Below are 576,716 nucleotides of genomic sequence, written 5' to 3'. Positions count from 1 at the left end.
ATTTCAGTGTTCTCTTGGCTACCAACCCTCTATCTTGCTGGATACCCTTCCAGAGATCCAGGTGCCGTCTGTACAAAACTTAATCTGCAATGTTCAGAGAATTTGGAAAACGGCAAAGTCGGCTCTCCTTCGTACCAGTATCCGCCAAAGGACATCCACAAACAAACATCGTAATTTTGCATCCCCGCTCAGGCATGGGCAACTGGTTTGGCTGTCTACCCGAAACCTTCCCCTTCATTGCTCATCCCACAAACTTGGACTGCGCTTTATAGGTACCTTTCGTATTCTAGCACAAATTACCCTGGTAATATCGCTTAGCACTCCCTTGCTTGTTGAAGATTCACCCCACTTTTCATGTTTCCTTTCTCAAACCTTTCCACAGATCTCCCCTTTCTAGACCCCAGCCGTGGTCCCCACCCCCCCAGACCATTGATGGACTCCCAACATTCACTGTAAATATGATTCTGGATTCTCGTTGGTTCCGCGGCAAGTTACAATATCTTGTTGATTGGGAGGGCTGTGGACCCAAGGAGCGCTCCTGGGTTCTCGAAAAGGACATTTTGGACCCACAACTGATTGCTGATTTCCGCCGGTGTCTCTCCAATCAATCTTCTGGGGAGTCTGGAGCAACCCCGGGGAGGATGATAATGTTACGCCACGCCCCGGAGGACTCGTCATTCCACCTCGCGTTCCAGCATGGTTCCTAATTAGCCAATTTACCCCAGCCTATTTAATGCTGCTTTACACTCTCCCCTGTGCTCAGTATTAGGGTTTTTCCTGGCTAGAGCTACCTCGATTTTTGCTATTACTTACTACTTGGTTTTTGGCTTCCTGACCCTGGTTTGTTCTCTGAGTACATCTCCTGGTTTTGGTTTTGATACTTTGGTTATTGTTCTGGTTTCAACTCTTGGTTCCTCGCGATTTATAGCTCCGCTTCTGGTTTTGTACTTTTGCACTGGCTTGTTTACCTTTGGCTTTCTGACCTCAGATTGTTATATTGACTACACGTCTGGAGATCGTCCTGGTTTTCTGCATAGGGTCCTCACTACTATTACCTAACAGTATTTTCAGCAAACTTATTTACTGCGTCTCTTGCAGAAAATGCCCAGCTATTTACATTGGTGAAACAGGAAGGAGACTGGGAGACCGTTTCAGGGAACATATTAGGGCTTTGAGGATTGAAGACCTCTCCAAACCCATAATTTTCCATTTGACATCTAACGGCCATGATCATACTGATTTCTCTGTCTGCATTCTCACAGAGGGGTTTTGGAACTCCTACTGCAGAAGGGCATCCAAAACCATTAAGTGTCTCATCACTTACTTTATTCCCCTACAAAAGGGTAAACTTGAAATACCCAATTAAAAACCGATATTATGCACATGTGACCATCACGGTTCCGAGCAGGCTCATGCCTTCCGTCGCTCCACCCCGCCCGTTTCGTCCAGCAACACCTGGGACGCCAACCCGGGTTTCCGGCGTAACGCAACAGAGAACCAGCCACATGAGCTAAAGGAGACCTCCCTCAGCCTAGGCAGCTGAGGTCCCTGCTACGCGCAGGGAGGGCGATGACGTCATTGTGTTCTAACTAGCTCAGCTACACACAATACATATTAAAAGAATAAACTGTGCTGTGCTGGGAAAATATAAGTAGCTAATAAATCTTAATATAAAACCATATTATATTCAGAGGATATTATCATTTGAAGGTTGGTGTGGTGATTACCACTAGGTCACTAGTGGTTTTATTCCTTCTCTCAGTGTTTCCGTAATGCCTGTGTAGAGGACAAACAGTTCGAAAGTGCTAATAATGGGGTCTATGGTTTAGTTACATGATCTATTAACCTAGATTATGTACATAACTGATTGCAGATTGAAACAATCCTCCTAAACCATCTGAGTGCATCCCATTCCCAGTACCCACCCCCTAGAATAGGTCCCTGAACCATTTGGATCCTTACTGAGTGAAGGTATACAAGACAGAAAGTCAGCATTAGTATGTTACATTCTCAGTCAATGCTGCAAACTGGAAGGAGAAATTCCTTTGCGTTACCCAGTGTTTCAAATCTTTGACCAAATAAAGCAAATTTATCCTGCTACTGGGATAAATTCAGAGTAGCACAGAGCCTCCACTATCAATTAGATGCCCATTCCTCCCAGAGCACCAAATACAAAATACAAAGCAGAGAGAAATCTGGGCAGTACAAGACTGAGTCCAAACATAGCTTGTCCACAATATCTTAGAAGGTACACCGCCTTTAATCTGTCCACTGGACCATATGTTAAACACGTTTTTTGTTCAGATAGATTTAGGGAAGCAGCTATTGTAGGGAAGTTTGGAAAAAAAAACTAAAAAAATGCCTGCAAGCCCCAGAAATCCCAGAACTTCCATTATTGGCTTTGGTGTGGGACAGGAAAAAATTGCACTTAGACTGTATTTTTAGCAGACACACACACACACACACCCTTCACCCAAAGGGCACTCCAAATACTTGGACCCCAATCCTCTAAAATACATATTTGCACAGGTTTTTATTAAAACCTGTGACCTTTAACACTTTTGCAACAAGTGCCCTGTGGGTGCTCCAATCAAGTCTATAAATCTTGATAGGTGGCCATATAGTGGCTATCAAAAGCATTCACTGTGTAGCAGCAAGGCTTATTAAAAATACAGGAATTAAATTTGCTGCTCCCTTGCCAGTCTCTCCCCCTCATATCAAGTGGTGCTGGATACAGAGAGGCCATTCCATTTGGTTCACATTTAAGGTGTTTTTCTAGCTGATAGACTGCCCTGATAAGGAGCAACTCCCAAAGCTGAGACACATCAGCCACCCTAATAAATGGTCATCTCTGGCGCCTTACTGTCTGGGAGATTCCAAGGGAGAGTCCCATCCCAAGTTGTTTACAACCTCAAGGTCAGAGAGCATGGTTACTCGTCCTCCACCTAGATCAGCCAATCAGGAACTGGTAGGGCAGGGTAACCCCACGTGGGTCTTGGATACCCACGAAACTTTCAACCAATGAATGACCGTAGTTCCTCCAGGTAGAACAGGCAGCACAGGGCTCCTCCTAGACATTCTCAGACTCGGCTCCTCCTGGACTTTCTCAGACACATCTCGGACACTCACGTAACGGCCAGTGTGTCCGAGTGCCAGGACTTAACTTTTGTTCTAAGAGTCGAGAACGGAGGTCGCCAGCATGTAACCAAAGGATCCACCCGAGGTTAGCCCAGCAGCAAGCCTCATGAACCCACCGCGAATGCTCATCTGATCAACAAGTAAACTACAGTCGGAACTGTGGACAGCTGAATCTCAGGATTCAGGACTAGCGCTACATCAGGAACGAACCGGTCTTCTTCCTGTCTAAAGAGTGTAGGATCCTCTCACGAGGCACCAGTAAATGTAGGGGTTTGTGCATAACTGGGACAATTATTAATTGTAGCACTAAGTCACAAAATGATTCTTTTGATGGTATTAGAATCCAACCTTGTGGGATAACTCAAACAACGCACACACACATGGGTACTAATACACAGGAATACATTTATTAATACATAAAATGTGCATATAAACATAACAGATATTATCGTGAGGGTTAGCAGAATACAACAGGTATATATTCAGTCACGAAGAGTTACAAGTACCAAGAGGGACATACATTCAGTATATCATTCATTTAGACTGTTTCGTAAATAAACTTGGTTACAACTTCTGATCTCCCGCTGACACAGAAACAGTGGCAGGCTTGTTGCTGTCTAATTGGTGCTCTCTGGCTCTGTGTCAGGCAGTGCTGTTGTGACGTGCGACGTGGTGAGAGAGATTCCTGCAGGATGATGCTCTCCGAAGACCGGCTAGTTAGAGTTGGCTGAAACTAGCAAGAGTTTGTGCACAGGAGAAAAGTGACTGCGGGTCCCAGCGGGTCAGGAAGAAGACCGGTTCGTTCCTGATGAAGTGCTAGTCCTGAATCCTTAGCTTCAGATTGGGTTCACGAGGCTTGCTTCTGGCTAACCTCGGGTGGATCCTTTGGTTACGCACTGGCAACTTCCGCTCTTGACTCTTAGAACAAAGGAAAGTCCTGAACTCGGACACACTGGCCGTTGCGTGGTGGTCCGGGCTGAGTCTGAGGATGTCCAGGAGGAGCCCTGAGGCTGAATGTCCAGCAGGCACGCTGCAAGAATGTCCTGCGCTTGGGAACTGTTCTGCGATGCCTGTTTTACCTGGAGGAACTGCAGGTCATTCATTGGTTGAAAGTTTCATGGGCATCAGAGACCCACACGGGGTTAACCTGCCCTACCAGTTCCTGATTGGCTGATGATGAGTAATCATGCCCTCTGACCTTAGAGTTGTAAACAAACTTTGAATCAGACTCTCCCTTGGAACCTCAGACTTTAAGGAGATGAAATTTGTTAGGGTGGTTGATGTGGTTCAGCTCTGGGGAGTTGTTCCTTATCAGGACACTCTTTCAGCTAGAAAAACACCTTAATTGTGAACCAAATTGAATGGCCTCTCTGTATCAAGCACCACTGAGATGAAGGAGAGAGGTACTGGCAAGGGAGCAGAAAACTTAATTCCTGTACTTTAATAAGCCTTGCCGCTACAAGAGTGTGACCTGCTTGGACCCGCAGTCACTTTCCGTGTGCAAAAACTCTGCTAGTTTCAGACAAAATTAACTAGCTGATCTTCAGAGAGTCACTACCAGCACATCTCAGCAGGAATCTCTCCCACTTCTCTCATGCCGAACCAGCACTGCCTGGCACCAGGCCAGAGAATGCCGATTGGACTCGGCAGCAGCCTGCCACTGTTCCTTTGTGTCCGCGGGAGATCTGAATCCACACAGATTGGATGAGTATTCAACATTCTGCATTACAGTTCGATAATTCAATTGTAACCTCAACCACAGTTGATATCAATTTAATTCCTATGAGTGATGAACTTGCTTTGAGTATCTAGTGTAGAAGTTGTAACCAAAGTTCTTTAACGAAACAGTATAAATGAATGGTATACTGAATGTATGTCCCTCTTGGTTTGTAAAAGTTCGTTATTGAATATATACCTTTTGTATTCTGCTAACCCTCACTATAAGATCTTTTATGTTTATATGCACATTTTATGCACTAATAAATGTATTGTTGTGTAATAGTATCTGTGTGTGTGCGTGGCTAAGTTATCCCGCAAGGTTGGTCTTTTAATAGCCATCAAAGAATCATTTTATGACTTACTGCTACAATTAATAATTGTCCCAGTAAATGCACAAACCCCTACATTTGTTGGTGCCTCATGAGAGGATGCCTACAACTCACTTGGACTTTTTTACATTTTATTGTTTCAATATGGAATCATGTCTTTAATTTGTCTTTTTTCCAGTGATTGACACACAAAACTCTATATTGTCAAAGTATAAACAGAATTCTACAGAATATTCAACATATTCTGTTTCTTTTATTCTGTTTCTTTTATCCTTTTTCTAATGTTGCCTACTTTCATTTAAAGCTGTGTTTCTGTGTAAAAGTGGAAGTTTATCTCTTCTTAAGATTACCAGTGTATTTCATGACAAAATGCCCTGTGTTCATCTGTGTTTACTTGCTACTTGCTCCCTGTGTAGCTGGGCAAATATTTTTAGGTTCTACTCTTTGTTCCCAGACTTTCTGTTTTGCCTTGAATAGTCCTATAAGAAGTAAATGCAAACATTATAGACTTTGATACCAGTAGCGTGTAACAATACAATATTTGTAATAATTAAAGACAGAATTTACACATACATTTGAAAAGTATATCCTTTCATCCATACTATAAAGTATGCATTTTATATTTTAAGTTGTATTTTGATTGTATTTTGTTTAAGTTGTCTCAAGACTAAAGCACTTTAGAAAAATTACGAGTTAGATTTTCCATTGCAGATAATGAAATCTCATTAATAATGCATCTGTTTTAATTAGAGGATATAATGCAGTAAATATTTAATGCTTCCTTGAACATTATTTTGAAATAACTTATTGTAAACATCTCACTTTTTTAATTACAGTTTATTAAAAAAAATATTATCGTAATAGATGCAAAAGACAAACCAAATGTTTCTCAAGTAGCTGGTTTAATATTCTAATACTTCAGTAAATTAAGTGAATTCAGTAAAATTATATATATCCAATATACTGCTATGTTATCTGATTTTTATATTACCTCCTTATATATCATCATACTTTTATTTTCAATCTTTTCAGTGTTTACTTCCACTTTAAAATACTGCTTAAAAGTGTGTGGTGGTTCAAATTTCAATGTAAATAGATTAGCTTGAAATTAATTAAATTCCAAAATAACATTTACTTATGTACAGTAGTTCACAGAATTTTTTCTGTCATGTGTAAGATTTTTCTACACTTTATATCCACATTATTGAACCTTAAAACAACCGAATTAAAGAAAGAAGCTCTTAATTTAGATACTGGTGTATTTTAACAAGAAGAGTATGCTATTCAAGTGTCATTAGGTGAGCCCCCATATTTTCACAGTGCTAATAAGGTGATTCTGAAAAAAATACAACTTTATACAGTACATCATCAAGTTTTGCTAAAAGTGTCTAAATAATGTCACTGTGTTTTTTTCTTTTCAATTCAATTCAACTTTATTGTCATTAAACTTACACAGGTGCAGAGTATAATGAAAAGTGTTTCTCATTAGTCACTCAGGTGCAGTATATAAATAGGACAGAAGATAAGACAATAGACAGTTACACAATAGCAATAACAGTAACATGTAATAACATAACATAAATAACATGTAATCAAGTAATCAAAACTGTGCGAAATTCCGCAAACAGAGAAAATTTAACAGGACAAAAACAGTGCAAGGTAATTCTTGGAACAGTGCAAAAAAAAAGAAAATAGTATGGTTAAAAGTAGTATGGTTAATTAATAAATATTAAATATTATTATGCCTGTTACAATTTTACTGGGCTATCGAGGGGACAGTACAATTTTGGCTTACATGTGTGTGTGGTGGTGTAGGAGTACAGTGGTTGTGGGTACAGGAGGATGTTAGGAGAGATCATAATAAGGTGGAAGGGAGTGGGGGCGTCACCAACTTGACAGCTCTGGTGAAGAAGCTATTTTGGAGTCTAGTTTTGTGCGACTGGAGTGACCGGAACCTTCTGCCAGATGGTAGGGGAATAAACAAGTTATGACTGGGGTGAGTGGGGTCAGACATAATTTTGGTGGCTTTTTTCAGACTCCTGGTGTTGTATATTTCCTGGATGGATGGTAAGGCACTGCCGATGATGTGTTGGGCAGTTTTGACCACCCGCTGTAGTGCCTTACGGTCAGATGCGGTGCAGTTGCCGTACCAAACTGTGATGCAGCTGGTCAGTATGCTCTCCACCGTACATCTGTAGAAGTTGGTGAGGATCAGTGGGTGTAGGTGTATTTTCTTCAGCCTTCTCAGGAAGTACAGCCGCTGTTGTGCCTTCTTGATGAGACTGGAGGTGTTCAGTGTCCATGTAAGGTCCTTAGAGATGTGAACGCCTAGGAATTTGAAGTTATTCACCATCTCCACCACAGACCCTTCTATGTAGATGGGGGAGTGAACTTTTCCTTGTCTTCTGAAGTCAACAATCAGCTCTTTGGTTTTGCTGATGTTGAGACAGGTTGTTGGTTCGGCACCAGTCTGCGAGTTGTTTTATCTCCTCCCTGTAGGCAGTCTCATCGTTGTCAGTGATCAGGCCCACGACTGTGGTATCGTCAGCATACTTGGTGATGGTGTTTGTGCTGAACTTAGCAGTACAGTCGTGGGTGAACAGGGAGTAAAGCAGTGGGCTGAGCACACAGCCTTGAGGGGCACCAGTGTTAAGGGTGAGTGTGTTGGAGGTGAGGTTGCCAATCCTGACAGTCTGGGGTCTGCTGGTGAGGAAGTCTAGGATCCAGCTGCAGAGGGTTGTATCTAAACCTAGAGCCCTGAGTTTGGTAGAAAGTTTTATGGGTATGATGGTGTTAAATGCTGAGCTAAAGTCAATGAAAAGCATTCTTGTATAGGTGTTCCTTTTATCCAGGTGGGTTAGTGTGGTGTGTAAAGCTATGGAGATTGCATCCTCTGTGGAGCGGCTTGTGCGATAGGCAAACTGGAGAGGATCCAGTGTTTTTGGAATGCTGGCTTTAATTTGCGGAATAAGTAGTTTTTCAAAGCACTTCATTATGATGGGGGTGAGTGCAATAGGGCGGTAGTCGTTTAGGCATGTGGGGGCTGATTTTTTCGGTACTGGCACGATGGTGGTTGTCTTGAAGCAGCTAGGTACAGTGGCTTGGGCCAAGGACATGTTGAAGATGTCGGTACAGACATCAGCTATCTGCCAGGCACATGTTCTGAGCACCAGGCCAGGGATACCATCAGGTCCAGCAGCTTTATGTGTGTTCACTCTACTTAGTGATTTCCACACATCTAGCTTCGATAGTGTGGGGGGTGGGGTGGTAGGGGAGTCAGTGGTCCAGGTGGTTGGTTCAGGGTTTTGAGCTTCGAAGCGTGCATAGAAGGTGTTAAGCTTGTTTGAAAGAGAGAGGTCAGTAGCGCTTACAGGGCTTGTTTTGCTCTTGTAGCTTGTGATTGTATTTATGTCTTGCCACATGCGTCGTGGGTTAGTGTTGGTGTTGTAGTGGTGTTCTATCTGGGATTTGTACTGTTTCTTGGCAGATTTTATGCCAGCTCTTAATTCTTTCCTAGCCCCTCTCAGTTCTTCCTCATTGCCAGATTTGAAGGCTGCATCACGGGCTTTGAGCAGGGAGCGGATCTCAGTGTTCATCCAAGGTTTTTGATTCGGGAGTTTGCGTATCTTTTTAACGCTCACCACATCATCAGCACATTTGCTGATGTAGCTAGTGACTGCAGATGCATACATATCAATATCAGTGTGGGATCCATGGGAGGCTGCATCTTTGAACACACTCCAGTCTGTGCACTCAAAACAGTCCTGAAGCATTGATTCTGCCTCTTTGGTCCATGTTTTTACAGTTATATCTGGAGCCTTGGTGCGTTTGAGAAGTCGTCTGTAGGCTGGGAGTAGGAACAGGGAGATGTGGTCAGATTGTCCAAGAGGGGGGTGAGGTACTGCTTTGTAAGCACCGGGTACATTAGTATAAACAAGGTCAAGTGTGTTGTTTCCCCTGGTGGGGCAGTCAACGTGTTGGTGGTAGCTAGGCAGGACTGATTTCAGATTTCCCTGATTAAAATCACCTGCAATAATAAAAACACCATCAGGGTGTGCTGATTCTTGTTTACTAATAGCTTTGGACAGCGTTTTGACTGCTTCCTTAGCATTAGCGTTAGGAGTTATGTATACAGCAGTAATAATGACCGACGTGAATTCCCTAGGTAGGTAGAAGGGTCGGCATTTTACCATTAAATATTCTAAGTCGGGTGAGCAGTGGATAGCGATTTCTGTAGTATCTCTGCACCATGCTTGGTTGACAAACCAACCTGACAAACCAAGTTTCCTGACAAACTTTACAATTTGACATATATTGCCCACTACAACAATTTTCCATGTAATTTTAAATTTGTGCAGAGATGTTTTTCTATGCTGATACAGTATGTGTCTGATTTCACTGTCAGGCCCAAATGTTCCATAGCTCTAGCTCACTCAACCTGGACACTCAAGAAGTCCCATGATAGACAAATCAGATTTTGTGGCATCAGGAGTGCAGAAAGTGAGATTTAACTGCAGACTGTATTGTATTTAGTAAGAAGGCAATTTATCTCTTAGTAGTTCAGGTGGGTAGCTGCGTCAGCATGCGTAGGCTGCAAAGGAACAAGTAATAGGTTTATTCCATGCTGAAAAAAAGAAGAAAGAGAACACAACGTTTCGGCCGTGGAGCCTTCTTCAGGTGTGAGCAATTTATCTCTTATGTGTCTTCTGTAGGCACTAAGAGTTTAGTGCTTAGTAGCAGTCTGGGGTTTTCTGGGTGACCAGAATGTTAGGCCTCTGAAATGTCTCGGTTGTAAAAACTGTACATAGAGTTACTTGTATGTTCTATGTTTTGTTGTGTGTAGTGCAGTTTGTGTCTTGTCATTGTAATAAATATTTTTAAACCAAGTGTGCCTGGATTATTACTCCTCTCACCAAAGCTGTGCCAGAGACCAAATAATTAATGTGCCTCCAATTATACCAACCGCTCAGGTATATTCTGAAGAAAAAGCTCTTAAAAATTGGTAATTATCAATAATTATTTCACTTATTGACTAATTTGTTCGGCCAAATCCTGATTTTCATCATTTTTGTAACCCCCCATTTGTAAAAATATATATAGTGTCAAGCCCGGTCTGAGAGAGGCTTGCAGTCTGTGGTTGCTGAGGGCGATTGCAGCATTTTCAAGATGCTAGTCCTCCATCCGAGTCCATAAGAATCAGATAGGGGTTGCCTATGCTTGTCTGTCTAGTTGCCTATCAATCAGCTACCCAATCATTCTATCACGTCACCAATTAACTACCACTAAAAGGCTTGATTTCCAGCTTAATTGGCCAAATAACATTGAGCTACATCCTAAGTGCTAAGATGTGTCTGACAGTTCCGTTCTGAACATTACTGAAGCATTGATTAAACCAGACGTTTTTCGTCTGCTGGAAACCCATGCAACCCCGCTTGTCAGCTTGACATCCCAAAGTGCCTGTCTGTCTGAAGACCCAGGCAGTCCTGCAGCAATCAGCCCCACCTGCTTGAATCCCTGGGCAGCCCTGTATCTGACAGGAAGCCTGTCTGAATGCCTTGGACAACTTATTTGTTCCTGTACCTGCTTTCTTACCTTGACGAAACATGAAGCTCTGTGCTAGGAGTTTGGCCAACAATTCCACCTGTGGCACTGCACAACAGGTACTCACAACATAACGGAGGCAACAGACATTACCTGTAACTATCTGATTCACCTATCAGATTATGATGTATTAATTTATTCATAAATTCATCAATCCTTCATGTCAATACCTTGGGTGACAGGATGGTGTTGTGGATAAAATGGTTTTGGAGGCTTACCTGAACCTCCAGTCAATCATGTACATAATCTAGGAGAACAGCACATGTGACTAAAGCTTAGACCCTGTTGTAAAGCACTTTCGACCACAAGACCCAAACCACATGTCCTGGGATTCTGAAACGCCACGAACAGGTATAAACAGGTTTTGTGATCTAGTGATAATCACCACACCAACCCTTATATGACCATGTCCTCTGAAAACATGGCCAGATTAATGTAATAATTAACACAATGCTTAACAACGCAAATTCAAGATAGCGGTGAGGGTGATGTGTGTGAATTCAAATCAGGACTACTTTGGTTTATTAAAATAGGTGCGTTCATTACAAATAACATTAATATAAGCAAAGGCTTATGGAGATGAGGAAATAAATTAAAATAAATAATTAGAATAGTGCAAGTTTCTAAGATATAGAACAGTGTTAACAAACTCAAATCCTAATTTGAAGCAAATGCATAAGGTTACATTAAACTCACATTAAGATAAACTATTTTATCAAGCACTGAACCCAAGCACAAGGTGAATGCGATGAAACCTATTCCTTTAAGAGGTGTGAAAATGAGAGAGATTGGTAGGTTCCTATTGCTTATAATCTGAATAGTGGGGAAGTATGCATCACTTGATCTGGGGAAATTTGGTAGGCGAGGAGTGGGGTTACCTGCTCAGCAGCTGATCCAGAGTTGCTGTGGAGCTCAAGTAGATGGGCTGCTGGAATGGAGAGGGTGGAGCAGCGTATCGGACTTTACTTCCCTGGTCCAGTTGAGCTCTTTGCTACTTCTTCTTTGTATGCTGGCTTCCTTGGGTCTTGACATCCAGCCCTCTTCAGCCTACCTTCCAGTCCTTCCGGGCCTAACTTCCTGGACCTGACTTCCAAGGTGTGGTTCTTGGCTTGCCTTATTTATTACCCTCAGACAAAGACATTCCAATGTCTTGCCTGCCAAGGTTCTGATTGTCCAGTTCAAATTTGTGATTTGCATATCTCTCCTTCAGGAATTTTTATTACTTTTGTCACAAGAGACAGGATAAATTGTCCAGTATTTGGGCAAACTCATAATTTCTTCTGTGTAATACATATAAGTTTGATATTAGAATTCTGAACTACTCATGTTTTGCACATTCTTTTGATACCAAAAAAACATAGCCCTCTTCATCCTGAAATAATTATATTATATTTTAATTTAATACTTTGGATTTATACTTTTGTTAGGGAATGAAGTATGTAATGTGGAAATACAGACAGTACATCATACAGTCATTTATCAATATGGAATAAAGGATGCTATTTTATTGGGGGTCAAAATTCTGATTTGCTAAACAAGCAATAGGAGGGGATTGTATCTCATTTCAACACTTGAGGGGTAAGTCGATTTTCCTAACTGGGACCTTCAATTGATATGGATGGATCAGAATTATCTGTTTTCTAAATCTTAAATCCTTACAATAATGCTTGTTGCAATCAGAATTCTGACAGTTTCTTCTGTTTTATTATGAATTGCTCTTTAATTTTATGACCAAACAAGCGATATCCTTCCTTACATTACTTGCTAAGTAGTGGCCCCAAATTCATGGCCTTGTCTCTGGTGTTGGTGATTCTCTTCTCTTGACTTGAGAATCACCAGACCTACTTTGTTCATGGCCAAATGGTTTTATGGCTGTGTCTGTGCAACTCTGATCTCTCCTTGAGAGAGTGCTTCACAGTTCTTGTAGCTTTTGTGGAGCCACAAGGAATAACAAATCCGCCATTATTCATAGATGCAAAGTGAGTACAAACACATCCTAACATCCAATACCATGACTTACAGTTTATGGCTTAACGTCATAATTTAATAATTTCAGAGGGTGACAGATGGCACACTGAAGACTAGTAATATTTTTTTACATGCTGTACATCACAATTAAATGATATGTCTGAACATACAATCAGAGATAAAATACAAATTAATTTCAGCTCTGAAATTATATCTTTGTGGTAGAGGTAGAAACATAATTGTGTCTAGTCTGACGAAAAAGAAATTATGCTGCCTGAATAAGAGCATATATGCTTCTGTGTCCAAGAAGTCACTTTTCAAAGTGTGTACAAGAAGAGTTAATGTAGATCCCTTCATTTTCCTCGGTATTTATTAAGATTGGAGGCAAACAGTAGTACTTCTGATAAAGCCTTTAACTATATTCCATAGAATTCAGGAATCCTCCACAAAACCACAATTCTGATGAAGAAATTCAACTAGCGTAGCTTGAAATTAGAGCTGAAACATTTCATTCTGCACTAAAGCAGTACCGAAGCACCATCTTGTGGCTTTTTTCAGTATTTCAGAAATTAAATATTTACAATGAAGGGATGGTGATTTGGAAGAGTTCAAGAAAAAAATATTAAATTACAATGCTGTGAAAATATAGATTTGAAAGATCTGGAAGAGAAAATTAGTCTGAGGGAAACAAAAAGTGAAACCTTTAGCACAGTTTTAAGTATTCACCAAGAATCAAGCAGAGTTGAATCAGATGTGGGTCTGCAGAGTGCAATGGATGCTGTATTTTATGAAATTTCCAGTAATCTAGAAATGGGTTTATGATCATGTTCATATAAGCATCTACAATCAAGTAATATTCAGACAAGTCTGATAATATTTTAGTAAAAGAGCTAAGGAATTCTATAACAAATGTATTTGGAGCATAAATTGAAACAAAAGCATTTTTGCCAGAAATACTTGTCCCTTCCTCATCACCTCCTTATCTACTACAGTAAGCTGCAAGTTAAGATAATTCTGCTTTAACAGAATCAGTGATTCCCATGTCTTGTTATGTGTGTAGAAGAAAACAGACTTGCAACAATATTTGTTAGAAAGTCTTGACAAATCATGCTACCTCAAGAGTGACTTCGTATCATGGCAACATCTGCTCTATTTCTATATAAAGTATCCGGACATATAGTGTGCTTAGAGGGAATTGAGATCCAATAGATTCCAGTATAACAGGCTACAATTAGCAATAAATTCAATACATTGTGATTTTATCAATAAATCATGATTTGATTCAAAATAAACCCTTTGTAACTCCCTGACTAAAGCTAAAAATACTTTTACAGAGTTGTCTTTAGCAAAACAAAGCTATAAGAAAGTTCTTCAATTTCTGTACATGAAAGTGTACAAGAAAACAATGACAACAGAGAGATAGTCTTAGTCAGAAAAAGAGTTAGTAGAGTTATCCTTACTAATAGGGCCAAAACACAGAGCTCTGTTCCATGAAGCAGGGCGATCAGGATGGCTGGAAACAAATGTTTCTAATTTACATGGAGACTTAGAAAGTAACATTTTAATGTAACACCCAGAGTGATGCTGGGCAGATCAACGAACATACAGTTCCCTTTTGCCGCAATGTAGGTTTCACTGCTGCAAAGATTTTCTGCCCAATAGCTGTGGTTGATGAGTAATAAGTGAAGAAAGTCAGCCAGCATCACTCTGCCTTGACAGTTTGGGCTTATTGAGTTTTCCAGAAAATAGCCTTGCAATCTGTATGGTGCAGCAGCTTAAGAATCAAGGTCCTTGACTTCCCATACACAGCCACAGGTACAGTCTGGTCAAGATGGGCTCTCATCACTTCAACATAAATGAAGGAACCCAGTGAGATAGCATCTTCTGGGAAAACCAGGCTTTGTCAACCCTCTCAGATAGGCCAACCAGCCTAATACTGAAGAATTCCATCCTCCACCAGTCCATCCTTTTACCTGAAGCTTATTCAGTTGCTGCTAACCAATATTAGATTATCTTTTTATCTGCTGCAGATCAGCTTTAAGTGTGGACAGTAGTTGTCAGCTTTTGCACATTATAGACTTTGTTAAGATGTTGAAGCTGCAATGATTGGTTAAGATGGCTCAATGCAGGGACTGGGAAGCTTGTCAAGACTGAAGAGGAAACAGATGAAACAAAGTAAAAACAAGCTTAAAGAAAAACCTGCCTCAATCTTCAAGAGAATTATAACTATGATAAAAAATCAACTTTCAGCAACACAAAACCAAAACTGCAGTGTAGTGGTTTTAACAAAGAAAGTGAATGTTCTTTGGTAGCCTTGTCAAATTTGTCTACCACATTTAAGTCATGGTAAAAAAAGTGCCGTGATGATGCTCAACCAACCACATAAATCTATAAACTACTGTTATTTGGAGGGAAGCTACAGTGGGTGTCTTAATCTCATAATGATTGACAGCTGAGATAGTGTTCACTACGTGAAACACTGTTTTGATTTGGATCTGCACCAGATTCAGACTAAAACTTGAATACTATTCATTTCTCAAGGACCAGAGTTTTCTTAATTGAACAGATTACTTGGCCAAAGAGTAACCAGATTGGGGTCTCCTCAGTTTGAGACTCCTGGTGTATTTGAAATAAAAAGTCTTATTTGAAAATGTCTAGTTTGCAAGTTCAGTCAGCAACAAAATATGTATGTATGAAAACAGTATGTGTGAAATATTTTTCTTAATCAAAATTTAAAGTTAAATTTCTCATTGCTTAAAATTCAGTATATTTTGGTATCAAGACAAATATAATTTTCTAAATGCACATGTACAGATGCAGCCATTCAAAATGCACGGTACAAAACCGCGGTTTGGTAAACTACCCACAAGCCACAGCAGGGCACCACGGTAAGTGATTGGCTGGCCAAAATGACCGACAGGGGCACTCGTGGTGCATTGGTTGGTAGTGAAAAGATTTAATCATTTAATCTCTTTACTGTGCACATTTTAATCCGCTTAGTATTGAATATTTATATGGAATTTTACCACTAAAGGGAAATTTTAGTAGCTGAGCATAAAAAGAAGAGGAGCATAACGCATCTGAAGGTCATAAACGATATTAATTTAGGAACATAAACATTACTGTATGTACATAAACTGTACTGTGTATGGCTGGTCTTGGTAGTTTAAAGAAAAAATACACACCAGTCTTCCATTTCTCCCTAAACATTTTAAGCATGAAAGTTTTATGAAACGGTACCCAAATACGCGATTGCTGTATAGAATGAATTTTAATTGGAAAAAAAAAATATTTAACATGAAAATTAAGCTGCTTACATCTTCCGCCTGAGAACAGTCACCCGTTGCTACCCAACACAGAAACACAGCCACTAACTAGCAAAGAGAGGACATTAGCTAGCCAATATGATAAAGAAATAAATGATTATTTTGTTTATTTCTTTTGCACATTTATTTGAACATTTCCATCGATTGTACAAGCACTTGGAAACTGTCCAATCCCTAGTTCATCAGGCATTTTCTTTTACGCTGCGGGCATTCTCCCGGTCTGGCGCCGGTCTGTGTCTTCTAGGATATAATGCCAGCGATTTTTTGTTAAATTTGGGTTTCCAATAACACCGCAGCAAACTCTTGTTTTTATGTCCACTATAACAGACAATCTCCTTTGCTTTTAAACGAGCGTTTAATAATTTCCTAAAATGAAAATGATTTACTTTATTTCCCTCACAGGATCAATAAAAGTATCTATCATCTATCTACATAAACTATCGGACAGAATTCTTGGGTCTCCCTATACCAGAGACTATGGTAGGGCTTCAGAATGGTGATTGGCTGACACCATCTGACACCCCTCTGATAGGAGAAAAAAGACATGCTGGTTTGCTATACATACTGTACCAGGAAGAGGATTTCTTTCTATTCGAAACATGTATTTTAAAAGTTTAATTAAGAAGTAAAAACCTTACAACGTACACAGATTTCTAAACTGATCAGGAGGAAGAAAAATCACCCGTGTTTCGTGCATAAAAAGTGGTTATTAACTATCGAAACCTGTTTTATTTATTTTATTTATTTAGATTAAGAGTTCCCGTCACCCCCATTCCCATTTAAATCACAAACCCGTGTTTAATTAAATGTCTTTTAACGTAAATCGTTATCTTTGTCTTATGCATAATAATGTTCACCGCTCTGTCCAGAAAATTAATAATAAACTTTATTTTATATAGCGTTTTAAACGAATAAGTAATTAGATTGCTCATAAACCTAATCCATATACATAAACACAGCGTAATTGCTCTCTGAAAATGCTTTTTCTTTTTATTTAGGCTCAGATTTCAACTATAGATCGTATTATTAATAACCATAATAACAACCAACCAACAAAAACAACCATTTAAACATAATACCAACCAAAAACATAGATAACAACAATTTTAGCAAAGTCATGTATTTTAAAAATCTTAAGATTTCTACATTTATGTCTTTATTTAGTGGTTTCATTAGTGACAAAGGCTAAACTTTCTTGGAAAAATGTCTTTTATGTAAACCATGTTTGCTATTAATTCATTTAGGGCTAAAATATGTTCATTGTCTTCCAATGAAAGAAGGGTTCCTTTTGCCGTAGTCGGGTTGACATTAGAAGCTTGCCACGTCCCAGACTGTTACACAAACGCATTAGCATGTTAAAGCGATTTCATTGAGGAGCCTAGCTTTCTTGACTAGTAAGTACTGTACTTACTGGGTTTTTGAGGGGGGGAGGTGTCTTTCGCTGGAAATCTCGCCCCCTTCTACTTTGATAATACCTGTGAAACCGTTTGCCCAGCCTAACAGTATTGTTGTTATTGTTTTTAACCTGTAAAGCGCTTTGAGGAGCCACCTTTAAAGGCGCCATATACAATAAAGTTCATTATTATTACTACTGTTAATTTGCTGGACAGAGAGGTGAACATTATTACACAGAAGACAAAGATAGCGATTTATGTTGCATTGTGCATTGTGCTGCTGTAATACAGTTTTAAATAATTAAAAGTCTAAACAGTATCAGCTTTATTTATGGGTTTTAAATAAAGGCGATTTAAACGCGATTTAAATCAATATAAATGTTTATATTGTAACGCATAGGTGACTATTCATTGTTATTAAAATGACTTAAATTCGATCATGTTGTGATATTTAGAAATATACATTTGTTTGGTGCGAAGTTTTATTTAATCTCTGAGCCATACTGATTCTTATGGAAGCCAGTTTCTGCCAGGGAGTAAAAAAAAAACACACTATGGTATTCTCTCCGATGCAGTGCAGTTAAAAACATATCTCTGATGCTGTTCCTAAATGAATATCGTTTATGACCATCAGACGCTTTATGCTCCTTTTCTTTTTTCCAGTGGATTGAACAGGGAGAGGCATTTCATGATGTACTTTTCACTGATGAAACAACAGTGGCTCTGGAACAGTTTTCAACCATGTCGTTTTATAAAAAGGGGAGATATGTGAACAAGCAAAACCCAAAACAAACATGTATGCCATACGGTGTACGCGTTACTGAAGCTAAAAGTTTAGCCTTTGTCACTAATGTAACCACTAAATAAAGACATATAGAAATCCCTACGTTACAGACTGTATATGGCTGGTATTGGTAGTTTAAAGAAAAAATACACACCAGTATTCCACTTTCTCCCTAAACATTTTAAGCATCAGAGTCTTACATGTAGTTATTTTGGAAACGTTTGTACATGCTCCTTCTGACAATGTTACTGTTTACTGTTACTGACCATATTAAGTTTAAGTGCCTGTGGGCACTTTTCCTGTCGGTGGGGGGCGGCGGGTGGACCGTTTTTCATTAGAAGGTTAGTCTGTTCTACTCTGAGAATGTAGAGGGGGTGGAAAGTGCCCGCGGTGATTTAATTAGTATCAAAATTCGCACTGATTCCCTTGCGAAGATACTGAAGTAAGAGACAAGATGTTAAAAGGGTTAATAACTTAAGTCAGTTCTGCCTGAAAATTAGACTTCTAAGCAACAGGGGTTTATGGCAGGAAAGGGGGTTAACTGATAAGGATTCCAGATGCGAGCAAGGAACCCCCTGGGGGCATAATCTTAAACTGACCATTTGGCCAAATACCATGACCCCCCCCCCCCCCCTCTTACCATAACATCGAATGACGTCTGAAGCAGCAAGCAAGGACTATATAACCTAAAAGTTTGTACCGGCACAGGGAACAATACTTCGGTTTTGTTGTTTCTTGCGGGAAACAAGACTTTGGCTTTATTGTTCCTTGCATGCAATAAACTCATCTGTTTTACTTCATCTCGGGATCAAGAACCTTATTCTTTCTGTTACAACAATACGGACATAGGAATATTCGTGCGCGGTAAAAAAATGGCATAAAAACGACAAAGTGAAGGCTGTGAAAACATTCACAATGTACTTTATACACAAAGCAAGTGTTCTCACAACTCTAGGAGGTTTCGTGAAAATGCTACAGGCGTGCCAAAATGTTTTTTTTAAATTCAAGGTGACTTTACCACGGTTTTCTTTTTCAGATTGTGAATCAAAAAAGGCATTTAATGAAACACGCGATTGAGATTTTAATCAATTACTGTATTGATTGAAACACACATTCTGTACAGATACAGTACAGTCACATTCTCCTGTCGTCCAGTGGTGTAAAAGGAATTAGCAGGTGATTGAGATAACAATGCACCGCCCACTGAGTGGAATGTTCTCATTTGTTCTCAAGTGTAAAAAGAGGTGATAATTCTTAATAATTCCGTGTCGCATTAACTAACCTCTTCAGTTTATTCCGCCAGACAGTACATGAATATAATAATATCGTTATTAATTTGTTTAGATACGCAATTCCATATTATATTCCCTGTTAATCAAATTCTAAAAGTATGCATTTGTTAGATAACAAGCGAATTCACAGAAAAGGTTAAAAGACTATCACTTTTCACAAAGTATATAATCCTAATATGGTCAGAAGGAGCACGTAAAAACGTTTCCCAAATAACAACATGTAAGACTTTGATGCTTAAAATGTTTAGGGAGAAATGGAATACTGGTGTGTATTTTTTCTTTAAACTACCAAGACCACCAATATACAGTACAGTTTACATACAGTAATATGTTTATGTTCCTAAATTAATATCGTTTATGAGCATGTGAAAGGCATGATGAATCAGAGATTCTCAAGAATTACTTTGTATGATTGGAAACGAATGCGTGATCGGATCAACTAAATGCTGTGGTGTTACTTTTTGTCAATGAAAAAATAAACTCTTTTTGTTTACAAAGACGGTTACAAAGAATGTGGACCAGGGTAATACTTTGAGCTTACAGCTTGTCCAAGGTCATTCATTATTAATACTATTAGTAATATCTTCGGTAAAGACTTTGATGCATAAAATATTCCTGCATAATTAAAATATTTATGATAAAGGTGGTAGGTTGTGTACTTTTGTCCAATAGAACAATGCTTATGCTTTTATAAAATATTCAGCCTTTTTAATGTTTAATGATTAACATGCTGTAATACACTGTTTAAATTTAAAAGTCTAAAGAGTATACAACTTAAATTCTTAATTGAATAAAGATTGTCCCTCAGCAGTGATCGGGATTCGAAACCGACGTTTTCTGGTGACAGCTCAAATGCTGTACAGGAGAGGTTAACCTTTATTAGCTCCACCTGGCGGTTTTACAAGGTGATTCCGGATACTATTAACATAATCTAATTTGCATACGGTATGATGCGGTAGACTGCGACACGCCCACCATGTTATACCGCAGCATACCCCGCTTGTTTTGAATGGCTGCATCTGTAAACCTGAAAGAGGCACACCGTATTTGAAACAAGCTCTAATAACAAACAATTTTTACACATCCGGCTATGTAAAAAATATAGCCAAAAGGATTGCTCTAAAGGCTAAAATCCAAGCTGAAAAGACAAGACTCAACATGTCTTCTCTATAACTCTTCAGTTTAAAGGTCGCCCATGGTCATTCATTATTAATATTATTAATAATATATTCCATATTGCATTTAAATTGGAACGTTTTCACATATATAAAAAGAGGCGATGCACAACGTGTCTCCTCTATAACTCTTCAGTTTACAGAAACATTTCCGTAGGGTCACACAACATTATCACAACATATTAAACAACAGTCGCTAGCTGACTTAAAGGTGTAACACATCTTCACTGGTACGATTTCAACATATTGATAAGCTGTTCTCCAGTTACTGGCAATTGTAAAAATAACTCTTCTTCCCTTCTTTGTTTAACTTAAAGAATTCCATAAATAAATCCTTAATCACAAAACCATCACTTACAATAATTCATCTACATATACACACTTAAGTTCGATCCAATTTTGGCAGAAACAACAACCAAGTAAGTCTTTAGACTGTGTGGTACTGTACAGTACAATATACAGTTTAAAGTTTTAAATTTAAAGTTAAATTGTTGTCTGATTACTGGCTGCTGAAATTTGGATTAAGACAAGATATAGATTTTCTCAATTCAGATGTAATCCTTAAAGAGGCACATCACATTCACAATAAGCTATAATAGTGGACTATTTTTATATATTCGGCTATGTCAGAAACAAACCAAAAGTAATGCTCTGATCAGACTTTGAACTGCCTGGGTGCAGCATGCTACATTGCAGTCCATGAGTGTTCTATTGTCCATTACCACTATAAGGACAATAAAACTTTTGTTTTATAAAATGTTTCCAAAATAACCACTTGTGATATTTAACTGCTTAGTTATACAATTCCATATTAATATAATTATCAAGTGGTATTAAATCAGTACAACCTTTTTTTTACAATAATAGAAAGTGGTGTTCTTTGAAAAGGATAAAACATTATAACTTTTTATGAAGTATATAAGCCCATATAAGCCTTATATAAGTATATAAACTTTATAATGTTAGAAAAATCACATTAAAACCATAACCCACTGTAAGTCACCACATTAAAGATTTTGATGCATTAAATATTTATAAAGAAGGTGGAATACTGCTGTGTACTTTTTTATATTTAGCTACCACCAGCATCTACTGTGCGTACATTAGGTATGTATTACGTTATACTACTGTAGCAGTAATGCTTATTAATAATACAGGAATTAAGTTTGCTGCTCCCTTGCCAGTCTCTATGTCCCCCATCTCAGTGGTAGACACATAGAGGCCATACCATGTGGTTCAGATTTAAGGTGTTTTTCTGTCTGATAGAGTTTACGGATAAGGAACAACTCCCAGGCCTGAGATTTTACAGCCACCCTAATGAATGGTAATCTCTGGCGCCTTTCTGTCTGGGAGATTCCAAGGGAGAGTCTCATCCCAAAGTGTTTACTTCCCTAAGGTCAGAGAGCATTTTTACTCATCCTCCACCTTGATCAGCCAATCAGGAACTGGTAGAGCTGGGTAACCCCATGTGGGTCTCAAATGCCCACAAAACTTTTAACCAATGAGCGACTATAGTTCCTCCAGATAAAAGAGGCAGCAGAGGGCCCAGAATGAGCCCCTCCAAGACATTCTCCGACTCAGCTTGGACAATCACGTGATGGCCAGTGTGTCAGAGTGCCAGGACTTTACTTTGTTCTAAGAGTCTAGACCAGAGGTTACCCACGCGTAACCAAAGAATCCGCCCGAGGTTAGCTCAGCAGCAAGCCTCGTGAACCGCTGGTAACCCACCACGAACGCTTGCCTGATCAACAAGTGAACTACGGTCGGAACTGTCGACAGCTGAATCTCAGGATTCAGGACAAGCGCTACATTTGGAAAGAACCGGTCTTCTTTCCATCTAAAGGATGTGAATTGCTTGGACCCGCAGTTACTTTTCATGTGCACAAACTCTGCTAGTTCAGCCAGGGCTAACTAAACAGGTCCTCAGAGAGGCACTGACAGCGCGCTGCAGCAGGAATTTCTCCCTCCTTCTCCTACACCTCACGCCGCACCAGGACTGCCTGGCACCGAGCCAGAGGACGCCGATGGGATGCAGCAACAACCTGTCGCTGTTCCTTTGTGTCCGCGGGAGATCTGAATCCACATAAATTGGATGAGTATTCAACATTCTACATTGCAGCTTGAGAATTCAATTGCTACCTCAACCCCAGTTAATGTCAATTTAATTCTTATGAGTGATGTACTTGCTTTTGAGTATCTAGTGAAGAAAGATATAAGATGTGAAGAATGGGTTAACTAAATCCTTTCTGCACAAGCTTACCTCACACAGGACAAAGTAAATCATCAGAAACCGAACATGTGTGCTAACTAGTTGTTTGAGAAAGTGGTGGAAGTGTCTGATTATGTATCGGATAAGTGTAATTTGACGGAAAAGGAGCAAAAATATAGGAAGAAACTGAGTTTATCAGAGGGAGTTTGGGGTGAAGATGCCTGTAAGAAAGCATATGAGTATTGGCAAAAGCACAAGGATGTAGCTGCAGCCCTGGTGCGCGGCCAGCACCTGCGGTGGCAGATAAACGCAAAAGAGAAATCGGAATGTGATAAAGAAAAGGAGTTTAAGGAAAGAACCGAAAGCATTAACTGAAAGAAAAGTTTATTTACTCACTAGAGCAACACAAGAGGAGTTTGAACAAAAGCTAAAAGAGGCTGTGCAAGAGTATCAAAAGCTGAAAAAGGGTACAGACTGTCAGACAGTGTTTGGTCTGAGCAGGACTGTCGGAAAGTGTCTGAGCAGTGGTGAAAGAATAAACAGATGGATAGTGGAATAAGTGACGTTGTGTTTATGAGAAGTTACGCTGTTAAAAAGAGGTACATGTAGAGGTGAAACAAAATACAGCGCATTGTAGTACGAAAAAAAATATTCTTGATGTGCATGTGTGTTTTATGAATTTGTGTACCGGCACATATGTGTGTGTGTGTAAAAGACTACAGTGTGTAACTGTGTGTGTTATTACAGTAAATGACGGTACGAGTGTGTTTAGCCAGCCGGACTGGCTAGAGACTTAACTAAAGAGACTTGACGAAAGCAAATGATGAAAAGCAACTTAAGGGACTGGAAAATATAAGAGTCTGAAATGTACAGATGCAGCCATTCAAAATGAGTGGGTTATACCGCATTAAAACGTGGTGCGCTTGTCGCAGTATAACACGGGTTACCATATAATACTGTATAATCCCACATAATACCGCAAGTAAGATAATAGTATCCGGAATTTCCACCAGGTGGAGCTAATAAAGCTCAACCTTTCATGTACAGCATTTGAGCTGTCGCCATCAAAGTCTTTACCGAAGATATTACTAATAGTATTAATAATGAATGACGTTGGACAAGCTGTAAACTCAAAGTATTACCCTGGTCCACATTCTTTGTAACTGTCTTTGTAAATGAAAAGACTATTTTTTCATTGACCGTCTTTGTAAACGAAAAGACTTTATTTTTTCATTAACAAAAAGTAACACCACAGCATTTCGTTGATCCGATTCACCATGCCTTTCACATGCTCATAAAAGATATTAATTTAGGAACATAAACAAAAAACTTTTTTTTCAGTTCAGCCAGCCATGCAACGTAAATCATTATTGTTGTCTTCTAAGTATCTTAATCAACTTTCAGCATAGCTTTCTCTCCATTTAGATTTATTTTTCGTACCATCGTTAAACAAAGAAGGAGCGTATTATGATTCCTCTTGGGATCACACGTGAAAAGATTAGATTGTAATCGTTTTTATTTTTTAAATATTTTTTAAGAGAAGTGTAATCTATACTAAAAAGCTGTATTTATTTAATACCACTTGATAGTTACATTAATAGAGATAAGAATTCAAGTTGGTACTGTTTAGACTTTTAATTATTTTAAACTGTATTACAACATCGTACACATGCTTAAAAAGGAAGAGAGAAAATGCAACGTTTTGGCTGTGAAGTCTTCTTCATGTGTGAGGGCCAGCTCAAAATGAAACGCTAAAATGTAATGTAGGCTCTGAACGGGTTCAACTATGATTTTAGCTTGATTGAGGTCAATACCTTTCATCTGAAATCCTGCTTGAATCCTGCTAAACTTAAAATTAGACACAAGAAGAGAAGAGGCTCTGGTGAAATTTCTTTGTGAACTGAAGAGTTAAAGCGTAAAGTGTCTCCTCCTTTTAATGGGAAGAGATGTGGTGCTTTAAACAAGAGAGTGTGGCGCTACTTTTTGTCAATGAAAGAGTGTGTGCGTTTTTTTTTACTTCCTGGCGGAAATGGGCTTCCATAAGAATCAAGTAATAGGTTTATTCCATGCTGAAAAAAAGAAAGAAAACACATCCCATAAGAATCAGTATACTGTAGCTTCTGGGAAATACATTTTTCCTGCATTCAAGTTCAACCCGTCCAGAGCACCCTACATTACAAACTCTAAGCGTTTCACCCTCACATGTGAATAAGGATTCACAGCGAAACGTTGCAGTATTGTATTGCAGTAAATGTTTATATCATTATATTTATTTTTTAATTTATTTTTTAAAAATTAAAAAAATCGTTTGCCCAGCCTAAGAGGGGGGGTCTGCTGTCATTGACAGCTGACACTCCTCTATACACTCAAGTGAAAAATTAATAGCGCCAATGTAAACGTCGTATTTACAATTTGTTGATAATAAAAATTTTAAGTTCTCTAAAGCTTTCTCAGTCAAGTATGATAGTTTACCCAGTGAGCTGTGTAAGCATGCGTAGGCAGCAAAAGATCAGCTAAATGGGGAAGATGCGACACTGAAGATAGTATTACTAACCTACTGGAGCAATTCAGAGCGATTAAAAAATGACTTAGATTCGAACATGTTGTGATATTTAGAAATATAAAAAAGTCAATTAATTGTCCATAATATTGCTATTTTATTTTTTTGAAGAAATGTTTGTTAAAAGAAAATTTGCGGTGCCAGCTGGATTTGAACACACAACCTGTAGGTTAGTAATCAGGGACAAGATTGCCTTGGTTCCAGCAGCCTGTAATAATTTGAAACAATCTCTTTTACAGGTGCTGGGACTGGGGTTTCCTCAGATGGATCAACATTTTCCTTTGTATGTAAGTGTGGAAAATGGGTTCTGGGCAGCTGGGAATGGAGGTAGGCACCGTCCGGTGGGATACTATTTGAGACCATTAGATGCTGTAGCCAAAGGGTGGGGGTCCGTGAAAAGAAGATTTAATACTGTTTACTGATGGGTCCTCTCTGGACCACGAAGGAGAACAGAGAACAGGCTGAGCTATTTCGACAGAAATTGATGTGCTAAGGACTGGAAAAATGCTCCCTCCACTGACTCAGCACAGCAAGCCAGTTTAGAGCACTGATTGAGGATTGTAAACATGCTAAAGGAAAACGTTAACAATTTATATTTACTGTATGTATTTGGCGTATGTATGCCACAATTCTGGATGGCTGTGGAGGAACAGGATTCCCTCACCACGGCAGGGACTCCAGTTAAGAATGCTGGGTTTGTCCCTGAAATGTTAGAAGCTTTGCAGCTGTCGACTGAAGTACAGATGCAGCCATTCAAAATGCGTGGGCGATACCGCATTATTTTCCGGTACGCTGTATGCAGTCTACCGCGAGTTACCGGTAAATACCGCTAGTTACCGTAAATTCTCCTATAATACCGCAAGCAAAATAATAGTATCCGGAATTTCCGCAAGGTGGAGCTAATAAAGCTCAACCTCTCATGTTTGTCGCCATCAAAGTCTTTAACGAAGATATTACTAATAGTATTAATAATGAATGACCTTGGACAAGCTGTAAACTCAAAGTATTGCCCTGGTCCACATTCTTTTTTTCACTGACCGTTTTTGTAAAAGTAACACCACAGCATTTCGCAATCACGCATTTGTTTCCGATCATGCAAAGTACAGTAATTTTTGAGAATCGATTCACCATGCCTTTCACATGCTCATAAAAGAGATTGATTTAGGAACATAAACATATTACCGTATGCAAACTGTACTGTATACAGTATGCATATGTATACTTAATGTCTTAACTGTGCCTGTTTAAGTATTGAATATTTATATGGAATTTTACCACTGAAGGGAAAACGCACGGTACCGCGGTACGTGATTGGTTGACTGACAGGGGCACTCGTGGTCCGTTGGTCTGTCGTAGAAAGATTTACAGTAAACGTCTTTACTGTGCCCGTTGTAGTATTGAACTGCTCATGTATATGTTTCTAGGTTTATATTATGCATTTCATATGGTCAAATTACTTTTGAGCAACTGATAAGAAGCGCGAAACGGTATGCCCAGGGCGTTTTAGTTTTCGTTTTGTTTTAATGCAGTGCGGGGACTCTGCTTTAACTATATCGCCGTGGATTGATTAGAGATATCAAGTACATACAAGTCATTTTTTAAATGTTGTAGTTTGTCTTGTAAAAATGTTACGAGTACATCATCTGTCAACAATTACACAGGTTCTGTTTCCATATTGCGGATTTTGGTTACGTAATATTATTTTCTAATTTTACGTTGTGAATATATGATTTGGGCAAACAGAGCCGCAAAGAAGTACATTATGGGTTGTTGTTTTTTTTTTGCATTTTTATCTAGAACAAGCGATGCTTAAACCTTTGTCTGATTCTTGTGAAACTATCCACATGACAGTTACCTAGGAGTTGACTTCAGTGATGTCACTGATGGGATGTTTCTAAAAATCCATCCACTGTAAAACGTCTTCTCCAGTTGTCCTGCATATGTATTCGCTAATGAAGCTGTTTGTTCTGAGCCTGGTTCTCTACATTTCTGTATGAACCAGCTTAGAGGGCTAAAGACAGCTTGTGTTTAAATTGAGTGTAAGGTAATTTATGCTTCTGTGTATAATGTTTCTGTAGTGCTTTTTCAGCACTCTCCATGTGACTGCGCCGGTGGCGCTGTGTAGGTTCCTGACTCCCATGTCACACGGTCTGTGATCGAATCCCACTGGAACTATGACTTCTTTTTTTAACAAACATTTCTTTGAGAAAATGAAACATTTCCCTTGGTCAGAGATTAAATAAAACCTCACTCGCACCAAACAAATTTATATTTCTAAATATCACAACATGATCGAATTTAAGTCTTTTTAATAACAATGAATAGTCACCTGTGCGTTACAAAATAAACATTTATATTGATTTGAATCACGTTTTGATTTAAATCGTAAACGCGTGTTTAAATATAATGTGTTTAAAGGCGATATATAAAAGCGCTGATTCTTATGGAATGTGTTCCGCCGGGGATTCAAAAAAATTATTTTTTTTAATGCGTATCTAAGGAAAATTGCAGTATAACTTTGTTCATGCACAAACAGTGGCATGTTACATTATTAGTTTGGGTGTCTCCTCTTGCCAGAAAGCTCTAAATTGCATTTTGAGTGTGGTTTTTGACATTTTCTAAATTGCAACCCATAAATAAAGCTGATACAGTTTAGACTTACTGTATTTTAAACTGTATTACAGCAGCACATTGGACAATGCAACATAAATTGCAAAAATGCACTTGGAATCTGTCCAAGCCCTAGTACGAAAATTGTACTGTTTCAGCAGATCAGTTTTTTTTTCCCCCACCAACTTTCCAGAGGAGCTATAAATATTTTAAATAAATACACACAGTATTGCTCATAAGGTCTGCTATTTGAGGTCCAGTTATTTAGATGCATACATCTTATTTTATCTCAGCTTTTCAGCTGAGATACACAGATCATACATAAACAATGCAGTAAAAAAATGTCTCATCAAGCATTTAATCATTAGGTATAACAGTTTCCCTTTAGGCCTCTGAAAACACCACCTTCTACCTTGTGAATACCAGTACCTCCTAATTGTCTAAAGGCTTTATTTCTTAAGAGCATGACATTAAAAACTGCTCAACTTTACAGCTGCATGTTTGCTTGCAGCATTCCAATACCTCTCAAGCAGTGAAAACAAATAACCTGCTGCAAAGCTGCTTATTATGGAGAAAAAAATCTCAGTTACATTCCCAGATCATAATCATTAGCTTTCCCAGCTGCAAATAACTACAGGTGCAAAGAGACAATGTTCAGACACTCAAAACAACCTGCTGAAACATGAAACCAAGGAATTGTCTTCAGAGATGTTTATTGTCTGGCATACCTCAGGATAACACAAAACCTTCCATACAGCCAGAACTATACGGTGTACTGAGAAGAGAGCTAATATACAAAAAGAAATCATTTTCAGACCACCATGACAGCAGAGCATGAATCCTGTACTGTGCACTTAATACTTGAAGGTAACGATTTGTGTGACAAACCAATTAACAAAGTCCCTATTTGTCCTAACAAGGTCCCAAACCTGAATTTAAGAATAAAATATCCTTTGTGGGATGATATTTCCTAAAGGCAGATGACCCCACCTGTTGCTTTAAACGAAAAAGGTTTTGTAGAGTAACAACTTCTTTCAACATCAGGTTTGCCCTCGCTAACAGCAGGCTTTACAGCTATCGTTTGTTTGGTAAATATGGATTTACAAACTGCATTATTAACCAAACCATAAAAAAAAATCTCGACACCGACACGTTAATCGTTTAAACCTTTATGCAAAAACAACAAAGGAATCATATCTTGCCACTTGGCAGGGTGTTATGATGAAATCATGTCTTTGTTGTTGGGGCGACTTTTTTGGTAGTAATATGATGATTTATATTACTAAGTAATATTCTTTAGTATAAAAGTTTTTTATTATTGTTATAGAGAAACATGATCAGATTTTCCCTGGTTCAGAAAAAAGACGATTAAAATCCTTAATCTTTCCACTTGTATGTCATCGGAAAATACAAGAAGTTTCTGCTTTGTGCTAAGACATTAACGAGTACAACCCCCCTCTCTGCGGGAGTGCTGGCTGTGATGAATTAAACCGGTTTCACCGGTATTTTCAAAGTAGGAAGTACAGTACTTACTAGTTAAGAAAGTTAGGCTCCTCAATGAAATCGCTTTAACATGCTAATGCGTTGGTGTAACAGTCCGGGCGTGGCAAGCTTCCAATGTCAACTCGACTCAATTGGAAGACAACGTATTCTAGCCCTAAATGAATTGATAGCAAACATGGTTTACATAAAAGACATTTTTCCAAGAAAGTTTATAATAATACGATCTATAGTTGAAATCTGAGCCTAAATATAAAGAAAAAGCATTTTCAGAGAGCAATCACGCTGTGTTCATGTAGAAAAAGCGATTAGGTTTATGAGCAATCTAATTACCTATTCGCTTAAAACGCTATATAAAATAAAGTTTATTTTAAGATGAATGATAAGTGTCGCAGTTTAAATAATTTTCGTAGTAGGGCTTGGACAGATTCCAAGTGCATTTCTGCAATTTATGTTGCATTGTCCAATGTGCTGCTGTAATACAGTTTAAAATACAGTAAGTCTAAACTGTATCAGCTTTATTTATGGGTTGCAATTTAGAAAATGTCAAAAACCGCACTCAAAATGCAATTTAGAGCTTTCTGGCAAGAGGAGACACCCAAATTAATAATGTAACATGCCACTGTTTGTGCATGAACAAAGTTATACTGCAATTTTCCTTAGATACGCAATTAAAAAAAATATTTTTTTTGAATCCCCGGCGGAACACATTCCATAAGAATCAGCGCTTTTATATATCGCCTTTAAACACATTATATTTAAACACGCGTTTACGATTTAAATCAAAACGCGATTCAAATCAATATAAATGTTTATTTTGTAACACATAAGTGACTATTCATTGTTATTAAAAAGACTTAAATTCGATCATGTTGTGATATTTAGAAATATAAATTTGTTTGGTGCGAGTGAGGTTTTATTTAATCTCTGACCAAGGGAAACGTTTCATTTTCTCAAAGAAATGTTTGTTAAAAAAAGAAGTCATAGTTCCAGTGGGATTCGATTACAGACCGTGTGACATGGGAGTCAGGAACTTAACCCACAGCGCCACCGGCGCGGTCACATGGAGAGTGCTGAAAAAGCACTACAGAAACATTATACACAGAAGCATAAATTACCTTACACTCAATTTAAACACAAGCTGTCTTTAGCCCTCTAAGCTGGTTCATACAGAAATGTAGAGAACCAGGCTCAGAACAAACAGCTTCATTAGCGAATACATATGCAGGACAACTGGAGAAGACGTTTTACAGTGGATGGATTTTTAGAAACATGCTAAACCTTTGTCTGAGAAAGAATAAGACAAAGGTTTAAGCATCGCTTGTTCTAGATAAAACTGCAAAAAAAAAACAACAACCCATAATGTACTTCTTTGCGGCTCTGTTTGCCCAAATCATATATTCACAACGTGAAATTAGAAAATAATATTACGTAACCAAAATCCGCAATATGGAAATAGAACCTGTGTAATTGTTGACAGATGATGTACTCGTAACATTTTTACAAGACGAACTACAACATTTAAAAAATGACTTGTATGTACTTGATATCTCTAATCAATCCACGGCGATATAGTTAAAGCAGAGTCCCCGCACTGCATTAAAACAAAACAAAAACTAAAACGCCCTGGGCATACCGTTTCGCGCTTCTTATCAGTTGCTCAAAAGTAATTTGACCATATGAAATGCATAATATAAACCTAGAAACATATACATGAGCAGTATTAACGTAGTATCGGTGTCAAGACATACCTCTCAAATACTGTAAATCAAGTTAAAAATATCTCAAGACCGATTCTGGTCATAATGAAACCATGTTTCGTGTATGTTTTCTTTAAAGTACCGAGACCAGCCATATACTGTATGTTTAAGTTCCAAAATTAATATCGTTTATGGCCTTCACATGCGTTGCAGTATGCTCCTATTCTTTTTATGCTCAGCTACTAAGATTTCCCTTCAGTGGTAAAATTACATATAAATATTCAATACTACAACGGGCACAGTAAAGACGTTTACTGTAAATCTTTCTACGACAGACCAACGGACCACGAGTGCCCCTGTCGGTCAACCAATCACGTACCGCGCGTCATCGTTCGTCACAATGCGCGGCACCGTAGCCAATTACCTCCGGTACGTGTCTGTACCGCTCACTTTGAATGGCTGCATCTGTAGCTGTGGTTAAGTGTAAATGACACAATAAAGAAATATTTTCAGTAACATGAGGAAACAACATTGCAGATGCAGCTCTCAAGCGAGCAGCCCTGGGAGAGCTGGGAGTCTGAGACCCCTGTGAAACCTCTTGGTGAAAAATGGTGACAGCTCAGGACATTCAGGCTGAGGCCTCTAAAGCAGGGAAATGGACATGGTTAGAAAAAATGTGGGGCTGCCAGCACGCCGGACGCCCTGCATGACCTCACAGCCTAATGCCCTTTGTAGCCTGACAAATGCATTCCATCGGACACCCAGATAAGAGGCAAATGTTGCGTTGGTTGTATTGAAACTGGGTGGGGACTGGGTTTAAAGCAGTAGTCACTGATGTGGTATCTAGATGTGATGCTTATCAAAGGAACTCAACTATAGCTCAGGTGCGGGTGTGAAGGCTCAAAAGGCCAGCCCCTGAGGGACCTGTCATGCACTGGCGAATTGACTATTGTACCTTGCTGATATGTAATGGGAACACTGAACTCTTAAATGATGGTGAATCTGTTCTGCTGGTGGGCTGAGGCCACTACATCTGTAACTGGCAAACATTTGATGATGAAGATAATGCCGTGGTAAAGACTGCCCTGCCACTTGGATTCTGATCTAGGGGCATACTACACTAGGAAGGTGTGTCAGGCTGTAATCGCCTCACTGGGAGTGAGGTGGAATTTATATTCCCACGATCAGCCACAGTCTGTGGAGATGGTGGAACAAATAGATGAAATATCAGACTAAAGGAACACTGTAGGTAGATGCTCTACCTGCGGCCCTGAGCAGTCCATGGGCTGGATCAAACGGAACTGTGAGACTGAGCCCATTTGAGATCATCACGGGCAACCAATGAAACTCCCTGGAGGGCCAAATTTGACTAATGGATTGTTGAGTTCGCTAACAACTTCTCTATTACAGCATTGTAGGTTGTTAACTGAAGCAGTGCACGGGGCTCGTGAACAGGTGCTGGATGCTTGGGGACCTCCAGTAGGAGAACACGACCTAATACTTGGCAAGTGGGTGTGGGTGAAGAAGAGACACCCTGCTAGATTTTGCAACCCTGCTGGAAGTGCTACCGACTACCGACTGTGCCATCCTAGTGACAGGATGAGATCCCTGGATCCATGCATCGCACTGTCACCGAGCCACTGCACCAGAGACTGAACAGAGTGAACAGCTTACTAAGGTGGGCCAACAGTGTGCTTGTTAGGCCTGAGGAGCATTACTGGGGAACAGGGTATCAATACATTGCTGGAGTTGTCATATCTATCAGCCACAGATAATAAATCAGAGTTTAGTCTATATTGCTATACCAAGATCCTGACAATAGATCTCCACATAGCTGAGGTCTGTGTTTGGGTCCTGGGGCGGAACTTTGTTACAATATTTATTTGTAGGGTTAGTATTGCTTATATGTATAATTGTAATCATCACTTGTACTAAGACATTAATCACATCTTGCCGTAACCGTGGAACTCACAATGTCATGGTAATGCATGCCTATACACCTAAAAAGGTAAGATCTGCCCTCACATTGTTTGTGTGTTTGTGTATGAAAATAGGCAGCACTGACATATGCCATATTTTATAAGAGAGGAATGAAGAAAGATATAAGATGTGAAGAATGGGTTAACTGATTCCTTTCTGCACAAGGACTGAACTTCTTGTGACACAAGACATTTCAGGCTTAGAGTTATGGCAGGAAAGGGGGATAACTGATAAGGATTCCAGATGCCAGCTAGAACCCCCCCTCCAAGGAAGGAAAACTAAAACTGACCATTAAGAGTGGTCAAAGCCTGGGGGACTGTCCGAACACCGTGACTTCTCTCCATTACCATGGTAATAAGCTACGTCAGAAGCAGCTGAAAAGTGCTATATAAACTGGAAGTATTGTACCGGTATTTTGAACAATACTTTGGTTTTATTGTTCCTTTCATGCAATAAAACTCATCTGTTTAAACTTCATCTTGAGATCCAGAACTTATTTGTCTGTTACAAAGTTACAAGTCTGTTAATGTCAAAATTGTAATCAAAAAACTCATTAACGAAATGGTATAAATGAATGGTATACTGAATGTATGTATCTCTTGGCATTTATAACTCTTCGTGATTGAATATATACCTTTTGTATTCTGCTAACCCTCACTATAAGATCTGAATTTATGTTTATATGCACATTGCATGTATTAATAAACGTATTCTCGTGTATTAGTATCCGTGTGTGCGTGTTGCCTAGTTGTTCCACAAGGTCGATTTTCGAATAGCTATCGAATGGATAATTGTTCCAGTACATGCATAAAACCCCTACACTACTGTTTTAATTTTCATCTACCAAAATTTATGTTTGGATTTCTCTATGCGGATGTAAACCAGAAAGAGGCACATCACACTCACAAGCTACAGTATAATATTGAACTATTTTTATATGTCCAACTGAGCAATCTTGCTTTTATAAAATATACCTACTTTTTAATTAGTTTAATATAACAGTATACAACTCTAATTCTATCATTGGAAAAAGATTGTCCCTTAGCATTGACTGGGATTTGAAACCAGACATTTTCTGGTGACAGCTTTCACTGTTTTATAAAATAATGCAGCCACACAACTGAAAATTTCTAAAAAGCTGCGGTACCCCGCAGACACTGAACTGTGAACTAGTGTACCTCGTGCGTTCCAAATGTCTGAATTTGTAGATTTATGTTTTCTGGTTCTTTTTTTCAGAAACTGAAAAAATAAGAAATACTGTTACAGAGTATTTTTGATCAATTGTTATGGTGGCACAGGACACAAGTACAGCTAGTGGGGAAGTGCATTAGTAAAAGGTTATATAAGTGTTTTTATTCATTATATTGTATGCTGAAATTAATGGAAACAGCAGCACATTTAAGTTAGTTAAAATAACTTTTTTCATGAAAGTTATGTAGCTAATTTGAGTATTGTGTGGTGATGTGACATGTGATGAGCTGTAGCTGTGTCAGTTCTTTGTTTGTCAAAACATTTTTTAAAATCTCACTTTTTAAATTATAAGTCAAAGTTTAACTTTCACTTAATTTAAGCTAATTGTACTTCTAGATTCCTAATGAATGGTGCTGCTATATTTTTTTTGCAAAGGACTGGTTGTTGAGACAGTCACAAAGTCGGGCATAAGACAGCTATAGTTCAATCGTGCATTGTGAAATCAAAAAGTCAGACATTTGTCAAGATATTTACTAAAGTTAGGCAGCTAACCAATTCATCTTGTTTTGTGAAATTTCCAACTGGCATCAGATCTCCATGGCAAACTCAAATAATTTACAAACTCATGGACTTTAGAAAAGCCAAAAGAAGCATGATGATTTTTTTAAAATTTGATACATTTTTATGTCCTAGAGCATTAATTATGTAAAATTGGAACAAATGTTGGAAAACCAGAATACCATTACAAAATCTAGTGAAATTATGTTATTTTCCTATGAATTCATGTAATACATTTTTTAGATGTCTCTATGGTAATCTATGTACATTCAGGTGTTAACAAAATGTATTAAATTTTGGTAAACACTGCACATTATACTATTTTGATCACCCTTTTAAACTTTTTGTAGATACTAGTGATGTGTGGGCTGTGGCTGTTCTTGTATAATAGGACAGCGATGGTATAGAATTTCCCCATTTGTAACAATATGTTTCTCCATTCGTGTTGCTCTGTCAATAGCAAAATAATGAAATACTGGAAATACTGATCCTTGAGTTGCCCAAAGATTTTAGTTCTTCATAAACAAATTGAAAAGTAAGTTGAGGTGATTACAACATTTTATTGTGTCAATCATTTAGTTACAAAGCTTTTAGGTAATATATTATGTAATTTAAATGAAGTAGAAAAGCTTTAAGTTTATTTTGATTATTATACTAATTTCAAAAATTTATAAATCACAGTATTTATGGCTAGCAAGATTTTTTTGGATTTTGAGGTCCCCTTCTCAAAGTCACTTTAATATTCCCAGCATGAACTACATGTAAGTCTTACTCACATGCATCTCAAAAGAAAGGCTGATCCTGTTATACATTAAATGAGGAGTTAAAAAATGGAGAAATAACAGGAAATGACTGAGCAGATTAATCAATACATAAAATAAATAATCATAACCCACAACATGTAAATAATTTTTGGCAAAAATATACCCAAATGGTTGGTATAATTATAAAAAAGTGTATATATTTTATATAGTGCCTTTAAAGGTGGCTTTTTAAAGAGTTTTACAGAATAACAACAACAAACATAGTATATAAAAAAATATAACACAATATATATACAATGAAAAAACACAGTAGGAGACAGTAGATTGGGGTACAGAATACAATAGAAACAAAGGGGTATATAACAGAACCAAGCAAGTAAGGACCTTTCTAAAGAAGGTTTCGAGTCTATATTTGAAAGAAATTAGGGAACTTGACTCTCTGATATTCTTGGGAAAGAGTTCTAGGCCTGTGGGACAGATAGGAAATGAGAATAAGAAGAGCAAAGGTTGAGAGATAAGGAGTAGGATGATAGTAGCAAAGACAGGTACTGAAGTGCCAGGCCTTATAGGTGAGCATCAGGAATTTGAAGTCCACATGAAACCTGACAGGAAGCCAGTGCAAGGAATCCAAGATAAGAGTAATGTGATCACTTGCACTAGACCTGGTCAGGATTCTGCCTGCCTGTCAAATTTTGGACTTACTTGAGTATGTTCAATGTAGAATTAGAAGTCCCAGAGAGTAGAGTGTTACAGGAGTCAATGCAGGGGAAGACAAATGTGTTGATCAGCTTTTCAGGAACTGTTAGCAGTAGCACAAGACATAGTCTGGCGATATTTCTGATGTGAAAAAATGATGTTTTGACAATATGTTGCACATGTGGATCGACTGTCAAGCCTGAATCAAATATCACCCCAGGTTTTCAATGTTAACTGAAGCTCATTTACAGTACCATCCACAGATAGGGTTACTGCTTTGGCTTTACAAAGTTGACGGGGAGTGCTGATAAGCATGTCTTATCACAGATTAGAAGATCATTAGTAACTTTGACCAGGGCAGTGTCTGTGCTGTGAAGTTGTTGGAAACCAGATTGGAGGGGCTCATGAGTTAGAGGCTCATGAGTTCTTTGTTCCCTGGCACAGCTTTGGTGAAAAGAGTAATAATACAGATACAGTTAAACAAATATTTATTAAAAGTAAAAATACACACACACTAAACTACACACCACATAAATATACAACACACAAGTCACACTATGTACAAATTTACAAATAAGGCATCCCATAGACCTAAGCTTCTGGAAAATCCCAGGATGCCAACAAAGGCCAAGACACATCTTCTGACCCTATTCTGCATCCAGTATATATCAGAGACCATTTTAACCAAAGGATTCTTTACACAGGAAATCTGAGTTCCCTAAAATCTACAGAATAGCGAGCTCTCTTAATAAAGTTCAAACACTTAGCTCCATTCTGTTCTTTCAGAGTAATCTGGAACCAGGAGCTATAGTTATATATTGTCTTCCTGGACTGTTGATCAACACTTAATTATTTACACAGAACTTACTTAGCTAAAGTAAGCCAATGTTAACCTTGCTTTAAATTTAAATTTGCTGCAAAATTGTTTGATCACTGAATCTTGACCCCCCCTACATCTCAGACAAACATCCTTTTACAATCATGCTGAAAATGTTTATACTAGCCAGGTTTTATCCATTGTATCTACAGATGCAGCCATTCAAAATGGGTGGGGTATTTCGCGGTATACCCCGGTGGGCGTGTCGCATCACAATGCAGTATCACGCAGTATATCACGTCATTTGACGTCATGCCGGAAAGTATCCGGAATCACCTGGATTCACCTGACAACCGCCAGGAGGAGCCAATAAAGCTTAACCTCTCATGTACAGCATTTGAGCTTTTAAATTTAAACTGTGTATTACAGCATGTTAATCATCAGTCATTAAAAAGTTGGTATATTTTATGAAAGCAAGATTGCTCAGTTGGACAAAAGTACACAACCTACCTTTATCAGAAATATTTATGCATCAAAGCCTTTACCGAAGATATTACTAATAGTATTAATAATGAATGACTTTGGACAAGCTGTAAACTCAAAGTATTACGCTGGTCCACATTCTTTCTAACCGTCATTTTAAACTAAAATACTTTTAGTTTTTTCTTTGACAAAAACCACAGCATTTCGTAGATCTAACTAACTAGGACAGGACATTAGCTAGCCAATACGATAAAGGAATTACTTTTTTTGCTAATTTCTTTAGCACACTTGTACAAGCACTTGGAATCTGTCCAAGCCCTACTTTGTCAGGCATTTTCTTTTACTGCAATGGACATAAAAACTCCCTTGCTTTTAACAGAGCGTTTCATAATTTCTAACTACGAAAATTATTTAAACTGCGACACTTATCATTCAACCAGAGCTCAAAATATCACAAGGATCCTCAAGAGCACATCAAAGACTGTATTAAAAGATACTTGTATCAGATACATGAGAATCCAGGCTTTTTTATCAACGCTTTCTTTTCCGTATACCAGATATCATGGAACCACTTCAGAAGGGTGTCAGCCAGGCAGATTCCAGGAATCGGTACTTTAAAGAAAAAATACACACCGGTATTCCATTTCTCCCTAAACATTTTAAGCATCGAAGTCTTTAACTAACATGTGAAATAGCATGTAAAAAAGTGGTAGTTTTAAGCTTTTCTGCTAATATAATATGGAATCGCGTATCTAAAGAAATTAATAACGATATGATTATATTCGTGTACTGCGACAGGGCTGTGTAGGGCTGTTTCGCCTCTCTCTTTATGTGACTCTTCATGTGACTCCCAAAAGGCAGGTTCCTTTTGCCGAAGTCAGGAGACATTAGAGGCTTGCCACACCCGGACTGTTAAACCAACGCATTAGCATGTCAAAGCTATCCCATTGAGGAGCCGGGAGCAATAATTGTTTTGTTCCTTGATTCACTGATCTGCATTAATTACAGAAATCAAGTTCCTGCTCGAGGAGATCACAGGAGATCACATACTGGGCTGCCAGTTCAACTGAGTTCCCTCCTTCCTCTCCCAGTAGGATTGGGACCCGTTGTGATTCTGGCAGGTGTGGGAACTCTGGGATTAGATTTCTGAATTTCGGGAAGAATGTTTCTCTAACCCCAGAGTATCTGTCACAGTGCAGTAGGAAGTGCACCTCTGTCTCTATTTCTCCCCGCTGGCTGGCTCCCCGCTGGCTCTCTCTCTCTCTCTCTCGCTTGCCCTCCCTCCTGTGTATTGTCTGTTTTTTTTTGTGCTGTCCTTTGACAAAACAAGGCTCACCAGATAATGTGAATCGAAACCTGTTTTTCTAGCTTTTAAAGTCGTGCGATGTGTAAGCAGGAACACATCATTATATCTTACATATGAAAAATACATAATATAGCTACCAAACAAACGCAAACGTGTTTTTAATAAAATGCTTTTATTCACTCATAATCTGACAATTTCAGGAAGACTAAGGAAGGACTAAGGGAATTGTCATCTGTTGTTGAAGCTCTGTGAGCTCGGTGACTTTGAGACCACTTGTTATCCCAAGTTGTTTGAATCGCCACAATTCAAATAGAGAAAAAAGAGCTGACTGACAAGATTTAAGATGTGGCTGTCAATGTTGGATTAAAAAAAACACGTTGCCCGACGTTAGTTGCATTGCTTGAAAAATAATTTTATTTCGAGAGACTGGATAAGTAATTCAAGTGTTTTTTTAACTTCCTGAAAAACAAGTAATAATTTAACAATATGTGCAAACGTTTTATGATATGTCGCTGTTGTGAATGTCTGTGGAGTGTATGTTATTTGCCTGTCTGTCCTGGCTGTGCTCTCTCTCTCTCAATTCAATTCAATTCAAGGTGGTTTAACGTTAACTTGCTTTAACTCCGCAAGTCTGAGTTCTGAGTTCTGAAGTCTGAGTTCTTGTGTCCGTCCTATCCGAACCCGAAAGTATTACAATATGTATCTTTATAGCAGGTGGTGTACAGCTTTTTAGTATAGATTACACTTTTCTAAAATGTATTTAAAAAATAAAAACGATTACAATGTAATCTTTCCACGTTTGATCCCAAGATCCCAAGAAAAATAAATCTAAACGGGGAAAAAGCTATGCTGAAAGTTTATTAAGATACTTAGAAGACAAAGATATCAATTTATGTTGCATTTGTCTGATTGTGAATCAAAAAACACATATATTTAAACACGCGTTTGCGATTTAAATCAAAACACGATTTAAAGCAATATAAATGTTTATATTGTAACGCATAGGTGACTATTCATTGTTATTAAAATGACTTAAATTTGTTGTGTATGTTGTGATATTTAGAAATATAAATTTGTTTGGTGCAAGTGAAGTTTTATTTAATCTCTGATCCAGGGAAAAGTTTTATTTTTTCAAAGAAATGTTTGTTAAAAAAAAAGTCATGGCTTTGGCTGGATTCGAATACCTACCGTGTGATGTGGGAATCAGGAACCTAACCCACAGCGCCACCGGCAAGGTCGCATGAGGGGTGCTGAAAAAGCCTACAGAAACATTATCAACAGCATGTACTATTCTTGTGTTGCGGTACATGAATATAATTATATTGTTATTAATTTCTTTAGATACGCGATTCCATATTATATTCCCTTTTAATCAAATTCTAAAAGTATGCTTGTTGACTCCGGTATCACGTTAGTTAAAGACTTCGATGCTTAAAATGTTTAGGGAGAAATGGAATACTGGTGTGTATTTTTTCTTTAAAGTACCGAGACCAGCCAAATACTGTATGTTTATGTTCCAAAATTAATATAGTTTATGGCCTTCACACGCGTTACAGTATGCTCCTATTCTTTTTATGCTCAGCTACTAAGATTTCCCTTCAGTGGTAAAATTCCATATAAATATTCAATACCAAAACGGGCACAGTAAAAACATTTAAATCTTTCTACGACCGACCAACGGACCACGAGTGCCCCTGTCGGTCAACCAATCACATGCCGCGGTATTTTGCGTCAACGCGCGTCACGATGCGCGATGCCGTAGCCAATTACCTCCGGTACGTGTCTGTGTCGCGCACTTTGAATGGCTGCATCTGTAGATTCTTAGAGACAATTCCATAGTTACCTATAGCTGTAACAAACCATTTTTCAAAACAACACAAGAAATATAACATAAATATAAAAAGTAACTCAATACATGAAAATACAAGGAGAAATAACTCCTTTAACTAAGTTAAATTGGTCTAAGGCATTTTATTGGTATTTGTAAAATGATCTATACAAATGATTAAAAAAAAGATTTATCTGTCTGTAAATCCTGCATAAGAAAGGTAATAACATTTCATAATGAATAAAAATTAAAAGTATTATTTTGTGGGGGTTTTGTGAACTAACTGGAACAATTTATTAATTGTGGCAGTTAATCACGAGGCGATTCTTTCATGGCTATTAGAGGATCAATCGTCCATAAAATCAGCAACGCACACACACAGATTCAAATACACAGGATACATTTATGAATACATAAAACTGTGACTCTGTGGCTAAGGATCTGCGCATGTGGCAGGAAGGTTGCCGGTTCGTATCCTATGACTAGCAGACGAATTCTATTCAGGATTTAAATCCAGACTGAAAACCTATTACTTCAGCCTAGTCTACTCACACCTTACATCATAGCTCATTGCAAATATGGATGCTGGTGCTGCTGTACATGCCATTGTGTGTCTCAGTGTTGGCCTTCCAGGTAGATACAAACTATCTGACCAAACTATTCTCCTCCCCACATGTCTGGATGGTGCCCGAGCTGAGTGATCCAACCTGAGTTGGATACTGCATCACTACCATGGATTCAAGAGCTATTATTTAGGAGGATTTGCTGGTCTATAGAGATCTGCATGGAGTACTGGCACACAGAAGAACATGATGGAAGACCTAATACTCCGCATTTAGTATTTTTTTTAGAATTGTATAATCTTAGCATGCCCAGAGTGGTTGGGCAGCCAGTTTACCAGTTTTTTTTTCTCCTTACAGAGGAGTTTTTGGTTCCTCTCCTCCATTATCTTCTGGCCTTTTCTCTTTCTGTATTGTAATATCATGTATTGTCATACAGCTTTGTTAAGTGCCTTGGGGCAACCTTGTTGTGAAAGGCGCTATATTAAAAAATAAATTAAATTGAACTGAATAGAACTCTGTTGGGACCCTGTGCAAGGCCCTTAACCCCAACAGCTCCAGGGGCACTGTATGACTGACCCCAAGCTTTTCTCCCTGTTTGTGTGTCTGTGTGTCTCATGGAGAGCAAGCTGGGGTATGTGAAAAGACTAATTCCTAATACAAGAAATTGTATACAGCCAATAAAGTGATCTTATCTTATATATCAATCTGCCTAGACACAGATGGCAGATCTTACTGTGAGGAATACCAAGATATTGTAGAATATCAAAAGAGATACAAAACACAAAGAGATACAAACAAGGAATATGCTTCAGTATGCCATTCGGCTATACTATATCGTTAATCAGTCTTATTCATACAGAGTCTACATTTGATACTCATAAGTAAATCAATTACTCATGTGTACACCTGTGTTGAGATAACAGTTGAATTCTCGAGATGCAATGTAGAATATTGGTTTACTTATCCAGATATGGATTTGTATTTCCCACGGACACAAAGGACCAGTTGGCCGGCTCTGTTGAAGCGTACAATCGGCATCCTCTGGCTCAGTGCCAACCCAGTCCTGGTGCGGTTTCAAGTCGTGGGAAGAAAGGAAAAGATTCAACTGCTGCGATGCGCTAGGCAGGGTCTCTCCAAGGACCTGGCTAGTTAGACCTGGCTGAACAGCTGCACAGAAAGTGACTGTGGATTTGATTGGAGGAAAACTGGTACTCTCCCAGCGTAGCACTACTTCTGAATACAAGGATTCTGCTATCGACACAGTTCAAATCGTAATGCTTCCGTTGATCAGGCAGATGCGACGGGTGACTGCTAGATTCACAATGTCCTGCTGCAGGTTGGACCTTGGGCAGAATTTTGTCTTTACGTACGGGCTTCCACTGGCTTGGTGCTTGGAACAAAGTTGCAAGTCCCACACTCAGGCAACAGTGCTGGCAGTCACATGATTAAGTCAGAGAGAGAGAGAGAGAGAGAGAGAGAGAGAGAGAGAGAGAGAGAGAGAGAGGGAGCGCAAGACTGGATGGAAGAGCAAATTCTGAGGCCTGTGCATGCCTTTTTAACTAGAGACAATATGGCTGCTGATTGGTTGAGAGTTTCGCTGGCATTTGGGACCCATGTGCCCTGCAGGTTCCTGATTGGTTGGTCACTTTTAGGAATGAGTAACAATGAACTCTGACTCTAGGACTGCGATCCAGATATTCCTAAGAAACTCAGAGATAGATAGACACCCGGAATGGCCATTGATCATGATAGTTGGGCCGCATCCTCATTCCGGGATGGTTCCTTATCAGTAAGAAAACACTTTAAATCATAAACCACGTAGAATGGCCTCTGTGTGACCTACACCACAGAGATGAGAGAGAGGGGCCGCGATGGAATAGGCACAGCAACACTTAATCCTGTCTTATCAATAAGCATTACTGCTATAATTTAAATCTAAAGGCAACCAAAGTTTTGTCATATAAACACTCAACAAAACACAAGGATTAAATTAAGTTTTTTCTTAAGCCTCATTGTGTCATATTCAAAATTACTATGTTTAATCTTCATAATTTAAATAGTGACTTGTTGTGTATCTATGGACATCTTCATTCAAAAGAATACCTTGACACCTACATCATTGTAATGCCATGATAGAAAGAATTGAACTGTTGCTTTATTGGAATACCGTCAAAGTAAAAATCAGCCATAGGTATGAGTTGGTGCATGTTTTTGTTAGTGTATCTGCCCTATGAGGAATTGGCGTCACACCCATGGTGGACCCTGTCTTGCAGCCGTTCCTTGCTGGGATGGGCTCCGGCTCCCCCCGACACTGAATTGGAAAAAGTGGTTAGAAAAATGGGTGGATGGATTCCAAATGAGTTTGATAATGTGTTCATTCATGACAGTAAATAAGTATATACTTGACCTCTTCACATGTTTATGAATGCTGATGTTTATGTCCAGTATTTAGTCCAATATTAGTTAGCTCTTGAAATTCCTGAATGATTGATCAGTAATTTATTTGTACCATAACCAATAGATTTGTATATATAGTACTTGTCTTTAACTACCACTGCCATATTATTATGGTAGTGTGACAAAGCAAAAGATGCTGGAGGGGATAAACACAGAACAGAACACCTTGAGCAGTCCATCATCACTGCAGTGAATGAGAGAGTATTATTTTCATTCTCATGAGGAATTAGGGATTGATAACACTGTGGGAAAATGGTCTTCCAGGTAAATAAAATTAGTAAAGCCAGAGGGCTCTTGTCATCAACAGTGTCATCCAGTGTTTGAAGATCAGTAAAGTTATTGGTGTGACAATGTCTTAGAAAGCCAAAAGAGCAGGGAAAGCTTTGTAAGAAACTAATAAATTAGAGGTGTAGCGACGAGGCTTATTAAAATACAGGAATTAAGTTTTCTGCTCCCTTGCCAGTCCCTCTCTCTTTCATCTCAGTGGTGCTTGATACAGAGATGTCATTCCATTTGGTTCACATCTAAGATGTTTTTCTAGCTGATAGAGTGTCCTGATAAGGAGCAACTCCCAATGCTGATATTCTCCAGTAACTTTAATAAATGGTCATCTGGTGCCTCAAAGTCTGGGAGATTCCAAGGGAAAGTGTTATTCAAAGCTGGTTTACAACCCTAAGGTCAGAGTGCATGATTACTCATCATCAGCCAATCAGGAACTGGTAGGGCAGGTTAACCCCATGTGGGTCTCTGATGCCCATGAAACTTTCAACCAATGAAGGACTTGTATTTCCTCCAGGAAAAACAGGAAGCACAGAGAGCCTGTAGCACAGTTCCCAAGGGCAGAACAGTTCCCAGGAGCAGGACATTCTCGCAGCGCACCTGCTGGACATTAAGCCTCAGGGCTCCACCTGAACATCCTCAGACTCAGCCCGGACCACCACGTAACGGCCAGTGTGTCCGAGTGCCAGAACTTTTCTTTGTTCTAGGAGTCGAGAACGGAGGTAGCCAGCGCGTAACCAAAGGATCCACCCGAGGTTAGCATCAGCAGCAAGCCTCGTGAACAGGTCGGAACTGTGGACAGCTAAGGATTCAGGACTAGGGCTTCGTTAGGAATGAACCGGTCTTCTTCCTGACCTGCTGGGACCTGCAATCACATTTCTCCTGTGCACAAACTTTGCTAGTTAAAGCCAACACTAACTAGCCGGTCAGTGAGCATCAGCAGCGCACCGTCGCAAGCCGCACAGCACAGCCTGGCACGGAGCCAGAGAGCGCGGATTGGACAGCAACAAGGCTGCCACTGTTTCCTTGTGTCTGCAGGAGATCTGAATCCCCACAGATTGGATAAGTATTCAACATTCTGCATTACTGCTCGAGAATTCAATTGTTATCTCAACCAGTTGATATCAATTTAATTCCTAAGAGTTTTGTACTTGTTTTGAGTATCTAGTGCAGAAGTTGTAACCAAGTTCATTTACGAAACGGTCTAAATGAATGATATACTGAATGTATGTCCCTCTTGGTATTTGTAACTCTTCATGATTGAATATATACCTTTTGTATTCTGCTAACCCTCACGATAAGATCTGCCATGTTTATATGCACATTTTATGTATTAATAAATGTATTATCTTGTATTAGTACCTGTGTATGTGCGTTGTTTGAATTATCCCACAAGGTTGGATTCTAATACCATCAAAAGAATCATTTTGTGACTTACTGCTACAATTAAGACTTGTCCCAGTAAATGCACAACCCCTACATTTACTGGTGCCTCGTGAGAGGATACTACAGAGGTCACTGTTATCATTTCAGATTATTCTAGGAACTCAGTCGTACTTTTTTAATTCCTGACTTCTGGCCAAATGGTCTCCACAATATACTTTAATGGTATACTTTAACTGAAATCTAATACGGACATCAAGATTGCTTGCGGGTGAAATCGGAAATAGTATAACACCCTTGCCAGTCCTCGCTACAATGATCAGGTCTTTAAGTTACTGCTTGAGATAAGGATCTGTTACAGGTAACTTGTGTGTAAAAAGGATTTTTATGTATATATGTTAGTGAATTTTTGGTTTTGCGATTTCATTTTGCTGGAGAACCGATAAATTATTAATGGATTTTGGTGCCTCTCTATACACAAAATGAAATTTCTCTATAACAATAATAAAGAACATTATTTTACATATCACCTTTAAAAGTGGCATCTCAAAGCAATACAGTAGATGTAAAAACAGTTAAAAGGACCACAGATTACAAAGTAACTACCCAGACAAACGCAAACGCGTTTTTAATAAAATGCTTTTATTCATCCAGCAGAGAGAGACACACACACCGGTTTTCATTAACAAAAAGCAATTGTTTTTTTTACATTCCTCTTGTCTAACAGGAATGTTTTGTTTGTGGACAGACTGTCCACAAACGTGAGACTGTCTTTCTCAGACTCACATTCCCGAATGTCCCCTGCCCCGGTCAACAATCCTAGGAAGAACACGAAACAGCCTGTTAATAAAATTGTTACAATTTTGTTCGGTCAGTTCTTCCTTCCCGAATTTATAGATCACATTGATCAGTTCCTGCTTTGTGACGGGCTTAGCAGTTTTCCGAACATAGTCATTTAGCGAATGCCAAACCATCTCTGTCGGATTTAGATCTAGGGATTCGGCTGGAGTTTTAACCCAGTTCACTCCTTCTGCTACAAGCCTCGCCCTTGCTGCTGTGTGTTTCGGATCATTGTCTTGAAATAGACGGTGCCTTGATCTTAAGTGCTCCCTGATATATGGGGCGGCATGCTGTTTCACCACGGCTTCCTCGAAGAATTCACGATCCATAATTCCTTCGAAAATAAGAAGTGGTCCCGGGCCTCTTCTAGATATACCCCCCCAGACGTGAACCTTCAGTGGATGTTTGGGCTTTGGCTTGTCCACATATCTCCCCTTTTTACAAAATGACATTGTTGAAAACTGTTCCAGAGCCACTGTTGTTTCGTCTGTGAAAAGTACATCATGAAATGCCTCCCCCTGTTCAATCCATTGGAGCGCTTGTTTGAGTCTTTCCTCTTTGTTTTTTAGCCTTATCATGGGGCATGTGTTGGTTTTTCTGTATCTCCATCCAAGCCTCCTGCACACTCTTCTTATCGATGTCGGACTAACGGTCGCACCGAGGTCAGCCCATAGCCATCTTTGGACTTGCATCGCCGGTAGCTCATCATTTTCATCAGTCAGTCTGTCGATAGCTCGCACAATAGGACTTGAAAAAAAAGAGATCAACAGTTACTTTTAAAAATAATGTGTGTAGTTGTATTTACATGCAAGAAAAGTATTTTTAGAAAGTTATTTACCTTTGAATCGTCCTCGGTTTAGATTCTCTTTGCCTCCTCTCCCCTTTATAATGTCGTCTCACTGTGCTTTCACAAACGAAGATGTCCATCGAAGCCAAATGCTGTACAATGTCCCGTGTTGACTTCCCATTTCTTTTCATCTATATTATTTGGTGTGAGAGAGTCTTTGTGATTTTGGCCATAGTCCGTCTCCTTACCAAAGTGATACAGTGGTGCATCTTGAAGTCTGTACCTATATACTGTATAGTATGGTACAGATAAAACTTACACCATACCGATGAGCTAATATCAGGGAAAGACACTCCTATTTTATTTAAAACACAGTACGCCAGGAAATGTGTCTGATGCATTAGCAAGTTAAAAAAATTGCGTCAAAAACCTGGGCGTAACAGTTGTTTCCTTTATCTGATCACTTGCTCTCTGGATACACGTCTCACCTGTCCTGTTCTTTGTTTTCCTAATTTGCTGATTATGCCTGCTGCGATCCACTCCTGCCCTCACACCTAAAGAAGACTATTTTAAATTTCTTTGTGCGGTCCATTGTGCAATTAACCCTTGTATGTGCTGTCCTTTGACAAAAAAAGGCTCGCCAGATAATGTGAATCGAAACCTGTTTTTCTAGCTTTTAAAGTCGTGCGATGTGTAAGCAGGAACACATCATTATATCTTACATATGAAAAATACATAATATAGCTCCCAAACAAATGCAAATGTGTTTTTAATAAAATGCTTTTATTCACTCATAATCTGACAATTTCAGGAAGACTAAGGAAGGACTAAGGGAATTGTCATCTGTTGTTGAAGCTCTGTGAGCTCGGTGACTTTGAGACCACTTGTTATCCCAAGTTGTTTGAATCGCCACAATTCAAATAGAGAAAAAAGAGCTGACTGACAAGAATTAAGATGTGGCTGTCAAAGTTGGATTAAAAAAAACACATTGCCCGACATTTGTTGCATTGCTTGAAAAATAATTTTATTTCGAGAGACTGGATAAGTAATTCAAGTGTTTTTTTAACTTCCTGAAAAACAAGTAATAATTTAACAATATGTGCAAACATTTTATGATATGTCGCTGTTGTGAATGTCTGTGGAGTGTATCTTATTTGCCTGTCCTGGCTGTGCTCTCTCAATTCAATTCAATTCAAGGTGCTTTATTAGCATGACAGATGGGTACAATCAGTGTTGGGTATTTAAGTTGTAATCTGTGGTCCTTTTAACTGTTTTTACATCTACTGTATTGCTTTGAGATGTCACTTTTAAAGGTGATATATAAAATCAAGGCTTTAACTTGCTTTAACTCCGCAAGTCTGAGTTATTGTGTCTGTCCTATCCGAACCCGAAAGTATTACAATATGTATCTTTATAGCAGGTGGTGTAAAGCTTTTTAGTATAGATTACACTTTTCTAAAATGTATTTAAAAAATAAAAACGATTACAATGTAATCTTTCCACGTTTGATCCCAAGATCCCAAGAAAAATAAATCTAAACGAGGAGAAAGCTATGCTGAAAGTTTATTAAGATACTTAGAAGATAAAGATAACAATTTATGTTGCATTTGTCTGATTGTGAATCAAAAAACACATATATTTAAACACGCATTTGCGATTTAAATCAAAATGCAATTTAAATCAATATAAATGTTTATATTATAATGCATAGGTGACTATTCATTGTTATTAAAATGACTTAAATTTGATCATGTTGTGATATTTAGAAATATAAATTTGTTTGGTGCGAGTGAAGTTTTATTTAATCTCTGATCCAGGGAAAAGTTTTATTTTTTCAAAGAAATGTTTGTTAAAAAAAAAAGTCATGGCTTCAGCTGGATTCGAATACCCACCGTGTGATGTGGGAATCAGGAACCTAACCCACAGCGCCACCAGCAAGGTCGCATGAGGGGTGCTGAAAAAGCCTACAGAAACATAATCAACAGACAATGTACAGCGTGTACTATTCTTGTGTTGCGGTACATGAATATAATTATATCGTTATTAATTTCTTTAGATACGCGATTCCATATTATATTCCCTTTTAATCAAATTCTAAAAGTATGCTTGTTGACTCCGGTATCACGTTAGTTAAAGACTTCGATGCTTAAAATGTTTAGGGAGAAATGGAATACTGGTGTGTATTTTTTCTTTAAAGTACCGAGACCAGCCATATACTGTATGTTCATGTTCCAAAATTAATATCGTTTATGGCCTTCACACGCGTTACAGTATGCTCCTATTCTTTTTATGCTCAGCTACTAAGATTTCCCTTCAGTGGTAAAATTCCATATAAATATTCAATACTAAAACGGGCACAGTAAAGACATTTAAATCTTTCTACGACCGACCAACGCTCCACGAGTGCCCCTGTCGGTCAACCAATCACGTACCGCGGTATTTTGCATCATCGCACGTCACGATGCGTGAGGCCGTAGCCAATTACCTCCGGTGTGTGTCTGTGCCACGCACTTTGAATGGCTGCATCTGTAGGTGTCTCAGGCATAAACCATAGATTTATTTGTTAGTTTGATTCAGGGACCATGAGCAACTGAAGAGCTGTGGCGAGACTTTCAGTAGTACTTCAGTAACACAACTTTTAATCTTCTTTCTAAAGCCTTTCAGTTCTTTTTCATCTTCTCTGTTTTTTTAGATGCACATCAAACCAAAAATACAATTAAAATGTCTTGAAGCTGATATTTTTTACTTAACCATGTGCCACTGACACACTGTAAAACCAATGATATAAATGTGTAAACCTGATCGTGTTTCCCAGGCATTTTGTCACACACTAAGTAAAGCAGATAAAGCAACATTATATTACAATGCCAAACTTCTGTTTTTAGTTTAATTTCAGAATTGCAACCTAATGAGCCAGATTCAAAGGCAGTCAAGCATACCCAGGCCATAGTATTACTTTTGTCATACTTCAAAATTTTGTTGAAGTACAAGGATGAGCAAGGGAAGTTTTATGGACAGATGAGATGAATATAAACCTTTACTAAAGTCTTAGAACAGGTGTGTCAGGAAAGAAAGAAACTGCAGATGCTCCAAAGAGCGCCACCTGATCTGTGAATCGTGGTGGATGTATTGTCATGTTTTACCTCTGGAAGTGGTTCACTTGTGTTTATAGGTGATGTATTATAATTAATGACAGCTGCCAAATGAATGAGTATACAGAAACATTTAGTCTTAGATAGAAGAAAATACTTCCATACTTATTGGATAGTGAACATGAAGCTTGACAATGACTCAAAACATACATCTAATGTAACTAAGGAATTCAGTACAAGAAAAAAAAGTGGGTAATCTTTTTTGTAAATTAGAACATCCCAAGAAAAAGAAAGTGAATACTGCAAAGCATATCAAATTATTACAAAAAAAGTGAAACTAAGATTTTAGTTGGGTTAAATTTGTGAGCACCATACAAACAAAAAAAAATAAAATTTAGAAAAATATTCAGCATTTATTCAAGTAAATGGTGAACAATAATAGATCCACGCAGACTACATTATTTGAACTTTGCTAAAATCATTATGTTGATTATTTTTTAAATAGGGTATTTCTCATGAATGTGAAATACTTACGTTTAGTTTTCTGTTTTGTTGGAATGGAATTACAGCCCCAGGTATGTTCTATTATAGCACAAGAGGCAATGAATGTGATTTATCCACAGACCACAAGTCTCCCCCATGCTGGATAAAAACAGAAATGTAACATATCAGACATCACTATATTTTAAGAGCAATGCATTTTTTAAACCTCACCTTAACATTGTGTTAGCGACTTTACACAATTTTCACATTTTGTTGCTTTAAAGTTTGCAGTTACACTTTGAATTTCCAATTAATATTTGTTATATACAGATGCAGCCATTCAAAACGAGTGAGGTACACCATGGTACCATGCAGTGGGCGTGTCGCATCCTAACGCGGTATGACGCAGTGTAACGCACTATATGACTTCATATCGGAATGTATCCGGAATCACCTTGTAAAACCGCCAGGAGGAGCCAATAAAGCTTAACCTCTCATGTACAGCATTTGAGCTTTTAAATTTAAACTGTGTATTACAGCATGTTAATCATCAGTCATTAAAAAGTTGGTATATTTTATGAAAGCAAGATTGCTCAGTTGGACAAAAGTACACAACCTACCTTTATCATAAATATTTTAATTATGCAGAAATATTTTTTGCATCAAAGCCTATACCGAAGATATTACTAATAGTATTAATAATGAATGACCTTGGACAAGCTGTAAACTCAAAGTATTACGCTGGTCCACATTATTTGTAACCGTCATTTTAAATGAAAAGACTTTATTTTTTCATCAACAAAAAGTAACACGACAGCATTTCGTTGATCTAACAAAGACGAGACATTAGCTAGCCAATAAGATAAAGGAATAAATTACTTTTTTGGTTTATTTCTTTAGCACATTTATTTGAACATTTCCATCGATTGTACAAGCACTGAAAAACTGTCCAATCCCTAGTTCGTCGGGCATTTTCTTTTAGTATAACAGACATAAAAATAACCTTGCTTTTAACAGAGCATTTCATAATTTCTAACAACGAAAATTATTTAAACTGCGACAGTCATCATTCAACCAGAGCTCAAAATTTCACAAGGATCCTCAAGAGCACAACAAAGACTGTATTAACAGATACTTGTATCAGATACATGAGAATCCAAGCTTTTTTATCTACGCTTTCTTATCTACGCTAAGAAGTAGTCTTTAAAATTTATCATACAGTAAAAAGTCAAATTTCTGGGGTGTCCATATACCAGAGATTATGGTACCGCTTCAGAAGGGTGTCAGCCAGTCAGATTCCAGGACCGGAATTATCTGTTTTATGATCGAGAATATAATATGTAATCACGTATCTAAAGAAATTAATAATAATATTAATTTAAGGATCTAAATATCTAAATCTATGTATCTATATAGCTGGTAGTATTATTGTATTTCACTTTCTTTGTAAACACGTTTTGTTAACACCCGAATCGCAGGTGGATTCTGTTTTTTGGTCTGTTATGGTCTGTAGCTCAAATCCTGCTTAACTAAAAATTAGCCAAAAGAATAGTATTATTTGACAATGTTGTGAGGCTCTGGTGGAATTTCTAAACTGTAAACTGAAGAGTTATAGAGGAGACAGGTTGTGTATCACTTCTTTTGACACTTGTAAAAAAAACATTCCAATGTTAATGCGACACGGAAGATAATGTGGTGTATTGGTCGTTAGTGAAAAGATTTAATCATTTAATCTCTTTACTGTGCACATTTTAATCTGCTTAGTATTGAATATTTATATGGAATATTTTTATGCAAATCCACCTGAGCCCAAAAGCCCAACATATTAATGTGCATTCACCTGGCACTGCGCGGTTTTCATCACTCTCTGCGGGAGTGCTGTCTGTGACGAATTAAACCGGTTTCACAGATATTTTCGAAGTAGAAGGGGGCGAGTCTTCCAGCGAAAGACACCTCCCCCCCCCTCCAAAACCCCTTTTTTTTGCTTACAGTAGTAGTACTTAAGTACAGTACAGTAAGTACAGTAAGTACTTACTGTACAGTACTTACTTACGGTAGTACTTCTCGTGTTAAGAAACTAGGTGTTAGCATAAACTATTAGTAATCAATAATATTAAATTTAGCACTGTAATAAATTGTGCTAATAATAAATTCTATTCTACTCTGAGAATGTAGTGGGGAGGAAGAATGCCCGTGGTCTTATCACTGATAAACTTGTGTCAAGCTGTCAACAAAAACCAGCTGTCAAAATTAAAAAAAAAAGTCAATTGTGTGTCCATAATATTGCTATTTTGATATTGCTAATTGCTATTGCTACTGAGTCTCTGTGTCTACAGTACATTGTTTGTGAACAAACTGGTTTCACAGGTATTTTCAACCCCCAGCCACTGTTGTTTCATCGGTTGTTATCCTGTAAAGCATTTTAAGGAGCCACCTTTAAAGGCACTATATAAAATAACGTTTATTATTATTATTATTAATATTGATCATATTTTTCCTCCCAGAACTTGTAAATTGTTGTTGTTATTGTTGTTGTTATCCTGTAAAGTGCTTTGAGAAGCATACTGTCCAGCTTGTCAGGTGCATTCTCTTGTAAAGTAATAAGTAGAGTTTTGGGGTTATTAGTGCTCCACTTACAGCAACCCAATGTAAATACATTTTGTCTCCAAATCCACCACCACTTGTATGAATCATAGCCCTGCCAAATGATGCTAATTCCGCTGCAATGGTTGTGTGCAGGAATTATTCAGTATGGCATCTCCATGTTCAAGTAAACACTGCTCTGTTAATAATAATAATGATTATTATTAATTATTATAATTAATAATAATTACTATTAGTATCGATGACATTCTTCCTCCCAGGACTTGTAAAATTGTTGTTGTTGTTGTTATCCCATAAAGCACTTTGAGAAGCATACTGTCCAGCATATTGTATTTCATTGCACTTTGACAGATCGTCTTATAATCACTTGTTGTTAGAATATCCCCCAAGAGGATATCCCCCAAGAGGTATCCAGGTAACAGTGAAACGGGAGTACAGTCTGGGGAAATCGACCGTTTTCCATGTAAATAGTTTCCTGGTTGAATTCAATTCAATTCAATTCAACTTTATTGTCATTAAACTTACACAGGTGCAGAGTATAATGAAAAGTGTTTCTCATTAGTCACTCAGGTGCAGTATATAAATAGGACAGAAGATAAGACAATAGACAGTTACACAATAGCAATAACAGTAACATGTAATAACATAACATAAATAACATGTAATCAAGTAATCAAAACTGTGCGAAATTCCGCAAACAGAGAAAATTTAACAGGACAAAAACAGTGCAAGGTAATTCTTGGAACAGTGCAAAAAAAAAGAAAATAGTATGGTTAAAAGTAGTATGGTTAATTAATAAATATTAAATATTATTATGCCTGTTACAATTTTACTGGGTTATCGAGGGGACAGTACAATTTTGGCTTACATGTGTGTGTGGTGGTCTAGGAGTACAGTGGTTGTGGGTACAGGAGGATGTTAGGAGAGATCATAATAAGGTGGAAGGGAGTGGGGGCGTCACCAACTTGACAGCTCTGGGGAAGAAGCTATTTTGGAATCTAGTTGTGTGCGACTGGAGTGACCGGAACCTTCTGCCAGATGGTAGGGGAATAAACAAGTTATGACTGGGGTGAGTGGGGTCAGACATAATTTTGGTGGCTTTTTTCAGACTCCTGGTGTTGTATATTTCCTGGATGGATGGTAAGGCACTGCCGATGATGTGTTGGGCAGTTTTGACCACCCGCTGTAGTGCCTTACGGTCAGATGCGGTGCAGTTGCCGTACCAAACTGTGATGTAGCTGGTCAGTATGCTCTCCACCGTACATCTGTAGAAGTTGGTGAGGATCAGTGGGTGTAGGTGTATTTTCTTCAGCCTTCTCAGGAAGTACAGCCGCTGTTGTGTCTTCTTGATGAGACTGGAGGTGTTCAGTGTCCATGTAAGGTCTTTAGAGATGTGAACGCCTAGGAATTTGAAGTTATTCACCATCTCCACCGCAGACCCTTCTATGTAGATGGGTGAGTGAACTTTTCCTTGTCTTCTGAAGTCAACAATCAGCTCTTTGGTTTTGCTGATGTTGAGACATAGGTTGTTGGTTCGGCACCAGTCTGCGAGTTGTTTTATCTCCTCCCTGTAGGCAGTCTCATCGTTGTCAGTGATCAGGCCCACGACTGTGGTATCGTCAGCATACTTGGTGATGGTGTTTGTGCTGAACTTAGCAGTACAGTCGTGGGTGAACAGGGAGTAAAGCAGTGGGCTGAGCACACAGCCTTGAGGGGCACCAGTGTTAAGGGTGAGTGTGTTGGAGGTGAGGTTGCCAATCCTGACAGTCTGGGGTCTGCTGGCGAGGAAGTCTAGGATCCAGCTGCAGAGGGTTGTATCTAAACCTAGAGCCCTGAGTTTGGTAGTAAGTTTTATGGGTATGATGGTGTTCAATGCTGAGCTAAAGTCAATGAAAAGCATTCTTGTATAGGTGTTCCTTTTATCCAGGTGGGTTAGTGTGGTGTGTAAAGCTATGGAGATTGCATCCTCTGTGGAGCGGTTTGTGCGATAGGCAAACTGGAGAGGATCCAGTGTTTTTGGAATGCTGGCTTTAATGTGCGGAATAAGTAGTTTTTCAAAGCACTTCATTATGATGGGGGTGAGTGCAATAGGGCGGTAGTCGTTTAGGCATGTGGGGGCTGATTTTTTCGGTACTGGCACGATGGTGGTTGTCTTGAAGCAGCTAGGTACAGTGGCTTGGGCCAAGGACATGTTGAAGATGTCGGTACAGACATCAGCTATCTGCCATGCACATGTTCTGAGTACCAGGCCAGGGATACCATCAGGTCCAGCAGCTTTATGTGTGTTCACTCTACTTAGTGATTTCCACACATCTAGCTTCGATAGTGTGGGGGTGGGGTGGTAGGGGAGTCAGTGGTCCAGGTGGTTGGTTCAGGGTTTTGAGCTTCGAAGCGTGCATAGAAGGTGTCAAGCTTGTTTGGAAGAGAGGGGTCAATAGCGCTTACAGGGCTTGTTTTGCTCTTGTAGCTTGTGATTGTATTTATATCTTGCCACATGCGTCATGGGTTAGTGTTGGTGTTGTAGTGGTGTTCTATCTGGGATTCCAGATAGAACACCTGGGATTCCAGTTCCGCACCCCTTGTTGTCTCTCTCTCTCTGTCTCTTTCTCTCTCTCTCTGGCCCGAGCTCTTGGTGGGCTTGTCTTGTGTCTCTCTCTCGTCTGGGTGCGGGAGTGCTGCTGGCGGGTGGTGACGGAGAAGAAATAAAGTGCAGTTTTTAACTCCACAAGTCTGAGTCTTTGTGTTCGTCCTCAATGAACCCAAATTCATTACATTGGTGTCCGAAGCGGGAGGATGGACAGTGAACGGCCGATGATGTCGGACTCAGAGAAGCGCCGGTTCCCCCAGCCCCAGGGACTCCAGAGGCCGTCTGGAAACGGGAGCGGGGCGGCCTAAAGGGGGGAAAGCTTTTGAGCAATGCTAACCCGGCTCCGGAAAACCAGGCCGCAGCAGGGTGATGGTCGAACCGGTGTCGACGAGGTCCTGGCAGGGTCTCCCCTCGATGAGGCAAGGAAGGAATAAGCCCTGGCTGTGGCCAACCATTCCCACAGTAGGCGGGGTGAGGCGCTCCTTCTGGCTTTCCGGTGCTGGGGTAGCATTGCTCAAGGGCGGCCTTCCCCCCTTAAGGCCGCCCCACTCCCGTTTCCTGACGGCCTCAGGAGTCCCCAGGGATCCAGCGCCTGGCACTCCTGGGCGATGTGCCCCCTCTCCCCACAGCGGTGGCAGATGACCAGCTGTCGTCGCTCCCCCAGCATCGCCGCGCTGGCCGTCTCCTCCTCCCCATCTGATTCCCCGTGCGCCCCTCCGTTGGTGCCCACCGGTCTCCTCGAATACGGCATCAGCCTGCTCAGCCAGAGCCAGGGCCTGCTCCAAGAGGTCCGGCGCGGCCAGCATCACGTGGCGCTGCACCTCAGTCGGTGCCAGGGCCCAGAGGAACGCCTGGAGCGGTATCTCCCGGTGGGCCTCCTCCGAGAGAGTAGGGTAACCCTGGCGGGCTAAGTAGGCCACGTCTGCGGCGTCTGGACCCAGTGGCTCTCCCGCTAGGCAGCAGCGTTGGGCCAACCTTGCCCGCAGCAGTCCCGGCTCCTCCTCTCTTCTCCCAAAACGCCTCCGGAGGGCCGACGCCAATGCCGCGTAGCTGTACCACTGGTCCCCGGGTACATCCAGCAACGCCTGGCAGGCCTTCCCTCTAGGATGGCGGCGAGGTGGCCCGCCATCTCCACCTGAGACCAGCCGTTTGCCCAGGCCGCCATCTGGAACTGGGCCTCAAACATTTGCCATGGGATCTCCACATTTTAACGACTCAGTCTCACCGGCGCAGGCTGGAGCAGGGGTGGCGGGTAGGACCCCGCTGGTCTGGCGTCTTCTTCCTGCTACATGGCCTGAGGCGACCCAGGAAAGGGCCCCCCTTCCGCTGAGTAGGTCACCGTAGGCTAGCCCTGATAAGGACTGTGGCCACTGGCGGTTCTGAGGGGTCGTCCCGGCCCCTGGCGGCTGCTGCTCGCCCACAAAAGGCGCTTTAGGGGGTCACTCGGCTGCTGGGGGAACTGGCGCTTCTCTGAGTCTGACATCATCGGCCGTTCACTGTCCATCCTCCCGCTTCTGACACCAATGTAATGAATTTGGGTTCATTGAGAATGAACACAGAGACTTAAATTTGTGGAGTTAAAAACTGCGCTTTATTTCTTCTCCGTCACCACCCGCCAGCAGCACTCCAGCACCCAGACGAGAGAGAGACAAAAGACAAGCCCGCCAAAAGCGCGCGCCAAAGATAAAGAGAGAGAGACACCAAGGGCTGCGGAACCAGGGAACTATTTACATGGAAAACGGGAGATCTCCTCAGACTGTACGCCCGTTTCACTGTTACCTGTATATCTCTTGGGGGATATCCTCTTGGGGGATATTCTAACAACAAGTGATTATAAGACGATCAGTCAAAGTGCTTTACGGGATAACAACAATAACAACAACAATTTTACAAGTCCTGGGAGGAAGAATATCATCGATATTAATAATAATAATAAACTTTATTTTATATAGCGCCTTTAAAGATGGCTTTTTTTTTTAAATGCATTTGCATTCGCACACAGATCAGTGTTTACTTGAACATGGAGATGCCATACTGAATAATTCCTGCACACAACCATTGCAGTGGAATTTGCATCGTTTGGCAGGGCTATGATTCATACAAATGGTGGTGGATTTGGAGACAAAATGTATTTATATTGGGTTGCTGTAAGTGGAGCACTAATAACCCCAAAGCTTACTTATTATTTTACAAGAGAATGCACCTGACAAGCTGGACAGTATGCTTCTCAAAGCGCTTTACAGGATAACAACAACAATAACAACAATGAAAGACGGGACTGTTACAGCAACGCATTAGCATGTTAAGCGATTCCATTGAGGAGCAGGGCACGATAATTGTTTTGTTCCTTGATTTTCTGATCTGCAAGGCCATTTGGCTGCAGCGAATGTGAATTCTGTCTGGCATTGCCAGATTGTGAAAAAATAAAACTATTTTAATTAAGATGGGGGGTAAAGGAGTCGTCTCTATGACACTCTGCCTTATAAAATTAATGTGAAACAAAACAAAAACTAAAAATAAGATACAATCTACAGACATTCACAACATAAAAATATCTTTAAAAATTTACATATATTGTTAAATTATTACTTTAAATATATACTTTAAATTACTGAAACAACCAGTTAATAAAATTTTGTTCTTGTTTGGAGGTGGGGATATTCTGAAAACAATTGATTTAAAGACAATCTGTCAAAGTGCAATGAAATACAATATTACTCTGGGTAAACGTTCCGAGGTCAAATTCTTCCGTGACGGGGGTACCTTTAAAGTGGAGACGATGAAAATAAAGTTTATTATTAATTTGCTGGACAGAGGGGTGAACATTATTATGCAGAAGACAAAGATAATGATTGACGTTGCATTGCCAGATTGTGAATCAATAAAAATATTTAATTAAACACGGGTTTGCGATTTAAATGGAAATGGGTGTGACGGGAACTCTTTATCTAAATAAAAATAAAATAAATAAAACAGGTTTCGATAGTTAATAACCACTTTTATGCGCGAAACACAGGTAATTTTTCTTCCTCCTGATCAGTTTAGAAATCTGTGTACGCTGTAAGGTTTTTACTTCCTAATTAAACTTTTAAATTATACATTTCGAATAGAAGCATATGCTGTTGTCTTCCTGCTATGTAGAACAGATCAGCAAGTTTTTTTTTTTCTCCAATCAGAGGGGTGTCTGATGGTGTCAGCCAATCACCATTCTGAAGCTGTACCGTAATCTCTGGTATAGGGACACCCCAGAATTCTGTCGCATTTTCATTTTAGAAAATTATGAAATGCTCAGTTAAAAGCAAGGGAGATTGTCCGTTATAGTGGACATAAAAACAAGAGTTAGCTGCGGCGTTATTGGAAACCCAATTTTAACACAAATCGCCGGCATTATATCCTAGAAGATACAGACCGGCGCCAGACCGTGAGAATGCCCGGAGCGTAAAAGAAAATGCAGACGAACTAGGGATTGGACAGTTTCCAAGTCCTTGTACAATCGATGGAAATTTTCAAATAAATGTGCAAAAGAAATAAAAAAATCATTTATTCCTTTATCATATTGGCTAGCTAATGTCCTCTCTTTGCTAGTTACCTGTGGCTGTGTTTCTGCGTTGCGTAGCAACAAGTGACTATATTCTCAGGCAGAGGAACGTAAACAGCTTAATTTTCGTGTTAAATATTTTTTTTTAATGAAAATTCTTTCTATACAGCAATTGCATATTTGGGGACCGTTTCATAAAACTTTGATGCTTAAAATGTTTAGGGAGAAATGGAAGACTGGTGTGTTTTTTTTCTTTAAACTACCAAGACCAGCCATGTTCAGTACAGTTTACGTACATACAGTAATATGTTTATGTTCCTAAATTAATATCGTTTATGACCTTCAGATGCGTTATGCTCCTCTTATTTTTATGCTCAGCTACTAAAATTTCCCTTTATTGGTAAAATTCCAAATAAATATTCAATACTATGTGGATTAAAACGTGCACAGTAAAGAGATTAAATGATTAAATCTTTTCACTACCGACCAATGCACCACGAGTGCCCCTGTCGGTCATTTTGGCCAACCAATCACTTACTGCGGTAAACTGCGGTGGCTTGTGGGTAGCTGCGTGCGGTACGGGTTTGTACCATGCATTTTGAATGGCTGCATCTGTACCCCATAATCCTACTATTATATAAATAGATACTACTGTTACAAGATTGTAAGGTCAGGGAGTAACATGAGCAATATGGAAAATGTGAAGCATGGGTTGTTCTCTCTGGCACAGATTCTGATGATGGAGTAATAAATCAAAGTCACAACTTGAGAAACAAATATTTATTAACAGCTACAAAACATGATGACACATAAGTACACATTAATGTATTCCCGAGGCCTGTGTCCTACATACCTAGAACACAGAATAGATAGATAGATACTTTATTGATCCCGTGAGGGAAATTGCAGTGCAACAGCAGCTTTACACAGACAACACAGCCACAGTGTAATGAATGATACAATAATAATAATAGTACAATACATACAATACAATCAGTACAGTGAGGGGTGCACTAAAAAATTTACTCACAGTCCGGACACATAAAGAACAAATAGAACAGAACAGTACGCAGAAAAATCATATCACACATATGAATATAAGTATAGATGTAAATATAGATATAGATACGGGTCCCTGGCATATATTGCACAAAAAACAGTTGTAAACAGGAAAAGAAAGAGAACAGATGTAGCAGTAGATGTGTAGATGTGTTCAGTCCAGAAACAGATCACTGTCAATGTTGCCTCTGCCCAGACGCAAGGTGGATGCGTTGTACAGTCTGATGGCAGAAGGCAAGAATGACCTCCTGTAGCGTTCCCTGTTGTACCGTGGATGAATCAGTCTATTGCTGAACGTGCTCTTCATTTCTACAAGCCTGTCATAGAGGGGATGGGAGATGTTGTCCATGATGGCCTCTAGTTTGGACACCATTCTCCTCTCAGCCACTACCTCCAAGGGGTCCAGGTCAGACCCAATAACAGAGCTTGCTCTCCTGATGAGCTTGTTCAGCCTTTTAGAATCCACTGCTCTAATCCCAGGGCCCCAGCATACCACTGCATAGAAAATGGCGCTCGCAACCACCGACTGATAGAACATATGTAGCATCTTATTACATATATTGAAGGACCTGAGCCTCCTCAAGAAGTAAAGTCGGCTCTGTCCCTTCTTATAGATGGCCTCGATGTTCTTAGACCATTCCAGTCTATCATCAATGTGCACTCCCAGGTACTTGTATGAGTCCACCATCTCCACACCACTCCCATGAATGTAGACAGGAGTAGGTTTGACCTTTTTCCTCCTGAAATCTACCACCAGTTCCTTTGTCTTTGTTACATTCAGTTCCAAGTGGTTCTCCCCACACCACTCCACTCCACTCCACTCTGTACTCCTCCTCCTGCCCACCCTTGATACATCCCACAATTGCAGTCATCTGAGAACTTCTGCAGGTGGCATGACTTTGAGTTGTACTTAAAGTCCGAAGTATAGAGGGTGAAGAGGAATGGAGAAAGAACTGTCCCCTGAGGAGCCCCTGTGTTACTCACTACCTGTTCAGACACACAGTTCTGAAGTCATGTAGTCAGTGATCCACGAGGTCATGGAGGCATCGACTTGCATCTCCTCCAGCTTCCTCCTTAGTAGTAAGGGCTTTATGGTATTGAAGGCACTAGAGAAGTCGAAAAACATGATCCTTACAGTGTTGCCAGCCCTGTCCAGGTGTGAGTAGACCCTTTGCAATATGTAGATGATTGCATCCTCCACACCAATACTGGGCTGGTAGGCGAACTGTAGGGTGTCTAGTGATGAGCTAACCAGGGGTCTCAGGTGGGATAAGACCAGCCTCTCCAGTGTCTTCATGACATGAGAAGTCAGTGCAACTGGTCTGTAGTCGTTGAGGACAGAGGGGCGCCCTTTCTTTGGTATCGGGACCAGGCATGATGTCTTCCAGAGCACAGGGACTCTCTCCAAGCGCAGGCTCAGGTTGAACAGTCGCTGGAGCACTCCGCTCTACTGATTAGCACAGGCCCTCAGAACTCTGGGACAGACGTTGTCTGGTCCTGTGGCCTTACCCTGGTCCTAATGAATAGATGCTACTTGAACTAAATCTCCTTTCCTATAACATGGATACCCAAAACTGAATTGGAATCAATAACTCTTCTTAAAATGCATCACCATACTAAAAAGAACTATTTTTAGTTTGAATTTCCTAGCTAGCTGTTTCAGGTTACTTTCCCAGAATCTGGTAAGTGTTATGCTGCTGGGCAGCTATTCGCAAAGGGATGGGCCCTATGCGGATAAGATATCACAAAAAATATACAGGGATATATCCCTGAATAAACAGGGAAATCCAAAGTAAAAAAAAAAATTTGCAAAAGGTCAAGAGGCCAAAAAGAAAACTCAGCAAAAGGTATCCAAGAATCCAAAAATCAAGGTAAAAATGCAAGACAGAAATCCAAAAGCCAAGAAGGGGTCCAGGGAAGATGTTACAGAGGAACAGAAGCATAACTCACAAGGTATAAACCATACTGAGCACTGTGGAACCAGAGAGCTAGGTTTAAGTAGGCTGGAGGAGAGGTGTGGTGATGGGTTAATGAGATTTGATTAATCTATCCCTCCCCAGGATGGATGAGGTACGCACTCTCTGTTTGGGTGCCTTCTGGTGGCGGGATACTGGTACTGTAACAGCAGGGGGAGTATAGTGATGTTTGTTCCTCTCTTTCTGTCTTTCCTCTGTTTTTTTCTCTGCCTTGTCTTCCTAGTTTTTTTTATTGCCTGCATATTTTTACTGTGCTCCATGCCTATTGAAAGTTGTCCTGTATTATGGCTCTAATGATTTACCATGAAGTTAATAAACCTGAGAGAATCATCTGAAAAACCTTTTGATGTTTACCTGCCTCTTAGCCCATCTACTGTAATGACAGGCATATACCTCAAAGCTATGCATTAAATAATGTAGGCAAACACAACAAAGCTAAGAAGACTGTATTTTACAATATAATAAAATGTGCTTTAAAAAACAGTGCATGTTTTGAGTTGTTATACAGTATTTATATCTTTAGATTAGTATTTCAGCCAAGCTTAAGGCTAAATTCCAGGTACTGTAGCTAATTATCTCTTCAGGATTCTTATAGAAACTTGAAATGTAGTTATTTGGAAAACGGCAAAAGGAAGAGCACTCTTTATGTCAGATAATTTAAATGAAAATGTATTTTATGCTTGAAAGTATTTTGTTATTACAGTGGGAAGAATAAAGTTTAAGTGCCTTGTATTTGTTTTATTGTATAACTTGAAGTGATATTTAAATGAAGTTAATAAAAGCTACTGTAGCGTCAAGGTTTATTAAAGTACAGGAATTAAGTTTGCTTCTCTCTTGCCAGTCCCTCTCTCCTTTATCTCAGTGGTGCTTGATACGGAGGGGCCATTCCATTTGGTTCACAGTTAAGGTGTTTTTCTAGCTGATAGAGTGTCCTGATAAGGAACAACTCCCAAAGCTGAGACATCAGCCATCCTAATAAATGGTCATCTCTGGCGCCTTAAAGTCTGGGAGATTCTGGGTGAGTCTTATCCCATGTTTCTTTGCAACCCTAAGGTCAGAGTGCATTGTAACTCATCCTCAGCCAATCAGGAACTGGTAGGGCAGGTTAACCCCACGTGGGTCTTGGATGCCCTCAAAACTTTCAACCAATGAACGACCGTAGTTCCTCCAGGTAAAACAGGCAGCACAGAGCTCCTCCGGTGCGCCTCCTGGACATTTCTCAGACTCAGCTCGGACAACCACATAACAGCCAGTGTGTCCGAGTATCAGGACTTTACTTTGTTCTAAGAGTCGAGAACGGAGGTTGCCAGGCGTAACCAAAGGATCCACCTGAGGTTAGCCCACCGCGAACACTCACCTGATCAACAAGTGAACTACGGTCGGAACTGTGGACAGCTGAATCTAAGTATTCAGAACTAGCGCTTCATCAGGAATGAACCAGTCTTCTTCCTGTCTAAAGAGTGTGACCTGCTTGGATCCGCAGTCACTTTTCTCATGTGCACAACCTCTGCTAGTAAGCCAGAACTAACTAGCCGGTCTTCAGAGAGCCCACTGCTAGAGCATCGCAGCAGAAATCTCTTCCTCCTTCCACCACGTCGCAAGCCGCAACAGCACTGCCTGGCACCGAGCCAGAGAGCGTCAATTGGACACAGCAACAAGCCTGCCACTGCCTGTTTGTGTCCGCAGGAGATCTGAATCCACACAGATTGGATAAGTATTCAACATTCTGCATTACAGCTCAAGAATTCAATTGTTACCTCAACCTGAGTTGATATCAATTTAATTCCTAAGAGTGATGTACTTGCTTTTGAGTATCTAGTGTAGAAGTTGTAATCCAAGTTCATTTACGAAACGGTCTAAATGAATGATATACTGAACGTATGTCCCTCTTGGTATTTGTAACTCTTTGTGATTGAATATATACCTTTTGTATTCTGCTAACCCTCACTATACTATCTGTTATGTTTATATGCACATTTTATGTATAAATAAATGTATTCTCGTGTATTAGTATCCGTGTGTGTGCGTTGTTTGAATTACCCTGCAAGGTTGATTCTAATAGCCATTAAAGAATCATTTTGTGACTTACTGCAACAATTAATAATTGTCCCAGTAATGCACAAAACCCCTACATTTACTGGTGCCTCGTGAGAGGATGCCTACACTACCTATCAAACAGAAGACAATAATCGATCAATCAAGTAAGGCCCTTACTTATAAACAAATAGTAACTTGTGTACATGATTGCAAATGTACATATGGAGTATTTAAGAAAATACTGAATACACATTGAAATAGACTTTGTATAGAAACCAGCATTGCAACATATTGAACTTGCTTTCTGCAATACCTTGTCAACATGCCTGTAAGAGACTTGCTCAGCTTAAATGAGTTCTTCCTTTTGGAGGTTATCTACAATGTTTGATCTCATTTGTTACACTACTCATCTCATCTGTGTGAGACTTAACACCATTCTATCAGTGTTTCTATGGAAACAGTGACATACTGAATGTCAGCTAAGAGATAGTGTATAATTTAACAAAAGATGTTATAGGAAAATCCAGTATTTCCTATAAGCCGTCTTACAAATAAAGATGATACAGAAGACCGTATCTAAAGTTCTTGCTAAGAAGCATGACTGGATTGACAATTTTAGTTTGTAATTGCAAAGATTTATAACATAGGAAAGATTAGATCACTAGTACACATTTTTTGTAAGACCACAGCTTATTAACAGTAATTAAGTAAGTAAAATGTTAGGTAAATTTAAGAAACAAAATTCATACAGAAACATGATGCAAATGTCATACTCAATTTATAATATTTTAATATTATATGATACAATCCATCCATCCATTTCTAATTACTAATCCAACTCCAGGGTTGCAGGGAAACCAGATGCTGTCCTGGCAAGCAGTGGATGCATGGCAGTATATACCCTGGACAGGATATCACAGGAGAGACACAGATACATTCACAGTCACACCAGGGTCAGTTTTTCCCAGAAGCCAATTAACATTATGTCTTTGGACTGTTGGGAAAACCAACTGGAGGGGAGGACATAAAAACTCCATGCAGATGGAACCTCAGGTATGGAATTGAAGTTAGAGCCCCAGAGCTGCAAGGAAGCATTGCTAACCACTGTGCCATTGTGCTGCAGATACAATAAAATTATAATTTTGGAATATAATATTGTAAGATTATATCAGATTTGGTTTCCATTTCCAGTTAAGGGGGAATACAGACATTTCAGGCTGCACTTCTTTCATCAGTCTTCAGTTTTCTTGTTTTTATTCAGTTAATACATTTCTATTTTTCTCTCTCTCCTTTATTTTACTACCACATGGGACCGTGCTTCCATAAACATACATCCTTGTAGCTCTGGACTCTGCTTTCTTCCACTAGCAGATTACTGTGCCTATTTTTCAGCCCAAGGCTGCTAGATCATCCCTCACCAGCATGACTTGAACAGTCTATTCTCTTTTCCATCCCTGGAACACACTCTGCTTTCCAACAAACACCTTGGTTCGCTGAGACCGTTCAGATCATCATTACTCAAAACCTGATCTCTGAACAACAATGCTGTTTTATTAAAGGACTTTATCACAGGGAAAAAAGAATTATCTGTGATTGATTATACCTGGTAAAGACATAATGATGGTCTTGTCTTTAACAAGAATGTCCCTCTAGGTTACAATTGATTTGTTTTAACAATCTCACTCTTCTAGCTGTGGTGGGGCATAATTGTTATTTATAAGCTTCTTGTCAGTCTTTTTACTGTACCTCTGCTCTCTTCTTTTTTGTGTCTTCTATTAAATGTCTCTGTTCTTTATTCTTTAATAGCTTAATGATGTGTTTTTAGGTAAGTTTGCTGATGTACATTATTTTTATGTTTCAGATTTAAGAGGATCATTATTCTTGTTGACTCTAATCTAACTGTCAATTTATGGTTTCCAGTTTAGCTAAGGATTTTCTAGCTTTTTTTGGAATGCCTTTAACTCACACATCTTATTTTCAGCCTCATATCAAATGCCACACCTTGGATTAAGTAATTACAAATGACTCTTGTTTTTCACTTATCTTGAACTGGGCCACTCTGACCACTTAGCTATTCTCTTCAGTCTAGATTTTCCTGTTTCAAACTTTCCACTCTCATGCTGTATGTTTTCACAATTGGAGATCAGTTAATAAGAATTGGTTAGAGGATTCTGCTCTATTGTCTTTATCTTACTCTTCTAACTCTTATGATCAAGAGGACAAAGTACAAATGTTTAATAGCTCACTTTTGACTACTCTTGACACCTTAGTTCCTCTTAAAACTTGAACCATCCCGCACACGTAAACGTACAGTAAATGGCATCTTTCTGGCATAAATGTACATTACAGATGCAGCCATTCAAAGCGCGCGGCACAGACACATACCAGAGGTAATTGGCTACGGCCTCGCGCATCGTGACGTGCGTTGACGCAAAATACCGCGGTACGTGATTGGTTGACCGACAGGGGCACTCATGGTGCGTTGGTCGGTCGTAGAAAGATTTAAATGTCTTTACTGTGCCCGTTTTAGTATTGAATATTTATATGGAATTTTACCACTGAAGGGAAATCTTAGTAGCTGAGCATAAAAAGAATAGGAGCATACTGTAACGCGTGTGAAGGCCATAAACGATATTAATTTTGGAACATAAACATACAGTATATGGCTGGTCTCGGTACTTTAAAGAAAAAATACACACCAGTATTCCATTTCTCCCTAAACATTTTAAGCATCGAAGTCTTTAAATAACGTGATACCGGAGTCAACAAGCATACTTTTAGAATTTGATTAAAAGGGAATATAATATGGAATCGCGTATCTAAAGAAATTAATAACGATATAATTATATTCATGTACCGCAACACAAGAATAGTACATGCTGTACAACGTCTGTTGATAATGTTTCTGTAGGGCTTTTTCAGCACCCCTCATGTGACGTTGCCGGTGGCGCTGTGGGTTAGGTTCCTGATTCCCACATCACACGGTGGGTATTCGAATCCAGCTGAAGCCATGACTTTTTTTTTAACAAACATTTCTTTGAAAAAATAAAACTTTTCCCTGGGTCAGAGATTAAATGAAACTTCACTCGCACCAAACAAATTTATATTTCTAAATATCACAACATGATCGAATTTAAGTCATTTTAATAACAATGAATAGTCACCTATGCGTTACAATATAAACATTTATATTTATTTAAATTGCAAACGCATGTTTAAATATATGTGTTTTTTGATTCACAATCAGACAAATGCAACATAAATTGATATCTTTGTCTTCTAAGTATCTTAATAAACTTTCAGCATAGCTTTCTCCCCGTTTAGATTTATTTTTCTTGGGATCTTGGGATCAAACGTGGAAAGATTAGATTGTAATCGTTTTTATTTTTCAAATACATTTTAGAAAAGTGTAATCTATACTAAAAAGCTGTACACCACCTGCTATAAAGATACATATTGTAATACTTTCGGGTTCGGATAGGACAGACACAAGAAGTTAAAGCCTTGATTTTATGTATCGCCTTTAAAAGTGGCATCTCAAAGCAAAGTAAATACCCAACACTGATTGTACCCATCTGTCATGCTAATAAAGCACCTTGAATTGAATTGAATTGAGAGAGAGGGGGGGGGGGAGGGTGAGAGAGAGAGCACAGCCAGGACAGGCAAATAAGATACACTCCACAGACATTCACAACAGCGACATATCATAAAACGTTTGCAAATATTGTTAAATTATTACTTGTTTTTCAGGAAGTTAAAAAAACACTTGAATTACTTATCCAGTCTCTCTTAATAAAATAATTTTTCAAGCAAAGCAACTAACGTCGGGCAACGTGTTCTTTTTAATCCAACATTGACAACCACATCTTAAATCTTGTCAGTCAGCTCTTTTTTCTCTATTTGAATTGTGGCGATTCAAACAACTTGGGATAACAAGTGGTCTCAAAGTCACCGAGCTCACAGAGCTTCAACAACAGATGACAACTCCCTTAGTCCTTCCTTAGTCTTCCTGAAATTGTCAGATTATGAGTGAATAAAAGCATTTTATTAAAAACACGTTTGCGTTTGTTTGGGAGCTATATTATGTATTTTTCATATGTAAGATATAATGATGTGTTCCTGCTTACACATCACACGACTTTAGAAGCTAGAAAAACAGGTTTTGATTCACATTATCTGGCAAGCCTTTTTTTGTCAAAGGACAGCACAAAAAAAGCAGACAATACACAGGGGGGAGGGCAAGCGAGAGAGAGAGTTTTTTGCCCTCTGTCAAAAAAACCCAAATCACTCGGGGCAGAGACTCTGGGGGGATCATTGTGTGGTACAGAGAGGAGCTCAGTCACTCCAAACAAGTAGTAAAGAGAGAAGAGTCAACATTGATTGATTTAAGGACGATCTGTCAAAGTGCAATGAAATACAATATTGTTGTTGTTGTTGTTGTTATTGTTGTTTTTATCCTGTAAAGCGTTTTGAGAAGCAACCTTTACAGGCGATATATAAAAGCACTGATTCTTATGGAATGTGTTTTCTTTCTTCTTTTTTTCAGCATGGAATAAACCTATTACTTGATTCTTATGGATGCCCGGTTCTGCCAGGGATTCAAAAAAATTTTTTTTTTTAATCGCGTATCTAAGGAAATAGCAGTATAACCTTGTTCATGCACAAACAGTGGCATGTCACATTATTAATTTGGGTGTCTCCCCTTGCCAGAAAGCTCTAAATTGTATTTTGAGTGCGGTTTTTGACGTTTTTTAAATTGCAACCCATAAATAAAGCTGATACTGTTTAGACTTTGAATTATTTTAAACTGTATTACAGCAGCACAATGGACAATGCAACGTAAATTGCAAAAATGCACTTGGAATCTGTCCAAGCCCTACTTTGTCAGGCATTTTCTGTTACTGCAACGGACATAAAAACTCCCTTGCTTTTAACAGAGCGTTTCATAATTTCTAACTACGAAAATTATATAAACTGCGACACTTATCATTCAACCAGAGCTCAAAATATCACAAGGATCCTCAAGAGCACAGCAAAGACTGTATTAAAAGAATCGCGTATCTAAAGAAATTAATAAGATATAATTATATTCGTGTACTGCGACAGGGCTGTGTAGGGCTGTTTCACCTCTCTCTTCATGTGACTCTATTCAAAAGCCATTTAGCAAAGAGGGGATGAGAAGAATGACAAACTAGTATACTTTAGATCTTTTTTTCTGAACCGGGGAAAATCTGATCATGTTTCTCTATAACAATAATAAAGAACATGATTTTACATATCACCTTTAAAAGTGGCATCTCAAAGCAATACAGTAGATGGAAAAACAGTTAAAAGGACCAAAGTAAATACCCAGACAAATGCAAATGCGTTTTTAATAAAATGCTTTTATTCATTCAGCAGAGAGAGAGAGAGACATCCAGCAGAGAGAGACACACACACCGGTTTTCATTGACAAAAAGTAATTGTTTTTTTTACATTCCTCTTGTCTAACAGGAATGTTTTGTGAGACTGTCTTTCTCAGACTCACACTCCCGAATGTCCCCCGCCCCGGTCAACAATCCTAGGAAGAACACGAAACAGCCTGTTAATAAAATTGTTACAATTTTGTTTGGTCAGTTCTTCCTCCCAGAATTTATAGATCGCATCGATCAGTTCCTGCTTTGTGACGGGCTTAGCAGTTTTCCAAACATAGTATTTCAGCGAATGCCAAACCATCTCTATTGGATTTAGATCTGGGGATTCGGCTGGAGTTTTCACCCAGTTCACTCCTTCTGCTACAAGCCTCGCCCTTGCTGCTGTGTATTTCTGATCGTTGTCTTGAAAGAGACGGTGCCTTGATCCAAAGTGCTCCCTGATATATGGGGTGGCATGCTGTTTCACCACGGCTTCCTCGAAGAATTCACGATCCATAATTCCTTCGAAAATAAGAAGTGGTCCCGGGCCTCTTCTAGATATACCCCCCCAGACGTGAACCTTCAGTGGATGTTTGGGCTTTGGCTTGTCCACATATCTCCCCTTTTTACAAAATGACATTGTTGAAAACTGTTCCAGAGCCACTGTTGTTTCGTCGGTGAAAAGTACATCATGAAATGCCTCCCCCTGCTCAATCCATTGGAATGCTTGTTTGAGTCTTTCCTCTTTGTTTTTTAGCCTTATCATGGGGCATGTGTTGGTTTTTCTGTATCTCCATCCAAGCCTCCTGCGCACTCTTCTTATCGATGTCGGACTAACGCTCGCACCGGGGTCAGCCTATAGCCGTCTTTGGACTTGCATCGCCGGTAGCTCATCATTTTCATCAGTTAGTCTGTCGATAGCTCGCACAATAGGACTTGAAAAAAAAGAGATGTATTTACCTGCAAGAAAAGTATTTTTAGAAAGTTATTTACTTTTGAATCGTCCTCGGTTTAGATTCTCTTTGCCTCCTCTCCCCTTTATAATGTCGTCTCACTGTGCTTTCACAAACGAAGATGTCCATCGAAGCCAAATGCTGTACAATGTCCCGTGTTGACTTCCCGTTTCTTTTCATCTTCATTATTTGGTGTGAGAGAGTCTTCATGATTTTGGCCATAGTCCGTCTCCTTACCAAAGTGATACAGTGGTGCAGCTTGAATTCTGTACCTATATACTGTATAGTATGGTACAGATAAAACTTACACCATACCGATGAGCGAATACCAGGGAAAGACACTCCTATTTTATTTAAAACACAATACCCCAGGAAATGTGTCTGATGCATTAGCAAGTTAAAACAATTGCGTCGAAAACCTGGGCATAACAGCTGTTCCTTTTTCTGATCACTTGCTCTCTGGATACACGTCTCACCTGTCCTGTTTTTTGTTTTCCTAATTTGCTGATTATGCCTGCTGTGATCCACTCCTGCCCTCACACCTAAAGAAGACTAATTTAAATTTCTTTGCGCGGTCCATTGTGCTGTCCTTAAAGTGATATCACATAAAGGTGATATGTAAAATAATGTTTTTTATTATTGTTATAGAGAAACATGATCAGATTTTCCCCGGTTCAGAAAAAAAGATCTTTGCTAAATGGCTTTTGAATAGAGTCACATGAAGAGAGAGATGAAACAGCCCTACACAGCCCTGTCGCAGTACACGAATATAATTATATCTTATTAATTTCTTTAGATACGCGATTCTTTTAATACAGTCTTTGCTGTGGTCTTGAGGATCCTTGTGATATTTTGAGCTCTGGTTGAATGATAAGTGTCGCAGTTTATATAATTTTCGTAGTTAGAAATTATGAAATGCTCTGTTAAAAGCAAGGGAGTTTTTATGTCCGTTACAGTAAAAGAAAATGCCTGACAAAGTAGGGCTTGGACAGATTCCAAGTGCATTTTTGAAATTTATGTTGCATTGTGCACTGTGCTGCTGTAATACAGTTTAAAATAATTAAAAGTCTAAACAGTATCAGTGCGCTCTTTTCCTCTATTCTAACAGTCTGTCCACAAACAAAACATTCCTGTTAGACAAGAGGAATGTAAAAAAAACAATTACTTTTTGTCAATGAAAACCGGTGTGTGTGTCTCTCTCTGCTGGATGTCTCTCTCTCTCTCTGCTGAATGAATAAAAGCATTTTATTAAAAACGCGTTTGCGTTTGTCTGGGTATTTACTTTGTAATCTGTGGTTTACATCTACTGTATTGCTTTGAGATGCCACTTTTAAAGGTGATATGTAAAAAAAAATTATTATTGTTATAGAGAAACATGATCAGATTTTCCCTGGTTCAGAAAAAAAGACCTAAAGTGCTTACACCTAACTTTCTTAATTAGATGTATTTAAAACAGTGAACTACTGTAAGTGTAACATTACATTCAGAAATACAATCGAGAATAGTTTCGTGGTGTTTGTATAGATGAAACGTTCCTAAAACGTATAACGTAACAAAATTAAAGACGATTAAAATCTGTAATCTTTCCACTTGTATGTCATCGGAAAATACAAGAAGTTTCTGCTTTGTGTAAGGATGGTATCAAAAAGTAATCTAAGTGGTGAGAAAGCTGTGCTCAATGATAATTAAGGGACTTAAAAGTAAAAAGAGATGCTTCATATTGCTTGACTAATTTTAAAAAGTAAGTTATAAATGCAGATGCTCTCTCAATGCCGCGCCGGGTCTAAATATCTAAATATACATTCGCCCCGGGCAGAGGCCGTAGAGCGCCCGGCTGGGATGCAGGGGGAAGAGCAAGACAGGAGTGAAAGTGGTCAGGGCGGGGTTTAGGAAGGCCGCTGACCAGTGCGGCTGTCCCACAGTGAAGCGGGCGTACAGTCTGGGAAGGTATCCGTTTTCCTTGTAAATAGTTACCTGCTTCTGCACCCCTGGGTCTTACTCTCTCTCTCTTTTCTCTCTCTCTCGGGCGCGCGGGCGGTGTGTTGGCTCACGCTGTTGGCGGGCGGGGGCGCGGGAGAGCCGGGCTAGCAGGTGGTGACGGAGAAGAAAAATAAAGGCTTTCACTTCCTTTAACTCCGCAAGTCTGAGTTCTTGTGTCCCTCCTATCGAAACCCGAAAGTATTACAATATGTATCTGTATAGCAGGTGGTGTACAGCTTTTTAGTATAGATTACACTTTTCTAAAACGTATTTAAAAAATAAAAACGATTATAATCTAATCCTTCCACGTTTGATCCCAAAATCCCAAGAAAAATAAATCTAAACAGGGAGAAAGCTATGCTGAAAGTTTATTAAGATACTTAGAAGACAAAGATACTGTATCAATTTATGTTGCATTTGTCTGATTATGATTCAAAAAACACATATAATTAAACGCGTTTGCGATTTAAATCAAAACGCGATTTAAATCAATATAAATGTTTATATTGTAATGCATACTGTACAGCCTCCATTTCTCTATAAAAATTTAAAAGATCGTGTGCACAGCCTAAGAGGGGGGTCCACTGTCAGTGACAGCTGACAATCCTCCATACACCCATGTGAAAAATTAATAATGCCAATGTAAACGTCGTATTTACAATTTGTTGATAATAGAAATGTTAAGTTCTCTAAAGCTTTGTGATAGTTGACCCAGGCAGCAAAAGATCAGCTGCACTGGTAAGATGCGACACCGAAGATATGATTAATAACCTTTTAAATCTGAAGGGAGATCTAAAGGGATCCCCCCCACACACACACACACAATAGAAGCAGGAAGCAGAAGCAGGGACCGTTGTCAGAAGAGAAGAAGGTGACTATTCATTGTTATCAAAAATGACTTAAATTCGATCATGTTGTGATATTTAGAAATATAAAAGTCAATTAATTGTCCATAATATTGCTATTCTATTTTTTCAAAGAAATGTTTGTTAAAAGAAAAGTTGCGGCATCGACTGGATTTGAACAAACAACCTCTAGGTTATTAGGCAGGCTTGTAGACCAGTGGGCTACTGGGGAAGTCACATGAAGAGAGAGGCGAAACAGCCCTACACAGCCCTGTCGCAGTACACGAATATAATCATATCGTTATTAATTTCTTTAGATACGCAATTCCATATTATATTAGCAGAAAAGCTTAAAACTACCACTTTTTTACACGCTATTTCACATGTTAGTTAAAGACTTAGATGCTTAAAATGTTTAGGGAGAAATGGAATACTGGTGTGTATTTTTTCTTTAAAGTACCGATTCCTGGAATCTGACTGGCATAATATCTGGTATACGGAAAAGAAAGCGTAGATAAAAAAGCCTGGATTCTCATGTATCTGATACAAGTATCTTTTAATACAATCTTTGATGTGCTCTTGAGGATCCTTGTGATATTTTGAGCTCTGGTTGAATGATAAGTGTCGCAGTTTAAATAATTTTCGTAGTTAGAAATTATGAAATGCTCTGTTAAAAGCAAGGGAGTTTTTATGTCCATTGCAGTAAAAGAAAATGCCTGACAAAGTAGGGCTTGGACAGATTCCAAGTGCTTGTACAAGTGTGCTAAAGAAATTAGCAAAAAAAGTCATTCCTTTATCGTATTGGCTAGCTAATGTCCTGTCCTCGTTAGTTAGATCTACGAAATGCTGTGGTGTTTGTCAAAGAAAAAAATAAAAGTATTTTCATTTAAAATGACGGTTAGAAAGAATGTGGACCAGCGTAATACTTTGAGTTTACAGCTTGTCCAAAGTCATTCATTATTAATACTATTAGTAATATCTTCGGTAAAGGCTTTAATGCATAAATATTTCTAATAAAGGTAGGTTGTGTACTTTTGTCCAACTGAGCAATCTTGCTTTCATAAAATATACCAACTTTTTAATGACTGATGATTAACATGCTGTAATACACAGTTTAAATTTAAAAGCTCAAATGCTGTACATGAGAGGTTAAGCTTTATTGGCTCCTCCTGGCTGTTGTCAGGTGAATCCAGGTGATTCCGGTTACTTTCCGGCATGACGTCAAATGACGCGATATACCGCGTGATACTGCGTTTTGACGCGACACGCCCACCGGGGTATACCGCGAAATACCCCACCCATTTTGAATGGCTGCATCTGTTATGTCTGTACCAGGTGTAATCTGAAATATTTGTTGGTTTTCTTAGAAATTATTCCAGCAGCAAGCAAAACTGAACAGCTACAAAGATTAATCCGATTACACAACACATGGATGAGGAGATTTCGTGCAGAACAAGGCTTCAGCCTTCTTGATTACTAGAAGTCTTTCCATGGAAAAAGCAAGACAGATTACAGTTATTATATACAGATGAAGCCATTCAAAACAAGCGGGCGATACCGCATTATTTTGCGGTGCGCTTGACGCTGTGTACCGCAAGTTACGGTATTAATACCATAAATTCTCGCATAGTTCCGCATAATACCACTTGGTACCACAAGTAAATTAATAGTATCCGGAATTTCCGCAAGGTGGAGCTAATAAAGCTCAACCTCTCATGTTTGAGCTGTCGCCATCAAAGTCTTTACCGAAGATATTACTAATAGTATTAATAATAAATGACCTTGGACAAGCTGTAAACTCAAAGTATTGCCCTGGTCCACATTCTTTTTTTCATTGACCGTCTTTGTAAAAGTAACACCACAGCATTTCATTGATCCAATCACGCATTTGTTTCCAATCACACCAAGTACAGTAATTTTTGAGAATCTCCGATTCACCATGCCTTTCACATGCTCATAAAAGATATTGATTTAGAAACATAAACATATTACTGTATGTAAAGTGTACTGTATACAGTATGTATATGTATATTTAATGTCTTTACTGTGCCCGTTTAAGTATTGAATATTTATATGGAATTTTACCACTGAAGGGAAATCTTAGTAGCCGAGCATAAAAAAAATAGGACCATAACGTGTGTGAAGGCCGTAAACGATATTAATTTTGGAACATAAACATACAGTATTGTAGTATGTAAACTGTATATGGCTGGTCTCGGTACTTTAAAGAAAAAATACACACCAGTATTACATTTCTCCCTAAACATTTTAACCGGATAATAAGACACAGAAAAAGAGAAGGAAGGACATGGGATGGACAGTAAGATCCAAAGAGAGAGAAGAGACAGTGCTAGGCGGAAGGTTTTGGTTCTGATCAGCCATTAAGGATTCATTGCACCACCTGGTTTTACAAGTTTTACCTGGTTTTAGTGCAGTCCTGCATCAGATTGTATGAAAAAATAAATATGGCATTATACAGTGGTGTTCACCATATCATGGCACTTGTCGCAGTAAACCACCTGACACCTTGCACATTTAAAATGGCTTCATTTGTATATAATTTTAAAGCTATTAAAATTAAAGGCTAGAGCATACATTTGTGAGTTTTAAGAAGTATAAAAGTAAGTTTGAATTGCTGATCGACTTAGAAAATCTTATATAAATAGAAAGATCATTCCATAGCTTTGAGGAAACAATGCACGATTTGCAGTGTCCCTTTGTTTGGACTCTCAGTTTTAGAAGTGAAAGAAGTGAAAGAAAGAAAAACACTTTAAAAGAAACCACACTGAAAGAAAGTAAAAAAATAGACTTATTGAGATTTAGCAGTACAGCAAAGCTTCTAAACCAGACTACACAAGAGCACATGGTTTGTATTGCAAGTTTGTATGTTCAAACAACCAACAAAAACAACCATATAAACATAATACCAACCAAAAACATAGATAACAACCACAATACAAAATCAAATATATCAAACCATTAAAGCAAAACCACCCTCCAATTATCAACAAATCTCAATATCTTGTACAAATTATTCGAAATACAAACCAAAAACAGACCCCAAACTCTCTCAAATTCTTCCAATTATCATAATCCCCTTATGCAAAACCAAACCCTCCTCCCATCCCAGTTTATCCTCTTTATCATAAAGAAAATCCATCTCAAGTTTCAACATAAAGCATTACACAAAATCAATACCTTAACACTCCATATTCAACGATAATTCACAAACAGCCAGAACATGTAACTCCATATTCCCAAATAGACCTAATTTCCATAGTCCCGCCCCTTATGCAAAACCAACATCCCTCCCCTGTTCTAGTCAATTAAGCTTCCCCCTCTTTCACTTCTTTTTCCTCACCTTCAACCTTATCGCTCCCCCTTTACTCTCACCATCTGATTAAGAATGATTAAAAGCATTGTATTTTTGTCTGGGTGCTGACAAAGTAATAACTCTCTCTCTCCGCTGGCGTTTGTAATTGTTTTTATTTTTAAATACATTTTAGCAAAGTCATGTATTTTAAAAATCTTAAGATTTCTATATTTATGTCTTTATTTAGTGGTTTCATTAGTGACAAAGACTAAACTTTCTTGGAAAAATGTCTTTTATGTAAACCATGTTTGCTATTAATTCATTTAGGGCTTACTGACAGAATTGCTATTTTTTATGCATGCCAAAAAATTTCGGTGCCGTCGTCTCCACTTTAAAGGTACCCCCGTGCTGGAAGAATTTTACCTCGGAACGTTTGCCCAGCATACATAGGCACATACCGGAATTTTGACTTCACTGTGTAATGAAGAAATATTAAAGACTACTTAGCATAGATAAAAAAGCTTGGACTCCCATGGACAGTATCTTATACACATATCTTTTTCTGTTGTCTTTGTTGATCTCTTGAGGATCCTTGTGATATTTTGAGCTCTCGTTGAACAATAAAAGTGTCACAGTTTAAATAATTTTCGTTGTTAGAAATTATGAAATGCTCTCTTAAAAGCAAGGGATTTTTTCTATCTGTTATAGTAAAATAAAATGCCTGACGAACTAGGGATTGAACAGTTTTTCAGTGCTTGTACAATCGATGGAAATGTTCAAATAAATGTGCTAAAAAAATAAAAAAGTTATTCCTTTATCATATTGGCTAGCTAATGTCCCATCCTTGTTAGTTAGATCAACGAAATGCTGTGGTGGGTGTTACTTTTTGTCAGCTGGGCACCTTGTCCCCCCCTCCCTCTGAAGACTCGACCACTTGAAAATACCTGTGAAACCGGTTTAATTCGTCACAGCCAGCACTCCCGCAGAGAGTGATGAAAAACACATGAAAGACTTTGGTGCTTAAAATGTTTAGGGAGAAATGGAGTATTGGTGTGTGACTTGTGGAGTTAAAAGCTGCCTTTATTTTATTTCTTTCTGTCACCACCTGCCAGCGAGCTCTCCCACACCGCCGACCAGAGAGAGAGACACGATGAAAAAGCACATTGTGCTGCTGTAATACAGTTTAAATTGTATTTCATTGCACTTTGACAGATCGTCTTTAAATCAACTGTTGATTTAAAGTTTGACAGTAAATGTTTATATTGTAACGCATACAGCCTCCATTTCTTAAGAAAAATGTAAACAATCTTTTGCGCAGCCTAAGAGGGGGGTCTGCTCTCACAATCCTCCATACACTCAAGTGAAAAATGAATAACGCCAATGTAAACGTCGTATTTACAATTTGTTGATAATAAAAATTTTAAGTTCTCTAAAGCTTTGTGATAGTTTACCCAGTTTACCCATTGTTATTAAAGACTTGGATTCGAACATGTTGTGATATTTAGAAATATAAAAGTCAATTAATTGTCCATTTCTATATGTATGTCTTTATTGAGTGGTTTCATTAGTGACAAAGGCTAAGCTTTCTTGGAAAAATGTCTTTGCTGTCTTGCTGATAGGTTAAGCTTTCGAAACTCAACCCCAAAGTCATGTGACTGGACCCCTGGGTGTTCTGCACCTCTGGGTGTTTCTCTCTCTCTCTCGCGCTGTTGGCGGGGCGGGCTGTGTGTCTCTGGTCTCTGGTGCGGGAGAGCCGGGCTGGCAGGTAGTGACGGAGAAGAAAAATAAAGGCTTTTACTTGCTTTAACTCCGCAAGTCTGAGTTCTCGTGTCCGTCCTATCTGAACCCGAAAGTATTACAATATGTATCTATATAGCAGGTGGTGTACAGCTTTTTACTATAGATTACACTTTTCTAAAATGTATTTGAAAAAACACACACACACGATAGAAGCAGGAAGCAGAAGCAGGGACAGTTGTCAGAAGGAAAGAAGGTGACTATTCGTTGTTATTAAAAATGACTTAAATTCGATCATGTTGTGATATTTAGAAATATAAAAAGTCAATTAATTGTCCATAATATTGCTATTCTATTTTTTCAAAGAAATATTTGTTAAAAGAAAAGTCACGGGGCCAGCTGGATTTGAACACACAACTTGTGGGTTACGAAACAGGGACATAAACCAGTAGGCTACTGGGGAAGTCGCATGAAGAGAGAGGTGAAACAGCCCTACACAGCCCTGTCGCAATACACAAATATAATTATATTGTTATTAATTTCTTTAGAACCGCAATTCCATATTATATTAGCAGAAAAGCTTAAAACTGCCACTTTTTTACACGCTATTTCACATGTTAAAGACTTCGATGCTTAAAATGTTTAGGGAGAAATGAAATACTAGTGTGTATATTTTCTTTAAAGTACCGAGACCAGCCATATACTGTAATACTGTATGTTTATGTTCCAAAATTAATATCATTTATGGCCTTCACATGCATTATGCTCCTATTCTTTTTATGCTCAGCTACTAAGATTTCCCTTCAGTGGTAAAATTCCATATAAATATTCAATACTAAAACGGGCACAGTAAAGACATTTAAATCTTTCTATGACCGACCAACGCACCACGAGTGCCCCTGTCGGTCAACCAATCAGGTACCTCAGTATTTTGTGTCATCGCGCGTCACGATGCGCGAGGCCATAGCCAATTACCTCCAGTACGTGTCTGTGCCGCGCAATTTGAATGGCTACATCTGTATAAGGTTCTTGTCAGTATATCATATTTAAATTTGTGAATCTACCTTGAGAGCACTGAGTATGTGAGAGCATTGATTCTATTGAGACAAGTAAACTACCAGTACACTATAATGGTCTTACTTTATACTGCTTGAGTGTTGATATGACATACAGATCCAGCCATTCAGAATGCGCTAGGGATACTGCAGTAGTTTGCGGTTGAGTGGCTGCCCGAGACTGCGCTAGACTGTGCGAGTCTGTGATAGACAGGGGGAGTCTGCAGCATTTTAGATAATTTCCATAATGTGACTACAGTTCTATGTAAAACCGCCAGGTGTAGCTGTGAAAGCTTAACGGGATGTTTGGAGCATTTGGGCTCTTTCTAGAAAACCATTGTACTGAATCCCAGTCTATTATGAGGGACAATCTTTTTCTAATTCTAGAATTTAAGCTGTACACTGTTTTAGCAGGGAAATTTTAGCAGCTGAGCATAAAGAGAATAGGAGCGTAATGCATCTGAAGGTCATAAATGATATTAATTTAGGAACATAAACATATTATGTAAACTGTATATTGCTGGTCTTGGTATTTTAAAGAAAAAATACACACCGGTATTCCATTTCTCCCTAAACATTTTAAACATCAAAGTCTTACACTTGGTTATTTCGAAACATTTTTACGTGCTCCTTCTGACTATATTACTGTACGTTTATATACTTTGTGAAAATTTATAGTTTTAACCTTTTCTGTGAATACGTTCGTTATCGGATTAAACAAAAGCAGAAGCTTAAACAGGGGAGGCCAGCGTTAAGAACCATTCAACGTTGGTCGGATGAATCTGATTTTATACTAAATCACTGTTTTGCTACCACTGACTGGCAGATCTTCAGCGAAGCTGCCGAAAATAATATCAATCTGTATACGGACTATGTTACTGACTACATCAGTAAATGCATTGAAAATGTGGTTCCCAGAATTACTGTTCACTAATATCCAAATCAGAAACCGTGGGTAAATGGCGAGATACGCGCCAAGCTGAAAGCTAGGAGAGCTGCTTTCAATTCTGGCGATATGGATAAATACAAAAAATCCAGATACGACCTCAGGAAAGCTATCAAAATAGCTAAATACAACTACAGAGTAATATTAGAGTCATATTATCATGGCTGCAACACACGGTCCATGTGGAGTGGTATACGCACCATTACAGACTACAAAACGCAACCCAGCTATGTCGCACAACAGTCTGCCTCTCTTCCTGATGAGCTAAATTCATTCTATACTCGGTTTGAGGTCAGTAACGCAGATCCAGTCAGGAAGATTCCAGAAATTCAAGACGGAAACCCACTGATCATATCCAGAGCAGATGTGTGTAAAGTTTTTAAAAAGACCAATCCACGCAAGGCTCCAGGCCCTGATGCCATCCTTGGCCGCGCAACTTATCCATATGTTGAAACCACACCATAACAGTGAAGACAGTTGGGTTTCACCATCAATTGAACCAGTCACTTTCTCTGTTGTTTATTAATGTACACTGTCTAGATGCCAATGTTCTTGTTATGCATAACAAGAATAAGTTCTTGCTTATTAAACTCCAGTATTCTTACAGTTTCTCTGTAAACTGAAGTTATAGAGGAGATGCACTGTGTATCGCCTCTTTTTACACTTTTAAGAACATTCCAATGTTAATGTGATACGGAAGATATTATTAATAACCTTTTAAATCTTAAGCTGTTAACTCTACTTCGCACTTGAATGGCAAGGTAAAAAAATAAATCAAACCTTTGTTTGGATGAGAACGTCATGATTGTTATGCAAGGAAGTGAAATGTGACAATTTGTTACAATTACTAATTAAGTTTATTTTTTATTTATTTATGGCTGCAGTTGCACCCTTTGCAATGGCTGGATAATTAACTCGTCCCAATTGCTTTGTCAGTCTGTCAGCGAGGGGAAGGCGGGGGAGCTCTCCTTGACATCTGACACTCCTCCATACACTTAAGTGAAAAATTAATAAAAACACCAATGTAAATGTCAGATTTACAATTGGTTGAAAATAATGGTGGTAAAGTTCTCTAAAGCTGTCTCAATTCATGTAGGGAGCTGTGTCAGCATTCATAGGCTGCAAAAGATCAGCTAAACAGGGAAGAAAACACTTTCAGAGAAAACAATGTTTCAGGTGTGAAGAATACAGAGCCCCAATTCAATTGCAGCCTAAACGTTTCCCCACACACCCATCCCCTGCTAAGATTGGAATATATACAAAGCGCTGAAAGCTTTACAGTCAGGTGTTTCACAGACGTAGAAACAGTAATTCTGTCTTTATAAACTCGCTTACACCTGCAATTCGCTTTATTCAAAATAAAGTTTTGGAAAATTGAACCATTACTAGATCTTGTTTATATAAAAGTTATATCACTGGGCAGAGTGATGGAGACTGAAATAAATGACACAGGCACTACCAGCTTTTTCCCCTTCCCTCTGGTGCAATATGATAATGCGCTGGCTGGCATGAAAACATCCCCTCCCATTTTTAATCATTCTGTGTCCAAATCAAAACAGGTGAGAGAGAGTAGGATCAGACACTGAAGAGACACTTGTTTTACTTTATAAGTTTGTGTTTTACTTATTTTATGATAATCAGAGTTAACGTATATTTGAATAAAGTCTTATAAATTAATGTTTTTACATAACGTAGAAGAAGTGCAAAAAAACATTACATTGCAAATTATAATATTATTGATTACTAATAGTTTATGCTAACACCTGACTTTCTTATTTAGATGTTAATAAAATATTAAACTAAGTGTGACATTCAGAAATAAACAATCAATAGACTGTGGTATTTGTATAGATAAAACTTTACTAAATGTTTTATAAAAAATAGAAGCTGTAGTTAGTTACAGTTAGTGGGCAGTGCGCTATTTTGTCAGCACCCTGCTGATCTGCTTAACACCTGTAGAAAACGTGATTTTATTTCTGTACAAAATGCATGTTGCATTTACACAAATAAAGTGTTTTAAATATTTAATTTAAAGGTTAAAAGAACTTACAACTTACACGAAAACTCTAAGCTGATCAAGTGGAAGAAAAAACACCATTTTTTAGGGCATAAAAAGTGTTTTTAAATATCTAAACTCATTTTTTAATGTATTTTAAAGTCATGCAATGTCTAATTTAGGCAGGCACATTATTGTTTCTTATTTTTGATTTTGTTTAAAATTGAAAGAATCAGTTGCCCATCGTGCAGTACAATGTTACATTTTTATGTTTTTGAGAGACTTCTGAACGTTTCAGCCTATGCATAAAAATGTAACCCAGTGCCTTCTTGCGTTATGAGCTCGCTTACACATGGGACCCATTTTCATTTAACCTAAGGTTTCTAAAAATGCAACCAGGTACTAGATATTGTTAAATAAAATCTGTGAACATTTTCAATAATTGCAATCTTTAAAATGCCTGTGGTTTGAAGACTCTGTGCCACAGCAGAATTCCAATGCCAATGCCATGTACAGTACTCCCAGATATCCAACTTTTGCCCATCAGTCAAGACAAGGAGGAGAGATTGTACGTGCAGTGCATTGGCACAGATGGGAAAGCCAGAGCCAACCGTTATGCCGCTTTCTGCTTAGTATTTTTGTGATTTTTGAAATTTCTTGGGGGTGGACCTCATCTGTAAATTTCGACAGGTCCAGAGGCAAAAAGGCCTTGCCTTTCAATCTCTGGGAAAACATTATAGGCATGATGAATCAGAGATTCTCAAACTTACTCTGTATGAATGGAAACAAATAATAAACAAAAAAGCTTCGAAAAAAGAGACACTCTTTTCCTCTGGTTTAACAGTCTGTGCAGCAACAAAACAACAGATTAAACAAGAGAGTGTGACGTTACTTTTGGTCAATGAAACAATAAAGTATTTTCGTGTTGAATTATGTGTCCTTCTTTCAGTTGGATTGCATGATGAACATGAAACAATTCGGGGTTATTGTTATGATATATCTAATATTATTGAATACCTCAACTCATTCACTTGTGGTTATTTTGGAAACATTTTGACATGTTCCTTTTAACTACATTGCTGTTGATACTGTTGCAATAGACAATGAAGCGCTCAGAGTTTGTAATGTTGGACATTCTGAACGAGTTAAACTTTGATGCAGGACAAATAAATATATTTATTATATTATATATATATTTATATTGTAGTAGCTTTAAACTATACAACATCACGCTGTATGCATGTGGCACATCTTTGTTCAAGTTTTAAAACTACAGTATGGAAAAACGAGTGTTAAGAAAAAACAGGACATTTTGATTGCTAGATGCTTTGTGTTAAAGAGCAACAATGACAACAGAGCAAAATTCATTCCCATTCATTAGTATTGAATATTTATATGGAATTTTACCACTGAAGGGAAATTTTAGTAGCTGAGCATAAAAAGAATAGGAGGATAACACGTGTGAAGGCCATAAACAATATTACATTTGGAACATAAACATACAGTATTACAGTATGTAAACTGTATATGGCTGGTCTCAGTACTTTAAAGAAAAAATACACACCAGTATTCCATTTCTCCCTAAACATTTTAAGCATTTTAGTCTTTAACTAACGTGAAATAACATGTATAAAAAGTGGTAGTTTTAAGCTTTTCTGCGAATACGCTCGATACCGGAGTAAACAAGCATACTTTTAGAATTTGATTAATAGGGAATATAATATGGAATCGCGTATCTAAAGAAAATAATTATGATATAATTATATTCATGTACTGCAACACAATAGTATATGCTGTACAATGTCTATTGATATTGTATGTGTAGGGCTGTTTCACCACTCCTCATGTGACCGTGCGAGTGGTGTGATGGTCTACTTGCCTGACTTGTAAGTAAGAAGTTGGCTGTTCAAATCCAGCCAGTGCCATGACTTTTCTTTTAACAAACATTTCTTTGAAAAAATAAAATAGCAATATTATGGACAATTAATTGACTTTTTATATTTCTAAATATCACAACATGTTCGAATCTAAGTCATTTTTTAATCGCTCTGAATCGCTCCAGTAGGTTATTAATAATATCTTCAGTGTCGCATCTTCCCAGTTTAGCTGATCTTTTGCTGCCTACGCATGCTTACACACAAAGCTTTAGAGAACTTAACATTTTTATTATCAACAAATTGTAAATACGACGTTTACATTGGCGTTATTAATTTTTCACTTGAGTGTATGGAGGATTGTCAGCTGTCACTGAGAGCAGACACCCCCTCTCAGGCTGCGCAAGGGATTTTTAAAAATTTTTAAAGAAATGAAGGCTGTATGCGTTACAATATAAACATTTACTGTCAAACCATAAATCAACAATAGATTTAAAGACGATTTGTCAAAGTGCAATGAAATACAATATTGTTGCTGTTGTTATTGTTGTTTTTATCCCATAAAGCGCTTTGAGAAGCCACCTTTAAAGGCGCTATATAAAGGCGCTGATTCTTATGGAATGTGTTTTCTTTCTTCTTTTTTTCAGCATGGAATAAACCTATTACTTGATTCTTATGGTTTGTGTGATAAGCCAGGGTATCAGCTTTTTCCACACCCCCACCCCTCTCTGTGTACAGTAGAGTCTTTTGTCCTGACTGGAGGAGCTCATCCATCTGTGTCTGGAGATAATCCAGGTAATCGGCTTGTCCCCCCCTCCCGACCCTCTCTGTGTACAGTTGAGCCTTTTGGCCTGACTGGTGGAGCTCATCCAGCTGTGTCAGGAGAGAAATCAAGGTATCAGCTGTTCCCCCCTCCCACCCCTCCCTGTGTACAATAGAGCCTTCTGTCCTGACTGGAGGAACTCAGCGAGCTGTTTCTGGAGAGTGAGAGGGAGAGGGGTGCGGAACCAGGGAACTATTTACATGGAAAACGGGCTATCTCCCCAGCCTGTACGCCCTTTTCACTGTGTGACAGCTGCAATAGTCAGCAGCCTTCCTAAACCCTGCCCTGACCACTCCTGTCCTGCCCCTCTCCGCGCACCCCAGCCGGGCGCTCTTCAGCCGCCCCCCGGGGAGAATGCGCTACAATACTAAAAATAAGATACACTCTACAGACATTCACAATAGCGACTGTCAGAAGATAGGACATAGCAACTCAGACACTCGTTGAATGGAAAGGGGCACTTTTATTCTTTGTACGGCTGGTGCAGCACCCCACCGCACCCGCGCGCCAGCAGAGAGAGAGACACACACACACACAGTTTTTCTATGTAAAAAAATAATTGATTTTTTACTTTTGTACAATTTTTTTTTACATTCCTCTTGTTTAACAGGAATGTTTTGTTTCTGGACAGACTGTTAAACTAGAGGAAAAGAGCGCCTCCTTCTTCGAAGCATTTCGTTGATCTGATCACAAATTCTTTTCCAGTCACACAAAGTAAGCATTGAGAATCTCCAATTCACCACGCTACTAATGGTTTCCCGGAGATTGCAAGGCAAGGCACTTTTGCCTCTGGACCCATCAAAATTTACCGATGTGGTCCACCCCCAGTAAATTTCAAAAGTCACAAGATTTCGAAACACGAGGGCGGCGTAGCGGTTGGCTCTAGCTTTCCCATCTATACCGATGCACTGGAGCAGCACTGTCAGACCTGGGCACTGACAGTCAATCTGGACAAGACCAGAGTTATGGTTTTCCAGAAAAATGCCAGACCTGACCTGTGCCGAAAAATAAATAAAAACCGGTTTGACAACTCTTAAGCATACTGTGGTCTCTGTTAACACAAGTTTATTAGTTTATTTATCAGAGTAGAATAGTCGAGATTTCCAATCAAAGACAGTCCCCCTTCCCCCCACGGAAAGACAGACAAGTGTTTTCACTGCCTATTCAGCTACAGGCTACAGGCGTGTGAAAAAGCTACAGGCGTGCCAATTGTAATTGTTTTTATTTTTAAATACATTTTAGCAAAGTCATGTTCCATAAAAGTACAGTAATTAAAAACCATTAATACTTTAGTTGGAGTTTAAATAAAGTTGATGTTTTCTCATTTGGCTAGACTTGACTATTTAGCAATGAGATTATGTTTATGCATATGTTTATTAATCATCCTTGTTATGCACTGTGAGAATGATAATGTAATGTTAATTAAAAATAAGATACACTCTACAGACATTCACAACAGCAACATATCATAAAACATTTACATATATTGTTAAATTATTACTTTTAATAAATACTTTGAGTTACTGAAAAAGCCCGTTAATAAAATTGTCGCAATTTTGTTCTCGTTTGGAGGCAGGGGTATTCTGACAACAATTGATTTAAAGACAATCTGTCAAAGTGCAATGAAATACAAAATTGTTGTTGTTATTGTTGTTTTTATCCTGTAAAGCGCTTTGAGAAGCCACCTTTAAAGGCGCTATTTAAAGGCACTTTATAAAGGTGCTATATAAAGGCGTGTATGGCTGGTCTTGGTACTGTATTTTCAAGAAAAAATACACACCAGTATTCCATTTTTCCCGTGTCCTGTCACAGTGAAGTAGGAAGTGCACCTCTGTCTCTATTTCTCCATGCTGGCAGTGGGAGCACAGCCTGTCCTCTCTGGGCAGCCAGGTGTGCCTGTGTCACCCAGTTTCTATGGCCAGGCTATGGTCACTGAGCCTGTACTTCAGGCAGGGTCTGTTTCTTTTTGTTGTTTCTTATCTTGGTCAAATATTTGGCTTGCGTGTATTGTCTGTTTAGGGTTCTGTAGCATTCCACTTTATGTTGTGTTTGTGTGTGTGTGTCCCAGTGTGAGATATTGCTGTTTGATCTGTGCTGTGGCGTGCTTGAGTCTGAGTTGTGGTGCTCTAGCAGTGCTGTCCTGATCCTGGTTAGTGTCGGTGTGGCTCAGGCCAGTGAGCCTCAGGACCAGCTGGCTCAGGGGGCTCTGTTTTGGACTCAGCTCTTGGCTCAGCAGGGCTTTGTGGTGGTAGGAATTTTGGTCGCTGTTTTTTAGGTGTAGCCAATACTTTAATATTCTTTTCTGTATGTTTATTGATAGTGGGTACTGGCCTAATTCGGTCCTGCACCCATTGTTAGGTGTTTTTCTCTGCACACGGAGGATGTTTCTACAGATCTCCATGTGCAGAGTTTCTGTGGGTTGTTTGTCCCATTGAGTGTAATCCTGGTCTGTGAGGGGACCCCACACTTCACTGCCTTATAGGGCAATGGGTTGGATTACACTTTCAAATATTTGGAGCCAGATTCTTGTTGGTGGATTGATGTTGAAGAGCCTCCTTCTTATTGCGTAGAAAGCCCTGAGTGCCTTCTCCCTCAGTGCCTTCACTGCCAGGTCAAAACTTCCAGATGAGCTGATGGTATATGTGATATGTGATATCCCGAGATATGTGTGGCTGGATGAGTGCTCCAATGTGTTGTTGTTAAGTATGAATTTGTACCTGTTTCCCTGAGGTCTGGCTTTTTCTGGAAAACCATAACTCTGGTCTTGTCCAGATTGACTGTCAGCGCCCAGGTCTGACAGTGCTGCTCCAGCAGTGCCAGGTTCTGCTGCAGCCCCTGTTCTGTGGGCGACAGCAGGACCAGGTCATCTGCATAGAGCAGGAACTTGATTTCTGTGTTGTATAGTGTGAGACCAGGAGCGCAGACTGTTCCAACATTCCTGCTAATTTGTTGATATAGATATTAAACAGTGTTGGGCTCAGGCTGCAGGCCTGCAGGCCTGGGCTCGGGCTGCATCCCTGTCTCACTCCACAGCCCCATGACCAGTGGTGGTGATGTAATTAATAAATCTTTAATAACCAGTGAAATCCAGGAAACACTCAATGTCCTTTTTGAACTTTGGAAGGGAAACACAGAAAGCCTTAAAACTTGTTAAGTTCCCTAAAGCTTTCTCAGTCAAGTATGAAAGTTTATCCACACACCCTCCCCACACACCCTGCCCCCTGACCCTGTTTTGCATCAGGGAAGACGAATACGAACCTATTTCCCTTTGAAACTCATCAAGAAAGACAACTCACCAGAGTTTGCACAACTACTGTATAACTAAAAATACTAAGACCTCTTTACTGTTCGAAAATACAACCTTTATAAGTTTATGCGGGTAAATAATTACTATTAGGAATGATTTTTTAATCTATCAATGTTTGATAAAAAAAACACATTGCCCGACGTTAGAAAGCATCTTACGTTACATTGCTTGAAAAATAATTTTATTTTGAGAGACTGGATAAGTAATTCAAGTGTTTTTTAACTTCCTGAAAAACAAGCCAAGCTATGAGTCATCTTTACAAGGCATGTTAAGAGAAGAAACCATGTTTTTGGATGTTGATGTAATGTGATTGGAAGACAGCAAGTGAGGTAAAAAATGTCTTTTTCATATTATCTGGCGAGCCTTGTTTTGTCAAAGACCAGAGATCATCTCGCTTTCAAAGGACAGCACAGACTGACTTTCAAAAGGCCGCAAAGATACTAGCAAGGGTTAATTGCACTATGAAATGAAAATGTAAAATAGTCTTCTTTAGGTGTGAGGGCAGGAGTGGTTCGCAGCAGGAATGCACAGCAAATAACAGGAAAACAAAGAACAGGGCAGGTGAGATGAGTATCCAAACAGTGAGTGATCAGAAAATGGAAACATTTTTTTAACTCCCAGATATCCAACTGTTGCCCATCACTCAAGAGAAAGAGGGGGGGTTGTACTTGCAGTGCGTCGGTATAGATGGGAAACCGAGAGCCGACCACTACGCCGCCCTTGTGTTTCGAAATTTTGTGACTTTTGAAATCTACTGGGGGTGGACCACATTGGTAAATTTCGATGGGTCCAGAGGCAAAAGTGCCTTGCCTTGCAATCTCCGGGAAACCATTAGTAGCGTGGTGAATCGGAGATTCTCAACACTTACTTTGTGTGACTGGAAAAGAATTTGTGATCGGATCAACGAAATGCTTCGAAGAAGGAGGCGTTCTTTTCCTCTAGTTTAACAGTCTGTCCAGAAACAAAACATTCCTGTTAAACAAGAGGAACGTAAAAAAAAGTGTACAAAGGTAAAAAACAATTACTTTTTGACAATGAGACAGTGTGTGTGTCTCTCTCTCTCTGCTGGCTAACGGGTGCTGTGGGGTGCTGTACCAGCCGTACAGAAAATTAAAGCGCCCCTTTCCATTCAACGGGTGTCTGAGCTGCTGTGTCCTATCTTCTGACAGTCGCTGTTGTGAATGTCTAAAGAGTGTATCTTATTTTTAGTATTGTAGTGCATTTGCCCCGGGGGGCGGCTGAAGAGCGCCCGGCTGGGGTGCGCGGTGAGGGGCAGGACAGGAGTGGTCAGGGCAGGGTTTAGGAAGGCCGCTGACTATTGCAGCTGTCACACAGTGAAAGGGGCGTACAGGCTGGGGAGATCGCCCGTTTTCCATGTAAATAGTTCCCTGGTTCCGCACCCCTCTCCCTCTCACTCTCCAGAAACAGCTCGCTGAGCTCCTCAAGTCAGGACAGGAGGCACTACTGTACACAGAGAGGGAGAATGGAAGGACAGCAAAGCAGGAAACTAGGGACAGGACAGAGAAGGAGCGCCCTCTGGCTACAGAGGGCGTAACACAACAGAACAGAACATAGCGCATCAGTCCAGGAGTAGTCAGCTGTGTGTTTCCTGGGAGAATGATGTGAGGCCGATAAAGCATAAAGGATTTTTTTGAAGGATTTTTTGCCAAACTCAAATCAGTCATCAGATTTGTCTTGTTTGCTCTATTTCACTTGATTTGATTTTTTCATATAGTTTATCAATATGACTTTATATGTTTTAGTTTATTATTATGTATTTTCATTAATATTTTAATCAATGGGGTGCTGTTTTTTTGCCATAATTGTATGGTAGTCAGGGAAATGGCAAAATTCGATTTTACAACTTTCTTTTTTTTAGGAAATCGGGCTCTTTTCTGTACATCATGTAGGAAAATGAATCTTTTTGCACTCACTCTGTTTTCCTGGGATATTGAGATAATATGAGAATACAACTATATAGTGCTTTTACTATATGTCTTATTTGTGTACGATTAAAAAAGGTCTTGCTGGGTAACATGGTTAATAGTACGGTAAGGTGAGCCTATTAAAGTGGCATAGTGCCCTAACACTCTTAACAGCATGGGATTTCTACAATGAGAGGCCAGGCTTTTGGTCATGTAAATTAAATTGCTGTGGGAGCAGTCATTTGGTGAATTGAATGAATAGAATTGTGCTTGAAAGATAGTGAATGTTTGTGAATCTTTAAGGCTTGTAACCCCTTTTTTGGATTGTTTTATTAATTATTCATCAAGTTGTTTGAGCTCCAACTCTAAACATCAAATTTATTTTTTTTTCATAAAAAATATTTTATAATTAAATTAGCAACACGTATGTGTGAAAAGAAAAGTTGAGACTACTGTTTTCTTTCTTTAAGTCCATCTTTGTCTACAATGATGGACTTTCGTAGAAAGATTTAAATGTCTTTACTGTGCCCGTTTTAGTATTGAATATTTATATGGAATTTTACAACTAAAGGGAAATTGTAGTAGCTGAGCATAAAAGGAAGGGGAGCATAACACACCTGATGGTCATAAACAATATTAATTTAGGGACATAAAAATATTATGTAAACTGCATATGGCTGGTCTTGGTAGTTTAAAGAAAAAATACACACCAGTATTCCATTTCTCCCTAAACTTTTTAAGCATCAAAATCGTACATGTGGTCATTTCGGAAACATTTTTACGTGCTCCTTCTGACCATATTAAGTTTATATACTTTTGAAACCTGATAGTTTTAACCTTTTCTATGAATACACTCGTTATTGGAGTAAACAAAAGCATACTTTAAGAATGTGATTAATAGGGAATATAATATGGAATCGTGTATCTAAAGAAATTAATAATGATATAATTCTATTCATATACTGTAGCACAAGTAGTAGTATAAGACTATCTATCGATATATGTAGGGATGTTTCACCGCTTTCCACGTGGTGTGATAGCTTACGTGACTGACTTATAAGCCTGAGGTTGAGTGTTCAAACCCAGCTATCACTATGAGTTTTCTTTTAACAAATAAACACTTCTTTGAAAAACAAAAATAGCAAATATTATGGACACTATATTGACATTTTTTATATTTCTAAATAGCACAACATGTTTGAAGCTAAGTCATTTTATTTAGCCAGCAGCCATATCACCCTGCAACTCACAACTGGCAACCCACTGAAACTAAGCAGGGGTGAGCCTAATCAGTACCTGGATGGGAGACCTCCTGGGAAAAACTAAGGTTACTGTTGGAAGAGGTGTTAGTGGGGCCAGCAGGGGGCGCTCACCCTGTGGTCCATGTGGGTCCTAATGCCCCAGTATAGTGACGGGGACACTATACTGTAAACAGGCGCTGTCCTTTGGATGAGATGTAAAACCGAAGTCCTGACTCTCTGTGGTCATTAAAAATCCCAGGGCATTTCTTGAAAAGAGTAGGGGTGTAACCCTGGCGTCCTGGCCAAATTTCCCATTAGCCCTTACCAATCATGGCCTCCTAATAATCCCCCTCTATGAATTGGCTTCATTACTCTGCTCTCCTCCCCACTGATAGCTTAAGTGTGGTGAGTGTTCTGGCACACTATGGCTGCTGTTGCATCATCCAGGTGGATGGTGTACATTAGTGGTGGTGGAGGGGAGTCCCCATTACCTGTAAAAGCGCTTTGAGTGGAGTGTCCAGAAAAGTGTTATATAAGTGTAAGCAATTTATTATCATTAATAATAACAAAGAATCATTTCAAACTGCTACTGATATTATTACTGACAATAAATATTATCAACACTATATTATCATTACAAACATGTATGCCATACGGCATACACATGACTGAAGCTAAAGGTTTAGCCTTTGTCATTAATTTAACCACTAAATAAAGAAATCCCTACGTTACAAACTGTACAGATGCAGCCATTCAAAACAAGCGGGGTATACTGTGGTACAACGCAGTGGGCGTGTTGCAGTATACCACGATTACCATATGTACATTTGATTCAAATTAGAGTATGTCAATAGTATCCAGAATCACCTTGTAAAACCGGCAGGTGGAGCTGTCACCAGAAAACCCCTGGTTGCGAATCCCGATCACTGCTGAGGGACAATCTTTATTCAATTAAGAATTTAATTTGTATACTCTTTAGATTTTTAAATTTAAACTGCGCATTACAGCATGTTAATCATTATACATTAAAAAGCTGGTATATTTTATGAAAGCAAGATTGCTCAGTTGGACAAAAGTACACAACCTACCACCTTTATCATAAATATTTTAATTATGCAGAAATATTTTATGCATCAAAGTCTTTACTGAAGATATTATTAAAAGTATTAATAATGAATGACCTTTGACAAGCTGTAAACTCAAGGTATTACCCTGGTCCACATTCTTTGTAACCGTCTCTGTAAATGAAAATACTTTATTTTTTTATTCACAAAAAGTAAAACCACAGCATTTCATTGATCCGATCATGCATTCGTTTCCAATCATACAAAGTAGGTCTTGAGAATCTCCTATTCACCTTGCCTTTCACATGCTCATAAAAGATATTAATTTAGGAACATAAACATATTACTGTACGTAAACTGTACTGTATATGGCTGGTCTTGGTAATTTAAAGAAAAAATACACACCAGTATTCCATTTCTCCCTAAACATTTTAAGCATCAAAGTTTCCCCAAATATCCCGGTCCCCAAATATGCAATTGCTGTATAGAATTAATTTTAATTTTTAAAATGTATTTAACACGAAAATTAAGCTGTTTACGTTCCTCTGCCTGAGAATAAAGTCCCTCATTGCTACGCAACGCAGAAACAGAGTCACAAGTAACTAGCAAAGAGAGGACATTAGCTAGCCAATATGATAAAGGAATAGCACATTTATTTGAACATTTCCAACAATTGTACAAGCACTGAAAAACTGTCCAATCCCTAGTTCATCAGGCATTTTCTTTTACTATAACAGACATAAAAACTCCCCTGCTTTTAACCGAGCATTTCATAATTTCTAAGAATGAAAAATGATTTAAACAATGCGACAGATATCATTCAACGAGAGCTCAAAATATCACAAGGATCCTCAAGAGCACAACAAAGACTGCATAAAAAGATATCAGATACAAGAGAATCCAAGCTTTTTTATCTACGCTAAGAAGTACTCTTTAAAATTTCTTATCACACAGTGAAGTCAAAATTCCAGGATGTGCGTATATTAGAGAATATAGGACTTCTACGAATGTGTGTGCGCCAATCAGATTTCAGGACCGGAATTATCCTTTTTATAATAGGGAATATAGTATGGAATCATGTATCTAAAGAAATTAATAATAATATTAATTTAAGGATCTAAATATCTAAAAATATGTATCTACAGATGCAGCCATTCAAAGTGCACGGCACAGACACGTACCGCGGGTAATTGGCTACGTCATCACGTGTCATACTGTGGTACGCAATAGGTTGACCGACAGGGGCACTCATGGTGCGTTGGTCGGTCGTAGAAAGATTTAAATGTCTTTACTGTGCCCGTTTTAGTATTGAATATTTATATGGAATTTTACCACTGAAGGGAAATTGTAGTAGCTGAGCATAAAAAGAATAGGAGCATAACGCGTGTGAAGGCCATAAACGATATTAATTTTGTTACATAAACATACAGTATTACAGTATATGGCTAGTCTCGGTACTTTAAAAATACACACCAGTATTTCATTTCTCCCTAAACATTTTAAGCATCGAAGTCTTTAACTAACATGTGAAATAACGTGTATAAAAAGTGGTAGTTTTAAGCTTTTCTGAGAATGCGCTCGATACCGGAGTCAACAATCATACTTTTAGAATTTGATTAATAGGGAATATAATATGGAATCGCATATCTAAAGAAATTAATAACTATATAATTATATTCATCTACTGCAACACAGTAGTACACGCTGTACAATGTCTGTTGATACTGTTTGTGTAGGGCTGTTTCACCACTCCACATTCGACCTTGTGGGTGGTACTGTGGTCTAGGTGCCTGACTTGTAAACTACAGGTTGGGTGGTCAAATCCCAAATTCAAATGTTCTTTTAACAAACATTTCTTTAAAAACATAAAATAGCAATGTTATGGACAATTAATTGACTTTTTATATTTCTAAATATCACAACATATTCGAATTTAAGTCATTTTTTAATAACAATGAATAGTTGTAAATTGTAAATACGACATTTACATTGGCGTTATTAATTTTTCACTTGAGTGTATGGAGGATTGTCAGCTGTCACTGAGAGCAGACCCCCCCTCTTAGGCTGCGCAAATGATCTTTTAGATTTTTATAGAGAAATGGAGGCTGTACAGTATGCGTTACAATATAAACATTTACTGTCAAACTTTAAATCAGCAATTGATTTAAAGACGATCTGTCAAAGCGCAATGAAACCTATTACTTGATTCTTATGGACGCCCGGTCCCACCAGGGATTAAAAAAAAACATGCAATCGCGTATCTAAAGAAATAACAGTATAACTATGTTCATGCACAAACAGTAGCATGTTACATTATTAGTTTGGGTGTCTCCTCTTGCCAGAAAGCTCTAAATTGCATTTTGAGTGCGGTTTTTGACTTTTTTTAAATTGCAACCCATAAATAAAGCTGATACTGTTTAGACTTTTAATTATTTAAACTGTATTACAGCAGCACAATACACAATGCAATGTAAATCGCTACCTTTGTCTTCTGCATAATAATGTTCACCTCTCTGTCCAGCAAATTAATGGTTTTCAATTACCATACTTTTATGGTACATGACTTTGCTAAAATGTATTTAAAAATAAAAACGATTACAAATCGAGAGAAAGAGAGACACACAATATTTCATTGTCAAAAAGTTATTGTTTTTTACTTTGTCAGCACCCAGGCAAACGCGTTTTTAATAAAATGCTTTTATTCATTCTTAATCAGACTCACATTCCCGAATGCCCCCTGCCCTGCTCAACAATCCTAGGAGGAACATGAAACAGCCTGTTAATAAAATTGTTGCAATTTTGTTCCGTCAGTTCTTCCTCCCAGAATTTGTAGATCGCATTGATCAGTTCTTGCTTTGTGCTGGGTTTAGCAGTTTTCCGAACATAGTCTTTCAGCAAATGCCAAACCATCTCTATCGGTTTTAAATCTGGGGATTCGGCTGGAGTTTTCACCCAGTTCACTCCTTGTGCTATAAGCCTCGCCCTTGCTGCTTTGTGTTTTGGATCGTTGTCTTGAAAGAGACGATGTCTTGATCCAAAGTGCTCCCTGATATATGGGGCGGCATGCTGTGTGACCACGACTTCCTTGAAGAATTCACGATCCATAATTCCTTCGAAAATAAGAAGTGGTCCCGGGCCTCTTCTAGATATACCCCCCCAGACGTGAACCTTCAGTGGATGTTTGGGCTTTGGTTTGTCCACATATCTCCCTTTTTACAAAATGACATGGTTGAAAACGTGTCTCTACCTACTGCGACTCGAACATGGAATGGTTAAAGATGGCGACAAGTCAGGCACCCAGAGGTGGGGGGTACATCTTTCCACCTCCATAACATTAGCAAGTTAAAAAAAATTGCGTCGAAAAGCCGGGCGTAACAATTGTTTCCTTTTTCTGATCACTCACTGTTTGGATACTCGTCTCACCTGCCCTGTTCTTTGTTTTCTTGTTATTTGCTGTGTATGACTGCTGTGATCCACTCCTGCCCTCACACCTAAGAAGACTATTTTACATTTCTTTGTGTGGTCCATAGTGCAATTAACCCTTGCTAATACATTTGCGGCCTTTTGAAAGTCTGTGCTGTCCTTTGAAAGCGAGATGATCTCTGGTTCTTTGACAAAACAAGGCTCGCCAGATAATGTGAAAAAGACACTAATCAAAACCTGTTTTTATAGCTTTTAAAGTTGTGCAATGTGTAAGCAGGAACACATCATTATATCTTATATATGAAAAATATATAATATAGCTCCCAAACAAACTGAAACGTGTTTTTAATAAAATGTTTTTATTCATTCATAATATAACTCGCATAACTCACATTCCCGAGTGCTCCCCACCCCATCTAACAATTTTAGGAAGACTAAGGAAGGACTAAGGAAGTTGTCATCTGTTGTTGAAGCTCTGTGAGCTCGGTGACTGAGACCACTTGTTATCCCAAGTTATTTGAATCACCACAATTCAAATAGAGAAAAAAGAGCTGACTGACAATATTTAAGATGTGGCTGTCAATGTTAGATTTAAAAAAAAACACATTGCCCGACATTAGTTACATTGCTTGAAAAATAATTTTATTTCGAGAGACTGGATAAGTAATTCAAATGTTTTTTAACTTCCTGAAAAACAAGTAATAATTTAACAATATGTGTAAATGTTTTATGATATGTCACTGTTGTGAATGTCTGTAGAGTATATCTTATTTGCCTGTCCTGACTGGTGGAGTTCATCCAGCTGTGTCTGGAGACACAAGCCAGGGTATCAGCCAGGGTATTGGCTTGTTCCCCCCTCCCGCCCCTCTCTGTGTACAGTAGAGCCTCCTGTCCTGACCGGTGGAGCTCATACAGCTGTGTTTGTCCTTTGAAACTCATCAAAAAAGATACACTCACCAGAGCTTGCACAACTACTGTATAACAAAAAAAGACCTCTTCACTGTGTGAAAATACAACCTTTATAAGTTTATGCAGGTAAATAATTTCTATTAGGAATGATTTTTTAATCTATTAATGTTAGATTAAAAAAAAAACACATTGCCCGATGTTAGAAAGCATCTTGCATTACATTGCTTAAAAAATAATTTTATTTCGAGAGACTGGATAAGTAATTCAAGTGTTTTTTTTTTACTTCCTGAAAAACAAAGAATAATTTAACAATATGTGCAAATGTTTTATGATATGTCGCTGTTGCGAATGGCTGTAGAGTGTATCTTATTTGCCTGTCCTGACTGGTGGAGCTCATCCATCTGTGTCTGGATATCTTGGTCAAATATTCGGATAGTGTGTATTGTCTGTTTAGGGTTCTGTAGCATTCCACACGGCTGGGCAGCTTGTTCCCCCTTCCTGCCCCTCTCTGTGTACAGTAGAGCCTCCTGTCCTGGCTGGTGGAGCTCATACAGCTGTGTCTGGAGAGAATCCAGGGTATCAGCTTCAACCACACGGCTGGGCAGCTTGTTCCCCCATCCCGCCCCTCTCTGTGTACAGTAGAGCCTCCTGTCCTGGCTGGTGGAGCTCATACAGCTGTGTCTGGAGAGAATCCAGGGTATCAGCTCATGAGCACTCTGTGATTAAATTAATTCTCAATACATTATCATTCCCACTGTGCATAACAAGTAAGATTAATAAACATAAGGTTGTTTCATAACAATCTATTGAATATCTCATGGCTAAATAGTCAAGTCTAGCCAAAAGAGAAAACATTGACTTTATTTAAACCCAAGCGAAAATATTAATGGTTTTTAATTACCATACTCTTATGGTACATGACTTTGCTAAAATGTATTTTAAAATAAAAACAATTGCAATTGACACGCCTGTAGCTTTTTCACAAAACCTCCTAGGGTAACAAAATTCTTGCGTTGTACAGCTTTTCAGCTAAATATACAGTATTTATCGCTTACGCCTGAAATTGGAGCTGCTCGCCCCCCCTCGGTGAATAGCGACTAATAAGCAGTGAAAACATTTGTCTGTCTTTCTGTGGGGGGAAGGGAATCTGATCTGATCTGCAATTGCTGAAAGACTCCCCCCCCCTTTTACTTTGAACATACCTGTGAATTCGGTTTAATTCGTCACAGCCAGCACTCCCGCAGAGAGTGATGAAAACCGCGCTGCGCCACTCCTATTTGGTATTTTAGTTATGGAGGCGGAAAGACGCACCCCCCACCTCTGGGTGCCTGACTTGTCGCCATCTTTAACCATTCCATGTTTGAGTCGCAGTAGGTAGAGACACGTAAGAAAAAAAGTTAATTCCAGCTACAATACAAATATATTTTTGTGGCAAGAGGGAGCAAAACATCAGTATTTACTGCTAGTAATTAGTGTACGATTTATAGTTAAAATCTCGACAAACAAAGCAATGTAGGAAATGCGCACACAGAAATACACAGAAAATAAATCCGTTCTGACATCTCAAATCAGTTTCGATCAAGGTCTCCAAAACGAACAGGAAAAAGAGCATTTTCAGAGAGCAATTACGCTGTGTTTATGTAGAATAAGCGATTAGATTTATGAGCAATCTAATTTCTTATTCGTTTAAATCAGTGAAACAGCTGCAAAAGATCAAGGTAGAGATTTACGTTGCATTGTGCATTGTGCTGCTGTAATACAGTTTAAAATAATTAAAAGTCTAAACAGTATCAGCTTTATTTATGGGTTGTAATTTAAAAAAAGTCAAAAACCGCACTCAAAATGCAATTTAGAGCTTTCTGGCAAGAGGAGACACCCAAACTAATAATGTAACATGTTACTGTTTGTGCATGAACATAGCTATACTGTTATTTCTTTAGATACGCGATTGCATGTTTTTTTTTAATCCCTGGCGGGACCGGGGGTCCATAAGAATCAAGTAATAGGTTTCATTGCGCTTTGACAGATCACTTTGACAGAAACCAAATTTCCCAAATTTAATATGTACTTTTCTATATTTATTGTCAATTAATTGTCCATAATATTGCTATTCTATTTTTTAAAGAAATGTTTGTTAAAATAAAAGTCACAGCGCCGGCTGAATTTGAACACCAAACCTTTTAACCTATATTGTTATTAATTTCTTTAGATACGCGATTCCATATTATATTCCCTATTAATCAAATTCTAAAAGTATGCTTGTTGACTCTGGTATCGAGCGTATTTACAGAAAAGCTTAAAACTACCACTTTTTATACACGTTATTTCACGTTAGTTAAAGACTTCGATGCTTAAAATGTTTAGGGAGAAATGGAATACTGGCGTGTATTTTTTCTTTAAAGTACCGAGACCAGCCATATACAGTTTACATACTGTAATACTGTATGTTTATGTTCCAAAATTAATATCATTTATGGTCTTCCCAGGCGTTATGCTCCTATTCTTTTTATGCTCAGCTACTAAGATTTCCCTTCAGTGGTAAAATTCCATATAAATATTCAATACTTAAACGGGCACAGTAAAGACATTAAATATACATATACATACTGTATATAGTACAGTTTTGCATACAGTAATATGTTTGCGGTATCAAAATAATGCGGTATCGCCTGCTTGTTTTGAATGGCTGCATCTGTATATAGCAGGTAGTATTACTGTATTCCACCTTCTTTGTAAACACAGAAAAACAGATTCACAACATGAAGCTGTGTCACTCTTCTGTGTAAAAAAAAAACGGTTTGAACACCCTGTTTTTAATAAGCTGCTGAGTAAAGAATAGGAATGTTCCTGCTGTCAGTCTTTACCGAAGATATCACTAATAGTATTAATAATGAATGACCTTGGACAAGCTGTAAACTCAAAGTATTACCCCGGTCCACATTCTTTGTAACCGTCTTTGTAAATGAAAAGACTTTATTTTTTCATTAACAAAATGTAACACCACAGCATTTCGTTGATCCAATCATGCATTTGTTTCCAATCATTCAAAGTAGTTCTTGAGAATCTCCGATTCACCATGCCTTTCACATGCTCATAAACTATATTAATTTAGGAACATAAACATATTATGTAAACTGTACTGTATATTGCTAGTCTTGGTAGTTTAAAGAAAAAATACACACCAGTATTCAATTTCTCCCTAAACATTTTAAGCATCAAAGTCTTACATGTGGCTATTTCGGAAAAGTTTTTATGTGCTCCTTCTGAGCATGTTACTTTTTACTGTTACTGACCATATTAAGTTTAAGTGCTGAATGCCATTTTTTTTACCACGCACGAATATTCTTATGTCCATATCTTCTCGAGGGAATCAGTGCGAATTGTAATACTAATTAAATGACCGCGGGCACTTTCCACCGCCTCTATATTCTCAGAGTAGAATAGGCTAACCTTCTAGACAGTCCACCCTCCCCCACGGACAGGAAAAGTGCCCGCGATGAAAAACGTTTCCTAAATAACCACATGGAAGCTTTGATGCTTAAAATGTTTAGGAAGAAAGTGGAATACTGGTCTGTATTTTTTCTTTAAAATACCAATACCAGCCATAAACAGTTTGTAACGTAGGGATTTCTATATGTATGTCTTTATTTAGTGATTACATTAGTGACAAAGGCTAAACTTTTAGCTTCAGTAATGCGTGCACCATAACCAGGCTAACAGCCTTGTTGTGTGATCTTCCTAAGATTGTTAAGCAAATTGTCAAAATGTTTCCAGATGAAAGAATTCATATGAAAGGCAGCGATGTCACCGTCCTGAAGCGTGTGTGTGGCAGATCTGTGATGTGGTTGAGTGTGAATTGTGGTGAGCCTCTGATTGGTTCTACATACCAGGAAGACAACAGTATATGATTTTTTCTATTAGAAACGTGTATTTTAAACATTTAATTAAGAAGTAAAAACCTTACAGTGTACACAGATTTCTAAGCGGATCAGGAGGAAGAAAAATCACCCGTGTTTCGCACATAAAAAGTGGTTATTAACTATCAAAACCTGTTTTTATTTTGCCTGGCAATCTACCTGAATGCCCAACTACAGTATCTGAGAAGAACCATAATTGAACAAGTGTTGATAATAAGAGAGGGAGAGTCCCCGTTACCCCCATTTTGATTTAAATCGCAAACGCATGTTTAATTAGATGTCTTTATTGATTCACAATCTGACAAATGCAATGTAAATCATTATCTTTGTCTTCTAAGTATCTTAATAAACTTTCAGCATAGCTTCCTCCCCATTTAGATTTATTTTTCTTGGGAACTTGGGATCAAACGTGGAAAGATTATATTGTAATCGTTTTTATTAATGGAGTTTAGTTGATACTGTTAAGACTTTTAATTATTTTAAACTGTATTACAGCATTGTACACATGCTTAAAAGAGAAGAGAGAAACTATTGCGGACTGCTGCGGCCGAGGTTGGCCCAATGCCGCCGCCTAGCGGGAGAGCCACTGGGTCCGGTCGCCGCAGACGTGGCCTACTTAGCCCACCAGGATTACCCTACAGTCCCGGAGGAGGCCCACTGGGAGATAGCGCTCCAGGTGTTCCTCCTGGCCCTGGCACTGACTAAGGTGCAGCGCCATGTGATGCTGGCCGTGCCGGTCTCCTTGGAGCAGGCCCTGGCTCTGGCTGAGCAGGCTGATGCCATATTCGAGGATACCGGTGGGCACCAACGCAGGGGCGCATGGGGAATCAGATGGGGAGGAGGAGACGGCCAGAGCGGCGATGCCGGGGGAGCGACGATGGCAGGTCATCTGCCACCACTGTGTGTTTTCGTCGGAAAATGGAAGCGGGGCGGCCTGAAGGGGGGAAGGGCGCCCTTGAGCGACGCTACCCTCCCTTGCTCCGGAAAGCCAGAAGGAGCACTTCACCCTGCCTGCTGCCGTGGGAAGGGTTGGCCACAGCCAGGGCTTATTTCTTCCCTGCCTTATCGAGGGCAGATCCTGCCAGGCCCTCGTTGAGACCACTTCGACCATCACCCTGCTGTAGCCTGGTCACTTGGCTGCTGGGGGAGCCGGCGCTTCTCTGAGTCCAACATCATTGGCCGTTCACTGTCCATCCTCCCACTTCTGACACCAATGTAATGAATTTGGGTTCGGTGAGGACGATCACAGAGACTCAGACTTGTGGAGTTAAAAACTGCGTTTTATTTCTTCTCCGTCACCACCCGCCAGCAGCACTCCTGCGCCCAGACGAGAGAGAGACACAAGACAAGCCCGCCAAGAGCTCGAGCGAGCCAGAGCACGAGCCCGAGAGAAAGAAACGGAGAGAGAGAGAGAGAGAGTAACACCAAGGTGCGCGGAACCAGGGAACTATTTACATGGAAAATGGGCAATCTCCCCAGACCGTACACCCGTTTCACTGTTACCTGGATACCTCTTTATCCAGGTAACAGTTTCACAACTCATCCTCCCCCCTGCCTGTCTGACTTTCTTTTTAACCCTTCTGTGCCCGGATTGCAGCGGGTAAGATATTTTTCCAAGAAAAAAAAGAGAAATTCAAAAAAAAAGAAAATTTCACCAGAGCCTCTTTTCTTCTTGTGTCTAATTTTTAGTTTAGAAGGATTCAAGCAGGATTTCAGATGAAAGGCAGTGACCTCAATCAAGCCCAACTCATTGTTGAACCCGTTCAGAGCCAACATTACATTTTAGCATTTCATTTTGAGCAGAAGACCCTCACACCTGAAGAAGACTTCACAGCCGAAATGTTGCGTTTTCTCTCTTCTCTTTTAAGCATGTGTACGATGCTGTAATACAGTTTAAAATAATCAAAAGTCTAAACAGTATCAACTTGAATTCTTATCTCTATTAATATAACTATCAAGTGGTATTAAATAAATACAGCTTTATACAAAAAAGTTAAATTTAATACCATTCGATATTAATATATTTACAGAGATAAGCTCTCTATTAATGCTCTGATCAAAGATCAAGCACAGATCAAACAGCAAGATCTCACACACTGGGACTGATCTGTGATCAGTACGCTGGCTGAGCTGAAAAAACGGTTGAACAACTCTTAAGCATACTGTAGTTTTCGTTAACACAAGTTTATCAGTGAAAAGACCACAGGCATTTTTCCTCCCCCCTACATTCTTAGAGTAGAATAGAATTTAATATTAGCACAATTTATTACAGTGCTAAATTTAATATTATTGATTACTAATAGTTTATGCTAACACCTAGCTTTCTTAATGCGAGAAGTACTACCGTAAGCAAAAAAAAAGGGGTTTTTGGAGGGGGGGATATTCTGATAACAAGTGATTATAAGACGATGTCAAAGTGCAATGAAATTTATTTTATATAGCGCCTTTAAAGGTGGCTTCTCAAAGCGCTTTACAGGATAACAGCTGATGAAACAACAGTGGCTGGGGGTTGAAAATACCTGTGAAACCGGTTTGTTTACAAACAATGTAGACACAGAGACTCAGATAGTAGCAATAGCAATTAGCAATAGCAAAATAGCAATATTATGGACACTCAATTGACTTTTTTTTTTAAAAAACTTTTTTTTTGACAGAACTGGTTTTTGTTGACAGCTGGTATAGCACCCCACCGCGCCCGCGCGCCACCATTATATTCTCATGTACGGGTAGAATGTGTTCATTGTCTTTGCCGACGTCAGGAGACATTAGAAGATTGCCACACCCGGACTGTTACACCAACATTAGCAAGTTAAAGCAATTCCACTGAGGAGCCAGGCGTGATAATTGTTTTGTTCCATGATTTTCTGATCTGCAAGGCCATTTGGCTGCAGCGAATGTGAATTCTGTCTGACATTGCCAGATTGTGAAAAAATAAAAGTATTTTAATCAAGATGGGGGGTAAGGGAGTCTTCTCTATGACACTCTCCCTTATAAAATTAAAGTGAAACAAAACAAAAACTAAAAATAAGATACAATCTACAGACATTCACAACATAGACATATCTTAAAACATTTACATATATTGTTAAAATATTACTTTAAATATATACTTTAAGTTACTGAAACAGCCAGTTAATAAAATTGTTGCAATTTTGTTTTGTTTGGAGGCGGGGATATTCTGACAACAATTGATTTAAAGACGATCTGTCAAAGTGCAATGTAATACAATATTGTTATTGTTATTGTTATTGTTGTTTTTATCCTGTAAAGCGCTTTAAGAAGCCAATTTTAAAGGCGCTATATAAAATTAAGTTTATTATTATTACTATTATTCATTTGCTGGACAGAGAGGTGAACATTATTATGCAGAAGACAAAGATAACGATTAACGTTGCATTGTCAGATTATGAATCAATAAAGACATTTAATTAAACGGGTTTGAGATTTAAATGGACATGGGGGTGACGGGAACTCTTAATCTAAATAAAAATAAAATACATTAAAAAAAGTTTCGATAGTTAATAACCACTTTTTATGTGCGAAACACGGGTGATTTTTCTTCCTCCTGATCAGCTTAGAAATCTGAGTACGCTGTAAGGTTTTTTCTTCTTAATTAAATGTTTAAAATACACGTTTCGAATAGAAACAACATATTGTGTTGTCTTCCTGGTATGTAGAACAGATCAGCAGGTCTTTTTTCCCCAATCAGAGGGGTGTCAGATAGTGTCAGCCAATCACCATTCTGAAGTCGTGCCATAATCTCTAGTATACGCACACACCAAAATTTGACTTTTTACTGTGTGATAAATTTTAAAGACTACTTCTTAGCGTAGATAAGAAAGTGTAGATAAAAAAGCTTGGATTCTCATGTATCTGATACATGTATCTTTTTCTGCAGTCTCTGTTGCGCACTTGAGGATCCTTGTGATATTCTGAGCTCTCGTTGAATGATAACTGTCGCATAGTTTAAATCATTTTCATTCTTAGAAATTATGAAACTCTGTTAAAAGCAAGGGAGATTATGTCTGTTATAGTGGACATAAAAACAAGAGTTTGCTGTGGCATTATTGGAAACCCAATTTTAACAACCAATCGCCGGCATTATATCCTAGAAGACACAGACCAGTGCCAGTGGGAGCATGCCCGGAGCGTAAAAGAAAACACCTGACGAACTAGGGATTGGACAGTTTCCAAGTGCTTGTACAATCGATGGAAATGTTCAAATAAATGTGCTAAAGAAATAAACAAAAAAAGTAATTTATTCCTTTATCATATTGGCTAGCTAATGTCCTCTTTTTGCTAGTTACTTGTGACTGTGTTTCTGCGTTGCATAGCAATGAGGGACTATATTCTCAGGCAGAGGAACGTAAACAGCTTAATTTTCATGTTAAATAATGTTTGTAAATTAAAATTCACTCTATACATCAATTGCATATTTGGGGACCGTTTCATAAAACTTTGATGCTTAAAATGTTTAGGGAGAAATGGAAGACTGGTGTGTATTTACCAAGACCAGCCATATACAGTACAGTTTACATACAGTAATATGTTTATGTTCCTAAATTAATATCGTTTATGACCTTCAGATGCATTATGCTCCTCTTCTTTTTATGCTCAGCTACTAAAATTTCCCTTTAGTTGTAAAATTCCATATAAATATTCAATACTAAGCAGATTAAAACATGCACAGTAAAGACATTAAATGATTAAATCTTTCCATGACCGACCAACGCACCACGCCCCTGTCGGTCATTTTGGCCAGCCAATCACGTACCGTGGTATGACGCGTTATGACATGCCATGATGTAGGGAAATGCCTACAGTACGTGTTTGTACCACTTTGGATGGCTGCATCTGTATATGGCTTTTATTGGTATTTTAAAGAAAAAATACACACTAGTATTCCACTTTTTCCCTAAACATTTTAAATATCAAAGTATTACATGTGGTTATTTTGGAAATGTTTTTACGTGCTCATTCTGACCATATTAAGTTTAATATGTGAATATTTAATATGTGAAAAATCGTGTTTTTTATGGTCTGTAGCTCAAATCCTGCTTAACTAAAAATTAGACACAAGAAGAGTATTGGACATTGTGAGGCTAAAGAAATCAATAACGATATTAATTTAAAGATCTAAATATATTTAAAGCATACGCCCCACATTACAGGCTGTGCCCGCTCACCAGCATGGTGATGTCACTGCCTTTCCCTCTGAATAGCTAGCAGGGACCTCAGCCGTTGGGCAGAGGAGAGATCTCCCTTTAGATCTCCCTTCATATTTAAAAGGTTTTTAATAATATCTTCAGTGTCGCATTGACATTGGAATGTTCTTCCAAGTGTAAAAAGAGGCGATACTCAATGTATCTCCTCTATAAATTTTCAGTTTACAGACCGTACAAGATCGTTTATTATGAATAATGTCTTCTGTATCGCATTAAAATTGGAATACTTTTCACTGGTGTAAATCCACCTATTTTCTAACCGCTTTATCCAGGACAGGTAACAGTTTCACCCCTCGCCCTTCCCTCTGCCTATCTGACTTTTTTTTAACCCTTCTGTGCTTGAATCACAGCGAGTGAGAAAGAAAAAGTTAAACTTACAGCATACACATAAATTCTAGGCTGAACACGAGAAAGAAAGATCACCTGTTTTTTGCACACAAAAAGTGGCTATTAACTATCGAAACCTGTTTTTATAGCTTTTATAATCATGCAATGTCTAAGTTAAGCAGGATCACATCATTATATCTCATTATTTATTTCTTTTTTAAAAATTAAAAAAAAACTGTTTGTCCAGCCGTTTCAGCACAGCCTGAAAGTAGTTAGTGTTGTACAGTGATATTAGATGTGATTATCTCGCAAATCCTGCTAAACTAAAAATTAGACAAAAGAAGAGTATTATTGGACAATGTTGTGAAGGTCTAGCAGAATTTCTCTGTAAACTGAAGAGTTAGAGAGGAGACACATATCCCCTTTTTACACTTGTAAAAAGTCTTCGTGATTTTGGCCATAGTCCATCTTCTTACCAAAGCTATAGTGCAGTAAGTTGTCTGTACCGACATATGGTACAGATAAACGTGTACTATACTGATGAACTAATACCTGGGAAAAACACTTTTATCTTCTTTAGAACTCTTGACAACGCAATACGCCAGGAAATGTTAGAGGCGTTAGCAAGTTAAAGCAATTCCATTGAAAAGCTGGGCTTGATTTTCACTACCAGCCTCAGCAGCAGACAGCAGTTAATTGTTTTCTTCCTTGACTTGCTGATCTGTAAGGCTGTTGGGCACAGTGGATGTGAGTTCTGTCTTGCATTGTCAGATTGTGAATAAATAAAAGTATTTTATGAAACACACATTTGCGATTTCAATCAAGATGGGGAATAATGGGGACTCTCTCTATTATACTCTCTTTTATAAAATTAACATGAAACAAAACAAAAAATAAAAATAAGATACAAGCTACAGACATATTACAGACATTTACAACAAAGACATATCATACAACATTTACATATACTGTTAATTTATTACTTTAAATATATACTTTAAATTACTGTAAAAATATTGCTTTATTTTATATAGCACCTTTAAAAGTGGCATCTCAAAGCAATACAGGATTCTGGCTGTCAAATTCTGAACATATTGGAGATTGCTCAGTGTGGATTTAAATAACCCAGTGAACAGGATGTGGATTTATTAATTCTATAGAAAAAAAGCCTTTCTTGATTTCTCTAGTTCCTAGTTTCTTTATGTTCCCTTTAAAATAAACTATAATTTCACAATGCCATGTACTACATGGCCGGTAGGGAAACTAAAGGGAAATTTTAGTAGCTGAGCATAAAAAGAAGAGGAGCATAAAGTCTGATGGTCATAAACGATATTAATTTAGGAACTGCATCAGAGATATGTTTTAACTGCACTGCATCGGGGAGAATCAGTATAGCTTCTGGGAAATACATTTTTCATGCATCAAAGTTTAACTCGTTCAAAACGCCCTACATTACAAACTCCAAGCGTTTCATTTTGAGCTGAAGACCCTCACACCTTAAGAAGGCTTCACAGCCGAAACATTGTGTTTTCTCTCTTCTCTTTTCAGCATGGAATAAACCTATTACTTGTTCCTTTGCAGACTACACTGACTGACGCGGCTACCCACCTGAAGTAATGTTGTACAGTGATGACAGATGTGGGTAATGTCATCCCCATTAAACAATGTGCTTATCACACAAACCTTGCTAAACTAAAGATTAGACACAAGAAGTAGTGTCTGAATCACTGTGCCCATCCTCACTGAACCCGAAAATACTACAATATACTATATATTATATATATATATTATATTCTCTATTAATCAAATTCTAAAAGTATGCTTTTGTTTACTCTGGTAACAAGCGTATTCGCAGAAATACAAAAATAATTTTTAGAATCTGCTAAATAGAGAATATAATATGGAATTGATTATCTAAAGAAATTAATAACGATATTAATTTAAGGATCTAAAAGAAAAGGATCAGAAAATATTCACAAACCAACACAAGGTAGTGAAAGGTCAGAGGGCCTGTCTAGAGTGTAAAACACTTGGTTACACACCAGTATTCCACTTTCTTTCTAACCATTTTTAGCATCAAAGTCTTACATGTAGTTATATTGGAAACATTTTTATGTGCTCCTTCTGACTATATTAAGTTTATGTAATTTGTAAAAACTTATCATGTTTTTACCTTTTCTACGAATACGCTCACTGGGCAGTGGCTAGCCTTAGGACAGCACTGCTAGAGCACCACAACTTCTTAATACTTGTTTTTCCATACTGTATGGGTCTTTGTGTAAGCTGTAAGTTCTTTTTACTTCTTAATTAAACATTTGAAACACTTTTGTAAACACAACACGCATTCCATACAGAAATAAAATAATGTTTTCTACAGTTGTTAAGCAGATTAGCAGGTTACTGACAAAATAGTGCACTGCCCACTACTACCCAGTGATGTAACTTTAATATAAACAAGATCTAATAGCTGGTGCAGTTTTTACCCAAAAAACTTTTTTTTAATTAATCGAATCCCAGGTGTGAGTTTATAAAGCCTGAATTAAGTACTATGCTTACGTCTGTGAAACACCTGATCATCTACTGTGAAGCTTTCAGAGCCTTGTGTATATTCTAATCGCAGTGGGGGCAGGGTGTGTGGGGACAGGTTTAGATAGTCAGATAGTTGGACATTCAGGTAGATTGCCAGGAGAAAGGATTTGAAATATATATTTTGTTAAAACCATCATTCCGGTTCCGGTCGAGAGGGAACGCTGGCGCATTTGGCTGCCGCTCCTCTCACCAGTTTTTCATTTCTATCTACTTATTTATGTTTTTTTTCCCCTTTTTCTCCTCGATTACACTGATTTCTAATTTATCTATTTTCATCCGCTTCACGCTATCCGCTCCACGTTACAAATTCACAAATGCGACTTCCACTGCATTGTGAACTTACTCAACTGAAGACCTTCACCACTTGCTACCGCCTTCTCTGGATTTCCTTCCCGTCTCGATTCATCGATCATGTCTCTGAGGTACACTGCACTGCAACTTCTTCAACTAAAACAAAGCTACTTCCTGGTCAAAGACACATTCGATTACTGCCGTTTTACTGGGATTTTACGACCGACTCGCTACATTCATTGCACAGGACGCCGTTTTTTTCGTTCATCTGCCTGCGGAGTCTCTATCCCTGCCTTTCGGCGCACGTCTGTAAGTCCATCACGTACTGGCGCCGATCTAAAAAATCTCCTCTCACTACCGCACCTAGACCACACTCCGCTTCCCCCTGCATCCCCGAGACTGGCCAGATCAGCGCTACTCAACACCCGCTCCGTTAACAGCAAGGCTCTTCTTTTATGTGACATTATCAAAGAAAAACAACTGGACCTTCTGTGTTTAACTGAAACCTGGCACAAACAAAACGATGGACTCCTGTTCAACCAACTAGTTCCTCCTGGATATGGTTTGTTTGACCTTCCACGTCTTTCAGACAGAGGCGGGGGCATCATTGTTATTTACAACCTTTTTTACAGTTTAAGTCCTATAGCTATACCTCCTCCCTCTTCTTTTGAGTGTCTTGTTTTAAATGTTTCTATCCCCCAATCTACTATTATTGCCACAGTTTACAGACCACCCAAACCCAGTGGAGTCTTCTTAGGTGAGTTTGGTGATTTTCTCTCATTCTTATCCCTTAAATTTAAAAGGATCCTTATTCTAGGGGACTTTAATATACACATTGATTCAACCTCTTCCAGTCTGGCTAAAGACTTCCTTTCTCTTTTGGGATGCTTTGACCTTACTCAGTTTGTTTGTACCCCTACACATAACAAAGGACACACCTTAGATCTAATTATTGCAAATGACTCCTTTGTCTCCCACTGCTCTCCCCTTGATCTAGGCCTCTCTGACCACTTAGCCATTCTCTTCAATCTGGAATTACCTGTTTCTAACACTTCCCCCTCACGCTCTGTAAATTTCCGCAACTGGCGATCAATTGATCACCCAAGGTTTGCAAATTCTGTTCTGTCCTCCTTATCCTGTTTCTCTTCCTCTGACCCTCTAGAGGACAAAATACAGTTACTTGACAATGCTCTTTTATCTACCCTCGACACCTTTGCTCCTTTAAAAACTCGAACCATCTCCTTCTCTCGCCCTGCCCCCTGGTACAATGACCATCTGCATTTCATGAAGGCAGCCTCTCGCAAACTTGAGCGTAGGTGGCGTCTTTCCGGCCTAAATGTACATTATCAGGCCTGGAGAGATTACTTATCTGATTATAAGGTTACTATAGAGTCTGCTAGATCCACTTACTTCTCTCACATCATTGAAAATCACCAAAACAATCCCAGACATCTTTTCTCCACCATCAACAGACTGCTCAAGCCAAACTGCCCTACCACATTACCTGCCTCATCACAACTTTGCAACACATTCTTAGATTTCTTTAGTTCTAAGATTGACAACATTCGGCATCACATTCTCTCCACTACGGATATAATTTCCATACCTCCTCCCTCCTCATCCAACTTCTCTGGTTCCCGTCTCTCCAGCTTCTCTCTTCTTGACTCAGCATCCCTAAACAAACTAGTTACGCGCATGAAACCCACCACATCTATTTTAGATCCCATTCCCACCACTTTATTCCAGTCCTGTCTTCTCTCTGTCCCATTGTCCTCAATATAATACATGAATCCTTGAGCACCGGCATTGTACCAATGGTCCTCAAAACTGCTGCTATTACCCCCGTGCCAAAGAAGCCTAACATGGCTCTCGACAATCTTAACATCTTTCGCCCCATCTCCAACTTACCCTTTCTCTCTAAAATTCTAGAACGTGCTGTCACACTTCAGTTACATAACCACCTCATGACAAACAACCTTTTCGAACCCCTCCAATCTGGCTTCCGTCAACTTCACAGCACAGAAACCGCCCTAGTCAAAGTCACCAACGATCTCCTAATAGCTTCTGATTCTGGTTCTCTTTCCATACTCATCCTTCTTGATCTCAGTGCTGCCTTTGACACTGTTGACCATAACATCTTACTTTCTCGTCTTGAGACTGTGTTTGGAGTCTCTGACACTGCCCTCAAATGGTTTAAGTCTTACCTCACTGATCGCTGTCACTTTGTCTCTCTCAATGGGTACAGGTCTGAAATTTGTCTTGTCAAGTCTGGTGTTCCCCAGGGCTCAATACTGGGCCCCTTGCTCTTCAGCATTTACATGTTCCCACTTGGTCAGCTTTTAAGATCACATGGCCTCAGCTTTCATTTTTACGCTGACGATACTCAAATATACATCCATACCAAACCCGACACTGATGTGGCTGTCTCTATTCTATCTAATTGCATCTCTGACATAAAAATTTGGATGACTCAAAACTTCCTTCATCTTAACTGTGACAAGACTGAAGTCATGCTTATTGGTACCCCCCAACAACTTCGTAAAGCCAGTCCTGTAACCCTGTCTGTAGATGGCTCTCTACTTGAGCTTCAATCAAAATTGAAAAACCTTGGGGTTATATTCGATTCTGGCTTAACATTCGACCCACATGTACAGCATACTGTCAAAACATCTTTTTTCCACCTTAGAAATATCACAAGACTACGCCCTATGCTATCATTAACTGTGGCTGAAAAGCTGATCAACATATTTGTATTCTCTCGAATTGACTACTGCAATGCTCTACTCCCTGGGGTATCTAAATCTAATCTGAACAAGCTGCAGTATGTCCAAAATTCAGCAGCCAGAATCCTGACCAGATCTAGTGCAAGTGTTCACATTACTCCTATCCTGGAGTCCTTGCACTGGCTTCCGGTCAAATTCCGCGTAGACTTTAAAATCCTCATGCTCACCTACAAGGCTTTACATGGCTTGGCACCTCAATACCTGTCTGAACTTTTATCGCCCTACTCCCCACCTCACAACCTCCGCTCTTCAAATTCTGCCCTCCTTACTGTCCCCCAAGCCCGTCTACATTGTATGGGTGACAGGGCCTTCTCCTGCTATGCCCCCAAGCTCTGGAACTCTTTGCCCAAGGATATTAGAGAGTCACCTTCTCTAAACTCCTTCAAATCCAGACTCAAAACCTTCTTCTTCAGAAAAGCCTTTACTTAACTGGTTCCATTCTTCACCCCTCTGCTCTTCTTAATACCACCTTCCACGGTCTCCTCTATTGTTATTGTTGTATTGTTGTAATTATAATTGTGTCCTATCTTGTGAAATCTTCTTATTTATTGTTGTAGTCTTCTTATTTATTGTTATTGTCATCCTGTAAAGCGCTTTGAGAAGCCACCTTTAAAGGTGCTATATAAAATAAAGTTTATTATTATTATTATTATTATTTTTTTTGCAACACATAAAAAAACATTTTTCCAAGAAAGAAAAATTTTTCCTTCATTACTAATGAAACTACTAAATAAAGACATAAACTTAGAAATCTAAAGATGTTTGTATTCAATGTTGGTAGCAGGATAACTGTCAGGTTGAGCTAAATGTATATTTTGTTACAGAGTTGCTGCAAGATGTTAATAGTGAAAACATGAATTTAGAAATGAGTCATTTCAAGAAAAATATTTTCAGAATAATTATAAATCTAACAGGATAGGGAAAGCACAGAAAATAGGCAGTTAGATTGATTAGATTAGTATGAAAAGCCATTTAGCAAAGAGGATGTGAGAAGATTGACAAACTAGTATACTTTAAATCTCTTTTTCTGAACCAGGGAAAATCTGAACATGTTTCTCTAAAACAATAATAAAAAACTTTATTTTACATAGCACCTTTAAAAGTAGCATCTCAAATACATGTAAGAAAGACAAGCAGTTAGAAGTCCTACCAAAATTAGAAAATGAAGCAGATACAGACACTATGTCTTCTGAAAAGAAAGGTTTTGAGGTTAGATTTAAGTGCACTCAGGGTAGGTGACTCTGATATCACTGGGGATACAAATTCAGAGCTCTGGGGTGCAGCTAGAGAACCAGAATGTAGATGTTCTCGAGGACAGCTGGAAGACCAGAATTAGACCGATTGAGGATTTTGAAGTTGACTCGAAACTCAAAACCTGATAGGAAGCCAGTGCAAGGATTTGAAGACAGGCATAATGCATCCCGATCAGGATTCTGACTGTCCAATTCTGAACATATCGGAGATTGTTCAGTGTGGATTTAATTACCCCAGTGAACTGGATGTGCATTTATTAATTCTAGAAAAAAAGCCTTTCTTGATTTCTCTAGTTCCCTTTAAAATAAACTATTATTCCAAATGCAGAGTACTACATGGCTGGTATTTACATATGATATTTGTGATTTAAACAAATTAACACAAGCAGTTTTGGGGATTTAAGTGTTGGCTGAGTTATTGCAGGATGTAAGACTAGAGATGTAGGTAAGAAAAAGATCATTTGGGGAAAGTTGAGGAATACACTGATAACAAGAACACTTCCTAATGGGGTTAGGCATACTTTTGACAAAATGACAGGAGAGGAAGATGATGGAGTTAACAGACTGTATGTTTACATAGATACTGAAATGAGGATTGTATTTTAGATTTTGAGTATTTGCTGGCATTGAACTGTGTGTAGGTTGCACATGAATTGAAGGATTGGGCAAACGTAGCTGATGCTGATCCACAGAGCCATGATCTTAAGATGTTTATATTTAGAGGCAATTTGTTTAACTAACTAACTAGGTATGGATACTGATGTGCAAGAGAGGTGGAAAGGCTGTTTCCTTAAGCCAGCACTATAAAATAATTTATCCTTAATGAGATGCTGCCATCTCATAGTGGGTTTCTAACACTGTGTATAGTTCCATCCACACAGTGCCTTTACTTCCATCCATTTCTAATCTCTTTATCCAGTACAGAGGATTTGGACCCTATCAAACAAGCAACGGACGCAAGGCAGAATACCCTCTTGACATAGCGCCTGTCCATCACAGGACAGACAAACAGACATAAACACATACACACCAGGGCCAGTTTTCCCATAAGCCAATTAACCTATCAGTATATTTTGGAGTGGGAGAGGGAATCATATCACACATATGGAGAAAAACCGCAGAACCCAGAAAGAACATGCAAACTCCACACACACAGGATGGCAGGAATTGAACCTAGGGCCCCAGTGCTGTAAGACAGCAATGCTAACCACTTTGTCACCATTAGCAATGGATGGATATCTTGGTTATCTTTCTAGTTCAGAGGTTTGCATGCATAATGTAATTTTGAAAGCCACTGAGACATCTGGTACTACCGTTGTATTTATGAAAAAAAAACATACAGAAAGCATACTAACAACTGTGCCATCCTATTCCTTAGTTAATACATTTTATTTTTATAAACAGTTAACATTACTAGCAAAATATTTTGAATTACATTTTACCCTATTTTTCCTTTAATTTTGTATTTAACTTATTTTCTGGTAGTCAGATTTAATGTATATTTGAACAATAAAAATATGGTTTTAAAAGATGTGGGGAAAAGTGCAACAATTTAGTACAGTGCTAAATCTAATATTATTGATTACTAATAGTTTATGCTAACATTTAACTTTCATAATTAGATGTATTCAAAACAATAAACTAAGTGTAGCACAGCATTCAGAAATACAATCAAGAATAGTTTTGTGGTGTTTGTATAGATGAATCTTTTCTAAAATGTATAACAAAATTAAAGATGATTAAAATCTGTAACCTTGCCACGTGTAATGTCATTAGAAGTACAAGTTCCTGCTTTGTCTAACGATGATATCAAAAAGTAGTCTAAGTGGTAAGAAACCTTTCCTTAATGATAATTAAGTTACTTAGAAGTCAAAAAAAGTATTTACATTTCTGTTGTTTAATTTTAAACACTAAGTCATGAATGCAGACGCAATTGGTGCCATTCGCACTCCACGTTATAGAACGGCCATTGTGTAATACTAAGCTCCGTGCTGCCCCCCTCTGACGGAGCGAAGTGGGTGGTACGCTATTTTCAGAGCCTCTGATTGGGAAAAAAAGACCTGCTGATCTGTTCTACATACCAGGAATACAACAGAATATGATTTTTTTCTATTCGAAATGTGTGTTGTCTTTATGAAATTCATGTATTTTAAACATTTAATTAAGAAGTAAAAACCTTACAGCATACACAAAGATTCTAAGCTGATCATGAGGAAGAAAAATCACCCATTTTTCATGCATAAAAAGTGGTTATTAACTATCGAAACCTGTTTTTATAGGTTTTAAAGTCATGCAATGTCTAAGTTAAGCAGGAACACATCATTATATCTCATTTTTATTTAAAAAAAATTAAAAAAATCATTTACCCAGCTTATTTTTATGCAATTTTTTTCTAACACATCATTATATCTAATTTTTATTTAATTTTTAAGAATTAAAAAAATCGTTTGCTCAGCCTAATTTTAAAGACCTCTTCTTGTGAAACTTTTCGCAGCCTGTACATAAAACTATATACACAATACTGGCAGCAGGAAAATTCCTATACTTTACTCAGCAGCTTATTAAAAACAGCACCTATGGTGTTCAAACCGATTTTTTTTACACAGAAGACTGACACAGCTTCGCATTGTGAATCTGTTTTTCTAAAAAAACGTGTCTGTGGGGGGAAGGTGGACTGTCTTTCATTGGAAGACTTTCCCTATTCTACTTTGAAAATACCTGTAAAACTGGTTTGTTTACAAACAATGTAGACACAGAGACTCAGACTTTGTGGAGTGAAATTCGGCACAGCCAGCACTCCCGCAGAGAGAGAGAGATATGTGAAAACCGTGCATTACATTAATGTAGGGCTTTCGGGCTCGTGTGGATTTGCTCCCTACACCCTGCGGTACACCTGTGTACATACAGTACAAAGATGTTGTGATATGTACAAATCTTAAAAAGGTCAATATAATGCCACTAATATTTGCTATTTTAGTTCTTCAAAGAAATGTTTATTTGTTAAAAGAAAATTCATAGCAACAGCTGGGTTCGAACACCTGACCTCAGGTTTATAAATCAGTCACTTAACCTATCACACCACCAAGGCACTCATGTGATAAATGTATATCAATGGAAAGTCTTATACTACTGTTTGTGCAACAGTACATGAATATAGTTATACCGTTATTAATTTATTTAGACATGCGAATCCATATTATATTCCCTATTAATCCAATTCTAAAGGTATGCTTTTGCTTAATCCGATAACGAGCATATTCGCAGAAAAGGTTAAAACGTTAATTTTTCACAAAGTATATAAACGTACAGTAATATGGTCAGAAGGAGCACTTAAAAACGTTTTCGAAATAACCACACGTAAGACTTTGATGCTTAAAATATTTAGGGAGAAATGGAATACTGGTGTGTATTTTTTCTTTAAAATACCAATACCAGCCATATACAGTATACATAATAAGGTTATGTTCCTAAATGAATATTGTTTATGAGCATGTGAAAGCCATGGTGAATCGGAGATTCTCAAAACTTACTTTGTAAGATTGGAAACGAATATGTGATTGGATCAACGAAATGCTATGGTATTACTTTTTGTCAATGAAAAAATAATGTATTTTCGTTTACAAAGACAGTTACAAAGAAAGTGGACCAGGGTAATACTATGAGCTTACAGCTTGTCCAAGGTCATTCATTATAAAACTATTAGTAATATATTCGGTAAAGACTTTGATGCATAAAATATTTCTGCATTATTAAAATATTTATGATAAAGGTGGTAGGTCATGTACTTTTGTCCAACTGAGCAGTCTTTTATAAAATATGTCAATTGTTTAATGTTTAATGATGAACATGCTGTAATACACAGTTTAAAATTAAAAGTCTAAAGAGTATACAACTTAAATTCTTAATTGGATCAAGATTGTCCCTCAGCAGTGATTAGGATTCAAAACCGGTTGTTTTCTGGTGACAGCTCAAATGCTGTACAGATGCAACCATTCAAAGTGCACGGCACAGACATGTACCGCGGGTAATTGGCTACGTCCTCGTGCATCGTGACGTGCAATGACGCGCAATACCGTGGTACGTGATTGGTTGACCGACAGGGGCACTCATGGTGCGTTGGTTGGTTGTAGAAAGATTTAAATGTCTTTACTGTGCCCGTTTAAGTATTGAATATTTATATGGAATTTTACCACTGAAGGGAAATCTTAGTAGCTGAGCATAAAAAGAATAAGAGCATACTGTAACGCATGTGAAGGCCATAAACGATATTAATTTTGGAACATAAACATACAGTATATGGCTGGTCTCGGTACTTTAAAGAAAAAATACACACCAGTATTCCATTTCTCCCTAAACATTTTAAGCATCGGAGTCAACAAGCATACTTTTAGAATTTGATTAATAGGGAATATCATATGGAATCGCGTATCTAAAGAAATTAATAACTATATAATTATATTCATGTACTGCAACACAGTAGTATACGCTGTCCAATGTCTGTTGATTCTGTATGTGTAAGGCTATTTCACCTCTCCTCACGCAACCTTGCGGGTAGTACTGTGGTCTACGTTCCTGACTTGTAAACCAAAGCTTGTGTGTTCAAATCCAGCTGGTCCTGTGACTTTTCTTTTAACAAACATTTCTTTAAAAAAATAAAATAACAATATTATAGACAATTAATTGACTTTTTATATTTCTAAATATCACAACATGATCGAATTTAAGTCATTTTTAATAACAATGAATAGTCACCTTCTATCCTTCTGAAAACGGTCCCTGCTTCTGCTTCCTGCTTCTATCTCGTGTGTGTCTGGGGGGGGGATCCCTTTAGATCTCCCTTCAGATTTAAAAGGTTATTAATCATATCTTCGGTGTTGCATCTTCCCAGTGTGGCTGATCTTTTGCTGCCTGGGTAAACTATCACAAAGCATTAGAGAACTTAACATTTCTATTATCAACAAATTGTAAATACGACGTTTACATTGGCATTATTAATTTTTCACTTGAGTGTACGGAGGATTGTCAGCTGTCACTGAGAGCAGACCCCCCCTCTTAGGCTGTGCAAATGTTCCTTTAAATTTTTATAGAGAAATGGAGGCTGTACAGAATGCGTTACTATATAAACATTTATATTGATTTAAATCGCATTTTGTTTTAAATCACAAACGCGTGTTTAATTAAATGCATTTTTTGATACAAAATCAGACAAATGCAACATAAATTGTTATCTTTGTCTTCTAAGTATCTTAATAAACTTTCAGCATAGCTTTCTCCCCATTTAGGTTTATTTTTCTTGGGATTTTGGGATAAAACGTGGAAAGATTAGATTGTAATCGTTTTTGTTTTTAAAATAAATTTTAGAAAAGTGTAATCTATACTAAAAAGCTGTATTTATTTAATACCACTCGATACTTATATTAATGGAGTTTAGTTGATACTGTTTAAACTTTTATTTTAAATTGTATTACAGCATTGTACACATGCTTAAAAGAGAAGAGAGAAAACGCAAGCCTTCTTCAGGTGTGAGGGTTTCTGCTCAGAATGAAACGCTAAAATGTAATGTAGGCTCTGAATGGGTTCAATTCAGTGCGAATTGTAATACTAATTAAATGACCGCGGGCACTTTCCACCCCTTCTTACAGCATGAACTCCTATTCTTAGCTCAGCAGCTCATTACAATATAGGGTGTTCAAATCATTTTTTTTTACACAGTGACACAGCGTCGTGTTGTGAATCTGTTTTTCCGTGTTTACAAAGAAAGTGGAATAAAGTGATACTACCTGCTATATAGATACATGTGTTTAGATATTTAGACCTGGCGCAGCACCGAGAGAGGGAGGAGGCGCAGAGCTCAGCAGTACAGAACGAACGTTCTGCTGCCTGGAGCGCTTAATGGCACCAATCGCATCTGCATTTATAACTTAGTTTTTAAAATTAATCAAGCAATATGAAGCATCTCTTTTTACTTTTAAGTCCCTTAATTATCATTAAGCACAGCTTTCTCACCACTTAGACTACTTTTTGATACCGTCCTTAGACAAAGCAGAAACTTGTTGTACTTTCTAATGACATTACAAGTGGAAAGATTACAGAATTTAATCGTCTTTAATTTTCTTATGTTGTACATTTTAGAAACGTTTCATCTATACAAACACCACAAAACTATTCTCGATTGTATTTCTGAATGTTATGTTACACTGAGTTCACTGTTTTAAATACATCTTATTAAGAAAGTTAGGTGTTAGCATAAACTATTAGTAATCAATAATATTAAATTTAGAACTATAATAAGTTGTTGCACTTTCTCACGCATCTTGTAAAAATATATTTTGATTGTTCAAATATATATTAAATCTGACTATCATATAATAAGTTAAATACAAAACTAAAGAAAAAAAAGGGTAAAATATAATTCAAGATATTTTGCTAACAATGTTAACTGTTTAAAAATAATAAAATGTATTAACTAAGGAGTAGGATGGCACAGTTGTTAGTATGCTTTTTGTTTTGTTTCTTTTTCATAAATACAACAGTAGTACCTGATGTCTCAGTGGCTTTCAAAATTAAATTATGCATGCAAACTTGTGAACTAGAAAGATAACTAAAATTTCCATCCATTTCTAATGGTGGCGAAGTGGTTAGCATTGCTATCTTGCAGCACTGGGGTCTTAGGATCAATTCCTGCCGTCCTGTGTGTGTGGGGTTTGCATGTTCTCTCTGGGTTACATGGTTTTTCTCCATATGTGTGATATGACTCCCTCTCGCACTCCAAAACATACTGGTAAGTTAATTGGTTAATGGGAAAAACACTTCCTCCTGAAGCCTATCACCAACTCCTTAGTCTATGCTACATTTAATTGCAGGTGGTTCTCCCCACACCACTCCACAAAGCTGCTGACCAGTCCTCTGTACTCTTTCTCCTGCCCACCCTTGATTCATCCCACAATTGCAGAGTTATCTGAGAACTTCTGCAGGTGGCATGACTTTGAGTTGTATTTAAAGTCTGAGGTATAGAGGGTGAAGAGGAATGGAGAAAGAACCACCCCCTGAGGAGCCCCTGTGTTACTTATTACCTGTTCAGACACACAGTTTTGAAGTCTCACAGACTGTGGTCTGCCTGTCAGGTAGTCAGTGATCCATGAGATCATGGAGGCATCGACTTGCATCTCCTCCAGCTTCCTCCTTAGAAGTAAGGGCTGGATGGTATTGAAAGCACTGGAGAAGTTGAGAAACATAATCCTTATGGTGTTGCCAGCCTTGTCCAGGTGTGAGTAGGCCTTTTGCAGCATGTAGATGATTGCACCCTCCACACCAACACTGGGCTGGTAGGCGAACTGTAGGGTGTCCAGTGATGAGCTAACCAGGGGTCTCAGGTGGGATAAGACCAGCCTCTCCAGTGTCTTCATGACATGAGAAGTCAGTGCAACTGGTCTGTAGTCATTGAGGACCTTTCTTTGGTACCGGGACCAGGCATGATGTCTTCCAGAGCACAGGGACTTTCTCCAAGTGCAGGCTCAGGTTGAACAGTCGCTGGAGCACTCCACTCAGCTGATCAGCACAAGCCCTCAGAACTCTGGAACAGATGTCGTCTGGTCTTGTGGCCTTACCCTGGTGCAGCCTCTTCAGCTCCCTCTTCACCTGGACAGCCATGATGGTCAGCCTGGCCTGGGGGATGGTGCTCATAGCGCTTTCAGTGCTGCAGGTGTTAATGGCGGAGGTGTTGGAGAGTGGCAACTGTGGGGGTTGGGGGGGTGTGTAGCTGTCGGGGGTTGTAGCTGTAGGCGGCCATGATTGTGGGGGGATGGAGAGGTGTTGGGCAGTCGCAGCTGTGAAGGGTTAGGAAGTGTGTGGCTGTGGGGGGATGGGCGTCGAGCCATAGAGAACCCTGAATCAAACCGTTTAAAAAAATGGTTCAAATCGTTGGCCATCTCCAGGTTCCCCTCCATTGCACCCCCAGCCTGTTTGAAGCCAGTGATCTACAGTAGGTACTGAATGAGGATGAGGATTTTGAAGTTGACTCGAAACCTGATAGGAAGCCAGTGCAAGGACTTGAAGACAGTTGTAATGCATCCCTGTTAGGATTCTCGCTGTCATATTCTAAACATATTGAAGATTGCTCAGTGTGGATTTAATTTCCCCAGTGAACAGGATGTTTATTTATTAATTCTAGAAAAAAAGCCTTTCTTGATTTCTCTAGTTCCTAGTTTCTCTAGTTCCCTTTAAAATAAACTATTATTCCACAATGCAGAGTATTACATGGCTAGTATTTACATATGATATTTGTGATTTAAAGAAATTAACACAAGCAGCTTTTGGGGATTTAAGTGTTGGCTGAGTTATTGCAGGATAAAAGACTAGAGATGTTGGTAAGAAAAAGATAATTTTGGGAATTGAGGAATAAACTGATAACAAGAACACTTCCTAATGGGGTTAGGCATACTTTTGACAAAATGACAGGAGAGGAAGTTGATGAAGTTAACAGACTGTACGTTTACATAGATACTGGAATGAGGATTGTATTTTAGATTTTGTGTAGTTGCTAGCATTGAACTGTGTGTTGGATGCACATGAATTGAAGGAATGGGCAAACATAGCTGATGCTGATCCACAGAGCCAGCATATTAAGATGTTTATAATTAGAGGCAGTTTGTTTAAATAACTAGGTATGGATACTGATGTGCAAGAGAGGTGGAAAGACTGTTTCCTTAAGCCAGCACTATAAAATATTTTATTCTCAGTGAGATCCTGCCATTTCATAGTGGGTTTCTAACACTGTGTATAGTTCCATCCACACAGTGCTTTTACTTCCATCCATTTTCTAATCTCTTTATTCAGTACAGAGGATTTGGAGCCTATCCCAGTAAGCAACGGACACAAGGCAGAATACACCCACACTTTTTATAGTTTTCCCATTAACCAATTAACTTACCAGTATGTTTTGGAGTGCGAGAGGGAGTCATATCACACATATGGAGAAAAACCATGTAACCCAGAGAGAACATGCAAACCCCACACACACAGGACGGCAGGAATTGATCCTAGGACCCCAGTGCTGCAAGATAGCAATGCTAACCACTTCGCCACCATTAGAAATGGATGGAAATTTTAGTTATCTTTCTAGTTCACAAGTTTGCATGCATAATTTAATTCTGAAAGCCACTGAGACATCAGGTACTACTGTTGTATTTATGAAAAAGAAACAAAACAAAAAGCATAGTAACAACTGTGCCATCCTACTCCTTAGTTAATACATTTTATTATTTTTAAACAGTTAACATTGTTAGCAAAATATCTTGAATTATATTTTACCCTTTTTTTTCTTTAGTTTTGTATTTAACTTATTATATGATAGTCAGATTTAATGTATATTTGAACAATCAAAATATATTTTTACAAGATGCGTGAGAAAGTGCAACAACTCATTATAGTGCTAAATTTAATATTATTGATTACTAATAGTTTATGCTAACACCTAACTTTCTTAATAAGATGTATTTAAAACAGTGAACTCAGTGTAACATAACATTCAGAAATACAATCGAGAATAGTTTTGTGGTGTTTGTATAGATGAAACGTTTCTAAAATGTATAACATAAGAAAATTAAAGACGATTAAATTCTGTAATCTTTCCACTTGTAATGTCATTAGAAAGTACAACAAGTTTCTGCTTTGTCTAAGGATGGTATCAAAAAGTAGTCTAAGTGGTGAGAAAGCTGTGCTTAATGATAATTAAGGGACTTAAAAGTAAAAAGAGATGCTTCATATTGCTTGATTAATTTTAAAAACTAAGTTATAAATGCAGATGCGATTGGTGCCATTAAGCGCTCCAGGCAGCAGAACGTTCGTTCTGTACTGCTGAGCTCTGCGCTTCCTCCCTCTCTCGGTGCTGCGCCAGGTCTAAATATCTAAACACATGTATCTATATAGCAGGTAGTATCACTTTATTCCACTTTCTTTGTAAACACGGAAAAACAGATTCACAACACGACACTGTGTCACTGTGTAAAAAAAACTATTTGAACACCCTATATTGTAATGAGCTGCTGAGCTAAGAATAGGAGTTCATGCTGTAAGAAGGGGTGGAAAGTGCCCGCGGTCATTTAATTAGTATTACAATTCAGACTGAATTGAACCCATTCAGAGCCTACATTACATTTCAGCGTTTCATTCTGAGCAGAAACCCTCACACCTGAAGAAGGCTTGCGTTTTCTCTCTTCTCTTTTAAGCATGTGTACAATGCTGTAATACAAGTTTAAACAGTATCAACTAAACTCCATTAATATAAGTATCGAGTGGTATTAAATAAATACAGCTTTTTAGTATAGATTACACTTTTCTAAAATGTATTTAAAAAACAAAAACGATTACAATCTAATCTTTCCACGTTTGATCCCAAAATCCCAAGAAAAATAAATCTAAATGCGGAGAAAGCTATGCTGAAAGTTTATTAAGATACTTAGAAGACAAAGATAACAATTTATGTTGCATTTGTCTGACTGTGAATCAAAAAATACATTTAATTAAACGCGCGTTTGTGATTTAAAACAAAATGCGATTTAAATCAATATAAATGTTTATATAGTAACGCATTCTGTACAGCCTCCATTTCTCTATAAAAATTTAAAGGAACGTTTGCGCAGCCTAAGAGGGGGGGTCTACTCTCAGTGACAGCTGACAATCCTCCGTACACTCAAGTGAAAAATTAATAATGCCAATGTAAACGTCGTATTTACAATTTGTTGATAATAGAAATGTTAAGTTCTCTAATGCTTTGTGATAGTTTACCCAGGCAGCAAAAGATCAGCTACACTGGGAAGATGCAACACCGAAGATATGATTAATAACCTTTTAAATCTGAAGGGAGATCTAAAGGGATCCCCCCCAGACACACACAAGATAGAAGCAGGAAGCAGAAGCAGGGACCGTTGTCAGAAGGATAGAAGGTGACTATTCATTGTTATTAAAAATGACTTAAATTCGATCATGTTGTGATATTTAGAAATATAAAAAGTCAATTAATTGTCCATAATATTGTTATTTTATTTTTTTAAAGAAATGTTTGTTAAAAGAAAAGTCACAGCGCCAGCTGGATTTGAACACACAACCTCTGGTTTACAAGTCAGGAACATAGACCACAGTACTACCCACAAGGTCACATGAGGAGAGGTGAAACAGCCCTACACATACAGAATCAACAGACATTTTACAGCGTGTACTACTGTGTTGCAGTACATGAATATAATTATATAGTTATTAATTTCTTTAGATACACGATTCCATATTATATTCCCTATCAATCAAATTCTAAAAGTATGCTTGTTGACTCCGGTATCGAGCTTATTCGCAGAAAAGCTTAAAACTACCACTTTTTATACACAAGTTATTTCACATGTTAGTTAAAGACTTCGATGCTTAAAATGTTTAGGGAGAAATGGAATACTGGTGTGTATTTTTTCTTTAAAGTACCGAGACCAGCCATATACTGTATGTTTATGTTCCAAAATTAATATCGTTTATGGCCTTCACACGCGTTACAGTATGCTCCTATTCTGTTTATGCTCAGCTACTAAGATTTCCCTTCAGTGGTAAAATTCCATATAAATATTCAATACTTAAACGAGCACAGTAAAGACATTAAATATACATATTCATACTGTATACAGTACAGTTTGCATACAGTAATATGTTTATGTTCCTAAGTTAATATCGTTTATGACCTTTATGACCTTCGTTATGCTCCTCTGCATTTTATGCTTAGCTACTAAAATTTCCCTTTAGTCGTAAAATTCCATATAAATATTCAATACTAAGCGGATTAAAATGTGCACAGTAAAGAGAATAAATGATTTAATCTTTTCACTAACGACCAATACACCACATTATCTCCGTGTCGCATTAACATTGGAATGTTTTTTTTACAAGTGTCAAAAGAAGCGATACACAACTTGTCTCCTCTTTAACTCTTCAGTTTACAGAGAAATTCCGCCAGAGCCTCACAACATTGTCCAATAATACTCTTCTTGTGTCTAATTTTTAGTTAAGCAGGATTTGAGCTACAGACCATAACAGACCAAAAAACAGAATCCACCTGCGATATTCTCGATCATAAAACAGATAATTCCGGTCCTGGAATTTGACTGGCTGACACCCTTCTGAATCGTTTCCATAATCTCTGGTATACGGACATCCCAGGAATTTGACTTTTTACTGTGTGATACATTTTCAAGACTACTTCTTAGCGTAGATAAGAAAGCGTAGATAAAAAAGCTTGGATTCTCATGTATCTGATACAAGTATCTTTTAATACAGTCTTTGTTGTGCTCTTGAGGATCCTTGTGATATTTTGAGCTCTGGTTGATAAGTGTCACAGTTTAAATAATTTTCGTTGTTAGAAATTATGAAACGCTCTGTTAAAAGCACGGGAGGTTTAATGTCCTTTATAGTAAAAGAAAATGCCTGACAAAGTAGTAGCTTTATTAGCTCCAACTGGCGGTTTTACAAGGTGATTCTGGATACTATTAACATAATCTAAGTTGCATGCGGTAAAATGCGGTATGACGTTATGTGATGCATTACAATGTGACAAGTTCACCTTGTTGTACCGCAGCATACCTCACTCGTTTTGAATGGCTGCATCTGTACTGCATTATCAGTCCAATTTGCACTTGTCAAAGAAGATAGATATGTAGCACTTGTGATACATAAAATGTTAGAGAAAAGCTAGGTATCTGTTTCACTACTTTAAATTCACATTCTTTTTGGAATATTAATATGGAATAATGTCACTAAAGGGAAATGTTGGTAGCTGAAAATAAATAAAATTTCTAAAAAGATTTAAAGATAACCAAAGTATAATAATGTCTCTAAGCATCAATAAACATATTAATTTATGAATACAAATATTATGTATATATACTGTATCTGGTGGTGGTAGTGGCTAGAAATAAAAAAAACAGGTAAATAACAATATCCCACCTTCTTCATAAACATTTTCTGTTTATGAAAAGTGTCAAATTCGGTCACTTGCTTTGGTTTTCTTGGAAAAGAAAAGTGCTCATTTTAAATACATTTGTTGAAATGGAAAATGATATGCAAATCAGAGAAAAGCATTGGCAAATCAGTGGTAAAATTCTCACCTGCCACACTAGAGGTCCACATTCGATTTCTAGCCAATGTGCAAGTTGTACTTTTTACAAATTATATAAAATAAAATAAAAAAGTAAATAACAGGCATACTATATTGTCATTTTTTAATTAATTTTATATATTGCAGTATGTGAAATATTATAATAATATAAATAATAACATTAATGAACCTCCAGACAAAAAATTTCGAGAATGTTTAGAGAGTGTAAGGAAATTTAAGCTCCTTATCCTGTAAAGACAGTTATACGGCTTTGGAGCAGCTTGCAGTCATATTTATTTTCTTTATGATGCCACTTTGAGGCTTAAAGGAAAATAAAACTGTCAACAAAACAACTACTGTGCTAGAAAGAGAAATAAATGTTAGTAAAAAAATATGTTCTTTTCAGTTTCAATATCTGACATGTCCCCAATATGTTCGCAGATACTGCATTAGCTTAGAAATTCCAATTTCCATCAAACCCACTGGGTTTTCACTGGGTGTCTTCCTGGTGGCATCAATGTCACGAGTCCCTAAGTTGCCTGGCTGTGGTGACGTCCTGCAGGTCCCGTTCAGCTCTAGCAGTTTCATGGTTTGTGATCTGTTGTCAGTGGCACACATGCAGAAGAAATTCACATGTGACCCCTTTTTTAAAAGTTTATTTTCTAAAAATTTGAAAAAAAAACATGGGTTTCCAGAGGTATTTACAGGTCAGGAATACTGCAAATGGGGATCTAACTATAGTACCAGTCTGCACTGTAGAATGCTTCTCTTGACCCACCTTTTTACAAATGCACCTTACAGTACAAGACAAATGACTACTCAAAACTTTTATTTGAATCTGGCCTCTTCTTCCTCAGAATAACCCTTCTAGCTTTCCAAAATATATATATATATAGATTTAAAATTATCAGAAATAATCAATGAGCAGGATTGGGGTAATCTCACATGTTTACAGTTATGCTACCAAAAGAGGGTAAAGGCAGGGAAAATGTTAGCAGCCAGATTAAACATGTTTCCCAAATAATATTATTATTAGTAGTATCAAGATGACAGATGGGTCAGTTACCCAAGATCAGAGATAAATAAATTCATCTTTTGTCAGTTTTTTAATATACTCATTAGAAGCCTCTTGCACAGTGAATGATATTCAGAGCTCTCTAGCTGATAAAGTTCTCCCAAAACAGAAAATAGGAACAGTCTTAAGACAAATATTACCATATCAAAAACTGGGTAAAGAATGCACTCAGTGTTAAATTAGTCACCAGTTTTTGATTTACTCATAGTTTTAGTCAAGTTTACTAAAGTGTCTTTTAGTCATAGTTAATTCTAGTCACCCATTTTTAATTTACTCTAGTCAACTAAAATTTGACTAAAATTTGATTATAATTAATCTTACTTTTAGTTAACTAAAACAATTAGTTTTAGTCACATTTTTGTCAAACGTTTAATTTAATTGTATTAAAAAATCTAAAAAGTATAAAGGTATCTAAAGTATATTGATCCCCAGAAAGGTCAAATATCAATACAACAAATAATTGTGCAATTAAGGTTTTTACAATGTAAAAAATGGAAAGAAAAGAGGCTCCACAGCTGAAACATGGCATCTCTTTTCTTTTCAGCATAGAATAAACCTTTTCCTTTTTCTTTGCAGTCTACACATGCTGACAAAACTACCTACTTGAACTTCCTCATACAGTGTATATATACACATGTAGTGACAATGCTTATTAATAAGTCAGAATTAAGTGTTGCTGTGATTTCCTAAATGAGGCCCCATCTCTCTCTCACCTTTGTGGTGCAGCCACATAGAAACTATTCATGCAGTTTCTGATTTATAGTGTTTTCTCTCAGATAAGGAGCAGCTCCCAAATGGGGATGCGCTGAGCCATGCTTGGCTATTACGATCAATGGCCATTCCGGAAGCTTATCTGTCTGTTAGATTCTTGGGAACATCTGGATTGCGGGTCCTAGATATCAGAGGTCATTGTTACTCATCTCTCACTTTGACCAACCAATCAGGAACCCGCAGGAACACCACACTAAATGCCCGCTAAACTTTCGGCCAATCACCACCTGTCTTGGTCCTGGTTTAAAAGACACTGCAAAGCTCAGAAACTTTGCTTCTCTGGCCAATTTTCACAGCCTCAGAGACAATAAGGTGATGGCCAGGGTTGTCTGTATAGGGACTGGAACCTTGTTTCAGCAAAGTGTCGGCCCGGGGAATGCCTTATGTAAATCGCTAGCCAATGCCAACGTGGACGCTTTGCTTGAACACCGGAGTATACGTTTAGACTCTTGTTGACAACCTGAATACGTTTTTATTCAGAAACAGCTCAACACTGGAAGCAAACCAAGTTTCTTCCCCCTAAAGAGAGACTTTCTACTAGTCAGCAGAACTACTAGTAGGTCCCTGAGACAGACACTGTCGGGCTCGTCACCACAGCTGAAATCCCTCCTCCTAATTTGTCCGACTCCAAGCTGCACCTCGACTGGTTGGCCGGGAGCCAGAGGACGCCGGGACGACGCTTTTTGGTCTTTGGTGTCCATGCCGGGAAATACAAATCCATATCTGAATAATTAAACCCAATGTTCTACATTGCATCTCGAGAATTAAATTGTTACCTCAACATAAGTTGATATCAATTCAATTCATACAAGTAATGTATTAACTTTTGAGTAGCTAATGTAGACTTATTAACAATTTTGAAGAAATATATAAGATGTGAAAAAGGGGTTAACTGATTCCTTTCTGCACTGGACTTCTTGTGACACAAGACATTCCAGGCTTAGATTTATGGCAGGAAAAGGGGATAGCTGATAAGGATTCCAGATGCCCCCCTTCTCAAGGAAGGAAACCTAACACTGACCATTTGGCCAAAGTCTGTGAACTGTCCGAACACCGTGACCTCTCCCCATTACCACAGTAATGAACTATGTCAGAAGCGGCAAAAAAGAGCTATATAAACTGGAAGTTTTGTACCGGCACTTTGAACAATACTTCAGTTTTATTGTTCCTTGCATGCAATAAAACTCATCTGTTTAACTTCATCTCGGGATCCAGAACTTATTTGTCTGTTACAACAATAGTATAGCCGAACAGTTTACTGAAGCATATTCTTTGTATCTCTTTGTTTTGCATCTCTTCGTGATTATATACCTTGCACTTTGATAACCTCACAGTAAAATCTGTCACCTGTATCCAGGCAGACTGTTATATGTTTTATAATCCGGGTGTGTATGCGTCATTGATCAATTGATTTTCTAAAAGCCATAACTAACCACCTGGTGATTACTGCTACAATTAATACATTGTCCCAGTAAATTCACAAAAACCCTACACACACAAAGGACATGTTTTGAAATGAAACATTATGATTAAAAAACTTACTCAGAAACACACTAAAAAAGCTGCATCTTATAAATCACAAACATTTTGTCATATTGTGGCATTATTGTAGTGAAAGTGTGGTTTCCTTAAAGGAAAACCCTTTACATAGTGCAGACTTATATTAGCTTCAATGTAACTTACAGTACATGACTGTAAGTCATTGTTTGAAAGTCATTCTATTCACTACTAGCCTCTTGTTTTTCACATGCTTATTTACTTTTAAATATGTTGTTTTTAAAACCACTATGTAAAATATATTATTAAGAATGAAAATCAAAATAAAATTATCGGTTTTCTAATTACACTTTATACACAATTACTCAAAATACTGTATATTGTTTGTACTTCACTGCATCACCTGGCAGTTGTACAGTCCTATATCAGATTATTTTAAAAAAAGATATCATGAGGTGGTGTTCATCATACCTCAGCACCTTATACCATGGCACCTTACACATTCAGATTTTTTGGATCTGTTGATCTAAAATTAATTTAAACTGCCCTATATATTTGCTTCAGCTCCAAGCCTTTAAATCTTTTTAGAAGGATTAGCATCTTGTACACTGCTTTCCTACAAGACAGACTGGAAATGATTCATCTGTTTCTCCTGAGTCAATTCTCTTCATTGTCAATATTACACATTCACTTTTCTGTGCTATCTAAAACAAAATTAAACTTTCTACTATACAGGTGTATCTTTTTGGTTTTTATTTATTTCACAATATGTTCTATTCTATTCTTCTATTTCTCAACCTCAAATTACTGTCCTTTTCAAAAGGCTTTAAAGATCTAAAATGTCTTTTTCCATAAAGAAGTGCTACTGTAAAAGACTAAAAGACCATTAGAACACACTATCACTCTTAATATATAGATTAATCATTTTAATCCAATGCATACTGATTTTTGTTTTAATTAAACCCACTCCTCTGGTTACATAACGGTTTATATTTGTGAGTCCTTATTAACGTCTTTATGTAACTCAACTTATTGTAATGGGAGCTGGTCCTGACTCCCGTGTAGTGCAAATTTAGGACCCTATGCAGACAGTATAATCCGAAGAGACTGGAGAAGGACAATATGGAGAGGAATGGATGGGAGGACTGACAGGGGCGCTTCCAACGGTGATACGCGTGCAAGGGGGAGCGCAGGCGAACAATCCCAGTGGGAGTCCAAAAGGGAAAAACAGAGTACAGTCCAAAGTCCAAGTACCGGGTGATCAATCCAAGACACACAGTTAAAAACAGGAACCAGGTCAGAACCGGAACAGGAACAGGGAAGTTAAAAACACATTGACAAGGCCAGGCACTTTGAGCCCCGGACCCAGGTGGTCAGGACGCCATGATGAAGCCTATGCCGTCGGGTCTCTCCTGGACCTGTTGGTAGGCGGGCCTCTGGGCGTCCATCTTCCAATGTTGTGTCCAGAGCTTAGGAGGCACATAACTTATATAGTGATGGTTTAAACAGGAGACATAATGAAACTAATAATAAAAGGGCGAAGCACCCTTTAGAGGAGGGATGAGGACCGTGATGGTGACCATCTGGGTCTGGGGCTCGGAGGCATGTAGTGATGGGTTAAACAGGAGACAGGTGTATGTAATAATGAAACTAATAATAAAAGATCGGAGCGCCCTCTAGAGGAGGGATGATGACTGTGACACTTATGTATCATGGGGTTTGAAACCTAATTGTTTATTTGTCCTCTGATTCATCAACCAGTCATGTACTTCAGTCAAAAAGTTTTAAATGACACCTCGGGGAAACTAGTGGCAATTAGGCTTGCCAGCACCCCCATAACAGGAATCAGCCTAAGCCAATATTATATGATGAATACATATTCTATATGTCCACATCCCAGTTTGTGCAAGAGTTCTGTTATGCAAGTTATAATGTACCCCAAATTTATGTAAATTCTGGCCGTTTGTTACATGAACAAATATAAAGAATTACCATTCACTATATTGCAACAATCTTTCCGTGTGCACACTGTTTGTGTTGGCAAGTGAGCAAGGATGGACAGCAGAGCAGAATTGCAGGCTAACCAGGGTTTATTTTCCTTTAGTTTAAAAGGTATGTGTGCTAATCAGGAGGGGGGGTACAGAATACGATAGAGAGAATATAGCAGCAGATTGCAGTCCATGCGGTAGAGACAGAAACAAAGGTAACTTCCCCTTTTAATATAGGGGTAGAAAAATTAAGTAACAATCATTGAAAAAAAAATTAAATCCTATAATTAAAATAATGAAATACAACATATAGCTTATGTCTCGGAGTGATAAAAATGAGTGTTTGGGTACAAGGTATCCAGGGCTGTAATGGTGTTATTTGCATTAAGGGCAAGTTAAGGGCCAGGGAAACCCTTGCTTGAGGCAGTTTTACATCTTATCCTCTGTATTTCTTACCCTTATCAAAGGCACTCTTATTACATACATTGAGAAATGACCATACTATTCAAGGATAAACTGGGGTAATCCTTGGCGTTATCGTCCTGCTTAATGTGGCTTTTATTGTACCTGTGATTGGGGGCAGGTTACAGACAGGATGTGGTGGAGCAAACGTTACTCCTTGCAATCTATGTACAGATGCAGCCATTCAAAATGCATGTTACAATCCTGTACAGCACGAAATTACCCACAGTTCACTGCATTGTACCGCGGTACGTGATTTGGCTGGCCAAAATGACCGACAGGGGCACTTTTGGTGCATTGGTTGTTAGTGAAATGATTTAATCGTTTAATCTCTTTACTGTGTATGTTTTAATCCTCTTAATATTGAATATTAATATGAAATTCTACAGCTAAAGGGAAATTTTAGCCGCTGAGCATAAAAAGATGAGAAACATAATGCATCTGAAGGTCATAAACTATATTAATTTAGGAACATAAACATATTATGTAAACTGTACATGGCTGGTATTGGTAGTTTAAAGACAAAATACACAGCAGTATTTCACTTTTGATGGAGCCTGCTAGCAGCTTTTACATGCTGAACTGTGACCATTACGCTTGCTTGAGCACAGATGCATCCCCCCCACTGTACTTACCCCCAAATGGTGAATGTTTACACTAAACTCCGATGAGAAAGGAATGTTTCTATTTCCTAGAGTTACATCAAAGACAGGAGGGGGAGGGTGTGGAGAAAGGTATATATAAGCTGTGTAGAGCCATATCCCCTTTGAACTATGATAGGTACTATAACTATTATGGTGAATATTGTGGTTCCTTGTATGCATACAACAAAGCTTGGCTGGACGAACGAACACTTCAGCTCGAATTTCTTGGTTTCTATACTTTCCTCTTAAACATTTTAAGCATCAAAGTCTTTAATTTGGTTATATAATGTGGTTATTTTGGAAAAGTTTTTATGTGCTCCTTTTGACTATATTGAGTTTAAATACTTTGTAAAAAGTTATAATGTTTTAACCTTTGCTGCGAATACTTACGCTCGTTATCGCAGTAAAAAAACATACTTTTTAGAACTTGATTAATAGAGAATGTAGTGTGCTCTCACGAGGCACCAGTTCTGTAGGGGTTTGGGCATTTACTGGGACAATTATTAATTGTAGCAGTAAATCACAAAATTGATTCTTTTAATGGCTTTAGAATCCAACCTTGCGATATAACTCGAACAACACACACACACAGGTACTAATACACGAGGATACATTTATTAATACATAGAATATGCATGTAAACCTAACAGATCTTATCGAGAGGGTTATCAGAATACAAAAGTTATATATTCAATCAGTTACGAAGAGTTACATATATCAAGAGGACATACATTCAGTATATCATTCATTTAAACCGTTTTGTAAATGAACTTGATTATAACTTCTACATTGGATACTCAAAACAAGTACATAACTCTTAGGAATTAAATTGATATAACTGGTTGGGATAACAATTGAATTCTCGAGCTGTAATGCATTGAAGTTGAATACTCATCCAATCTCTGGGGATTCAGATCTCCTGCGGGCTCTCTGGCTCCGTGCCAGGCTGTGCTGTGTGGCTGGCAACGGTGTGCTGCTGATGCTCACTGACCGGCTAGTTAGTGTTGGCTTTAATTAGCAAAGTTTGTGCACAGGAGAAAAGATGACTGTGGGTCCCAGCAAGTCAGGAAGAGGACCGGTTCGTTCCTGATGAAGCGCTAGTTCTGAATAGTGATTCAGCTGTCCACAGTTCCGACCTGTTCAGAGGCTTGCTGCTGATGCTAACCTCGGGTGGATCCTTTGGTTACTCTCTGTCAACCTCCGCTCTCGACTCTTAGAACAGAGGAAAGTTCTGGCACTCTAACACACTGGCCGTTCCGTGGTTGTCCAGGCTGAGTCTCAGGATGGTCAGGAGGCGCGCTGCGAGAATGTCCTGCTCTTGGGAGCCTTCTGCTCCTGGGCCGTCCTGCCCTGGAATTCTCCTTTAGAATTCTCCTTAGAAAAGTCTTTAAATTTGCCTCTAGAATAGTCTTTCGAAAAAATCTTGGAGCTCTGTGTTGCCTGTTTTTACCTGGAGGAACTTCAGCTCGTTCATTGGCTGAAAGTTTCATGGGCATCAGAGACCCATGTGGGTTACTCGGCCCTACCAGTCCCTGATTGGTTGATCAAGGTGAGATATGAGTCACTTACTCCTGACACTTAGGAATGCAGTCCAGATGTCCATCTGGCACTCCCTAGACAGATAGGCGCCAATGGATGACCATTGATCACGATAGCCAGGCTTAGCTAAGTGCATCCCCATTTGGGAGCTGTCCCTTATCAAAAGAAAACATCTTTAAATCAGCCTGCATGAATAGCTTCTCTGTGGCTGCACCACAGAGATGAAGAGAGAGATGGGGCCTCATTTGGGAAAGCACAGCAACACTTAATTCTGTCTTATTAATAAGCATTGCCGCTACAAGAATATAATATGGAATCGAATATCTAAAGAAATTAATAATGGTATAATTATATTCATACACTGTAGCTCAAATTATCACAGTAGGACACTTTCTTTGGTGCTAAAAAATCACACCCAGCTTTACAATAGAATTGCATTAACTTGCTAACGTGTCTGTCACATTTCCTGGCATATTGTGTTAATTTTCAGTATTTTATATTTTGTTCGATTCGAGGAAAGAAACATTTCCCAGATATTAGCTCATCAGTATAGCACACGTTTATCTGTACCATTTGTCGGGACAGACAACTTACTGCACTATAGCTTTGGTAAGGAGACGGACTATGGCCAAAATCAAGAAGACTCTCTCGCACCAAATAATGAAGATGAAAAGAAACGGGAAGTCAACAAGAGACAGCTTGTGAAAACTGGGTGAAAACTCCAGCTGAATCCCCAGATTTAAATTCAATAGAGATGGTATGGCATTCCCAACTCAAACAATTGTTGTACAGTGATATATGTGGGTAATGTCATCCCCATTAAACGATGTGCTTATCTCGCAAATCCTGCTAAATTAAAAATCCTGCTAAACTAAAAATTAGACACAAGAAGAGTATTATTGGACAATGTTTTGAAGCTCTGGTGGAATTTCTCTGTAAACTGAAGGGTTATAGAGGAAAGCTGTTGTGTATCGCCTCTTTTTACACTTGTAAAGAAGAACATTCCAATGTTAATGCAACATGGCTCGCACAACCTGTAATATCGGCATTATGTGTCGCAATAACCTTTTAAATCTCAAGCTGTTTACTCTACTTCACACCTGCATGTCAAGATCACGGTTTCAAAATAAAAAACATCAAACCTTTGATTGGATAAGAACATTATGATTGTTTCGCAAGGATGTGAAACATGACAATTTGTTACAGTTTCCATCAGGAGAAAGAAAAGCTTATTTTTTAATTTATTTGTGGCTGGATAGTTAACATTTTTCAATTGCTTTGTCAGTCTGTCAGTGGGGGGCAAACTTCAAGGTCAAATTCTTCCACGAGGGGGTACCAGAGACGACGGCACTGAAACATTTTATTAGCAACACATAAAAGACATTTTCCAAGAAAGTTTATCCTTTGTCACTAATGAAACCACTAAATAAAGACATAAATATAGAAATCACTACATTACAAACTCCAAGCATTTCATTTTGTCTATTGCTACAATATCGACAGCAATGTAGTTAAAAGGAACATGTCAAAATTGTTGATCGAATTAACAGTCTGGATGTGGCTAGTTTTGACTGTTTCCTACCAGTTTTGGGTGAAAGGAACCTGTCTTTAATTGGAAGGTTCGCCTATTCTACTTGTATATGAGAATATATGGGGGAAGAAAAAGTACCCGCGGTCATTATTTTCACAGACAGACAAAGATGTGCTGTGTTAACAAAAACTATCAGCTCCTTGTAAGAGCAAGGTGACTTTTTGCTATCTAAACCATTTTTTACAGCTTTTAAAGTCACGCAATGTTCGAGTTAGGCAGGAACACGTCATTGTATATTATTTTTTATTTCATTTTTTTAATAAATATATGGTAACCAGTAATCAAATGTCAAGTTTTTATTTAACACTTGTTTTTCCATACTGTAGTTTGAGTCTTTGTGTAAGCTGTAAGTTCTTTTTACTTCTTAATTAAACATTTGAAACAGGTTAATTTTGTAAACGCAACAAGCATTCCATACAGAAATAAAATAATGTTTTCTACAGGTGTTAAGCAGATTAGCAGGTTGCTGACAAAATAACGCACCGTCCACCACCGCCCAGTATAACTTTAAACAAACAGGAAAAAGAGCATTTTTAAAGAGCAATTATGTTGTGTTTATATAGAATAAGTGATTTGATTTATGAGAAATCTAATTTCTTATTCGTTTAAACAGTGAACTTTTAGCTGCAGAAGATTGCACCAGAGACAGCACAATCTCTGCTTGTCATGGACGTTCAAGAAAGGGTAAATGAAAGAAGTCATGTCCAGTGCAATAATTCGGTGATCAATAATAACAGTTGTAGGACAAGAAACAAACGAGAAAAAACTTAAGCTTTTTAAGGCTAAACCTAAAACTCAGTTTACAAATTAAGGCAAATGAAAAATTAGGACGATAAAGTGCTAGAGGTGTTAATAAATGTAAAAATACAAAAATACATATAAGCAAAAAGTTTTAGAAATGGAGCAGGTGTTACTTTGAAATAAGCAAACAGAAAAAAGCCATGACTAGACATAGTGCAGAAGAGGGATCCAGGAACACTTGCAAAAGCTTAGATGTACAAAACATAATCACAGAAAGATGTGTGTTACAAAAGAAAATGCAAACATGAAATAGATTTGGCAGAGTGAGGGGCTTGAATAATTAGGTGCATTTCTGACAGGTAAGTATGAAGGTTTGATGGGATAGTCAGAGAAATAGAACACATAAAAAACAGCAATTCTGTCAGAGAGTCTTATTTGAATTAATTGCCGGTTGAAAGGATTTGTAAATAAAAAGCAAGTCAGTTTGCAACACATAAAATACATTTTTCCAAGAAAGTTTAGCCTTCATCACTAATGAAACCACTAAATTGTTTCCTTAAGCCAACACTAAAAATAATTTATCCTCAGTGAGATGCTTCCATCTCATAGTGGGTTTCTAACACTGTGTGTAGTTCCATCCAAACAGTGCCTTTACTTTCATCCATTTTCTGATCTCTTTATCCAGTACAGAGGATTTGGATCCTATCCCAGCAAGCAACAGACGATCCCCCAGTGGTGTATGGCTTATACCCACGTGAGCCCGAAAGTGCCACATTATCAATAACGCAGTATCTTTCATGTCGCATTAACATTGGAAGTGTAAAAAAAGGCAATACACAACGTGTCTCCTCTACAACTCTTCAGTTTACAGAGAAATTCCACCAGAGTCACACAACATTGTCCAATAATACTCTTCTTGTGCCTAATTTTTAGTTTAGCAGGATTTGCGCGATAAGCACATTGTTTAATGGGGATAACATCACCTACGTCCATATCACTGTACAACACTTGTTTGAGTTGGGAATGCCATACCATCTCTATTGAATTTAAATCTGGGGATTCGGCTGGAGTTCTCATCCAGTTTTCACAAGCTGTCTCTTGTTGACTTCCTGTTCTTTTCATCTTCATTATTTGATGTGAGAGAGTCTTCTTGATTTTGGCCATAGTCTGTCTCCTTACCAAAGCTATAGTGCAGTAAGTTGTCTGTCTAGACAAATGGTACAGATAAATGTGTACTATACTGATGAGCTAATATCTGAAGAAGGCTTCACAGCCGAAATGTTGTGTTTTATCTCTTCTCTTTCAGCATGTAACAAACCTATTACTTGTTTCCTTGCTGTAAGTACTGCATGATTTCTTTATCAATTTCAGCTAAATGAGGACGATTGAATCAGTCAGAATTTCTGAGTGCCAATTGTAAAAATAAACCTTTTTTCATTTGTTTAACTTAAAGAATTTTGCAAAGAAAGTTTGTAATGTAGGGTACTTTGAACGAGTTTGTCAGGATCATGGTTTCAAAATAAAAAAAACATTAAACCTTAGATTGGATAAGAACTTCATGATTGTCTCGCAAGGATGTGAACTTAGAACATTTTGTGATATTTAGAAATACCAACAAATTCAATATAGTGTTGATATTATTTATTATCAGTAATAACAACAGTAGTGGCAGTACAGTAGCAGTTTGAAATTATTCATTGTTATTAATACATCACTTAGCTTCGAACATGTTGTGATATTTAGAAATATAAATAATGTCAATATAGCGTCCATAATATTTGCTATTTTAGTTTTTCAAAGAAATGTTTATTTGTTAAAAGAAAACTCATTGCGACAGCTGGGTTCAAACCCCCAACTTCAAGCACGGAAGGCACATGCCTAACCCATTACACCACACACATAATCCCATGGGAATGAGTAAAAGTGATGCACACATTTCCAAAGAAAGTGTACTACTGTGATAATTTGAGCTACAGTATATGCATATAATTAAATTGTTATTAATTTCTTTAGATACTTGATTCAATATTATATTGTGTATTAATCAAATTCTTAAAAGTATGCATTTTTTTACTGTGATAACGTGCATAAGTATTCACAGAAATGGTTAAAACATTATATCATTTTACAAAGTATATAAACTTAATATATTCAGAAGAAGCACGTAAAAACGTTTCCAAAATAACCACAGTATGTAACCGAATGAAAGACTTTGATGCTTAAAATGTTTAGGAAGAAAGTGGAATACTGCTGTGTATTTATTATTTAAACTACCAATACCAGCCATATACAGTATACATAATATGTTTATGTTCCTAAATTTATAATGTTTATGAGCAAACTTTAGGAAACCATTAAAGGCATGGTGAATTGGAGATTCTCAAAACTTACTTTGTATGATTGGAAATGAATACATGATCGGATCAACGAAATGCTATGGTGTTACTTTTTGTCAATGAAAAAATAAAGTATTTTCATGTTGCAATAGTTAAACTGATGCAGACGGTTACGAAGAAACTGGACCACGGTAATACTATGAGCTTACAGCCTATCCATGGTCATTCATTATAAATACTATTGGTAATATCTTCTGTAAAGACTTTGATGCGTAAAATATTTTATATAAAAGTAAATATAAATATACTTTTGCCCAACTGAGCAATCTTGCTTTTATAAAATATACTGACTTTTTAATGTTTAATGATTAATATGCTGTAATACACAGTTTAAATTATTAAAAGTCTAAAGAGTACACAACTTAAATTCTTAATTGGAAAAAGGTTATCCCTCAGCAGTGACCAGGACTTGAAACCGGGCGTTAAGCTTTATTAGCTCCACCTGGCGGTTTTACAAGGTGATTCCAGATTCTATTATCATAATTGTGTATCATAATGGCACGCCACGCCTATGTTTTAACGCAGCATACTCCATGCATTTTGAATGGCTGGATCTGTACAGTCATGTAGTGAATGACTCCTGGGGAATTTGGCTTTGCCCATACAAACCATCACAGGGATTGTTCCACCAACTGAGGGAAGAGTCAAAAGCATTTAAAGATGCTTGAAAAAGACACAGTAACACACAACTGTTTTTGTAAACAGGATGTTTTAAGAGAGACTGTAGCATTGCCCCAAAGATAAGACTTAGACACCAGACACTCTACAGGGACCAGCTGAGGAAGACTCCAGCATCACTCCCCCACTACCTAACATTGGACTCTGAAAAATCAAGATGGGGGACATGAGGGAACCACATTGTTTGGCACAACCAGGACAGGAGAAGATGTCTAAGAACCATCAAGGCAGCTACAAAGAGGACAGAACTCTTGGACTGTAGCATTTTGGGTCATTTGTTTGATAACTGGTGTCCAATTGGATACTTGTGCTGGTTTGAAGGTATATCCTTTTCAGTTGGGTTTTTATAATGTTCTCTGGGTGTTGAGTAGACAGTATTGAATTTTGTTAACCAGAAGAAAATAAAAGAGCACTTAAACAATACAATGTCTGTTGCTGGTCTGAATATGCAGTGGTGATTCTGAAAGATGGATTGAATATTTGTCAAAGAAAGGTTCATAGCACCCTTTATAATTGCTAGGTAGTGGTGCAAAGCAACAATACTAGTTATTCTAAATATTAAATTTAATTATACTGTACTTCGTTAATGAAATTCAAAGTACAATACACAGTAAAAGTACAAGATGATACACAGAGGATGTTGCATACAGTTGTAAGAAAAAGTTTGTGAACCCTTTGGAATTACTTGGATTTTTGCATTATTTACTCATATAAAATGTGGTCTGATCTTCAACTAAGTCACAATAATAGACAAACACGATCTGCTTAAATAATAACACACAAACAATTGTACTTCTTCCTGTCAATATTGAACACATCGTTTAAACATTCACGATCCAGGCTGGAAAAAGTATGTGAACCCTTGTATTTAATAACTGTTAGAACCTCCTTTAGAAGCAATAACATCCACCAAATGTTTCCTGTAGCTGCTGATGAGACTTGCACAATGGTTATTTTAGACCATTTCTCCTTACAAAACTGTTTCAGTTCATTGATATTTCTGGGATTCTTTGTGTGAACAGCTCAGGTCATGCCACAGCATCTAAATTGGGCTGGCCATTCCAGAACACAAATTTTCTTCTGTTTAAGCCATTCTGTTGTTGATTTACTCCTGTGTTTTGGGTTATTGTCTTGTTGCATCACCCAATTTTTATTAAGCTTCAGGTGATGGACCACTACCCTGACATTATCCTGTAAAATGTATTGATACAACTAGAATATGTTCAGGGAGGCTGCTACCTATGAGCATCTAATCAACTTAGAGGAGTATGCAGCATCTGTGACTGGCTATATCAGTAAATGTGTAGATGATGTCACTGTCTCCAAATCCACCGTCACATGGGCCAAACAGAAGCCATGGCTGACTGCAGAGGTCCACGCACTGCTAAGTACCCTTGATGCTGCATTTAGATAAGGCAACAAGGCAGCCCTCAGGACTGCGAGGGTCAACCTGTCCCATGCCGTCAGGGAGGCAAAGTGGACCTATGCACAAAAAATCCATGGCCTCTTCCTGGACACCAGAGACACACGGTGCATGTGGGAGGGCATTCAGGTCATTACTGATTACAGGACTACCCCACGTGTCAGTTACAGTGATACCTCCCTCCTAGATGTGGTGAACAACTTCTATGCACAGTTTGAAACAATGAGCATTGTGCCTGCGAGGAAAACCACACTTCCTCCCGATGATCAGGTGCTTTGCCTGTCCACAGCTGATGTAAAGAGGACACTAGCCAAAGTTAATTCACATAAGGCTGTTGGACCCAACAATATATCTGGTTGTGTGCTCAAGGAATGTACAGAATTGCTAGCTGATGTCCTCACAGACATTTTTAATATCTCCTTGTGCTTCTGACCAACTGCATCACTGTTTGGTTTGGGAATCGCAACAGTTCAGACCGCAAGACCCTACAACAAATTGTAGGAAACAGCTAAAAAGATCATTGGAGCCTCCTTCTCTTCAATTTCTGTCACCTATCACAAACACTGCTTACACAGGGCCTCCAGTATAGTAGATGACCCCTCCCACCTCTCCCATAAACACTTTGACCTCCTTCCATCTGGGAAAAGATATCACAGTGTACAGGCTAGCTCCACCAAAATCTGTAACAGCTTCTTCTTGCAGGCTGTCAGGCTCCTCAATACCCTGGAATCTATTTGCACCCATTCCAATTCCAGAAACAGGGTTTAAAGCCCCAGAGTGTGTTGTGTATATTGTATTATGTATTTGCCTTGTTATTTGCACAATCTGCACTTTGCACTATGTGTTCCTGTCTACAATGACTATGTCAGTGTCCTGTCTGTCCTGTCTGTATTTGCACCGTGGATTAGAGGAATGATATTTTGTTCCACTGTATACTTGTATATGGCTGGAATGACAAATGAACGTGAACTTGAACTTGAATTTATTGTTCCATAATATCAAGCTCTCCAGGCCCCGAGGCAGCAAAGCAGCCCCAAACTATGACGCTCCCTCCACCATGCTTCACGGCTGGGATGAGATTTTGGTGTTGGCGAGCAGTGTTTTTTTTCCTCCAAACATAGCATTGAGCATTTCTGCCAAAGAGTTAAACTTTTGTCTCATCCGTCCACAGAACATTGTCCCAGAAGTGTTGTGGAACATTTAGCTGTTCTTTTGCAAATTTGAGACGTGCAGCAATATTTTTTTTGGAGAGCAGTGGTTTCCTCCGTGGTGTCCTTCCATTAACACCATTCTTGTTCAGCGTTTTTCTTATAGTGGACACATGAATTTGTGCAGGTACTTTGCTGTTACCTTAGGGTTCTTTCTCGCCTCCTTCAGCATTGCACACTGCACTCTTGCTGTAATCTTTGCAGGACGCTCACTCCTAGGAAGAGTAGCAACAGCACTGTATTTCCTCCATTTGTAGACAATTTACTGTGGATTGATGAACAGCCAGGCCTTAAGAAATGCTTTTGCAGCCTTTTCCAGCTTTATGCATCTCTATAATTCTTCATCTAAGGTCCTCTGATATTTCTTTTGATCGTTTCACATGAACAGCTCTTTCTTGAGAAGAACAGACTCTGTCAATAACCAACCTTTGTGTGCCTTTTTTTACAGGGCAAGGCACCTCCAACCCACACCTCCAATCTCATCTCAATGATTTAAACACCTGACTCCAATTAGCTTTTGGAGAAGTCATTAGCCTAGAGGTTCACAATTTTTTTCCAACCTAGACTGCGAATGTTTAAATGATGTGTTCAGTACAATTGTTTGTGTGTTATTAGTTTAAGCAAACTGTATTTGTCTATTATTCTGACTTAGTTGAAGATCACACAACATTTTTATTAGTAATTAATGCAGAAATCCAGGTAATTCCAAAGGGTTCACAAATGTTTTCTTGCAACTGTATACACAAAACATAGAAAACAAGAAGGCAAGATGGAGCTCTAGTGGTGACTGTATTATGCATAGTCTTCGCTATAAAATAATGGAACTCACCTCATTATTTGCTCTTTACATAACCAACATAACCTTTCCATAGGGAAATGGGAGGCTTTTATTTAAAGTCAAATGTACATATGTGTTGTAGAATCTGTGCAGACGGTTTATTGTTAGGGATTATAATTCAAAGCTAAATAATACCATTATCAACAAATTATGAACAATTTTAACAAATTTAAGCAGCTTCTACTGAAACTCATTATACTGTTGTGTCATAAGGATGATCAATTTACAAAAAGCTGTTACCATACTGGTGTACTATTGAAAGCTGAAAAAAGAAATGCATACAAAAATGTTAATGTTTTTCTCAATAACTATTAATACTTGAGGTTACACGTTATATGATTTTGTTGGAAATTGGGTATGTATAAACAGAGCCTTGCAAAAGTATTCAGACTCTTCCTATGTTGTCTGATATGATACAAAACAAATTGATACATATATGCATTTTTCCAGTGTTCCTTTGTTCTTGTGGTTTGGATCATTGTTCTGATGAAATGTGAAGTTTTGTTCAATTATTTGTTTTGAAGCAGGTTTTCGTCTATGATTTGCCAGTACTTTGCTCCAGCTATTTTTCTGACTGTCTTTACAAGCTTCACAGTTGTAGCTGACAAGAAGCAAAACTATTACATAATGCTGCCAAACATGCTTGACAGTAGGGATGGTGAGATGCTTTATTTTCAGATGCAATGCTTTGCTTTTAGATTAAAAAAAGTTCCAATTTTGTCTAGTCTTATCACATAAGCTTTTGCCATATTTATAGATACAGCCACTCAGAATGCGCAGTAGCACTCATTGTCACATTAGACATGTTGTGCTATACTGTGTTGTTATTCGGCTGTGTGATTCACTGACCAAAGACAATTGATAGGTGGTACTTATAGTGCATTAGGTGTCAGTGAAAACATAAGCGTAATTTAATCTATAATTTTGGATATTGAAGCTCCGCAGTGATTGTAATCATGTAATACAGTCATGTAATCAGCTAAAGGGAAATGTTGGTAACTGAGAATAAAATAAGTTTATGAATGTCACTAATTATATTAATTTATGGATGTACATATACTGTATTTATATAGCTGGCAGTGGTAGCTTAAAAAATTACACTTTCTTTGTAAGCATCTGCATTGAATTCTTTAACTCGTTCAATTGTGGTTATTTTGGAAAAGTTTTGACGTATTTGTTTTAAATACATTTGCTGAAGTTATTGCTGTAATGGAAAATGAAACACTCATAGTTTGTAATGTTGCTTGCCCAAAACAAGCCTACAATCTGGAAGGTTTGCATCCCAGTCAGGGCACAAGTTTTATTCAGTGCTGGATTTCCCATTAGGCACTGTAGGCACAAATCAATAATCATACACTATCTAGTGACTGTTCTAGAAACTAGAAGCATCAAAGTGATGGTTGCTCAACTCGCTCCATCAATCACTTGGTTTAGCATTAGAATAGCTTAAAGTGCACCATGTCAGTCGACGTAATTCCTTTTATCACATTTTGGAGTGAAAGTGCCTAGGGCCTATGAACACCAGCCTAATCCAGTCCTGGTTTTATTTCTAACAAATAAAGACTCTAAAGATAAAAAATAATTAATATGTAAACTATATTGATTTTTTTGTTGATATTATATATGTATGTAAAAAAGTATGTCAAATACTAAGATTAGTGGTGTTATGAAGCAATCACCAATCATAAATGTTTGATTTGATCTCTCTCCTCCTGCTTCTTCCTGCCTTTTGTAGATAACTAGGCTGGGAACCCCTAAGGAGTGAAATTTGCAAAATATGTAGGATGGGTGGTAGCTAAAAATAAAAATAACTGAAGTTTAATAATCTCTCTGAATGTCATTGATTATATTAATTTATGAATAATAAATAATGATATAATACACATACAGTGGATATAAACTAATCCACTAAATAAAAAATAATTGACAATTAAAAAAACCTACAACACCCTGGTTGCATAAGTATGCACACCCTTTTATAATGGGGGCTGTAGCTGTGTTTAGAGTTAACCAATCACATTCAAAATCATGTCCAAAGGTAAGTAGCATACACCTGCCATCAATGAAAGTTATTCTGATTAATCCCAAATAAAAATCAGCTGTTCCTGTAGAATTTCCTTGAAACATTCATGGTTGCATCTGACTGGGATAGTCATGCTCCGCAAGGAGCTGACAAAACATGTACGGGATCTTATTGTTGAAAGGTACCAATCAGGAGAAGGGTATAAAAGAATATCAAAGACATTGGATGTACCATGGAGAACTGTGAAGACTATCATCAATAAGTGGAGAAAATGTGGCACCACAGCGACATTGACAAGATCAGGACAACCCTCCAAAGTTGATGACAGGACAAGGAAAAAACTTATCAGGGAGGCTATCAAGAGGCCTACAGGAACATTAAAGGAACTGCAGGAATTTCTGGTAGGATTTGGTCACTTCTTGCATGTGACAACAATCTCTCGTATTCTACACAAGTCTGGGCTACGGGGTAGGGTGGCAAGACAGGAGCCATTTCTCTCAAGAAAGAACATCCAAACCGTCTAAATTTTGCAAAAATAAAATAAATTCAGTCACCCTGAAACATGTGGGAAAATGTCTTATGGTCTGATGAGACAAAGGGTGAACTTTTCGGCCTTAATTCTAAAAGATATGTTTGGTGCAAAGACAACACAGCTCATCATCCAAAGAACACCATACCTACTGTATGTACACATGGTGGTAGAAGCATCATGCTTTGGGGCTGCTTTTCTTCAGCTGGGACAGGGGCTCTAGTCAAGATAGATGGGATAATAACTAGCTCCAAATATCAAGATATTTTGGCACAAAACCTGCTGGCCTCTGTCAGAAAGCTGAAGATGAAGAGGAATTTCACCTTCCAGCATGATAGCGACCCAAAGAACACATCCAAGTCAACCAAGGAATGGCTTCAGAAAAGGAAGATCAAAGTCCTGGAATGGCCCAATCTGAGCCCAGACCTCAATCCTGTGGAATGACCTAAAGAGGGCTGTGCAAAGGAGATCCCCTGGTAATATGAAGGAGCTTGAACTTGTTTGCAAGGAAGAGTGGGATAAAATTGCAAAGTCCAGGTGTGCAAAGTTGATAGAGACTTATTCACAATGACTTACTGCTGTAATAAATGCAAAAGGTGCTTCCACAAAGTTTTAGCTGGGGGGTGCACACTTATGCAACCAGGGTGTTGTAGGTTTTATAATTTAAATTATTTTTCCTAATAATTATCTATTAATTAATAAGATTGATTTATCTTGATTTCTGGCTTTACATCGCAAAAACCTGCAATTTCAATAAGAGTGTGTAGACTTTTTATATCCACTGTATATAGCTGGTATTGGCAGTAAACATAAAAAATTAAGGTACACAACAGTACTTCTTCATAAACATTTTCTACATCAACATCTTTAGCTTGGTAACTTGCTGTGCTTATTTTGGGGAAAGTGCTGACGTGCTTCTTTAACTACATCTGTTTTAATGGGAAATGAATAGCAAATTAAAGTGATGCTCAGTGGTAGAATTCTCACATTTCATATGAAAGGGTCTGGGTTTGATCCCAGCCACAAGACAAAGTCGTACTTTTAGCAAATTATCCCATGGGCATAATGAAGACTTTTTCTAACGATAAAATAATATGAAAACAATATTTGCATTTGTGTTATTTTTGTATACAATATTTATGTTACTATATGCAACAAATTCATTCAAATTACTACAAATTTTTATTTGAATGCTTGTGTTAATTTACTTTTAAAAACAAGTTTTTCAAGTTATAGTGTCTAATAAATTTTTAGAATTAAAATCTTAAATACACTTTAAAAAATAAATTCAAATAAATAACATATATATGCTATACTGACATTTTATTGATTTGTTACAGTATATTACAGTATTGTTAATATTCACTTTACATTCATGATCTCTTCCCAGATTCCCAACGCACAGAAGTTTTAAACTACTGCTTTACCATTTGTATTGGGGATGTCAGATATTTAACTGAGAATATTAATAGCATCTTCCAAGGGGTCATGACTGCAGAATTTATAGCAACAAAATATTAAAACTATGCAGACATACACACAATCAGGCACAATGTTAGGCTGCCTTTACATATATAAGAGATCTCAGGAAAACAGAAAGATGGGGGAAAGAAAGTCACGAGGAGTTGGAATTTTAAGCTTGCGTCATATGAAAGTCTCTACTTTATGATCATCCAAACAAAACCAGATTGGAGCTAAGTATTTGAACCTTGCTAGAGAGATCTTGACATTCTGGGTTTTTAAGGTTTTTTATGGGTCAAGAATACTTAGGTTAAACACAGTCTTTCCTGATTGGGGGTGCATTTCTAGAATACAGGAATAAGCTCCCACTTATTTTGTGGCTGTATTGCACTTAGTTAAGAAGGCATCTTATCTCTTATTTTGGGCTATGCAGGCATTATTTAAAAGTTGAATACTTGGTAGCAGTCTGGGGTTTAGGCCTCTGAAATGCCTTGTTTGTAAACTCGTAAATACAGTAACGTGTGTTGCATATTTATAATAATAATAGTTGCTTACACTTATATAGTGCTTTTCTGGACACTCCACTCAAAGCACTTTACAGGACTTCTAACACCAATGTGCAGCATCCACCTGGATGATGGGATGGCAACTATAGTGAGCCAGAACGCTCACCACACATCAGCTCTTAATGGGGAGGAGAACAGAGTAATGAAGCCAAATCATAGATGGAGATTATTAGGAGGCCATGATTGGAAAGGTCAATGGGAAATTTGGCCAGGACACCGGGGTTACACTCTTACTCTTTTCGAGAAATACCCTGCGATTTTTAATGACAACAGAGAGTTAGTACCTTGGTTTTACGTCTCATCCGAAGGATGGAGCCTTTTTACAGTAAGCCTTTTCCCCGTCACAACTCTGGGTCATTAGGACCCACATAGACCACAGGGTGAGTGCCCCCCTGTTGACCCCACTAACACCTTTTCCAGCAGTAACCATACTTTTTGCCCAGGAGGTCTCCATCCAGGTACTGAACAGGCTCATACCTGCTTAGCTTCAGTGTGTTGCCAGTTGTGAGTTGCAGGGTGATATGCCTGCTGGCATGTTGTGTTTATGTTGTGTGTAGTGTAGCGGCAAGGCTTATTAAAAATACAGGAATTAAGTTTGCTGCTCCCTTGCCAGTCTCTCTCTCCCTCATTTCATGTGGTGCTTGATACAGAGAGGCATTCCCTTTGGTTCACATTTAAGGTGTTTTTCTAGCTGATAGAGTGTCCTGATAAGGAACAACTCCCAAAGCTGAGACACATCAGCCTCCCTAATAAATGGTAATCTCTGGCGCCTTACTGTCTGGGAGATTCCAAGGGACAGTCTTTCAAAGTTGTTTACAACCCTAAGGTCAGAGGGCATTGTTACTCATCATCAGCCAATCAGGAACTGGTAGGGCAGGGTAACCCCACGTGGGTCTCGGATGCCCATGAAACTTTCAACTAATGAACGACCATAGTTCCTCCAGGTAAAACAGGCAGCACAGAGCCCCTCCGGTGCGCCTCCTGGACATTTCTCAGACTCAGCCCCTCCTGGACTTTCTCTGACTCAGCTCGGACAATCACGGAACGAACAGTGTGTCCGAGTGCCAGGACTTTCCTTTGTTCTAAGAGTCGAGAACGGAGGTTGCCAGCGCATAACCAAAGGATCCACCCGAGGTTAGCCCAGCAGCAAGCCTCGTGAACCCACCGCGAAAGCTCACCTGATCAACAAGTGAACTACAGTCGGAACTGTGGACAGCTGAATCTAAGTATTCAGAACTAGCGCTACATCAGGAACGAACCGGTCTTCTTCCTGTCTAAAGAGTGTGCTTAGACCCGCAGTCACTTTTCTCCTGTGCACAAACTCTGCTAGTAAGGCAGAATGAACTAGCCGGTTTTCAGAGAGCCCACTGCTAGAGCATCGCAGCAGGAATCTCTCCCACTTCTCTTTGGCTGCAACAGCACTGCCTGGCACTGAGCCAGAGAGCGCCAATTGGACACAGCAACAAGCCTGCCGCTGTTTCTTTGTGCCCGCGGGAGATCTGAATCCACACAGATTGGATGAGTATTCAACATTCTGCATTACAGCTCGAGAATTCAATTGTTACCTCAACCCCAGTTGATATTAATTTAATTCCTATGAGTGATGTACTTGCTTTCGAGTATCTAGTGTAGAAGTTGTAATCCAAGTTCATTTATGAAACGGTATAAATGAATGGTATACTGAATGTATGTCCCTCTTGCTTTGTAACTCTTTGTGTTCATTTTGTGACTTATTGCTACAATTAATAATTGTCCCATTAAATGCACAAAACTCCTACATTTATTGGTGCCTCGTTAGAGGATGCCTACATTTATTGGTGCCCCATGTGAGGAAATGGTTCAGATTGAAATGAGTCGACCAAGTGGAATAATTTTATAAAGAAAATGCCGCGGGTTTTCATGCACGACAATAGTGTGCTGAAAGAGAAAAAAGTTCCCCTTGCTCTTTAAGCAGTGCTTGATTGTTTTTGTGATCTTTTGCGATCGACTGGGTTGATTGCATATTTGATATTGTGGTTTTCTGTGGTAGAACTGTTTTTTTGTACTTAAAAGTAATACTTTTAAGTTTAACGATGGTTATAAAAGTCTGAATTAGAGTCGCTAATAAGCACTCTCTCTAGCAAAGACAATCCTGACTACCAGCACAGTATTGAGAAAGCTGTAGCTGAAAGGCCCATTGTGGGGTAGAGAGCCGAGCTAATTACAGCATGTTCCCCCAGACCACGATCTCCTTCATCTCTCCGTCAGTGGAGAAGCTAGAAAAATAAACCTCCATTCTCTGAGAGAGCTAGCGAAGGACATAGAGAGATTTGACCCCGCAGTGTCAGGGAATAATGTTGAGAGTTATATTCATGACCTAAGGTACACACTGCAGTACCTGCCAGACACTACAGAACAGGAGAAAGTGTTTCTGGTCAGAAAAACTACCAGCAGAGCTGTACATGAGTGGATGGCTAGGCAGATGAAAGAAGTCTGTAACTACTGTGGAGCTGTGTCTAACACTGATCCAAGAATACAGTACGTTTATTGACCTGACTGCTGCCATAGCTGCCTCCCTTCACATTAAGCACTAGAGAGCCGAGTCCCCTCGCGAATAATACGAGAGACTTAGACGAACTTATTTTTCAGGGCAAAATTATGAGGGTTGCGAAGAGAAAGCAAATTTCTAGGGATTATTCATTGCCAATCTCCACCTGTCAGTCAGGAAGATGATCTTAATGCATACAGATGCACAGACCATGAAAATGACTGATATTAGGAGATTAGCGCAGAAAGCCTGGGAGTATGATGTCCAAAGTCTCTCTGAGCAAAAAGCTGATAAAGCGACTGTGTTCGCCATCAGAGCCAGCACGGTTAATTCCATCCTGCTCAAAGGAGTGGAAGCTCCTGAGCCAGCTAAGCCCCAGCCCAAAGCAGTGACACAGGACTGCCCCTAGTGTCCTAAACGCCTTGAGAACACCGGGGGAGGGAAAGGGCTAGAGAAAGCTAGCTAAAAGGCTGAGCAAAAGGATTCAATAGCCGCCCGCCTGGCCAGGCTTGAACAGGCTTTATCTGGATAGAGAAAAACACTCCCCAAGGCTGCCGGAAACATGAATGAGCTAAAACTCTCCAACTCAGGAGAGTGGACTATGCCCCTCTCCACTGGAGGAGGCGGAGACCTGTCCCCTCCCCCTCCCTCAGTCTGTCTGATTGAGAGGAAGGGTTCCTGCCTGGATGAGGTCAGCCACTCCCAAGTGAGTGCTGACTTCAACCCTGAAGTCAGAGAGCAGGCAGGCTCCAGACATTTTCTGGAGAAGTTAAAACAAAGAGGAAAAGCAAGAAGCTTTTATTTCAAGGTTGCCATTGGAGATGTCTTACACAATGAGACACTGATTGACACTAAGGTTGAAAAGTGTTTGATGTCATCAGGTTTATACGGCAAGCTCAAATGGGTAGAAAAAGAAAAGGGCATGCGAATCAGAGTGGAACCTTTGGTGGATCACTAGCAAGGTAAATTGTGGGATCAGGTCAAGGCCCCTAAGCCTTTTGTACAGAAGGAAAGGGGGGCCAAGAGGCATACTGTGCTCATACAGTGCCCACCGAACACATAAGCCCATGCGGAGATTCCTTCTGTTCCCTCTGGACAAGAAATAAAAATATTTTCTTGTTTCCCGGATATACAGGGAAGTCCTGCCACAGACAAGGTCCCAACAGCCTCCCTGCCGCAGGAGCGGTGCTCCGAGCAGCCGCCTGATCCACTAGGTAAAGCATACCCCTTGTACATCCCTAAAGAGGAGCGGATCTCCCCACCTGGTGATGAAAAGGAGCTTTCCTTGTGCACCCTGGCACCCAAGAGGGGTCAGGACCCCGCAGTGGTGGAAGGGATTCAGATGGCAGGAGAGCATGTAGCCCTCACCCTTAGCCCTGAGAGGTCCTCTATTAGTGAGGATCTGCTTAAGCAGCTGTCACAGGGCCACCGAATTCACAGGTTCGACAGAGAGCCCAGCTGGACGCTGGGACTGCTGCGCTGTGGACACACCTGATCCCAAATGTCGATTCCCTCTGTTGTGACCCAGGGAACCTGCAGTCAGGTAACATTATTTCTCAGAACTACCAGGTAGTGAGTGAGATTGACCCGATTGTTCCTGCCTCGACGGCAGGGTTTCCAACACACCCAGTCCCCATGAAGGGACAGAGAATTAAAGCCGAGCAGGTTTTCTTCCAGCCACCAGCTCAGTTTGTCAGTCTGAGTCTGACCAACATTGGGACACCCAGACTGGAGCTGGATGGTCAAGGCACCCACCTGTTAGTGCAGAACATGGCAAAGGGGGGTATCAGAATCCCTCCCCACACTGACATGGGCCTGGTAAGTGATAGTGAGTTCAAAAATGTGAACTAGCTATCCCAGTGCTGGGGCAGCTCCCTGACCCACTAGCAAGGGAAGGGGGAGCAAGCAGGTGTCCTATACCCACACCCAGCGAATGATTATAAACATGCCGATAGAAGGATTCCTCAATCAGGAGGTGTGCAAGGTGGACCTGAACAGTGAGAACGGGGTAACAATCCCAGATCACTCAGGTGCTCCAGATGACCACTCAGCCGAGGGTCAGGCATGCTCCACCACTGCACCACCCCCAGCGGGGTTCCTAGAGCACAGGCATGAACAGATCGAAAAGCAGATGCCCTGGAAACGGAGGAGCAGCTTCAGCAGCTGCGTCAGATCTCCCCAGATTTCCAGGATGTTGTTGCCCAGGATGCCACATGGCATACTGAGAAAGACACCATGTACATGCTGCGCCAGCTTAGAAAGGCAACAGTCACTCAGAAGGAGATGACTGGGATCGGCCACCCTAAAAGACTTTTGGGAGGACTGATTGCTGCCGTCACTGTTCTGCATTTGCTATTTCTGGTAGGTTTGTTTGCTACTGGCACTCTCACCTTGACTGCCCCAAGAAGGCAGATGTCAGAGATGCCAGAGGGTAGTGACAGGCTGTATCAACAGCAGCAAAAGCTGGAAAGCCTAGGGAAAACCCTACAGGCCACTTCCTATGCAACAGGGTTAAACCTTATCCTTCACCCAGTGGGCATGATTGTTGGTGTTATACAGTGGTTTTATGCTTGTGTGCAACAGGCCAGAATGTTGACGCAACACCTGTTAAGGCAGTTTAGTGCCACTGTAGCCAGTCTAGCTATGGCAGAATTCCCAACCTACTTGATCCCCCTCTTCTCAGAAGAGGAGCATGTGACCATAACCACCCCATCGCTCGTAGCTCACCCAGAAGGCGATCCAAGATTGAATTCGGTTCCAAATCTTCAGATGGGTATGGCTACCAAAGCTATCCATTGGCTGTGTCTAAATGATCCACTGATGAAGGGTGTAAAGCTACTAACGAGCAGAGAGAGGTTAATGAACCCCATGGGGAGCAGGTGGGAAGTAAATGGCTGGTCAGCACACCACAGTTAACTGTCACTTTGACTTGTGACAGGCATGGTACAGCTACTACAATGCAGCCGCCTAATCAAACAGTTTTCCTGCAGGTTCCCGAGGATGCCATAGTGCATTTTGGTGACTTAACACTGTACTGTCTAGAACCAGACAGTATAAATAAAGTTAGGCATCCTCTCACGAGGCACCAATAAATGTAGGGGTTTTGTGCATTTACTGGGACAAATATTAATTGTAGCAGTAAGTCCCAAAATGATTCTTTGATGGCTATTAGAAGACCGACCCACAGGGATACTCAGCAACGCACACACACAGATACTAATACACAACAATACATTTATTAATACATAAAATGTGCATATAAACATAACAGATCTTATCGTGAGGGTTAGCAGAATACAAACGGGTATATACTCAATCACGAAGAGTTACAAAGCAAGAGGGACATACATTCAGTATACCATTCATTTATACCATTTCGTTAATGAACTTGGATTACAACTTCTACACTAGATACTCGAAAGCAAGTACATCACTCATAGAAATTAAATTAATATCAACTGGGGTTGAGGTAACAATTGAATTCTCGAGCTGTAATGCCGAATGTTGAATACTCATCCAATCTGTGTGGATTCAGATCTCCTGCCGGCACAAAGAAACAGCGGCAGGCTTGTTGCTGTGTCCAATTGGCGCTCTCTGGCTCAGTGCCAGGCAGTGCTGTTGCGGCAGAAGAGTGGGAGAGATTCCTGCTGCGATGCTCTAGCAGTGGGCTCTCTGAAAACCGGCTAGTTAGTTCTGCCTTACTAGCAGAGTTTGTGCACAGGAGAAAAGTGACTGCGGGTCCAAGGACACTCTTTAGACAGGAAGAAGACCAGTTCGTTCCTGATGTAGCGCTAGTTCTGAATACTTAGATTCAGCTGTCCACAGTTCTGACCGTAGTTCACTTGTTGATCAGGTGAGCTTTCGCGGTGGGTTCAAGAGGCTTGCTGCTGGGCTAACCTTGGGTGGATCCTTTGGTTATGCGCTGGCGACCTCTGTTCTCGACTCTTAGAACAAAGGAAAGTCCTGGCACTCGGACACACTGTCCATTACGTGATTGTCCGGGCTGAGTCAGAGAAAGTCCAGGAGGTGCTGAGTCTGAGAAATGTCCAGGAGGCGCACCGGAGGGGCTCTGTGCTGCCTGTTTTACCTGGAGGAACTATGGTCGTTCATTGGTTGAAAGTTTCATGGGCATCCGAGACCCACGTGGGGTTACTCTGCCCTACCAGTTCCTGATTGGCTGATGATGAGTAACAATGCCCTCTGACCTTAGGGTTGTAAACAACTTTGAATGACTGTCCCTTGGAATCTCCCAGACAGTAAGGCACCAGAGATTACCATTTATTATGGTGGCTGATGTGTCTCAGCTTTGGGAGTTGTTCCTTATCAGGACACTCTATCAGCTAGAAAAACACCTTAAATGTGAACCAAATGGAATGGCCTCTCTGTATCAAGCACCACTTGAGATGAGGGAGAGAGACTGGCAAGGGAGCAGCAAACTTAATTCCTGTATTTTTAATAAGCTTTGCTGCTACAGTAGTTTAGTGTTTTTATTGTCACTGTTAATAAACATTTATCTAACCATGTGCCTGGATTATTAGTCTTTTCATCAAGATAACAAATAATTCACTTGCATCCAACTATACCAGCCACTTGGGTATATTCTGGAGAAATCATTTACAACTTGGGGTTTATGAATATTTATTTTATTGTTGACTAATCCACTTGGACAATTTCTGATATTTCCAATTTTGTACCCCCATTTGTAACAACATAGAAAAGAATACAAAAACTAAAGGCAGAGAATTAATTAAAAAAAATGACTGACCATGCCTGCATGACCATTCCATTTGTAATTTTAAGTTAGTATTCTTGATAAAAATAGCACACAAATAATAAAATTAAGAATCAAGTTATTTTGTTGTGGTTAAATAAGAGTCACTATTATATTTTTGTAAAAAACACAATGTTGGATATTCCACATGAATGTTTTGGAAGCTGTAATTCGTGGATCTTTATGAAAGCTAAACTGAACGCTTGAAAGCTGTACCAACAAAAAAAGGAAGACATCTCTAAAGACAAAGAATACCTATGACATTGTTGAACAAAGACAGAATTTTTCTTTCTAATCTGAAATTACTTTACTTAATCTCCCACAGTTTAAGGCAATAAAAGTTATTTAGGGTTTAAAGATATTAATTATTTTACCTTGTGGGTGGTTTCGGCTTTTTCTTCAGGCCTAGGTAACACTTGATGGACTTCAGTGATATTTCCTTTTCAGGTTTAGTGCTCTGAAAAAAAAAGATTCAAGATGCAGAAATAATTTTTGTAAAGCAGAAGTCAGGACTGGTTCACCCATCCATCCATTTTCTAATTTTCCAATACAGAATCATGAGGGAGCCTGAGCCTATCCTGGCAAGCAACGGGCACAAAGCAGGATACACCCCACCCTAGACAGCAGTTCATTACAGAGCAGACACAGAGACAAACATCACAACTCTCCCAGAAGCTAATTACCCCACCAGTATGTCTTTGGTATGAAATAATAATAATTTTCACTGTTCACAGTTTAGACAAAAGAATAGGCAAGTTGACTGGTTTACCGTTCATTATAAAGTTCTGCATCATTTGTATTGCAGTACAATGTTCTTTGCATTTGTCTATGAATTTTCTTCTTTTTTTCAATACATTTTACTTCAATAAAAAACACAGTAAAAATGGAAAATATGATTGGTGTTGCAATACGCCCAAAAAACAGCAACCCCTGTGGCTTCCTAGGTGTCTGTGAGCTTGCAGAGCCATTCATAAGAGCTTTTGGCTCTGCATTTTGTGCTGATTCTCTCAACATGTGTAGTGGGGAGGCTAGCTGACAATTTAAATGTTCCAGATTAAGCATTATGAAATTTTCTGCAATTCTTATTTTTAAAACAAAAAGTACACCAACATGAACACAACAGTATTAGTCCAATGATACCATTATAAGCACTTCCACACAGTAGATACATCAGCAATAAAATGTATCAGCAGCTGGAGTCTGTAGCTATTTTTACTATTGATGTTGGTCATCCTAAGGATCACTTCAAGGGTGAAAAATACTACAGAAACAACGGAAATTCCAAACAAACCAGTTGTTGACATTTTTTTAAAAAATGTGTTTGCTTTGGAATGTTTTATTTTTGTTTTGCTGGCAAATTAAAAAATCATCTTCATACATTTTTAAATACCTGTGAACAAATCTGCACACTTTTATATTATATACTATACCATGTTTTATTCCTAAACTAGGGACTATAACAGCAAGAGCATGCGTGTGTGGTACACTTAGAGTGTTTGTGGATAGTAGTGAGTGACTGTGGTCCCATGGGATAAGCCTCTGAAGTCTCCTTGGTGTAATAAGTGAATGGACAGAGAGAGATTAAAATGAGGCTGAGCACATTTGAGTGGAAAAGTTAAATGTTCACTCCAGTGTATACAGTGGCTATCAAAAGTATTTACCGTACTTGGACTGTTTACATTTTATTGTCTTACAGTGTAGAATCACAGTGTAAATATGCAAAGACAAAATTCTACAGATCTGTAGAACTGCCTGTTTAGGTGTGTCATAGAAAGGGGGGGTAAATACTTATGTAATCACTTTATATTTCTAATTAGGAGGATCTGTAGAATTTTGTTTTCACTTTGACATTAAAGAGTGTTTTCTATCAATAGCAAAAAACTCCAAGTTCAATACACTAAAATATCATATTGTAACACAATAAAATGTAAAAAATGCAAGGGGGTGAATATTTTTAATAGCCACAGTAGTCTGGAGAAGAACAGGTAAGTTAACTACTTTACTATTTGTTATTATGTTGTTTTGTAGTTTTTTTCTCAATTGTATAAACAATATTTGGACATTCTGCAGTGGTCTACTTGGACAAATGGAAGGATCTGCTATATGTTTAAATCATTCCTGAATCATGAATGAACTTTTTACAGCTTTATAATATTGATACTTGAACAAAATATTAGACATGATGGGTTTTTGTGTTCCTTTTTTTTATGTATTTTTATGAGTGTAAGCTCAGTTTAAAAAATCCAGTTTTTCTGTTATTGCAATTTTTTTTAATATCTAAATTTATCATCTTAGAAATAATTATACAATAAAACTCCACCCCGTGACTTCTTAACCAATCCCTAACCATATTTGCCTCAGTTTAAAAAGTGGTGTGTATCACCTCTAACATTGCCTCTCTCCACCGATCCAACTTGGCAGACTGAAAACAGAACCATGTGCCTGCTAAGCTTTGGAACTTAAACATTTTCCTGAAGAGCCAAGTTAAGGACAGAATTCTGTCTGAGGTCTAGCCTGCAGCAAGACCTAGTGACAAGCTAGCCACCACTGTGCATCTGCTTGATCACTGGGTGCCAAATAGTTGGACTTTTGTCGACATGCCTGAATATTGAAAGTTCATGAGTAGCTGCTTTGCCAGGAGCAAACCAAGTTTCTTCCCTTTTTGTGTGACTTCCACTGACTAAGCAGTCACCATCCTGTGCAGACTTTGTGCAGTTCAACTCAACATTAATCCGGACAGCTCACTTGAGAGAATAGACTGTCAGCACAAGGCTATAGTAGGATGCTTCTCTCTCTCTCCCCAATACCTTAAGCTGCCATAGGATAGCAGTGGCATCGAGCCAGCAGAGCAAGAATGTGAAGTTACAAATCCACAGCTGTGGATGAGTATGATTTAATATTCACCATTACTGCTTTCGAGAATTCAGTTGTTATCTCAACATGTTGATATCAATTTAACTAATTTAAGAAGCATTATTTACTTATGAGCACCTGAATGTTGATTATGTTAATGAGATGATTAGGGAGTTAGTGTAACCAATGCTATACTATATGTATTATCCTTATTTTATTTATTACTGCTTTATACTCTCTATAGCAGGATAATTCTTACATGATGAACTGCCATTTGTGTTCAGGCAGACTCTCATGTGTATAACCTGAATGTTTTTATGTACTCCTTGTTGGTCTGCTGATTGATTCCTAATAGCCAAAATAGCCTCAAGCAATTTACTGTGCCAGTAAATTTGCACAAATACACTTTTCGTTACATTTAAAGTTTTTTACCTGTATTTTTTACTAATAGCTTTCTTTGGTATTCACAGAACTGTGGATGGTAATGTTGTTTTATAGATCATTACTACTTTAAATTGGTCAAATTTAGAACTTCGGTCATTGTCTCACAGCCAAATAACTTATATTTAATAATAATCCATTCTTGACAGCCTTATGAGACCACTGGTTAAAGGGCTTCCTTCATATATCAAGGACACCAACCATGCTCTCCACCCTTTTAATGATTTCCAGTTTCAGGGCCGAGAATGTTTTATTTTTATCATGGATATCACATCCTTATATACCATCATTCCCCACAATGACAGTCTTACACCACTCAAGGACACGCTGGACAAATGCACAGTGCTTCATACACCCACCAACACTCTTGTACGTCTTGCAGAATTTATTCTCACACTGAATGCTTTCTCATTTAATAATCTTTTTATCAGTTAGTGAAGTTGCCATGGGCACCAGGATGGGACCAAGCTATGCTAATATTTTTGTCGGCTGGGTAGAATAATGCTTCTTCTCTTCCTACAGCCCTCAGAATGCACTCTGTTTTCTTTAACAGAGGATACCTCACCTGTGTTATTGACAAGGCCATTGCCCGAGCCAAAAATAGCTCTCGGATCATGAATTCAATTAAGAACTCTCAGCCTCACAACCACATTCCATTGGTGCTTCCCTACCACCCTAACACCCTTTCTAACACCAGGACCATTAATGACAACTTCCCCATCTTGCAGTTGATCCCTCCACTGGTACCCTTTTGACTGCCTCATCATCACATATCGCCAACTATCTAATCAGAGTAACCTTCTTGTTCACAACTCCCTTGACCTCCATCAGCAATCATCCACACCAGACATTTTATCCTGCACTCGCTGAATCACCTGTTAATATCTATCCAATACCATTCACATTCACATGGATCGCTCAGATGACATCTTGTACCTCCAGCAACTCTAACGGCCTTGGTCATACTGATCTCTCCATCTGCGTTCTCAAAGAGAGGTTTTGGAACTTGCATTGCAGAAAGACATCCGAAATCAAAATTATACTGATCATATAGGATCACACCTCCCCCCTTCTCTCAACAATAGACTTGTTTCCTTCTCATCCTTTCTATTTATTTGCAGGTTTTGACTTCACACTTCTCTTCACCTCTCTCAACTTCACACCACATGAGTCTCGATTCTCCTTTCCTCCTGCTCCCAGTTCCTCTCCACTTCCAGCTTTTGTTCTCCCATGCTTTATCAACTGCTGATTTTCCCCTCTCTCAAACCTGAAAAAGGCTCCAAAGCCAAAACATTGTTTCTTGTCTTCTCTTTTCAGCATGAAATAAACCTTGATTTGTTCCTTTGTAGCCTACAGATGCAGCCATTCAAAACGAGTGAGGTACACCACGGTACAATGCATACCATGGTTGAATCCTAATGCATTATGACGCAGTGTAATGCGTCATATGATGTCATATCAGAAAGTATCCGGAATCACCTTGTAAAACCGCCAGGAGGAGCAATTTTTTAAAAAAATTTAAACTGTGTATTACAGCATATTAATCATCAGTCATTAAAAAGTTGGTATATTTTATGAAAGCAAGATTGCCCAGTTGGGCAAAAGAACACAACCTACTTTTATCATAAATATTTTAATTATGCAGAAATATTTTATGCATCAAAGCCTTTACCGAAGATATTACTAATAGTATGAATAATGAATGACCTTGGACAAGCTGTAAACTCAAAGTATTACGCTGGTCCACATTATTTGTAACCGTCATTTTAAATGAAAATACTTTATTTTTTCACCGACAAAAAGTAACACCACAGCATTTCGTTGATCTAACTAACAAGGACGGGACATTAGCTAGCCAATAGGATAAAGGAATAAATTACTTTTTTGTTTAATTCTTTAGCACATTTATTTGAACATTTCCATCGATTGTACAAGCACTGAAAAACTGTCCAATCCCTAGTTTGTCGGGCATTTTCTTTTAGTATAACAGACATAAAAACTCCTTTGCTTTTAACAGAGCATTTCATAATTTCTAACAACGAAAATTATTTAAACTGCGACACTCATCATTCAACCAGAGCTCAAAATATCACAAGGATCCTCAAGAGCACAACAAAGACTGTATTAACAGATACTTGTATCAGATACATGAGAATCCAAGCTTTTTTATCTATGCTTTTTTAATCTACACTAAGAAGTAGTCTTTAAAATTTATCACACAGTAAATAGTCAAATTTCTGGGGCGTCCGTATACCAGAGATTATGGTACCGCTTCAGAAGGGTGTCAGCCAATCAAATTCCAGGACTGGAATTATCTGTTTTATAATCGAGAATATGTAATCACGTATCTAAAGAAATTAATAATGATATTAATTTAAGGATCTAAATATCTAAATCTATGTATCTATAGAGCTGGTAGTATTACTGTATTTCACTTTCTTTGTAAACACGTTTCGTTAACACCCGAATCGCAGGTGGATTCTGTTTTTTGGTCTGTTATGGCCTGTAGCTCAAATCCTGCTTAACTAAAAATTAGACACAAGAAGAGTATTATTGGACAATGTTGTGAGGCTCTGGCGGAATTTCTCTGTAAACTGAAGAGTTATAGAGGAGACAGGTTGTGTATCGCTTCTTTTGACACTTCTTTTCTGTGCACATTTAATCTGCTTAGTATTGAATATTTATATGGAATTTTACCACTAAAGGGAAATTTTAGTAGCTAAGCATAAAACGCAGAGGAGCATAACGAAGATCATAAAGGTCATAAACGATATTAATTTAGGAACATAAACATATTATGTAAACTGTATGTTGCTGTTATTGGTATTTTAAAGAAAAAATACACACCAATACTCAATTTCTCCTACAGTATATTGACGTTTTTTATTTTTCAAAATAACACATGTTCGTTCTGTACTGTATGTACAGTACGCAGCAGTACTGCAGGTTGAACTGTAGGGCGCAAATCCACCCAAGCCCAAATGCCCAACATTATGTGCATTCGCCTGGCGCTGCGCGGTTTTCATCACTCTCTGCAGGAGTGCTGGCTGTGACGAATTAAACCAGTTTCACAGGTATTTTCAAAGTAGAAGGCGGCGAGTCTTCCAGCGAAAGACACCTCCCCCCCCCTCCAAACCCCTTTTTTTTGCTTACAGTAGTAGTACTCAAGTACAGTACAGTAAAGTACTTACTTACGGTAGTACTTCTCGCGTTAAGAAAGCTAGGTGTTAGCATAAACTATTAGTAATAAATAATATTAAATTTAGCACTGTAATAAATTGTGCTAATAATAAATTATATTCTACTCTGAGAATGTAGGGGGGAGGAAGAAAGCCCGTGGTCTTTTCACTGATAAACTTGTGTCAAGCTGTCAACAAAAACCAGCTGTCTAAAATAAGTTTTTTTTTAAAAAAGTAAATTGTGTGTCCATAATATTGCTATTTTGATATTGCTAATTGCTATTGCTACTGAGTCTCTGTGTCTACAGCACATTGTTTGTGAACAAATCGGTTTCACAGGTATTTTCAACCCCCAGTCACTGTTGTTTCATCGGTTGTTATCCTGTAAAGCGCTTTGAGGAGCCACCTTTAAAGGCGCTATATAAAATAAAGTTTATTATTATTATTATTATTAATATTGATCATATTTTTCCTCCCAGAACTTGTAAATTGTTGTTGTTGTTGTTGTTGTTATCCTGTATAGCACTTTGAGAAGCATACTGTCCAGCTTGTCAGATGCATTCTCTTGTAAAATAATAAGTAGAGTTTTGGGGTTATTAGTGCTCCACTTACAGCAACCCAATGTAAATACATTTTGTCTCCAAATCCACCACCGCTTGTATAAATCATAGCCCTGCCAAACGATGCAAATTCCGCTGCAATGGTTGTGTGCAGGAATTATTCAGTATGGCATCTCCATGTTCAAGTAAACATTGCTCTGTGTGCAAATGCAAATGCATTTAAAAAAAGTTTTTTTTAAAAAAGCCACCTGTAAAGGCGCTATATAAACAAAGTTTATTATTATTATTAGTATTGATGATATTCTTCCTCCCAGGACTTGTAAAATTTTTGTTGTTATTGCTGTTATCCTGTAAAGCACTTTGAGAAGCATACTGTCCAGCATATTGTATTTCATTGCACTACCCACTTGCTGCAACCAGTACAACCCCAGGATACAGTCCTCACGGACTGGGGCAAGGTAGAAGGGGTGTTTCACCCTCGCAGCCCCAAAGTGCACAGTGAGCGCCCTGGGGGTCCAGCTGCCTCGGTGCCCGACAGGAAACCAGGTCGCAGCAGGGTGATGGTCGAACCGGTGTCGACGAGGGCCTGGCAGGGTCTGCCCTCGATGAGGCAGGGAAGAAATAAGCCCCGGCTGTGGCCAACCCTTCCCACAGCAGGCGGGGTGAAGCACTCTTTCTGGCTTTCCGGAGCGGGGGTAGCGTTGCTCAAGTGCCCCCTCTCCCCACAGCAGTGGCAGATGACCAGCCGTCGTCGCTCCCCCAGCATCACCGCGCTGGCCGTCTCCTCCTCCCCATCTGATTCCCCGTGCACCCCTCCGTTGGTGCCCAACGGTCTCCTCGAATACATCATCAGCCTGCTCAGCCAGAGCCAGGGCCTGCTCCAAGAGGACCGGTGCGGCCAGCATTATGTGGTGCTGCACCTCAGTCGGCGCCAGGGCCCAGAGGAACGCCTGGAGCGCTATCTCCCGGAGGGCCTCCTCCGTGAGAGCAGGGTAACCCTGGCGGGCTAAGTAGGCCAGGTCTGCGGCGACTGGACCCAGGGGCTCTCCCGCTAGACAGCAGTGTTGGGCCAACCTTGCCTGCAGCAGTCCCGGCGCTTCCCCTCTCCTGCCAAAACGCCTCCGGAGAGCCAACGCCAACGCCGCGTAGTTGTACCACTGGTCCTTGGGTACCTCCAGCAACGCCTGGCAGGCCTTCCCCCTCAGGACGGCGGTGAGGTGGCCCACCATCTCCACCTGAGACCAGCCGTTTGCCCAGGCCGCCATCTGGAACTGGGCCTCGAACATTTGCCATGGGATCTCCCCATTATAATGGCTCAGTCTCACCGGCGCAGGCTGGAGCAGGGGTGGCTGGCTGGACCCCGCTGGTCTGGCGTCTCCTTCCTGGCACACGGCCTGAGGTGACCCGGGAAAGGGCCCCCCTTCTGCTGAGTAGGTCACCGTGGGGTAGCCCTGATAAGGGCTGTGGCCACTGGCGGTGCTGAGGGGTCGTCCTGACCCCTGGTGGCTGCTGCCCAAAAGGCGCTTCAGGGGGTCACTTGGCTGCTGGGGGAACCGGCGCTTCTCTGAGTCTGACATCATCGGCCATTCACTGTCCATCCTCCCGCTTCTGACACCAATGTAATAAATTTGGGTTCATTGAGGACGAACACAGAGACTCAAACTTGTGGAGTTAAACACTGTGCTTTATTTCTTCTCCGTCACCACCCGCCAGCAGCACTCCCGCACCCAGACGAGAGAGAGACACAAGACAAGCCCGCCAAGAGCTCGGGCCAGAGAGAGAGAGAGAGAGAGAGAGAGAGAGAGAGAGACAGAGAGAGAGAGAGAGAGAGAGAGAGAGAGAGAGAGAGACAGAGAGAGACACCAAGGGGTGCAGAACCAGGGAACTATTTACATGGAAAATGGGCGATCTCCCCAGACTGTACGCCTGTTTCACTGTTACCTGGATGCGTTTTGGGGGATATCCTCTATATCCTCTTGAGGAGAATATCCTCTTGGGGGATATTCTAACAACAAGTGATTATAAGACGATCTGTCAAAGTGCAATGAAATACAATATGCTGGACAGTATGCTTCTCAAAGCGCTTTACAGGATAACAGCAATAACTACAACAATTTTACAAGTCCTGGGAGGAAGAATATCATCAATATTAATAATAATAATAATAAACTTTATTTTATATAGCGCCTTTAAAGGTGGCTTTTTTAAAAAAAACACTTTTTTAAAATGCATTTGCATTTGCACACAGAGCAGTGTATACTTGAACATGGAGATGCCATACTGAATAATTCCTGCACACAACCATTGCAGCGGAATTTGCATTGTTTGGCAGGGCTATGATTCATACAAGCGGTGGTGGATTTGGAGACAAAATGTATTTACATTGGGTTGCTGTAATTTTACAAGAGAATGCACCTGACAAGCTGGACAGTATGCTTTCAAAGCACTTTACAGGATAACAACAACAATAACAACAACAATTTACAAGTTCTGGGAGGAAAAATATGATCAATATTAATAATAATAATAATAAACTTTATTTTATATAGCGCCTTTAAAGGTGGCTCCTCAAAGCGCTTTACAGGATAACAACCGATGAAACAACAGTGGTTGGGGGTTGAAAATACCTGTGAAACCAGTTTGTGTTACACCAACGCATTAGCATGTTAAAGCGATTCCATTGAGGAGCCGGGCGCGATAATTGTTTTGTTCCTTGATTTTCTGATCTGCAAGGCCATTTGGCTGCAGCGAATGTGAATTCTGTCTGGCATTGCCAGATCGTGAAAAAATAAAAGTATTTTAATCAAGATGGGGGGTAAGGGAGTCGTCTCTATGACACTCTCCCTTATAAAATTAATGTGAAACAAAACAAAAACTAAAAATAAGATACAATTTACAGACATTCACAACATAGACATATCTTAAAACATTTACATATATTGTTAAATGATTACTTTAAATATATACTTTAAGTTACTGAAACAGCCAGTTAATAAAATCGTTGCAATTTCGTTCTTGTTTGGAGGTGGGGATATTCTGACAACAATTAATTTAAAGACAATCTGTCAAAGTGCAATGAAATACAATATTATGCTGGGTAAACGTTCCGAAGGTCAAATTCTTCCGCGACGGGGGTACCTTTAAAGCGGAGACGACGAAAATAAAGTTTATTATTAATTTGCTGGACAGAGAGGTGAACATTATTATGCAGAAGACAAAGATAACGATTTACGTTGCATTGCCAGATTTTGAATTAATAAAAATATTTAATTAAACACGGGTTTGCGATTTAAATGGAAATGGGGGTGACGGGAACTCTTAATCTAAATAAAAATAAAATAAATAAAACAGGTTTTGATAGTTAATAACCAATTTTTATGATTTTTCTTCCTCCTGATCAGTTTAGAAATTAGTTTAGAAAAACCTGTAAGGTTTTTACTTCCTAATTAAACTTTTAAAATACATGTTTCGAATAGAAGCAGCATATGACGTTTTCTTCCTGCTATGTAGAACAGATCAGCAAGTTTTTTTTTTCTCCAATCAGAGGGGTGTCAGATGGTGTCAGCCAATCATCATTCTGAAGCCTACCATCATTTCTGGTATAGGGACACCCCAGAATTCTGTTGCATTTTCATTATAGGAAATTATGAAACGCTCAGTTAAAAGCAAGGGAGATTTACCGTTATAGTGGACATAAAAACAAGAGTTTGCTGCGGCGTTATTGGAAACCCAATTTTAACACAAATCGCCGGCATTATATCCTAGAAGACACAGACCGGCGCCAGACCGGGAGAATAAAAGAAAATGCAGACGAACTAGGGATTGGACAGTTTGTACAATTGATGGAAATGTTCAAATAAATGTGCAAAAGAAATAAAAAAATCATTTATTCCTTTATCATATTGGCTAGCTAATGTCCTCTCTTTGCTAGTTACCTGTGGCTGTGTTTCTGCGTTGCGTAGCGATGAGTGACTATATTCTCAAGCGGAGGAACGTAAACAGCTTAATTTTCATGTTAAATCATTTTTTTTAATTAAAATTAATTCTATACAGCAATCGCATATTTGGGGACTGTTTCATAAAACTTCGATGCTTAAAATGTTTAGGGAGAAATGGAAGACTGGTGTGTATTTTTTCTTTAAACTACCAAGACCAGCCATATACAGTACAGTTTACATACAGTAATATGTTTATGTTCCTAAATTAATATTGGTTATGACCTTCAGATGCGTTATGCTCTTCTTCTTTTTATGCTCAGCTACTAAAATTTCCCTTTAGTGGTAAAATTGCATATAAATATTCAATACTAAGCGGATTAAAACGTGCACAGTAAAGACATTAAATGATTAAATCTTTTCACTACCAACCAGTGCACCACGAGTGCCCCTGTCGGTCATTTTGGCCAGCCAATCACTTACTGTGGTAGACTGCGGTGGCTTCTGAGTAGTTGCGTGCGGTACGGGTTTGTACCGTGCATTTTGAATGGCTGCATCTGTACACATTCTGACACAGCTACCTGCTTGAACACATTAAATTTAATTTTAATTTCTTAAAATGTAGGTTGTGATTTAACTATTGTTTCAGATAAAGGTTACTGTGTGAGGTAGTAGAGAAATCTACAGTAATTATGTTCCCTAATCCCAAACATCCATTGCTTTTCTTAATGCTTTAAAATTGCAAACTAATAAGGCTCTGTTTTCTTTATTCTATTTTGAATTGTTCACTTAAATTTGGTGCTATAGTTCATTATTATTAATTAATAACATTTAATCCCAGTATACTTCGGTAGGATTTTCTTTATGTACAAGGTTTTAGGCTTGTCATGCAGCAAAAAAATTAGGTATATTTTCAAATTTCACTCTTGATTAGACCTGAGTATGTGGAGACATGTTAATAATTAATTTTAAGTGCTTCATGAGCAAGAATAAAAAAAAACTTTGACTAAGAACTGAAATATTCTTAATTGGTATAGTATACTTCAAAGTGCTTCAGAATGTGCATAATTATAAGAGTAAAAGGTGTAAATTAGTAAGGTTATGTGAGGAAACTGATATTCTGTAACTATATTCAGACCATCAAATAACAACACATTTTTTGCTGAGTGTTTATATAATTTATTGAAGAACTAAGCTCCTTGCTGTGTTTAGTTTACATTCTGATATTACATGTCTTTATTTCTCCGTGCATAAAATAGACAGTTTTAATGCTATGGGACTATGTTTTACATTTATTTCTTCTCTATTTCAAAATTATTAGAATGTTGAAAGAAACAAAAATGTCTAGTTTTGCAATTTTAATAATCTTGTTTTTGTACTTTGCAAACTACAGACATTAGCTTAGGTATGCCTGTGAAATACAATTAACATGTTTTAAAGTATCTGATGTAGTGACTGACATCTCCTAATTTTTACAATACATGCTCCACACACCTATAAGAATACCAGCAGAAAATGCAGAGCTGAAAACTCTTATGAATGGCATTGCAAGTTCACAGAATTCTAAAAAGCCACAGGGATTGCTGTTCCTTGTATGGCTGACCCAAGTCTGACATATCAATGATGCCACACATGCTGTGGAACTCTTAGTTACCCAAAATGCACAAACTGAACTTTAATTCTGGTATCTTTTTAGTTTGTTTGGTTTGATATAGCTTGAGAATTTTATTGTCACATTATTTGAAATAAATAATTCTGATGCATTATTTTAAAATATTTTTGTTACTCACTTTTTTTAACAGTTTTCCATCTCGAAGAATAACATAGCGATCCTGAAACTTGTGACCAGTAAGCAATTTAGAGGTCCCATCCTTGAATTTTAGGAGTTCTCCTTCACTATATTCTTGTGTGCATTCTGAAAAAGAGAAAAAGCATGTACTAGAATTAAAAAATGTAATTGATTTGGCAAAACCTGAGCTAAAACATGGATTATCATATGTTTGATCGAGACAATTGGGAATTTTTATGTCACACACCAGAATTTGGATTTGCTGATAAATTTTACAAATACAATTAAATAATCTATTCAAATCTTACAGTACAAATCAAGATCAATGGAAACATTACTGACAGAATCACCTTAAGAATAGGTAAAGACAGAGATTTCACCCTGTCACCTCACCTGTTTTCTTTATATATAGAACCCCTGGCAGAATGGATTAGACAAGACTCAGAAATTAACTGGATAAAATTAAAAGGACAAGAACATAAAATAGCATCATATGCAAATGATATCCTGCTGCATTTGGAATATTTAACAGATCAATTAAAAGAAAAGTTTAAACTATGTTGGCTATCAACATAATATTTGGGAGTATTTGTCAAAAGACTTATCAAAACTGTAAAACGAGTGTTCTACCATGATTATTATACCTTTTACAATCTCTCCCAGGAGATCTCTATAGAACAATTTAATGAATGGGATAAATTGATTTCAAGGTTCATTTGTAACAGAAAAAGCCAAGGTTTAAATTGAATATGCTTCAATTAACCAAGGAGAAAGGTGGTTTAGCCTTGTCATGTCTAAAATCATAGTATCAAGCAGCTCAACTTAGACATCTAATTTGTTGATATGATCAAAATGATATTGCAGAATGGAAGGAGATGAAGTCTTTGATCAGAGATGAATTCCTTATACAGATGGTTTTGGGTGGTAGATCATTGGCAGAAATTATATATATATATTACACAGAGATAAAACCTGGGTAACAGTACCAATTAAAATTGAGTTTAAAGTAATAAAAACCTCTAACTTGGAGAAAAAAATGTTTCCCTTATGGAAAATGTGATGCATGTTTTAAAACCTGGACCATGAGAGGGATTACTGCAATATGTACCTGTCATGTCAGCATCCTTTGTCTAGGGGTTGCCCTGGGAAACTGTCATATTCTCACAAGGGCTCATGGTTTTCCAGTGTTCACTGCTCTGACCAGATCACCTTTTAGTCTATAATAATTAGCTTATTATTCAATCCCTGCTTTTTTATATAAACCTGGTCACCACGTTGGCAGCATTTCAGCATTTGTTTATCACATCATCCTAATTTTCATTAGCACTCATGTCTCACTCTCCTCTTTATTTCTGCTGAGCTAGACAATCTTTACTCTGCCTATATGTTGCCTCAAGACTGCCCTGAAACCTGTTTGCACAAGGCTCTTTTTTTCTCTTTTTTTATTCTGTTTCTCCATAATTGAGCCTTCTTTTATTATTTCTGACCCCGCGGGCTGTGAGGCAGTTTTTTCCTCAAGCCTGCACTTCACTCAGCAGTTTTCAGCTCCAACATCACCTGACGCATCAGGCTCCAGCCAGCCCTTGCTCTATGCACCAGTCTTTGCACCCTTGCCAGTGCTTCACACCCTGCGAAACAGCATCACTCTGCACAGCAGCCTCCAGCCTGCCTTCCCTGTGTGCAGCAGTCTCAGCAACCTCACAGGCCTTCTAGGCCATCCAGCTCCTTTATCAGGAGGCACGGAAGGATCTTGTACATGAGACTCTGTTGCCGACTGGCAGATTGTGTTTGGCAGCAATCCTGGCTTCCAGCCTTTGCTCTGCACAACAGCCTCAGCTATCAACTCTCAACAATTTTAAAATGAAAGATGAAAGCAGTACATTACTTTACTTTTGTATATGTTCTATCTGTAAATTATTTCATTGTTTAATAGGTTAAAAAGAAATGTAAAAATGTATTGGTACCCTCTTATATATATTTTAAATATGTCTTAAAATATTTAATTCACTGGAACATCTTAACTACAATTGCTGAAATGAAGGAATATTCACAAAACATGGGACAGATAAGAAATTAGTGTACTGTAACAAAAATAATACATATTAATCTTATTAAATTAGCATAGGTCCATTTTCAGATTTTGGTCATCATTGTCAACAGCATGACTTCAGTTGTCCAACTAATTAAAAATGCTGTTGAGGTATACAGAAATATACAGAATATACAGAAGTAACAGCAACTCATTTATCCATGTAACACACTAAACTTATTATATTTAACATCATACTACATTTGACAGTATTGCAACTTACCAAAAAGCAAGTGTATAGGTTAATTACACAGTATTTTAGTGCATCTTTCACACTGAACTTTATTTTCTTAATAAATTGTATAAAAATCATAATCTGCATCAGGTGCTTTGCAAAGATGCAAGCCACCAACACATAAAAACAAACTGCCACTTAGGATTCATGGTTTCCAAAAGGAATGTAATGAATACAATGTAAATTAAATTATTATATGCTTGTTGTAAAAAGTGGCAGAAATTCATACTGATGTATGTACAAGTCTTTCCTTTATCCCAACTTTTAAAGTGGATGAGACATAATGAATAGGGTAACAGGAGTGGGTGGGCTCTGTGATAAATTTGGAGGACTTTTACGAAGACAACAGAATAAGCAAACTGCATACCTAACAGCCAGCACACCCACACAAGAAGCTTTTAAAGAAGCAATGTAGGAATTTACAAGTTTTCTGAGATTGAAATCAGCAACTACAAAACACCAACAAAAGGAAAGATATACAAATATAAACAAATAAATGTAATTAATGCATATGAACATTTTATACATTGAAACACTGCGGTTTACCCTTTTCACTTCTGTATGCATACACACTCACATACAATTTAAAATCTATTGTAGAAAAAAATCATAAACTGAATGCATGGACATATGTTCATATGTTTCTGCACTATTAAAATAACAGTTTGTTAGAAATATATCATGGGCATTAAATATCCATACTATTAATTAACTGGCAAGCAAACAAGATGAAGCTTTTCTGTTTTATAATTAATTACAATATCAGTAGAAAATACAGACACCTGAAAGTCATACTGAAATACAAAATGAAAATAAGAATACACAAACAATAATGATATATGAGGAAATGTACAAATCTTTAAATAATGTAGAATAACCTGAGTAAAACATTTCCCTTGATTGTAATCACAGAATCGTACATACTATACTAGAGGCATTGCACCACGCAACTGCAATAGTGAATCACCATCTGTTTATCACATTCAGTCACCAGTGTAGTGGCAATGCTTATTAATAAATCAGAATTAAGTTTTGCTGTGGTTTCCTAAATGTGGCCCCATCTTTCTTTCTCATCTCTCTGGTGCAGCCACAGAGAAGCTATTCATGCAGTTCTGATTTAGGGTGTTTTCTCTCAGATAAGGAGCAGCTCCCAAATGGGGATGTGCCCAGCCATGCTTAGCTATCATGATCAGTGGTCATTTCTGGCACCTATCTGTCTGTGAGATTCTTGTGGACATCTGGATTGCGGTCCTAAATTTCAGAGGTCATTGTGACTCATCTCTCACCTTGACCAACCAATCAGGAAGCTGCAGGGAGTGGTAAACCCATGTGGGTCTCAATGCCCGCTAAACTTTCAACCAACCATCACTTGTCTTGGTTCTGGTTTTAAAGGCACTGCACAGCTCAGAAACTTTGCATATTCTCTTCATAAATGAATTCCTTAAGTGCTCAGTTGTGAACCTGTGATCTGGTTTCACTACTGAGTGTGAAAGTCCCCTACATTGATTTTCACTCCTTGCTTTATGACATTGTAGATCTTAGTTGTATTCAGACCAAAACAGAAATTATTTTACAGTCTTTGGAGTGCTCTCTTCCTTCTGATTATTTTCTTAGTATCTCTATGAAACCACATAGGACATATTTTCCAGGACCTAGACTTTACTGTTTTGAGAATTCATTCATTTTGAGTCTTTAATATTATGTTTCTGAAGTATAACCATCATCCATTCATCTGTTCCGTTTTACTGCTTACATGTTTACTACCATTCCTTCAAAGTACATTTTTTAAATAATAAACTCATATTTTAGCCTAACATTTTTTAGTTTAAAAAAAATATTTGAAAATTAGAAAAAGAATGTTTTGGTCACGATTTCCCAGTGGTTTATTCCCTTAATTTTATTCAGCCTTCTTGTAAAGATTAAGATTCCTTGACCATCAGTATTGAAAAGGTTCTACATGAAGTATTTGTTAAATGTGGTGATCTTACAACATATTAGCATTCTTTCAGTAGCTTACTCTATCTCACATTTTAAAAGGTTAATAATTTTAATTATTTTAATCATTTCTGTACAGGAAAGGTTGAAAATATTTTGATCTTATATTAAATTACACAAGCTAAGGCTGTTGCTTTATTCCTCATGAACTATTTTTTTTATCTTACCACCATTTTATATTGTTTTTTATTAAAAGAAGTATCTCAACAAAATCATAATCAACATAATCCAAAAAGTATAGTGAGTATAACACACATACAGGGTCAGCCATTCAAAATGAGTGAAGTACGCTGCATTAGAACACGCATAAAAACGCATCATACCGCATGTTGTAAAACCGCCAGGTGGAGCTAATAAAGCTTAATGTCTCATGTACAGCATTTGCCAGAAAACGCCTGGTTTCAAATCCTGGTCATTGCTGAGGGACAGACTTCTTCCAATTAAGAATTTAAGTTGTATGTGATGTTACGATGTTACGACCTGACGATGTCAGGTCACACCTGAAGAAGGCTTCATGGTCTAAACAATATTTTTTACAATTACCAGTAATCAGGGAACAGCTTATCAACACGATGGGCGAACGATTTTTTTATTTTTAAAAAACGAAATAAAAAATAAGATACAATGACATGTTCCTGCCTAACACTACATGACTTTAAAAGCTGTAAAAATGGTTTAGATAGTTAAAAACCACTTTTTAATTAAACCTTTAAAATAATTGAATTCAATAAAAGTTGTACTGATTTAATACCTCTTCATAGTAATATTAATATGGAGTCGTGTAACTAAGCAGCTAATATATCACAAGGGGACATTTTGGAAACGTTTGACATTCGTTTTTAAAAATATTTATATTATTTCCTTATAGTGGTAATAGGCAATAGACTGTCATGTAGTGTGCTGCACCCAGGCAATTCAAAGCCTGATCAGAGAATTACTTTTTTATTACATAGCTGAATACATAAAATAGTCAATCAATCAATTAATCAATCAATCAATCAAAGTTTATTTATCAAATACTTAACAATACAGCATGCAGCAGTAGTTGCTGGCAATGAAATGTCTTTTCTACGAGCTCACCTGGGAGGAAATCACAAAATTAAGGTTACATAATCATAGATAAAAATGTAATAGAAACTGAATAAAATCAACTCAGACAAAACTCAATATAAATAGAGCTGCTATGTGTCCGTCCATGATGTATGTAATATAAAATATATTATGTCCAAGTAATCCAGTATGCCAAATACAATGAAAACTGTATGTACATGTAGTCATTACAGGTGATTTGCTGAAGGAGCTGCAGGTTGGCTATTTAGCAGTCTTATTGCCTGGAGGTAGAAGCTGTTCCGTAATCTGTTGGACTTTGACCGAATGTGTCGCATTCCAGGCAGTGATGCAACCAGTCAGGATGCTCTCAATAGTGCACCTGTAGAAGCTGGCCTGGATATGTGATGGCATGCCAAACGTCTTTAGCCTGCGGAGAAAGAATAGGTGCTGCCGTGCTGTTTTGACCACAATGTTGATGTGGTGGGTCCAGGTTAAGTCCTCTGTGATGTTAACTTCCAGGAATTTAAGACTGCTGACCCTCTTCACTGAAGTCCCATTCATGTAAACAGGTGTGTGATCCTCCTTCTCCCTGGTGTTTCCTATAGGCCACAATCATCTCCTTAGTCTTACTAATGTTCAGAAAGAGGTTGTTCTCCTGTCACCATGCTGCCAGGGTTTCAACCTCCTCCCTGTATGCAGACTCTTCACCATCTGTGATCAGGCCAATGACTGTTGTATCGTCCACAAACTTAATGATGGAGTTTGAGTTATCCCTGGTGACACAATCATGGGTAAATAAGGAGTAGAGGACGGGACTAAGCACACAGGCTTGGGGGGCTCCAGTGTTTAGAGTTAGGGTAGAGGATATGTTGGTGTTCACCCTCACCACCTGCAGACATTCCGTCAAGAAGTCCAGGATCAAATTACAAAGGGAGGTGTTCAGTCCCAGGTCCTGGAGCTTGATGACAAGCTTTGAGGTCACTATGGTATTGAAAGCTGAGCTGTAATCAACAAACAACATTCTCACATATGTTCCTTTCTTATCCAGGTGTGAAAGGGCATTATGGAGGGCAGTGGCAATAGCATCTTCTGTTGACCTGTTCTGGCAATACGCAAATTGCAGTGGGTCTAGGGTGTCAGGCAGTGAGGATGTGATGTATGCTTTGACCAACCGCTTGAAGCACTTCATGATAACTGATGTGAGTGCAACAGGGCGCTAGTCATTCAGGGAACTGGCTCTGGGTTTCTTATGAACAAGGACAATGGTGGTTTTCTTAAAGCAGGAAGGAACTATAGACTGAGCTAGAGAGAGATTGAATATGTTCGAGAAGACATCTGCCAGCTGGTCTGCACATCCCTTCAGAACATGGCCAGGGATAGCATCAGGGCCATCATGTGTGGATTGGTCTTTTTAAAAACTTTACATACATCCACTCTGGATTGGATCAGTGGGTTTCCGTCTTGGATTTCTGGAATCCTCCTGGCTTGATCTGTGTTACTGACCTCAAACCGAGCATAGAATTGATTTTGGAACAATGCTGAAAAAAGAAGAAAGAAAACACAACGAGGTCCCACGAGGTTTCTTTCTTCTTTTTTCAGCATGGAATAAACCTATTACTTGTTACTTTGCAGCCTATGCATGTTGACGCAGCTACCCACCTGGACTATAATGAACTTAGCTCATCAGGAGCTAAATAGTCCACTGTTATAAATTGTTGTTGTCTATGGTGTGAGTTGAGTGATCCTTTTGGCTATATTTTTATATAGTCGGATGAGTAAAAATAGATTGGATTATTAACTGGAGTAAGAAAAGATATTTCACACATACTTTGAAACCATAAGACTTTGGAACAGCGGGAGGCAAGACCCTGCTGGGAGGGGGATGGTATATTGATTTTACTGTGTGAACCGTATTTGCTACAATACTATAATGAGTCCCTGAGGCATATCGTTCAAATTTCGGAATTATAAAAAATAAACCTTTGTTGAGTTTGCACAAGAGACAAAAGGTACCTTTTCAGCAGTTGTGTACTGCTTGCAAAGTAGCTGATTTTGTCAAACAGCTAATTTTCCTTGAAGAATTTAAAATCTGTCTGTACTGTAGCTTTATTTAATTGAACAGAAAGTCACCTTGTTCTTACAAGCAGCTCTGTTATGCAGATTTTGTGTTTACACACCCTTTGAATGAGTTTTAATCAACTTTGTCAGTGAAAAAAATGTCCGTGGTCACTTTTCTTTCTCTCCTGGTGCGAGCTGATAATGTGGAAAACTGATTTTTTATTTTACTGGGAGTGTGAACATTGAGTGAGCACTGGGGCATACATTGAGACTAACACAGTGAGATTACCGAGATCGATAGTTTTAGTAAATATGTTTACAAATATCTGAATTTTTGCTTTCATGAGACAAGGTAAAATTGTATCCAGCTGTGAATCAGCTACGTGACCTTGCCCCTGTGAAGCTGTGAGAAAGAGGTTTAGTGGGCAGTGTTACGTACAGTGTAGTGACCATAGAGTGTTTTAATACACTGTACATTATAACAGTATAAAGCAAGTATGTTTTTTTATGTTTGTAATCTCTATTCTAGCAAGTACATTTTGTATTCAGTTTGCTTCTGTGTGTTAGCTGCAAACGTTCTAGGTGAAAATTATTCTACAAGAAGTGTACCTTTAAAGCGGACGGCACCCGGAGGCCGAAATACCAAACATTTTCAGCTCTGTAATCTCTCAACCTATTTCTCTTTGGCATTTTAGTCATAGAGGTGGGAAGATGCCTCCCCCCTCCTGCCTGACCTATTCCCATTTTTAACCATTCTGTGTCCTAATCACAGCAGGCGACAGAAAGTAGGGAGAGACAGAAAAAAAATGAACCCTCGTTTAATTTTAAACTATATTTTACTGTCATTTTTTATTTTATAAGTTTGTATTTTACTTATTTTTTGATAGTCAGATTTAATGTATGTTTTAACACAGTCTTGCAAATTAATGTTTTTACAAGATGTAGAAGTGCAACAATTTATCACAGTGCGAATTTTAATACTAATTATTGATTACTAATAGTTTATGCACCTGACACCTGACTTTATTTAGATGTATATAAAATATTGAACTGTGACATAACATTCAGAAATACAATCGAAAATAGTCTGTGATATTTGTGTAGATGAAAGTTTTCTAAAATGTTTCTAAAATTAAAAAAATTAAAAATATTAAAATGTATAATCTTTCCATGTGTAATGTCATTAGAAAGTACAACAAGCCTCTTCTTTGTTTAATGATGGTTTCAAATATAAAACTGGTGAGAAAGCTATGTTTAATGATAATTAAAAGATTTTAAATTAAAAGAAATTATTTACATTCCATTATTAAGTTTTAAAGGCAGACGCGGTCAGTGCCATAAACATTGCAAACTGCAGAACGGTCTCCTTATGGTGCCACCTCTTCTTTGACTGAGCTCAGTGGGTGGTGTGTTATTTTCTCAGCCACCTGCTAATCTGCTTCACACCACAGGAAGAGAGGATAATGAAATTGTACTGTATTACTATGAAATGCGTGTTGCCTTTAAAAAATAAAGTGTTTAAAATGCTTAATGAAAAAGTTAAAAAAAACTTACAGCTTACACAAAGATTCTAAGATGATCACATGGAAGAAAAATCTCCCATTTTTTGTGGATTTTGTGTTTTTAACTAAACCCGTTTTTATGGGTTTTAAAATCATGCAATGTCTATTTTGACACACACGTTATTGTTTCCTATTTTTGATTTTCTTTAAAATTAAAAGAATCGGTTGCCCATCGTGCCACACAATATAATGTTACATTCTTATGGTTTTGAGAGACATCAGAATGCATCAACTAATGCTTAAAAATATAGCAAAGTGCACTCTCATGTAATGAAGTCACTTGCACCTGGGATCCACTTTATTCAAACCAGGTACTAGATTTTGTTTAAATAAAAGCTGTGAAAGTTTTCACAAATCACGATCTTTAAATCTATGGGTTGCAGGCTCTGTGTAATTCATGTTTTATTTCTTTATTAATATCACTTAACATTGAATATGTTATAATATATAAAAAACTAAAAAAATGGTAATATAGTGTGCATAATATATACTATTTTATTTTTTTAAAAGTCTTTGTTAGAAGAAAAACTTGTAACCAAAGCAGGTATTGAACTCAGAATACCTAGACAGAACCCCTGTTGGCATTCCCACTGTACCACCAGGCTACTTGGAAACACAGCTGAGATGAACAGCTTAAAAATGTCAAATTAAAAATAAAACCTGTTTTATTAAATACTACCAGCTATATAAATACATATATTAAGATGCTTAAATTAATATTGTTATTAATTTCTTTAGATATGCAATTCCATATTATATTAAATTTCTGTAAATTTAAATTATTTACTGTAAATTTCCACAACTGGCGATCAATTGATCACCCAAGGTTTGCAAATTCTGTTCTGTCCTCCTTATCTTGTTTCTCTTCCCCTGACCCTCTAGAGGACAAAATACAGTTACCTGACAGTGCTCTTTTATCTACCCTTGACACCTTTGCTCCTTTAAAAACTCGAACCATCTCCTTCTCTCACCCTGGCCCCTGGTACAATGACCATCTGCGATCCATGAAGGCAGCATCTCGCAAACTTGAGCATAGGTGGCATCTTTCTGACCTAAATGTACATTATCAGGCTTGGAGAGATTACTTATCTGAATAAAAGGTTACTATAGAGTTTGCTAGATCCACCTACTTCTCTCACATCATTGAAAATCACCAAAACAACCCCAGACATCTTTTCTCCACCATCAACAGACTGCTCAAGCCAAACTGCCTCACCACATTACCTGCCTCATCACAACTTTGCAACACATTCTTAGATTTCTTTAGTTCTAAGATTGACAACATCCGGCATCACATTCTCTCCACTACGCATATCATTTCCATACCTCCTCCCTCCTCATCCAACTTCTCTGGTTCCCTTCTCTCCAGCTTCTCTCTTCTTAACTCAGCATCCCTCAGCAAACTAGTTACAGCATGAAACCCACCACATCTATTTTAGATCCCATTCCCACCACTTTATTTCAGTCCTGTTTCTCTTCTCTCTGTCCCATTGTCCTCAATATTATACATGAATCCATGAGCACTGGCATTGTACCAACGGTCCTCAAAACTGCTGCCATTACCTGCTGCCCTAACAATTTTCACCCCATTTCCAACTTACCCTTTCTTTCTAAAATTCTAGAACGTGCTGTCACACTTCAGTTACATAACCACCTCATGACAAACAACCTTTTCTAACCCCTCCAATTTTGTTTCCTTTAACTTCACAGCACAGAAACTGCCCTGGTCAAAGTCACAAACGATCTTCTAATAGCTTCTGATTCTGGTTCTCTTTCTATACTCATCCTTCTTGATCTCAGTGCTGCTTTTGACACTGTTGACCATAACATCTTACTTTCTCATCTTGAGACTGTGTTTGGAGTTTCTGACACTGCCTTCAAATGGTTCAACTCTTACCTCACTGATCGCTGCCACTTTGTCTCTCTCAATGGGTACAGGTCTGAAATTGGTCTTGTTAAGTCTGGTGTTCCTCAGGGCTCAATACTGGGCCCCTCGCTCTTCAGCATTTACATGTTCTCAATTGGTCAGCTTTTAAGATCACGTGGCCTCAAACCAAACCTGACACTGATGTGGCTGTCTCTATTCTATCTAATTGCATCTCTGACATAAAAATTTGGATGACTCAAAACTTCCTTCATCCTAACTGCGACAAGACTAAAGTCATGCTTATTGGCACCCCCTCATCAACTCCCCTACATCAGTCCTGTAACCCTATCTGTAGATGGCTCTGTACTTGAGCTTCAATCAAAATTGAAAAACCTTGGGGTTATATTTGATTCTGGCTTAACATTCGACCCACTTGTGCAGCACACTGTCAAAACTTATTTTTTTCACCTTAGAAATACTGCAAGACTACGCCCTATGCTATCATTAACTGTGGCTGAAAAGCTGATAAACACATTTGTATTCTCTCAAATTGACTACTGCTCTACTCGCCGGGGTATCTAAATCTACTCTGAACAAACTGCAGTATGTCCAAAATTCAGCAGCCAGAATCCTGACCAGGTCTAGTGCAAGTATTCACATTACTCCTATCCTGGAGTCCTTTCACTGGCTTCCTGTCAAATTCCACATAGACTTTAAAATCCTCATGCTCACCTATAAGGCTCTGCATGGCTTGGCACCTCAATACCTGTCTGAATCATTATCGCCCTACTCCCCACCTCGCAACCTTCGCTCTTCTAATTCTGCTCTCCTTACTGTCCCCCAAGCCAGTCTACATTGTATGGGTGACAGGGCCTTCTCCTGTTATGCCCCCAAGCTCTGGAACTCTCTCCGCAAGGATATCAGAGAGTAACCATCTCTAAACTCCTTCAAATCCAGACTTAAAACCATCTTCTTCAGAAAAGCCTTTATTTAACTGATTCCATTCTTCACCCCTCTGCTCTTCTTAGTACCACCATCCACAGTCTCCTCTATATATTGTAATTGTGTTTCATCTTATGTATTCTTCTTATTTATTGTTATTGTCATCCCATAAAGCACTTTGAAAAGCCACCTTTAAAGGTGCTATATAAAATAAAGTTTATTATTATTATTATTATTATTATTATATTCCCTATGTAGTGGATTCTATAAAGTATGAGGTTTTTTACTGCAATTGCAAGCGCAAGTATTCATAGAAAAGGTTAAAACATGGATTACAGAGGGAGTTTCAGAAATTAAACAGAGGTCTGGAACACCCTGTCTCAAAAATAGACGTTTAATAAAATGAAGTTTGTAAAAACAATGACAAATCACCCCAAACAAAATACAATTTTAAAAAACAAGCAGTTTGGAATTATTAGTTGTTATTAATAAATCACTTAACTTTGAACTTGTTGTGATATCTACAAATACCAACAAATTTAATATAGTGTCAATAATAATTACTATTTTAGTTTTTCAAAGAAATGTTTATTTGTTAAAAGAAAACTCATGGCGAGAGCTGGGTTCCAACCCCCGGCCTCGAACATGTGAGTCTCACACCAAAGTCATTACACAGACACACCGCTTGACAACTTAAGCTATAGCTGATAAGGGCAGGCTATCACAGGTGAATGAGTAAAACTGATGCAGATGTTTACAAAGAAAGTCTACTACTGTAATAATTTGAGCTTTATGAATTTAATGATATCGTTATTAATTTATTTAGATATGCAATTCCATATGATATTCCCTATTAATTAAATTCTAAAAATTATGCGTTTTTTTACTGTGATAGCAAGCGCAAGTATTCATAGAAAAGGTTAAAACATTATAACGTTTTATGAAGTATTATATGAACTTAATATTATGAAGTATTATATTAACTTTTTATAAACTTAATATAGTCAGCAGGAGCACGTAAAAACTTTTCCAAAATAACCAATTGACTAATAACTTTGATGCTTAAAATGTTTAGGAAGAAAGTGGAATACTGGTGTGTTTTTTTTTATTTAAACTACCAATACCCTCCATATACAGTTTACATAATATGTGTATATTCCTAAATGAATATTGTTTATAACCTTCAGACATGTTCCTCTTCTTTTTATGCTCAGCTACTAAAATTTCCCTTTAGTTGTAAAATTCTATATAAATATTCAATATTAAGCGAATTTAAACATGCGCAGTAAAGAGATTAAACGAAGCAATCATTTCACTAACAACCAATGCACCACGAGTGCTGCCTGTCGGTCATTTTGGCCAGCCAGTCACGTACTGCAGTATAACATGCTAAAATATAGATCATTTCTTGCAGTACAGGGTTTTACTGTGCATTTTGAATGGCTGCATCTGTATAAGTAACATATGAGAAAACAAAACATTTCTAAGTTTAATAGCCTAAACATTATAGAGTATATATTAAATATATTCTATATATAGTAGTTTATATATATTATAATTATATACTCTTACAAATTTTTAGTATAAATTCAAATTAATATTAATACACACGTTGTTTCTCTTGATTCTGGATTTATGACATACAATATTGTTTTAATATTGCTAGAGTGCCAAATAGTATCAGAAAAATGATTTAGCTGTTTTTCATCTGACCTGTTTTGGTATGTAGCTATTGTTTTTTTTCACCATTGTTTCCAGAAATACTGTCTAGTACCTCTGAAATTTAAATTGTTGAAACATGTAGATAATTAAAATACCAGCAGTAAGCAATTAGACTGCTAATGCAGAGCAATTTATTTTAATGTATTTATTTCTTCCTAGTAATGCAGTTACTCGGAAAATATACTACATGAAAACATTATATATTGTAACTAATTTGTATTCAATCAGTCATTTAAAAGGAGAAGGACTACTTTAAAATATGTAAATGGACACACAGGATTCTAATGTAAATTTTAAAATCCATGCAGACATCAAGGAACAAAAAATCTTAGTAAACATTTTAAAAAATACATACCTTGTAGGGGTTTATTCATTGTGGCTGTGCAATTTTTTTATTACTAAGTAGGCAGAAGCAGGATCTTCAAGAGAACAACATTCAAGAACTTGCTCTAGGACCTTTTCTTTGTAGTGTAATGGGCACTCTGCAGTCAAGAGTTTTCAAACAGGGAAGACAATATGCAGTAATTACATAAAAGATAAAAAAAAATCCATAGTGGAAAAAAGCTGTTAAGTAGAAAAAACTATTGATGTTTATAAAAGAAGAATTTGCATTAGACAAAAATATGTAATTAAACTATAACATATCAGAGGAAAAGCATATTTTAAGCACACTTGTTTCCATAATTAATGTAATTAATATAATGTGAACATTTACATTGTGAACATTTGTGAATGTGAGACAATTACCATAAGTATGACTGGGGTATTTCATTGGACTAAAAATTTCATGTTTAAAACATGAACACAATCACTGAATCCCTTTATGTCAAACTCAGGCTAACTGAAACCACTGTGAGAACATAAAACTCACCCTTCACTAGTTACTGTAACTAATTCAGCATATGTCAATCCATGTACAAGTGACAGAGACCCAAACAACCTTTAGGAGCAGGTCAGCTGAAATCACTAAACTAATTTACCACTAGCCTGCCACACCTTATTGATCAACCCTATTGATGACAAATGTTAACCAGCAAAATGAATTTACTTTGAGTAACACACCTATGTGTGTTAAAAAAAACTCTTTGAACCTGCTCCAAAAAAAGATTTTGTTATTTTCCTGATAATAATTCTGATGAATCTATCATGAGAAACCAGAAAACTTGTAACTTGTTAAACAGAAAAACAGGTTGCAAACTGTTTTCTACAATAATTACAGTACTCCCCTAAAATTACAACAGAGGAAACAAAAAAACATATACGCTTAAAGATCATACCAAGCTCCCCATTCTCAATTGCTTCAAATGTAATCCAAATTTCATTCTTGCTTGGAACAACATTTTTCATTTCTAACACCATGTCAGTCAGCTCATCTGCTCTCAATGTTGGAGAAACCTATAATTTAACAGAAAAACAGATATGTAACAACTAATGAAACTACGTCCAGTTGTGTTTTCTCTTTCTGTTTTGCCACAGACATACCTTAAAGTCTCATCATCTGAAAGCTTTTTACAATAAATACAGCCGAGGACCCTGCTACGCGCAGTGAGGGCGCTGACGTCAGCGCACTAGCTCCGCTACACATTTGCACTGCTGCAATTGTTCTCTGACAATTTAGTTATTGCTTGATAAAAGCCCAAGGCCCATAAAAACTAATCAGGAGTGACTTTTTCCATTAACTATATTATTCTCTTAATTTCAGTGTGATCATTGTCATGTTCCACTGACATATTAAAGTACAGAAATATGAATTTAGGAGTTAAACTGCTGTTCAAAGTACTATAGGCTGTAAATCCTTTAACTCATAAACATTTTCTGCTTCAAAGTCTTAAACTTGGTTACTATCATTACTTAGGAAAGGTTTTGATGTGCTCATTCTAATTGTAGTGGTTTGATGGGATTACTGAGACAATTATCAATTGTAGCAGTAATCACGAGGTTGTTCGTTGGGGCTTTTAGAAAATCAATCGTCAGAACAACTAACAACGCACACACACGGGTTCAATACACGAGATACATTTATTAATATGAACTGTGCACCAAACATATACTAGTCTGCCTGGATACGAGCGGCAGACCTTACTGTGAGGGTTATCAATATACAAGGTATATAATCTCGAAGAGATGCAAATACAAAGAGATACACAACAGAGAATATATGTCAATATATATCGTTCGGTTACCAAATCGCTAATCAGTGTTATTACCCACTGTTACTCTAAACTCGGAAGTAAATACATTACTCATGAATTAAATTGATAACAACTTGTGTTGAGGTACAATTAAATTCTCGAGACGCAATGTAGAACATGGGGTTTACTTATCCACTGTGTTTGGATTTGGAATTTCCCGGCACGAACACCAAACCAGCTGACAGGCTCTGTTGCAGCCTCTGTTCCAGCGGTTGTCCAATGGGCGTTGTGTCGGCGTCCTCTGGCTACCGGCCAACCAGTCGAGGTGCAGCTCGGAGTAGGACGGGCGGAGGAATCTAACTGCGGCGCGCAGGGCAGTCGTTGCTCCGAGGGGATCTACCAGCAGTCCGGCTGACTAGTAGAAAGTCTCTATGCACAGAGTGTGACCGCGAGTCCTCACAAGTCACTCTTTTGCCTGGGAAGAAGCTGGTTCGTTCCCGGTCCAGCGCTGCTTCTGAATAAGCTATTCAGGTTGTCGACAAGGGTCCAACTGTAGGCTGCCGTTGATCAAGCGGAGCATTCACGTTGGTAGAATTCTGAATACGTACGGGATCCTCGGCCTCGCGCTTAGAACAAAGTCCAAGTCCTTTTGCAGACAACAGCAGTTGTCACGTGATTGTCTCTGAGGATGCGCGAAAATGGCCAAGGAGAGCCCAGAACTGAGCTTGCGCTCCCTTTTTGATCAAGACCCAGATGTGTGCTGATTGGTTGAGAGTTTGGCGGGCATTGGAGACCCACGTGGTATTACCAGTCCCTGATTGGTTGGTCAAGGTGAGATATAAGTCACTTACTCTTGACACTTAGAAATGCAGTCCAGATGTCCATTCGGCACTCCCTAGACTGATAGGCGCCAGTGGATGACAATTGATCATGATAGCCAGGCTTAGCTAATTGCATCCCCGTCTGGGAGCTTGCTTCTTATCAAAAGAAAAACATCTTAAATCAGCTTGCATGAATTCTTTCTCTGTGGTTGCACCACAGAGATGGAGGGTGAGATGGGGCCTCCTTTAGGAGCATACCAACGCTTAATTCTGTCTTATTAACAAGCATTGCCGCTACATAATTTATATAGTTATATAGTTAATTTATATATTTTTGTAAATACTTGCTGTCATTACTATTGTAAAAACATTGTAGTACTTTTTTAAATGCACTTAATAGGGAATATTAATATGGAATCATGTATTTAAAGAGAAAGTTTGGTCGCTAAAAATAACCATATAACAATGTCTCTATATGTCATTATTTATATTATTTATGAATGTTAAATAATGAAAAATAATACACATATATAGCAGGTACTTTTAGCTAAAAATAAAAACAAATAAGGCACGCAAATTTTTCCATGTTCTTCATAAACATTTTGTGCATCAACATCTTTAACTGTTTCACTTGCTGTGGGTTTGCTGTGAAAGTCTTGACATGCTCCTTTAACTACATCTGTTGTAATGGAAACACAAATCAGTTTGTGACTGTGATAGGTCCCATTCCCATTCAACTAGTCAAAGATTCCCTTGAAGTACTGGCAGGACCTATAATTAGTATGATGAACACGTCACTTGCATCAGGCATTGTACCTGATCAATTTAAGGTAGTGGTTGTTAGACCACTCCTTAAGAAGCCAAATTTGGATCCACAAGTTCTTAACAATTACAAAAAATTCTCAAAAGTCCCATTTCTATCTAAAATTATTGAGAGAATAGTTATGGCCCAACTTCAATCGTACCCGGACTCAAATAATATACTAGATAAATTCCTGTCTGGTTTCCGTCAAGACCACAGCACTGAAACTGCATTAACAAGAGTCATAAATGATATTCTGTTAGCTACTGACGCAGGGAATGCAACAGTGCTTGCGCTTCTAGATCTTAGTGCTGCCTTTGACATGGTTGACCACTCTGTTTTGTTCCACAGGCTTCAGTTTGAGGTTGGCTTATGTGGAACCGTCCTTAAGTGATTTACTTCATATTTAACTAATCGTTTTCATCATGTTCAAATATCTAATAATTGTACTGCTTCATCAGTATCACCAGTTCAATTTGGGGTACTACAGGGATCAGTGCTGGGACCAATATTATTCTCTCTGTATATGCTGCTGCTAGGTAGGATAATACCAAAAAATAATATTAACTTTCATTATGCTGATGACACTCAAATATACATTTCATTTACACCTTAAGACAAATCATTTATTATCACTTTAGTTAATTGCATTAATGAAGTAAAGACTGGGATGTGTGAAAACTTTTTGTTACTGAGGTTCTGTTGTTTAGAGGCAAAAATACTGATAGGACTATTATAACTTCAGCACTTAACTCAGAGGATTTAAAAATTAGCCTCAAAGACTCAGCACGTAACCTAGACATCATATTAGGCACAAGGCTCTCATTTAACTCTAACGTTAAAACAGTATCAAAAACATGCTTCCTACAGTTAAGAATTATTGCAAAACTAAAGCAGTTTCTCTCCACTCATTGTTTCATCACTCCACTTTTGTATACAGCAGGTTAGACTACTGTAGCGATGCGTTCATCAGGACCCTATGCAGATGATATAATCCGGAAGTACAAATGCAGCCATTCAAAACGAGCGGGGTACTCTGTGGTAAAACACGGTGGGTCATTTGGCGTCATACCGGAAATTACCATATGCACATTAGATTATGTTAATAGTATCCGGAATCACCTTGTAAAACCTCCAGGAGGAGCTAATAAAGCTTAACCTCTCCTGTACAGCGTTTGAGCTTTTAAATTTAAACTGTGTATAACAGCATGTTAATCATCATTCATTAAAAAGTTGGTATATTTTATGAAAACAAGATTCCTCAGTTAGGCAAAAGTACACAACCTTTGTACTTTGTCTATATATCATAAATATTTTAATTATGCGGAAATATTTTATACATCAAAGTCTTTACCGAAGATATTACTAATAGTATTAATAATGAATGACATTGGACAAGCTGTAAAATCAAAGTATTACGCTGGTCCACATTCTTTGTAACCGTCTTTATAAATGAAAATACATTATTTTTTCATTGACAAAAAGTAACACCACAGCATTTCGTTGATCTAACTAACTAACAAGGACAGGACATTAGCTAGCCAATATGATAAAGGAATAAATGACTTTTTTTGTTTATTTCTTTAGCACATTTATTTGAACATTTCCATCGATTCTACAAGCACTGAAAAACTGTCCAATCCCTAGTTCGTCAGGCATTTCCTTTTACTATAACATACATAAAAACTCCCTTGCTTTTAACAGAGCGTTTCATAGTTTCTTAGAATGAAAATTATTTAAACTATGTGTAATGATTCATAGCCGTTCAGGGACGCCAAATATGTAACGTTGCCATAGCCAAAATGTAATGTAGTGGCTCTCTGAAGGCACCAGTTCTGTAGTGTTTGGGCATTTACTGAGACAATTATTAATTGTAGCAGTAAATCACAAAGTTGATTCTTTTGATGGCTTTAGAATCCAACCATGCGATATAACTCAAACAACGCACACACACAGGTACTAATACACGAGGATACATTTATTAATACATAGAATATGCATGTAAACCTAACAGATCTTATCGTGAGGGTTATCAGAATACAAAAGGTATATATATTCAATCAGTTACAAAGTGTTACACATCAAGAGGACATACGTTCAGTATATCATTCATTTAGACCGTTTCGTAAATGAACTTGGTTATAACTTCTACATTAGATACTCAAAACAAGTACATAACTCTTAGGAATTAAATTGATATCAACTGGTTTGGATAACAATTAAATTCTCGAGCCGTAATGCAGTGAAGTTGAATACTCATCCAATTTCTGGGGATTCAGATCTCCTGCGGGCACAAAGAAACAGTTGCAGGCTGTTGCTGTCCAATCCGCGCTCTCTGGCTCCGTGCCAGGCTGTGCTGTGCGGCTTGCGACGGTGCGCTGCTGATGCTCACTGTTGGCTTTAACTAGCAAAGTTTGTGCACAGGAGAAAAGATGACTGTGGGTCCCAGCAGGTCAGGAAGAGGACCGGTTCGTTCCTGATGAAGCGCTAGTTCTGAATAGTGATTCAGCTGTCCACAGTTCCGACCTGTTCACGAGGCTTACTGCTGATGCTAACCTCGGGTGGATCCTCTGGTTACTCTCTGGCAACCTCCGCTCTAGACTCTTAGAACAAAGGAAAGTTCTGGCACTCGGACACACTGGCCGTTCCGTGGTTGTCCGGGCTGAGTCTCAGGATGGTCAGGAGGCGCGCTGCGAGAATGTCCTGCCCTTGGGAGCCTTCTGCTCCTGGGCTGTCCTGCCCTGGAATTCTCCTTTGAATTCCCTTTTAGAAAAGTCCACAGAAGTCTCACTACAGGCTCTCTGTGTTGCCTGGTTTTACCTGGAGGAACTTCAGCTTGTTCATTGGCTGAAAGTTCCATGGGCATCAGAGTCCCACGTGGGTTACTCGGCCCTACCAGTCCCTGATTGGTTGATCAAGGTGAGATATGAGTCACTTATTCCTGACACCTAGGAATGCAGTCCAGATGTCCATCTGGCACTCCCTAGACAGATAGGCGCCAATGGATGACCATTGATCATGATAGCCAGGCTTAGCTAAGTGCATCCCCCTTTGGGAGCTGTCCCTTATCAAAAGAAAACATCTTTAAATCAGCCTGCATGAATAGCTTCTCTGTGGCTGCACCACAGAGATGAACAGAGAGATGGGGCCTCATTTGGGAAAGCCCAGCAACACTTAATTCTGTCTTATTAACAAGCATTGTCGCTACATATGCGACACTTATCATTCAACAAGAGCTCAAAATATCAAGGATCAAAATATCAAAATATCAAAATATCAAGGATCGTCAAGAGCGCAACAAAGACAGCAGAAAAAGATATGTGTATCACATACATGAGAATCCAAGCATTTTTATCGACGCTTTCTTATCTACGCTATGAAGTAGTCTTTAAAATTTCTTTATCACACAGTAAAAAGTCAAAATTCTGGGGTGTGCATATACCAGAGAATATGGCACGGCTTCAGAAGGGTGTCAGCCAATCAGATTTCAGGACCGGAATTATCTGTTTTATAATTGGGTATATAATATGGAATCACGTATCTAAAGAAATTAATAATGATATTAATTTAAGGATCTAAATATCTTAATCTATCTATCTATATAGCTGGTAGTATTACTGTATTCCACTTTCTTTGTAAACACATTTTGTTAACACCCGAATCGCAGGTGGATTCTGTTTTTTGTTATTGTGTGTAGCTCAAATCCTACTTAACTAAAAACTAGACACAAGATGAGTATTATTGGACAATGTTGCGAGGCTCTGGCGGAATTTCTCTGTAAACTGAAGAGTTATAGAGGAGACACGTTGTGTATCGCCTCTTTTTACATTTGTAAAAAAACATCCCAATGTTAATACAACACGGAAGATATTATTAATAATGTTGCGCTTTTGGGCTTGTGGTGTATTGGTCATTAGTGAAAAGATTTAATCATTTAATCTCTTTACTGTGCACATTTTAATCCACCTAGTATTGGATATCTATATGGAATTTTACCACTAAAGGGAAATTTTAGTAGCTGAGTGTAAAAAGAAGAGGAGCATAACGCATCTGAAGGTCATAAACGATATTAATTTAGGAACATAAACATATTATGCAAACTGTATGTTGCTGGTATTGGTATTTTAAAGAAAAAATACACACCAATATTTCATTTCTCCCTAAACATTTTAGCATCAAAGTCTTACATGTGGTTATTTCTTAATGTTTTTACATGGTCCTTCTGACCATATTACTGTACGTTTATATACTTTGTGAAAATTGATCGTTTTAACCTTTAGTTTAAAACTTTAGTAATAGTTTTGTGGTGTATGCATAGCTGAAACTTTTCTAAAATGTATAACAAAATTAAAGACGATTAAAATCAGTAATCTGTAATCTTTCCACGTGTAATGTCATTAGAAAGTACAATAAGTTCCTGCTTTGTCTGTTCCCTCACACCTGAAGAAGGATTCACAGCAGAAATGTTGCAGGCTGATGCAGCTACCCAAGTAAATGTATTGCAGTAAATGTTTATATATCTTCATATCTTCGGAAGGGAAACACAGAAAGCCTTCAAACCAAATGCATTTTAAAGACCACGAGATGTGAAAACGTTCACAGCTTGAACATAAAACTATCAGTGACCTAATTCTCTTTTTTTTAGTGCATAATTACTCACTAGCTGGAATCTGAGGGGATCGTTGTGTACACATGTTGTGATATTTAGATATTTAGAAATAATGCCACCTCGCCGCGGTCCTGGAGGGGAAGGCCTGCCAGGCGTTGCTGGATGTACCCGGGGACCAGCGGTACAACTACGCGGCGCTGGCGTCGGCCCTCCGGAGGCGTTTCGACAGGAGAGGGGAGGCGCCGGGACTGCTGCGGGTGAGGTTCGCCCAACGCCGCCGCTTAGTGGGAGAGCCACTGGGTCCGGTTGCCGCAGACGTGGCCTACTTAGTCCCCCAGGGTTACCCTATTCTCCCGGAGAAGGCCCGGTCTCTGCTGTCTTTGTTGCGGTCTTGACGATCCCTGTGATATTTTGAGCTCTCGTTGAATGATAAGTGTCGCATAGTGTAAATCATTTTCATTCTTAGAAATTATGAAACGCTCTGTTAAAAGCAAGGGAGTTTTTATGTCTGTTATAGTAAAAGAAAATGCCTGATGAACTAGGGATTGGACAGTTTTTCAGTGCTTGTACAATCGGTGGAAATGTTCAATTAAATGTGCTAAAGAAATAATCAAAAAAAGTAATTTATTCCTTTATCATATTGGCTAGCTAATGTCCTCTCTTTGCTAGTTACTTGTGGCTGTGTTTCTGCATTGCATAGCAGCAAGGGACTATATTCTCAGGCGGAGGAACGTAAACAGCTTATTTTTCGTGTTAAATAATTTTTTTAATTAAATTTCATTCTATACAGCATATTTTTGGGGACCATTTTATAAAGCTTTGATGCTTAAAATGTGTAGGGAGAAATGGAAAACTGGTGTGTATTTTTTTCTTTAAACTACCAAGACCAGCCATATACAGTACAGTTTACATACAGTAATATGTTTATGTTCCTAAATTAATATCGTTTATGACCTTCAGATGCGTTATGCTCCTCTACTTTTTATGCTCAGCTGCTAAAATTTCCCTTTAGTTGTAAAATTCCAAGTAAATATTCAATACTAAGCGAATTAAAACGTGCACAGTAAAGACATTAAATGATTAAATCTTTCACGACCGACCACCGCACCATGAGTGCCCCTGTCGGTCATTTTGGCCAGCCAATCACGTACCAAGGTATGACACTTTATGGCGCAGTATGACGTAATGATTTGCCCATGGTACGGGTTTGTACCGCGCACTTTGAATGGCTGCATCTGTAAGTGAAACTTACAGATGGAAGGGGAGGAGACTACTAGGAACTGGGCAGCTTGACAAACAGGGGGGTGTGATGACTGTGCACTGATACTCTGGGGGGGCGTGGCCTGGGCAAACAAATCCAGAGGAGTCAAGGGGGTAATCCAGGGTGAAGTCCAAAAATCCAGAGCAAAGGGAATAAAAGCGGGTTAACGAGGCCAGGCGCTCCGAGCCCTGGACCCAGATGGTCAGGACGCCGTGGTGAAGCCTATGCCGTCGGGTCACTCCAGGACCTGCTGGTAGGTGGGCTTCCGGGTGTCCATCTTCCAATGCTGAGCCCAGAATAGTAAAAGCGGTTGGATAGGATGCAGGTGCACATAATCAACTAAAATGTGAAAGAGCCAGAGCACCCTTAAGAGGAGGGTTTACGATTGTGACAACAACTACAATGCCCTACTCACAGGGAGCACCCATCACTCTTTCAACACCTTACAGCGAATTCAGAATGCAGCAGCTAGAATTGTTACTAGGAGCAGAAAGTACAACCATATTATACCTATACTTAGCTCTCTTCATTGGCTTCCTGTCAGGTACAGGGCAGACTTCAAAATCCTTCTACTTACTTATAAGGCTCTCAGAGGTCAGGCAGCTGTCTATCTAATGGAATTTATTAATATACAATCCAAATTGCCCGCTAACCCACGTGGGTTACTCGGCCCTACCAGTCCCTGATTGGTTGATCAAGGTGAGATATGAGTCACTTACTCCTGACACCTAGGAATGCAGTCCAGATGTCCATCTGGCACTCCCTAGACAGATAGGCGCCAATGGATGACCATTGATCATGATAGCCAGGCTTAGCTAAGTGCATCCCCCTTTGGGAGCTGTCCCTTATCAAAAGAAAACATCTTTAAATCAGCCTGCATGAATAGCTTCTCTGTGGCTGCACCACAGAGATGAACAGAGAGATGGGGCCTCATTTGGGAAAGCCCAGCAACACTTAATTCTGTCTTATTAACAAGCATTGTCGCTACATATGCGACACTTATCATTCAACAAGAGCTCAAAATATCAAGGATCAAAATATCAAAATATCAAAATATCAAGGATCGTCAAGAGCGCAACAAAGACAGCAGAAAAAGATATGTGTATCACATACATGAGAATCCAAGCATTTTTATCGACGCTTTCTTATCTACGCTATGAAGTAGTCTTTAAAATTTCTTTATCACACAGTAAAAAGTCAAAATTCTGGGGTGTGCATATACCAGAGAATATGGCACGGCTTCAGAAGGGTGTCAGCCAATCAGATTTCAGGACCGGAATTATCTGTTTTATAATTGGGTATATAATATGGAATCACGTATCTAAAGAAATTAATAATGATATTAATTTAAGGATCTAAATATCTTAATCTATCTATCTATATAGCTGGTAGTATTACTGTATTCCACTTTCTTTGTAAACACATTTTGTTAACACCCGAATCGCAGGTGGATTCTGTTTTTTGTTATTGTGTGTAGCTCAAATCCTACTTAACTAAAAACTAGACACAAGATGAGTATTATTGGACAATGTTGCGAGGCTCTGGCGGAATTTCTCTGTAAACTGAAGAGATATAGAGGAGACACGTTGTGTATCGCCTCTTTTTACATTTGTAAAAAAACATCCCAATGTTAATACAACACGGAAGATATTATTAATAATGTTGCGCTTTTGGGCTTGTGGTGTATTGGTCATTAGTGAAAAGATTTAATCATTTAATCTCTTTACTGTGCACATTTTAATCCACCTAGTATTGGATATCTATATGGAATTTTACCACTAAAGGGAAATTTTAGTAGCTGAGTGTAAAAAGAAGAGGAGCATAACGCATCTGAAGGTCATAAACGATATTAATTTAGGAACATAAACATATTATGCAAACTGTATGTTGCTGGTATTGGTATTTTAAAGAAAAAATACACACCAATATTTCATTTCTCCCTAAACATTTTAGCATCAAAGTCTTACATGTGGTTATTTCTTAATGTTTTTACATGGTCCTTCTGACCATATTACTGTACGTTTATATACTTTGTGAAAATTGATCGTTTTAACCTTTAGTTTAAAACTTTAGTAATAGTTTTGTGGTGTATGCATAGCTGAAACTTTTCTAAAATGTATAACAAAATTAAAGACGATTAAAATCAGTAATCTGTAATCTTTCCACGTGTAATGTCATTAGAAAGTACAATAAGTTCCTGCTTTGTCTGTTCCCTCACACCTGAAGAAGGATTCACAGCAGAAATGTTGCAGGCTGATGCAGCTACCCAAGTAAATGTATTGCAGTAAATGTTTATATATCTTCATATCTTCGGAAGGGAAACACAGAAAGCCTTCAAACCAAATGCATTTTAAAGACCACGAGATGTGAAAACGTTCACAGCTTGAACATAAAACTATCAGTGACCTAATTCTCTTTTTTTTAGTGCATAATTACTCACTAGCTGGAATCTGAGGGGATCGTTGTGTACACATGTTGTGATATTTAGATATTTAGAAATAATGCCACCTCGCCGCGGTCCTGGAGGGGAAGGCCTGCCAGGCGTTGCTGGATGTACCCGGGGACCAGCGGTACAACTACGCGGCGCTGGCGTCGGCCCTCCGGAGGCGTTTCGACAGGAGAGGGGAGGCGCCGGGACTGCTGCGGGTGAGGTTCGCCCAACGCCGCCGCTTAGTGGGAGAGCCACTGGGTCCGGTTGCCGCAGACGTGGCCTACTTAGTCCCCCAGGGTTACCCTATTCTCCCGGAGAAGGCCCGGTCTCTGCTGTCTTTGTTGCGGTCTTGACGATCCCTGTGATATTTTGAGCTCTCGTTGAATGATAAGTGTCGCATAGTGTAAATCATTTTCATTCTTAGAAATTATGAAACGCTCTGTTAAAAGCAAGGGAGTTTTTATGTCTGTTATAGTAAAAGAAAATGCCTGATGAACTAGGGATTGGACAGTTTTTCAGTGCTTGTACAATCGGTGGAAATGTTCAATTAAATGTGCTAAAGAAATAATCAAAAAAAGTAATTTATTCCTTTATCATATTGGCTAGCTAATGTCCTCTCTTTGCTAGTTACTTGTGGCTGTGTTTCTGCATTGCATAGCAGCAAGGGACTATATTCTCAGGCGGAGGAACGTAAACAGCTTATTTTTCGTGTTAAATAATTTTTTTAATTAAATTTCATTCTATACAGCATATTTTTGGGGACCATTTTATAAAGCTTTGATGCTTAAAATGTGTAGGGAGAAATGGAAAACTGGTGTGTATTTTTTTCTTTAAACTACCAAGACCAGCCATATACAGTACAGTTTACATACAGTAATATGTTTATGTTCCTAAATTAATATCGTTTATGACCTTCAGATGCGTTATGCTCCTCTACTTTTTATGCTCAGCTGCTAAAATTTCCCTTTAGTTGTAAAATTCCAAGTAAATATTCAATACTAAGCGAATTAAAACGTGCACAGTAAAGACATTAAATGATTAAATCTTTCACGACCGACCACCGCACCATGAGTGCCCCTGTCGGTCATTTTGGCCAGCCAATCACGTACCAAGGTATGACACTTTATGGCGCAGTATGACGTAATGATTTGCCCATGGTACGGGTTTGTACCGCGCACTTTGAATGGCTGCATCTGTAAGTGAAACTTACAGATGGAAGGGGAGGAGACTACTAGGAACTGGGCAGCTTGACAAACAGGGGGGTGTGATGACTGTGCACTGATACTCTGGGGGGGCGTGGCCTGGGCAAACAAATCCAGAGGAGTCAAGGGGGTAATCCAGGGTGAAGTCCAAAAATCCAGAGCAAAGGGAATAAAAGCGGGTTAACGAGGCCAGGCGCTCCGAGCCCTGGACCCAGATGGTCAGGACGCCGTGGTGAAGCCTATGCCGTCGGGTCACTCCAGGACCTGCTGGTAGGTGGGCTTCCGGGTGTCCATCTTCCAATGCTGAGCCCAGAATAGTAAAAGCGGTTGGATAGGATGCAGGTGCACATAATCAACTAAAATGTGAAAGAGCCAGAGCACCCTTAAGAGGAGGGTTTACGATTGTGACAACAACTACAATGCCCTACTCACAGGGAGCACCCATCACTCTTTCAACACCTTACAGCGAATTCAGAATGCAGCAGCTAGAATTGTTACTAGGAGCAGAAAGTACAACCATATTATACCTATACTTAGCTCTCTTCATTGGCTTCCTGTCAGGTACAGGGCAGACTTCAAAATCCTTCTACTTACTTATAAGGCTCTCAGAGGTCAGGCAGCTGTCTATCTAATGGAATTTATTAATATACAATCCAAATTGCCCGCTAACCCACGTGGGTTACTCGGCCCTACCAGTCCCTGATTGGTTGATCAAGGTGAGATATGAGTCACTTACTCCTGACACCTAGGAATGCAGTCCAGATGTCCATCTGGCACTCCCTAGACAGATAGGCGCCAATGGATGACCATTGATCATGATAGCCAGGCTTAGCTAAGTGCATCCCCCTTTGGGAGCTGTCCCTTATCAAAAGAAAACATCTTTAAATCAGCCTGCATGAATAGCTTCTCTGTGGCTGCACCACAGAGATGAACAGAGAGATGGGGCCTCATTTGGGAAAGCCCAGCAACACTTAATTCTGTCTTATTAACAAGCATTGTCGCTACATATGCGACACTTATCATTCAACAAGAGCTCAAAATATCAAGGATCAAAATATCAAAATATCAAAATATCAAGGATCGTCAAGAGCGCAACAAAGACAGCAGAAAAAGATATGTGTATCACATACATGAGAATCCAAGCATTTTTATCGACGCTTTCTTATCCACGCTATGAAGTAGTCTTTAAAATTTCTTTATCACACAGTAAAAAGTCAAAATTCTGGGGTGTGCATATACCAGAGAATATGGCACGGCTTCAGAAGGGTGTCAGCCAATCAGATTTCAGGACCAGAATTATCTGTTTTATAATTGGGTATATAATATGGAATCACGTATCTAAAGAAATTAATAATGATATTAATTTAAGGATCTAAATATCTTAATCTATCTATCTATATAGCTGGTAGTATTACTGTATTCCACTTTCTTTGTAAACACATTTTGTTAACACCCGAATCGCAGGTGGATTCTGTTTTTTGTTATTGTGTGTAGCTCAAATCCTACTTAACTAAAAACTAGACACAAGATGAGTATTATTGGACAATGTTGCGAGGCTCTGGCGGAATTTCTCTGTAAACTGAAGAGTTATAGAGGAGACACGTTGTGTATCGCCTCTTTTTACATTTGTAAAAAAACATCCCAATGTTAATACAACACGGAAGATATTATTAATAATGTTGCGCTTTTGGGCTTGTGGTGTATTGGTCATTAGTGAAAAGATTTAATCATTTAATCTCTTTACTGTGCACATTTTAATCCACCTAGTATTGGATATCTATATGGAATTTTACCACTAAAGGGAAATTTTAGTAGCTGAGTGTAAAAAGAAGAGGAGCATAACGCATCTGAAGGTCATAAACGATATTAATTTAGGAACATAAACATATTATGCAAACTGTATGTTGCTGGTATTGGTATTTTAAAGAAAAAATACACACCAATATTTCATTTCTCCCTAAACATTTTAGCATCAAAGTCTTACATGTGGTTATTTCTTAATGTTTTTACATGGTCCTTCTGACCATATTACTGTACGTTTATATACTTTGTGAAAATTGATCGTTTTAACCTTTAGTTTAAAACTTTAGTAATAGTTTTGTGGTGTATGCATAGCTGAAACTTTTCTAAAATGTATAACAAAATTAAAGACGATTAAAATCAGTAATCTGTAATCTTTCCACGTGTAATGTCATTAGAAAGTACAATAAGTTCCTGCTTTGTCTGTTCCCTCACACCTGAAGAAGGATTCACAGCAGAAATGTTGCAGGCTGATGCAGCTACCCAAGGAAATGTATTGCAGTAAATGTTTATATATCTTCATATCTTCGGAAGGGAAACACAGAAAGCCTTCAAACCAAATGCATTTTAAAGACCACGAGATGTGAAAACGTTCACAGCTTGAACATAAAACTATCAGTGACCTAATTCTCTTTTTTTTAGTGCATAATTACTCACTAGCTGGAATCTGAGGGGATCGTTGTGTACACATGTTGTGATATTTAGATATTTAGAAATAATGCCACCTCGCCGCGGTCCTGGAGGGGAAGGCCTGCCAGGCGTTGCTGGATGTACCCGGGGACCAGCGGTACAACTACGCGGCGCTGGCGTCGGCCCTCCGGAGGCGTTTCGACAGGAGAGGGGAGGCGCCGGGACTGCTGCGGGTGAGGTTCGCCCAACGCCGCCGCTTAGTGGGAGAGCCACTGGGTCCGGTTGCCGCAGACGTGGCCTACTTAGTCCCCCAGGGTTACCCTATTCTCCCGGAGAAGGCCCGGTCTCTGCTGTCTTTGTTGCGGTCTTGACGATCCCTGTGATATTTTGAGCTCTCGTTGAATGATAAGTGTCGCATAGTGTAAATCATTTTCATTCTTAGAAATTATGAAACGCTCTGTTAAAAGCAAGGGAGTTTTTATGTCTGTTATAGTAAAAGAAAATGCCTGATGAACTAGGGATTGGACAGTTTTTCAGTGCTTGTACAATCGGTGGAAATGTTCAATTAAATGTGCTAAAGAAATAATCAAAAAAAGTAATTTATTCCTTTATCATATTGGCTAGCTAATGTCCTCTCTTTGCTAGTTACTTGTGGCTGTGTTTCTGCATTGCATAGCAGCAAGGGACTATATTCTCAGGCGGAGGAACGTAAACAGCTTATTTTTCGTGTTAAATAATTTTTTTAATTAAATTTCATTCTATACAGCATATTTTTGGGGACCATTTTATAAAGCTTTGATGCTTAAAATGTGTAGGGAGAAATGGAAAACTGGTGTGTATTTTTTTCTTTAAACTACCAAGACCAGCCATATACAGTACAGTTTACATACAGTAATATGTTTATGTTCCTAAATTAATATCGTTTATGACCTTCAGATGCGTTATGCTCCTCTACTTTTTATGCTCAGCTGCTAAAATTTCCCTTTAGTTGTAAAATTCCAAGTAAATATTCAATACTAAGCGAATTAAAACGTGCACAGTAAAGACATTAAATGATTAAATCTTTCACGACCGACCACCGCACCATGAGTGCCCCTGTCGGTCATTTTGGCCAGCCAATCACGTACCAAGGTATGACACTTTATGGCGCAGTATGACGTAATGATTTGCCCATGGTACGGGTTTGTACCGCGCACTTTGAATGGCTGCATCTGTAAGTGAAACTTACAGATGGAAGGGGAGGAGACTACTAGGAACTGGGCAGCTTGACAAACAGGGGGGTGTGATGACTGTGCACTGATACTCTGGGGGGGCGTGGCCTGGGCAAACAAATCCAGAGGAGTCAAGGGGGTAATCCAGGGTGAAGTCCAAAAATCCAGAGCAAAGGGAATAAAAGCGGGTTAACGAGGCCAGGCGCTCCGAGCCCTGGACCCAGATGGTCAGGACGCCGTGGTGAAGCCTATGCCGTCGGGTCACTCCAGGACCTGCTGGTAGGTGGGCTTCCGGGTGTCCATCTTCCAATGCTGAGCCCAGAATAGTAAAAGCGGTTGGATAGGATGCAGGTGCACATAATCAACTAAAATGTGAAAGAGCCAGAGCACCCTTAAGAGGAGGGTTTACGATTGTGACAACAACTACAATGCCCTACTCACAGGGAGCACCCATCACTCTTTCAACACCTTACAGCGAATTCAGAATGCAGCAGCTAGAATTGTTACTAGGAGCAGAAAGTACAACCATATTATACCTATACTTAGCTCTCTTCATTGGCTTCCTGTCAGGTACAGGGCAGACTTCAAAATCCTTCTACTTACTTATAAGGCTCTCAGAGGTCAGGCAGCTGTCTATCTAATGGAATTTATTAATATACAATCCAAATTGCCCGCTAACCCACGTGGGTTACTCGGCCCTACCAGTCCCTGATTGGTTGATCAAGGTGAGATATGAGTCACTTACTCCTGACACCTAGGAATGCAGTCCAGATGTCCATCTGGCACTCCCTAGACAGATAGGCGCCAATGGATGACCATTGATCATGATAGCCAGGCTTAGCTAAGTGCATCCCCCTTTGGGAGCTGTCCCTTATCAAAAGAAAACATCTTTAAATCAGCCTGCATGAATAGCTTCTCTGTGGCTGCACCACAGAGATGAACAGAGAGATGGGGCCTCATTTGGGAAAGCCCAGCAACACTTAATTCTGTCTTATTAACAAGCATTGTCGCTACATATGCGACACTTATCATTCAACAAGAGCTCAAAATATCAAGGATCAAAATATCAAAATATCAAAATATCAAGGATCGTCAAGAGCGCAACAAAGACAGCAGAAAAAGATATGTGTATCACATACATGAGAATCCAAGCATTTTTATCGACGCTTTCTTATCCACGCTATGAAGTAGTCTTTAAAATTTCTTTATCACACAGTAAAAAGTCAAAATTCTGGGGTGTGCATATACCAGAGAATATGGCACGGCTTCAGAAGGGTGTCAGCCAATCAGATTTCAGGACCAGAATTATCTGTTTTATAATTGGGTATATAATATGGAATCACGTATCTAAAGAAATTAATAATGATATTAATTTAAGGATCTAAATATCTTAATCTATCTATCTATATAGCTGGTAGTATTACTGTATTCCACTTTCTTTGTAAACACATTTTGTTAACACCCGAATCGCAGGTGGATTCTGTTTTTTGTTATTGTGTGTAGCTCAAATCCTACTTAACTAAAAACTAGACACAAGATGAGTATTATTGGACAATGTTGCGAGGCTCTGGCGGAATTTCTCTGTAAACTGAAGAGTTATAGAGGAGACACGTTGTGTATCGCCTCTTTTTACATTTGTAAAAAAACATCCCAATGTTAATACAACACGGAAGATATTATTAATAATGTTGCGCTTTTGGGCTTGTGGTGTATTGGTCATTAGTGAAAAGATTTAATCATTTAATCTCTTTACTGTGCACATTTTAATCCACCTAGTATTGGATATCTATATGGAATTTTACCACTAAAGGGAAATTTTAGTAGCTGAGTGTAAAAAGAAGAGGAGCATAACGCATCTGAAGGTCATAAACGATATTAATTTAGGAACATAAACATATTATGCAAACTGTATGTTGCTGGTATTGGTATTTTAAAGAAAAAATACACACCAATATTTCATTTCTCCCTAAACATTTTAGCATCAAAGTCTTACATGTGGTTATTTCTTAATGTTTTTACATGGTCCTTCTGACCATATTACTGTACGTTTATATACTTTGTGAAAATTGATCGTTTTAACCTTTAGTTTAAAACTTTAGTAATAGTTTTGTGGTGTATGCATAGCTGAAACTTTTCTAAAATGTATAACAAAATTAAAGACGATTAAAATCAGTAATCTGTAATCTTTCCACGTGTAATGTCATTAGAAAGTACAATAAGTTCCTGCTTTGTCTGTTCCCTCACACCTGAAGAAGGATTCACAGCAGAAATGTTGCAGGCTGATGCAGCTACCCAAGGAAATGTATTGCAGTAAATGTTTATATATCTTCATATCTTCGGAAGGGAAACACAGAAAGCCTTCAAACCAAATGCATTTTAAAGACCACGAGATGTGAAAACGTTCACAGCTTGAACATAAAACTATCAGTGACCTAATTCTCTTTTTTTTAGTGCATAATTACTCACTAGCTGGAATCTGAGGGGATCGTTGTGTACACATGTTGTGATATTTAGATATTTAGAAATAATGCCACCTCGCCGCGGTCCTGGAGGGGAAGGCCTGCCAGGCGTTGCTGGATGTACCCGGGGACCAGCGGTACAACTACGCGGCGCTGGCGTCGGCCCTCCGGAGGCGTTTCGACAGGAGAGGGGAGGCGCCGGGACTGCTGCGGGTGAGGTTCGCCCAACGCCGCCGCTTAGTGGGAGAGCCACTGGGTCCGGTTGCCGCAGACGTGGCCTACTTAGTCCCCCAGGGTTACCCTATTCTCCCGGAGAAGGCCCGGTCTCTGCTGTCTTTGTTGCGGTCTTGACGATCCCTGTGATATTTTGAGCTCTCGTTGAATGATAAGTGTCGCATAGTGTAAATCATTTTCATTCTTAGAAATTATGAAACGCTCTGTTAAAAGCAAGGGAGTTTTTATGTCTGTTATAGTAAAAGAAAATGCCTGATGAACTAGGGATTGGACAGTTTTTCAGTGCTTGTACAATCGGTGGAAATGTTCAATTAAATGTGCTAAAGAAATAATCAAAAAAAGTAATTTATTCCTTTATCATATTGGCTAGCTAATGTCCTCTCTTTGCTAGTTACTTGTGGCTGTGTTTCTGCATTGCATAGCAGCAAGGGACTATATTCTCAGGCGGAGGAACGTAAACAGCTTATTTTTCGTGTTAAATAATTTTTTTAATTAAATTTCATTCTATACAGCATATTTTTGGGGACCATTTTATAAAGCTTTGATGCTTAAAATGTGTAGGGAGAAATGGAAAACTGGTGTGTATTTTTTTCTTTAAACTACCAAGACCAGCCATATACAGTACAGTTTACATACAGTAATATGTTTATGTTCCTAAATTAATATCGTTTATGACCTTCAGATGCGTTATGCTCCTCTACTTTTTATGCTCAGCTGCTAAAATTTCCCTTTAGTTGTAAAATTCCAAGTAAATATTCAATACTAAGCGAATTAAAACGTGCACAGTAAAGACATTAAATGATTAAATCTTTCACGACCGACCACCGCACCATGAGTGCCCCTGTCGGTCATTTTGGCCAGCCAATCACGTACCAAGGTATGACACTTTATGGCGCAGTATGACGTAATGATTTGCCCATGGTACGGGTTTGTACCGCGCACTTTGAATGGCTGCATCTGTAAGTGAAACTTACAGATGGAAGGGGAGGAGACTACTAGGAACTGGGCAGCTTGACAAACAGGGGGGTGTGATGACTGTGCACTGATACTCTGGGGGGGCGTGGCCTGGGCAAACAAATCCAGAGGAGTCAAGGGGGTAATCCAGGGTGAAGTCCAAAAATCCAGAGCAAAGGGAATAAAAGCGGGTTAACGAGGCCAGGCGCTCCGAGCCCTGGACCCAGATGGTCAGGACGCCGTGGTGAAGCCTATGCCGTCGGGTCACTCCAGGACCTGCTGGTAGGTGGGCTTCCGGGTGTCCATCTTCCAATGCTGAGCCCAGAATAGTAAAAGCGGTTGGATAGGATGCAGGTGCACATAATCAACTAAAATGTGAAAGAGCCAGAGCACCCTTAAGAGGAGGGTTTACGATTGTGACAACAACTACAATGCCCTACTCACAGGGAGCACCCATCACTCTTTCAACACCTTACAGCGAATTCAGAATGCAGCAGCTAGAATTGTTACTAGGAGCAGAAAGTACAACCATATTATACCTATACTTAGCTCTCTTCATTGGCTTCCTGTCAGGTACAGGGCAGACTTCAAAATCCTTCTACTTACTTATAAGGCTCTCAGAGGTCAGGCAGCTGTCTATCTAATGGAATTTATTAATATACAATCCAAATTGCCCGCTAACCCACGTGGGTTACTCGGCCCTACCAGTCCCTGATTGGTTGATCAAGGTGAGATATGAGTCACTTACTCCTGACACCTAGGAATGCAGTCCAGATGTCCATCTGGCACTCCCTAGACAGATAGGCGCCAATGGATGACCATTGATCATGATAGCCAGGCTTAGCTAAGTGCATCCCCCTTTGGGAGCTGTCCCTTATCAAAAGAAAACATCTTTAAATCAGCCTGCATGAATAGCTTCTCTGTGGCTGCACCACAGAGATGAACAGAGAGATGGGGCCTCATTTGGGAAAGCCCAGCAACACTTAATTCTGTCTTATTAACAAGCATTGTCGCTACATATGCGACACTTATCATTCAACAAGAGCTCAAAATATCAAGGATCAAAATATCAAAATATCAAAATATCAAGGATCGTCAAGAGCGCAACAAAGACAGCAGAAAAAGATATGTGTATCACATACATGAGAATCCAAGCATTTTTATCGACGCTTTCTTATCCACGCTATGAAGTAGTCTTTAAAATTTCTTTATCACACAGTAAAAAGTCAAAATTCTGGGGTGTGCATATACCAGAGAATATGGCACGGCTTCAGAAGGGTGTCAGCCAATCAGATTTCAGGACCGGAATTATCTGTTTTATAATTGGGTATATAATATGGAATCACGTATCTAAAGAAATTAATAATGATATTAATTTAAGGATCTAAATATCTTAATCTATCTATCTATATAGCTGGTAGTATTACTGTATTCCACTTTCTTTGTAAACACATTTTGTTAACACCCGAATCGCAGGTGGATTCTGTTTTTTGTTATTGTGTGTAGCTCAAATCCTACTTAACTAAAAACTAGACACAAGATGAGTATTATTGGACAATGTTGCGAGGCTCTGGCGGAATTTCTCTGTAAACTGAAGAGTTATAGAGGAGACACGTTGTGTATCGCCTCTTTTTACATTTGTAAAAAAACATCCCAATGTTAATACAACACGGAAGATATTATTAATAATGTTGCGCTTTTGGGCTTGTGGTGTATTGGTCATTAGTGAAAAGATTTAATCATTTAATCTCTTTACTGTGCACATTTTAATCCACCTAGTATTGGATATCTATATGGAATTTTACCACTAAAGGGAAATTTTAGTAGCTGAGTGTAAAAAGAAGAGGAGCATAACGCATCTGAAGGTCATAAACGATATTAATTTAGGAACATAAACATATTATGCAAACTGTATGTTGCTGGTATTGGTATTTTAAAGAAAAAATACACACCAATATTTCATTTCTCCCTAAACATTTTAGCATCAAAGTCTTACATGTGGTTATTTCTTAATGTTTTTACATGGTCCTTCTGACCATATTACTGTACGTTTATATACTTTGTGAAAATTGATCGTTTTAACCTTTAGTTTAAAACTTTAGTAATAGTTTTGTGGTGTATGCATAGCTGAAACTTTTCTAAAATGTATAACAAAATTAAAGACGATTAAAATCAGTAATCTGTAATCTTTCCACGTGTAATGTCATTAGAAAGTACAATAAGTTCCTGCTTTGTCTGTTCCCTCACACCTGAAGAAGGATTCACAGCAGAAATGTTGCAGGCTGATGCAGCTACCCAAGGAAATGTATTGCAGTAAATGTTTATATATCTTCATATCTTCGGAAGGGAAACACAGAAAGCCTTCAAACCAAATGCATTTTAAAGACCACGAGATGTGAAAACGTTCACAGCTTGAACATAAAACTATCAGTGACCTAATTCTCTTTTTTTTAGTGCATAATTACTCACTAGCTGGAATCTGAGGGGATCGTTGTGTACACATGTTGTGATATTTAGATATTTAGAAATAATGCCACCTCGCCGCGGTCCTGGAGGGGAAGGCCTGCCAGGCGTTGCTGGATGTACCCGGGGACCAGCGGTACAACTACGCGGCGCTGGCGTCGGCCCTCCGGAGGCGTTTCGACAGGAGAGGGGAGGCGCCGGGACTGCTGCGGGTGAGGTTCGCCCAACGCCGCCGCTTAGTGGGAGAGCCACTGGGTCCGGTTGCCGCAGACGTGGCCTACTTAGTCCCCCAGGGTTACCCTATTCTCCCGGAGAAGGCCCGGTCTCTGCTGTCTTTGTTGCGGTCTTGACGATCCCTGTGATATTTTGAGCTCTCGTTGAATGATAAGTGTCGCATAGTGTAAATCATTTTCATTCTTAGAAATTATGAAACGCTCTGTTAAAAGCAAGGGAGTTTTTATGTCTGTTATAGTAAAAGAAAATGCCTGATGAACTAGGGATTGGACAGTTTTTCAGTGCTTGTACAATCGGTGGAAATGTTCAATTAAATGTGCTAAAGAAATAATCAAAAAAAGTAATTTATTCCTTTATCATATTGGCTAGCTAATGTCCTCTCTTTGCTAGTTACTTGTGGCTGTGTTTCTGCATTGCATAGCAGCAAGGGACTATATTCTCAGGCGGAGGAACGTAAACAGCTTATTTTTCGTGTTAAATAATTTTTTTAATTAAATTTCATTCTATACAGCATATTTTTGGGGACCATTTTATAAAGCTTTGATGCTTAAAATGTGTAGGGAGAAATGGAAAACTGGTGTGTATTTTTTTCTTTAAACTACCAAGACCAGCCATATACAGTACAGTTTACATACAGTAATATGTTTATGTTCCTAAATTAATATCGTTTATGACCTTCAGATGCGTTATGCTCCTCTACTTTTTATGCTCAGCTGCTAAAATTTCCCTTTAGTTGTAAAATTCCAAGTAAATATTCAATACTAAGCGAATTAAAACGTGCACAGTAAAGACATTAAATGATTAAATCTTTCACGACCGACCACCGCACCATGAGTGCCCCTGTCGGTCATTTTGGCCAGCCAATCACGTACCAAGGTATGACACTTTATGGCGCAGTATGACGTAATGATTTGCCCATGGTACGGGTTTGTACCGCGCACTTTGAATGGCTGCATCTGTAAGTGAAACTTACAGATGGAAGGGGAGGAGACTACTAGGAACTGGGCAGCTTGACAAACAGGGGGGTGTGATGACTGTGCACTGATACTCTGGGGGGGCGTGGCCTGGGCAAACAAATCCAGAGGAGTCAAGGGGGTAATCCAGGGTGAAGTCCAAAAATCCAGAGCAAAGGGAATAAAAGCGGGTTAACGAGGCCAGGCGCTCCGAGCCCTGGACCCAGATGGTCAGGACGCCGTGGTGAAGCCTATGCCGTCGGGTCACTCCAGGACCTGCTGGTAGGTGGGCTTCCGGGTGTCCATCTTCCAATGCTGAGCCCAGAATAGTAAAAGCGGTTGGATAGGATGCAGGTGCACATAATCAACTAAAATGTGAAAGAGCCAGAGCACCCTTAAGAGGAGGGTTTACGATTGTGACAACAACTACAATGCCCTACTCACAGGGAGCACCCATCACTCTTTCAACACCTTACAGCGAATTCAGAATGCAGCAGCTAGAATTGTTACTAGGAGCAGAAAGTACAACCATATTATACCTATACTTAGCTCTCTTCATTGGCTTCCTGTCAGGTACAGGGCAGACTTCAAAATCCTTCTACTTACTTATAAGGCTCTCAGAGGTCAGGCAGCTGTCTATCTAATGGAATTTATTAATATACAATCCAAATTGCCCGCTTAGATCACAGAATGGAGGCCTTCTTCATATTCCACACATGAATAAAAAAACAGTTGGCGGTAAAGCCTTTAGTAACAGGACCCCTAGCTTATGGAACAGTCTCCCACCCCATGTTCAGGATGCTGAGTCAATCTCAGTATTCAAATCCAGACTGAAAACCTATTACTTCAGCCTAACCTACTCACACCTTATTATCATAGCCCGTTGCAATCTTGGCTGCTGGTGCTGCTGTACATGCCATTGTGTGTCTCTGTGTTGGCCCACCAGGTAGATACATCTGTTCTGACCAAACTATCCTATTCTCCTCCTCACATGTCCAGGTGGCACCCAGGCTGGGCACCATCTGAGTTGGATGCTGCATCACAGCCATGCATCCAATAGGGACATCATGGATCTAGCTATCGTTTAGGAGGATTTTGCTTGTCCACAGAGATTTGCAAAGAGTACTGCCATACATAAGACATGATGGTTGGATTAATACCTTTATTCATTTTTTGCTTTTTTAATGATATAATGTTAGCTTGTCCAAAGAGGTTGGGCACCAAGATGACATTGGACTCTAGAATTTTTTTTTCTCCCTACTAAGGAGTTTTTGGTTCCTCTCCTCCGTTGTCTTCTGGTCTTTTCTGTTCTGCATCCACAACATGTATGGTCATTTGCTTTGTTAAGCGCCTTGTTGTGAAAGGCACTACTGTATATACAAATACATTGAATTGAATTGAATACTTAGGTAAAATTAGTTCATAGTGCCTTCTTAAATGTGCACTCAATAGATGGGTTCAAACTTTCTTTTCAAACACTTCAAACATTCTTTGAATTGTCTACTTATTTAAAAGGATTTAATTAGAAATGATTAGATTATGTCTTTGGTAAAAAAATATTGACACAGCTATGAAATATTATCACATGCTAAAACTAAAACCTAAAATAAAATTGTTTATTAATTTAATTGTTTCAAATTTAATTTAATTTAATTTATGCACAAATACTTTATGTAATTGAAATGGAAATCTAATAAGTAAATTGATTCTTAAAATGTAGAGAGCTATGCAAAAAATATATTGGTGCTTTTAGAAAATATATTTCAAGGATGTAACTGCTGTGCTACAGTACGTGCAGAATTTTAGAAAACAGATCATCAACAAAGTACACTGTTTAGGTTACTTTAGAAGACAATGTACCAAAACAATATACAGTATGCTGTCTGGGTCGTTAGATTAGCCGAAGGTAACTGATAAGCTTTGAAAAACAAATCTAGTGGTGCTTCTTCTTTCATTTTATGATGTAATCTGTTTTGTCTTAGGGAAAGGGGAAGTTTTAGAAGGGACAAAGTGCTGAGCTTTCTCTTACAGCACAACATCTTATAAAAACCCTGTACTGCTTGTAACAAATTGAGTCTCTGGTTGCACTTTGCGAAGTGTCGGCAGGGCTCCCAATATTGCAATATTGAAATAAAGACCTTACTCAGGTGAGAACTCTCTCTTGTGGCTTCCTTGATAGGTAAATTTCCACAACAAGATTGGCACCCCAGATGGGACACTAACCTGAGCGCGGACGGCTGCTGAAACTCCATCCTGGCCCGGACAATTTTAGCAAATTGGACGAACCTCGGAGGATAAACTGTTTGTCCTTCCAGAGACGCGTCTGGAGAATTCACGGCTGTCTGACGTCAGTAAGTGATCATTTTAACGAACCTTTTGTTTTACGATTAAGAAATCTTGCTCTAAGCCTGGGGCTTGAGTGAGTGAGTCTGGGACTCAAGTAAAAAGACGATTTAGAATATTTTCTGTGGTTTTATTGCAGAGAATAAAGTGTCTTCCATCGTGGAGTAAGTTAGGTTTTCCTGAAAATGGTAGTTTTAGTACCAGGCAGATACAACAACTAGAAGAACAGTTAAAAGAAAAAGAGAAAAGGGGAAATAAGAAAGTCGACTGGAAGTGTTTTGAGTTGTGGAAAATTGAGTCACAAGTTAGAGTTGACAAAGTAAGTTAGGCAATAGTGGGAAGAAAACTGAAACGCCAATGAATATAGTGGGAAGAGAATATGAGTTAATATACTGTCAACCTTTTTCTGATAATATGTCAGGATGGACAAATGAAAGATGGCCCCGTGCAGGTAGTTTTCAGCCATGGGCCATACGATTATTACACGAAATGACAGATTCACTTAACCTAGAGGGAGATCCCGGGTGGGATTTTGAATATATGTGCAGATGTGTAAGTGTGTGGGAGGAATGTGCTAAGAGGCATGAATCAGGATGGGGTAAGAAACCTGAACAGATGATGTTGAGCACTACTAAAGTGTGTCCCGAATTGGATTGTCTTGCAGTAGCTATTGCTCCTGTGACTACCCTTCCGTCGCCTCCACCATATGGGGAGGGCCGACCGGATTCACCGTATAATAGGCGACGGGATGAAAGAAAGGGTGACACGGAGAGGATGCTCTCACCGTCCCGCACAAGGATAGGAGTGCAGTATGGTGGGGGTCGCTCCGCCGATCCTTCCGCCGTTCCGTGTCCCCAGTCCATGGAGGAGGGAGAGGGGGTGCTCCACATGCCAATGATTGAATGTCCTAATCCCCGCACCGGTGATGATGAGGAACCTACTGTCCTCGTTTATCGCCCATGGAAATTAACTGAGTTGGCGGCAGTTATTGGGGAGCCGCCAAACCCCAAAACAAATGGGCGTAAGTACACGACAGCCCTGAGATGGCTGGTAGCACAAAGCAGACCCACGAGAGGAGAGCTAGAGACTATTTTTATAAAGACTTTGAAGCTTGATTATGGCGATGTAAGGGGAGATGGTCAAAATGAGTTTAGCCCTGACCACCCATACAGCAGCGATGCTGGAAGTGACTATCAGACCCAGCTTAATGCCATATGTCGCAGAATAGAGGCAAAATACCCAGGGAAAGTGGATTGGGTAGTGCTGAGGCGAAGTAACCAGAAACCCGGGGAAACCTGTAATGACTTTTTGGAGAGACTGACTCCTCTCTTCAGTAATCTTAGTGGCCTGTCTGAACCCCCAGCAGGAGAGGCAGGGTCAGTTTATGAAACCCAACTCACTAACCTTTTTGTAGAGGGACTGCTTCCAGAAATAAGTAGCATGGTAAAAGCTACCTGTATCGGCTGGGACACTGCCCGAATAGCAGAAGTATGTCGCCATGTTTATCATGCTGAAAGACAGCTCACAGACAAGAGAGAGCGAAAAGCCCGAAAGGATAATCATCAGCTTCACCAGCTGCAAATGGCTCAGTTACAGTTTTACCAGGGTAACCAGAACAGAGGGAGAGGACAGTGTGCCCGGCGAGGCCGAAGAGGAAGAAGCAAAAGCCCGAGAGGGGACTTCCAGACTTGCTTCAAGTGTGGACAGATGAGACACTGGGCTCGTGACTGCCCCGAACACAACACAGCAAAACGAAGAAGCGACGGCAACAACTGGGATCTACCACCACCACCTCCACCTGAGGTAACCGTGAGCTCACCCTGGCAGGAGGAAAAAAGGGACTGACGTTCATCGCAAGCTGAGGTAGGGCCTGAGGGCACCGAGACTTTTATCTTACCTGCCCTCTCTCCCCCGTCTCAGCTACCCAAGGTCACTTTATACATAAATGGAGACCCTTATGAATTTTTAGTGGATACCGGAGCCACACACTCGTTACTCAGGGACAATATCTATAGGTTCGACCCCTCCTCAAAATCCATTTTAACAATAGGAGTAACGGAACATCCCACAAAGTCTTATTTTACTGCACCCCTGACAGTGGAATGCCAGCAGCATAAGTTTGGGCCTGGTAACCACTCCTTCCTCCTTTCTAAAGAGTGCCCTGTTAATTTGTGTGGCAGAGATTTACTCTGCAAAATGGGCCTCACCATCGTCTGTTCGGAACAAGGGCTTGAGCTAACCCGCAGTGAAGACTGCTTGCCACGTACCATGTTAATACAACACTCACCCACAGTCCCTGACTACTACTATAGCAGGGACTTAGTGCAGGATGAGGAACAACCGCCACAACTTCTTTTACAAGAAATAAAAAGACTGTGGTCAGGCCAAGGTGATTTTCAGGACGTGAGCAATTTACATTGTATAGCAGAGGTTAGTTTTGGAGGTCCAACTGAGGAATTTGAGATGGCGTGGTTTGGTGACGGACTGTGTAGTGATAGGATAAAAAGCAATGGGTATTTAATTTCGACAGACTTTGCAGCATTAGCTATTACCTTAACAGAAAAGCAGAAGACACTTTATCAAGCGGGAACGCACCCTCATGTTTCCCTTGCGAAAGCATCAGGTTTTCGCTGGCAGGACGTGGGCAGTTTTGTCCAACGGTGTGTTGAAAGCTTTTCGTGGTCAGCTCCAGACTCGAGGGGAGTTAAATATAATGCCACCCTCCAGGCCAGTTGGCGCCCATACTCAGCAATCCTTCAAACCTGGAGGACAGTGCATCTCACGGCTCCAGATGATCAGATGGGTGCATTATTTGTGTCTACCCCTGTTGACACTTCCCATCCCGCACTAGAGGGGGTGCCCAGCTCCCTCTGGGCGGCTCACAAATATGATGTGGGATTGATAGAGGGGGCTTTCTGTAATAGATTTGGCAAATGCATTTTTTAGTATCCCAGTACACTCTGAGTCCCAGTTCTGGTTTGCTTTCACGTTTCAAGGAAAAAAGTATACTTGGACTCGTATGCCTCAGGGGTATGCCGAGGCTCCTACTGTATTTTCCTCTGCATTGCAGGACTGTCTCTCAGGGTTTGGTTTTAAAAACGGTAGTACACTAGTGCAGTATGTTGACAATTTGTTGATTTGCTCTCCAAGGGAAAGCGTTTGCGTTCAGGACACTAAACATCTTTAAAATTATCGTGCCAGTATTGGAAATAAAGTTTCCCTATCAAAGCTGCAGTTTGCAAAAAAGAATGTACGATATTTAGGTCGTGACATTTCTGCAAATTCAAGCTCAATTGGCACGGAGCGAATAAGTGCGATCCAAAAAATTCCAAAACCCTGCACCAAGAAGGAGATGATGTCCTTCTTAGGCTGCACAGGTTACTGTAGGGCGTGGATACCCGGGTATGCAAAAATAGCACAGTCGTGGACATTTACCTATCAAGGAAGCCACAAGAGAGAGTTTTCACCTGAGTAAGGTCTTTATTTCAATATTGCAATATTGGGAGTCCTGGCGCCACTTTGCAAAGTGCAACCAGAGACTCAATTTGTTACAAGCAGTACAGGGTTTTTATCAGATTTTGCGCTGTAAGAGAAAGCTCAGCACTTTGTCCCTTCTAAAACTTCCCCTTTCCCTAAGACAAAACAGATTACATCATAAAACGAAAGAAGAAGCACCACTAGATTTGTTTTTCAAAGCTTATCAGTTACTTTCGGCTAATCTAACGACCCAGACAGCATACTGTATATTGTTTTGGTACATTGTCTTCTAAAGTAACCTAAACAGTGTACTTTGTTGACGCACTGTTTTCTAAAATTCTGCACGTACTGTAGCACAGCAGTTTCATCCTTGAAATATATTTTCTAAAAGCACCAATATATTTTTTGCATAGCTCTCTACATTTTAAGAATCAATTTACTTATTAGATTTCCATTTCAATTCCCTCCTTTTTATTCTTGAAAATGGTTAAAAGTTAGATTCTTCATATGGATTCCCAGGAGGCTCCCATATTTCGAATTCTTGCATTCTTATCAGAATATACTGATGCGTAAACATATTCATTACCATTTTTCGAAGCATTGGAATAATACATGTCATACAGCAACATAAAAACAGGAAGACAAGTATCACAGCCCCTATAATCGGCGTTAGTAACTTAAAGAAAAACATTCCCCCTTGCCCAAACAGTGATTCTAACCAGGAGAGAAAAGCTGGTGTATCTTTAATGCCTCTTTCTTTGTTCACCTTGTCTTTCAGTTCTTTCAAATGCTGAATAGAGAGCGTAAGATTTCCATAATCATCGTCATTTGCTGGAATATATGTACAACAGGAGTCTCCTACTAAAGCACAGACTCCTCCAGATTCTGCAGTTTGAAGGTCCAGCACGAACCTGTTCTGAAGTGCCATTAATCTAACTCCCCTTAATTCTTGTTTGATAGCGTCTAAGCCTTCTAACGTGATGTTAATAAAACAGTACATTTCATAGCGAGTAATTTGTAACCAGCGGGCATTAGCTACTGCCTGAATACTCAGTCCTGAGGAAAAAAATATTTCAGCTGCAGTAAATAGTCTATTGTCCTTTGGTATTTTAGATATATCTGGACCATATCTGTCAGCCCAACTGAGAGCGCGTTTAACCCTTGACTCCCTCTGAAGGGGCTTCATTGAATTTAACAAATAAGAGTTTACTGGGACAATGAGAATGGAGTGGTGTAACGTGACTAGAGCACATATATGATATATGATTTGCTATACATTATGTTAGACACGTCACATTAAGCATTCACTGTTTCACCTGGTGGTTTTACAAAATAGTGAAGCCCTACATCTGATTATTTGAAAAAATAAAAGAGTTTTGGCATGGCTGGATGTGTAAATAGTGTCTGGTACCTGGAAGGTTATGTGAGAGAAACATACTTTATTATTAATTATAGATTATTAATATACTTATGTCACTAAATCCAAAGCACTGTACATACAAATTCATTTTGAAATATAATGATTTACCTCTATTATTTAATTAGCTTTAACATTGATTACTATCAAATATTTAAAGACAATGCAATATTGAGCTGATACCTCACTAATTGGATGCCTGAAAAAATATAAAAAACATCTTTTGACCAGCAGCTAATAGTCAGATTAAATTGTGAAACCAGTCATTCTAAACTAAGTAATGAATGTGTTTTCTGCAATTAAATTAATGCACTAATCAATGTTAAGATATATAGTATTTAAATAATACCAATTAAACCAAAATTGAAGACAAAAAATCCTACACATTCAAGCTGTAATTTAATTTAATTTCTAGATGAATCATGCATTTCTAAGGATTTCCTCTAAGGTTCATTCCTTTTAAAGGACTCTCATTCCCTTCTAACAACCATATGGATACATCATTTCCTGAAAATATTTTCATGATTGCATTACCTTGATTAAGCAGCAGGCCTCAGGCTCCCTTTTCTTCAAGTAAACTTTAAAGATTAGATCCCCAGCCTGGGAAAACTAGGAATAACATTAGTTTCTAATTAGTTATCTGAACATAAAACATAGAGATCTACAAAGTTTTTCTATTGCAGTGTATCTGAAGAACAATAAAAACACTGGAAATCAAAAGTTACAATATTTGTATTTATAATAATCTACAGTTAAGCGTGTTATACCACAGTACGTGATTGGCTGGCCAAAATGACCAACAGGTGGCACTCGTGGTGCTTTGGTAGTGCAGCAATTGCTTCTTTTAATCTGTTTACTGTGTATGTTTAAATCCGCTTAATTTTGAATATTAATATGGAATTCTACAACTAAAGGGAAATTTTAGTAGCTGAGCATCTAAAGAAGAGGGACATAACACATCTGAAGGTCATAAACGATATTAATTTAGGAACATAAACATATTATGTATGTATGGCTGGTATTGGTAGTTTAAATAAAAAAAACACACCAGTATTCCACTTAATTCATAAACATTATAAACATCAAAGTCATGCGGTTACATACTGTGGTTATTTTGGAAAAGTTTTTACATACTCCTTCTTACTATATTAAGTTTATATACTTATATACTAAAAAGTTAAAATGTTTTAGCATTTTCTATGAATACTTGCGATCGTTATCGCAGTAAAAGCTCAAATTATCACAATAGTACACTTTGTAAACATCTGCATCAATTTGACTCATTCACCCGTGATTACTTGGAAACTTTTTACCTGCCCTTTTCAGGTACAGCAGAAATTGGTAAGTGGTGCATTGGTGTAATGGGTTAGGTGTGTGCCTTACATGCTGGAGGTTGGGGGTTCAAACCCAGCTGTTGCCATGAATTTTCTTTTAACAAATATACATTTTTTTGAAAAACTAAAATAATAAATATGATCAACACTATATTGAATTTGTTGGTATTTCTAAATAACACAACACGTTCAAAGTTAAGTGATGTATTAATAACAACTAATAATTTAAAAATGCTTATATTTTAAAATTGTATTTTGTTCGGGGTAATTTGTCACTGTTTTCACAAACTTCAATTTATTAAACGTCTATTTTTGAGACAGGCTGTTCCAGACTTCTGTTTAATTTCTGAAGCTCTGTATTCAATGTTTTAACCTTTTCTATGAATACTTATGCTCATTATCGCAGTGAAAAAACTCATACTATATGATATTAATTTAAGCATCTAAATATATGTATTATATAGCTGGTAGTATTACTCTAATCCACTTTCTTTGTAAACATGTTTTATTTTTAATTTGACTCATTCATGCATGATCACTTTAGAAACATTTTTAAGCTGTTCATCTCAGCTGTGTTTCCGAGCAGCCCATTTGCCGTTAGGTGATCAGAGTTCAATACCTGGTTCAGGCACAAGTTTTTCTTCTAACAAAGACAATTTAAAAATAAAATAGTAAATATTATGTACACTATATTAACAGTTTTTGTGTTTTTCATATTCAATGTTAAGTGATAATAATAATGAAATAAAAACATGAATGACAGAGCCTGCAACCTACAGATTTAAAGATCACTATTTGTGAAACATTTCACAGCTTTTATTTAAACAATATTTAGTACGTGGTAGCATTTTTAGAAACACACAGTGTGATGTTGTATAGTTTTAAAGCCATATAAATTAGATTATGTTAATAGTATCCGGAATCACCTTGTAAAACTGCCAGGTGGAGCTAATAAAGCTTTACCTCTCATGTACAGCATTTGAGCTGTCACCAGAAAACGCTGGTTTCGATTCCCAATCACTGCTGAGGGACAATCTTTATTAAATTAAGAATTTAAGTTGTGTACTCTTTAGACTTTTACATTTAAACTGTGTATTACAGCATGTTAATCATCATACATTAAAATGTTTATATATTTTATGAAAGCAAGATTGCTCAGATGGACAAAAGTACACAACCTTCCTTTATCATAAATATTTTAATTATGCTGAAATATTTCATGCATAAAAGTCTTTACCGAAGATATTACTTATAGTATTACTAATGAATGACCTTGGACAAGCTGTAAACTCAAAGTATTACCCTGGTCCACATTCTTTGTAATTGTCTTTGTAAACGATGGTTTTTCCAATCGTCTTTGTTTAGTGATAGTATGAAAAATAAATCTAAATGGTCAGAAAGCAATGCTGAAAGTTTATTAAGATACTAAGAAGGCAAAGATAACTATTTACGCTGCATTGTCAAATTGTGAATCAATAAAGACATTTAATTACACACGTGTTTGCGATTTAAATTAAAATGGGGGTAACGGGTACTCTCTTTACATCAATTTCCCTTCGGGGTCAATAAAGTCTTATCTATCTATCTTATTATTTCTCTGTTCTCTTTCTTATTATCAAAACTCATTCAGTTGTGGTTCTTTTGGTTTCACGGAGGGCTTCTCAGATAGTTGGGCATTCAGGTAGATTGCCAGGTGAAAGGATTAGTAAATATATTTTGTTAAAGCAAGTCAGTTTTTTGTGACACATAAAAGACATATTGTGGTATTATTATATAGGATGGACACAGTGACTCAAACACTCGTTGAATGAAAAACAGCGCTTTATTTTTCGGTACAGCTGGTACAGCACCCAAACAAACGCAAATGCATTTTAAATAAAATGTTTTTATTCATTCATAATCTGACTCACATAACTCACATTCCCGAATGCCCCCCCCCGGCTCAACAATCTTAGGAAGAACACAAACAGCCTGTTAATAAAATTGTTGCAATTTTGTTCGGTCAGTTCTTCCTCCCAGAACTTGTAAATTGCATTGATCAGTTTTTGCTTTGTGCTGGGTTTAGCCATTTTCCTAATATAGTTTTTCAGGGAATGCCATACCATCTCTATTGGATTTAAATCTGGGGATTCAGCTGGAGTTTTCACCCAGTTCACTCCTTCTGCTATAAGGCTCGCCTTTGCTGCTTTGTGTTTTGGATCGTTGTCGTGAAAGAAACGGTGCCTTGATCCAAAGTGCTCCCTGATATATGGGGCAGTATGCTGTTTGACCACGACTTCCTCGAAGAATTCACGATCCATAATTCCTTCGAAAATAAGAAGTGGTCCCAGGCCACTTCTAGATACACGCCCACAGACGTGAACCTTCAGTGGATGTTTTGGCTTTGGCTTGTTCACATATCTCCCGTTTTTATAAACCACATGGTTGAAAACGTTTCCAGAGCCACTGTTGTTTCATCAGTGAAAAATACATCATGAAGTGCCTCTCCCTGTTCAATCCATTGAAGCGCTTGTTTGAGCCTTTCCTCTTTATTTTTTACCCTTATCATGGGGCATGTGTTGATTTTTTTATATCTCCATCCAAGCCCTCTGCGCACTCTTTTTATCAATGTCGGACTCACTCTCACACCAAAGGTCAGCCCACAGCCGTCTTTGAACTTGCACCGTTGATACAGATGCAGCCATTCAAAACAGGTGGGGTACTTCACGGTGCAACGCGGTGGGCGTGTTGTATCAAAACGCAGTATCACGCTGTGTAACGTGTCATTTGACGTCATACCGGAAAGTATCCGGAATCACCTTGTAAAACCTCCGGGAGGAGCTAATAAAGCTTAACCTCTCATGTACAACATTTGAGCTTTTAAATTTAAACTGTGTATTACAGCATGTTAATCATCGGTCATTAAAAAGTTGTTATATTTTATGAAAGCAAGATTGCTCAGTTGGGCAAAAGTACAAAACCTACCTTTATTATAAATATTTTAATTATGCAGAAATATGTTATGCATCAAAGCCTTTACCGAAGATATTACTAATAGTATTAATAATGAATGACTTTGGACAAACTGTAAACTCAAAGTATTACGCTGGTCCACATTCTTTCTAACCGTCATTTTAAACGAAAATACTTTTATTTATTTTTTTGACAAACACCACAGCATTTCGTTGATCTAATTAATGAGGACAGGACATTAGCTAGCCAATATGATAAAGGAATAAATGACATTGTTTTGTTCATTTCTTTAGCACATTTGTACAAACACTTGGAAACTGTCCAAGCCCTACTTTGTCAGGCATTTTCTTTTACTATAATGGACATAACAACTCCCTTGCTTTTAATAATTGTTTCATAATTTCTAACAACGCAAATTATTTAAACTGTGACACTTATCATTCAACCAGAGCTCAAAATATCACAAGGATCCTCAAGAGCACAACAAAGACTGTATTAAAAGATACTTGTATCAGATACATGAGAATCCAAGATTTATATCTCCGCTAAGAAGTAGTCTTTAAAATTTATCACACAGTAAAAAGTCAAATTTCTGGGGTGTTTGTATACGAGAGATTATGGTACTGCTTCAGAAGGGTGTCAGCCAGTCAGATTCCAGGACCGGAATTATCTGTTTTATAATCGAAAAAATGTAATCACATATCTAAAGAAATTAATAATGATATTAATTTAAGGATCCAAATATCTAAATCTATGTATCTATATAGCTGGTAGTATTACTGTATTTCACTTTCTTTGTAAACATGTTTTGTTAACACCCGAATCGCAGGTGGATTCTGTTTTTTGGTCTGTAGCTCAAATCCTGCTTAACTAACAAATAGACACAAGAAGAGTATTATTGGACAATGCTGTAAGGCTCTGGCGGAATTTCTCTGTAAACTGAAGAGTTTTAGAGGAGACAGGTTGTGTATCGCTTCTTTTGACACTTGTAAAAAAAACATTCCAATGTTAATGCGACACAGAAGATAATGTGGTGTATTGGTCATTAGTGAAAAGATTTAATCATTTAATTTCTTTACTGTGTACATTTTAATTTGCTTAGTATTGAATATTTATATGGAATTTTAACACTAAAGGGAAATTTTAGTAGCTAAGCATAAAAACGCAGAGGAGCATAACGAAGGTCATAAAGGTCATAAATAGTATTAATTTAGGAACATAAACATATTATGTAAACTGTATGTTGCTGTTATTGGTATTTTAAAGAAAAAATACACACCAATACTCCATTTCTCCTTAAACATTTTAAGCACCAAAGTCTTACATGTGGTTGACCTTCCGATCATATTACTGTAATATCTGTACTGCTGTTTCATTGCATGCCTCATGGCTTTCCTCGGTGGCGTCACGGCTTAAGCGACTGATTTACAGTATAAGCTTGAGATCGGGTGTTCAAATCCAGAAATCGCTATGAGTTTTCTTTTAACAAAAACACTTCTTTGAAAAACTAAAATAGCAAATATTATGGATACTACAGTATATTGACATTTTTTATATTTCAAAATAACATGTTCATACTGTATGTACAGTACACAGCCATACCGCAGGTTGAACTGTAGGGCGCAAAATCCACCTGAGCCCAAAAGCCCTACATTATGTGCATTCGCCTGGGGCTGCGCGGTTTTCAGCACTCTCTGCGGGAGTGCTGGCTGTGACGAATTAAACAGGTATTTTCAAAGTAGAAGGGGGCGAGTCTTCCAGCAAAAGACACCTCCCCCTCCCCACAAAACCCCCTTTTTTTGCTTACAGTAGTACTTAAGTACAGTACAGTAAGTACAGTACTTACTTATGGTAGTACTTCTCGCGTTGAGAAAGCTAGGTGTTAGCATAAATTATTAGTAATCAATAATATTAAATTTAGCAAAATTGTGCTAATAATAAATTCTATTCTACTCTGTGAATGTAGGGGGGAGGAAGAATGCCCGTGGTCTTTTCACTGACTGCAATATTATGGACACTCAATTGACTTTTTTTTAAAAAACTTTTTTTTGACAGCTGGTACAGCACCCCACCGCACCCGCGCGCCAGCATTATATTCTCATGTACGGGTAGAATATGTTCATTGTCTTCCAATGAAAGACGGGTTCCTTTCGCCGAAGTCGGGAGACATTAGAAGCATGCCACACCCGGACTGTTACACCAACGCATTAGCAAGTTAAAGCTATTCCATTGAGGAGCCGGGCGCGATAATTGTGTTGTTCCTTGATTTTCTGATCTGCAAGGCCATTTGCCTGCAGCGAATGTGAATTCTGTCTGGCATTGTCAGATCGTGAAAAAATAAAAGTATTTTAATCAAGATGGGGGGTAAGGGAGTCGTCTCTATGACACTCTCCCTTATAAAATTAACGTGAAACAAAACAAAAACTAAAAATAAGATACAATCTACAGACATTCACAACATAGACATATCTTAAAACATTTACATATGTTGTTAAATTATTACTTTAAATATATACTTTAAGTTACTGAAACAGCCAGTTAATAAAATTGTTGCAATTTTGTTCTTGTTAGGAGGTGGGGATATTCTGACAACAATTGATTTAAAGACAATCTGTCAAAGTGCAATGAAATACAATAATTACGCTGGGCAAAAGTTCCGAGGTCAAATTCTTCCGCGATGGGGGTACCTTAAAAATGCAGATGACGGCACCGAAAAATTTTGGCGCACCCTCTCTTTAAAGCCCTGGCCAAATACGAAGACAGTACGTACAGTTATAATTCAAACTGAATTAAAAACTACACATTCTAGTTACCATGGTCGTGCTTGTGATCATTGCGTTTAACCAATGATACAGGGCAAAAAATCATTCACATGACTTTGGGGCTGAGTTTAGAAAGCTTAACCTATCAGCAACAAAGCAAAATGTACACGATAGGCTACCTCAAACTGTCAGTTACACGACTGTGTATGTCACTTAAGCCACTCCTACTTGGCATTTTAGTTATGGAGACGGAAAGACGCCCCCCCCCTCTGGGTGCCTGACTTGTCGCCATCTTTAGCCATTCCGTGTACGAGTCGCAGTATCTAGAGACACGTTCGAAAAAAAGTTCATCCCAGCTACAATACATTATTTTTAATATTTTTGTGGTAAGAAGGAGCAAAATATCTGCTGCTAGTAATTAGTGTACGATTTCTAGTTGAAATCTGAGCCTAAATATAAAGTTAAAATCTCGACAGACAAAGCAATGTAGGAAATGCACACAGAAATACACAGAAAATAAATCCGTTCTGACATCTCAAATCAGTTTCGATCAAGGTCTCCAAAACGAACAAGAAAAAGAGCATTTTCAGAGAGCAACTACGCTGGTTTATGTAGAATAAGATTTATGAGCAATCTAATTTCTTATTCGTTTAAAACAGTGAAATGTCAGCTGCAAAAGATCACCCCTTTTTCGCGCATAAATAGTGGTTATTAACTCTTTGAAATCTGTCTTTATAGGTTTTAAAGTTATGCAATGTCTAAGCCGGAACACATCATTATATCTCATTTTTTATTTATTTGAAAAAATAATTAAAAATCATTTGCCCAGCCTAACAGTATTGTTGTTATTGTTTAAATTTAAATGGAAATGGGGGTGACGGGAACTCTTAATCGAAATAAAAATAAAATAAATAAAACAGGTTTCGATAGTTAATGTTAGTGCGGATCGCGGTCACCGAGGGGCACTCCTGTCTCCCCAGATGACACTTTTTATTTTTTAAGATAAACGCGAGATAAACAACGTTTGTTTGAAACCGCTCCACAAATTTTCTCACATGCACGTATTCTCCAATATCACCACAACAAAACCATAAAATTTGTTTCCACAGACATGACACTATTATGCAATAAACCATTAATGAATTATTAATCATTAATAAATTAATGAACTAGCAGAATCCCAATAAAAACACACGGCAACCCGGCAAGCACAGCATGTCAATATCATACATTTTTACCAACAAAACCGCAAAAGCAAAAACCAGCAAATATATATATATATCCCATGTTTTTACCTTATTCTGGAGCATGATATATATCCAAAATAACCCAGACTAGTTTATCTCAAGAGCTAGAGACTAGTAAACGTTATTGATTACGTAGTAAATGTTTGAAGAATGGCCGCCAGAAATAAGGCGATTTGATTGGTAAAAACCGCTGTCATTCATTGTATTTTCAGCCATTCAGAGCCCTTAGGGGGTGAGACATCCTCTAGAAGCTTCAGGCTGCATTTTTAAAGTGGCATCTAAAAGCAATACAGGATTCTGGCTTTAAAATTCTGAACATATTGGAGATTGCTCAATGTGGATTTAAATAACCCAATGAACAGGATGTGCATTTATTAATTCTATTGAAAAAAGCCTTTCTTGATTTCTCTAGTTCCTAGTTTCTCTATGTTCTCTATGTTCTAATAAACTTTTATTCCACAATGCCTTGTACTACATGGCCAGTAGGGAAACTAAAGGGGAATTTCAATAGCTGAGCATAAAAAGAAGAGGAGCATAAAGCGCGTGATGGTCATAAACGATATTAATTTAGGAATTGCATCAGAGATATATTTTTAACTGCACTGCATCGGAGAGAATCAATATAGCTTCTGGGAAATACATTTTTCCTGCATCAAAGTTTAACCCATTCAGTTAAACCCAGAGGTGATCTTCTCCAGTCATGTGTGCATGCAGACCCTTGTATAATACATATTGCAAACTTCAACTCCTGCCCAGACTGTTTACAGTAAAAAATGATAAAATCAATTACCATATGTGATGTATAAAATAACTGCAACATGCAAGAAAATCTGTACCAGGATGAAATAAAAGAATAACAAACATCACTGATATAAAACAAATCGGATGTTATGGAACGATGACCTACTGTACACACACGCAATGTTCTTTTACTACAATCAGCACACTTCTACAATGAAAGAAAATATCACTTTCTGAAACAATTAGGCTGACAAAACAGTTCTGAAACTGTTAAACCACTATAGTGATTGAAAGGTTGAAAAGTTTGAGTCCTGTTTACCATTAAATTGCCATTCTGAATATTGAAACTGAGTACTAAGTAGCTACTGCATTCATCTGGTAGTTATTATCACGAAAATACTTTTGTTAAATTAAGATCACAACCAAATGGTACGTCAAAATGCCCCATTTTAACTGCACCTAAATATTTAAAGTCCATCAGAAATACACCTACAATATAAACCACTACAATTCACAGATGCATTGGGAAAAAACTTTCACAACTCTTAACCAATCACATCTACAAGCCCATTTAGCATTAATCTGGTTCTTTTCTACTGAATCTTCCATTTTGTTTGGGCATAAATCTCAGTTCTCAGAACTGCATTAGAAACAGGCATAGTTTAGGGTTCTTTAAGTTGAATATTTCCAGTTAATTAAAAATAATATAATCTGTATACATCTTACATTATATCTAATGTCTAATTATATGTTAGAAAGATCAGCAAATCAAGGAAGAAAACAATTATCACGCCCAGATTTACTAACAGGAACAGTAACAGTAACAGTCCGGGTGTAGAGAGTTTCTACTGTCTCCTGACTTTTGTCTTGGACAAAAGGAACCTATCTCTCATCGGAAGACAACAAACCTATTCTACCCGTACATGAGAATATAATATAAATACACCAAGGGATTAGGTTGAGTTCCCATTACAAAAAAATCAGCGAGCCTGCACTACAACGGCCATAGATGGAGACAAAGATCTTTTATGGGAAGAGACGTGGTGCTTCAGCTGCCTCGGCTTGTGAAGTGTAAAGGGTAAGCAAATACAGCAGGCTTCATCTGAAATACGTGATTATAGTGCATATTACAAGGTATTATTACTGTATTGAATTATACATTCTATTATAAATATTTCTTCGCAGCCTGTTCTTCAGGGAAACACCGCACACGCGAAACGATCTTCGAAGACTACCAGGACAGTAAAATAGAAAGCGGTAAGACAGATGAAAAGAAAAGTTTATTTTGACGTCTGTTCCACAACTGATGAATACTGCTGTGTGACTTTATTTCTTACATGGGTTCTGTTATTTTGCCATAGGCTGTGGGTCTCTGCTCTTGGCCACTGGCCAGGGTGCCAACCTGTAGAAGCAGCACCTGTGTGAAGACTTTTTGGCAGCAGTGGGAGCAGTACGACTCATTACTGGGAGGATTGGGAGGTTGGAGACACTCCTGAAGATGCATAAGCAGGAGACAGTATGTTCCGGCAGTCGAATGTTAGGGCAGCTGTCTCCGAACAGATTTTCATCTCCTGATAAGTGCCTCTCCCCGCCGCGCAGGTTGCAGTGCCTGGTGGAAGGCATACAGATGCAGCCATTCAAAACGAGTGGGGTACGCAGCAGTAAAACATGGTGGGTGTGTCGCATCAGAACGTGTCATAACACGTCAATTCGCGTCATACCGTATGACACCGCAGTAAGATAATAGTATCTGGAATCACCGCCTGGTGGAGCTAATAAAGCTTAACCTCTCATGTACAGCATTTGAGCTGTCGCCAGAAAACACCCGGTTTTGAATCCCGATCACTGCTGAGGGACAGTCTTTATTCAATTAAGAATTTAAGTTGTATACTCTTTAGACTTTTAAATTTAAACTGTATTACAGCATGTAAATCATTATACATCAAAAAGTTGGTATTGGTATATTTTATGAAAGCAAGATTGCTCAGTTGGACAAAAGTACACAACCTACAACCTTTATCATAAATATTTTAAGTATGCAGAAATATTTTATGCATCAAAATCTTTACCTAAGATATTACTAATAGTATTAATAATGAATGACCTTGGACAAGCTGTAAACTCAAAGTATTACCCTGGACCACATTCTTTGTAAGCATCTTTGTAAACGAAAATACTTTATTTTTTCATTGACAAAAAGTAACACCACAGCATTTCGTTGATCCGATCACGATTAATTTCCAGTCATACAAAGTAAGTCTTGAGAATCTCTGATTCATCATGCCTTTCACATGCTTATAAAAGATATTAATTTAGGAACATAAACATAGTAATGTATGTAAACTGTACTGTATATGGCTGGTTTTGGCATTTTAAAGAAAATCAAAGTCTTACAGTATATGTGGTTATTTTGAAAGGTTTTTACCTGCTCCTTCTGACCATATTACTGTACGTTCATATACTTTGTGAAAAATTGATCGTTTTAACCTTTTCTGCGAATACGCTCGTTATCGGATTAAACAAAAGCATACTTTTAGAATTGGATTAATAGGGAATATAATATGGATTCACATATCTAAATAAATTAATAACTGTATTTCTATATTGATAGGTGTTTAGTATCCTCTCACGAGGCACCAGTAAGGTGGGGGTTGTGCATTTACTGGGACAATTCTTAATTGTAGCAGTAAGTCACAAAATGATTCGATGGTATTAGAATCCAACCTTGCAGGATAACTCAAACAATGCACACACACAGGTACTAATACACGAAAATACATTTATTAATACATAAAATGTGCATATAAACATGGCAGATCTTATCCTGAGGGTTACAACAGGTATATATTCATTCACGAAGAGTTACAAATACCAAGAGGGACATACGCTCAGTATATCATTCATTTAGACCGTTTCGTAAATGAACTTGGTTACAACTTCTACACTAGATACTCAAAACAAGTACATAATTCTTAGGAATTAAATTGATATCAACTGGTTGGGATAACAATTGAATTCTCGAGCGGTAATGCAGAATGTTGAATACTCATCCAATCTCTGTGGATTCAGATCTCCTGTAGGCACAAAGAAACAGTTGCAGGCTTATTGCTGTCCAATCGTGCTCTCTGGATCGGTGCCAGGCAGTGCTCGGTGCGGCTTGCGGCGATGCGCTGCTGATGCTCTCTGAAGACTGGCTAGTTAGTGTTGGCTGAAACTAGCAAAAAGTTTGTGCACAGGAGAAAAATGACTGCAGGTCCCAGCAGGTCAGGAAGAAGACCGGTTTGTTCCTGATGAAGTGTTAGTCCTGAATCCTTAGCTGTCCACAGTTCCGACCTGTTCACAAGGCTTGCTGCTGATGCTAACCTCGGGTGGATCCTTTGGTTATGCGCTGGCAACCTCCGTCCTCAACTCTTAGAACAAAGGAAAGTCCTGCACTCGGACACACTGGCCGTTACGTGGTGGTCCAGGCTGAGTCTGAGGATGCTCAGGTGGAGCCCTGAGGCTGAATGTCCAGCAGGCGCGCTGCGAGAATGTCCTGCGCTTGGGAACTGTGTTCCCTTGGGAACTGTTCTGCCCCCGGGAACGGTTCTGCGCTGCGAACCATTCGAGAGGTTCTCTGTGTTGACTGTTTTTCCTGGAGGAAATGCAGGTTGTTCATTGGTTGAAAGTTTCATGGGCACCAGAGACCCACGTGGAGTTAACCTGCCCAGCCAGTTCCTGATTTGCTGATGATGAGTAACCATGCCCTCTGACCTTAGGGTCGTAAACAAACTTTGAATCAGACTCCCTTGGAATCTCCCAGACATGAAGGCGCCAGATAACCATCTGTTAAGGTTGCTGGAGAATCTCAGCATTGGGGAGCTGTTCCTTATCTGGACACTCTATCAGCTAGACAGACACCTTCATTGTGAACCAAATGGAGTGGCCTCTCTGTATCAAGCACCACTGAGATGAAAGAGAGAGGGACTGGCAAGGGAGCAGAACACTTAATTCCTGTACTTTAATAAGCCTCGCCGCTACATGTGTATTACTGTTTCAGTGTGTGTCACATGACTTGCTTTAGTGGTGTGACAGCTTAAGTGACTGATTTATAAGCGTGAGGTTGGGTGTTCAAATCCAGCAATCGCTATGAGATTTATTTTAACAAATAAAAATTTCTTTGAAAAACTAAAATAGCAAATATTATGGACACTACAGTATATTAACATTTTTTACAGGTGTTTTCAATGTAGAATAGGACGAGTCTTCCAGCGAAAGACACTCCACCTTCCCGCACGGACACATGTTTTCTTAGAAAAACAGATTCACAGCGCGAAGCTGTGTCAGTCTTCTGTGTAAAAAAAATGGTTTGAACACCATGGGGGCTGTTTTTAATAAGTGCTATACACTTCCTCGTGATCATCTTGGAATCGTTGAGTAAGCTGCAAGTTTTTTTTATAAATAGCATTCAGAAATACAATCGAAAATAGTTTTGTGGTGTATGCATAGATGAAACTTTTCTAAAATGTATAACAAAATTAAAGACGATTAAAATCTGTAATCTGTAGTCTTTCCACGTGTAATGTCATTAGAAAGTACAATAAATTCCTGCTTTGTCTAACGATGGTATCAAAAAAGAAACCGGTGCTTAATGATAATTAAGGGACTTAGAAGTCAAAGAAAATGATTTACATTGTTTAATTTTAAACACTAAGTTATGAACGCAATTGGTGTTTTACAGCCATTGTGCATTACTGAGCTCCGAGCTCCCTCTCTCTCTCGGTGCCGCCTCCCCCTCTGACACAGCGCAGTGGACAGCACACTGTTTTCAGAGCCTCTGATTGGGGAAAAAAAGACCTGCTGATCTGTTCTACATACCAGGAAGACAACAGAATATGATTTTTTTTTATTCGAAACGTGTGTTGTTTTTATGAAATTCGTGTATTTTAAACGTTTAATTAAGAAGTAAAAACCTTACAGCGTAGACAGATTCTAAGCTGGTCACGAGGAAGAAAAATCACCCATTTTTTGCGCATAAAAAGTGATCGAAACCTGTTTTTATAGCTTTTAAAGTCATGCAATGTCTAAGTAGGAACACACCATTATATATCGTTTTGGATTTATTTTTTAAATTTGCCCAGCCTAATTTTAAAGACCTCTGCTTGTGAAACTTTTCACAGCCTGTACATAAAACTATTATTAAAAAGCTTATTAAAAACAGCCCCTATGGTGTTCAAACCGATTTTTTTTACACAGAAGATTGACACAGCTTTGCACTGTGAATCTGTTTATCTAAGAAAACATGTGTCCGTGGGAGAAGGTGGAGTGTCTTTCACTGAAAGACTCGTCCTGTGAAAAATACCTGTGAAACCGGTTTAATTCGGCACAGCCAGCACTCCCACAGAGAGAGATGAAAACCACGCAGTGCCAGGCGAATGCACAACATTAATGTAGGGCTTTTGGGCTCATGTGGATATACGCCCTACAACCTGCGGTACCGCTGTGAACATACAGTACGAACATGTTGTGATATTTAGAAATATAAAAGATGTCAATATACTGTAGTGTCCATAATATTTGCTATTTTAATTTTTCAAAGAAATGTTTATTTGTTAAAAGAAAACCTCACAGCGATTGCTGGATTTGAACACCCAACCTCACGATTATAAATCAGTCACTTAAGCTGTCAAGCCACCAAGGCAAGTCATATGACACATACTGAAACTTCAATACACATATCAATATAGAAATATAGTTATACCATTATTATTTATTTAGATACGTGAATCCATATTATATTCCCTATTAATCCAATTCTAAAAGTATGCTTTTGTTTAATCCGATAACGAGCGTATTCGCAGAAAAGGTTAAAACAATCAATTTTTCACAAAGTATATAAACGTACAGTAATATGGTCAGAAGGAGCAGGTAAAAACGTTTCAAAATAACCATGTACTGTAAGACTTTGATGCTTAAAATGTTTAAGGTAAATGGAATACTGGTGTGCATTTTTTCTTTAAAATACCAAGACCAGCCGTATACAGTACAGTTTACATAGAGTAATATGTTTATGTTCTTAAATTAATATCGTTTATGACCTTCAGATGCGTTCTGCTCCTATTCTTTTTATGCTCAGCTACTAAAATTTCCCGTTAGTGGTAAGCGGATCAAAATGTGCACAGAGATTAAATGATTAAATCTTTTCACTACTGACCAATGCACCACAAGTGCCCCTGTCGATCATTTTTGCCAGCCAATCACGTACCGCGGTACGGTGCGGTGGCTCATGTGTATTTGCATGCAGTACAGGTTTATACCATGCATTTTGAATAGCTGCATCTGTAGCTTGTGGGAAATGCATTTAATTGTACTCCATCAAAGCTTAACTGGTTCAGAGTGCCCGACATTACAAACTCCGAGTTAAAAGGAACATGTCAAAATATTTCCAAAATAATCACAAGTGAACGAGTTGATGGATTGGAAAATAATAGAGAAATCATAACAATAATCATGCAATCCAACTGAAAGAAGGACACTTAAATTAACATGAAAAGACTTTGTGTAAGCTGGAAGTTCTTTTTACTTCTTAATTAAACTTTAAACAATTTAATTTTGTAAACACAACATGCATTCCGTACAGAAATAAAATAATGTTTTCTACAGGTATTAAGCAGATTAGCAGGTTAATGACAAAATAGAGCACTGTCCACTAACCGTCCACCACTGTCAAGGGATATAACTTTAATCTAAACAAGATCTAGTACCTGGTGCAATTAAAAAAATATATATTTTGAATTAATTGAATCCTAGGTGTGAGTTCATAAAGCGAGAATCACGTACTATCCCTATGTCTGCGAAACACTTGATCATCTACTGTAAAGCTTTCAGTGCTTTGTGTGTATTTCAATCACAGTGGGGTAAGGGTGTGTGGGGAAAGGTTGAGGCTGCAATTGAATTGGGGATCTGTATTCTTCACACCTGAAACATTGTTTTCTCTGAAAGCATTTTCTTCCCTCTTTAGCTGATCTTTTGCTGCCTATGCATGCTTACACAGCTCCCAACTTGACTTCTCTTTCTTGATTTAGAAAGCTTAAAAGAACTTTACAGTTTTATTTTCAACAAATTGTAAATATGATGTTTACATTTAATTAATTTTTCACTTAAGCGTATGGAGGAATGTCAGCTGTCACGGAGAGCACCCCCCCGCCTTCCCCATACGGACAGACTGATAAAGCAAATTTGAAGTGTTAACTATCCAGCCATTACAAGCCACTGCAGCAGCCACAAATAAATAAAAAATAAACTTTTTTTTCTCCTGATGGTAACTCTAACACATTTCACGTTTCACATCCTTGCGAAACAATCAAGACGTTCTCATCCAATCAAAGGTTTGATGTTTTTTTTTAATTTGGAAACCGTGAGCTTGACATGCAGGTGTGAAGTAGGGTTAACAGCTTCAGATTTAAAAAGTTATTAATAATATCTTCCGTGTCACATTAACATTGGAATGTTCTTACACGTGTAAAAAGAGGCGATACACAACGTATCTCCTCCAAACCTTTCTTTTTGCTGAGAAATTCCGCCAGAAACACACAACCTTGTCCAATAATGTTGTGGTCTTGTGTCTAATTTCTGGTTTAGCAGGATTTGTGCGATAAGCACATTGTTTAATGGGGATGACATTACCCACGACTATATCACTGTGCAACACAGGTTTGAGTCGGAGTGTCTGTTAATAAAACAGAGCGCCTTTCAATACATATAACTACTACATGATTTCTTTATCTGTTTCAGCTAAATGATTGGAATTAAATCAGTCAGAAACTCGGGTTGCCAATTGTAACTTCCCTGCTTTGTTTAACTTAAAGAATTTTGTAAAGAAATCCTTAATCACAAAACCATCACTTAATTTATCCAGATACACAAATTCATGCCAGAGCCAACAACAAGCTATAATAGTGGACTATTTTTATGTATTCACTATATAAGAAACAAAAAAGGATTGCTCTGATGTTGCTTTGAGCCATTGGGTGCAGTGCTTTGTCCATTACCACTACAAGAACAATAAAAGTTTCAGAATTTCAAAAGTTTCAAAATGTTCACCTGTGATATTTTAGTTACAGTACTTAGTTACATAATTCCATATACTGTACATATAACTATCAAGTGATGTTAAATCACTATAAAATTTATCTTTTTACAATAACAGCAAGTGGTGTTCTTAGATAGATACTTTATTGATCCGTGAGGGAAATTGCAGTGCAACAGCAGCTTAACACAGTCAGCACAGCAACGAAATGATACAATAATATAACAATTCAATACATACAATACAATCAGTACAGTCTTACTAAAGTACGTATTCTTAGAAAAGAATAAAATGTTATAACTTTTTATGAAGTACATAATTTAAGCTTAATAATATTAGAACCAGCACGTTAAAACCAGAACCCATGTAAGTTACCAAGTTAAAGACTTTGATGCATAAAATATTTATGCATAATTAAAATATTTATGATTAAGGTAGAAGTTTGTGTACTTTTGTCCAACCGAGCAATCTTGCTTTGATAAAATATACTGACTTTTTAATGTTTAATGTTTAACATGCTGTAATACACAGTTTAAAATTATTATAAGTCTGAAGAGTATACAACTTAAATTCTTAATTATAAAAAGATTGTCCCTCAGCAGTGACTGGGATTTGAAACCAGGCGTTTCCTGGCGACAGCTCAAATGTTGTACATGAGACCTTTAGCTGTATTAGCTCCACCTGGTGGTTTTACAAGGTGCTTCCAGATTCTATTATCATATTTCAGTTAACATGCGGTATGATGCAGTGTGATGCCCCGTTTTAACACAGCGTACCTCTCGAATTTTGAATGGCTGGATCTGTATATAGTGCTATTCTGGACACTATACTGAAAGCGCTTTACAGGTATTGTGCAGGTATTACAGGCACTGTATGCTGTATTGTTGTGCATTTGATAAATAAATCTTGATTGATTGAGACAATGGGGAATCTCTTCCACCACCACCTGGATGATGGGATGGCAGCCATAGTGCACCAGTACCCTCATCACATATCAGCTAACAGTGGGGAGGAGAACAGAGTGATGAAGCCAGTTTATAGAACGGAATTATTAGGAGGCCATGATTGGTCAAAGCCAATGGGAAATTTGGCCAGGATGCCGGATTAACAACCCTACTCTTTTTGAGAAACACAATGTTTTTTTTTAATGACCACGGAAAGTCTGAACAGCGCCTTTTTACAATATTGTGTCCCCATCACTATACTGGACCATTAGGACCCACATGACTGCAGGGTGAGTGCCCCCTGCTTGCAACCTTAGTTTTTCCGAGGAGGTCTCCCATCTATGTACAGACCAAACACAAATCTTTTTAGCTTTAATGGGTTGCCAAGGGTGAGTTACAGGGTGATATGGCTGCTGGCGATAATTTATGACAATAATAATTTAATCTTCTAAATGCATATTTTGTTTTTATTAGCTAGTAGAAGTCATTAAAATACAACTTGATCATGGGATTTTTTACTCATTTAATGTGACAGGAGCAATAATGTCTGTGAAGTTTGTCATCTATATATTGCACAACCCAACCCTACAATGTAACTGCTTAACCACAAGGTATTGAGTAATTGCTGGAATTTGTTGACCTGGTTTTACTAAATACCTTAGTTTTGTACCAAATGTTACAAGGTAAAGGTGACATAAATTAACAGCAACTAATTACCTCATACAAAGTTTCAAAAGTAGAACTTTTATATTAAAAAGTAGAACACATATTAAAGAAAAGGAAAAACACCCAAAGCAAGGAATACATTTTTCTTTTTGTGAAGTGTAAAAAGCACTGCTTTCACATTTTGTTGCCTGCCAAGTAGAAATGAATATTTGTTAAATACACAACCTACTCATCACATTCAATGCAAAAAAGAAAGACGCAAATAGAAAACTGGAAAAGTCATGATTGTGTAAGTATTCAAACTGTTTGAGGTGGGGAATCTATAAGCCATACAATTTATTAAATGCCCTAATTCAATGATTTCATAATTCATTACATACAGCTATCTCTGTAAGATCCCTCGGTCTGTTAAGTCATAATGAATATAGGGTATAAAGAAGAAAAGAATAGATGGGTGACGCTCAATATTTTGACTGACCATAAAAATGCTCTAAACCAGTGGTTCTTAAACTGTGGTACATGTACCATTGGTGGTATCCAGAGTGCCCCCAGGTGGTACACCAGATGACCCTTGAAATATGTTGTATGCACTGAAATATTGGGAATTAAAAATTGAATAATTAAAAATCTGTAATTTACTTCATCGGTTTCAGAAAGCTTGAGACGGGTTTTCATATTTTACGCAGCCTACGTACTTAGCTATGTCGATACAGTGTGCGCTAATACTTGAGTGTTCATACTCCTTACCATATTTCAAACATCAAAAAAAGAGGACACCCTGAGGAACTTTTCTATTGCCTTATCTGGGAAGGGGGTCTTGATGGAGAGGGTTTTCAAAATATCCCACGTTTTATGTTCATTGGTAAAGTAACTGATGATGTTTGTGTGAAATGCATATTAAACAATAATAGTATCCTCTTTTTTGCTGACAGATTTTAATTTAGTTTACAGACTTTTTCCTTGGTTTGTCTAACGGAGTAAAGTTATCTCGAAGTTCGAATACGATTTGGCACATCAATAGCGTTTTCATGAAAACCTGCTAGAGTAATGAAAACACTTATATTGTGTATTAGGTACATAATGAATGTTTTCGCAGCCTTCACTTAGTCATTTTTATGCCATTTTTTACCCATGCTCAAATATACTGATGTATTCTGATGTCGATATCTTTGTAAGGGAAACACATAAAGTCTTCAACATATTTTAAAGACCGTGACTTTACATGAACGTATAAGTGAGCTAATTTTTTTTTTAACCCCAGGTGTCTAATTGATGTGTATTTACGCACCAACTGGAACACTGTGGGACACCTGTGTACACACGTTCACAATGCGAGAAATACTGCTCAATAAGAGTTCATGTGAACAACCCGTATAAGAACATAGGAAGCCGAAAAGCACAGCCTTTAAGCAAGGGGATAAAGCTTTATTTCTGAAACCCTTTCCTTATGTCCTGTTTTCATTTAGGTAACGGTCAACTATATATGCAATATGTTCAGGTGGGTAGCTGCGTCAACATGCGTCGTCTTCAAAAGAACAAGAAATATGTTTATTCCATGCTAAAAAGAGAAGAGAGAAACCACAATGTTTTATATATGCAATACTGCTGGAAGCAGGAAAATTCCTCTCCTGTTCTCAACAGCTTTTTAAAAACAGTATCCATGATGTTCAAACCATTTTTTACACAGAAGACTGACTTTTCACAGCTTTGTGTTGTGAAACTGTTTTTTCTTTTGGTTTTATTTAAAATGGTATAATTAGAATAGCAAGGCACTGGGATAGATTGGTGCTGTTCATGAGTCAATAGTTTTTAAAGCACAACACTCACCAATGCAGGCCCTCTGACCTTCCACAATCTTGATTTGGTTCATGAAACTTTATTGTTTTAAATGATTTTTTCAGTACGACACTATTAGACATGCAATGCACTGGGAATGGTTGGTGCTGTTCATGAGTCAATAGCTTTTAACCTGCAACACTCGCAATGCTGCAACCAAGTGTTTTACACACTAGACATGCCCTCTGACCTTTCACAACCTTCCTTTGATTTGTGAAGCCTTTCTTTCAGATACCTGGATATGTACATTTTGCAAACACTAGTCTGATGAGGGTATGGTATGCACGCTATCACTATGGTAGGTATTGCAAGCAGGAAATGTAGTGATAGATTTGAATGAAACAAAAGCTGATGAAGTTCAGTGGAAGGACTGTACGTTTATCTGCAGGCAGTATTGGTTCTCTAAACTAGGGGAAAGGAATCAAACAGCAATCCAAAAACGAAACACATAAGTGTTTATCTATAATCTGAATCTTTTTTGAATTGTTGTATTCCTTATTACATGCGTGCACAACCATCGCAAAGATAAATATCAGATGCGTCAGATTTGATGATAAAATATGTATGCATCAGATATGTTTGCAATTTAGTGTTCTATCCAGTAATATTAAAACAAAGTGGGGAAGACTATGTCTTCACGGATGATGTAAAAGACCATGTTGCCCAAAAAAAGAAAGACCATGTCTTTCCTACTTAGGATGCATTTTTAGAATAGGAAGACAGGATCCCATTTATTTTGTGGCATCCTGGGTGCAGAGAGAGAGAGATTTAACTGCAGGTCATATTACATTTTTTAGAATGGTAGCATATCTCTTATTTGACTTCAGTAGGCATTAAGGCTTTAATACTTAGTAGAAGTCTGGTGGTCTTCTGGGTGATCAGGATGTTAGGTCTATGAAATGCCTTGTTTGTAAAAACTCTATTCATAGGGTAACCTGTGTGTTGTTGTTGTCTTTAGCATAGTGTTTGTCTTGTCCTTGTTAATAAACATTTGTTTAACCAAGTGTGCCTGGATTCCTACTATTTTCACCATGTTGTGCCAGAAAATAAAGAATCCACATGCCTCTAATTATACCAACAAATCGGGTTTGTTATTTTGGAGAAATAATTACAAGTTGAAGGTTATGAATTATTATTTTAATTATGGACGATACCACTCAGTCAGTTTCTGAATTTCACCTGTTTTGTAACCCCCATTTGTAACATTATTATTATTATTAGGAACAAGTACTAGGTTTATCCCATGCTGAAAAGATAAGAGAGAAAACACATTTCGGCTGTGAATAATCACTTGGCTGGGAAACCTCTTTTGCATATCCACATATAATTTGATGTCTCTCCAATGAGTCAGAATTTGTTCCCTTGGTTAACCCTATCTATGAGTTTTAGAATTTAATACAGTTGGATCACATATCCTCTAAATTTAATAAATTAAGCAGTGTTTTACATTATAAACTACATTGTAAACTTCAGCAAATGGACCCTGCGATACACCACTACTGCACCATTACAGTTTTAGGTTATGCCTCTTACAATTATGTTCCCTGTTCATTAACCAGTCCTTGAACCATTTATATAATTTGGAAAAGTTTCTTTTTTAATTTGAGAATTAATCTTTTATTAGAGACTATATCCAACAATTTCTGTAAATCTAAATCTCTGATGCTTTAGTGTTATCAATTGTCCTTCTTTTTTTATTTGTTGAACTATATTTAATGTTTCAAACATCCATCCATCCATTCACTTTCTAACTGCTTTATCCAATATAGGGTGTGAGGAAAAGAGGAACCTACCCCCAAGCAACAAGCACAAGGTTGAGTCTGAGTCTCCTGCTCTTTAATTGTTCCAACTTCACATTGTTCACCAGCAAGAATTCAATGACCCAAAGGCTTCTTCAGCCTAAAGGCAGTCTGCTGCCTAGTGCCACACTGCCGACAACTACAGTTATTCTGTGCTGCCCATAACATTGCTTTTCACCAGTCTCTCTCTGAGCCCTAGTTGACAGCATGAACTCCACTAGAGCTGCATTTCAAGGATGAGTTCTGAGGATCAGTGAAGTTGGCCCCCCTAAAACAGCACAAACCATCCAACCCACCGCATTTGTTAGTGTAGTGTTTATGCTGCTTTTGTTCCCAAGATATAGTGTCTTATTTTTTCCGAGGTGTGACATCACAGCACAGCAGCACAGGAGAACAGAAGCCGTCTCATTTGTTAGTTCTGTGCTTGTGCCATTGAAAGTAGCATCTGAGCTGCTTTTGCTCCCGAGATATACTGCCTTATTTCTCAGGATGTGATGTCACTCAGGCTCTCTACAATGGTGCAGAAGAACTGAATTGGTCTTAACCATTAGTGTTCAGTTTTTTCCAGTTTGTGCCATTGAAAGTAACTTTTAATCTGCTTTCATTCCTGATACATACATATACTGTAAATAGGTGGAGCAGTGGCACTGTGGCTAAGGATCTGCGCCTATGTCTGGAAGGTTGCCCATTCAAGTCCTGAGGCCGGTAGAGGAATCCTGCCCCATTGGGCCCCCCCTGAGCAAGGCCCTTAACCCTGCGCTCTGACCCCAAGCTTCTCTCCCTGCCTGTCTGTTTCATGGAGAGCAAGCTGATATGTGAAAAGACAAGAAATTGTATTTGGCTAATAAAATGATCTCTCTATATATCACTTTCTGTTTTGGGTAATCACATGACTGTCTATATGTCTATAAAAGGAAGTTTACAGTAACACTCTAATAGATCATATCATCAAGTAAGTAAAAGTATATCAATTCCTGCAATTTACTATCTCCATCTGTCCAGAGGGATGGTGGGTGGATATTTTGCACTTAATTACCAGTATTATCTGTGCATTTGTGTGAAATGTAAAATTAAATATGTCTCCAATATCTAAATATGACCACAAAAGTTGCCGTTTTAACCTTAAAAAAGGGAACATTAGGAAACAATTGCATTTTCTTAATTATGTGAACTCAATTCCTGCCCCTCAATTCCCTAATTTTAAGGAGTAAAGTCATACAATAATGTTCGTAGTTGGTAAAAGCTTAGAAACTGAAATGTAATTGAAGAAAGATACAAGATGTTAACTTTAAGTCCTTTCTGCATGAAGATTAGACTTCTAAGCAAAAGGAGTTTATGGCAGGAAAGGGGGTTAACTGATAAGGATTCCAGATGTCAGCTAGGAAAACCCCTGGGGACTTAATCCCTGACCATTTGGCCATAAGGCTGTAAACTGGCGAAACACGTGACCTCCCCCCTTTACCATAATAACGAGTGACGTCAGAAGCGGAAAGAAAATACTATATAAACTAAACGTTTGTACCAGCACTTTGAACAATACTTCGGTTTTGTTGTTTCTTGCAGGAAACAAGACTCCGGCTTTATTGTTCCTTGCATGCAATAAACTCATCTGTTTAACTTCATCTTGGGATCCAGAACCTTATTCTTTCTGTTACAACATAATTTATTAAGATGCACCCTTTTTTGAATGTCAGTTAAAATTCTCAATTTATCATTAATATTGTGAGATCAAATTAAAATAACTTATTAAGCAAGATTATATAAAATGGGTTCATCTGAATACAGCATATACAGCATATATGTGTCATAGATGTAAAGAGTATAATTTGAAAGATTATAATTTTAATACATTATTTGAATGTGAATTAGAAAATTAAATATTTAATAATAGATTGTAAATGTAGGTTGATGACACTTACCATTGTATCTTTCCACTTAGTTATGCATCTGTTTTCTGTTTCCATTTGCTTCACTTGATTTTCATTAACCTGAGCAATTAAATATAAAAATTAACACTTAAAAGTAAATTATATTTGATTAGAATCTCATGTTTTTTGAGCTGTTTTCACTTTCTGCTTGAAACCACTAATGTTGTAATAGTTTACCGCATTATTCTTATTATCATTATTTATATTCTTGCTTTTTATCCGTACTTTACAAATAAAGTGTCATAAAACATAATAGGTGTTCCATAATGATATCAGTAACTTGAAATACCCATAATGCTAAAAGAGTTTTTAGGTGCTCCAGGTATTGCACATTTAATTCTATCAAAACAATTTTTTATTACCAATATGTTCAATTTCCAAATAAAATAGTGATTTGACAGTAGTATTTTATATTTTCATATAGATGCATAATATTCAATTTAATTAACATTCATTAATTGTGAAGTTAATTTCAAAAGTTTTCAATGACAGCCATTAGTGTCTTCATCTGTGCAACTTTAAGCTGTGGGAGAAGTGAAACTAGAAAATAAACAACCAAAAGAAAGACACCAGGTGAGTTGAAGAAAACAATTATCTGTTTTAGTTGACAAATCTAAATCTAAATCTAAAAAAACATTTTTGTTATTGTTTCAAAAATTATTTGTGTTTGAAATAAATGTTTTTTTACAAATTGAATAAAATAAGTATAAAACTGTTACGCATTCCACTCGCGTCTCTGTCCCTTCTTGCATTCCCACGTGCACACTCTTTAACAAACGCTCACACTGCAAATAATACGCCAATCACCGTTCACTCCCGTCCCTATTTTAGTCCTCCTCATTCCTCACTTTTCCTCTCACTATTGCGGATTCTCTTAGAGCTCCCAAGTGCATGTTATACTCTTCTAGTCTTTTCTCGGTATTGATCTTCTAGCCTGCTCTCTATTTTCGATCTAGCCTTATGTTTTGGATTGTTGCCCTCTTGTTGCCTCTCCCGTGATCTGACCTACCCGCTTGCTTCCTGGTTTCGTTATCCGCCTAGTGATTTGGATTGTCGCTCCCTCATTGTCTCTCCCGTGTACAGACGTACTCACTCACTCCCTGGTATTCATTTTTGCTTAGCGATTCGGCTTGGTGTTTCTCTTTCCTGCACAGTCCTGCACAGGATCCATTTACCCTATCTGCCTGACCTGACAAAAACACTTAGAATTTATTATATGTAGTCCACTTCATTTGTTACAATACATCCTCTTAGACAATTTCTTACTTTTCCTAGATCTTAACATTGATTGTGTCAGAGTGCAGGGCTTATGTGAAGTGGATGTTGATTCAAATCAATATCTCTTTGAGGGTGATTGAAGATAGGTGTGCAGTTACTGTGAGAAAAATTTTAATTAATTTTCAGCGGAGTGTGTGAGGCCTGAAAGATGGATTTATTCCATTTTGCTCCCTGGATGTGAGGAGAAAAATCTGCTCCTCTTTGGAGCTGCAGATGTGATTCTGGAATGAACAGGGAGACATTGACATGAGCATCTCATATCATTGCTCCTTTCAGTGGGAGCAGCTGCTGGCAATGATTTTGTTATTGCATGCCCACATGGCTGCCAGGGAGGTAAGACATGAGCCAAATTGCTTGTCTTTTGAGGCACTTACCGGTGGAGTTTCAATTTGGAGCTGTGTCATATATCCTTCCCCCAGCTCAAACAGCCCGCAGTGGACTCTGGAGAGGCATTGGCATTCTTATGTGAAGAATGTGCTCGGTGTTCTACCTTGAACCTATAAATTCTCTTTCAGAAGCAACAGCTTGTAAGGTGAACCATTGACTGAAGTTGGGGACTTTCAGTACTGGGTCATTACAGAGCTGAAATTCTAATAATTTGCTGAATTGCTGAAATTTCATAGAGTGAGGATGTATTCCAAGTAGAACCTTTAAAAGAAGAAATATTAGTGACATTCATAATTTGAAGTTCTGGGATGAGGAAAATTTAAGAGCTGACATTGCACCGGTTTAACACCAATCGAGAGTTTGAAACTCAATCAGAAATGGATAATGAAAGGATAAAGGTGGATGAGTGGAGCAAAATGGATTAGGAAGAGAGGGAATGGGAGAAAAGGGGGAGAGTGAAATGGATGAAGTTCTCTGGGTTCCTGGAAAGGTTTTTAACATCAGATGAACTGAGAGAAAATTGCAGATGGCATGACATTAATAGAGTCTCATTTTCAGTGGATGGTTTGAGATTGAAGAAGCTATAAAATAACTACATTCCTGGCTTGAAGTAGACGAACACAATTAAGGTAAGATCTCAGCAACGCAGAGTGTGAAACATATCCATCTGCAAAGAAACAAAATGCTGAGTACTAGAAAAGGTGCCAGGGAGCATTTAGGTGCTACAGAGTAAAGTGAGAATTTTAAAATTTGACATCCTCTCAAACTTCTTTTAAATAAATAGCATTTAGTAGTGGAGTTAAAAGCAGAGAAAGAAATAATAGGACATAAGAAGGGTTACAAATGAGAGAGGGCAATTCAGCCTATCTAGCCTATTTGGTAGTTTGTAGCTAATTGATCCAAGTATCAAATTTCTCATTTTCTTCATTGAAGCATTGAAGTATTGGCTTCAACCACATGATTGGGTATCTTCCATAATTTCACAACTTCTTAGGTAAAGAAGTGCCTCCTATTCTTGATTTTAAATGCTCTTCCACTTAGTTTTGAATTATGTCTCTTTGGTTGGTGCATCACTATTCATTTTTAAGACATTGTCTGGATTGACTTTGTCAATGCCTTTGAGAATCTTGTCATTAGAATTACAGTTTGTCATGTCAAGCTTGCAATAGGTTGCTCATTCCTTGCAGAAAACATACAGATATACCTTGTATCTGACTGCAAATTCTTGAATTAGAAATATGAATCATTTTATGTGTTAATCCCGGGAATCAAGGTCTATAACACAGTTGGCTAAATCTAGTCGTGGAGATTCATAGTCCAGCATGTTATGCAGGTCACTTTTTTATCCATCATATTAACTAAGAGCATGGAAGTACTGCAAGCTTTTTTTAACAAGGTTACTATGTGAAACACAAGCTGTTAATGAAAACACAAGCACAAACACTAATGATGGGGATTGAAATTTAAGCTTTTCAACGTGTCCTGTACTACAGATGCAGCCATTCAAAATGCGCGGGCGATACCGCATTATTTTCCGGTAGGCTGTACGCAGTGTACGGCGAGTTACCGGTAAATACCGCAAGTTACCGGTAAATACCGCTAGCAAAATAATAGTATCCGGAATTTCCGCAAGGTGGAGCTAATAAAGCTCAACCTCTCATGTTTGAGCTGTAGCCATCAAAGTCTTTAACGAAGATATTACTAATAGTATTAATAATAAATGACCTTGGACAAGCTGTAAACTCAAAGTATTGCCCTGGTCCACATTATTTTTTTCATTGACCGTCTTTGTAAAAGTAACACCACAGCATTTCACAATCACGCATTTTTTTCCAATCACGCAAAGTACAGTAATTTTTGAGAATCGATTCACCATGCCTTTCACATGCTCATAAAAGAGATTGATTTAGGAACATAAACATATTACCGTATGCAAACTGTACTGTATACAGTATGTATATGTATATTTAATGTCTTAACTGTGCCCGTTTAAGTATTGAATATTTATATGGAATTTTACCACTGAAGGGAAAACGCGCGGTACCGCGGTACGTGATTGGTTGACCGACAGGGGCACTCGTGGTCCGTTGGTCTGTCGTAGAAAGATTTACAGTAAACGTCTTTACTGTGCCCATTGTATATGGAATTTATTTATTTGGAATTTTACCACTGAAGGGAAATCTTAGTAGCTGAGCATAAAAAGAATAGGAGCATTCTGTAACGCATGTGAAGGCCATATTAATTTTGGAACATAAACATACAGTATATGGCTGGTCTCGGTACTTTAAAGAAAACATACACGAAACATGGTTTCATTATGACCAGAATCGGTCTTGAGATATTTTTAACTTGATTTACAGTATTTGAGAGGTATGTCTTGACACCGATACTACGTAAATACTGCTCACGTATATGTTTCTAGGTTTATATTATGCATTTCATACGGTCAAATTACTTTTGAGCAACTGAAAAGAAGCACGAAATGGTATGCCCAGGGCGTTTTAGTTTAGTTTTCTGCGGGGACTGCTTTAACTATATTGCCGTGGACTGATTAGAGATATCAACTATAGATCTTATTATTATAAACTTTCTTGGAAAAATGTCTTTTATGTAAACCATGTTTGCTATTAATTCATTTAGGGCTAAAATACGTTCATTGTCTTCCAATCGAGTCGAGTTGACATTGGAAGCTTGCCACGCCCGGACTGTTACACCAACGCATTAGCATGTTAAAGCGATTTCATTGAGGAGCCTAGCTACTAGTTAACACTGTACTTCCTACTTTGAAAATACCTGTGAAACTGGTTTAATTCGTCACAGCCAGCACTCCGGCAGAGAGGGGGTTGTACTCGTTAATGTCCGATGACATACAAGTGGAAAGATTACAGATTTTAATCGTCTTTTTTCTGAACCAGGGAAAATCTGATCATGTTTCTCTATAACAATAATAAAAAACTTTATTTTACATATCACCTTTAAAAGTGGCATCTCAAAACAATACAGTAGATGTAAACCACAGATTACAAGGTAAATACCCAGACAAACGCAAACGCGTTTTTAATAAAATGCTTTCATTCATTCAACAGAGAGAGAGCCTAAAAGCTAGGTGTAACAGCTATTCCTTTTTCTGATCACTCGCTCTCTGAGATACATGGGAATCCAGGCTTTTTTTATCAACGCTTTCTTTTCCATATACCAGATCTTATGGAACCACTTCAGAAGGGTGTCAGCCAGTCAGATTCCAGGAATCGGTATTCCATTTCTCCCTAAACATTTTAAGCATCGAAGTATTTAACTAACATGTGAAATAGCGTGTGAAAAAGTGGTAGTTTTAAGCTTTTCTGCTAATATAATATGGAATCGCGTATCTAAAGAATTTAATAACGATATGATTATATTCGTGTACTGCGACAGGGCTGTGTAGGGCTGTTTCGCCTCTCTCTTCATGCGACTGTACCAGGAAGAGGATTTCTTTCTATTCGAAACGTGTATTTTAAAAGTTTAAGAAGTAAAAACCTTACAGCGTACACAGATTTCTGAACTGATCAGGATCGTTATCTTTGTCTTATGCATAATAATGTTCACCGCTCTGTCCAGCAAATTAATAATAATAAACTTTATTTTATATAGCGTTTTAAACGAATAAGTAATTAGATTGCTCATAAATCTAATCACTTGCTTTTTCTTTTTATTTAGGCTCAGATTTAAACTACAGATCATATTATTAATAACCATAATAACAACCAACCAACAAAAACAACCATATAAATATAATACCAACCAAAAACATAGATAACAACCACAATACAAAATCAAATATATCAAACCATTATACTCTCGCAAATTCCTCCAATTATCATAATCCCGCCCCTTATGCAAAACCAAACCCTCCTCCCATCCCAGTTTATCCTCTTTATCATAAACAAAATCCACCTCAATTTTCAACATAAAGCATTACACAAAATCAATACCTCAACACTCCATACTCAACAACGATAATTCACAAACAGCCAGAACATGTAACTCCACATTCCCAAACAGACCTCATTTCCATAGCCCCGCCCCTTATGCAAAACCAACATCCCTCCCCTGTTCTCTCTCTCCCCTGGCGTTTGTAATCGTTTTTATTTTCAAATAAATTTTAGCAAAGTCATATATTTTAAAAATCTTAAGATTTTTATGTTTATGTCTTTATTTAGTGGTTTCATTAGTGACAAAGGCTAAACTTTCTTGGAAAAATGTCTTTTATGTAAACCATATTTGCTATTAATTCATTCAGGGCTAAAATATGTTCATTGTCTTCAAACGAAAGAAGGGTTCCTTTCGCCGTGGTCGGGTTGAAATTAGAAGCTTGCCACGCCCGGACTGTTACACCAACGTATTAGCATGTTAAAGCGATTTCATTGAGGAGCCTAGCCTTTCTAGCGCTGTACTTACTGGGTTTTTGAGGGGGGGGAGGTGTCTTTCGCTGTGAAACCAGTTCAGAAAAAAGACGATTAAATTTAATAAACGATTAAGGGTATTTACCTTGTAATCTGTGGTTTACATCTACTGTATTGTTTTGAGATGCCACTTTTAAAGGTGATATGTAAAATAAAGTTTTTTATTATTGTTATAGAGAAACATGATCAGATTTTCCCTGGTTTAGAAAAAAGACGATTAAAATCTGTAATCTTTCCACTTGTACAGTATGTCATCGGAAAATACAATCAGTTTCTGCTTTGTGTAAGGATGGTTTCAAAAAGTAATCTAAGTGGTGAGAAAGCTGTTCTCCTCAAAGCGCTTTACAGGATAAAAACAATAACAACAATAGTGGCTGGGCAAACGATTTTTTTTATAGAAATACAAAATGAGATACTGTATAATGATGTGCATGAACAAAGTTATACTGCTATTTTCCTTAGATACGCGATTAAAAAAAATAAATTTTTTGAATCCCCAGCGGAACACATTCCATAAGAATCAGCGCTTTTATATATCACCTTTAAACACATATATTTAAACACGCGTTTACTATTTAAATCAAAACGCGATTCAAAACAATATAAATGTTTATTTTGTAACGCATAGGTGACTATTCATTGTTATTAAAAAGAATTAAATCCAATCATGTTGTGATATTTAGAAATATAAATTTGTTTGGTGCGAGTGAGGTTTTATTTAATCTCTGACCAAGGGAAACGTTTCATTTTTTCAAAGAAATGTTTGTTAAAAAATAAAGTCATAGTTCCATGGGATTCAATCACAGACCGTGTGACATGGGAGTCAGGAACCTAACCCACAGCGCCACCGGCGCAGTCACATGCAGAGTGCTGAAAAAGCACTACAGAAACATTATCGACAGACAATGTACAGCGTGTACTATTCTTGTGTTGCAGTACATGAATATAATTATATCGTTATTAATTTCGTTAGACACGCGATTCCATATTATATTCCCTTTTAATCAAATTCTAAAAGTATGCTTGTTGACTCCAGTATCTCTTTAGTTAAAGACTTTGATGCTTAAAATGTTTAGGGAGAAATGGAATACTGGTGTGTATTTTTTCTTTAAAGTACCAAGACCAGCCATATACTGTATGTTTATGTTCCAAAATTAATATCGTTTATGGCCTTCACACGCGTTACAGTATGCTCCTATTCTTTTTATGCTCAGCTACTAAGATTTCCCTTCAGTGGTAAAATTCAATATCTACAACGGGCACAGCAAAGACGTTTACTGTAAGTCTTTCTATGACAGACCAACGGACCACGAGTGCCCCTGTCGGTCAACCAATCACATACCGCGGTACCGAGCGTCATCTTGCGTCACAATGCGCGATGCCACCTGCGGTACGTGTCTGTAACGCGCACTTTGAATGGCTGCATCTGTACATCTTTGTGTTTCAAACATCAACATGTTACAAGATGGATTTTATATATACAGTTTATAGGACAGAATGGTAACTGCTGAAAGATAATATGTTAACATATTAACTTTCAGCATATTACTGAAAGTAATATCCATATGCACAGCACCATGAAAAAGTATTTTGTTATTTTAAAGCTTGATACTTCAAAAATAGCAATTGATATTTTCTACTCCATAGATCCCCAAAAAATATTAAAAAAGAACACAAATAGATTTAGGTGCACAAAATCACCTGTATAAGTGTCTTACTAAAGCAGCCAGTGTTTCTTTGTTGACTGTGGGCACAGTTCTGATGAAGGTAACATACTTCTGAATTCTCTCTTCTTCAATCTGTTCATCTATTAAAGAGTGAGAATGAATTAGTATCCAAAATACATACACATATTTAAAAAAGTAAACATGTCATAAGCCTACAGTCTACATTTTTATTGCTTGTTTGTGCTTAATAGATGCAATGGCTTAAAAACTTCATCTGGTATTTGTATGTATTAATTTTTAAAACTGGGAGACTTTGGGGAAAATGAAGGGAACTAAAAGTGACACTTTTAAATTCTGTGAACAATATACCTGCTAAAGAATTTTCTTTGTAATTACCAATACCTTATGCATAGCAGAACTAAAACAAAATATCACTCATAGCATATTATACAGATCCAGTCACTCGGAATGCGCAGGGGATGCTACAGTATTTTGCAGTTCAGGGGCTGCGGCGTAACACATCTTTTTAGAAATTCTCAGTTGTGGGACTGAACTACTTTGTAAAACTGCCAGGTGGAGCAGTGAAAGTTTAATGTGGTGTGTGGAGCATTTGGGCTATCACCAGAAAACATCTGTTTTGAATCCCAGTCAATGCTGAGGGAAAATCTTTTTCCAGATATAGAATTTAAGTTGCAAACTGTTTAGACTTTTATTCATTTTAAACTGTGTATTACTGAATTTTAAACATTAAACTAATTAAAAACCAGGTATATTTTATAAAAGCAAGATTGCTCAGTTGGATATATAAAAAAGGGTTTATTATTATACTGTAGCTTATGTGGCTCATTAAGTCTTACATCCACATAGAGAAAATCCAAAAGTAAATTTTGGTAGCTGGAAACTAAAAACAATAGTATAATGTAATACATAACCCATGCACACACAGTAGATGGTAGTGATAGTTAAATATAAAAAGTACACAACAGTATTCCACCTTCTCCATAAATATTTTATGCATGAAAGTCTTTAACTTGGTTACTTACAGTGGGTTATGGTTTTAATGTGCTTGTTCTAACATTATAGAGTTTATGTACTGTACTTCATAAAAAAGTTATAATGTTTTATCCATTTCTAAGAATACGTAGTAAGAACACCATTTGCTTTATTGGAAAAAAAAATGTTGTACTGATTTAATACCACTTGATAATAATATTAATATGGAATCATGTAAATAAGCAGCTAAAATATCACAAATGAATGTTTTAGAAACATTTTATAAAACAATAATTTTATTGTCCTTATAGTGGTAATGGACAATGGAATGCTCATGAACTGTAACATGCTGCACCCAGGCGATTCAAAGCCCGGTCAGAACATTACTTTTGGTTTGTTTCTTACATAGCTGAATATATAAACATAGTTTACTATTATAGCTTGTGGTGAATGTGATGTGCCTTTTTCAGGTTTACATCTGTATTGAGAAAATCTTTATTTAGTCCTAATCCAAATTTCAGCTGTCAGTAATAAGCCAACAATTTAACTTTAAATTTACAACTTTAAACCATATATTGTACTAAACAGTATTGTGCAGTCCAAAGACTTACTAGAAGGTTGTTTCTGGCAAAATTGGCCACGGAGTGAGTGTGTGAATCTGGATGAATTGAAGTGATGGTTTTGTGATTAAGGATTTCATAGAAGTTAAACAAAGAAGGTAAGAAGGGTTATTTTTACAGTTGCCATTAACTGGAGAATTGCTTATCAATAAGTTGACACCATACCATGACAGTGAAGACAGTCTTGTTACACCTTTAAGTCAGCCAGTGACTCACTCCGTTATTTACTAATGTGCACTGTCTTGATGCAGACGGTCTTGTTATGCAAATTGTTTTAGACCACAGCGCTGATTAAACTCAAAGATCCTGACTGATTTGACTTTGTACTTGTCTCATTTAGCTAAAACGGAAAAAGAAGACTTACAGTAGTTAAATTTATTGGAGGGCGCTCTGTTTTATTACCAGACACTCCGCCTTAAACCTGTGTCGAAGAACGATATAGATGTGGGTAATGTCACCCCCAATAAACAATGTGCTTATCGTGTAAATCCTGCTAAACTAGAAGCATTGCAGAAGGTGATGTACACTGTTTGCTGGACCATGGTTTAGTTCAAAAATTGAAGTATGTGGAACACCTGTTTATTGGTACCAAATCTTGACGGGACCTCACAGTTCTATACAGATTACAGAAAAGTGAATGCTGAAACTCCACCAGACATCATATGTACTGTTTAACCATAATCAAGGACCGATGTGCTGTTCGCTTTTTGTAATAAGATTATTTCCTGGAAATTAAAAACACAAGAAGGAGCATGGACAATGTTGTGTGGCTTTGTGGGAATTTTTCTGTAAACAGAAGAGCTATAGAAGAGATACATTGTGTATTGCCTGTTTCTGTATTTGTTAAAATTTTCCAATTTCAATGCAATATGGAATATTTTATTAATAATATTAATAATGAATGACCATGGATGAGCTGTAAACTGGAAAGTTATAGAGAAGACACATTGAGTTTTGTCTTTTCAGTTTGGAATTAACCTTTAGGGCAATCCTTTTGGTTATATTTTTTACATAGCCGTACGTATAGTTTGTTATTATAGTTTGTTGAGAATGCGATGTGCCTCTTTCAGGTTTACATCCGCATTAAGAAGATCTATATTTTGTCTTAATACAAATTTTAGCAATGAGAAATTTAACTTTAAATTTTGATTAAGAAAATTATTTCTGTACAGTGTACACACTGCAGTTCATTGCTGTGTGTGCTACTTTTTCAGTATATCTGTGGATCTGGCTTCATGGGATTCACGTGTGTGGAACAGTGGGAGGAGAGACTTGGCAGGGGGGGGGTGTTGTTTTGATTCCCTGAGGCATATCGTCCAAGTTTCGGAATTATAAAAATTAAACCTTTGATGAGAAAAAGGTACATTTTAAGAAGTCATGTACTGTGCAAAGTAGATGAATTTGATAATGTTGCTTAAAGAATGCAGAAAGTCACCTTGCTGTCACAAGTGGCTCTGTTAGAGTTTGTGTTAACAGACTGCAACCTTTTGAATTGATTTTTATCACCTTTATCACTTTTGTCTTTATGGAACGTGGGGGTTGTATCCCTTCCTCAGTTTAAAATTTGATACATTCCAAGTAAAATGAGAGACTAAAACCCGCTATTGATAAAACATCTGCCTTGCGACATTTCTCAAACTGCTCCAAAGTTGGGGGCAAAGTAAAATCCTCTAAACTGAATGGATGGACACTACAATTACCCGTAACACAAACTGTAGTACTGTAATACCTGTAATACAAAGGACCACTACAAACTAAAACAACCCCAAGTGCAGCACACATGAACCAAGATAAAAATATTGGCTCCACTAAACAAATCAAAGATCCTGAACAAACAACCAAATATACTACATCTCCACTGTAGTTACGGCAAGGTGAAAGTGGGAAGCTGATTTTTAAAATATTTTTAAAGAAAATCAAAAATAAGAAACAGCACCATGTCCCTGCCTAACGTAGACATTGCATAACTTTAAAAGTTTAAACCTGAAAAGGTAGAACCTCAATTATATTCACCATTGTATTAACAGTTACAACAGATACAAATTTTAGCACAAATCCAAAACCTTTTAAGACAGAAGCTGTTAACTCTACGTAACTCTTTTAAGCACCTCTTTTGTTTGGATTACACTATGAATGAGTCCCTGCGGCATACCATTCAAAGTTTTGAATTTTTTAAAAAAATCAAACCTTTGTTTGGATGAGCGAAATGGGTACATTTTGAGAAGTTTTGTACTGATTGCAAAGAATCTGATTTTGACAAACCTTAAAGAGCTAATTTTGCTTGAAGAATTTAAAATCTGTCTGCCTGACTGTATTGCAGCTTATTTCATTAAACTGTTCAGACACCTACAGAGATACCCCATCTAAATTTAAATTTCTTCTTGACATCTGACAGTCCTCTGTATGCTTAAGTGATGGTGAATGCCAAGTAAATATACTGTGATATATAAAATTAATAAAAATGTCAATGTAAATGTCATATTTAAAATTGGTTTAACTTGTCATCGCACTTCAATCTTGGATGACAAAGTGATTCAGTCAAGAGCCAAGAGTTTAAGTAGGGGGCTGCGTCAGCATGTGATGCAAAGGAACAACTAAAAGTTTATACCATGCTGTAAAGGGAAGAAAAACAATGTTTCAGGTGTGAAAAATAGATTTCCAATTCAATTGCACCCTAAACCATCCCCCACACACCCTCCCCCCACTGCGCTTAGGAAGAAAGCACTGAAAGCTTAATTTGGTCAGGTGTTTCGCAGACATACAGTTGTAGGGGCGAGGCTTATTAAAATACAGGAATTAAGTTTTCTGCTCCCTTGCCAGTCCCTCTCTCCTTCATTTCAGTGGTGCCTGATACAGTTCACAATTAAGGTGCTTTTCTAGTCGATAGAGGGTCCTGATAAGGAACAGCTCCCCAATTCCTAAGATTCTCCAGCAACCTTAATAAATGATCATCTGGCGCCTAAAAGTCTGAGATTCCAAGGGAAAGTGTTATTCAAAGTTGGTTTACGACTCTAAGGTCAGAGGGCATGGTTACTAATCATCAGCCAATCAGGAACTGGTAGGGCAGGTTAACCCCACATGAGTCTATGATGCCCATGAAACTTTCAACCAATGAACGACCTGCAGTTCCTCCAGATAAAAACAGGCAACACAGTGCACCTGTAGGATGGTTCTGAGGGCAGAACGGTTTGGGGGGCAGAAAAGTTGGGAAGCGCAGAACAGTTCCCAATGGAGCACAGTTCCCAAGCGCAGGACATTCTCGCAGCGTGCCTGCTGGACATTCAGCCTCAGGGCTCCACCCGAGCATCCTCAAACTCAGCCCGGACCACCACGTAATGGCCAGTGTGTCCGAGTGCAGGACTTTCCTTTGTTCTAAGAGTCGAGGATGAAGGTTGCCAGCACGTAACCAAAGGATCCACCCGAGGTTAGCATCAGCAGCAAGCCTCGTGAACAGGTCGGAACTCTGGACAGCTGAATCAGTATTCAGAACTAGCGTTTCATCAGGAATGAACTGGTCTTCTTCCTGACCTGCTGGGACCTGCAGTCACTATTCTCCTGTGCACAAACTCTTGCTAGTTTCAGCCAACACTAACTAGCTGGTTTTCAGAGAGCATCGGCAGCTCCGCAGGAATCTCCACCATGTCGCAAGCCGCACAGAGCACCGCCTGGCACCGAGCCAGAGAGCGCGGATTTGACAGCAATAAGCCTGCAACTGTTTCTTTGTGCCTGCAGGAGATCTGAATCCTCCCAGATTGGATGAGTATTCAACATTCTGCATTACCGCTTGAGAATTCAATTGTTATCCCAACCAGTTGATATCAATTTAATTCCTAAGAGTTATGTACTTGTTTTGAATATCTAGTGTAGAAGTTGTAACCAAGTTCATTTACGAAACGGTCTAAATGAATGATATACTGAACGTATGTCCCTCTTGTTCTCTGTAACTCTTCGTGATTGAATACATACCTTTTGTATTCTGCTAACCCTCTCAATAAGATCTGTTATGTTTACATGCACATTTTATTTATTAATAAATGTATTCTCGTGTATTAGTACTCGTGTGTGCGTTGTTTGAGTTATCCCGCAAGGTTGGATTCTAATACCATCAAAAGAATTATTTTGTGACTTACTGCTACAATTAAGAATTGTCCCAGTAAATGCACAACCCCTACATTACTGGTGCCTCGTGAGAGGATACTACACAGTAGGAATGGTAATTCTCACATTATGAACTATCTTACAATTGGGATCTGCTTTATTTAAAATAAGGTATCAGAAAATTGAACCAGGTACTAGATGTTGTTTATATAAAAGCTGTAAAAATTGTCACAATTGCAATTTAAAATACATGTGGTTTGAAGGCTCTGTGTCATTTGTTAGCAAAGTTATTGACATCTAAAGCATCTGGTTTGAAAAACAGGCCTTTTAATAAGAAAGCGAACATTGTGAAAACAGTGACAAATGACCCTGAATCAAATACAAACAGTTTGAAATTGTTACTATTAATAATTTAATATTGTTAATAGTGATCAGATACAGATGCAGCTATTCAAAATGTACGGTACAAACCCGCACTGCACGCAACTACCCACAAGCCACCGCAGTGTACCGCGGTATGTGATTGGCTGGCCAAAATGACCGACAGGGGCACTCGTGGTGCATTGGTTGGTAGTGAAAAGATTTAATCATTTAATCTCTTTACTGTGCACATTTTAATCAACTTAGTATTGAATATTTATATGAAATTTTACCACTAAAGGGACATTTTAGTAGCTGAGCATAAAAAGAAGAGGAGCATAACACATCTGAAAGTCATAAATGACATTAATTTAGGAACATAAACATATTTCTGTATGTAAACTGTACTGTATATGGCTGGACTTGGTAGTTTAAAGAAAAAAATACACACCTGTCTTTAATTTCTCCCTAAACATTTTAAGCATCAAAGTTTTATGATACGGTCCCCAAATATGCGATTGCTGTATAGAATTTATTTTAATTTAAAAAAAATATTTAACACGAAAATTAAGCTATTTACATTCCTCCGCCTGAGAATATAGTCACTCATTGCTACGCAACGCAGAAACACAGCCACTAACTAGCAAAGAGAGGACATTAGCTAGCCAATATGATAAAGGAATACATTATTTTTTTTGTTTATTTCTTTTGCACATTTATTTGAACATTTCCATCGATTGTACAAGTACTTGGAAACTGTCCAATCCCTAGTTCGTCTGCATTTTCTTTTACGCTCCGGGCATGCTCCCAGTCCGGCGCCGGTCTGTGTCTTCTAGGATATAATGCCGGCATCTTTTTGTTAAATTTGGGTTTCCAATAACGCCGCAGTAAACTCTTGTTTTTATGTCCACTATAACAGACAATCGCCCTTGCTTTTAACCGAGCGTTTCATAATTTCCTAAAATGAAAATGATTTAAACAATGCAACAGAATTCTGGGGTCTCCTTATACCAGAGATTACGGTACGGCTTCAGAATGGTGATTGGCTGACACCATCTGACACCCTCCGACTGGGAAAAAAAGACCTGCTGATCTGTTCCACATACCAGGAAGACAACAGCATACAGTATGTTTTTTCTATTCAAAACGTGTATTTTAAAAGTTTAATTAAGAAGTAAAAACTTTACAGCGTACACAGATTTCTAAGCTGATCAGGAGGAAGAAAAATCACCCGTGTTTCGCGCATAAAAAGTGGTTATTAACTATCGAAACCTGTTTTATTTATTTTATTTTTATTTTGATTAAGAGTTCCCGTCACTCCCATTTCCATTTAAATTTAAACAATAACAACAATACTGTTAGGCTGGGCAAACGAGTTTTAATTTTTTTTTTAAGAAATCCAAAATGAGATATAATGATGTGTTCCTGCTTAGACATTGCATGACTTTAAAACCTATAAAAACAGATTTCAAGAGTTAATAACCACTATTTATGGGCGAAAAACAGGTGATCCTTTGCAGCTGACATTTCACTGTTTTAAACAATAAGAAATTAGATTGCTCATAAATCTAATCACTTATTTTACATAAACCAGCGTAATTGCTCTCTGAAAATGCTCTTTTTCTTGTTCATTTTGAAGACCTTGATCGAAACTGATTTGAGATGTCAGAACGGATTTATTTTCTGTGTATTTATGTGTGTGCATTTCCTACATTGCTTTGTCTGTCGAGATTTTGACTTTATATTTAGGCTCAGATTTCAACTAGAAATCGTACACTAATTACTAATAGCAGTAAATACTGATATTTTGCTTCTTCTTACCACAAAAATATTAAAAATAATGTATTGTAGCTGGGATGAACTTTTTTTTCGAACGTGTCTCTACATACTGCAACTGAACACAGAATGGCTAAAGATGGCAACAAGTCAGGCACCCAGAGGGGGGGTGTCTTTCCACCTCCATAACTAAAATGCCAAATTGGAGTGGCTTAAGCGACATACACAGTCGTATAACTGACAGTTTGAGGTAGCCTATCGTGTACATTTTGCTTTGTTGCTGATAGGTTAAGCTTTCTAAACTCAGCCCCAAAGTCATGTGAATGATTTTTTGCCCTGTTTCATTGGTTAAACGCAATGATCACAAGCACCACCATGGTAACTGGGATGTGTAGTTTTTAATTCAGTTTGTCTTCTTATTTGGCCAGGGCTTTAAAGAGAGGGTGCGCCAAAATTTTTCGGTGCCGTCGTCTGAGTTTTAAAGGTACCCCCGTCGCGGAAGAATTTGACCTCGGAACTTTTGCCCAGCGTAATTACTGTATTTCATTGCACTTTGACAGATTGTCTTTAAATCAATTGTTGTCAGAATATCCCCACCTCCAAACAAGAACAAAATTGCAACAATTTTATTAACTGGCTGTTTCAGTAACTTAAAGTATATATTTAAAGTAATAATTTAACAATATATGTAAATGTTTTAAGATATGTCTATGTTGTGAATGTCTGTAGATTGTATCTTATTTTTAGTTTTTGTTTTGTTTCATGTTAATTTTATAAGGGAGAGTGTCATAGAGACGACTCCCTTACCCCCCATCTTGATTAAAATACTTTTATTTTTTCACGATCTGGCAGTGCCAGACAGAATTCACATTCGCTGCAGCCAAATGGCCTTGCAGATCAGAAAATCAAGGAACAAGACAATTATCGCGCCTGGCTCCTCAATGGAGTAGCTTTAACTTTCTAATGCATTGATGTAACAGTCCGGGTGTGGCATGCTTCTAATGTCTCCCGACTTCGGCGAAAGGAACCTGTCTTTCATTGGAAGACAATGAACATATTCTACCCGTACATGAGAATATAATGCTGGCGCACGGGCGCAGTGGGGTGCTGTACCAGCTGTCAGAAAAAAGTTTTAAAAAAAAATCAATTGAGTGTCCATAATATTGCAGTCAGTGAAAAGACCATGGCCATTCTTCCTCCCCCCTACATTCTCAGAGTAGAATAGAATTTATTATTAGCACAATTTATTACAGTGCTAAAGTTAATATTATTGATTACTAATAATTTATGCTAACACCTAACTTTCTTAACACAAGAAGTACTACTGTAAATAAGTGCTGTACTTACTGTACTATACTTAAGTACTACTGTAAGCAAACAAAAGGGGTTTTGGAGGGGGGGGGAAGGTGTCTTTCGCTGGAAGACTCCCCCCTTCTACTTTAAAAAATACCTGTGAAACCGGTTTAATTCGTCACAGCCAGCACTCCCGCAGAGAGTGATGAAAACTGCGCTGCGCCAGGCGAATGCACATAATGTTGGGCTTTTGGACTCAGGTGGATTTGCGCCCAACAGTTCAACCTGTGGTACCGCTGTGTACTGTACATACAATACGAACATGTGTTATTTTGAAATATAAAAAATGTCAATATACTGTAGTGTCCATAATATTTGCTATTTTAGTTTTTCAACGAAGTGTTTTTGTTAAAAGAAAACTCATAGCAATTGCTGGATTTGAACACCCTACCTCAAACTTATACTGAAAATCAGTCGCTTAAGGCGTAATGCCACTGTAGCAGAGAGGCTTATTAATAAGACAGAATTAAGTGTTGCTGTGCTTTCCCAAATGAGGCCCCATCTCTCTCTTCATCTCTGTGGTGCAGCCACAGAGAAACTATTCATGCAGGCTGATTTAAAGATGTTTTCTTTTGATAAGGGACAGCTCCCAAATGGGGGTGCACTTAGCTAAGCCTGGCTATCATAATCAATGGTCATCCATTGGCGCCTATATGTCTAGGGAGTGCCAGATGGACATCTGGACTGCATTCCTGTCAGGATTAAGTGACTCATATCTCACCTTGATCAACCAATCAAGGACTGGTAGGGCCAAGTAACCCACGTGGGTCTCTGATGCCCATGAAACTTTCAGCCAATGAACGAGCTGAAGTTCCTCCACGTAAAAACAGGCAACACAGAGAGCCTGAGGAGGAAATTCTAAAGAGACTAATTCTAAAGAGAATTCAAAAGGAGAATTCCAGGGCAGGACGGCCCAGGAGCAGAAAGGCTCCCAAGGGCAGGACATTCTCGCAGCGCGCCTCTTGACCATCCTGAGACTCAGCCCGGACAACCACGGAACGGCCATTGTGTCCGAGTGCCAGAACTTTGCTTTGTTCTAAGAGTCTAGAGCGGAGGTTGCCACGAGTAACCAAAGGATCCACCCAAGGTTAGCATCAGCAGCAAGCCTCGTGAACAGGTCGGAACTGTGGACAGCTGAATCAGTATTCAGAACTAGCGCTTCATCAGGAACGGACTGGTCCTCTTCCTGACTTGCTGGGACCCACAGTATCTTTTCTCCTATGCACAAACTCTTGCTAGTTTCAGCCAACACTAACTAGCCGGTCTTCAGAGAGCATCAGCAGCGCACCGTCGCAAGCCGCACAGCACAGCTTGGCACCGAGCCAGAGAGCGCGGATTGGACAGCAACAAGCCTGCAACTGCTTCTTTGTGCCCACAGGAGATCTGAATCCCCAGAGATTGGATGAGTATTCAACTTCACTGCATTACTGCTCGAGAATTCAATTGTTATCCTAACCAGTTGATATCAATTTAATTCCTAAGAGTTACGTACTTGTTTTGAGTATCTAGTGTAGAAGTTGTAACCAAGTTCAATTACGAAACGGTCTAAATGAATGATATACCGAACGTATGTCCTCTTGATATGTGTAACTCTTCGTAACTGACTGAATATATACCTTTTGTATTCTGATAACCCTCACGATAAGATCTGTTAGGTTTATATGCACATTCTATGTATTAATAAATGTATCCTCGTGTATTAGTACCTGTGTGTGTGCGTTGTTTGAGTTATATCGCATGGTTGGATTCTAAGGCCATTAAAATAATCAATTTCGTGATTTACTGCTACAATTAATAATTGTTCCAGTAAATGCCCAAACCCCTACAGAACTGGTGCCTCGTGAGAGCACACTACTCCACCGAGACAAGTCATGTGACACACACTGAAACAGCAATACAGATATTACAATAATATGGTCGGAAGGTCAAGCATGTAAGACTTTGGTGCTTAAAATGTTTAGGGAGAAATGGAACATTGGTGTGTATTTTTTCTTTAAAATACCAATAACAGGAACATACAGTTTACATAATATGTTTATGTTCCTAAATGTATATTGTTTATGACCTTCGTTATGCTCCTTTGCGTTTTATGCTTAGCTACTAAAATTTCCCTTTAGTGGTAAAATTCCATATAAATATTCAATACTAAGCAGATTAAAATGTTCACAGTAAAGAGATTAAATGATTAAATCTTTTCACTAACGACCAATACACCACATTATCTTCCATGTCGCATTAACATTGGAATGTTTTTTTACAAGTGTCAAAAGAAGCGATACACAACCTGTCTCCTCTATAACTCTTTAGTTTACAGAGAAATTCCGCCAGAGCCTCACAACATTGTGCAATAATACTCTTCTTGTGTCTAATGTTTAGTTTAGCAGGATTTGAGCTACAGACCATAACAAAAAAGAGAATCCACCTGTGATTCGGGTGTTAACAAAACGTGTTTACAAAGAAAGTGAAATACAGTAATACTACCAGCTATATAGATACATAGATTTAGATATTTAGATCCTTAAATTAATATCATTATTAATTTCTTTAGATACGTGATTACATATTATATTCTCGATTATAAAACAGATAATTTCAGTCCTGGAATCTGACTGTCTGACACCCTTCTGAAGCCGTGCCATAATCTCTGGTATACGCATACCCCCAAATTTGGACTTTTTACTGTGTGATAAATTTTAAAGACTACTTCTTAGCATAGATAAGAGAGTGTAGATAAAAAAGCTTGGATTCTCATGTATCTGATACAAGTATCTTTTAATACAGTCTTTGTTGTGCTCTTGAGGATCCTTGTGATATTTTGAGCTCTGGTTGAATGATAAGTGTTGCAGTTTAAGTAATTCTCGTTGTTAGAAATTATGAAATGCTCTGTTAAAAGCAAGGGATTTTTTATGTCCGTTATAGTAAAAGAAAATGTCTGACAAAGTAGGGCTTGGACAGTTTCCAAGTGCTTGTACAAATGTGCTAAAGAAATGAACAAAAAAAGTCATTTATTCCTTTATCATATTGGCTTGCTAATGTCCTGTCCTCGTTAGTTAGATCAACGAAATGCTGTGGTGTTTGTCAAAGAAAAAAATAAAAGTATTTTTGTTTAAAATGACGGTTAGAAAGAATGTGGACCAGCGTAATACTTTGAGTTTGCAGCTTCTCCAAAGTCATTCATTGTTATTACTATTAGTAACATTTTCGGTAAAGGCTTAGATGCATAAAATATTTCTGCATAATTAAAATATTTATGATAAAGGTAGGTTGTGTACTTTTGCCCAACTGAGCAATCTTGCTTTCATAAAATATACCAACTTTTTAATGACTGATGATTAACATGCTGTAATACACAGTTTTAAATTTAAAAGCTCAAATGCTGTACATGAGAGGTTATGTTTTATTGGCTCCTCCTGGCAGTTTTACAAGGTGATTCCGGATACTTTCCGGTATGTCGTCAAATGATGCGTTACACAGCGTGATATTGCGTGATACCAGGAAATACCCCACGCATTTTGAATGGCTGCATCTGTACATTATTATAGTTCGGTTTCAGTGGTGTTTTTAATATCGCTTTGTTATTCTCGATTATAATTGTACTATATACTATTTAGTTTTAAACCTTGTTGTAAAGGTTTGTCTTGAATTGCTCCATTGGGATGCAGTATTTTGAATTAAATTGAATTAAACCGGTTGAATTGTTTTTTACTTCCACTGTTGACAGTATTCACATTTGCTCATTCATATTTTCAATGTATTTATTGAACACATTGTGATATATATAATATAATGTACATAATATTTACTACTTAATTTTTTAAAGAATGAGTCTTTATTTGTTGAAAGAAAAATGTGTGCTTTGGCAGGGAAGTGAATCCTGACTCCCCGATTGATAGGCAAGCACCCAATCCGCTGTCCCAAACTCTCAGTAGAGATAGTGCTGAAACAGACAGGTTGAAATGTTGCCACTGTAATCATTAGCAAATGAGTCAACAAAATTGATGTATATGTTTACAAAGAAAGTGGAATATAGTAATACTTTGAGTTATGTAAATATATTATATTTAGATCCTTAAATTAATATCATTATTCATTTCTTTAGTTACACGATTCCATATAATATTCCCTATTAAGCAGATTATAAAAGTACTTATTTTTTATTAAAATAATGCCAGCAAGTATTCATAGAAAAGGTAAAAATATTAAAGCTTTTTACAAAGTATATAAATTTTGGGCTGGGAGTTGGCACTGTGGCTAAGGCTCTGCACCTGTGGCTGGAAGATTGCTGGTTCAAATCCCATGGCTGACAGAGAAATCCTCCTCTGTTATGCCCCTGAGCAAAGCCCTTAACCCCACCTGCTCCAGGGGTGCTGTATAAATGGCTAACCCTGTGCTCTGAACCCAAGCTTCTGTCTCCCTGCCTGTGTGTCTCATGGAGAGCAAGCTGGGGTTTGTGAAAAGATTAATTCCTAATGCAAGAAATTGTATATGGCTAATAAAGTAATCTAATCTTATCTAAAGGTCAAAACGAGCACATCAAAACTTCACAGGAAGTGACTGAGTTGAAGACTTGATGCTTAAAATGTTTATGAAGAAAGTGGAATACTGTTGTGTACTTTTTATTTAAGCTACCACTACCAGCCATATACAGTATATATAAAATATTTATATTCCTAATTTAATATAATTTTAATTTTGTTTATGAGGATCGGCATTCAGAGACATCATGCTCCTCTTATTTTTATGTTCAGCTACCAAACTTTCCCTTTAGTTGTAAATTTCTATATTAATATTCCATATTTAACATATTTAAACATGCACAGTAGAGAGATTAAATGAGCAATCGTTTCACTAACAACTAATGCACCACAAGTGCCACCTGTCAATCATCTTTGGCTGCCTGTAGCTCAAAACCCATGGTACAGGGTTTTACCACACATTTTGAATGGCTACATCTGTACCATTATTCAAGAAAACAAGAGGGCTAACTCTTGACCATTGGTCTGATAATGGTGCCTTACATACACATTTGTAAAAAGATAAAGATAAACCATATTCATTATTTCCCTTTCACATTCTGTCTTTGGATCAAAAAGGTCAATCTCCTATCATTCTTTAAAAACAACACAATTATCTGGTTGAATAATTACAGTAGAATTCATATGATATCAGTTCACACTAAAGTATTTTCAATGTTAGAAACTATTTAATGTGATCTGTCTAAACAATGAATAACTTTGTTGAAATCTCTGTTACACATTGTACATAGTCCCCAGATCCTCACTAACTTTTACAGATGGACTACAGAAAGCACAGGTTGCATCACAGTGTGGTATGGCAACTGCAATATTGCTGACCTAAAGCCCTATAGCAGGTGGTGAAAACTGCCTAGTCCATCACTGGGGTTGATCTCCCATCCATCCAGGACATTTATGACACACGGTGCTTGAGGAAAGCTCTAAGCATCATCAAAGATCCCACACACCCCAGCTACAGACTGTTTGACCCTCTACCATCTGGAAAACGGTACCGGAGCATTCGGGCCCGGATTACCAGACTCAGAGACAGTTTTTACCCCTGCACTATTAAAATATTAAACTCCCATCCTCTCTCACCTACAATCTAAACCTCACAGTGCCTTCTCTCTTACCAAAATTCAAACACACATTGGAATCTATCTCTACCTCACATGTCAAGAAGCTCACTCCCCATAATTTTCTATCCTTTATTTCATTCTGTTGATGTATGATTTTGCACATCTGATGTTGTTTTCCACATTGCCTGTTGTCTCGTCTTTCTTTTCTTATACAATTGTATTGCTGTTGTTTTGTTGTTTTTTTTGTTCTTCTTTCTATCTGAGAGCTAGCTAAATAGCATTTAGTTATACGATATACCTGTATATGAGTATAATGACAATAAACTTGAACTTGAATGTGATAATCACACTAACTGTATTATATTTAATTATAATACAACTAATATTTGTGAGCAGTTAAGTGGTGTATAGTATATAAAACATGCAGGGCTACAGATCTAGAGGACAGCACTGTTGTAGTAAAATTATTCTTCATGGATACAGCTATCAAGAATGCACATCAAAGCATACCACTTTCGGCCCTTCACATCTCCAAAGAGATTGCTACTGTAGATGGCACTTGTGTTGCATTAGACATCAATTTTATTTACAATTAGTTTCATTTTCCTTTACACCTCAAAGTGATGTTATAAAAACAGCAAAGATTTAGAGTCGTTATAAAAAAGTATTCACCTCCTTTAGCATTTTTCACATTTTATTTTTTAAATCAAACTGGATTTATTTGGGAATTTCACCACTGATCAAAACAAAATACTTTGCAATGTCAGATAAAACGCAACTCTAAAGCTTTTTCTTCATTGCAAATTACAAAAACAGAAGTTTAAAACTTTTATTTTTATCTGGCATCTTTAGTATCTGTTTATTTGCTCTTTATTAACTACTATATGTTTTAAAACCACTATGCACAGTTTTAATATGCAACATTTAAATATTGATATTATTATTAAAATTATGTTTTAACATTGGGGAAAATTTGAGAAAAATGAATTTGGCCTTTTCCTTTAAATTTTCAAGTAAAAGGATTATACTTGAATGGTATAAAGGATTTCTGTATATACCAATGGTAGGAAATTGGTATGTAATGGTATGTCTAAATTCTAATGGGTAATGATGCTTCCAACTCCTACTGCTTATGTAGTGGAAAGATGGTAAGAGGGGCTGAACGTCACTTACCTGTCTGGGCCTGGCCAACAACTGGAAGTTACAGTGGAGAATGCTTTCTTAAGATAGCGTAAATATCTTTAATTTAAGAAAATGGGGACCTTTGCATTAAATATCACAAAATAATAATCCAGTCAGGGTGAAAATAATGTTTTAATGTGTGTTAAGATTAATTTTTGCTGCTTATCTGTGAAATAATTTTTCAGCATGAGATAGAGATAGAGATATTTAATGCCTGATGTATTTAACAAATGTGTTTGCATGCATACGTAGAGCAATTTATTACAAAAAAATAGAAAGTCAATATTATCTACAAGAAATATTGTTCCACTTTAGCAAAGGAAGCATTGTGTGAAATTTCCAACAACTATTGAATGAATAGTAGTAGGTGACTTACCCAGATACCCAGATGTGTATAGTACAGTTGACGGATGTGTATAGCCAACTGTGTGTTATTGAGAGAAAGAAAAAAGTGCTCTAAAGCACTGTCCCAGTGTATCAAAAAGATCACAACCTGGCACTAGCAGTGAAGAAAATGGAAAGAAAAGAAAAATATGTTTTTCCTGTTTCAAATTTATTATTTCTACTCTTATCTGGTTAAAAATGCAAATGTAAGTAAGAAATAATTTCATGAACTAAGGTAGAATAATTTACTAGCTTTTCCCATTGCATACGTCCTAATAAAAATAACTTAATGTCTTTGGAAAAGGGGACAAGTCATGATTTTAGACTCTTGTGAAAACTCTTATGATCTGTTTACCTAAAACTGATATCCAATATGGATACAATTCTTTAGTGAGTATGGCATCTTCTGTTTGAGATAAGAAGGTTTTAATCACATCTGTGAAATCTTCTAGATGATGTTCACCAACTCTTAGTTTAACATTTCTGGCATCTTTTCGAAAGTTCTCTAAGAGCTGAGTCACACGTGTTGGGTTTCCATTCTTCTGGTAAATTCCCTCATAGCACAGACCTGGAAATACCAAGGATAGCATTGAATCTGACATTCATATGTACAAAAAATTATATGTTTATCTGAAAAAGAAAAACAATTACATTGACAAATAGCATAAACAGAATGCTTTGAAACAGACAAGAAGCATCCCCTCAGTAGGACATTGTCCAAATTTTATTATACTCACCATACTGGGTAACAAATGCTATACAGCTGTCCACAATGATTGGAACTTCATTTTTGCTGAGTTGCTGGTCTCGCAAGGCATTGCCATCTGTACCTGCTGCTTTTTTGATTACAGAATGCCAGACCATAAAATCAAGCTTGGTAAAGCCATGGTTAAACAATGCCCTGTAATGCACAATTAGTTAAGTACTGTATATAAAACAAAAACAATAGTAAGCTATCTGTTTCTGTATGTGTAAAAACATTTATGAAAAAAAAAGACAATGGTAACATTCACTGAAAATCAACTGCTTAGTGTCATTCAAGAGCTAATTTTTATCAACAGTATAATATCATTGTATAGGAAAGCATGTATTTTTGGTTGGAAACTTGAAAACTAAAAATTACAGCACTAACTTTTTAAAAATACACACCGTATTACAGTTTCAAAGAACTGAAAATATTGTTCTACAGTAAAAAGTGGAATTACAATAACTTTAATAATTGTATTAGTTATTATAACTATTATAACAACTCATTTTGTCATATTTTAAATGAGGTGAGTTTAAAATATACCTTCCATTTTTAACCATCAGCAGAACATCCATTCTTTCATTGCCTTCTGTCTGTGTGGTTACAGCTGAGAGAAACAACAGCAGCTATTCTTGGGAAACAATTCTCAGCTCAGTTATTGTTAAAAGATACATTAAAGAGAATTAATCAGTATGACATTGGCAAACAATAAATTGATTTAAAGAAAGACCACAGTATCCTTCCTGTAAACCAAAAATTTAACATAGATTTTACTTTACAATTAAACAGCTGCAAGCACTGAAATATTTCAGATGTGTGTGTATATGTTTGTGTCTATTTGTCTGCCCTGCCTTGGACTGGTATACTGTACAGGGCATACTCTGCCTTGTGCCAGTTTCTTGCTGGGATAGGCTCCAGCTCTCCAATGACCCTAAGTTGAATGCAGAAGTTAGAAAATGGATGGATGGATAAAAGTATAAAGTCTAAAATAATAAGATGCCTTTGATACCTACTTATTATTTCTGATTTGGCTGCATTTCACTTTTAATCTGGTCTGTTATTTAAAAAAAAACTAAATAATACAGTGACATAAAAGGATGGGATTACGTGGAGATGAAGTAAACATTTTCAAAGCTGAAACATTTTCAGAATTAATGCATAACCATTTTCCACATATTACCTGTTACTTGTACTAAAAAATCCCATACAATTACTCAACTAGTAGATAATTATTTAGCACCTCTTAAATAACAACTTACTGTAGTTACACAACAGTATCACATTGGCAAAATATGATATCCACTATATGATCTTTGCCTTATTTGCTCACACTTTCCAACCTAAAATATTATACTTTTTTGTTTATTAGATTATCTATTTGGATCTTACTGTGTCATTTTGCAAGCCTTCATGACCTTAACAGCTCTTCTGTAATCCTACATATTGTCATTCTTTTTTCTAGGTCTAAGAATTTATTTAGACTCTGACTACTGAAAAAAATCAGTTATTTATAAAGTGACATTTTCCCTGATAGTTTGTCTTCTTGTTTTGCCTTGTTCCTTTCCAAATACATGAAAAATCTCCCTTGTATGAAGTAATCTATATCCTGTTACTTAGCCAAGAAGGTTATACATTGGAAATAATGGGTGATTGATAAATGGGAAAATGTTTAAAAAGAAATGTTTAAAGACAAATAGCTTTTGACAAATCTTTCTTGTATTTACTTTTTGAAAATTTAACATTGTCATAAACATAAAAAAAACATATTCTGATTGTCCCTGGACAAATTTCATTTAGTTCTCAGTTTTTCCATGTTTTATTTAGAAGTACACATTCTTGTATGCCTTTTTGTTGTTTATATTTCCATATTTCTAATAAAACTGAAAAAAATCTGCACATTTTCCACTTATTCATAATCATTATTATTATTACAGCTTTGATTTATTATAACCAAAATACATTAGTATGTTTACATTGATCATCCACAAAACAAAGGTGGCTGTAGGACTTTTTCTTGTTTCAGGTTCACAGCTGGGTGATTAATTAATGTTCCTAATTAAATTTATGGTTGTAGTTACGTATAAAATGTAAATGAAATTGTAAATGTGAAGCATATTATTGAAAACAAATAAATACCAGATTGATTTAACTTTTAGTGGTTTTTATAATGTAAGGTATTCAACTATGTTTGTAATTTATATTTAGCAATCAAGCCAAAATGATACCCCAAAATAAATAATAATAAATAATTGTGTGTCTTTCAACAGCATTTTCTAGGATATACGCTGAATGTACTGTGTTTCATTGGAAAATAGACGTAACTTTATTCCAAGACATTATTCTTACTGGGTTACACATATTTAGTTTCTATGTTTTCATTCTCCTGCTTGTCTAAATCTATTGTGTAACCCACATTAAAGCAATTTACTAGAGCTTTGAATTACCCTAAGGCACAAGATAGTAAAATCATTTCACCGTACCAACATGGCATTATAAGCTTAAACAGGCAACATACCATGAAACCATTTCTGTGGTTATTGTGTTTATTATGTCTTGGAGCTACCCAAACATTCTGTATTGTTTACATAGAAAGCTATAAGTTAAGCTTATAACTATAAGCTATGTGTACAGCTATTTTAATTTAATTAAAGGATTAAAAAAGAATTAGAGAGCTGTTACACCATCCTTTTCACTTCATAATACCCATACGTATCTGTCTTGTGAAATTTATTGTGAGATGATTGGCCTAATTATTGATTAGACAATCTACAATATGGTATTACTGAATGGGAGAATGCATCAGAAACTCAAAATACAGCAAATGAAGTATTAACCTAAATAATCATGACATAATCATGTCATATCAGAACCCAGAGTTGCAAGGATTTTTTATATTTTGTTTACAGATCTTTATCTGTAAACTGATTATTCAATTTGTAATTGATGAAGAAGTTTTCATCATTATGTTAAATGTCAATATTTATGCATATTAAGTCTGAATTAATCATTTAAAACTTACACTGTCTTGTAAAGAGTGAATCCACAAATGATCCATGATGTATTCAGATTATTAATAGTGTGCTATAAAAAATCAGAATTCCATCCATCTGTTACAGTCAAATACAGTGTTGCAGTGAGCTGGAGTACAAACTGACAGACATTGGGCACTAGGCAGGATACTTCTTGGATTGGGTACCAGTTCACAGCAGAACACAAAAAAAAATACAAAAGACAATTTACAAATGCTAATTAACCTAGCTGGTAAATCTTTGAACTGCAAAATGAAACCTAAGTGCATATTTAAAATAAAATAAAAATCCACAGTCACAGTCAGACCATGCAATGGCAGACAGAAGGCATCCCAACTCAACATTTAATCTAGAACCCAAGAACTGTGATGCAGCAATACTAACTGCTATTCCACCATTCTGCCAATTAACTGTAAGTAGTTTTTAAAATATTTTTGCAAGTCTGTGTCTGTATTGGATTTCTTTAAAATGCTATATGGCTAAAACACAGAACTTGAGAAGTACATCCCCTAGATAAAGAAACTAAATTGTCTGATATAGTGGAGTCTTAAGCTTGTCTCAAAAGAAAAAAAGTTTTACATTTTTATTTCATCCAAAATGAGGCATTTAATGGATTGACACATTTTTATAAATTTTTCAGAATGTTCTGGTTTAACTGATTCCAGTGCTGCATAGCAATTAAATTGTATTTGTTTATATGAACTGCCTAGGTACAGTTAAAAAGCTAAAATATTGTACATAAGAATCTATCCCTCTTACCATGCAATCATTTTTTGAAAGAAGTGACTTTTTTAGTAAACTTTTAGTCTTTAAGTAAAATCTTAAATAAAGGAAATTACTTAAGAAATTTAAGTAACTTAATTTAATTATTTCTTAATTTAATTTAAGAAAGACTAGGATTAGATACTAAAACAGACTGGAACACAATCGATAATACCATACAGTAAGTAAAAAAAATCACAACTCAGTTCTGGTTCTATGATACACAAACACAACAAAATCAAGTAATATCTTGAAGTAGTTCAAGTAATATCTTACTGAGCTCTTGAAGTCTTTTTAACTGCAGCATCTCTTCCTGTTCATCTTTTGCTTCAGACCAAAAATATAGATTCGACTTTTCAAGGGCAAACCACCCAATTCTCCAGTGGTAAAGATCATGGCCTTCTTTGTAGTAGAGCCGTCCAGTTAAATCATAATCCTTTTTAGAAATATTTACAGCAGATGATGGGATGAAACACTGAAAGTAAAATGGATTTAAAGTTTATCTGTGTCATTCCTTTAACTTTTTGCATAACTGATTTGTTCATAAATACATAAACATATTTTCCCTTTCGCATGAACTACAATAAGAATAATAAGTAATATGCAGAATGAAAAAGGTCACAGCTGTTTAGGTACATTATGTTTAAGGAATTATCTATAAAGTACAATTATATGTGATAGGACTGATAAAGATGTTCATTTAAATCCAGAATTAGATCATACGTGAATGAAAGAAAGTAAAAAGCAATGTTAACATTGAGTAAAACTGGTGCTGTTGATGATGCACCATAATTGCACATGTCAAATAACACATTCCAAATTAGAAGTGCCATGGTAAAATGAAAAGCATTTACTTGACAACCTTTTTAAAATAAGTATCAGGTCAAAAGAAAAAAATAACGTGTTTACAAATGTCTTTTAAAATAGTATGAAGTAAAGCACTGTAATTCAGAATTATCTATTGAAATGCTAAAAAGAAAATGTCAGTTTAATGATAAAAGAGTATAACTTTACAATGTGCTTTGTAGAGGAAAAATAGATACATAGAATGGAAATATAGTACACAGTATCACACCTGTTTGTTTGTAATGTGAATAGCAAATAAGATGTCAAATTTTCATATGACGTTGAAACAATAAAAGTCTGAAAGAAGCAACAGAAGAAGCCTGAACAATTATGACACATCACTTTGTTAATATACAAAAATGATAATTCTGCAGCAGCTCATAGCTATTCATATTACACTGACACAGATTAATTCTGTATTTCTGCAATACTTTTATAGATGGACCAAAAATGACTTTTACATTTAAAGAATAAAGCATTGTGTTGTGATATTTTTATACTAGAAGAAAAAAAATCTAAGGAAATTAATCAATGTATGTTGAGATCATCAAATATTAAAAATATGATTACAGTTTGATATTAATTTTTTTTATCTTCTTAAACTTTTTAGCATCTACTAAGATCCAAATACAAAAGTTGAAGTATATGTAAGGCACAAACAGCCATCCACTCCAAACACAGCATTAGAATATGTCTAGAACTAGCTGTAATTTTGCTTTGTCATTATTCCTCTAAAATGTCATTTTAATCTGTATGTGTTGTGTTCATATTTGTTGTACTTCAAAGTATTTTGTAATTATTTTAATCAATAAAGTCATGGAGGGGATAAGAGATGACTGGGTGTGTGTAAAGCTGTATGGCTCCTTTGATGATTTCTATATATATTATTCTTTTTAGTTGTTAGTTTCTTACTATATTTGATATTTATATATATATAGTTGCACCAGAGTTTTTTTTTTTCTTTTCTAGACTAAATATAAAAGCTTCAAAGTACACAAGGAGAGGTGTGTACCTGTTGGATGCATTTTGAATCACACGTTGTTACAGGATCTCAGATAGATGGTCCACAATATATTTTATAAAATAATAGAGGACCTGACTTGTACATCTGATACAGAGAAAGAAATTGGTCTGGCTTATGAGTCCTAGTTTAGTCATGTCTTCATGAAATACATGCATGGAAGGAATAATACATTTGCAGGATACAACTTCTTAAATAGAATGATACAGATACAAAGACTTAACATTGTACACAACCTCACCTGAAGTAATTTTAGTGTATATATATTCCTAACATTTTTTTTTAATTTTAACATGAATCAGTTAAATATTTTAGAAATACCTGCACTATTGCCTGAGCCCAGTCTCTGTGAGATTCCAATGTTTCAGCCCCAAAAAGAAAGATGCGTTCTGACAACAGATACATCTCAAAGGTGAAGACAGCCCTAAAGAAAAAAAGAAACAGCAGTAGTAACAAAATCCATGTTTTACAGTCTGAAGCTATCTGATATTTTATTTCCACCCTTAATATTTCTAAATCAATCAATCAATCAAAGTTTATTTATCAAATGCACAACAATACAACATGCAGCAGTAATTGCTAGCAATGAAATGTCTTTTCAATGAGCTCACGGAGGGGAGGAGGTGGGATAAAAATCACAAAATTTAGGTTACAAAATATGGTTACATTCAGATGCAGCCATTCAAAACACTCAAAGTATGTTGCGTTAAAACGCAGTAGGCATGGTGCATCATACAGCATTATACCCGATTTTAATTGAATTATGATAATAGTGTCCTGAAGCACCTTGTAAAACCTTGTAAAACCACCTGGTGGACCTAAAAAAACTTTTGATAAACTTATGTTAAAAAAAAATAACGTCTAATGTACAGCATTTGAGCTATCACTAGAAAACACCCAATTTCAAATCCCGGTCACTGCAGAGGGACAATCTTTTTCCAATTAAGAATTTTAGTTGTATACTCTTTAGAATTTTAATAATTTTAAACTGTGTATTACAACATGTTAATCATTAAACATTAAAACGTATTTTATATATATGATATTTTATAATATATAGTATATTTTATAAAAGCAAGATTGCTCAGTTGGACAAAAGTATACAACCTTCCATCTTTATGATAAATAATTTAATTATTTATAAATATTTTATGCATCAAAGTCTTTGACTTGGTAACTTAGTGGGTTCTGGTTTTAACGTGCTTGCTCTAACATTCTTAAACTTATATTGTGTACTTCATAAAAACTTATAAAGTTTCATCCTTTTCTGAGAATACATAGTAAGAACTCCACTTGCTCTTATTGTGAAAAGATAAATGTTGTAGTGATTTAACATCACTTGATAGTTATATGAATATGGAATTGTGTAACTAAGCAGCTAAAATATCACAGGTGGACATTTTGGAAACATTTTGACATCAGTTTCTTTTTAAAAAACTTGTATTGTCCTTGTAGTGGTAATGGACAAAGCACTGGACCCAATGGTTCAAAGTGTGATCAGAGTATTAATTTCGGTTTGCTTCTTATGTAGTGAATAAATTAAAATAGTCCACTATTATAGCTTGTTGTTGGCTCTGGCATGAATTTGTGTATCTGGACAAATTAAGTGATGGTATTGTGCTTAAGGATTTCTTCGAGAAATTCTTTATGTTAAACAAAGGACGGAAGAAGGGTTATTTTAACAATTTGCACTCGGAGATTCTAACTGATTTAATTCCCCTCATTTAGCTGAAATGGATAAAGAAATCATGCAGTAGTTATATGTATTGGAAGGCGCTCTGTTTTATTAACGGACACTCTGACTCAAACCTGTGTTGTACAATGATATAGACATGGGTAATGTCATCCCTGTTAAACAATGTGCTTATCACGCAAATCCTGCTAAACTAGAAATTAGACACAAGAAAAGTATTATTTGACAATGCTGTGTTGCTCTGGCGGAATTTCTCTGTATACTGAAGAGTTATAGAGGAGACACGTTGTGTTTTGCCTCTTTTTACACTTGTAAGAACATTCCAATGTTAATGCAACACGGAAGATATTATTAATAACCTTTTAAACCTGAAGCTGTTAACTCTACTTCACACCTGCATGTCAAGATTACGGTATCAAATAAAAAAAACATCAAACCTTTGATTGGATGAGAATGTCATGATTTTTTCACAAGGATGTGAAACGTGACGATTTGTTACATTGGGAGAATAGCTTGCGATGGCTGGATAGGTAACACTTCAAAATTGCTTTATCAGTCTGTCTGTGGGGGGAAGGGGGGAGCTCTCCTTTACACATGACACTCCTCCATTTATTGTTGAAAATAAAAATGTAAAGTTCTCTAAAGCTTTCTCAGTAAAAAACGAGAATTCAAACAGGAAGCTGTGTAGGCATGCGTAGGCAGCAAAAGATCAGCTAAAGAGGGAAGAAAACGATTTCAGAGAAAACAATGTTTCAGGTGTGAAGAATAGAGCCCCAATTCAATTGCAGCCTAAACCTTTCCCCACACACCCTGCCCCCGCTGCGATTGCAATATACAGATGCAGCCATTTAAAATGAGTGAGGTATGCTGTGGTAAAACGCGGTGGCCATGGTTCAATATACTGCATTATACCATATGCAAATTAGATTATGATAATAGTATACGGAAGCACCTTCTAAGACCTTGTAAAACTGCCAGGTGGAGCTAATAAAGCTTAACATCTCATGTACAGCATTTGAGCTATCTCCAGATAACACTGCTGAGGGATTAATTTTGCCAACACTGCTTAATTTTTCCAATTAAGAATTTAAGTTGTATACTCTTTAGACTTTTAATAATTTTAAACTGTGTATTACAGCATGTTAATCATTAAACATTAAAAAGTCGGTATATTTCATAAAAGCAAGATTGTTCAGTTGGACAAAAGTACACAACCTTCCACTTTCAACATAAATATTTTAATTATGCAGAAATATTATATGCATCAAAGTCTTTATGGAAGATATTACTAATAATATTAATCATAAATGACCTTGGACAAGCTGTATGCTTAAAGTATTACCATCTGCATCTGATTGTTGCAAAATGAAAAGACTGTTTCTATTGACAAAAAGTAACACCACAGCATTTCGTTGATCCGATCACGTATTCATTTCCAATCAAAGTAAGTTTTGAGAATCTCCGATTCACCATGCCTTTCACATGCCTATAAACAATATTAATTTAGGAACATAAAAATATTATGTAAACTGCATATGGCTGGTATTGGTAGTTTAAATAAAAAATACACACCAGTATTCCACTCTCTTCCTAATCATTTTAAGCATCAAAATCTTGCATTCGGTTATATACTGTGGTTATTTGTAAAAGTTTTTATGTGCTCCTTCTAACCATATTAAGTTTATATACTTTGTAAAAAGTTATAATGTTTTAACCTTTTCTGCAAATACACTCATTATCGCAGTAAGCAAAAGCATACTTTTGAGAATTTGATTAATATAGAATCAGTTATCTAAAGAAATTAATAATGATATAATTATATTTATATACTGTAGCTCAAATCCTGCTAAACTAAAAAATAAAACACAAGAAGAGTAGTAATATTGGACAATGTTGTAAGGCTCTGGTGGAATTTCAATGTAAGTTGAAGAGTTATAGAGAAGAAATGTTGCGTATCACCTCTTTTTACACTTGTAAATAAAAAAGTCCAATGTTAATGTGACACAGAAGATATTATTAATAATGTAGCGCTTTCGGGCTCACATGGGTATGCACCGTAACAGCTGGAGAATCGAACCCTGGCCTCCAGCATCACTCAACAGGGAAGCAACCAGAAGCTATAGTGAAATCTGCCCTCAACCCCAACGGACCAGGTTCTTCCTATTCATGTGAAAGGCAGTGACGTCACCACGCTGCCAAGCCCTCAGTCACATGACCAGCTAATTCACTGCATCAGAGAGAATCAGTATAATTTGTGGGAAATACATCTTTCCTGAATCAAAGTTTAACTCGTTCAGAGAGCCCTACATTACAAACTCCAAGCATTTTATTTTGAGCTTAAGACCCTCACACCTGAAGAAGGCTTCAAAGCAGAAAAGTTGTGTTTTCTCTCTTCTGTTTTCAGCATGGAATAAGCCTATTACTTGTTCGTTTGTAGACTGTGCAGGCTGATGCAGGCTCTGTAAACTTAAAAGTTATAGAGGACACACGTTGTGTATCGCCTCTTTTTACACTCGTAAAAAAAAAACATTCCAGTGTTAATGCGACACAGAAGACATTATTAATAATGTAGTGCTTTCGGGCTCACGTGGGTATGCAGCTGAAATGTCACTGTTTAAACGAATAAAAAATTAGATTGCTCATAAATCTAATCACTTATTCTACATAAACACAACGTAATTGCTCTCTGAATATGCTCTTTTTCCTGTTCATTTAAAGTTATACTGGGCAGTGGTGTACGGTGCACTATTTTGTCAGCAACGTGTTAATCTGCTTAACACCTGTAGAACACATGATTTTATTTCTGTACGGAATGCGTGTTGTGTTTACAAAATTAAAGTGTTTTAAATGTTTAATTAAGAAGTAAAAAGAACTTACAGCTTACACAAAGTCTCAAACTACAGTATGGAAAAACGCGGTACTGCGGTACAATGTGGTGAACTGTGGATAATTTTGCTCGGTATGGCTGAATCTGTAATAATAGTTAATAATGCAATAGAAATTGAATAAAATAAACTTGGACAAAACTCAATATAAATAGAACTGCTATGTGTCCAGGGTGTATGCAACACATTATTGAGGTGGAGTGGTGGCACTATGGCTAAGGATCTGCACCTCTGGCTGCAGGGTTGCTGGCTCAAATCCCATGGCTGGCAGAGGAATCCCACTCTATTGGGCCCCTGAGCAAAGCTCTTAACCCCAACTGCTCCAGGGGTGCTGTAAAATGGCTAACCCTGCACTCTGACCCCAAAGCTTCTCTGTCTGTCTCTGTGTGTATGTGTCTCATGGAGAGCAAGCTGGGGTATATGAAAAAGAAAATTCCTAATGCAAGAAATTGTATATGTCTTATAAAGAGATCTTATGTTGTTATGTCCAAGCAGTGCAGTATGCTGAATACAATGAAAACTGTATGTCCATGTAGCCATTACGGGTGATTTGCTGAAGGAGCTGCAGATTGGCTATTTAGCTGTCTTATTGTCTGGAGGTAGAAGCTGTTCCGTAATCTGTTGGATTTTAACCAAAGACTTCGGTACCGTTTACTGGATGGTAGGAGAGAAAACAGTTTTTGATTTGGATGACTGAGAATGGACCTGGCGTTCTTAAGACATCTAGCTTAGTAGATATCCTGGATGTTTGGTAGCTCACAGCCGGTAATGAACTGCGCTGACTTCACCACCCCTTGCAGTACTTTGCAATCCCGGGTGAAGCATTTCCCATACCAGGCAGTGATACAACCAGTCAGGATACTCTCAATAGTGAACCTGTAGAAGTTGGCGTGGATATGTGACAGCATGCCAAACTTCTTTAGCCTACGGAGAAAGAATAGATGCTGCTGTGCTGTTTTGACCACAATGTTAATGTGATGGGTCCAGGTTAAATGCTCTGTGAAGTTAACTCCCAGGAATTTAAAACTGCTGACCCTCTCCACTGCAGCCCCATTGATATGAATAGGTATGTGATCTCCTCCCTGGTGTTTCCTATAATCTACAATCATCTCGTTAGTTTTACTGATGTTCAGAGAGAGGCTGTTCTGTCACCATGCTGCCAGGGTTTCAACCTCCTCCCTGTATGCAGACTCTTCACAATCTGTGATCAGGCCGATGACTGTTGTATCGTCCGCAAACTTAATGCTGGAATTTGAGTTATGCCTGGCAACACGATCATGGGTAACTAAGAAGTAGAGGACAGGGCTAAGCACACAGCCTTGGGGGGCTCCAGTGTTTAGAGTCAGAGTAGAGGATATGTTGGTGCCTACCCTCTCCACCTGTGAACATTCCGTCAAGAAGTCCAGGATCCAATTACAAAGGGAGGTGTTCAGTCCCAGGTGCTGGAGCTTGATGACAAGCTTTGAGGGCACTATGGTTTTGAAGGCTGAGACATAATCAACAAATAGCTTTCTCACATATGTTCCTTTCTTATCCAGGTGTGAGAGGGCAGTATGGAGGGCAGTGGCAATTGCATCCTCTGTTGACCTGTTCTGGTGATACGCAAATCGCAGTGGGTCTAGGGTGTCAGGCAGTGAGGAGGTAATGAATGCTTTGACCAGCCACTCGAAGCACTTCATGATAACTAATGTGAGTGAAACGGGGTGGTGGTCATTCAGGCAACTGATTTTGGGTTTCTTAGGAACAGGGACCGTGGTGGTTTTCTTAAAGCAGGGTGGAGCTATAGACTGAGCTAGAGAAATATTGAATATGTCCGAGAAGAAATCTGCCAGCTGGTCTGCACATGCCTTCAGAACACAGCCAGGGATAACATCAGGGCCAGGAGCCTTGTGTGGATTGGTCTTTTTAAAAACTTAAGTTTGTTTGCTGATTCAGCATAAGCTGCAAAGGAACAAGTAATAGGTTTATTCCATGCTGAAAAGAGAAGAATGGATTAAACCTATTGCTTGCTCCTTTACACACATCCGCTCTGGATATGATCAGTGGGTTTCCATCTCGGATTTCTGGAATCCTCCTGGCTGGATCTGCGTTACTGACCTCAAACCGAGCATAGAATGAATTTACCTCATCAGGAAGAGAGGCAGACTGTTGCGTGATATAGCTGGGTTGTGTTTTGTAGTCTGTAATGGTGCGCATACCACTCCACATGTTCCGTGTGTTGTAGCCATGATAATATGACTAATGTAACCTATAGTTGTATTTAACTATTTTGATGGCTTTCCTGAGGTCATATCTGGATTTTTTGTATCTATCCATATTGCCATAATTGAAAGCAGCTTTCCTAGCTTTAAGTTTGGCACATTTCTCTCCATTTACCCATGGTTTCTGACTTGGATATGTGCGAACAGTAATCCCGGGAACCATGTCTTCAATGCATTTACTGATGTAGCCAGTAACATAGTCCACATACAGATTGATATTATTTCCAGCAGCTTCGCGGAACATCTGCCAGTCAGTGGTAGCAAAACAGTGACTTAATATAAAGTCTGATTCATCCGACCAACGTTGGCCTCTCCTGTTTAAGCTTCTGCTTGTAAACAGGAAGTAGCAGAATGGAGGTGTGATCGGATTCGCCGAAAGGAGGTCAGGGGAGGGCTTTGTCGCCATCCCAGAAGGGGGTGTAAACATTGCCCGACGTGTTTGTTCCACCCGTCGGGCAGTTGATGTATTGATGTAGATTAGGCATTGTTATCTTCAAGTTTGCACTGTTAAAATCACCCGCTATGATGAATGCCCCTTCAGGATGTGTATTCTCGTGTCTGTTAAGGTGACCGTGTAATTCATCCAGTGCTCTTGTGAAATTTGCCTTCGGCTGAATATATACCACTGTGAGAACTACCGATGTGAACTTCCTTGGGAGATAGAAAGGGTGACATTTTATTGTCAGATTTTCAAGATGTGTAGAGCGTGATGATGAAATAATCTTCATGTCTGGATGCATCTTGGCATCTAAAATAGAAAGTAACTACCTTACACAGAAAAGCATATATAAATAGACATATTATTCTACATTATCAAATGGAGGAATTTCATATTTTTTACTCCCACTTCTCATTAGTTTTCAGATACATCAAAGAGCACTATTTGAGCTCTCTAGCCCTGACTTCATAGAAAGTATGGAATAGCATGTGAGATATGCTGTCAAGGGTAAGAAAGAACATGCTACTCATTTTCTTCTTGTTGTCACAATGCCTTCAGGCAAAGGAGCAATACATACCTGCAATTTCAGTAATCATGCACTATAAGGACCAACTGAAAGTTAAAGCATCCACCAGTAACCAATCACCTTTTAAGAAATTCAGTAAGTAACAGTTGTGAAACGAGTATGTGAGTCAGAAAGTCCATATGAAAGGTGCAAAGGAAAGATGTAAGAAACTGACGTAGAATTAGGGGCAAGGATGGGAACAGTGAAGTGGGGAAAAGATAGAAACAATTTAATGTATCAAATGTAATGTTTCAACTCTAAAATGAACTGTTACCCAATTATCATGTAAATAAAACCGCTTGAAAAATTGTGATGAAAGAACGACAATGATATTCTCAATTCCAAAATAAACTACTATCAGATGTTGGGATATAAGCCCAAGTTTTAATTTTGCCAGCAATTACCAAAACCATTCATATTTGATTCCTTTACTATTCATCACAAGAAACTGATATTCTTTGTGTACTGCTAACATACACCTTTTCATACTTGTGTAGCCATTCAGAAGCGCATTAAAAAAACCCTAACAGGCTACAGGGGCTGCGCTATAGCACGGCACATGATTCACTGGCCAAGGATGATCGATAGGTGGCACTTGTGGTGCATTAGATATTAGTGAAACAATTGCTTCATTTAATCTTTCTACTGCACATGTTAAAATCTGCAGATATAGAATTTCAGAGGTAAATTTTGATAGCTGAGCATAAAAATAACAAGCATAACGTCTCTGAACGTCATAAATAATATAAAATTAGGAATATAAGTATATTATACATACTGTATATGGCTGGTAGTAGAAGCTAAATTAAAAAAATACACAACAGTATTCCACTTTGTTCATAAACAAAGCGCATCAAAGTATTTAACTCGGTCACTTACTGTGGTTATTTTGGAAAAGTTTTGATGTGCTTGTTCTGACTATATTAAATTTATTTAATTTAGAACAAGCTATAATGTTTTAACCTTTTCTATGAATACTTGCTGTCATTATTGCAGAAAAAAACGTACTTTTTACAATCCGCTTGATAAGGAATATGGAATCGCGTAACTAAAGAAATTAATAATGATATTACATTTAAGGATCTAAATATAATATTGTTACAGCATTAGGTGACTGAGAAGTGTCTCTTAGATTTAAGAAAAAGTTTGTGACACTTTGAAGAGTAAACACTTCTAACTTCAAAGCCCAGAGGATGTTTGTTGAGGTTTGGGAGGTCCCTTGTGAGAGATTCTTTATTATCCCTGGGAGGGGCAAGTTAGGAACAATGATCTTCATAGTTACATAGAAGGTCTAGTGTTAAGTAACAATATGGCTACAGGTATGAATGAGAACTTTAATCTGTTGGATTTGGAGTTAGGTAGTCAGTATCTGTGTTCTGATGAGAGTAATTGGAAATGATTATACAAGGGGTGTGAAGGATCATCGCACATGGATCTTGCTTTATGTAAAACACGTGAATGATATATGGAGGGGAGGACTGGGAAATCAGTGCCAATGACCTTCTGACATATTTTCACAAGGCTGCCCAGTTTGTTCTAGCTTCTCAGATTCAGGTTGCCAAACCAGTAGATCAAGGTAAAAGTTAGAACAGATTCAAGGAATGACCGGTAGAACAAAATCAACAATCAATCAGCAACCTTAAAATACTTAAGCTTCCTTAAAAAAAAAAAGATGCTGTTGACCTTTTCTGAGGATCAGGTCAGTATTGGCTTTGAAATTAAGCTTGGAGTCCAGAACAGTCCTCAAGTACTTGTATTGTTCAATTAGCTCCACTGAATCTCCCCCGATGGAGGTTAGGGTGGGAGTGTGGGTGTTTTTCCTGAAGTCAATTAACATGTCTTTGGTCTTGGACACATTTAGCTTGAGGAAGTTTTGTTCACACTAGGTGGCAAACTCATCAACAATTGGTCAATGGCTCCGCTTGTTTGCTTGTAGCAGGCTAACAATGGCAGATGCTGTCATTGTCAGGTCAATGTCAACAACTGTCAACAAATTGTCAACAATATCAGGTGCTTACACCTGAAGAAGGCTCCATGACCGAAACTTTTTGTTTTCTTTCTTCACTTTTCAGCATGGAATAAACCTATTACTTGTTCCTTAACAATGGCAGAGTTGTCAGCAAATTTGATTATGTATCTTGAGTGGTGATAGCTCTTGCAATCGTTTGTGTATAGGACAAAGAGTAAGGGAGACAATACAATACACATCCTTGGGGGGACACAGTAGAAGAATGTTTTTTTTTGGATAAAACATTGTTGACTCTCACCCTCTGGGTTCTGTCTGTTGGGAAATCAGTAACACAGCTGATGATAATGAGATCAAGACCAAAGTTTGACAATAGTTTAGCTGCCAGTAAGTGAGGTTGGATACAATTAAATGCAGAGGAGAAATCCACAAACAGCAGTCTAGCATGGGTCTTGTTTCCCTCAAGGTGTTGGAGGACAAGATTGAGAAGGAATGCTGTAGCATCCTCAATCCCTCTACCTGCCCTGTAAGAGAATTGTAATGAATCTAGCTGATCCTGTACTTTGGCCACAATTTAATTTTTCACAATCTGTTCAAAACTTTTCATAAACAGAGAGGTGAGGGCTATTGGTCTGTAATCATTGAGTGAACTGGGAGATTTGACTTTAGCTACCGGGACAAGAACTGATTTCTTCCACACTTTAGGAACCTTTGTTGGGTTAATGACATTTGGAAAATCAAAGAAAAGATGCCACACAGCTGTCTAGCACACCTTTTCAATACTCTTCCCCCCACCAAATCAGGACCCAGACTCTTCCTCTCCTTAATTTGACTTACCCATTTACAAACCTTAGACTCATCAATTCTAATTACACAATCAGAGATCCTGCCTCTGAACGTGCTTATTTCCTTTATGTCAAATCATTTGTGTCAAACCGCAAATAAAAGTGATTCAGATCATTGGCAAAGTCAGCATTTGATTTACCACATGCTGCCTCCATTCTTATGCAGCATGTGGTAAATCAAATGCTGACTTCTTATGCAAATTCAGCAGCCAGAATCCTGACCAGGTCTAGTGCAAGTGTTCACATTACTCCTATCCTGGAGTCCTTGCACTGGCTTCCGGTCAAATTCAGCGTAGACTTTAAAATCCTCATGCTCACCTATAAGGCTCTACATGGCTTGGCACCTCAATACCGGTCTGAACTATTATCGCCCTACTCCCCACCTCGCAACCTCCGCTCTTCAAATTCTGCCCTCCTTACTGTCCCCCAAGCCCGTCTACATTGTATGGGTGACAGGGCCTTCTCCTGTTATGCCCCCAAGCTCTGGAACTCTTTGCCCAAGGATATCAGAGAGTCACCTTCTCTAAACTCCTTCAAATCCAGACTCAAAACCTTCTTCTTCAGAAAAGCCTTTTCTTAACTGGTCCCATTCTTCACCCCTCTGCTCTTCTTAGTACCACCTTCCACGGTCTCCTCTATTGTTATTGTTGTATTGTTGTCATTGTAATTGTGTCTTATCTTGTGTATTCTTCTTATTTATTGTTGTATTCTCCTTATTTATTGTTATTGTCATCCTGTAAAGCGCTTTGAGAAGCCACCTTTAAAGGCGCTATATAAAATAAAGTTTATTATTATTATTATAATGCATTCCAACCATAGATCTAATACCTTCCCATGCAGAGCGTCAGCTACGCTTGCACAATACGTCATCTACTTTAATCTAATACCTATGTTTAGCCTTATTAATCTCTCTTTTGACATTCTTTTGTGTTTCCTTTAACAGAATAGCATCACCTTGATGGAAAGTGATTTTTTTTCAGATTAATAGCTCTTAAGAGAGATTTGGTCACCCAGAGCTTATTGATAGGATATACATTGCAAGATTTCAGAGGCATAACAGTATTTTCACACAAGGAAACATAACTGGTGATTGCATCTGTCAGTTCCTCGAGATCAGAGCATGAGTGCTTAAACATGTCCCAGTCTGTGCACTCGTAGCAATCCTGCGGCACCACTCTTCATTCGATTTAATAAAAGTTCAATATCAGGCTCACAAACACTTTCTCTTATGATTACAGTGTTGCACCAGTGCTTACTGATGCACAAACAAACACCTCCACCTTGTGCCTTACCGCAATAGCGATGCGCGGGTGTTGATGAAATGCAACAGACAGTATACTGCTGTTGGTCGCCCAAATAAAGATTTTCTCTCTCTTTCAAGCAGAAACAATTGTAAAGTTTATCTTAGTATACCTACAGATGCAGCCATTCAAAACAAGCAGTACAATGCGGTGGGTGTGTCGCAGTATACTGCACTTTACCATATGCAAATTGGTGGGCGGTGGGCGTGTCACATCAAAACGCAGTATAACACATCATTTTGTGTCATACCACAAATTACCATATGCAAATTAGATTATATTAATAGTATCCGAAATCACCTTGTAAAACTGCCAGGAGGAGCTAATAAAGTTTAACCTCTCATGTACAACATTTGAGCTTTTAAATTTAAACTGTGTATTACAGCATGTTAATCATCATACATTAAAAAGTTGGTATATTTTATGAAAGCAAGATTGCTCAGTTGGGCAAAAGTCAAACCTACCTTTATCATAAATATTTTAATTATGCAGAAATATTTTATGCATCAAAGCCTTTACCGAAGATATTACTAATAGTATTAATAATGAATGACCTTGGACAAGTTGTAAACTCAAAGTATTTGTAAACGAAAAGACTATTTTTTCCATTGACAAAAAGTAACACCACAGCTTTTCGTTGATCCGAATACGTATTCATTTCCAATCACACAAAGTAAGTTTTGAGAATCTCCGATTCACCATGCCTTTCACTTGCTCATAAATAGTATTAATTTAGGAACATAAACATATTATGTAAACTGTATGTTGCTGGTATTGGTATTTTAAAGAAAAAATACACACCAATATTCAATTTCTCCCTAAACATTTTAAGCATCAAAGTCTTACATGTGGTTATTTTGAAACGTTTTTAGGTGTTCCTTCTGACCATATTACTCTGTGTGTTGCTGTTTCAGTGCATGTCACATGACTTGCCTTGGTGGTGTAACGGCTTAAGTGACTGTTTTACAGTATAAGCGTGAGGTCGGGTGTTCAATATTGACATATATTGACATTTTTTATATTTCAAAATATCACAACATGTTCGTACTGTATGTACACAGTGGTACCGCAGGTTGTACTCTAGGGCGCAAATCCATGTGAGCCCGAAAGCCCTACATTAATGTGCATTTGCCTGGCGCTGTGCGGTTTTCATCACTCTCTGTGGGAGTGCTGGCTGTGCCGAACTAAACCGGTTTCACAGGTATTTTCAAAGTAGAAGGGGGCGAGACTTCCAGCAAAAGACACCTCCCCCCAAGGACACATGTTTTCTTAGAAAAACAGATTCAAAGCGCGAAGCTGTGTCAGTTTTCTGTGAAAAAAAAATCTATTTGAACACCATTGGTGCTGTTTTTAATAAGCTGCTGAGTAAAAGCATAGGAATCTTCCTGTCAACAGTGTTGTGTATATAAAATTTAAAAAAAACTTGCAGCTTACTCAAGGATTCTAAGATGATCACGAGTATTGCATGTCTAATGGTCTAACAAAAACTACAGTATGCTTAAAAGTTGTTAAACCAGTTTTTATTTTTCGGCACAGTCAACTTTGCCTGCTAGTGCACCACAATTCACACTCAGCCACATCACAGATCACACATCAGTCCCAGTGTATGAGATATTGCTGTTTGATCTTTGACCTGAGCTTTAATAGAGAGCTTATCTCTATTAATATAACTATCGAGTGGTATTAAATGCAACTTTTTTGTGTAAATGACACTTTTCTAAAATTTATTTTAAAAATAAAAACGATTACTCTAACCTTTTCACATTTGATCCCATGAGGAAGTAGTACATGCTCCTGCTTTGTTTAACGATGGTATGAAAAATAAATCTAAATAGTGAGAAAGCTATGCTTAAAGTGAATTAAGGGACTGCTATGTCGCCGGGGGAAAAGCAGGTGTAAAAGGGATGTTACTCACACCACACTGATCTTCTCCGTTCTTATTTCGTACGTTTTCCAAGTCCGATCCGTACTCTGTTTCCAATACCCTTAAACAATCCTAATTCCAAAGTCCACACCAATCCGTACCATAACCAAGTTGTAATCCGTAAATCATAGTCGTAAACCGTAGTCCGTTATTCCTTATTTCTTTCAAGCACAATCCTAATCTTCTTAGGATCCTCCTGCTGGAGCCCCGGGGACTCCGGAGGCCATCAGGAAACAGGAGCGGGGCAGCCTAAAGGGGGGAAGGCCGCCCTTGAGCAATGCTACCCCTGCTCTGGAAAGCCAGAAGGAGCGCTTCACCCCGCCTGCTGCCGTGGGAAGGGTTGGCCACAGCTGGGGGTTATTTCTTCCCTGACTCATCGAGTGCAGACCCTTTTAGGCCCTCGTTGACACTGGTTCGACCATCACCCTGCTGCGACCTGGTGTCCTGCCAGGCACCAAGGCAGCCAGGCCCCCAGGATGGAAAACCACCAGCCTGCACCTGAGGACGGTGATGGGGCAGTACGCAGAGGTCCTCGGCAAGCAGGCACTCACCGTGCACTTTGGGGCTGCGAGGGTGAAACACCCCTTCTACCTCGCCCCAGTCCGCGAGGACTGTATCCTGGGGTTGGACTGGTTGCAGCAGGTGGGTGGTTGCCTTGACTTGGGCCGGCGAGAGTTGGTGGGGCAGGGGGAACGAATCAGTCTCGCGGTGGGTGGGGCGGGAGGTGTCCGGGGCGCGCGGGTTGACCGGAGCGGGAAGTGGAGGCGGCAGCGGCGGGCATCGCTGGGGCTTGTCGGAGCCGCGGGTGTCGGGGCGAGCATGCCGGAGCTGACTCCCAGGCTGCCCGTTCGGGCGGTTGACGGGGCGGCCACTGGGGGGAATACGGGGGCCAAGCACAACGGTGAGATAAACTCGCCCCTCACCCCAAGTCCATGAAGGCACTCTGCGCACTGTGGGAGGCCTTGGAGGTGAGGGACGGGGTGCTGCGCCAGGAGTGGCGGGTGCCCTCCAGCGGCGAGGTCAGGTGGCAGTTTGTGGTGCCGCAGTCGCTCCGCGGGGCGGTTCTCCAAGCAGTGCACGGCCAGCCGGGTGTGGGACATTTCGGCTCCGCGAAAACCCTGCGCCGACTCTAGGGCCACTTCTATTGGGGTCTCTGTCACCGACCGGGATGTGGAGAGTTCTGCCAGACATGCGCGGTTTGCGTTTGATTGGTTTGATTATTTTATCCATCGCCACCAGGACGTAGCTGCTGCCCGCCTCGGTGTGCGGAAACGGGCCCAGCACGTCCACCCCTTTCTGGGTCACACAAACCGAGTACGTCCGGCAGAACTGCTCCACATCCCAGTGACAGAGACAGGATGGATTACCCGGCTTTGGACTTTTGCTTCGTTCATGGATTTGCCTCGGACTCCCTTGGACTGTTTGCCTCGGCCACACCTCCCCTGTACACTAGCGCACCATGAACACGCCCCTCTGTTTTCCTTCCAGCCCCTAGCATGCCTCTTTCCTCGTGTATTCCTCACTTCCCTCCGGTTTGTGTTGTCTGCATAGAGCCCTGAAAGAACACTTCGTGACAACGAGTGCCCCTGTTGGTCATTTTGGCCAGTCAACCACGTACAGCGGTACGCCGTGGTGCTTTGTGGGTAGATGCATGCGGTACAGGTTTCTACCGTGGACTTTGAACGGCTGCATCTGTAGGTAAGTTGTGGATTAATTATTGGCAAGGAGCAGTACAGACACACACAATATAAGATCACATTAAGAGCACAGAGAGGGAGAGGAAACAGGAGAAACAGGAGAAGCAGGGAACAAGGAAAAGAGAGAGGAGTCTGTAGGAGATGGGACTTGAAGCTTGTGCCAGACAAGAGGCCCTACTTCATGTTCATCCAAATCAAACCTGACTAGTGCTAAGTATTTGAATCTTGTTAGAGAGAACGTGCCATCAGTTAAAAACGTCTTTCATGATTATGGTGCATTTTTATGGATAGGAATATAGGCTCCCATTTATTTTGTGGCATCTGGGGTGCAGATTTAATGCAGGTTTCTTTGTTTTTAGTTAGAATTTAGTTAGTATTTAGGTCATCTCTTATGTAGCCTCTGTAGGCATTTAGAATGTAATGCTTAGTAGCAGTCTGGGGTTTTCTGAGTGACCAGAATGTTAGGCCTATGAAATACCTTGTTTGTAAATACTGTACATAGAATAACTTGTGTTTTTGTGTGTAGTGTGTGTTTTGTCATTGTAATAAATATTTGTTTAACCAAGTGTTCCTGGATTGTTACTCCTCTCAACAAAGCTGTTCCAGAGAACAGAGAATCATTTGTTAAGAACAACGAATAATTTCAAACTATATAAGGGCGTATCTAAAGAAATAAATAACGATATCATTATATTCATATACTGTTTGGTGGAATAAACTGAAGAGTTAGTTAATGCGACACAGAAGATTGTATTAATGATGTAGCACTTTCGGGCTCACATGGGTATACACCCTACCAGCTGGGAAACTGAACCCGGGCCTCCAGCGTTACTCAACAGGGAAGCAGCCAGTCGAGCTACAGTGAGATCTGCCCTCAACCCCACTGGACCAGGTCCCTCCTATTTATATGAAAGGCAGTGACGTCACCGCGCTGGCAAGCCCTCAGTCAACTGACCAGCGGATGCGCTGCATCAGAGAGAGTCAGCACAGCTTCTAGGAGATACATTTTTCCTGCATCAAAGTTTAACTCGTTCAGAGCGCCCTACATTACAAACTCCAAGCATTTCATTTTGAGCTGAAGACCCTCACACCTGAAGAAGGCTTCAAAGCCAAAACATTGTGTTTTCTCTCTTCTGTTTTCAGCATGGAATTAACATATTACTCGTTCCTTTGCAGACTACGCAGGCTGACACGGCTACCCACGTGAAGTAGTGTTGTACAGTGATAATAGACGTGGGTAATGTCATCCCCATTAAACAATGTGCACATCACGCAATCAGCAAATTCGAAAGGGTGTGGTGTGTTAACACATACTGTGCTTAACAGAGCCACTTGTTAGAGCAAGGTGACTTTCTGCTCAATTAAATAATGCTACAGGTCTGACAGATTTGAAATTCTTTGAATTAGCTGTTTGTCAAAATCTGCTACTTTGCAAACAGTACACGACTTCTCAGAAGGTACCTTTTGTCTCTTGTGCAAACTGAACAAAGGTTTATTTTTTATAGTTCTGAAATTTTGAACGGTATGCCTCAGGGACTCATTATACTATTGTAGCGAATATGGTTCACGCAGGAAAATCAAAATACAGCCCCCCCCCCAGCCGGGTCTTGCCTCCCGCTGTTCCAAAGCCATATGGTTTCAAAGTATGTGTGAAATGTATTTTCTTGCTCCAGTTATTAATCCAATCTATTTTTACTCATCCAATTATGTAAAAAATATAGCCAAAAGGATATTTGTAAAGGTTAAATTCCAAGCTGAAAAGACAAGACATCATGTATTCTCTAACTCTTCAGTTTACAGCTCGTCTATGGTCATTCATTATTAATGTTCTAATGAATGGCGGGCATACAGATGGTACAAGCCAGTTGCAGAGCAGCGACAGTACAGCCCTCTACTCCCCTGCGCATAACAGGGATGTTGTTTGCATAGGCTGAAGAAAATCTGTAGCTCAGCCGGCAAAACCTCTGTTGAGTAACACAGGAGACCCGGGTTCACGCCCATGTGGTGAAGGATGAACAAGGACAGGAGCAGCGAGAGTAAATTGTGCATAAAACATGTAACAATCTGCCTGGATACAGGTGGCAGATCTTCCTATGAGAATTATCAAAGTGTAAGGTATATAGGAGATGCAAAGCACAAAGAGATACAAACAAAGAATATGCTTCAGTATACCGTTCGACTATACTATCGTTAATTAGTCTACATTAGCTACTCAAAAGTAAATACATTACTCATATGAATTGAATTGATATCAACTTGTGTTGAGGTAACAATTGAATTCTCGAGATGAAATGTAGAACATTGGGTTTACGTATCTAGAAATAGATTCGTATTTCCTGGCACAGGCACCAAGACCATTTAGCAGCTGCGTCCAATCACTGCAGTGTTCAATAGGCGTCCTCCTGGTGTCCTCTGGCTCCCAGCCCACCAGTCGGGGTGCAGCTCGGAGTTGGACGAATTAGGAGGAGAGATTTCTGCTGTGGCGACACGTGGACAGTGTCTCCCTCAGGGACCCACTAGTTGTCCGGCGGACTAGTAGAAAGTCTCTATGCACAGTGGGTGACAGCGGGTCCGAGAAAGTCACTCTTTAGGGGGAAGAATCTCGGTTTGCTTCCAGTGTAGTGTCTTTTAAGACAGGTGGTAATTGGTCAAAAGTTTATTAGGCATTTCAGACCCATGTGGGGTTACCACGCCCTACAGGTTCCTGATTGGTTGGTCAAGGTGAGAGATGAGTAACAATGACCTCTGACATCTAGAACTGCAATCCAGATGTTCCCAAGAATCTCACAGACAGATAGATGCCAGGAATGACCATTGACCATGATAGCCAGGCATTGCTGGGCACATCCCCATTTGGGAGCTGATCCTTATCTGAGAGAAAACACCCTAAATCAGAACTGCATGAATAGCTTCTCTGTGGCTGCATCACAGAGATAAGAAAGAGAGATGGAGCCTCATTTAGGAAAGCACAACAACACATAATTCTCTCTTATTAAAAAGCATTGCTGCTACATTAATAATATATTCCATATTGCATTTGTAGCGGCATGGCTTATTAATAATACAGGAATTAAGTTTTCTGCTCCCTTGCCAGTCCCTCTGTCCCTCATCTCAGTGGTGCTGGACACAAAGAGGCCATTCCACTTGGTTCAGATTTAAGGTGTATTTCTAGCTGATAGAGTTTCCTGATAAGGAACAACTCCCAAGGCCACCCTAATAAACAGTCATCTCTGACGCCTTACTGTCTGGGATATTCCTTGGGAGAGTCTCATCCCAGGTTGTTTACAACCCTAATGTCAGAGAGCATTGTTACTCATCCTCCACCTCGATCAGCCAATCAGGAATTGGTAGGGCAGGGTAACCCCACGTGGGTCTCGAATGCCTGCAAAACTTTCTACCAATGAAGGACAGTAGTTCCTCCAGATAAAACAGGCAGCACAGGACCCAGAACTGCCCCTCCAGGACATTCTCAGACTCATCTCAGACAATCATGTGACAGCCAGTGTGTCTGAGTGCCAGGACTTTACTTTGTTCTAAGAGTTGAGAACAGAAGTTGCCCACACATAACCAAAGGATCCGCCCGAGGTTAGCCCAGCAGCAAGCCTCGTGAACTGCCGGTTCCCCACCGCGAACGCTCGCCTGATCAACGAGTGAACTATGGTCAAAACTGCTGACAGCTGAATCTCAGGATTCAGGACTAGAGCTACATCGGGAACAAACTGGTCTTCTTCCCGTCTAAAGAGTGTGACTTGCTTGGACCCGCAGTCATTTTCCATGTGCACAATCTCTGCTAGTTAAGCCAGGACTAACTAGCCAGTCTTCAGAGAGCCCACTGCCAGTGCGCCGCAGAAGAAATCTCTCCCTCCTTCTCCCACACCTCACGCCGGACCAGCACTGCCTTGTATCGGGCCAGAGGACACTGATTGGACGCAGCAACAGCTTGTCGCTGTTCCCTTGTGTCCGAGGGAGATCTGAATCCACACAGATTGGATGAGTATTCAACATTCTGCATTACAGCTCGAGAATTCAATTGTTACCTCAACCCCAGTTGATATCAATTTGATGTACTTGCCTTCTAGTGTAGTATCTAGTGTAGAAGTTGTAATCAAAGTTCATTTACGAAATGGTATAAATGAATGGTATACCGAATGTATATCCCTCTTGGTATTTGTAACTCTTCGTAATTGGATATATACCTTTTGTATTCTGCTAACCCTCACTATAAGATCTGTTATATAAATATGCACATTTTATGTATTAATATATGTATTGTCATGTATTAGTATCCACGTGTGTGCGTTGCTGAGTTATCCCACAAGGTCGGTTTTCTAATAGCCATTAAAGAATTATTTTGTGACTTACCGCTACAATTAATAATTGTCCCAGTAAATGCACAAAACCTCTACACATTTAAATTGGATATGTTTTTACAAATATAAGAAGAAGCAATACACAGCATGTAAATATAACCCTTTTCCCTCCTTTAACTTAAAGAATTCCGTGAAGAAACCCTAAATCACGAAACCATCATTATAATAATTCATCTAGATACACACACTCACACCGTGAGTATGAAAGAAACTCACTACATGACAGTCCATTGCCTATTACCACTATAAGGACAATAATATTTAAAAAAAACTAACATCAAATGTTTCCAAAATGTCCCCTTGTGATATTTCAGCTGCTTAGTTACATGACTCCATATTAATATTACTATCAAGAGGTATTATATCAGTACAACTTTTATGAAATTCAAGTATTTTAAACATTTAATTAAAAAGTAAAAATCTTACAGTGTACACAGAGATTCTAAGCTGATCATGAAGAAGAAAAATCACCTGTGTGTCGTGCATAAAAACTGTTTTTTACAGCTTTTAATGTCATGTAATGTTTGAGTTAGGCAGGAACACGTCATTGTATCTTATTTTTTATTTCACATTTAAATATAAAAAAAAATTGTTTGCCCATCGTGTTGATAAACTGTTCCCCGATTACTGGCAATTTATAAAAATTAATCCTTCCTCCCTCCCTCGTTTAATTTAAAGATTGCAGTGAAGAAATCCTTAAACACAAAACCATCACGTATAATAATTTATCCAGCTGGTTTCTTGTTGTAAGATGCTGACGGACCAGGTTCAATTCCAGGCGGTGTACTATATAGTACAGTTTAAACTTTTTTTTTTAACTGTTGACTGATTACTGGCTGCTGACATTTGGATTAAGACAAAATATTGATTTTCTCAATTCGGAAGTAAACCTGAAAGAACACATCATATTCACAATAAGCTATAATAATAGACTATATTTATGCATTCGGTTATATGAGAAACAAACCGTAAGTAATGCTCTGATCGCGCTTTGAACTGCCTGGGTGCAGCTTGCTACATTACAGTGCTCATAACCACTACAAGGACAATAGAAGTTTTTTTTTTTAAAGAAACGAATGTCAAAATGTTTCCAAACTGTCCACTTGTGACACTTTAGCTGCTTAGTGTCACGATATCATATTAATGTAACTTTCAAGTGATGTTAAATCACTACATCGTTTATCTTTTTACAATAACAGCAAGCGGTGTTCTTACTATATATTCTTAGAAAAGGATAAAACGTTATCATTTTACCTGAAGTACAGAATATAAGCTTAATAATGTTAGAACAAGCACGTTAAAACCAGAACCCACTGTAAGTTACCAAGTTAAATACTTTGATGCATAAAATAATAATTATGATGAAGGTGGAAGGTTGTGTACTTTTGTCCAACTGAGCAATCTTGCTTTTATAAAATATACAGGCTTTTAAATGTTTAATGATTAAAATGATGTAATACACTGTTTGAAATTATTAAAAGTCTAAAGAGTATACAACTTAAATTCTTATTTGGAAAAAGATTGTCCCTCAACAGTGACCGGGATTCGAAAACATTTTCTGGCGACAGCTCAAATGCTGTACACGAGACGTTAAGCTCTATTAGCTCCCCCTGGTGGTGGAATACAGAGTTGGTGACAGACAGCAGCCTTGGGGAGCACCTGTATTTGAAAAACTTGAGTATAAAACAACTTATATTGTTGTGGCTTACATTGCAGACTCTCCGTGCCATAATTACAAGCTATTAGACCAACTACTTTTAAAACATTTAATTTATAGGGACAGACAGATGATGAACCTGTAGCCAGGTCTGTTAAGTTTCAGAATCTGACTGTTTAATACCCCACTATTCTATACTTATTGCTTCTGTATATAGTCTTTACAGTATATTGCCCATGGGTAACCATATGCAAATATATAATTGTATATCTTTTTTATGACTTTCATCAAACCATTTTTAAACATAAAAAATGTACAAGCATGTGTGTACTTTTTGTGTTTAAAGTAGTAGTCACATCTAGCATCAGCCAAATTCTAGGACTGTACATTGCTATCTTTTGAAAAGCATTATCAAATCCTGTTCTATTCATGACAGTCTACACGCTATGTACACAATGCATGCCAGCATGCATAGTGTCAGCAGTGCAGCAAAATGTGAAGCTGCAAGTCTTAAGGTATTCACATATAGTAAGCAAGTATTTCTTGAGGAAGTGTAAAGAATGACCATCCTTAAATCTATTTGAAGTTGCAAATGCACATTATACATTTTTAATATCATAAGAAGGTGACAAGTTGGTGGCACAGGAAACAAATCAGTAGTTAAGCAAAAATATCTTTTTTACTTTATGCCTGAAAATATATTAAAATACACAACTTGACGTGCTCCTCACTAATGCCATCCAAACATGTTGCACCTTTTAGATATGTTTCATAATTTGAGTTGGAAACAGAAGCCTAAATTATAAATAGTAATCTCACAGACAGAATATATTCCCTGATAATTTAATGCATTTATCATGTCATATTTTATTAAATTTCTGAGGCAATCAAAATAGTGTGCTGCAAACACATAAAACATTTTGACAATTTTATGAGTATAAAAACATACCCAGCTCCAATCATGCTTTCCCTTTTATTAACAGCAAGGCTCAAGACTTCACCGATATCAATTCTTCCACTGGCTGTTGCCATGTTTTCATTTTCATAGTAACTAAGAAATCCTCCTTCCAGTATACACCATCTCTTAACCATTTCTGAAACAAAGAACAATAGGGACAACAATGGTGAAATCTGGATTTGGTTATCACCAACCTCCAAACAGTCATTGTACATAATCATTTGTGCTATTATGAATTCTAAAAATTGCTTCAGAAATCATTAAATCAAATAAGGTGTCAGTTTGCTATCTTGCTCTTCAAGTATATTTCTATCTATCTTCCATCAAGTAGAGACATTCTAATCCTGATGCAGTAGCAATCACTTTGGTATAAGTAGTGCTCCTTTTTCCTATGTACATTCCTTCATGGATTATATGAAGTAAGTAGCACTTTCAATTGCCTGGACAAATGTGTTTTCTTTTTTAAAGTTCACATTGATAGTGAAACTGTTTAAGCAAATTTGGGGTTGGGGAAGAGTCACTAAAAGGAAACTGAAGGCAATGTTTTAACTGAAGAATAGCACGTAATTTATTATTTGCATTTATTATTTACATAGGAAATGTAAGGCTAGCAGAGAGAAGATGCTGATTCCACATATCAGAGTTGGTCTTAGGCTTAGGAAAAATTGTTGGGGAGGATGGGACCCATGGGAACACTGATGGAAAAATGGGTATGAACATTTGAAGTCTGTATGTATGAAAAAAAGTTAATTCCAGCTACAATACAAATATATTTTTGTGGTAAGAGGGAGCAAAACATCAGTATTCACTGCTAGTAATTAGTGTAAGATTTATAGTTGAAATCAGAGCCTAAATATAAAGTTAAAATCTCTAGAAACAAAGCAATGTAGGAAATGCACACATCTAACACAGTGCCTGAGGCTTTTTATATATCGTGTGTGCCGCAACTAGGAGTATGATGGCAATCTGCATAGTGTACAAAGTAAATTATTTTTGCAGTAAGTAATTTATTTACACAGCTTTGCATACAGGAGTTTTGCGGAGGGGGTCTTGCCACCTGCCTGAAAAAAATAGTAAAATGTTTGAATGCCTATAGATTTTCTATTTTTATTTCTATAGAAAAGTTGATACCATTTCCTGGACACCCTGTCCCCCATCAGGGTGCGGTGCCTAGGGAGAAATCTGTAGGGGGGCGTCTGAACTTCTGAGGGGGGTGGCGATTTTTCAGTTGAAACGGAGCCGTACGTTACAGCTACCCAAATGAAATCTCGCAACTTTGCCATTGATTAGTGCTTCGTGATAGAAGATAACGCAAGCAATCTGGTATTTGCAATTAAGTTCAGTTTCACATTCATCAGCACTCTTGCGATTATTGCCTGGAGCTACAAAAGACCATACGCATTCATTTTTGCAGCTACATTGATGGTAATGAAAAAATAGTTGTAAAACCAACAGAAAGCACAGACTGCTATAACTAGTCTTAGTTAAATAACGATTTTAAGTATAAGGATAAACTACTGCAAGGAATCAGTCCACCTGAGCAAACAAGATCGCAATGTTGACACCCAATAACGACACTGATATGTGCCGTTCCTGGACGGTTAGCCCTCTTGCACATCAAACAGTCCAAGTTATTGTTAGTGTCAATTAGTATTATCTGACCATTGACAAAGTACAACATTTTTTTAGGGTGCAGGTTAAGTGAGAGAAAGTGTTCAAAAATCCTTTTGCCCAGAACTGAGGGGGCGACACTCCTCCCTCTCCATGTGACACCAGGCCTATCCCCATCCTATTCCATAATGTCATTATATATATTATAATATATATATACCTTACAACAGTGACCGTTTCCTTACTAACTGCATACGTTACAGTTGCACATCAGCACACAGCAGGGGGCACATTGTTGCGATGTATTATCAATGTTAAATTGCAACCATAATATCGACAACATTGATAAACGCATATATTATTGACATTGAAAACATATCTAGCACAGAAGCTTTTCCGGTTATATATCACAAGCAATAAATGGCACATAAAATAGTGTGAAGGTTAAGATCACACGATCAACTACAAATGTGGGAATTTTAAATTTTTAAGATTATAAATTGCATGTAGCACATTAGCAACACTACAGTAATGCTAATATAACAATAGTGTAAGAAAATCCTGACCTAATTCCTTTCAAATGCTGATACAAAAATGTTCTGTACACAAGAGCGAGCCCTTGCTGCTGGTATGATATTATATTCTCTCTGTGGTGTAGAAAATATTCACTACTAGTATTTCTAGGTTACAGTTAGGTCATGATTTGACAGCCTACATCTGATTAATAGGATCCATCTCTGGCATACTTTCTTACTTTTAATATTGCTTATCTTTTAATGCCAAAATAAAGTGTTTTACATAAAGTTCACATAATGTTCTAAAAAGTTATTACAACTTTTGAACTTTGAAATATGGTCACTTTGTATTCTAAGATTACTGCAGAAATGTGCAGTTAATATGTGAAAATGTGTTCCTTCCATCGAATGGTCATGTGTTCACAGTGTTGTCAAGGTATTGCTTATTGATTTTTTAAATGTTTTTACATTACATTTTTACTTTGATCAAGTTAAAATATCCACAAAAACCACAAACTTTAGCTCATAGATACCCATGTGTTAACCACTGAATTTGCAAAGTGTAGAACTGCAAAATTGTCTTTTAAAATATAAGGATTACTGTAGTACATTCCGTTTTTTTTTACCGGGTTTTTCTGGTTCCTGTCGAGAGGGAACACTGGCGCATTTGGCTACCGCTCCTCTCACCAGTTTTTCATTTTTATCTACTTATTTATGTTTTTTTTTCCTTTTTCTCCTCGATGACACTGATTTCTAATTTTTCTATTTTCATCCACTTCACGTTATCCGCTCTACATTAAAAATTCACAGATGCGGCTTCCACTTGCATCGTGAATTTGCTCAACTGAAGACCTTCACCACTTGCTACCGCCTGCTCTGGATTTCCTTCCCGTCTCGATTCATCAATCATGTCTCTGAGGTACACTGCACTGCAACTTCTTCAACTAAAACAAAGCTACTTCCTGGTCAAAGACACATTCGATTACTGCCATTTTACTGGGATTTTACGACCGAGTCGCTACATCCATCGCAGCACAGGACGCCATTTTTTTCGTTCGTCTGCTAGTGGAGTCTCTATCCCTGCCTTTCGGCGCACGTCTGTAAGTCCATCACGTACTGGCGCCGATCTCAAAAATATCCTCTCACTACCGCAGTTTGAGTATTTTCTCTCATTCGTATGCCTTAAGTTTAAAAGGATCCTTATTCTAGGGGACTTTAATATACACATTGATTCAACTTCTTCCAGTCTAGCTAAAGACTTCCTTTCTCTTTTGGGATGCTTTGACCTTACTCAGTTTATTTGTACCCCTACACATAACAAAGGACACACCTTAGATTTAATTATTGCAAATGACTCCTTTGTCTCCCACTGCTCTCCCCTTGATCTAGGCCTCTCTGACCACTTAGCCATTCTCTTCAATCTGGAATTACCTGTTTCTAACACCTCCCCCCATGCTCTATAAATTTCCGCAACTGGCGATCAATTGATCACCCAAGGTTTGCAAATTTTGTTCTGTCCTCCTTATCCTTATTCCGGTCAAATTCCGCGTAGACTTTAAAATCCTCATGCTCATCTATAAGGCTCTGCATGGCTTGGCACCTCAATACCTGTCTGAACTATTATCACCCTACTCCCCACCTCGCAACCTCCGCTCTTCAAATTCTGCCCTCCTTACTGTCCCCCAAGCCCGTCTACATTGTATGGGTGACAGGGCCTTCTCCTGTTATGCCCCCAAGCTCTGGAACTCTTTGCCCAAGGATATCAGAGAGTCACCTTCTCTAAATTCCTTCAAATCCAGACTCAAAACCCTCTTCTTCAGAAAAGCCTTTACTTAACTGGTTCCATTCTTCACCCCTCTGCTCTTCTTAGTACCACCTTCCACGGTCTCCTCTATTGTTATTGTTGTATTGTTGTAATTGTAATTGTAATTGTGTCTTATCTTGTGTATTCTTATTATTTAATGTTGTATTCTTCTTATTTATTGTTATTGTCATCCTGTAAAGTGCTTTGAGAAGCCACCTTTAAAGGCGCTATATAAAACAAAGTTTATTATTATTATTACATTCAATCCTAAATATTTGAGTAAATAAACGTTGAGTGGAAAATCGCTTGAAAAATGTCTAAGCTCAGTGATAATTTGGTTTTCAGACTTAAGACAAATGAACAGATGATGGAATTCAACTTCGCTGGCACAAACCGGAAAGATCAACGACAGAAGAGGGGCCTGGGAGACACAAATCTTTCTAGAGCAATTAAAGGTACTCTTATTCTATATTGTACTTTCAAACTTTGGGTACTCTTTAATTAGGACAGACTTTATTGTTCAATTACTATGATGCAAGCTAAACTTAATACATTGATTAAGCTTTGAGCTTAGTCAACCTTAATGGTTCTTTTTTGAGATTATATTCAAGAAGAGATTAATCATCATTTATTTGAGTACTAATATTATAAAATTTTCTCCTAGCCGTGTTGCTGAAGTCCCACCAAACAGCAACAGAAAAATAAAAAAAAGGAGCACACAATGCGTTGTTTGAAGAATGCGTATGCAAGGCATGGGGCCTGGAAGTCTGGACACTGAAAATGATAAGTTGCTGGTTCTAACTGTTATGACAATTAGAGAGGGCTTTGCAAATGGTGAACAGTCAAAATCGTCTTAATTTCACATTGTAATAATATTTTCTTGGAAATATAGTAGTTGTAAATTTTGAAATTCATATTTGAATCGAAATTTGTTTTTGAGCTAAATATTAGCATGTTCATGTAATTAGTTTGTGTTTGTCTTTACTTTATATATATATTGCCATGTTACTAGAATTTGTAGTAACTAGTTTACTAGTTTTTTTATGATGATTAGGCATATGTTGATTACAATATTGTATATAATGTATAATTTGAATGACATATTTTTCAGGTGTGATTGTAAATTTTCAGAATAATTTCTAAACCAAATCACTGGCTTGATTTACTAGTTTCTACCCCTATAAAACCTATTTTTGATGCATAATAGACCTTTAACCATATATGTATAATAGTCCTCTAAAGTTATCCGTATAATAAAACTCCAACCATATATGTAAAATAGTCATCTAAATGTATCCGTATAATAGAACTCCAACCATTTATGTATAATGAACACATACTCATAGATGTATAATTGACGTATAACGATATACGTATATTAGAATTTCATTCTAGACCAATTTCGGACCTCATTTATACGTCTAAGGTATATGTTTAATAGACATATATTCTACATGTTTTGCCCACTGGGTAAATCCTTTCAGACGTCTCAAATCAGTTTCGATCAAGGTCACCAAAATGAACAAGAAAACGTATTTTCAGAGAGCAATTACGGGTTTATGTAGAATAAGTGATTATATTTATAAGCAATCTAATTTCTTATTCATTTAAACAGTGAACTTTTAGCTGCAAAAGATCACACCAGAGACAGCACTATCTTTGCTTGTCACTGATGTTCAGGAAAGGGTGAATGAAAAAAGTCATGTCAAGTGCAATAATTCAGTGATAAATGATAACAGTTTAATAACAGTTGTAGGACAGTTGTAGAGAAAACTTAAGCTTTTTAAAGCTAAAACTGAAATTAAGTCTACAAATTAAGGCAAATGAAAATTTAGGACGTTAAAGTGCTAGAGAAGTAAATAAATGTAAAAATACAAAACTGCAAATGAGCAAAAAGTTTTAGAAATGAAGCAGGTGTTACTTTGAAATAAGCAAACAAAAAAAAGCCATGACTAGACATAGTACAGAAGAGGGATTCAGCAAAAGCTTAGCTTAGATATACAAAAAAAATCACAGAAAGTTGTATTTACAAAAGAACATGCAAACATGAAACATTTGGTGTTAGGGGCTTGAAAAATCAGTGCAGGGAGGTTCTGGCAGGGAGAGTATGAAGGTTTGATGGGATAGAGACTCAGAAAATTAGCACACACAAAAAACAGCAATTCTGTCAGAGAGCCTTATATGAATTAATAGCAAAGATGGTTTCATGGAGGGCTTCTCAAATAGTTGGGCATTCAGGTAAATTGCCAGGCAAAAGGATTTGTAAATATATTTTGTTAAAGCAAGTCAGTTTTTGCAACACATAAAATACATTTTTCCAAGAAAGTAATTTAGCCTTTGTCACTAATGATTCCACTAAATAAAGACAGAAATATAGAAATCTAAAGATTTTTTATTCAATGTTGGTAGCAAGATGAACTGTCAGTTTGAGCTAAGTGTATATTTTGTGGGAGAGTTGCTGCAAGATGTTAAAAATGTAAACAGGTATTTAGAAATGACTGAAGAAGAAGAGGATTTTCAGAATAATTATAAATCTAGCAGGATAGAGAAAGCATGGAAAATAGGTAGTTAAATTTATTAGATTAGTACAGATGCAGCCATTCAAAATGCGTGAGGTATTTCGCGGCATACCCCGGTGGGCGTGTCACAGTATCACGCGGTATGACGCAGTTAACGTGGTGTCACGTGGTTAACTATCCGGCGTCGCCTTGTAAAACCGCCAGGGGGAGCTTAACCTCTCATGTACAGCATTTGAGCCTTTAATTTTGAACTGTGTATTACAGCATGTTAATCATCAGTCATTAAAATGTTGGTATATTTTATGAAAGCAAGATTGCTCAGTTGGACAAAAGTACACAGCCTACCTTTATCATAAATATTTATGCATCAAAGCCTTTACTGAAGATATTACTAATAGTATTAATAATGGATGACTTTAGACAAGCTGTATACTCAAAGTATAATTTCTTTAGCACATTTGTACAAGCACTTGGAATCTGTCCAAGCCATACTTTGTCAGGCATTTTGTTTTACTTCAACGGGCATAAAAACTTCCTTGCTTTTAACAGGGCGTTTCATAATTTCTAACTACGAAAATGATTTAAAATGCGACACTTATCATTCAACTAGAGCTTAAAATATCACAAGGATCCTCAAGAGCACAGCAAAGAGTGTATTAAAAGACACTTGTATTTATCAACGCTTTCTTTTCCGTATACCAGATTTTATGGAACCACTTCAGAGGGGTGTCAGCCAGTCAGATTCCAGGATTCGGCACTTTAAAGGAAAAATACACACCGGTATTCCATTTCTCCCTAACGATTTTAAGCATCGAAGTATTTAACTAGCATGTGAAATAGCGTGTGAAAAAGTGGTAGTTTTAAGCTTTTCTGCTAATATAATATGGAATCGATATTGATTTAAATCGTGTTCTGATTTAAATCGCAAACGCGTGTTTAATTATATGTGTTTTTTAATCATAATCAGGCTAATGCAACATAAATTGATACAGTATCTTTGTCTTCTAAGCATCTTAATAAACTTTCAGCATAGCTTTCTACCCGTCAAGATTTATATTTCTTGGGATTTTGGGATCAAACGTGGAAGGATTAGATTATAATCGTTTTTATTTGTCAAATACGTGATTGTATTTCTGAATGTTATGTGACACCTACAGTAGTTCACTGCTTTAAATACATCGAATTAAGAAAGTTATGTGTAGCACTTTAGATCTTTTTTCTGAACCAGGGAAAATCTGATCATGTTTCTCTATAACAATAATAAAAAAAACTTTATTTTACATATCGCCTTTAAAAGTGGCATCTCAAAGCAATACAGTAGATCGAAAAACAGTTAAAAGGGACCAGATTAAATACCAGACAATCGCAAACGCATTTTCAATAAAATTATTTTATTCATTCAGCAGTTTGTGAGAGGAACATCCAGCAGGGAGAGACACACACACCGGTTTTCATTGACAAAATTGTTTTTTTTCAATTCCTTTTGTCTAACAGGAATGTTTTGTTTGTGGACAAACTGTTAGACAAGAGGAAAAGACCGCCTCCTCCTACGAAGCATTAATCGCGTATCTAAGGAAAATTGCAGTATACCTTTGTTCATGCACATCATTATACAGTACAGTATCTCAATTTGTATTTCGATAAAAAAAATCGTTTGCCCAGCCACTACTGTTGTTATTGTTTTTATCCTGTAAAGCGTTTTCTTTTTCTGCGTTTTCCATTTCCTTTTTCTGATCACTCGCTTTCTGGATACACATCTCACCTGTCCTGTTCTTTGTTTTCCTGGTTTGCTGATTATGCCTGCTGCGGTCCACTCCTACCCTCACACCTAAAGAATACTATTTTAAATTTCTTGGCGCAGTTCATTAACCCTTGTATGTGCTGTCCGCGCCCAAAATGCAATTAAAAAAAAGTAAAAAACCGCGCTCAAAATGCAATTTAGAGCTTAATAAGATACACTCCACAGGCAAAATTAAAGACAAAATTAAAGACGATTAAAATCTGTAATCTTTCCACTTGTACTGTGAGTCATCGGACAGTTTCTGCTTTGTGTAAGGATGGTGAGAAAGCTGTGTTCAATGTATTTAAGGGACTCAGAAGTAAAAGAAGATGCTTCATATTGCGTGACTAATTTTAAAAACCAAGTTATAAATGCAGACGCTCCCTCGGTGCCGCGCCGGGTGTAAATATCAAAGTATACATTCCCAACAAGAATTGTACCCATCTGTCAAACAAATAAAACACCTTGAATTGAATTGAGGGAGAGATGGGGGTAGTGGGACAGAGATACTGTAGACAGACTCAAGGCAAATAAGATACTTATGGGTACGCAGGCATTCACGACAGCAACATACGAAACGTTTGCACGTACTGTATAGTTAAGTTATTACTTGGTTTTCAAAGTGCAACGAAATACAATATTGTTGTTGCTGCTGTTCTGGTTGTTTTTATCCCGTAAAGCGTTTTGAGAAGCCACCTTTAAAGGCGATATATACTGTAAAACCACTGATTCTTATGGAATGTGCTCCGCAGGAGATTCAAATTTTTATTTATTTATTTTTTAATCGCGTATCTTAGGAAATCTCAGTATAACTTTGTTCATGAACAGTGGCATGTTACATTATCATTCGTTTTTTTAACAAGGCTCGCCAGCTAATGTGAATCGAAACCTGTCTTGCTAGCTTTTAAAGTCGTGCATGTGTAAACTGTACTAGAGGGCATGCAAGTTACTCTGCCCCTTTCAGCGGCAGGGAGTCCCTCTGCTGCAACACACAGCAGACAGAACGGGAGACTATTGCCTTTCATATCTGACACCAGTGAAGTAAAAGGGGTGTCTAAAGGGGTGATTTTAGACCACATTTTAGTTACTTTATTTTGTTTACTTTTAACATTTCTGTAATTTACAGTAGATGTCACAATAGAAGCCCGAAGCCTATTATACTCAGTCTAGCCTTGGATCCTCTGAGTCCCTTGACTCAGTTATTGCATATTAATTTCTTGAGATACGCGATTCCATATTATATTCCCTTTTAATCAAATTCTAAAAGTATGCTTGTTGACTCCGGTATCGCGTTACTTAAAGACTTCGATGCTTAAAATGTTTAGGGAGAAATGGAATACTGGTGTGTATGTTTTCTTTAAAGTACCGAGACCAGCCATATACTGAACGTTTAAGTTCCAAAATTAATATCGTTTATGGACTTCACACGCGTTGCAGTATGCTCCTATTCTTTTTATGCTCAGGCACTAAAATCTCCCTTCTGCTTTGTGTAAGGATGGTATCAAGAGCAATCTTAAGTGGTGAGAAAGCTGTGTTCAATGTATTTAAGGGACTCAAAAGTAAAAGAAGATGCTTCATATTGCTTGACTAATTTTAAAAACCAAGTTATAAATGCAGACGCTCCCTCGGTGCCGCGCCGGGTGTAAATATCAAAGTATACATTCCCAACAAGAATTGTACCCATCTGTCATGCAAATAAAACACCTTGAATTGAATTGAGGGAGAGATGGGGGTAGTGGGACAGAGATACTGTAGACAGACTCAAGGCAAATAAGATACTTATGGGTACGCAGACATTCACGACAGCAACATACGAAACGTTTGCACGTACTGTATAGTTAAGTTATTACTTGGTTTTCAAAGTGCAACGAAATACAATATTGTTGTTGCTGCTGTTCTGGTTGTTTTTATCCCGTAAAGCGTTTTGAGAAGCCACCTTTAAAGGCGATATATACTGTAAAACCACTGATTCTTATGGAATGTGTTCCGCGGGAGATTCAAATTTTTATTTATTTATTTTTTAATCGCGTATCTTAGGAAATCTCAGTATAACTTTGTTCATGAACAGTGGCATGTTACATTATCATTCGTTTTTTTAACAAGGCTCGCCAGCTAATGTGAATCGAAACCTGTCTTGCTAGCTTTTAAAGTCGTGCATGTGTAAACTGTACTAGAGGGCATGCAAGTTACTCTGCCCCTTTCAGCGGCAGGGAGTCCCTCTGCTGCAACACACAGCAGACAGAACGGGAGACTATTGCCTTTCATATCTGACACCAGTGAAGTAAAAGGGGTGTCTAAAGGGGTGATTTTAGACCACATTTTAGTTACTTTATTTTGTTTACTTTTAACATTTCTGTAATTTACAGTAGATGTCACAATAGAAGCCCGAAGCCTATTATACTCAGTCTAGCCTTGGATCCTCTGAGTCCCTTGACTCAGTTATTGCATATTAATTTCTTGAGATACGCGATTCCATATTATATTCCCTTTTAATCAAATTCTAAAAGTATGCTTGTTGACTCCGGTATCGCGTTACTTAAAGACTTCGATGCTTAAAATGTTTAGGGAGAAATGGAATACTGGTGTGTATGTTTTCTTTAAAGTACCGAGACCAGCCATATACTGAACGTTTAAGTTCCAAAATTAATATCGTTTATGGACTTCACACGCGTTGCAGTATGCTCCTATTCTTTTTATGCTCAGGCACTAAAATCTCCCTTCTGCTTTGTGTAAGGATGGTATCAAGAGCAATCTTAAGTGGTGAGAAAGCTGTGTTCAATGTATTTAAGGGACTCAAAAGTAAAAGAAGATGCTTCATATTGCTTGACTAATTTTAAAAACCAAGTTATAAATGCAGACGCTCCCTCGGTGCGCTGCTCTGGTGCGCCGGCTGTTACACAGTGCCTGTCTGCCGTAAGCGTTACAATATACATACCCAACACTGCTTGTACCCATCTGTCATGCAAATAAAACACCTTGAATTGAATTGAATTGAGGGGAGAGGGGGGGAATACTAAAGCCAATACTGGCTCAATACCCTCAATGGGCTTTGACGTGCTAATGCGTTGGTTTAACAGTCCGGGTGTGGCAGGCTTCCAATGTCAACTCGACTCGATTGGAAGACAATGAACGTATTTTAGCCCTAAATGAATTAATAGCAAACATGGTTTACATAAAATACATTTTTCCAAGAAAGTTTATAATAATACGATCTATAGTTGAAATCTGAGCCTACTTTAAAAATAAAGGAAAAGCATTTTCAGAGAGTAATCATGCTGTGTTTATGTAGAAAAAGCGATTAGGTTTACGAGCAATCTAATTACCTATTCGCTTAAAACGCTATTAAAAATTTACTCTGTTGCACACACACACACAATAGAAGCAGGCACCGCTGTCAGAAGGGAAGATATGTTCAAAATATCGCAAATATCGATCATGTTGCGATATTTTGAAATATAAAAGTCAATTGATTGTCCATAATATCGCTATTCTATTTTTTCGAAGAAATGTTTGTTAAAAGAAAAGACCAGCACCAGCTGGATTCGAAAACACAACCTGTCAGCTGGTAGTCACGTCTACAAGACAGCTCACATGAACAGGCAGGCGAAACAGCCCTACACAGCCCTGTCGCAGCACACGAATACCATTATTAAATTCTTTAGATACGCGATTCCATATTATATTCCCTTTTAATCAAATTCTAAAAGTATGCTTGTTGACTCCGGTATCGCGTTAGTTAAAGACTTCGAAGCTTAAAATGTTTAGGGAGAAATGGAATACTGGTGTGTATTTTTTTCTTTAAAGTACCAAGACCAGCTATACACTGTATGTTTATGTTCCAAAATTAATATCGTTTATGACCTTCACACGCGTTACAGTATGCTCCTATTCTTTTTATGCTCAGCTACTAAGATTTCCCTTCAGTGGTAAAATTCAATACCTACAACGGGCACAGCAAAGACGTTTACTGTCTTTCTACGACAGACCAACGGACCACGAGTGCCCCTGTCGGTCAACCAATCACGTACTGCGGTGCCCCGCGTCATCTTGCGTCATACTGAGCGACGTCACCTGCGGTACGTGTCTGTAACGCGCACTTTGAATGGCTGCATCTGTATGCAAAGCCATTTAGCAAAAAGGGTGTGAGAAGAGTGACAAACTAGTATACTTAAGATCTTTTTTTTCTGAACCCGGGAAAATCTGATCATGTTTCTCTATAACAATAATAAAACACTTTATTTGCTCTGGTTCCACCGAGAGCACTCCTTTGTTTTGCGAGTCCTGCGGCATGTACAGCCGTTTTTGGAGGGGACGCATTAGCATACTGTTAAATATTAAACAGACTGAGGGATGGATAGATTCAGCTCAGTCGGAGCACTCAGTCAATTCAGAATTGGCTGCAGTCCCTCCCGGCCCAGCTGTCTCCAGCTCATTGCCGGCACCAGCAGCAACCACACACGAGCCCTGGGTCACGGTCAGACGGGGGTCTAAGAGCTCAAAGACTAGACTGCACACCAGTCACCAATCCGACTCAGCAACAGTTCTCTGCTTTAGGCAGCGCGTCTGTCAATGCAGATAAGGTGCTCATAATTGGTGACTCGATAATCAGGAACGTTAGAATTCCTAAACATAAAAAAATAGCGGTCTCTGTAAAATGCCTCCCTGGGGCCAGGATTTCTGACATTGAGGCGAAAGTAGACAAATTTTGAATGAAGTCTCCACCTTGGTTGTTCACGCTGGAACTAATGATATAAAGTACCAACAATCCGAGGTGTTAAAGAGCAACTTAATTTCTATGTACAAAAGAGCACAAAGAAAATGTCGGAATTTAATTGTGTCTGGTCCCTTACCAATCCTATATAGAGGGGATGTACCCTACAGTAGGTTATACTCCCTAAATCTCTGGTTAGCGACTTGGTGTGCATCCAATAGAATCACATTTATTAATAATTGGGACATTTTTGGGGAATGGCCTGGCTTTTATAAACGGGATGGTCTTCACCTTAACCAGAGGGGATCATTAATTTTATCCCAAAATATAGCAGAGAAATTGATTCCTTGACTACTAAGAGCACCACCCAGGCCTCAGCCATGTGATCCTATATCACGTGCTGTCTGTACTCCCACCTCTAGTTCACCTCCTGTATCGACCCAGGTTTTCTACCACACGGCATCCCATCAATCACATTACTATTCAGAACCAGATATGAATGTGAATAGACAGAGTATTGCAACTATCACTAGGCCTAGATTAAAATTCAGATGTTCTATGGGGGCTCCTGTGTTGACAATTTAATCTCCACTCCACTGGTAAACCTAAATCAGTTAAAACATGAAACAACCATAAAATGCTCACTATTAAATGTTTGCCACTAGGCAAGAAATCAGTTCTGGGTAATAATATGGTGCTTGACACCAACTCTGACCTGTAGCTACTAACAGAAACCTGGTTTAGGCCCACAGACACTATTCCTTTAGTTGAAGCCTCACCTCATGGCTATACTTTTTTACAGAAAGCTCGTTGCCCAGGGTGTGGAGGTGACCTAGCAGCCATCTTCATTAAGTCTCTGAGAATTGAATTAAAAAACTATTAATGACTTTCACACATTTTAAGCAATGCTCCTTAAAATAGCATCAAAATTATCTACATACATTCTTTTAGTGTACAGACCCCCAGGACCATATGCATTGCTTTTTGCCAAATTGGGTGAACTGCTCTCTGATTTAGTTATTAACTTAGACAAAGTTGTAATATTAGGTGACTTAAACATACATATGGACATACAGACAGACACCTTCAGTAAAAATTTATTGTCTCTCCTTGACTCTGTAGGTTGTAGTCAGCATATAACAGGACCAACATACATATACAATCATACACTAGAATTAATTATCATTCACAGAGCTGATATTCATCATGAACTAGTCCATCCCATTAATGACTCTTTTTCTGACCACTCCTTAATTACTTTTAAGATTTGACTGCCCTTGATAGCTGCCAAGGAGAAGACTATTACAACTCGACACATCAACAGGGGTACTTCATTAAATTCCATTAACACGATGAACAATGCTAGCTTCATCTCCAGTAATAATGTTTATAAAATCACACATAATTACAATACAGTGGTCAGACAGGCCCTTGATGAAATTGCCCCGTTAAAGACTAAGGTAGTCAAAACCACTAGACACTCTCCATGGTATAATGATCACACTCGATCCCTTAAGTAGGAGTGCCACAAACTAGAGCACAAATGGAGGTCTACTGGTTTGCAAGTATTCAAGTTGGCATCGACTGATAGCCTGCAACAATATAAGAAAGCCCTATATAGAGCTTGTTCAGCTTACTACTCTGAACTTATAGATAGCAATAAAAATAACCCTCGCTACCTTTTTAAGACAATAGCTAAAATAACAAATAAGACAGATTCTATAGCACCATCTAACTTTAGTAGTGAAAATTTCATTAACTTCTTTAACGATAAAATTAACACCATCAGACTTCAAACACAATCAAATAAGCCGCAAAGAAATCTGGTACAGACACAATATGAGCACCAGTCAAATTTGGATCCATGTGTTCTAAACAACTACAGACCCGTTTCAAACGTCCCATTTCTATCTAAAATTCTTGAGAGAATAGTTGTGGCCCAGCCGCAATCGTATCTGGATTCACATAATATACTTGAGTAATTTCAGTCTGGTTTCTGCCCAGGCCACAGCACTGAAACTGCATTAACAAGAGTCGTAAATGATATTCTCTTAGCTATTGACGCAGGGAATGCAACAGTGCTTGTGCTTCTAGATCTTAGTGCTGCCTTTGACACGGTTGACCACTCTGTTTTGTTACACAGGCTTGAGTTTGAGGTTGGCTTATCTGGAACTGTCCTTAAGTGGTTTGCTTCATATTGTATAAGTAATTGTTTTCATTATATTTAAATATCTAATAATTGTACTGCTTCATCAATGTCACCACTTCAATTTGGGGTACCACAGGGTTCAGTGCTGGGACCAATATTGTTCTCTCTTTACATGCTGCCGCTAGGTAGGATAAAAAGAAAACATAATATTAACTTTCATTCATATGCCGATGACACACAAATATACATTTCGTTTACACCAAACGACAACTCTTCTATTATCACTTTAGTTAATTGCATTAATAGTAAAGACTTGGATGTGTGAAATCTTTTTGTTACTTAACTCTGATAAAACTGAGGTTCTGTTGTTTTGAGGAAACAATACTGATAGGACAACTATAACTTCAGCACTTAACTAAGATGATTTAAAAATTTGCTTCAAAGCACGTAACCTAGTCACCATATTAGACACAAGGCTCTCATTTAACTCTCATGTTAAAACACTATCGAAAACATGCTTCCTACAGTTAAGAAATATTGCAAAACTAAGGCAGTTTCTCTCCACTCAAGACACAGAGAAATTAATACATGGTCTTGTATAAAGCAGGTTAGACTATTGCAATGCCCTATTATCAGGGAGCACCCACCACTCTTTCAACACCTTATAGCGAATTCAGAATGCAGCAGCTAGAATTGTTACTAGAAGCAGAAAGTACGACCATATAACCCCCGTACTTAGCTCTCTTCATTGGCTTCCTGTCAGTTACAGGGCAGACTTCAAAATCCTTCTACTTACTTACAAGGCTCTCAGAGGTCAGGCACCTGTCTATCTAAAGGAACTTATTAATGTTTACCATTCAAGTCGCCTGCTTAGATCACAGAATGCAGGTCTTCTTCATATTCCACAAATTAATAAAATAACAGTTAGCAGTAAAGCTTTTAGTTACAGGGCCTCTAGCTTATGGAACAGTCTCCCACCCCATGTTTGGGATGCCGAGTCAATCTCAGTATTCAAATCCAGACTGAAGACCTATTACTTCAGCCTAGCCTACTCACAATGAGTTGAGATGTGCAATAAATAAATAAAAAATCATAATGAGGTAGATGGTATAGGTGTGGTCCGAGGGGCATGGCTAAATGTGTTCGTCAATCGCACTGTTTGTGGATAGAAGTTATTGAGGAATCTGGTGGTAAGTGTCCGTATGCTTTTGTATCTCTTGCCTGAGAGTAGTGGGGTGAAAAGCTCATGCCCGGGGTGGTGACTGTTCTCTGTGATGGCCAGAAGCCTTACTGATTTTCACCCTGCTCAGAGTCTTCTGCATGTCCTGCTCTGAGAATTTCAGAACAAACTCACCCTGCACACTTGGGGTCTTCTCAGCAGTGCCCAGAGCATCAAAGCTGGCATAGAAATGGTTCAGCTCGTCTGGCAGGGATGTGTTATTCGTGTCAATCTCCTGGTTGCAGCCCTTGTAGCCTGTGATTGACTGTAATCCCTGCCAAAGCTTCTGGGTGTCAGCGCACTGCGTTTCAAGCCGCACTCTGAAGCTCCGTTTAAAGCGTTTTATGGCTTCCTCTAATGCATACCGTGATTCCCCGTACAGATTCCACAGAACGTGGTGGATCTGTCTTTTATTTTATTGCGAATATCGTTGTTGAACCACAGTTTCATTGATTGGGAAATGTCCTAATCTTTTCTGGTACACAAATGTCGGTGCAGTATTTAATATAGCTGGTGACCGCATCCGTATACTCACTTAAATCTGTGTCGAGAGCTCTGAATGCGTCCCAGTCTGTACTATCAAAGCCGTACTAATCAATTATACATTCAACTGTACAACTGTATATTGAACTGTACTATTCAAAACACTTTATTCAGTGGGGCAATTTAACAGATGTCTCAAGCCTTAAAACAAAATCGGATATATTGTAATTAGAATTGAGAATAACAAAGCGGTATTAAAAATCCCACTGAAACTATAATAATGTGTCTGGTGATTATTAACAGTATTAATTTAATAACAATAATTTTAAGCCTCTTGTATCTTTTTTTCAGAGTCATTTTTTTTTGGTTTTCATAAGCTTCGCTTATTAAAATACCTATTTATGAGACATGATGTTTCAGATGTCAATAACTTTGTAAACAAATGACACAGAGCCTGCAACCTACAGGTTCAAAGATCACGATTTGTGAAAAATTTCACAGCTTTTATTTTAACAATATCTAGTACTTGGTTGCATTTTTAGAAACCTTAGTTTGAATGAAGCAGATCCCAGGTGCAAGTGACTTCATAACACGAGAAGGCATTATGCTATATTTTAATGCATCAGTTGAAGCCTTCTGAAGTCTCTCAAAAACATAAAAATGTAACATAATATTGTGTGGCCCAACAGACAACTGATTCTTTTAATTTTAAAGAAAATCAAAAATAAGAAACAGTAATGTGTATGCCTCAAATAGAAATTGCATGGTTTTAAAACCCAAAAAAACGGGTCTAGTTAAAAAAATGAAATCCACAAAAAAATGGGTGATTTTTCTTCCTTGTGATCATTTTAGCATCTTTGTGTAAGCTGTTTTTTTTTACTTTTTAATTCAACATTTTAAACACTTAAATTCTGTAAACGCAACATGCATTTCGTACAGATACAGTACAATCACATTCTCCTGTCTTCTCTTGGTGTAAAACGAATTAGCATAAACTATTAGTAATCAATAATCAGTCTTAAAATTCACACTGTGATAAATTGTTGCACTTCCACATCTTGTAAAAACATTAATTTGCAAGACTGTGTTCAAACACATGTTAAATCTGATTATCAATAAACCAGCGTTCACTTTTTTTCTGTCTCTCTCTACTCTCTCTCACCAGCTGCGATTCGGACACAGAATGGTTAAAAATGGGAACAGGTGAGGCAGGCAGAGGGGAGGGGGAGGTGGAGGTGTCTTCCCACCTCTATGACTAAAGAAAGTGTCAAAGAGAAATGGCTTGAGCGACATACAAAGCCAAAAAAGTTTGGTGTGGTCTTCTCTGCTTTAAAGGTATACTTGTTGTGGAAGAATTTTCACCTCGAATGTTTGCTCACCAGCTAACACACAGAAGCAAACTGAATACAAAATGTACTTGCAAGAATAGCGATTACAAACATTAAAAAAACATACTTGCTTTATACTGTACTTACATCTCAGCCTTTCTCGACAGCCTCATGAGACCGCTGGTTGAAGGTCTTCCCTCATACATGAAGAACACCAACCACGTGCTCCAACTTTTTAATGATTTCCAATTTCAGGGCCCTGAATGCTACAGTTTTACCATGGATATCACATCTCTTTACACTGTCATTCCCCATAATGACGGCCTTACAGCCCTCAAGCACACGCTGGACAAACACACAGTGCTTGATCCACACACCTACACCTTGGTACGCCTTGCAGAATTTGTTCTCACACTGAATGCATTCTCATTCAATAACCTTTTTACCATGGGCATCAGAATGGGACCTAGCTATGCCAATATTTTTGTCGGCTGGGTAGAAGATTGCTTATTCGCTTCCTACACTGGCTGACCTCCTACATGTCCCTGAACTCTACAAGCAATACATTGATGACTGCATCAGTGCCACCACATGCTCTAACAACCAGCTTGAGCGCTTTCTGCATCACTTCACCAACTTCCACCCATCCCTCAAATATACAGTTAACATATCTTCCACTACTCTTCCGTTTCTATAAATCAACTTCTACATTAACTACCCCCGACTCTCCACTTTGGTCAATTACAAAACCACGGATTCACACAGCTATCTCCTGTATAGCACCCCAAACGCACTAAAAACTCTCTCCCATTTTCATAGTTCCTTCGGCTATGACGATTATGCAGCGACGACATCGACTTCCAGAACCAATTCCTCAAAATGTACTCCTTTTTCATCAACAGAGGACACCCCAGCAGTGTTATTGACAGGGCCCTTGCCCGAGCCCAAAACACCCCTCAGACCATCATCTCAATCAGGAACTCCCGCCATAACAACCGTATTCCTTTGGTGCTTCCCTACCACCCCAACACACTTCCTATCCCCAGGACTATTAACGACAACTTTTCCTTCCTACAGGATGATCCCTCCATTGGGGCCCTCTTTTCTGACCGCCCCATCATCTCATATCGCCGACCACCTAATATGCCTAACCTTCTTGTTCACAGCTCCCTTGACCACCCTCAGCAACCATCCACACCAGGCACTTTCCCTTGCAACAGAGCTTGCTGTGTAACCTGCAAGTACACATCTAACACTACATTCATTCAAGTCCCCCTGTGAATTCCGGATCACCCAGATGGCGTCTTGTACCTCCAGCAACCTTATTTACTGTATCTCTTGCAGTAAATGCCCAGCCATCTACATTGGAGAAACAGGAAGGAGACTGCCTCAGAGAACATGTAAGGGCTGTGAAGATTAAAGATCTCTCCAAGCCCATTGTTTCTCATTTCACCTCTGACGGCCATGAACACTCTAATTTCTCTGTCTGTGTTCTCAAAGACGGTTTTCTGAACTCATACATCAGAAAGACCACAGAAACCAAAATTATCCTGCAGCTAGTATCACACACACTCCCCCTTCTCTTAAGGACAGACTACTTTTCTTCTAAATTCTCATTATTCATTGTAGATTTCATTTCACACCTCTCTACACCTATCCTGACTTCACACCTGTTGATTGGCCACTCTTTCTGTCCCCTGCTCCCGCCCCTCCTCTCTCCCAGCTTTTGTTCTCCCACTACATTACCTTTGCTTACTGCCCTGTCTTTCTCACACCTGAAGAAGGCTCCACGGCTGAAACGTTGTGTTTTCTTTCTTCTTTTTTCAGCATGGAATAAACCTATTACTTGTTCCTTTGCAGCCTATGCATGCTGATGCAGCTACCCACCTGAACTACTATAGTGGCTTACATGATATTATATTGTATTTAAGGGTGAATACACAGAGTATAGTAAAAAAAAAACAGAAGACTTTGGGTCTCCTGCACCGCTGTAGTGATGAAAAAAAGCGCTTTCTGTATTTCTGAAACTCCCTCTGTATTTCCTGTTTTCTCACAGATAAGAATAAACTACATATGCAAATCTTTTCACAGGCAGAAAGATGTGCTTTGCTCAATAGCTCTTTTACCACAGTACACATTATATTGTAAAATCATAAAAATCTTAAAAAATGTTACCAAATAGTATTGGTGAAACTGTTACCTGTCCTGGATAAAGCGATTAGAAAATAGGTAGGTAAATTTACACTTGTAAAAAACGTTCCAATTTTAATGCGATATGGAAGATATTATTAATAATAAAAGACCTTGGATGGTCTGAAAGCTCAAGATTTATAAAGGAGACACATTGAGTCTTTTCTTTTCAACTTGGAATTAACCTTTACCTCCTGTAGTATCTTCCATTGCAACCACTTTATGTAACACAGCTCCGTACACAGAGGCTAGGAGTGTTACACCCCACTGTGTTTGTTATGTAGAATAGACAGTTCTTGGGGGCAGGGATGCATTTTCAGTAGCATGCCCTCTACTGTATTTGTCGCTCTTTAATAATAAGGCGATCAGCAATCAAATGTCCTGTTGTTTCTAAACACTCACTTTTCTGTACTGTAGTTTTGAAACTTGAACAAAGATGTGCCATATGCATACAGCGCAATGCTGTATAGCTTTAAAGCCAGTACAATATAGCCTGTGAGAAATACATTTATTGTCCTGTATCAAAATTTAACTTGTTCAGAATACCCTACATTACAAACTCGGAGCATTTCATTGTCTATTGCAACAGTATCGACAGCAATGTAGTTAAAAGGAACATGTTTCCAAATTAATCACAAGTGAACGAGTTGAGGGATTCGTTTATAATAGAGAAATAATAACAATAACCCTGAGTTGTTTCATGCTAATCATGCAATCCAACTGAAAGGAGGACACTTATATCAGCTTTTGTTTAATCTGATTGTTTTGTTGCTGTGCAGACTTCTAAACCACAGGAAAAGAGCGTATTCATTTGCAATCATAAAAAGTAAGTTTTGAGAATTCACAGATTCACCGATTCACCATGCCTATACATTTTTTTCAAATTGTTTTTCAAATAAATTTTTATTTGTTAAAAGAAAACTCATGGGGACAGCTGGGTTTGAACCCCCAACCTCAGCCATGCAAGGCACACGCTTAAGCCATTACGCCACACATGTAATCACATGGGAATGAGTTAAACTGATGCAGACATTTCAAAAGAAAGTGTACTACTGTGATAATTTGAGCTACAGTATATGCATATAATTATATCATTATTAATTTTTTTTAGATACACGATTCCATATTATATTCCCTATTAATCAAATTCTAAAAATAATGTGTTGTTTTTACTATGATAACGGTGATAAGTATTCACAGAAAAGGTTAAAACATTATAACTTTTTACAAAGTATATACACTTAATGTAGTCAGAAGGAGCACATAAAAACATTTCCAAAATAACCACAGTACATAACCAAATGAAAGACTTTGATGCTAAAAATGTTTAGGAAGAAAGTGGAATACTAATGAAGAAAGATGTGAAGAAGGGGTTAACTTAGTCCTTTCTGCATGAGGACTGGACTTCTAAGTAACAGGCTAGAGTTATGGCAGGAAAGGGGGATAACTGATAAGGATTCCAGATGCCAGCTAGGAAACCCCCAGGGAAGGTAATCTAACACTGACCATTTGGCCAAAGTCTGTGAACTGGCCGAACACCGTGACCTCTCCCCATTACCATAGTACTGAGCTACATCAGAAGTGGCAGAAAAGGGCTATATAAACTGGAAGTTTTGTACCGGCAATTTGAACAATACTTCGGTTTTGTTGTTCCTTGCATGCAAACTTCATCTCGGGATCCAGAACGTATTTTTCTGTTACAACACTAATATGTTTATGTTCCTAAATTAATATCATTTATGACCTTCAGATGTGTTATGCTCCTCTTCTTTTTATGCTCAGATACTAAAATTTCTCTTTAGTTGTAAAATTCCATATAAATATTCAATACTAAGGGGATTAAACCATGCACAGTAAAGAGACTAAATGATTAAATCATTTCACAAACAACCAATGCACCACGAGTGCCCCTGTCGGCCATTTTGGGCAGCCAAATCATGTACCGCGGTACACCGCAGTGCACTGTGGGTACTTTTGCACGGTACAGGGTTGTACCTTGCATTTTGAATGGCTACATCTATATGTTGAAACCATACGGCATTTGAACAGTGGGAGCCGAGTCCCGGCTGGGAGGGGGGCGGTATTTTGATTTTCCTGCACGAACCGTAATGTATTCACTAAAATAATATAATGAGTTCCTGAGGCATATCGTTCAAATTTCGGAATTATAAAATATAAACCTTTGTTGAGTTTGCATAAGAGACAAAAGGTACCTTTTCTGAATTCGTGTACTGCTTGCAAAGTAGCTGATTTTGACAAACAGCTAATTTTGCTGGAAGAATTTAAGATCTGTCTGTACTATAGCTGTATTTAATTAAGCAGAGAATCATCTTGCTCTTACAAGTGGCTCTGTTAAGCAGAGTTTGTGTTAACACACCCCACTCTTTTGAATGAGTTTTAATCAACTTTGTCTGTCCAGAGGTGTTGGGTAGAGTGATGGAAAGTGAAATGATTAATTGACCACCGGCACTTTTCCTGGTGCGAGGTGATAATGAGGAAAACTGTTTTTTTTTATTTTACTGGGAGTGTGAACATTGAATGAGCACCAGGGTGTGAGATTACTGTGATGGACAGTTTTAGTAAATATGTTGACAAATATCTGAATTTTTGCTTTCACGAGTCAAGATAATACTATATCCAGTTGTGAATCAGCTATGTGACCTTGCCTCTGTGAAATTTGTGGGAAAGTGGCGGGCAGCGTTACTCACAATATAGTGCCCAAAGAGCATTATATTGTTACACTGTACGATGTATTAAATCTAATACATCGTACAGTGTAACAATATAAAGCAAGTATAGTGTTTTATGTTTGTAATCGCTATTCTTGCAAGTGCATTTTGTATTCAGTTTGTTTCTGTGTGTTAGTCGGTGGGCAAACGTTCTAGGTGAAATGTCTTCCACAAGCAGTGTATGTTTAAAGCAGTGAAGACCACACCAAACGTTTTCAGCCCTATATATCACTTAAGTCATTCCTCTTTGACAGTTTCTTTAGTCATAGAGGTGGGATGACGCCTCCCCCTTCCCCTTTCCCTCTGCCTGCCTGACCTGTTCCCATTTATAACCATTTTTTGTCCGAATCGCAGCTGGTGAGAGACAGTAGGGAGAGACAGAAAAAAGTGAACCCTGGTTTAACTTTATATTATATTTTACCTTCATTTTTTATTATATACGTTTGTATTTTAATTATTTTTGATTTAACATATGTTTGAACATAGTTTTGCAAATTAATGTTTTTACAAGATGTGGAAGTGCAACAATTTATCACAGTGCGAATTTTAATACCAATTATTGATTACTAATAGTTTATGCACCGAACACCTGACTTTAATTAGATGTATATAAAATATTGAACTGTGACATCATAGTCAGAAACACATTCAAAAATAGTCTTGTGATATTTGTGTAGATGTGTAATGTCTCCATGTGTAATGTCATTAGAAAGTACAATAAGCCCCTGCTTTGTTTAATGATGATTTCAAATATAAAACTAACTGGTGAAAAAGCTATGTTTAATGATAATTAAAAGATAATGTTAAGTTAAAAGAAATTATTTACATTCCATTATTCCATTATTACGTTTTAAAGGCAGACACGTTCAGTGCATTAAACACTGCAAGCTGCAGAACGATCTCCTTACGGCACTGCCTCTTCTTTGACTGGGCTCATTGGGTGTGCTATTTTCTCAGCTGCCTCCTAAGTTGCTTCACATCATGGGAAGACAGGAGAATGTGATTGTACTCTATCTGTACAAAATGCGTGATGCGTTTACAAAATTAAGGTGTTTAAAATGTTTAATTAAAAAGATTTTTTTTTAAAAGACAGCTTACACAAAGATTCTAAGTTGATCACAAGGCAAATCACCCATTTTTTGTGAATTTAATGTTTTTAACTAAACGTGTTTAGGTGTTTTAAAATAATGCAATATCTGTTTTAGACAGACACGTTATTTTCTTATTTTTGATTTTCTTTAAAATGAAAAGAATCAGTTGCCCATCATTCCACACAGTATTATGTTATATTTTTATAACAATAATATTGATTTTTTGAGAGACTTCAGAAGGCATCAACTGATGCATAAAAAAAATAGCCTAATGACTTCTCGCATTATGAAGTCATTAAACCTGTAGGTTGCAGGCTCTATGTCATCAGAAACATCGTGTCTCATAAATAGGTATTTTAATAAGTGAAGCTTATGAAAACCAAAGAAAAAATGACTCCAAAAAAGATACAAAAAGCTTGAAATTTTTATTATAAAATTAATACTGGTAATAATGACCAGACACATTATTATAGTTTCACTGGTATTTTTAATACCGCTTTGCTAATCTCGATTCTAATTACAATATATACAATTTTGTTTTAAGACTTGATAGGTCTGTTAAATTGCCCCACTGAATAAAGTGTTTTGAATTAAACCTATTGAACAGTTGACAGTATTCACATTTGCCAATTCATGTTTTTATTTCATTATTAATATAACTTAACATTGAATATGTTATAATATATATATATAAAAAACAAACACCTGTTAATATAGTGTACATAATATTTAATATTTTATTTAAAAAAAAAAATATTTGTTAGAAGAAAAACTTATCACCTAGATAGAACCCCTATTGGTAACCCCCCTGTACCAACGGGCTGCTCGAAAACACAGCTGAGACTGTGTTAAAGAGATAGCTTAAAAATGTTTCTAAAGTAATCATGTGTGAATGAGTCATATTAAAAATAAAACATTTACAAAGCAAGTGGATTACAATAATACTACCAGCTATATAAATACAACTATTGAGATCCTTAAATTAGTATCATTATTAATTTCTTTAGATAAGTGATTCCATATTATATTTCCTATATAGCGGATTCTAAAAATTATGAGTTTTTTTTACTGCGATAACGAGCGCCACATGTATTCATAGAAAAAGAATACAGAATACAGAATACAGAGGGAGTTTCAGAAATTAAACAGAGGTCTGGTACACCCTGTCTCAAAAATAGACGTTTAATAAATTGAAGTTCGTGAAAACAGTGACAAATCAACCTGAACAAAATACAATTTTAAAATACAAGCAGTTTGAGATTATTAATTGTTATTAATAAATCACTTAACTTTGAACAAGTTGTGATATTTAGAAATACCAACAAATTCAATATAGTGTCGATAATGTTTACTATTTTAGTTTTTCAAAGAAATGTTTATTTGTTAAAAGAAAACTCATGGTGAGAGGTGGGTTCCAACCCCCGACCTCCAACATGCAAGTCTAACACCAAAGCCCTTACACAAACACACCGCTTGACAACTTAAGCTATACCTGAAAAGGGCAGGCAAAATGTTTTCAAGTAATCACTGGTGAATGAGTGAAATTGATGCAGATATTTACAAAGAAAGTGGACTACAGTAATACTTTGAGCTATATGAAAATAAATAAATCCTTAAATATCATTATTAATTTCTTTAGATACGCAATTCCATATTATATTCCCTATTAATCAAGTTCTGAAAAGTATGCATTTTTTTTACTGTGATAACGAACACAAATATTAATAGAAAACGTTAAAACATTATAACTTTCTATGAAGTATATAAACTTAATATAGTCAGAAGGCGCACGTAAAAACTTTTCCAAAATAACCATAGTATGTAACTGAATGAAAGATTTTAATGATTAAAATGTTTAGGAAGAAAGTGGAGTACTGGTGTGTATTTTTATTTAAACTACCAATACTAGCCATATACAGTTTACATAATATGTTTATATTTCTAAATTAATATTGTTTATGACCTTCAGACATGTCAGTCTCCCCTTCTTTTCATGCTCAGCTACTACTACTACCCTTTAGTTGTAAAACTAGTTTTACAACTGTTGTAAACTTATTAATCGTTATTTACCAACAAAACCACAAAAACATGTTATCAATCAAAAAAGGACAACCTGTGCTTTAAAAAAACAAGACAATCACAAAGTCACTTTTTATCTGATGAAGCAATTCCAAACTTCCAAAATGCATCGATAAAATAATCAATAAGCTCACACCTGATGAAGGCTTCACGGCTGAAACGTTGTGTTTTCTTTCTTCTATTTTAAACATGGAATAAACCTATTACTTGTTCCTTTGCAGCCTACACATGCTGACACAGCTACCCACCTGAACTGATAGGACTACTATAACTTCAGCACTTAACTCAGAGGATTTAAAAATTTGCCTCAAAGACTCAGCACGTAACCTAGGTGTCATATTAGATACAAGGCTCTCATTTAACTCTCATGTTAAGACACTATCGAAAACATGCTTCCTACAACTAAGAAATATTGCAAAACTAAGGCAGTTTCTCTCCACTCAAGACACAGAGAAATTAATACATGGTCTTGTATACAGCAGGTTAGACTACTGCAATGCCCTACTATCAGGAGCACCCACCACTCTTTCAACACCTTACAGCAAATTCAGAATGCAGCAGCTAGAATTGTTACTAGGAGCAGAAAGTATGACCATATAACCCCCATACTTAGCTCTCTTGATTGGCTTCCTGTCAGTTACAGTGCGGACTTCAAAATCCTTCACCATCCAAGTCGCCCGCTTACATCACAGAATGCAGGTCTTCTTCATATTCCATGCATTAATAAAATTTGGTGGAAAAGCCTTTAGTTGCAGGGCTCCTAGCTTATGGAACAGCCTCGCACCCCATATTCAGGATGCCGTGTCAATCTCAGTATTCAAATCCAGACAGAAGACCTATTACTTCAGCATAGCCTAATCACACCTTAAATTATAGCCTGCTGCAACCATGGCTGCTGGTGCTGCTGTACATACCATTGTGTTTCTATATGTTGACTCACCAGGTAGATACATCTGTTCTGACCAAACTATCCTACATGTCTGAATGCACCCGGGCTGGACAGCATCTGAGTTGGATGCTGCATCACTGCCATGGATCCAAGAGGGACATTGTGGATATAGCTATCGTTTAGAATGATTTTTGTGGTCTACAGAGATCTGCATGGAGTACTGACATACAGAAGACATGATGGATTGATTAATACTCTCATTCATTTATTTATTTTTTTAGCTGAGCATAAAAAGAAGAGGAGCATAACACATCTGAAGGTCATAAACAATATTAATTTAGGAACATAAACATATTACTGTATGTATGTAAACTGTACTGTATATGGCTGGTCTTGGTAGTTTAAAGAAAAATACACACCAGTCTTCCATTTCTCCCTAAACATTTTAAGCATCAAAGATTTAAGAAACGGTCCCCAAATATGCGATTGCTGTATAGAATGAATTTTAATTTAAAAAATGTATTTATCACGAAAATTATCCTCCGCCTGAGAATATAGTCACTCCTTGCTACTCAACGCAGAAACACAGCCACAAGTAACTAGCAAAGAGAGGACATTAGCTAGCCAATATGATAAAGGAATAAATTATTTTTTGTTTAATTCTTTTGCACATTTATTTGAACATTTCCATCGATTGTACAAGCACTTGGAAACTGTCCAATCCCTAGTTCATCAGGCATTTTCTTTTATGCTGCGGGCATTCTCCCGGTCTGGCGCCGGTCTGTGTCTTCTAGGATATAATGCCGGCAATTTGTTGTTAAAATTGGGTTTCCAATAACGCCGCAGCAAACTCTTGTTTTTATGTCCACTATAACTGACAATCTCCCTTGCTTTTAACCAAGCGTTTCATAATTTCCTAAAATGAAAATAATTTAAACTATGTGACAGAATTCTGGGGTGTGCCTATACCAGAGATTATGGTAGGCTTCAGAATTGTGATTGGCTGACACCAGCTGACACCATCTGACACCCCTCTGATTGGGGAAAAAAGACCTGCTGATCTGTTCTACATACCAGGAAGACAACAGAAGATGATTTTTTCTATTCAAAACGTGTATTTTAAACGTTTAATTAAGAAGTAAAAATCTTACAACATACACAGATTTCTAAGCTGATCAGGACGAAGAAAAATCACCCGTGTTTCGAGCATAAAAAGTGGTTATTAACTATCGAAACCTGTTTTTATTTCGCCTGGCAATCTACCTGAATGCGCAACTACAGTTTCTAAGAAGAACTACAATTGAACTAGTGTTGATAATAAGAGAGAGAGTCCCCGTTATCCCCATTTTGATTTAAATCACAAACACATGTTTAATTAAATGTCTTTTTTGATTCACAATCAGACAAATGCAGCATAAATCGTTATCTTTGTCTTCTAAGTATCTTAATAAACTTTCAGCATAGCTTTCTCCCCATTTAGATTTATGTTTCTTGGGTTTTTGGGATCAAACGTGGAAAGATTAGATTGTAATCGTTTTTATTTTTTAAATACATTTTAGAAAAGTGTAATCTGTACTAAAAAGCTGTATTTATTTAATACCACTTGATACTTATATTAATGGAATTTAGTTGATACTGTTTAAACTTTTAATTATTTTAAACTGTATTACAGTATTGTACACATGTACACATGCTCTGGCTCACTCGAGCTCTTGGCGGGCTTGTCTTGTGTCTCTCTCTCATCTGGGCATGGGAGTGCTGCTGGAAGGTGTTGATGGAAACACCTGATCATCAGCTCGAAAGATTTCAGTGCTTTGTATATATTCTAATGGCAGTGGGGGCAGGGTGTGTGGGAACAGGTTTGGTTGAAATTGCATTGGGGATCTATGTTCTTCACACCTGAAACATTTTCTCTGAAAGCGTTTTCTTCCCAGTTTAGCCAATCTTGTTACATTATGTTATTGTCTACTGTTTCTGACCATATTAATTTTAAGTGCTTAATGACATTTTTTGACCATGCACGAATATTCTTATGTCTATATCTTCGCAAGGGAATCAGTGCGAATTGTAATACTAATTAAATGACCGCGGGCACTTTCCACCCCCTCTACATTCTCAGAGTAGAATAGGCTAACCTAATTAAAGACAGTCCACCCATGGACAGTTAAAGTGCCCGCAGGCAGGGCAGGTAATATGGTCAGTAACAGTAAACAGTAACATGCTCACAAGGAGCACGTAAAAATGTTTCCGAAATAACCACATGAAAGACTTTGATGGTAAACATAACAGATAATGAGTTATGTTTTATACTCCGAAATGGGGAAACAACAGGCTTTTATTCTTACAAAAATATTTCAATACTGTGATAGTGTCGGTAGAGTTGGGAGGCTGCCTGAGCACCAGCAGAGCGCGTGTTGTCTTCCGTGCGGTGTGCCGGTGTGTATTTATCTGCAGAGGTTTCGGTTCTTTCTCTAAAATCTTTCTCTAATCAGAGAAAGTAGTTTGTGTCGCCGGTGAGGGGAACACATTCAGTTCTACCATGAACACCGTCTGCGGGAGCGTGGGGATCTTAAATCCCAGCTTTGATTAGTGTCAGCTGTGGAAGCTGTACAGATGCAGCCATTCAAAATGCGCAGGCGATACCGCATTATTTTGCGGTACACTGTACGCAGTCTACCGCAAGCTACCGGTAAATACCGCGAGTTACCGTAAATTCTCCTATAATACGACAAGCAAAATAATAGTATCCGGAATTTCTGCAAGGTGGAGCTAATAAAGCTCAACCTCTCATGTTTGAGCTGTGGCCATCAAAGTCTTTAACGAAGATATTACTAATAGTATTAATAATGAATGACCTTGGACAAGCTGTAAGTGTAAACTCAAAGTATTGCCCTGGTCAACATTCTTTTTTTCATTGACCGTCTTTGTAAAAGTAACACCACAGCATTTCGCAATCACGCATTTGTTTCCAATCATGCAAAGTACAGTAATTTTTGAGAATCGATTCACCATGCCTTTCACATGCTCATAAAAGAGATTGATTTAGGAACATAAACATATTACCGTATGAAAACTGTACTGTATACAGTATGTATATGTATATTTAATGTCTTAACTGTGCCCGTTTAAGTATTGAATATTCATATCTAATTTTACCACTGAAGGGAAATCTTAGTAGCTGAGCATAAAAAGAATAGGAGCATACTGCAACGCGTGTGAAGGCCATAAACGATATTAATTTTGGAACATAAACATACAGTATATGGCTGGTCTCGGTACTTTAAAGAAAACATACACGAAACATGGTTTCATTATGACCAGAATCGGTCTTGAGATATTTTTAACTTGATTTACAGTATTTGAGAGGTATGTCTTAACACCGATACTACAGTGCTTAAGTACTGCTCACGTATATGTTTCTAGGTTTATATTATGCATTTCATACGGTCAAATTACTTTTGAGCAACTAATAAGAAGCGCGAAACGGTATGCGTTTTAGTTTCGTTTTGTGCTGGGACCCGTGGATTGATTAGAGATACCAAGTACATACAAGTCATTTTTTAAATGTTGTAGTTCGTCTTGAAAAAATGTTACGAGTACATCATCTATCAACAATTACACAGGTTCTGTTTCCATATTGCGGATTTTGGTTACGTAATATTATTTTCTAGATTTCACGTTGTGAATATATGATTTGGGCAAACAGAGCCGCAAAGAAGTACATTATGGGTTGTTGGTTTTTTTTTGCAGTTTTATCTGGAACAAGCGATGCTTAAACCTTTGTCTGATTCTTGTGAAACTATCCACACGACAGTTACAGTACCTAGGAGTTGACTTCAGTGATGTCACTGATGGGATGCTTCTAAAAATCCATCCTCTGTAAAACGTCTTCTCTAGTTGTCCTGCATATGTATTCGCTAATGAAGCTGTGTGTTCTGAGCCTGGATCTCTACATTTCTGTATGAACCAGCTTAGAGGGCTAAAGACAGCTTGTGTTTAAATTGAGTGTAAGGCAATTTATGCTTCTAAAGTCATGGTCAGCATTTATTATTGTACTGTGCTGTAAACTTGTTCTGTGCCTAGTCACATTATTTTATAGCGTTTTTATAGCGTTATCAAATCCGGTGGCGTTGTGTGTTAGTTTCCTGACTCCCATGTCACATGGTCTGTGATTGAAACCTGTGAAACCGGTTTAATTCGTCCCAGCCAGCACTCTGGCAGAGAGGGGGTTGTACTCGTAAAGTAGAAGCAGGCGAGATTTCCAGCGAAAGACACCCCCCCCCCCACCCTCATACGATTCAAATTGTATTACAGCATTGTAATTACACATTGTAATTGTATTACACATTGTACACATGCTTAAAAGAGAAGAGAGAAAATGCAAGCCTTCTTCAGGTGTGAGGGTCTTCTGCTCAGAATGAAACGCTAAAATGTAATGTAGGCTCTGAATGGGTTCAATTATGATTTGGGCTTGATTAAGGTCGCTGCCTTTCATCTAACACCCTACTTGAATCCTTCTAAACTAAAAATCAGTGTTAGTGAGTTCTAAATAAAGAGGTATCCAGGTAACAGTGAAACGGGCGGACAGTCTGGGGAGATCGCCCGTTTTCCATGTAAATAGTTCCCTGGTTCCGCACCCCTTGGTGTTTCTCTCACTCTCTCTCGGGTCACCTGATCATTAGCTCGAAAGATTTGAGTGCTTTGTGTATATTCTAATGGTAGTGGGGGCAGGGTGTGTGGGAACAGGTTTGGTTGAAATTGCATTGGAGATCTATGTTCTTCACACCTGAAACATTTTCTCTGAAAGCATTTTCTTCGCAGTTTAACCGATCTTGTTACAGCATGTTACAGTTTACTATTATTAACCATATTAATTTTAAGTGCTTAATGTAAAATCTTGTAAAAATATATTTTCATTGTTCAAATATACATTAAGTCTGACTATCATATAATAAGTTAAATACAAAACTAAAGAAAAAATAGGGTTAAATATAATTCAAAATATTTTGCTAACAATGTTAACTGTTTATGCATAATAAAATGTATTAACTAAGGAGTAGGATGGCACAGTTGTTAGTATGTTTTTTGTTTTGTTTCTTTTTCATAAATACAACAGTAGTACCTGATGTCTCAGTGGCTTTCAAAATTAAATTATGCATGTAAACCTGTGAACTAGAAAGATAACTAAGATATCCATCCATTTATAATGGTGGCGAAGTGGTTAGCATTGCTATCTTGCAGCACTGGGGTCCTAGGTTCAATTCCTGCCATCCTGTGTGTGTGGGGTTTACATGTTCTCTCTGGGTTACATGGTTTTTCTCCATATGTGTGATATGACTCCCTCTCGCACTCCAAAACATACTGGTAAGTTAATTGGTTTATGGGAAAACTGGCCCTGGTGTGTGTGTGTGTTTGTGTCTGTCTGTCCTGTGATGGACTGGCGCTATGTCCAGGGTGTATTCTGCCTTGTGTCCGTTGCTTACTGGGATAGGCTCCAAATCCTCTGTACTGGATAAAGAGATTAGAAATGGATGGAAGTAAAGGCACTGTGTGGATGGAACTATACACAGTGTTAGAAACCCACTATGAAATGGCAGCATCTCACTGAGAATAAAATATTTTATAGTGCTGGCTTAAGGAAACAGCCTTTCCACCTCTCTTGCACATCAGTATCCATACCTAGTTATTTAAACAAATTGCCTCTAATTATAAACATCTTAATATGCTGGCTCTGTGGATCCGCATCAGCTATGTTTGCCCATTCCTTCAATTCATGTGCATCCAACACACAGTTCAATGCCAGCAACTACACATAATCTAAAATACAATCCTTATTTCAGTATCTATGTAAACATATAGTCTGTTAACTTCATCATCTTCATCAAAAGTATGCCTAACCCCATTAGGAAGTGTTCTTGTTATAAGTGTATTCCTCAGCTTTCCCCAAATTATCTTCTTCTTGCCAACATCTCTAGTCTTTTATCCTGCAATAACTCAGCCAACACTTAAATCTCCAAAAGCTGCTTGTGTTAATTTCTTTAAATCACAAATATCATGTGTAAATACTGGCCATGTATGAATTTGACCTCGGAACGTTTGCCCAGCGTAGTTATAGTGGACATAAAAACTAGAGTTCGCTGGCATTATATCCTAGAAGACACAGACTGGCGCCAGACCGGTAAATGCTTGATGAACTAGGGATTGGACAGTTTCCAAGTGCTTGTACAATCGATGGAAATGTTCAAATAAATGTGCAAAAGAAATAAACAAAATAATCATTTATTTCTTTATCATATTGGCTAGCTAATGTCCTCTCTTTGCTAGTTAGTGGCTGTGTTTCTGCGTTGGGTAGCAACGGGTGACTGTTCTCAGGCGGAAGATGTAAACAGCTTAATTTTCGTGTTAAATAATTTTTAAAAATTAAAATTCATTCTATACAGCAATCACATATTTGGGTACCGTTTCATAAAACTTTCATGCTTAAAATGTTTAGGGAGAAATGGAAGACTGGTGTGTATTTTTTATTTAAACTATCAAGACCAACCATACACAGTACAGTTTATGTACATACAGTAATGTTTATGTTCCTAAATTAATATCGTTTATGACCTTCAGATGCGTTATGCTCCTCTTCTTTTTATGCTCAGCTACTAAAATTTCCCTTTAGTGGTAAAATTCCATATAAATATTCAAAACTAAGCGGATTGAAATGTGCACAGTAAAGACATTAAATGATTAAATCTTTTCACTACCAACCAATGCACCACGAGTGCCCCTGTCGGTCATTTTGGCCAGCCAATCACTTACCGCGGTGCCATGCGGTGCCCTACGGTGCCTTGCGGGTTGGTTACTGTACCGCAGGTTTTTACCGCTCATTTTGAATGGCTGCATCTGTACATTCCCATGCGCCGCTGAGTAGGAAGTGCAATGAGAGGTGTGTTCCACTGTCACATACTACCCCCTCAGCTTGGAGTGGATCCCCTAAGCGTCCAATTGATGTTGTCGGGAGAGGTCATCCGCGTTTCGTTGGGCAATCCCCGCCGGGTGTTGTACCAAGAATTTATAAGGTTGTAGGGCAAGGAACCACCTGGTCACCTGGGCATTTTTCTCTTTATTAGACTTCATCCAGGTGAGCGGTGCATGATCCGTAACGAGGATGAATTCCCTGCCCAACAGGTAATACCTTAGCGTTTCGATTGCCCACTTGACCGCCGGACACTCCTTCTCCACGACAGCATATTTTTGCTTCCAGGGCAGTAGCTTTTTGCTCAAGTATAGGACGGGATGTTCTTCGCCATTAAATTCCTGAGATAGGACTGCCCCTATGCCCTTTTCCCTTTTTTTCCCTCTTTGTGAAATCGGTCAGGGGTGCAGCCCTCTTGGAGAGGTTGGGAATAAACTGTCCATAATAATTTAAAAGCTTTGATTTTGGTAACGGCCAGTCCCAGATGGCCTCTATTTTGTCTAACTGATGCTGGATTTTTCCCTCTCCCACAATGTATCCGAGGTATTTGGTGGATGCGAACCCAAACCGGCTTTTCTTTGGGTTAATATGCAGACCCGCCTCTTCCAGTGAAGAGAGGATAGCCTGGCAATGTTCCAAATGTGCTGGCCAAGATTCACTGAAAATAACCAGGTCGTCCAGGTAGGCGGCCGCATAATGGAGATGGGGTCTTAGAAGCCAGTCCATTAGGCATTGAAAGGTGGCGGGGGCTCCATGGAGTCCGCAGGGCAGCACTTTGTACTGGTAAAGCCCCAAAGGAGTCAAAAAAGTGGTCTTTGGCTATGTCGGGCTGGACAGAGGGATTTGCCAATAACCTTTTGTAAGGTCTAAGGTGGTAATAAATTTGGCCTTGACCAGCTTCTCCAGGAGCTCATCTACCCGGGGCATCGGGTAGGCATCAAAACGGGAGACGTCATTGAGTTTCCTGAAGTCATTGCAGAAGCACCAGGATCCATCAGCCTTTGGGATGAGCACAATGGGGCTGGACCAGGGGCTGTGGCTTTCCTTGATGACGTCCAGCTCCAACACCCTCTGGACTTCTTTTCGGATCTCCTCACGTTTCGCTTCGGGTACCCGGTAAGGGGGCACCCATACAACAACTCCAGGAGATGCTGTACCAACTGTGTCCACCCTGGCAGATCTGAAAAGAGGTGACGGTTCCGGTGCAGGTGCGTCTGGGATTCCTTGACCTGTGGGGGGGAGAGGTTTGGAGAGAGAGTAATTATATCCAAGGAGGAGGAGGTAGAGTCGCTGGACAGCAATGCAGGGACTGTCTCTTCCGCAGGGGGTTCTCTCCAAGGTTTCAGGGTGTTCACGTGGTATATCTTTTCCTTTTTTCGGTGGTCCGGATGGTATACCTTGTATGTGACTGGCCCTGTCCGTTCGTGGATTTTGTAGGGTCCCTACCATCTCGCGTAAAGCTTGCACTCTGGTGAGGGCAGTAGCAGCATTACGCGATCCCCAGGGCGAAAGATCCTCTGCCGCGCTGAGTGATCATAATATTTCTTTTGTCTGCCTTGCGCTTGCTGTAGGTGTTCCCCCACTAGTGGCTTCAGCTGTGCAAGCCTTTCCTGAAGGGAATGGACATAGTCGAGCACATTGTGGGAGGGCAAGCGCTGCGACTCCCAAACCTCACTGTCGACATCTAAGATTCCTCGGGGTTGTCTCCCATATAATAACTCGAAGGGGGAGAACCCTGTGGAGGCTTGAGGTACCTCTCAGATGGCAAACATCAAGAGAGGGAGGATTAAGTCCCAATCTTTCTTTCGGCTTGCGAGACCTTTTTCAACATCTGCTTCAGAGTTTTATTAAATCTCTCCACCAGCCCATCTGTTTGTGGATGCTGTACTGAAGTTCTCAGAAATTTTATGTTCAGGAGTTTAGCTATCTCCTGTATCAGGTGTGAAGTGAACGGAGTCCCTTGGACAGTTAATATTTCTTTCGGCAAGCTGAAACAGGTGAAGAGATTTACCATCTCTTTAGCTATGCTGGTGCTGACGACCCTACGTAGTGGTATCACCTCCAGATACCTGGAAGTGTAATCCACAATCACGAGGATATATTTGTGTCCCCGGGCGGATTTAGGAAGGGGACCAACTATATCCATGGTGATGCGAATGAAGGGCTCGTCAATGACCGGGAGGGGCTGTAATGGTGCTCGGAACTGCGGTTTCGGGGCGCTTAGCTGACAGTCAGGGCAAGATGTACAAAAGTGCCTGATGTCAGCGTATACTCCTGGCCAGAAGAACCTTTTCAGGACTCACTCCCAGGTTTTTTCTAAGCCCAGGTGTGCACCAGGTGGAGGCGTTGTTTCGAGGGAACCAGAAGACGCTCCTGATTGGGACCATTATATTGGTACACCAGGTCATTCTTTATAATAAAAGACTGGTTGTCTTTTCCATTCAATCGCCTGGGCTCGGGCATGGGCCAGGGTAGGGTCCTCGGCTTGGTCTCGGGGGAGGTCTGCGGTGAGGATGCCCATCTCCCAGTTGTCAAGGGGGTCCGTAGATGGCCCCATTTGCTTAGATCTGGGGGGCAAAGACGGCGAGGCAGATGCACTAGTATTAGTTTGGGTAACGCCACCTTTCCTTTTGCACTTCCCCAGGGCACAAATGCCTACATCTGGCTTGGAGTTTCAGTTTCTTTGCCGAGTCACAGTTCGATTTAGAGCTGTTTCAAGAGTAGAGCTCACTGAACAGGGGAAAATTCCTTCCGAGAATCAGGTGATGTGGCAGCCCCTGTACTACAGCAGCTGTGATCACTACCATGCGCCCTCTAAAATGAAACCGTAGGCAGGCTACCGGGTGTTCTTGTTGCTCCCCATGAATGCAGCCGACAGTGATCTCATGATGTTTTTCGACCTGGTGTGGTTGGACTACATCAGGAGTGACCAAACAGAGAGTGCTTGACGAGGGCTAGGAAGGGCTGTCCATTTAATAGGATGGGTTCTACCGGAGGATGCGTATGTGTCGTCCCTTTATGCCAGTTACGGGAGTAGTGGACGATGTTGCAGTCCATTTTTATATCTTCAGCAAGATACTGATCAGACTCGTGTCCCTCTATTGCACCTCGGGTACAGCGAGATGACCCCTGAATTCTCCTGGTGGTCCGGTCCGCAGGGGTTGAGTGCAACTTGAACTTGGGGTGGACCCCCCGGTAGGTTTCTGATGTCTTCCCCTCCTGCTGTGTACCTGCGCTGGTGGCGTCCTCATCCCGCCCTGCATGGTAGGCTGCGGCCAGGTGTTTCTCTAGGGTGGCCATGAAATTGTCCACTGTCTGTGGGTCATGCTGTGCCACTGAACGTCACAGCTCGGGGGGCAATTGCTGCAGGTACGCGTCTAGGACAACCCGCTCGACTATTTGACCAGGGTATCTGGCTCGAGCCATTTTTTGGCCAGATATATCAAGTCGTACATCTGAAAGGGGGCGGAGACCCGGGGGTCATAGTGCCACTGATGGAGCCGCTGGGCTCTGACGCGAGTCATGACCCCTTCCTGGGTGAGGATTTCTGCCTTCAGGCAGGTATAGTCCAAGGCAGACGTGCTGTCCAGATCGTAATGTGCCTTCTGGGCCTCGCCACAAAGAAAGGGAGCCATGATGCTGGCCCATAGGTTGCGGTCCCATTGCAGGCGCTCCACCATCCACTCGAAGGCTCTCAAGTAAGCCTCCACATTGTCTTCAGGCGTCATCTTCTTCAGGACATGACTGGGCTGGACCTGAGCCGGTGCCAGTGATGCGGGCATGGGTGAGGTGGGTGAAATCTGAATTCACTCTCACATCTGTCGGCACAGATCCTGTAAAGCAGTTACTTGGTCTTGTAAATATCTGGTCTGAGCAGAAGCTGACTACTGGATGGTGGAGATCTGAGTCTGGAGGGTGCCCTGAGCTTGTTGCTCTAACTCGTTGGTTTCCCGTTGTACCGTTACAGAGGCAGTGAGGGCTCAGATTGCCTCTTCCATTAGGGTCAGGTGATCAGCCATGACGACCACAAAAACAGGCAGCCCCACGTTGGGTGCCAAGTGTGATAGAGTCAGTAGAGTTAGGAGGCTGCCTGAGCACCGGCAGAGCGCATGTTGTCTTCTGTGCGGTGTGCCGGTGTGTAGTCGTCTGCAGAGGTTGCAGTTCTCTGGAACAGGAGAGAAATCTTTCTCTAACCAGAGAAAGTAGTTTGTGTCGCCGGTGAGGGGAACACATTCGGTCCTACCGTGAATGCCGTCTGTGGGCGCGTGGGGATCTTAAATCCCAGTGCTGATTAGCATCAGGTGTGGAAGCTGTACATTCCCATGCGCCACTGAGTAGGAAGTACAGTGGGAGGTGTGTTCCACTGTCACAATACAAATGTCTATAAATTAGTAATACTATTTTTTTTTCTCAAAATAGCATCCCATGCACCAGCTCTTATCACAGGTTTGACACTGGACACTTCCCTGCTCTTTGCCCTTCACTCACAGACTCAGGAACACTGAGTATGAACTCGCACAAAGGTCCCTCATGGGTACTAGCAGTGGAAATCTAATTCCTGGTCATTCCCATTTGTACAGAACCACTTTAATGCCTTCCTTATCTTATCAGTGGCCTGACAAAGCAATGACATCAAACCAGTCTGCTACTGGTTTTGATCTCCTGGCTCCCTAGTATATCAAAGCATATTATGCTATTGCAGTACTCTGCAGTGTAACTTGCCTTAGCAGCTATGCAGGTGGTGCTTCCACCCTGCACCACCCTGCACCACCAGGCTGCATCAGACATATACCAGAAATAACAAGGACATAGAAGACATGTTTTGCAGTGTCTTTACTCCAGCAGCAGACATCCAATTACTTTTGGTGCTTTCACAATACACAGATGAAGGAATGGAAATGTATCTATACATTAATAAAGTAATACTACATTGCTAGAAGTAAACATAGGTTGATTTTGCAGAAGTTTGTCTGGTATTCTTTGCACATATTATGCTAAATTAAGATAAGGGTGTCAGACAGATTGTCTGACATAAACTGTCTGTAAGCCAGTTTAAGATGAAGTGACCTAGAGCTTTTTGATCAAAAAGAAATACACATTTATCAAAGGTCGCTTCAAGGTCTTCTTGGGGTGGTAGCTTAGCAACTAACAAGAGTTTTAAAATTAGGTATAGATTTACGCCTTTTAAGGGGTTTTTGCTTTTCAATGTTGGTTATACTGTATTACTGTATGTCATCTGTGCATACATATACTTTGAAAACTGCCTGCTTTTCAGAGATGCTTTTCTCTTTTCATTTGTAGTTTGAGAGACAAAAAAAGCTTCTTTAGACATCAAAATAAACTCTTTCTTCTGACAAGTAATAGGTTTATTCCATGCTGAAAAAAAGAAGAAAGAAACACAACATTTCGGCCGTGGAGCTCTGTGGAAGAAGGCTCCACAGCCAAAACTTTTTGTTTTCTTTCTTCTTTTTTTCAGCATGGAATAAACCTATTACTTGTTCCTTTGCAGCCTACGCATGCTGACGCAGCTACCCACCTAAACTCTTTCTTCTGACTATCTTTTCACCTGAATTTCATCAGAGTTATAGTCTGATTGTGTTTTCTCCTCAAAAGGAACCTTTCTTTACTGAAGTCTTCACAGGCATTCATCAGAGTTCCTGGCTCTGCAGTGTCTTTACTGCCATAGCAGACACCCACCAATCACTTTCAGTGCTTTCACAGAACAGACATACAGTACATAACAGCTGCCAGAGCAGCTGGCCTTCAGCCAGTCTGCTCTTTGACCTTTCTTTACACTTGAGCTTTGCTCCACAACCACTGTTGCAGCTTCCAGTGCACCATGCACTCAGCCAGCCTGCCCATTGACATTGCATTACAACAGCTGCCAATGTTTCTGGTGCCACCAGTCTGCAATATTACATCAGAAAACAATAAACTTGGAGCTACTTCACTCACATAACCAAAACAAGCAGTGTTTTCCACAAAGTGTGGCATGCAATCACACAGGAAGACAGACATGCAGCTCAACAGACAGCAGGTTCCACAGCTTTGTTCCTTTGGCATGAGAACAGGCTGGGTTTAACGTCTCACAGTATAACTAACACTCCCAATATCCTCCAGAATTGTCCCTTTTACTCTAGTCCCTTATGGGAAAGGATAGTAAACTAGCTTCCTAGCTTCCCAAATCACACTACTACACACTCAGCATCAGCCTTGCTGAATACCAGCTCTTTCCCACTCATACACAGCAGCCAGCCTTGAAGAATATTGGCTATATATTGGCATAATTCACATTTCTGTGTTCTTTTTTAATACAAAATTAAGCTTGCAGCATAGTGCTACAGGATCCCAATTCTCAAATCAAATGTTCTTCTTTCCAAATCTTGAATGTTCAGACCAACCAATTTTTTGGTGAAAGAAGTTAAATGCATCATTTGGAATTCTAGAAAATGGGAGGGAATAATCATTCACTGTATGTACAGAGAAATTGAGTAAAAGATGCAACAAGTCAGACTTGTGTCAGTAGTTTTGACACACTGTAGTCACTTATTACATCTGTGCCCAGTTTAAGACAGTCAACAAAAATAAAATGCCAACATATTCATATTGTGATACCTACCTGTACAAAAACAAGAAATTGCTTCCAGTAAAGTTGAGTAGTGTTGTGTATAATGTTTCAAGAACATTTCATCATACTTTTTTTCCACTGAAAAGTCTACTTCTGCCATTACATAAATCAGGTTAATTGCATATCTAATTTGCAATATCTAAATGTATTTCCTGTTTATTTTCTTTTTACCTCAACTTTAATAAAAATGTGATTATAACTAAGAATGTGTGTGTACAAGTGTGTTTTTTTTTTCAGGAGTAAGCACTGAAACTACCTTTGTAATAGGAAATAGTACGAAATAGTTACTATTTACACCTCAATAAGGTTCTGTGACAAATATGCTTATTAAAGAAAAAAGTTTCCAGGACAGGGAGAAAAAGAAAATAAATCTCCCTAGTGTTTAGAAACACTACTGGGAAATTGAAGAAGAGGGGGCTACAGCTGAAAGGATCATTCAAACATCTAGGTATCCTGTGAAAGTTGTGGTTTCCCCAGGGTATAATACAAAATGGCTTGATGTGATTAATTACCACAGAACCAGAGAAATACTCCAGCTGTTTTGAAAAAAGCAAATTACGCAAATAAAGGTTTCAGCACTTCTCTTCTAGTGCCACCCTGTGGCTGAAATTTACATTAGTCATTACACTAGTGTAGTGATATGACCCCATGAAGACAAGCTCATTTAAACATGCTGCATATTAATTGTCATTTTGATTTCCTAAATGGACTGGTGACTCAGTTAGATGACAAAAGGTTTGTCTTCGATATGTACAAAATAGCATCTGGAAGGGTGTGAATCAAGCATTTTTCAAAGTAATGAATCAGATCATTTTGCACTCTTACAAAAACACCAATATATTGAAATGCTGAAGAAATTATCAGTATTTTGTGTTTGTATAATGATTGCACATTTTTTGCTTTTAATCTAGAATAAAATCTGATATGCAACTTTACCTGTGCCACTGTACAACAGTTTCTTTGAAAATACATATTTTAATATTTAATAAGTATTAGCTCTGCCATTGTGTGTATGCTATTTGGAAACTATTCTTAAAAATTACAAAGAATTAGTTAAAAATTTTAGATAACAACCATTGTAATTCATTGTAGAACTCACCTTCTTTCATTTTTTTCTCACTGTATGCTTTTGTGGTATTAACAGCTTTATGAAGAAAACCATACATGAAAGAAGAAGCGTTGTGGCAGAATCTCCTATCATATACAGGGTCCAGTTTAGGGAAATCTGTCAAAAAATTAATTTTTTTACATCACTTTCCAGTTTGTACAGTGCTTTATAATTAGCATTACTTTTCTGACAAAGGAATCAAACAGTCTGAGCCTAATTTTAATGAATAGGTGTCAGACACACCTGATGCAAGCACTGATTCAATAGTTGTGGCCAGTGATAAATTAATATTAAAAATATAAATATGAAATTAAACAGTTAGCTCCCACTGGCAACATTCTGTTGTCATTTACAAAATATTGAAGCAAAAGTATAGTAGTTTTGAAACAAAAAGAGAATATAACTGCTGCACATGTTGAAAAAAGCACAAAATGTAATTTCAGGCACACAGTCAATATACTTATGTAAGTGACTTTCATGGGAAAATTCCCTTAAAGTGTGTTTAGAATTAATACATTTGCTAAAATAATTTGAAATACTATTTGCAGCACATATCTAAAAATGTTTCCTTATATCTATTTTCTAACTCACATTATCCAATAAAGGGTTGTAGGGGAGCCAGAGTCTAACCCAATGGAAACAGGCTACATACACCCAGGACAGGACAGGAGTCCATTGCAGTGCATACTAGAAATGTTTATACTGATTTAGTAATGTTTTAAATATAAAGATTATTTTAGCACATGATAAATATGGCATATTATATAATGTGTGCTCCATTTTATTAATCATTTTTCTTTAAGGGGAAATGTAAAACTTAAAAAAACATTAAAATAAACATTTACTATCTATAAAATCCGGGGATAAATTGCTTACACTTATATAGTGCTTTTTTTTCTGGACACTCCACTCAAAGCATTTTACAGATAATGGAGACTCTCCTCCACCACCACCAATGTGCAGCATCCATCTGGATAGCCATAGAGCGCCAGAACACTCACCATACATCAGTTATCAGTGGGGAGGAGAACAGAGTGATGAAGCCAATTCATAGATGGGGGATTACTAGGAGGCCATGATTGGTAAAGGCCAATGGGAAATTTGGCCAGGACACCGGTGTAACACCCCTACTCTTTTCAAGAAACATCCTGGGATTTTTAATAACCACAGAGAGTCAGGACCTCAGTTTTACATCTCATCCAAAGGACAGTGCCTATTTTACAGTATAGTGCCCCCGTCACTATACTGGGGCATTAAGACCCACACAGACACAGACACAGGGTGAGTGCCCCTACTGGCCCCACTAACACCAATTCCAACAGCAACCTTAGTTTTTTTTTCAGGAGGTCTTCCATCCATGTACTGACCAGGCTTATACCTGCTTAGCTTCAGTGGGCAGCCAGTTGTGAGCTGCAGCATGATATGGCTATACTAATTTGTTTATGTGTATACAGATCCAGCCATTTCGAATGTGCAAGGGATGATGCAGTATTTTGCAGTCCAGCGGCTGCGCGAAACTGTGGAGAATTGCGGTAGACCACAGTAGTTTAGAAATTTTCAGTTATGTGAGTGCGCTACTTTGTAAAACCGCCAGGTGGAGCTGTGAAAGTGGATCACGGAGTGTGGAGCACTCGGGCTGTCACCAGAAAACGCCCGGTTTCGAATCCCGCTCAATACTGAGGAACGATCTTTTTCCAATTACAGAATTTAAATTGTACGCTGGTTAGACTTTTATTAATTTTAAACTGTTATTATACTGGAGCTTGTGAACGTGATGTGCCTCTTTCTTTCTTTTTTTGTGCCACTAGCTAACACACCAGCTAATACACAGAAGCAAACTGAATATAAAATGTACTTGCAAGAATAGCGATTACAAACATAAAAAAACATACTTGCTTTATACTGTTATACTGTACAGTGTATTAAAACACTCTATGGTCACGACGCTACCCACTAAACCTCTTTCCCAGAATTTTACGGGGGCAAGGTCAAGTAGCTGATTCACAGCTGGATACAATTTTATATTGCAAAAATTCAGATATTTGTCAACATATTTACTAAAACTAATTTCAATGTACGCCCCAGTGCTCACTCAATGTTCACACTCCCAGTAAAATAAAAAACCCTTTTTTCCGCATTGTCACCTCACACCAGGGGGGAAGGAAAAGTGCCCATGGTAATTTGTTTCACTGAAGGACTAAGCTGATTAAAACTCATTCAAAGGGTGTGGTGAGTTAACAAAATCTCTGCTGAACAGAGCCATTTGTAAGGTGACATTCTACTCAATTAAATAATGCTACAGTACAGACAGATTTTAAATTATTCAAGCAAAATTAGCCTCAGGGACTCATTATAGTATTGTAGCAAATACGGTTCATGCAGGAAAATCAAAATACCTCCCCCCCTTCCCTGCCGGGTCTCACCTCCCATTGTTCCAAAGCCATATGGACTATTTTTATATATTTGGCCATGTAAGTGTAGTATCCTCTCACGTGGCACCAGTAATGTAGGGGTTTGGGCATTTACTGGGACAATTATTAATTGTAGCAGTAAGTCACAAAATGATCCTTTTCATGGTCTTAGAATCCAGCCTTGCGGGATAATTCAAACAATGCACACACACTGGTACTAATACACAATACATTTATTAATACATAAAATGTGCATATAAACATAACAGATCTTATCGTGAGGGTTAGCAGAATACAAAAGGTATATATTCATTCAGTCCCAAAGAGTTACACATACCAAGAGGACATACGTTCAGTATATCATTCATTTAGACCATTTCGTAAATGAACTTGGTTACAACTTCTACAGTAGATACTCAAAACAAGTACATAACTCTTATGAATTAAATTGATATCAACTGGTTGGGATAACAATTGAATTATTGAGCTGTAATGCAGAATGTTGAATACTCATCCAATCTCTGGGGTTTCAGATCTCCTGCAGGCACAAAGAAACAGTTGCAGGCTTGTTCCTGTCCAATCCGCACTCTCTGGCTCGGTGCTAGGCTGTGCTCTGTGCGGCTTGCGACGTGGGAGAGAGATCCCTGCTGATCTGCGCTGCTGATGCTCACTGAAGACTCGCTAGTTAGTGCTGGCTGAAACTAGCAAAGTTGTGCACAGGAGAAAACTGACTGCGGGTCCCAGCAGATCAGGAAGAAGATCAGTTTGTTCCTGATAAAAAGCTATTTCTGAATACTGATTCAGCTGTCTACAGTTCCGACCTGTTCACGAGGCTTGCTGCTGATGCTAACCTCGGGTGGGTCCTCTGGTTAGCGCTGGCAACCTCTGCTCTCAACTCTTAGAACAAAAGAAAGTCCTGCACTCGGACACCCTGGCCGTTACGTGGTGATCCGGGCTGAGTCGGAAGATATTCAGGAGGTGCGCTGCGAGAATGTCCTGCCCTTGGGAACCTTTCTGCTCCTGGGCACCGTCCTGCAGACAGAGGGGCTCTGTGTTGCCTGTTTTAGCTGGAGGGACTGCAGGTCGTTCATTGCTTGAAAGTTTCATGGGCATCAGAGACCCACGTAGGTTACACGGCCCTACCAGTTCCTGATTGGCTGATCTAGGTGGATGATGACTAACCATGCTCTCTGACCTTAGGGTTGTAAACCACTTGAGATGAAGCTCTCCCTTGGAATCTGGCAGACTTTTAGGCACCAGAAATGAACATTTGTCAAGGTGGTTGATGTATCTTAGCTTTGGGGAGCTGTTCCTTATCAGGACACCCCATCAGCTAGAACAACACTTTTAAATGTGAACCAAATGGAATGGCCTCTCTTCATCCCAGTACCACTGAGATGAAGGACAGAAAGACTGGCAAGGGAACAGAAAACTTAATTCCTGTATTTTAATGAGCCTTGCCGCTACATATCCCCCCTTTTTGAAGGTCACGAGGTCCTGAGACGTTGTTGTTTTCAAACCAAAACAGTTTAAGTGATGTCCTTTGTCATTAGAACATTAACCTTAAATGTCCACATTACTCCTCGAGAATTCATACCGAAACCAGCATTGGATACAAACATGATGAATAACATCTGGAGTATGTATAAACAAGGTAGGAGACATCATCTCAGTCTAGACATTACACATCAGGAAGTTCACTGTCAATATCTGATACCTCTGTAGTAGGCAGATATTTGGGAAGAAGTCACTTCCTTTCTTTGACATACTACCTTTGACTCATTTATGCTACCCGGAGTACATCCTGAATGAGAGTAAAGCATTCAGAGTACCCTGCCAGTCATGATCCAGCTACCCAGTAGTAGTGTTATAATAACACCGGTTCCTGTTCCCAGCCCCCCTGATGAACCACAACACCTGTGTTGGGCACCTGTCAGGGTGGTTTGGAGGTTTGTTTCATTAAAAGCAAACTAACTACCTGTACCTCTTCAGGGCTTACTGTTTCTTGGATTTCTATCCAATTCAATAGTGTGGCACCTGAAGGCATCCACGACATCAAGTTTGGTCTAATATTGTTTGGTTCTAGACAGTACAGTGTTAAGTTACCATGCTGCGCTATGGCCTCCTCGGGAACTTGCAGGAAATCTGTTTGATTAGACAGCTGCATTGTGGTAGCTGTATCATGCCTGTCACAAGTCATAGTGACAGTTAAATGTGGTGTGCTGACTAGCCATTTACTTCCTACCTGCTCTCCATGGGGTTCATTAACCTTCCTCTGCCCATTGGTAGCTTTACACCCTTCATTGGTGGATCAGTTAGACACAGCCAATGGATAGCTTTGACAGCCATACCCATCTCAAGATTTGGAACCAAATTCAATCTTGGATCGCCTTCTGGGTGAGCTACAAGCGATGGGGTGGTTAACGTCACATGCTCATGCTACTGAGAAGAGTGGAATCAAGTGGGTTGGGAATTGTGCCATGGCTAGACTGGCTACAGTGGCACCAAGCTCCCTTAACAGGTCTTGTGTCAACATTCTAGCTTGTTGCACACAAGCGTAAACTCACTGTATAACACCGACAATCAAGTCCACTGGTTGGGGAAGAAGATTTAACCCTGTTGCATAGGAAGTTGCCTGTAGGGTTTTCCCTAGGCTTTTCAACTTTTGCTGCTGTTGATACAGTCTGTCACTACCCTCTGGCATCTCTGACACCTGCCTTCTTGGGGCAGTCAGGGTGAGAGTGCCAGTAACAAACAAACCTACCAAAAATAGCAAATGCACAACAGTGGCAGCAGCAATCAGTCCTCCCAAAAGTATTTTAGGGTGGCTGATCCCAGTCATCTCCTTCTGAGTGACTGTCGCCTTCCTAAGCTGGTGCAGCATGTACATGGTGTCTTTTTCAGTATGCCATGTGGCATCCTGGGCAGCAACATCCTGGAAATCTGGGAAGATCTGACGCAGCTGCTGATGCTGCTCCTCCGTTTCCCGGGCATCTGCTTTTTCGATTTGTTCATGCCTGTGCTCTAGGAACCCTGCTGGGGGTGGTGCAGCGGTGTAGCATGCCGGACCCTCGGCTGAGTGGTCATCCGGAGCACCTGAGTGATCTGGGACTGTTACCCCATTCTCACTGTTCAGGTCCACCCTGCACACTTTCTGATTGAGGAATCCCTCTATCGGCATGTTTACAGTCTTTGGCTGGGTGTGGGTATAGGACACCTGCTAGCTCACCCCTTCCCTCTCTTGGGGTTCAGGGAGCTGCCCCAGCACTGGGATAGCTAGTTCACAGTCTTTGAACTCACTATCACCTACCAGTGCGGGCGGGGATTCTGACACCCCCATTTGCCGTGTTCTGCACTAACAGGTGGATGGCTTGACCATCCAGCTCCAGTCTGGCTGAACCACTGTTGGTCAGACTCAGACTGACAAACTGAGCTGGTGGCTGTGAGAAAACCGGCTCAGCTTTCATTCCCTGTCCCTTCAGTCTCTTTGGGGACTGGGTGTTTTGGAAACCCTGCCGTTGAGGCAGGAACAATCAGGTCAATCTCACTCACTACCTGGTAGTTGTGAGAAATAATGTTACCTGACTGCAGGTTCCCTGGGTCACAGCAGAGGGAATTGACATCTGGGATCACGTGTGTCCACAGCACAGTAGTTCCAGTGTCCAGCTGGGCTCTCTGTCTAACCTGTGGATGTTGCACCAGGGGCACCTGGCGGTGGCCCTGTGACAGCTGCTCAAGCAGATCCTAATGGTGAGGGCTACATCACCAACCTGCTCTCCTGCCATCTGGATCCCTTCCACCACTGTGGGGTGGTGGTCCTGACCCCTCTTGGGTGCCAGGGTGCACAGGGAAAGCTCCTTTTCATCACCAGGTGGGGAGATCCGCTCCTCTTTAGGGATGTAAAAGGGGTGTGCTTTACCTGGTGGATCAGGCGGCTGCTCGGAACACCGCTCCTGTGGCATGGAGGCTGTTGGGACCTCGGCCAGGGCAAGACTACCCTGTATATCCGAGGAACAAGAAAATATTTTTATTTCTTGTCCAGAGGGAACAGAAGGAATCTCTGGATGGGCTTCTGTGTTCAGTGGGCACTGTGTGAGCACAGTCTGCCTCTTGGCCCCCCTTTCCTTCTGTACAGAAGGCTTAGGAGCCTTGACCTGTTTCTACACTTTGCCTACAAAGAGTCGCATGCCCTTTTCTTTTTCTACCTGTTTGAGATTGCTGTATGACATAAAACACCTTTCAACCTCAGTGTCAATCAGTGTCTCACTGTGTAAGACATCTCCCATGGCAGCCTTGAGGTAAAAGCTTCCTGCTTTTCCTCTCTGTTTTACTGCCTGCTTTGTGACTTCAGGGGTGGAGTCAGCACTCACTTGGGAGTGGCTGACCTCATCCAGGCAGGAACTCTTCCGCTCAGATAGACTGAGGGAGGAAGAGGGGGCGGATCTCCGCCTCCTCCTGTGGGGAGTATCAGCTCATTCACGCTTCCGGCAACATTGGGGAGTGGTTGTTCGTGTCCTAATAAAGCTTGTTCAAGCCTGGCCAAGCGGGAGGCTACTGAATCCTTTTGTTCAGCCTTTTCTAGCTCTTTCCCTCATCCGGTGTTCTCACAGCATTTAGGACGCTGGGTGCGGTCCTGTGTGCCTGCTTTGGAACGGCGCTTAGCTGGCTCAGGAGCTTGTGCTCCTTCGAGCAGGAGGGAATTAACCCTGCTGGCTCTAATGGCGAACGCAGTCGCTTTAACAGCTTTTTGCTCAGAGCGACTTTGGACATCATATTCCCAGGCTTTCTGCGCGAATCTCCTAATATCAGTTATTTTCATGGTCTGTGCATCTGTATGCATTAAGATCATCTTTCTGACTGACGGGTGGAGATTTGCAATGAATAAACCGTTGAAATTTGTGTTCTCTTCGCAACTCTCATCATTTCGCCCTGCAAAATAAGTTTGTCTAAGTCTCTCGTAATATTCGCGAGGGGACTCACCTCTCTCGTGCTTAACGTTAAGGGCGGCATCTACGGCGGCAGTCGGGTCAATAAACGCACTGTATTCTTGGATAAGTGCTTGACACAACTCATCAAAGTCATTACTGACTGCTTTTATCTGCCTAGCCATCCACTCGTGTACAGCTCTGCTGGATATTTTTTCTGACCAGAAACACTTTCTCCTGTTCTGTGGCATATAGCATGAACTGTAGGGTATACAGATGCAGCCATTCAAAATGCGCGGGCGATACCGCATTATTTTGCGGTACGCTGTACGCAGTCTACCGCAAGCTACCGGTAAATACCGCGAGTTACCGTAAATTCTCCTATAATACGACAAGCAAAATAATAGTATCCGGAATTTCCGCAAGGTGGAGCTAATAAAGCTCAACCTCTCATGTTTGAGCTGTGGCCATCAAAGTCTTTAACGAAGATATTACTAATAGTATTAATAATGAATGACCTTGGACAAGCTGTAAGTGTAAACTCAAAGTATTGCCCTGGTCAACATTCTTTTTTTCATTGACCGTCTTTGTAAAAGTAACACCACAGCATTTCGCAATCACGCATTTGTTTCCAATCATGCAAAGTACAGTGATTCACCATGCCTTTCACATGCTCATAAAAGAGATTGATTTAGGAACATAAACATATTACCGTATGCAAACTGTACTGTATACAGTATGTATATGTATATTTAATGTCTTAACTGTGCCCGTTTAAGTATTGAATATTCATATCTAATTTTACCACTGAAGGGAAATCTTAGTAGCTGAGCATAAAAAGAATAGGAGCATACTGCAACGCGTGTGAAGGCCATAAACGATATTAATTTTGGAACATAAACATACGGTATATGGCTGGTCTCGGTACTTTAAAGAAAACATACACGAAACATGGTTTCATTATGACCAGAATCGGTCTTGAGATATTTTTAACTTGATTTACAGTATTTGAGAGGTATGTCTTAACACCAATACTACAGTGCTTAAGTACTGCTCACGTATATGTTTCTAGGTTTATATTATGCATTTCATACGGTCAAATTACTTTTGAGCAACTAATAAGAAGCGCGAAACGGTATGCGTTTTAGTTTCGTTTTTGTGCTGGGACCCGTGGATTGATTAGAGATATCAAGTACATACAAGTCATTTTTTAAATGTTGTAGTTCGTCTTGAAAAAATGTTACGAGTACATCATCTATCAACAATTACACAGGTTCTGTTTCCATATTGCGGATTTTGGTTACGTAATATTATTTTCTAGATTTCACGTTGTGAATATATGATATGGGCAAACAGAGCCGCAGAGAAGTACATTATGGGTTGTTGTTTTTTTTTTGCAGTTTTATCTAGAACAAGCGATGCTTAAACCTTTGTCTGATTCTTGTGAAACTATCCACACGACAGTTACAGTACCTAGGAGTTGACTTCAGTGATGTCACTGATGGGATGTTTCTAAAAATCCATCCTCTGTAAAACGTCTTCTCTAGTTGTCCTGCATATGTATTCGCTAATGAAGCTGTGTGTTCTGAGCCTGGATCTCTACATTTCTGTATGAACCAGCTTAGAGGGCTAAAGACAGCTTGTGTTTAAATTGAGTGTAAGGCAATTTATGCTTCTAAAGTCATGGTCAGCATTTATTATTGTACTGTGCTGTAAACTTGTTCTGTGCCAAGTCACATTATTTTATAGCGTTTTTATAGCGTTATCAAATCCGGTGGCGCTGTGTGTTAGTTTCCTGACTCCCATGTCACATGGTCTGTGATTGAAACCTGTAATACCGGTTTAATTCGTCACAGCCAGCACTCCGGTTGTAAAGTAGAAGCAGGCGAGATTTCCAGTGAAAAACACCTCCCCCTTCTTCAGGTGTGAGGGTCTTCTGCTCAGAATGAAACGCTAAAATGTAATGTAGGCTCTGAATGGGTTCAATTATGATTTGGGCTTGATTAAGGTCGCTGCCTTTCATCTAACACCCTACTTGAATCCTTCTAAACTAAAAATCAGTGTTAGTGAGTTCTAAATAAAGAGGTATCCAGGTAACAGTGAAACGGGCGGACAGTCTGGGGAGATCGCCCGTTTTCCATGTAAATAGTTCCCTGGTTCCGCACCCCTTGGTGTTTCTCTCGCTCTCTCTCGGGTCACCTGATCATTAGCTCGAAAGATTTGAGTGCTTTGTGTATATTCTAATGGTAGTGGGGGCAGGGTGTGTGGGAACAGGTTTGGTTGAAATTGCATTGGAGATCTATGTTCTTCACACCTGAAACATTTTCTCTGAAAGCATTTTCTTCGCAGTTTAACCGATCTTGTTACAGCATGTTACAGTTTACTATTATTAACCATATTAATTTTAAGTGCTTAATGTAAAATCTTGTAAAAATATATTTTCATTGTTCAAATATACATTAAGTCTGACTATCATATAATAAGTTAAATACAAAACTAAAGAAAAAATAGGGTTAAATATAATTCAAAATATTTTGCTAACAATGTTAACTGTTTATGAATAATAAAATGTATTAACTAAGGAGTAGGATGGCACAGTTGTTAGTATGTTTTTTGTTTTGTTTCTTTTTCATAAATACAACAGTAGTACCTGATGTCTCAGTGGCTTACAAAATTAAATTATGCATGCAAACCTGTGAACTAGAAAGATAACTAAGATATCCATCCATTATATTCCATAATATCCATGAAATATATAGCGCTGAAATATGTGTGACGCAGTGGTGGCCTGACACGGTGAGGTGCCCTGGCAGCTGTATGATGCAGTGGTGGCCTGGCACGGTGAGGTGCGCTTGCAGCTATGTGACGCAGTGGTGGCCTGGCACGGTGAGGTGCACTGGCAGCTGTGTGATGCAGTGGTGGTCGGGTATGTAGAGGTGCACTGGCAGCTGTGTGTTGTGACGCAGTTGTGGCCTGGCACGGTGAGGTGCGCTGGCAGCTGTGTGATGCAGTGGTGGCCTGGCACGGTGAGGTGCGCTGACAGCTGTGTGGTGTGGCGCAGTGGTGGCCTGGCACGGTGAAGTGCGCTGGCAGCTGTGTGATGCAGTGGTGGCCGGGCACGGTGAGGTGCGCTGGCAGGTGGGTGATGCAGTGGTGGCCTGGCACCGTGAGGTGCGCTGGCAGCTGTGTGGTGTGACGCAGTGGTGGCCTGGCACGGTGAAGTGCGCTGGCAGCTGTGTGGTGTGACGCAGTGGTGGCCTGGCACGGTGAAGTGCGCTGGCAGCTGTGTGGTGTGACGCAGTGGTGGCCTGGCACGGTGAGGTGCGCTGGCAGCTGTGTGATGCAGTGGTGGCCTGGCACGGTGAGGTGCGCTGGCAGCTGTGTGGTGTGACGCAGTGGTGGAAATGTTCACCATGTTTCACCATGCTGAAAATGTTTGTACCAGACTTTTTAATTGAGGCCTGTTTAATTGTGTCTGAAGTCTGATGTTGTAAATTTTATTGTTAAAAAAATCCATGAAAATGTCACTACTAAAGTTAGCTGGTACTGTTGGTATTGTAAGTGGCAAGTAGAGCTCATATTTTAGATTTTGTGTAGTTGCTAGCGTTGAATTGTGTGTTGGATGCACATGAATATATTCATTATATGCCAGCGCACCTCACCGTGCCAGGCCACCACTGCGTCACAACACACAGCTGCCAGTGCACCTCTACATACCCGACCACCACTGCATCACACAGCTGCCAGCGCACCTCACCGTGCCAGGCCACCACTGCGTCACATAGCTGCAAGCGCACCTCACCGTGCCAGGCCACCACTGCATCATACAGCTGCCAGGGCCCCTCACCGTGTCAGGCCACCACTGCGTAACACCACATAGCTGCCAGCGCACCTCACCATGCCAGGCCATCACTGCGTCACACCACACAGCTGCCAGCGCATGTAACCGTGCCAGGCCACCACAGCGTCACACCACACAGCTGCCAGTGCACCTCACCGTACCAGGCCACCACTGCGTCACACCACACAGCTGCCAGCGCACTTCACCGTGCCAGGCCACCACTGCGTCACACCACACAGCTGCCAGCGCACCTCACCGTACCAGGCCACCACTGCGTCACACCACACAGCTGCCAGCGCACTTCACCGTGCCAGGCCACCACTGCGTCACACCACACAGCTGCCGGCGCACTTCACTGTGCCAGGCCACCACTGCGTCACACCACACAGCTGCCAGCGCACCTCACGGTGCCAGGCCACCACTGCATCACCCACCTGCCAGCGCACCTCACCGTGCACGGCCACCACTGCATCACACAGCTGCCAGCGCACTTCACCGTGCCAGGCCACAACTGCGCCACACCACACAGCTGTCAGCGCACCTCACCGTGCCAGGCCACCACTGCATCACACAGCTGCCAGCGCACCTCACCGTGCCAGGCCACCACTGCGTCACATAGCTGCAAGCGCACCTCACTGTGCCAGGCCACCACTGCATCATACAGCTGCCAGGGCACCTCACCGTGTCAGGCCACCACTGCGTAACACCACATAGCTGCCAGCGCACCTCACCATGCCAGGCCATCACTGAGTCAGAGATTAAATAAAACCTCACTCGCACCAAACAAATTTATATTTCTAAATATCACAACATGATCGAATTTAAGTCATTTTAATAACAATGAATAGTCACCTAGGCGTTACAATATAAACATTTATATTGATTTAAATAACGTTTTGATTTAAATCGCAAATGCGGGTTTAAATATATGTGTTTTTTGATTCACAATCAGACAAATGCAACATAAATTGATATCTTTGTCTTCTAAGTATCTTAATAAACTTTCAGCATAGCTTTCTCCCCGTTTAGATTTATTTTGGGATCAAACGTGGAAAGATTAGATTGTAATCGTTTTTATTTTTTAAATACATTTTAGAAAAGTGTAATCTATACTAAAAAGCTGTACACCACCTGCTATAAAGATACATATTGTAATACTTTCGGGTTCGGATAGGACAGACACAAGAACTCAGACTTGCGGAGTTAAAGCAAGTTAAAGCCTTGATTTTATATATCACCTTTAAAAGTGGCATCTCAAAGCAAAGTAAATACCCAACACTGATTGTACCCATCTGTCATGCTAATAAAGCAGCTTGAATTGAATTGAGGGGGGGGGGGGGGGGTATATTTGCTTTGTGTATAAAGTACATTGTGAATGTTTTCACAGCCTTCACTTTGTCGTTTTTATGCCATTTTTTGACCACGCACGAATATTCCTATGTCCGTATCTTCGCAAGGGAATCAGTGCGAATTTTAATACTAATTAAGTGACCGCGGGCACTTTCCACCCCCTCTACATTATCAGAGTAGAACAGACTAACCTTCTAATGAAAGACGGTCCACCCCCCACGGACAGGAAAAGTGCCCACAGGCACTTAAACTTAATATGGTCAGTAACAGTAAACAGTAACATGGTCAGAAGGAGCACGTACAAACGTTTCCGAAATAACCACATGTAAGACTCTGATGTTAAAATGTTTAGGGAGAAAGTGGAATACTGGTGTGTATTTTTTCTTTAAACTACCAATACCAGCCATATACAGTCTGTAACGTAGGGATTTCTATATGTCTTTATTTAGTGGTTACATTAGTGACAAAGGCTAAACTTTTAGCTTCAGTAACGTGTACATATCTCCCCTTCATATAAAACGACATGGTTGAAAACTGTTCCAGAGCCACTGTTGTTCCATCAGTGAAAAGTACATCATGAAATGCCTCTCCCTGTTCAATCCACTGGAAAAAGAAAAGGAGCATAAAGCTTCTGATGGTCATAAACGATATTCATTTAGGAGCAGCATCAGAGGTATGTTTTTAACTGCACTGCATTGGAGAGAATACCATAGTGTGTTTTTTTTTTTACTCCCTGGCGGAAACTGGCTTCCAGAAGAATCAGTATGGCTCAGAGATTAAATAAAACTTCACTCGCACCAAACAAATGTATATTTCTAAATATCACAACATGATCGAATTTAAGTCATTTTAATAACAATGAATAGTCACCTATGAGTTACAATATAAACATTTATATTGATTTAAATCGCGTTTAAATCACCTTTATTTAAAACCCATAAATAAAGCTGATACTGTTTAGACTTTTAATTATTTAAAACTGTATTAAAGCAGCACAATACACAATGCAACGTAAATCGCTATCTTTGTCTTCTGTGTAATAATGTTCACCTCTCTGTCCAGCAAATTTACAATAGTAATAATAATGAACTTTATTGTATATGGCGCCTTTAAAGGTGGCTCCTCAAAGCGCTTTACAGGTTAAAAACAATACTGTTAGGCTGGGAAAACGATTTTTTTTTAAGAAATACAAAATGAGATATAAGGATATGATCCGGCTTAGACATTAACGAAGAGCATAACGCGTGTACTGTATACACTGCAAGTACAACCCCCCTCTCTGCAGGAGTGCTGGCTGTGACGAATTGAACCGGTTTCACGGGTATTTTCAAAGTAGGAGGCGAGATTTCCAGCGAAAGACACCTCCCCCCCCCTCAAAAACCCAGTAAGTACAGTACTTACTAGTTAAAGGCTAGGCTCCTCAATGAAATCGCTTTAACATGCTAATGCGTTGGTGTAACAGTCCGGGCGTGGCAAGCTTCTAATTTCAACCTGACTATGGCGAAAAGAACCCTTCTTTCATTAGAAGACAATGAACATATTTTAGCCCTGAATGAATTAATAGCAAACATGGTTTACATAAAAGACATTTTTCCAAGAAAGTTTAGCCTTTGTCACTAATGAAACCACTAAATAAAGATATAAATATAAAAATCTTAAGATTTTTAAAATACATGACTTTGCTAAAATTTATTTGAAAATAAAAACAATTACAACCGCCAGGGGAGGGAGAGAACAGGGGAGGGATGTTGGTTTTGCATAAGGGGCGGGGCTATGGAAATTAGGTCTGTTTGGGAATGTGTAGTTACATGTTCTGGCTGTTTGTGAATTATCGTTGTTGAGTATGGAGTGTTGAGGTATTGATTTTGTGTAATGCTTTATGTTGAAAATTGAGGTGGATTTTGTTTATGATAAACAGGATAAACTGGGATGGGAGGAAGGTTTGGTTTTGCATAAGGGGCGGGATTATGATAATTGGAGGACTTTGCGAGAGTAAAATGGTTTGATATATTTGATTTTGTATTGTGGTTGTTATCTATGTTTTTGGTTGGTATTATGTTTATATGGTTGTTTTTGTTGGTTGGTTGTTATTATGGTTATTAATAATACGATCTATAGTTGAAATCTGAGCCTAAATAAAAAGAAAAAGCAAGTGATTAGGTTTATGAGCAATCTAATTACTTATTCGTTTAAAACGCTATATAAAATAAAGTTTATTATTAATTTGCTGGACAGAGCGGTGAACATTATTATGCATAAGACAAAGATAACGATCCTGATCAGTTTAGAAATCTGTGTACGCTGTAAGGTTTTTACTTCTTAAACTTTTAAAATACACGTTTTGAATAGAAAGAAATCCTCTTCCTGGTACAGTATGTATAGCAAACCAGCACGTCTTTTTTCTCCAATCAGAGGGGTGTCAGATGGTGTCAGCCAATCACCATTCTGAAGCCCTACCATAATCTCTGGTATGGGGAGACCCCAGAATTCTGTCCCATAGTTTAGACAGATGATAGATACTTTTATTGATCCCGTGAGGGAAATAAAGTAAATCATTTTCATTTTAGGAAATTATTAAACGCTCGGTTAAAAGCAAAGGAGATTGTCTGTTATAGTGGACATAAAAACAAGAGTTCGCTGGCATTATATCCTGGAAGACACAGACCGGCGCCAGACCGGTAAAATGCCTGATGAACTAGGGATTGGACAGTTTCCAAGTGCTTGTACAATCGATAGAAATGTTCAAATAAATGTGCAAAAGAAATAAACAAAATAATCATTTATTTCTTTATCATATTGGGTAGCTAATGTCCTCTCTTTGCTAGTTAGTGGCTGTGTTTCTGCATTGGGTAGCAACGGGTGACTGTTCTCAGGCGGAAGATGTAAACAGCTTAAGGTTCGTGTTAAATAATTTTTTTAAATTAAAATTCATTCTATACAGCAATCGCATATTTGGGTACCGTTTCATAAAACTTTCATGCTTAAAATGTTTAGGGAGAAATGGAAGACTGGTGTGTATTTTTTCTTTAAACTACCAAGACCAGCCATACACAGTACAGTTTACATACATACAGTAATGTTTATGTTCCTAAATTAATATTGTTTATGACCTTCAGATGCGTTATGCTCCTCTTCTTTTTATGCTCAGCTACTAAAATTTCCCTTTAGTGGTAAAATCCATATAAATATTCAAAACTAAGAGGATTAAAATGTGCACAGTAAAGACGTTAAATGATTAAATCTTTGCACTACCAACCAATGCACCACGAGTGCCCCTGTCGGTCATTTTGGCCAGCCAATCACTTACCGCGGTGCCCTCCGGTGCCCTGCGGTGGCTTGTGGGTAGGTTACTGTACCGCGGGTTTTTACCGCGCATTTTGAATGGCTGCATCTGTATCCGAGGTCCTAAATATAACTCTCGATATTATTCTCTGACACTGCGGGGTCAAATCTCTCTATGTCCTTCGCTAGCTCTCTCAGAGAATGGAGGTTTATTTTTCTAGCCTCTACGCTGACGGAGATATGGCGGAGATCGTGGTCTGGGGGCTCACTCCTTAATTGATTCGGCTCTCTACCCCCCAATGACCTAGTTACAGATCCCATCCGGGAGAGCTCTCACGCAGGCTGAACCTTTTTCTCCCGGCTAACCGAGCGCTCCGGACTGCTTGGCGGTGAGGAACGCCTGTGTTGTGGCTGCTATGCTGCCCGCAGGGCAACATTCAGCTCCTGTCTAAGTGAGCTCTCACTGACACGCAACAAGTCCTTGCTCATTTTATGCTTACGTTCGTATAAACTCTCCAATTCCCTTTCTTTTTCATGCAGACTAGCTTCTAGCCTTCGCTGAGTTCTATGCCTGTAGTCAGACTTGTCGCTGCTAGAGAGAGTGCTTAATAGGGACTCGAATTCAGAATTTTTAGCAGCCATCGTTAAACTTAAAGAGTATTACTTTTAAGTATGAAATCACAGTTCTACCACAAAAAACCACAACATCAAGCATGCAATCAACCCGGTAGATCGCAAAAGATCACAAAACAATCAAGCACTGCTTAAAGAGCAAGGGAATTTTTTTTTCTCTTCGGCTTTCAGCACACTGTATTGTCGTGCATGAAACCCGCGGCGTTTTATATTGAATTATTCCACTTGGTCGACTCATTTCCACTGGTTGGGGGATAAGATTCAACCCCTACATTACTGGTGCCTCGTGAGAGGATACTACATAAGAAACAAAGTAATTCTCTGATTGGGCTTTGAACCGCACTACATGAGAGTCCATTGCCTATTACCACTATAAGAACAATAATATAGTTTTAAAAAAAAAACGAACGTCAAATGTTTCCAAAATGTTCCCTTGCGATATTTTAGCTGATAAGGTACACAACTCCATATTAATATTACTATCAAGAGGTATTAAAGATACCAAGAGGTATTTGGATTAAGATAAAATATAGATTTTCTCAATTCTGGTGTAAACCTGAAAGAGATACATCATGTTCACAATGTAGGGGTTTTGTGCATTTACTGGGACAAGTAGCAGTAAGTCACAAAATGATTCTTTGATGGCTATTAGAAAACCGACCTTGCGGAATAACTGCAATGCACACACACGGATACCAATACAAAAGAATACATTTATTAATATATAAAATGTTCATATAAACATAACAGATCTTATAGTGACGGTTAGCAGAATACAAAAGGTATATATTCAATTACGAAGAGTTACAAACCAACAGAGACATACAGATGCAGCCATTCAAAACAAGCAGGTTATACTGCGGTAGAACGCGGTGGGCGTGTTGCAGTATACCGCGCTGTACCATATGCAAATTAGATTATGTTAATAGTATCCGGAATCACCTTGTAAAACTGGCAGGTGGAGCTAATAAAGCTTAACCTCTCTTGTACAGCATTTGAGCTGTCACCAGAAAACATCCGGTTTCGAATCCCGATCACTGCTGAGGGACAATCTTTATTTAATTAAGAATTTAAGTTGTATACTCTTTAGACTTTTAAATTTAAATGGTGTATTACAGCATGTTAATCATTATACATTAAAAAGTTGATATATTTTATGAAAGCAAGATTGCTCAGTTGGACAAAAGTACACAACCTACCACCTTCATCATAAATATTTTAATTATGCAGAAATATTTATGCATCAAAGTCTTTACCGAAGATATTACTAATAGTATTAATAATTAATGACCATGGAAAAGCTGTAAACTCCAAGTATTACCCTAGTCCACATTCTTTGTAACTGTCTTTGTAAACGAAAATACTTTATTTTCTCATTGACAAAAAGTAACACCACAGCATTTCGGTGATCCGATCACGCATTTGTTTCCAATCATACAAAGTATGCCTTTCACATGCTCATAAAATATATTAATTTAGGAACATAAACATATTACTGTATGTAAACTGTACAGTATATGGCTGGTCTTGGTAATTTAAAGAAAAAATACACACCAGTATTCCATTTCTCCCTAAACATTTTGGGCATCAAAGTCTTACATGTGGTTATTTAGGAAACGTTTTTACGTGCTCCTTCTGACCATATTATACGTTTTATTGTACGTTTATATACTTTGTGAAAATTGATCGTTTTAACCTTTTCTGCGAATACGCTCGTTATCGGTTTAAACAAAAGCATACTTTTAGAATTTGATTAATAGGAAATATAATATGGATTCGCATATCTAAATAAATTAATAACGATATAACTATATCCATGTACTGTTGCACAAACAGTAGTATAAGACTTTCCATTGATATGTGTATGGTTGTTTCAGTGGTTGTCACATGACTTGCCTTGGTGGAGTGATAGCTTAAGTGACTGATTTATAACCCTGAGGTCAGGTGTTTAAACCCAGCTGTCACCATGAGTTTTCTTTTAACAAATACACATTTCTTTGAAAAACTAAAATAGCAAATACTATTGGCATTATATTGACCTTTTTATATTTCTACATATCACAACATGTTTGTACTGTATGTACACAGTAGTACCGCAGGGTGTAAGGCGCAAATCCAAGTGAGCCCGAAAGCCCTACATTAATGTTGTGTATTTGCCTGGCGTTGCGCAGTTTTCACATCTCTCTCTCTCTGGGAGTGCTGGCTGTGCCTCTGAGTCTGAGACTCTGTGTCTACATTTTTATGTAGATTATGTAGATTATGGGTAAACAGTACATACGATGTCTGGTGGTGTTTCAGGGTTCACTTTTCTGTAATCTGTACAGAACCGTGACGTCTCATCAATGTTTGGTACCAATATACAGAGGGACTTCACGGACTTCCTTCTTTGAAGTAAACTGTGCTCCAGTAAATAATGTACAGTATATCACCTTCTGAAATGCTTCTAGTTTAGCAGGATTTACGCAATAAACACATTTTTTAATGGGGATTACATTACCCACGTCTATATCACTGTACGACACAGGTTTGAGTTGGAGTGTCTGTTAATAAAACAGAGGGCCCTCCATTAAATTTAACTACTGCATTTATTTTTCCATTTCAGCTAAATGAGGGGAATACAAATTAAAATCAGTCAGGATCTTGGAGTTTAATAAGAAAGAGCTTATTCTTGTTCACGTAACAAGAACATTGGCATCTATACAGTGTACATTAGTAAACTACAGAGTCACCGGCTTCATTGAAGGCATAACCCGTCCATCTTCACTGTTATGGTGCAGTTTCAACATATTGATAAGCTGTTCTTTGGTTACTGGCAATTGTAAAAATAACCCTTTTCCCCTCCTTTGTTTAACTTAAAGAATTCCGCAAAGAAATGCTTATTTACGAAACCATCACTTAATTTATCCAGATAGACACATTCACGCTGGAGCTAACAACAAGCTATTATAGTGGACTAATTTTTTATGTATTTGCTATATAAGAAACAAACCGAAAGTAATGCTCTGATCGCAGTTTGAACCGCCTGGGTGCAGTGTGCAACATTACAGTGCTTTGCCCATTACCACTACAAGGACCATAAAAGTTTAAAAAATACGGATGTCAAAATGTTTCCAAAATATCCATCTTTTAGCTGCTTACATACATGGTTCCATATTAATAAAACTATCATATGGTATTAAATCAGAAAAACGTGTTTTTTTTTACAGTAACAGCAAGTGGTGTTCTTACAACGTATTCTTATAAAAGGGTAAATGCTATAACTTTTTTATGAAGTACAGCATATAAACTTTATAATGTTAGAACAACCACGTTAAAATCATAACCCACTGTAAGTTAGCAAGTTAAAGACTTTAATTAATAACATATTTATGAAGAGGGTAGAATACTGTTGTGTATGTTTTCATATTTAGCTGTACTGTATGTACAGTATTACAATACAGTACTGTGTTTGTTTTCTGCTACCAAAATTTACCTTTGGATTTTCTCTATTTGAATGTAAACCTGAAAAAAGCACATCACGTTCAAAAGCTACAGTATAATAGTTTCAAATTAATACAAGTCTAAAAAGTATACAGCTTAAGTTCTATAATTAGAAAAATATTTCCCTCAGCATTGACCAGGATTCAAAACCTGACTTTTTCCATTAACTAGCCAAGTGCTCCACACGCCCTGTTAAGCTTTCACAGCTCCACCTGGCGGTTTTACAAAGAACTGCAGTCACATTTCAAAAACGTTGCAGTCTCCCGCAGTCTACTGCAGTCTTGCGCAGCCACTCAACTGCGAACTACTGTAGTATCCCTCGTGCATCCTGAATGGACGGATCTGTAGGTAGATGCGTCAGCATGCGTAGGCTGCAAAGGAACAAGTAAAGGTTTATTTAATGCTTCCAAGTTAGCATCCTTTTCCGTTTCTAGGCTTCCGTTTCTAGGCATAAACCTATCCTAACCATCCACGACTCTCTACTTCTGTCTATTACAAACCCACAGATTCACACTGCTATCTCCTCTACAGCTTTATTAACCACACACATGCTACAAATTCTCTCCCTTTTTCACATTTCCTCAGGCTCCGACAACTTTGCACTGATGACATGAATTTCCAAAACTAAGCCCTGAAAATGCACTCTTATTTCACTTACAGAGGATACCCCCCCATGTTATTGACAGGGCCCTCTCCCAAGCCAAAAACAGCCATCTGATGATCAACTCAATTAGGAGCTCCCAGCCTCACAATCACATTCCATTGGTACTTCACTACCACCCAACTACCCTTACACCATTTCTGTCCCCAGGGCCAGGGCCATTTTCAATGTGTGTAGTAAGATGCTACACATGTTCTATCAGTCGGTGGTAGCGAGTGCCATTTTCTACGCAGTGGTGTGCTGGGGCTCTGGGATTAGAGCAGTAGATTCCAAAAGGCTGAACAAGCTCATCAGGAGAGCAAGCTCTGTCATTGGGTCTGACCTGGACTCCTTGGAGGTAGTGGCTGAGAGGAGAATGATGTCCAAACTAGAGGCCATCATGGACAACTTCTCCCATCCCCTCTATGACAGGCTTGCAGGAATGAAGAGCACGTTCAGCAATAGACTGATTCATCCACGGTGCGACAGGGAGCGCTACAGGAGGTCATTCTTGCCGTCTGCCATAAGACTGTACAACGCATCCACCTTGCGTCTTGGCAGAGGCAACATCGACAGTGACCTGTTTCTGGACTAAACACATCTACACATCTACTGCTACATCTGTTCTCTTTCTTTTTCTTTTTCTTTTTCCCGTTTACAACCACTTTTTGTGCAATATATGCCAGGGACCTGTGCAATACATTTATATTTATATCTATAGCTACATCTATATTTATATTCATATGTGTGATACGATTTTCTGTGTACTGTTCTGTTCTAGTTTGTTCTTGTGTGTCCGGACTGTGAGTAACTCTTGTATTGTATTGTATGTATTGTACTATTATTATATAATTCGTTACACTGTGGCTGTGTTGTGTGTGTTAAGCTGCTGTTGCACTGCAATTTCCCTCACGGGATCAATAAAGTATCTATCTATCATCTATCTATCTATTAATGATAACTTCCCCATCTAACAGAATGACCACTGGTACCCTTTTTTCTGACCGCCTCATCATCTCATATCGCCGACCACATAATCTGTGTAAACCTAATCAGCTCCCTTGACCGAACTCAGCTATTATCCACACCAGGCACTTTACTCTGCAATAGAACTCGCGCATCACCTGTAAATATATATCCAATACCACGCACATTCAAGGGCCCATAATTCTGGATTACTCAGATGACATCTTGTACCTCCAGCAACCTTATTTACTGCATCTCTTGCAGAAAATACCCAGCTATCTACATTGGTGAATCAGGAAGGGGACTAGGAGACTGTTTTAGGGAACATGTCAGGGCTGTGAGGATCAAAGATCTCTCCAAGCCCATAGTTTCTCAGTTCACTCCCATGATAATACTGATCTCTCTGTTCTCAAAAAGTGGTTTCTCAACTCCTACTTCAGAAAGATACAGATGCAGCCATTCAAAGTGCGTGGTACACACACGTACCGGAGGTAATTGGCTACGGCGTCGCGCATTGTGACACACGATGACGCGCGGTACCGCGGTACGTGATTGGTTGACCGACAGGGGCACTCGTGGTCCGTTGGTCTGTCGTAGAAAGATTTACAGTAAACGTCTTTACTGTGCCCGTTGTAGTATTGAATATTTATATGGAATTTTACCACTGAAGGGAAATCTTAGTACCTGAGCATAAAAAAAATAGGAGCATACTGCAACGCGTGTGAAGGCCATAAACGATATTAATTTTGGAACTTAAACATACAGTATATGGCTGGTCTTGGTACTTTAAAGAAAACATACACACCAGTATTCCATTTCTCCCTAAACATTTTAAGCATCGAAGTATTTAACTAACGTGATACCGGAGTCAACAAGCGTACTTTTAGAATTTGATTAAAAGGGAATATAATATGGAATCGCGTATCTGAAGAAATTAATAACGATATAATTATATTCATGTTGCAAAAAAACTGCAACGGACATAAAAACTCCCTTGCTTTTAACAGAGCGTTCCATAATTTCTAACTACGAAAATTATTTAAACTGCGACACTTATCATTCAACCAGAGCTCGAAATATCACAAGGATCCTCTAGAGCACAGCAAAGACTGTATTAAAAGAATCGCGTATCTAAAGAAATTAATAAGATATAATTATATTCGTGTACTGCGACAGGGCTGTGTAGGGCTGTTTCACCTCTCTCTTCATGTGACTCTATTCAAAAGCCATTTAGCAAAGAGGGGATGAGAAGAGTGACAAACTAGTATACAGTACAGTACTTTAGATCTTTTTTTCTGAACCGGGGAAAATCTGATCATGTTTCTCTATAACAATAATAAAAAACATTGCCACACCCGGACTGTTAAACCAACGCATTAGCACATCAAAGCCCATTGAGGAGCCGGGCGCAATAACTGTTTTGTCCCTTGATTTACTGATCTGCATTAATTACAGAAATCGAGTTCCTGCTCTTTGCAGACGACCTGGTCCTGCTGTCGCCCACAGAACAGAGGCTGCGGCAGAACCTGGCGCTGCTGGAGCAGCACTGTCAGACCTGAGCACTGACAGTCAATCTGGACAAGACCAGAGTTATGGTTTTCCAGAAAAAAAGCCAGACCCCCATTAGTCTTCCTGAGATCGTTGGATTATGAACAAATAAAAGCATCTTATTAAAAACACGTTTGCGTTTGTTTGGGAGCTATATTATGTATTTTTCATATGTAAGATGTGTTCCCGCTTACACATCACACGACTTTAAAAGCTAGAAAAACAGGTTTCGATTCACATTATCTGGTGAGCCTTGTTTTGTCAAAGGACAGCACAAAAAAAAAACAGATATTGTGTGGTACAGCACGGAGCTCAGTCAATTCAAACAAGTTCAGTTTAAAAAAAACTGCAACGGACATAAAAACTCCCTTGCTTTTAACAGAGCGTTTCATAATTGCCAACTACGAAATTTATTTAAACTGCGACACTTATCATTCAACTTTAAATAAACTTTATTTTATATAGCGTTTTAAATGAATAAGTAATTAGATTGCTCATAAATCTAATCGCTTTTTCTACATAAACACAGCGTGATTGCTCTCTGAAAATGCTTTTTCTTTATATTTAGGCTCAGATTTCAACTATAGATCGTATTATTATAAACTTTCTTGGAAAAATGTCTTTTATGTAAACCATGTTTGCTATTAATTCATTTAGGGCTAGAATATGTTCATTGTCTTCCAATCGAGTCAAGTTGACATTAGAAGCTTGCCACGCCCGGACTGTTACACCAATGCATTAGCATGTTAAAGCGATTTCATTGAGGAGCCTAGCTTTCTTAACTAGTAAGTACTGTACTTCCTACTTTGAAAATACCTGTGAAACTGGTTTAATTCGTCACAGCCAGCACTCCCGCAGAGAGGGGGGTTGTACTCGTTAATGTCTTAGCACAAAGCAGAAACCTCTTGTATTTTCCGATGACATACAAGTGGAAAGATTACAGATTTTAATCGTCTTTTTTCTGAACCAGGGAAAATCTGATCATGTTTCTCTATAACAATAATAAAAAACTTTATTTTACATATCACCTTTAAAAGTGGCATCTCAAAACAATACAGTAGATGTAAACCACAGATTACAAAGTAAATACCCAGACAAACGCAAACGCGTTTTTAATAAAATGCTTTTATTCATTCAGCAGAGAGAGAGCGTAAAACCTGGGCGTAACAGCTGTTCCTTTTTCTGATCACTCGCTCTCTGGATAAACGTCTCGCCTGTCCTGTTCTTTGTTTTCCTAATTTGCCGATTATGCCTGCTGCGATCCACTCCTAGAAGACTATTTTAAATTTCTTTGCGCGGTCCATTGTGCAATTAACCCTTGTATGTGCTGTCCTTAAGGTGATATCACATAAAGGTGATATGTAAAATAATGTTTTTATTATTGTTATAGAGAAACATGATCAGATTTTCCCTGGTTCAGAAAAAAAGATCTAAAGTACTGTACTGTATACTAGTTTGTCACTCTTCTCATCCCCTCTTTGCTAAATGGCTTTTGAATAGAGTCACATGAAGAGAGAGGTGAAACAGCCCTACACAGCCCTGTCGCAGTACACGAATATAATTATATCTTATTAATTTCTTTAGATACGCGATTCTTTTAATACAGTCTTTGCTGTGCTCTAGAGGATCCTTGTGATATTTCGAGCTCTGGTTGAATGATAAGTGTCGCAGTTTAAATAATTTTCGTAGTTAGAAATTATGGATTGCTCTGTTAAAAGCAAGGGAGTTTTTATGTCCGTTGCAGTTTTTTTGCAACATGAATATAATTATATCGTTATTAATTTCTTTAGATACGCGATTCCATATTATATTCCCTTTTAATCAAATTCTAAAAGTATGCTTGTTGACTCCGGTATCACGTTAGTTAAATACTTCGATGCTTAAAATGTTTAGGGAGAAATGGAATACTGGTGTGTATGTTTTCTTTAAAGTACCAAGACCAGCCATATACTGTATGTTTAAGTTCCAAAATTAATATCGTTTATGGCCTTCACACGCATTGCAGTATGCTCCTATTCTTTTTATGCTCAGGTACTAAGATTTCCCTTCAGTGGTAAAATTCCATATAAATATTCAATACTTAAACGGGCACAGTTAAGACATTAAATATACATATACATACTGTATACAGTACAGTTTGCATACGGTAATCTGTTCCTAAATCAATCTCTTTTATGAGCATGTGAAAGGCATGGTGAATCGATTCTCAAAAATTACTGTACTTTGCATGATTGGAAACAAATGCGTGATTGCGAAATGCTGTGGTTTTACTTTTACAAAGACGGTCAATGAAAAAAAGAATGTGGACCAGGGCAATACTTTGAGTTTACACTTACAGCTTGTCCAAGGTCATTCATTATTAATACTATAAGTAATATCTTCGTTAAAGACTTTGATGGCCACAGCTCAAACATGAGAGGTTGAGCTTAATTAGCTCCACCTTGCGGAAATTCCGGATACTATTATTTTGCTTGCGGTATTAAAGGAGAATTTACGGTAACTAACTCGCGGTAGACTGCGTACAGCGCACCGGAAAATAATGCGGTATCGCCCGCGCATTTTGAATAGCTGCATCTGTATCTGAAATCAAAATTATCCTGAAAGTAGGATCACACCTTCCCCCTTCTCTCAACGACAGACTCGTTTCCTTCTAATGCTCTCTATTCATTTGCATTTTTTTACTTCACACCTCACTTCACCTCTCTCAACTTCACACCCCCTGAATGTCCACTCTGCTTCTCTCTTGCTCCCGTCTCCTCTCCACTCCCGGCTTTTGTTCTCCCATGCTTTATCAGCTGATGATTTTCCTCTCTCTTACACCTGAAGAAGGATCCACAGCCAAAACCAAAACATTGTGTTTCTTTTCTTCTCTTATCGGCATGGTATAAACCTTTACTTGTTCCTTTGTAAATTATTGTGTTTGACTGATTCATAACAATTTCTAATTGTTTCAGTAAATTGAAATTTCTCACATCACTACACTCTTCTACTGTTTAATACATCAATCTGTTCTTCTGCTGCCTGAGACATGTTGTTGATTTCATCCTTAGTAAACACCTGAGTGATATACTCACTTATTATATTAGGCATCTCCCTTTCATTGTGTATAAATTTAAAATTATTATTAATTTTAGCTTCCAATGCAATATCCCTTTCTCTTTCTTAGCCTTTCTAAAATTCTATTTAACTGTGCTTGCAAATCATTCTCTTATGATGTTCTGTGCTTCAGGCTGATTCATTTTAAAACGTTACTAAATGATACTAGATTATATTCATAGTTGAATTTTTGTCAAGGTCGAGCACACTGTTTTCACCTTTTTTTCTTAGAATCATTGGTCCATACCTCTATAAGTTCATTACTGCAAATACCCGTGTCAATTTTGAGGCTTTGGACTTTTGAAATGTTTGATCCTAAAGTCTTGTGTTGACCTGGAGAATAATAAAAAAATGAAACAATTATTAAAAAATAAATATTTATTCTGAAAGGTTGTGTATTAAAATAAGTTGAATTAAGGATATTTAATTAATTAACACATAATCCAAAATGATTTGTAATTATAAACAGTTTCAGAAAATGGTCCTAAACATTATATCAAAACTCTTTACCAAGTTTTCCCTTTTAAATACATCTTTCTTGTGAGAGTCTTCCAGTGTTGCAATTTGAAATATAAAAATATAAAACTTTAATATAAAATCTAACAATATATAGATTAGATAAAATCAGAAAAATGTAGATGACTATTCACCCAACCATTATCAGAAAGATGCATTTACTGGCAAGGGTCATAGAAACTGTGAGCCTATCCTGGAAGCAAGCAATGGAGAACATAACTGTTCTTGCCCTAAAAAGACTCTATAGTAGACCACCCTAGTGTGATGATTTATATTAGTCATTCAAATCCAATCTTTTGGAGGCAGGAAAAAGATCAGGTGGACATGGGGCAGAACTTCCAAATTTGACATGGATTGTTCCCAAACCAGAATCAATCCCAGGACCTAAGATTTGTGAGGCAGTAGCACTAACTGCCAAGTCAGATTCAAGTCCTCCAAATTAGCCAAATGTTTGTTAATTCTTTTATTAATATATTCAAACACTGTTTCAGTTGCCATTTGTTTTTCCATTTGCCATTTGTGGTTTCTAAAATTACATATTAAACAAGAAAAAAGAAAAAAAGAAGCCATCATAAAGCCCCTAGATTTGTAATCCTAGGTTGTTGATTTTGCTAATGCTTTTGATGGATATCAAAATTAGATAAAATGAACACTATTCTGACCTGTGAATAAAGCAACATTCTTGTAATACAGCTTGTGAAAGACAACCAGATTGCTGAAAGCTTATGCCTAGGATATGATATGAACGATAAACTAAAATATGATTATAGATATGAATTCTACACTAAAAAACTGAAACACTCTAAATTAAGCTTGTGATTTGCTGAAGTATTAAAAAATCATTTTAATTCAGTTAAAACAACATATTGTATTATTTAAACATATAATCTTACATAAAAGCTAATTAAAAATTAAATAGGAAAAATAATTAAAATAGTGACAGTAATATTAGCCATGTAACTACTCAAATTAATAAATTCACATTTTTTGTCTATTTCTAACCATTATTTTAGCCACTACTAATACTATATATGAACAATGAGGTATAAAACAAGCATTTTGTTTTATAACCATTAGAACGAAACAGTTTCAAAACAACTAAACATTTTTAAGCAAGTTCTTTATCATGTTTTAAAACCTTGTGACACTACATGTCCCTGCATTTATTAAAGTGTTACTTCACAGCTGTATATCCTTTATTTCAGTGTTTCCATGGTTACTGTAAAGCTCACACTTGAGAAAATGTCTCCCTTTCCCTTGTTTGATTTAATGGCTTATTATAATTTATGTGTGTACAGGAATTTGACTTAAATTTAATGTGTAATGTGCTTGGTAGTTACTTATGATCTCAGAGGGGGATGTGTAATGTGCCTCATTGAAGTGAAATCATCCTTTAGAGAAAATTTCAAAGATAATCTTTAAGGCTTTTGAATGTAAACATGTTAAAATTCCATTGCTAGTAAAACGTATTTTAAAATGCAGAACATAATGAAATCAAGCAAAACAAATCTAACCAAAACCAATTAAACTATAATAAATTAATAGCAATTACAAAGGAAAGTAGAAGCAATTTCTAGTCTTTTCTCCTTCAATAGAAGCAAAAAATGTAGTTTTTTTGCAATCAGTTAATCTCAAAGGTATTCAGTACCCTGTAACTCTCTTCAATATGTTCCTTTATTTTCTATTAACTCATACCTAATTACATTTCTTATTTGATTCATAAGCAGACAAAATAACTTAAGAGTGCCTAATATGGTAAATATTTATTTTTTAGTCTTCCCGTGTAAGTATTTGTGTCTAACGACATTAAAAATGTTAGAAGGAATTTTCTCTATATTATTATTTGAAGAAGAGATTAGTCCATTTGATCAATTGTTCCTATTTAAATAAAAAAAAACTATCTAACCAACTTTACAAATGTGCATAGTATTTTGTTGTAATAATTCCAAATTCTGACACTTTTAGTCATTAATGACACTGTGATACCACCTATCCCTATCATGGGCTAAACTGATATTACTACATTAACTTTTACAAACCCACGGATTCACACAGCTACCTCCTGTTTGGCTCATTTCACCCCAAACACACTAAAAACTCTTCCTTTTTCACAGTTCCTTAGGCTACGACGATTATGCAGCAACGACATCGACTTCAAGAACCAAGCCCTCAAAATGTACTCCTTTTTCATCAACAGAGGATACCCCAGCAGTGTGATTGACAGGGCCCTTGCCCGAGCCAAAAACACCCCTCGGACCATCAACCCGATCAGGATCTCCCGCCGTAACAACCGCATTCCTTTCGTGCTTCCTTACCACTCTAGCACACTTCCTATCCCCAGGACTATTAACCACAACTTTTCCATCCTACAGGATGATCCCTCCATTGGGGCCCTCTTTTCCAATCGCCCCATCATCTCATATCGCTGACCACCTAATCTGCGTAACCTCCTTGTTCACAGCTCCCTTGACCGCCCTCAACAACCATGCACATCAGGCACTTTCCCTTGCAACAGAGCTCGCTGTATCACCTGCAAGTACACATCCACCACCAGACTCATTCAAGGCCCCTCAGGACAATTCTGGATCACCCAGACAGCATCTTGTACCTCCAGCAACCTTATTTACTGTATCTCTTGCAGTAAATGCCCAGCCATCTACATTGGAGAAACAGGAAGGAGACTCGGAGACCGCTTCAGAGAACACGTCAGGGCTGTGAAGATTAAAGATCTCTCCAAGCCCATTGTTTCTCATTTCACCTCTGATGGCCACGACCACTCTAATCTCTCCGTCTGTGTTCTCAAAGACGGTTTTCCGAACTCATACATCAGAAAGACTACAGAAACCAAAATTATTCTGCTGCTAGGTTCACACATTCTCCCTTCTCTTAACGACAGACTACTGTTCTTTTAAATTTTCTCCATTCATTGGAAGTTTCATTTCACACCTCTCTACACCTATTCTGACTTCAGAGCTCTTGATTGGCCTTTCTTTCTGTCCCCTGCCTCTCACTCCTCCTCCCTCCCAGCCTTTGTTCTTCCACTACATTACCTTTGTCTACTGCCTTGTCTCTCTCAGACCTGAAGAAGGTTCCACGGCTGAAACGTTGTGTTCTCTTTCTTCTTTTTTTCAGCATGGAATAAACCTATTACTTGTTCCTTTACTACATTAACTTCTAGTGAAACCTTTGTATTCTGATAAGTGTATTGTGAAGTATGTAAATTTAATTCTCCTGTGCTGTCAATCATTAGGACATTTTGAAATATTGTGCTCCTGAACTTCTATGGACTTTGGCTCTGAAAATATATTTTTCTTGTGTTATTTCAAATTATATCTTTAATTTAAAGGGAAATATTCCTAGTTAAAGGAGATGAGAACACCATAAACCCCATTGCATTATTTTATGGTCTGAAAATTTTGGATATCTGACCATTTGCTAAGTGGAAAATCTTGGAATGCAAGTCATTTAATTGACAAACTCCCTAATTTTGGTTGTATGTATACAGTTATTTTCATGATTATTCCTTCACAATAAAGCTTTTTACTTTTATGACTTGCTTTTGTGATATTTTCTTTGTAATGTTAAAATATATACATTCACTACCATTTTAGTCATTGTTCCTTTTTACATAAAAAAATCTACATTATATGGAATAAAAAATAATCTAGGTACTTTTTTATTTTAGGTAGCATAGCATGGCCAATATTACAACAACTAGTTTATTAATTAATTAAATAAATGAATAAATTAGTTTCAACATTAGCATTGTGGTGATTGCACTGCATAAGTCTTTTTCTAAAGTCAATTTTTCCTGCAACTGGATTCATGGAAAATCATGGTCTCAATGGTGTTTGCACTTTGCTCATATTAACATAAAGACAAAAAAAGGAACAAAGTCAGAAAGCAGTGAAAGAGTTGAGTCTTTATTACCTGCACATTTTTTACAAATGACAACTCCCAGATTGATTGATGCCCACTCCGGCTGTGGTGCATGGCAATCTGCACAGCTTCTGTTGGATTCATTGAACCAAATCTTCTCAGCTACTTCATAATCTGAGATTGTTTCAGCTATTGATTCCTGGACTGCTTCACTCCACTCATCCTTCTCTCTTTCAGACTCTGATGTAAAGCTGTAACAATTTTTTTTCTTCCATTATTGATTTGATTTTAGGGAACAATTAAACAATATGTACAACCTGCAGTATGCACTTACTATGGGCTAGCCTTGAAGTTTACATCTATGCCTTCTTTGGATGTTAAAAATGCAACTTCCTTTCTTTTTGTTAGATAAAAGATAAAACAGATGTGTTAAATGGGTAAGTCTTTGATAAAATACATACCAAGAGTGAAATCACAATTTAACAAAAATGAATTGTCACAAGGTTAGCATATTTTCATAATCCAGCATTCATTAGTTAAATTAAATTTGTTAGTTTAGTTAAACAAATCAATGGCAAAACATGTAAACAATTTTAAAATATTAAAGGTATCTCAATATTCCCAATATATTACAGTATTTTCCTGTAAAGCCCAGTACTGGATTAAACATTATTATATTACAGAATATGTAGGTGACATTTTTTCTTTCAAAAATAAAGATGAATAGATATGGTAACGTCCTCTTTATGGACAAGTGGTTGCATTGGAGAATGTGAAGCTAAAAATACCTTAGATAAAATCAGAGTAGATTCAATTGAAGACATTTACTCTCAAAGGAAACTGCTGTTTAAAGGATGGACTCTTGGAGGACTCTTAATAACATTAGACGCAAAGCATAAGTTCAAATGTGCCAATAGACAATTTCTTTACTTCTATGATAAAATAGTTATCCAAAGTACAAGGATGTCTTTGACAAAGTTTTCTTTCTATAGATATGTTCTTAATGCCAATATCAAACTAGAATTTTCAGCCTTTGGCTTGAAAATTTAAAACTGAATCTTCACAATTACAATAATTCAGGAACAAGTGAAAATTAAAGTATTGTGAGCTGCCAGGAAAACAATCGCTCACTGCTTATCAGATATCAAATCAAAATTCTATCTTAGAAGTGTACACAGTTTCTGTGACCTTCTGCGAGCCTTCTCAGCGAATGAAGTGCACCTGTGGAGAAACAAACCCACTGTGCTCTAATAATCCATTTTGTAAAAGAGCATAATTACAGTGCAGACTGAAGAATGCACACAGATGTACTTACCAAAAATTTCTGAAAGGTGTACTTATCTCAAAGCATTTACGCTCTATATCTTTCACATTAGCAGCACTCAATTCAATGACAGTGATTCCAAGTCCAGACTTAAAATCCCAAATGAGATAAAACAAAGACTTTTACCATATAAAAACACATACCATTTAATTTTAAAGCACTGAATTTCATCAGAACAAATGCCATCTCTTGAGCTCTACACATACAGTCTACACAAGGAATGGCAAGTTGGCATCCAGTACAATTACCTGTATAAAGTCCAGTACATTTACCTTCATACAGCCCATTGAAAGGTCAGTTAATTAAAGTCAATGTCAAAAATAAAATACAAGGAATATATGCAAATTTTAAAAAACTAAAATATGTGTAAAACCAATGTAAAACTTGTACAGTATTTAAACAGAAGAACATTTAGAAAATGCAGTTATTTTAATTTCAAAAGAAATACAGATTTGCATTTAAACATATCAATGTTTCTTTAAAACATATTCCAAGCAGTCTTTCACTTCATGTTTTAGAGCCAGCATAATTTCTTTCAAAAACATTTGTTCAATTAGTTCAAATCTTTCCTTTCTCCAGTGAGAAAAGATTGAACTGAAGAAGACTACTGTCAGTAGTGAAACACAAGCAATGAAATGATGGAATTTTCCCCAATAGAAAAACAACAATCAAACTGAATTATTAAATCCTCCATATGCAATGAGAAGCAACTACATGGAGCAAACAGAAAGATAAGACTACAGTGAATGTACATGCACAGAATAACAAGTATTGTCTACAAAAGTAGACACCTTGATTATTTTCTGGTTTTCCCTTGGACAGATTTTAACTGTAGGTACAAAAAAGGGAGTTCAGAATCATGATATCATCTATTGCAGTGTCTCCTGCTCTTTCACTTTTTAATTCTAGCGGAGCTCTTAATCAAATAGGCTTTATATTGATTTTGAACTATTTTCTATGCTTAGGACTTAGTCAAATAAATAATCTCCATTAAGGGTGCCTTTTCAGATGAATACAGTAAGGAGACCTCACTTTTAATGTGTTTATAAACCCTAGTTGTTTATTAATTAATAATGTGCAGACGACAAACAATAAGATCTTCAGGAACTTTTCTGTTTCACAAGTATGTCCAAACATATTATAGGAGAATAAGACAAATAAAGAATTTACTTTACAAATAAAATAATTTACTTACAAAAGAAAACATGGAAACAGCAGTGGTAAAGAAAGCCTATACTGTAAAAAGGTGCCGTCTTTCAGATGAAATGTAAAACCGAGGTTCTGACTCTCTGTGGTTAATAAAAATCCCCAGAGGAAACCAACACAAACACAGGGAGAACATACAAACTTTATGCTTTATGTCCAGCTATTGCCATGAGTTTTCTTTTAACAAATAAACATTTCTTTGAAAAACTCAAATAGTAAATATTATGGACACTCTATTGACATTTTTTATATTTCTAAATATCACAACATGTTCAAAGCTAAGTAATTTATTAATAACAACAAATAATTTCAAACTGCTACTGATATTATTACTGACAATAAATATTATCAACACTATATTGAATTTGTTGGCCTTTCTAAATATCACAAAACATTCAAAGTTAAGTGATTACCATTTTCCATGAATACTTGCGTTCGTTATCACAGTAAAAGAAACTCATACTTTTCAGAATTCAATTATTTAAGCAATAAGTCACGAGAGGCCGTGCTATATCATGGATATAGTCACAGTTAAAAAGTGTTTTAACTGTGACTATATCCACAATATAGCACAGGCCTCAAGTGCCTTATTGCTTTTATAAAACGGTCCCCAAATATGCAAGTGCTGTATAGAATGAATTTTAATAAAAAAAAATATTTAACATGAAAATTAAGATGTTTACGTTCCTCCGCCTGAGAATATAGTCCCTCGTTACTACGACAGCCACAAGTACCATTAGCTAGCAAAGAGGACATTAGCTAGCCAATATGATAAATAAAGGGGAAAAAAGCAATTGGGAAAAAAAGACCTGCTGATCTGTTCTGCATACCAGGAAGAGAACAGAATATGATTTTTTCTGTTTGAAACGTGTTTTGTCTTTATGAAATAAATGTATTTTAAACGTTTAATTAAGAAGAAAAAAACTAACAGCATACACAAACATTCTAAGCTGATCACGAGGAAGAAAGATCACCCACTTTTCACACATAAAAAGTGGTTATTAACTATCGAAACCTGTTTTTATAGCATTTAAAGTCATGCAATGTCTAAGTTAAGTTGCCCAGCCTAAGGGCATTTATAATATAAGGGCCTATCTAAAGAAATAAAGAATGATATAATTGTATTCATATGCTGTCTGGTCCGTCCTATTCATATGAAAGGCAGTGATGTCACCGCGCTGGCAAGCCCTCAGTCACCTGACCAGCAGATCACTGCATCAGAGAGAATCAGTATAGCTTCTGAGAAATAAATTTTCCTGCATCAAAGTTTAACTAGTTCAGAGTGCCCTACATAACAAACTCCAAGTGTTTCATTTTGAGCTGAAGACCCTCACACCTGAAGGCTTCACAGGCAAAACACTGTTTTCTCTCTTCTCTTTTCAGCACGGAATAAACCTATTACTTGTTCCTTTGCAGTCGACGCAGGCTGATGCAGCTACCCACCTGAAGTAGTTACAGTATATGTATTTCAAGGCCCTCTGTTTTATTAACAGACACTTCAACTCAAGTATTGTACAGTGATATAGACGTGGGTAATGTCATCCTCATTAAACAATGTGCTTATCGCACAAATCCTGCTAAACTAAAAATTAGATACAAGAAGAATATTATTGGACAATGTTGTAAGGATCTGGCAGAATTTCTCTGTAAACTGAAGAGTTATGGAGGAGACACGTATCACCTCTTTTTACACTGGGTTTTACACTGGGTGATGCTTTGTTATCTCAATCACCTGCTAATTAGTTTTACACCACGGGAAGACAGTAAAAAAAAATTGCAGCTTACTCAAAGATTCTAAGATGATCACAAGGAAGTGTATTGCATGTCTAATAGTCTAACCCCATTACCCCCATTTTGATTAAAATCGCAAACGTGTGTTTAATTAAATGCCTTTATTGATTCACAATCTGACAATGCAATGTAAATTATTATCTTTGTCTTCTAAGTCCCTTAATTAACGTTGAGCATAGCTTTCTCACTACTTAGATTTAATTTTCATGCCATCGTTAAACAAAGCAGGAGTGTATTGTACTTCCTCATGGGATCAAACGTGGAAAGATTAGATTGTAATCGTTTTTATTTTTAAAATAAATTTTAGAAAAGTGTCATCTATACAAAAAAGTTGCATTTAATACCACTCGATAGTTATATTAATAGAGATAAGCTCTCTATTACAGCTCAGATCAAAGATCAAACAGGTCAAACAGCAATATCTCACACTCCGGGACTGATCTGTGATCTGTGATCTGTGATGTGGTTGAGTGTGAATTGTGGTACTCTAGCAGGCTAGCTGGTGTCTGTGTGGTTCGGGCCGGCTGGCTGTGCCGAAAAATAAATAGAACCGTTTTAACAACTCTTAAGCATACTGTAGTTTTTGTTAACACAACTTTATCAGTGAAAAGACCACGGGCACTTTTCCTCCCCACTACATTCTCAGAGTAGAATAGGCAGACCTTCCAATGAAAGACAGTCCTCATTCCCACCATGGACAGACAGACAAATGTTTTCACTGCCTATTATTTGACTAGCTATTCAGAGGGAAAGGCAGTGACGTCACTGCACTGGCAAGCATGCTCTTTAGATACGCAATTCCATATTCCCTGTTGTTACGACCCCAAGTGTCTAGGGGTAAAGGGGTGTAACATTTAGGATAATTCTTTTGGAAGCAGGTGGGTTTTGGTGAGGGACTAGGAAGTGTGATAACAAGGGTAAGGAACTAGAGAGGTGCCAAAGAAAAGAAAATAAACAAAATGGAGCTGGCTAGGACAGTGAGGGAAAGCTAATCTGACTACAAAAGAAAATCCGAAACACACGGTCTTCGGCGTCTTCAACACCCTAGCTAACCTGGGCTGACTACCCAAAACCATACAACACAAATGGCACTCACCCATACTAACACAAAATCAACTAAGTGTGTAAAGTGTACCCAACAACCTAAACTAACCTTATACACAAAAGTTCACACAAAAACACAAGTGAACCAGGAATACAAATAAGGGAAAACGAGAGTAATCAATAGGTACAGGGTACAAAGAACACAAAAAAAGTTGAACATATAACACGTTAGGGCAAGGTAATGGCAAAACAAGGATAAACACACAAACAAACAAAAGTACAAAGTAACTAACAGAAACCCAACAAAACATCAAAGCCGAAGCTATACGAAAATACACACACACAAAACAAAACAAACCAACGAAGCCGAAGCAATAACCAAAACCAAGTAGGACCGAAGTCAAACAAAAAGCCTTTTCCTCCTGAAAGCCTTCATGTTATATAGTGAATAAAATGTGTTCTGATTGGCTGAGAGCTAATTGATGATGACATCATACTGAAACAGTGGTGTAATGGTGAGCCAATGGGGGAGGGAGAACAATCAAGGGTCAGCAGTGTGGAACATAACAAAACACACACAGACCACACACTGGGACGTAACACCTGTTAATCAACCAGACAGTTCATCCTGCTACCAACATTGAATAAAAAAGTCTTTAGATTTCTAAGTTTATGTCTTTATTAAGTGGTTTCATTAGTGACGAAGGCTAAAATTTCTTGGAAAAATGTATTTTATGTGTTGCTGACTTGCTTTAACAAAATATATTTACAAATCCTTTCACCTGCTCCGTTTCTAAAACTTTTTGCTCATGTGCATTTTTGTATTTTTTACACCTCTAGCATTTTAACATCCTTAATTTTCATTTGCCTTAATTAAAACAAAATCGTTTGCCCAGCCTGAGGGGGGTCTGCTCTCATTGACACCTGACACTCTTCCATACACTTAAGTGAAAAATTAATAACACCAATGTAAACTTCAATTTTATAGTTTGTTAATAATAAAAATGTTAAGTTCTCTTAAGCTTTCTCGGTCAAGTATGATAATTTGCCCAGGGAGCTGTGTAAGCATGCGTAGGCAGTAAAAAATCAGCTAAACAGGCAAGTAAACGCTTTCGGAGAAAACAGTGTTTCAGGTGTGAAGAATACAGATCACCAATTCAATTTCAGCCTTAAGCTGTCCCCTGCCCCTGCTGCGATTAGAATATACACAAAGGACTGAAATCTTTAGAGTAGATGATCAGGTGTTTCGCAGACATAAGCATAGTATGTAATTCAGGCTTTATGAACTCACACCTGGGATTCGATGAATTAAAATAAAAGTATTTTTGTAAAAACTGCACCAGGTATATCACTGGGCAGTGGTGGACGGTGCACTATTTTGTCAGTAACCTGCTAATGTGCTTAACAGCTGTAGAAAACATGATTTTATTTCTGTACGGAATGCGTGCTAAGTTAAAAAAATTAAAGTGTTTCAAATGTTTAACTAAGAAGTAGTGTAGTCTGCAAAGGAAGTAGTTTATTCCATGCTGCAAAGTCTGCAAAGTAATAGGTTTATTCCATGCTGAAAAGAGAAGAGAGAAAATGCAATGTTTTGGCTGTGAATCTCTTTTTCTCATAAAACATTTGTCAGTCTGTCTGTGGGGGGAAGGGGGACTGTCTTTTACTGGTTGGCTCGCCTATTATTCCTTAAAATAGAAAGGGGTAAAATACTTTATCCAGTGGGGCAATTTAACAGACGGCTCAAGCCTTTGAAAGGCTATTAATTTGATTAATAGGGAATATAATATGGAATCGCGTATCTAAAGTATTTAAAAACGATACATATATTCAGATTCTGTAGCTTAAATCCTGCTAAACTAAAAATTAGACACAAGAAGAGTACTATTGGACTATGTTGTGTGGCTCTGGTGAATTTTCTCTGCAAACCAAAGAGTTAAAGAGGGGAGACTCAGACTTTGTGGAGTGAAAAACGGTGCTGTATTTCTCTTCGGCACAACCAGCCAGCCAGTCAGGAGAGAGGGAGAGAGGGAGGCAGGGAGCAGTGGGTCAGTGGCTTTCCTAATCCCCGCCCTTACCACTACCACTCCCATCCTGCCCCTCACCGGGCGCTCTTTGGCCGCAGCACCAGGCGACGCACTACATTAATGTAGGGCTTTCGGGGTCACGTGGGTTTGCGCCCTACACCCTGCGGTACAGCTGTGTACATACAGTACGAACATGTGATATTAAGAAATATAAAAATGTCAATAGAGTGTCCATAATATTTGCTATTTTAGTTTTTCAAAGAAATGTTTATTTGTTAAAAGAAAACTTATGGCTATAGCTGGATTTGAACACCCTACCTCAGGGTTATAAGTCAGTCAGCCATATTATATTCCCTATTAATCAAATTCTAAAAGTATGCTTTTGTTTACTCTGATAACGAGCGTATTCGCAGAAAAGCTTAAAACTATCACTTTTCTCACAAAGTATATAAACATACAGTAATATGGTCCGAAGGAGCACGTAAAAACATTTCAGAAATAACCACATGTAAGACTTTGATGCTTAAAATGTTTAGGGAGAAATGGAATACTAGTGATTCTGATATTATAAATTAATATCGTTTAAAAGCATGTAAAAGGCATGGTGAATCGGAGATTCTCAAAACTTACTTTGTACAGTATGATTGGAAATGAATATGTGATCGGATCAACGAAATGCTGTGGTGTTACTTTTTGTCAATGAAAAAATAAAGTCTTTTAGTTTACAAAGACGGTTACAAAGAATGTGGACCAGGGTAATACTTTGAGTTTACAGCTTGTCCAAGGTCATTCATTATTAATACTATCAATGATATCTTCGGTAAAGATTATTTTGATGCATAAAATATTTCTGCATAATTAAAATATTTATGATAAAGGTGGTAGGCTGTGTACTTTTGTCCAACTGAGCAATATTACTTTCATAAAATATACCAACTTTTTAATGTATAATGATTAGCATGCTGTTATACACAGTTTAAATTTAAAAGTCTAAAGAGTATATAACTTAGTATATAACTTAGTAAATAACTTAAATTCTTAATTGAATAAAGATTGTCCCTCAGCAACGAAACTGGGTGTTTTCTGGTGACAGCTCAAATGCTGTACATGAGAGGTTAAGCTTTATTAGCTCCACCTGGCGCTTTTACAAGGTGATTCTGGATACTATTAACATAATCTAATTTGCATGCAGTAAAGTGCAGTATGATGCTAAATTGACGGGTTATGATGCAACACACCCACCGCGTTGTACCACAGCGTACCCCGCTCGTTTTGAATGGCTATATCTGTATATAAAATATTGAACTGTGCCATAGCATTCAGAAATACAATCGAAACTAGTCTGTGATATTTGTGTAGATTAAACATTTCTAAAATATATTTAAAAAACTATTAAAATGTTTTATCTTTCCACGTGTAATGTCATTAGAAAGTACAATAAGCCTCTGCTTTGTTTAAAGATGGTTTCAAATATAACGTTAACTGGTGAGAAAGCTATGTTTAATGATGATTAAAATATTTCAATTTAAAAGAAATGATTTACATTCCATTTTTAAGTTTTAAAGGCAGAAATGCTCAGTGCCATAAACACTGCTGCAGAACGGTCTCCTTATGGCGCCGCCTCTTCTCTGACTGAGCTCAGTGGGTGGTGTGCTATTTTCTCAGCCACCTGCTATTTCATTTCACACCACGGGAAGAGAGGAGAATGTGATTGTACTGTATCTGTACGAAATGCATGTTGCATTTACAAAATTAAAGTGTTTAAAATGTTAATTAAAAAGTTTTTAAAAATTTACAGCTTACACAAAGATTCTAAGCTGATCACAGAGAAAATCACCTGTTTTTCGTGGCTTTTGTGTTTCTAACTAAACCTGTTTTTATGGGTTTTAAAACCTTGTCTATTTGAGGCATATGTGTTATTGTTTCCTATTTTTGATTTTCTTTAAAATTAAAAGAATTGGTAGCCCATCGGGCTACACAATATTATGTTACATTTTTAAAAGAGATTTCGGAAGGCTTCCAACTGATGCATTCAAAATATAGCATAATGCCTACTCGTGTTATGAAGTCACTTGCACCTGGGATCCGCTTTATTCAAACAAAGGTTTCTAAAAATGCAATCAGGTACTAGATAGTGTTTAAATAAAAGCTGTGAAATTTTTCACAAATCGTGATCTTTAAACCTGTAGGTTGCAGGGTCTGTGTCATTTGTCGTTAAAGTTATTGACATCTGAAACATCGTGTCTCATAAATAGGCATTTTAATAAGACTCTGAAAAAGATACAAGAAGCTTGAAATTATTATTATTAAATTAATGCTGTAAATAATGACCAGACACATTATAGTTTCAGTGGTATTTTTAACACCGCTTTGTTATTCTCAATTCTAATTACAATATATACGATTTTGTTTTGAGGCTTGAGGTGTCTGTTGAATTGCCCCACTGAATAAAGTGTTTTGAATTAATGAATTAATTAATTTTTGAATTTTATTTTATTATTAATACAACTTAACATTTAATATGTTATAATACAGATGCAGCCATACACCAAGGTACAACGCGGTGGGCGTGTCGCATCAAAACACGGTATGACGCGGTCTAACGCGTCATTTGTCGTCATACCGGAAAGTATCCGGAATCACCTTGTAAAACCGCCAGGAGGAGCCAATAAAGCTTAACCTCTCATGTACAGAATTTGAGCTTTTAAATTTCAACTGTGTATTACAGCATGTTAATCATCAGTCATTAAAAAGTTGCTATATTTTATGAAAGCAAGATTGCTCAGTTGGGCAAAAGTACACAACCTACCTTTATCATAAATATTTTAATTATGCAGAAATATTTAATGCATCAAAGCCTTTACCGAAGATATTACTAATAGTATTAATAATTAATGACCTTGGACAAGCTGTAAACTCAAAGTATTATGCTGGTCCACATTCTTTGTAATCGTCATTTTAAACGAAAAGACATAACACCACAGCACTTCGTTGATCTAACTTACAAGGCCAATATGATAAAGGAATAAATGACGTTTTTTTGTTTATTTCTTTAGCACATTTATTTGAACATTTCCATCGATTGTACAAGCACTGAAAAACTGTCCAATCCCTAGTTCGTCGGGCATTTTCTTTTACTATAACAGACATAAAAACTCCCTTGCTTTTTACAGAGCGTTTCATAATTTCTAACAACGAAAATGATTTAAACTGCGACACTTTTATCATTCAACAAGAGCTCAAAATATCACAAGGATCCTCAAGAGCACAACAAAGACAACAAAAAAAGATATGTGTATCAGATACATGAGAATCCAAGCTTTTTTATCTATGCTAAGAAGTAGTCTTTAAAATTTCTTCATCACACAGTGAAGTCAATATTCCGGGGTGTGCATATATTAGAAAATTTAGGACTTCTTCGAATGTGTGTCAGGCAATCAGATTTCAGGACTGGAATAATCCGTTTTATAATAGGGAATATAGTATGGAATCACGTATCTAAAGAAATTAATAATGATATTAATTTAAGGATCTAAATATAAAAAAATATGTATCTATATAGCAGGTAGTACTGTATTCCACTTTCTTTGTAAACACGGAAAAACAGATTCACAACGCGACGCTGTGTCACTCTTCTGTGTAAAAAACGGTTTGAACACCCTGTTTTTAATAAGCTGCTGAGTTAAGAATAGGAATGTTCCTGCTGTCAGTCTTAACATAAACATATTATGTAAACTGTACTGTATATTGCTGGTCTTGGTAGTTTAAAGAAAAAATAAACACCAGTATTTCATTTCTCCCTAAACATTTTAACCATCAAAGTCTTTCATGTGGTTATTTCGGAAATGTTTTTATGTGCTCCTTCTGAGCATGTTACTGTTTACTGTTACTGACCATATTACCTGCCCTGCCTGCTGACACTTTTCCTGTCTATGGGGGAGAGTGGACTGTCTTTAATTAGAAGGTTAGCCTATTCTACTCTGAGAAGGTAGAGGGGGTGGAATGTGCCTGCGGTCATTTAATTAGTATTACAATTCGCACTGATTCTCTTGCGAAGATATAGACATAAGAATATTTGTGCGTGGTCAAAAAAATGGCATTAAGCACTTAAAATTAATATGGTCAGTAACAGTAAACAGTAACATGCTGTAACAAGATCGGCTAAACTGGGAAGAAAACGCTTTCAGAGAAAATGTTTCAGGTGTGAAGAACATAGATCTCCAATGCAATTTCAACCAAACCTGTTCCCACACACCCTGCCCCCACTGCGATTAGAATATACACAACGCACTGAAATCTTTTGAGCTGATGATCAGGTGTTTCCGTCAACACCTTCCATAAGCACTCCCGTGCCCAGACGAGGGAGAGACACAAGACAAGCCTGCCAAGAGTGCGAGCGAGCCAGAGCGCGAGCCAGAGATAGAGAGAGACAGAGAGCGAGAGAGAGAGAAAAGAGAGAGAGTAACACCAAGGGGTGCGGAACCAGGGAACTATTTACATGGAAAACGGGAGATCTCCCTAGACTGTACGCCAGTTTCACTGTTACCTGGATACCTCTTTATCCAGGTGACAGTTTCACAACTCACCCTCCCCCTGCCTGTCTGACTTTTTTTAACCCTTCTGTGCCCGGATTGCAGCGGGTAAGATATTTTTCCAAGAAAAAAAAGAGAAATAAAAAAAAGAGAAATTTCACCAGAGCCTCTTCTCTTCTTGTGTCTAATTTTTTAGTTTGGAAGGATTCAAGCAGGATTTTAGATGAAAGGCAGCGACCTCAATCAAGCCCAAATCATAACTGAACCCGTTCAGAGCCTACATTACATTTTAGCATTTCATTTTGAGCAGAAGACCCTCACACCTGAAGAAGGCTTGCGTTTTCTCTCTTTGCTTTTAAGAATGTGTACAATGCTGTAATACAGTTTAAAATAATAAAGATAACGATTTACGTTGCATTTGTCTGATTGTGAATCAAAAAAGACATTTAATTAAACACGCGTTTGCGATTTAAATCAAAATGGGGGTAACTCTCTCTCTCATATTATCAACACTAGTTCAATTGTGGTTCTTCTCAGATACTGTAGTTGGGCATTCAGGTAGATTGCCAGGCGAAACAGAAACAGGTTCAATAGTAAATAACCACTTTTTATGTGCGAAACACGGGTGATTTTTCTTCCTCCTGATCATCTTAGAAATCTGTGTACGCTGTAAGGTTTTTACTTCTTAATTAAACATTTAAAATACATGTTTTGAATAGAAAAATAATCTTCTGTTGTCCTCCTGGTATGTAGAACAGATCAGCAGGTCTTTTTTCCCCAATCAGAGGGGTGACGGTGTCACCCAATCACCATTCTGAAGCTGTGCCATAATCTCTGGTATAGGTACATCCCAGAAATCTGTTGCATAGTTTAAATCATTTTCATTTTAGGAAATTATGAAACGCTCGGTTAAAAGCAAGGGGACTGTCTGTTATAGTGGACATAAAAACAAGAGTTTGCTGCTGCATTATTGGAAACCCAATTTTAACAACAAATCGCCAGCATTATATCCTAGAAGACACAGCCCGGCACCAGTGGGAGCATGCTCAGAGTGTAAAAGAAAATGCCTGATGAACTAGGGATTGGACAGTTTCCAAGTGCTTGTACAATAGATGGTAATGTTCAAATAAATGTGCAAAAGAAATAAACAAAAAAATCATTTATTTCTTTATCATATTGGCTAGCTAATGTCCTCTCTTTGCTATTTACTTGTGGCTGTGTTTCTGCGTTGCGTAGCAGTGAGTGACTATATTCTCAGGCGGAGGAACGTAAACAGCTCAATTTTCGTGTTAAATCATTTTTTTAAATTAAAATTCATTCTATACAGCAATCGCATATTTGGGGACCATTTCATAAAACTTTGATGCTTAAAATGTTTAGGGAGAAATGGAAGACTGGTGTGTATTTTTCTTTAAACTACCAAGACCAGCCATATACAGTACAGTTTACATACAGTAATATGTTTATGTTCCTAAATTAATATAATTTATGACCTTCAGATGCGTTATGCTCCTATTCTTTTTATGCTCAGCTACTAAAATTTCCGTTTAGTTGTAAAATTCCATATTAATATTCAATATTAAGCAGATTTAAACATGCACAGTAAAGAGATTAAATGAAGCAATCATTTCACTAACAACCAATGCACCATGAGTAACCCTGTCAGTCATTTTGGCCAGCCAATCACGTACTGCAGTATAACGTGCTAAACTGTATATAATTTCACGTAGTACAGGGTTTTACCATGCATTTTGAATGGCTGCATCTGTAAAAGCCCACCAGCACTTTCCCTTCCCCCTAGTGTGAGGTGGTAATGCGCTAGCTGGCTGGCACAAAACAATCACTCCCAAGTTTGGAGATGGTCAGGAGGTTCATTCATGTTACATTATTATTAATATTATTATTTGATATACAGTTTTTTTTGTTTTACTGTGAGAGAATCACAATTATATTCATTATTGTATTAACAGTTACAGCAGACATTTCACACCTGAAAAAAAAATCTTTTTTTTAATTATACTGGGAGCGTGAAGATATCACTGGGGTGCAAAGTGAGATTTACACAGTGAGATTACTGAGATGGATAATTTTAGTAAATATGTTGACAAATGTCTGGATTTTAAGTTTCACAGGGTAATATAAAATTGTATCCAGTTGTGAATTAGATACGTGACATTGCCCCCATGACGTTTTCGGGAAAGGGGGTTAGTGAGCAGCATCCCCCACGGTGTAGTGTCCATTGCGTGTTAGTTTTAATATAGCAGTATATTACTGTGATCTTGTAACTACATTTTTTTAATGTTTGTAATCGCTATTCTTGCAAATACATTTTGTATAGTTAATCAGTTTGTGTCTGCTTGTTAGTTGGTGAGCAAAAGTTCAAGGTGAAAATCCTTCCACAATGTTACGAAACCAAGTGTCAAGGGGTAAGGAGGTGTAACATTTAGGATATTTTTTGGATGCAGGTGGGTTCTGGTGAGGGATTTAGGAAGTGTGACAAGGGTTGGTGCAAAAGTGATTATTTTAAGGTGAATATGTGACTGGTACTTAATAAGGCACAATAACATACAAATGTAGGGAACTAGAGTGGTGCCAAAGAAAAGAAAACAAACAAAATGGAACTGGCTAAGAAAGTAACTACAAAAGAAAAACCGAAACACATGGTCTTCAGCATCTTCAAACGCCATAGCTAACCTTCACTGACTACCCAAAACCATACAAGACAAAAGGCACTCACCCATACTAAACTAGTGTTACTAATACAAAAATCAATTAAGTGTATAGAATGTACCCAACAACCTAAACTAACCCTACACACAAAAGTTCCCACAAATACACAAGTGAACTACGAATATCAAAGGGAAAAAGAGAGTGGATACAAGTAACAGGGTACAAAAGAACACAGAGGTTGACACAATATGTCTGGGCAAGGTAATGGTGAAACAAGGATAAACACCCAAACAAACGAAAGCACAAGGATACGAACACAAACCAACAAAGCCGAAGCTATACAAAAACACTCACGAACGAAGCCAAAGCGAAAAGCGAAAAGCGAAAAGCGAAAAGCGAAAAGCGAAAAGCGAAAAGCGAAACAAAACCAAAGCCAAGCGGGACCGAAGTCAAACGGAAGGCCTCTTCCTTCTGAAAACCTCCATGTTATATACTGAATAAGATGCACTCTGATTGGCTGAGAAGCTGATTGATGATGACTTCATACAGAAACAATAGTGTAATGATGGACCAATGGGGGAGGGAGAACAATCAAGGTCAGGAAGTGTGGAACATAGCAACAAAACACACATGGACCACACAATGGGACATAACACACGAGGAGGGTATATTTAAAGTGGAGAAGAGGCACCAAATTTTTTTCGGCTCGTTATGTTGCTTAAGCCATTCCTCTTTGGAATGTGTGAATCCTAGCTACAATACATTTATATATTTTTGTGGTAAGGGGCTCAGGATTTATTGTGAGTAATCAGTGTAAGATTTCAACAAACAGAGGAATGTTGGAAATGTGTAATTTTTTTCTGGAGAAATAGAATACAAATAGAAAATAAATGCTTTTTGACATCTAAAATCATTTTCAATCACGGTCTCCAAAATGAAGAAAAAACATTTTTAAAGAGTGCCTACTTGTGTTTACATAGATAAGTAATTAGAAATTTGAGCAAGCTAATTTCCTATTCATTAAAACAGTGGAATTTCACCTGCAGAAGATGGCACCAGATAAAGCATTAGCTGTGCTTGCCATTGACGTTCAGGAAAGGGTGAATTAAGCCACATCAAGAGAAATATTTCGATAATCAGTAAGAACAATTTAAAATGTGCACAGATTAATGTAAAGATTCTGGAAACCTCACAATTAAAGAACTCTGTGAGACAAGTAACAAAAGATAGAGAAACCTTAAGTTTTCATGGCTGAAGCTAAAATTCTGTGTAAATAATTAAGACAAATTACAATTTAGGAATTTAGTGTTAGAGATGTAAACAAATAGTTTACATGTAAAGACAGAAGTGAATCATGACCAGACATAGTGCAGATTAAGAATGCAGGAACACCTGCAAAATCTTAGAAATACAAAAAATATCACAGAAAGTTTTGTATTGCAAAAGAACGTCTGAAAACTGTTAAATGCTTACATAGATACTGAAATGAGATTAAACATATTTTCATTGTATTTTAATCAAAACACATTAAACGTAAATGTATTTTAGATTTTGTGTAGTTGCCAGCATTGAGCACGCATTGAGCCTGAGCCAGCAGCCATATCACCCTGCAACTGGTGGATGCTGCATATTGGTGGTGGTGGAGGGGAGTTCCCATTACCTATAAAGCACGTTGAGTGGAGTGTCCAGAAAAGCGCTATATAAGTGTAAGCAATTATTATTATTATAATTATTATTATTGAACTGTTTGTTGTACATACATAAATACAAGGAATAGACAAACATACAGCAGCTGATACTGATCCACACAGCCAGCATCTTAAGATGTTTATATTTAGAGGCAATTTGTTTGAATAACAAACTAGCTATGGATACTGATGTGGAAAGGCTGTTTCCCTAAGCCATCACTTTAAAATTTGTCCTCAGTGAGTAACTGCTGTCATCTCATAGTGTGTTTCTATCACTGTGTATAGTTACACAGTATCTTTAATTCCATCCATTTTCTAATCTCTTTATCCAGTAGAGGGGAGCTAGAGCCTATCCCAGCAAGCAGCAGGCGCAAGGCAGGATACTCCCTGGACGTGCTGTAATACAAGTCCATAACAGGGCAGACACATGGACACAAACACACACACTCACACCAGGGTCAATTTATTCAGAAGCCAATTAACCTACCAGTATGTTTGGACTGCAAGAGGAAATCAGATCACCTGCGGAAACTTATGTGAACCCAGAGAACATGCAAACTCCACACATACATTACCCCAGGAATTGAACCTAGGGCCCCAGCACTGTAAGATAGCAATGCTATCCTCTGTGTTACCATTAGAAATGGATGGATAGGTAGTAATTTTTGTAGTTAAAAGATTTAGATGCATAATTTAGTTTTGAAAGCCACTGGTGCTACTATTGTGTTTCTGAAAAAAAGATACAAAAAGCATGCTAACCACTATGCCACGCTATTCTTTAGGTAATACATTTAATTTATTGTTAAACATTGTTATTAACTGTTGATTGTTTGGTTAGTAAAATATTTTAATTATATTTTACCTTCATTTTTTATTCTATAATTTTGTATTTTACTTATTTTCTGATAGTCAGATTTAACGTATATTTGAACAAAGGCTTGTAAATTAACAATTATTATTACAAGATGAGGAACTAAAAAGTAATTCTAAGCGCTATTTTCCCATAACACTAGAAAGATGCATTACACAGTATAAACATTATATATATCTAAACAGCAAATATTTAAAAATACTGATATTCTAATTGCTTGCAGAGGACATTTTGAAATTAAACGATATGAATAAAAAATGTTTAATGAAAAACTGCACAGAACTGCTGAAAACACTAATAAAACAGCATATTATAAATCAAAAACATAAAAAAATTACAGTGTTGTCTCTTCTAAAACTCAGATCACACACTGTCTACTCTATTTAGGATCAAAACTCATCTCAATGAATCTCCTAGTGAAGGAGCTTTTAACTAATCTCTCCTCCTGGAATGGATAGTTTTACAATATAAAAATAATTCCATTACAAAATTATAAATATGACATTATAACAATCTCCACACATTTCGTATAAATATTATTCTTCATTAGATTAAAATAGACATAAATAATTTAAGTGGGTAGCTGCGTCAGGCATAGTCTGCAAAGGAACAAGTAATAGGTTTATTCCATGCTGAAAAGAGAAGAAAGAAAACACAACGTTCCGGCCGTGGAGCCTTTTTTTATTCATTAATGCATGTTATTTAACATTTCATAAAACATTTAACATATAATGGTCTACTCCTGATACAGTGTAAATGCATAATACCCTGTGAGACCAGTAATATTAAGATAGCCTTAGTAGCTGTGCCTCAGTTTGAGTTATTAATGGTATTGCCTAGATGGAAGATGCATTTGTACCGGTGCTCCACACAACCACTTATTTTACATTAGTTCAATAAATGAAAATATTGAAACCTTCTGGTGTTTCACTTTTTTAGCAAAGATAAAAGCTATTTGTATAAATTCCTATTTTTGCAGTTTATGAATGACTTTACTTTACCTTGTCTGTACACCTACAAAGCTTGCCAAGTCATCCCAAAGTATGTATGGCTTCTTAAGTTTAGTAAGTAATTGCCATATTTTTAACTTTGATTAAGAAGTGACTTATTAACTAATATGTGTGTATGAAAGACCTGATGAGTGCTTAATCTGTTGATTAAGTTTCCAGTCATACAGATGATAGGCAGGGAAGAAAGCAGCAAAAGATAGAAAGGGAAGTGAGTGAAAGAGGCATAGTTGTATGATCTTTAGTACTACATCTCTCTGAGTGGAATGTTCTTGTTCTACTTGTTTTTTCCAGATTCAGTCCACCTCCTAAGAAATTATTGGTTTCCGTTGACTAGTTACTGTATATTGTCCCACTCTGGCTATCAAGAGCATTTCATACTTGACGTTACCCCTAGTACAATCAGTACTGGTTATGCGACTATAAAATTAATTTGAATGAGATGAGCTTAATGAGCTGGATGGTCTTCCAATCATCTGTGGCCTTTCCAATGTTCTGATGTTTGTGAAAAAAAAGTATGGGAACTAAATTACCAAACCAATAGACCTTTGTGCATAGCAAATTGTTATGATGGTATCAAACACATACCTTTTCATTTTTACAAAGTCTAACTTTGGTTCCAGCCAAAGAAACAACAAGTTTTCCTTTGTAACCACGTAATTCCAGAAGTCCACACTTGTCTGATGTTTGCTTAGAATGCTTCTTTGAAGGCAGGGGCCATGCTTGCATAGCAGATTGAAGAACAACGATCCAATCATGTCTGTCTCCTTCAAGGATGTAAAGGAATATATCATTAGAATTATATAAAATGGCCCCAAAAAAACAATAACTATATTCTTTGTCATAAATATCAGAAGATATTGCATATATATATTGCACAGTATATATATATATAATTAAGACAATGTATCCAAAAGAGAAACCTGTAACATTTTTTCAACTGTAACTGTAGATTTACAGAAATGAGCCGTTACTAAAAAAACTATGATCAAATAAAGAATCACAGAATTCATTTTTGTATTACTGAAGACTAATTATTGAATTTTCACAAACAAATGTTTAAAATAAAAAAATAATTGGAAAAATATCAACAATATTTACAGATAGTAACAACAAAAATAAAAAAGCATGTTAAATCTCATATTCTATTATATGTGTTAATATTCATCAAAATCCCAAAAGCTTAAAAATGTAAAAAAAAACACTTTGAAGAAAGTAAAGTGAAAATTATACAAATAAGTGTTTTTTTAAGTTTAAAAAACTCAAATATATTAACAATCACAGAAAATCTAATGGAAGGGGCAGATAAGTTTTGTTTTACAATAAAATATGTTTTAATAATGCATTAGCTTTAAATAAAGTGAGTTTAACTAATGTTTACACAAAATCCTCTGTGAAAAGTCAAAGTTGTAAGCATAAGTAAGTAAATCATAACATAAGTCTAGGGCTTTGTAAAAAAATATATTTCTGGATATTCTGGTCGCAATCAGTTCAGCACAGACCTATGATGGGAAATACTTTGTTTAGAAAACTGATATCAAAAATTTATGCAGAATCGTAGCTTGACTGATTTGTATATTTTCTGTTACATTTGAAAATACATTAATTCTAGAATCTAGTATAATTCTAGTTTCTAGTATCGCCATAGGTAAAATAAATCTTTGCAACAGTTGTTTCTAAATGAATTTACAAAAGGTGTATAGAACATATTATTGCTTTATCAGTTCAGTGATTTTAAGCCTAGAAAAAAATGTGTTATATTACCCTCCGTTATGTCTTTAAATGTGCATGTGCCCAGTTCTTGCCGGCAATTGAAACAGAAAGCATTTTCAGCAGATTTTTCAAAATTAGCAAATACATTTATTTCCAAATATAACAGAAGATATAGCAACAACCAAGTGACCCCTAATGACACTTGTTAACAGGTAGTATTGTGTTATACAACATATGCACATTAAGACCATATTACAGGATCCTTACACACTATTTGCTGTAACGTTTCATAATAAATCTGTGGGGAATTATACTGTAAAACCAGGCCTGAGGACTGACCAACCCTGGTGTAAACCCTTCCCACTCTTGGTCTGCAATCTGTTTGCTTTACCAGGTTCCTGTAGTAGTAACCTTAAATGGAAAGAGACCATCGAGAAATTTAATCTTTTTTCCCCTTTTAACCATTAAACATAGAAGAATTGTAACCAACTTTTCCCATATAACCTAAGGGAGAGCACACTTCTTACTACAACTCAATGGGAAATCCTAACTCTTTTCTCTTAGGGTTTAACTGTAACTCTCGAAATAGTCTGACTCCACGACTAGTGAGTGTCAACTGAACACAGCCACCACTTGTCTTACTTTCATAGAATTGTGGGAATTCATGCTCTCATATGCACTTCTCAAAAACACGGATGACTTAGAGACCCAGCTGCTCTGTTACATCTGGTAAGGACCATGATAACCTGGGCACAGGGCAGTATTGAGAATATATGGCAACTCTAAACCTAGATGAAATGCCATCAGTGGGCCACAACAACACTACAAAAAATCAGTATAATAGGTTAAAGATGTGAACATAAACCAGCAAATGACCAGAAAAGTGTCTTCACTACACATTCCCAATAGTCACTGATGCATCTTTAGTTGAGGAACTGCAGTTCAATTCCTGGGGTTCTATCTGTATGAAGTTATACATTTATCTCTTGCTTGTCTCAACTCTGTCCTGAATAGAGCAGTTATTAATAATATTAATAATGAATGAAGGAGGGCGGAAAGGTTATTTTTTACAATTGCCAGCAACTAGATTATAGCTTATCTATATGTTGAAACCGTACCATGATGATGAAGACAGACATCTTACACCTTTAATTGAGACACTAACTCATTCTGTGGTTTAATAGTGTACACTGTCTAGATGCAGACGGTCTTGTTATGTGAAATATTTTAGACCAAAATGCTCTCTTATTAATCTCCAAGATCCTGATGATTTGACTTTTAATTTGCCTGATTTAGCTGAAAAGGAATTAGGAATATAATGTAGTTATTATCAGACACTCCGACTCAAACTTGTGTCATACGATATAGACATCCGTAATGCCACCCAAATTAAACTATGTGCTTATTGCGTAAATCCTGCTAAACTAGAAAAGAGGCAGAAGGCGGTATACTGTACTGTATATTATTTGCTGGAGCACAGTTTAGTTCAACAAAGCAATAGTCCAAGTAGTTTCTCTTGTTTATTTGTTTAAATTTACACCTGTGAAAAGCGTTCCAATTTTAATGTGATGCGGAAGACATTATTCATAAAAAATGTTCTTGTACGGTCTGTAAACTAAAAATGTATGAAGGAGACACGTTGCGTATCACCTCTTTTTACACTTGGAAGAACATTCCAATGTTAATGCAACACTGAAGATATTATTAATAACCTTTTAAATCTGAAGGGAGATTTAAAGGGATCCACACGGTACAGGTCCCTGCTAGATATTCAGAGGGAAAGACAGTGACATCACCGCGAGCAGACACACCCTCTAATGTCAGGCATATACGTTAAATATATTTAGATCTTTGAATTAATATCATTATTGATTTCTTTAGCCTCACAGCATTGTCCAATAATACTCTTCTTGTGTCTAATTTTTAGTTAAGCAGGATTTGAGCTACAGACCATAAAAAACAGGATTTACTTTTTTTACATATTGATGATGATATCGGTAGCAGTTTGAAACTATTCATTGTTATTAATAAATGACTTAGATTTGAAAATGCTGTGATATTTAGAAATATAAAAAAGTCAATAGAGTGTCCATATTATTGCTATTTTAGTTTTTCAAAGACATGTTTGTTAAAAGAAAACTCGAGGCGATAGCTGGATTTGAACACCCGACCTCAATAGAAATAGAAAGTCTTATATTACTGTTTGTGCTACAGCACATGAATATAAATATATCGTTATTAATTTCTTTAGATACACGATTCCATATTCCCTATTAATCAAATTCTAAAAGTATGCTTTTGTTTACTCCGGTATCGAGCGTATTCACAGAAAAGCTTAAAACTATCTTTTCTCACAAAGTACTGTACAGTATATATCGTACAGTAACATGGTCAGAAGCAGCATGTAAAAACGTTTCCGAAATAACCACATGTGAAACTTTGATGCTTAAAATGTTTAGGGAGAAATGGAAGACTGGTGTGTATTTTTTCTTTAAACTACCAAGACCAGCCATATACAGTCCAGTTTACATACAATAATATGTTTATGTTCCTAAATTAATATCGTTTATGACCTTTAGATGTGTTATGCTCCTCTTCTTTTTATGCTCAGCTACTAAAATCTCCCTTTAGTTGTAAAATTCCATATAAATATTCAATACTAAACGGATTAAAATGTGCACAGTAAAGACATTAAATTATTAAATCTTTCCACGACTGACCAACACACCACGAGTGCCCCTGTTGGTCATTTTGGCCAGCCAATCAGTATGACGCGTTATGACGCGGTATGACGTAATGAGTTGCCCGCAGTACGTGTTTGAATGGCTGCATCTGTACTTCATGGAAGATGAACTGTAGTATTTTGAATGATAATGATGTTAAAGAGCAAATCAAACATGTTACTGAATTATTTCCTTCAAATAACGACACAGGAGATGTGTCTCTTTAGCAATACTATGGGATACAGGTAAAGCAGTGCTTAGAGGGAAACTTATCTATATTTGCTCACATAAAGATAAAGTAATTCAAGTAAGTAGCTGCGTCACCATGTGTAGTCTGAAATGAAACAAGTAAAGGTTTATTCCATGTCGAAAAGAGAAGAAAAGAAACACAACGTATGGAGCCTTATTCAGGTGTGAGAGAGAGGAAAACATGCTCTATTCTCTCATGCTTTATCAGCTGCCGATTTTCCTCTCTCTCTCACACCTAAAATATATAAACAATTATTGAAAATTAGGGAATAAATAAATAGCAAATTGTGGAAGTAGAAACAAAACTAAAGTTATTAAAATAAGATTACTATAAATCAGGAGTTAAATCACAGAAAATATTAGTAAGAAGACTGCAAAAGCAACAGGGTAAATTTATCATCCCTAAAACATTTAACCCAGTAACTCACCAAAATTCACTCCAAATTAAAAGAATTACAGACTACTTCTATTGAATATTACAAAAATGTGTACACACAATCTGAAACCCAAAATAAACAGGACATCACCTTTTTATTAAACTCATTAAACTTACCTGTTTTAAATGAGGAGCAAAATAATATGCTAACTAGAGTAATAAGCAAAGAAGAAATGTATAATATTATTTCAGATCTTAAGGCCAATACATCACCAAGAACAGACGGCTTTCCAAGAGAATTTTACAAGCTATTCAAAAATCTGTTGGCTTCTATTGTCCTGTCCACCTGTAATTGGATAAGGGAAGGAGGGAATCTTCCAACTTCTTAGAATGTAGCTATAAGTCACACCTGACAAACTCTGGAAAGGCTTGTACTGGACCACCTCAGAACCCTGGTGAGTACAGCACTGGACCCCCTGCAGTTTGCCTATTGGTCACATATGGGGCTGGAGGACCCAGTCATCTATCTGCTACATAGAGCTAACTCTCACCCGGAAAAAAATGGGGAGCATTGTGAGAGTTATGTTCTTTGATTTCTCCAGTGCCTTTAACACCATCAATCCCCCATTACTGAGAGATAAGCTAAGGGCGGCGCAGGTGGACATTCCCTTGGCGTCCTGGATTATAGACTATATGACCTGCAGGCCACAGTATGTACGGCTACAGGGCTGTGTGTACGAACAGATTATTAGCAGAAATGGGGCTCCACAGGGGACTGTCCTTGCTCCATTCCTGTTCACTTTTTACACCTCTGACTTCAAGTACAACTCTGAGGCATGCAATCTGCAGACGTTTTCGTATGACTCTGTAGTTGTGTGGTGTATTAGTGAGGGAAGGGAGGAGGAATATGGAATATGGAGGAAATGGTCATGGACTTTCGGAGGAATAAGTCTCCACTGAACCCTGTTTCCATCTAGGGTGATAGAGGTCGTGCAGTCCTACAAATACTTAGGGGTACACCTGAATGATAAGCTGGAGTGGTCTGTTAACACTGATGCCCTGAACAAGAAAGGTCAGAGACGACTCTATTTTCTTAGAAGGCTCAGGTCCTTTGGTGTATGTGGAACACTGCTACACGTTTTTTATAAATCAGTGGTGGCAGCGGCCATCTTCTATGCTGCTGTGTGCTTGGGCAGTAGCATCATGGCAAGAGATGTAAATAGACTCAATAAACTCATCAAGAAGGCTGGCTCTGTTTTGAGGCTGAGCCTTGACCCCCTGGAGGTGGTGGTGGTGAGAAGATTACTGACCAAGCTCACAGCCATCATGAACAATGCGTCACATCTGCTACATGGGACTGTTATTAGACAGCAGAGCACTTTTAGTAACAGACTGCACCAACTAAGGTGTTCAAGGGAGTGTTTCCGCAGGTCCTTCCTTCCGGCAGCTGTCAGGGTGTATAACACTGCCCTAGGCTAGGACTGCTAGCCCTTCATCTGCTCATCTATGGACAGCATGTTGCACTAATGTACTTTTTGGACACAGCCTTAATATACTGTTTATACTGTGGTACTTTCAATCTGTATATACCTATGCGCATTGTGCATATATTTTATTGTTTTAGAGTGACTCAGCATATTTTGCACACACTTAACTATTTTATTTTGTATTGCTGTACTTATTTTAATTTTTAGTTTATTCTGATATGTGGAACTGATATCTTGGACTGGGCTGTTGTAACACCTCAATTTCCCTTCGGGACCAATAAAGTCTTATCTTATCTATCTATTATTTCTGTTATTCCAAAAGAGGGGAAAAAACAAACCTGATGTGACTAATTTCACCCAATTTCCATTCTTAATGTAGATTACACAGTATATGCTTCAATTATGACTCAAAGATTTGAGAAAATTCTACCTTAACTTAAACATTTAAATCAAACTGGATTGATTCAGAACAGACAAACACAGGATAATATGAGACACATTTTGAGACATAATCTTAATTTAAAACATAGGGGCAGTCTTGGTTACTCTGAATGCAGAAAAATATTTTGATCGAGTCAATTGGGATTTTTTATCAGACTCTAGAGAGATTTGGATTTGCTGATAAATTTATAAATATAATTAAAATAATGTATTCAAATCCAATAGCACAAATCAAGATCAACAGATATCTTTCAGATTCAGCTTAAAAAGAGGTACAAGACAGGGATGTCCCCTGTCACCTGTCACCTTCCTGTTCTTTTTATATATAGAACCCATGGCAGAATGAATTAGATAAGACCCACAAATTAAGGGGATAAAATTCAAAGGACAAGAATGCAAAATAGCATTGTATGCAGTCCATTTGTATTTGGATAAGCATAATACATCATTTGCCGAGATGTGTCTCCTGGAGAAATTTGCTCAGATGCCAAGGTACAAACTAATGTAGAACAAATTATAATCCAACAGATGTATTAACCCTTTAACCTGTAAAATAAATGAGGATCTAGCTGGCTGTAGTTTGCTACCTTTCTCATTGGGATCTAGAGTGAAAGTTATTAAAATGAATGTTCTATCACGATTATTATACCTTTTTCAATCTCTTCCAGTAGAGATCTCTACAGAACAATTTAATGAATGGGATAAACTGATTTCAAGATTTATTTGGAATGGAAAAAAGGCAAGGGTTAAATTTAAAACAGTGCAATTAGCCAAGGAGAAGGGTGGTTTAGCCTTGCCATGTCTAAAATCATATTAACAAGCATCTAAAATCTAATTTGCTGGAGTGATCACAATTATAGTGCAAAATGGAAGCAGATAGAGTCTCTGATTATAGATGAATTTCCAATATAGACAGTTTTGGGTGACAGAGCACTGGCAGAATCTATATATAAAACAGCTATACCCTGGGTAATAGTATCAATTAAAATCTATTTTGAAATAATAAGAACCTATAACTTGGATACAGATATTAAAACATTAAGGTGGATAGCTTTTGATTCAGATTTCCCTTCTGGAAAATCAAATACATGTTTTAAAATCTGGACTATGATAGGGATCAAAGCAATATGTACCTTGATGAAAATGAATCACCAAATTAAGCACTATGTACTGTAAATAATTGGGTAAAACAACCAAATATAGAGCAAGGTAAAAAATGTCTTTTATAGCTTAATACCAGCAGAGCAACCTTAAGAAAATAATATCAAAACTGTATAATAACATTGAAGATAAGAAAAAAGATTCAACTGAATAATAAATAAAATTATAAAACAATGTCTGCAGAACAGTGGAAGAACATATGCAGATTACAACAAACCTCCACCAGTTCACAAGTTTCAAGAGCTTTCTGTCTGAAAAAAATGGTTAATTTTTTTATTAGTCCCAAAACTCAAGTAAAACAAAAGGGAAGCTGTTCACAATGTTGGTGGTTATGTGGAGAACAAGTAGCAACTCATTCACACATATTCTGGTCATGCCCGGAAACACAAAAATATTGGAAATTCACACATTTTGTGCTTTCTAACATAGTAATCCTAGACATACCATTTGAATTTTCTGTTATGTATTTGGGAAATTTTACTTTTGACTACATGGAACTAAAGGATAGATATATACTAAGGATTCTTATAGTCGCTAGTAAGAAAACTATCACGAGTAAATGGATTTTTCACCCAGTTTATTCTCTCTGCTTTAAGACTCGCCACTGCTGATGTGTTTCACTTCATGGACTTCCTTCTTTGAATTAAACAGCCGTTGTCACCCAAAAAGAACAAGAAAAGGAGCATTTTCAGAGAGTAATTATGTGTTTATGTAGAATAAGTGATTAGATTTATGAACAATCTAATTTCTTATTAGTTTAAACAGTGAAATTTCAGCTGCAAAAATATCACACCAGAGACAGCACTATTTCTGCTTCTCATAGACGTTCAGGAAAGGGGGTGAATTGAGCAATGTCAAGTGCAATAATCCAGTGATCAGTAATAACAGCTTAAAAATCAAATCAAAATGTATTTATCAAATGCACAACAATACAGCATGCAGCAGTAATTGCTGAAAATTAAATGCCTTTTCTGCAAGCTAGGCGGGAGGGATCACAAAATTAAAAGTTACAAAATAAAGTTAAACAACAACAGCGCAGTAAAAATGGAATAAAATGAAAATAAACTCAATATAAGTAGAACTGCTATATGTCCAGGGTGTACATTACGTCCGATAGATTATTTCCAAGTAGTGCAGTATGCCAAATACAGTTAAAACTTTATGTCCAAGTAACCTGACCATTTAATAGATCAATGTAAAAATGCTGGGAACTTCACAATGAAAGAGCTCTGTAGGGCAAGAAACAAAAGAGAGAAACTTAAGCTTTTTTAAGGCTGAAACTAAAATTCAGTTTAAAAAAATTAAGGCAAATTAAAATTTGGGATGTTAATGAGTTAGAGATGTAAATTAAAATGAAATTACAAAAATGCACATGAGCAAAAAGGTTTTTATATTGGAGCAGGTGTTACCTTGAAATAACCAAACAGAAAAAAGCCATGACCAGACAGTGCAGAAGAGGAATGCAGGAACACTTTCAAAACCTTAGATATACAAAAAAATGACAGAAAGCTGTGTGTAGCAAAAGAGCATGTGAAACTGAAGCTGATTTGGCAGAGAGTTAGGCGCTTGAATAATCAGGTGCATTTCTGGTAGGGAGACTTTGAAGGTTTGACAGTATAGAGAGTCAGAAAATTAGCACAAATGAAAAACAGCAATTCAGTAAGAGAGCCCTTGTATGAATTAATAGCAAAAATGGTTTCATGTAAGGCTTCTCAAATAGTTGGGCATTCAGGTAGATTGCCAGGGGAAAGCACTTGTAGATATATTTTGTTAAAGCAAGTCAGTTTTTTGCAACATATAAAAGACATTTTTCTAAGAAAGTAATTTAGCCTTTGTCACTAATGGAACTACTAAATAAAGATATAAATATAGAAATCTAAAGATTTTTTATTCAATGCTGGTAGCAGGATGGACTAGGGGCTCAGCAGCTGTCAGGTTGAGCTTAGTTTATATTTTATCACAGAGTTGGTGGTGCAAGATGTTAACAGTTTAAACAGGTATTAATAAATAACGCATTTCAAGAAGGAGATTTTTTGAATAATTACAAATCAAGTAGGATAGGGAAAGCACAGAAAATAGGTAGTTAGATTGATCAGATCCAGAGAAGTGGAAAGGCTGACTTCTTAAACTAGCACTATAAAATTTCTATGCATAATTTAATTTTGAAAGCCTCTGAGACATCTGGTGCTACTGTTGAATTTATGAAAAAACATACAAAAGGCATGCTAACCAGTGTGCCATCTGATTCCTTAGTTAATATATTTAATTCTTATAAACAGTTAAGATTGTTATTAATTGTTGATTGTTAGCAGAGTACACCAAGATTCTAAGTTGATCACGAAGAAGTAAAATCACCTGTTTTTTGCGCATAAAAAGTGTTTTTTAACTAAACTAGTTTTTACAGCTTTTAAAGTCCTGCAATGTTTTAAGCAGGAACACGTCATTGGATCTTATTTTATATTTAGCTTTTAAAAATGAAAAAAAACGTTTGTCCATCGTGTTGATAAGCTGTTCTCCATTTACTGGCAATTTTAAAAACTAACCCTTCCCCCCTCCCTCGTTTAATTTAAAGATTTCCATGAAGAAATCCTTAAACACAAAACCATCACATATAATAATTCATCCAGCTGGTTCCCTGTTGAATGACGGTGACGGACTGGGTTCAGTTCCAGGCGGTGTACTATATAGTAGAACTGCTATATGTCTAGGGTGTATATTACTTTTTTCTCAATTCCAAGTTAAATTGTTGGCTGATTACTGGCTGCTGACATTTGGATTAAGACAAAATATAGATTTTCTCAATTCAGATGTAAACCTGAAAGAGACACATCATGTTAACAATAAGCAATAAGTGGACTATTTTTATGCTCCGGCTATATGAGAAAAAAACCGAAAGTAATGCTCTGATTTCGCTTTGAACCACATGGGTGCAGCTTGCTACATTACAGTGCTCATTACCACTACAAGGACAATAGAAGTTTTTTTTTTAAATAAATGAATGTCAAAATATTTCCAAAACGTCCACTTGTGATACTTTAGCTGCTTAGGTACACGATTCCATATTAATATAACTATCAAGTGATGTTAAATCCCTACAACATTTATCTTTTTACAATAACAGCAAGTGGTGTTCTTTCTACGCATTCTTAGAAAAGGATAAAACATTATAACTTTTTATGAAGTACAGAAAATAAGCTTAATAATGTAAGAACAAGCACGTTAAAACCAGAACCCACTGTAAGTTAAAGACTTTGATAAAATATTTATGTATAATTAAATTATTAATGAAGAAGGTGGAAGGTTGTGTACTTTTGTCCAACTGAGCAATCTTGCTTTTATAAAATATACTGACTTTTTAATGTTTAATGTTTAACATGCTATAATACACAGTTTAAAATTATTAAACAGTATACAACTTAAATTCTTAATTGGAAAAAGATTGTCCCACAGCAGTGACCAGGATTCGAAACTGGGCATTTTCTGGCTCAAATGCTATACATAAGATGTTAAGCTTTATTAGCTCCACCAGGCGGTTTAACAAGGTACTCCCGGATACTCTTATCCTATTTCAAAAAACATGCGGAATGTTACAGTACAGTTACAGTTTTAACGCAGTGTACCTCGCTCAATTTGAATTGTTGGATATGTATTTCATTCCTGTATTATCAGTTCTTCAGCACCAAAAGTACAATACAATACTCATGAGGCCCTGGAAAAATTAACTACCTGACTGCTCAGTCTTTATATGCTATAGTCTTTATATGAAAAAATATGTACTGCTCCATGTAATTTCCAGTTTGACCATTTCTGTTTTAATCAATGTACAATGTATAATATTGTTTAGGTGGGTAGCTGCGTCAGCATGCGTAGTCTGTAAAGGAACAAGCATTAGGTTTATTCCATGCTGCAAAAAAGAAGAAAGAGAACACAACGTTTCGGCATGGAGCTTTCTTCAGGTGTGAGAGAGACAAGGCAGTAGGCAAAGGTAAAATAGCGGGAGAACAAAGGTTGGGAGGGAGGAGGAGTGAGAGGCGGGAGCAGGGGACAGAAAGAGAGGCCAGTCAAGAGGTGTGAAGTCAGAATGGGTGTAGAGAGGTGTGAAATGAAACTTCCAATGAATGGAGAAAATTTAAAAGAACAGTAGTCTGTCGTTAAGAGAAGGGAGAATGTGTGATCCTAGCTGCAGAATAATTTTGGTTTCGGAAGTCTTTCTGATGTATGAGTTCAGAAAACCGTCTTTGAGAACACAGACGGAGAGATTAGAGTGGTCGTGGCCGTCAGAGTTGAAATGAGAAACAATGGGATTGGAGAGATCTTTAATCTTCACAGCCCTGACGTGTTCTCTGAAGCGGTCTCCGAGTCTCCTTCCTGTTTCTCCAATGTAGATGGCTGGACATTTACTGCAAGAGATACAGTAAATAAGGTTTCTGGAGGTACAAGATGCTGTCTGGATGATCCGGAATTGTCCTGAGGGGCCTTGAATGAGTGTGGTGGTGGATGTGTACTTGCAGGTGATACAGCGAGCTCTGTTGCAAGGGAAAGTGCCTGGTGTGGATGGTTGTTGAGGGCGGTCAAGGGAGCTGTGAACAAGGAGGTTGCGCAGATTAGGTGGTCGGCGATATGAGATGATAGGGCGATCAGAAAAGAGGGCCCCAATGGAGGGATCATCCTGTCACCTGCAAGTACACAGTACACATCCACCACCACACTCATTCAAGGCCCCTCAGGACAATTCCGGATCAACCAGACAGCATTTTGTACCTCCAGCAACCTTATTTACTGTATCTCTTGCAGTAAATGCCCAGCCATCTACATTGGAGAAACAGGAAGGAGACTCGGAGACCGCTTCAGAGAACACGTCAGGGCTGTGAAGATTAAAGATCTCTCCAAGCCCATTGTTTCTCATTTCAACTCTGACGGCCACGACCACTCTAATCTCTCCGTCTGTGTTCTCAAAGACGGTTTTCTGAACTCATACATCAGAAAGACTACCGAAACCAAAATTATTCTGCAGCTAGGATCACACATTCTCCCTTCTCTTAACGACAGACTACTGTTCTTTTAAATTTTCTCCATTCATTGGAAGTTTCATTTCACACCTCTCTACACCCATTCTGACTTCACACCTCTTGATTGGCCTCTCTTTCTGTCCCCTGCTCCCGCCTCTCACTCTTCCTCCCTCCCAACCTTTGTTCTCCCGCTACTTTACCTTTGCCTACTGCCTTGTCTCTCTCACACCTGAAGAAGGCTCCACGGCCGAAACGTTGTGTTCTCTTTCTTCTTTTTTTCAGCATGGAATAAACCTATTACTTGTTCCTGTACAATATTGTTGTTCTGTATCCAGTATTTTCTCTTAAGGTAACTGTTTTCATATGTTGTCCTGTATTGCATGAGGTGGACTCAGATTTCTAGAATGAAGGGAGCACTATTGTTTGAATTTCGCAAGAAATATCTTCTTGCCAAAGATTGTCTCCCATTTTTCAGAGCCTCAAAGGTATTTCTGAAATCAACATGCTACTCCTTCTGCTTTTATGAACATGGTGTCTTCAAAACGAAGCAAGTTCTGCTTTTATTCTGCTTTGATTTCTGTGTACTTCCTTGACCCCTGTGCTGTTATGCTGGATTTAAAGATTTACACAGAAAGTTTATAAATTTATTAAATGCAGTATGAATAATAAATAAATGATTAAATTATTTACACATCTTTACATCAGTATCATTTTCCTTGTCCTTAGCCACTTTAGTTCCATTAACAATTCTGACTTCTTATTTAAGTTTTTATTTATTTTGCATGGGCTATGTTCTAAAAATATGTTAAAACAAGAAATAAAGCGCACTTGGAAATTTCCATATTTCTCTCTATAGTCTATGACATATGTTCCTAAATAGATTGATATAGTTGAGAAAGTAAGCATTTCCTTAAAGCCATACACAAATATTATGCAACACTGAAAAATTAGAACAAATGCAGCTGTGTTACCATATCATTTCTTGATATTATATGATCTCTGACGTTAAGCAATGTTGTGCCTGGCCATAACTGTAATGGGAGAACTCTAAGAAAACAAAAAACAGATTGCTGCTATAAGTTGTGTTTGTGGATCAGTAGGTAGCATGCTTCCCTCTGGTTCATAATTTCCAAACCTTTTTTGTATAAGACATAAAATTGAGGTCCTAACGAGTTGCTATTAAAGCTTTAAAGTGGATTGTTAATCCCCATGCTCAGAAAATACTACTCCACTTTAGGCTTGCATTATTGCTGCCCTTAATTCAACAGGTGAATTACTGCTGGGATAATTGTTACTACACACAGATAGTTTCTATCTCAATGATGCTTGAAGTTGATCCCAACAAGTGTATAAAATGCTCTGGGATCCACTGAGATGACTTATCATTAATATTTTAAAAATCAATACAGCTAAATCCAGTTTAAATATTCTTTTTAAATAGTGCTTTATTAAAAAAAGTACTATTTTAAAACTCACACCTACATGATGGAGAGAAACCAAATACTCAAAGGACAATTACACAGATTCAGCAGAATCTGGTGTGAAACAGCAAATGTGTTAAGCACATCAAGCATTTAAAAATTATTGTCATATAATCCCAAAAGTAAAGATTTAAAAGAAGCATGTAAACCATAGCATGATAATGTAAGTTAAACAAGACAACTGTGATTGTGTTCTTGTTCTTTGAAAAGCCTGTTATTTTATAATTGACTTTTGAGTAAGTCTTTTTGTCCCTTGGCAATTTCTACCATGTTTGCTATTCTTCCATTTTGATACCTTGAGCAATTATGACTAATTACATAACTACAGATGCAGCCATTCAAAGTACGCGGCACAGACACGTACCGCAGGTAATTGGCTACGACCTCGCGCATCATGACGCAAAATACTGCGGTACGTGATTGGTTGACCAACAGGGGCACTCGTGGTGCGTTGGTCGGTCATAGAAAGATTTAAATGTCTTTACTGTGCCCGTTTTAGTATTGAATATTTTTATGGAATTTTACCACTGAAGGGAAATCTTAGTAGCTGAGCATAAAAAGAATAGGAGCATACTGTAACGCATGTGAAGGCCATAAACGATATTAATTTTGGAACATAAACATACAGTACATGGCTGGTCTCGGTACTTTAAAGAAAAATTACACACCAGTATTCCATTTCTCCCTAAACATTTTAAGCATCGAAGTCTAACTAACGTGATACCGGAGTCAACAAGCATACTTTTAGAATTTGATTAAAAGGGAATATAATATGGAATCGCATCTCTAAAGAAATTAATAACGATATAATTATATTCATGTACAGCAACACAAGAATAGTACATGCTGTACGATGTCTGTTGATAATGTTTGTAGGGCTTTTTCAACACTCCTCATGTGACCTTGCCGGTGGCGCTGTGGGTTAGGTTCCTGACTCCTACATCAATCGTTGCGTGTTTGAATCCGGCCGAAACCATGACTTTTTTTTAACAAACATTTCTTTGAAAAAATAAAACATTTCCCTGGGTCAGAGATTAAATAAAACTTCACTCTCACCATACAAATTTATATTTCTAAATATCACAACATGATCGAATTTAAATAATTTTAATAACAATGAATAGTCACCTATGCGTTACAATATAAACATTTATATTGATTTTAATCGCGTTTAAATCGCCTTTATTTAAAACCCATAAATAAAGCTGATACTGTTTAGACTTTTAAATACTTTAAAACTGTATTACAGCAGCACAATGTACAATGCAACGTAAATCGCTATCTTTGTCTTCTGCGTAATAATGTTCACCTCTCTGTCCAGCAAATTAACAATAGTAATTATAATGAACTTTATTGTATATGGCGCCTTTAAAGGTGGCTCCTCAAAGCCCTTTACAGGATAAAAACAATAACAACAATACTGTTAGGCTGGGCAAACGATTTTTTTTTTAAAAGAAATACAAAATGAGATATAATGATGTGTTCCGGCTTAGACATTAACGAAGAGCATAACGAAGGTCATAAAGGTCATAAACGATATTAATTTTGGAACATCAACATATTATGTAAACTGTATGTTGCTGTTATTGGTATTTTAAAGAAAAAATACTGTAAAATCCTGGGTTCGGTACAATGATTCAGGCATTCATGTGAAGGACAACAGAGCTTTCACTGGCTCAAAAAAACAAAAAGACAAAAAGAATAACTGACACAGCGCGAGCCTGCATTCTCTCCTCAGCCGTCCACACCACACTTTTCCCTGGGTCAGATTTTAAATAAAACTTCACTCGCACCAAACAAATTACCACACACTGAACACTGAACATGTTAACCCAAATATGTCTCACAATACTTTTATGGTACATTACTTTGCTAAAATGTATTTAAAAATAAAAACGATTACAAACGCCAGCAGAGAGAGAGAGAGAGAGACACACACAGTTCTTCATTGTCAAAAAGTAATTGTTTTTTACTTTGTCAGCACCCAGACAAACGCAAACGCATTATTAATGAAATGCTTTTATTTATTCTTAATCGAACCCACAAGTTGTCATCTGCTGTTGAAGCTCTGTTAGACTAGACTCACACATGGCTAGACTAGACTCGGCTCTGGCTTTCCCGTCTATACCGATGCACTGCAAGAACAACCCCCCTCTCTGTGGGAGTGCTGGCTGTGACGAATTAAACCGGTTTCACAGGTATTTTCAAAGTAGAAGGGGGCGAGATTTCCAGCGAAAGACACCTCCCCCCCTTCAAAACCCAGTAAGTACAGTACTTACTAGTTAAGAAAGCTAGGCTCCTCAATGAAATCGCTTTAACATGCTAATGCGTTGGTGTATTGCAGTAAGTGAAAAGACCACGGGCATTCTTCCTCCCCCTACATTCTCAGAGTAGAATAGAATTTTCCTTTGACAAAACAAGGCTCGCCCGATAATGTGAATCGAAACCTGTTTTTCTAGCTTTTAAAGTCATGCAATGTGTAAGCAGGAACACATCATTATATCTTACATATGAAAAATACATAATATAGCTCCCAAACAAACGCAAACGTGTTTTTAATAAAATGCTTTTACTCACTCATAATCTGACAATTTCAGGAAGACTAAGGAAGGACTAAGGAAATTATCATCTGTTGTTGAAGCTCTAAGAGCTCGGTGACTTTGAGATCACTTGTTATCCCAAGTTGTTTGAATCGCCACAATTCAAATAGAGAAAAAAGAGCTGCCTGACAAGATTTAAGATGTGGATGTCAATGTTGGATTAAAAAAAACACGTTGCCCGACGTTAGTTGCATTGCTTGAAAAATAATTTTATTTCGAGAGACTGGATAAGTAATTCAAGTGTTTTTTTAACTTCCTGAAAAACAAGTAATAAAATTCAATTCAATTTAAAGGTCTTTATTAGCATGACAGATGGGTACAATCAGTGTTGGGTATTTACTTTGTAATCTGTATTGCTTTTGAGATGCCACTTTTAAAGGTGATATATAAAATCAAGGCTTTAACTTGCTTTAACTCCGCAAGTCTGAGTTCTTGTGTCCGTCCTATCCGAGCCCGAAAGTATTACAATATGTATCTTTATAGCAGGTGGTGTATAGCTTTTTAGTATAGATTACACTTTTCTAAAATGTATTTAAAAAATAAAAAATGATTACAATCTAATCTTTCCACGTTTGATCCCAAGATCCCAAGAAAAATAAATCTAAACGGGGAGAAAGCTATGCTGAAAGTTTATTAAGATACTTAGAAGACTACACAGCCCAATTTATGTTGCATTTGTCTGATTGTGAGTCAAAACAGCCTTACACAGCCCTGTCGCAGTACACGAATATAATCATATCGTTATTAATTTCTTTAGATACGCGATTCCATATTATATTAGCAGAAAAGCTTAAAACTACCACTTTTTTACACACTATTTCACATGTTAGTTAAAGACTTCGATGCTTAAAATGTTTAGGGAGAATTGGAATACCGGTGTGTATTTTTTCTTTAAAGTACCGATTCCTGGAATCTGACTGGCTGACACCCTTCTGAAGTGGTTCCATAATATCTGGTATACGGAAAAGAAAGTGTTGATAAAAAAGCCTGGATTCTCATGTATCTGATACAAGTATCTTTTAATACAGTCTTTGATGTGCTCTTGAGGATCCTTGTGATATTTTGAGCTCTGGTTGAATGATAAGTGTTGCAGTTTAAATAATTTTCGTAGTTAGAAATTATGAAACGCTTTGTTAAAAGCAAGGGAGTTTTTATGTCCGTTGCAGTAAAAAAAAATGCCTGACAAAGTAGGGCTTGGACAGATTCCAAGTGCTTGTACAAATGTGCTAAAGAAATTATCCACGAAATGCTGTGGTGTTTGTCAAAGAAAAAACTAAAAGTATTTTCGTTTAAAAAAGAAAAAGAAAGAATGTGGACCAGCGTAATACTTTGAGTTTACAGCTTGTCCAAAGTCATTCATTATTAATACTATTAGTAATATCTTTGGTAAAGGCTTTGATGCATAAATATTTCTGATAAAGGTAGGTTGTGTACTTTTGTCCAACTGAGCAATCTTGCTTTCATAAAATATACCAACTTTTTAATGACTGATGATTAACATGCTGTAATACACAGTTTAAATTTAAAAGCTCAAATGCTGTACATGAGAGGTTAAGCTTTATTGGCTCCTCCTGGTGGTTTTACAAGGTGATTCCGGATACTTTCCGGCATGACGTCAAATGACGCGTTACACCGCGTGATACTGCGTGATACTGCGTTTTGATGCGACATACCCACCGGAGTATACCGCGAAATACCCCACCCATTTTGAATGGCTTTGAATGGCATCTGTATATTAGAATCTAGATCACTGATATAAATTAGGAAGAACAGTGATGCTTACACATATCCCTGTGGTACCTAATTATAGCATCCCAATTTTATTAAACAGACTTTTTATCTTTATTGTGTTTTCTATTGATTACCCGAATCTCAATTTAAACATACACACATTGGTTTTAAACTGCCAAGTCAACTGCCAGAAATTAAAAATTAAAAATTAAAAATTATATTTTTGACAGAAAAGACCAATATGTTGATTTCTGCTACAGTCAAAGACAGCATAGAACATAGACTGGCAATATTTCTGAGATGGAAGAATGATGTTTTAACAATATTCTGTCTAGAAAATGAAAATAATGTGTAAACAAACACATAGATCTTTTTCATAAGTAGTCTCTTCTAGCTCAGTTTCCCATCTGTAGATATGTTTTATTTATAGTAAAAGTTTACACTTTTACAACCTGCATACAATACCATGCACTCATCTACATTAAACATCATCTGCATCTGTCTTGAATTGTACATAAATCTTTTTGATTTCCTCTGCTGCTTCTCAAATGTTTGATAATCTTCCTAAATTGGTATCATTTACAATTTTACCTAGTTTATAAACTACAGTATACCAGAATATATATCACTGATATAATTGAAGAACTGGTCCTAGTACAGATCCCTCAGGTACTCCACTAATTACATCAAAACTTGAGTATTAACTCCTTATCTGTACCCTCTGTTTTCTATTTTTATAACCAATTCTCATTCCATTTAACACAATTTGAGAATAAATAATTTATGAGAAATTATTAAATCTGAACATCTAAATACACCATTTCTAATGGCCTATGTGTATTATTCATTTTTGTTGCTTGTTCAAAGAACTGAAACAAGATGGTTAGACAACATAATATTAATACCTCTACTGCGTGGATCACTGTGGAAATACAGACTAGCCCACAACCACAGTTAGTTGCACATAATGCTGAAGACCACAGGACAAAAAACACTACAGTTTCCACATCTCCTATCATCAGAATGTCATTCAAGTTTTCAGTCTTTTTGTTGTCCTGTTGTAACTGCTTCTCTTTAATAAACAAACCTAGGATTTTTGTTCAGTTTCACAATAGAGCCTTCTTATGAATATAATATGATTACATAATAATCAACTAATATGTTATTAATTATTAATTTAATATTAATTAAATGTGCCTATATATGTATATATTCCTTCTAAAAATTGACTCTACAGACATTAATCATTGAGTGCATTATGTTAAATTAATATATAAAATAGTATGCAAAGGAACAAGTAATAGGTTTAGTCCATGCTGAAAAGAATATGGAATAAACCTATTACTTGTTCCTTTGCAGCCTACGCATGCTGACGCAGCTACCCACCTGAACTATAAAATAGTGTTGTTCATGCACAGTACCAGTATTTCTGTATTTCAAGGTTTCCTGAAATCCTTTTGAAGATACAAGAGAGGCAGGCAAATTGCCTAGCTTCCTACATTTCATCTCTCACCCTCCCTTTGGTGTGGGTGGAATTCCCCATACTTTTGTAAATTGCAGTACTTTCCACTGACAAAGTGAGATTATCTTTGTCATTAGAACAAGCACTAGCAGCATAAAGAGTCTGGTAATCATTTTCATATAAAATCCACAAAGTGAAGAGTAGAAAAATTAACATATGCTATTACATGATGTTTCAATATTGCAGACATTGCATTGCATAAACACACAAAGGTATGCTTCTTAAATGGCAAATCTCTTAATATTGTTTGATGGCTTCCTTTAGTAAGCAGTTTCAAAAGAGTGTTAGATAAGACCAGTTGAAGTTGATTCGTTGCTTAAAATCCTCAGTCAGAATATCTTCATTAATACCCCAGGTCTAAAAACAAACAATATTCTTGTTTGATAACTAGGCCTAGGAATGTTTTTTATTTTTATTTAATACAATGCATACATACAAACCTGGGGAAACACTTTGGATAGTTGTGCCTGCTTTTCTTTAATCATTCAAGCTCTAATTTCTTTCACATTTACAAAAGACAGATGATCCTTTCTATTAACCATGGGCTGTGAACAAAGCTTTAAACATTTTCAGGCTGAGATCAATACTAGTTCTTCTCTAGTCCTGGTCCTGGAATGCATCAGTTCTTGCAGTTAAAAATGTGTCTTCCATCAGTACTTATAAATGAAATAAAATTACATTAAACTAGAAAAAAAGTATGATGATTCAGCAACTCTCTGTAGAGAGTCATATGATGCTGAAAGCAAAAACTGCAAGGACACATTTGACCTAAGGAGTATAAAAATCTAACATTGTGTAGATACAGAAACTTTTTAACTCCTTTTTGTCACTATTTATATGGCTCTGAAAAAGTATTCAAGATTTCTATTTTGTTGAATTACAAATGACATATAAGCTTTCTTTGTTCTTTGTAATTCTTGTAATTCTGACATTTAGTGTCTTTCACGTATAAAAGTGTTCAGTTTGATCCATGATAGTTAATTAAAAATATTTTAAAAGTGTATTCATCACTTTTTAAATTTAAATTTGGTCAACATTATTACTGTACTCATTTTACAAAGAGAGTACACAGCTTACAAAAGGTATATTTTTCCTCTTATTTGTTCACTTTTTACTATTACAGTAAAATGGGTTTTTTTTCAGGAAACAAACAGGATACTCCCTGAACCTGATTATTGAGTTTTATTTATTCCAGATTAAGCTTACACAAATTTTCATAGCTGTGTTAAAGTTATTACACCATGAATCTCTGCATATCTTCTATTAAAAGTACTTATGAATATCTGTTTCACAGGTTTATTTCATGATAAAAATCATCTGAAAATCTATTTTCTTGTACTGTGCTTATAATTTTGTGTTTGTGTGCCATCTTTAAAAACCTGAATCTCCAATTGAAAGTTCATTCAAGTGTCTGTTTTGGTTTAACTCAGACTGAAACATTTATACAGTAACAAACTCTCAAAACACTTTGCTTGCATTACTTTTCAATCATTCAACCATGATGAAAATAGTCAAGTTAAGAATTAAACATATTTGTTATAAACCATATCTAAATCATAGTAAATAAATCATCAATACATGCATTTTAATTCAGTAGTAACTAATTGTATGTTTTAGTTAATCTATGTAAAAAAAAATACTAGACATCAAGGAACTTCATAGAAATGACCAAAAGACCAGAAACTTTTCCAATTAAACAGTAGGGGACATTGTGTAGGATGCAGAGAGAGCATTATTAAATTTAAAATATTAAATATAAAGAAGAAAGATAAACATAATTTTGAAACTGTATGTATTAAATAATTTAAATGAAAAGCATGTCTTTGTAATTTAACATGCTGTATAAACAAAGGGTAAGATAATTCCTTAATGTTTAGCTAAATAATAAAAAATACAATTACAAAGACTGGTTATTTGCAACTCAAAGCAATTTTCTATTAAAAATCCATACTAGTCTGTTTCACAGCTGCAGTTGGAAATAGGTCAATTAAACTAATAATAAATATATTCTGTTACCTTCCTTTTCAGCCCGGAAAACAAAGGTCCTTTGGGATGTGATCACTTCAAATTTGTTATCTCCCACAGTCTGAATCTTTTTTATTGCAGAGAGGCATATTATTCATTTGGAATATATTTCCTAAAAATAAAAAAGCAAAAGTTTTAGAAGAAAAGCCTATGTTCGTATAAAGGTCATGGGGTTCCAATCAATTTAACAATCACCTGAATATTTTTGACAAAGCCAAGGGACACTGAACATCACAGATAAGTATATTTCATGAAGTCTGTAATGGTTTAAAATAAAATTCTAAAACAATTGAAAATGTGATTTTTCAATATATCCATGTAGATTTGAATTGCTATCTGAAAACTGCATTTCCATATTAGTACGTCAAAATGCATATACGCCCATTGAAGAGATAAATGAGACACATGGGAAGTGAGATAATATCATTTTTGTATTTTTGCAAACTATGCAGACTAGTGGCTTGTATTTGGCTTTGCACCCAAACATATAAATGTGCTGCCTGTCCTTGGTCAGTAGGATAAGAGGGCATGTATGAGGTAAGCTGGCTGTGTGTCCAGAACCTATGAAAGGAACAATCTTTTGTCCAGTCTGCAACTTTGATATGATTAATAACAATATTGGCATGTGTTGTTGTCTTATCATTTGTTCAGAATGTGTCGTAGTAACCTGTTTGTTTCGCATATAAAAGACCATCTTTAATTACTTATTTTTGAGTCTGGTGGTTGCAAGCCGTTCTCCCATATACAGTGGTGTGAAGAAGTGTTTGCCCCCTTCCTGATTTCTTATTTTTTTGCATTTTTGTCACACTGAAATGTTTCAGATCATCAAACAAATTGAAATATTAGACAAAGATAACACAAGTAAACACAAAATGCAGTTTTTAAATGAAGGTTTTTATTATTAAGGGGAAAAAAAATCCAAACCTACATGGCCCTGTGTGAAAAAGTGATTGCCCCCCCTGTTAAAACATAAATCAACTGTGGTTTATCACATCTTTGGAAAGCTGAGTTCAGTTTCTCTAGCCACACCCAGGCCTGATTACTGCCACACCTGTTCTCAATCAAGAAATCACTTAAATAGGACCTGCCTGACAAAGTGAAGTAGACCAAAAGGATGTTTCTGGACTACAGGGCTGTACTGTATAAAACCTCCTTCAATAATTGAATCACTTAGAGAGCCCAAGACAGTGATGTATTAAAAAGAAGCTGTATTTTATATGCATTATTAAATATGTATTGCATTGAGTTTTTGAAATTAGTTTTCTTTTGATGGTTTATATACAGTACACACTAAAACTTAAGTGAAAACAAAAAGTTATTTAAATATACTGTATAGTACTGTATGTCTCTCTTTGAAATGCTAAGCATAAAACACTCACGAAAGAGACAGAGGTAATAAGTATCCAATTATTGAGAACATTATTCAGAACTAAGGCGGATTGATAAAAATGTTCTTTCTCCTGCATCTTCTCCTGCGTCTTTCTCCTGCATTTGTTAGCATCTTTTAAGTAACGCAATGCGCTATATAAAATGTTACATTTATAGAAATGCAGTAAAATAGTGTGGGAACCCTATCTCAAAAGAACAAAACCAAATCTGAATATGTCACTGCATCATCCTCTGAAATTAAACAGGGGTGTTAACACACACGAACAGCTAATCTTAATTACTGAGGCAGAACATGTGCTATGTTCCAAGGGAATTCAGTATCTCACCAATTTAGTGTAGCAGCAGTGCTGTTATAGGGTTGTGAAATTCGGTGCATTTTAATGAAGTGGTCTAAATATGTAAGAACCAAAGTGCAGATAGTTTTATCTCACTTTAAGTGCCAATAATTATTCATTATCTGGGTTATATTTAATTAATTTTAGCATAAATACTAAGGAAATTCAGGATGTATTTTCTTGTAATCTTAAATCCATTTTATATCATAACTCATACATAATTTACAGTAAATTCAGTAACTGTTTAAGAAAACTTTTTAAAAGAAGCAACATTAATTGTGTAAGATTTTTTTTCTTATTTGCAAAAACTTTGGAAACAAATAGACTAATATTTAATTTTTGAATATTATTTATATTACAATGACCTGAGTTTTTCTGACAAGCCAAGGGTCAATGAACACTGGAATGAAACTATTCTTTAGAATGCTTCACACACACAAAAAAAGAACTTTTTAAAATCAAAAGAAAGTGTTCAGTATCTGAACTTTTGGATGGTTTTGAAGCAGTGCTGCTTGTCATGTAAAGCTTATATTAGGAACATGGGGAATGGGCCCTTACACAGACATGGGCTTTTTTCAGTGATTTTTGAAATCATGGGGACATCTTCAGGAAATGAAATGGAATTGCAAATATATATTTTTAACATCCTGAGAAAGAATAGCCATTACTCCTACATTGTTAACTGCTATTCAAATCTGTAAAGTGCTATGAGGCAAATTATTGCAAAAGGATGATGTAACAGTTTTTAAACTGCAATGGTTAATTTAAAACTTTTTAGATTTTTATTTTGAAATTAGAAGCATATTTACATGCTGTATGACAGTAGAACACAATGAATTACATGGGAAAACCACATTGCAGACACATGAAAAAATATCTAAACCTAATTAATATGGAGAAGCATTTTGAATGATCAGATTATAATAAAACTAATTCCTTACACTTTTAGAGTGCTTTTCTGGACACTCCACTCAAAGCACCTTACAGATAATGGGGACTCTCCTCCACTACCACCAATGTGCAGCATCCACCTGGATGAAGCAACGGCAGCCATAGTGCACCAGAACGTTCACCACACATCAGCTATCATTGGGGAGGAGAACACAATGATAAAGCCAATTCATAGATGGGTATTATTAAATATTATTAAATAAAGCTTTCCAAAGTTTTTGATGTTATGACCAACTGCTTATAGTGCAGGAGTAGTGTGTAACCAAGAGCTACCTTGTCCAAATCCTAATGACAAGGTTCCAGTTCCTGCAACTGAATTCATAATAGAACTTGAACTGGACAATAGATTCCTGGGAGAGCTATGGTCTATTATCTAGGGTTAAGGTTCATTTCTGTAATTGTAACAAGGCCCTCAAATGCATGTATTGCTTTTATCTTTACATCTACAAGCTAGTCCCAAACAAAGAGAACACTTCTTTAAATCTTACATCAGTAAGGCCATATATACTGATGGAAAAAAATAAACACAACACCTCCTCCTCCACACACTGGCCCTCCTATCTGCATGGTACAGGCTGAAGAGTGACTCATCAGTGAAGAGGAACTGATGCCAGTGCTGACGAGTCCATCACAGCCTCTGTCTAGCCCAAGCCAGTCAGGTGTGACATCTAGGAGGTGTGGGCAGAGGGTCTCTGACAGGTCGCCTTACTCTAAGGCGAGCAGCGTGGAGCCTCACTGTCCTGTCACTGATGCAGGCATTGTGTCTGCCAGCAGTTTCAGCAGCAGCAGCACGGGTGGCAGATCTGAAATGATCTCTCAGATGGACCAGTCTGATGGGCCAGTCCTGCTCTGGTGTGGTCACTCAAGGGTGACTGGATCTTGGATGTCATCTGTCCTGCCAGTCTGCTGAAACCTTCTCTGCAGTCGAGACACAGTGGAGCAGCTAACTCCATAGTGTCTGGCAATGCTGGCACATTACATGCCTGCCTGCAGCATGCCAATGGCCTTCTCCCTTGCTTCTGGTGACATTTGAGGCATTATAGAATGCACAGAAAACTGACTAAGTGTGGCCTTTTTCTTGCAGTGACCTAAGCTTTGAATTAAGGAATTTTTAAAGGTGACCTGTTTAGGCATTGTTCCACGTGGACCTCTTTGGGTAATAGTGCACCTAACGACCTTTCGAGTGATTAGCAAGTTGCAATGCCTCACTGCACAAGCTGTATTGCTGGTCAGAGGCCTTAAAACAAATAGACAACTTTTTGTGAAAGTACATAAGCTTTAACTATAGTATTCTAATTCCAGAAAATATTGTGTTTCTTTTTTCCATCAGTATATATTAAACGCAATGGGTAACATCATCAATACAATAGACAATAAACTTATCAAAGACTAAATATTTTCTCTGCAGAGATTTTTCCTAAAGTAATAAAACACACAATATTACTCGGTGTTTATTTTGCACATACACCCACTCCAAGGGTTATGTAAAGTGTACAGCGCTGCAGTTCCTGCATCCTTCTGCGTGGGAGTTACGAATCCACAATTGTAGATGACAGAGAATTCACAGAGAATGGCAATCTACAATCACTTTTCAGGTCAAACAGGGCAACCCAAAGATTGTAGTGGTGTCAAACATATGGTCCACCAAGCCTATATGTGCTGCCCATGCAGCAGTTGTAGAAAAAGCTATTGTTCTGGATTTTCCTATTCCAATCACTTTACATGTAAATGCTTATGGTTAATTCCCAAAGCATTTTATACATTTTATGTGATTAATTTTAGTAAAACGTTTATACTGTTGTTTATTTATTTTCATCCTTTATTGAATGAGATGTCCCAACACTTTTCTTTTCAACAAGTTTGCATAGTGTAAATTATCCCAACAAATTTCACAACTATTTACTGATATCTAATGAAGAAACAATGATAGCTAATTTCACAGTTCGATGTTATTGTAGTGAAGTATTAAAAAGTTAAACAAAAATAACACACTACATATAAACAATACTACAGATGCAGCCATTCAAAGTGCGCGGTACAAACCCGTACCGCGGGCAAATCATTACGTCATAGCGCATCATAACGCGTCATACCGCGTTACGTGATTGGCTGGCCAAAATGACCAACAGGGGCACTCGTGGTGCGTTGGTCGGTCATGGAAAGATTTAATCATTTAATATTTTTACTGTGCACATTTTAATCCACTTAGTATTGTTTATTTAGATGGAATTTTACCACTAAAGGGACATTTTAGTAGCTGAGCATAAAAAGAATAGGAGCATAACACATCTGAAGGTCATAAACGATATTAATTTAGGAACATAAACATATTATGTAAAATGTATATGGCTGGTCTTCGTATTTTAAAGAAAAAATACACACCAGTATTTCATTTCTCCCTAAACATTTTAAACATCAAAGTCTTACATGTGGTTATTTCGGAAACGTTTTTACGTGCTCCTTGCTCCTTCTGACCATGTTACTTTACGTTTATACAGTATACAGTACTTTGTGAGAAAAGTGATAGTTTTAAGCTTTTCTGCGAATACGCTCGATACCGGAGTAAACAAGCATACTTTTAGAATTTGATTAATAGGGAATATAATATGGAATCGCGCATCTAAAGAAATTAATAACGATATAATTATATTAATGTACTGTAGCACAAACAGTAGTCTATTGATATGTGTATGGCTGTTTCACCACTTGTCATGTGACCATGTTAGTGGAGTGATGGTTTAAGTGCCTGACTTATAAGCGAGAGGTCGGCTGTTCAAATCCAGCTATCGCCATGAGTTTTCTTTTAACAAACATTTCTTTGAAAAACTAAAAAAGCAATATTATGGACAATTAATTGACTTTTTTATATTTCTAAATATCACAACATGTTCAAATCTAAGTCATTTCTTAATAACAACGAATAGTCACCGTCTTTCCCTCTGAATCGCTCCAGTAGCAGGAACCTCTATTGATGGATCCCTTTAGATCTACCTTCAGATTAAATAGGTTATTAATAATATCTTCAGTGTCACATCTTCCCAGTTTAGCTGATCTTTTGCTGCCTACGCATGCTTACACAGCTCCCTAGGTAAATTATCATACTTGACTGAGAAAGCTTTAGAGAACTTAACATTTTTATTATCAACAAATTGTAAATACGACGTTTACATTGGCGTTATTAATTTTTCACTTGAGTGTATGGAGGGGTGTCAGCTGTCAATGAGAGCAGACCCCCCCCCCCTTATGCTGGGCAAATGATTTTTTTAATTTTTAAAAAAGAAATAAAAAATTAGATATAATAATATAAACATAAACGTTTCGGCTGTGAATCTTTCTTCACGTGTGAGGGTCTTCAGCTGAAAATGAAACGCTTGGAGTTTGTAATGTAGGGCGCTCTGGACGGGTTAAACTTTAATGCAGGAAAAATGTATTTCCCAGAAGCTACAGTATACTGATTCTTATGGAAGCCCATTTCCGCCAGGGAGTAAAACAAAGACACACACTTTTTCATTGACAAAACGTAACGCCACACTCTCTTGTTTAAAGCACCACATCTCTTCCCGTTTAAAGGAGGAGACACTTTACACTTTAACTCTTCAGTTCACAAAGAAATTTCACCAGAGCCTCTTCTCTTCTTGTGTCCAATTTTTAGTTAAGCAGGATCCAAGCAGGATTTCAGATGAAAGGCAGTGACCTTAATCAAGCCCAAATCATAGTTGAACCCGTTCAGAGCCTACATTACATTTTAGCGTTTCATTTTGAGCAGAAGACACTCACACCTGAAGAAAACTTCACAGCCGAAACATTGCGTTTTGTCTCTTCTCTTTTAAGCATGTGTACGATGCTGTAATACAGTTTAAAATAATTAAAAGACTAAACAGTATCAACTTGAATTCTTACCTCTATTGATACAGTATAACTATCAAGTGGTATTAAACAAATACAGCTTTTTGGTATAGATTACACTTTTCTAAAAAATTATTTAAAAATAAAAATGACTACAATCTAATCTTTCCACGTGTAGAGGTTTGATGGGTTTACTGAGACAATTATTAATTGTAGCAGTAATCACGAGGTGGTTCGTTGTGGCTTTTAGAAAATCAATCGTCAGAACAACTAACAACGCACACACGGGTTCAATACACGAGATACCTTTATTAACATAAATTGTGCACCAAACACATACTAGTCTGCCTGGATACAAGCGGCAGACCTTACTGTGAGGGTTATCAATATACAAGGTATATAATCTCGAAGAGATGCAAACACAAAGAGATACACAACAGAGAATATATTTCAATATATATCGTTCAGCTACACCAAATCGCTAATCAGTGTTATTACCCACTGTTACTCTAAACTCGGAAGTAAATGCATTACTTATGAATTAAATTGATAACAACTTGTGTTGAGGTAAAATTGAAATCTCGAGATGCAATGTAGAACATGGGGTTTACTTATCCATTGTGTATGGATTTGGAATTTCCCAGCACGAACACCAAACCAGCTGACAGGCTCTGTTGCAGCCTCTGTTCCAGCGGTTGTCCAATGGGCATTGTCCCGGCGTCCTCTGGCTACCGGCCAACCAGTCGAGGTGCAGCTCGGAGTAGGACGGGCGGAGGAATCTAACTGCGGCGCGCAGGGCAGTCGTTGCTCCGAGGGGATCTACCAGCAGTCCGGCTGGCTAGTAGAAAGTCTCTATGCACAGAGTGTGACTGCGGGTCCTCGCAAGTCACTCTTTTGCCCGGGAAGAAGCTGGTTCGTTCCCGGTCCAGCGCTGCTTCTGAATAAGCTATTCAGGTTGTCGACGAGGGTCCAACTGTAGGCTGCCGTTGGTCAAGCGGAGCATTCACGTTGGTAGAATTCTGAGTACGTACGGGATCCTCAGCCTCGCGCTTAGAACAAGTCCCTTTGCAGACAACAGCAGTTGTCACATGATTGTCTCTGAGGATGCACGAAAATGGCCAAGGAGAGCCCCGATCTGAGCTTGCGCTCCCTTTTTGACCAAGACACAGATGTGTGTTGATTGGTTGAGAGTTTGGCGGGCATTGGAGACCCACGTGGTGTTACCACGCCCTGCCAGTCCCTGATTGGTTGATCAAGGTGAGATATGACTCACTTACTCCTGACACTTAGGAATGCAGTCCAGATGTCCATTTGGCACTCCCTAGACAGATAGGCGCCAATGGATGACCATTGATCATGATAGCCAGGCTTATCTAAGTGCATCCCCATTTGGGAGCTGTCCCTTATCAAAAGAAAACATCTTAAATCAGCCTGCATGACTACTTTCTCTGTGGCTGCACCACCGAGATGGAGAGTGAGATGGGGCCTCATTTAGGAAAGCACAGCAACGCTTAATTTTGTCTTATTAACAAGCATTGCCGCTACATATCCCCCCTTTTTGAAGGTCACGAGGTCCTGAGGTGTTGTTGCCTTCAAAACAAAAACAGAGTTAAGTGATGTCTGTTGGACCACGGTGGATTTTACCACCCAATATTCACATTACCTCTCGAGAATTCGTACAGGAAATAGTGTTGGAAAGAACAATGCGTATACCTGCTCTCGGTTATAAGGTACATAGAAATGAGGTATCAGGCATCATTATTAGCCCTGGACCTTAAACTTCCGGCAGTTCACTATCAGTGTCGGATAGCTCTGCAGCAGGCAGACGTTTGGGAGTGGTTACCTGATTTCGGTGATACACCATTGCTCCCTTTGTCTCATTCAAACTACCCCGCAAGGCTTTGATACAAGAGAACAGCATCCAACATATTACCCCAGCCATGATCCAGCCACCCAGCAGCAGTGTCAAGATGACCATGTTTACTGTTCCCAGCGCCCCAGAGGATCCACAACGACTGTGCTTGGGACCTACCAGCGTAGTTTGTAAGCTTGTGTCATTGAGAACAAATTTGACTAACTGTACCCCCTCAAGGCGTACTGTCTCTTGGATTCTGTCATCCAAGTCAACGCTGTGTCCTCTGAAAGCGTCCACAATCTCGAGTTCCGTTTCATACAGTTCCGACTCCAGGTGATATAGCGCTAAATCGTTGAGATGCACTATAGCTCCTTCAGGAACTTGTAAAAAAACTGTTTGGTTGGATAGCTGCACTTCGGTAGCTGTATCATGTCTGTCGTAGGTTATTGTAATGGTTAACTGTGGTGTGCTGACCAGCCATTTCTTTCCCACCTGCTCAACCTGGGGTTCGTTAACCTCACTTCTGCTTGTTACTGTGGCTTTACACTTTTCAGTGGCAGCCCCCTTCCTGATACCACACAACCTCTGAGTTGTGTCCCTAAGGAATGGCTTACTTGGGCATACCCAGTGGATATCCTTGGTTGATATACACAGTTCCAGGTTTGGAACAAGGTACAAATTCGGATCATCCTCCTGGTAAGCTACGAGCGGTGGGGTGGTCAACTTCACATGCATGTCCCCCCTCCAGAAGCCAACGTTCGATATAGACTTGAGTCTATAGATATCCTTGCTGCCTAGACTGTATGCAAGATGTGCTTGCAATGGCTGCACCATCTCGGAAGTGGTTGTCCTTAGTACTTCTTCTACTAAGGGAAGTGGAACCAAGTAGGTTGGAATTTGTCCCATGGCTAGGCTAGTTACCGTGGCACTAAGCTCCCTGAGCAGATCCTGCATCAGCATTCTGACCTGTTGCACATAAGCATAGTCCCACTGTAACACGTCGACAATCCTGCCCACGGTGTGGAGGGTGTTATTTAACACTGCTGCATGAAGGTTTACTGCTACAACTGTGCCCTGTAAGGTTTTCCCTAGGCTTTCCAGCCGCTGCTGCTGTTGATACAGCCTGTCATAAATTTCTGGCATTTCCTTACGTAACCCAGACATTTGCCTTCTCAGGGTGGTCAGGGTGACAGTGTTAGCAGCAAACAGACCAGCTGAAAATAGCGAACCCACGGCGGAGGCCGCAGCAATCAGACCCCCCAAGAACCTTTTGGGGCGGCTGAGGCCTGTCATCTCCTCCTGGGTGACTGTTGCCTTCCTCAGCTGGCGGAGCATGTGTATAGTGTCTAGCTGGGCATGCCATACAGCATCCTTAGCCCACTGCCTACCATGATAGGACACCCTACTGTTCATGTTGATGTGCTTCCGAAACACATCACTTGGGTCCAGCCATACATACACTCGCTGAGTATATGTTCTGCAATTTGTTAATAACAATCCGGGAGCATCCTGCAGGACTATGCCGGTAGGAGGACCGGGTTCCACAACTTCAAGGGGCTGTGTCGAGGCGATCCACAGTACTGTCAGGACCAGCCGTGGCAGTTTTAGGATTCCCATTCTGGAACACAGATGAGGCACATGGTACAGTTCCACTATAATTTTGAATATATTTTTCTAGCAGGACCTACACTACAGTACCTAACTACCTGCAGCTACAAAGGGGCACCCCCCTTTTGATCGGGTTTGGACTTTAACCCTATTCTGTGTCCTCCGGCGCCGTTTGAGGTGGGCGATACAACCGGAGGTGGTTGCGATGCACCCACTTGTGGACCAGAGATTGCCTTCCCTTTTCAATCCGAATTCGATAAGCTACCGGTGATACCTTATCGACAATCTCGTGGGGTCCTGTCCAACAGGGTAAGAACTTCCGTGCCACCCCTGTGGGTTTGGCAAATTGGAAGTACAGGACCTTGTCTCCTACTTGGAGTTCCTGGTTAACTGCCTTTCGGTCATAGTATGGCTTCCTACCCTCTGCACTCCTTCCCAGATTGTTCTGGGCAAAAGCAAAGGTTGCCTGCAGATGTGCACGCAGGTTTGACACATACTGATGGGCCGTAGCAGCCCCCGTCGTGCTCAGGTCCTCCACCCCATAGAGACAGTGTAGGGGAAGAGTCATCTTCCGAACTGTCATCATCTCAAAAGGTGGAACCCCCTGTAGAGCAATGGGACGTAGCTTGGATGGCCATCAAAACCAGGGGCAGCTTAATGTCTCAGTCCCTACTGCTGGTGGAGACAAACTTTTTGAGCATACTAACCACCGTTCGGTTTGCCCTTTCTGCCTGGCCCGAGGATTGAGGGTGGTAGGAGATATGCAACTGGGCCTTGACCCCAAGCATATTCCACAAGGTTGCCATTACCGTAGCTGTGAAATGGGTTCCCCGATCCGAGTCCACGGTCAGGGGGAGTCCCCATCGACTGAACACATGGTTCACCAACAGCACTGCAGTTGTCCCTGCCATGTCGTTGGGTGCTGGGAGGTACTCAATCCATTTTGTGAATGCACACGTAACAGTGAGGAAATATTTGTTCCCTCTGGATGACCTCACCAGTGGCCCCACCCAATCCATTTGTAGATTGGACCAGGGGAATGTCATGTGCTTTTTCTGGAGTGGTTCACGGTGCAAGGGCCGTGATGGTTGGAACTGGCTACACGTCAGACACCCCTTTACATACGCGGCGATGTCTCGCCCCATGTGAGGCCAGAATGCCACCTGCTGGATAGTGTCGTACGTGGCCTTGATTCCCCGGTGACCCCCACAGGGTTCGTCATGAGCGTGTTGGATCATGACCCCCCAATGACAGCGGGGAACTACCCACTTTGGGACACCTTGTGCAACTGGTATACAAACCAACAACCCCTTTATAATTTTTAGGTTGTCTTTCACCTCTGCCAGCTCCTTCAGCTCCGGAGACTGGCTCAGCACCTGCTCCGAAAGAGGTTGGCGCACTGGGTCAGCGATATGCCAATACATTTCCCCAATTGCTGGGTCCTGTTTCTGCTTTTCCGCAAGATCGGTGTTAAAACCCTGTGACCCAAGCACTACAGATTGAGGGTCAGCTCCGACATCCTGTCTAGCCCTGCGTCGGGTGACCGCCTTGACCTCAGCCACGGTTTCTGGGGGTAGCCATTCCTGCTGGAACTGCCAGGGTTCACCCTCCAAGGCGCCAGATTTGGCCAGCCGGTCGGCCTCATCATTCCCGTCTTTGTCGGGTCCCTTCACCTGGGAGTGTCCCTTCACCTTCCTCCAGTAAACCATCATTCCAGCCTCGGTCGTGAGCTTGTCGCTGGCCAGGAACAACTCTTTGTTCTTTACTTCCTTGCCCGGGCATTTTTCATGCCGTTACCCTTCCAATACGGAAGATGGGACACGAAGCTATGTTGGGCGTAGTTCGAGTCACTACAGATAACAAACTGTTTAAGGCCATGTGTCAGGCCCTGCTGGAGGGTGATCAGCACCCCAGCTACTTCCGCATACTGACTAGTCTTTGGTCCTAGCTTATAGCGGGTTGGCCCACAGGGGGTATTGTCTTGCCAGGCTACTCCTACCCCTGCTAGCACCTGCTGTTCGTGGCGAAAAGAACAACCGTCAACATAGGCCATGGGTAAGCCCTGGCCCACGTTCTCATCGTAGTACCGATGATTGTTCGGTAGCTCAGCAGCGGGAATAGTTTCTGGAGCTTCCATGTCCGTGTCACAGCCGTGACACACTTGGCCCAAAGCCAGGCCCTGTCCCAGGTACATTTTCTTGCTCTGTGCATAATGTACCTCTATCTCGTAGCCTTGTAGGGCCATCATCCATGCCACAATCCTGCTATTTGACACCCTGCCCGCTTTCAGTTTCTGGCTGTGCAGGAATGTCACAGGTTGGTGGCAGGTTTCGATGATGATCTTTTGTCTCCCAACATAACTACGGAAATGTTCTACCGACCAGACCGTAGACAACAGGGCCTTCTCGCAGTCCAAGAACTTTTGCTCCACTGGGCTCAGGGCTCAACTGGCATACGCCACCACCCTTCGCTCTTGGTCATATGGCTGACTCAGAGCAGCCCCAAGGCAGTGCTCTGAGAACCCTGCTTCAAGGTAGAAGACCTTATTTTTGTCAGGGTAGGCCAAGCCCGGCGCACTACCGAGTCTGCGCTTCAGCTCCACTACAGCCTGTTCTTGGGAGGCCCCCCACTCAAAGGGCACGTCTTCCTGCAACAGCTTGTGGAGGGGCCTTGCTATTTCAGCGTAATCCTCAATGAACTGCCGGGAATAACTACATACTCCCAGAAAGCTGCGCAGTTCAGACAGGTTAGTGGGCGACTTCATATTCTGGATAGCTTGGACTATCCAGTTTGGCCCCTGCACGGGAGAGCTGGGTCAACACATGCCTGATCTCTGCCATGTGTTCTTCCCAGGTCTGACTCCGCATCAGAATATCGCCCACATAGACCAGGTTGCCCCTGGCGGCTGCATCACTCATGGCTTTGTGCAGAAATATGTTGAACTCCGCTGGGTAGTTGGAGTACCCAAAGGGGCATCAATTCCAGGTGAACTGCCTGTTTCCAAAGGAAAAGGCCAGTTTGTACTGGTCTGTCGGTTCTACCTTAAGGGTCAAGAACCCATTGGCCACATCAACTGTGGTGAAATATTTCGCTGTTGTCACCTTGGCTAACTCCTGATCTAGGTAGATCATTGGCCATCGTGACAAAGGAACCTGTTTATTCAGCTGCCGGTAGTCAATGGTCAGACGCCACTTACCATTGAGTTTCAGCACCGGCCACAGTGGGGAGTTATAAGTGGAGTTACACTCCCTTATGATCTGACGCTATAGTAGAGCATCCAACGTCTGCTTTATGGACTCGTATGCCATGAGGGGAATGCGATACTGCCTGACATAGGTTGGGCGGGTGCCAGGGGCCGTGGGAATGCACACTGTGTGCAAATCCGTCACCCCGCAGTCATAGGCGTCCCGTGCAAACACTTCCTGGAAATCCTGGAAGATCTGACGCAGCTGCTGATGCTGGCTTTCTGTTTCCAGGACATCTGCCTTACCAACCTGTTCCTGTACCTGCTCTAGGAACCCCGTTTTTGGCGGCATGGCGGTATCCCGGGTCGCACTCTCGGCTGAGTGGTCCGTCGGAACACCTGCGTGTACTGTGTACACAACCATCTCATCCTTATCGCTAAGGTCCACCCTGCACACCTCCTGGTTGCGGAATCCTTCTATTGGCATAATTACAATCATCCGCCGGGGGTAGGTGTAGTACACCTGCTCGGTTCTCCCCTCCCTGGCCAAGGGACCAGGGAGCTGCCCCAGTACTGGGATGGCCAGTTCGAAATCATAGAAACCATTGTCAATTACCAGTCCCATGTCAGTTCCGGCAGTCGGTGCGGAAGGTTTACCCTGTCCTGATCTCTCAAGCAGGGCTTGTTCAAGCCTGGCCAGGCAGGCTGCAGTTGACTCCCTTCATCCAGCCTTATGATAGGCTCTGCCTGAGCCCTTGCCTTCCCCGTAGCGCTCACGGCGGCTCTGAAGCTTAGTGCGGTTCTGCCTGCCTATTTTGCGCCAGGGCTTAGCGGGCTCAGGAACCTCAGCTCCCTCAAACTGATGCGAGTCGTCAACCCTGCTGGCTTTAGTGGTGAACACGGCTGTTTTAGCAGGTTTTCGCTCTGAGGAAGCAGAGACTTCAGCTCCCCAGGCTTTTTGAGCCAACCTTCTAATGTCAGCCATTTTCATCGCTTTTGCATCAGTGTGCATCACAATCATTTTCCTGACTGAGGGATGCAGATTAGCAATGAATAAACCTTTGAAATTCACGTTCTCTTCGCAACACTCTTCATTCCGCCCTGTAAAATAAGTGCGCCTAAGCCTCTCATAATAGTTGCGAGGGGCTTCAGCTTTTTCGTGCTTAATATGGTGCTCAGCGGCCACAGCAGATATGGGATCGATAAAAGCCGAAAATTCTCCGATCATTGCCTGACACAGCTCCTCAAAGCTATTACAGACCTCCGGTCCTTGTCTAGACATCCACTCGTGGACCGCTCGGCTAGTAGTTTTCCTTACTAACATAGCCTTTTCCTGTTCGGTCGCTTCGGGCATAAACTGCAAAGTATATCTCAGCTCATCGATGTAGGTCTCCACATTATTCCCTGACACTGACGGGTCAAACCTTTCTACATCTTTGGCTAGCTGCCTCAGGGAGTGGAGGTTAATTTTTACGGTTTCTCCGCGGGCAAGGAGACGGCCGTGATCAGGACCAGGGGGTCTATGCCTGAATTGAATCGTCCTTGCGTCTTGCGCAGGACTCGGCGATCTCCCCCATGCCGATCCGACCACGGACCCTGGCCGGAAGAAACCTCCTCCTGGCGCACTGGGTGAGCGCTCCGGGCTGGTAGGTGGGCTGGCATGCAAGTGGGATCTAGCCTGTTTTGCTTCCAGTACGGCAGCATCTAACTCCTTTTGCCTTTCCTGGCTGAGCTCATTTAAACTCTCAATTTCTTTTTCTTTTTCTTTCAATCTCGCTTCCAGGTCTCTCCTAGCTACCTCAGCCGCAGTTTCTCTAGCAGACAGGTCATCTAATTTACCTAAAACTTCCCTGAGTCTGTCTTCACTTTCCTAATTTTTCACTCTCTTTTCTCTGATTATATCCAACAACTCAACTCGCTCCACCTTATATCTTTCTAGCTTTCCCTGAAGCTTTTGAAACTTTGTCAGCTCGGACAAAGACAGTTCCAGCTGTTTAGCTAGATTTAAGGCGAAACTAGTGTAGCGGCAATGCTTGTTAATAAGACAGAATTAAGCGTTGGTGTGCTTTCCTAAATGAGGCCCCATCTCACCCTCCACCACAGGGTGGACCACAGAGAAAGTATTCATGCAGGCTGATTTAAGATGTTTTCTTTTGATAAGGGACAGCTCCCAAACGGGGATGCACTTAGCTAAGCCTGACTATCATGATCAATGGTCATCCATTGGCGCCTATCTTTCTAGGGAGCGCCGAATGGACATCTGGACTGCATTCCTAAGTGTCAAGAGTAAGTGACTCATATCTCACCTTGATCAACCAATCAGGGACTGGCAGGGCGTGGTAATACCACGTGGGTCTCCAATGCCCGCCAAACTCTCAACCAATCAGCACACATCTGTGTCTTGGTCAAAAAGGGAGCGCAAGCTCAGATCGGGGCTCTCCTTGGCCATTTTCGCGCATCCTCAGAGACAATCACGTGACAACTGCTGTTGTCTGCAAAGGGACTTGGACTTTGTTCTAAGCACGAGGCCGAGGATCCTGTACGTACTCAGAATTCTACCAACGTGAATGCTCCGCTTGATCAATGGCAGCCTACAGTTGGACCCTCGTCGACAACCTGAATAGCTTATTCAAAAGCAGCGCTGGACCGGGAACGAACCAGCATCTTCCCGGGCAAAAGAGTGACTTGTGAGGACTCGCGGTCACACTCTGTGCATAGAGACTTTCTACTAGCCAGCCGGACTGCTGGTAGATCCCCTCGGAGCAACGACTGCCCTGCGCGCCGCAGTCAGATTCCTCCGCCCGTCCTACTCCGAGCTGCACCTCGACTGGTTGGCCGGTAGCCAGAGGACGCCGGGACAACGCCCATTGGACAACCGCTGGAACAGAGGCTGCCACAGAGCCTGTCAGCTGGTTTGGTGCCGGGAAATTCCAAATCCATACACAGTGGATAAGTAAACCCCATGTTTTACATTGCGTTTAAAGACAGGACCACATCTGTAAATTTCGATGGGTTCAGAGGCAATAGTGCCTTGCCTTGCAATCTCCGGGAAACCATTAGTAGCATTGTGAATCGGAGATTCTCAACACTTACTTCGTGCAACTGGAAAAGAATTCGTGATCGGATCAACGAAATGCTTCGAAGAAGGAGGCGCTCTTTTCCTCTAGTCTAACAGTCTGTCCACAAACAATACATTCCTGTTAGACAAGAGGAATGTAAAAAAAAACAATTACTTTTTGTCAGTGAAAAACGGTGTGTGTGTCTCTCTCTGCTGGATGTCTCTCTCTCTCTCTGCTGAATGAATAAAAGCATTTTATTAAAAACGCGTTTGCGTTTGTCTGGGTATTTACTTTGTAATCTATGGTCCTTTTAACTGTTTTTACATCTACTGTATTGCTTTGAGATGCCACTTTTAAAGGTGATATGTAAAATCAAGTTTTTATTATTGTTATAGAGAAACATGATCAGATTTTCCCTGGTTCAGAAAAAAAGATCTAAAGTATACTAGTTTGTCACTCTTCTCATTCCCTCTTTGCTAAATGGCTTTTGAAGAGAGTCACATGAAGAGAGAGGTAAAACATCCCTACACAGCCCTGTCGCAGTACATGAATATAATTATATGTTATTAATTTCTTTAGATACGCGATTCTTTTAATACAGTCTTTGCTGTGCTCTTGAGGATCCTTGTGATATTTTGAGCTCTGGTTAAATGATAAGTGTCGCAGTTTAAATAATTTTCGTAGTTAGAAATTATGAAACGCTCTGTTAAAAGCAAGGGAGTTTTTATGTCCATTACAGTAAAAGAAAATGCCTGTCAAAGTAGGGCTTGGACAGATTCCAAGTGCATTTTTGCAATTTACGTTGCATTGTGCATTGTGCTGCTGTAATACAGTTTAAAATAATTAAAAGTCTAAATAGTATCAGCTTTATTTATGGGTTGCAATTTAAAAAAAGTCAAAAACCACACTCAAAATGCAATTTAGAGCTTTCTGGCAAGAGGAGACACCCAAATTAATAATGTAACATGCCACTGTTTGTGCATGAATAAGGTTATACTGCTATTTCCTTAGATATGCGATTCCATGGGTTTTTTTTTTGAATCCCCGGCGGAACCGGGCATCCATAATAATCAAGTAATAGGTTTATTCCATGATGAAAAAAGGAAGAAAGAAAACACATTCCATAGGAATCAGCGTGTTTATATAGCGCCTTTAAAGGTGGCTTCTCAAAACGCTTTACAGGATAAAAACAACAACAACAACAACAATATTGTATTTCATTGCACTTTGACAGATCGTCCTTAAATCAATTGTTGACTCTTCTCTCTTTACTAATTGTATGGAGTGACTGAGCTCCGCTCTGTACCACACAATGATCCCCCCAGAGTCTCTGCCCTGAGCGATTTAGGTTTTTTTGACAGAGGGCAAAAAACTCTCTCTCTCTTCTCGCCCACCCCCTCTCCCTCTCCCTCTCTCTCTCTCTCCCTCTCTCCCTCTCTCTCTCTCTCTCTCGCTCGTCCTCCCCCCTGTGTATTGTCTGTTTATGGTTATGTAACATTCCACATGGCTGGACAGCTTGTTCCCCCCTCCCGCCCCTCTCTGTGTACAGTAGAGCCTCCTGTCCTGACTGGTGGAGCTCATACAGCTGTGTCTGGAGAGAATCCAGGGTATCATCTTCAACCACACGGCTGGGCAGCTTGTTCCCCCCTTCTGCCCGCTCTGTGTACAGTAGAGCCTCCTGTCCTGACTGGTGGAGTTCATACAGCTGTGTCTGGAGAGAATCCAGGGTATCAGCTTCAACCACACAGCTGGGCAGCTTGTTCCCCCCTCCCGCCCCTCTCTGTGTACACTAAAGCCTCCTGTCCTGACTGGTGGAGCTCATACAGCTGTGTATAAAGACATTTAATTAAACACGGTTTTGCGATTTAAATGGAAATGGGGGTGATGGGAACTCTCAATCTAAATAAAAATAAAATAAATAAAACAGGTTTCGATTGTTAATAACCACTTTTCATGCGTGAAACACCTGGTTACCCAGAGAGGACAGGCTGTGCTCCCACTGCCAGCAAGCAGGGAGAAATAGAGACAGAGATGCATTTCCTACTTCACTGTGACAGGACACGGGACAAATGGAATACTGGTGTGTATTTTTTCTGTGAAATACGGTACCAAGACCAGTATTCTGGGTTGTCCCTATTCCAGAGATTATGGTAGGCTTCAGAATGGTGATTGGCTGACACCATCTGAAACCCCTCTGATTGGGGAAAAAAGACCTGCTGATCTGTTCTACATACCAGGAAGAGGATTTCTTTCTATTCGAAACGTGTATTTTAAACGTTTAATTAAGACGGAATTAAGACTTTTGGGTTGTAATTTAAAAAAAGACAAAATGCAATCTAGAGCTTTCTGGCAAGAGGAGTCGGGTTCGGATAGGACGGACCCAAAAACTCAGACTTGCGGAGTTAAAAGCTGCTTTGGTTTTGTATTTAACTTATATATGATAGTCAGATTTAATGTATATTTGAACAATGAAAACATGTTTTTACAAGATGCGGGGGAAAGTGCAACAACTTATTACAGTGCTAAATTCAATATTATTGATTACTTATAGTTTATGCTTACACCTAACTTTCTTAATTAGATGTATTTAAAACAGTGAACTACTGTAAGTGTAACATAACATTCAGAAATACAATCGAGAATAGTTTTGTGGTGTTTGTATAGATGAAACGTTTCTAAAATGTATAACGTAACAAAATTAAAGACGATAAAAATCTGCGGAATTCACAAACGCCAGTAGAACGAACAATTCTCCTAGATATCCAACTGTTGCCCATCACTCAAGAGAAGGAGGGGGGTTGTCCTTGCAGTGTATCGGTATAGATGGGAAAGCCAGAGCCGACCGCTATGCCGCCCTTGCATAACAAGGAAGATTAATAAACATAAACATAAACATAATCTCATGGTTAAATAGTCAAGTCTAGCCATGTGTGAGTCTAGTCTCACAGAGCTTCAACAACAGATGACAACTTGTGAGTTAGATTAAGAATGAATAAAAGCATTTCATTAATAACATGTTTGCCTTTGTCTGGGTGCTGACAAAGTAAAAAACAATTACTTTTTGACAATGAAGAACTGTGTGTGTTTCTCTCTCTCTGCTGGCGTTTGTAATCGTTTTTATTTTTAAATACATTTTAGCAAAGTAATGTACCATAAAAGTATTGTAAGACATATTTGGGTTAACATGTTCAGTGTTCAGTGTGTGGTAATTTGTTTGGTGCGAGTGAAGTTTTATTTAATCTCTGACCCAGGGAAAAGTTTTATTTTTTCAAAGAAATGAATATAATTATATCATTATTAATTTCTTAAGATACGTGATTCCATATTATATTCCCTTTTAATCAAATTCTAAAAGTATGCTTGTTGACTCCGGTATCACGTTAGTTAAAGACTTCGATGCTTAAAATGTTTAGGGAGAAATGGAATACTGGTGTGTACAGTATTTTTTCTTTAAAGTACAGAGACCAGCCATATACTGTATGTTTATGTTCCAAAATTAATATCGTTTATGGCCTTCACACACGTTACAGTATGCTCCTATTCTTTTTATGCTCAGCTACTAAAATTTCCCTTCAGTGGTAAAATTCCATATAAGTATTCAATACTAAAACGGGCACAGTAAAGACATTTAAATCTTTCTACGACCGACCAACGCACCACGAGTGCCCCTGTCGGTCAACCAATCATGTACCGCAGTATTTTGCGTCACGATGCGCGAGGCCGTAGCCAATTACCCACAGTACGTGTCTGTGCCGCGTACTTTGAATGGCTGCATCTGTAATTGTTATGTATTTTAGTGTCCAACAAATTAAAATTTGTTTCATGTACAAGGTGTTCATACTCATGTGTTTTGTATCTAACATGAGAATGAATATCTGTGGTATATTACCAGACATACAGCTTTGATTTTTTTTAAACTTTTTTTTTACTTAAGCACTATTAAGAATTCAAATTATGGTCATATCAAATAGGACTGACTAAACATAGACTCAGTTTCCTTAAATAAGATAATAAGTTCCAGCCAAAATTCTGTTGTAAGTCCTTGTGGTACTTTGTGGTAAAGAAAATTATATTTTTCATATTATGTAGAGTGAAAGTTCTTAAAATATGAAGGAATGTGATTATTTAAATTTTCTTAATAAAAATATTACCTACTGACAAATATATAGAAAACCAGCATAGTTCCTGCATATATGGGATTTTCAATTCCGGATATATGTAAAAAGTGATATTGGAAAAGTACACAACGGAAAAAAAATAGAACTGACAGTTTCAGCATGACACTATTTGAACTACTGACACTTAAAATTGTAAATTTTACAAATTAACTCAAAAAGCATAAAAATCTATTATAAAGACTCTGGTAATCTGAAAAATAAATGTTACTAGTATATTCTAAATAATCTCTATTTGTAAATCTATAAAAGTTGTAAACTGCAGTGATGTGACAGCTGATAACTAAAAATACATGTACAGTAGAAAGTTAATTTTTCATACTTACAGATGCAGCCATTCAAAATGCACGGTACAAACCCGTACCGCGGGCATCTACGCATGCGCCACCGCTCCCTACCATGATTGGCTGACCAAAATGACCGACAGGGGCACTCGTGGTGCATTGGTCGGTAGTGAAAAGATTGAATCATTTAATCTCTTTACTGTGCACATTTTGATCTGCTTAGTATTGAATATTTATATGGAATTTTACCACTAAAGGGAAATTTTAGTAGCTGAGCTTAGAAAGACTAGGAGCATAACGCATCTGAAGGTCATAAACGATATTAATTTAGGAACATAAACATATTATGCAAACTGTATATTGCTGGTCTTGGTATTTTAAAGAAAAAATACACACCAGTTTTCCATTTCTCCCTAAACATTTTAAGCATCAAAGTCTTACATGTCGTTATGTCTTTTTACGCGCTCCTTCTGACCATATTACTTTACGTTTATATACTTTGTGAAAAGTGATCGTTTTAACCTTTTCTGTGAATATGCTCGTTATCGGAGTAGACTTAAGCATACTTTTAGAATTTGATTAATAGGGAATATAATATGGAATTGCGTATCTAAAGAATTTAATAACGGTATAACTATATTCATGAACTGTTGCACAAACAGTAGTATAAGACTTTCCATTGATATGTGTTTGTCACACGAATGCCTTGGTGGCGTGATAACTTAAGTGACTGACTTATAACCCTGAGGTCAAGTGTTCAAACCCAGCTGTCGCCATCAGTTTTCTTTTAACAAATAAACATTTATTTGAAAAACTAAAATAGCAAATATTATTGCCATTATATTGACATTTGTTATATTTCTAAATATCACAATATGTTTGTACTGTATGTACACAGCAGTACCGCAGGTTGTACTGTAGGGCGCAAATCCACGTGAGCCCGAAAGCCCTACATTATTGTGCATTTGCCTGGCTCTGCACAGTTGCTATTGCATCTCTCTCTCTGTGTGTGTCTACATTGTTTTTAAACAAACCGGTTTCACAGGTATTTTCAAAGTAGAATAAGGGCAAGTCCACCTCCCCCACTCACATGTTTTCTTAGAAAAACAGATTCACAACGCAAAGCTGTGTCGGTCTTCTGTGTAAAAAAAATCGGTTTGAACGCCATGGGTGCTGGTTTTAAGATGCTGCTGAGTAAAGAATAGGAATTTCCTGCTGTCAGCAGTATTGTGTATATAGTTGACCCTTACCTGAATGAAAACAGGACAGAAAGAAAGGGTTTCAGAAATCAAACAAAGCTTTATTCCTTTGTTTTGTGGTCTGGGTAATTGGAGGCTAAGCTGTTATGCTTCCTATGGTGATATACAAGTTTTTTGCACGAAGCAGTATTTCTCACATTGTGAATGTGTGTACACAGCGGTCCCCCTGAGTTCCAGTTAGTGCGTAATTACACATCGATAAAAAACAGGAGGTTTAAAAAAAGAATTAGCACACTGATAGTTTTATGTGGAGGCTGTGAACATTTTCACATGTTGTGGTCTTTAAAATGCATTTGGTTTGAAGGCTTTCTGCGTTTCCCTTCCAAAGATATGGACAGAAGAATATTCGAGCGTGATAAAAAAAATGGCTTAAAAATGACATAGTGAAGGCTGTGAAAACAGCCACGTGTACTTTGTACACACACCAAGTGTTTCCGTAGCTCTAGGAGGTATCGTAAAAAAGCTACAGTCGTGCCAATTGTAATCGTTTTTATTTTTAAATACATTTTAGAAAAGTGTCATCTATACAAAAAAGTTGCATACCACTCCATATTAACATATTTACAGAGATAAGCTCAGATCAAAGATCAAGTACAGATCAAACATCAAGATCTCACACACTGGGACTGATCTGTGATCAGTCCACTGGCTGTGCTAAAAAAAATGGTTGAACAACTCATAAGCATACTGTAGTTTTTGTTAACAAGTTTATCAGTGAAAAGACCAGGGGCATTTTTCCTCCCCCCTACATTCTCAGAGTAGAATAGAATTTATTATTAGCACAATTTATTACAGTGCTAAATTTTATTTTATTGATTACTAACAGTTTATGCTAACACCTAACTTTCTTAACATGAGAAATACTGCTCAATACGGCTTTGTGCGAAAAACCCGCATATCACCATAGGAAGCATAACAGCGTAGCCTCCAATTACCCAGACCACAAAACAAAGGAATAAAGCTTTGTTTGATTTCTGAAACCCTTTCTTTATGTCCTGTTTTCATTCAGGTGAGGGTCAACTATATCTACAATACTTCTAAGAGCAGGAAATTTCCTATTCTTTACTCAGCAGCATCTTAAAACCAGCACCCATGGTGTTCAAACCGATTTTTTTTACACAGAAGACTGACACAGCTTCGGGTTGTGATTCTGTTTTTCTAGGAAAACATGTGAGTGGGGGAGGTGGACTTGCCCTTATTCTACTTTGAAAATACCTTTGAAACCGGTTTGTTTACAAACAATTTAGACACACACAGAGAGAGAGAGATGCAATAACAATTGTGCAGAGCCAGGCGAATGCACATTAATTTAGGGCTTTCGGTCTCACGTGGATTTGCCCCCTACAGTACAACCTGCGGTACCGCTGTGTACATACAGTACGAACATGTTGTGATATTTAGAAATATAACAAATGTCAATATAATGCCAATAATATTTGCTATTTTAGTTTTTCATATAAATGTTTGTTAAAAGAAAACTGATGGTGATAGCTGGGTTTGAACATTTGACCTCAGGGTTATAAGTCAGTCATGCCACCAAGGCACTCATGTGACAAACATATATCAATGGTAAGTCTTATACTACCGTTTGTCCAGCAGTACATGAATATAGTTATACCATTATTAATTTCTTTAGATACGCGATTCCATATTATATAACCTATTAATCAAATTCTAAAAGTATGCTTCTGTTTACTTCGATATCAAGCGTATTTGCAGAAAAGCTTAAAACTATCACTTTTCTCACAAAGTACTTTATACTGTATAAATGTAAAGTAATATGGTCAGAAGGAGCAAGGAGCACGTAAAAACGTTTCCGAAATAACCACATGTAAGACTTTGATGCTTAAAATGTTTAGGGAGAAATGGAATACTGGTGTGTATTTTTTCTTTAAAGTACCAAGACCAGCCATATACAGTACAGTTTACATACAGTAATATGTTTATGTTCCTAAATTAATATCTTTTATGAGCATGTGAAAGGCATGGTGAATCAGAGATTCTCAAGAATTACTTTGTATGATCGGAAACAAATGCGTGATCGGATCAACGAAATAATGTGGTGTTACTTTTTGTCAATGAAAATATAAAGTCTTTTTGTTTACAAAGACGGTTACAAAGAATGTGGACCAGGGTAATACTTTGAGTTTACAGTTTGTCCAAGGTTATTCATTATTAATGCTATTAGGAATATCTTCGGTAAAGACTTTGATGGCGACAGCTCAAACGCTGTACATGAGAGGTTAAGCTTTATTAGCTCCACCTGGCGGTAATTCCGGATACTATTATCTTACTTGCTGTATTATGCGGTATTATACGGTAACCCACGTTATGACGTGTTATACCGCGACACGCCCACCGCGTTTTACCGGCATAACCCGCTTGTTTTGAATGGCTGCATCTGTATCACTGAGAACTAATTTTCACAGTTAAAATTGTAAAATGTTATGTGATTTGCTAAATGTTATGTGATTTGCTTTATACCATATGGTGTTGCAGGAAGCCGGAGCCTACCTGGCAAGCAATGAGCGCAAGGCAGGGTAAACTCTGGATGGGGCACTAGTCCATTGCGGGGCAGGTGCAAGCCAATCATACATGGGGACAATTTGGAGGCCACGGTTATGTAGGGGGGGATTTGGCCCAGACACCGGGATAACTCCTCACTCTTATTGAGAAATGCCCGGGGATCTTTCATGACCACTGAGAATCAGGACCTCAGTTTAACATCTCTTGAAAAGATGGTGCCCACTACACTATAGTGTCCCTGCTACTATACCAGGACAGGGTGGGTGCCCCCCACTGGTCCCTCTTAACACCACTTCCAGCAGCAACCATAGCTGGTACTATCCAGGTACCCTGCTTAACTTCAGTGCTAAATTCTAATATATTTTAAAGAAAACAAAATTAAAATATGAAGGTTCTGACTAGTTATTCACTGTGGTATTACATCCACAACATGAACTATTTTGAACTTTTTTATTCAGAAAATAGCACTCCACAAGTCACTTTTAGGGTTTAAATTAATGTGAAATTACAAAAATAAGCAAACCAAGACTAATCTGGTAAAGCATATTAAACATTGACCTTATTTCACCCACAGGAAGTAAAAAAACTGCATTCAGTCTTACAATAAGCCAAGATTGTCTGATGGTTATTCTTGATAAATGAAGAACAGAAGAAGTAACAGGAAATCTGTTGCACAAAAGGGAATGAACACTAAATATTTTTGTTGCTGTGTAATGGACCGCTGAATGCATCAAAAGAGGGTGACAGTCCATGAAGGAACATACTTTAGATCCTTGTGCGTGATTTTGGAACACCACCAACCTTGTAAGCACAGGAAAGCATAGAAACACGTGCTACGAACTTAAGTGACCAATTGTATTTAAAAAAAAGTTATCTCCAGCAAATAGGGAGGTAGGAGAATGTGTGTGACTTTGGAACAATGCCAATGTTGTGTAGCGGCAATGCTTGTTAATAAGACAGAATTAAGCGTTGCTGTGCTTTCCTAAATGAGGCCCCATCTCACTCTTCATCTCTGTGGTGCAGCCACAGAGAAGGTATTCATGCAGGCTGAGTTAAGATGTTTTCTTTTGATAAGGGACAGCTCCCAAACGGGGATGCACTTAGCTAAGCCTGGCTATCATGATCAATGGTCATCCATTGGCGCCTATCTGTCTAGGGAGTGCCAGATGGACATCTGGACTGCATTCCTAAGTGTCAGGAGTAAGTGACTCATATCTCACCTTGATCAACCAATCAGGGACTGGCAGGGCGTGGTAAAACCACGTGGTCTCCAATGCCCGCTAAACTCTCAACCAATCAGCACACATCTGTGTCTTGGTCAAAAAGGTAGCGCAAGCTCAGGTTGGGGCTCTCCTTGGCCATTTTCGCGCATCCTCAGAGACAATCACGTGACAACTGCTGTTGTCTGCACTGGGACTTGGACTTTGTTCTAAGCACGAGGCCGAGGATCCCGTACGTACTCAGAATTCTACCAACGTGAATGCTCCGCTTGATCAACGGCAGCCTACAGTTGGACCCTCGTCGACAACCTGAATAGCTTATTCAGAAGCAGCGCTGGACCGGGAACGAACCAGCTTCTTCCCGGGCAAAAGAGTGACTTGCGAGGACTCGCGGTCACACTCTGTGCATAGAGACTTTCGACTAGCCACCTGGACTGCTGGTAGATCCCCTCGGAGTAACGACTGCTCTGCGCGCCGCAGTTAGATTCCTCCACCCATCCTACTCCGAGCTGCACCTCGACTGGTTGGCCGGTAGCCAGAGGACGCCAGGACAACGCCCATTGGAGAACCGTTTGAACAGAGGCTGCAACAGAGCCTGTCAGCTGGTTTGGTGTTCGTGCCGGGAAATTCCAAATCCATACACAATGGATAAGTAAACCCCATGTTCTACATTGCATCTCGAGATTTCAATTTTACCTCAACACAAGTTGTTATCAATTTAATTCATGAGTAGTGTATTTACTTCCGAGTTTAGAGTAACAGTGGATAATAACACTGATTAGCGATTTGGTGTAGCCAAACGATATATTGAAATATATTCTCTGTTGTGTATCTCTTTGTGTTTGCATCTCTTCGAGATTATAAACCTTGTATATTGATAACCCTCACGGTAAGGTCTGCCTCTTGTATCCAGGCAGACTGGTATATGTTTGGTGCACAGTTTATGTTAATAAATGTATCTCGTGTATTGAACCCGTGTGTGTGCGTTGTTAGTTGTTCTGACGATTGATTTTCTAAAAGCCACAACGAACCACCTCGTGATTACTGCTACAATTAATAATTGTCTCGGTAAACCCATAAAACCTCTACACGTGGAAAGATTAGATTGTAGTCATTTTTATTTTTTAAATAATTTTTTAGAAAAGTGTAATCTATACCAAAAAGCTGTATGTGTAAAAAGCACAGGAAAGTGTGATAGATAACAGAAAAAAATATTTAAGAACTGTTCTAGGTTCATTTGAGAAAAATACACCGAGCATCTCTGTGTTTCACTCCCATGAGCATGAAATAAAAACTTTTAACTTCTGAGACAGACTCCTGAAACAGAAACGGGGAAAAATGCAAACTTGCGGATTGCTAAAGCAGGTAAGCCCCACACTATTTTTGAAGAACCTTATTTACTGTTGGCAAAAGAGCTGACGTGTATTATGTGTGGAGAAAAAGCTGCTAAACAGCTCGACCTGCTGCCCCCTCTGAAAGACACAGTCACTCATAGAATTATTGATATGGTGGATGATATCAAAAGTACACTGATAGAGCACGTTAAGATGAGCAGATGCTTTACACTGCAATTAGATGAGTCTGTAGATGTCGTCGATTTGTCCAATTTGCCCATTTACATTAGATATGAGCTTGAGGGTACGTACCATGAGGACTTTCTGTTCTGTAAGATGATTCCAACAGGAACTACAGGGGAGCACATATTTCAGCTTCTGAATGAATTTATTGAAGAGAATGGCATCGACTGGATAAAATGCGTCAGAGTTTGTACAGACGGTGCTAGAGCAATGACAAGCCGACACAGTGGTATAGTTGCACGAATGAGAAAGGTTGCTCCAGAAATGAATGGACGCATTGCAACATTTACCGTGAGACCTTTGCTGTCAAGAAAATGCCTGATGATTTAAAATCTGTTAGACTCTTTTGTGAATTGTATCAAGGCTCAAAAAATGAATTCACTAAACAGGCTCACCCCTCTCACTGAAATGGTGCTTTTTTATTCTTTATTTTTAATTGTTTTGTTCCTGTTTTTTTTCTGTAAAGCGCTTTAAGAAGCCACCTTTAAAGGCGCTATATCAAACAAAGTTTATTATGATATGTATTATATGTGTATGTGAATGTGTACGAGCACGCGCGCTCATGTTGGTCATTGAGATTTTCTGGGGTTCCTTTGAGAAGATGACTTGTAGGTGGTACTTGGATGCTTTGGTTTGATCAGGGGTGGTACTTGGTCCAAAAAGTTTGAGAACCACTGTTCTAGAGGAAAATATGTAATTATCTGTCCAGCAGCTAAAATTAAATCAAAAGTGGTTCCAAAGCACACAAGTAAAGCTTTAATAAAATGGATCAGGGAGAAAAAGCAATAATTACAAGTACATTATTTTTATGTATTCAATGTTAGTGGCCTTCAAGTGAACTTAATAACTTTCAAGTACATTATAAATTCAATAATATTTAGGAAACAATTTTACCTTAGAATTAGATTATGAAAAATATATTTCACACATACTGTATTGTTTTAGCTTTAAAAACATATGGTATCACACTGTATACAGTGTATTTATATAGTATACCAATCATACTGCAGTTTGTTAACTTGTACTCTACTGTTGGCATATCTATGGATATGACTTCATGTGATTTGCACTTATTAGTTTAATAAGAGTTTAATAAGAAAACAAAAGACTCTTAAACTTTTTTAGAAATGGTCTCACAGCATTTCTCATCTTAGGTTTGTGTCTAAGAGTCCAGTCTCAAATAATTGTTGACAATTTCTACAATCTGATAATTAAAACAGTAGGACTGAGGGGTGTTGCATTTTTACAATGTTCCTTTCTTTTCAAGACATTGAATTTCACAGATAACTCATTACATCATTTAAATCATTTATTATTAAAATAATTTAGAATGGACCTGTGCTTTTCTGGGTACTTTAGTAAGCTGACCAGGGCTGTGTCATCAACAAATTTATTGATATTCTGTGTTTGCTCTTACACTTATTAGTGTACAAAATGTACAGGAGGGCAGACAAAACACAGCCCCGTGGTGATCAAGTGGAAGTGTAGTGAATGTCACACATGTTGAGATCTGTATGTAAGACATTTTGGACTTAAACTAGAGTTCTTTGAGAGTTTTTGTGTAAACTGAGTTCCAGCTCAGTCACATTAAGAGCACAGAGGGGCAACAGAGAAGGAGGAACAAGAATAAGACAGGAACAGAGATAAGAGAGAAGAGTCAATAGGAGTGGGAACTTGAAGCTTGCGCCACACGATAGCCCCTCATGATCATCCAAACAAAACCTGACTAAAGCTAAGTATTTGAACCTTGTTAGAGAGAGATTGCTATTATGTGTTTGTAGGGTTTCCAGGGTAAAAGGTACCTTGGTTAGAAATATCTTTCCTGCTTGCAGGAGCATTTCTAGAATAGGGAGCTAGGCTCCCATTTATTTTGTAGCACTCAGAGTGCAGAGAGAGATATATTTAACTGCAGGCTGTGTTGAATTGAATAATAATTAATAATTGCTTAAATTTATATAGTGATTTTCTGGATACTCCACTCAGAGCGCTTTACAGGTAATGGGGACTCCCCTTCACCACCACCAATGTGGAGCCCCACCTGGATGACGCGACAGCAGCCATAGTGTGACAGTACACTCAGCACACACCAGCTATCAGTGGGGAGGAGAACAGGGCTATGAAGCCAGTTCATAGATGGGGGATTATTGGGAGGCTATGATTGGTAAAAGCCAATGGGGAATTTGGCCATGACACCAGGGTAACAGCCCTATCCTTTTCGAGAAACGCCCTGGGAAATTTGATGACCACAGAGTCAGGACCTCAGTTTTAGTCTCATCCAAAAGACAGAGCCTTTTTTACAGTATAGCGTCCCCATCATTTACTTGGGGATTAGGACCCACACAGACTGCAGGGTGAGCACCCCCTACTGGCCACACTAATACCACTTCCAGTAGCGATCTTAGTTTTTCTCAGGTCTCCCATCCAGGTAATGACCAGGCTCACACCTGCTTTGCTTCAGTGGGAATTTAGAAGACAACTTATCTCTTATGTAGGCCTCTGAAATGCCTTGTTTTGTAAATACTGTACATAGTAACTTGTATGTTGTATGTTTTGTTGTGTAGTTTGTCTCGTGATCATTAATAAATATTTGTTTAACCAAGTGTACCTGGATTATTACTCCTCTCATCAAAGCTGTGCCAGAGAACAGATAATTAATGTGCCTCTAATTATACTAGGTGATAAGGTATATTCTAGAGAAACCACTTATTAGTTGGGGGTTATGAATAATTATTTTACTTAATCCTGATTTTCACGATTTTCATAACCCCCCCCGCCATTTGAAATAGTATGTTTTAAATAAAAATGGGTATAAGGGGGGGGGGTGGCTATGCACTAAGAGGAGAAGGAAATGTATCTGTCGAGCTCCTTGCCGAATTTAGCAAAAAGCATAAAAATAGTCTTTTAACACAAAATACTAATATTACACTCTTACAGTGAAATAATGTCACTTATCGACTATTTTGGACAAGCCCCGCTCACCCAAAAGCAAACAAAAGCATCAAGAAAGACACGATGACAACAGAGAGAAGGTGAGCTAGATGGCGAATTCACTGGGGGAGACGGTACAGTTGAGACTAACCTAATCATAGGTTCTAATCAGCCGAAATATTAGATTCAAAACTCGCAGCGATTCGAGAACCTGTCCCTGCTATATCCAATAAAATGGACATAGTGATTAAAAGAATAGATGAAATAGAACAGCGAGTTTCGGACCTGGAAGACAGCAGTGTAACGGCGGGCAATAGGAAACGGGTGCTTGTGACAGACCTGCGCAAGGCACTGGATTGTCTTGAAGACTTCAAAAACAGAAGCCGGTGGAAAAATGTAAGAATCCTCGGGCTAAGAGAAAACATCGAAGGAAACAACCCAGTTGAGGTTTTTGAGAGGTGGATCCCTGAAACCCTTGGCATGAAAATGAAGTGGGACAAAATCAAGTTGGAACATTGCCATCGCACGGGACCCCGGCGCAAGTCGGGGGAGGGCGGAACACCTGTACCCAGGGCCGTGTTGGTGAGGCTGCACAACTACTGGGATAAGCAGAAAGTAATGGAAGCGGCCAGGGCCAAGAAAGAAATCATTGTGGAGGGGAAGAGAGTCTCCATCTTCCAAGACTTCTCGCTAGAGGTGCAGAAAAAGAAGGCGGAAACAGACGAAAGTGAGAAGATTGCTGGATTGAGGTATTCGTTCCTGTTCCCACAATCATTAAAAGTTTTTGATGCCTTGGGGGGATCCACTACTTCTTCCAGCTTAAATGAAGATATTCATTAAGAACTTCCTTAGAAATATTCAACAGCAATCCTCCATGTCTGAATAGAATGTGAGAGATCTACTGATAAATAAGCAGCCTTGGCTTTAGTTTGTAGATCTGATCGAGCAAAGAACTGAGCAGTTATGCCTGTGCATGGAACCTTCTCTAATCTTTTAAATGTTCTCCATTTTTAAGATTCTGTTTATATATATTAATGTTAATGTTGAAACATAGATGATACTGTTTTGTATAGAAATTTAAGACTGTAACGAATTATTTTGGCGAGGAGTAGACCGTTTTTGTTTTTAGTATAATAGATGAGCCCCCTCTAACTGAGCGTACTTTATTGCTGACTGCCGCAGCTACATGACTAGCGGCAACCTTTAGTTTCACTTCTCTGTTAACTACGCAGAGAAGCTACACAATTCTGTTATACCTATTCTTAGTTTAGTTTGCAGACTGAGTCTAGCAATCTTGTTCTAAGACTGTACTTTTTGTCTTTATCACCGTTAATCGATGTTCAGAAGATTAACAAAGTTCCTTTGTTTCTTTCTAACCTCTTTGTTACCTCATGTACAGATGCAGCCATTCAAAATGCACGGTACAAACCGTACCGCACACAACTACCCACAAGCCACTGCAGTCTACCGCGGTAAGTGATTGGCTGGCCAAAATGACCGACAGGGACACTCGTGGTGCATTGGTCAGTAGTGAAAAGATTTAATCATTTAATCTCTTTACTGTGCACACTTTAATCCGCTTAGTATTGAATATTAATATGGAATTTTACCACTAAAGGGAAATTTTAGTAGCTGAGCATAAAAAGAAGATAATGCATCTGAAGGTCATGATTGATATTAATTTAGGAACATAAACATATTACTGTATGTAAACTGTACTGTATATGGCTAAACATTTTAAGCATGAGAGTTTTATGAAACGGTCCCCAAATATGTGATTGCTGTATAGAATGAATTTGAATTTAAAAAAAATTATTTAACACGAAAATTAAGCTGTTTACGTTCCTCCACCTGAGAATATAGTCACTCATTGCTATGCAACGCAGAAACACAGCCACAGGTAACTAGAAAAGAGAGGACATTAGCTAGTCAATATGATAAAGGAATAAATTATTTTTTTAATTTCTTTTGCACATTTATTTGAACATTTCCATCGATTGTACAAGCACTTGGAAACTGTCCAATCCCTAGTTCGTCTGCATTTTCTACAGTGTCTTCTAGGATATAATGCCGGCGATTTGTGTTAAAATTGGGTTTCCAATAACGCCGCAGCAAACTCTTGTTTTTATGTCCACTATAATGGACAATCTCCCTTGCTTTTAACCGAGCATTTCATAATTTCCTAAAATGAAAATGCGACAGAATTCTGTGCTGTCCCTATACCAGAGATTACGGTAGGCTTCAGAATGGTGATTGGCTGACACCATCTGACACCCCTCTGATTGGAGAAAAAAAAACTTGCTGATCTGTTCTACACAGCAGGAAGAAAACAGCATATGCTGCTTCTATTCGAAACACGTATTTTAAAAGTTTAATTAGGAAGTAAAAACCTTACAGCGTACACAGATTTCTAAACTGATCAGGAGGAAGAAAAATCACCCCTGTTTCACGCATAAAAAGTGGTTATTAACTATCGAAACCTGTTTTATTTATTTTATTTTTATTTAGATTAAGAGTTCCCGTCACCCCCATTTTCATTTAAATCACAAACCCGTGTTTAATTAAATATTTTTATTGATTCACAATCTGGCACTGCAACGTAAATAGTTATCTTTGTCTTCTGCATAATAATGTTCACCTCTCTGTCCAGCAAATTAATAATAAACTTTATTTTCGTCGTCTCCGCTTTAAAGGTACCCCCGTCGCGGAAGAATTTGACCTCGGAACGCTTACCCAGTGTAATATTGTGTTTCATTGCACTTTGACAGATTGTCTTTAAATCAATTGTTGTCAGAATATCCCCACCTCCAAACAAGAACAAAATTGCAACGATTTTATTAACTGGCTGGTTCAGTAACTTAAAGTATATATTTAAAGTAATAATTTAACAATATATGTACATTTTTTAAGGTATGTTTATGTTGTGAATGTCTGTAGATTGTATCTTATTTTTAGTTTTTGTTTTGTTTCACGTTAATTTTATAAGGGAGAGTGTCATAGAGATGACTCCTTTACCCCCCATCTTGATTAAAATACTTTTATTTTTTCACAATCTGGCAATGCCAGACAGAATTCACATTCGCTGTAGCCAAATGGCCTTGCAGATCAGAAAATCAAGGAATAAAACAATTATCGCGCCCGGCTCCTCAATGGAATCACTTTAACATGCTAATGCGTTGGTGTAACACTCTGTGTCTACAGTACATTGTGAACAAACCGGTTTCACAGGTATTTTCAACCCCCAGCCACTGTTGTTTCATCGGTTGTTATCCTGTAAAGCGCTTTGAGGAGCCACCTTTAAAGGCGCTATATAAAATAAAGTTTATTATTATTAGTAATATTGATGATATTCTTCCTCCCAGGACTTGTAAAATTGTTGTTGATATTGTTGTTATCCTGTAAAGTGCTTTGAGAAGCATACTGTCCAGCATATTGTATTTCATTGCATTTTGACAGATCATCTTATAATCACTTGTTGTTAGAATATCCCCCAAGAGGATATTCCCCCCAAGAGGATATAGAGGATATCCCCCAAGAGGTATCCAGGTAACAGTGAAACGGGCGTACAGTCTGGGGAGATCGCCCGTTTTCCATGTAAATAGTTCCCTGGTTCCGCACCCCTTGGTGTCTCTGTCTCTCTCTCTGTCTCTCTCTCTCTAGGGCCCGCACTCTTGGCGGGCTTGTCTTGTGTCTGTCTCTCGTCTGGGTGCGGGAGTGCTGCTGGTGGGTGGTGACGGAGAAGAAATAAAGCGCAATTTTTAACTCCACAAGTCTGAGTCTCTGTGTTCGCCCTCAACGAACCCAAATTCATTACATTGGTGTCAGAGCGGGAGGATGGACAGTGAACAGCCGATGATCAAGATGGGGGGTAAAGGAGTCATCTCTATGACACTCTCCCTTATAGAATTAACGTGAAACAAAACAAAAACTAAAAATAAGATACAATCTACAGACATTCACAACATAAACATATCTTAAAACATTTACATATATTGTTAAATTATTACTTTAAATATATACTTTAAGTTACTGAAACAGCCAGTTAATAAAATCGTTGCAATTTTGTTCTTGTTTGGAGGTGGGGATATTCTGACAACAATTGATTTAAAGACAATCTGTCAAAGTGCAATGAAACACAATATTACACTGGGTAAGCGTTCCGAGGTCAAATTCTTCCGCGACGGGGGTACCTTTAATGCAGAGACGACGAAAATAAAGTTTATTATTAATTTGCTGGACAGAGAGGTGAACATTATTATGCAGAAGAAGGGTTTGCGATTTAAATGGAAATGGGGGTGATGGGAACTCTTAATCTAAATAAAAATAAAATAAATAAAACAGGTTTCGATAGTTAATAACCATTTTTTATGCGCAAAACACAGGTGATTTTTCTTCCTCCTGATCAGTTTAGAAATCTGTGTACGCTGTAAGGTTTTTACTTCCTAATTAAACTTTTAAAATACGCATTTCGGATAGAAGCAGCACATGCTGTTTTCTTCCTGCTGTGTAGAACAGATCAGCAAGTTTTTTTTTCTCCAATCAGAGGGGTGTCAGATGGTGTCAGCCAATCACCACTCTGAAGCCTACCGTAATCTCTGGTATAGGGACAACACAGAATTCTGTCGCATTTTCATTTTAGGAAATTTTGAAATGCTCGGTTAAAAGCAAGGGAGATTGTCCATTATAGTGGAATTCCATATAAATATTCAATACTAAGCGGATTAAAACGTGCACAGTAAAGAGATTAAATGATTAAATCTTTTCACTACCGACCAATGCACCACGAGTGCCCCTGTCGGTCATTTCGGCCAGCCAATCACTTACCGCGGTAGACTGCGGTGGCTTGTGGGTAGTTGAGTGCAGTACGGGTTTGTACTGTGCATTTTGAATGGCTGCATCTGTAAGTGGAGGACATTTACCTTGACTTCCATTTTGAGGGAGTGGGTAGATTTGAACTGAACATTACAGCTTTCTTTTTATACTTGAAAACGTGAATGTCATTTGAAATTGCATTGTCTTGTCCTGGTCTCTATTAGTATTATTGAAATACTTTGATACTTATGAAGAAATGTGTCATAGAAGAGTCTTAGATGAATATTTACATCCTGCCAGTCCCCATTAATCCTATTTCCATTTTTTTTGTGCAAAATAATTCCCGCTTAACATCCATGTTTTACGGTACACATTAAGGACATTTACATGTGGCCACCCATTCCTTTCTCATGGTATTAGGGTGTTTGCTGAAGTGTTATTTTAGAAACACAACGATCTGTTGTTGGGCTTCAAAATAGTATGTCACAGAAGCATGCAGACAATTTGCACTTTGTGCTTGCGCCTCTGCTTTTACCAATCAGAATCCTAGCTCGTGTAAACAATAGTATCCATGATGGAACGAGGAACGAAGGTTCTTTTGGGAAATGTAGTGGAGTAAAAGTACAGTTCTTTTTCAAATATTGAAATTAAGTACAGACTTTAAAAAATGTACTTAAGTAGTTCTACTTAATCACTTCACACCCCTTGTTACACACTGGAGATTAGACACAAGAAGGGCACCGAGAATGCTGTAGCTGATGCACTGGTCACTTTTGTTACAGGGTTACAGATTTTTTTTACACTGACGTTGTTGTTGTTTTTTTTTTGGGGGGGGGAGGCATAGAGATGGGGTATGGGAAAGTGCCACTATATACATAGAATAGTGTAGCAGATTATTTTATGTGCTTTGCAGCATTCAAGGCAGATATAAACACATTTCTGATTTGGTTTCATTTCATGTCCTTAAACAACTGAAGTTTGTTGGTCTGATCTAGCTGGCAGACCTTGTGCAAGTTGTACTTCCTCTAACAAATACACCATTTTTTTTTTATTTGTAGATATGATAAAATGTATGTGAATTACACTATACTAAACTATACAGTATTTTATTGAGAATGTTGGTATTACAATTGTTAGGAATAGTAGAAATTGTGTTTTCATTCAAAATACTTTTGGAAAGTAATATATTTGCAAGAGGTTAAGAGACTGTGAATGTAAAGTGAATATTTAATATACTGTGAAACATAAAATCAATAAAAACACCAATTTAAATGTCATAATGATTAGGTTTTATTACTAGAGAACAAGCTTAAGATTTTAATTATAAAAAGTGTATTAGACATTTCGAACTGAAACAACATATTGAATTATAATATTTATAAAATTTCATTTTTATAGCTAACCTAGAAATCATTTTATTTAGAGTTAGTTTAATTTCTCCCCCATGAGAACACAACGCAACTGAGCTGCTAAAGCATCACTCTGATTTGTCACTCTGAACCACAGCAAGTGATCAAGATACAGACACTGATGTAGAAAATATTTATTAAGATATTAATGTTAATGACATTCAGAGATGTTACTATGCTTCGGTTATTTTTATTTATAGGAACCGCCTTTTCTCCACTTTTTTGCAGTTTTAAATCTACAGGGTCCCAGTAAATGACCATGTTAAAGACTTTGATGCAGAAAATGTTTATGAAGAAAGTGGAATACTTTTTTTTGCATTTTATTTTTAGCTATCACTACCAGATATATGCATTATGCCTAAATATATTTATATTCATACATTAATATAGTTTATGATGTTCAGAGATGGTACACTGTTATTTTTATTGTCAGCTACCAAAATGTCCCTTTAGTTACATAATGCCATATTAATATTCCATATTAAGTGGATTTAAAGATGAATGTTAGAAAAACAGATTAAATAAAGCAATCATTTCATTAACATCTAACGCACCATAAGCACGTTCTAAGTGGTTGCATCTGTTCATTTGACTCTGCTCATTTGACTTTGGATTTTTGCAAATGGCAACAAACATATTAGGTGAAGAAGGCTCCACAGACAAAACGTTGTGTTTTCTTTCTTCTCTTTTCAGCATGGAATAAACGTATTACTTGTTCCTTTGCAGCCTACGCATGCTGATGCAGCTACCCACCTGAACTATTTTATATAGTGCCTTTAAATATAGTATCTCAAAGCATTTTATAGTAGGTGTAAAAAAATCTAAGGAGGTGTACCATCTTTAACCATTTAGAATGTCTGAACCACCACTAAAGGAAGATGGACAGAAATAATTAATCCATGTGAGAAAATGCTAATGTGCCCTTGTGATAAGTGGATGCTTACACGCATATTCTAAAATCATCATTATTATTAATTCTTAAATTTAAAAAAAATATTGACAAGCCACAAAGTACTGTGATATGCCAGTTAAATCTTTTTTAAGAAAATGCAGTTATTTCCTAATAAACCCTGAGGCTAAACCCATATCTCTTGAGGTTACATTCATATAATCATGGGGAAAAAAGTGGTGAATTTGACTACAGAGCATAGACTACAGAGATTTTTTTCTTGCAAAATAGTTTGTAAACCCTGCTTTTCACTGTACAACAGAAACTGACTTTTTATCCTTACAACCTGTTATCGCAGTGGAGCTTCACTATGGTTGGACTATTAATGTGCAGGCCAGTGGGAAATGTAATTCCTTACTTCATATACATTATTTAATGCTACAGGGGAAATGTCCTTTTTTGTCCATGTATTAGGTTTACATGGTGAATGAATCACTACAGTATATGCTAAACGTAAGGAGACATTTTCTGTTCTGTTTCTGTTTAGAGTCCCACTCTAATATACAAGCAATGTTTAATGGTGTGTTTATTTGACATTACACAGCAGGAATATTTCTAAAGACAAAAAGACAATGGACCAGAAGAGTATATTATACATGTACATAATAAAAACATCACCCATGCACAATAATGCCAAAAGCTGATGGCAACATTTTGAGCATTTGTGAAAAGTTTGAATAGTAGAGGTTGAAAGAGGAACATAGATTAAATATATTAAATATGAAATCACAAAATAATATTTCTCAGAAAAGTCACATTTAAAATGAAAGTTTAAAAAATAAGATCAAATTAGATAATATTCTTGTTTTGGAATATAAACCAAACAAAACAGATGTAATTAAATTTAGATTTGTGTGCAGTGTCCTTGTAAATGTAAAACAGCTTTGTAGTGGGGCCTGCATCACTTGATGCCCAGAAGCAATGATGAGCAGTTGGAATATTCATTCTTTGGCTGACTAATCTGTCAGCTACTCTCTTCAGAACTCCTCCTAATCTATCAAGAGCCCCCTTGCCATGACATGAAGACGTTACAAGTTCCTGCACTTATTTTTCTTAAGAGATTCAGAAAAAACAATTGGTTTAACAAAATTAAGTTAAACTTCATTTTGCAATTATGTTTAGAGATTGCAAAATACATTATGAAATAAAAATCTCTTGATCTGCAGCAAACTAGACATGTCTATGGCTACAATCAACAATACACAAATAAGCCAGATAACTTTTGTGAAAAGGCTGAATAAGTAGGATCAGCAAACATGAGTTATTATATCCACGCATATTTCTGTTTCTATTAATTTCAACATACAAATCCAGCCATTCAGAAAGTGCACTGGATAATGCAGTACATTGTGGTGTCTGTGCTGCATTTTACCTCACATTTTTAAAAATACTCAGTTGTCGGACAGCACTACTTTGTAAAACTGCCAGATGGTCACCAGAAAACGCCTGGTTTTGAATCCCGGTCAATGCTGAGGGACAATATTCTTCAAATTATAAAATTTAAGTTGTATACTGTTAAGAATGTAATACTACAGTATTTTAAATACTTTATTAAAAAAGAGAGTAGGGCTATTTTACAAAAACATTACGCAGATCAATACATGAAAAATAGCTTATTATTCTGCTGTGGCTTGTTGTTAACCAATGTGCTTCTTTCAGGCTTACATCTGCATTGAGATAAGCTATGTTGTGCCCTAATGCAAAATTCAGCAATAAATAATAGGATCATTTAACTTTAAATTTCGATTGTGAAAAATATTTCACTCTTACTGTATTAGTATTAAAGCCATACAGTTTTATATTTGTACAATATACCTTATGTACAAATAGTAGATGGTAGTGGTAGCTAAATGTAAAAAATACAAAGTACGCATGGTATTCCACCATCTTCATAAACATTTTACGCATTAAACTCGGTAACTTGCTGTGGTTATTTTGGAAAAGTTTTGATGTGCTTGTTCTACTATATAAAGTTTATATACTTCATAACAAGTGATGTTTTATCCTTTTAGAAGAAAATGTAATAAGAACACTTGCAGTTATGGTTGTAAAAAAAGTTGTGATGCTGATTTAATGCCACATGATAGGGAATTTTAATGTAAGCTTAGGTCCCGTTGTGGTTTTGTTCAGTTGAGCAGTTTGAAATGTTTTTTAGTTGTCTGGAGTTCTCTGGTTCAGTTGCTGGATAGGTTTACGGGGAGAACGTGACTAGGACAGGGGGAGATCAGGAAGAGAGTGGGAGAGAACGAGAACTATTAAAGGTGGCTGTTAAGTAATATACTTCCAAAAAAAATAATGATGAAAAAAAAACCGCAACACCTCCTCCTCCACACTCTGGCACTCCTGTCTGCGTGGAACAGGCCAAAGAGTGACTAATCCGTGAAGAGGAACTGATGCCACTGCTGACAAGCCTCTGTCTGGCCATTTAGCGTGTGTGACACCCAAGTGTTTTATGTTCTATAAGGAAATAAAATCGCAGACCTCTACCTGGTGTCCCTGGTGTTCATTTGACATGACACAGAGGAAGCCGTCCGCTACACTAATGTATCACACTTACAGATTTCAGTAACATTTGAAGATATTTGAAGTTTAAAATAAATATTTAAAATATCCATATTGTATTTGAATGGGAATGTTTTTACTTATATACTTATACTTACTTATACTTACTTATAACTATATATCCACACTTACATTTTCAAAATGCTTTGTCCAGTATCCAGTATTGTGGGGGAGCCTCTCTGCCTCTTGTGGGGGAGCCTGAGCCTGAGCCTATCCCAGCAAGCAACAGTTGCAAGGTGGGTAAAACAGGAAAAAGGTGGGGTAATTAGCACTTGCAGTACTCCTGACCAATGAATAACTCTGGAAATGTTCCTAAGTTGTTTTTTTTAGAAAAGAGAATTATAAAAAGGGGTCCCATGTGAATTCCTTTTGTTTGTGTACCAGTGACAACAAAGAACTAGCAAAGAACTTGCGGGATGTCAGATCTTTGTAAACATCTGCATCAAATTCTTTGACTCATTCATTGTGTTTGTTTCAACTACATTTTGCAGTTATTATTGTTGCAATGGAAAATGAAAGGCTTGTCCAAACAAGCTGTTCAAACTGAGTGACAATTTGGTTCAGTGGTAGCTTTGCCAGTGAGCTAGAAGGTCCTGGGTTCACTTCCTGGCCAATGCACCAGTTGTACTTTTAAGAAATAAGGACTCTTTCTGTAATAATTAAATCAAATAAATAATACAGATTTAGTATTTTGGACAATGTTATTAATATATAAAAAGAACTAAAATATGTATATGCAAATATGAAAATCATATTAATAATATGATAATGAACATGAATGAGAAAACATGTGAATACTGACCATAGTGGCAGTAAACCTAGTTCTAATGGCCAGATCAGACCAAAAATCTCCAGTTATTGGACAATAAACGAAAATCATTAGACCTTCTGTGCTTAACAGAAACCTGGCACACACAAAAACAGTGGACTACTGTTCAACCAACTAGTTCCTCCTGGGTATGGTTTGTTTGACCTTCCGCATCTTTCTGGCAGAGGTGGGGGCATCATTGTTATTTATAACCTTTTTTACAGTCTAAGTCCTATTACTATACCTCCTCCCTCTTTTTTTGAGTGTCTTGTTTTAAATGTTTCTATCCCCCAATCTACTATTTCTGCCACAGTTTATAGACCACCCAAACCCAGTGAAGCCTTCTTAGTTGAGTTTGCTGATTTTCTCTCATTCTTATGCCTTAAGTTTAAAAGGATCCTTATTCTAGGGGACTTTAATGTACACATCGATTCAAGGTCTTCCAGTCTGGCTAAAGACTTCCTTTCTCTATTGGGATGCTTTGATCTTACTCAGTTTGTTTGTACCCCTACACATAACAAAGGACACACCTTAGATTTAATTATTGCAAATGACTCTTTCGTCTCCCACTGCTCTCCCCTTGATCTAGGCCTCAATGACCACTTAGCCATTCTTTTCAATCTGGAATTACCTGTTTTTAACACTCCCCCCACGCTCTGTAAATTTCTGCAACTGGCGATCAGTTGATCACCCAAGGTTTGCAAATTCTGTTCTGTCCTCCTTATCTTGTTTCTCTTCCTCTGACCCTCTAGAGGACAAAATACAGTAACTTGACAGTGCTCTTTTATCTACCCTCGACACCTTTGCTCTTTTAAAAACTCGAACCATCTCCTTCTCTCGCCCTGGCCCTGACCATCCATGAAGGCAGCCTCTCGCAAACTTGAGCATAGGTGGTGTCTTTCTGGCCTAAATGTACATTATCAGGCTTGGAGAGATTACTTATCTGAATATAAGGTTACTATAGAGTCTGCTAGATCCACCTACTTCTCACATCATTGAAAATCACCAAAACAACCCCAGACATCTTTTCTCCACCATCAACAGACTGCTCAAGCCAAACTGCCCCACCACATTACCTGCCTCATCACAACTTTGCAACACATTCTTAGATTTCTTTAGTTCTAAGATTGACAACATCTGGCATCACATTCTCTCCACTACACATATCATTTCCATACCTCCTCCCTCCTCATCCAACTTCTCTGGTTCCCTTCTCTCCAGCTTCTCTCTTCTTGACTCAGCATCCCTCAATAAACTAGTAACATGCATGAAACCCACCACATCTATTTTAGATCCCATTCCCACCACTTTATTTCAGTCTTGTTTCTCTTCTCTCTGTCCCATTGTCCTCAATATTATACATGAATCCATGAGCACTGGTGTTGTACCAACGGTCCTCAAAACTGCTGCCATTACCCCCATGCCAAAAAAGCCTAACATGGCTCTTGACAATCTTAACAATTTTCGCCCCATCTCCAACTTACCCTTTCTTGCTAAAATTCTAGAATGTGCTATCACACTTCAGTTACATAACCACCTCATGACAAACAACCTTTTCGAAACCCCTCCAATCTGGCTTCCGTCAACTTCACAGCACAGAAACTGCCCTGGTCAAAGTCGCTAACGATTTTCTAATAGCTGCTGATTCTGGTTCTCTTTCTATACTCATCCTTCTTGATCTCAGTGCTGCTTTTGACACTGTTGACCATAACATCTTACTTTCTTGCCTTGAGACTGTGTTTGGAGTTTCTGACACTGCTCTCAAATGGTTCAAATCTTACCTCACTGATGGGTAATGGGTACAGGTCTGAAATTGGTCTTGTTAAGTCTGGTGTTCCTCAGGGCTCAGTACTGGGCCCCCTGCTCTTCAGCATTTACATGTTTCCACTTGGTCAGCTTTTAAGATCACATGGCCTCAGCTTTTATTTTTACGCTGACGATACTCAAATATACATCCATACCAAACCTGACACTGATGTGGCTCTATTCTATCTAATTGCATCTCTGACATAAAAATTTGGATGACTCAAAACTTCCTTCATTTTAACTGCAACAAGACTGAAGTCATGCTTTTTTGGCACCCCCCATCAATTTCGTAAAGCCAGTCCTGTAACCCTATCTGTAGATGGATGAGCTTCAATCAAAATTGAAAAACCTTGGGGTTATATTCGTTTCTGGCTTAACATTCGACCCACATGTGCAGCAAACTGTCAAAACATCTTTTTTTCACCTCAGAAATATGGCTAGACTACGCCCTATGCTATCACTAACTGTGGCTGAAAAGCTGATCAACACATTTGTGTTCTCTCGAATTGACTACTGTAATGCTCTACTCGCTTGGGTATCTAAATCTGCTCTGAACAAACTGCAGTATGTCCAAAATTCAGCAGCCAGAATCCTGACCAGGTCTAGTGCAAGTGTTCACATTACTCCTATCCTGGAGTCCTTTCACTGGCTTCCGGTCAAATTCCGTGTAAACTTTAAAATCCTCATGCTCATGCTCTGCATGGCTTGGCACCTCAGTACCTGTCTGAACTTTTATCGCCCTACTCCCCACATCACAACCTTCGCTCTTCTAATTCTGCTCTCTTTACTGTCCCCCAAGCCCGTCTACATTGTATGGGTGACAGGGCCTTCTCCTGTTATGCTCCCAAGCTCTGGAATTCTCTCCCCAAGGATATCAGAGAGTCACCTTCTCTAAACTCCTTTAAAACCAGACTCAAAACCCTCTTCTTCAGAAAAGCCTTTACTTAACTGGTTCCATTCTTCACCCCTCTGCTTTCTTAGTACCACCATCCACGGTCTCCTCTATATATTGTAATTGTGTTTTATCTTGTGTATTCTTCTTATTTATTGTTGTCATCCTGTAAAGTGTTTTGAGAAGCCACCTTTAAAGGCACTATATAAAATAAAGTTTATTATTATCATTATTATTATAAAGTTAGTGATACTATGTAAAGAAGTCAACAAAGAATTTATGTCTTCCTTGAATCGGCCTTTCTTCCCACCCCTTCCCCCAGTTTGAAAAGTGAAAAAGGGTAGCTTTTGTTGAACAGTAAAAATTCTCCAATATCATAATGTATTGGCAACACAAGGGTTGCCGATTCAGTCTTATAAAGCCAGCATGTCATAATACTTTGCAGCTGTAACACTATTTTCTAAAAATATTGTTTTCTAAAACTGAAGAAGTAATCATTTTCTCACTGTATCCTTTTTAAATAGGTAATCCAAAGCACCTTATTGTTTACAGGGAAAGGTACTGAACGTGTGTGCTAATCAATGCAGGGAGTTCTAAATCAGTTTTATCAGGCATTACTTTAATTCTAGTATTGTACCAAATATGTTGAGTTTCAACTACTATACCTGTACCTAAAAAATATAACTCAAAAGCACTAGTGAATAGATAGTATATACTTTATATATAGATACTATATATAAAATAAAATACTAGAGTATTTTCTGTGTGTTTCTGTCAATGCTAAAATTAAATCTGTCTGCAATATCTTAATGTAAACACAAAAGCAGTTTTAGGCTTAAAAAGGGAAAATTAAAAGAATTGTTGCGGGTATTTTAACAGATAACTCACAGAGATCGCATTATGTTAGAAACTCCAATTCCCACAAAAAACACTGTGCTTCCACTATATTTTTCTAGATCTCTTCATCATTCCTTCTGCTCCTCCCAGGGTAATTTGCCCCTTTTCTAACCAAACCAGCGTTCCGTCCAACTCTTTGTTACAGTGATTCTTTAGAAGACTAGACTTTCTAACCACCTTACACACCTAAAGAATGCTCTACAGAAAAATCGAGGAGAGAGGTCAGAGAAATACTTACATCTTGCACAGCAACCACCAACCTATGAGGCACTTTTTACTCAAGATTAGGAAAAGAATATAACTTTAATAATTTATCCAATCACAGACAAACTCATGCCATGGCCAATTTTCCTAGAAACAATTTACCTCCCAGAATGTCTTTGGTTTGTGGTAGGAAACCAGAGGACCCAGAGGACTCCATGCAAACAAAGGGAGAACATACAGTGTCCAGTCAGATAGCATCCCAGGATTTGAGCCATTTCAATTAAGCTACTTTCAACAGCACGAACATAGCACTAATAAATGAGACCAGTTTGGTTCTCCTGTGCCATTGTATGGGGGCTTTGTGGCATCACCCCCCCAATGCCAAAAATCAACACAAAAACACAAAGGGAGCACTAACAGATGCTGAGCTTTTTAAGAAACTAAACTTGATTACAATAATGTATACCAGTGGTTCTCAAACTGTGGTACACATACTAGGAGTGGTTCACGGAGCGCCGCCAGCTGGTACGCCATAGAACCCTGGAACTCTGTTGTGTGCGCTGAAAAATCGGGACGGGTTTTCATATTTTCTATTTTAATAAGTGTCGAATACGCAGCCTACGTACTACGATACAGCGTGGGCTAATACTTGAGTGGACACAGAGCTACAATGTCATTCTATACCACTCTATATGAATGCTTGCTATGAACATAAGTGACCAATTGTATTTAAAAAAACTGATCTCCAGCAAATAGGGAGGTAGGAGAATGTGCGTGATTTTGGAACAATGCCAATCTTGTAAAAACAGGAATGGTTAGAAATGCGTGCTACAAACGCTGGTAATCTTGTGAGCACAGGAAAGCGTGATAGATAACAGAAAAATATTTAAGAACTGTTCTAGGTTCATTTGAGAAAAATACACTGAGCATCTGTGTTTCGCTTCCATGTGCATGAAATAAAACCTTCTTTTAACTTCTGAGACAGACTCCTGAAACAGAAATGGGGAAAAATGCAAGCTTGCGGATTGCTAAAGCAGGTAAGCCCCATTATTTTTGAAGAACCTTATTTACTGTTTGCAAAAGAGCTGACACATATTATGTATGGAGAAAAAGCTGCTAAGCAGCTCAACCTGCTGCCCCCTCCGAAAGACACAGCCACTCATAGAATTATTGATATGGCAGATGATATCAAAAGCATGCTGATAGAGCGCGTTAAGATGAGCAGGTGCTTTTCACTGCAATTAGATGAGTCTGTAGTAGATTTGACCAATTAGCTCGTTTACATTGGATACGAGTTTGAGGGTACGTCCCATGAGGACTTTCTGTTCTGTAAGCCACTACGAACAGGAACTACAGGAGAGCACATATTTCAGCTTCTGAATGAATTTATCAAGAGAATGGCATCGACTGGATAAGATGCGTTGGAGTTTGTACAGACGGTGCCAGAGCGATGACAAGCCGACACAGCCGTGTAGTTGCACGAATTAGAGAGGTTGCTCCAGATATGAATGGACGCATTGCAACATCCACCGCGAGACCTTTGCCGTCAAGAAAATGCCTGATGATTTAAAATCTGTTAAACTCTGTTGTGAATTGTATCAAGGCTCGAAAAATGAGTTCATATCTGCTTTGCTCAACTAAACAGGCTCACCCCTGTCGCAGAAATGGTGCTTTATTATTTATTTTTATTTGTTGTTGTTCCTGTTTTTTTTTCTGAAAAGCACTTTGAGAAGCCACCTTTAAAGGCGCTTTATCAAATAAAGTTTATTATTATAATATTTATTATAGATGTATGTGAGTGTGTGCACACACGTGTGCTCATGTTGGTCATTGAGAATTTCTGGGGTTCCTATGAGAAGATGACCTGTAGGTGGTACTTGGATGCTTTGGTTTGATCAGGGGTTTGGTCCAAAAAGTTTGAGAATCGCTGATGTATACAATTCTTACAAATGATACAATCTACCATAAAATTTCAACAAAATTTAAAACATCTTAAAAATGCTCAATGTCCATTATCAACCATTGTGTTTGGAAAGTGGTCGTTATGCTGGATTCGGACAGCAAAAGAGACACTCCAAGCCTCCTGGGTGTTAGCACTTGCTTTAGTCCATTCTCTTATTCCAAAAACTTATCCAGCCTCTAAACTGCAATGTCCATTTCTCCACAGGAGTACAAAGGAACATTTTTTTTTCAAAGCAACAAAGCACAGGAACAAATGCAGAGGGTTTCACTGTTTGTGCTCTTAATAGGAGGGCCAACTTCACTGAAACTTAAAATATTAAACTGAGGAAGAGGGGTATAAACAGTTCAACACTGGTTATAACAGTTATATCTTTCTACAGCACAATTAAAGGTGGTATTTTGAGATAGCCCAGTCTATTTAAAATGGAATATATTTCCATCACAGCATGTATTGTAGCTTTAAAATGTCAGCAATGTGAACTGAATAATTGAACAATTTGCGGCATGCCATACACATGAATCACATGAAGCCCTATCCACAGATAAGCATTATTACAGAACAGGTAAATCAACCGCAGTATGTTCTAATCAGTATATAACTACACAATAGATAGTACATACAATAAAAACTGTATAATACTGTATAGTTTTAAAGCCACTACAGTACAGTATGAGTAATATACAGATCATTCAAAATGCGCAGCGTACACTGCATCATACCACATGCAAATTGAAATATGATAATAGTACCTGGAAGCACCTTGTAAAACCACCAGGTGGAGCTAATAAAGCTTAATATCTCATGTACAGCATTTGAGCTGTTGCCAGAAAATGCCCGGTTCCAAATCCCGGTCACTGCTGAGGGACAATCCTCTTTTTACAATTAAGAATTTAAGTTATATACTCTTTAGACTTTAAATAATTTTAAACTGTGTATTACAGCATGTTAATCATTAAACATTAAAAAGTCAGTATATTTTATAAAAGCAAGATTGCTCAGTTGGACAAAAGTACGCAAACTTCCACATTTATCATAAATATTTTAATTATGCATAAATATTTTATACATCTTACAAAATTTTATACAAGTCTTTAACTTGGTAACTTACATGAGTTCTGGTTTCAACTTGTTTGTTCTAACATTATTAAGCTTATATTCTGTACAAAATATACCGGCTTGCCACCGCGGTGATGTCACTGCTATTCCCTGTGAATAGCAGGGACCAGAGCCGCCGGGCTGAGAGATCTTCCTTTAGCTCAAGCCGCCGGAGGCCCGGGTTCGATCCCCCAGCAGTGTACGGCGCATACCTACGTGAGCCCAAAAGTGCTATATTATTAATAATATCTTCCGTGTCACATCAACATTGGAATGTTCTTTCTTACAAGTGTAAAAAGATGCGATATACAATGTGTCTCCTCTATAACTCTTCAGTTTACAAAGAAATTCTGCCACAGCCTCAAAACATTGTCCAATAATATTCTTCTTTTGTCTAATTTTTAGTTTAGCAGGATTTGCGTGATAAGTATATTGTTTAATGGGGATGACATTACCCACGTCTATATCACTGTACAACACTGTTACTACTTCAGGTGGGTGGCTGCGTCAACATGCGTAGTCTGCAAAGGAACAAGTAATAGGTTTATTCCACGCTGAAAAGAGAAGAGAGAAAACACAATGTTTCGGCTGTGAAGCCTTCTTCAGGTGTGAGGGTCTTCAGCTCAAAATTAAACACTTGGAGACTGTAATGTAGGGCGCTCTGACCGAGTTAAACTTTGATGCAGGACAAATGTATTATTACATTATTTCCCACTGCATTCTGGAGAATGTAGTTTTGACAAGAAACCTCCATCTCCATCTATCACTCTCACAATTCATCATGCATGAGTCAAATTAAAAATAAAACCTGTTTACAAAGAAAGTGGATTACAATAATACTACCAGCTATATAAATACATATATTTAGATCCTTAAATTAATATCGTTATTAATTTCTTTAGATACGCGATTCCATATTATATTCCCTAATAATTACATTCTTAAAAGTATGCATTTCTTTTACTGCAATAACGAGCGCAAGTATTCATGGAAAAGGTTAATCACTTAACTCATTTAACTTTGAACGTTTTGTGATATTTAGAAATACCAACAAATTCAATATAGTGTTGATAATATTTATTATCAATAATAACGACAAAAGTGGCAGTACAGTAGCAGTTTGAAATTATTTTTGTTATTAATGAATCATTTAGCTTCAAACATGTTGTAATATTTAGAAATATCAAAAAAGTCAATATAATGTCCATAATATTTGCTATTTTCATTTTTCAAAGAAATGTTTGTTAAAAGAAATCTGATGGTGACAGCTGGGTTTGAACACCCAACCTCAAGTATACAAGGCAGACGCTTAAGCCGCACACAATCACGTGGGAATGAGTTAAATTGATGCAGACATTTCCAAACTACTGTGATAATTTGAGCTACAGTAAACGAATATACAGATGTAGCCATTCAAAGTTCAACTGTACCACACGCGTCTTACGCATGAACCACCGCGCCATACCGTGGTATGTGATTGGCTGGCCAAAATGATCGACAGGGGCACTCGTGGTGCGTTGGTCGGTAGTGAAAAGATTTAATCATTTAATATTTTTACTGTGCACATTTTAATCCACTTAGTATTGAATATTTATATGGAATTTTACCACTAAAGGGAAATTTTAGTAGCTGAGCATAAAAAGAAGAGGAGCATAACACATCTGAAGGTCATAAACGATATTAATTTAGGAATATAAACATATTATGTAAACTATATATTGCTGGTATTGGTAGTTTAAAGAAAAAATACACACCAGTATTCCATTTCTCCCTAAACATTTTAAGCATCAAAGTCTTACATGTGGTTGTTTTGGAAACGTTTTTATGTGCTCCTTCTGACCATGTTACTGTACGTTTATGTACAGTAATATGTGAGAAAAGTGATAGTTTTAAGCTTTTCTGTGAATACGCTCAATATCGGAGTAACAAAAGCTTACTTTTAGAATTTGATTAATAGGGAATATAATATGGAACCATATATCTAAAGAAATTAAAAACGATATAATTATATTCATGTACTGCAACACAAACAGTAGTATATACAGTATACATATCTATTAATATGTGTATGGCTGTTTCACTGCTCTCATGTGACTGCGTCACTGGCATGATGCCTTAAGTGACTGACTTATAAGTGTGAAGTTGGGTGTTCAAATCTAGGTTTTCTTTTGACAAATAAACATTTCTTTGAAAAACTAAAATAGCAAAAGCAAAATAGCAATATTATGGACACTCTATTGACTTTTTTATATTTCTATATATCACAACATGTTCGAATCTAAGTCAATTATTAATAACAACGAATAGTTTCAAACTGCTACTGATATCATTATCATCAATATATGAAAAAAAGTGAATCCTGTTTTTTATGGTCTGTAGCTGAAATCCTGCTTAACTAAAAATTAGACACAAGAAGAGTATTATTGGACAATGTTGTGAGGCTAAAGAAATCAATAATATTAATTCAAAGATCTAAATATATTGAACGCATACGCCTGACATTAGAGGGTGTGTCTGCTCACCTGCGCGGTAACGTCACCATCTTTCCCTCTGAATAGCTAGCAGGAACCTATACCATGTGGATCCCTTTAGATCTCCCTTCAGATTTAAAAGGTTATTAATAATATCTTCAGTGTCGCATTAACATTGGAATGTTCTTCCAAGTGTAAAAAGAGGCGATACTCAACGTGTCTCCTTCATACATTTTCAGTTTACAGACCGTACAAGAACATTTTTTATTAATAATGTCTTCCATATCGCATTAAAATTGGAACGCTTTTCACAGGTGTAAATCCATCTATTTTCTAACCACTTTATCCAGGACAGGTAACAGTTTTACAACTCACCCTTCCCCCTGCCTGTCTGACTTTCTTTTTAAACCTTCTGTGCCCGAATTGCAGCGGGTAAGAAAGACATTTTTTCAAGAAAGATCTGATGACGAGGAAGAAAAATCACCCGTTTTTCGTGCACAAAAAGTGGTTATTAACTATCTAAACCTGTTTTTATCGCTTTTAAAGTCATGCAATTTCTAAGTTAAGCAGGAACACCGGGGTAAAGTTAGCTTGAAGTTCGAAAACGATTTTGGCACGCCTGTAGCGTTTACACGAAACCTCTTAGAGTTGCGAGAATACTTCCTTTGTGTATAAAATACATTGTGAATGCTTTCTCAGCCTTTACTTTTTTGTTTTTATGACATTTTTTTGACCAAGCACGAATATTCTTTTGTCCATATCTTCGCAATGGAAGCACAGAACGCCTTCAAACCAAATGCATTTTAAAGACCACGATGGATATTTCCACAGCCTTTACATCAAACTATCAGTGAGCTAATCATCTTTTTTTAAACCTCCGGTTTTTCATCGATGCGTAATTACGCACGAACTGGAACCCGGGGGACCGCTGTGTGCACACGTTCACAACGCGAGAAATACTGTTCAATACGGCTTCGTGCAAAAAACCCGTATATGACCATAGGAAGCAGAACAGCGCAGTCTCCAATTACCCAGACTGTAAGCACGGGAATAAAGCTTTGTTTGATTTCTGAAACCCTTCCTTTACGTCCTGTTTTCATTCAGGTAAGGGTCAACTATATTCACAATACTAATGACAGCAGGATGATTAAAATATTCTTTACTCAGCGGCTTATTAAAAACAGCTCCCATGATGTTCAAACCGACTTTTTACACAGAACACTGACACAGCTTTGTGTTCTGAATTTCTTTTTCTCGTGCTTTTATTTAATGTGGCACAATGCACTGGGATAGGGGTATTCTGTTCACAAACCAATAGCATTTAAACCACAGCACCCACAATGCTGCAAGTAAGTGTTTTGCACACTAAGCAGGTCATCTGACTTTTCCCAGCTTTATTTTGGGTTGTGGCCCCTTTCTTTATTTTTTTATGATTTTCTGAAGATAACACTACAGGTAATACACTGGGATAGGGGGGTGCTATTCATGAGTCAAAAGCTTCATCACAACATCTGAAAATTTTAGATTTTACATTATTTTTATTTCCCATGTTTTGTTTTAGTTTTTTCCTAATTTCACATTTTAAATAAGCTATATCTGTAATGACAATGAAGGTGTGGTATGCAGTCTTGATGATGTGACTGTGTAACCATCAGGCACGAAGGAGAGAAAAACAAAAAACTCCAAAGGAGAAAAAAAATCTCTGGGGGTCCAAGGCCTGATGGTTGACCTCCCCTCCAGGTCCTGGCTGTGTATGACAAGTAGTTACTAGAAACAGTTCACATGCAGAACCATGCAGATTGACACGGTGAATTCTATTTCATATATTATGTGAGACTAGATGTTAATGTTGAGTGTGTCCCATCCACTGGGTTGAGCAGTACAGGATCTTGAGTTTTGTAGGCTGGGTTCCTTGCTTCAGAAATCCAGGAGGATCCCTTGTCATGGGGGACAGAGCTCAATATCAACCAAAGGCACCGAAGAGAGAACAGTGGCAGGCATGGTGTGGAGAAAAAAAAATGGGTTAGACACAGAAAAAACAATTGCAACGTGGTTGTCTACTTACCCACTTGATATCTATGTTTCTGCACCTCCTAAAGAATTAGATCACTCGGGATAAAGAAGACTACAGAGACGATGTAGAAGACTACAGCATTGTTAAATATGCTTGTAGGTATGGGGCATCCTTAAAAAGGTCTGACATATATTTCCACAATTTAGGGGCTGTGTGCCTAAATGCTCTGCTACCTGCTTGCTATTGTTAACGTAATCTGTTCATTGATCTAGACAGCATCCTACAACTACCTTAACCTTACTGTAAGAAAAGTATCACTTTGGTGTTTAAGCTATTCTTTTTGATGAGTCTCCAAGCCTGGAGATGTACATGGAACGTTATTGAAAGCCAGTGGGGTTCGGACTTCGATGATGCGATTGTGTTTTATTGTTCTGGTTAGAATCCTTTTAGCACTGTGCCCTGTCTGAAGGTAGATAGGGTACTGTTTTGGAAACCTAATAATAAGGAATCACCCTAGATACACTTCTATTTGATAGAAGCCAATTTTCTTTGATCTTTCTCACAATGGAGTGGAATTCCTTGATTAATCTATCTTTCTAGGATGGATACAATTTTATCTGGAAATCTTTCACATAAATCATGTCATGGTGACATACTGTCAATTTACATTTCTTTGCACTACTACAGTGATGTTAACAGTGTGTAGTGATCATATTTAAAAGGGACTGTGTTGTTTTATGATTAACTTTTTTACTGTTTTCATACAGACTTTGGTTTCTGGCAATAGATAACAAATGGTTTCTAGTGATTTTGTGTTCTAGTTTTTTTCATTATTTTTTGGCAAAGTGTACGAAAGTTTACTCTTACCCAAGATAAATTTTGGGGTGGATATTGAAACTTGTACTTACGTGTCTTTTGGAGGTGAATTCTGCTGAGAACACGTTGACAGTCTTGTTGAGTTTCCAACATGTCTATTATGTAATTCTTGGGAGTAGGGGGTGGATGCTCACTCATCAACAGTGCCTGAAATATAAAACTGTAAGAAGGGTTACAAACTGCAAAGGATCCAAAGAGTATAAATGGGTCACAGATCAAGATCTAGGTATTTGCAGAATTTGCCAGATCTCTCTTAATCAAACTCCTTTTTTCTTACTTTGTGTTTTTACAGCAAGACATTATATTGTTTCTGTGCTAAATGGCAAGCTCTTTGAGGTGTTCATGGTCGTGTCTTTGTTTCTATACAATTGGAAAGAAACCTAGTAAGTGATTTGATGCATCCATGTCTAATCATTAATCTGACACAGTAATTCTATCTTTGAGATGCCTGTGTCATGTAATAAATTGCATAGATTATCAGTGATCTTTTATGTGTGCCTTCTTTGGTGTGTTTTTTGAAAAGTTATCTCTAATTTATAGAACCATTAATGCCAGAAGACAAGCCTGCAATCCAAACTTCTTAACAATAACAAACAATTATAACGTCCACTGAAATATGTCATCCTATGTTTCTGCTGAATCTAACACTACATGTCCTGCTTAAAACCCTTTCATAGTGATAGTTTGCATGCAGAGCATACTCACCAAACTGGGGTTGGCAAAATGTACATATCCGTGTTACTTCATTCTTTGCACTTTCATACTCTTCTTTTGAGATGCACAATTCATGGAACCAGTTTTCACAACTGTCACACTGAATCTACACGGAGAGTAAACCTTATATCAGTTCAGCTATCACATTTCACTGGCATGTTTTGTTATTATGTGCGTACATTACACATACAGATAGAGATGATGTTCACTTACACAGTTTGTCTGCTGCACCGGTGTTTCTCCACACATCAGGCACATGTCCTGGAGAGGAGCTATAATAAACATGCCAAATAGACTGATTTTTCCAATGTTGTTATCTACAGATCATTGTTGCATAATTGAAGACAGTTTGATAGAGACCTTTTCGTATGCACTTTCCTGATTAGGTGTTCTACTGCTTCTTAAACCTCACATTGTCATGTCTCAGAATACTCCTGGCAACACCTGTTACCCTTTTTTGCGTCAGCGTGTGTTGCTATGATTTTAAGGGGGCACATGATAACACAGCTATGTTCAACCAGCTTGCTTCACTATGGGCAATTTAGACCCACACTTTTCCCAGACAATGGTTGTGTCAACCACGACGAAGGCCAAAGTATTATTGAATTTTAACTGTGTGAAATCTGATTTAATTAACTTTTCATCACTGTGTTATATAGTACAAAAAGAATACCCAAATGAGTTCTGCCTATAAATAAATTGAGAATCTTATTCATTCAGACTTGTTACAGAGACAGAACATGCTTCAGGAAAACAATATACACCAATAAACGTAGGCAATGAGGATCAAATGGTACAATACCTGAAGCTTCAAGAATTCTGATTGACAGGTCTTCCCGCAACTTTCTTATTTCTTTGGCACTGCTGTTTATTTCGATATATGTTGGAATATCCGGGAAATTGTTCATGATGTCTGCGCCCATCTAACAGACAAAAGTTTGTTGCAATTATTTCCCTAAAAATCTCTCATACAATAGTTTTAAGACAGTCCAAAATGTCGGCGTGGCAAGGTTATGCTGACCTGCATCACAAAGACCCCACAGCTTGAGGCATCTGCTTGCCTGGTGTGACCAATCATGCTTGGGTGCCAGTTGATATTCAACCAGTCTTCTTTTCCTAGGACATTCCTTCGCATCTTAAAAAAGTCCCTGTGAATCAAAACAATAGGTTATTGATAAATGTTGAAATATTTGTCATGCTGAATTTGAACCTGAAATGTATGTGTGCCCCTGCAGAATTTCACCACGAAACCAATGCTTGATTTCTTACCTGAACCTGTTTGCCGCTGCAGTGGAGTCTGCCATCTCGTCACTCCCCATAGGGTCGACCACAAAGACTTTCTGGGATGGAGCATGCAGATACTGCAAGAAACAAAGGGCCCATCATCAGACATGAAGTTGCATTTAATGTGGGGCCAGACACACAGGCAGTTTCAGGAGTTTTATGTTGTGAAAACAAAGGTTTTTAATATTTGAATATTTTATATATATAATATTTATATTTATATATTATTTAACATTTAATATTTTGCAAACCTCGGCAAAGACAGTCAGGAAATGACCTAACAGTACTTTTTTCCTACATGACACTTTGACCTGCTTGGTTGTCTGTTCATTTCACAGCAGTATTCACAATAATAATTTAGGAAAAGTGCACTGTCACCATTGCTTTGGACACTCACTATCCATGTCCACCTTTTTTAACAGGAGAGGAACACATACATTGTGACTTTGTAATTTTTTTAGATGCAACAAGGATAATCACTTGAACTGTAATGGTTCCAAGTGTAATTATAAACCTACGCTGTTTTGGATTATCTGCACCACACTTACCAACAATTTCCAGTGGACACCAGTGTTAAAAAAGCTAATAATGGCTTCATAGTTTTCAAAGTTGACCTGTAATGAAAAGAATGACAAGATTAGTACAACAGGCTGCCTCACAGGGATGGTGTGCTACCTTTGAATTTTGATTTCTGACTATAAAGGTAGTTTCTTTAGGCAGCACCATGGGCACAGTTGTGACCTGTTTTGATTGCTTGTAGCTCTCCTTGTTTCTCTATTGATAAAACAATCATCAGTTAGTGAAAAACCATGTTTGCCCCTCACTAATGTAATCCATCAACATTTGTGTTTGATCTCCTTACCTTGGACAAACGTTGTCTAGCCATGCGCTCTCTATTCCCACTCATGATTACACCAGTTGTGTAGTGGTTCATTAGGAAAACCTTCTTCCCCAAGTCCATGGATTCTTTCGCTACTTGAAAGTAACACTCGATGGTCTTATGGAAAAAGCAAACACAATTGAAGAAGATGTGATTTCACGCACTCACACACATTTGATTACACAAAAGCTCAGAAACCTTAACAAATGCATGCAATCAAACACTTTCATCTTACCTCGCCTATGAGCCACTCATCTGGTTTCAGAGACACAAACTCCGAGTGTCTGAGAATATATGTGTCTGCACTGTGCATGGATGGCAAAACTGCAACCACTAATTCACTCGGATTGATGTTCCAAAGGGCGTGAACCTAAAAAAGATTTACCAAGCCAAAAGCATACACAAGAGATCACTGGAGCTAACATAATGAAAATTGAGATTACACACCACTGTCAACAAGTATAACAAGTTAGAGAGAAACGACAAAGAACACCTACAGTAGTAGAAGATGACATTCATAAGCTCTGAAAAAGAAGTGAATGTCCACACAGAGAAATATTTGAAATACAAATCCTACCTTCTTTCTGAAATCTGTTTTCTCTTTTATAAGTTTTGAGATGGGGCGTGCATCACAGTGTGGTGTGATCACTTCAGTCATGCCCACGGCAGCTTGCTTGGGTGACACTTTCCCTTCTTCTTTGTGCTGCCATTCTTTACATTCTGTGGTTCCTGCTTTCCCCTGCTGTACTTGCAGGCTGTTGCTGTCATCTGGCGATTTTTCACTTGTTTCAATATTTCTATTGCTAACTTTTTTTTCCTGTTTTCTCATTTTTTGGGGGATTGGAATTTTTTGTGGTGCGCTGTAGAATTAATTTTTTGTTTCTTTGCCTTCACCTGGTGCTCTCTTTGCCCATTGTTCCTGTGCATGTTTATGACGTGTCTTAGTGGTGATCAATGGTGCCGTCAAAACCTTTTTGGGGAGAGCATTTTGGATTATATGTTCTCTGTACTGGCCTTGGAGGGATTGTCTCATTATTGTAATAAACTCTGCTGGCCTCAGTTTCCTCCTGTGCTGAAGTATTGAATGCTTGACAATGCCAAACCAGGTCTCAACATGACAATTAGTGGCTCTTGTTTGTGCTACCTCTGACATTGATATGTCTTTTTTGCTGTCTGAAGCATATCTTGCCAGGTCACCCAACAAAATTCCACTCCACAGTGGAAATAGTGCCATGTATCTTTGCAACAGAAATCTAATTATGTCTTCACAGAAGTAGGGGTTCACATTGTGTTGTGTCCCATAGTCATCATGTCCTTGAGCTGATATGCTGTCTTCATAAATACCTTTGAACTCCACAGCGAAAGGAGAGCAGCCCAGGCTGCCTCTCATTTTTGGGTACAGTACCTCATCTGTGTCTTTGACTTCTGCTTCCTTTTCCATCTGGTCTGGTGTGGTTGTTTGAGAAATGTAAGCATTAAGGAGGCAGACACTAGATTGGACTTCAGTTGTGAACCTCCTGCTTGAGAGTACAATACACATGTGTTTGAAAACATTTCTGGCGACACTCAAAGTTGTGCTGTTTTGCAGGATGGCAAAGGAAAATGTTGCAAAGTCTCGCAGTCCTTTGTCTGTTGTTTTTTTACTAATTGCTTGAGAGACAGCTTTTATGACATGGGCAGAGCAAAGGTGCAGAACAGTGAATATCTGAAGTTCTGTGTACTTAAGTTTGCCTTGGCAGACTTTCATTGCACGATTTAAGTATGCATGGATGGTGTCCCCATTGAAGGCAAAAAGAACACTGTGAATCAGGGCCCAGCTGTAGTCAGTTTCTACATGCTGCACTCTCTTGGTAGTACATGTTGAGATGTCAAACATGAATTTACGTAGCCAACGTTCTATACTGACAATGGTGTGGTCAGTTGTCAACATTTCAGACACTGGTAATGGAGGCTTTCTTTTTCCACCTCCAGATAACGTAAGACCGTAGTACAAAATTATTTTGTTCTCCGATGGAATTTTTCTGACTACCCCTCCTGTCGCATCCAGGTAAAGGCTGACTTTCTCCTTCATCTTTAGATGGGCAATAATAATTTGCATACTATGTTCTGCGTAAAGATAGGCAGCAATTGTGTCTAACTGCAAAATCTGTATATATCCTGGAAAATGTACAGTGTCGAAGTCGCATGCTTTCATATATTTTTGTGCTATATGTAATTCAAGCACTGGATCATAGTGAATGCGTTTACTGTTCATGATCTCTGATGAAATGACTTTCAGGACATTCTGTGTTAGTGGTTTAGATAAATTGCCTGCTGCAATTTCAGCAAGCGGAGTTCTGCTCAGGTTCCTGTAGTATTCATTGCTGATTCCTTTTGTGAGGGCACGGGCAATCTTTCGACAATTTTTGTTTCCCTTTTACTGTGCTGTATTTGCCCTACTCGTACAACATCAATTGTGATGTCATCATTGCCCATTGGTTTGTGTCTTGTTATCATTATGTATTTTACATTGCAGGACCTGAAGGTATAGACTGATTTTATCATCAGAAAGTTTTTTTTTTTCTGCTGTTCTCTTTTCTGATGTATTGGTATTTGAAGGCTACTGGGCAGCAAGGATTTATCTTCCTGAACTCGTTATATAAGATCTGGGTCCATGGTCATCTTAGTTTAGATGTACCTTTTAGAGGTGCTATTTTTCTCCATTGTTCAGCCTTTAGACATACTTTGACAGTTTTAGGCACAGACATAATCTTTCTTAATCCCCTTTTATCCTGAGGTGACGTCCCAGGCAAGCTTGCCCCCTGGGAATATTCACTGTGCTCTTCAGGCTTTTTTTCTGATTCTACACAGATTTTTTCTCCCTCTAACATGTCACCACTGTCTGTGCTGCCGTGTGCTGCCCATGCATATTCTGTATCTTCTGATGAACTTCTGAGCTCTGTGTTGCCTCCAAACTATGTCCCTCACTTTGACTTGAAATATTGACTATAGATTGTGTACTGTCATCTGGTTTGGAATCCCTACCAATACTCTCCTCTTTCTGCGCCCTAAGCACTTGGGTTCTTACTTTTTTTCTATCTTCATGCCAAATCACTGATAACCATTTCTTGTTGCTGGGGCATTCCTCTCCAATGACTCTGTTTGACAGTGTTGACCACATATTGTCATTCCACCTAATTTTTTTTTTGAGTTTAGAAAACTTCAGAAATTCGTTGATCACATTCCCTACTCCACCAGCCCTTGACCACAGGTCTGGCCTCCTACTCCTCTGTCTTCCTTTAACATGTGGCATTGCCAACAATCTGAAAAATAGAGAACATATCTGAATAAAGTGGAAACATAATTGAAATTCAACGCCCAATGGATGTTAATGGTGTAGGAGTGCAACAGATGTACAAGTCCATTAAATGATTTTAGTTCTGTGTTTAATTTTACGGGCCCTATATTTTGATATAGCATCAATCACAAAACAGCATTCTGTCGCTGTCACAACCACCAGCTAGCGGAGATCAACTCACAAAAGAACTAACCAGTACCAGCAGCGGGTTAATTATAACAAGCACCGCCACACGTGTTAATCCATCAGCACACACTCTACTGTGCGGCAAGCAGCACAATTTTAACCATCCAAACCCACTTTCCGCTACTCGGTATTGAGTCTTCTCTTTGAGAGCTCTACCTAGTGTTTACTCTAAATCTATCGACTATGATATTGCCTGACGTTTCGGATTGTTCTCCTGTCTCAATAACTACTTGCTCCTGCGTCTGCACAGGATCTGCATACCTTTTCACTGAGGATTCCTGACAGCCACCACATAAAAAAAAACTAGAAAAGAAGTATGTGTTTCTTTAAAAAAAATGTTTTTAAAGAAGTCAACATATCTGGGTTGTGTTTGCAAGATTTTTAAAAATTGCAAAGTTTGTGTGGGTATGATTGTTGTAACGTTGCCATAGCCAAAATGTAAATGTAGTGGCTCTCTGAAGGCACCAGTTCTGTAGGGTTTGGGCATTTACTGGGACAATTATTAATTGAAGCAGTAAATCACAAAATTGATTCTTGCGATGGCTTTAGAATCCAACCATGCGACATAACTCAAACAACGCACACACACAGGTACTAATACACGAGGATACATTTATTAATACATAGAATATGCATATAAACCTAACAGATCTTATCGAGAGGGTTATCAGAATACAAAAGATATATATTCATTCAGTTACAAAGAGTTACATATATCAAGAGGACATACGTTCAGTATATCATTCATTTAGACCGTTTCATAAATGAACTTGGTTATAACTTCTACATTAGATACTTGAAACAAGTACATAACTCTTAGGAATTAAATTGATATCAACTGGTTGGGATAACAATTGAATTCTCGAGCTGTAATGCATTGAAGTTGAATACTCATCCAATTTCTGGGGATTCATATGTCCTGCAGGCACAAACAATCAGCTGCAGGCTTGTTGCTGTCCAATCCGCGCTCTCTGGCTCCGTGCCAGGCTGTGCTGTGCGGCTTGCGACGGTGCGCTGCTGATGCTCACTGACCGGCTAGTTAGTGTTAGCTTTAACTAGCAAAGTTTGTGCACAGGAGAAAAGATGACTGTGGGTCCCAGCAGGTCTGGAAGAGGACCGGTTCGTTCCTGATGAAGCGCTAGTTCTGAATAGTGATTCAGCTTTCCACAGTTCCGACCTGTTCACGAGGCTTGCTGCTGATGCTAACCTTGGGTGGATCCTCTGGTTACTCTCTGGCAACCTCCGCTCTAGACTCTTAGAACAAAGGAAAGTTCTGGCACTCGGACACACTGGCCGTTCCGTGGTTGTCCGGGCTGAGTCTCAGGATGGTCAGGAGGCGCGCTGCGAGAATGTCCTGCCCTTGGGAGCCTTCTGCTCCTGGGCTGTCCTGCCCTGGAATTCTCCTTTAGAATTCCCTTCGAAAAAGTTCACAGAATTCTCCCCGAAGTCTCTTCTGAATCTCTCAGGCTCTCTGTGTTGCCTGTTTTTACCTGGAGGAACTTCAGCTCGTTGATTGGCTGAAAGTTCCATGGGCATCAGAGTCCCACGTGGGTTACTCGGCCCTACCAGTCCCTGATTGGTTGATCAAGGTGAGATATGAGTCACTTACTCCTGACACTTAGGAATGCAGTCCAGATGTCCATCCGGCACTCCCTAGACAGATAGGTGCCAATGGATGACCATTGATCATGATAGCCAGGCTTAGCTAAGTGCATCCGCCTTTGGGAGCTGTCCTAGGAAACCTTATCAAAGGAAACCTTAAATCAGCCTGCATGAATAGTTTCTCTGTGGCAGCACCACAGAGATGAACAGAGAGATGAGGCCTAATATGGGAAAGCTCAGAAACACTTAATTCTGCCTTATTAATAAGCCTCGCCGCTACATTGTAAAAAATCAAATCATAACTGAAGAAGGCTCCATGGTCAAAACATTATGTTTTCTTTCTTCTCTTTTCAGCATGGAATAAAACTGATTACTGTATTGACCATATACATTTTCTTGCATTAGGACTTCATATTTTGCATACCTCAGCTTGCTCTCCATGAGACACACAGACAGGGAGAGAAGCTTGGGGTCAGAGCACAGGGTCAGCCATTGTACAGCGCCCCTGGAGCAGCTGGGATTAAAGGCCTTGCTCAGGGGCCCAACAGAGTAGGATTCCTCTGCCAACCATGGGATGTGAACCAGCAACCTTCCAGCCACTGATGCAGATCCTGAGCCACAGAGCCACCCCTCCGCCTACTGTGCCAATTCTTTAAAATGTGTCCAAAAAGATGCAATTTTGAAAAAAATAACTGTTGTAAATAACATCAGTGGCTATTGAAAAGTACATAGAAAAACAGAGACAAGTTAATAAACTTGAAATGACTACTTACAGCTCTGGAAAGATCGAAGATAGTGTTTCAGGTTGTTGTCCTTTAATTGATCCGCCACCAAAACAGAAATCCTCAACAGTCGAACAAGTCCATGTGATGAAAACCCTTATGCTCTTTAAATGGTTTTTAATGGATTGTGCATCTGTACTAATTTTTTTTCCACTCATAAGCTTTTGGATGAGAGATTCTGACCACTGTATAAGATCAGAAGCAATAGAAAAAACAGGCTTCTTTTCTGCTTATTTAACACACTCCTAATGCAAACAACACATTATGAATACAATGGAAAGGTTGCACCCAATGGGATCAAGCAACTTAAAACATATGTTCTGGGGACAGGAAAGTTGTTATAGAGATGAATGGTATTCATGAAACAAATAATGTTGCAAAAAACTTTGCCAAAAGTCACAACCCGTTTAACATTTGTCTGACAGGTTGAATGAGTTGGATATCTCTTAGGTTTGAAATGCACTCCAACGGCTGTATGATGCAAGCTCAAGAGTCAAAAGAACAGTAGTGAACTACAGGTCTTACAATAATAACAAGCAGCCGTGTGCTCTTGTGAATGATCTACATCATACACCCTTACAGACTTGGAAGTTTGCACAGTTTGTAGTCTTTCTAATTCAAAATTGGTTAAGTGTGAAATAGACGGAATGGTTTAAATAACCAGACAAAACAAATAGTAACAAACATTCCTTACCTTGGTCTCACATGGCACAGTTTGTTTATTTCAGGCTTTACTTTTTACTTTTAAAACCCTTCTAAACACAACATGTCCCATAACTCCCTATGTACAGGGTGAGGCCTATTTATCATTTAACTTAATCTTTAAGTTGTTAATTCCTTACAGGAGCAAGCAGCTTGGAGCATGCGCTCCCAGCACTCCACGTGCCACATAGAGAAAGGAAAACTTTTTAATGTTGTACGTTACAGCTACATGAGTTAAGCTTTTGAAGGCTGATTTATAGAGAGGTAAAAACAAATTAAACTGGTTCATGACAGATTGAAAGTTCAAGAGAAAAATTTTATATTAAACTGTCTCTCAGATATCAGAGTATGCCAGTTTGACTGCTGTAAAAGTATTAAAAAAATAACAATACTTCTTGGTTATATTATATTGCGAAACCCAAGTGTAACTTATATTTAACAAGTAATAGTTTAATTCCATGCTGAAAAGAGAAGAAAACACAAAGTTTCGGCCATGGAGCCTTCTTCAACTGTAACCCTTCAAGAAGGCTCCACAGCCAAAATGTTGTGTTTTCTTTCTTCTCTTTTCAGCATGGAATTAAACTATTACTTGATCCTTTGCAGCCTACACCTGCTGACACAGCTAGCCATCTGAACTAATATTGAACAGGTTCCACTCACATAGAGATTCAAAAATGCTTTATTATCATGACTGTTAAATCACAGAGTTGCCAAGGCCAATACAACATCCAAAAATATTCACAAAGAAAATACAACATAAGCAGATATTCTGCTACAGATTATTGTCTATGTGGCATTCTAGTTTGTGTTATGTTTGTGTTATGTTTGTGTACTCCTGTGGTTTTAGAAGTGATTTTTCTAGTTTTTTTCTGTGATGTAGTAGATTTAGAAGTGTGTTATTTTTGTTGTGCTATACTTCCTCCTCTGTATGCGATTGCATTTGACCTCAAGTACAGGCAGCAAAGCTATTATCAAACTTTGGTTTTGATCTTAACGTCATCAGAGGGGTTACTGATTTCCGAACAGACTTAGAGTGTGAAAGTCAACAATGTATTATCCAACAACAGGTATTGTTTTACTGGTTCCCCCAAGGATGCATATTGTCTCCGTTACTCTTTGTCCTGTAAGCAAACACCCTCAAGAGCTCTCACCACTCCAGACACTTAATAAAATTTGCAGACGACTCTGTCATTGTTTGTCTGCTGCAAGTAAATGAGTGTAGCTATGGACATGTCAGATGAGTATGATAGGAGGTGTGAAGAAAACTTCCTGAAGACAAATGTGTCCAACATCAAAGAAATGATAACAGGTTTCTGGAAAAAACCCATACCACCACCCAAACCTAAAGGGGGAGAGAATTAGCTGAGGTGGTAGGAAAAAAAATTAGTAGTTGTGAAATGTTCTGAACCCTAAGTGAAATTTCAAAACAACTTAAAAAAACAGGTCCAATGTGGACATGATCCTCACAAAAAGACAAAATTGTCTTTATTATAAGGGCAACTTAAGCATTTTAATGGTAATGATTCATTGTTGATCTTCTCCTATCGGTCCTTCCTTCAATTTGTTTTAATTTTCACTCTGATGTGTGGTTTGGAAATTTCAAGAACCAACTGGGTTGTCTTGTGAAATTATGTCCGTCTATTGTTCACTTGTTTTGAGTACAGCAAAATCCATCTGTAACGAATCTTCACACCCCTTGTCTAACTAGTTCCAAGTTCCAACCAACTACAAAACCAATAGATTAAAATTCTGATTCATAGCTACAGCCATTTCCTTACTTCATACTTGATTTCTGGGCTATTTTTTATATGCATTTTATTGGTAATTTATGTATGTTATTGTTATTGTAGACAGTAGTTAGTACATCACATTCAAACACTTTAAAAAACAACCTTAGGCCTTCAAGGCTTGAAAATATAGAGCTCTAAAATATTGGAATTATTTGAAGACAGTATCAGGAGTGCAAGTGGCAGGAAAGAGATGAGCACAACATGTATTCTTATATTATTTAATACGTTGTTTAAGAATAAAATAAACTGTGGGAAGACTGCAATAACAGCAATAGTACAATAAAAGATGAGAATAACAGTGGAAAAAATAACAGGATTACTAAAAAATAAGGAACTTAAAATGCAATCCAACATCAGACAATACTGATAACAGGGAAGAAAGTGCAAGAGACTCAACAGCTGAGGAGAAGGGGAAAATATCACATTGAGATAAATAAGGAAAAATGGGTGACAGGAAAAAATTAAATCAAAGAGCAAAAGGGAAAAACATGGAAAAACCAGCAGAAATTCTAGCACCAGCACAAAAATAAGGGGACAAAACAGAAAGAATACAAAACAACTGAACAAAGGAACAAGATATGGAAGAAAAGAAAGCCCATGCATTCATGAACCTACACCAAAGAAAAGATAAAAATAGCTTATCTCCACAAAGAGTTAAAACCCATCGTAACCATAAATACTGTAGGGAAAAAAAGTCCCTAGAAAAACTGTGTCTTGTTTTCTCTGGTTATCTCAACTTTTGGAAAGGGTGATTGTATGCAAAACATTAATGCTAAAACCTATTTACATATACTGTATCTACCTTCCTGCCTGGGCAGATGGCAGATCCACCACATTCACTTCTGTCAGACCTACCCTTGTAATCCATTACCATGAAAAACTCAAATCAGCCCAGGTCTGGAAACAATGCAAAAGGAGACATACTGTATGGAGAGAGGACCCAGAATCCCCCCTGTAGTAGACTGTTACTGGGCAAGGGGACAAAACAAATAGAAAACCAACCTATTCCTTTTTTAAAAAAACCCTAGAAGCAGGCACACAGGCGAGCTCAATTTCTAACAACACATAAGCAAAAGAGGCATCTATAAGGGCAGGTGACTGGAGATCTCAATAAGAGTCAACACAAACACAAATGATACAAAAACCAACACAGTCTTCCTAAAATAATTTCTGTAAGTATTTTCAAACCGCTTATACTTTCCGAGTACACTAAAAAAAATCAGTTGTGAACTGTACCTCTTACCCCACTTTAAAAGTTTGTATATTTGTCATTTGTTCAAAATAGAGCCTATTGATTTTTAGAAATCAAAGACACAGGTCACTATTTTTCTGTTCATTTAAAGTGTGTGTTGAGTGCATATGTGGTCAGATATGTGCCAGCTTCATATGAAGTCGATCTGACTTCTATTCAGGACACTGTATTTGGTAAGCTGCCAGTAATAGGGTATTGATGATACTGGTGAATAGCTAGCCCAGGTTACTGTTCACACAAATGCTCCGGCAGTTGTTAGGGTCAGGTGATCAGTCCTGGATTCCAGGCCAAAGGAAAACATCCGTACTTCAGGATGGGGTTGAGTAATTTAAACTGGGCTCATCACACCTCCGAGCTGCTATGTCACATGATGCTGCTGTTTACCCTGTCTACGCCACAGGCCTTTTGTAGTTTGAGGATATGGAGTTAGTATACTTGCTCCAGCTTTGTGTTTGGGAAATCCAAGGGATATTGGTTGTTTTTTATAGACAATTCAAAAATGTTCTGTTTTTAAGACTTTGTACCATACACCGATCCGCCCCGGAGACCCAAGTGATTCTGGTTTAGGTAAGCCAAGGGACAATGATCTTCACGTTACCAGGGGGACAGTGGGTGGTCAAGTCTCCCCTAAACAATGTATCTTGTCAGATTATGATGTCAGTCCGTTTAATAATGTTGTTGAACTCCCTTCAGCCCAAATACAGAGGAGCCCAGGCCCAGAATGTTACACATACTGACAGAGAGTGATTTCATTATGTGTGTCATGATGGTGCTGTCTGGCTGTCCTGCTGGTCTGGATGAGGGGTGCGTAGTGTGGTGCAGGTTCTTGTCCCATCCTGCTCTTGGTCCAAGTTGGAGGGTTGCACCGATTCTGAGTCTTGTTAGCTGGTATGGATTGGTTTGGGGGTGTTCATACCAGAGTGGTCCAGGAGGGGGGTGCAGGTGTCTCGGGGGCATTCTTCATTTTCTATGTCTTCAGGTTGATTCTGTTGGTTCTGAGTGTCTTGGTTACATATGCTTGTGTGTATAGATGAAAAAGCTATTGAAGAGCACCTCATTCATCTCGGTGGAAGTTGCCATGTTCAAAAAATCCTAAAAAGAGAATTAAAGTTTCACACAACAAAGCATGACTGTGAAAGGTCAGGAGGCCTGCCTTGTGTGCACAACACTTGATTACAGTCAAAAAATCATGAAGCCATGAAGTCGACCCACCTATCGCACTGTATTACCTGTAGTGTTATCTTCAGAAAATCATTACAAAATAAAGAAAGGGGCCACAGCCACAGCAAGGTTGTATACGGTTCGGGGGCCTGTCTGGTGTGTAAAACACTTGGTTTCAGCAGTGTGGCTGTTGTATTTGAAATGCTATTGAGCCATGAAGACGACCCACCTATCCCAGTGTATTACCTGTAGTGTTATCTTCAAAAAATCATAAAAAAATAAAGGTTCCACAACCCAAAACAAAGCTGGGAAAAGTCAGAGGACCTGCTTAGTGTGCAAAACACTTACCTGCAGCATTGTGGGTGCTGTGGTTTAAATGCTATTGGTTTGTGAACAGAATACCCCTATCCCAGTGCATTGTGCCACATTAAATAACAGCACGAGAAAAAGAGATTCAGAACACAAAGCTGTGTCAGTGTTCTGTGTAAAAAGCCGGTTCGAACATCATGGGAGCTGTTTTTAATAAGCTGCTGAGTAAAGAATATTTTTATCTTCCTGCTGCCAGTAATATTGTGAATATAGTTGACCCTTACCTGAATGAAAACAGGACGTAAAGGAAGGGTTTCAGAAATCAAACAAAGCTTTATTCCCGTGCTTACAGTCTGGGTAATTGGAGACTGCGGTGTTCTGCTTCATATGGTCATATACGGGTTTTTCACACGAAGCCGTATTGAACAGTATTTCTCGCGTTGTGAACGTGTGCACACAGCGGTCCCCCGGGTTCCAGTTCGTGCGTAATTACGCATCGATGAAAAACCGGAGGTTTAAAAAAAGATAATTAGCTCACTGATAGTTTGATGTAAAGGCTGTGGAAATATCCACAAGTCGTGGTCTTTAAAATGCATTTGGTTTGAAGGCATTCTGTGCTTCCATTGCGGAGATATGGACAAAAGAATATTCGTGCTTGGAAAAAAAATGTCATAAAAACGAAAAAGTAAAGGCTGAGAAAGCATTCACAATGTATTTTATACACAAAGCAAGTGTTTTTGTAACTCTAAGAGATTTCGTGAAAGCGCTACAGGCGTGCCAAAATCATTTTCGAACTTCAAGCTAACTTTACCCCGGTAGCGGGAACACATCTTTACATCTCATTTTTTATTTCTTTTTTGTAAATTAAAAAATTCGATTGCCCAGCCTAAAGGCGTTTATAATGTTGTGGCATTATTATATAGGACGGACACAGTGACTCGGTGCTTTCTTTTTCAGTACAGCTGAGTACAGAGAGACACACACACACTTTTTCATTGACAAAAAGTAACGCCACACTCTCTTGTTTAACGCAAACGGGCCGCTGAAGCACCACGTCTCTTCCTGTAAAAAGTCTTTGTCTCCATACCATGGCCGCTGTAGTGCAGGTTCACTGATTTTTTTGTAATGTGAACTCAGCTCAATCCCTTGGTGTATTTATATCATATTCTCATGTACGAGTAGAATAGGTTCATTGTCTTCCAATGAAAGACAGGTTCCTTTAGCCCAAGACAGTCAGGGGACAGTAGAAACTCGCCACACCCGGACTGCTACAGTAACTCAATCAACCTTAATAGCCTTGCAAATGAACTCACACTATTGGATATATACTCGACACTCCAGAGGTGTCACATTTTACTGTACAAGTCAAACCGGTTGTTTTCTATTGCAGATGTGCTCCCGCGGAGACTTTTTTTCCTCATAGCACTTTACAGTTAGTTTAAACTACTGAGAGAAATAGGTTTAATACAGGTGGGTAGCCACATATAGCATGCGTAGGCTGCAAAGGAACAAGTAATAGGTTTATTCCATGCTGAAAAGAGAAGAAAGACAACACAACGTTTCGGCCGTTTCAGGCTGCGCTGTTCTGTTTCCTATGGTGATATACGGGTTTTTCACACAAAGCCGTATTGAGCAGTATTTCTCCCGTTGTGAACATGTGTACACAGCGGTCCCCTCGGGTTCCAGTTAGTGCGTAATTACGCATCGATGAAAAACTGGAGGTTTAAAAAAAGAGAATTAGATCACTGATAGTTTTATGTGGAGGGTGTGAAGAGTTTCATAAGTCGTGGTCTTTAACATGCATTAGGTTTGAAGGCTTTCTGTGTTTCCCTTCCAAAGATATGGACAGAAGACTATTCGAGCGTGGTCAAAAAAATGGCTTAAAAACGACATCATGAAGGCTGTGAAAACAGTCACATGTACTTTGTACACACAGCAAGTGTTTTTGTAACTCTAGGAGGTTTCCTGAAAAGCTACAGGCGTGCCAATTGTAATCGTTTTTATTTTTAAATACATTTTAGAAAAGTGTCATCTATACAAAAAAGTTGCTTTTAATACCACTCAATGTTAATATATTAATAGAGATAAGCTCTCTTTTAAAGCTCAGATCAAAGATCAAGCACAGATCAGACAGCAAGATCTCACAACTGGGACTGATCTGTGATCTGTGATGTGGTTGATTGTGAATTGTGGTGCTCTAGCAGGCACAGCCGGCTGGCTGTGCTGAATGAATAAATAAATAAAAATCAGTTTAATAACTCTTAAGCATATTGTAGATTCTGTTAACATAAGTTTATGTGTGAAAAGACCACAGCCATTTTCTTTCCCCCTACATTCTCAGAGTAGAATAGAATTTATTACTAGCACAATTTATTACAGTGCTAAATTTAATATTATTGATTACTAATAGTTTATGCTATGACCTAACTTTCTTAATTAGATGTATTTAAAACAATGAACTAAGTGTAACATAGCATTCAGAAATACAATCGAGAATAGTTTTGTTGTGTATGCATAGATGGAACATTTCTAAAATGTATAACAAAATTAAAGATTAAGATCTGTAATCTTTCCACCTGTAATGTCATTAGAAAGTACAATAAGTTCCTGCTTTGTCTAACAATGGTATCAAAAAGTAGTCGGAGTGCTGTGCTTAATGATAATCAAGGGACTTAGGAGTCAAAGAAAATGATCTATGTTGTTTAATTTTAAACACTAAGTTATGAATGCAGACGCAATTGGTGCTTTATGGCCATTGTGCAATACTGAGCTCCGCGCTTCCTCCCTCTCTGATGCAGCGCAGTGGGCAGCACGCTGTTTTCAGAGCCTCTGATTGAGGAAAAAAAGACCTGCTGATCTGTTCTACATACCAGGAAGACAAGAGAATATGTTTTTTCTATTCGAAACGTGTATTTTAAACGTTTAATTAAGAAGTAAAAACCTTACAGCATACACAGAGATTCTAAGCTGATCAGGAGGAAGAAAAATCACCCGTTTTTCGCGTGTAAAAAGTGGTTATTAATTACGAAGCCTGTTTTTATAGCTTTTAAAGTCGTGCAATGTCTAAGCAGGAACACATCATTATGTTTTGTTTTTGCTTTATTTTTTAAGAATGAAAAAAAATCGTTTGCCCAACCTAATTTTAAAGACCTCTACTTGTGAAACTTTTCGCAGCCTGTACATAAAAGTACAGATGCAGCCATTCAAAGTACGCAGCACAGACATGTACCGCGGGTAATGGGCTACGGCCTCGCGCATCGTGACGCAAAATACCGCGGTACGTGATTGGTTGACCGACAGGGGCACTCGTGGTGCGTTGGTCGGTCGTAGAAAGATTTAAATGTCTTTACTGTGCCCGTTTAAGTATTGAATATTTATATGGAATTTTACCACTGAAGGGAAATCTTAGAAGCTGAATAGGAGCATACTGTAACGCGTGTGAACGCCATAAACAATATTAATTTTGGAACATAAACATACAGTATATGGCTGGTCTCGGTACTTTAAAGAAAAAATACACACCAGTATTCCATTTCTTCCTAAACATTTTAAGCATCGAAGTCTTTAACGTGATTCCGGAGTCAACAAGCATACTTTTAGAATTTGATTAAAAGGGAATATAAAAAAAAGAAATTAATAACGATATAATTATATTCATGTACCACAACACAAGAATAGTACACGCTGGACAATGTCTATTGATACTGTTTCTGTAGTGCTTTTTCAACACTCATCATGTGACCTTGCCAGTGGCACTGTGGGCTAGGTTCCCGACTTATATATCACACGTTGGGTGTTCGAATCCAGCCAGAGCCATGACTTCTTTTAACAAACATTTCTTTGAAAAAATAAAATAGGGTTAGTGTTAGGGTTACTGTCAAACTTTAAATCAACAATTGATTTAAGGACGATCTGTCAAAGTGCAATGAAATACAATATTGTTGTTGTTGTTATTTTTGTTTTTATCCTGTAAAGCATTTTGAGAAGCCACCTTTAAAGGCGCTATAAAAAAGCGCTGATTCTTATGGAATGTTTTCTTTCTTCTTTTTTTTCAGCATGGAATAAACCTATTACAGTACTTGATTCTTATGGATGCCCGGTTCCGCCGGGGATTCAAAATAAAACATGGAATCGCATGTCTAAGGAAATGGCAGTATAACTATATCCATGCACAAACAGTGGCATGTTACATTATTAATTTTGGGTGTCTCCTCTTGCCAGAAAGCACTAAATTTTTAAATTACAAACCATACATAAGCTGATACTCTTTAGACTTTTAATTATTTTAAACTGTATTACAGCAGCACAATGTGCTTTTTCACGAAACCTAGAGTAACAAAATGTCTTGCGTTGTACAGCTTTTCAGCTAAATATATTTATCGCTTACACCTGACACTTGAGGTGCCCGACAAAAACCAGTTGAACAGCTCTGTTGGAGGTTTGCAGATCAGATCAGATTCCCTTCCCCCCACAGAAAGACAGACTTATTAGTCGCTATTCACAGCACGGCGAGCAGCTCCAATTTCAGGCGTAAGCGATAGATCCCAGTTTAGCCGATCTTGTTACAGCATGTTACAGTTTACTATTATTAACCATATTAATGTTAAGTGCTTAATGCCATTTTTTGACCACACATGAATATTTTTATGTCCATATCTTCACAAGGGAATCAGTGCGAATTGTAATACTAATTAAATGACCGCGGGCACTTTCCACCCCCTCTGACAGCAGGAACATAACCCATTCTCAGCTCAGCAGCTCATTACAATATAGGGTGTTCGAATCTTTTGCTGCCTTTTGCTGCCTCACAAAGCTTTAGAGAACTTAACATTTCGATTATCAACAAATTGTAAATACAACGTTTACATTGGCATTATTAATTTTTCACTTGAGTGTATAGAAGGATTGTCAGCTGTTACTGAGAGCAGTTAATTAAATGATTTTTAATTCGCAATCAGACAAATGCAACATAAATTGTTATCTTTGTCTTCTAAGTATCTTAATAAACTTTCAGCATAGCTTTCTCCCTGTTTAGATTTATTTTTCTTGGGATTTTGGGATCAAACGTGGAAAGATTAGATTGTAATCATTTTTATTTTTTAAATACATTTTAGAAAAGTGTAATCTATATTAAAAAGCTGTATTTATGTAATACCACTCAATACTTATATATATGGAGTTTAGTTGATACTGTTTAAACTTTTAATTATTTTAAATTGTATTACAGCATTGTACACATGCTTAAAAGAGAAGAAAACGCAAGCCTTCTTCAGGTGTGAGGGTCTTCTGCTCAGAATGAAATGCTAAAATGTAATGTAGGCTCTGATTGGGTTCAATTATGATTTGGGCTTGATTAAGGTCGCTGCCTTTCATCTAAAATCCTGCTTGAATCCTAACTAAAAATTAGACATGAGAAGGGGCTCTGGTGAATTTTTTTTTTAATTTCTCTTTTTTTCTTGGAAAAATATCTTACTCGCTGCAATCCGGGCACAGAAGGATTAAAAGAAGCCAGACAGGCAGGGGGAAGAGTGAGTTCTAAATAAAGAGGTATCCAGGTAACAGTGAAGGTAACACGGGCTGCTGCAACCAGTTCAACCTCAGGATACAGTCCTCACGGACTGGGGCAAGGTAGAAGGGGTGTTTTACCCTCGCAGCCCCAAAGTGCACGGCGAGCGCCCTGGGGGTCCGGCTGCCTTGGTGCCCAGCAGGACACCAGGCCGCAGCAGGGTGATGGTCAAACCGGTGTCGACGAGGGCCTGGCAGGGTCTGCCCTCGGTGAGGCAGGGAAGGAATAAGCCAACTCTTCCCACAGCAGGCGGGGTGAAGAGCTCCTTGCTTAGAATAGCAATATTATGGACAGTCAATTGACAATAAATATAGAAAAGCACATATTAAATTTGGGAAATTTGGTTTCAAAAGTCCTCATAACAATGATGCCTATACTGTTTTCCTCTACAGTATGCTAATCTATTGTAGTGCATTCGCCCCCCTTAGGCTGCGCAAACGATCTTTTAGATTTTTACAGAGAAATAGAGGCTGTACAGTATGCGTTACAATATAAACATTTACTGTCAAACTTTAAATCAACAATTGATTTAAAGAAGATCTGTCAAAGCGCAATGAAACCTATTACTCGATTCTTATGGACTCCCGGTCCCACCAGGGATTAAAAAAAAACATGGAATCGCGTATCTAAAGAAATAACAGTATACAGTAACTATGTTCATGCACAAACAGTAGCATGTTACATTATTAATTTGGGTGTCTCCTCTTGCCAGAAAGCGCTAAATTGCATTTTGAGTGCGGTTTTGGACTTTTTTTTAAATTACAACCCATAAATAAGCTGATACTGTTTAGACTTTTAATAATTTGAACTATTACAGCAGCACAATGTGCTTTTTCATGCAGATGGCTGGTGGCATGTTCCATAAGAGTACGGTAATTAAAAATCATTAATACTTTCGTTGGAGTTTAAATAAAGTTGATGTTTTATCTAGGGGACTTCTAAACTGTGAAAACATGTGTCTGTCTTTCTGTGGGGGGAAGAGAATCTTTTTCCTCACCTTCAACCTTATCGCTCCCCCTTTACTCTCACCATCTGATTAAGAATGAATAAAAGCATTGTATTTTTGTCTGGGTGCTGACAAAGTAAGCACTCTCTCTCCGCTGGCGTTTGTAATCGTTTTTATTTTTAAATACATTTTAGCAAAGTCATGTATTTTAAAAATCTTAAGATTTCTATATTTATGTCTTTATTTAGTGGTTTCATTAGTGACAAAGGCTAAACATTCTTGGAAAATGTCTTTTATGTAAACCATGTTTGCTATTAATTCATTTAGGGCTTACTGACAGAATTGCTGTTTTTTATGCATGCCAAAAATATTTGGTGCCATCGCCTCTGCTTTAAAGGTACCCCCGTACTGGAAGAATTTTACCTCGGAACGTTTGCCCAGCGTACATAGGCACATCCCGGAATTTTTACTTCACTGTGTAATGAAGAAATTTTAAAAACTACTTAGCATAGATAAAAAAGCTTGGATTCCCATGGACAGTATCTTATACACATATCTTTTTCTTTTGTCTTTGTTGATCTCTTGAGGATCCTTGTGATATTTTGAGCTCTCGTTGAATGATAAAAGTGTCGCAGTTTAAATAATTTTCATTGTTAGAAATTATGAAATGCTCTGTTAAAAGCAAGGGAGTTTTTATATCTGTTATAGTAAAAGAAAATGCCCGACGAACTAGGGATTGAACAGTTTTTCAGTGCTTGTACAATTGATGGAAATGTTCAAATAAATGTGCTAAAGAAATAAAAAAGTTATTCCTTTATCATATTGGCTAGCTAATGTCCCATCCTTGTTAGTTAGATCAACAAAATCCTGTGGTGGGTGTTACTTTTTGTTCATGAAAAAATAAAGTCTTTTCAATTAAAATGACGGTTGCAAATAGTGTGGACCAGCGTAATACTTTGAGTTTTACTGGTGGAGCTCATACAGCTGTGTCTGGATATCTTTGTCAAATATTCGGCTAGTGTGTATTGTCTGTTTGGGGTTCTGTGTCATTCCACACGGCTGGGCAGCTTGTTTCCCCCTCCCGCTGAAGACTCGACCACTTGAAAATACCTGCGAAACTGGTTTAATTCGTCACAGCCAGCACTGCCGCAGAGAGTGATGAAAAACACATGAAAGACTTTGGTGCTTAAAATGTTTAGGGAAAAATTGAGTATTGGTGTGTGACTTGTGGAGTTAAAAGCTGCCTTTATTTTATTTCTTTCCGTCACCACCTGCCAGCGAGCTCTCCCGCGCCCCAACCAGAGAGAGACACACGATGAAAAAGCACATTGTGCTGCTGTAATACAGTTTAAAATAATTAAAAGTCTAAACAGTATCAGCTTATGTATGGGTTGTAATTTAAAAAAAGTCAAAAACCGCACTCAAAATGCAATTTAGCGCTTTCTGGCAAGAGGAGACACCCAAATTAATAATGTAACATGCCACTGTTTGTGCATGGATATAGTTATACTGCTATTTCCTTAGACACGCGATTCCATGTTTTATTTTGAATCCCCGGCGGAACCGGGCATCCATAAGAATCAAGTACTGTAATAGGTTTATTCCATGCTGAAAAAAAAGAAAGAAAACATTCCATAAGAATCAGCGCTTTTTTATAGCGCCTTTAAAGGTGGCTTCTCAAAACGCTTTACAGGATAAAAACAACAATAACAGCAACAACAATATTGTATTTTATTGCACTTTGACAGATCGTCTTTAAATCAACTGTTGATTTAAAGTTTGACAGTAAATGTTTATATTGTAACGCATACAGCCTCCATTTCTTAATAAAAATGTAAAAAATTGTTTGCGCAGCCTAAGAGGGGGGTCTGCTCTCACAATCCTCCATACACTAAAGTGAAAAATTAATAACACCAATGTAAACATCGTATTTACAATTTGTTGATAATAAAAATGTTAAGTTCTCTAAAGCTTTGTGATAGTTTACCCAGGCAGCAAAAGATCAGCTACCCTGGTAAGATGCGACACCGAAGATATGATTAATAACCTTTTAAATCTGGAGGGAGATCTAAAGAAGCAGGGACAGTTGTCAGAAGGAAAAAAGGTGACTATTCATTGTTATTAAAAATGACTTAAATTCGATCATGTTGTGATATTTAGAAATATAAAAGTCAATTAATTGTCCATAATATTGCTATTCTATTTTTTCAAAGAAATGTTTGTAAAAAGAAAAGTCACAGCACCAGCTGGATTTGAACACACAACCTGTAGGTTATTAGGCAGGCACGTAGACCAGTGGGCTACTGGGGAAGTCACATGAAGAGAGAGAGGTGAAACAGCCCTACACAGCTCTGTCGCAGTACACGACTATAATTATATCGTTATTGATTTCTTTAGATACGCGATTCCATATTATATTAGCAGAAAAGCTTAAAACTACCACTTTTTTACATGCTATTTCACATGTTAGTTAAAGATTTCGATGCTTAAAATGTTTAGGGAGAAATGGAATACTGGTGTGTATTTTTTCTTTAAAGTACCGATTCCTGGAATCTGACTGGCTGACACCCTTCTGAAGTGGTTCCATAATATCTGGTATACAGAAAAGAAAGCGTATATAAAATAGCTTGGATTCTCATGTATCTGATACAAGTATCTTTTAATACAGTCTTTGCTGTGCTCTTGAGGATCCTTGTGATATTTTGAGCTCTGGTTGAATGATAAGTGTTGCAGTTTAAATAATTTTCGTAGTTAGAAATTCTGAAACGCTCTGTGAAAAGCAAGGGAGTTTTTATGTCCGTTACAGTAAAAGAAAAAGCCTGACAAAGTAGGGCTTGGACAGATTCCAAGTGCTTGTACAAATGTGCTAAAGAAATTAGCAAAAAAAGTCATTCCTTTATCGTATTGGCTAGCTAATGTCCTGTCCTTGTTAGTTAGATCAACGAAATGCTGTGGTGTTTGTCAAAGAAAAAAATAAAAGTATTTTCGTTTAAAATGACGATTAGAAAGAATGTGGACCAGCGTAATACTCTGAGTTTACAGCTTGTCCAAGGTCATTCATTATTAATACTATGAGTAATATCTCCGGTAAAGGCTTTGATGCATAAAATATTTCTGCATAATTAAAATATTTATGATAAAGGTAGGTTGTGTACCTTTGTCCAACTGAGCAATCTTGCTTTCATAAAATATACCACCTTTTTAATGACTGATGATTAACATGCTGTAATACACAGTTTAAATTTAAAAGCTCAAATGCTGTACATGAGAGGTTAAGCTTTATTGGCTCCTCCTGGCGGTTTTAAAAAGTGATTCCGGATACTTTCCGGCATGACGTCAAATGACGTGATGCATATTGTGATACTGCGTCACGCCCACCGCGGTGTACCGCCAAATACTAATACATGCATTTTGAATGGCTGCATCTGTATATACACAATACTGCTGACAGCAGGAACATTCCTATTCTTTACTCAGCAGCTTATTAAAAACAGCAGCCATGGTGTTCAAACCATTTTTTTTTACACAAAAGAGTGACACAGCTTCGCATTGTGAATCTGTTTTTGTAAGAAAACATTTGTCAGTCTGTTCGTGGGGGGAAGGTAGAGTGTCTTTCATTGGAAGACTTACCCTATTCTCCTTTGAAAACGAAGGTTAAAAAACTGTGAAACCAGTTTGTTTACAAACAATGTAGACACAGAGACTCTGACTTTGTGGGGTGAAATTTGGCACAGCCAGCACTCCGGGGGAGAGCGAGAGCGAGAGCGAGAGCCACAGCTGGGCGCTCCTCAGCCGCAGTGCCAGGCGCATGTGCAACATTGGATTTGCACCCTACATGCTGCAGTACCACTGTGTACATACAGTATGAACATGTTGTGATATTTCGAAATATAAAAAATGTTAATATAATACCAATAATATTTGCTATTTTAGTTTTTCAAAGAAATGTTTATTTGTTAAAAAAAAAACTAATAGCAATTGCTGGATTTGAACAACCTACCTCACGCTTATAAGTCAGTCACTTAAGCTATCACGCCATAGCCACAGTGAGGTAGCATAGAGGTGAAACAGCCGTACACATATCAATAAGAAGTCTTATGCTACTGTTTGTGTAGTAATACTACAGCAACACTACAACTACAGCAATACTACAATATATATTTCTAAATATCACCAATGCAGGTTGTTCGCACGAACACGTATTGATCAGTATTTCTCGCATTGTGAATATATGTACACAGCGGTCCTACAGGGTGTAGGGCGCAAACACAAAACACTACAAAATTAATAATATCTTCCGTGTCGTATTAACATGGGAATGTTCTTTTTTACAAGTGTAAAAAGAGGCAATAAACAACGTGTCTTCTCTATAACTCTTCAGTTTACAGAAAAATTCCACCGGAGCCTCACAACATTGTCCAATAATACTTGTCTTGTGTCTAATTTTTAGTTAAGCAGGATTTGAGCTACAGACCATAACAAAAAACAGGATTCACTTTTTTCTTTCTCACCTGCAGCGATTCGGGTGTTAATAAAATGTGTTTACAAAGAAAGTAGAATACAGTAATTCTACCTGCTATTTAGATAGATATATTTAGATCTTTAAATTAGTATCATTATTAATTTCTTTAGATACGTGATTCCATATTATATTCCCTATTATAAAACGGATAATTCCGGTCCTGAAATCTGATTAGCTGACACACTTTCGAAACCGTGCTATATTCTCTGATATACGCACATCCTGGAATTTTGACTTTTAACTGTGTGATAACGAAATTTTAAAGACTACTTCTTAGCGTAGATAAAAAAGCTTGGATTCTCATGTATCTGATACACATATCTTTTTCTGCTGTCTTGGTTGTGCTCTTGAGGATCCTTGTGATATTTTGAGCTCTCGTTGAAAGATAAGTGTTGTGTTGTTTAAATAATTTTCATTCTTAGAAATTATGAAACGCTCAGTTAAAAGCAAGGGAGATTATGTCTGTTTAGTGGATATAAAAACAAGAGATCGCTGTGGCGTTATTGGAAACCCAATTTTAACAACAAATCGCTGGTGTTATATCCTAGAAGGCACTGAGATCAGGACCAGTAGGACTGCTCCCGCAGGAAAAAAGAAAATGCCTGACGAACTAGGGATTGGACAGTTTTTCAGTGCTTATACGATCGATGGAAATGTTCAAATAAATGTGCTAAAGAAATAAACAAACAACAAGTCATTTATTCCTAGCTAACTAATTTATATTGGCTAGCTAATGTCCTGTCCTTGTTAGTTAGTTACTTGTGGCTGTGTTTCTGCGTTGCATAGCAACGAGGGACTATATTCTCAGGCGGAGGAACGTAAACAGCTTAATTTTTGTGTTAAATGAATTTTTCAAATTAAAATTCATTTTATACAGCAATCGGATATTTGAGGACCATTTTATAAAAGTAATAAGGCACTCGGGGCCTGTGCTATATCATGGATATAGTCACAGTTAAAAAGGTTGCCTTTTATATGTGTCTATATCCACAATATAGCACGGCCTCGAGTGCCCTTATTGCTTAAATAAATAGATTCTGAAAAGTATGAGTTTCTTTTACTGCGATAACGAGAGCAAGTATTCATGGAAAATGGTAATCACTTAACTCACTTTGAACGTTTTGTGATATTTAGAAAGACCAACAAATTCAATATAGTGTTGATAATATTTAGTCAGTAATAATATCAGAAGCAGTTTTAAATAATTTGTTGTTATTAATAAATTACTTAGCTTCGAACATGTTGTGATATTTAGAAATATAAAAATGTCAATATACAGTAGTGTCCATAATATTTGCTATTTTAGTTTTTCAAAGAAAAACTGTTTATTTGTTAAAAGAAAACTCATGGTGATAGCTGGATTTAAACACCTGACCTTAGCCTTATAAGTCAGTCACTTAAGCTATCACACCATAGACACAGAGACAAAGACATGCACTAAACAATGAAACAGCCATACAAATATCAATAGATATGTGCATATACTACTGTTTGTGTTACAGTACATGAATATAATTATATTGTTATTAATTTCTTTAGATACGTGATTCCATATTATATTTCCTATTAATCAAATTCTAAAAGTATGCTTTTGTTTACTCCGATAACGAGCATATTCGCAGAAAAGGTTAAAATGATCAGTTTTCACAAAGTATATAAACATACAGTAATATGGTCAGAAGGAGCACATAAAAATGTTTCCGAAACCACATGCAAGTCGATGCTTAAAAGGTTTAGGGAGAAATGGAATACTGGTGTGTATTTTTTCTTTAAACTACCAAGACCAGCCATATACAGTACAGTTTACATACAGTAATATGTTTATGTTCCTAAATTAATATAGTTTATGAGCATGTGAAAGGCATGGTGAATTGGAGATTCTCAAGACTTACTTTGTATGGTTGGAAACGAATGCGTGATTGGATCAACGAAATGCTGTGTTACTTTTTGTCAATAAAAACAAATGTATTTTCGTTTACAAAGACGGTTACAAAGAATGTGGACCAGGGTAATACTTTAAGTTTACAGCTTGCCAAGGTCATTCATTATTAATACTATTAGTAATATCTTCGGTAAAGACTTTGAGGCATAAAATATTTCTGCATAATTAAAATATTTATGATAAAGGTTGTAGGTTGTGTACTTTTGTGCAACTGAGCAATCTTGCTTTCATAAAACATACCAACTTTTTTTAATGTATAATGATTAAAATGCTGTAATACACAGTTTAAAACTTAACTTCTTAATTAAATAAAGACTGTCCCTCAGCAGTGATCGGGATTCGAAACCGAGTGTTTTCTAGTGACAGCTAAAATGCTGTACATGAGAGGTTAAACTTTATTAGCTCCACCTGGCGGTTTTACAAGGTGTTTCCAGATACTATTAACATAATCTAGTTTGCATACAGTATGACCCGAAATGATGCATTATGATGTGTTTCATTGCATTGTACCGCAGCATACCCACTCATTTTGAATGGCTGCATCTGTAATTATATCATTATTAATTTATTTAGATAAGTGATTCCATATTATATTCCGTATTAATCAAATACTAAAAAGTATGCGTATTTTTACTGCGATAATGAGTGTATTCGCAGAAAAGGTTAAAACATTATATCTTTTTACGGAAGTATATAAACTTAATATGGTCAGAAGAAGTACGTTAAAACCTTTTCAAAATAACCACATTATGTAACCGAATGAAAGACTTTGATGCTTAAAATGTTCAGGAAGAAAGTGAAATACTGGTGTGTATTTTTTATACCAATACTACCAATACCAGCCATATACAGTTTACATAATATGTTTATGTTCAATATTAAACGATTAATATCATTTATGACCTTTAGACACGTTATGCTCCTCTTCTTTTTATGCTCAGCTACTAAAATTTCCCTTTCATTGTAAAATATCATATCAATATACGAAGTGGATTTAAACATGCACAGTAAAGAGATTAAATGAAGCAATCGTTTCACTAGCAAACAATGCACCACGAGTGCCACCTGTCAGTCATATTGGCGAGCCAATCACATACTGCGGTATAACGCAGTGAACTGTAGATAATTTCATGTGATACGGGGGGTACCGTGTATTTTGAATGGCTGCATCTGTATTCAATGCTGTGAAAAAGTAAGTACACCCCTGAAAAGGTTTGTCTTTTTTAACATTTTTGGACAAAAGAATATTTTATCGCCTTTTTAATTATACTGATTGACAAAGGTGATCTAATTATAAAAATTAACACAGAAAAAACAAATTTTGCACTCATTTGTACTATTTAAATCAGTGCTTCTCAAACTTTTTGGACCAAGTACCACCCCTGATCAAACCAAAGCATCCAAGTACCACCTACAAGTCATATTCTCTGGAACCCCAGAAAATCTCAACGACCAACATGAGCACACGTGCACACACACTCTCACACACATATAATAAATATAATAATAATAAAAACTTTATTTGATATAATGCCTTTAAAGGTGGCTTCTCAAAGTACTTTACAGAAAAAAAACAGGAACAACAACAATAAAAAATAAACAACAAAAAAGCACCATTTCAGTGAGAGGTGTGAGCCTGTTTAGTCGAGCAAAGCAGATGTGAATTCATTTTTCGAGCCTTGATACAATTCACAACAGAGTTTAACAGATTTGAAATCGTCAGGCATTTTCTTGACGGCAAAGGTCTCGCGGTGGATGTTGCAATGTGTCCATTCATTTCTGGAGCAACCTCTCTAATTCGTGCAACTACACCACTGTCGGCTTGTCATCACTCAAGCACCGTCTGTACAAACTCCGACACATTTTATCCAGTCGATGCCATTTTCTTTGATAAATTCATTCAGAAACTGAAATATGTGCTCTCCTGTAGTTCCTGTTGGTAGTGGCTTACAGAACAGAAAGTTATCATGGGACATGCCCTCAAACTTGTATCTAACGTAAACAAACAAATTGGCCAAATTGACTACAGACTCATCTAATTGCAGTGAAAAGCACCTGCTCATCTTAACGCGCTCTATCAGCGTACTTTTGATATAATCTGCCATATCAATAATTCTATAAGTGGCTGTGTCTTAATAAAAAATGTCTTAATAATTATATGAGCAGGTCAAGCTGCTTAGCAGCTTTTTCTCCACACATATTACGTGTCAGCTCTTTTGCCAATGGTAAATAAGGTTCTTCAAAAATAGTATGGGGCTTACCTGCTTTAGCAATCTGCAAGCTTGCAATTTTCCCCGTTTCCGTTTCAGGAGTCTGTCTCAGAAGTTAAAAGAAGTTATTTCATGTGCATGGGAGAAAAACACAGAGACGCTTGGTGTATTTTTCTCAAATTAACCTAGAACAGTTCTTAAATATTTTTTTGTTATCTATCACGCTTTTCTGTGCTCACAAGATTGCCAGTGTTCGTAGTACGCATTTCTATGCTTTCCTGTGCTAACAACATTGGCATTGTTCCAAAATCACGCATATTCTCTACCTCCCTATTTGCTGGAGATAACTTTTTTTAAATACAATTGGCCGCTTTCGTTCGTAGTACACATTTCTATGCTTTCCTGTGTTTACCTTTTTAAATACAATTGGTTACTTACCTTCGTAGCATGCATTCCTATAGAATGGAATAGAATTACATTGTAGCTCTGGTGTCCACTCAATTATTAGCTTGCGCTGGATCGTAGTACGTGGGCTGCTTATTCGACACGTATTAAAATTGAAAAAATGAAAACCCGTCCCGATTTTTCAGTGCACATAACAAAGTTCCAGGGTCATACGGCGTACCAGCTGGCGGCGCACCACAGTACCACAGTTTGAGAACCACTGATTTAACTCAACAGAAATGCAGTTAGTACACCCCTTCATTTATCATTACATCAAATGCCTAAAATTAGAATCAGGTGCACAAAAACAGGTGCAAATGTTTAGAACATCATTAGGGAGTAACTTGGAGGGCACTGCCTTATATAAACATCAGAAACCTGTGGTCTGGTTTGGTCTTGGCAATTGAGGTGTGTGGTTACATCATGCCAAGATCATAAGCTCTCTGGGGCCCTCAGAAGAAAGATTGTTGATGCCTATGAGCCCAAGAGCTGACTGAAAGACGCTGCAAGAAGTCTCCAAGAACCCCAGGATAACATCAAGGGATTTACAGGCAAGTCTTAGTGTCAGTCGTAAGTCTTAATGTCATAGTGCGTGAGTTAACCATTCGAAAGAGACTGCACAACTTTGCCCTACATGCGAGGTTAGGAAGGAAGAAGCCTCTGCTCTCAAAAAAGAATACAGATGCATTCCTGGTTTGCCAGACAACACCTAGGTGAAGATCAGGACTATAGGAACAATGTGCTCTGGACGGATGAGACAAAGGTAGAGCTGTTTGGCCACAATGCCAGATGTCATGTTTGGCAGAAATCAAAAACTGCCTTTGACAAAAAGAACCTCGTACCAACTGTAAAGCATGGTGGTGGAAGCATTATGGTTTGGGGCTGCTATTCTGCCTGAGGGCCTGGCCAGCTTGCCACCATAGTCAAACATGATTTCTACATTGTACCAGAGAGCACTTGAGGAGATTGTGAGGCCGTCTGTCAAAAAGCTGAAGCTGAACCGTAAGTGGACCTTGCAACAAGACAGTGACCCAAAACACTCAAGCAAATCCACAAAATAATGGCTCAAAAAGAAGAAATGGAGAATTATGGAATGGCCAAGTCAAAGCCCAGATCTTAACCCCATAGAAATGCTGTGGTGGGACTTGGAAGTGGGCAGTATATGCAAGAAAGCCCTCAAACAACACACAGTTGAAGGAGTTCTGTAAGGAGGAGTGGGCATAAATTTCTCCAAGTCGATGTAGGAGACAGACAGACAATTACAAGAAACACCTCCAAGAAGTGATTTCTGCCAAAGTGGGCAACATCAGTTATTGAAGGCTGGGGGTGTACTCATTTTTTCCACAACAGACAACTGCATTTCTGAGTTTTTTTTTAGTTGAATAAATGATTGCGAAGAATAATTTTCATTGTTATTTGTTAAATTAGATAATTTTTATATATCAATATTGTTGAAATGAAGATCAAATATCCATACATGCAAATATGTTGAAAAACACACACCTTTTCATGGGGTGTACTTACTTTTTCACAGCACTGTAATTAATAAAAATAAAAAAAAATATTTCTTACTGTAATTACTTGTTACTGACATGAGCATTAAGACAAAATATATACTGTATTATTATTTTTATATATTATTAAACATATTATTATTTATTATTTTGTGAATGTAAAACTGAAAAAAGCACACTGAAGTAGTTCAAGCATGCATAGGCTGCAAAGGAAGAAGTAAAGGTTTATTCCTTGCTGAAAAGAGATGAAAAGAAACAGTTTTTTTTTCTTCTGAAAAAAGCACGTCACATTTACAATGATCTATAATAATAAATGATCTTTTATATATCAGCTGGGTCATTTTATTTTGTGAAACAGTCACAACAACACACAAATTAAATTCTATAATTGAAAAAAGAATATCAGTATAGGACTGAGCATTGACAGGGATTCAAAACCAGGTATTTCGCATTACAGCCCAGAATTTATACACACACCACATTAAACATTCACTGTGCCACCTGTTGGTTTTACAAAGCAGTGCAATCCTGAATCAGATCATTTAAAAAATAATTTTGGGGGGCATTACAATGTGTTGTAATGCAGCACACATGGTGCATTATGGCACATTATGCTTTGATAATTCTGAATGGCTGGATCTGTACAGGATTCCTTATCAATATTCAAAATTAAGTGAATTTAAAGAAGTAGGACAACAGATTAAATTATGATAATTCACAACATCTAATGCTTCACAAATGCCACCCATCAATCATCTTTGGCCAGTGAAGGTTCTGTGGGCTTTCAAAGATCTCTTATAGCCAGCTAAGAGTTTTTCTATTCCTGCTTTTGGAATTTCTGCCCACTCTTCCTTGTAGAACTCTTCTAGCTCAGAAATATTATTAGAATATTCTTAATATTTCTATTCTTTGTCTACTTGGAACTAAAAGAGAACTCATCTAAAGATAAAGAAAAACAGGTGTGAGGCCTTAATTAATGATCAGATTTAAAGCTTTTCACCTACAGTATAACAGGAAAAGTGCTGTGCAGATATTCTTGAAGGCTGCTCCATGCCAGTCAATAACCCATACACAACCTATTGTGCTCCTTTTCCTTCTTTGCCTCTTAGTTCAGTGTGATACAATAGTGTATGACTCCCTCTGTATCTAGGTTCTGTGTATAAACACTTCAGAGACTGAACAAAGTAGTTCACATTCTTCAGAATATAATTCACCTATAGGCAAGCTAATCTTTATAAAAAAGCTCATGTGATGACAGAAGTTGTGTAATCCCCCTGTGAACAGATCAGTAAAGTCTTAGAGAGACAGACAATGGGTGTATGTTGTGATAGAAAAGAAGACTGCAAAGTCAACTAAGTTACACGATAGGGGGACGGTTACCAATGTTGCTGTGCTGTGCCGGATGTTGTCAATCTTAGAACTAAAGAAATCTAAGAATGTGTTGCAAAGCTGCGATGAGACAGGTAATGTGGTGGGGCAGTTTGGCTTGAGCAGTCTGTTGATGATGGAGAAAATATGTCTGGGGTTGTTTTGGTGATTTTCAATGATGTGAGAGAAGTAGGTGGATCTAGCAGACTCTATAGTAACCTTATATTCAGATAAGTAATCTCTCCAAGAATGATAATGTACATTTAGGCCAGAAAGACGCCACCTACGCTCAAGTTTGTGAGAGGCTGCCTTCATGGATCGCAGATAGTCGTTGTACCAGGGGGCAGGGCGAGAGAAGGAGATGGTTCGAGTTTTTAAAGGAGCAAAGGTGTCGAGGGTAGATAAAAGAGCATTGTCAAGTAACTGTATTTTGTCCTCTAGAGGCAGAGGAACAAGATAAGGAGAACAGAACAGAATTTGCAAACCTTGGGTGATCAATTGATCGCCAGTTGCGAATATAAAAAGAGCGTGGGGGGGAAGTGTTATGAACAGGTAATTCCAGATTGAAAAGAATGGCTAAGTGGTCAGAGAGGCCTAGATCAAGGGGAGAGCAGTGGGAGACAAAAGAGTCATTTGCAATAATTAAATCTAAGGTGTGTCCTTTGTTATGTGTAGGGGTACAAACAAACTGAGTAAGATCAAAGCATCCCAATAGAGAAAGGAAGTCTTTAGCCAGACTCCAAGACCTTGAATCGATGTGTATATTAAAGATGTATCAGTAAATGGAAAGGCAGGGGGAAATCCTTAAATCAATAAGCTGCTAACCAACAAATGTACAGTACATGATATACTGATAGGTTTCCTCATTTTCTTAAACATTTCTAAGCTCTTCTGTTTTCTGCTATTATACCTGTTGGTTTCAAATAGTAATAAACTCAATTTCAAATACACATTCTTAAATTGTCAGGGTTGGTTTGGCCTGAAAAGAAAGAAAAGAACCTACTTTACAAAATGTATAAAGTTAAACCCTTAACCCTATAATGAGTGAATGCAAGACTTGACACGCACCAAGAATTTGTCTTCTGTCATCAGTAAAAATGCTAATCTTAACTACCACCATCATTATTTCTCACACTCTCTTTAATACTGTTATCATGACATTGTATTTTAAATATATTTTTGGCAGCGTTTTTTTCATGTTACTTTCAAAACACAGAATAAATACATATATTTAAAAAAGTATTTTAATTTCTATTGTGTATTAATATTTTAGCTACATACATTTTAAAAAGGTTATCTGAATTGGTTGTATCTTTTAACTTAATATAAAACAATTTCTGGTCTTTCAATCACCTGTGTGCCAAAGTTCTTCATTTCCTTCAACCTGCTGTGGTAACTAGGAAATAAGCATCATTATTGATAAAAATTAAATTAAAAAATGTCCTTAACATTTGGTGAGATTGTGTTATTCACTGCATTAACTTGCAATAATAATACAAATCAGCATTTCAAAGACAAATAATAATATGATGCATTATTACATTATATATTATTTTAAATATGAAAAATAAAAAAAGTAAAAAACAAGTATTGTTGCAGTAAAAATCTAAGCATTCCCTTAATTAGATGGTTGGTAATAAAGTTAGTGATGAAGTTAGTTATAAAGCAAAGCAGGAAACAGGATGTAAATCATAAAATACTAAAACTGATAAAAACAATTCTGTTCATATGATGATACATTGAAATATTATTATGAATATTACCTGTGACAAACACTGTGACCTTCTAAGTTAAATGCAAAAAGACTAGATGCATTTTGTGGAAGATAAATTAATCCAACATTATTTTGTTATACACTATGACTAACCTGTGAATTTAACATTATCACATGGTAATTTCTTTCATTATACATATTCATGTCACTCATATCATGAAACTTGAGTAACAAGAAGAGATTATATTCACAATGAAAAGTAAAAACATAAGAAATGGTGTTTCAGCTGTGGAGCCTTATTTAGGAGTGACACAATCATTGTTTGTTAAGCACTGTACATTTTAAGATAAGGAGCAATTTTAGGTTACATACAGATGCAGCCACTCAAAAAGCACGAGGTACGTGGTGCTAAAACGCGGTGGGCATGGAGCAATATATCACATCATACTGCATGTTAACTGAAATATGATAATAGTATTCGGAAGCACCTTGTAAAACCACCAGGTGGAGCTAATAAAGCTTAATGTCTCATGTACAGCATTTGAGCTGTCGTCAGATTTCCTCATATGACGGCGCGCATGGATGCAGCGGCTTCATTAGCTCTCAAACAAAGGTGCATTTTGTTTGTCATTTTTATGTTATATGTCACATTATTTACTCAAAACACCGAAGCTTACATCTCCTTCAAGTGGAAAACATTACTGGACATCAGAAACAACTGCAGGGATTTCTCTTTTAGTTCACTTGACCTGTATTACATCAGCTCGTCCATCCTCTACACCGCAGACCCAGAAGACGCGGAACTGCCTGATTGTGAACGCCAGGAGAGGAAACGGCACAAGCGGTGTGAGCACAAAACCAGAAATGTGGTAAGAGAGCCGGGCTGCAAATAAGACTAAAAGGACAGCGGAACAGACCACCTATACCCAGCATGTTCCTCACTAACGTACGGTTCAGACTGCTGCACTCTTGTGTTTATGGAAACATGGCTTTACAACAACATACTGGACTCCGCCATTCAGCTGGATGATTTTTTAATTCTCTGATCAGACAGAACAGCCGCCTCTGGTAAAAATAAAGGAGGAGGTCTGTGTATTTATGTCAACCAAGCATGGTGCAGAGATGCTACAGAAATCGCAATCCACTGCTCACCGGATTTAGAATATTTTATGGTAAAATGCCCACCCTTCTATTTACCAAGGAAATTCACGTCGGTCATTATTACCGCTGTGTACATACCTCCTAACGCTAATGCTAAGTAAGCAGTCAAAACGCTATCCAAAGCTATTAGTAAACAAGAATCAGCACACTCTGATGGTGTTTTTATTATTGCAGGTGATATTAATCAGGGAAATCTGAAATCAGTCCTACCTAGCTACCACCAACACATTGACTGCCCCACCAGAGGAAACAACACACTAGACCATGTTTATACTAATGAACCCGGTGCTTACAAAGCAGTACCTCACCCCCTTCTTGGTCAATCTGACCACATCTCCCCGTTCCTACTTCCAGCCTACAGAAAACTGCTCAAACGCACCAAGGTTTCACTTATAACTGTGTGGTAAAAAGATACACAAACTCCCAAATCAAAAACCCTGGATGAACACTGAGATCCCTGCTCAAAGCCCGTGATTTAGCCTTCAAATCTGGTAATGAGGAAGAATTGAGAGTGGCAAGGAAAAATTTAAGAGCTGGCATAAAATCTGCTAAGAAATAGTACAAATCCCAGATAGAACACCACTAAAACACCAACGCTAACTCACAACACATGTGGCAAGACATAAATACAATCACAAGCTACAAGAACAAAACAAGCCCTGTAAGCGGTACTGACACCTTCCTTCCAAACAAGCTTAACATCTTCTATGCACGCTTTGAAGCTCAAAACCCTGAACCAGCCACCTGGACCACTGACTCCCCAGGCACCCCACCCCCCACACTATCCAAGCTAGATGTGCAGAAATCACTAAATAGAGTGAACACACAAAAAGCTGCTGGACCTGATGGTATCCCTGGCCTGGTACTCAGAACATGTTAGTTAGATAGTTAGAAATTCTTTATTTCTCATTGTTTCCATTCAACTGATTCTGTACAACTATACATTACTGTACAGTTATAAATTGGTAGCAATGTCAATGACTACAGTATTATAGAAGTGGATAGCTCAATTATTTGATATGAGGGCATTGGGGCAGCGGAACAACCACAATTCTAAAGTTTTTACAACATACAAAAAAGAGGAAGAAAATAAAATTCAAGGTAAAAGGAAAATCAGGTAGCACTATGTTTTCATTTTATTATATTACCTTCCTGCTAAACAGGGCCTATTTTTAAAATGGTACTAAATATTAGCATTTAATTAAAATTAAATTATTATGCTTTCTAATACAAATCTGCTCTGAAAAGTGTCAACAAAAAGTGTGATGATGCAGAAATGTATTTTAAAGTAAAGAACCAAGAGAACGGCAACCTTTCAGTAAAAAGTATGCCATGTTAGGAACAGTATATAATTTTACAATGAATCAAATCTAGGCTTTTACTTTTAATTTAATACCTAGGAGGAGTCCCCATGTGTGCTCTAATTTAATGTTCTAACTCAAATTTAAGTATTGTCGAATGAAGTCAAATGAAAAATGGTGTTGCGCCTGTATCTGTCTTCCATCATGTGGGTCAAGAACATGGAGTGGAGTTGAGATCTGCAGCCAATTAACTAGCCAAGCAATTGAAAATACGATTTTATTGACTGATGGCTTTGACAATTCTGCCAACACCAAAGATTTGTGAATAAACATACATTAAGCTGAGGGTTTACTGTACAGATGCAGCCATTCAAAACGAGCGGGTTATACCGCGGTAAAACGTGGTGGGCGTGTCGCGGTATAACACGGGTTACCGTATAATACCGCATAATACCGCAAGTAAGATAATAGTATCTAATGAAGCTCAACCTCTCATGTACAGCGTTTGAGCTGTCGCCATCAAAGTCTTTACCAAAGATATTACTAATAGTATTAATAATGAATGCCGTTGGACAAGCTGTAAACTCAAAGAGAAGAGAGAAAACGCAACGTTTCAGCTGTGAAGTCTTCTTCAGGTGTGAGGGTCTTCTGCTCAAAATGAAACGCTAAAATGTAATGTAGGCTCTGAACGGGTTCAACTATGATTTGGGCTTGATTGAGGTCACTGCCTTTCATCTGAAATCCTGCTTGAATCCTGCTAAACTAAAAATTAGACACAAGAATAGAAGAGGCTCTGGTGAAATTTCTCTGTGAACTGAAGAGTAAAAGTGTAAAGTGTCTCCTCCTTTTAACGGGAAGAGACGTGGTGCTTTAAACAAGAGAGTGTGGTGTTACTTTTTGTCAATGAAAAAGTGTGTGTGTTTTTTTTTACTCCCTGGCAGAAATGGGCTTCCATAAGAATCAGTATACTGTAGCTTCTGGGAAATACATTTTTCCTGCATTAAAGTTTAACCCGTCCAGAGCGCCCTACATTACAAACTCCAAGCGTTTCATTTTGAGCTGAAGACCCTCACATGTGAAGAAAGATTCACAGCCGAAACGTTGCAGTATTGTATTGCAGTAAATGTTTATATCATTATATCTAATTTTTTATTTCTTTTTTAAAAATTAAAAAAATCATTTGCCCAGCATAAGAGGGGGGGGTCTGCTCTCATTGACAGCTGACACCCCTCCATACACTCAAGTGAAAAATCAATAACGCCAATGTAAACGTCGTATTTATAATTTGTTGATAATAAAAATGTTAAGTTCTCTAAAGCTTTCTCAGTCAAGTATGATAATTTACCTAGGGAGCTGTGTAAGCATGCGTAGGCAGCAAAAGATCAGCTAAACTGGGAAGATGCGACACTGAAGATATTATTAATAACCTTTTAAACCTGAAGGGAGATCTATAGGGATCCACACGATAGAGGTTCCTGCTACTGGAGCAATTCAGAGGGAAAGACGGTGACTATTCGTTGTTATTAAAAAATGGCTTAGATTCGAACATGTTGTGATATTTAGAAATATAAAAAAGTCAATTAATTGTCCATAATATTGCTATTTTAGTTTTTCAAAGAAATGTTTGTTAAAAGAAAACTCGTGGCAATAGCTGGATTTGAACAGCTGACCTCTCGCTTAGAAGTCAGGCACTTAAACCATCACACGACAAGTGGTGAAACACCCGTACACATATCAATAGACTACTGTTTGTGCTACAGTACATTAATATAATTATATCGTTATTAATTTCTTTAGATACGCGATTCCATATTATATTCCCTATTAATCAAATTCTAAAAGTATGCTTGTTTACTCCGGTATCGAGCGTATTCGCAGAAAAGCTTAAAACTATCACTTTTCTCACAAAGTATTGTATACTGTATAAAAGTACAGTAACACGGTCAGAAGGAGCAAGGAGCACGTAAAAACGTTCCTGAAATAACCACATGTAAGACTTTGATGCTTAAAATGTTTAGGGAGAAATGGAATACTGGTGTTGATTTTTTCTTTAAAATACCAGCAATATACAGTTTACATAATATGTTGATATTCCTAAATTAATATCGTTTATGTCCTTCAGACGCGTTATGCTCCTATTCTTTCTATGCTCAGCTACTAAAATTTCCCTTTAGTGGTAAAATTCCATATAAGTATTCAATACTAAGCGGATTAAAACATGAACAGTAAAGACATTAAATGATTAGATCTTTCCACGACCGACAACGCACCCCGAGTGCCCCTGTCGGTCATTTTGGCCAGCCAATCACGTACCGCGGTATGACGCATTATGACGCGATATGACGTAATGATTTGCCCACGGTACAGATTTGTACCGCGCACTTTAAATGGCTGCAACTGTACATGCAAAATGGCATCCATTTAGATATCCTTTCAGCACCTATAACAAGTGTATGTCTTAAGTGCTGCACATACTGTACAGTGTATTACATTGAGAGTTAATTGTACCACACAGTGATACTGATTAAAATGTTTATGCTATTATGCTATCAGAAAAAATAAAATACAGTAATAAAATAAGTAACTTAATTGGCAACTAAGCTTATGAAGAACTGTGTGTTTCTAAGTGTGAAGATCAGTGATGTCTCCAGATGATAAATTAAAAGTTCTTTATAGTTGTGAGCAGGTTAAAGCAGTAGTTTTGTTGGTGTTAATGAATCCACAATTCACACAACAAAGAAAATGAGACTGCCAAATAGAGAAAGTTTTTGTACACCGTCTTCGCTGTAAATTACTTACATGCCACCTAACCCAAGCACTGAAAAAATAGGAAAATCTTTAAACATTTGTATGAAAGACCAGATAAAGAAAAATGCCTCCAAGTATACCAATAATATGTAATAAAGATAAGAACAATGGTGCTGTATCCGGTTTCTGTTCAAAGAGATTTCTATTTAAATAATCTCATGTCTCAAATTGAAGAATAATTAATGTCATAGACATATGATGAAGCTGCCCAATCATGTTACTGCAGATCACCATAAGTCAAAACTGGAATTCAGAAATTCACAGACTCCCAAGGCTGTGACACAATGAACTCAATAACATTTGTGTGTGACGTATGATTTCATACGGAAATGGACAAGTGTTTTCTATTTTTTATCATTGTAACATGTAAATGTGATTAGCCATATCTATTTCTTTTGACATTTTTTAGCCTTCACCTCTATCCCCCTCTTGTGATTTCTTACAAAACATGCCTGTGCATTCTCACTTCACACATAAATCACCTTATAAGAAAACTCTACCACATCTGCTTTTATAGAAATAGTCACATACATAGTTTAGCTATTTTGTTTAAAATAGAACATAAACACAATACTGAATTTACAAAGTGAGATCAAACATTTTTTATTATACACAATACAGTGAACCACCTAGTATAACATCCCAGCAATTATTAAACGTGTTCAATGACTATTTCAAAGTAAATTTGTTTCAATAAACATACATTCATAGAATGGCTAGTTATTAGACATCTATGGTCACTTTTATTTCTGAATTAAACCCTCAATTAGAACTGTTTAATAACTAATAACTTCTTATAGAAAGCAAATTATTCCCATGGTAACAACATCTACATTTCTACAACTTTTGAAAAGAAAATGAATGAACTGGATATGTTTCTTTTAATATTATCCTTATAACAGATTCTTGTGACACTGCATAATCGGTATCTACCAACAACCGAAGAGGTTTTAGTGGGGCCAGCAGGGGGCGCTGACCCTGCGGTCCATGTGGGTCCTAATGCCCCAGTATAGTGACGGGGACACTATACTGTAAACAGGCGCCGTCCTTCAGATGAGACGTAAAACCGAGGTCCTGACTCTCTGTGGTCATTAAAAATCCCAGGGCGTTTCTTGAAAAGAGTAGGGGTGTACCCCGGTGTCCTGGCCAAATTTCCCACTGGCCCTTACCAATCACGGCCTCCTAATAATCCCCATCTATGAATTGGCTTCATTACTCTGCTCTCCTCCCCACTGACAGCTGATGTGTGGTGAGCATTCTGGCGCACTATGGCTGTCGTCGCATAATCCAGGTGGATGCTGCACATTGGTGGTGGTGGAGGGGAGTCCCCATTACCTGTAAAGTGCTTTGAGTGGAGTGTCCAGAAAAGCGCTATATAAGCGTAAGCAATTATTATTATTATTAATATTATTATTAACTGACATTTACACTTGTAGAGGCAAGGCTTATGAATAATACAGGAAATAAGTTTGCTGCTCCCTTGCCAATCTCTCTCCCTCATCTCAGTTGTGCTGGACACAGAGAGGCCATTCCATGTGATTCAAATTTAAGGTGTTTTTCTGTCTGATAGAGTTTCCTGATAAGGAACAACTCCCAAGTCTGAGATTCTCCAGCCACCCTAATGAATGGTCATCTCTGGTGCCTTTCTGTCTGGGAGATTCCAAGGGTCGCATCCCAAGTTGTTTACAACCCTAATGTCAGAGAGCATTGTTACTCATCCTCCACCTTGATCAGCCAATCAGGAACTGGTAGGGCAGGGTGGTTCTCGAATGCCTGCAAAACTTTCAACTAATGAACGACCATAGTTCCTCCAGATAAAAGAGGCAGCACAGGGCCCAGAATGAGCCCCTCCAGGACATTCTCAGATTCAGCTCGGACAATCAAGTGACGGACAGTGTGTCCTAGTGCCAGGACTTTACTTTGTTCTAAGAGTCGAGACTGGAGGTTGCCAGTGCATAACCAAAGGATCCATCCGAGGTTAGCCCAGCAGCAAGCCTTGTGAACCGCCAGTAACCCACCGTGAATGCTCGCCTGATCAACGAGTGAACTACGGTTGGAAAAGTCGACAGCTGAATCTCAGTATTCAGGACTAGTGCTACATTGGGAACGAACCGGTCTTCTTCCCGTCTAAAGAGTGTGACTTGCTTGGACCCACAGTAACTTTTCATGACTCAGAGAGGCACTGCTAGCGCACCACAGCAGGAAACTCCAGCCGCACCAGGACTGCCTGGCACTGGGCCAGAGGACGCCAATTGGACACAGCAACAACCTGTCGCTGTTCCTTTGTGTCTGCGGGAGATCTGAATCCACATACAGATGCAGCCATTCAAAGTTCACGGTACAAACCCGTACCACACGCAACTACGCACAAGCCACCACGCCTTACTACGGTACCTGATTAGCTGGCCAAAATTACCGACAGGGGCACTCGTGGTGCATTGGTCGATAGTGAAAAGATTTAATCATTTAATGTCTTTACTGTTCACATTTTAATCCACTTAGTATTGAATATTTATAAGGATTTTACAACTAAAGGGAAATTTTTGTAGCTGAGCATAAAAAGAATAGGAGCGTAACTCATCTGAAGGTCATAAATGATATTAATTTAGGAACATAAACATATTATGTAAACTGTATATTGCTGGTATTGGTAGTTTAAAGAAAAAATACACATCAGTATTCCATTTCTCCCTAAACATTTTAAGCATCAAAGTCTTACATGTGGTTATTTCGGAAATGTTTTTACGTGTTCCTTCTGACCATATTACTGTACGTTTATAAACTTTGTGAAAATTGATCATTTTAACCATTTCTGCGAATATGCTCGTTATTGGAGTAAACAAAAGCATACTTTTAGAATTTGATTAATAGGGAATATAATATGAAATCAAGTATCTAAAGAAATTGATAACGATATAATTATATTCAGGTACTGTAGCACAAACAGTAGTATAGAACTTTCCATTGATATGTGTATGGCTGTTTCAGTGCATTTCACGTGACTGGATCAGTGAGTGGCATAACAGCTTAAGTGACTGACATATAAGCATGAGGTTGGGTGTTCAAATCCAGCAATCTCTATGAGTTTTCTTTTAACAAATGTTTTTTTTTGAAAAACTAAAATAGCAAATATTATGGACACTACTGTATATTGACATTTTTTATATTTCTAGATATCTACAACATGTTTGTACTGTATGAACACAGCAGTACTGCAGGGTGTAGGGCACAAATCCACGTGAGCCAAAAACGCTACATCATTAATACAGTAATATCTTCCGTGTCGCATTAACAAGTTTAAAAAGAGGAGACACTTTACACTTTAACTCTTCAGTTCACAGAGAAATTTCACCAGAGCCTCTTCTCTTCTTGTGTCTAATCTTTAGTTTTGCAGGATTCAAGCAGGATTTGAGATGAAAGGCAGTGACGTCAAGCAAGCCCAAATCAAAGTTTAACCTGTTCAGGGCCTACATTACATTTTCGCGTTTTATTTTGAGCTGAAGACCCTCACACCTGAAGAAGGCTTCACAGCCGAAACGTTGCGTTTTCTCTCTTCACTTTTCAGCATGGAATAAACCTATTACTTGTTCCTTTGCACACTACGCAGGCTGAAGTAGTCTTGTACAGTGATAATAGACGTGGGTAATGTCATCCCTATTAAACAATGTGCTTATCGCACAAATCCTGCTAAACTAAAAGTGTGTATTGTCTGTTTAGGGTTCTGTAGCATTCCAGTTTATGTTTGTACTTGCAAGAATAGCGATTACAAACATTAAAATCATACTTGCTTTATACTGTCGAACTGAGCAATCTTGCTTTTATAAAATATACCCATTTTTTTATGTTTAATGTGTACGATGCTGTAATACAGTTTAAAATAATTAAAAGTCTGGCATCAGGTCCAGAAATACAATGTCTGCTGAAGTCAATGATTAGGCATCACGATATTCAATAACTATAACTGGCTTTCAAGATGCATTGATGGCCTCAGCGCATTTCCTCAGCTTTTCTGTAGCCGAGGGGATAACTCTTAGACCCCTCTAGATCTTTAGACCATTAATGCAAAAAACACACAAACACTTTAATTCATAATTGATTTTTAATAAAACGGACTTTTAGCTTGTGAGCATCGAATGACCTTTCCCTCAACAATCATAATGTAACTGCACCTTTGACACAATTTGATATTGTGTGCTCTTGTAGGGGGCGGCGATATTGCAGGAAATCGCAAATCGCATTGTTGTTGACTTGAATAGAGCATTGTAGTGGCGATCATTATTCATTCTGGAAAGTCACCTGCTATACCACATGTGGCATAATCTTACACGGAATATCTTATTTAATCTGAGTTTGCTTGAGCTCATTTCGTTGCACTACAAGTAGGGAACATGGAGAAATGAACATGCAGGCAGTTTAATCATACAAAAGTAGTAATAATTTCTGGAATAAATGATGTATTATATGGCATCTGCTGCAATCCAAAACTTAAGCCTGGTCATTAGCCTTCAAATTATGTCATATTTATGTTCTTGTGCTTTTCTATTACTTTTGACTTGTTACAAAACTAAAGATTTTAATTGTCCATATACATTTGCTCATAATGGCTTGCCAGGTTATTATCAGCACACAGCAGAAGTATATTTAAAGATTCTGATCCTAACTTTAGTCTTAACTCTAATTCAGTTCACTCCTTCTCCTATAAGCCTCGCCTTTGCTGCTGTGTGTTCTGGATCGTTGTTCTGAAAGAAACGGTGCATTGATCCAAAGTGCTCCCTGATATATGGGGTGGCATGCTATTTGACCACGACTTCCTCGAAGAATTCACAATCCATTATTCCAAAAATAAGAAGTGGCCAAAAAGAAGTGGATTTTTTGGCTTTGGCTTGTCCACATGCGATTTGACATGTTCCTTGTAACTACACTGCTGACAATATTGTAGCAATAGACAAAATGAAACGCCTGGAGTTTGTAATGTAGGGATTTCTATATTTCTTTATCTAGTGGTTTCATTAGTGACAAAGGCTAAACTGACCTGCCTGCCACACACAGACGCCTCAGGATGGTGACATCACTGCCTTTCATATGAATCCTTTCATATGGAAACATTTTGACACTGCGCTTAACAATCTTAGGAAGATCACAAAACAAGCCTGTTAGCCTGGTTTTTGCCTAAACAAATCACGCCCGAGAAAGTGAAGTAGCATTAACGAGCAAAGTTGTTTTGCAGACGTAGGCATAGTACATAATTCAGGCTTTATAAACTCTAATAATTAATAACCCTAATTAATCAAATCCCAGGTGTTAGTTCATAAAGCCTGAATTACGTACTATGCCTACGTCTGCGAAACACCTGATCATCTACTCTAAAGATTTCAGCTTGTCCTTACAGACTTACAGCTTGTCCAAGGTCATTCATTATTAATACTATTAGTAATATTTTCAGTAAATACATTGATGCATAAAATATTTATGATAAAGGTGGTAGGTTGTGTACTTTTATCCAACTGAGCAATCTTGCTTTTATAAAATATACCAACTTTTTAATGTTTAATGATTAACATGCTGTAATACACAGTTTAAAATTAAAAGTCTAAAGAATATACAACTTAAATTCTTAATTGGATAAAGATTGTCCCTCAGCAGTGATCGGGATTTGAAACTGTGTGTTTTCTGATGACAGCTCAAATGCTGTACATGAGTGGTTAAACTTTATTAGCTCCACCTGGCAGTTTACAAGGTGATTCTGGATACTATTAACATAATCGAATTTGCATACGGTACAGCACGGTATGACGTGTTCAACTGCGATACGCCCACCGCGTTGTACCGCAGCATACCCCGCTCATTTTGAATGGCTGCATCTGTATTCATCTTGTCATCTTGTGAACTACCTTAGCCAGCAGCCATGTCACCCTGCAGCTTACAATTGCCAGCCCACTGAAGCTAAGCAGGTGTGAGCCTGGTCAGTACCTGGATGGGAGACCTCCTGGAAAAAGTAAGGTTGCTGCTGGAAGAGGTGTTAGTGAGGCCAGCAGGGGATGCTCAGCCTGTGGTCCATGTGGGTCCTAATGCCCCAGTATAGTGATGGGGACACTATACTGTAAACAAGCGCTCTCTTTCGGATGAGATGTAAAACCGTGGTCCTGACTCTCTGTGGTCATTAAGAATCCCAGGGTGTTTCTTGAAAAGAGTAGGGGTGTAACCCTGGTGTCCTGGCCAAATTTCCTATGCCTCCTAATAATCCCCCTCTATGAATTGGCTACATTACTTTGTTCACCTCCAGTTTCATAGGTTCATTCACAACTTTTTCACTGGCTTCCAGGAATGTCACACTTGCAGTTGGCAAGAGTTCACTATATTAGCATTAGACAGATTCATTCTGAACCAGACACCAGGCACCCTAAATTCAAATCATAGAACAAGCAAACTTAAAACTTGAAACCACACTCACCTTGTTGAGCTTTCTTAAGGTGAACTCATCAGAGTCTATCGTGCATTTGCCCACTTATTGTTGCTAAGACATAGGATTTACCTGGAGGAAAAAAAATACACAGATGTCAAGATCTATTTTATAACCTATAGTCATCAAAACTGCAGAAAATAATATGATAATATCATCTTTTTGTTGTACTAAAAGCTTGCTGAATCACTCACTTTACAACTATGACCTATTCTGAATCCAAAGGTCCAAAGAGAAAACTAAGAATAATGTAAAAAATCTAAGAATTTTAAAATAATATAATGGCCTTTTAGGAGTAATTTTTTAATAAGTGTACTGTAACGCTTACGGCCGTCAGTGGTGTGTAAGGGCCGGCTTACCGGAGCGGTGACATCACCGCCCTTCCCTGTAATAGCAGGACTACAGCTACTGGACTAGGGAGAGATCTCTCTTTAGCTCAACAAGCTGGATCCCTGTTGAGTGACGCGGGAGTCCCGGGTTCGAGCCCCCGTCGGTGCGGGGCCGACCTGATGCGGCAAGGGCGCCCACCTGAACCCCGTTGCGTTACAGTACTAAGTATATACTGAGAATTTGAATGAACATGTTTCAATGCCCTGACAAATTATGCAATTTGTAGAAGTTCAACAAATATGTTTTAATAAATTTAACATTTCTGAACTATAAAATGCATATAAACTATTAAGGAGCTTACATACTCATGGCCAAAAAATGATATTATACTGTATATATGTATTTCCATATTTTATGGTTTGGTGTATTGATATCGATGGAGTTACATTCTATTGCCCTGTCTGAAATAATTTCGCCTTTAATTTTCCACTACTTAAACTAGAAGAAATCTGTGTTCAATAAAACCTGAAAATATATATGAAATGCAAACTAAAGAGGAATTATTAAACTAAACGATCAGTGAATAACTTTTCAGTTGTAGTCTATATTTTAAAGCGTAAACATCGAATTCTCACAGCTCTGACACATTCATAATGATTATGATTAAGTTATGATTAATCTGAACTGGTATTGCCTCAATAATAGAAGTAAAAAGCAACGCTTTACTGTTACAAGTCCAGTAATAAGGAAAAGCCTTTGTTCTTTGTACTTTGTAGCAGGCTATATAACTATAAAAGTATAACATCGTATCTGTACATTTACATTTCAATGTATTGCATTGTTTCAAAGCAAAGGTATCGTTTGAATTATCGATGTACGCCATCAAAAACATAATATAGAATGTAATTTGGTATATATTGTTCTTTTTGTATCCTCATTAACAATTCTGTAATGTATTACATTACAAAGTAAAGAGTAACAGACCGCTCCAACTTATTTTTTTATTTTATGCATGGATTCCTTAATACTTATGATACAGTACCTGGACATCCTTGCAGTGCGCGATAAAGTATTCACCGTACTTCAATGGCACAAACAAAACACTCACCAAGCGTTGACAATAGAAATGTCTATCTTTGGTGTCTCGTGTGAATTTAGAAAAAAAAACTATTCGTTCGTCTTCTCACATGTAAACTATGAAGTCAACAGTCATGGCTCGTCTTGTGCTCTTCATACCTTTAGCGTTTATTCTTCCTGTCGAGAGTTGTTTCACTTCCCTCCCTTTGCAAATTGTTCTCTATTTCCCCGCCCATTCAGACAAAGGCTGAACAACACTCCCTGGACATAAAACTTCAAATGTGCTACTAAACAAATCCCTGAAGAGATTATTGTGCTGGAATTTGTGCATAAGGAAAAAAGAAATGAACAAATTCTGTCCAAAGATTGTTTACATAAGAACCTTTAAAGAAGTACTACAGTTATTAGACACAAGAGACCTCTAAAATGATGATTACATTTGACTTGTGAAAATACTGTTTCTAATTCTATGATTGATAGGGCACTCATTAATAGAAACAAAATATACAAACAAGTACTGGTGGTTCATATTAAAGTGAGCCTGATGTAACTGACATGCAACTCCAATTTTATGTAAGAAACCACCAGTGGTGATAATAAATCTGTATTCTTTGTATACTAGCAAGTCAGAGCTTGATATTCAAACCTCCGGGCGATAAAATGAATGCAAGGTATGTAACCATTCACAGTGTCCTCTATGTGTATCACAAATACTGTAGATGTTTACATTCATAATATGTTAACACTACATTTTTCTTCCCAACCTCCTGTTTTGTCTTGATTTATTTACATAAATATAAGAAAAATTAACACTAGAGGTATTGCTGTAGCATGCCATAGAAATAGTATACCATAGCACAAACAGAATAATGTTAACAGCATGGGAAGGAAGAATATAACATATGAAAGCCAAGTGGAAATTCATGGTATAAGCATGATATAGGTATGAGATATATATATATAAATATATATATATATTTTAAAGGGGATGTGAAGTTTCTCATGGGAACATAAAAAAGCGTACAAATGATAAAGACGCCATCCAAAATATAAAATAAAGTTTATATTATTATGAGCATCCAGCTGTTGTTTTTTTAAATAAGTCATGCTACCAACTTCAACAACATTGCTAGGTTACATGCCACCTGTTAAAAATTTTCACATTAATTTCCACTTAGGTTTCGCTTGTGTCCCCTGTTTGTTGTAAACTGTCAGTTCTGAAGAAATACACTGGACGTTATGTGATTATCATTCAAAAAATTCTAATAACCTTGCCCTTGTTTGATTCTTCTCAGTTATGTCCCACTGTCTCTTTCCAGTAACAATAACATTTAAATTTTACATTTGGTAAATAGTCTGTCTTGGCTCCATGGCCAAGACAGAACCCACATTGTTACTCCTACATCTGCAGCTCAACAATTGGGCAGAATCTCCTTTCCAGCAAACTGGCATAGGCTTTCACAGGAGGAGTGTGATTCCTTTACAGTTGGGATACACCTTCTGATCACCTTTTTTTAAGAATGGGAGTCAATTTTTAATCCATAGGCACTGTCCATGCCTTAAGCAACATTGAAGAAGTGTGTTTACAACAACACTCCCACAACATCCTGTGTTCAGCATTTCTAGCCTGTTCTGATCCACCCCTGCAGCCCTTTTGTTATAGTTTTGTTTAATCACCACAGTGACCTCAGCCACAGAAATGGACCCAATCCCATCACAGGCTTCCAGTACTGCCCTTCTAATATGGTGGCATGTCCACCAGATTCAGGAAAACCTTAATGTGCTCCTTTATCCTTTATGTGGTGAGTGGATCAAATCTCCCACTGAGGCTGCAGATAAAGCATCAAGAGGGCTGTGGGTCAGAAGTGATCATTATATAACATTAAAATTGTAGCACTAGGGAATTTGGTTAGCATTGGTGTTAGTATTAATTATGTTCAGCATCCTTGGAATGAATCCATTAACTCCCATGTAACCTGTTTATAAAGTGATATCTGGACATAAGTTATATTTTACCAGGTTTCAAGCTTATATCAGTAAGGTTTTAACCTTAAATCATTCTGTAACTGCATTCTTACTTAGCTGTGTATTACTTTAACATACAATTGCAGTAGAAATAGCTCCTAGTTGTCTCACTAAGAGACCAAGCTTCCCCTTAAGGTTTCATCCTGTCTCACTCACCTGAGCAGACATGGTCAGACTTCTCACAGCCAGATGCCTATTTTTTACTCAGATCCCTGTTCATTCCAATGCTCAGTCTGTTCAATGCCTTCCAGTATTGCACTGGGACCTCCCCCTTCCAGACTTTAGATGGTACCTCAGTGTCTCACCATGAGAGCCACTATCTCACGTACACATCTGCCAGTGAATAACTTGTTCGACTGGAATCTTGTCTGGAAACTAGGTGCCTTACTATACTATTTTAATGAGGGTCTAGCTCTCTGAGAGCTCATCATCAGAGATCCCCCATGAGCTCTGATACTTGCTGACATACAGATGGAACCATTCAGTACGTGCAGTAGAACCCATTGATACATCAAAGTGGCTGTGTCATATTGAAAGGTGGCACTGCATTAGGTGTTAGTGAAAAAGTGAAAACTTTAGCTTCCTATAACAAAAATTTAGAACTTTTTAAAAAACCTCTTAATCTGTAATATTAATAAGAAATCATAGAACTAAAAGGACATTTTTGTAATAGAAAAACGTTTCTGAACATCATTACAGATTGATTTATGAATATAAATGCGATATATTTATTTAGCTTGTTGTAGTACAATTATACCACTTTCTTCATATACATCTGCATCCAATTCTTTAACACAGTCACAGTCGGTTATTTTGCAAATGTTTTGACGTGAGTAGTATAAAGCAACATCTTTCGTCAAACTTTTGACAGGTACAACGCCCCTTTTTCCAGCCAATGGGAGTCCGCGGTGGGTGGATGTCCTGCCCCCTCCCTTGGCAGCCAATGGCGTGTTGTTATGGGGGCATGTCCCGCCCCCTCAGGAGCCAATGGTGTGTTGTTAAGGGTCGGAACTCCCGCCTTCCCCCTGCCCTGTCGGTCCGGAGCAGCAGGGTTCAAAAGCCCCAGGCCGGCGCATCCCTCGCTTTAGGTGTGTGAAAGCATGTATTGGTTTGGAAGGGGGCCATGTCTGCAGCGGGGTTGAGTGCGCTCTATTATAACCCTAGGGAATCGGGTAGTTACGGTGGCGTGGGGAGTCTGGTGAGGGCGGTGAGATCCCGGGTGGCCGGGTGTTTGTCCCGCCAGGCTGCTTATACGCTGCACAAGCCGTGTCTCAAAAGCAACAGGGTTGTAAGCACACACACACTGACTGCGTAAAGTCTCACGGAAAGAACTCGCAGGACAAACACCATGTGAAATGTGAACCGCTTTATTTCAACAGTGGGTTTTCAAACACAGAAACAGCGCGGTATACACTTTTCACACATGTTACAGACTCCTGTTTGCAACTATGTGAAATGTGAACCGCTTTATTTCAACAGTGGGTTTTCAAACACAGAAACAACGCAGTACACACGCGTTACCGGCTCCTGTTTGCATTCAACAATTAAATGTTGGTGCGGAAAATTAGTTCAGTACACGTAACCACCACCCAAACATTGCTGAGAAACTTTGAGGCATCTGAAAAAGCATTCATAATCCCCTTCCGCTCCCCATGTCTAAAACCATGCGAACCACACTGTGCGATCCGATCTAGCAGAGCAAAAAAATTTGCCTGCGTAATCAGTGGGATGGTGTTACCACAGGTTCTGTGCAAAACACGCTGTATTTTGGAATACACACTGTAGAACCCCCCAGGCCTCTGTTTCTGATCTGAAAACATCAGATCCGCAATAATTTCATTCATGTTCTTGACATACGCATCTATCTCTTTAACAAATTTAAGGACATTAGCATTCGACTCTTTGTTTTTCATATCAAGCTTTGTAGAGAGAAGTGTGTAAAGCACTCTAAGTAAGAATTCAGACGTATACATTCAAAATTCTTCATTCTTCAGCCGATGGCTCACCCGGGTCTGTAAAACAGAGTAAAAGCTGCATTCACATTTTACATAGATCTTTTTTTTGCGTCTGTAAAAATAAGAATAGTGTTTCTTTTGCAACGCAGCAAAAGTCACGTCTACTAATTTTTCATCCAGCTGTTCAAATATGGTTTGTACAAGCATGTATGGGGAGCGGTCGTCAATTATGTTTTTCAGCAACTGTTTTATGCCCCACTCAGTGTCATTTGTAATGGTGTATGAACCCAGACACCTGGCGGTGTACAGAACAGCCGATAAAATTCGGGCTAAACTGAGAGACTTATAAATTTTGAAAGCGGCAAACGTCACATCTTCAAACCCATCTGTGTAGCCGACAGACAGGCATGTGTGGCCCCGCTGATCGGGATGGTCAATCAAACAGGCCGGGCAGTCATCAATCAGAACCCCCTTTAAACAGTGTTTGAAGATGCAATAAACTACTGCTTTCACAATCTGGGGCATAACATCAGGCTCATGAGGGACTTCGTTAGCTAAACCTGGTTGGGCATCAGCTTTATTAACATTTGGTCGAACACACAAGCATAGACACGAAATATTCAGTTGGGCTGGTAGTTTGAAGATTGATGCGTCGACCTCCTCTTTATTCTATTAAAGGAAAAAGAAAAGGAAGGCTTAACAAAATAGACACGCTGTGTACCTAAAATATAGAGCATTTAACGCCTCTTTTGAGTTAGGGTTTTTCGTTAATATTTACCATTTGTAGCGAGGTATCATCACAAATACCAGGCAGTTCTTCAATATCCGGTACCCCATCTGAACTCACACGCCCGCCGCTGTCACAGGTCGCAGAGGGCGGGGTCGGGTTTTGCTAAAAAGAAGACCAAGTATTAAAATGACATCCGCTAAGCGCCGATACAACAATTCCACGATCAGAAAAAACATTTTAGCCGCCTACCTCTTCACTTTGTAGAGCAGTGGACCCCGATATTACTCCACACAAAGAAGCCATCTTCGCAGCTCCCAACAACGGGCGGTGTCTGACAGCTCCAGGGATGCGCTGCAACCCTGTCAAGCCAGAGCGTTTAAGAATATGCGCCAATGGTGTAACCACGCCTACACAACACAAGACATTTTTCAATTGGCTGTGTTGTTTTAGAACGACCCCCCCCCCCATTGTTTTATCGAGAGCGAAAAGAATCACTTATCAGTTTATAAGTTTTAAACTTTAAAAGTATTAACACACAACACAAACACAAATGATGTGTTTCCCCAGAAAAGAAATTTTTAAACACTCGGTGTTGGTCTTAAAGTTTTAAAAATAATGTAATAAGACATAGCTTATTTTTAATAACACATTCGCGACAGCTTTTTTCGAAAGTTTGAAATGAATTTCCACACACCGCGAGCATAAATGTCTTTTAAGTATTAACAGGCAACAAATGATGGGGTGTTGTTCTTTATATTTTAACGGAATGATCTTAAAGTTTTAAAATAACGTATTAGAGATATTTGAGAGAGGTGGGGGTCGACGTCACGGTAGTTAAAGGCTCTGGAATGCAGAGTGGGGGATGCTAAAATTGACCACATAGCGAGGGGGGGGGGGTGGTAAAACTGACCTCAGAGCGAAAGTTGATAAAATTTTAAAATTTTAAGCGGGTACAATTAACAGTGACAATAAACGGACGGATATAGGAGTTATAGTTTTTCATTTGTTTTAAATGCTGTTTTGTGTATACATTTTATATTCATGTAAAGTTTTCTAATTTATAATCACCACATGTATTTCATGCAAAAATGTTCTTAACATCGCATCGTGAAAAAATAAAACCTCAAAACGTCAAGCTTGGTTTGTGAACACGTCGCTATAAAGAATAGATACATTTTCTTATAGCGATACCGTTAAAAAAAAACATTTTGCTTAATAATATTCTTAGTGGTCTGTTGGTGAATCAAACACAGACACCGGGGCACATTTTCACCACGTTTTAACTGCTATGAAATTTAGACACCGTTGTATGTCTTAAAATAATATAGATTTTAACATTATAACCGTCTAAAACGTTTTCTAAAATGTTTCTTAAAATAATTTCTACAGCCCAGCACGTGCACACCCCATGATACATAAGGTTAATGGTTTTATGGGGGGGGCATGTGAGAAACGTGTTTCTTAGAAGAGAATGTTTATCGGTTTGGGGTATAAGTACCAGCGGTGTAACAGGCGAAGTTTTGGCTGGATTCCAATTCTCATAGTCTTGCGTTATCGACTAACTCGTCAGAATGGATCACACTGATCAATTACAACAGTCTGAAGATAGTCTATTTACAGACTTAACACTATTCGATTTGATAGACGAAGACGAGGACTCCACGAATCACAGCAGTATGTATATTTGGCTTATTGTGAGAAAATTACAACGTCACGGTGCATGACTCATGTTGACGTGTTGTTAGCTATAGTTGCAAAATGTTGTATAATATTTGTATACTAGGCAATATTGAATTATTATAATGGAATTACCAGGGAGTTGTTCCGTAATGTGGCCGTGACTGTGTGTATCCATTCATTTCCATTAGCCACGAAAACAACAGCTGTAAAAAGACCAGTTACGGCGCAACCCAACGCTGGTGAGTAATTACGACAATGTTTTGAATAACGCTTTACGACCATGTGAGTCTTAAAGACACACGGGTACTTTCTCCACATCAATACACGTATGTGTCTATTCCACAGATGCGGGCGAAGGGACAAGTCGATACACGTTTAAAAAACCACGTTTGGGGTTTACAATACCACCGCAAAACCTTGTGGAGACACATGCAGATGTTCACGTTATACCAGAGAGTGCGGAGCATATTATCAGATTGCCTGGGAGAAGAGCTCAGTATTATATAAACCATTCTTTTAGCATGCACATTTAAATGTGTCTATAATAAAAATTCCCACCGTTTTTCTATTTTTTGGTAATTTGCGGTGTTGAGTTCTTTCACTAATGGTATTTTCCCTCCCCGTGCAGAACCCGAACCTTCAAAAAATAAACTGCGACGCAGCGCTAAGACGTTAACGGGGTCAACGAACTCAAAACGTCTCAAATCAACAACCAAAGGTTAATATAATTTAAGCGTGGTCAAGATGTATTATGATACACTTACGGCAACCGTTACTTCTTTTGTTAGAATGTTAATTCGTTGAAAGATCCTAGTTCACGTAGTTTTCTGTTTGGGGTTATTAAAAAACCTTATTTTAAAACTGCTTAGCCTTTAAAGTTAAAAGCAACTGGTCTGTGCTGTGTGTTACCCAGTAGCGCCACCACAGTCTTAAAGGAAAGCGGTGTAACAACATGTCCGGGTAACTTGTTCCATTCACCCGCAGCCCTTTGTGTAAGGATGTGCCACATGTGTGGCGTTTTTATCCTAGTTATCGTAGTTTTCTGATTTTGACCGTTTAGATTGCATTGATTGTTGTGTTGAAAAGTCTTTTATTTTTATCACAGTGTAGTTTTCTGATTTTGAGATATGGAGCATTGGTGTGGTATTAAAAAGTCTTTTATTTTTATTCACACAGCAGCTGTATCGACGAGCGATGAAACAAATGTGGCGGAAACGTCGGACCCTAAGGTGGTGACTGCATCGAAGACGGCTGTTAATACTCTGACCAAAACCAAACGTGTCAAGCCTTTGGAGAGAAATAGTAACGCAATTAGAGACTTGGTGTTTGGTGATGTGCGAGACTCAGTGCGGTATATTGCACAGTTACTATCAACGGTGAGCACTAATGAGGTGGATAAAAAGCGGGATTTAGAGAATCTGAGAGCAGCTTTAGCAAGTGTACATTCCATGTTTCCAAAACCGATCCAGGTTTACACTGCTAGCCTCTTAGACATAATTTCTAAAGAGGATGCCACTCTAAACTCTGGATTTCATAACCTGATAATGCTATTTCATGGTTCATTGGCGAAGATCCCCAGTGATAAATGACTAAACATGCGGTCTAAAGAGTGTTTAAAAGACCGACCGCTTGCCAACATCAAACGTTTGTACATTAATAAAAGAGTTAAACTGGCAAAAGCATGTTTGTTGCGCCGTAAAGGATTCAGAGAGAGGCATCAGATTTACCAAGGGCCGCCCAAACCACGCAATGAGAATGCAATGGTAGAAAATAACTAAATGGCCGGGGGTGCTGTAGCAGAACAGGATGGCGGTAACTTTGAAAACCGAGAACCGGTTGTGCTGAACGATGTGAATCAGGTTGGTGGCGGTCCCGGAGCGAATAGAGACCCCTTAGTTTTCCTGGAGCGTATACGAAGTTATAACAGGTCTTATAATAATTTTAGAGCAACAGGGCACCATGAAGAATTTCATTTTGTTAATCTCGACAGAATAGCCTCGTATGTACAGGCTATAGACGCTGTGCATTGGGCAGTCCAGAGAATATTGGATGAACTTTCTCCAAACATCGGGGCGAATGATTTTGTACAGCTGCGTTTGACTTTGGGTGGTTTTAACAAACCCTTGTTCTCACGCAGGAGACACCCCAGAGAATTAAATGCTGCCGATTTTTTAAGCCACATCTCAGACCTCTTACAGAGCCACACAGAAGTTCTCACCGATGACAGCCGATTAGTGGTGACGATAGGAATATGCAGGGGGGTGCCCGCCGAAGATTTAAATCCGTTCTGTACAGCAGGGTAATTGAACTGAAAAAAGCACACCTTATCGACTTACATTACACGGGGGGTAATCTGTGTTTTGCCGGGAGTGTGTACGGTTTGTTGAACGAAGGTTGTACCGATGGGGAAATGTTACAGGGCGCTAAACGAATGCACAAAGAGTTGGGTTTTCCAGAGAATCGGAAAATTAGTTTGTCAGACATTACCACTTTTGAAAAATATTTAAAGGTGGTCATTAAAATGTTGTACCACGACCAGGGTGATTGGAAATATTTTACAACGGGGCCCACACCACCAAATTCTAAAATACTTTTTGTTCTACTGCATGAAGAGCATTTTTACGGGGTTTTAAATATTAAAGCTTTTGTGGGGGCGGTGTATTTTTGCACTAACTGCCATGCGGCTTACAGATGCAGCCATTCAAAATGCGCGGGCGATACCGCATTATTTTCCGGTACGCTGTACGCAGTCTACCGCAAGTTACCGTTAAATACCGCAAGTTACCGGTAAATACCGCTAGCAAAATAATAGTATCTGGAATTTCCGCAAGGTGGAGCTAATAAAGCTCAACCTCTCATGTTTGAGCTGTAGCCTTTAACGAAGATATTACTAATAGTATTAATAATGAATGACCTTGGACAAGCTGTAAACTCAAAGTATTGCCCTGGTCCACATTCTTTTTTTCATTGACCGTCATTGTAAAAGTAACACCACAGCATTTCGCAATCACGCATTTTTTTCCAATCATGCAAAGTACAGTAATTTTTGAGAATCGATTCACCATGCCTTACACATGCTCATAAAAGAGATTGATTTAGGAACATAAACATATTACCGTATGCAAACTGTACTGTATACAGTATGTATATGTATATTTAATGTCTTAACTGTGCCCGTTTAAGTATTGAATATTTATATGGAATTTTACCACTGAAGGGAAATCTTAGTGCCTGAGCATAAAAAGAATAGGAGCATACTGCAACGCGTGTGAAGGCCATAAACGATATTAATTTTGGAACATAAACATACAGTATATGGCTGGTCTCGGTACTTTAAAGAAAACATACACGAAACATGGTTTCATTATGACCAGAATCGGTCTTGAGATATTTTTAACTTGATTTACAGTATTTGAGAGGTATGTCTTGACACCGATACTACGTAAGTACTGCTCACGTACTGTATATGTTTCTAGGTTTATATTATGCATTTCATACGGTCAAATTACTTTTGAGCAACTGATAAGAAGCGCGAAACGGTATGCCCAGGGCGTTTTAGTTTCGTTTTGTGCGGGGACTGCTTTAACTATATCGCTGTGGATTGATTAGAGATATCAAGTACATACAAGTCATTTTTTAAATGTTGTAGTTTGTCTTGTAAAAATGTTACGAGAACATCATCTGTCAACAATTACACAGGTTCTGTTTCCATATTGCGGATTTTGGTTACGTAATATTATTTTCTAATTTAACGTTGTGAATATATGATTTGGGCAAACAGAGCCGCAAAGAAGTACATTATGGGTTGTTGTTTTTTTTTGCAGTTTTATCTAGAACAAGCGATGCTTAAACCTTTGTCTGATTCTTGTGAAACTATCCACACGACAGTTACCCACAGTAGGAGTTGACTTCAGTGATGTCACTGATGGGATGTTTCTAAAAATCCATCCTCTGTAAAACGTCTTCTCTAGTTGTCCTGCATATGTATTCGCTAATGAAGCTGTGTGTTCTGAGCCTGGATCTCTACATTTCTGTATGAACCAGCTTAGAGGGCTAAAGACAGCTTGTGTTTAAATTGAGTGTAAGGTAATTTATGCTTCTAAAGTCATGGTCAGCATTTATTATTGTACTGTGCTGTAAACTTGTTCTGTGCCTAGTCACATTATTTTATAGCGTTTTTATAGCGTTATCAAATCTGGTGGCGCTGTGTGTTAGTTTCCTGACTCCCATGTCACATGGTCTGTGATTGAATCCCATGGAACTACTGTACAGTATCACTTTATTTTTTAACAAACATTTCTTTGAAAAAATGAAACGTTTCCCTTGGTCAGAGATTAAATAAAACCTCACTCGCACCAAACAAATTTATATTTCTAAATATCACAACATGATCGAATTTAAGTCTTTTTAATAACAATGAATAGTCACCTATGCGTTACAAAATAAACATTTATATTGATTTGAATCGCGTTTTGATTTAAATCGTAAACGCGTGTTTAAATATATGTGTTTAAAGGTGATATACTGTATAAAAGCGCTGATTCTTATGGAGTGTGTTCCGCCGGGGATTCAAAAATTTTTTTTTTTTAATCGCGTATCTAAGGAAAATTGCAGTATAACTTTGTTAATGCACAAACAGTGGCATGTTACATTATAATTTGGGTGTCTCCCCTTGCCAGAAAGCTCTAAATTGCATTTTGAGTGCGGTTTTTGACTTTTTCTAAATTGCAACCCATAAATAAAGCTGATAAAGCTTAGACTAACTGTATTCTAAACTGTATTACAACGTAAATTGCAAAAATGCACTTGGAATCTGTCCAAGCCCTCCTACGAAAATTATTTAAACTGCGACACTGATTATTCATCTCTAAATAAACTTTATTTTATATAGCGTTTTAGGCGAATAGGTAATTAGATTGCTCATAAACCTAATCGCTTTTTCTACATAAACACAGCGTGATTGCTCTCTGAAAATGCTTTTCCTTTATATTTAGGCTCAGATTTCAACTATAGATCGCATTATTATAAACTTTCTTGGAAAAATGTATTTTATGTAAACCATGTTTGCTATTAATTCATTTAGGGCTAAAATACGTTCATTGTCTTCCAATCGAGTCGAGTTGACATTAGAAGCTTGCCACTCCCGAACTGTTACACCAACGCATTAGCATGTTAAAGCGACTTAATTGAGGTGCCCAGCTACCAGTTAACACTGTACTTCCTACTTTAAAAATACTTGTGAAACCGGTTTAATTCGTCACAGCCAGCACTCCTGCAGAGAGGGGGTTGTATTCGTAAAGTAGAAGCAGGCGAGATTTCCAGCGAAAGACACCTCCCCCCCTCAAAAACCCAGTAAGCAGCAAGGCTTTATGTTGAAAATTGAGGTGGATTTTGTTTATGATAAAGAGGAGAAACTGGGATGGGAGGAGGGTTTGGTTTTGCATAAGGGGCGGGATTATGATAATTGGAGGAATTTGCGAGAGTATAATGGTTTGATATATTTGATTTTGTATTGTGGTCGTTATCTATGTTTTTGGTTGGTATTATGTTTATATGGTTGTTTTTGTTGGTTGGTTGTTATTATGGTTATTAATAATACGATCTATAGTTGAAATCTGAGCCTAAATAAAAAGAAAAAGCAAGTGATTAGGTTTATGAGCAATCTAATTACTTATTCGTTTAAAACGCTATATAAAATAAAGTTTATTATTAATTTGCTGGACAGAGCAGTGAACATTATTATGCATGAGACAAAGATAACGATCTTGATCGGTTTAGAAATCTGTGTACGCTGTAAGGTTTTTACTTCTTAAACTTTTAAAATACACGTTTCGAATAGAAAGAAATCCTCTTCCTGGTACAGTCGCATGAAGAGACAGGCGAAACAGCCCTACACAGCCCTGTCGCAGTACACGAATATAATCATATCGTTATTAAATTCTTTAGATACGCGATTCCATATTATATTAGCAGAAAAGCTTAAACTACCACTTTTTCACACGCTATTTCACATGTTAGTTAAATTTAATTTATTTATATATTATATATTTATATCTCTGACCAAGGGAAACGTCTCATTTTTTCAAAGAAATGTTTGTTCACAACGGCGACTGTCAGAAGATAGGACACAGCGGCTCAGGCACCCGCTGAATGGAAAAGGGGCACTTTAATGTTCTGTATGGCTAATACTAAAGCCAATACTAATATTCAATACTTTAATATCCTTTTCTGTATGTTTAACAATAGTGGGTACTGGCCTAATTCGTCCCTGCTCCCGTTGTTAGGTGTTAATGTGTTGTTAAGTGTGAATTTGTAGCTGTTTCCCTGGGGTCTGGCTTTTTTTCTGGAAAACCATAACTGGTCTTGTCCAGATTGACTGTCGGCGCCCAGGTCTGACAGTGCTGCTCCAGCAGTGCCAGGTTCTGGCGCAGCCTCTGTTCTGTGGGCGACAGCGGGACCAGGTCGTCTGCACAGAGCAGGAACTCGATTTCCATAATTAATGCAGATCAGTAAATCAAGGGACAAAACAATTATTGCGCCCGGGTCCTCAATGGGCTTTGACGTGCTAATGCGTTGGTTTAACAGTCCGGGTGTGGCAAGCCTCTAATGTCTCCCGACTTTGAAAACCAAGTAATAACTTAACTTAACGTTTCATATGTTGCTGTTGTGGATGCCTGTGGAGTGTATCTTATTTGTCGCGCGCCCTCCCCCCCCCTCTTTCCCTCAATTCAATTCAATTCAAGGTGTTTTATTAGCATGGCAGATGGGTTCAATCAGTGTTGGGTATGTACTTTGCTTTGAGATTCCACTTTTAAAGGTGATATATAAATTTTTGACTAAAATAAATTGATATCTTTGTCTTCTAAGCTCTCTGTGTACAGTGGAGCCTCCTATCCAGCCAGCACATGTCCACAGACATTCACAACAGCGACATATCATAAAACGTTTGCACATATAGTGTGCAAAAATGCACTTTATTTACTAAAAATAAGACAGAGATACTGTATCAATTTATGTTGCATTAGCCTGATTATGATTCAAAAAACACATATAATTAAACACGCGTTTGCGATTTAAATCAAAATACGATTTAAATCAATATAAATGTTTATATTGTATCGCATACTGTCCAGCCTCCACTTCTCTATAAAAATTTACTCTATTACACACACACACAATAGAAGCAGGAAGCAGAAGCAGGGACCATTGTCAGAAGGGAAGAAGGTGACTATTCATTGTTATCAAAAATGACTTAGAATCGATCATGTTGCGATATTTTGAAATATAAAAGTCAATTGATATGGATAAAAGTCAACAATATGGAGTTGAATTGCTAGGTTTAAGACATTGACCTGTAACATTATCATTAACCACAACAAATAGTATTTTGCATACTGAATGTACCTGCTTGCCCACTGTCAAAACATATCCTCCAAATGGTTGTCTCATAACCACCGTGGCATCAGCTAAACGTTCACTATGGCAACAAGTTTGTGTTTCTTTTCTTCTCTTTTCATCATGTAATAAACCTTTACTTGTTCCTTTGCAGCCTACGCACGCAGACCGTGCTACCTACTTGAACTTCTTCAACCCACTTCTGCTGTGACCCACTATGCCTTCTGCTAAATCTTTTTCTAGATCTCTTTGTTATTCCTTCCCCTCCTCCCTGGGCTACCTGCCCCCTTCTTTCACAAAAACGGCATTCCATCTCTTCACAGGGATCTGTTCCAAGACTAGGCTTTCTAACCACCTCCTATTCCTTTAAGATTGGCATCATTATAATATCATTCCTAAAGTATTTTGCCTGAAATTTAACACCTCATCCTGACATCTGAAGAAAGCTATACAGCTGAAATGCTGTGTTTCTTTTCTTCTCTTTTCAGCACAGAATAAACCTTTACTTTTTCCTTTGCATGTGGCACAGCTACCAACTTGAACTTTGTCAAATGTAATTTTTGGAGAAAACCAAACTAATTTACATCAACAAACAGATTTGAAAGCCCATTCGTATCTTGTTATGAGGTGTGTTACCCTTGCAAGCTGTCACGCATGCAAGCCCTGTTGGTGGAAATATGTCAAGACAGAAAAAGAAATTTCAAAGGTTTAAAATGAATTATCAGATTTATAAATGAATTTTCAAAACATTCAAACTCACCCTCCTGATAGGCTCCATCTGCCATAACAAGTTGAAGAATCTTGGGATACAAGTGCTGGTGTTCACTTCCCAGAATATTAAGTATGATATCTGACCCAATATCAATATTCTCATCTTCATCTTCATGAATAGCCTACCACACCAAATACAAAACACATTTTAAAAAAATGTATTAGAGCAAAATGGATTGTATTTGGCTGGCCTTTCTTTTAGTCATTTACAATAATCTTGCGAACAAAATTTCAATTTATAACTTATGTTTTTTAAACTGGGTCCCTAACTTCCAATTACCTTTACATATGCACTATAATTACCAATGTGCATCTGCATGCAAGTAGTAAAGAAACTAGTAGAGGCTAAATTCACACTGGAAAGTGAAATGAAGAACAATAAAATAATGAAGACATCATAGCCAAAGTGTAAAAGTTCTTTATACTTTTTACTGTGGAATTAACCTCTGCTTGTTCCTGAATATCTTTGTTCACTGAACTGACTCCATAAAAAAGCCAATGAAGGAATTCTATTTCCTCCTACAGACCTTTATTTTATTATAGGCTTCAATGAAGTTCTCAAATCCCATATCCTGCTCCAAATGGAACCTCAGCTCTTCTAGGCGGCTGAATATACTATCCTGATCATCAGCATCACTTGTTGCTTCTTCATCTGTGATATCTAAAGGATCAGGAAAAAAAGTGTTTTGTTGTACATTTTCATGTCAAGCAGTAATTGAAGATCAGACCAGTACATCTTAGGTCTTTTAACACTTCAAAATACAAGCCAAACAATGCAACATGACACCGAAGTCAGGGGACATGGGTACAGAGGTGCATGGTGTGGATTTGTTTTGACGGATCCTGATGTTCTGGTGTTTTTACTTTTCACATTTTACTGGATGTATAAGACTGATGATATACCAGATATGTAAAGAAGTGAAGATGTTTAGTACTCATAGCACACAGAACGTGTACATAAATTGGAGCTGTGGCAGTAAAAAATCTCAAAAATGTCAAATGGTTATTTAATAATAATAATAATAATTGCTTACACTTATATAGCGCTTTTCTGGACACTCCACTCAAAGCGCTTTACAGGTAATAGGGACTCCCCTCCACCACCACCAATGTGCAGCATCCACCTTTATTTGTCCATAAATTTAACAAAGGTTAAAGAAAAGTTTCTGAATCCTGATGTGCAAAACTTTAGGTGTGTGTCTAGGCTAGTTCATGACTAAACAGCAAGGAAACAATTAAAACAATCACATTCTTTGCCTGAACATTGAGGTCTTAAATTATAGTTATATTTGTACAGATGTTTTTTTCATTCAAGATGTTTTTTGCTAATAGCTAATTGTTAGTAGCAATACATTAACCAGCAGCCATATCACCCTGCAACTCACAACTGGCAACCCACTGAAGCTAAGCAGGTTTGAGCCTGGTCCGTACCTGGATGCGAGACCTCCTGGGAAATACTAAGGTTGCTGCTGGAAGTGATGTTAGTGGGGCCAGCAGGGGATGCTCACCCTGTGGTCCTATTTGGGTCCTAATGCCCCAGTATAGTGACGGGGACACTATACCATAAACAAGCGCCGTCCTTCGGATGAGACGTAAACCCGAGGTCCTGACTCTCTGTGGTCATTAAAAATCCCAGGGCGTTTCTCGAAAGGTATAGGGGTGTTTCCCTACTTTCCCTAATTTCCCATTGGCCCTTACTAATCATGGCCTTCTTATAATCCCCATCTATGAATTGGCTTCATTACTCTGTTCTCCTCCCCACTGATAGCTGATGTGTGGTGAGCGTTCTGGCACACTATGGCTGCTGTTGCATCATCGAGGTGGATGCTGCACATTGGTGGTGGTGGAGGGGAGTCCCCATTACCTGTAAAGCGCTTTGAGTAGAGTGTCCAGAAAAGCGCTATATAAGTGTAAGCAATTATTATTAAAAAGTAACATGACCAAACCAAGTATTTACAGACAAATTAGTTTAACTTCTATTACCCCATTACCAAGACCCATTGCTGCACCTTATGACAGCACATTTACATTAAATCTGGAACTAAAAAAGGTTCCAGGTGGATGCTGGTGGTGGTGGTGGAGGGGAGTGCTATATAAAGCGCTTTGAGGGGAGTGTCCAGAAAAGTGCTATATAAGTGTAAGCAATTATAGTTATTATTAAAAATAGTATCTAAACAAATAGTTGATAATAGACACCACAAATTAAACTTGGGAGTTGAGTGTGTGCCTGTTTCTGTTTGGGTGTGCCCTGTCATGTACTGGCGTTCTGGTGTATATCCTGCCCTACACCTGTTGCTTGGTGGGACCCTGTGGGTAAAGAATTTAGAAAATGGATGGATGATTGTTAGAATTCTGATTCAACTGTTCTGAGTAAAAAGGTTGAAGAAATATGGAACAGGCTACTCAGCAATATTGTTAAAGCCACTCTTTGACAAAATGGCAATAAGAGATCCTTGGATCAATTAGCTACTAAAAGAGTTAAACTACCTAATCGCATTTGAAACATTTCTTATGCTCAAAAACATGTGCCATGTATTTTTTAATTCCAAAGTCTGTCTTCAAATTACAGTAGCACCCACAATTCCCCAACATTACATTGCAAACATGCAGCTCCAGTATGTATATTTATGACACCTCATTTGGTCATGACATAACAGGGTTTTTAAAAATAGGCAGGCTCAGGAAAATAAACACAAAACGCAGTTGTAAGTCCTTCCATCTGCAACTACTTCTCTCTGGTTTTTGAACCCACTGTTCAAAGGCAAAGCCAGGAATGACACTTGCACCACACCCTTCCTTCATCTAGGCTGAGGGACTGTTGGACTCTTCAAGTCCTGTTCTTCAAGGGGGGGGGGGAATGTGGCTGATCTAAAAAACTGGAGGCTTATAACGATGCTCTGCATGGACATCAAGATCATGTCCAAGTTATTGGACTGCAGACTAAGGATCACACTGCCTCAAAAAATAAATTGTGATCAGATGAGCAGGGTGGAGGGGAGATCTGTAAGCTGGAACCTCCCTCTCATTTGAGACACCATCGCCTAGGCCACTGACCTAAACATGCCCATGATAATGAGATGACACTCAGATGAGCACCTCAAAGGAATGGTCTTCAAGTCTGTCTGGGGAGGTAGGGGTTGTATGGGTTGACGAGTACATCACAAGAAACCTGATGTGCCAGGCATTCGAGGTGTGGAGAGACATAACGTATTTTCCCCCTGAAACCCGAGTGCATCTTCTTCTGAAACCTCTGTTGGGAGCTATGGGACCCAGTCAGCTGCAAGTAACTGTACTTTTTCAGGCTGTGGTTCCCTTCCAATGAGGCACGCGGTCAAACACTGGATCAAAAGCAGAAAAGCCACCAGGAACCCACACCCACACTGTCACATGGACCCAGAGATAAGAGGCTGTGAGACGGTAATATCAGCAGAAATATGTCAAGTTTAAGTTTGTTTGCTGCACTGGTTGTGTTAACTTCTTTTCACTTAGAAAATCAACAAAACATATAATTTGGCCAGGGGTGCCCAAACTTTTGCACAAAACTGTAGCTATGGCCTCTTAAATTCGTCCAGGCTGATGGTCTGTCCATGTAACACTTAAAATAAAGGGGGAAAAGTTTAAAAACTAAATATTTAAAAATGTTAGTGAGCAAATTTAAACTCTGAGGGAGATCAGAGCTACTTTGTTAAAATGTTCTGAGTGGAAATGTGGTCTCATTTCTTACCAGAGTGCCACTCTTCATTGAGTTCGCTCCCAATGCTAGGGTGATTTTCTTCCCTGTCCAACCCATTAGCCAAAATCTCCTCTCCATCCAATGCATCTTCAGAGGGGCTGGCATTTAATCCAACCTCATCCTCCTCGCTATACTCCTCACTGGGCTGCTCCTGCAGCAGTCTCTCCATGGAGGCCTGAAGTTCTTGGAGGTCTTCATATGTCTCCTCAAACACACTGAATTAAAGATCAGAAACAATATATTTTACTGGCAAGCTGTGCATCACTGCAGGAAAAACAACCTAACAAAACTTCTCAAAAAATGCCATTATTATGTAAAATAATGACAAAGACAAACACAATGTAGGGAGACATACCTTTTACTTGTTTATGTTTAATAACTAAATATTCATATATTAAACATGCAGTAACAATAAAAATAATATCAAACTAATTATTTAAAAATGTTTTTTTTTTTTACAAAAATAGGTTTATTCTACTGAGAATATAGATTGGCAATAACAAGGATATTGGGCAAACTACACCCAGTCAGAAAAATGCAAGTTATTTACTCCCATAAGAGTGGTAAATAACTTGCAGTAAGTTATATACCGTATATCAAAAGATCAATTTTTCAAAAATGTTTATGCTAAAAACAATTATGCTACCCCTTTTAAGCTTACTATTGTATGTTAAAGTTTTTTATATTTTTAAGAGACTTAAAAAGAAACAAAAAGGATAAAATGACATCATGCTCACGTGTCTTCAGAGTCCGAGTGTCCTTCAGCTTTGACTGGTTCATCCTCAATGTCATCTATTTCAAGATTGTCATCTGGAGCATCTGCATTGTTATTAACAAAAGTTCTAAAAAGCTTGCTAAGATCTGGCAGGGAGCATGTCCTCAGCATCTGAAAGTTAAACATTTAAAAGGAGCCCTCAAATACTTTGTGACAACTCTCTACTAATTTAAAACAATTTTATGAGAAAGCATTAAAATAACAACAGTGCTACATTTATCCATTATTCCATTATCCATTATTATCAACAAAGTTTACTGTATTACATTTTATAGCACAAAAAAACAAACCTATGGGCTTGGTAATAATAGATGTGTCCCAGTTCCTGGGTCCTGCGTTTGATTCCTAACTGAGATGTGTTCTGTATGCATATTCTTAATGGCTTTCTCTGAGTAGTATGAACTTGTTTCATGTCGTCAATGATGGTCAAGAAGTTAATAACAAAAACAGCACCAGCCATGACAGGGCAGAATGCAACTGCAAAGCCAATTCAGACTTCCCTTGGTTTCTTGAATTATCATTGTATTACCTACCAGAAGGCAATTTGTACAAGAATTGGTCATATAATGACAACTTTCATTAGAACTATTAATTCAAATTATGGACAAGTCAAACACCAAAGCTTAGCCACTTATTTCCGGTAGAAGTTGTAACAATGCGGATGTGGGAGCAGCCACGGCAAGTAACGGTAAAAGAGGGGCTGGAGGTACCTGTGTGAGGTTACAGAAAACCGAAAATAACAAAAAAGAGGCGGGAAAAACAAAAAAAGGGTAACCAGACTGGTCTTACCCTATTTAATGGGATTCAGTCTGGGAGAGCAGGGAGCGCTAGGCCACAACAAAAATAAAAACTCAACCTGTGTACAAGGGTCAGCATGCCCCGGTGGAAATGCACAGTGGTACAGGCAAAAAGAAAATAAAAATGAAGGAGAAACGACGGCCTTACGCTCGGTCATAATCCCCTCCGTGACTATCGCTGGAATGATCCTCCCTTTCTGGGGGTCTGCTCAATGTATCTTAAAGTTCCCCCATAGCTACGGCTTGTCATTAATTAGCCAGAACAGCTGTGGTTGTGAAGGCAATGCATTAGCCTCAATCCAGGGCTCTAAATCCACAGTGAACACACCCCCACGTAATGCCACAAAGTATAACTGAGTATGGCTACCTTTTGCTGCGCACTAACCAACCATCAATCTGCTGTGAATTTTTGGAACTTAGTTGGTACAGAAAAGTACAACATCATACACAGAGTGGTCATGAAAATAGCTTCTTTGGTTTAAAGTATCCATGCAAATCTGCTTTCTCTAGCATGAGTTTGATGTTCTGAACATGTCTGACTGAAGAGCAGAATCTCTCAGATTATACTCCATATGACAACACAGGATAATTGCATGTAGTGCCAAGTCATGTTAAAATAAAGGTATGCAAACATTTTTAAAATATTAAATAATGTGTATTACTTCAATTGCAAGAGCTAAAAGGCTTGTGTACTCTTCTAAGAATATACAGAGGATACTAGTTTGGGATATTATTAATTACATTGAAGGAGCTCTCCAATGTACCGAAAAGAACAGAAGTCAAGGTTTCTTGATCAACAAAAGGCAAAAATAAATGCACAACCATTTACATGCACAATATATCATTTGTCATGCTACAGGACTGAAAGGACAGTTAAATAGATTCTGGGATTAGTGATTACCTGTAAATTGTGCTTCAGGAATTTAATTAGGCAAAATCCTCAATTGATGAAACTGAAGCAACCAATTCATTTTCATTTGTAATTATGTGATATTCAGGAGTTTTAGCTTGGAAACAGAAATGGCCAAAAACTAAAACATTAGCAATACAGCATATAAATACTCACAGACAATGTCTAGACTGGTGTGAGGGATTCTTAAATTTTGTTTGTATGGGCCAAGCACAAAAAATAAATTAAAGATGGGGTCCAATGAGGAAAACTTTTGCTTCATTATTATGAGTGTACAACTACTATTTCAGATTTAATTTTGATAAGAATAAGTAATTAATTTTCAAGAAACCAGGAAGAGATCATTTATACTTACAGATAATAAACTGAACATTTTCTGGCACAACAGAGGTATTCCTCAGTATCCCTAAAGGTTCCTTAATGCTTTGACATGCTCAGGCTCTCATTACAAGAAAATCTAACAAGACAGAACACCTGAACCAAGCTAAAGTAACCTCATAATTAAGAGCTATTAACTCTTTTAAACTGAACTATCATTGTTGCCATTTAAAGTTTTCCAGAACAAAAATATGTCTAACTTTAGGATACAAAGAATTTTGTAAATGAAGAATTCAGTTGTGAGGGAATAATAAGTGGAAATAACAACACAAGAATTGAGTAGCATTTGCTGTTTTTATAATGCCTCTCAGTATTAAATACTCATAAGAAATGTATGTGCAGGAAAAAAATAACATGTAGAAAAACAGAGCACAAATTAGAACATTCAGTTATGTAGTTAGGTACATTTGTAATGCTACACCTAAAGACTAAGATGGGTGGTTCATTCAGTATAAAATTTAATTCCTGAAAATTCAAGCTTAAATATAAAAAAGATTGTCCCTTTTCCTCCCTTCTAATACTAACACAGCTAACACAGTAAAAGCCTAAAATAAAAATATGGCACTGTATACTTTTTTTGAGAGATCTAGGACTAAACGGTGGACAGTTACAAATGCTCGAAGGACAATACCAGCCCAGCTATGAAGCAAAGCATTCTGGAGGCTGCCTGTATCCCCACTTCTCATTAGATAGCCAGAAGCATCAAATTACAATATGAACTAATTTTCACTTTTATGCAAATTCCTTGATGTAAAGTCTTACCTTGGGGTTATTGGCATCAAACAAACCTGTTGACAGTCCAATGAGAAGAGAGTCCTTGTCTTTGGATTTAATTGGTGAAACAGAGCGTGACCGAGATGTCACAGAATCCTCTTGTGATGATTGTGCAGACAAGATTGCCAGAGCTGTTGCCCTTCTGTGTGCTGGGGAAGCCACCTTCTGAAAGAAGGGCTCAAATGCTGAGCTCTCCTCACAGATCTCCCTTTTGGCTATCAGTAGAAAAGACAAAGTTTCAGACACAGCACTAATTGTTTGAATCAAAACTAGGCTCATTCTCCGTCTAGTGTTTGCCCTGATTCTGGCTTTGTACTGTATATGCTCGTGGGTTAAAAGATACATTCTTTGTTGTTTTTTTTATCATAGCACATATGAATAAAGCATAACAAAAGGGTTGGCACAGCTAGAACTTGAGTCATGTGTAGAATGTTAAGATTAGTGCATACATACAGATGCAGCCATTCAAAACGAGCGGGGTATGCTCATTTCGTGTCGTACCGCGATATACCATATGTAAATTAGATTATGTTAATAGTATCCAGAATCACCTTGTAAAACCACCAGGTTTAGCTAATAAAGCTTAATCTCTCATGAACAGCATTTGAGATGTCACCAGAAAACACCTGGTTTAGAATCCCGATCACTGCTGAGGGACAATCTTTATTCAATTAAGAAATTAAGTTGTATATGCTTTAGACTTTTGAATTTAAACTGTGTATTACAGCATGTTAATCATTATACATTAAAAAGTTGGCATATTTTATGAAAGCAAGATTGCTCAGTTGGACAAAAGTACACAACCTACCACCTTTATTAAAATATTTTAATTATGCAGAAATATTTTATGCATCAAAGTCTTTACCGAAGATATGCCTAATAGTATTAATAATGAATGACCTTGGACAAACTGTAAACTCAAAGTATTACCCTGGTCCACATTCTTTGTAACCATCTTTGTAAACTAAAAGACTATTTTTTCATTGACAAAAAGTAACACCACAGCATTTCATTGATCCGATCATGCATTCGTTTCCAATCATACAAAGTCTTGAGAATCTCTGATTCACCATGCCTTTCACATGCTCATAAAAGATATTAATTTAGGAAGATAAACATATTACTGTATGTAAACTGTACTGTATATGGCTGGTCTTGGTAGTTTAAAGAAAAAATACACACCAGTATTCCATTTCTCCCTAAACATTTTAAGCATCAAAGTCTTACATGTGCTTATTTCAGAAACGTTTTTACGTGCTACTTCTGACCATATTACTGTACGTTTATATATTTTGTGAAAAGTGATCATTTTAACCTTTTCTGCGTTATCGGAGTAAACAAAAGCATACTTTTAGAATTTGATTAATAGGAAATATAATATGGAATTGCGTATCTAAAGAAATTAATAACGATATAATTATATTCATGTACTGTATAAGACTGTATAAGTAGTATAAGACTTTCCATTGATATGTGTACTTCTGTTTCACTGTTTAGTGCATGTCTGCATCTGTGGCGTGATGGCTTAAGTGACTGACTTATAAGGCTGAGGTCGGGTGTTCAAATCCAGCTGTCGCCATGAGTTTTCTTTTAATAAACATTTCTTCGAAAAACTAAAATAGCAAATATTATTGGCATTATATTGACATTTTTTATATTTCTAAATATCACAACATGTTCGTACATGTTCGTACTGTATGTACACAGCGGTACCGCAGGGTGTAGGGTGCAAACCCACGTGAGCCCGAAAGCCCTACATTAACGTGGCGCATTTGCCTTGCGCTGCGGCTGAAGTGCTGGCTAGCTGGTTGTGCCGAATTTCACTCCACAAAGACTGAGTCTCTGTTCCTACATTACTTGTAAACAAACCGGTTTCACAAGTCTTTTCTCACCCTCTACATTTACAAAATAACATAGGCAAGCCTTCGAATAAAAGACAGTCCCCCTTCCCCCCACGGACAGACTGACAAATGTTTTCTTAGAAAAAGAGATTCACAACGTGAAGCTGTGTCAGTCTTCTGTGTAAAAAAATCAGTTTGAACATCATGTGTGTTGTTTTTAATAAGCTGCTGAGTAAAGAATATGAATTTTCCTGCTGTCAGCAGTATTGTGTATATAGCTTTATGTACAGGCTGTGAAAAGTTCCACAAGTAGGTCTTTAAAATTAGGCTGGGCAAATGATTTTTTTAATTTATAAAAAATAAATAAAAAATGAGATATAATGATGTGTTCCTGTTTAGACATTGCATGACTATAAAAACAGGCTTCGAAAGTTAATAACCACTTTTTATGTGCGAAAAACGGGTGATTTTTCTTCTTCGTGATCAGCTTAGAATCTCTGTGTACGCTGTAAGGTTTTTACCTAAAAACAACACACGTTTCGAATAGAAAAAATCATATTTTGTTGTCTTCCTGGTATGTAGAACAGATCAGCAGGTCTTTTTTTCCCCCCAAACAGAGGCTGAAAATAGCGTGCCTCCCACTGCATTCTGTCAGAGGGGGAAGCGGCACCAAGAGAGGGAGGAGGCGCGGAGCTCAGTATTGCACAATGGCTGTTCTATCGAATGGCACCAATTGCATCTGCATTCATAACTAAGTGTTTAAAATTAAACAACGTAAATCATTTTCTTTGACTTCTAAGTCCTTTAATCATCATCAAGTACAGGCTTCTCACCACTTAGACTACTTTTTGATACCATCGTTAAGACAAAGCAGGAACTTATTGTACTTTCTAATGTCATTACATGTGGAAAGATTACAGATTTTAATCGTCTTTAGTTCTGTGGTGTATAAATAGATGAAACTTTTCTAAAATGTATAACAAAATTATTCTCGATTGTATTTCTGAATGCTATGTTACACTTAGTTCATTGTTATAAATGCATCTAATTAAGAAAGTTAGGTTTTAGCATAAACTATTAGTAATCAATAATAATAAATTTAGCACTGTAATAAATTGTTGCACTTTTCTTCGCATCTTGTATATTTTTTGTATATTTTTATTGTTCAAACATACATTAAATCTGACTATCAGAAAATAAATACACAATTAAAGAAAATATAGGGTAAAATATCATTCAAAATATTTTGCTAACAATGTTAACTGTTTATAAAATATGTATTAACTAAGGAATAGGATGGCACAGTTGTTAGTATGCTTTTTGTATGTTTTTTTCATAAATACAACAGTAGTACCAGATGTCTCAGTGGCTCTCAAAATTAAATTATGCATGCAAACCTTTGAACTAGAAAGACAAGATATCCATCCATTTCTAATGGTGGCGATGTGGTTAGCATTGCTACAGATGCAGCCATTCAAAGTGCGCGTTACAGACATGTACCGCAGGTGGCGTCGCGCATTGTGACGCAAGATGACGCGCGGCACCGCAGTACGTGATTGGTTGACCGACAGGGGCACTCGTGGTCCGTTGGTCTGTCGTAGAAAGACTTACAGTAAACATCTTTGCTGTGCCCGTTGTAGATATTGAATTTTACCACTGAAGGGAAATCTTAGTAGCTGAGCATAAAAAGAATAGGAGCATACTGTAACGCGTGTGAAGGCCATAAACGATATTAATTTTGGAACATAAACATACAGTACTGTATATGGCTGGTCTTGGTACTTTAAAGAAAAAATACACACCAGTATTCCATTTCTCCCTAAACATTTTAAGCATCGAAGTCTTTAAAGAGATACCGGAGTCAACAAGCATACTTTTAGAATTTGATTAATAGGGAATATAATATGGAATCGCGTATCTAAAGAATTTAATAACGATATGATTATATTCGTGTACTGCGACAGGGCTGTGTAGGGCTGTTTCGCCTCCCTCCTCATGCGACTTCCCCTGTAGCCTACTGGTCTACGTGCCCGACTACCAACTCACGGGTTGTGTGTTCAAATCCAGCTGGTGCTGGACTTTTCTTTTAACAAACATTTCTTTGAAAAAATAGAATAGCGATATTATGGACAATCAATTGACTTTTATATTTCAAAATATCACAACATGATCAATTTTAAGTCATTTTTGATAACAATCAACAAACAAACATTTCTTTGAAAAAATGAGACGTTTCCCTTGGTCAGAGATATAAATATATAATATATAAATAAATTAAATTTAACTAACATGTGAAATAGTGTGTGAAAAAGTGGTAGTTTAAGCTTTTCTGCTAATATAATATGGAATCGCGTATCTAAAGAATTTAATAACGATATGATTATATTCGTGTACTGCGACAGGGCTGTGTAGGGCTGTTTCGCCTCTCTCTTCATGCGACTGTACCAGGAAGAGGATTTCTTTCTATTTGAAACGTGTATTTTAAAAGTTTAAGAAGTAAAAACCTTACAGCGTACACAGATTTCTAAACTGATCAGGATCGTTATCTTTGTCTTTGTCTTAATGTTCACCGCTCTGTCCAGCAAATTAATAATAAACTTTATTTTATATAGCGTTTTAAACGAATAAGTAATTAGATTGCTCATAAACCTAATCACTTGCTTTTTCTTTTTATTTAGGCTCAGATTTCAACTATAGATCGTATTATTAATAACCAGAATAACAACCAACCAACAAAAACAACCATATAAACATAATACCAACCAAAAACATAGATAACGACCACAATACAAAATCAAATATATCAAACCATTATACTCTCGCAAATTCCTCCAATTATCATAATCCCGCCCCTTATGCAAAACCAAACCCTCCTCCCATCCCAGTTTCTCCTCTTTATCATAAACAAAATCCACCTCAATTTTCAACATAAAGCCTTACTGCTTACTGGGTTTTTGAGGGGGGGGGGGGGAGGTGTCTTTCGCTGGAAATCTCGCCTGCTTCTACTTTACGAGTACAACCCCCTCTCTGCAGGAGTGCTGGCTGTGACGAATTAAACCGGTTTCACAGGTATTTTCAAAGTAGGAAGTACAGTGTTAACTGGTAGCTGGGCTCCTCAATGAAATCGCTTTAACATGCTAATGCGTTGGTGTAACAGTCCGGGAGTGGCAAGCTTCTAATGTCAACTCGACTCGATTGGAAGACAATGAACGTATTTTAGCCCTAAATGAATTAATAGCAAACATGGTTTACATAAAATACATTTTTCCAAGAAAGTTTATAATAATGCGATCTATAGTTGAATTCTGAGCCTAAATATAAAGGAAAAGCATTTTCAGAGAGCAATCACGCTGTGTTTATGTAGAAAAAGCGATTAGGTTTATGAGCAATCTAATTACCTATTCGCCTAAAACGCTATATAAAATAAAGTTTATTTAGAGATGAATGATCAGTGTCGCAGTTTAAATAATTTTCGTAGGAGGGCTTGGACAGATTCCAAGTGCATTTTTGCAATTTACGTTGTAATACAGTTTAGAATACAGTTAGTCTAAGCTTTATCAGCTTTATTTATGGGTTGCAATTTAGAAAAAGTCAAAAACCGCACTCAAAATGCAATTTAGAGCTTTCTGGCAAGGGGAGACACCCAAATTATAATGTAACATGCCACTGTTTGTGCATGAACAAAGTTATACTGCAATTTTCCTTAGATACGCGATTAAAAAAAATAAATTTTTTGAATCCCCGGCGGAACACACTCCATAAGAATCAGCGCTTTTATACAGTATATCGCCTTTAAACACATATTTAAACATGCGTTTACGATTTAAATCAAAACGCGATTCAAATCAATATAAATGTTTATTTTGTAACGCATAGGTGACTATTCATTGCTATTAAAAAGACTTAAATTCGATCATGTTGTGATATTTAGAAATATAAATTTGTTTGGTGCGAGTGAGGTTTTATTTAATCTCTGACCAAGGGAAACGTTTCATTTTTTCAAAGAAATGTTTGTTAAAATATAAAGTCATACTGTAGTTCCATGGGATTCAATCACAGACCATGTGACATGGGAGTCAAGAAACTAACACACAGCGCCACCAGATTTGATAACGCTATAAAAACGCTATAAAATAATGTGACTAGGCACAGAACAAGTTCACAGCACAGTACAATAATAAATGCTGACCATGACTTTAGAGGCATAAATTACCTTACACTCAATTTAAACACAAGCTGTCTTTAGCCCTCTAAGCTGGTTCATACAGAAATGTAGAGAACCAGGCTCAGAACACACAGCTTCATTAGCGAATACATATGCAGGACAACTAGAGAAGACGTTTTACAGAGGATACTAAATAAAAAACTAATACTAAAGCCAATACTTTAATATTCTTTTCTGTATGTTTAACAATAGTGGGTACTGGCCTAATTCGTCCCTGCTCCCGTTGTTAGGTGTTAATATGTTGTTAAGTGTGAATTTGTAGCTGTTTCCCTGGGGTCTGGCTTTTTTTCTGGAAAACCATAACTGGTCTTGTCCAGATTGACTGTCGGCGCCCAGGTCTGACAGTGCTGCTCCAGCAGTGCCAGGTTCTGGCGCAGCCTCTGTTCTGTGGGCGACAGCGGGACCAGGTCGTCTGCACAGAGCAGGAACTCGATTTCCATAATTAATGCAGATCAGTAAATCAAGGGACAAAACAATTATTGCGCCCGGGTCCTCAATGGGCTTTGACGTGCTAATGCGTTGGTTTAACAGTCCGGGTGTGGCAAGCCTCTAATGTCTCCCGACTTTGAAAACCAAGTAATATCTTAACTATATGTGCAAACGTTTCATATGTTGCTGTTGTGGATGCCTGTGGAGTGTATCTTATTTGCCGCGCGCCCCCCCCCCCTCTTTCCCTCAATTCGATTCAATTCAAGGTGTTTTATTAGCATGGCAGATGGGTTCAATCAGTGTTGGGTATGTACTTTGCTTTGAGATTCCACTTTTAAAGGTGATATATAAATTTTTGACTAAAATAAATTGATATCTTTGTCTTCTAAGCTCTCTGTGTACAGTGGAGCCTCCTATCCAGCCAGCACATGTCCACAGACATTCACAACAGCGACATATCATAAAACGTTTGCACATATAGTGTGCAAAAATGCACTTTATTTACTAAAAATAAGACAGAGATACTGTATCAATTTATGTTGCATTAGCCTGATTATGATTCAAAAAACACATATAATTAAACACGCGTTTGCGATTTAAATCAAAATACGATTTAAATCAATATAAATGTTTATATTGTATCGCATACTGTCCAGCCTCCACTTCTCTATAAAAATTTACTCTATTACACACACACACAATAGAAGCAGGAAGCAGAAGCAGGGACCATTGTCAGAAGGGAAGAAGGTGACTATTCATTGTTATCAAAAATGACTTAGAATCGATCATGTTGCGATATTTTGAAATATAAAAGTCAATTGATTGTCCATAATATCGCTATTCTATTTTTTCGAAGAAATGTTTGTTAAAAGAAAAGTCCAGCACCAGCTGGATTTGAACACACAACCTGCAAGATGTTAATCAGGCACATAGACCAGTAGGCTACAAGACAACTCGCATGAACAGGGAGGCAAAACAGCCCTACACAGCCCTGTCGCAGTACACGAATATAATCATATCGTTATTAAATTCTTTAGATACGCGATTCCATATTATATTAGCGGAAAAGCTTAAAACTACCACTTTTTCACACGCTATTTCACATGCTAGTTAAATACTTCGATGCTTGAAATGTTTAGGGAGAAATGGAATACCGGTGTGTATTTTTCCTTTAAAGTACCGATTCCTGGAATCTGACTGGCTGACACCCTTCTGAAGTGGTTCCATAAAATCTGGTATATGGAAAAGAAAGCATTGATAAAAAAAAGCCTGGATTCTCATGTATCTCATACAAGTATCTTTTAATACAGTCTTTGCTGTGCTATTGAGGATCCTTGTGATGTTTTGAGCTCTAGTTGAATGATAAGTGTCGCATTTTAAATCATTTTCGTAGTTAGAAATTATGAAATGCCCTGTTAAAAGCAAGGGAGTTTTTATGCCCGTTGAAGTAAAACAAAATGCCTGACAAAGTATGGCTTGGACAGATTCCAAGTGCTTGTACAAATGTGCTAAATAAATTATACTTTGAAAATACAGCTTGTCCAAAGTCATTCATTATTAATACTATTAGTAATATCTTCGGTAAAGGCTTTGATGCATAAATATTTCTGATAAAGGTAGGTTGTGTACTTTTGTCCAGCTGAGCAATCTTGCTTTCATAAAATATTCCCTTTTAATCAAATTCTAAAAGTATGCTTGTTGACTCCGGTATCACATTAGTTAAAGTCTTCGATGCTTAAAATGTTTAGGGAGAAATGGAATACTGGTGTGTATGTTTTCTTTAAAGTACCGAGACCAGCCATATACTGTATGTTTAAGTTCCAAAATTAATATCGTTTATGGCCTTCACACGCGTTACAGTATGCTCCTATTCTTTTGATGCTCAGGTACTAAGATTTCCCTTCATTGGTAAAATTCCATATAAATATTCAATACTTAAATGGGCACAGTAAAGACATTAAATATACATATACATACTGTATACAGTACAGTTTGCATACAGTAATATGTTTATGTTCCTAAATCAATCTCTTTTATGAGCATGTGAAAGGCGTGGTGAATCGGAGATTCTCAAAAATTACTGTACTTTGCATGATTGGAAACAAATGCGTGATTGCGAAATGTTGTGGTGTTACTTTTACAATGACGGTCAATGAAAAAAAGAATGTGGACCAGGGCAATACTTTGAGTTTACAGCTTGTCCAAGGTCATTCATTATTAATACTATTAGTAATATCTTTGTTAAAGACTTTGATGGCGATCAGCTCAAACATGAGAGGTTGAGCTTTATTAGCTCCACCTTGCGGAAATTCCGAATACTATTATTTTGCTTGCGGTACTATAGGAGAATTTATGGTAACACGTGGTACACTGTGTAGCGGCGAGGCTTATTAATAAGACAGAATTAAGTGTTGCTGTGCTTTCCCAAATGAGGCCCCATCTCTCTGTTCATCTCTGTGGTGCAGCCACAGAGAAACTGTTCATGCAGGCTGATTTAAAGATGTTTTCTTTTGATAAGGGACAGCTCCCAAAGGGGGATGCACTTAGCTAAGACTGGCTATCATGATCATTGGTCATCCATTGGCGCCTATCTGTCTAGGGAGTGCCAGATGGACATCTGGATTGCATTCCTAAGTGTCAGGAGTAAGTGACTCATATCTCACCTTGATCAACCAATCAGGGACTGGTAGGGCCGAGTAACTCACGTGGGACTCTGATGCCCATTGAACTTTCAGCCAATGAATGAGCTGAAGTTCCTCCAGGTAAAAACAGGCAACACAGAGGGCCTGAGAGAATTCTGTGAACTTTTTCAGACAATTCTAAAGGGAATTCAAAGGAGAATTCCAGGGCAGGACGGCCCAGGAGCAGAAGGCTCCCAAGGGCAGGACATTCTCGCAGCGCGCCTCCTGACCATCCTGAGACTCAGCCCAGACAACCACGGAACGGCCAGTGTGTCCGAGTGCCAGAACTTTCCTTTGTTCTAAGAGTCTAGAGCGGAGGTTGCCAGAGAGTGACCCGAGGATCCACCCGAGGTTAGCATCAGCAGCAAGCCTCGTGAACAGGTCGGAACTGTGGACAGCTGAATCACTATTCAGAACTAACACTTCATCAGGAACAAACCGGTCCTCTTCCTGACCTGCTGGGATCCACAGTCATCTTTTCTCCTGCGCACAAACTCTGCTAGTTAAAGCCAACACTAACTAGCCGGTCAGTGAGCATCAGCAGCGCACAGTCGCAAGCCGCACAGCACAGCCTGGCGCGGAGCCAGAGAGCCCGCAGGAGATCTGAATCCCCAGAGATTGGATGAGTATTCAACTTCACTGCATTACAGCTCGAGAATTCAATTGTTATCCCAACCAGTTGATATCAATTTAATTCCTAAGACTTATGTACTTGTTTTGAGTATCTAATGTAGAAGTTGTAACCAAGTTCAATTATGAAACGGTCTAAATGAATGATATACTGAACGTATGTCCTCCTGATATATGTAACTCTTCCTAACTGATTGAATATATACCTTTTGTATTCTGATAACCTTCTCGATAAGATCTGTTAGGTTTACATGCATATTCTATATATTAATAAATGTATCCTCGTGTATTAGTACCTGTGTGTGTGCGTTGTTTGAGTTATGTCGCATGGTTGGATTCTAAAGCCATTAAAAGAATCATTTTGTGATTTACGGCTACAATTAATAATTGTCCCAGTAAATGCCCAAACCCTACAGAACTGGTGCCTTCAGAGAGCACACTACAACTGCGTAAAGCGCACCGCAAAATAATGCGGTATCGCCCGCTTCTTTTGAATGGCTGCATCTGTACATGCATGCACAATCATCGCAACGATAGAAATCAGATGCAACAAATTTGATGACAATTCAGTGTTCTATCCAGTAATATTAAAACAAAGGGGGGAAGTGTCACGCCTGACATCCCTGATGAGTGTCACGCCTGATGAGCCAATGCTAGACCCCGCGAGCGGTAATCTGGAAAACCCGGACCCTTATCTGGATTTTTTTTTCTCCCCCAAATTCTTCAAGATGCCCTTCCTGTTTTTCTGTAATGATTCATTTCTGTTTCACTGGACAAGGTAATTTTTTTTGTGGATTTTTTTTTTTAAAAAGAACTTTTGGATTTTTTTCTGGAACTATTTTGGTGATTGGACAGCCCTACCTTTTTGTCTATAGTATTCTCTGATTTTATCTCTTGTATATAGTGATATTCTGAATTTCCTTCTCTCTGGTTGTATATAGTCTGTGCTTGTGATATTCTTGTTTTTGATAGTATTGCCCTTGTTTCTAACTGTGTAGGGTGTCAGGAGCCTCCCTTGAAGGGGGGGGGGTACTGTCACGCCTGACATCCCTCCCTAGAGGGCGCTCCACTTCTCCTGTTATTGTTTCTGTGATAAAGCTTCCAAGGTGTACCTTTTTAGGTTTATTTAAAGACTAGCTCCTCCAGTCCTCGGGGCTCATCATTAGGGTAAGGATGTCGCTAGGCCCGCCTGGCACCAGGAAACCCTACGTCCGTCTCCTGAGGGCATAGGCCTCATCCCCGACACCTCCCGCTTCCTGAGCTCGGGGTCTGGAGGATCTCGCCCTGTCACCCTTGGACCTCCATGTTTTGTCTGTCCATGTGTTCCCCCCTCCCGGGGATTTTAACCTTGTCGCGTCCCAGGATGGATTACTAGCTGATGGACTCTTGGACTGTGCTCTGACCTGCATTTGGATCTGTTTGGATTTGGATGCCATTCTTTGTCTCCCCTGTTCACTGTCTCACAGACTGTCACTATTATTTTGTGCACTATTAAACCCCTGTGTGTTCCCTTTTACCACGCTTCCTGTTTTCTCCAGCTCTTACTGCATCGCATAAGGTCTACTACAAGACCTGACATGGATCTTAGTCCGTGTTCGTGACAGGAAGACCATGTCTTCAGGATGATGTTAAAGACCATGTTGTTTGGTATGATGGAGCCAGAAATGTTTGGATTAATTAAAACAGAAAAGCATTGTGAAAGTACTCCAAAATGTGTTTCAGTTGTACAGACATAATTTCTTGCTGTAAAAAAACGTCCCTAGGCATAATGTTTTTTTTTTTGCTATACATATGTTCCTAAAAAGGAATTAAAAAAGCCATTTGATTCAAATAGCTTTGGCAAAATCTATGGATACTTTGCCTTTGAGCTGTGAAGCTTTTAGATTCTTTGGGTCCTTTAACTGTAGGAGCACCCATTATTTAAAAGATTAAAAAAACTATAGCTTTCATAAAACTGTGAGAGTATCTTAATGCATTCTTCTTCATAGCACTTTACACTTAGTTTAAACTACTGAGTGAACTAGGTTTAATACGGACATCTGTTCTGGGCAGTTCTTTAGCCGGTTGTGGGTCAACTTCAACAACTGTCCAGCTGTGTTTTTGATCATTTTACTCGGGCTTCCACTATTCATAAGTAAACAGCCACCCCATACTGCACAGCATAGCATAATAGCTATGTTTGAAAATCAAGAAAACAGTAAAGAAAAGTACATGTTTTCTCAGGATAACTCCCCTCACAAAGAAAGCTAAGTAACAGTTTCAATATGCCCAACAAACAAGACAAACAAATGTCTTGCATAAGTGTTAACTTTCAGAACCAATGTGAAGCTGAAATAAAACACAGGAAACTCAAACCAGAAATTAGTGGAAGCACCCCCATCCCAGTGTATTGCCTTTCCAAGTATGTTATCTTCCAGAAATAGTAAAATATTATGGAAGGGATTCACATTAGAAATCATGACTCCCGCACCCAGACAAGAGAGAGACACAAGACAAGCCCACCAAGAGTGCGGGCCCGAGAGAGACAGAGACAGAGAGAGAGATAGAGAGAGAGAGAGACACCAAGGGGTGCGGAACCAGGGAACTATTTACATGGAAAACGGGCGATCTCCCCAGACTGTACACCTGTTTCACTGTTACCTGGATACCTCTTGGGGGATATCCTCTATATCCTCTTTGGGGGAATATCCTCTTTGGGGATATTCTAACAACAAGTGATTATACGACGATTATAAGAACCGGTTGGTTCACAAACAGTGTACTGTAGACACAAAGACTCAGTAGCAATAGCAATTAGCAATATCAAAATAGCAATATTATGGACACACAATTGACTTTAAAAAAAAAAAACTTTTTTTTGACAGCTGGTTTTTGTTGACAGCTTGACACAAGTTTATCAGTGAAAAGACCACGGGCATTCTTCCTCCCCCCTACATTCTCAGAGTAGAATAGAATTTATTATTAGCACAATTTATTACAGTGCTAAATTTAATATTATTGATTACTAATAGTTTATGCTAACACCTAGCTTTCTTAACGCGAGAAGTACTACCGAAAGTAAGTAATGTACAGTAAGTACTTACTGTACTTACTGTACTGTACTTAAGTACTACTACTGTAAGCAAAAAAAAGGGGTTTTGGAGGGGGGGGGGTGTCTTTCGCTGGAAGACTCACCCCCTTCTACTTTGAAAATATCTGTGAAACCGGTTTAATTCGTCACAGCCAGCACTCTCGCAGAGAGTGATGAAAACCGCGCAGAGCCAGGCGAATGCACATTAATATGTTGGGCTTTTGGGCTCGGGTAGATTTGCGCCCTACAGTTCAACCTGCGGTACCGCTGTGTACTGTACATACAGTACGAACATGTGTTATTTTGAAATATAAAAAATGTCAATATACTGTAGGAGAAATTGAGTATTGGTGTGTATTTTTTCTTTAAAATACCAATAACAGCAACATACAGTTTACATAATATGTTTATGTTCCTAAATTAATATCGTTTATGACCTTCGTTATGCTCCTCTGCGTTTTATGCTTAGCTACTAACATTTCCCTTTAGTGGTAAAATTCCATATAAATATTCAATACTAAGTGGATTAAAATGTGCACAGTAAAGAGATTAAATGATTAAATCTTTTCACCAACGACCAATATACCACATTATCTTCCGTGTCGCATTAACATTGGAATGTTTTTTTTACAAGTGTCAAAAGAAGCAATACACAACCTGTCTCCTCTATAACTCTTCAGTTTACAGAGAAATTCCACCAGAGCCTCACAACATTGTCCAATAATACTCTTCTCATGTCTAATTTTTAGTTAAGCAGGATTTAAGCTACAGACCATAACAGACCAAAAAACAGAATCCACCTGCGATTCGGGTGTAAACAAAACGTGTTTACAAAGAAAGAGAAATACAGTAATACTACCAGCTATATAGATACATAGATTTAGATATTTAGATCCTTAAATTAATATCATTATTAGTTTATTTAGATACGTGATTACATATTTTCGATTATAAAACAGATAATTCCGGTCCTGGAATCTGACTGGCTGACACCGTTCTGAAGCGGTACCATAATCTCTGGTATACGGATGCCCCTGAAATTTGACTTTTTACTGTGTGATAAATTTTAAAGGCTACTTCTTAGCGCAGATAAGAAAGCGTAGATAAAAAAGCTTGGATTCTCATGTATCTGGTACAAGTATCTTTTAAAACACTCTTTGCTGTGCTCTTGAGGATCCTTGTGATATTTTGAGCTCTGGTTGAATGATAAGTGTCGCAGTTTAAATAATTTTCGTTGTTAGAAATTATGAAATGCTCTGTTAAAAGCAAGGGGGTTATTATGTCTGTTATACTAAAAGAAAATGCCTGACGAACTAGGGATTGGACAGTTTTTCAGTACTTGAACAATCGATAGAAATGTTCAAATAAATGTGCTAAAGAAATAAACAAAAAAAGTAATTTATTCATTTATCATATTGGCTAGCTAATGTCCCATCCTTGTTAGTTAGATCAACGAAATGCTGTGGTGTTACTTTTTGTCGATGAAAAAATAAAGTCTTTTCATTTAAAATGACGGTTACAAATAATGTGGACCAGCATAATACTTTGAGTTTACAGCTTGTCCAAGGTCATTCATTATTAATACTTTGAGTAATATCTCCGTTAAAGGCTTTGATGCATAAAATATTTCTGCATAATTAAAATATTTATGATAAAGGTAGGTTTGTGTACTTTTGCCCAACTGAGCAATCTTGCTTTCATAAAATATACCAACTTTTTAATGACTGATGATTAACATGCTGTAATACACAGTTTAAATTTAAAAGCTCAAATGCTGTACATGAGAGGTTAAGCTTTATTGGCTCCTCCTGGCGGTTTTACAAAGTGATTCCAGATACTTTCCGGCATGACGTCAAATGACGTGATGCACAGCGTGATACTGCGTGAAATTGCGTTTTGATGCGACACGCCCACCGCGGTGTACTGCGAAATACCCCACCCGTTTTGAATGGCTGCATCTGTACCTCCACATTTTTGTTTTAATAGTTCTGTTAAACCTCTCGACCATGCTAGCCTTCACATCGCTGGTTGTAACGCAATGTTCAATATTCTCACGTTTTAGAAAATTTTGCAAGGTCCTGTTCAGAAATTCTTTACCCTCATCCGTTTGTAGCTTTTTAGGAGCACGCCCCTCTTGCAGTATATTTCGGAAGGCGCCTGTCACGGCCCCTCCAGACTTGGTTTTCAGCGGCACGGCCCAAGCGTATTTAGACAGCATGTCTATACACGTTAAGATGTAACAGAAACCGTCGTTGAACTCGCAGTGTTCTCTCATGTCCACCAAGTCGGCCTGCCACTGCCAGTCCATTTCGGACACCAACGTCCTGTTTCTCTTAAAACTCTTAAAACGTACGTGCGCCGGCTTGTGCAGCGTATAAGCAGCCTGGCCGGACAACCACTCGGCCACCCGGCCGTGGCTGGCGCCGCTCACACCCCGGGATCTCGCGGCCCTCACCAGACTCCCCACGCCGCCGTAACTACCCGATTCCTTAGGGTTATAATAGAGCGCACTCAACCCCGCGGAAGACATGGCCCCCCTCCAAACCAATACACGCTTTCACACACCTAAAGCGAGGGATGCGGTGGCTTGGGGCTTTTGGACCCTGCGGCTCCGGACCGACCGGCCGGGGGAAGACGGGGAGTTCCGACCCTTAACGACACACCATTGGCTCCTGAGGGGGAGGGACATGCACCCATAACAACGCACCATTGGCTGGCACAGGGGCGGGACATCCAACCACTGCGGACACCCATTGGCTGAAAAAAGGGGGCGTGGTACATGTCAAAAGTTTGACGAAAGGTGTCGCTTTATACTACTGCTATATAAAATAAAGTTTATTATTATTATTAATATTATAATATTAGGATATTCTTCCTCACAGGACTTGTAAAATTGTTGTTGTTATGGTTGTTGTTATCCTGTAAAGCGCTTTGAGAAGCATACTATCCAGCATATTGTATTGCATTGCACTTTGACAGATTGTCTTATAATCACTTGCTGTTAGAATATCCCCCAAGAGGATATTCCCCCCAAGAGGATATAGAGGATACCCCCCAAGAGGTATCCAGGTAACAGTGAAACGGGCGTACAGTCTGGGGAGATCGCCCATTTTCCATGTAAATAGTTCCCTGGTTCCACACCCCTTGGTGTTTCTCTCTCCCTCTCTCTCGGGCCCGCGATCTTGGCAGGCTTGTCTTGTGTCTCTCTCTCGTCTGGGTGCGGGAGTGCTGCTGGCGGGTGGTGACGGAGAACAAATAAAGCGCAGTTTTTAACTCCACAAGTTTCTCAACGAACCCAAATTCATTAAATTGGTGTCAGATGCGGGAGGATGGACAGTGAACGGCCAATGATGTCGGACCCAGAGAACCACCGGTTCCCCCAGTCCCGGGGACTCTGGATGCTGTCAGGAAACGGGAGCGGGGCGGCCTAAAGGGGGGAATGCCGCCCTTGAGCGACGCTACCCCTGCTCCAGAAAGCCCGAAGGAGCGCTTCACCCTGCCTGCTGTGGGAAGAGTTGGCCACAGCCGGGGCTTATTCCTAACCTGCCTCACCGAGGGCAGACCCTGCCAGGCCCTCGTCGACACCAGTTTAACCATCACCCTGCTGCAGCCTGGTGTCCTGCTGGGCACCGAGGCAGCTGGACCCCCAGGGCGCTCACCGTGCACTTTGGGGCTGCAAGGGTGAAACACCCCTTCTACCTTGCCCCAGTCTGCGAGGACTGTATCCTGGGGTTGGACTGGTTGCAGCGCCCCTTTCTGTGTACAGTAGAGCCTCCTGTCCTGGCTAGTGGAACTCATACAGCTGTGTCTGGAGAGAATCCAGTGTATCATCTTCAACCACACGGCTGGGCAGCTTGTTCCCCCCTCCCGCCCCTCTCTGTGTACAGTAGAGCCTCCTATCCTGCCTGGTGGAGCTCATACGGCTGTCTCTGGAGAGAATCCAGGGTATCAGCTTCAACCACACAGCTAGGAGGCTCTACTGTACACAGAGAGGGGTGGGAGGGGGGAACAAGCTGCCCAGCTGTGTGGAATGCTACAGAACCCTAAACAGACAGTACACACTAACCGAATATTTGACCAAGATATCCAGACACAGCTGTATGAGCTCCACCAGTAAAACTCAAAGTATTACGCTGGTCCACATTATTTGTAACCGTCATTTTAAATGAAAAGACTTTTTTTCATCGACAAAAAGTAACACCACAGCATTTCGTTGATCTAACTAACAAGGATGGGACATTAGCTAGCCAATATCATAAAGGAATAACTTACTTTTTTGTTTATTTCTTTAGCACATTTATTTGAACATTTCCATCGATTGTACAAGCACTGAAAAACTGTTCAATCCCTAGTTCGTCGGGCATTTTCTTTTACTATAACAGATATAAAAATTCCCTTGCTTTTAACACAGCGTTTCATAATTTCTAACAACAAAAATTATTTAAACTGTGACACTTTTATCATTCAACGAGAGCTCAAAATATTACAAGGATCCTCAAGAGATCAAGACAACAGAAAAAGATATGTGTATAAGATACTCTCCATGGGGATCCAAGCTTTTTTATCTACGCTAAGAAGTAGTCTTTAAAATTTCTTCATTACACAGTGAAGTCAAAATTCCGGGATGTGCCTATATTAGAGAATATAGGACTTCTTCGAATGTATGTCAGGCAATCAGACTTCAGGACCGGAATTATCCGTTTTATAATGGGGAATATAGTGTAAAATCCTGGGTTCGGTAAAATGTTTCAGGCATTCATGTGAAGGACAACAGAGCTTTCACTGGCCAATTATCATTATTATCATTATTATTAATGATTATATTAATTTAAGGGTCTAAATATCTAAACATATGTATCTATATAGCAGGTAGTATCACTGTATTCCACTTTCTTTGTAAACACGGAAAAACAGATTCACAATGCGACGCTGTGTCACTGTGTAAAAAAAAACGGTTTGAACACTCTATATTGTAATAAGCTGCTGAGCTAAGAATAGGAATGTTCCTGCTGTCAGAGGGGGTGGAAAGTGCCCATGGTCATTTAATTAGTATTACAATTCACACTGATTCCCTTGCGAAGATATGGACATAAGAATATTCCTGCGTGTTCAAAAAATGGCATTAAGCACTTAAAATTAGTATGGTTAACAATAGTAAACTGTAACATGCTGTAACAAGATTGGCTAAACTGGGAAGAAAATGCTTTCAGAGAAAACCTGTTCCCACACACCCTGCCCCCACTTCCATTAGAATATACACAAAGCACTGAAATCTTTCGAGCTAATGATCAGGTGTTTCCGTCAACACCTTCCAGCAGCACTCCCGTGCCCAGACGAGAGAGAGACACAAGACAAGCCCGCCAGCCCGAGAGAGAGCGAGAGAAACACCAAGGGGTGCGGAACCAGGGAACTATTTACATGGAAAACGGGCGATCTCCCCAGACTGTCCGCCCATTTCACTGTTACCTGGATACCTCTTTATTTAGAACTCACTCTCCCCCCTGCCTGTCTGACTTTTTTCCAAGAAAAAAAGAGAAATTAAAAAAAGAGAAATTTCACCAGAGCCTCTTCTCTTCTTGTGTCTAATTTTTAGTTTAGAAGGATTCAAGCAGGATTTTAGATGAAAGGCAGCAACCTTAATCAAGCCCAAATCATAATTGAACCCATTCGGAGCCTACATTACATTTTAGCGTTTCATTCTGAGCAGAAACCCTCACACCTGAAGAAGGCTTGAGTTTCCTCTCTTCTCTTTTAAACATGTGTACAATGCTGTAATACAATTTAAAATAAAAGTTTAAACAGTATCAACTAAACTCCATTAATATAAGTATCGAGTGGTATTAAATAAATACAGCTTTTTAGTATAGATTACACTTTTCTAAAATGTATTTAAAAAATAAAAACGATTACAATCTAATCTTTCCATGTTTGATCCCAAAATCCCAAGAAAAATAAATCTAAACGGGGAGAAAGCTATGCTGAAAGTTTATTAAGATACTTAGAAGACAAAGATAACAATTTAAGTTACATTTGTCTGATTGTGAATCCAAAAATACACACGCGTTTGCGATTTAAATCAAAATGCGATTTAAATCAATATAAATGTTTATATTGTAACGCAAACTGTACAGCCTCCATTTAAGAGTTAAAGTGTAAAGTGTTTCCTCTTTTTAACGGGAAGAGATGTGGTGCTTGAAACAAGAGAGTGTGTGTTTTTCTTTTAATCCCTGGCGGAACCGGGCTTCCATAAGAATCAAGTAATAGGTTTATTCCATGCTAAAAAAAAAGAAGAAAGAAAACACATTCCATAAGAATCAGCGCCTTTATATAACGCTTTTAAAGGTGGCTTCTCAAAGTGCTTTACAGGATAAAAACAACAATAACAACAATATTGTATTTCATTGCACTATGACAGATCATCTTTAAATCAATTGTTGATTTAAAGTTTGACAGTAAATGTTTATATTGTAATGCATACAGCCTCCATTTCTTTATAAAAATTTAAAAGATCGTTTGCGCAGCCCTAACGGGGGGTCTGCTCTCAGTGACAGCTGACAATGCTCCATACACTCAAGTGAAAAATTAATAATGCCAATGTAAACATTGTATTTACAATTTGTTGATAATAGAAATGTTAAGTTCTCCAAAGCTTTGTGATAGTTTACCCAGGCAGCAAAAGATCAGCTACACTGGGAAGATGCGACACCGAAAATAAGATTAATAACCTTTTAAATCTGAAGGGAGATCTAAAGGGATCCCCCCCCCGACACGATAGAAGCAGGAAGCAGAAGCAGGGACCGTCGTCAGAAGGAAAGAAGGTGACTATTCGTTGTTATTAAAAATGACTTAAATTCGAACATGTTGTGATATTTAGAAATATAAAAAGTCAATTCATTGTCCATAATATTACTATTTTATTTTTTTAAAGACATGTTTGTTAATAGAAAAGCCATGGTGTTGGCTGGATTTGAACACCCAACCTGTGGTTCAGAAGTCGGGCACATAGACCACAGTACCACCCGCAATGTCACGTGAGGAGTGGTGAAACAGCCCTACACATACAGTATTAACAGACATTGTACAGCGTGTACTATTGTGTTGCAGTATATGAATATAATTATATCGTTATTAATTTCTTTAGATACGCGATTCCATATTATATTAGCAGAAAAGCTTAAAACGACCACTTTTTATACACGTTATTTCACATGTTAGTTAAAGACTTTGATTCTTAAAATGTTTAGGGAGAAATGGAATACTGGTGTGTATTTTTTCTTTAAAGTACCGAGACCAGGCATATACAGTTTACATAATACTGTATGTTTATTGTCCCAAATTAATATCATTTATGGCCTCCACACGTGTTATGCTCCTATTCTTTTTATGCTCAGCTACTAAGATTTCCCTTCAGTGGTAAAATTCCATATAAATATTCAATACTAAAACGGGCACAGTAAAGACATTTAAATCTTTCTACGACCGACCAACGCCCCACGAGTGCCTCTGTTGGTCAACCAATCACGTTCCGCGGAATGACCCGCGATGACGTAGCCAATTACCCGCGGTACGTGTCTGTGCTGCACACTTTGAATGGCTGCATCTGTATGCTGTATAAAAATCAAGTTAATAAGTTGTTGACAATGATATTCATAAAACTAAAACACAAATGTCGAATGAACAAAAATTGTACATTTGTCCGGAGTTAGACCTCCAAACATACAATGTCTGCAAAAAGTATTGGGAGAGCAACATCAAGACTGATATGAATGATAGTCAAGCAATTTGTATTTGTCATCACAAGATTAATGAGTAATAAGCAGAATATAGTATACATCTTACTTTTGCTTAATTCTGTTTGATTAGATTTCAACAATATATTTTTTGTTCAACCCAGCGTCATCAGAAGTACTGAGATTCAATTACGTTAACTAAATTCAGGATTGTAAAAGTTCATATTCAGTCGCGTACCCATTAAGGTGTATAGCTTTATAACATTCCTGAGGCAATAACTTTGAGTTATTCTCATCCACTGGGAATTCTGAAGCATTGATGGAAGTGTCAGACTAGTGATCTTCTGCAGGTACTGTAGCTGACTATGTCTTCTAGCAATTTTAAAGGTTCTAGGCCCCTTCCACCCACACAGGTTGTCACTCCAGAATCACAGGTGCACCTGCAGCCCAGCACAAGACAGGTATATTACATAATTCCAGTTCTTATTCCCCTAGCAATGGGAAATTATGCTTATTAAAACTGCCGCAAGAATAAATATGCAATGCAGAGTGTAAAATGGTATTTGGTATTATGCAAATATGAACAGTATAACAGTATTTATGATTTTTAACTTATAATGCATCATTTTGATTCTATTTTTTCACAACAACTTACATTTTCTTGTTTTTGAATTTAATAATATCTTAAATAAAAACCCCTGTGAGTTTCTCAACACATAGTAAAGCATCTTAAAATATCTGTGCCAGATAACTGAGCCAGAATTTGCATGAATGTGCATGATTGATTTACATCTAGTTATACAGCATGCTTATGACATTTCTGAATGAGTTATTCTTGAATTAACAAGTAAAAATGAAAATAGATGTTTTTTTTATATTAGTGTTTGCTGTTAAGCAATGAAAAAAAAATATTACTATTTACAAATAAATTGCATGTTATTTAATGCATTCTGTAAGAATGTGTTTTGAATCCACATTATGTACTTTATTTTTTCTTTGTTTTAATCTTTTTAGGGTTCCTTTGCAGAAGTTAAAGTGTATAAACTGGGTCTGTTTTCAGTTGTTTCATGTTTACGCTAAGAAAATTTCACTGTTGTCAGAAAAAGACTATCTTTAAAATTGAGCTTGGATACAAGAATTTCCTGGATCTTTTAATACTCCGGTAATTGTTCAAACAGTGGTAGGTATTGCATCACTTGCATCACAATTGTAAGTCACTTGCAATTAATGTGCTTACAATTTAATGACTCCACTGACTATATCATGTTGTAGTTATACTCTATTTATCTTTATGATATAATTGCATCATAAATTTCAAAAGAAAAGCAAAATAATAAAAAAAACTTGTACCACTTAAGATACAGTATATGATACAGTACATAATGAAAATGTTTTAGCATGTTTCTGCTTATAATCTTGTATCAATATGTTGTCTCTGTCATGGTACACTTAGACCCAAATCTAAAGAACACTGAACAATCTCCATTTTTTACTTGTATTATTTTCCTGGGATATTAACCATATTGCTGATGACTTGAATTCTTCACTTCTAAATCTTAATGATTTTTATTGGCAATTAACATGTAGATGTATCTTTATTTATAGTCTTTTAAAGATTAGGCTAATGAGCCAAACTCTTTGTTATTTGTTTGTTTTGAAAAAAATTGTAACCCTGTCTTAAAATAGTATCAATTATATTTCTTGCTATTAAAACCAATTTATTTTCCATTAGGTCCAGCCTATAGATGCATCACTGATGGCTACACTGAAATCAAAGAGTGATGCATACCACTATGTTGTTTTTACAAGCCCTACAGCCCTTTTGTAAACCACTCACTTTTACTCTTCCCTGCTCCCCAAATTCAGAAAAAAAGAAGCAAGGTGAAGAAACAGATCAGGCAAGACCAATGAGGTCATCAGTTCCCAGAAACAGTCCTATTAAGGGAGTAAGGTAATCCAATTAAAGCTATTATTCATGTCATACAGTATGCTACAAAACCATGGAGATTTTGTTTTTACTCTTTCACGGATCAAAGATATTCTACCATACTTCATACATTGTGGGAAGTAGGAAAATTGGATTCAATTATAAAGGAAAATTATAAATTTTAAAAACTTCCTTTAAAATTAATTTCATCATCATCTGCTACTTTGTTTAAATTCTTGTTTTTTTAAATGAGCAAGCAGGGGAATGGCTGCAGACCAGATAGTGCAGCAGATCGCAATGCACACACTACACCTCAACCCACTGCACCAGCCTTTTAAAAAAAAAATATTTTGTTGTGGGACTAAGCACTACTTTGTAAAACCACTGGGTGGTACAGTGAAAGCTTAACGTGGCATGTAGAAGCATTTGAGCTGTTGGCAGAAAATGCCTGGTTTTTAATTCCTGGTCAATTCTGAGCCCCTTGGCATAATCTTTACAATTATACAATTTAAGTTGTATAGTGTTTAGACTTTTATTTTTTTTATACTGTACTGTATATATGTAAAAAATCGTGTATTATTATAGCTTGTTGTGAATGCGAATGTGAATGTCTTTCAGGTTTAATCCACATTAAAATAAACTATATTTTGTCTTATGTAAATTTCAGCAGCAAGTAACAAAGAAACAATTTCATTTTAAATTTTGATTATGAATATATTTCAGACATACTGTGCTGTAGTGGCTTTGAAACCATACAGTACCATACTGTTGTAGCAGCAATGCTTGTTAATAAGACAGAATTAAGCGTTGGTATGCTCCTAAAGGAGGCCCCATCTCACCCTCCATCTCTGTGGTGCAGCCACAGAGAAAGAATTCATGCAGGCTGATTTAAGATGTTTTCTTTTGATAAGAAGCAAGCTCCCAGACGGGGATGCAATTAGCTAAGCCTGGCTATCATGATCAATGGTCATCCATTGGCGCCTATCAGTCTAGGGAGTGCCAAATGGACATCAGGACTGCATTCCTAAGTGTCAAGAGTAAGTGACTTATATCTCACCTTGACCAACCAATCAGGGACTGGCAGGGCGTGGTAATACCATGTGGGTCTCCAATGCCCGCCAAACTCTGAACCAATCAGCACACATCTGGGTCTTGATCAAAAAGGGAGCGCAAGCTCAGTTCTGGGCTCTCCTTGGCCATTTTCGCGCATCCTCAGAGACAATCACGTGACAACTGCTGTTGTCTGCAAAAGGACTTGGACTTTGTTCTAAGCGCGAGGCCGAGGATCCCGTACGTACTCAGAATTCTACCAACGTGAATGCTCCGCTTGATCAACGGCAGCCTACAGTTGGACCCTCGTCGACAACCTGAATAGCTTATTCAGAAGCAGCGCTGGACCGGGAACGAACCAGTTTCTTCCCAGGCAAAAGAGTGACTTGTGAGGACTCGCGGTCACACTCTGTGCATAGAGACTTTCTACTAGCCAGCCGGACTGCTGGTAGATCCCCTCGGAGCAACAACTGCCCTGCACGCCGCAGTTAGATTCCTCCGCCCGTCCTACTCCGAGCTGCACCTCGACTGGTTGGCCGGAAGCCAGAGGACGCCGACACAACGCCCATTGGACAACCGCTGGAACAGAGGCTGCAACAGAGCCTGTCAGCTGGTTTGGTGTTCGTGCCGGGAAATTCCAAATCCATACACAGTGGATAAGTAAACCCCATGTTCTACATTGCGTCTCGAGAATTTAATTGTACCTCAACACAAGTTGTTATCAATTTAATTCATGAGTAATGTATTTACTTCCGAGTTTAGAGTAACAGTGGGTAATAACGCTGATTAGCGATTTGGTAACCGAACGATATATATTGACATATATTCTCTGTTGTGTATCTCTTTGTGTTTGCATCTCTTCGAGATTATATACCTTGTATATTGATAACCCTCACAGTAAGGTCTGCCGCTCGTATCCAGGCAGACTAGTATATCTTTGGTGCACAATTTATATTAATAAATGTATCTCGTGTATTGAACCCGTGTGTGTGCGTTGTTAGTTGTTCTGATGATTGATTTTCTAAAAGCCCCAACGAACAACCTCGTGATTACTGCTACAATTGATAATTGTCTCAGTAAACCCATCAAACCACTACACTGTATTTACTGTGTATACCGTACATTTATATACTGATTATATAATTCCGCAGTTGATTACTGCACAGTACAATATAAGAATACATTCTTGACATGCCACTTGCACAAATCACATGAAGTCATATCCACAAATATACTGACTGATAGCATACAATTAACTGAGGGTATACTATATAAATATACTGTATATACATTAAATACAGCATAATACTGTATGGTTTTAAAGCCACTACAGTACAGTATATAAGAAATGTATTTATTTGTACTGTACCTAAGTGTACCTTGGTCACAGCGCCATACATTACAAACTATGAGCATTTCATTGTCTACCGCAACAGCATTGGCAGCAAAAATGTAGTTAAAATGAACATTAAAATGTTTCCAAAACAACCACAAGTGAACAAGTTAAAGAATTTGATGCAGATCTGTACGGAGAAAGCGGAACACCTTACCACAATCAGCTAAATAAATATATCTGTATCCATAGATTAATATCATTAGTGATGTTCAGGAAACTATTGGCAGTGCATACTTCCAAAATTAAGAATCTACATAATTTAGAAAAAACTCATGTGAAGCTTGACATAATTTGTTACAGTTATGATTTTTAATCAATATAGTTTCTCTACTGTCCTAATCAGGAGAAACATTTTTTTAGGTTTTATCTGTGGCTCCTGCAGTTCATAGCACCGACTGGATAGTTATGCTTCCAAAAGTAAATATTTAATGTACTGTGATATACAAAATTAATAATAATAATAATAATAATAATAAACTTTATTTTATATAGCACCTTTAAAGGCGGCTTCTCAAAGCAGTTTACAGAATGACAACATCGATAAATCAGAAGAATACACAAGATAAAACACAATTACAATACACAGAGGAGACCATGGATGGTAGTTCTAAGTATAGTAGGAGCAGAGGGGTAAAGAACAGAACCAGTTAAGTAAAGGCTCTTCTAAAGAAGAAGGTTTTGAGTCTGGATTTGAAGGAGTTTAGAGAAGGTGAGTCTCTAAATATCCTTGGGGAGAAAGTTCCAGAGCTTGGGGGAATAACAGGTGAAGGCCCTTTCACCCATAGAATATAGATGGGCTTGGGGGACAGTTAGGAGACCAGAATTAGAAGAGCGAAGGTTGCGAGGTAGGGAGTAGAGTGATAATAGTTCAGACAGGTACTAAGATGCCAAGCCATGCAGAGCCTTATAGGTGAGCATGAGGATTTTAAAGTCCACAAGGAATTTGAAGCCAGTGCAAGGAATCCAGGATAGGAGTGTAGCGGCAAGGCTTATTAAAGTACAGGAATTAAGTTTTCTGTTCCCGTGCCAGTCTCTCTCTCCTTCATCTCAGTGGTGCTTAATACAGAGAGGCCATTCCATTTGGTTCATAATTAAGGTGTTTTTCTAGCTGATGGAGTGTCGTGATAAGGAACAATTCCCCATTGCTGAGATTCTCCAGCAACCTTAATAATCTCATCTCTGGTGCCTTAAAGTCAGAGATTCCAAGGGAGAGTCTGATTGAAAGTTTGTTTACAACTCTAAGGTCAGAGTGCATGGTTACTCATCATCAGCCAATCAGGAACTGGTAGGGCAGGTTAACCCCACGTGGGTCTCTGAGGCCCATGAAACTTTCAACCAATGAAAGACCTGCAGTCCCTCCAGTTAAAAGTAGGCAACACAGAACAGTTCCCAAGCGCAGAACAGATCCAAAGTGCAGGACATTCTCGCAGCGCGCCTGCTGGACATTCAGCCTCAGGGCTCCTCCTGAACATCCTCAGACTCAGCCCGGACCACCACGTAACGGCCAGTGCGTCCGAGTGTAGGACTTTCCCTTGTTCTGAGAGTCGAGAACGGAGGTTGCCAGCGCGTTACCAAAGGATCCACCAAGGTTAGACAGCAGCAAGCCTCGTGAACTGTGAACCCAATCTGAATCTAAGGATTCAGGACTAGCACTTCATCAGGAGCGAACCGGTCTTCTTCCTCACCTGCTGGGACCCGCAGTCACTTTTCTCCTGTGCACAAACTTTGCTAGTAAGCCAGAACTAACTAGCTGGTCTTCAGAGAGCATCAGCAGCGCATCGCAAGAATTTCTCTCCAGCCGCAACAGAACAAGTAATAGGTTTATTCCACGCTGAAAAGAGAAGAAAGAAAACACCTGAAGAAGGCTCCATGGATGAAACGTTGTGTTTTCTTTCTGCAACAATAATTTACAGTTTCATTTTATTATTATGGGTGCTACCTACAGTACAGAATTATTACATTTTTTACCTATTAGGGAGTTCAGAATGCTTTGACTGATGCATAAAAAATGTAACATAATGCGTGCTGTAGTGAAAAGGCAATTGCATGTATAGTTTATTTTTATCTCTGTAAAAAACAGAAAATACAAAAAGAGTTTCACAAATTAAAGAGAAGTTGAACCCTCTACTCACAAAAGATGTATAATTGTAAAGGATTTTATGTTTGTATTATTCTGCATTATTTGCATTTCATACGCATAGGTTTTGAATAGTAGTTCTCGCATTAATAAACTCGCTTATACCAGGGATGTACTTTATTCAAGCCTGTGCATAATTGCGTATACAGTAAAAAAATAAGGTTGCTAAAATTAAACCACACACCAGATGTGGTTGAAATAAAAAAAAATCACTAATTGCGATCTTTAAAATACACGTGGTTTGAAGGCTCTGTGTCATTTGTTCCCAAAGTTATTGACATCTGAAACAGGCATTTTAATGAGAACGTGAAGTTTGCGAAGACAATGACAAATCACCCTCATGAAAATGCAAGCAGTTTGAAATTATTATTTATAAGTAATTAATTAATATTGCTAATAATGTTCAGAGACGTTGTTATACTTCAATTTCAATGGTCTTTTTATTACCACTTGGTAACATGGCTAAAACGGACATGTCAGAATATTTCCAAAATAACCATAAGCGAATGAGTAAAAGAAATTGATTAATAATAATAATTGCTTACACTTATATAGCGCTTTTCTGGACACTCCACTCAAAGAGCTTTACAGGTAATGGGGACTCCCCTCCACCACCACTAGTGTGCAGCATCCACCTGGATGAAGTGACGGCAGCCATAGTGCGCCAGAACACTCACCACACACCAGCTATCAGTGGGGAGGAGAGCAGAGTAATGAAGCCAATTCATAGATGAGGATTATTAGGAGGCCATGATTGGTAAGAGCCAATGGGAAATTTGGCCAGGACGATGCAGATGCAGATGCAGATTATAGATTACTGATGCAGATGTTTACGAAGAAAGTTGAATATAGTATTAATACCAACTACATAAATGTATTATATTTAGATCCATAAATTAATATCGTTAATGATGTTAAGAAACTAATTTTATTTTCCGACAAAATTTCTTTAGATAGATGGTTACATATTAATATTGTCACAGCGAGGTGACCAGCCAAACAAGAATTGTATCCTGCCTTGTAATGACTACGCCTTACCTAGCAATACAAATGGGGTGCTAAGCCCCCTCTACTTTACTACAGGTTCTGTTAATCTCCCAGAATCACCAATGCAAACACAGACCAGCAACAAGCATTAGTATCATATAAGTGCCCCCTTTTTTCTAAATACATCAACATTTACTATCACTCAAAGACTCAAAGAAAACAGCATTTGCAGCAACAGAAGGTACTTCCAAGGGTCATAATGAATTCTTGAGGGTCACCTGTCCTTTTAGGTGATGAGGAGAGGGTGTTAGAAAGTCTTGGTGGTACAGTGAAGAACAACAACGCATAGATGAGGGATGCCATACAGTCCAATTTCCATTTGGGCTATATCAGGAGTCCTCCTTTAGGCTGCACTATGTTCCCCTTGGCTCAGTATCGACCCACCATGCCAGTTTATTTGCTCCTTGCCTCCAAGTATTGAACATCTCTGCACAGCACCTCCGTTCCTCTGCCAAAGTCTCCCTTGGTCTGCAGTTCCTGGGCCAATCTTGTGTTAAGGGGCTCATCAGGAGGAGAGAGAGCTGCTTTTGTTCAGGCTCAGATCGTTTTATCCCTGCCATAAGCCATTCCCCCCTCAGTGGTTTTCCCATTGTCTCTGTTAGTGGCTGGTGTGTCCAGGACATTGCCGAGAAGGAAGCTTGGGTTGTCTGAGAACCAGGAGTCCTAGGGCACTTATCACTTCTTTTTTTTGCTTTACTACTCTTTACTGCCCACTCTTCCCAAGTTCTAAATCAAACTGGCACAGCAACCACTGTACCTAATTGCTTCTTTGATGACCTGGGTGTTACCATTATTACTAATTGTTCCCTGTTCCACTGACACATTGACACAATCCTGGCCATCAACACAACCTGATTAATCACAGCCTGTTACTGCTCCAACGGCCCACATCCTGTGAGAATATTCCCTATTAAATGGATTTTAAAAAGTACTGCAACTTTTTTTAAAACAATAACGACAACAAGTATTCAAAGAAAAATTTAAAACATTATAGCTTTTATATGGAATATAAAGTTATATAGTCAGAACGAGCATGTTAGAACTTTTCCAAAATAACCATTCAGTAAGTGACCAAGTTAAAGACGTTGATGCAGAAAGTGTTTATGAAGAAGGTGAAATACTGTTTTTTTTTCACTACCACTACCAGCCATGTGCAGTATGTGTCATCTATTTAGATTCCTAAATTAATATTGTTTATGACATTCAATGATGTTATACTTCTGCTATTTTTATTGTCGGGTACCACAATTATCCCTTTAGTTACAAAATCTCATATTAATATTCCATGTTATGTGGATTTAATAATGTGGATTTAATAATGATAAACAGAAGGAAAACAGAAGTGCCGTCTATCGATCATCTTTGGCCAGTGAGTCACATAACGCAACACGCTGTTATAGGTGCTGTGTTTCAAATACATAGCTCGTGTTCTGAGTGGTTGCATATGTACATAGCTGAGGAGTTCCTGATCTGTGTTACATGTATGGTTTTCATATTTCCATCATTTAAATGTTTTACATATTCAAAGAATGAAATCTTTCAACAGATTTGTATTCCCCTTCAACAAAAGATTTTTTTGCATAAACAAATCCTCTTCAGAGTACATGTCCAACCTATATAATTACATATTAAGTAATTGTATTGATTTTCTAAATTTATGAATTTTAAATGTGATTTTTTTTTTTAATTTCAGGATTTGAAATCTCTGCAGAACATTCTTCACACCTCGCTCAGATGTTTTGAGTTCCTTGCATGCTGTTATTTTATTATCAGATAGATCCACCCCCAACATTTAATTTACTGTATGTCTGTACAATGTATAACATAAAATATGTTTAATTTCTGTATATAAAAATACTAAACTTAATCTACTTCTTAGACAGTTAAACTTTTCATGACACTTAAGCTACACTGCTAATGTACTAATGTACTGCTAATGTTTTTCTATATTTAAAATAACTATAACATTTTATGTTTTGTGATTCTGAAAGAGTTGCAAATATACTTTAAAATATCTGCAATGTTTCAAAACGAGTGCCACTGTGAAGAAATCAAGAAAGACAGCAAATGAAAACCTCACCTTACTAGGTTATAAATCCAAAGATGAACAATGGGTTGTCCTAGAAGATGTTGCAGTAAGGAATATGCAGAATGGTCTTATTTCTTCTGAATTGGATGAGCATTTTGAAAGGCATGAGAATTTTGTTATACTGTATGTTCATTTCTTTAAAAAAATTATTAGATTATAACTTGCCTGCATTAAAGCTGAATAGAGACTAATTGTTTTGTTTACCTTTGTTTCCTTCAGATTAATTATTTTACGACTCATTTCCTCAGTGAAACATTCACGCTTGATAACATTAATTCACAATCTTCAAGAAGCTATCTGCAGCACTATGGTTACCATTGTTTTGTATCATAAAAAAGAGAAGCCAGACAGTGTCATCATTGTGGCTGTACCCACCAAAGACTTGAGCTGGGAACTAATGATGCTTCGTGAAGAAGGATACTCCGGCCCCCCTGACCCCTCTGAGAAAATCCCAATGCAAGAAGGAGATCAACTTTTATTAATATTCAGTGGAAACATTACATCTTCAGGTTACAAAATATAAATATAATGTCATAATATAAAAATGTCATGCTTCTTGTTTATCATTTCTTTTTTGTCAGACAAATTGAATATGTTCCTGTAAGAAAACTGAGTTTCTTAACCTATGTGTTAACATTTTCAATGGCTTTTTGAACTACAAAATCTGATTCTGAAAACATACACAGACCAAAGGTTTATTTTCTTATTTGTTGAATGTAAGACATTTAACATTGTAAAACTACTGTATATGCATTTATATTGCTTGCAGGAAATAATGAGAATGGATCAGATCATAGACTAACATTTCACTCCCAAAGAAAGAATAGACTGACTCTTCAACTAAAGGAGACTGATGAATTTGGTAATTATTGCTCATCTCATTACAAAGGCACAGCAATAATTTATAAAGTAACAAAGGAGCAGATTGTTGTGTCTGGTAATAAACCAATCATCCCTGCTGAATGTCATCATCCAGAACCAGTGTGCAAACTGCCATTGACATTGCCAAAGGTAAAACATCAAGATTTTAGCCTTTTTAAATGATACACCTTAAATGATTAGCACCATTTCTGATGTATTCAAACATCTAGGCAAACTTTCTGTTATAAGAATGAGCTAATAGAAGATTCAATATAACAAATATATTTTAACATGTTTTGCACCACCACTATGCTATGGGTACATTTTTAGTTTTAGTTAACTCCCCACCTAGGCTTCTAGAATTATGTGAATTGTTTGCCATTATAACCCTACTTAAGAAATTAACATACATTAGTAGTGATGTAATCAAAAACCACATCACCTTGTGTAGATGTTTTAACATGCTTCAACAGAGTTATACAGTAAAAATGCAGGTATGCATTTAGCAATTTGAAAACTTTAAAATTCCATTACCACCGCAACATTCCATTACCTGTGTGGGTATTACTGAGCAATTCTTGTAAGGCAGACCTCTGTATTTTCACCTGGTATTAATAAATCATCTTATAATGTAAAATACATTTTTTTTTTGTACAATGAATATGTGATAATAATTGACTTACATAAAAGCATGCTGACAAATGTATAGATGTAAATATGAAACAAATCTAAATAAAAACACATTGTAAACAAACCTATTAATTGTTTTGGTCATAGACACAATCCAGTAACACCCAAAATAAAAATAAATTATGAGAACTCTAATAGAAAAATATTCTGTTAAAACAAAATACAGTAGATAACACTACATCAAATGACACTATCACTGTCATAAGGTGGAGCTAAATTTAAAAATATATAATTGCTCTGTCAAAAGTGGATGAGTTTATTATAAGAAGCCATTTTTATGACTTACGAAGTTTTATGATTTATGATCTCTATATGTAAAAATCTTTCTAATTTACAGTATCTGTTATGTTTCTAATTGTAGAAAGAGAGAATCATCAGTTGGCCTGTAAGTGCTAATGCCTTATTTTCTGATCAGTCAGGTAAGAAAAAACGTTTATGTTACATTGCATAAAAGATTATGTATTTATCATTTTAAATAATTTCCAATGCTCAATTCAAATCAACTGAGCCAAGCATTAAAGACAGGTATATAACATGTACGATCACAGTGGTTCCCAGCTGAAGTAAGAATGGATTATGTTATTTTCTTTCAATGTTTTACACTTAACTGCTGAAAAAACACGTATGCAGTAGTTACCAAGTACTGTAGTAATCTATAGAGTTGATTAAACATAGATAAATTATAATCTGCAACACCATCTCTGTATGTATGCAGAAAAAATGTGCATAATATAATTCTAAAATGGTATTATTCTTCCCAACAACAACAGTAAAAATACATTAAAATGTTCACCTTGTAATATGTTTTATCTTATCTTGTACAGCTGCTATATTAATGAAGTGTGCTAGTCATATTGTATTACAAAATCTTCACAAATAAGTTCACATTTACCATTGTTAAATAATAATTCACAACTATTAAAAGTCAAAATGTAAAGCAAGTAATGAATATCTTTTATATGATGTGAAGAACTGAATTGAAAATACACAGCTGTGGTCAATTTGTGTGTTCATTGGAGTCACTCTCTGATATGCTGCTGCACTGGTTGGCAGGAGAGCTGTCAGAAGAAGATGCTGCTCTGCTGGTCCTTTGTCTCCAAATCAACCGAAGTTCCATCCAACTTGTCAAACTAAAAATTCCAGAGAATCTGGCTGATCAAATATTTGAACTTATTGTCATATGGAGAAGAACTCTACCTACATCTGCTGACAAAATTGGTCTTCTCTCACATTATCTGTCCAAATGTGGCAGAAGTGATCTAGCGAAAGATGTTATTGTACAAAAGAGAATCTACGGAAATGCTATAAATCTCTGGAAATTAATCTCTGCAAGCTTGTCCAACTGGCGACTTATTGACAATAACAATGGATAAAGTGAGTTCTCTGAATTCACAAAATAAAGTGTAAACCTGAAACTGATACAGCAGATGTATATTTTGCATGATCAAAACCCATTTTAACTGTTTTGTGTTTGTGATGTATATAAGTAAATCCAAACAGTGACAGAGAAATAAAATTTGACTCTCAATAGACCAATATATTCTATATTATCTTCTATATAGAATATATATATATTCTTATTTATGTACTTAATAAATAAGGGGTGCCAAATACGGTATTCAATTATGCCCATGTAATTAAAATGTCTGACGCATGCAATACCTTCATCTACACACTTGGTGTCAGTGATGGTCTGTGAAACATTTCAGTGTAAAATGTTACCCTTAATAAACAGGGTTACCCAACTGTAACCATAAACTAAAGGTATTAGAATTTATGTGGATTTGGATCTTTAGAGTATATATGTAACTGCAAAATATAATAAAACAGTAATTTATATCAGGTAAAATACTATTTTTAAAAAATAAATGTAACTCATTGTTTTAATTTGAATATTGAAATGTTTGTATGTTTGTAAAAAATGTTTTTCCCATTATTTTCTGAAAGATTAATAAACTATTTTAACTATTAAGTATAACTATATAAACTATTTTAGTCTAAGAGCTTTCTTGCATTATTTTGGCACAGAGATACAGTGCATATTACTTCACATAAATATTCAAGTATCAAAATAATCAATTGGCTCTTGTGGTACAAGGAATTCTGTATTATTAATAAATTGTTACTTATAAATAATAGAAAAACCTCACCTTTTTTACTACTTATGTGGTGTTATATAGTTACAGTCTATGTATCCATAAGTGGATTACACAATCTATACTATTTGCATCTTACTGATTATTGCTTTGTTCAGACAACAGTATTATTTGTGGTATTTGCCAAGTGTACAATCAAATGTTTTCTTAACCTGCATTTACATAGGATTACTCAGTTCTAAAATTTAGGTGTTAGCTGGGTTCCATTCTGCAATCATGTGCAGTAATCAACTTTACATACAAGTCTGATGCAATGTATATGATGAAATTAAATTTTCTGGTGATTTACTCTGGTTAATTAACTTCATTATAAATCTTATGCTGTCCTGGAACACAGCATAAAATGACACAGAGAGAAAGAAAGAAAGGAAACAGAAGGAACATGAAGCAAAGGAGTAGACACAGAAGAAGAAATACCATAAATCTCCTCTTCCTCTGAATTTACAGTATACCATACAATGGGGCATTGTTCTGATCATTCTTAGAGACTGGATTCTGGTTAAGTAATCTGATATTTTCTATGGAGAGCCTGTTGTCCTATTTATTTTAAGAAATTCTAATTTCCTTTATAGCGGAATCCTCTGACTAAAACTGTTCTTTCCCAGTTTGATGATACTGTACATATTTTTAAAATAAATAGCTTAAATTCCCATTCACCTTTGAGCATCCCTATTGTAGGAAGGGAGAGTCCTGAGTTGCATTATTTAGGATGCAGGACTTTAGGTGTTGCATAGAGTTTCAGGTTACAGTGGTAGCTGATTTTCAAGATCCATTTAAATGACACCTCTGACTCTACATAATTATAAACTCAAGTGATTAGAACTGATGTGGGTTTGTGTGTTTGGACTGTATAGATCTATATACTACTGCAAAATATTATAAGGTGCACAGGTGGTGATTTGTCAGAATCCAATTGCAAGAGAATGAGGCGCCTAAAGAAGCCTGACTGGTTGGGGCTAAAATGCTACAGGATACAGGGAAGGTGGCGTGAAAAGGAGTGATAAATGAATAATTTATTACTAGACAGCAGGGCTTGATCAGCCCAGTCTGGTCTTGAATGGAAAAGAGAAAGAAAAAAAATAGTAAAGAACTGGCTTGTGGAGCAAGTATTGCCCCAGCCGGTCAGCAAAGAAAAAGAATAGATGAAGCTCGACAGTCCTAGGAGAAACCGGCTCACAGCATCCCTGGCAAAAGGGAGCCAGACCTGAACAAACTCCTCAATACAGCCTTTCAGTAGGGATCAGGGTTCTGCTGTTGCACTGGAAGGCAGCTAGGAACTGAACAAAACAGAAAAAGGAAAAGGAGACCCAGACAGCCCAAAAAACAGAAGATGAGAGAAAAGAAAAAGAGTCCTAAAGATCTTGATAAAAAAAAAGCTGGCAAGGTGGCAAGAGTGAGGGAAGTTGGAGAAAAGACTAAAGTGCAGGGCTGTACTAGGGCTGTACTACTACTGCAGAGTAGTAATGGGCCTGCTACGATGACGGAATGATGACTGCATAGAGAGTGCCCTGGGGTCTTGGACAATGAAAGCTGCCTTCAGAAGTGGGTCAGAACTGCAGGAAAAGAGGAGGCCAGCAGAAAAGAGTCTTGGGTTCTAGGGTGAGGGCCAGAAGATACTGTGCAGAGCGAAGTGCAGCCTGGAACTGAATCTGCAGCACAGACTGAGTAACAGAGTGGACTTAAAAGCACAGGTAAGTAAGTAAGAGGTACGTGTTGTTTGTATAATGCCTGAAAGAAAAGACCTTGGATGCTCAGCTTGTCATCCAGGATTGAGAAGGGATATCTCTTGGGGTATCTCTTACTCAGGCTTGGGGAGTGGATTCCCGCTGCTGACCTACCAGGAACAGAATGATGCACAGGTCTGGTATCCCAGGGCAACATAAATACCCAGTGAAGCAGCTGAAACTGTCAGGAACCGATAGGTTGAATAGGAGGATCCTGTGCGATGCCGTGAACACTGCGGAATGCAGAATAGCACTAGAACTAAATCTGAGGCACGTATTCTAGAGGATAGGTCGAGAGAGAAGGAGCAATGAGTCAGGCTACCAAAGAAATCCAAATGAGGAAAACAAATCCGAGAAGTGATATCAAAGTAGCAAAGTTGAAAAAGGGAAAAGTTTTAGTTCAGGAACTCAGTAGAGAACTCTAAGGGAGGCTTCTCAATAGTGAGCGTGGGTTGGTGAGTGAGGAAAGTTTAAATACTGAAGGGAGAGAGACGTGGTGTGATAATTGGTTCAGGAGTGAGAATCTGTGGAATCTGGTGCACGTGAAAATGTGGTGGCTTCAGTGGGAATAAGTGCGTGAAAATGTGAATTTGGGAAAGCCACAGCCTTTGCAATGAGGAATGTGGGACGTGACATTACCCCCCCTTTTAGGGGTAGCTCCTGACGACCCCATTGAGTGTTGACGGAAGAATTCTTCAATGAGGCTATGGTACAAAATATCTTTTTCATGCACCCAAGAACACTCCTCTGGGCCATAGCCCTCCCAATCAACTAGAAATTGTCGGTGGCTCCCGGAGCCAGTGGGTATCAAAGATCTTATTAACTGTGTAGGAGGGTAAGCCATCAATGAGTCATGGTGGAGGTGGAGGGGGTTGAGGTCGGGAGAGGGGAGATCTATGGTAGGGTTTCAAGAGAGATACGTGGAAGGAGGGATGAACCTTGAGAGTTAGCGAAAGGGCAAGACAATAGGTGACAGGAGTGATCTGGGAGAGGATGCAGAAAAGTCCAATATAACGAGGCCCCAACGTATGTGAAGGTTGTCTAAGGGGTAAGTTCTTGGTAGATTTCCAGACGAATTGTCCTCGTTATAGTCGGGCACAGGTCGTTGGAGACGGTCTGTGATGGTCTTTTGTCAAAGGGAGGATTTAAGAAGGGCAGGCCTGGAGTGTCTCCAGATTTAGCTAGTCAATACAGAGTAACGCTTAAGGTAAGTGGCAGAATGCTTACCTGCTATCAGGAATATCCCGGGTTTAAACAAGTTGCACTTTTAACAGGGTCTCATTCTTAGTAGCAGTATGGGCTTTTCTGGGTGACCAGAATGTTAGGCCTCTGAAACGCCTCGTTTGTAAATACTGTACATAGAGTAACTTGTGTGTTGTATGTTTTGTTGTGCATAGTGTAGTTTATGTCTTGTCATTGTAATACATATTTGTTTAAACAATTGTGCCTGGATTATAACTCCTCTCAACAAAGCTGTGCCAGAGAACAAAGAATTCATGTGCCTCTAATTATACCAGAAACTTGGGTATATTGCTAGAAAATACTTACAAGTTGGGGCTTATAAATAATTATTTCACTTATTGACTAAACCGTTTGGTCAAATCCTGATTTTCACCATTTTCATAACCCGCCATTTGTAACAATAATATTAATAATAAATGAATGAGCAAACGTAAATACTGTGAATGGTGGGAGTAAACACCAGTTCTAATAGTCATACCAACAGTCTCCAGGTTCTTTGCAGAGAACAAGGGAATATAAAGATACTGCCATAAACCCCTAGGAGCTAATTTCCAACTGGAATTATGACTCCCTTAAACATTTTCGAATATCTCTTGAAGTACATACAGAAGAGGCATGGTTTAGGTTTTAAATTGAAGTTAATATCTTGGGCATTAAGTGTAAGTCATCAAATATGTCCAATTACCAGACAGAAATATACAGCAGGGGCCCTCATGGTGCATTTATTGTCCGTGAAATGATTTAATCATTTAAATCTCTTTATTGTGCATGTTTTAAACCGCTTAGTATTGAATATTTATATGGAATTTTACAACTAAAGGGAAATTTTAGTAGCTGAGAATAAAAAGAAGGGGAGCATAATGTGTCTGAGGGTCATAAAAGATATTAATTTAGGAACATAAACACATTAAATAAACTGTATATGGCTGGTATTAGTAGTTTAAATAAAAAATACACAACAGTATTCCAGTATCTTCCTAAATATTTTAGCCATCAAAGTCTTTCATTTGGTTACATACTGTGGTTATTTTGGAATAGTTTTTACATGCTCCTTCTGAGTATATTAAATGTATATACCTTGTAAAATGTTATAATGTTTTAACCATTTCTGTGAATACTTCCGCACGTTATCGTAGGAAAAAAACACATACTTTTTACAATTTGATTAATAAGGAATATAATATAGAATCACGTATCTAAAGAAATTGATAATATAATTCTATTCATATACTGTAGCTCAAATTAACACAGTAGTACACTTTCTTTGCAAATATCTGCATCAGTTTAACTCCTTCCCATGTGGTGTAATGGGTTAGGCGTGTACCTTGTATGCTGTAAGTTGGGGGTTTGAACGCAGTTATTTTCATGAGTTTTCTTTTAACAAATAAAAATTTCTTTGAAAAACTAAAATAGCAAATATTTGCAAATAGCAAATAATATGGACACTACAGATGCAGCCATTCAAAACAAGCGGGCGATACCACGTTATAACGCGGTGCGCTTGTCGCAGTATAACTCAAGTTACCATATAATACCATATTAATACCGTATATTCTCGCATAATACCGCATGGTACCGGAAGTAAAATAATAGTATTCGGAATTTCCGCAAGGTGGAGCTAATAAAGCTCAACATCTCATGTTTGAACTGTCGCCATCAAAGTCTTTACCGAAGATATTACTAATAGTATTAATAATGAATGACCTTGGGCAAGCTGTAAACTCAAAGTATTGCCCAGGTCCACATTCTTTGTAACTTTCTTTGTAAACAAAAAGACTTTATTTTTTAATTAACAAAAAGTAACACCACAGCATTTCCTTGATCCAATCACGCATTTGTTTCCAATCATGCAAACTACAGTAATTTTTGAGAATCTCCTATTCACCATGCCTTTCACATGCTCATAAAATATATTGATTTAGGAACATAAACATATTACTGTATGCAAAACTGTACTGTATACAGTATGTTTATGTATATTTAATGTCTTTACTGTGCACATTTTAGTATTGAATATTTATATGGAATTTTACCACAGAAGGGAAATTTAAGTAGCATAAAAAATAGGAGCATAACGCGTGTGAGGGTCATAAACGATATTAATTTTGGAACATAAACATACAGTATTATGTAAATTGTATATGGCTGGTCTCGGTACTTTAAAGAAAAAATACACACCAGTATTCCATTTCTCCCTAAACATTTTAAGTCTTTCCGTCTTTTGCTGCCTACGCCGCCCTCATGTTTTGAAATCTTGTGACTTTTGAAATTTACTGGGGGTGGACCACATCGGTAAATTTCAATGGGTCCAGGGGCAAAAGTGCCTTGCCTTGCAATCTCCGGGAAACCATTAGTAGCATAGTGAATCGGAGATTCTCAACACTTACTTTGTGCGACTGTAAAAGAATTCGTGATTGGATCAACTAAAGCTTCGAAGAAGGAGGCGCTCTTTTCCTCTAGTTTAACAGTCTGTACAGAAACGAAACATTCCTGTTAAACAAGAGGAATGTAAAAAAAATTGTACAAAAGTAAAAAACAATTACTTTTTGTGTGTGTGTCTCTCTCTCTCTCTGCTGGCTCGGGCGCAGTGGGGTGCTGTACCAGCTGTACAGAAAATTAAAAGTGCCCTTTTCCATTCAATGGGTGTCTGAGTCGCTGTGTCCTATCTTCTGACAGTCGCTGTTGTGAATGTCTGTAGAGTGTATCTTATTTTTAGTTTTGGTTTTGTGCAACGTAAATCGCTACCTTTGTCTTCTGCGTAATAATGTTCACCTCTCTGTCCAGCAAATTAACAATAGTAATAATAATGAACTTTATGGTATATATCGCTTTTAAAGGTGCCTTCTCAAAGCGCTTTACGGGATAAAAACAACAGAGCTGTTAAACCGTTTTTTATCTATTTTTCGGCACAGCCAGCCGGCTGTCGAGTGGTATTAAATGCAACTTTTTCGTATAGATGACTTTGCTAAAATGAATTTAAAAATAAAAACGATTACAATTGGCACGACTATAGCTTTTTCACGAAACCTCCTAGAGTTCCGAAAACACTTGCTTTGTGTCACATTGGGAATGTTTTCACAGCCTTCACTATGTCGTTTTTAAGTCATTTTTTGACCATGCTCGAATATTCTTCTGTCCATATCTTTGGAAGGGAAACGCAGGAAGCCTTCAAACCAAATGCACTTTGAAGACCACGACTTGTGAAAATGTTCACAGCCTCCACAGAAAACTATCAGCGAGCTAATTCTCTTTTTTTAATCCTCCGGTTTTTCATTGATGTGTAATCACGCACTAACTGGAACCCTGGGGGGAGCGCTGTGTGTTAAGAAAGTTAGGTGGTAGCATAAACTATTAGTGAGTGGCTCTGGTGAAATTTCGCTGTGAACTGAAGAGTTAAAGTGTAAAGTGTTTCCTCTTTTTAACGGGAAGAGATGTGGTGCTTGAAACAAGAGAGTGTGTGTTTTTCTTTTAATCCCTGGCGGAACCGGGCTTCCATAAGAATCAAGTAATAGGTTTATTCCATGCTAAAAAAAAAGAAGAAAGAAAACACATTCCATAAGAATCAGCGCCTTTATATAACGCTTTTAAAGGTGGCTTCTCAAAGTGCTTTACAGGATAAAAACAACAATAACAACAATATTGTATTTCATTGCACTATGACAGATCATCTTTAAATCAATTGTTGATTTAAAGTTTGACAGTAAATGTTTATATTGTAATGCATACAGCCTCCATTTCTTTATAAAAATTTTAAAAATCGTTTGCGCCGCCTGAGAGGGGGGGTCTGCTCTCATTGACAGCTGACACTCCTCCATACACTCAAGTGAAAAATTAATAACGCCAATGTAAACGTCGTACTTACAATTTGTTAATAATAAAAATGTTAAGTTCTCTAAAGCTTTCTCAGTCAAGTATGATAGTTTACCCAGGGAGCTGTGTAAGCATGCGTAGGCAGCAAAAGATAAGCTGGGAAGATGCGACACCGAAGATATTATTAATAACCTTTTAAATCTGAAGGGAGATCTAAAGGAGTCCCCACACGATAGAAGCAGGAACCGTTGTCAGAGGAAAAGATGGTGACTATTCGTTGTTATTAAAAAATGACTTAAATTCGAACATGTTGTGATATTTAGAAATATAAAAAGTCAATAAATTGTCCATAATATTGCTATTTTATTTTTTTAAAGAAATGTTTGTTAAACGAAAATTTGTGGCACTACCTGGATTTGAACAGCCGACCTCTCGCTTAGAAGTCAGGCACTTAGACCATCACGCCACTCACATGATGAGTGGTGAAGCAGCCCTTCACATACAGTATCAATAGACATTGTACAGTATGTGTACAGTGTATTGTATACTACTGTTTGTGTTGCAGTACATGAACATAATTATATCATTCTTAATTTCTTTAGATACGCGATTCCATATTATATTCCCTATTAATCAAATTCTAAAAGTATGCTTGTTTACTCCGGTATCGAGCATATTCGCAGAAAAGCTTAAAACTACCACATTTTATACACTTTACTTTACATGTTAGTTAAAGACTTTGATGCTTAAAATGTTTAGGGAGAAATGGAATACTGGTGTGTATTTTTTCTTTAAAGTACCAAGACCAGGCATATACAGTTTACATAATACTGTATGTTTATGTTCCCTAATTAATATCATTTATGGCCTTCACACGTGTTATGCTCCTATTCTTTTTATGCTCACCTACTAAAATTTCCCTTTTGTCGTAAAATTCCATATAAATATTCAATACTAAAACGTGCACAGTAAAGACATTTAAATCTTTCCACGATCGACCAACGCACCACGAGTGCCCCTGTCGGTCATTCTGGCCAACCAATCACGTACCGCGGTATGACTCGTTATGACGCATGATGACATGTTATGACGTAGCCAAATGCCCGCGGTACGTGTTTGTGCCGGGCACTTTGAATGGCTGCATCTGTATATTGACATTTTTTATATTTCTTAATATCACAACATGTTCGAAGCTCAGTGATTTATTAATAACAACAAATAATTTCAAATTGCTACTGTATTGCCACTACAGTATAGCTTGTGGGAAAAACGTTTGTCCTGCATCAGTTTAACTCGTTTAGAGCACCCTACATTACAACCTCCGAGCTTTTTTGAGCTGAAGACCCTAACACCTGAAGAAGGCTTCACAGACTAAACGTTGTGTATTCTCTCTTCTCTTTTCAGTATGGAATAAACCTATTCCATTCCATAAAGAACCTTGTTCTTTAACAATGACAATATTGCATGCTACTGAAAATTCCTTACCATCCCCCTGAATTGTTCTGTTCTACAGTATTCTGTTCTGCATAACAAGACAGGGATGTTGACAGTCCTAGCCTTTGTGAGAAGTACGGAGCTGCATTACATAAGGTAACTGCAATGGAATATACTAGTAGGTAAAAGTTAATTCCAAGCTGGAAAGAAAAGACAAAACGTGTCCTCTATAAATTTTCAGTTTACAGACCGTCCAAGGTCATTTATCATGAATAATATCTTCCATATCGCATCAAAATTGAAATGCTTTTCACAGGTGTAAATCCACCTATTTTCTAACTGCCTTATCCAGGAGAGGTAACAGTTTCACCTCTCCCCCTTTCCTCTGTCTGTCTGACATGTTGTTATTTTTAACCATTCTGTGCCTGAATCATAGTGGGTGAGAGAGTAGGAAGAGACAGAAAAAAGTGAATCCTGTTTTTTATATGGTCAGAAGGCTTCAACCGATGCATAAAAAATATAGCATAATGCCTTCTCATGTTATGAAGTCACTTGCGCCTAGGATCCGCTTTAGTTTCCCAGAGGTTGCTCATAAACTATATTAATTTAGGAACATAAACATATTATGTAAACTGTATATGGCTGGTATTGGTAGTTTAAATAAAAAAATACACACCAGAATTCCACTACATTTTAAGCATCAAAGCCTTTCATTTGGTTACATACTATGGTTATTTTGGAAACGTTTTTATGTGCTCCTTATGACTATATTAAGTTTATATACTTTGTAAAAAGTTATAATGTTTTAACCTTTTCTGCGAATACTTACACCCGTTATTGCAGTAAAAAAAACGCTTACTTTTTAGAATTTGATTAATAGGGATATAATATGTAATTGTGTGTCTAACTAAATTAACAATATTTTATTATATATTATAACGATATTATATTAATATACTGTAGCTCAAATCCTGCTAAACAAAAAATTAGACACAAGAAGAGTATTATTGGACAATGTTGTGAGGCTCTGGCAGAATTTCTCTGTAAACTGAAGAGTTATAGAGGAGACACGTTGTGTATCACCTCTTTTTACACTTGTAAAAAAGAACATTCCAATGTTAATGCAACACAGAAGATATTATTAATAATGTAGCGCTTTTGGGCTCACATGTGTAGGCACACTATACCACTGGTGGATTGTCCATTGCTTGCTGGGATAGGCTCCAAATCCTCTGTACTGGATAAAGAGATTAGAAAATAGATGGAAGTAAAGGTACTGTGTGGATGGAACTATATACAGTGTTAGAAACCCACTATGAGATGACAGCATCTCACTGAGGATAAATTATTTTATAGTGCTGGCTTAAAGAAACAGCCTTTCCACCTCTCTTGCACATCAGCATCTATACCTAGTTAGTTATTTTAACAAATTGCCTCTAAATATAAACTTCTTAAGATACTGGCTCTGTTGATCCACATCAGCTATGTTTGCCCATTCCTTCAATTCACTTGCATCCAACACACATCCTCATACACAGTTCAATGCTAGGAACTACACAAAATATCAAATAAAATCCTCATTTCAGTATCTATGTAAATATACAGTCTGTTAACTTCATCATCATCCTGTAAGGAATCCAAGTGATGAGGTTTGAGGATCTTATGCAAACGAAGAAGAATGTAGATACTGAAACAGGCATCCAATCCAAAATGATAGGCAAGTTCGTGGTCAAAAAGGGAGTTCAGTAGCCGATAGAAGTATAGAAAGAGGGTTTCAAACAAAGGCGAGGTAGGAGCTCTCTAGGAGAGGAATCAATACCGAGCAGTGGGAAGTGAGTAAGGATGGTTTAAATAGCACTGCCTGCACTGTAGAGTGTGTGCTGATAGCTTAACACGTGCGGCGGTGCTTGTTATTATTAACTCGCTGCTGGCACTAGTCAGCTCTTTTGTGGTTGTTAATCTCTGCTGTCTGGCAGTCGTGACAATTCCTCTGCAGTCTATAACATCTACTGTCTTTTTTTTTCAAAAGTATGTCTAACCATATTAAGAAGTGATCTTGTTATCAGTGTATTCCTCAACTTTCCCCAAATTATCTTTTTCCTACCTGCATCTCTAGTCTTACACCCTGCAATAACTCAGCCAACACTTAAATCCTCAAAACTGCTTGTGTTAATTTGTTCAAATCACAAAATATCATATGTTAATACTGGCCATGTAGTACTCTGCATTGTGGAATAATAGTTTCTAGGAACTAGGAAGTAGAGAAATCAAGAAAGGCTTTTTTTCTAGACTTGATAAATGCACATCCTGTTCACTGGGGTAATTAAATCCACACTGAGCAATCTCCAATATGTTCAGACTTTGACAGCCAGAATCCTGATCAGGTTGCCAGCAAGCAATAATATTACGTCTGTCTTTGAGTCCTTGCACTTGCTTCCTATCAGCTGTCGAGTCAACTTCAAAATCCTCATCCTCATTCAGTACCTATCTGGCATATTATCTGTCTACTCCCCACCTTGCAACCTTTGTCCATCTGACTCAAGAATTCAAGAGCTGTCCTCAAGAACATCTACATTCATCTACCTTCTCTAGCTGCACCCCAGAGCTCTAGATTTGTATCCCCATTGATATCAGAGTCACCCACCCTGAGTGCTTTTAAATCTAACCTCAAAACCTTTCTTTTCAGAAGACTTATCCGAAATGTTGCATTTTCTCTCTTCTCTTTTCAGCATGGAATAAACCTTTTACTTGTTCCTTTGGAGACTACGCATGCTGACTCTAGCCACCTGACTTATTTAGTGTCTGTCTCTGCTTCGTTTTCTAACTTCGGTAGCACTTCCTACTGCTTGTCTTTCTTATATGTATTAACTTTGTAATCTGTGGTCCTTATAACTGTTTTTGCACCTACTGTATTGCTTTGAGATGCTACTTTTAAAGGTGTTATATAAAATAAAGTTTTTTTAATTATTGTTATAGAGAAACATGATCAGATTTTCCCTGGTTCAGAAGAAAAGTCTAAAGTATACAAGTTTGTCAGTCTTCTCACACCCTCTTTGCTAAATGGCTTTGCATACTAATTGAATCAATCTGACTACCTATTTTCTGTCTTTTCTGTATCCTGCTAGATTTATACAGTAATTATTCTGAAAATCTTCTTCTTGAAATAAGTCATTTCTAAATACCTGTTTTCACTGTTAACATCTTGCAGAAACTCTGCGACAAAATATACACTTAGCTCAACCTGATAGTTCATCCTGCTACCAACATTGAATAAAAAAAACTTTAGATTTCTTTATTTATGTCTTTATTTAGTGGTTTCATTAGTGACAAAGGCTAAACTCTCTTGGAAAAATGTATTTTATGTGTTGCAAAAAACTGACTTGCTTTAACAAAATATATTTACAAATCCTTTCGCCTGGCAATCTACCTGAATGCCCAACTATCTGAGAAGCCCTTCATGAAACCATGTTTGCTATTAATTCATATAAGGCTCTCTGACAGAATTGCTGTTTTTTATGTGTGCTGAATTTCTGACTCTATCCCATCAAACCTTCATACTCTCCCTGACAGACATGCACCTAATTATTCAAGCACCTCACACTCTGCCAAATCTATTTCATGTGTCGTGGAATTTTATCAAAGAAGAGCCAGGAGAGGTGTTCTTATTCACTCAGTAAGGTCTTTATTCATATTGCAATATGGGTAAAAGCAATCTCTGGTCTGTGCAGAGAAGTGAAGGCTGATTCAAAAGCAAGCAGGGAGAGCCCACTTTTTTATATTTTTTTTAAGCTGATGCAACACTTCAAGGACAGGCGAAGCAGTAATTTTCAATTCCTTATAGGTTTCTGCTTTAAGCAAAGAAAAGAGTAGTTATTTAAATAGTTTCTCATACTCCCTTTTTCAAGCAGCAGAGATAAACATTATTTAAACACCCCGTGCCCTTGATGAGCTGGGTGCTATCACACTTTGTTCTAAGAGAACAGAAGTCACCTTTAAAGGCGCTATATAAAATAAAGTTTATTATATTATTATTAAGAATCCAGCTGCTTCTGCAACACAGCTCTGCCCCTAAACAGCATTTTTAGGATAAAACACCTTTTTCTCAGTAACTTTCTATTACACGTTTGCATGTTATTTTGTAACACACACCTTTCTGTGATTTTTTTGTACATCTATGCTTTTGCAAGTGTTCCTGCATCCCTCTTCTGCACTATGTCTAGTCATGGCTTTTTTCTGTTTGCTAATTTCAAAGTAACACCTGCTCCATCTTCTAGCACTTTAACATCCTAAATTTTCATTTGCCTTAATTTGTAGACTTAATTTTAGTTTTAGCCTTATAAAGCTTAGGTTTTCTCTATCTTTTGTTTCTTGTCCTACAACTGTTATTATTGATCACCGAATTATTGCACTTGACATGACTTCTTTCATTAACCCTTTCCTGAACGTGGATAAGCAGAGATAGTGCTGTCTCTGGTGCGATCTTCTGCAGCTGAAATGTCACTGTTTAAACTAATAAGAAATTAGATTGCTCATTAATCTAATCACTTATTCTACATAAAAACAACATAATTGCTCTCTGAAAATGTGCCGTTTACAAAAATAAAGTGTTTCAAATGTTTAATTAAGAAGTAAAAAGTATATCAATATAAATATATTGTTATTAATTTATTTAGATATGTGATTCCATATTATATTCCCTATAAATCAAATTCTAAGTGCCTTTTTATACTGCGATAACAAGCGTAAGTATTCGCAGAAAAGGTTAAAACATTATAACTTTTTACAAAGTATATAAACTTAATATAGTCAGAAGCAGCACATAAAAGTTTTTCAAAATAACCACAGTATGTAACTGAATGAAAGACTTTGATGCTTAAAATGTTTAGGAAGAAAGTGGAATACTGGTGTGCATTTTTTATTTAAACTACCAATACCAGCCATATACAGTTTACATAATATTTTTATATTCCTAAATTAATATCGTTTATGAGCAATCTGTGGGAAACTAAGGTGGATCTCAGGCACAAGTGACTTCATAAGACGTGAAGGCATTATGCTATATTTTTTATGCATCAGTTGAAGCCTTCTGACCATATAAAAAACAGGATTCACTTTTTTCTGTCTCTTCCTGCTCTCTCTCGCCCGCTGCAATTTGGGCACAGAATGGTTAAAAATGGGAACAGGTCAGACAGACAGAGGGAAGGGGGAGAGGTGAAACTGTTACGTGTCCTGGATAAAAAGCTTAGAAATTAGGTGGATGTACACCTGTGAAATGTGTTCCAATTTTAATGCGATATGGAAGATATTATTCATAATAAATTACCTTGGATGGTCTGTAAACTGAAAATGTATAGAAGAGTCACATTATGTCTTTTCTTTCCAGATTGAAATTAACTTTTACCTAGTATTACGCTGGGCAAACGTTCCGAGGTCAAATTCTTCCAGCACGGGGGTACCTTTAAAGCGGAGACGACGGCACCGAAATTTTTTGGTGCGCCTTCTCTTTAAAGCCCTGGCCAAATATGAAGACAGTACGTACAGTTATAATTCAAATGGAATTAAAAACTACACATCCCAGTTACCATGGTGGTGCTTGTGATCATTGCGTTTAACCAACGAAACAGGGCGAAAAATCAGTCACATGACTTTGGGGCAGAGTTTCGAAAGCTTAACCTATCAGCAACAAAGCGAAATTTACACGATAGGCTACCTCAAACTGTCAGTTACACGACTGTGTATGTCACTTAAGCCACTCCTATTTGGCATTTTAGTTATGGAGGCGAGAAGACGCCCCCCCCTCTGGGTCCGTGATTTGCCGCCATCTTTAACTGTTCCGTGTCTGAATCGCAGTAGCTACGCATACTAAATAAAGTTCATCCCAGCTACAAAACATATATTTTTGTGGTAAGAGGGAGCAAAACATCAGTATTTACTGCTATAAGTGATTTATGAGCAATCTAATTTCTTGTTCGTTTAAAACAGTGAAATGTCAGCTGCAAAAGATCGCACCAGAAACAGCACTCTCTCTGCCTGTCATAGATGTTCAGGAAAGGGAGAATGAAGTCATGTCAAGTACAGTAATTCGGTGATCAATAATAACAGTTGTAGGACAAGAAACAAAAGATAGTGAAAACTTAAGCTTTTTAAGGCTAAAACTCAAATTCATTCTACAAATTAAGGCAAATGAAAATTCAGGAAGTTAAAGTGCTAGAGGTGTAAAAAATACAAAAATGCACATGAGCAAAAAGTTTTAGAAATGGAGCAGGTGTTGCTTTGAAATAAGCAAACAGAAAAAAAGCCATGACTATAGTGCAGAAGAGGGATGCAGGAACACTTGCTTAGATATACAAAAAAATCACAAAAAGGTGTATGTTACAAAAGAACATGCAAACATACTAGTAGTATATTCCATTGCAGCTATCTTATGTAATGCAGCTCCATACTTCTCACAAAGGCCCTGTCTTGTTATGTAGAATAGAATAATGTAGAACAGAACAATTCAAGGGGATAGTAAGGAATTTTCAGTAGCATTCAATGTTTTCATTGTTAAGGAACAAGTAATAGGTTTTTTTCCATGCTGAAAAGGTAAGGGAGAAAACACAAAATTTTGTCTGCAAAGCCATCTTCAGGTGTGAGGGTCTTCAGCTCAAAATGAAACGCTTGAAGTTTGCAATGTAGGGCACTCTGATAGAGTTAAACTTTGATACGGACAAATGTATTTCCCACAAGCTATACTGTAGTGGCAATACATTAGCAGTTTGAAATTATTCGATGTTTTTAATAAATCACTAAGCTTCGAACATGTTGTGATATTTAGAAATATAAAAAATGTCAATATAGTGTCCATAATATTTGCTATTTTAATTTTTCATAGAATGTTTTATTTGTTAAAAGAAAACTTATGGCATTAGATGGGTTTGAACCCCCGACTTCCAGCATGCAAGGTACACACCTAACCCACACACATAATCACATGAGTAAAATTGATACAGATATTTCCAAAGAAAGTATATTACAGTATATTTCTTTAGATACACAATTCAATATTATACTCCCTATTAATCAAATTTTAAAAAGTATGTTTTTTACTGCGATAACGAGCACCAATATTCATAGGAAATGTGAAAACGTTATAACTTTTTATGAAGTGTATAAATTTAATATAGTCAGAAGGAGCACATAAAAACTTTTCCCAAATAACCACAGTACGTAACCGAATGAAAGACTTTGATGCATAAAATGTTTAGGAAGAAAGTGGAATACTGATGTGTATATTTAATTTAAACTACCAATACCAGCCATATACAGTTTACATAATATGTTTGTGTTCCTAAATTAATATCGTTTATGTGCAGTCTCCGGGAAACCATTATAGGCATGGTGAATCTGAGATTCTCAAAACTTACTTTGTATGATTGGAAACGAAAACATGATCGGATCAATGAAATGCTGTGGTGTTTCTTTTTGTCAATGAAAAAATAAAGTATTTCATGTAACAACAATTATACTGATGCAGACTGTTACAAAGAAAGTGGACCACGGTAATACTTTGAGCTTACAGCCAGTCCAAGGTCATTCATTATTAATACTATTAGTAATATCTTCTGTAAAGACTCCTACCATATTTTAACACAGCATACTCTGTGCATTTTGAATGGCTGTGCAGGGGTTTTATGCATTTACTGGGATAATAATTAATTGTAGCAGTAAGTCACAAAATGATTCTTTGATGGCTATTAGAAAACCGACCTTGCGGGATAACTCAGCAACATGAACACACATAAAATAATAAATGACAATACATTTATTAATACATAAAATGTGCATATAAGCATTACAGATCTTAAGAGTGAGGGTTAGCAGAATACAAAAGGTATATATTCAATCACAAAGAGTTACAAACCAAGAGGGACATGCATTCAGTATACCATTCATTTATAACGTTTCGTAAATGAACCTTGATTACAACTTCTACACTAGATACTTGAAGGCAAGTACATCACTCATAGGAATTAAATTGATATCAACTGGGGTTGAGGTAACAATTGAATTCTCGAGCTGTAATGCAGAATGTTGAATACTCATCAAATCTGTGTTGATTCAGATCTCCTGCGGACACAAGGGAACAGCGGCAGGCTGTTGCTGCGTCCAATCGGCGTCCTATGGCCCGGTGCCAGGTAGTCCTGGTGCGGCTGGAGGTGTGGGAGAAGGAGGGAGAGATGTCTGCTGCGACGCGCTGACAGTGACTCTCTGAAGACCAGCTAGTCAGTATTGGCTTAACTAGCAGAAATTGTGCACATGGAAAGTGACTGCGGGTCCAAGCAAGTCACACTCTTTAGACGGGAGGAAGACCGGTTTGTTCCCGATGTAGCGCTGGTCCTGAATCCTGAGATTCAGCTGTCGACAGTTCCAACTGTAGTTCACTTGTTGATCAGGTGAGCATTCGCGGTGGGTACCAGTGGTTCACAAGGCTTGCTGCTGGGCTAACCTCGGGTGGATCCTTTGGTTACGCACGGGCGACCTCCGGTCTTGACAAAGTAAAGTCC

The 576,716-nt window shown here is 38.2% G+C and overlaps 4 protein-coding genes across 4 annotated transcripts; 1 reads left to right on the top strand and 3 right to left on the bottom strand.

Annotated features, from left to right (window-relative positions):
• Positions 1 to 168,367: 168,367 nt before the first annotated feature.
• On the bottom strand, positions 168,368 to 415,991 carry arap2 (ArfGAP with RhoGAP domain, ankyrin repeat and PH domain 2). The gene is given in 20 exon segments (XM_088920360.1): positions 168,368 to 168,519; positions 182,294 to 182,395; positions 183,191 to 183,308; positions 213,881 to 213,955; positions 237,615 to 237,683; positions 239,276 to 239,342; positions 245,432 to 245,537; positions 262,112 to 262,324; positions 262,494 to 262,657; positions 263,048 to 263,111; positions 266,572 to 266,770; positions 268,484 to 268,586; positions 290,715 to 290,859; positions 332,512 to 332,641; positions 358,940 to 359,025; positions 363,139 to 363,338; positions 364,403 to 364,530; positions 381,833 to 382,011; positions 403,754 to 403,874; positions 415,965 to 415,991. Coding segments are annotated over 20 exon segments (2,448 nt in total).
• A 40,855-nt stretch (positions 415,992 to 456,846) lies between these two features.
• LOC148840792 (uncharacterized) lies at positions 456,847 to 459,907 on the bottom strand. The gene is made up of 9 exons (XM_088920337.1): positions 459,830 to 459,907; positions 459,577 to 459,711; positions 459,263 to 459,328; positions 458,700 to 458,791; positions 458,452 to 458,578; positions 458,233 to 458,353; positions 457,644 to 457,702; positions 457,422 to 457,536; positions 456,847 to 456,863 (listed from the first exon to the last, which is right to left on the bottom strand). The coding sequence occupies exons 1-9, from the start codon at positions 459,905 to 459,907 to the stop codon at positions 456,847 to 456,849; spliced, it is 810 nt and encodes a 269-aa protein (XP_088776463.1).
• A 48,169-nt stretch (positions 459,908 to 508,076) lies between these two features.
• On the bottom strand, positions 508,077 to 526,217 carry LOC148840791 (serine/threonine-protein kinase Nek1-like). Its single transcript, XM_088920324.1, has 8 exons — positions 525,990 to 526,217; positions 523,105 to 523,253; positions 522,359 to 522,582; positions 519,162 to 519,295; positions 518,624 to 518,756; positions 509,038 to 509,147; positions 508,837 to 508,950; positions 508,077 to 508,115 (listed from the first exon to the last, which is right to left on the bottom strand). The coding sequence occupies exons 2-8, from the start codon at positions 523,251 to 523,253 to the stop codon at positions 508,077 to 508,079; spliced, it is 903 nt and encodes a 300-aa protein (XP_088776450.1). The 5' UTR covers positions 525,990 to 526,217.
• Positions 526,218 to 546,972: 20,755 nt separating this feature from the next.
• Positions 546,973 to 576,410, top strand: dthd1 (death domain containing 1). Its single transcript, XM_088920310.1, is given in 9 exon segments — positions 546,973 to 547,068; positions 547,622 to 547,746; positions 547,748 to 547,787; positions 548,340 to 548,431; positions 556,200 to 556,355; positions 556,473 to 556,762; positions 557,023 to 557,264; positions 558,824 to 559,081; positions 576,348 to 576,410. Coding segments are annotated over 9 exon segments (1,362 nt in total).
• Positions 576,411 to 576,716: the final 306 nt, after the last annotated feature.

This window comes from Atractosteus spatula, chromosome 1 (assembly GCF_055471065.1).
Source record: "Atractosteus spatula isolate fAtrSpa1 chromosome 1, fAtrSpa1.hap1, whole genome shotgun sequence".
NCBI lineage: Eukaryota > Metazoa > Chordata > Actinopteri > Semionotiformes > Lepisosteidae > Atractosteus > Atractosteus spatula.
Note: the sequence above shows the minus strand (reverse complement) of the source record. Positions and strands in the feature narration are given on the sequence as shown.

What these genes read in the sequence shown, in the direction of transcription:
- LOC148840792 (XM_088920337.1), bottom strand. Translation starts at nt 459,907, where the DNA reads ATGCACAGTGCAGACACATATATTCTCAGACACTCGGAGTTTGTGTCT. An exon ending in ATGAGTGGCTCATAGGCGAG is followed by an intron (nt 459,712 to 459,829) that starts GTAAGATGAAAG and finishes TTTTTCCATAAG; the next exon opens with ACCATCGAGTGTTACTTTCA. An exon ending in CTAGACAACGTTTGTCCAAG is followed by an intron (nt 459,329 to 459,576) that starts GTAAGGAGATCA and finishes TTTTCATTACAG; the next exon opens with GTCAACTTTGAAAACTATGA.
- LOC148840791 (XM_088920324.1), bottom strand. Translation starts at nt 523,253, where the DNA reads ATGCTGAGGACATGCTCCCTGCCAGATCTTAGCAAGCTTTTTAGAACT. An exon ending in CACTCGGACTCTGAAGACAC is followed by an intron (nt 522,583 to 523,104) that starts GTGAGCATGATG and finishes TCTTTAATTCAG; the next exon opens with TGTGTTTGAGGAGACATATG. An exon ending in CAATGAAGAGTGGCACTCTG is followed by an intron (nt 519,296 to 522,358) that starts GTAAGAAATGAG and finishes CTGATCCTTTAG; the next exon opens with ATATCACAGATGAAGAAGCA.